This window comes from Bubalus bubalis, chromosome X (genome assembly GCF_019923935.1).
Source record: "Bubalus bubalis isolate 160015118507 breed Murrah chromosome X, NDDB_SH_1, whole genome shotgun sequence".
Lineage (NCBI taxonomy): Eukaryota > Metazoa > Chordata > Mammalia > Artiodactyla > Bovidae > Bubalus > Bubalus bubalis.
The window spans coordinates 74,583,524-75,160,239 of record NC_059181.1 but is presented as its reverse complement, the minus strand read 5'-3'; the positions used below and the strand labels follow the sequence as shown (position 1 = coordinate 75,160,239).

General features: G+C 37.3%; 2 protein-coding genes across 11 annotated transcripts; one reads left to right on the top strand and one right to left on the bottom strand.

The window, feature by feature from the left end:
- Window positions 1–100,045: 100,045 nt before the first annotated feature.
- LOC102398822 lies at window positions 100,046–572,103 on the bottom strand. 10 transcript variants are annotated; one of them, XM_044936730.2, is made up of 17 exons: window positions 571,845–572,103; window positions 570,771–570,838; window positions 570,161–570,364; window positions 567,339–567,485; window positions 547,116–547,239; window positions 521,726–521,764; window positions 471,351–471,550; window positions 466,672–466,759; window positions 404,085–404,126; window positions 346,801–346,920; window positions 264,322–264,405; window positions 176,684–176,805; window positions 174,770–176,259; window positions 116,491–116,580; window positions 106,456–109,082; window positions 103,271–103,353; window positions 100,046–100,218 (listed from the first exon to the last, which is right to left on the bottom strand). In XM_044936730.2, exons 6-16 carry the CDS (start codon window positions 521,741–521,743, stop codon window positions 103,276–103,278), a joined length of 4,959 nt encoding a protein of 1,652 aa, XP_044792665.1. In that variant the 5' UTR covers window positions 521,744–521,764; window positions 547,116–547,239; window positions 567,339–567,485; window positions 570,161–570,364; window positions 570,771–570,838; window positions 571,845–572,103; the 3' UTR covers window positions 100,046–100,218; window positions 103,271–103,275. The 10 variants fall into 10 exon arrangements, with proteins under 10 accessions (XP_044792665.1, XP_025131974.1, XP_025131976.1 ...); XM_025276189.3 differs by lacking the exon at window positions 570,161–570,364; XM_025276191.3 differs by lacking the exon at window positions 570,161–570,364 and having other exon boundaries at window positions 106,456–109,079.
- On the top strand, window positions 318,557–320,508 carry LOC123465393 (endogenous retrovirus group K member 7 Gag polyprotein-like). The gene is given in 2 exon segments (XM_045164401.1): window positions 318,557–319,367; window positions 319,422–320,508. Coding segments are annotated over 2 exon segments (1,518 nt in total). The 5' UTR covers window positions 318,557–318,672; the 3' UTR covers window positions 320,245–320,508.
- Window positions 572,104–576,716: the final 4,613 nt, after the last annotated feature.

Sequence of the window (576,716 nt, the reverse complement as noted above, 5' to 3'; positions counted from 1 at the left end):
GATGCTTACTCCTTGGAAGAAAAGTTGTTACCAACCTAGATAGCATTTTAAAAAGCACAGACATTACTTTGCCAAGAAAGGTCCATCTAGTGAAGGCTATTGTTTTTCCAGTGGTCATGTATGGAAATGAGAGTTGGACTGTGAAGAAGGCTGAGCACCGAAGAATTGATGCTTTTGAACTGTGGTGTTGGAGAAGACTCTTGAGGGTCCCTTGGACTGCAAGGAGATCCAACCGGTCCATTCTAAAGGAGATCTGTCCTGGGTGTTCATTGGAAGGACTGATGCTGAAGCTGAAACTCCAATACTTTGGCCACCTCATGTGAAGAATTGACTCATTGGAAAAGACCCTCATGCTGGGAGGTATTGATTGCACGAAGAGAAGGGGGCAACAGAAGATGAGATGGCTGGATAGCATCACCGTCTCAATGGACATAGGTTTGAGTAAACTCCAGGAGTTGGTGATGGACAGGGAGGCCTGGTGTGCTGGGACTCATGGGGTCGCGAAGATTCGGACATGACTGAGCAACTTAACTGAACTGAACTGAATCGAATTTTGTCCAAAACTTCTCTGAGATTGTCCTCATATCTTTCACTCTTTTTTATCCATTGTGCTCTGATTCAGTTATTTCCACTATTTTATCTTCCAGCTCACTTATCCATTCTTCTGTCTCTCATTCTGCTGTTGGTTCCATCTAGTGTATTTTTTAATTAATTAACTTTAATTGAAGGAAAATAACTACAATTTGGGGATGGTCTTTGACATACAATGATATGAATCAGCCATGAGAGTGCATGTGTCTCTCCAATCCTGAAATGCTCCTACATTCCTCCCCACCCCATCCCTGTGGGTTATCCTGGAGCACTGGTTTTGAGTGCTCTGCTTCATGCATCAAACTTTCACTGGTTAACTATTTCATATATGGTAATATACATGTTTCAATGCTATTCTCTCAAATCACCCCACCCTCGCCTTCTCCCACAGAGACCAAAAATCTGTTCTTTACATCAAAGCCTCTTTTGCTGCCTTTCATATAGGATCATCGTTACCATCTTTCTAAATTCCATAGATATGCATTGATATACAGTATTGATGTTTCTTTCTTAATTACTTCACTGTGTAATAGGCTCCAGTTTCATCTACCTCATTAGAACTGATGCAGGTGCATTCTGTTTTTAAACCTGAGTTATATTCCATTTTGTACCAATACTTCCTTATCCATTCATCTGTTGAGGAACATCTAGGTTGCTTCTGTGTACTAGTCTTTGTAAACAGTGATGCAATGAACATTGGGACACATGTGTCTCATTCAATTCTGGTTTCCTCAGTGTGTATGCCCAGAAGTGGGATTTCTGGGTCATAGGGCAGTTATATTTCAAGTGTTTTTAGGAATCTCCACACTGTTCTCCATAGTGGCTGTACTAGTTTGCATTATCACCAACAGTGTGAGAGGGTTCCCTTTTTTCCACACCCCTCTCCAGCTTTTACTGTTTGTAGACATTTTGATGGCAGTCATTCTGACTGGTGTGAGATGGTACCTCATTGTGGTTTTGATTTGCATTTCTCTCATAATGAGTGAGATTGAGCATCTTTAAAGTGTTTTTGTTAGTCATCTGTATATCTTCTTTGGAGAAATTTCTGTTTAGTTCTTTGGTCCATTTTTTGATTGGGTCGTTTATTTTTTCTGGTATTGAGCTGCATGTGCTGCTTGTATATTTTGGAGATTAATTATTTGTCCGTTTTTTTCTTTTACTATTATTCTCTCCCATTCTGAAGGCAACCTTTTAACCTTACTTATAGTTTCCTTCATTGTGCAAAAGCTTTTAAGTTTAATTAGATCCCATTTGTTTATCTTTGTTTTTATTTCCATTACTCTGGGAGGTGCATAATAGAGGATCTTGCTGTGATTTGTGTCAAGGAGTGTTCTGCCTATGTTTTCCTCTATTCATTTTATAGTTTCTGGTCTTACATTTAGATCTTTAATCCATTTTGACTTTATTTTTGTGTATGGTCTCTGAAAGTGTTTAGTTGCACTCCTTTACATGTAGTTGACCAGTTATCCCAGCACCACTTCTAAACAGATTTTCTTTTCTCCATTGCATACTTCCACCTCCTTTATCAGAGAAAAGGTGTCCATAGGTGCATGGATTCATCTCTGGGATTTCTATTTTGTTCCATTGATCGATATTTCTGTCTTTGTGCCAGTACCATACTGTCTTGATGACTGTAGCTTTATAGCATATTCTGAAGTCAGGCAGGTTGATTCCTCCAGTTCCATTCTTCTTTCTCAAGATTGCTTTGGCTATTCGAGGCTTTTTGTATTTCCATACAAATTGTGAAATTATTTGTTTTATTTCTGTGATAATTACCATTGGTAGCTTGATAGGGGTTGCATTGAATCTATAGATTGCTTTGGGTAGTATACTCATTTTCATAATACTGATTCTTACAATCCACGAACATGGTATATTTCTGCATCTATTTGTGTCACTTTGATTTCTTTCATCATCATTTATAGTTTTCTATATATAGGTCTTTTGTTTCTTTAGGTAAAGTTATTCCTAAGTATTTTATTCTTTTCATTGCAGTGGTGAATGGGATTATTTCATTAATTTCACTTTCTGTTTTCTCATTGTTAGTGTATAGAAATGCAAGGTATTTTTGTGTATTAATTTTATATCCTGGAGCTTTACTGTATTCATTGTTTAGATCTAGTAATTTTCTGGTGGTATCTTTAGGGTTTTTAGTGTCTGGGATCCTGTCATCTGCAAATAGTGAGAGTTTTACTTCTTCTTTTCCAATCTGGATTCCTTTGATTTCTTTTTCTTCTTTGATTACTGTGGCTAAAACTTCTAAAAGTATGTTGAATAGTAGTGGTGAGAGTGAGCATCCTTGTCTTGTTCCTGACTTTAGGGGAAATGCTTTCAATTTTTCACCATTGAGGATAATGTTTGCTGTGGGTTTGTCATATATAGCTTTTATTATGTTGAGGCATGTTCCTTCTATGCCTGTTTTCTGGAGAGTTTTTATCATAAATGGGTGTTGAGTTTTGTCAAAGGCTTTCTCTGTATCTATTGAGATAATCGTATGGTTTCTATCTTTCAATTTGCTAATATGGTGTATCATATTGATTGATTTCTGAATATTGAAGAATCCTTGTATCCCTGGAATATTGTCCACTTGGTCATGATATATCTTTATATTATGATCTTTATACAATGTTGTTGGATTCTGTCTTCTGTAATTTTGTTGAGGATTCTTGCATTTATGTTCATCTGCGATATTGGCCTGTAGTTTTCTTTTCTTGTGGCATCTTTATCTGTTTTGGGTATTAGGGTGATGGTGGCCTCATAGAATGAGTTTTCAAGTTTGCCTTCCTCTGTAATTTTCTGGCCGAGTTTGAGCAGGAAAGAGATCAGCTTTTCTGTAAATTTTTGGTAGAATTCACCTTTGAGGTCATCTAGTCCTGGGCTTTTGTTTCTTGGGAGATTTTTTATCACAGTTTTGATTTCTGTGTTTGTGATTGGTCTGTTGAGGTTTTCTATTTCTTCCTGGTTTAGTTTTGGAAAGTTACACTTTTGTAAGAATTTGTCCATTTCTTCCAAGTTGTCCTTTTTATTTGTATATAATTACTCATAATAGTCTCTTATGATCTTTTGTATTACAACAGTCAACACAGCAATTCTTCAATATTCAATATTTGCACATCAATCAGTGTGATACATCATATTAAGAAATTGAAAGATAAAAACCATATGGTTATCTCAATAGATGCAGAGAAAGCCTTTGACAAAGTTCAGCACCCATTTGTGATAAAAAGCTTTTCAGAAACAGGCATAGAAGGAACATACATGTGATTTCTCCATTTTCATTTTTAATTTTATTGATTTGATTCTTATCCCTTTTTTTCTTGATGAGTCTGGCTAATGGTTTGTCTATTTTATTTACCACATCAAAGAATCAGCTTTTACTTTTATTGACTTTTGCTATAGTCTCTTTCTTTTCTTTTCTTTTTTTTTCACTTATTTTTGCTCTGATTTTTATTATTTCTTCCCTTCTACTAATATTTTTTTGCTGCTGTTCTTTTTTACTAGCTGCTTTAGGTGTAAAGTTAGATTGTTTATTTGATGTTTCTCTTGTTTCTTGAGGTAGGCTTGTATTGCTATGAACCTCCCTCATAGCATTGCTTTTACTCAATCCCATAGGTTTTGTGTTGGCATGTGTTCAATTTGTTTCTATGCATATTTTGATCTCCTTTTTGGTGTCTTCAGTGATATGTTGGTTATTCAGACATGTGTTGTTTAGCCTCCATATGTTTGTGTTTTTCATTGATTTTTTTCCTGTAGTTGATATCTTATCTTACCACATTGTGATCAGAAAAGGTGCTTGAAATGGTTTCAAAGTTTTTAAAATTTACCAAGTCTATATTTGTGGCCCTGAATATGATCTATCCTGGAGAATGTTGTGGGTGCACCTGAGAAAAAGCTGAAATTCATTGTTTTTGGGTGACATGCCATGTAGATATCAGTTGGGTTTAACTGGTCCATTGTATCAGTTAAAGCTTGTTTTTCGTGCTAATTTTCTGTTTGGTTAGTCTGTCCATAGGTATGAGTGGAATATTAAAGTCCCCCACTATTATTCTGTTACTGTGAATTTCCCATTTCATGCTTGTTAGTGTTTGCCTTACATATTGAGGTGTTCCTAAGTTGGGTGTATATATATATTTATAATTGCTATGTCTTCTTGTTGCATTGATCCTTTGATCATTATGCAATATCCTTCTCTGTCTCTTATCATGGTCTTTATTTCAAAGTCTATTTTATCTGATATGAGTATTGCTACTCCTGTTTTCCTTTAGTCTCAATTTCCATGAAATAGCTTTTTCCAGCCCCTCACTTTCAGTCTGTATGTGTCCCTCTGTTTGAGGTGGGTCTCTTGTAGACAGCATAAATAAGTTTTTTTTTTTTTTTTTTTTCCTTTTTAATCCATTAGGCCAGTCCTTGTCTTTTGTTTGGGGGCATTCAACCCATTTACATTTAAGGTAATTATTGATAAGTATGATCCCATTACCATTTACTTTGTTGTTTTGGGTTCGTTTTTATAAACATTTTCTGTGTTTCCTGTCTAGAGAAGCTCCTTTAGCATTTGTTGAAGAGCTGGTTTGGTGGTGCTGAAATCTCTGATCCTTTGCTTGTCTGTAAGGCTTTTGATTTTCCCTTCATATCTGAATGAGATCCTTGCTGGGTAGAGTAATCTGTGTTGTAGGTTTTTCTCTTTCATCCCTTTAAGTATGTCTTGCCATTCCCTTTAGCCTGAAGCATTTCTATTGAAAGATCAGCTGTTATTCTTATGGGAACCCCCTTATGTGTTATTTGTTGCTTTTCCCTTGCTGCTTTTAATTTTTGCTCTTTGTGTTTGATATTTGTTAGTTTGATTAATGTGTCTTGGGGTGTTTTGTGTTAGGTGTATCCTCTTTGGGACTCTCTGGGTTTCTTGGACTTAGGTGGATATGTCCTTCCCCATATTAGGGAACTTTTCAACTATTATCTCCTCAAGTATTTTTTGTGCCCTTTCGTTTTGTCATCTTCTTCTGGGACTTCTATGATTCAAATGTTGGTGCATTTAACATTGTCCCAGGGGTCCCTGAGGTTGTCCTTATTTCTTTTTTATTTCTTTTTTCCTCTCTGCTTCATTTAGTTCCACCATTCTATCTTCAACCTCACTTATCTTCTCTTCTGCCTCAGTTATTCTACTGTTGCTTCCCTCCAGAGTGTTCATTTCAGTTATTTCAATGTTCATTATTGACTGACTCTTCTTTGCTTCTTCTAGGTCCTTGCTTAACATTTCTTGCATCTTTTCAATCCTTGTCTCTGGTCTATTTACATGTAATTCTATTTTGTTTTCAAAATTTTGGATCATCCTTACTATCATTATTCTGAATTCTTTTTCAGGTAGATTCCCTATCTACTCCTCTGCTGTTTGATTTAGTCAGTTTTTATCATGATCCTTCACCTGCTGAACATTTCTCTGCCTTTTCATTCTGTATAGATTGCTGTGTTTGCAGTGTCCTTTCTGCAGGCTGGAAGGTCGTGGTTCCTCTTCATTGTGGTGTCTGTCCCTGTGGGTGGGGTTGGACCAGTGGCTTGTCAAGGTTTCCTGTTTAGGGGAACTTGTGTCTGTGTACTGGTGGTTGGAGCCAGATCTCTTTTCTCTGGAGTGCAATTAAGTGTCCAGTAATGAGTTTTAGGGCGTGTGGGTATGCTATGACTTTGGGTAGGCTGTTTTTTGATGTTCAGGGTTGTGTTTCTGTTTTGCTGGAGAATTAGCTTGGTGTGACTTGCTTGTCTGGAGTCAGGAGTTCTTTTACGTTCTGAAGTTCTGGAGTTGAGTCTCCTTCCTCTGGGTTTTGGTCCCCCTCTTACCTCAAGACTTCTGCATACACACAGCACAGAAGGTAGAATCCCTAGGTTAATGGTGAAACAATGCTCCACAGCCAGGAACAACCAGAGACATTCAGACTTATATACAGAAGAGAAGAGGGAGGAGGGAGATCGAGGTGACCAGGAGGAGAAAAGGGAGAGTCAAAAGGGGAGAGAGTAATCAAGCCAGTAATCAAATCCCTATGTTAAAATGGTTACTGAAAATTGAATTTTAAAGGTAAAAAACTGATAACAAATATCAAAAAACAAAGATTAAAAACCTAGAATAGAGTTTAGACTCTCAAAAATACAATATAAAAATACAAAACAATTGATGGCAAAAATTTAAAAAATATATATGGAATTGGTTTAAAAATAGTTTTTTTTTTTTTCTGAAAGTTAATAGTAGGCTATAAAAATGAAACTTAAAGTAGTAACAATGAACTACAGTTTTAAAAAATTAAAAAAGTGATACTAATAAACATCTATTTAGGAATTTCTCTGGTGCTTTTGTGGGCACTGTTGGGTCAGTTCAGTTTCAGATATTCCCTTGTTCTGGCTTATACCTTTTCTCAAGGTCTGTAGTTGCTTCTCAAATGCATAGGCTCAGCATTAACTACAGGGTTTTAATCCTTTGCACCTGTCAGTTCCCCTTTCTTTCTTTATGTTAGCTTCCTCTGTTTGCAAGTCTCTTCAGTGTCTAATTTCTGCCCCGACATGAGGTGGTGAAGGGGGTTACTTATTCATGCTCACTTGTTCATTTGTGCTGTGCAGGGGGGAGGTACACTGCAAACAAATACTGCTGGCATGTATGTATGCTCACATAGGATGGACTGCACTGAGTTTGCCACAGCCCAAGGCAGTGTTTACCTCTCATGTCTACACTGCTAAGGCCCCAGGGTGCTCTTCAATGGCACTGTCGCAAGCTACAAAATAATGAAATTCAGAAACTCACATATATATTGACCTGATTATAGATCATTATATATTATTATTATTATATCATTATTATTATTAAGGCAGTGGATAGGAAAAGAACAGTTTGTTAGCAAAAAAAAAAAAAAAAAGTACTAAAAAGCAATTCCTCTGTTGCTGGACACTTAGGTTGCTTCCATGTCCTGGCTGTTGTAAATAGTGTTGAAATTAACACTGTGATACATGTATCTTTTTGAACTATGGTTTTCTCCAGACATACATCTAGGAGTGAGATTGGTGGATCATATGGTAGCTCTATTTTTAGTTATTTTGTTTTAAGGAGCCTCCATTTGTTCTCCATAGTAGCTGTACCAGTTTGCATTTGTGACCAACAGTGTAGGAGGGTTTCCTCTTCTTCACACCTACTCCAGCATTTGTTGTTTGTAGACATTTTGTTGATGGCCGTTCTGACTGGTGTGAAGTAATATCTCATTGTAGTTTTCAGTTTCATTCCTCATAATTAGCAATGTTGAGCATCTTTTCATGTGCTTTTTGGTCATCTGTATGTCTTCTTTGGAGAGATATCTATTTAGGTCTTCTGCTCGTTTTTGGATTGGGTGATTTGCTGTTTTGGTTTTTTTTTTTTCCCCTTAAGTTGAGCTGCCTGAGCTGTTTGTATATTTTGGAAATAAATCACTTATTGATTGCTTCATTTGCAAATTTTTTTCCCATTCTTAGGGTTGTCTGTTCATCTTGTTTATGGTTTCCTTTCTCATGCAAAAGATTTTAAGTTTCTCTAAATCCTATTTGTTTAATTTTGTTTTTATTTTCATTACTCTATGAGGTGGGTCAAAAAAAAAAATCTCACTGCAGTTTATGTCAAAGAGTGTTCTGCCTGTGTTTTTCTCTAAGAGTTTTACAGTGTTTAACCTTACATTTATGTCTTTAATATACTGAGGGTTTTTTTTTTTTTTTTTTTTTGTATGGTGTTAGGGAGTATTCTAACACTAACATGTCTTTAATATACTGAGGGTTTGTTTTTTGTTTTTTTTTTTTTTGTATGGTGTTAGGGAGTATTCTAACACTAACAAAAGAATTGTTCTAACAAAAGAATTGATGCTTTTGAATTGTGGCTGTGGAGAAAACTCTTGAGAGTTCCTTGGACTGCAAGGAGATCAAACCAGTCAATCCTAAAAGAAATAAGTCCTGAATATTCATTGGAAAGCCTGATGCTGAAGCTGAAACTCCAATACTTTGGCCACCTGATGTGAAGAACTGACTCATTGGAAAAGACCCTGATTCTGGGAAAGATTGAGGGCACGAGGAGAAGGGGATGACAGAGGATGAGATGGTGGGACAGCATCACTAACTCAATGGACATGAATTTGAGCAAGCTCTGGGAGCTGGTGAAGGACAGGGAAGCCTGGTGTGCTGCAGTCCATGGGGTCACAAAGAGTTGGACATGACTGAGTGACTGAAATGAACTAAACAGAGGAAGTGTTCTAATTTCATTCTTTTACATGTAGCTGTCTTTCTTTCCCAGTGCCACTTAGTGAAGAGAGTGCTTTTTCTCCATTTTATATTCTTGCCTCCTTTGTCATAGATTAGGTGACTATAAGTGTGTTAGTTTATCTTGGGGATTTTTAATCCCATTCCATTGACTTATATATCTCTTTTTGTGCCAGTACTGTACTGCTTTGATTACTATAGCTTTGTAGTATACCCTGAAATCAGGGAGCCTGATTCCTCCAGCTCCATTTTTCTTTCTCAAGTTTGCTTTGGCTACTCCAGTCTTTTTTGTTTCCACACAAATAAACACTACTTTATGATTTAGTGAGATGCTATATATGAAATATCTCCATATGGAGGAAAACAAATACAAATTTTAAAGATTCCTGATATTGTTGGTGACTCCTGAAGCTTTTTTATACTAACAAAGTGGAAAATAGCGTAGAAGGTAACTCAACATTGTCAATTAGATGGTATGCACAGTATCTTCTATAATTTTTTTATCTTACCTTTAACTTTGTTGCCTCCTGATCATTATAAATGACAAAAATATTTTCCATTTTGGGGGTTTTATTGGGGGATATATTGAAATAATTTCTTTCTGGAACATGGCTTTATCATTTCTCAAAGTTAGGTCAGTTTATTGAACTACCCAACATATTGTTTTTTCCTCTTCATTTTCCTCTCAATTTGAGAAAACATGGGGCTGAATTAAAAGCACTTTGTCTTTAAGCTGTTCTTTATGTTTTTATTAAGAGGAGATTTTTTTTTAAATCACAAGATATAAGTTCCTTTCTTTCAGTTCTTTAATTTGATGCTGAAATAATGTCTTTTGACTTACACATAGTGACAAGTATGTGTATGTGAAATGCAATGTTATTTAAAGAAATAATGCATATTGGGCCTTTTATGTGAAATGGTACTTGAAAAGTATCTTACCGGGTAGAAGGCTCTGCAGATCTCCCAGAAATTCCCTCAGCATATCCTTCTGCTGGTTTCACAGTAAGTGCTTCTGCAGCTCCTAAAACAAGTTCTCCTGCAGGCATCATTATAGGTACCTGCTTGCAGGACCTATAGTAGGTCTCCCTTCTGGTCCTATAGCCAGTCTATTTGCAGGAGACACTGAATATTTCTTTGAAGGACTCATAATACATCTTGATTTTTTCTCAGTAAAACCTCTTGCACGACTCACAGCAAGTCTTCTAGTAGAACTCATGATATATCCTCTTGCATTTCTCTCAGCATGTCCTTTCACAGGGCTCACAGTATGGCTTCTTAAAGACTCAAATCATGTCTCCTTGCTGGACTAGCAGCAGGTCCCACTTCAAGTCTCACAATAAGTCCTCTGGCAGGATTCACAAGCGCCCTTGTAGGACTCATGGTATGTCCCTTTGAATGTTTCTCAGCGTGTCCTCTTGAAGGACTCACAGAACAGCCCCTTATAGGACTCACAGCAAGTCCCCCTACAGGTTTCACGAAAATACTTCTCACTGGACTCACAGTGTCTCCTTTTGCATATCTTTCAGCAAATCCTTTTGTAGGACTCACAGCATGTCCCCCTACAGGTCTCACTGGAAGTCCTCTTTCAGGTCCCCAAGCAGTTCCTATAGGAGATTCCTGAAAAATTCCTTTTGCTGACCCCAGGCTGGTCCATCAGGAGATCTTTTAGTTATCCCTGCATTGCTCCTTTCAAAGTTAACCCTTCAGTTCTCAAAGCACCACTGTAATTGTAAAGTGACTATAGAAAACAAACAAACAAACAAAAAAAGGATTAAACCTTAGAATATTAAAGTTCTGAAACGTAGTAGTAGACATGTATAAAGATCAGTAACAGAGTCTCTGAGTAAAATCAAAGAATGTATTTTAAATTGTTTAAATATATTTGGATATTATTTTCATGATTTGTTTTTATTTCAAATAAACTGATGAGCAAAGAAAAATAACATATGGTCATATATTAGGTCTTGGTTCATCCTACAAAGAAATCATACATCTTTTTTTTTTTTTAATAACTAAAAAGAGCTGGTTGACTTTTGGTAACTGCTCTAGCCCAGTTAATTAATTTGAAACCTGATATCTCTTGTGTTGGGCTTCCTTGGTAGCTCAGCTAGGAAAGAATCCACCTGAAATGTGGGAGACCTGGGTTAGATCCCTGGGTTGGGAAGATCCCCTGGAGGAGAGCATGGAAACACACTCTAGTATTCTTGCCTAGAGAATCCCCATGGACAGAGGACCCTAGCAGATTATAGTCCATGGGGTTGCAAAGAGTTGGACATGACTGAGTGACTAACCAAAGCACATCTCTTACGTTACAATCTATTTTTCAAATATTTACATTTTTTTTTTTTCAAAATGCAGTTTCTTTTGCAAATATGTATACTTGGCTGTTTTGTAATAAAAGAAACTGGAAAAAGTGGAAGTTGAAGGACAATGGATACTACCAGTGGGAAAAATGGTAATGATATGGAGGTGATAGTGATGAAATTGAGATTTCTCTAATCTCTTTTATATAATTTTGAATTTTTACCTAGCATATGGTTTAAATCTTTAAAAATAAATTAAGCCCTAAAACTTTTTTTTTATTTTAATTGGAGGCTAATTACTTTACAATATTGTAGTGGTTTTTGCCATACATTGACATGAATCAACCATGGGTGTACATGTATTCCTCATCATGAACCGCCCCACTCCCCCACCTATATCCCCATCCCATTCCTCAGGGTCATCCCAGTGCACCAGCCCTGAGCACCCTGACTCATGCATTGAACCTGGACTGGCGATCTGTTTCACATATGATAATATACATGTTTCAATGCTATTCAATCAAATCATCCCAACCTCACCTTCTCTGACAGAGTCCAAAAGACTGTTCTATACATTTGTGTTTTTGTTGCTGTCTCACATATAGGGTCATGGTTACCATCTTTCTAAATTCCACATATATGCATTAGTATAGTGTATTGGTGTTTTTCTTTCTGACTGACTTCACTCTGTATAATAGGCCCCAGATTTGTCCACCTCATTAGAACTGATTCAAACGTATTCTTTTTAATGGTTGAGTAATATTCCATTCTGTATATGCACCACAGCTTTCTTATCAGTTCATCTGCCGATGGACATCTAGCTTGCTTCCATGTCCTGGCTATTATAAACAGTGCTGCAATGAACATTGGGGTACACGTGTCTCTTTCAATTCTGGTTCCCTCAGTGTGTATGCCAAGCAGTGGGATTGCTGGGTCATGTGGCAGTCCAATTTCCAGTTTTTAAAGGAATCTTCACAATGTTCTCCATAGTGGCTGCACTAGTTTGCATTTGCACCAATAGTGTTAGAGGGTTCCCTTTTCTCCACAAGCTCTCCAGCATTTATTCTTTGTAGACTTTTGGAGAGCAACCATTCTGACTGGCGTGAAATGGTACCTCATTGTGGTTCTGATTTGCATTTCTATGATAATGAGTGATGTTGAGCATCTTTTCATGTGTTTGTTAGCCATCTGCATGTCTTCTTTGGAGAAATGTCTGTTTAGGTCTTTAGCCAATTTTTTGATTGGGTCGTTCATTTTTCTGGAATTGAGCTGCTGGAGTTGTTTGTATATTTTTGAGATCAATTATTTGTCAGTTGCTTCATTTGCTGTTATTTTCTCCCATTTTTAAGGCTGTCTTTTCACCTTGTGTATAGTTTCTTTAGTTGTGCAGAAGCTTTTAGTTTTAATAAGGTCCCATTTGTTTATTTTTCCTTTTATTTCCATTACTCTGGGAGGTGAGTCATAGAGGATCCTGCCGTGGTTTATGTCGGAGTGTTTTGCCTATGTTTTCCTCTAGGAGTTTCATAATTTCTGGTCTTACGTTTAGATGTTTAATCCATTTTGAGTTTATTTTGTGTATGGTGTTAGAAAGTGTTCTAGTTTCATTCTTTTATAAGTGTTGACCAGTTTTCTCAGCATCACTTGCTAAAGAGATTGTCTTTTCTCCATTGTATATTCTTGCTTCCTTTGTCAAAGATAAGGTGCCCATAGGTGCATGGATTTATCTCTGGGTTTTCTATTTTGTTCCATCGATCTATATTTCTGTCTTTGTGCCAGGACCATACTGTCTTGATGACTATAGCTTTGTAGTAGAGCCTGAAGTCAGGCAGGTTGATTCCTCCAGTTCCATTCTTCTTTCTGAAGATTGCTTTGCCTATTCAAGGTTTTTTTGTATTTCCATACAAATTGTGAAATTATTTGTTCTAGTTCTCTGAAAAATACTGTTGGTAGCTTGATGGGGATTGCATTGAATGTATGGATTGCTTTGTGTAGTATACTCATTTTCACAATACTGATTCATCCGATCCATGAACATGGTATATTTCTCCACATTCGTGTCCTCTTTGATTTCTTTAATTAGTGTTTTATAGTTTTCTATATATAGGTCTTTTGTTTCTTTAGGTAGATATATTCCTAAGTATTTTATTCATTTCATTGCAATGGTGAATGGAATTATTTCCTTAATTTCTCTTTCTGTTTTCTCATTGTAAGTGTATAGGAATGCAAGGGATTCCTGTGTGTTAATGTTATATCCTGCAACTTTACTATATTAATTGATTAGCTCTAGTAATTTTCTGGTGGAGACTTTAGTGATTTCTATGTAGAGAATCATGTCATCTGCAAACCGTGAGAGTTTTACTTCTTCTTTTCCAATCTGGATTCCTTTCGTTTCTTTTTCTTCTTTGATTGCTATGGCTAAAACTTCCAAAAGTATGTTGAATACTAGTGGTGAGTGTGGGCACCCTTGTCTTGTTCCTGACTTTAGGGGAAATGCTTTCAATTTTTCACCATTGAGGATAATGTTTGCTGTGGGTTTGTCATATATAGCTTTTATTATGTTGAGATATGTTCCTTCTATGCCTGCTTTCTAGAGGGTTTTTATTATAAATGGATGTTGAATTTCGTCAAAGGCTTTCTATGCATCTATTGAGATAATCATATGGTTTTTATCTTCCAATTTGTTAATATAGTGCATTACATTGATTGATTTGCAGATATTAAAGAATCCTTGCATCCCTGGGATGAAGACCTCTTGGTCACGATATATGATCTTTTTAATATGTTGTTGGTTTCTGCTTGCTAGGATTTCGTTAAGGATATTTGAATCTATGTTCATCAGTGATATTGGCCTGCAGTTTTCTTTTTTTTTTGTGGCATCTTGGTCAGGTTTTGGTATTAGGGTGATGGTGGCCTCATAGAATGAGTTTGGAAGTTCACCTTCTTCTGCAATTCTCTGGAAGAGTTTGAGTTGGATAGGTGTTAGCTCTTCTCTAAATTTTTGTAGAATTCAGCTAGCTGTCTGCTCCTGGGCTTTTGTTTGCTGGAAGATTTCTAATTAGAGTTTCGATTTCTATGTTTGTGATGGGTCTCTTAAGGTTTTCAATTTCTTCCTTGTTCATTCTTGGAAAGTTTTACTTTTCTAGGAATTTGTCCATTTCTTTCAAGTTGTCCATTTTATTTGCACATAGTTGTTGATAGTAGTCTCTCATGATCCTTTGTATTTTGGTGTTGTCTGTTTGGATTTCTCCATTTTCCTTTCTAAATTTCTTGATTTGATTCTTCTCCCTTTGTTTCTTGATGAGTATGGCTAGTGCTTTGTCTATTTTGTTTATCTTCTCAAAGGCCAGCTTGTAGCTTTGTTGATTTTTGCTATGGTCTCTTTTGTATGTTTGCATTTATTTCTGCACTAATTTTTATGATTTCTTTCCTTCACTAACCTTAAGGGTCCTCATTTCTTACTTTTCTAGTTGCTTTAGGTGTAGAGTTAGGTTAATTATTTGACTTTTTTATTGTTTCTTGAGGTATGCCTGTATTGCTATGAACGTTCCCCTTAGCACTGCTTTTACAGTGTCCCATAGGTTTTGGGTTGTTGACTTTTCATTTTCATTCATTTTTACTCATATTTTGATTTTGTTTTTTATTTACTCTGTGATTTGTTGGTTATTGAGAACTGTGTTTTTTAGCCTCCATATGTTGGAATTTTTTATAGTTTTTTTTTTTTCTTTTTTCCTGCTCAGTACAGTTCAGTCATTCAGTCATGTCCAACTCTTTGTGATCCCATGAATTGCAGCATGCCAGGACTCTCTGTCCATCACCAACTCCCAGAGTTCACCCAAATTCATGTCCATCGAGTTGATGATGCCATCCAGCCATCTCATCCTCTGTCGTCCCCTTCTCCTCTTGCTCCCAAACCCTCCCAGCATAAGGGTCTTTTCCAATGAATCAACTGTTCACATGAGGTGGCCAAAGTATTGGACTTTCAGCTTCAGCATCAGTCCTTCCAATGAACACCCAGGACTGATCTCCTTTAGGATGGACTGGTAGAATCTCCTTGCAGTCCAAGGGACTCTCAAGAGTCTTCTCCAACACCACAGTTCAAAAGAAGTATGTCAAGGCTGTATATTGTCACCCTGCTTATTTAACTTATATGCAGAGTATATCATGAGAAATGCTGGACTGGAAGAAGCACAAGCTGGAATCAAGATTGACAGGGAAAATATCAGTAACCTCAGATATGCAGACGACACCACCCTTATGGCAGAAAGTGAAGAGGAACTAAAAAGCCTCTTGATGAAAGTGAAAGTGGAGAGTGAAAAAGTTGGCTTAATGCTCAACACTCAGTAAATTCTTCAGTGCTAAGCTTTCTTCACAGTCCAACTCTCACATTCATACATGACCACTGGAAAAACCATAGCCTTGACCTTTGTTGGCAAAGTAATGTCTCTGCTTTTCAATATGCTATCTAGGTTGGCCATAACTTTCCTTCCAACGAGTAAGCGTCTTTTAATTTCATGGCTGCAGTCACCATCTGCAGTGATTTTGGAGCCCCAGAAATAAAGTCTGACACTGTTTCCCCATTTATTTCCCATGAAATGATGGGACCAGATGCCATGATCTTCGTTTTCGGAATGTTGAGCTTTAAGCCAACTTTCACTTTCACTCTCCACTTTCACTTTCATCAAGAGGCTTTTTAGTTCCTCTTCACTTTCTGCCATAAGGGTGGTGTCATCTGTATATCTAAGGTTATTGATATTTCTCCCGGCAATCTTGATTCCAGCTTGTGCTTCTTCCAGCCCAGCGTTTCTTATGATATACTCTGAATATAAGTTAAATAAGCAGCGTGACAATATACAGCCTTGACGTACTGCTTTCCCTATTTGGAATCAATCTGTTGTTCCATGCCCAGGTCTAAGTGTTGCTTCCTGACCTGCATATAGGTTTCTCAAGAGTCAGGTCAGGTGGTCCGGTATTCCCATCTCTTTCAGAATTTTCCACAGTTTATTGTGATCCACACAGTCAAAGGCTTTGGTGTAGTCAATAAAGCAGAAATAGATGTTTTTCTGGAACTCTCTTGCTTTTTCCATGATCCAGCAGATGTTGGCAATTTGATCTCTGGTTCCTCTGCCTTTTCCAAAACCTGCTTGAACATCTGGAAGTTCACGGTTCACGTACTGCTGAAGTCTGGCTTGGAGAATTTTGAGCATTACTTTACTAGCGTGTGAGATGAGTGCAATTGTACGGTAGTTTGAGCATTCTTTGGCATTGCCTTCCTTTGTGATTGGAATGAAAACTGACCTTTTCCATTCCTGTGGCCACTACTGAGTTTTCCAGATTTTCTGGCATATTGAGTGCAGCAGTTTCACTGCATCATCTTTCAGGATTTGAAATAGCTCAACTGGAATTCCATCACCTCCACTAGCTTTGTTCATATTGATGCTTCCTAAGGCACACTTGATTTCACATTCCAGGATGTCTGGCTCTAGGTGAGTGATCACACCATCGTGATTATCTTGGTCATGAAGATCTTTTTTGTACTAGATCTAATAGATAGAGTGCTTGATGAACTATGGACAGAGGTTCATGACACTGTACAGGAGACAGGGATCAAGACCATCCCCATGGAAAAGAATTGCAAAAAAAGCAAAATGGCTGTCTGGCGAGGCCTTACAAATAGCTGTGCAAAGAAGAGAAGCGAAAAGCAAAGGAGAAAAGGAAAGATACAAGCATCTGAATGCAGAGTTCCAAAGAATAGCAAGAAGGGATAAGAAAGTCTTCTTCAGCCATCAATACAAAGAAATAGAGTAAAACAACAGAATGGGGAAGACCAGAGATCTCTTCAAGAAAATTAAAGATACCAAGGGAACATTTCATGCAAAGATGGGCTTGATAAAGGACAGAAATGGTATGGACCTAACAGAAGCAGAAGATATTAAGAAGTGGTGGCAAGAATACACAGAACTGTTTTTTTTTTTTTTCCTGTAGTTGATATCTAATCTTACTGCATTGCGATCCAAAAAGATGCTTGGAAGATTTCAATTTTATTGAATTACCAAGGCTAGATTTATGGCCCAGGATGTGGTCTATCTTGGAGATGGTTCCATGTGCCCTTGAGAAAAAGTGACATTCATTGTTTTGGGGTGAAATGTCCTGTAGATATCAATTAGGTCTAACTGATCCATTGTAGCATTTAAAGTTTGTGTTTCCTAGCTAATTTTCTGTTTAGTTGATCTATCCATAGGTGTGAGTGGGGTATTAAAGTCTCCCACTCTTATTGTGTTACTGTTAATTTCCCCTTTCAGACTTGTTAGCATTTGCCTTACATATTGTGGTGCTCTTATGTTGGATGCATATATATTTATAATTATTATATCTTCCTCTTGGATTGATCCTCTGATCATGATGTAGTGTGCTTGTCTCTTTTCACAACATTTATTTCAAAGTCTGTTTTATCTGATATGAGTATTGCTACTCCTGCTTTCCTTTGGTCTCCATTTGTGTGAAATATCTTTTTCCAGCCCTTCACTTTCAGTCTGTATGTGTCCTTGTTTTGAGATGGGTCTCTTCTAGACAGCATATATAGGGGTCTTTTTTTTTTTTTAATCCATTCAACCACTCTTTGTCTTTTGATTGGGGCATTCAACCCATTTACATGTAAGACAATTATTGATAAGTATGATCTGCTTGCCATTTACTTTGTTGTTTTGGGTTTAAGTTTATACACCTTTTCTGTGTTTCCTGTCTAGAGAAAATCCTTTAGCATTTGTTGGAGAGCTGGTTTGGTGGTGCTGAACCCTCTCATCTTTTGCTTGTCTGTAAAGCTTTTGATTTCTCCTTCATATTTGAATGAGATCCTAGCTGGGTATAATAATCTGGGCTGTAGGTTATTTTCTTTCATAACTTTAAGTATGTCCTGCCATTTCCTTCTGGGCTGAAGAGTTTCTCTTGAAAGATCAGCTTCTATCCTTATGGGGATCCCCTTGTGGGTTATTTGTTGTCTTTCCCTTTCTGCTTTTAATCTTTGTTAATTTGATTAATATGTATCTTGGGGTGTTTCACCTTGGGTTTATCCTGTTTGGGACTCTCTGGGTTTCTTGGACTTGGGTGACTGTTTCCTTCCACCTTTTAGGGAAGTTTTCTACTATTATCTCCTCATGTATTTTCTCATGGTCTTTTTTTTTTTTTTTTTTTTTTGTCTTCTTCTTCTGGAACTCCTATGATTCAAATGTTGGGGCATTTGACATTGTCACAGAGGTCCCTGAGGTTGTTATCATTTCTTTTAATTCTTTTTTTGTCTCTGCTTCATTTATTTCAACCATTCTATCTTATACCTCACTTATCCTATCTTCTGCCTCTGTTATTCTACTGTTGGTTCCCTGCAGAGTGCTTTTGATCTCATTTATTGCTATATTCATTATTGATTGACTATTTTTTTATTTCTTCTAGGTCCTTGTTAAACATTTCTTGCATCTTCTCAATCTTGCCTCAGGCTATTTATATGTAACTACTATTTTTTTCATGATTTTTGGATCATTTTTACTATCATTATTCTGAGTCTTTTCCAAGTAGACTCCCTATCTCCTCCTTTTTTGTTTGGTTTGGTAGCCATTTATCATGTTCCTTTACCTGCTGAGTATTTCTTTGCCTTTTCATCTTGTTTAGATTGCTGTGTTTGGGGTGGTTTTTTCTGTATTCTGGCAGTTTGTTGTTCCTCTTTATTGTGGAGGTTCTTCCTTGTGGCTGGGGTTGAATGAGTGGCTTGTCAAGGTTTCCTGGTTAGGGAAGCTTGTGTGGTGTTCTGGTGGGTGGAGCTGGATTTCTTCTATCTGTAGTGCAATGAAGTGTCCAGTAGTGAGTTTTGAGATGTCTGTGGTTTTGGTGTTACTTTGGGCAGCCTGTCTATTGAAGTTCAGGGCTATGTTACTGTGTTGCTGGAGAATTTGTGTGGTATGACTTGCTCTGGAACTTGTAAGCCCTAAAACTGAATGCAAGAAGAAGAAGAAGAAAAAAAACTTCATTGTATATCAAATTAGAAAACATTACCACATAGAAATCATTAAAGTAACTTATTTATTTATTTTTAATTGATTGATGAGTGCTTTACACTTGGTTTGATTTCTGTCATACATCAACATGAATTAACCATAGGTGTACATATGTCCTCTCCTTCTTGAATCTCCCTCCCACCTGCCACCCTTTCCTACCAGTCTATGTTATTGCAGAGCCCCAATATGAGTTTTCTGAGTCCTACAGCAAATTTCCATTGGCTATCTATATACATATGTTAGTGTATATGCTTCCATGCTATGCTCATTGCACTCTAATTCTGTACCCTTAAGATAAAATAACTACAACAAATATTGAAAAAATTTTATTGCTTAATTTTTAGTAGTGATATTGATACAATACTGATCCCAAAACTATTTTGTGTAAGCTACATAATTTTGTGTGTATTGTATGAGTAAATATGCTGATAATTTTAGGAATCAAGTGTCTCATATTTGGTAAATGCAAAATGGGGAACAAGTGGAAGGAGTCTGTGATATAATTTTAAATAGAGTTACTAGTTAAACCTATGATTTAAACACACACACACAAACACACACACATACATACATATTTTCCAGATTTTTTCTACTGAAAGGAGCTTACAAGTAATAACACTGCAGTAGCAATGAGCACACTTATTGACTATATCTTTATTTCTAAGTATCATTATCCACAAAAAGGATCCAAGGCTCTTTGTAGCAATAACTGACCTTACGTTGGGACAGAAAAAGAACAAAGTGATTCTGGAACATCTAACTGTATTAAAAAGCAAGGAAGTGCTTACAGACTATGGACTATTGGGACATATGAAAGGATATAGGAATTAGCTTTCAGGGTACTCACAACCTAGATAGCATATTGAAAAGCAGAGACATTACTTTGCCAACAAAGGTTCGTCTAGTCAAGGCTATGATTTTTCCTGTGGTCATGTATGGATGTGAGAGTTGGACTGTGAAGAAGGCTGAGCGCCGAAGAATTGATGCTTTTGAACTGTGGTGTTGGAGAAGACTCCTTAGAGTCCCTTGGACTGCAAGGAGAGCCAACCAGTCCATTCTGAAGGAGATCAGTCCTGGGATTTCTTTGGAAGGAATGATGCTAAAGCTGAAACTCCAGTACTTTGGCCACCTCATGCGAAGAGTTGATTCATTGGAAAAGACCCTGATTCTGGGAGGGATTGGGGGCAGGAGGAGAAGGGGACGACAGAGGATGAGATGGCTGGATGGCATCACTGACTCGATGGACGTGAGTTTGAGTGAACTCCGGGAGTTGGTGATGGACAGGGAGGTCTGGCGTGCTGTGATTCATGGGGTCGCAAAGAGTTGGACACAACTGAGCAACTGATCTGATCTGATCAGATCAATTGAGACATTAAAATGATGGTAAACTGTGACATTAAAACTGTGACATTAACAACAAGTGAAGTTGCTCAGTCGTGTCTGATTCTTTGTGACCACATGGACTGTAGCCCACCAGGCTCTTTCATCCATGGAATTTTCTAGGCAAAAGTAATGGAGTGGATTGCCATTTCCTTCTCCAGGGGATCTTCCCGACCCAGGGATTGAACCTTGCAGGCAGATGCTTTACCCTCTGAGTCACCAGGGAATCCCAAAATGATGGTTCAGTTCAGTTCAGTCACTCAGTCGTGTCCGACTCTTTGCACCCCCATGAATTGCAGCAAGCCAGGCCTCCCTGTCCATCACCAACTCCCGGCATTCACTCAAACTCAAGTCCATTGAGTCGATGATGCCATCCAGCCATCTCATCTTCTGTCATCCCCTTCTCCTCCTGCCCCCAATCCCTCCCAACATCACAGTCTTTTCCAATGAGTCAACTCTTTGCAAGAGGTGGCCAAAGTATTGGAGTTTCAGCTTTAGCATCATTCCTTCCAAAGAACACCCAGGGATGATCTCTTTTAGAATGGATTGGTTGGATCTCCTTGCAGTCCAAGGGATTCTCAAGAGTCTTCTCCAACACCAGAGTTCAAAAGCATCCATTCTTGGGCACTCAGCTTTCTTCACAGTCCAACTCTCACATCCATACATGACCACTGGAAGAACCATAGCCTTGACTAGATGGACCTTTGTTGGCAAAGTAATGTCTCTGCTTTTAAATATGCTATCTAAACTGGTCATAATGATGGCAATGGACTTTAAAACCCATTTAATTAATTAAGAGTCCATAAGTATTAAAAAACAAGAAGGAAAATAGAGAAATATGTTCCTTACAGAAGAATGCTAGTTAGGTAATAAATGTCTAAAAAAAATTAGAAAAAAATCAGTGTTATATATTTCCTAATATAATATTGATTCATTGACTATTGTAATATTGAATCAGTACTGAATCTTCCCACAAATATCATTACTGAATGCTTAAAGAATTGGATGAAATCTTGTTGTGAAATAGGATATTCATGGACGTGTATTATCACCCCACAGATAACTTATTAATGGAAGTTAGTTAGTCAGGAGCTCTCTAATGAAGAGCTGTGGTGGACATCTCTTAACTAAGGTGATCAAACCAATAACAAAATGAATTCAGCTGTTATGCTTCCTGATGTGATGCAGTGGAAAATACACAGTACCACCAACATAGATTTCTTGTTTAAAACATGTAGTCTGAATCACATTATGAGGAAACTGATAATTCCAGACTGTGGGATATACAAGCAAATGCTCTGGATTATTTAAAAAGGTCAATGTCATGAAAGACAAAGTCAGAGAGATTGCTCCATATTAAAGGAGACTAAAGATACATGACAATCAAAGTTTCAGTGATTGGATCCAATACAGGATTTAAACAAAAACAGGTATGAAGGACATATTTGAGAAAAAGTGAGAAGTTAAAAATAGACTATACAACTGAAAATTTCATCAGTATTAAATTCATTTGAGAGTGATAATAATATTGTGGTTATGTAGAAAAATGTCTTAGGCTTTAGAAGATACATGCTAAATGCCTACTTACACAGGGCGAATGTCTGCAACATACTTTCAAAGGACTCAGAAAGAAAAAGGATATGTAGAGGAAAGGAGGGAAAGGAGGATAGAGGGAGAAAACAGGAAGAGAGGGAGGATAAAGAGAAGAAAAGGGAAGGGAAGAGAAAGGAAAGAGAATAGAATGAGACAGAACAAAGGCAACAAACATAATGTACAGTTATAGTTTCCTTTCATGTCACATTTAAACAGAGAGGAATTCTTGCAAAACAAAATTATTTAGATAAAAATAGCTAAGCTCTATTGTTTAAAGCATTAACTAGACCTAAATTAACTGGCATCTTGCTGATTTCTATAATCTAATCCACTTTATATTTGATTTCAGCAAATCTAGCGATTTTTTTTTTTTATAAGTTCTGGCAGTATTCATTGCCTACAGGAAAAAAAAAAAAAAAAAGAGTGTTGAACACCAGACTTAGAATATGTGTGTGTGTATGCTCAATCCTGTTCCACTCTTTGCAACCCCACAGACTGTAGCCTATCAGGCTCCTCTGTCCCTGGGATTTCCCAGGTGAGAATACTGGAGTGGGTTACATTACCTACTTCTGGGGATCTTCGCAACCCAGGGATTGAACCCTCATCTCTTGCATCTCCTGCATTAGCAGGAGGATTTTTTTTTTTTTTTTTTTTACCACTGAGTCACCTGGGAAGCCCTAAGGAGAGGGAATTTTCCAGACTTTTTGTCCTTTTGTTTCTCCTTCTTTTATTTGAAACAGCTGGGGAAAAGTCAGTGATGCCATTCAGTCATCAAGTTGTGTCTGACTCTTTACAACAACCTCATGTACTGTACAACAGCAGTCTCCTCTGTCTTTCACTATTTCCTGGAGTTTGCTCAAACTCATGGTCATTGAGTTGGTGATGCTATCTAACCATCTCATCCTCTGTCATCCCCTTCTCTATTTGCCTTCAGTCTTTCCCAGTGTCAGGGTCTTTTCCAATGAGTCAGCTGTTTACATCAGGTGGCCAAAGTATTGAAGCTTCAGCTTTAGCATCAGTCCTTCAAATGAATGGGTTTTCCTGGTAGCTCAGGAAAAGCATCTGCCTGAAATGTGGGAGACCTGGGTTCGATCCTTGGGTTGGAAAGATCCCCTGGAGAGGTAAATGGCAATCCACTCCAGTATTCTTGCCTGGAAAGAGTAGCCTGGTAGGCTACAGTCCATGGGATTGCAAAGAGTTGCACACAACTGAGCAACTTCACTTCAAATGAATATTCAGGTTTGGTTTCCTTTAAGACTAACTCGTTTGATCTCCTTGCTGTCTAAGGGACTCTCAAGAGTCTTCTCCAGCACCACCATTCGAAAGCATCAATTCTTCAGTGCTCAGGCTTTTTTATGGTCCAATTCTCACATCCATACATGAATACTGTAAAAACCATAGCTTTGACTATATAGACCTTTGTTGCCAAAGTGATGTCTGTACTTGTTAATATGCTGTATAAGTTTGTCAGAGCTTTCCTTCCAAGAAGAAAGAGTCTTTTAATTTCGTGGCTACAGTTTCAGTCCACAGTGATTTTCAAGGCCAAGAAAATAAAGTCTGTCACTGTTTCCATTGTTTCCCCATCTATCTGCCATGAAGTGATGGGAAGGGATTCCATGATCTTAGTTTTCTGAATATCGAGTTTTAAGCCAGCTTTTTCACTCTCTCCTCTTTCACCTTCATCAAGAGTCTCTTCACTTTCTGCCATAAGAGTGGTATCATTTGCGTATCTGAGGTTGTTGATATTTCTCCTCACAATCTTTTTTTTTGTTGTTTTTTATGTGTAATTTTCTTTTATTAATATTTTTTCAAACTTTAAACTTTTTATTTTGCATTGGGGTGTAGATGAAAAGTCCCTGATGCTTGGAAAGATTGAGGGCAAAAATGGAAGAGGGTTTCAGAAGATGAGATGGCTGGATAACATCACCGATGCAATGGAATGAACTTGGGCAAACTTTGGGAGACGGTGAGTGTGGAGAGAGAGCAAATTAGCCAATATGATGTGCTCAGGCTCTCTTGCCCCATGTTTTCTAAATAATAACTATGTAACAGCTGAGATCATTCATAGCACTGTGCATGTGCATCACAAGGTTTATGTAACAGCTCAGATCACTTATATCACTGCACATGCACCTCAGGTACTTGCTTGGCCATGGGCTACTTTGTGCTGTGCTCGTATATCAGCTCCACATAGAAATCAGCAGCATTTACTACTGCATCACAGCTGTGTCCATTGGGTCAGTCATGAGCGGAGAAAATATAGGGTGTCTGTTTTTATGGCAGTATGTCAGCCAGGAGAGAGACTGTGTTATGGCTGCTGTGCCATCCAGAGAAGAATAAATGTGTCTGCAGTTCTTACAGATCCTCATATTTTGCTCCAGCCTTTAGCTCATGCCTTGGCTACCCTGTGTTCAGTGAATAGTGTGAACAGTGAGATACAGCAAGACAATTTGCATTACAAACAGGATGAACAGCAATACAATTGTCATAGTTAGCAGGATACCCAGTGGGTAGGAAAGCCTGAGCCTTCACTGGATGGAAGAAGCCAGTGGCCACAACATAGTATGTGGTACCATGTGGCTGCAATCCTCCTGGCATGGGCTCTAGTGGAAGACTGGGAAGTGGTTGATGGATCACCAAATAGCATTGAAAAGGCACTACAGGAAGTGAGTTCCCACCACTGGCATCATGGGGTGGATTTTCCTGACTGCTCTGAATGCAAATATGGATGGTGCTCTCTGTGATGCCACACCAGTGCACAATGTGCAGAGATGCCTGGAAGAACTAGAGCAATATAGATTGGCATTAGAGCAAGAACCCCATGGCCCTGAAGATCCCAGCATCTTTAACAGTGAGATGGTAAATGATGGTGATGATGAACAATATGACTGTGGGTCCCTGCTTGTCAGAAAGGCCTGTTGTGCAGCTAAGTGAATCATGAGTAGCCTATGGCCTGGGGGGTGCATCCTCAAGGGGCTTCCATGTGACTGAGTTCATGACATATCGACCATATACTCCAGCAGAGTTGGTAAACTTGGGTAAGCAATTTTGGCAAAAGCAAGGGGAAACCTTCACAGCTTGGCTTTTGCAACTCTGGGACACAGGGGTGGGCCTGGCACCTGTGGGAAGTTTTGTGGGTCCTTACTGAGAGAAGTAGAGGGATGGCATGTGAGACGCCATTTTGAAAGTGTGAAGACCCTAAAGGACAAAGTGTAAAGACCCCTAAAAGGGCAGGGGCCCCATCCAGGTTATGCAAATGCAAATGTGGGCTGATTTGTGCAAAGGTATACTATAAAGGCTGTGTCCTATGTAGAATATCGTATTGTAAGCATTGTGTTCTATGATGAGTATACTGCAAAGGCTGTGTCCTATGATAGAGATTGTAATGTAAAGGCTGTGTCTTCTGATGTAGGTTTAGAACAGAATACTGTAAAGGCTGTGTCCAATGATGTAGATCGCACTGTAAAGGCTGTGTCTTATGATGTAGACAGTGTACTATAAAGGCTGTGTCCTCAGATATTAAAAAGTGTAATCATGTGTGTGGACTATAAACACCCAAAAGATCCCGTCCTTGAAGGGGTGGACCTGGCACCTCTAGTGGGGTTTGCAGGTCCTTAATAAAAAATTCCGCAGGAGTGGCGTTGCACTTGTGGAGGCTTCCCTGTAATTTCACAAGGACAGATGGTGGCATGGACTTTGCTGTGAAAGATAAAGGCACTCCACATTCAGTGGGTGGCTCTTCTAGCCCTATGAAGACAGGTAGGTTTCTTGGGAGACAGGTAAGGTAGTCTGGTATTCCCATCTCTTTAAGTATTGTAAACAATTTGTTGTGATCCACATGGTCAAAGTATTTAGCATAGTCAATGAAGCAGAAACAGTTGTTTTATATGGAATTCCCTTGCTTTTTCCATGATTCAACAAATGTTGGCAATGTGATCTCTGGTTCCTCTGCCTCTTCAAAGCCCAGATTGTAAATCTTGAACTTCTCAGTTGACATACTGCTGAAGTCTAGCTTGAAGGACTTTGAGCATGACCTTGCTGACATGTGAAATGAGCACAACTTTATGGTAGTTTGAACACTTTTTGGCATTGCCTTTCTTTGGGATTGAAATGAAAATGGGACCTTTTCCAGTCCTGTGGACAGAGTTTTCCAAATTTGTTGACAAATTGAGTGCAACACTTTAACAGCATCTTTTAGGATTTGAGATAGCTCAGCTGGAATTCCATCACCTCCACTAACTTTGTTCGTAGTAATGCTTCCTAAGGCCCACTTGACTTTGCACTCCAGGATGTCTGACTCTAGGAGGGTGACCATACTATCATGTTTATCTGGGTTATTAAGACCTTTCTTTTTTTAGTTCTTCCGTGTTTTCTTGCCATGTCTTCTTAATCTCTTCTGCTTCTGTTAGGTTCATACTCTTTCTGTCCCTTACTGTGCCCATCCTTGCATGAAATGTTTCCTTGGTGTCTCCAATTTTCTTGAAGAGATCTTTAGTCTTTCCCAGTCTGTTGCTTTCCTCTATTTCTTTGCATCGTTCATTTAAGAAGGCTTTCTTATCTCTCCTTGCTATTCTTTGGAACTCTGAATTCAGTTGGGAATATCTTTTCCTTTCTCCCTGGCCTTTCGCTTCTTTTCTTTCCACAGCTGTTTGTAAAGCCTCCTCAGACAACCATGGGCCTTCCATTTATTTTTCTTTGGGATGGTTTTGGTCACCACCTTCTGTACAATATTATGAGCCTTTGTCTATCAGATCTAATTCCTTGAATCTTTGATTTAGGTCATACCATAGTGGCCTAGTGATTTTCCATACTTTCTTCAATTTAAACCTGAATTCTGCAAAAAGGAGCTCATGATCTGAGCCACAATTAGCTCCAGGTCTTGTTTATTTACTGACCATATAGAGCTTCTCCATCTTCAGGTGCAAATAATATAATTAATCTGATTAGATATTGACCATTTTGTGATGTCCATGTGTAGAGTCATCTCTTATGTTTTTGGAAGAGGGTGTTTGCTATGACCAGTGTGTTCTCTTGACAAAAATCTGTTAGCCAAAAGTGCCTATTCCAGGTATCTCTTGGCTTCTGACTTTTGCATTCCAATACCCTATGATGAAAATGACATCTTTTTTGGTGTAAGTTTTAGAAGATGTTGTAGGTCTTCATAGAACCAGTAGGCTTCAGCTTCTTCGGCATCAGTGGTTGGATCATAAACTTGGATTGCTGTGATGTTGAATGGTTTGCCTTGGAAACCAAGATCATTCTGTGTTTTTTGGGATTGCACCCAAGTACTGCATTTCAGACTGCTTTGTTGACTGAGGCCTACTCCATTTCTTCTAAGGTATTCTTTCCCATAGTAGTAAATATAAATGGTCATATAGTTTTGCCTTTTTCATACTGTCCATGGAGTTCTCTAAGTAAAAATAGTGGAATGAGCTGCTATTTCCTTCTCCAGTGGATCACTTTTTTTCAGAACTCTTCACTGGGTTTCCCTGGTGGCTCAGATGGTAAAGAATCTGCCTGCAATGCAGGGTTCAAACCCTGGGTTGCGAGGATCCCCTGGAGGAGGGCATGGAAACCCACTCCAGTATTCTTGCATGGAGAATCCCCATGGACAGAGGAACCTGGCAGATATAGTGTCATAGAGTCGGATGTGACCAAGCACAGCACAGCACATTTCTTATGTTGAGATCTATTTTGGGCTTCCCTGGTAGCTCACGGAGTAAAGAATCCACATGTAATGCAGGAGACCCCATTTCAATTCCTGGGTCAGGAAGATCCTGTGGAGAAGGGATAGGCTACCCACTCCAGTATTCTTGGGCTTCCCTAGTAGCTCAGATGGTAAAGAACCTGCCTGCAAGGTGGGATACTCAGGTTCAATCCCTGGGTTGGGAAGATCTCCTGGAGGAGGGCATGGCAACCTACTCCAGTATTCTTGCCTGGAGAATCCCCATGGATATTCCATGGGGTCACAAAGTTGGACACGACTGAGCAACTAAGCACACTTCACTATGACCCATGTGTCTTGGGTGGCCCAGCATGGCATGGCTCATAGCTTCACTGAGTATGCAACCCCTGTCACCATGTCAATGCTGTGATCCATGAAGGGGTGGGAAAAAGTATCTATGGCTAAAAAGAGCAAGTAAGAATGCTGGCAAAGTAAAAACCCTGCCAACGTTTGATGGTATTTTAAAGAGGTCCTTTTATTAAATATAAATTTAAATCTCCACTGAAGCAATATCACACTGTGCAAACAACAGTGAAATATACTGCTGAACAGCAGGCATTTATGTGGTGCTTTTATCTGTAGTGGTCACATTAGTCACTTTACTGATGGACCATTTAAAAAAGTGTTTTTTTTTTTGTTCTTTGTTTGTTTTTTTTTTTTTTGGTAACTGCCTGATTTAAAAAGTTGACATTAGTTAGCCACACAGTAAATCACAGAATGTCGCTTAACATGGAGATAATAGATTGCTTTATATGCCTTCATAGACTTGAGATCACTACAATCTAGACTTATGATTTTTATTGTGCCATCACCAGAGGGTTATTATGAAAACAACACAGGGGGATTTTATTTTTTTCCATGAGTCACATCACCTTCATCAGCTTGACTAAGATGTGTCCAGATGTTGTTTTCTTTATGTTTATCTTGCTTGGGGCTGCTTTAGCATCCTGGATTTTATAAGTTGGTGTTTTTCATCAAATTTGTGTGGTTTTCATGTTTTTTCAAATGTTTTTTTCCTAGCTCAGAATGACTCTCTTTTCACATATTTTCGTTTAGCCTATTTATAACACCTGATATCTTTGCTGAGTCTGGGACTCTGCAGATGGTCTCATACTGTACATGTGTAGTCCAGTCTATAAGCTATGGAAGGTTCCCCAAACTGTATCTAGGGTTCTTTTTCTGCACATTCCCTTCTAATTCAATGTTCCTCCCCACAGATTTCCAATACTTTATATGCCCCAACCTCTGATCTCTGACCTCAACTCATTGTTACCATTGTGTACTATATGACCTCCAACTACCTGTGCTCCTGCTAGAAAATTGTCCCCAGGCAGAGAACTGGGCCAAAATAAATTCACCCTGTGAGTTTCCCTTCTCTCAGGATCATGGTTGTTTATTGCCTGTTGGCCAGATTGACAACAGTTGCTTTGAATGTGTTGTCTAGTTTTATAACTCTTTATAGTGGGAGGGCTAGTCTGGTACCAAGTAGAAGCAAACTATTTGCTTCAGAGTTAGAAGCAAAAAGTCCTCAAATATGGTTATTTAATACATGATTTTGTCCAACATCGACCTTGTTTAATATCCTAAGTATGGGAAGGATAGATATATTTTCCTCTCAGTTTCCCTGGGGTAAAGAGAGAAAAAAATGGAAAGTGAAAACTAAATAATATATAATATGTATTAAGCAGTTGCTATGACCTGTTACTATTCTAAGTCGTTTACACATGTAACTCATTTGATCTTTATGATACACCTATGAAGTAGATACTATTCTTATTTTCATGTTACATAGGGAATCTAAGGACAGAAAAGTGAAATAATTTGCCTAAGGCCACAGCCTCTTAAGTGGTTGAGTCAGGATTCAAATCTCACCAGTCTTACTTCAGAGTTCATATTCTTAATCATTATTCCATATTAGCTTGATAAAACAGGAAGTGAAAACAGTCATTGCAACTTCAGGTGCATATCCCATTTTGTATTAAAAAGAAACACATTGTGAATAAGTTTAAGACTGGTTTCTTTGGATGTGATTTTTTATCTACATACTTCTTTGCATACAACATTGCTGTGAATTTCTAGGACCTCTCTTTATTCCTATATATTACTGCCAAAGAAATGTTACATAATACTTCCACATCTATATGCATATTGAACTATTTCACTTGTTCCTGTCAAGAATAACTAAGCATTTAACACCCTTTTCTACAGTTACCAAACTAGAAAATATTGAGATTAAAATGCTCCTGGAATCTAATCACACAGTCAGAATATCAACATCACAGTCAGAATACACTAGTGGATGTCACTTGTAAATAAAAAGCATTTGTAACATGCATTATCAATGGATAAATGATCTCAATTAATAATGGATCTCAATGAAAATATTACTCTTGCGATTTGTTGCTAGAATTTTAATCACATGATGCAATATATCATATATATAAAATGGAGTGATGCACAATATGTGTTACAAAACCTCTAAGCCAAAAACACAAAATTGCCCATTTTCACAGTATAAGGTCAAACTTACAACAAACGTGGACACATAATCACTAACTAAAACATGGATAAGGTAAATGATTAAGTTTGCATAGCTCTTCATAATGGCTAACACCTGCTCTTAGTGGAAAATTCCAGTCCTGAAGTCACATTTCATAATGGAATCTCTTAATCCCTGCTGAGTTTGAATTAGGCTATTCAAACTAGGGAGTGAGAGTTGTTAAAGTATACGTGATAGAGGGCAAAATGACTATAATACTCAATTTTTCATAAACTAACTGCTTCCTATAATCTCTTATACTGGAGTTAGGTTATAGTAATCTTATTCTTGTCATGTTATTATTATTCACTTACTAACATTCACAGTGTTTCACATTTTAATGTGTTCTATTTTGTCAATTCAGTCATAGTTTGAGCTACTAATCTTCTTAAGCAAAGGCAATAGAGTGGGAATTTTTCTTGCAGAATCCTTAGAAGTTATTTATTGCTCTTTGAAGTGATCACATTACTAACAAGTTGAAAAGCATTAGTTGTAATGTTAAGGAATAATGCAGCCCTGAAAACATGGAATATAACCAGGAGACATCAGCAACAGCTGACAGTGTGGATGGGAAAAGGGGTCCATGTTCATATTTGTGATGAAGAGTTAAGTGCCATTATGCTAAACTCCAAAACCTTGTTGATATTATTATTCTTTTTTAATATAAACTTATTTATTTTAATTGGAGGTTAATTACTTTACAATTATTCTTATACTCTATTTACTTCAGAATAATTACATGACATTATTATGAATTAGTGAAAAGTCCAAATATTTAAAAATTTGGTCAGTAAATGCATCTTTACTAGATTTCTTTGATCATAGAAAGACAGTGATGGAAGGGGCCTTGAAATACCACATTTTGCAAACTGTTCATTTTACAGACGAAGAAAAATAAGGAACCCTGATCTAAATTCAGCAGTGGCCACAGGACTGGAAAAGGTCAGTTTTCATTCCAGTCCCAAAGAAAAGCAATGCCAAATAATGCTCAAACTACCACAAAATTGCACTCATCTCACATGCTAGTAAAGTAATGCTCAAAATTCTCCAAGCCAGGCTTCAGCAATACGTGAACTGTGAAATTCCAGATGTTCAAGCTGGTTTTAGAAAAGGCAGAGGAACCAGGGATCAAATTGCCAACATCTGCTGGATCATGAAAAAAGCAAGAGAGTTCCAGAAAAACATCTATTTCTGTTTTTTTGACTATGCCAAAGCCTTTGACTGTGTGGATCACAATAAACTGTGGAAAATTCTAAAAGAGTTGGGAATACCAGACCACCTGACCTGCCTCTTGAGAAACCTGTATGCAGGTCAGGAAGCAACAGTTAGAACTGGACATGGAACAACAGACTGGTTCCAAATAGGAAAAGGAGTACGTCAAGAATGTATATTACCACCCTGCTTATTTAACTTATATGCAGAGTACATCATGAGAAGTGCTGGGCTGGAAGAAGCACAAGCTGGAATCAAGATTGCTGGGAGAAACATCAATAACCTCAGATATGCAGATGACATCACCCTTATGGCAGAAAGTGAAGAAGAACTAAAAAGCCTCTTGATGAAAGTGAAAGAGGAGAGTGAAAAAGTTGGCTTAAAACTCAACATTTAGAAAACGAAGATCATGGCATTTGGTCCCATCACTTCATGGGAAATAGATGGGGAAACAGTGTCAGACTTTATTTTTCTGGGCTCCAAAATCACTGCAGATGGTGACTGCAGCCATGAAATTAAAAGATGCTTACTCCTTGGAAGAAAAGTTATAACCAACCTTGATCGCATATTCAAAAGCAGAGACATTACTTTGCCAACAAAGAAAAGTCCGTCTAGTCAAGGCTACGGTTTTTCCAGTGGTCATGTATGGATGTGAGAGTTGGACTGTGAAGAAAGTTGAGCACAGAAGAATTGATGCTTTTTAACTGTGGTGTTGGAGAAGACTCTTGAGAATCCCTTGGACTGCAAGGATATCCAACCAGTCCATTCTGAAGGAGATCAGCCCTAGGTGTTCTTTGGAAGGAATGATGCTAAAGCTGAAATTCCAGTACTTTGGCCACCTTATGCGAAGAGTTGACTCATTGGAAAAGACTCTGTTGCTGGGAAGGATTGGGGGCAGGAGGAGAAGGGTACGACAGAGGATGAGATGGCTGGATGGCATCACTGACTCGATGGACATGAGTCTGAGTGAACTCAGGGAGATGGTGATGGACAAAGAGGCCTGGCGTGCTGCGATTCATGGGGTCGCAAAGATTTAGACACGACTGAGCGACTGAACTGAACTGAACTGATCTAAATTCACTCGTCCAAGATCTCACAGCAACTCACTGACAATGCATGACTAAATTAAAATCTGTCAACTCTCCATCAGTGCTATTCCGCTGCTGCTGCTGCTAAGTCACTTCAGTCGTGTCCGACTCTGTGCGACCCCATAGACGGCAGCCCACCACTACACCTCTCTATATCTTCCATGTGCCTAAAACAATGTCATGTAGAGGGCATTTGGGAACTACTTTTTGTTGTTGTTCAGCCACTCAGTAGTGTCTGACTCTGAAACCCTATGGACTGCAGCATGCCAGACTTCCCTGTCCTTCACTATCTCCTGGAGTTTGCTCAAACTCATGTCCGTTGAGTCAATTATGCCATCCAACCATCTCATCCTCTGTTATCTGCTTCTCCTCCTGCCTTTAATCTTTCCTAGCATCTGGAAAGCATCAGGGTCTTTTCCAATGAGTCAACTCTTCACATCATATGGTCAAAGTATTGGAGTTTCAGCTTCAGCACCAGTCCTTCCAATGAATATTCCTTTAGGATTGACCGGTTTGATCTCCTTGCTGTCCAGTTCAGAAGCATCAGTTCTTCAGCGTTCAGCCTTCTTTATCGTCCAACTCTCACATGCATACGGAGCTACTGGAAAAATCATAGCTTTGACTTATATGGACATTTGTCGGTAAACTGATGTATCTGCTTTTTAAGACAATGTTTGGGTTTGTCATAGCTTTTCTTCTGAAGACCAACAGTCTTTTAATTTCATGGCTGCAGTCACCATCCACAGTGATTTTGGAGCCCAAGAAAATAAAGTCTGTCATTTTTTCCATTTAAAAAAAATGCAAGGGGATTTAAATAATTCCCTATTTAAAAGGGAACTACTTTACTCACTTTTATGAGGAAGAATTTTAATTAGATTTTTAAATCAGATTGACATTTTCAAGCGTGGAAGATTTTCTTTTAAATAGGTTATTGCCCTTGAAATATTTTTTTTTTACTATTAATTTACTTAAAATAATCACCCTTTGTGAATAAAACCAAAATAACATTCAGCTCAATTCATGTCAGAATGATCTTAAAATACTAATTATTTGACTGTGAACTAATGAGGAATAATTATACTGGAATTTCACTATATCAAACAGTGATGAAAATAAACAGGCATTAGTTAGGGCTTGCATATTTATTTGGTATTATAAACAGGTGCTCATTGTAGGTAAATTTTTGCAAAAGTAAATAATACTATGTCATTTTTTCTTTTAAATAACTATGTTATTTTATCTTTTAAAATCTCATATTATTTTACATTGCCATAAATCTTTGACATCTTAGGTCATGATAAGTGATGAAAAATGTTTTCATTGTAGTCCTGTACTTTTGATCAATTTATCTTAAATTGAAATTCGCACAATTTTTGGAGCTGCACATGATGTACACAATCATAAAGCTAAACTAACATACATAAAGAAAACTACTTTCTGATTGGAAATGTATCTATACTTGCCAGAGTTGAAGAACAACAGTTTCACTCATTCTTTTACACATGAGTATATGTCAATATATATTAGAGTCTGGCATCATCTTAATCAGTTAATCCCCATGTTGACAGTGTATCTTTGTATGATATGAAAATTTTCCATATTAAATTTTTATATAAAAATGATCTGTTTTTCCGTTGTGTGCACAAAGAATAACCATGTTTCTGCTATCATGTCAATAATAGTTTTCAATAATAAGAGTGTTTACTAGCTCTTCAGCCTCTAAAAAAGAAAATGTGAACACAATGCCTTTGAGAGATATTTTCTGCTATTATAGCAACATTGCCAAGAAGCACAATAACTACCATGGCTGCCTTAAATGTGATTAAGTTGACACTTTCTGCTGCCATTCCTGTTTTAAAAGAAAGTCTCAGGACTTTTATTAATAAAATTTATTCCTTTAGCTTGAGAAAAGATGTGGCTGTTGAAGAGAATTGTTCATATTTTTGAAAAGTAGTTGTGTGTGAAAAGCACTGATTTTAAGTATGTGAATGATAATTTACCTTGGATTTGTAAGGACTAGAGAGAAAATATTTTCATCCTCTGTCAAAGGGATATTTTCAGAAATTACTAGTTAATATAGTTGTCCATTCAGTTCAGTCACTCAGTCGTGTCTGACTCTTTGCAACCCCATGGACTGCAGTTTGCCAGACTTCCCTGTCCGTCACCAACTCTTGGAGCTTGCTCAAACTCATGTCCATTGAGTTGGTGATGCCATCCAACCATCTCATATAGCCATACACTTAAAAATAAAACTTTTTTAAACTCTATATTTTTTATTTTAATGTTTTTAATTGGAGGATAATTGCTTTATAATGTTGTATTAGTTTTTGCTGTGCTGCTGCTGCTGCTAAGTCACTTCAGTCGTGTCTGACTCTGTGCTACCCCATAGACGGCAGCCCACCAGGCTCCCCTGTCCCTGGGGTTCTCCAGGCAAGAACACTGGAGTGGGTTGCCATTTCCTTCTCCAAGTTTTTGCCGTACAACTATGTAAATCAGCTGTACATATACATATATCCCCTTCCTTTTGAGTCTCTCTTTAGCCATACACTTTTTTTCTTTCTTTTTTTTAACTTTTTATTTTGTCTTGGGGTATAGCTGATTAACAAAGTTGTGATAGTCTACTGTGAACAGCGAAGGGATTCAGCCATATACTTTCATGTATCCATTCTCCCCTAAATCCCCCACCATCCAGGCTGCCACATAACATTGAGAAGAGTCCCATGTGCTATAAGATAGGCCCTTGTTGGTTATCCATTTTAAATATAGCAGTGTGTACATGTCCATCCCAAACTCCCTAACTATCCCTTCCCCCTGGCAATCATAAGTTCTTTCTCTAACACTGTGAGTCTCTGTTTTGTAGGTAAGTTCATTTGTATCATTTCTTTCTAGACTCCACATATAAGGAATGTCATATGACATTTCTCCTTCTCTGTCTGATTTACTTCACTCAGTGTGACACACTTTAGGTCCATCCATATTACTCCAAATGGCCTTATTTCATTCTTTTAGTGGCTGAGTAATATTCCATTGTATATATGTATCACAACTTCTTTATACATTCCTCTGTCAATGGACCTTTGGTTTGCTTCCATGACTTGGCTATTGTAAATAGTGCTGCAAAGAACATTGGGATGCATATATCCTTTCAAGTCATTTTTTTTTTTCCTCTGGATATATATCCAGGAGTGGGATTGCATGGTCATATAGTAGCTCTATTTTTAGGTTTTAAGGACCCTCCATACTGTTCTCCATAGTGGCTGTGCCAATTTACATTCCCACCAACAGTGTGGGAGGGTTCCCTTCTCGCCTTACCTTCCCCACCATTTATTGTTTGTGGATTTTTCGATGCTAATATCTCATTGTAGCCTTGATTTGCATTTTGCTAATAACTAGTGATTCTGAACATCTTTTCATAGGCATATTGACCATCTGTATGTCTTCTTTGGAGAAATAGCTATTTAGGACTTCTGCCCACTGCTTTGAGTGGGTTGTTTGCTTTGATGCTGCTAAGCATCATGAGCTGTTTGTAAATTTTGGAAACTAATCTTTTATTGGTCACGTCACATGCAAATATTTTCTCCCCATCTGTGGGTTGTCTTTTCATTTTGCTTATTGTTTCCTTTGCTAAGTAAAAGCTTTTGAGTTTGGCTATTTTTATTTCCATTCTTCAGTTCAGTTCAGTCACTGAGTCATGTCTGACTCTTCGTGACCCCATGAATCACAGCACGCCAGCCCTCCCTATCCATCACCAACTCCTGAAGTTTACCCAAACTCATGTCCATTGAGTTGGTGATGCCATCCAGCCATCTCATCCTCTGTCGTCCCCTTCTCCACCTGCCCTCAATCCCTTCCAGCATCAGGGTCTTTTCAACTGAGTCAACTCTTCACATGAGGTGGCCAAAGTACTGGAGTTTCACCTTCAGCATCAGTCCTTCCAATGAACACCCAGGACTGATCTCCTTTAGGAAGGACTGGCTGGATCTTCTTGAAGTCCAAGGACTCTCAAGAGTCTTCTCCAACACCACAGTTCAAAAGCATCAATTCTTCAGCACTCAGCTTTCTTCACAGTCCAACTCTCACATCCATACATGACCACTGGAAAAACAATAGCCTTGACTATGGTTGGCAAAGTAATGTCTCTGCTTTTGAATATGCTATCTAGGTTGGTCATAACTTTCCTTCCATGGAGTAAGCATCTTTTAATTTCATGGCTGCAGTCACCATCTGCAGTGATTTTGGAGCCCAGAAAAATAAAGTCAGCCACTGTTTCCACTGTTTCACCATCTATTTGCCATGAAGTGATGGGACCAGATGCCATGATCTTCATTTTCTGAATGTTGAGCTTTAAGCCAACTTTTCCATTCTCCTCTTTCACATTCATCAAGAGGCTTTTTAGTTCTTCTTCACTTTCTGCCATAAGGGTGGTGTCATCTGCATATCTGAGGTTAGTGCTATTTCTCCTGGCAATCTTGATTCCAGCTTGTGCTTCCTCCAGCCCAGCATTTCTCATGAAGTACTCTGCATATAAGTTAAATAAGCAGGATGATGATATACAGCCTTGATGTACTCCTTTTCCTATTTGGAAACAGTCTGTTGTTCCATGTCCAGTTCTGACTGTTGCTTCCTGACCTGCATGCAGATTTCTCAAGAGGCAGGTCAGGTGGTTTGGTATTCCCATCTCTTTCAGAATGTTCCACAGTTTACTGTGATCCACACAGTCAAAGGCTATGACTATCACACAGTCAAAGGCTTTGGCATAGTCAAAAAAGCAGAAATAGATGCTTTTCTGAAACTCTCTTGCTTTTTCGATGATCCAGCCGATGTTGGTTGGCAATTTGATCTCTGGTTCCTCTGCCTTTTCTAAAACCAGCTTGAACATCTGGAATTTCATGGTTCACATATTGCTGAAGCCTGGCTTGGAGAATGTTGAGCATTACTTTACTAGTGTGTGAGATGAGTGCAGTTGTGCAGTAGTTTGAGCATTCTTTGGCATTGCCTTTCTTTGGGATTGGAATGAAAACTGACCTTTTCCAATCTTGTGGCCACTGATGAGTTTTCCAAATTGGCTGGCATATTGAGTGCAGCACTTTCACAGCATGATCTTTCAGGATTTGAAATAGCTTAACTGGCATTCCATCACATCCACTAGCTTTATTCATATTGATGCTTTCTAAGGCCCACCTGACTTCACATTCCAGGATGTCTGGCTCTAGGTCAATGATCACACCATCGTGATTATCTTGGTCATGAAGATCTTTTTTTGTACAGTTCTTCTGTGTATTCTTGTCACCTCTTCTTAATATCTTCTGCTTATGTTAGGTCCCTACCATTTCTGTCCTTTATTGAGCCCATCTTTGCATGAAATGTTCCCTTGGTATCTCTAATTTTCTTGAAGAGATCTCTAGTCTTTCCCATTCTGTTGTTTTCCTCTATTTCCTTGCATTGATCATTAAGGAAGGCTTTCTTACCTCTCCTTGCTATTTTTTGGAACTCTGCATTCAGATGCTTATATCTTTCCTTTTCTCCTTTGCTTTTTGCTCCTCTTCTTTTCACAGCTATTTGTAAGACCTCCTCAGGCAGCCATTTTGCTTTTTTTTTTTGCATTACTTTTTCTTGGGGATAGTCTTGATTCCTGTCTCCTCTACAATGTCATGAATCTCTGTTCATAGTTCATCAGGCACTCTGTCTATCAGATCTAGTCCCTTAAATCTATTTCTCACTTCCACTGTATTGTTATGGATTTGACTTAGGTCATACCTGAATGGTCTAGTGGTTTTTCCTACTTTCTTCAATTTAAGTCTAAATTTGGCAATAAGTAGAGTTCTTGATCTGAGCCACAGTCAGCTCCTGGTCTTGTTTTTGCTGACTGTATAGAGCTTCTCCATCCTTGGCTGCAAAGAATATAATCAATCTGATTTTGGTCTTGACTGCCGAGGTCCAGCCCCGGCTGATCCACGGTATTTGAAGCGGGGACGGCATCGGCGAGGATCAGGATGCAATAACTTCAATTAGATATTAAGTAGAGATATAAAGAGTAATAGAATGAGGATAGCTCAGCAGGAAAATTCAGTGGAGAAAAGAGGCTGAGTAGCTTGGTTTATGCGGGAGACCAATAAAACTTCAAGACAAGAAGTTTGCACCACTTATGTAGGCCGCAGGCGTCCTTCCGTTCTCCTGAAGGAGAGGAGACACTGAGGCCTCCCCAGTCGGATCTTAGAAGCCCAGGCATAATTAGTAAGCATGGCGTGTTCCGTGCTCCAGATGGAGACTCAGCCAGAGTTTGAGAGAGAGAGAGAGACATGGGGAGACCAGTCTTTCGAGGAACTGATCCCAATTCTTTATTTTCCATGGTCTACTTTTATACATTGAGATGTTATGCAAAAGTCACATGGGGTCAGTAGTCCTGACTTTTATCAAAGTCAGGTGCTTCATACAAATGTATATAGAGGTCTTAGGGGTGTTACATCATCTTCTGGCCAGGGGGCCTGCTGACAATTTATGACCCTCTCCTTGTGACAGCGGTCAGTCAACCAGGACATTTATTTCTCCAGGGGTGATTATTCTTAAAACAGATGCCACTCAAATAAAGTTACATTCCTATAGGGTGAGGGTGTAGTGGGTTTTAATTAAGGAAAGAATTTACTTAGCCTAAGGTCTAACATGATTAATATCAAAGGTTAAATACTTATTTCTTCTATATATTCATTAATATGTGTAAGGGCAGGGGATGTGGAGACTTAGCAGTAAACATTGGCTCAACAAATGAAAAACCCTTCACCAATACAATTTCTAATCAGCCCACTATACTTATACTAATGGTTTTCTAACTTTTTCTAAGGAACCTGTTTTTAGAAGGTTTAAAGCATCTCGTGCCTCTCATGGTTGGGAGGCTGTGAGCAATCACATGTAGCCAGACAAGCCTGTCAGGCAGGCTAGAGAACCTTCAGAGGAGTTTATAAGTTTGGAACACTCCTGTCATGCCCAGGAATTATTATTAACTGGAGCTCTAAGTTAAGTCCTTCTCTGAAAGAGGTGGTGGGGGACAGCCCCCCTTAAAGTCAGAGGTGTAGGTGGGAGCACAAAGTAGTAAAGTAGGCAGGCTCTGGTTATGGGGGTAGATGCTCAAGGATTTCCAGGGGGACTTCTGAGGCTCGATCCCACCTTTGCATGTGTCGAGCCTCCTTCCTCATGACCTTTGCCACGGGCGGAGTACCTCACGCTGGCCCCCAACAGTTGACCATCTGGTGATGTCCATGTGTAGAATCTTCTCTTGTGTTGTTGGAAGAGGGTGTTTGCTATGACCAGTGTGTTCTCTTGGCAAAACTCTATTAGCCTTTTCCCTGCTTCATTTGGTACTCCAAGGACAAATTTGCCTGTTATTCCAGGTGTTTCTGGACTTCCTACTTTTGCATTCCAGTCCCCTATAATGAAAAGGACATCTCTTTTGGGGGTTAGTTCTAAAAGGTCTTGTAGGTCTTCATAGAACCATTCAACTTCAGCTTCTTCAGTGTTACTGGTTGGGGCATAGGCTTGGATTACCATGATATTGAATGGTTTGTCTTGGAAATGAACAGAGATCATTCTGTTGTTTTTGAGATTGCATCCAAGTACTTCATTTTGGACTCTTCTATTGACCACGATGGCTACTCCATTTCTTCTAAGGGATTTCTGCCCATAGTAGTAGATATAATGGTCATCTGAGTTGAATTCACCCATTCAGTGAGATGAAAAAAAAGATATTGCTGTGATTTATGTCATAGAGTGTTCTGCTTATGTTTTCCTCTAGGAGTTACAGTGTCCAATCTCACATTTATGTCTTTAATCCATTTGAGCTTATTTTTGTAGCCATACACTTTTTTTTTTAATTGAAGGATACTTGTTTTACAATGCTGTGTTGGTTTCTTCTGTAAAACAATGTGAATCAATTATAAGTATACTTATGTCCCTTCCCTCTTGAGTAGACATACACTTTGAACCAGCACACCATGTCTTAAAATTACCATATTATCACATTTGCTTTCATTTATGGAGTTTTGTAAAGGTGAAATTTCAAAGTAGAAAGTGGAAGTTATCTTGCACTGGTGTCAAATAAAAATGTGTAAGGAGGTATAGAACATGAAGTCAGAAGTTATATATTTAACATATATTTATTAATTGGAAAGATTAAAATTTTAAGAGTTCATCATAAATCACACAATTTTAGTCCTATTGGGAATATGCTTATCCCAGATATGTCATAGTTTGCTCCATACCTTCTTTCAGGCTCCAAAGTCAACACACCAAGGAGATCTTTCCTGACAAACCTATCTAAAGTGGCAGACTCTCCTCCATTTTTTATATTTGAAATCATTTTCATGGAACTTAGAAAGAACTCTTGACATTACTCTGCTTTCCCTGCATTGGAGGAAGCTGATGTCCAGAGAGTTGAAGTGTAATCTTAATCTAAAGTCCTGCTGTTTGTCAGGTACCAAAAGGATTAAAATACAGATTTCTCACCTCTTAATCGACTACTCTTTACACTACAATTTGCTGATCCCTATTCTTGGACATCAAGTTTGTGAGAGAACGCTATCATCAAATCTTATACATGAGAACTGCCTTTAAAGTTTTGTTTTTATGAACATAAGGGACAAGTTGAAAATAAGAGGCTATTATACATAAACTTTAAGGCAATATATTTAAAAAGGTAAATGGTATATTTTAAAATTCTGTCAGCAACTAACATATTCAAATAATTAAACCCTACATGTGGTCAGCTAGGAAGACAGCAACATTTAAAGAACAAAGAAACTGCCTTGCAGAATTCACTCAAAGATCAGAAACTAATTCTGTGAATGAATTCTTTTAAGAAAATAGACCTGATCAAAAGGTTGAGAGGGCAATTGTGATGTAAAACAGTTTCACAAATCTAACTAATGAGTGGGGAGGGAGAGAGTGTCAACTAATAAAACATTAGTGATGACATGACAGCTGCTGAAATATTGGTGTACCAAAAAGATTTGAAAGCTATTGCACTGAAATGACTTACATAATTTTATAAAAGTCCTTTGTTTCTAATATGGAGTAAGGAATAACTATGGAGAAAAGAAAAGCAAAAACACATCCAGTCTAAATGGGTCCATGCAAAAATGGCATTGATGTCCTTTGGCAAACTTAGATGCTTACTTATAGGATGAATAATTCATAGGTCAAGATTTTATATGTGTGGCAATTATGAGAGACAGTCCCGGTATGTCACTGACTCAGATATTTTAGAATGCATAACTAGCTGAGAAGTTTTTATTTTGTGTCCTAATTTCTCAGCAAATGTATATATATACATATTTTAATTTTTTTAATTTATTTTAATTGGAGGCTAATAACTTTACAATATTGTAGTGTTTTTTTGCCATATATTGAAATGAATCAGCCGTGGGTGTATATGTGTTCCCCATCCTGAACCTCCCCTCCCACGTCCCTCCCCATCCCATCCCTCAGGGTCATCCCAGTCCACCAGCCCTGAGCAGCCTGTCTCATGAAAACTGGAAATTTATATTTCTAATGATGGATTTGGATAACATATCCAGTGCTATATCTCTTTATGGAATGCTCTTGGTTCCATTTTGGGTATGCCATAAAAGGAAAACCTCATAAATAAGATTACTTTCTCCTTTGCAGGTATAGTGGAGACTTTGATGTTTCCAAATCATTCTACCCAGCCTTGAGAGTAAGCTGTAAAAAATGAAATGGTCTTTGAAAAACAAAGCAAAATGAAACAAACTGAGCGTATGATTTGCTGCAGTTGTCCCAAAGGCATGGTGTGTTTTCTTTAACAAGGGAGTAGAATAGAGCAGTGAGAGGAATACTGAAACTAGACCAAGGGGTTCATCAATAATACTCTCCATGCTAGTGTTTGCAAACTGCGGACTGTGGGCCATCTGCATCAGAATCACCTGGTGCTTGTTAACATCAATATTCTTTGCCTCAAATGCTGAGTCAGAGTTTTTGAGAAGTAGGAGTGGAGATTGAGAATATGCAATTTTAGAAAGCTCCATAGGGATTCTTATGTACGTTAGGATACAAGGACCATTGGTTTGAAAAATTATTAGAAACAGATTCTTGACTTGTGAGTTTCATATAAGATGTGGAAGCTCAGTAAGATGCACAGATAGCACAATATAGTGTAGAACTGGAAGATCTGCTATTTACCAGCTCTGTAAACTTGGGAAAGTCATTAAATTCTTCTGAGCTTCAATTCCCTTAGTTAATAGTTATATAATATTAATCAATCTTCCAAATACTTGTGAAGATTAAATGAAATATTTGAAATGAAATGAAAGTACTTGATAGACTGCAAATTATTTAAAAAAATCACCTTATTATATTATTAAGAATAAGACTAAGCCAATAAACTCCTAAATGAAAAGTACAATTCTGGGTTTATTGAGAACTCACTATAAAGTCTTTCTTATGTTTTTGTAGATAAGAAAAACAATCACCTTTAACAAGAACTTTTTAGCATGCTAGAACACAATCTCTTGAATACGAGTCAAAATATTTAGTACAGGAGTTCAGAAATCCTGAATGTGAATTGTTAAAGGTAACAATTAAATTTTACTATTTAACTTCCATTTGTTTTATAATTTATTCACAATAAAATGCCAGATGAACTTTATCTTTATCTGTTGATTTATTTTGAATTTATTAAGGTCAACCATAAAAAGCTGAAAATTGCATTATCAAGCTAACTGTTTTACTCTCTGCATGATATTGGGTGCAGCATTCTTGTTTCAAGACCTGGTCCTGTGATAATTAGTTATGACCATAAAGCAAAGACGGAATTAAAGTTTATACATGACCAGGCTCTTGGGAAACAAGAGCAAGAGACAAGGCAGGTCACTTCCACTTGGTGATCTCTGCCACTTTTTGTGAAGAGTGAGTGCATCAGCTGGTATGTTGGAGGACATATACAAAACAGGCAGAACATCCCTTTGACTCCAAACTTCCAGAAAAAAAGTTGCTGTGAGTGCATAAATAAGACCTGTGTAATCACTGATTCATGTAGCAGCAAAGTGTAAGAGACAGAATATATCGTGGCAGAGAAGACTTGAATTTGGAAATTTATTCCATGCCTTAATAACTAGCAAGGCATGTAACTTCTCTTAGCATAAGTCATGGAATCTATAAAATGTGAATATTAGTGAAAGTGAAAGTGAAGTCGTTCAGTCATATCCAACTCTTGCGACCCTATGAACTGTAGCCTACCAGGCTTCTCCGTCCATGGGATTTTCCAGGCAAGAATACTGGACTGGGTTGTCATTTCCTTCTCCAGGCGATCTTCCCTGCCCAGGGATCAAACCTGGGTCTCCCGCATTGTAGGCAGATGCTTTACTGTCTGAGCCACCGGGAATATTAATGAAAAGGTTTTTTTTTTCTTATAAGGATTAAAAATGTAATTATACAATTAATTTATAAATTTTAAAGTGGCCTAAAATATAGTTACATTAACATATGGCCAGTTTGTAACATAATTTTAACTCTAAGACATTTGAAACTAGCATTTTCATCAGGTAGAGGTATGTGTATATATGTAAATTTAATATACATTTGTTGTCTTGATAATACCATCTTTCCTTGTTATATCCTCATTACTTTTTCTTTACATGATATTTGCTCACCAACATATGGACCTAGGATCAGGGAAAGGAACAACATCTAGAAAAAGATGTGTTTTAAATACTTGCATTATATATTAATCTGAAGGTCAACTTTGTGATTGGAGAAGGCAATGGCACCCCACTCCAGTACTCTTGCCTGGAAAGTCCCATGGACGGAGGAGCCTGGTGGGCTGCAGTCCATGGGGTCGCTAAGAGTCAGGCACGACTAGGCGACTTCCCTTTCACTTTTCATTTTCATACATTGGAGAAGGAAATGGCAACCCACTCCAGTATTCTTGCCTGGAGAATCCCAGGGAGTCTAGTGGGCTGCTGTCTATGGGGTCGCACAGAGTCAGACACGACTGAAGCGACTTAGCAGCAGCAGCAGCTGCAACTTTGTGATTAGCATTTAGCCTGTGACAGGTACTAGGAATAAAAAAATTACAGTAAAAAAGAAAAGAATTTAACGTTCTTGAGAGGTTTTCCAAGATTCTATTGAAAATTAGAATGTAATATTTTCATTTTCTTAGAGTATTTTGCTGGTGGAATTTTTTTAATGAATCTTAAGGCAACATTTATTTATGAATACAGCAATTTCTATTTATAATGTAAAATTGAAGATGTATATCAAGTGCTAAATATAACGATTGTGTGTGTGTGTGTGTGTGTGTGTGTGTGTGTGTGCTCAGTTGTCTCTGACTCTTTGGAACCCCATGGACTGTAGCTCACCAGGCTCTTCTGTCCATGGAATATTTCAGGTAAGAATATTGGAGTGGGCCATTTCTTACTCCAGGGGATCTTACGGACCCAGGGATCTAACATGTGTCTCTGGCATCTCCTTCATTGGTGGGTGGATTCTTTACCACTGCACCACCTGACACAGAGTAGAAAGTTAATCTATTGGTCTTAATTAATTGGTTACTATTATCAGCAGCTATAAGGGATACATTTAGCTGTGAATATTTATTCCTAATAGCTCTGAACACATGAGCCAGCATAATATAATTGAAATAATTTACCTCACCACACCCACTTTATCAGACACACTCCTTTATCTTCCTTAAGGAAAAAAAATACCACTGGGAGTTGTGATATTAATATTTAATTTACACCTAGTATTGATAGTCCTGTAAATTAATAGTAATCTCTATATTGTTAATGTGTCTAATTTTTCTCAATGTGAGAAATGCCCCACATCCATAGTGTTATGGGTAACATGCTCTATGAATGCAGACCTGCTTTTGAATAGGGAAGGAATAGATGCCTCTGAGTTCAAGTCAGTAAACAGTAATCCAAAAAGAGGGAGGAGGAGGAGAAGGAGGAGGATTCCTGACTTGGAAGATAATACCAATTGGAATTGTTTATTACTCATTAAAAATACTATAATGAGAAAAGAATTAATTTGCAGCAACTAAGAATGTGAGTAAAGATAATATAGATATTTTAAGAAAATTCTATATACTATCTGAAAATTTTTAAAGTAGTAATCAATGAATTCAAATTCTAGCATGTGGAATCCCCATCCCTCCTTTCTTTGCTTCTAGTACTATATTTCACAAGTTTATCTTCTATTAAAATAATTTAATATATTGGCAACTTGTAAAATTCCTCATTTGTTTCTAGAAAGTAATTTAAACATGGGAACACTTATATGATGAATAATAAATATATTTTCTATGTTTTGCCTCACAGTCTGGTTTTCCAAAATAGTTCACTCTCATGCTAGCTTTTTTGTAGTGTTTTAGGCTATGTTGTTTGAAAGATACAGTGAGGCCAAAAAGAATAGTAATTTAAAGACAGAATTGGCTTTATTAATGAATAACCAAATTAGTGCCATGGAATGATAGATAAAACTGTCCATTGTAGCTTTTCCCATCTGCAATATTTTAATGAATTTTAAAATAATAAATTATCACAATTATGTAAATCAGATGCAGAAAATATTTGACAGTTAAAAGTACTAGAATTTTACTATTTCCTTGATTAAAGTGAACAAAAATAATTGTACATATTTAAAAGGTTTATGGTAATGGAGGAACAATTCATACAATAATAGGTACTTCCATGTAATTAGCATCACTATGCAGCATATATATCGAATTTTCAATTTCTTCATAATTCAATTTATAATAAGACATTCATTAAAGATTAATTAAAATGATATATGTTGTTTATAATACTGAAATGTTGGGGGTAGGTGAGTTTAAGAGTACAATTGGGAGGTGAAAAAATGTAGCTCTGGTAAAATTCAAGTGGTGAGTTTTCATCAATCACCTCCTGGTCTATTAAGATTGATAGTGACTACCATGGAAATACTCTGAAGGAAGAGAATTTCTTTTCTTCCATTTGATTGAGACCCAGATTTCCTCATTGGACATTGAATTCCTTGAGGATAATGTGTGTCTAGTTATTTCTTCTATTGCCAGAGCAAGGTAATATTTCAATTCTGAAAAGCATGCCACATTATTTCTGATTTCAAAGCTAAGTGAGCCCTGAGTAATAATACATATTTAATCACCAAATAATATCACTAGTCAAATGATATTTGTCATTTTACTGAACATTCACATCTTTTCCCTCAACATGCAGGTCTAGTCATTTTTATTAAAGACTTTTATCATCACAAATGCACCAAGCAACTTAATCCATTGCTAATCTAAACTAGGTTCTCATCAACTCCTCCTATATACTGTGGTCCAGTAGCCTATGTGTTGATGTGGGTAATCACAGATCTTTCTCATCCACCCTGCACACCAATCTTAGTGTGTTCCCTACAAACACTGTTTACCTAATTCCTTTCCCTTCCTCACATCTCTCTCTGTGGATCTTAATTTCAGAGCTCCTGTTACAGCAGATATTATAAGTTCTTTTGAATTTTATTTAAGATACATAACTTAAATATCAAGATCTCTCTGGACTTATTTTCTTAGCAATAGCCACCCAAAGGGACTACTGTTTTTAGGCATCATTTATTTTTCGAAATAAAATTTTACCATGTGGCCTGTGGGAACTTAGTTTCCAGACCAGGGATGGAACCTACACTCCTTGCATTGGCCACATGGAGTATTAACCACTGGACCACCAGGAATGTACCCACATTTTAGTTTTAATTAGCTGGATACAAAGGCAGAACAGAGCAACACGTTGCAGGATATGATTTGAAGGGTATGGAAAGTCTTGGTTGGTATACGTGATTCTCTTTTAACTTGCTAACATGTTTTAACTTTTACCATTTCTTTTAACTCGCCAACATGTTTTAACTTTTACTGTTTCTTTTAACTCGCCAACATGTTTTAACTTTTACCATTAGAGATATGTTTAGGAAAATACCGATACTTGATTTTAAAAGGAGAATTTAAAAAAATAAATAAATAAAATAAAAGGAGAATTTTAGTAAGGATTCGCAGTGATTCTCAAAATGTTCCTTTCAGATGAACAGCGTCAACATCTTCTGGCAATTTTTTAGACATGCAAATTTCAGGTTTCATCCCAAACCTCTTCCAATGCATGTTAAAGTTTGATAACCACTTGGTTAGAGTATTCATTCCCTAGCAGAGAACAGTGAATTAAATGAATGGGGTGATATAGGTTAGTCACCTTTGATGGAAGGGAAAAAGACAAAGTCACTGTGGAAATGGAGGGCCTGAATAACACCTTGTCAACTATAGGGCAATGTGAAAACCACATAACATCTAGGGATTCAGAAGAAGGTATTTAAAAAGGCCAGAAAGATGGCCCTGCAAAAAAATTCTTCCTAATCTTGACTAGGGCTGGTACACGATGCAAGTTAGCTTTAGAAAGCATCTTTCTATAGAATTCTGAAGCTAGCTCTATTTAGAGAAATTAGAGAGATTTCAAAAATTAAAAATTACAGTCTTTATTCCTGCAATAATTTGAAGCTTTTTGCTTTTATTACTGAATATGGACCTTCAGGGTTGAATAAGTCTGCAAATTACTTTCTAGATTACTTTCCTACAAATGTTTCCAAAATTCTAGTGATATTTTTTGATTTTATGTCTAAGACATTTTTGAATATTTCCCTGAATTCTTTGCTTTCTTATATATGAATGTGCATCACATAGTTATCAGCTCTAACACCTGCACTTATAGACACCCTCCCACATATATGCAATTTTCTACTTAAAATTCTCCTATTTAAAATGAGATGTTGTAAAACAAAAACAAGCATTAAAACATTCTCATTCTCACAGATCAAGATTCTGATCAAGTAAATGAATATAAATAGATATATGTTGGTACAGACAAGGCACTTAGAATTCAATCAAAACACATTTAGAATTTTTTCTATTAATTCGCCTTTCCTATGAAGTAGTAGCTGTCAAGGTGTTACCCCCCTGTCCCAATATGTCAGATGGAGATGGATCATTCTTAACAGTAATAGTGGCTCATTTGGGCTTCCCAGGAGGTGCTAGTGCCTGCCAATGCAGGAGACATAGAGATGCAAGTTCCATTCCTGGGTTGGGGAAGACCTCCTGGAAGAGGATATGGCAACCCACTCCAGTATTCTTGCCTGGATAATCTCCATGGACAGAAGAGCTTGGCAGGCTACAGTCCATTAATGGCATGACTGAGACACAACTCAAGCAATTTAGCACATACAGAAGCAAGGCGATTATTGGGCTTCCCTGGTGGCTCAGATGGTAAAGAATCTGCCTGCAATGCAGGAGATGCAGGTTCTATCTCTGGGTCAGGAAGATCCCCTGAAGAAGAAAACAGCAACCCAATCCAGTGTTCTTTGGTGAAGAATCCCATGGACAGAGGAACCTGGTAAGCTACAGTCTATGGAGATGCAAAGAGTCATACATGACTGAGTGACTAACACTTCCACTTTTGAGAGCAATTATTAGGGTGTGAGGGGAGCAGGCAGCATTACTTCATGGAGAAGGGAGATAGACTAGAATCTAGGGTATAGTGTATGCACATGAAATACACCTCCCATGTGCCATGCACCCCATGTCGACAATCATGCCCATTATAGTAATACAAATTGACTTCTATCATTTGATGAAGTAGATGTTATTGAGCCTCACCATGGAGAAGGATACTAGTGATATAGATGTCTGAGTAGCTTTGACAATTTCACATCTATAGCTTTTACTAAAATTTTTTAAAGAAATCATCAGATAAAAGCTTACCATGCTCTCTAGACTTGTGTTATCTATACATGGATCTTCTCTTGTTATTTCACATTCCCTAAATAATAAGGTATGTGTGTCAATACTGTTTTATCTAATTATGAATTGTGTCAATATTTTCCTCTTACATTTTTGTCTGTTTTCACTAAAGGATGTCCATGTAACATTCACTGCCTGTTACCAGGTTTCAAATCTTTTGATACTAGAGTCTCTAAGGTATCTATGAATCTGTGTGGCCATGGCTTAGTGTTCTATGAATTCCTGGTGACCTACACACATCAAATCCTCTTTGAGAATCAGTGGATACGGTTTGAGGAGTGCCTCCTAAAACCTAGCTGCTGGTTATACTACCCAGTTAAAGGGCTTTTGCAGCAATGTGCCAAGAAATAATCATTATGGTGAACTTTGATACACTTTTAGAGCCAATATCCAAGTTTGTTCCTGTAAGTGCTAGAATGCTCTATGTTTTTCTCTTTCCCTAACTACTCCCTTGGTAGTAAGGATACTCCAAGGGATTTATGAAAGTTCTGATGCAGCAGGAGATAACACATAGCAATTTTATATATCTCTATCCATGAAATAAGGATTAAAGAATACACTAATTTTAGAATAAATTTTCCACAGTTGCACATTTGCTCATGCAAATAAATGCAATGGAAATTCTGGGTGTATTTAAAACAGCAAATATGTAGTTACTAGTAAGTTTGTCTGCTGTTAGATTCCTACCAAGTTTGTAAGATAACACCAGATAAATGTTCCCAAAACAGTGCTTACATCAACTCATAGCCTTAATAAACACATAAACCAAACTCAGTGATTCCCTATTGATCACTGGGTCAATTGTGCATCAATTAACTGATTCATTTATACATTCAATGCATATTCAACAACTACTACTTGACATAGTGCTAGGCAATATGGTGTGTATACATGTATGGTGGATCAAGGTAAGAGGGAAAAAGGGATACATAGAAATTAAATTAGTAGGGTTCCTTCTACCCAGAAGCTTACACTCAAATAAGGAAAATAAACCATATGCCCAAATAGCTACATTATAACTATCCCTGAAGTGAAAAGGTACAATAATATGAATTCCTTACAGTTTCATTTAAAGTTCTCCATAATTTGGTCTTATCTCTGCCATTGTTGGGCTTCCCAGGTGGTGCTAATGGTAAAGAACATGCCAATGCAGGAGACAGAGATGCAGGTTCAATACCTGAGCCTGAAAGATCCCCTGGAGGAGGGCATAACAACCTATTCCAGTATTCTGGAGAATCCCATGTACAGAGGAGCCTGGCAGACTATGGTCCATAGGGTCACAAAGAGTCAGACATGATTGAAGTGACTTAGCACACATGTACTACCATTGTTATTAGAACTTCACCAGGTATCTTCTTTTTTATGGCAATCTGATTTCTTTAATGCAAGATATATTAATTCTTGCTACTCTGCCTTCTGTGCTATTTCCCCATCTAGGTCATAATCCTCCATTGCTTTCTAGACTTTCGAAGACTGTTATTCATTTCCTCCATGAGGTCTAGAAAGAAGTTCATTTCATATTTATCTTCTTTATCCTTGACAACTGATACCTTTAACAATACTTATGCCAAAATAATAGTACTGAATATATATTCTGTATCTTCTAATGATTTCATTAATGAACATCATATCTCTTTAAGTAGGTTATGTTCTTTACAGTGGTGACTGTGGCTTTAACTCCTTTTTTCACCTTACATAGAAGGGTATTAGTGTGTTAGTGGCTCAGTCATGTCCGACTCTTTGCGACTCTATGGACTGTAGCCTGCCAGGCTCCTCTGTCCATGGAATTCTCCAAGCAACAAGACTGGAGTTGGTTGCCATGCCCTCCTTCAGGGCATCTTCCCAACCCAGGGATCGAACCCATGACTCTCATGTCTCCTGAATTGACAGGCAGGTTCTTTACAACTAGCACCACCTGTTCATACTTAGTCAAACAAGTGGAACCAAAATGTCATAAATTTTTTAGCAAAGCAAAAATTCATGATTTCTAAAATATATATTTTATTATATATACTATATATAGTAATTATATATGTGTGTGTGTGTGTGTGTGTGTGTGTGTGTTTTAGAGTCTGGAGTCTGTACCAGAGCTAGATTGCCTTATGCCCAGTCCAGTGCTCTTTCATCTCTGTACCCAGATTATACTTATCTCCTTTGTGAACTATTATTGTAGTTATAATAAGTACCATAGAGTTTAATATTTGTGTTAAACCAACATAATTTGAGGCCCTATTTATATACAAAGCACTTGAGTAGCCACTCCACTCACATTTTCTCATTACATATGGTAACCCTATAAGGTAAACATTTTTATCTCAATTTTGCTGAGAATTAATCTAAGGCTCATAGAGATGCAATAATTTTAGCTCTTAGCAGTAGCAATTACCCATCTTCCTCAAGCACCATGGCAAGCAGACGTGCATGCCTTCCTCATACAACCTACATATAGCTTGTGGACAAATTGGACAAAATGGATGCTGTTCTCCAGATATAAAGTATCTGTGCTCTCATCTCTAACTGCTCCTTCTGATCACAGATGCGCAGACAGACAGGTGATGACCATTGTTGTTACATCTTCCCTTATTGTTGCAAGTGCTTCCCTCTCTGCCTAAAATGATTTTCAGAGGATTTTAATGGATGGCGCCCTTCCTCCCATGCCATCCCCCTTCATTTTTCTCTTTTCTCCTTTTTTTTTTCTTTTCTTTTTTTAAATTTTATTTTATTTTTAAACTTTACAATATTGTATTGGTTTTGCCAAATATCAAAATTAATCCGCCACAGGTATACATGTGTTCCCCAACCTGAACCCTCCTCCCTCCTCCCTCCCCATACCATCCCTCTGGGTCATCCCAGTGCACCAGCCCCAAGCATCCAGTATCATGCATGGAACCTGGACTGGCAACTCATTCCATATATGATATTATACATATTTCAATGCCATTCTCCCAAATCATCCCACCCTCTCCCTCTCCCACAGAGTCCAAAAGACTGTTCTATACATCTGTGTCTCTTTTGCTGTCTCATATACAGGGTTATTGTTACCATCTTTCTAAATTCCATATATATGCATTAGTATACTGTATTGGTGTTTTTCTTTCTGGCTTACTTCACTCTGTATAATCGGCTCCAGTTTCATCCACCTCATTAGAACTGATTCAAATGTATTCTTTTTAATGGCTGAGTAATACTCCATTGTGTATATGTACCACAGCTTTCTTATCCATTCATCTGTTGATGGACATCTAGGTTGCTTCCATGTCCTGGCTATTATAAACAGTGCTGCAATGAACATTGGGGTACACGTGTCTCTTTCAATTCTAGTTTCCTCAGTATGTATGCCCAGCAGTGGGATTGCTGGGTCATAAAGGAGTTCTATCTTTTCTCCCTTTTAAGAATCAGACATTAAGGACATACAAAAGCAACTATAGGGGAAGATTAGAAAACGACTACATATCCCCAGGGAAAGGCATAAGCTCAGAAAGATCTATAAGTTTAAACCTCAGGATAATCTTTAAAACAGAGACTGGCTACAAATATTACAATAAATAAATAAAACAAGAGCAAAACTCAACCAACCCTGAGTGAGACTATTGTTCAATCGTTATGTCATGTCTGACTCTTTGCGACCCCATGGACTGCAGCACACCAGGCTCCCCTGGCTTTCATTATCTCCCCAAGTTTGTTCAAATGTCCATTGAGTCAATGATGCCATCCAATCATCTCATCCTCTGTGCCCCTTTCTCCTCCTGCCCTCACTCTTTCCCAGCATCAGGGTCTTTTCCAGTGAGTTGCCTCTTTACATCAGGTGGCCAAAGTATTGGAGCTTCAGTTTCAGCATTAGTCCTTCCAGTGAATATTCAGGGTTGATTTACTTTAGGATTGACTGACTTGATCTCCTTGCTGTCCAAGGGACTCTCAAAAGTCTTCCTCAGCACTATAATTCAAAATCATAAATTCTTTGGAGCTCAGCCATTTTTGTTGTCCAACTCTGTCATCTGTACATGACTACTGGAAAAACCATAGCTTTGACTACATGAACCTTTGTTGACAAAGTGATGTCTCTGCTTTTTAATATGCTGTCTAGATTCATCATAGCTTTTCTTCCAAGGAGCAAGTGTCTTTTTAAATTTCATGGCTGTAGTCACCATCCACAATGATTTTGAAGCCAAATAAAATAAACTCTGCCACTCTTTCCATTTCCCCCTATGTATTTGACATGAAGTGATGAGACTGGTTTCTAATGTTCTTTGTTTTTTGAATGCTGAGTGTTAAACCAGTTTTTTCACTCTTCTCTTTCACCTTTATAGACACTCTTTAGTTCCTCTTTGGTTTCTACCATTTGGTGGTATCATCTGCATATCTGAGGTTGTTCATATTTCTCCTAGCAATATTTGTTCCAGAATGTGATTCATCCAGCTTGGAATTTAACATGATATACACTTCATATAAGTTAAATAAACAGGGTGACAATATACAGCCTTGATGTGATTCTTTCCCAATTTTGAATCAGTCTGTTGTTCCATTTCTTGTTCTAACTGTTGCTTCTTGACCTGCACAGATTTCTCAGGAGGCAGGTGAGGTGATCTGATATAACCATCTCTTCAAGATGGAGAATATGATTTCCAGAGTTAACACATCATTATATTAAAATGTTTATTTTTCAACAAAAAATCACAAAGCATACAAAGAAACAAGAAAGTTATTAAAAGGAAATTAAAAGTTATTAAATGATTAATTAAAAGGAAAAAATCAACATAAACTGTCCCCCAAAAAGACCTGATGGTAGATCTACTAGACAAAAGCCTTAAAACAATTATCATGAAGATACTGAGAAAACTAAAGGAAGATGTGGAGAATATCAAGAAATCAGTGTATGAACAAAATATAATTATAAATAAAGAGATGGAAAACCTAAAAGTAGATTTAAAAAATCTATAGCTGAAAAATAAAGTAAATAACTAAAATGAAAATTTCACTGTAGGGATACAAAGGCATATTTGAGTAGGAAGGAAAAAAGAACTAATTTGAACATATAGCAATGAAATTACCAAGTCTGTGGATTAGAAAAAAAAAGATTAAAGAAAAGTGAATAGGGCTTAGTGGACCTGTGGGATACCATCAAGTAGACCAACATATACATTGTGGGAGTCTCAGAAAGGGAAGAAAAGCTGAGAAAAAAAGGACAGACAGGATATTCAAAGAAGAGATTTTAAAGATGGCAGAAGAATAAGATGGGGAGGTCACTTTCCCCCTACAAATTCATCAAAAACCCATATGCATGTGGAACAACTCCTACAGAACATCTTCTGAATGGCAGAGGACCCCAGACTTCCACAAAGGCAAGCCAATATCCTCAGAATGAGTTAGGGCAAAGGATAAAAATTAAAAGGGAGACAAAGGATATCAGGATGGTGACCTGCACCTCAGGGAGGGAGTCATGATGGAGAAAATGTTTCCACATACTAGGAAACCCCCTCACAGGTGCGGTCAGGTAGAGCTTTGGAACTTCAGAGTGGAGCACAGCAACAAGTGCAACAACAAGTACTCTGAAGGCAAAATGGAGAAAATTCACCACAGGGATTTAACCAGCAGAAAAGTGGCTCACATGCCCATGCCCACCCACAGCCAATGGGGGTGAGGTGCTGAGGCTTAGGCTTTGGAGGCTGGACCTCAGGGAGAGGACCACTGTTGACTGCTGTGAAGATATTCTGAGGGGCCTAGTATGACACAGTTGAGGGAGTTCAGAGAAAAGTCTGGGCTTGCTAGAGAGGCAAAAGATCATTTCCAGGAAAACTTTAACCCTGTGTGCTCACAGAACACAGGATCCCACCTTAGCGAATACTTAAAAGGGGTGAGCCAGCTGCTGTCTGTGGCTCCAGACATAGAGAAGCTGGTGTGAATGCCAGAGGCAGAAGGCAGGGGCCACTATGGTCTTGGCCACCAAGCTGTGAGTGGGCATGGGTTGCTGCCCATGTCTTCCTGGGAGCCTGAACAGCTTGGCTCTGCCAAGGGTCCCACAAACCACAGCCAACTCCCCTGGGGAAACCTCAGGCTGTGCAACCTCCCACAGATCCTAGCCACAGTGGGCACTCCCCACACACCCCAACGATGTCTGCCCTACTTCTCTTGCTCTCCAGTACAACTGAGCAGTGACTCTTAATAAGCAGCTACTTTTGCCCCCTCATGTCTGGGTGGAAAACAGACACCAGAGGGTGGCCTACAACCAGAGGCAGGCCCAAAACCAAAGTGGAACACCAGGGGCTGCATGAGCAAAGGAGAGAAAGGGAAGTTGCTCCTGCAGCCAGAGGTGCAGTGGATTAAATTCCCATAATTAGCCTGAGGCTGTGAACTTTAGGGGCAACCGTAGACTTTGAGAGCAAGTACAAGCTAGAGTAAGGTGAAATCTAAATCTGAGCCAACTCAACCCAGTCAACAACAGGTCCAGAGACATTTCTAGAAATATTGGATGACTTTCTAAGTAGGCAAATCAACTGGGCCAGGAAAACTGAAGAATCACATGGAGATTCTTCTCACTGCACTCTCTATAGGTTTCCCCATCTTGTTTTTTCTTTTCTCATATTGTTCTAATGTGGTTTTTTTTATTATACCATTAAATTTTATAACCTATTTTTTTTCTTTGCAAAACCATAGCTCATTTATTTATTTATATTTAATACTTTACCTTTTTCTGGACAAAACGCAAGGCCTGTGGGATGTCCATGGATTAAACTCATGCCTTCTGAAGTGGAAGTGTGGTATCTTAACCACTGGACCACCAGGGAAGTCCCCCGAACACCTTATATTTAAATATATTTATTTAATATTTTTATTTTTTCCCTATTCTTACAGTACTGCTTAATTATACAGCATTTTTTCCATGTTTTTAATTTTGTATTTTTTTGAGTCTAAATTTGATTATTGTCTTGATTCCTCTCTTCTTTTTTGATTCCTGTTTTTATCCTTGGTTTACTGTTTTTTCTCTCCTCTTTCCTCTTTGTAAGTATGTGAATCTCATTGGGTTTTCTTGGCCGTTGAGTGTTGTTTCACCATTACTTTTTGGGCTTTTGTCTTCTCTGCTGTATGGCCTGTGAAGTCTTGGTGCTACAATAAGTGGTCAGGCCTGAAACTCCGAGGTGGGAGACCCAAGTTCAAGACTTTGGACCACCAGAGAACTCAACCCCAGGGAACATTAATCAGTGAGAGCTCTCTCAAAGGCCTACACCTCAACACTTAAATACCAAGCCCCAACCAAAGGCCAGCAAGTTCCAGTGTTGGACAACTCACACCAAACATACAGCAAAACAGGAACGCAAACTTGCCCATTAGCAGAAAGGCTGCCCAAAGCCATACCAAGACCATAGACACTACAAAATACACTACTGGACATGGCACCGCCTTTCAGGGAGCAAGATCTAGCTCCATCCACCAGAACACAGTCACAAGTCCCCTTAATCAGGAAATCTTAACAAAGCACTGGTCCAACCCCAACCACAGTGGGTAGACACCACAATTAAGAGGAACTACAGCCTTCCAGCCTGCAGACAGGAGACTCCAAACACAGAAACTTAAACAAATGAAAAGACATAAAAACATGCAACAGATGAAGGAACATGGCAAATACCCACAAGACCAAACAAATGAAGAGGAAATAAGCAGTCTATCTGAAAAATAATTCATAGGAAAGATAGTAAAGATGATTCAAAACCTTGGAAATAAAATGGAGTCACAGACAGACTGGAGACATAGATAGAGATATGCAAGAAATGTTTCAAAAGGACATAGAAGATTTAAAGAATAGGCAATCAGCAAGGAACAATACAATAGCTGAGATTAAAAATACATTAGAGGACAATAAACATTACTGCATCCAGCAAGGATCTCATTAAAAACTGATGGAGAAATCAAAAGCTTTTCAGACAAGCAAAAATAAAGAGAATTCAGTACTACCAAACCAGCTTTACAAAAAATGTTAAACGGATGTATATAGTCAAGAAATACAACAGAAGAAAAAAGATATGTGAAATAAACCACAAACAATTAGAAAGTGGCAAGAGGAACATATACATCAATAATTACTTTAAATGTAAATGGATTAAATGCTCAAACAAACAGACACAGACTGGTTGAATGGATAAAAAAAAAAAAAAAGACCAATATATATGCTGTCTGCAAGAAACTCACTTCAGATCTCAAGACACAGGTAGACTGAAAGTGAGAGGATGGAAAAATGTTTTCCATGCAAACGGGAAGCAAAAGAAAGCTGTAGTAGCAATCCTCAAATCGGACAAAATAGACCTTAAAATAAAGATTACAAGAGATAAGGAAGGCAACTACATAATGATCAAGGAATCAATCCAAGAGGAAGACATAACAATCGCAAATATCTATGCATCCAACATAGGAGCACCTCAGCATATAAGACAAACATTCAGTTCAGTTCAGTTCAGTTGCTCAGTCGTGTCCGACTCTTTGTGACCCCATGAATCGCAGCACGCCAGGTATACTTGTCCATCACCATCTCTCGGAGTTCACTCAGAATCACATCCTTTGAGTCAGTGATGCCATCCAGCCATCTCATCCTCTGTCGTCCCCTTCTCCTCCTGCCCCCAATCCCTCCCAGCATCAGAAAATTTTCCAATGAGTCAACTCTTCGCATCAGGTGGCCAAAGTACCGGAGTTTCAGTTTTAGCATCATTCCTTCCAAAGAAATCCCAGGGCTGATCTCCTTCAGAATGGACTGGTTGGATCTCCTTGCAGTCCAAATGACTCTCAAGAGTCTTCTCCAACACCACAATTCAAAAGCATCAATTTTTTGGTGCTCAGCTTTCTTCACAGTCCAAGTCTCACATCCATACATGACCACTGGAAAAACAATAGCCTTGACTAGATGGACCTTTGTTGGCAAAGTAATGTCTCTGCTTTTGAATATGCTATCTAGGTTGGTCATAACTTTCCTTCCAAGGAGTAAGTGTCTTTTAATTTCATGGCAGAATCACCATCTGCAGTGATTTTGGAGCACAGAAAAATAAAGTCTGGGACTATTTCCACTGTTTCCCCATCTATTTGCCATGAAGTGATGGGACCAGATGCCATGATCATCATTTTCTGAATGTTGAGCTTTAAGCCAACTTTCCATTCTCCTCTTTCACTTTCTTCAAGAGGCTTTTTAGTTCTTCTTCACTTTCTGCCATAAGGGTGGTGTCATCTGCATATCTGAGGTTAGTGATATTTTTACTGGCAATCTTGATTCCAGCTTGTGCTTCCTCCAGCCCAGCATTTCTCATGATGTACTCTGCATATAAGTTAAATAAACAGGGTGACAATATACAGTCTTGACGTACTCTTTTTCCTGTTTGGAACCAGTCTGTTGTTCCATGTCCAGTTCTGACTGTTGCTTCCTGACCTGCATACAGATTTCTAAAGAGGCAGGTCAGATGGTCTGGTATTCCCATCTCTTTCAGATTTTTCCACAGTTTATTGTGATCCACACAATAAATTTTGGCATAGTCAATAAAGCAGAAATAGATGTTTTTCTGGAACGCTCTTGCTTTTTCCATGATCCAGCGGATGTTGGAAATTTGATCTCTGGTTCCTCTGCCTTTTCGAAAACCATCTTGAACATCTGGAAGTTCACAGTTCACATAGTGCTGAAGCCTGGCTTGGAGAATTTTGAGCATTATTTTACTAGCATGTGAGATGAGTGCAATTGTGTGGTAGTTTGAGCATTCTTTGGCATTGCCTTTCTTTGGGATTGGAATGAAAACTGACCTTTTCCAGTCCTGTGGCCATTGCTGAGTTTTCCAAATTTGCTGGCAGATTGAGTGCAGCACTTTCACAGCATCATCTTTCAGGATTTGAAATAGCTCAACTGGAATTCTATCACCTCCACTAGTTTTGTTCGTAGTGATGCTTTCTAAGGCCCACTTGACTTCACATTCCAGGATGTCTGGCTCTAGGTCAATGATCACACCATCGTTATTATCTTGGTTGTGAAGATCTTTTTGTACAGTTCTTCTGTGTATTCTTGCTACCTCTTCTTAATATTGTCTGCTTCTGTTAGGTCCATACCATTTCTGTCCTTTATCGAGCCCATCTGTGCATGAAATGTTCCCTTGGTATCTCTAATTTTCTTGAAGAGATCTCTAGTCTTTCCCATTATGTTGTTTTACTCTATTTCTTTGAACTAATTGCTGAAGAAGGCTTTCTTATCTCTCCTTGCTATTCTTTGGAACTCTGCATTCAGATGCTTATATCTTTGCTTTTCTCCTTTGCTTTTCACTTCTCTTCTTTTCACAGCTATTTGTAAGGCCTCCCCAGACAGCCATTTTGCTTTTTTGCATTTCTTTTCCATGGGGATGGTCTTGATCCCTGTCTCCTGTACAATGTCATGAACCTCAGTCCATAGTTCATCAGGCACTCTATCTATCAAATCTAGGCCCTTAAATCTATTTCTCACTTCCACTGTAGAATCATAAGGGATTTGATTTAGGTCATACCTGAATGGTCTAGTAGTTTTCCCTACTTTCTTCAATTTAAATCTGAATTTGGCAATAAGGAATTCATGATCTGAGCCACAGTCAGCTCCTGGTCTTGTTTTAGTTGACTGTATAGAGTTTCTCCATCTTTGGCTGCAAAGAATATATCAATCTGATTTTGGTGTTGACCATTTGGTGATGTCCATATGTAGAGTCTTCTCTTGTGTTGTTGGAAGAAGGTGTTTGCCATGACCAGTGCATTTTTTTTGGCAAAACTCTATTAGTCTTTGCCCTCCTTCATTCCATACTCCAAGGCCAAATTTGCCTGTTACTCCAGGTGTTTCTTGACTTCCTACTTTTGCATTCCAGTCCCCTATAATGAAAAGGACATCTTTTTTGGGTGTTAGTTCTAAAAGGTCTTGGAGGTCTTCATAGAATCGTTCAACTTCAGCTTCTTCAGCATTAGTGGTTGGGGCATAGACTTGGAGTATTGTGTTATTGAATGGTTCACCTTGGAAATGAACAGAGATCATTCTGTCGTTTTTGAGATTGCATCCAAGTACTGCATTTCAGACTCTTTTGTTGACCATGATGACTACTCCATTTCTTCTGAGGGATTCCTGCTCGCAGAAGTAGATATAATGGTCATCTGAGTTAAATTCACCCATTCCAGTCCATTTTAGTTCACTGATTCCTAGAATGTCGACGTTCATTCTTGACATCTCTTGTTTGAACACTTCCAATTTGCCTTGATTCATGGACCTGACTTTCCAGGTTCCTATGCAATATTTCTCTTTATAGCATTGGACCTGCTTCTATTACCAGTCACATCCACAGCTGGGTGTTGTTTTTGCTTTGGCTCCATCCCTTCATTCTTTCTGGAGTTCTTTATCCACTGATCTCCAGTAGCATATTGGGCACCTACCGACCTGGGGAGTTCCTCTTTCAGTATCCTATCATTTTGCGTTTTCATACTGTTCATGGAGTTCTCAAGGCAAGAATACTGAAGTGGTTTGCCATTCCCTTTTCCAGTGGACCACATTCTGTTCGAACTCTCCACCATGACCAGCCCATCTTGGGTGGCCTCACAGGCATGGCTTAGTTTCATTGAGTTAGACAAGGCTGTGGTCCTAGTGTGATTAGACTGACTAGTTTTCTGTGAGTATCATTTCAGTGTGTCTGCCCTCTGATGCCCTCTTGCAACACCTACTGTCTTACTTGGGTTTCTCTTACCTTGGACGTGGGGTATCTCTTCATGGCTGCTCCAGCAAAGTGCAGCCACTGCTCCTTACCTTGCACAAGGGGTATCTCCTCACTGCTGCCCCTCCTGACCTTGAACATGGACTAGCTCCTCTAGGCCCTTCTGCACCCATGCAGCCACCACTCCTTGGATATGGGGTTGCTCCTCCCGGCCTAAAAGGAGAAATTGACAGTAACACAATAATAGTAGGAGACTTTAACATCCCCCTCACATCAATGGACAGATCATCTAAATGGAAAATTAATAAGGAAGCAAGTCTTAAATGATACATTGGACGAAATGGATTTCATTGATACTTTCAGGACAATTCCAACCAAATGCGGAATACACCTTCTCAAGTACACATGGAACTTGTTACAGGATAGAGTATATCTTGGGTCACAAATCATGCTTCAGTAAATTTAAGAAAATTGAAATTGTATCAAGGTTTTTCTTCAACAAAAATGCTATGAGACTAGATGTCAATTACAAGAAAAAAAAACTGTAAGAAACAAAAATATATGGAGATTAAACAACACATTTAATAACCAACAGGTTACTGAAGAAATCACAAGGGAAGCAAATGACAAAGAAAACACAACAACTCAAAACCTATGGGATGCAGCAAAAGAAGTTCTAAGAGGGAAGTTTATAGTAATACAACCCTACCTCAAGAAACAAGAAAAACATCGAATAGACAACCTAAAGCAACTGGAAAAAGAAGAAGAAAAAACCCAAAAATTAATAGAAGGAAAGAAATCATAAACATCCAAGCAGAAATAAATGAAAAAGAAATGAAAGAAACAATACTAAAGATTAATAAAACTAAAAGCTGGTTCTTTGAGAAGTTAAACAAAATTGACAAATGCTTAGCCAGACTCATTAAGAAAAAAAAGAGAGAACAATCAAATCAACAAAATTAGAAATGAAAAAGGAGAGGTTACAACAGACAATGCCTAAATACAAAGGATTAGAAGAGACTATGATGAACAACTATATGGCAAGAAAGTATATAACCTGGAAGAAATGGACAGATGCTTAGAAAAGTTTAATCTTCCAAAACTGAACCAGGAAGAATTAGAAATTATGAACAACCCAATTACAAGTACTGAAATTGAAGCTGTGATTTAAAAAAAAAAAAAAAAAAAAAACTCCCAGAAAACAAAATCCCAGGACCACATGGCTTCACAAGAGAATTCTATCAAACATTTAGAGAAGAGCTAATGCCTATCCTTCTAAAACACTTTCAAAAAACGGCAGAGGAAGAAACACGTCCAAATTCATTCTATGAGGCCACCATCACCCTGATACCAAAAGACAAAGATAACACAAAAAAGAAAACTACAGGATAATAACACTGATGAACATAGATGCAAAAATCCTCAACAAAATTTTAGCAAACAGAATTCAGCAACACATTAAAAAGCTCATATACCATGATCAAGTTGGGTTTATTCCAGGGATGCAAGGATTCTTCAATATATGGAAATCAATCAATATGATACACCATATTAACAAATTGAAAGGTAAAAACCATATGATCATCTCAATAGATGCAAAAAAAAAGCCTTTGACAAAATTCAGCACCTATTTATGATTAAAACTCTTCAAAAAATGGGCATAAAAGGAAACTACCTCAACATACCCATATATGATAAGCTCACAGCAAACATTATTTTCAATGGTGTAAAACTGAAAGCCTTCCCCCTAAGATCAGGAACAAGACAAGGGTGATCACTTTCACCACTAGTAGTCAAGATAGTTCTGGAAGTCCTAGCTAGATCAATCAGAATAAAGAAAAGAAATGAAAGGAATCCAGATCAGAAAAGAAGCAAAGCTCTCACTTTTTTTGCAGATGACATGATATTGTACATAGAAAACCCTAAGGACAATATCTGAAAAGCTAATCAGTGAATTTAGCAAAGTTGCAGGATACACAATCAATACACAGATGTCACTTATATTTCTATATACTAACAATGAAAAATCAGAAAAAGCAATTAAGGAATCAATCCCATTCACCATTGCAACAAAAGAATTAAATATCTAGGAATAATCCTACCTAAGGAGACAAAAGAAGTGTATACAGAAAATTGAAAGACACTAATGAAAGAAATCAAAGATGACATAAAAAGATGGAGAGATATTCCATGTTCCTGAGTAGGAAGAATCAATACTGTGAAAATGACTATACTACCAAATGCAATCTACAGACTCAATGCAATCCCTATCAAATTACCAATAGCATTTTTCATAGAACTAGAACAAAAATTTTCACAATTCATACAGAAACACAAAAAACCCTGAATAGCCAAAGCAGTGTTGAGAAAGAAGAATGGAGCTGGAAGATTCAACCCTTCTGACTTCAGATTATACTACAAAGCTACAGGCATCAAGACAATATGGCACAAAAACAAAAATATAGACCAATGGAACAAGATAGAAAGCCTAGAAATAATACCATGCACCTATGGGTACCTTATTTTTGCCAAAGGAGGCAATAATATACAATGGGGCAAAGACAGCCTCTTCAAAAAATGGTGCTGAGAAAGCTGGAGAGCTACATACAAAAGAATGAAATTAGAACACTTCCTAACACCATACACAAATATAAACTCAAAATGGATTAAACCCTTAAACCTAATCAGTTTAGTTCAGTCACTCAGTCGTGTCCAATTCTTTGTGACCCCGTGAATCACAGCATGCCAGGCCTCCCTCCATCACCAACTCCCGGAGTTCACCCAGACTCATGTCCATCGAGTCAGTGATGCCATCCAGCCATTTCATCCTCTGTCGTCCCCTTCTCCTCCTGCCCCCAATTCCTCCCAGCAACAGAGTCTTTTCCAATGAATCAACTCTTTGCATGAGGTGGCCAAAGTACTGGAGTTTCAGCTTTAGCATCATTCCTTCCAAAGAAATCCCAGGGCTGATCTCCTTCAGAATGGACTGGTTGGATCTCCTTGCAGTCCAAGGGACTCACAAGAGTCTTCTCCAACACCACAGTTCAAAAGCATCAATTCTTTGGCACTCAGCCTTCTTCACAGTCCAACTCTCACGTTCACACATAACCACAGGAAAAACCATAGCCTTGACTAGACGGACCTTTGTTGGCAAAGTAATGTCTCTGCTTTTGAATATGCTATCTAGGTTGGTCATAACTTTCCTTCCAAGGAGTAAGCGTCTTTTAATTTCATGGGCGCAGTCACCATCTGCAGTGATTTTGGAGCCCAAAAAAATGAAGTCTGACACTGTTTCCACTGTTTCCCCATCTATTTCCCATGAAGTGATGGGACCAGATGCCATGATCTTCGTTTTCTGAATGTTGACCTTTAAGCCAACTTTTTCACTCTCCACTTACACCTTTATCAGGAGGCTTTTTAGTTCCTCTTCACTTTCTGCCATAAGGGTGGTGTAATCTGCATATCTGAGGTTATTGATATTTCTCCAGGCAATCTTGATTCCAGCTTGTGTTTCTTCCAGTCCAGCGTTTCTCATGATGTACTCTGCATATAAGTTAAATAAACAGGGTGATAATATACAGCCTTCATGTACTCCTTTTCCTATTTGGAACCAGTCTGTTGTTCCATGTCCAGTTCTAACTGTTGCTTCCTGACCTGCATACAGATTTCTCAAGAGGCAGGTCAGGTGGTCTGGTATTCCCATCTCTTTCAGAATTTTCCACAGTTTATTGTGATCCACACAGTCAAAGGCTTTGGCATAGTCAATAAAGCAAAAATAGATGTTTTTCTGAAACTCCCTTGCTTTTGCCATGATCCAGTGGATGTTGGCAATTTGATCTCTGGTTCCTCTGCCTTTTCTAAAAGCATCTTGAACATCAGGAAGCTCACAGTTCACGTATTGCTGAAGCCTGGCTTGGAGAATTTTGAGCATTATTTTACTAGCATGTGAGATAAGTGCAATTGTGCGGTAGTTTGAGCATTCTTTGGCATTGCCTTTCTTTGGGATTGGAATGAAAACTGACCTTTTCCAGTCCTGTGGCCACTGCTGAGTTTTCCAAATTTGCTGGCAGATTGACTGCAGCACTTTCACAGCATCATCTTTCAGGATTTGAAATAGCTCAACTGTAATTCCATCATCTCCACTAGCTTTGTTTGTAGTGATGCTTTCTAAGGCCCACTTGACTTCACATTCCAGGATGTTGGCTCTAGATAAGTGTTAACACCATTGTGATTATCTGGGTCATGAAGATCTTTTTTGTACAGTTCTTCTGTGTATTCTTGCCACCTCTTCTTAATATCTTCTGCTTCTATTAGGTCCATACCATTTTTGTCCTTTATCGAGCCCAAATTTGCATGAACTGTTCCCTTGGTATCTCTAATTTTCTTAAAGAGATTAAACCTAATAGCAGAAACTATAAAACTCTTAGAAGAAAACATAGGCAGAACACTCAATGACGTAAATCAAAGCAAGATCCCCTATGATCCACCTCCTAGAATAATGGAAATAAAAATAAAAGTAAACAAGTGGGACCTGATTAAACTTGAAAACTTTTACACAGCAAAGGAAACTATAAGCAATGTGAAAAGACAACCCTCAGAATGGGAGAAAATTGCAAATGAAACAACTGGAAAAGGATTAATTTCCAAAATATATAAGCAGCTCATACCACTCAATAATAGAAAAAAAAAAAAAAAAAACTCAATCAAAATGTGGGGAAAAGGCAAACAGACATTTTCCTATGGCAAAACCGATACAATTTTGCAAAGTAATTAGCCTCCAATTAAAATAAATAAATTTATATTTTAAAAAAGACATAACATAGAGATGTCTAACAAATATATGAAAAGATGCTCAACATTGCTCATTATTAGAGAAATGCAAATCAAAACTACAGTGAGATATCACCTCACACCATTCAGAATGGCCCTCATCAAAAAGTCTACAAACAATAAATGCTGGAAAGGGTGTGGAGAAAAGGGAACAGTCTTGCACTGTTGGGGGGAATGTAAATTGATACAGTCATTAAGGAAGATGGTATGGAGATTCCTTAAAAATCTAGGAATAAAACCACCATATGACACAGCAATCCCACTCCTAGGCATATACCCTGAGGAAACCAAAACTGAAAAACACACGTGTATCCAATTGTTCATTGCAGCACTATTTACAATAGCTAGAACATGGAAGCAACCTAGATGTCCACTGACAGATGAATGGATCAAGAAGTTATGATATATATACACAATGGAATATTACTCAGCCATAAAAAGGAACACATTTGAATCAGTTCTAATGAGGTGGATAAACCTAGAACCTATTATAAAGAGTGAAGTGAGTCACATAGAGAAAGATAAATACTGTATTCTAACACATATATATGGAATCTAGCAAAATGGTACTGAAGAATTATTTATAGGGCAACAGTGAAGAAACAGAGATAGAGAATGACTTATGGACATGGGGAGAGGAGAGGAGAGAGTGAGATGTATGGAAAGAGTAACATGGAAACTTACCATCTTAAAATAGATAGCCAACAGGAATTTGCTGTATGGCTCAGGAAACTCAAAGATGGGCTCTGTATCAACCTTGAGGGTGGGATGGGGAGGGAGATGGGAGTTTCAGAAAGGAGGGGATATAGGTATACTTGTGGCTGATTCATGTTGAGGTTTGACAGAAAACAGCAAAATTCGGTAAAGCAGTTATCCTTCAATAAAAACAAATAATAAAAAAAGAAAGAAAAGGACAAGAAAACATCATAGGGTGATATAAATACATTATAGCTGGCTTGAGCAGTACTGTGTATATGTGCCCAGTTGTTAGCCTTCATAAAATAGAATACTTAAGTGCTAATTTTAATGTATATGAATAACAACTAGTTTTTAAAAGGAATAAAATATTGAAAAAAAATACTTTAGAGGAAACCAATAGAATAACTGAGGCAGAAGAATGGATAAGTGAGCTGGAAGATAGAATGGTGGAAATAATGGAAGCAGAGCAGTATAAAGAAAAAAAAAATTTAAATGAGGACAGTCTCTTCTGAGACAACCTTAAGAACCCCACGATTTGAAGTATATGGGTACCAGAAGCATAAAACAAAAAGAAAGGCTATGAGAAAAAATTTGAGGAGATAATAATAAAAAATTCCCTAAAATGGGAAACAAATAGCCACCCAAGTCCAGGAAGCCCAGAGAGTCCCATACAGAATAAACTTAAGGAGAAACATGCAAAGACAAAAGTTAGTCAAATTAACAAAATTTAAACACAAAGAAAAAATATTGAACAGCAAGGGAAAAGCAAGAAATAACATACAAGGGGATCCCCATAAGGGTAACAGATAATTTTTTAAAAAGAAACAGGCCAGAAGGGAGTGACAGGATATTCTTAAAATGCTAAAAGGAAAAAAAAATCTACAAACAAGATTACTTATTTACCAAGGATCTCATAAACATTCGAAGGAGAAAACAAAAGCTCTACAGAAAAGCAAAAATTAAGTGAATTCAGCACCACAAAACCAGCTTTACAACAAATGGTAAAGGAACTTCTCTAGAAGTAAACATAAGAGGAAGAAAAGGCCTACAAAAACAAAGCCAAAACAATAAAGTAAAAGGCAATAGGATCATGTGTGTGTGTGTGTGTGTGTGTGTGTGTGTGTGTGTGTAAGTTGCTTCAGCCGGGTTTGACTCTTTGAAACTCTATTAACTGTATCCTACAAGGCTTCTCTGTCCATTTGATTCTCCAGGCAAGAATACTGGAGTGGGTTGCCATGTCCTCCTCCAGGGGATCTTCTGGACCCATGGATTGAACCCATGTTTCTTATGTCTCTTGCATTGGAAGGCATGCTCTTTACCACTAGTGCCACCTAGCAAGCCCCAGTAAGATCATATTGCATTAAATGCAAATGGACTAAATGTTCCAACCAAAAAATACACATGGATTGAATAAATAATAAAATAATGACTACTGGGGTGGTCCTAAGATGGTGGAGGAATAGGACAGGGACACCACTTTCTCCCCCCACAAATTCATCAAAAGATAATTTGAATGCTGAGCAACTTCCACAAAACAACTTCTGAACGCTGGTGGAGGACATCAGACATCCAGAAAGGCAGCCCACTCTCGTTGAAAGGAGGTAGGACAAAATATAAAAGACAAAAAGAGAGATAAAAGAGTAAGCGAAAGAGACCTGTCCTGGGGAGGGAGTCGTGAAGGACGAGAAGTTTCCAAACACCAGGAAACCCTCTCACTGGTGGGTCTCTGGGGAGTGTTGGAATCTCAGAGGGAAACATAGCCAGGAGGGGGGAAAAAAAAAAAAAAACCACAGAATACACGCCTAATGGAAACTCCCAGCAGAGAAGTAGCCCAGACACTCTCAGGGAGGCCCAGTTTCCCTGCTTAGGGTAAGGGCCCAGCCTGAATGCCTTGAGGACAATCTGAGGGAGCTAACATGAGATAGCAACTGAAACTGTGGGATAACAAGAGACAGAAAAAAAGAGACAGAGAGAAAGAGAACTTTCTCATAATAAGCTCTAACCTAAGGAGCAATCTGGCCCACTCAGAAAAGAAAGGATTGAGCAAATACTAGAGGAGAGCAAGCCGGCTGCAGACTGGCCCATACCCCTGAGAGTCCCAAACAGGATAAAACCAAGGCTCAAACAGGATAAAACCACCACCACCACCACCACCCACCCCCCCCACCCCCCGCCCAGAGAGTGCCAAACAGGATAAACCCAAGGTGAAACACCCCAAGACACATATTAATCAAATTAACAAAGATCAAACACAAAGAGCAAATATTAAAAGCAGCAAGGGAAAAGCAACAAATAACACACAAGGGGATTCCCATATGGATAACAACTGATCTTTCAATAGAAATTCCAGGCCAGAAGGGAGTGGCAGGACATACTTAAAGGGATGAAAGAGAAAAACCTACAACACATATTACTATACCCAGCAAGGATCTCATTCAAATATGAAGGAGAAATCAAAAGCTTTACAGACAAGCAAAAGCTGAGAGAATTCACCACCACTAAAGCAGCTCTTCAACAAATGTTAAAGGATCTTCTCCAGACAGGAAACACAGAAAAGAATTATGAACTCAAACCAAAAAGAACAAAGTTAATGTCAACAGGATCATACTTATCAATAATTACCTTAAATGTAAATGGGTTGAATGCCCCAACCAAAAGACAAAGACTGGCTGAATGGATAAAAAAACAAGACCCCTATATATGCTGTCTACAAGAGACCCACCTCAAAACAAGGAACACATACAGACTGAAAGTGAAGGGCTGGAAAAAGATATTTCATGCAAATGGAGACCAAAAAAAGCAGGAGTAGCAATACTTATATCAGATAAAAGAGGATTTGAGCACCCTGTCTCATGCATCAAACCTGGACTGGTGATCTGTTTCATATATAATAATATATATGTTTCAATGCTATTCTCTCAGATCATCCCACCCTCACCTTCTCCCACAGAGTCCAAAAGACTGTTCTATACATCTGTGTCTCCTTTGCTGTCTCACATATAGGGTTATCATTATCATCTTTCTAAATTCCATATAAATATATATATATATATATATATATATATGTGTGTGTGTGTGTGTGTGTGTGTGTGTGTTAGTATACTGTATTGGTGTTTTGACCCAGAGGGATAGGATGGGGAGGGAGGTGGGAGGGGGCTTCAAGATGGGGAACACATGTAAACCCATGGATGACTCATATTAATGTATGGTAAAAACCACTACAATATTGTAAAGTAATTAACCTCCAACTAAAATAAATAAATTAAGAAAAAAAAAAGAGAAAGACTTTGAAAGACGTTGAAATAAAGGCCATGAAAAGAGACAAAGAAGGACACTACATCATGATCAAAGGATCAATCCAAGAAGAAGATATAATAATTATAAATATATATGTACCCAACATAGGAGTACCACAATATGTAAGGCAAATGCTAACAAGTATAAAAGGGAAAATTAAGAGTAACACAATATATTGGGAGACTTTAATACCCCACACACACATAAGGATAGATCAAAGAAACAGAAAATAAGCAAGGAAACACAAACTTTAAATTATGCAATGGACCAGTTAGACCTAATTTATATCTATAGGACATTTAACCCCCAAACAATGAATTTCACCTTTTGCACAAGGGCACATGGAACCTTCTCCAGGATAAATCACACCCTGGGACACAAATCTAGCCTTGGTAAATTCAAAAAAATTGAAATCATTTCAAGCAACTTATCTGATCACAATGTAGTAAGATTAGATGTCAACTACAGGAAAAAACTACTAAAAATAGAAACATATGGAGGCTAAACAACATGCTTCTGAATAACCAACAAATCAGAGAAGAAATCAAAATATGCATAAAAATGAATGAAAATGATAACACGACAACCAAAACCTATGGGATTCAGTAAAAGCAGTGCTAAAATGAAGGTTCATAGCAATACAAGCTTACCTCAAGAAACAAGAGAAAAATCAGATAAATAACCTAACTTTACACATAAAGCAACTAGAAAAAGAAGAAATGAAGAACCCCAGAGTTAGTAGAAGAAAGAAATAAAAATTAGGGAAGTAATAAATGAAAAAGAAACAAAGGAGACCATAGCAAAAATCAACAAAACTAGAAGCTTGTTCTTTGAGAAGATAAATAAAATACACAAACCATTAGTCTGACTCATCAAGAAAAAATCAATAAAATTATTAAATCAATAAAATTAGAAATGAAAATGGAGCAATCACAACAGACAACACAGAAATACAAAGGATCATAAGAGAGTACTATCAGCAATTAAATAACAATAAAATGGACAACTTGAAAGAAATGGACAAATTCTTAGAAAAGTATAACCTTTCAAACTGAACCAGGAGAAATAAAAAATCTTAACAGACCCATCACAAGCATGGAAGTTGAAACTGTAATCAGAAATCTTCCAGCAAACAAAAGCCCAGAACCAGGTGGCTTCACAGCTGAATTCTACCAAAAATTTAGAGAAGAGCTAACACCTATCCAACTCAAATATTCCAGAAAATTGCACAGGAAGGCAAATGCCCAAGCTTATTCTATGAGGAAACCAACACCCTAATACCAAAACCAGACATAGATGCCAGAAGAAAGAAAACTATAGTCCAATATCACTGATGAACATAGATTCAAAAAATCCTTAACAGAATTCTAGCAAACAGAATCCAACAGCATATTAAAAAGGTCATACATCATGACCAAGTGGGGTTTATCCCATGGAAGCAAGGATTCCTCAATATTCGCAGATCAATGTGATACACCACATTAACAAATTGAAAGATAAAAACCATATGATTATCTCAATAGATGCAGAGAAAGCCTTTGACAAAATTCAACATCCATTTATGATAAAAACCCTCCAGAATGCAGGCATAGAAAGAACATACCTCAACCTAATAAAATCCAACATAGGAGTACCACAATATGTAAGGCAAATGCTAACAAGTATAAAAGGGGAAATTAAGAGTAACAAAATATATCCATATATGATAAACCCACAGCAAATGTTATCCTCAATGGTGAAAAATTAAAAGCAGTTTCCCTAAAGTCAGAAAAAGACAAGGGTGCCCACTCTCACCACTACTATTCAACATAGTTTTGGAAGGTTTAGCCACATTAATCAGAGCAGAAAAAGAAATAAAAGGAATCCAGATTGGAAAAGAAGAAGTAAAATTCTCACTGTTTGCAGATAACATGATCCTCTACACAGAAAACCCTAAAGACACCATCAGAAAATTACTAGAATTAATCAATGAATATAATAAAGTTGCAGGATATAAAGTTAACACAGAGAAATCCCTTGTATTCATATACACTAACAATGAGAAAACAGAAAGAGAAATTAAGGAAATAATTCAATTAACAATTGCAATGAAAATAATAAAATACTTAGGAATAAATCTACCTAAAGAGAAAAAACACCTAATTATAGAAAAATATAAAACGCTTATGAAAGAAATAAAAAATGACACAAATAGATGGAGAAATATACCATGTTCATGGATCAGAAGAATCAATATAGTTAAAATGAGTATACTACCCAATGCAATCTATAGATTCAATGCAATCCCTATCAAGCTACCAACAGTATTTTTCAGAGCACTAGAATAATATCTTTCACAATTTATATGGAAATATAAAAACTTAAAATAGCAAAATCAATCTTGAGAAAGAAGAATGGAACTGAAGGAATCAACCTGCCTGACTTCAGGCTATACTACAAAGCTACAGTCATCAAGACAGTAAGGTATTGGCACAAAGACAGAAATATAGATCAATGGAACAAAATAGAAAGCCCAGAGATAAATCCATGCATCTATGGGCACATTAACTTTGACAAAGGAAGCAAAAATATACAATGGAGAAAAGACAATCTCTTTAACAAGTAGTGCTGGTAAAAGGGTCAACCACTTATAAAAGAATGAAACTAGAACACTTTCTAACGCCATACACAAAAATAATCTCAAAATGGATTAAAGATCTAAATGTGAGACCAGAAACTATAGAGCTCCTAAAGGAAAACATAGGCAAAACACTCTCTGACATAAATCACAGCAGGATCCTCTATGACCCACCTCACATAGTAGGAAATAAAAGCAAAACTAAACAAATGGGACCTAATTAAACCTAAAAGCTTTTGCACAATGAAGGAAACTATAAGCAAGGTGTGGAGAAGGCAATGGCACCCCACTCCAGTACTCTTGCCTGGAAAATCCCATGGATGGAGGAGCCTGGTGGGCCGCAGTCCATGGGGTCGCTAACATTTGGACAAGACTCAGCGACTTCACTTTCACTTTTCACTTTCCTGCATTGGAGAAGGCAATGGCAACCCACTCCAGTGTTCTTGACTGGAGAATTCCAGGGACAGGGGAGCCTCGTAGGCTGCCGTCTATGGGGTCTCACAGAGTCGGACACGACTGAAGTGACTTAGCAGCAGAAGCAGCAGCATAAGCAAGGTGAAAGACAACCTTCAGAATAGGAGAAAATAATAGCAAATGAAGCAACTGACAAAGAATGAATCTCAAAACTATACAAGCAGTTCCTGCAACTCAGTTCCCCAAAATTAATGACCCAATCAAAAAATGGGCCAAAGAAAACATACAGATTGGCTAACAAACACATGAAAAGATGCTCAGCATCACTCATTATCAGAGAAACATAAATCAAAACCACAATGAGGTAACATCTCATGTTGGTCAGAATGGCTGCTATCCAAAAGTCTACAAACAATAATTGCTGGAGAGGATGTGGAGAAAAGGGAGCACTCTTACACTCCTGGTGGGAATGCAAACTAGTACAGCCACTATGGAGAACAGTGTGGAGATTCCTTAAAAAACTGCAAATAGAACTTCCATATGACCCAGCAATCCCAGTGCTGGGCATACACACTGAGGTAACCAGAATTACAAGAGACATGTGTAACCAGAATTAAAATAGACATGTGTTCATCACAGCACGGTTTACAATGGCTAGGACATGGAAGCAACCTAGATGTCCATCGGCAGACAAATGGGGGGAAAAAAAAAAACACAAAACTGTGGTACTTATATACAATGGAATATTACCATGCTGTTAAAAAGAATGCATTTGAATCTGTTTAAATGAGGTGGATGAAACTGGAGCCTATTATACAGAGTGAAGTAAGTCAGAAAGGAAAACAATACAGTATACTAATCATATATATGGAATTTAGAAATATGGTAATGATGACCCTATATGTGAGACAGCAAAAGAGATACAGATGTAAATAACAGACATTTGGACTCTGTGGGAGAAGGCAAGGGTGGGATGATTTGAAATAATAGCATTGAAACATGTATATTACCATATGTGAAATCTATCGCCAGTCCAGTTTTGATGCATGAGAAGGGCCCTCAGGGGCGGTACACTGGGATGACCCTGAGGGATGGGATGGGGAGGGACATAGGAGGGGGGTTCTAGATGGGGGACACATGTACACTCATGGCTGATTCATGTCAACCTATGGCAAAACCCATTACAATATTGTAAAATAATTAGACTCCAATTAAAATAAATAAATTAATTGATAAAAAGAAAAGAAAAAAAAAAAACAATAAAAAAGACTATTATATTGCTGTCTACAAGAGAATCATCTCAGATCTAGGGACACAAAGAGATTGAAAGAGAGGGGATGGAAAAAAATTTCCATGCAAATAGAAATCAGAAGCAAGCAGGAGTAGCAATACTCATATTAGATAAAACTGACTTTTAAAGAAAGACTGTTACAAGAGACAACAAAGGACACTACATAATAAGTAAGGCATTAATCCAGGAAGATATATATATATATATATATATATATAATGCATACATATGCAACAACATAGGAGCATCTCAATCCATAAGGCAAATGCTAACAACTACTAAAGGGGATGAGATGTTTGGATGGCATGACCGAGTTAATGGACATGAGTTTGAGCAAGCTATGTGAACTGATGATGGACAGGGAAGTCTGGCTTGCTGCAGTCCATGGCGTCACAAAGAGTCAGACACTAATGAGTGACTGAACTGATTAAAGGGGAGTTTTTCAGTGACATAGTAATAGTGGGAGACTTTAATACCCAAGTCACACCAAAGAAGAAATTATCCAGATAGAAAATTAACAAGGAAACACAAGCTCTAAAAGATATTGGACCTAATTGGATATCTACAGTCCATTACTTCCAAAAACAATAGATTTCACTTTTTTTTCAAGTGCACACAAAACATTCTCTAGGACAGATCACAGCTTGGGTCAGAAATCAAGCCTTGGTAAATTAAAACAAACAAACAAAAAAACCCAAATTGAAATTATTTCAAACATCTTTTCTGTTCACAACACTATAAGATTAGATATCAACTATAGGGGGAAAAAAAAAAACAAAAAAAAAACACAAACACAGGGACACTAAGCAATACACTTCTGAATAACAAAGAGGTCACTGAAGAAATCAAAGAGGAAGTGGAAAAAAAAAATACCTAGAAACAAAGGACAGTAAAAACACAACTCAAAACTTATGGGATGCAATAAAAGCAGTACCAAGAGGCAAGTTTATCACAACACAGGTCCACCACAAGGAACAAAGGAAGCAATATATAAACAACTCAACCTTACACCTACAGAAACTAGAAAAAGAACAACAAAAAACTTCAAAGATAGTAGAAGGAAATAAATCATAAAGATAAGAGCATAAATAAATGAAAAATTAATGAAAGTTACAGCAGCAAAGATCAATATAACTAAAAGCTGGTTCTTGAGAACATAAACAAAATTGACAACCTGTTAGTCAGACTCATCAAGAAAAGGGGAGGAGACTCAAATCAATATAATTAGAAATGAAATGGGGGAAGTTACAACAGAAAAGGCAGAATTACAAAGTATCATAAGAGACTAGTATGAGAAAATGTATGCCAATAAAATGGACAACATGGAAAAATGGAAAATGTGAACAGATAAATCACAAACACATAAATCAAAACTCTTTGAACAACCAAAAGGCCAGGTCAGATGGCTTCACAGGATTATTCTACCAAAAGTTTAGAGAAGATCAAACACCTACATTGATCATACCCTTCCAGAGTATTACAGAGGAAGGGAAACTCCCAAATTCATTATATAAATCCCCGATCACCCAGATATCAAAACCAGACAAAGATGACACAAAACAGAAAATTATAGGCCAGTATCACTAATGAAAATAGGTGCAAAAATCCTGAAAAAAAAAAAAATGCTAGCAAACAAAATCCAACAACAAATTCAAAAGATCATACATCATGATCAAGTGGGCTTTATCCCAGGGATGCAAGGATTCTTCAATAAATGTAAATCAATTAATGTGATACTCCATATTAAAACTGAAAGATTAAAACCATATGACCATCCCAATAGATGCAGAGAAAGCTTTGACAAAATTCAACACCCATTTATGATGAAAATTCTCCAGAATGTCGGCATATAAGGAACATATTTCAACATAATAAAGGCCATATGTGACAAATCACAGCAAACATTATTATCAATGGTGAAAAACTGAAATAATTTCCTCTAAAATAAGAAACAAGAGTGCCAACTCTCGCCACTATTATTCAACATTGTTTTGAAGTCCTAGACACATTAATCAGAGAAGAAAAAGAAAAAAAAATCCAGATTGGAAAAGAAGAAGTAAAATGGATAAGATGAATGGATAAGAAAGCTGTGGTACATGTACACAATGGAGTATTATTCAGCCATTAAAAAGAATACATTTGAATCAGTTCTAATGAGGTGGATGAAACTGGAGCCGATTATACAGAGTGAAGTAAGCCAGAAAGAAAAACACCAATACAGTATACTAACGCATATATATGGAATTTAGAAAGATGGTAACAATAACCCTGTGTACGAGACAGCAAAAGAGACAATGGTATATAGAACAGTCTTATGGACTCTGTGAGAGAGGGACAGGGTGGGAAGATTTGGGAGAATGGCATTGAAACATGTAAAATATCATGTATGAAACGAGTTGCCAGTCCAGGTTCGATGCACGATACTGGATGCTTGGGGCTGGTACACTGGGATGACCCAGAGGGATGGAATGGGGAGGGAGGAGGGAGGAGGGATCAGGATGGGGAACACATGTATACCTGTGGCAGATTCATTTTGATATTTGGCAAAACTAATACAGTTATGTAAAGTTTAAAAATAAAATAAAATTAAAAAAAAAAACCATTCACTGCTTGAAAATGACATGATACTATACATAGAAAATCCTAAAGATGTCACCAGAAAATTACTAGAGCTACTCAGTGAATATAGTAAAGTCACAGATGTAATATTAATCTGCAGAATTTCCTAGCATTCCTATACACTAACAACAACAAAAACAACAAAAATCCGAAAGAGAAATTAAAGAAACAATCCCATTTCCTATTGAACAAAAAGAATAAAATACTTAGGAATAAATCAACATAAAGAGACAAAAGACCTTTATGCAGAAAACTATCAGACACTTATAAAAGAAATTTTAAAAAACACAAACAGATGGAGAGATATACAATGTTCTTGGATGCATGAATCAATATTGTGAAAATGACAATACTACCCAAATCAGACTATAGATTCAATGCAATCCCTTGTTGTTCAGTCTGTCTGTCGTGTCCAACTCTTTGTGACCCCACAGACTACAGCATGACAGGCTTCCCTGTCCTTCACTATCTCCAGAAGCTTGCTCAAACTCATGTCCATTGAGTCGGTGATGCTACCCAACCACCTGGTTTCTTTCCCACATTAATAGATATAAATGGTCATCCAAATTAAATTCATCCATTTCCATCCATTTTAGTTCACTGATTCTCAAAATGTTGATGTTCAGTTTTGTCATCTCCTGCTTGAACATGTCCAATTTATCTTGATTTCTGGACTTAAACTCCAGGTTCCTATGCAATATTGTTCTTTTAAGCATCAGACTTTACTTTCACCACCAGACACATCCACAACTGAGTGTCATTTTCACTTTGGCCAAACCTGTTCATTTTCTCTGGAGCTAATTCTCTGTTCTTCCCCAGGAGCATATTGTACACCAACCCACTGGGGGGCTCATATACTAGTGTCATAATTTTTGCCTCTTCATACTGTTCTTTTTTTTTTTTAATTTTATTTTTTTTAAACTTTACAATATTGTATTGGTTTTGCCAAATATTGAAATGAATATGCCACAGGTATACTTGTGTTCCCCATCCTAAACCCTCCTTCCTCCTCCTTCCCCATACCATACCTCTGAGTTGTCCCAGTGCACCAGCCCCAAGCATCCAGTATCGTGCATCACACCTGGACTGGCGACTCGTTTCATATATGATATTATACGTATTTCAATGCCATTCTCTCAAATCATCCCACCCTGTCCCTCTCCCAGAGAGTCCAAAAGACTGTTCTATACATCAGTGTCTCTTTTGCTGTCTCGTATACAGGGTTATTGTTACCATCTTTCTAAATTCCATATATATGCGTTAGTATACTGTATTGGTGTTCTTCTTTCTGGCTTACTTCACTCTGTATAATAGGCTCCAGTTTCATCCACCTCATTAGAACTGATTCAAATGTATTCTTTTTAATGGCTGAGTAATACTCCATTGTGTATATGTACCATGGCTTTCTTATCCATGCATCTGCTGATGGACATCTAGGTTGCTTCCATGTCCTGGCTATTATAAACAGTGCTGCAATGAATATTGGGGTACATGTGTCTCTTTCCCTTCTGGTTTCCTCAGTGTGTATGCCCAGCAGTGGGATTGGTGGATCATAAGGAAGTTCTATTTCCAGTTTCTTAAGGAATCTCCACACTGTTCTCCATAGTGGCTGTACTAGTTTGCATTCCCACCAACAGTGTAAGAGGGTTCCCTTTTCTCCACACCCTCTCCAGCATTTATTGCTTGTAGACTTTTGGATCGCAGCCATTCTGACTGGCGTGAAATGGTATCTCATAGTGGTTTTGATTTGCATTTCTCTGATAATGAGTGATGTTGAGCATCTTTTCTTGTGTTTGTTAGCCATCTGTATGTCTTCTTTGGAGAAATGTCTATTTAGTTCATTGGCCCATTTTTTGATTGGGTCATTTATTTTTCTGGAATTGAGCTGTAGGAGTTGCTTGTATATTTTTGAGATTAGTTGTTTGTCAGTTGCTTCATTTGATATTATTTTCTCCCATTCTGAAGGCTGCCTTTTCACCTTGCTTATAGTATCCTTTGTTGTGCAGAAGCTTTTAAGTTTAATTAGGTCCCATTTGTTTATTTTTGCTTTTATTTCCAATATTCTGAGAGGTGGGTCATAGAGGATCCTGCTGTGATGTATGTTGGAGAGTGTTTTGCCTATGTTCTCCTCTAGGAGTTTTATAGTTTCTGGTCTTATGTTTAGATCTTTAATCCATTTGGAGTTTATTTTTGTGTATGGTGTTAGAAAGTGTTCTAGTTTCATTCTTTTACAAGTGGTTGACCAGAGTTCCCAGCACCACTTGTTAAAGAGATTGTCTTTAATCCATTGTATGTTTTTGCTTCCTTTGTCAAAGATAAGGTGTCCATATTAGCGTGCATTTATCTCTGGGCTTTCTATTTTGTTCCATTGGTCTATATTTCTGTCTTTGTGCCAGTACCATACTTTCTTGATGACTGTGGCTTTGTAGTGGAGCCTGAAGTCAGGTAGGTTGATTCCTCCAGTTCCATTCTTCTTTCTCAAGATAGCTTTGGCTATTTGAGATTTTTTGTATTTCCATACAAATTGTGAAATTATTTGTTCTAGCTCTGTGAAGAATACCATTGGTAGCTTGATAGGGATTGCATTGAATCTATAAATTGCTTTGGGTAGTATACTCATTTTCACTATATTGATTCTTCCAATCCATGAACATGGTATATTTCTCCATCTATTAGTGTCCTCTTTCATTTCTTTCACCAGTGTTTTATAGCTTTCTATATATAGGTCTTTAGTTTCTTTAGGTAGATATATTCCTAAGTATTTTATTCTTTTCATTGCAATGGTGAATGGAATTGTTTCCTTAATTTCTCTTTCTGTTCTCTCATTATTAGTGTATAGGAATGCAAGGGATTTCTGTGTGTTGATTTTATATCCTGAAACTTTACTATAATCATTGATTAGTTCTAGTAATTTTCTGGTGGAGTCTTTAGGGTTTTCTATGTAGAGGATCATGTCATCTGCAAACAGTGAGAGTTTTACTTCTTCTTTTCCAATTTGGATTCCTTTTATTTCTTTTTCTGCTCTGATTGCTGTGGCCAAAACTATGTTGATACATTTCTTGAGGTGAGAATACTGGAGCAGTGTGCCATTCCATTCTCCAGTAGACTCTGTTTTGTCAGAACTCTCCACCACGATTCATCCATCAAACTTGTATGAAAACACAAAGGACCTTGGATAGTCGAATCAATCTTGTGAAGAAGAATCGAGCTGGAGGAATCCAAGATTTAAAAAGTTAAGTAGACAATATGGACATACTGTATAGCACAAGTGGAGAGGGCAATGGCATCCCACTCCAGTACTCTTGCCTGGAGAATCCCATGGACAGAGGAGGCTGGTGGGCTGCAGTCCATGGGGTCGCTAGGAGTCAGACACGACTGAGTGACTTCACTTTCACTTTTCACTTTCATGCATTGGAGAGGGAAGTGGCAACCCACTCCAATGCTCTTGCCTGGAAAACCCCATGGACGGAGGAGCCTGGTGGGCTGCAGCCCATGGGGTCGCCAAGAGTTGGACACGACTGAAGCAACTTAGCAGCAGCAGTATAGCACAAGGAACTCTGCTCAGTGTTATCTGGTAGCCTGGATAGGAGTGGAGTTTGGGGGAGAACGGATACATGAATATATATGACTGAGTCCCTTTACTGTCCACCTGAAACTATCAAATTTGTTAATCAGTTATACCCCAATACAAAGTAAAAGTTAGAAAAAGAGTATTTTAAGAAATAATGGTTGGAAATTTCCCAAATTTGGTGAGATATGAAGATAAACATTCAACAACCTTAATGAACTCCAAGTAAGATGCACTCAAAGATACAAATATTGAGACATATTATAATAAAAATTTCAAAAGTCAAAGACAGAAAGAGAATCTTGAAACAAAGAAGTGACTCATCACATAAAAATTCAGTTCGGTTCAGTCTTTCAGTCGTGTCTAACTCTCTGTGACCCCATGAATTGCAGCATGGTGGGCTTCCTTGTCCATCACCAACTCCTGGAGCTTGCTCAAACTAATGTCCATCGAGACAGTGATGCCATCCAAGCATCTCATCCTCTGTCATCCCTTTCTCCTCTCACCTTCAATCTTTCTCAGCATCAGGGTCTTTTCAAATGAGTATTTCTTCACATCAGGTGGCCAAAGTATTGGAGTTTCAACGTCAACATCAGTCCTTCCAATGAATATTCAGGATAGATTTCCTTTGTGACGGACTCGTTGGATCTCCTTGCAGTTCAAGGGACTCTCAAGAGTCTTCTTCAACACCACAGTTCAAAAGCATCAGTTCTTTGTTGCTCAGCCTTCTTTATGGTCCAACTCTCACATCCATACATGACTACTGGAAAAACCGTAGCCTTGACTAGATGGACCTTTGTTGACAAAGTAATGTCTCTGTTTTTTAATATGCTGTCTAGGTTGGTCATAGCTTTTCTTTTAAGGAACAAGTGTCTTTTAATTTCATGGCTGCAGTCACCATCTGCAGTGATTTTGGAGCCCCCAAAAAAGTCTCTTGCTGTTTCCATTGTAGTCAGGTATCACATAACAAAGGATCTTCAATAAGACTAGCAGCCGATTTCTCAGCAGAAACTTTGGAGACCATAAAGCAATAGACTGACAAATTCAAAGTGCTAAAAAACCCTTTCTACCAAGTATCTTATGATCTGGAAAATTTTTCCTTCAAAAGTGAGGAAGAAATTAAGATATTCCTACATAAACAAAAGCTGAGGGATTTGTTACCACTAAACCTGCCCATTATGAAATGGTCAAAGGACTTCTGAGTGGTGAAATGAAAAGGCACTAGGCACAAACTTAAAGTAGTATGAAGAAGTAAAGATCCCAATGAAGTTGGAAATAGGGACTGCTGTAGTCCTTTAATGGACCAGAACCTGGTGGTCTGGAGTTGACAGTAAGAAAGTGAAAGAGAGAAAGAAAATGGTATTCCCTGGTTTTCACAGAGAACTAATAAAACCCTAAAACAGGGCTTGCACCCCTCACGAAGGCACAGGGCATCCTCTCGAGGAAGTCTTGAAATCCCGGGCAGGAGAGGGAGCTCAGTGGGTTTCCATGCTCCAGAGAATTATCCAGAGGCGGGGGAGAGAGAGAAAGAGAGAGAGAGAGAGAGAGAGAGAGAGAGAGAGAGAGAGAGAGAGAGAGAGATGGGGACCCAAGTCTCTGGTGGAGCTGCTGCTGCTAAGTCGCTTCAGTCGTGTCTGACTCTGTGCGACCCCATGGACAGTGGCCTACCAGGCTTCTCCGTCCATGGGATTCTCCAGGCAAGAACACTGGAGTGGGTTGCCATTTCCTTCTCCAATGCATGAAAGTGGAAAGTGAAAGTGAAGTCACTCAGTCGTGTCTAACTCTTAGCGACCCCATGGACTGCAGCCTACCAGGCTCCTCCATCAATGGGATTTTCTGGGTGACAGTACTTGAGTGGGGTGCCATTGCCTTCTCCCATCTGGTAGAGCAAAGGTGCTTTAATAATCTTTCTGTGAGTGTATATAGGCTGTTATACAAGGAATTTCTTTCAACAATGATAAAGATCAGAAAAGCAAATGTATAGCAACTGTTATCAAGGAAACAAGGAATTAGCAATGGTCATAAGGTCAGAAAACAATCCATATCTCAAGAAAGAGGGTCGTGACTAAGCAGTTTTGTCATAAGGAGAATGTTTACTGAAGGAAATCCATGCATGAGTTTCATCCCATGACCTCAGTCCTGGGAGCAGTGTGCTGCTCCACTCGCTCCCATTACCAGGAACTGATAAGGAACAGAGGATTTATGAAAGACAGAAAACAGCACACAGGAATCCTCCTGTTAAACGTTCTCTGACAGGGACAGTTATAAAAGTTAACATTACTGTAGCAATAGTTTATAACTCTACTATTTGTTTTCTATATAATTTAAGAGATTAATATATTAAAAAAACACACAAATTTTAGGCAAAAGGTAGTACTCTTAATTTGCATGTAGAGACTAAGTTTATTTCAAAATATTAGGTTATGCTTTAGGGTACACAATGAACAAAGATGCAATTTTGTGACATCAACAACTTAAAAGCATGGGGATAGGTTTTTTTTTTTTTTTTAGCTTTGTTTTTTTAATTTATTTTTTAATTGGAGGAAAATTGCTTGACAATGTGTTGTTTTCTGCCATACAACAATGTGAATCAGCCACAAATATACATATATTCCCTCCCTCTTGTGCCTCCCTTCCATCCCCCATATTACCTCTTTAGGTCATTACAGAGCACTGAGGGATATATAGCATCCCTATGCTACACAGCAACTTCCCACCAGCCATCTATTTTTCACATCGTAGTGTATATATGGCAATGTCAGTTTCTCCATTCTTCACACCTTCTCCTTCCCCAACTCTGTCAACAAATCCATTCTCTATATTTGCATTTCCCTTCCTTCCCTTCAAATAGGTTCATCAGTAATATTTTTCTAGATTCCATATATATGCATTATTATATATTTGTTTTTCTCTTTCTGAATTACTTCACTCTGTATAACAGGCTCTAGGTTCAGAATCTGTGTGAATTACTGAATTCAGAATTACTACCGAAATAATAGAAACATAAGGAATTCAAAGAAAATACAATGTAGAGTTGTGGAGAAGGCAATGACACCCCACTCCAGTACTCTTACCTGGAAAATCCCATGGACGGAGGAGCCTGGGAGGCTGCAGTCCATGGGGTCGCTGAGGGTTGGATACGATTGAGCAACTTTACTTTCACTTTTCACTTTCATGCATTGGAGAAGGAAATGGCAGCCCACTCCAGTGTTCTTGCCTGGAGAATCCCAGGGACGGGGGATCCTGGTGGCCGGCCATTTATGGGGTCACACAGAGTTGGACACGACTGAAGTGACTTAGCAGCAGCAGCAGTATGTAGAGTTGCACATCAACAGATTAGATAATTCTAGCAAAATGGACAAATTTCTGAAATTCTTCTAAAAAAATCAAAAAGAAATAAAAAATCTGAATTTATCTATAACTAGTAAGACGATTGAATGAGTAATGCAAAAAGTCCAAAAAAGAACTATTCTGTGCCACATGGTGGAGAAGGCAACGGCACCCCACTCCAGTACACTTGCCTGGAGAATCCCATGGACAGAGGAGCCTGGTAGGCTGCAGTCCATGGGGTCGCTAAGAATCAGACATGAGTGAGTGACTTTACTTTCACTTTTCACTTTCAAGCATTGGAGAAGGAAATGGCAACCCACTCCAGTGTTCTTGCCTGGAGAATCCCAGGGATGGGGGAGACTGGTGGGCTGCCATCTATGGGGTCACACAGAGTCGGACATGACTGAAGTGACGCAGCAGCAGCAGTGCCACATGGTTTCACTGTTCAGTTCAGTTCAGTCACCCAGTCGTGTCTGACTCTTTGCGACCCTGTGAATCACAGCACACCAGGCCTCCCTGTCCATCACCAACTCCCGGAGTTCACTCAGACTCACGTCCATTGCGTCAGTGATGCCATCCAGCCATCTCATCCTCTGTCGTCCCCTTTTCCTCCTGCTCCCAATTCCTCCCAGCATCAGAGTCTTTTCCTAGGAGTCAACTCTTCTCATGAGGTGGCCAAAGTACTGGAGTTTCAGCTTTAGCATCATTCCTTCCAAGGAACCCCAGGGCTGACCTCCTTTAGAATGGACTGGTTGGATCTCCTTGCAGTCCAAAGGACTCTCAAGAGTCTTCTCCAACACCACAGTTCAAAAACATCAATTCTTTGGCGCTCAGCTTTCGTCACAGTCCAACTCTCATATCCATACATGACCACTGGAAAAACCAGAGACTTGACTAAATGGACTTTTGTTGGCAAAGTAATGTCTTTGCCTTTCAATATGCTATCTAGGTTGGTCATAACTTTTCTTCCAAGGAGTAGCGTCTTGTAATTTCATGGCTGCAGTCACCATCTGCAGTGATTTTGGAGCCTCAAAAGATAAAGTCTGACACTTTTTCCAGTTTCCCCATCTATTTCCCATGAAGTGATGGGACCAGATGCCATGATCTTTGTTTTCTGAATGTTGAGCTTTAAGCCAACTTTTTCACTCTCCACTTTCACTTTCATCAAGAGGCTTTTTAGTTCCTCTTCACTTTCTGCATAAGGGTGGTGCTATCTGCATATCTGAGGTTATTGATATTTCTCCCAGCAATCTTGATTCCAGCTTGTGTTTCTTCCAGTCCAGCGTTTCTCATGATGTACTCTGCACATAAGGTAAATAAGCAGGGTGACAATATACAGCCTTGATGTACTCTTTTTCCTTATTTGGAACCAGTCTGTTGTTCCATTTCCAGTTCTAACTGTTGCTTCCTGACCTGCATACAGATTTCACTGTTAAATTCTACCAAACATAATTAGATAATAACCATAATTCTCAAATGCTTTTCAAAAATTGGAGATAAGAGTTATTAAAGAGGGAGAATACTGATATGCTATTGAAGTTAAACTCTCATAAATTTAAGAGTTTTATAACTTTAGGATGTTAGAAGTAATTGTCATAGTAACCAAAAAGAAAACAACTATAGAGTATGTACACCAGGAATTGAGAAAATAATTTTAATATTTCAATACAGAAAATCAACTAGGTTCAAAAGAATATAGGAATGTAGAAAGTGAGTGTCAAATCAGCTATAAAGTATACAGAAAACAAATTTCAAAATGACAGAATTCCCTCATTATCAGTAATTAGTTTGCACGTAAATAAATCAATCTCTGCAACCAAAAGACACAGATTGACAGAATAGATAAGAAAAGATATCCTTCACCTATATGTTGTCTACAAGAGACTAATTTTAAATCCAAATACACAAACAGACTGAACTAGTTAAGATGTTGAAAGGTATTCCATGGAAATAGTAACTAAAAGTGAACAGAGGTGGCTATACTAATATCAGACAAATAGTTTAAATAAAAGATTACAAGAGACAAAGATGGACATTACATATTACAAAAAAAGGTTCAATGCAGGAAGAAGATATAAAAATTATCAATATTTACACACTTGATAACAGACTAGCAAGATATAAGTAGTAAAAACTGACTTCATATATAGGAATAAAGAGATAAATAGAAATTGTAGTTAGAATCTTCAATAACCCACTCTCTACAATGGATACAGTAATCATACAGAAGATAAGTAAAAAATTGACTTAAACAATATAATAAAACAACTGAATCTAACAGACACATGCAGAACACTCCACACACCAATAGCATACACATTCTTTTCAAGTGCATCAGGAATATTTCCTAGAATACACTGTATGTTAGGCCAAAAATTGTCAATAGACTTTAAATGGTAGATGTAATGCAAATCGTCTCTGACCACAAAATGATGAAGTTAGAAATCAGTAACAAAAGTAAAGGCACATTAAAGGACAGAAACAGTAGAGACTTAGTAGAAGCTGAAGAGATCAAGAAGAGATGAAAAGAATACATGTAAGAACTGCACAAAAAAGATCTTGATGAATGGGATAGGTATGATATATGTTCAGGCACCTAGACCTAGACATTCTGGAGTGAAAAGTCAAGTAGGCCTGAAGAAGCACTGCTGTTAATAAAGCTAGTGGTTGTGATGGAATTCCAGTAGAGCTATTCAAAACCCTAAAGAATGATGCTATCAAAGTGTTGCACTCAATATGTCAGCAAATCTGGAAGATACCACAGTGGTCACAGGACTGGAAAAGGTCAATCCTCATCCCAATTCCCAAGAAGGGTAGTACTAAAGAATGTTTAAACCATCGGACAACTACACTCAACTCCTATGCTAGTAAGGTCATGCTTAAAATCTTGCATTCTAGGCTTCAGCATTACATGAACCAAGAACTTCCAGACATCCAAGCTGGGTTTAGAAAAGGAAAAGGAACCAGAGATCAAATTGCTAACATTTGCTGGATCATAGAGAAAGCAAGAGAATTCCAGAAAAATAGCTACCTCTATTTTATCAACTATGCTAAAGTCTTTGCCTTTGACTGTGTGGCTCATAACAAACTTTGGAGAGCTCATAAAGAGATGGGAATATGTCAGAAGCTGCATTAGGCATTACTGACAAAATGGAGGCACGGCCCCAACCCCCTCTCCTCATCTCACAGGCACGGCCCCAGGATGAAGGAGTTAGGCCTTGTGATTCTGACTTGTTCTTTCCTTTCTTAGGTTGAGTTGGATGGAAAAAATGTTAAGGTGCTTGAGAGAAGCATGAGAAAGCACAAAGCCTTCTACAGTTGTGCCCAGAAATAATGTATAAAATAACCACTGACATTTGTTCAAAGATCTATACAAAGAATGTCCCGTGATGAGCACATAGGCCTCAGCTTGAGGCCTATGGGAAGGATAGTTATCTGAGACCTGTTTGTGAGGGAAATATTTATGGATAAAGAAGTTTGCTGAGTTTAGGGTTTAGGATTAATTAAGAATAGCTAGAAGCCTTTTTAGCAGATAATGATCTTAAGATGCTAGGAGCAAACAGGATTTAGAAAGATAAGAAATAAACTGAGGAATGTAGCATGAGTTACAATGTAATCACAAGTTAAGTACACTAAATCTGGGTGGGGGAGACTAAAAATGTCAAACTTCTGACCTAATGCTTTTGTCAAAGTATAAAATAGAACCTGAAGCTTGAAATAAACATGTAGTTCCATACTATGAGTCAGAGACTACACCATCATCATCCACGGACACCACTCACCCCTTCAGGCTGATTCCCTGGCTGCTGGAGCTGGACTCCAGCAGGAATTCCAGACCATCTTACCTATCTCCTGATAAACCTGTATGTGGGTCAAGTTAGAACCCTGGATGTAACAAATGATTGTTTCAGGATTGAGAAAGGAGTACTACAGGGCTGTCTATTGTCACCCTGCTTATTTAACTCATATGCTGAGCACATCATGAGAAATGCCAGGTTGGATGAGTTACAAGCTGGAATCAAGATAGGCAGGAGAAACATCAACAATCTCAGATATGTGGATGATACCACTCCAATGGCAGAAAGAGAAGAGGAAATAAAGAGCCTCTTGATGAGGGTGAAGGAGGAGAGGAGAGGAGAGTGAGAGTCAGCTTAAAACTTAAAAAAAAAAAAAAAAAAAAAAAAAAAAAACTAAGATCATGGCATCCAGCCCCATTACTTCATGGCAAATATAAGGGGAAAAGGAGGAAATAGTGACAAATTTCCTCTTCTTGGGCTCTAAAATCACTGCAGATGGGGACTGCAGCCATGAAATTAGAAGACAATTGCTTCTTGGCAGGAACACTATCCCATATCTAGACAGTGTGTTGAAAAGCAGAGACATTACTCTGAAGACAAAGGTCCATATAGTCAAGACTATGTATGGTCTTCACAGTGGTCATGTATGGTTGTGAGAGCTGGACCATTAAGAAGGCAGAGCGCCAAAGAATTGATGCCTTCAAACTGTGGTACTGGAGAAGACTCCTGAGAGATCTCCTTGGACAACAAGGAGATCAAACCAGTCAATCTTAAGGAAATCAACCCTGAATACTCACTGAAAGGACTGATGCTGAAGCTGAAGCTCCAGTATTTTGGTCAAATAATGCAAAGAGCCAACTCATTGGAAAATTCCCTGATGCTGGCAAAGATTGAAGGCAGAAGGAGAAGAGGGTGTTCAGAGCATGAGATGGCTGGATGGCATCACTGATGCAATGGAAATGAACTTGGGGAAACTTTGGGAGATGGTGAGGGACAGGGAGGGCTGGCATACTCCAGCCCATGGGGTTGCAAAGTCAGACATGACTGGGAGACTGCACCACAACAATAACAGAAATAAAACTGGAAAACCCAAAAAGTTGTGGAAATAACATACTTTAAAGCAACCAATGTATTAAAGAAGAAACCACAATAGAAACTTAAATATTTGGAGAACAAAGAAAATGACACAGCACAACAAACTTAAGGAATTCAGCAAAATCAGTGCCAAGGGGAAAATTTTTAGCTATAAACATGCTTATATTAAAAATAAGAAGTATCTCAAATCAATGAATTAAATTTACCATGATTTAGGGACCTAACAAAATAAGAACAAACTATATTAAAAGCTATGAGAAGAAATGAAATGATAAAGATTAAGGCAGACATAAAAGAAATAGAGAATAGAAAAATAAAGAAAATCAAAGTTAGTTCTTTGAGAAGATCAAAAAAAATTGAAAACTTTTGAAATAGATTGACTAAGAAAAAAGGACAAGAATCAAATTACTAAAATTATAAATAAAAGTGAGGACATTGCTACTGATTCTATGGAAAAATAATCATAAGAGAGTACTATGAGAAATTATATACCAACACACTGAATAACCCAGAAGAAATAAATTCCTAGGAACACAATATGCACCAAGAATAAATTATGAAGACTTAGAAAATTTAAATAGACCTATAATCAAATTTCTCTAACCCAGGCTTCAGCAATATGTGAACCGTGAACTTCCTGATGTTCAAGCTGGCTTTAGAAAAGGCAGAAGAACCAGAGATCAAATTGCCAACATCCGCTGGATCATGGAAAAAGCAAGACAGATCTAGAAAAGCATCTATTTCTGCTTTATTGACTATGCCAAAGCCTTTGACTGTGTGGATCACAATAAACTGTGGGAAATTCTGAAAGAGATGGGAATACCAGACCACCTGACCTGCCTCTTGAGAAATTTGTATGCAGGTCAGGAAGCAACAGTTAGAACTGGACATGGAACAACAGACTGGTTCCAAATAGGAAAAGGAGTTCGTCAAGGCTGTATATTGTCACCCTGTTTATTTAACTTATATGCAGAGTACATCATGAGAAACACTGGACTGGAAGAAACACAAACTGGAATCAAGATTGCCGGGAGAAATATCAATAACCTCAGGTATGCAGATGACACCACCCTTATGGCAGAAAGTGAAGAGGAACTAAAAAGCCTCTTGATGAAAGTGAAAGTGGAGAGTGAAAAAGTTGGCTTAAAGCTCAACATTCAGAAAATGAAGATCATGGCATCTAGTCCCATCACTTCATGGGAAATAGATGGGGAAACAGTGGGAAAAGTGTCAGACTTTATTTTTCTGGGCTCCAAAATCACTCCAGATGGTGACTGCAGCCATGAAATTAAAAGACACTTATTGCTTGGAAGGAAAGTTATGACCAACCTAGATAGCATATTCAAAAGCAGAGACATTACTTTGCCAATAAAGGTTCGTCTAGTCAAGGCTATGGTTTTTCCAGTGGTCATGTATGGATGTGAGAGTTGGACTGTGAAGAAGGCTGAGCACCAAAGATTTGATGCTTTTGAACTGTGGTGTTGGAGAAGACTCTTGAGAGTCCCTTGGACTGCAAGGAGATCCAACCAGTCCATTCTGAAGATCAGCCCTGGGATTTCTTTGGAAGGAATGATGCTAAAACTGAAACTCCAGTACTTTGGCCACCTCATGCAAAGGGTTGACTCATTGGAAAAGACTCTGATGCTGGGAGGGATTGGGGGCATGAGGAGAAGGGGACGACAGAGGATGAGATGGCTGGATGGCATCACTGACTCGATGGACGTGAGTCTGAGTGAACTCCGGGAGTTGGTGATGGACAGGGAGGCCTGGCGTGCTGTGATTCATGGGGTCGCAAAGAGTTGGACACAACTGAGCAACTGATCTGATCTGATACATAATAAGGAAATTGAATAAAAAAATCTCGCAAAGAAAAGCCATGGAGTTGATGGCTTCACTTGTGAATTCTACCAAACATTTAAAGAAGAACTAATGTCAACTGTTCTCAAACATTTCCAAACAATTCAAGAGTATGGAATATTTCCTAACTCATTTTATGAGGCCAGCGTTACCCTAATATCTTTTCAAAAAAATCTTACATGTAGAGAATACCACAGATCATCATACTTTATGAACACTGATAAAAAATATTCAATAAAATAGTAGGAAACTACATTCAGCAGCATATTAAAAATTAAACACCATTGAGCTTCCAGTTCAAGATGGCAGAGTAGAAGGATGTACACTCACCTCCTCCTGCGAGAGCACAGAAATCGCAACTAGCTGTTGAACAACCATCGGCAGGAGGACACAGGAACCCGCCAAAAAAAAAAAAAAAAAACAAAAAAAAAAGATACCTTATGTCCAAAGACAAAGGAGAAGCTGCAACAAGATGGTAGTGTCATGTGAGTGTATGTTCCTCGGTTGTTTGTCTCATCACAACAAAGATTTGGAGTGACGGACATTAAAGCCCTCGGCACATCACAGCTCTCGGGTCTTGGACAAACCGTGCTACAGTTCTTAGGCAAATCAGTGTTACAGCTCCATTTTATTTATAAGATAGTAGGGGGGAGAGAGAGAGAGAGAGAGAGAGAGAGAGAGAGAGAGAGAGAGAGAGAGAGAGAGAGAGAGAAGAGTGCATGCAGCAGGAGAGAGAGTCTGTGAGAAAGCACTTTGGCTCCTCCTTTTATATGTTTTTTCCTCCACCGGGGCCTGCCCTATGCAAATTGGGCTTAGCCAGGAGTGCTGTTTGTTCTGCCTGAAGTCTTCACTCTGGTCCTCGGACCTTCCTTTGACATTCCTTGTCTTTTAGCCACCGCCATTTTGGACTCCTTTTCCCTATTCTACGTACCTAACAGTAAGAGAGGCACAAACACAATAAAATAAAATCCTATTCCCACCAGATGCGAGACCTACAAAGTGGAGAACAATAATACAGAGGTTATCCCACTGTTTTGAGGTTCTGAATTTCATTCAGGCTTCCCAGCCTAGGGATCAGGCAAAGGGACTGGGAATCCCCAGGGAACCTGACTTGGAAGGCCAACAGGATTTGACTGTGGGAATTTCACAGGACTGGAGGAAAGAGAGACTCCACTCTTGGAGGACACAAAAAAATCTTGCATGCATCAAGACCCAGGGTAAAGGAGCAGTGACCCCACAGGAAATTGAATCAGACCTACCTGCTAGTGTTGGCGGGTCTACTGGGGAGGCATGGGTCAGTAGTGGCTCACCACAGCAATAGGGGCACTAGCAGCAGCAGTTCTGGAAGGGGGCCCCCTTGGTGCAAGTCCTCTTGGAGGTCACAACTAATCCTAACATATAGAGTTTATAGATTCAAGGGCTGGGTTGCCTCAGGCGAAATAACTAACAGGGAGGGAGCAGAACCCCACCCATCAGCGGATAATTGGATTAAAGTTTCAATGAGCAAGGCTCTGCCCACTAGATCAATCCCACCCAAACCCTCCCTTGAAGAAGATCACACAAGTCTCTGAGCTACATTAAACAGAGGGGAGACAGAAGAAGCCAGTTCAGTTCAGTTCAGTTGCTATGAACCCATATTCCACTCATTTATAGATTCAATGCAATCCCTATCAAGCTACCAACGGTATTCTTCACAGAGCTAGAACAAATAATTTCACAATTTGTATGGAAATACAAAAAGCCTCGAATAGCCAAAGCTATCTTGAGAAAGAAGAATGGAACTGGAGGAATCAACCTACCTGACTTCAGGCTCTATTACAAAGCCACAGTCATCAAGACAGTATGGTACTGGCACAAAGAAATATAGATCAATGGAACAAAATAGAAAGCCCAGAGATAAATGCACACACATATGGACACATTATCTTTGACAAAGGAGGCAAGAATATACAATGGATTAAAGACAATCTCTTTAACAAGTGGTGCTGGGAAAACTGGTCAACCACTTCTAAAAGAATGAAACTAGAGCACTTTCTAACACCATACACAAAAATAAACTCAAAATGGATTAAAGATCTAAATGTAAGACCAGAAACTATAAAACTCCTAGAGGAGAACATAGGCAAAACACTCTCCAACATACATCACAGCAGGATCCTCTATGACCCACCTCCCAGAATATTGGAAATAAAAGGAAAAAGTAAACAAATGTGACCTAATTAAACTTAAAAGCTTCTGCACAACAAAGGAAACTATAAGCAAGGTGAAAAGACAGCCTTCAGAATGGGAGAATTTAATAGCAAATGAAGCAACTGACAAACAACTAATCTCAAAAATATATAAGCAACTCCTACAGCTCAATTCCAGAAAAATAAATGACCCAATCAAAAAAATGGGCCAAAGAACTAAATAGACATTTGTCCAAAGAAGACATACAGATGGCTAACAAACACAAGAAAAGATGCTCAACATCACTCATTATCAGAGAAATGCAAATCAAAACCACTATGAGGTGCCATTTCACGCCAGTCAGAATGGCTGCAATCCAAAAGTCTACAAGCAATAAATTCTGGAGAGGGTGTGGAGAAAAGGGAACCCTCTTACACTGTTGGTGGGAATGCAAACTAGTACAGCCACTATGGAGAACAGTGTGGAGATTCCTTAAGAAACTGGAAATAGAACTGCCCTATGATCCACCAATCCCACTGCTGGGCATACACACTGAGGAAACCAGAATGGAAAGAGACACGTGTACCCCAATGTTCATCGCAGCACTGTTTATAATAGTCAGGACATGGAAGCAACCTAGATGTCCATCAGCAGATGAATGGATAAGAAAGCTGTGGTACATATACACAATGCAGTATTACTCAGCCATTAAAAAGAATACATTTGAATCAGTTCTAATGAGGTGGATGAAACTGGAGCCTATTATACAGAGTGAAGTAAGCCAGAAAGAAAAACACCAATACAGTATACTAATGCATATATATGAAATTTAGAAAGACGGTAACAATAACCCTGTATATGATACAGCAAAAGAGACACTGATGTATAGAACAGTCTTTTAGATTCTGTGGGAGAGGGAGAGGGTGGGATGATTTGGGAGAATTGCATTGAAATACGTAGAATATCATATATGGAATGAGTCACCAGTCCAGGTTCAATGCAGGATACTGGATGCTTGGGGCTGGTGCACTGGGATGACCCAGAGGGATTGTATGGGGAGGGAGGAGGGAGGAGGGTTCAGGATGGGGAACGCATGTATACCTGTTGCGGATTTATTTCGATATTTGGCAAAACCAATTCAATAGTGTAAAGTTTAAAAATTAAATTAAATTAAATTTTAAAAAAAATTAAAAAAAAAAAATTTTCAATGCGGAAGGCTCTGCCCACTAGATCAATCCCACCCAAACCCTCCCTTGAGGAAGATCACACAAGTCTCTGAGCTACATTAAACAGAGGGGAGACAGAAGAAGCCAGTTCAGTTCAGTTGCTCAGTCGTGTTCCACTCTTTGTGACCCTATGAACCACAGCATGACAGACCTCCCTGTCCCTCACCAACTGGAGTTTACCCAAACTCATGTCCATTGAGTTGGTGATGCCATCCAGCCATCTCATCCTCTGTCGTTCCCTTCTCCTGCCTACAATCTTTCCCAGCATCAGGGTCTTTTCAAATGAGTCAGCTCTTCGCATCAGCTGGCCAAAGTATTGATTTCAGCTTCAACATCAGTCCTTCCAGTGAACACCCAGGACTGATCTCCTTTAGCATGGACTGGTTGGATCTCCTTGCAGTTCAAGGGACTCTCAAGAGTCTTCTCCAACACCACAGTTCAAAAGCATCAATTCTTTGGCACTCAGCTTTCTTTATAGTCCAAGTCTCACATCCATACATGACTACTGGAAAAACCATAGCCTTGATTAGATGGACTTTTGTTGACAAGGTAATGTTTATGCTTTTTAATATGCTGTCTAGGTTGGTCATAACTTTCCTTCCAAGGAGTAAGTGTCTTTTAATTTCATGGCTGCAATCACCATCTGCAGTGATTTTGGAGCCCATAAAAATAAAGGCAGCCACTGTTTCCACTGTTTCCCCATCTATTTCCCATGAAGTGAAGGGACCGGATGTCGTGATCTTAGTTTTCTGAGTGTTGATATTTAAGCCAATTTTTTCACTCTCCTCTTTCACTTTCATCAAGAGGCTCTTTCTGGTACAAGGGTTGTGTCATCTGCATATCTGATATTTCTGCATATTGATATTTCTCCCAGAAATCTTGATTCCAGCTTGTGCTTCTTCCAGCCCAGCGTTTATCATGATGTACTCTGCATATAAGTTAAATAAGCAGGGTGACAATATACAGCCTTGACGTATTCCTTTTCCTATTTGGAACCAGTCTGTTGTTCCATGTTCAGTTCTAACTGTTGCTTCATGACTTGTATACAGGTTTCTCAAGAAGCAAGTCAGGTGTGTGGTATTCCCATCTCTTTCAGAATTTTCCAGTTTATTGTGATCCACACAGTCAAAGGCTTTGGCACATCAATAAAGCAGAAATAGATGTTTTTATGGAACTCTCTTGCTTTTTTGATGATCCAGCAGATGTGGCCAATTGATCTCTGGTTCCTCTGCCTTTTCTAAAACCTTTTTGGAACATCTGGAAGTTCACAGTTCATGTATTGCTGAAGCCTGGCTTGGAGAATTTTGAGCATTACTTTACTAGCATGTGAGATGAGTGCAATTGTGCAGTAGTTTGAGCATTCTTTGGCATTGCCCTACTTTGGAATTGGAATGAAAACTGACCTTTTCCAGTCCTGTGGCCACTGTTGAGTTTTCCAAGTTTGCTGACATATTGAGTGCAGCACTTTCACAGCATTATCTTTTAGGATTTGAAATAGGTCAACTGGGAAGTCCATTACCTCCACTAGCTTTGTTTGTAGTGATGCCTCCTAAGGCCCACTTGACTTGAAATTTCAGGATGTCTGGCTCTAGGTCAGTGATCACACATTAGTGATTATCTGGGTTGTGAAGATCTTTTTTGTACAGTTCTTCTGTATATTCTTGCCACCTCTCTTAATATCTTCTGTTTCTGTTAGGTCCATGCCATTTCTGTCCTTTAGTGAGCCCATCTTTGCATGAAATGTTCCCTTGGTATCTCTAATTTTCTTGAAGAGATCTCTTGTATTTCCCATTCTATTGTTTTCCTCTATTTCTTTGCATTGATTGCTGATGAAGGCTTTCTTATTTCTCCTTGATTCTTTGGAACTCTGCATTCAAAGGGGGTATATCTTTCCTTTTCTCCTTTGCTTTTTGCTTCTCTTCTATTCATAGCTATTTGGAAGGCATCCTCAGACAGCCATTTTACTTTTTTACATTTTTTTTTTCTCTTGGGGATGATCTTGATCCCTGTCTCCTGTACAATGTCACGAACCTCCATCCATAGTTCATCAGGCATTCTGTCTATAAGATCTAGTCCCTTAAATCTATTTCTCACTTCCACTGTATAATCATAAAGGATTTGATTTAGGTCATACCTGAATGGTCTAGTAGTTTTCCCTACTTTCTTCTATTTAAGTCTGAATTTGGCAATAAGGAGTTCATGATCTGAGCCACAGTCAGCTTCCGGTCTGATTTTTGCTGACTGTATAGAGCTTCTCTATCTTTGGCTGCAAAGAATACAATCAAACTGATTTTGGTGTTGGCCATCTGGTGATGTCAATGTGTAGAGTCTTTTCTTGTGTTTTAAAAGAGGGTGTTTGCTATGATCAGTGTGTTGTCTTGGCAAAACTCTGTTAACCTTTGCCCTGCTTCATTTTGTACTCCAAGGCCAAATTTTCCTGTTACTCCAGGTGTTTCTTGACTTCCTAGTTTTTTCTTTTTTCTAAGGCAATGGCACCCCACTCCAGTACTCTTGCCTGGAAAATCCCATGGACGGAGAAGCCTGGAAGGCTGCAGTCCATTGGGTCGCTGAGGGTCTGACACGACTGAGTGACTTCACTTTCCCTTTCATGCATTGGAGAAGGAAATGGCAACCCACTCCAGTGTTCTTGCCTGGAGAATCCCAGGGATGGGGGAGCCTGGTGGGCTGCCGTCTATGGGGTTGCACAGAGTCGGACACAACTTAAGCGACTTAGCAGCAGCAGCAGCAATCATAATTAAAAGGTATATAACTCCCTTGCTAACATCAGTGAATGGGGCACTCTCCATCCCCCCTTCTGATGTCTATGTCAGAAGCTTTCTCTGTTCCTGTTCATACTTTACTAAAACTCTGTGACACAAAAGCTCTTGAGTGATTAAGCCTAGTCCCTGGTCCTGAAACTAAATCTTCTTCTTCAGAAATCAAGAGTCTGACACCATTCACCATAAGCTATCACCCTGGGGGATCATCTGGGATCTTCAGGACAAGGAGTGGCAGCTGCACAGCACAGGAGCGGCCAAGAGGAGCTACCCCACGTCCAAGGTCAGAAGCAGTGGCCGAGAGGAGATACTCCACGTCTAAGGTCAGGAGCAGTGGCTGTGAGGAGATACCCAACATCCAAGGTGAGGAGTGGCAGCTGCAGTTTGTTGGAGCAGCCGTGAAGAGATACCCCACGTCCAAGTTAAGAGAAACCCAGGTAAGATGGTAGGCGCTAAGAGAGGGCATCAGAGGGCAGAAACACTGAAACCACAATCACAGACAGCTAGCCAATCTGATTACACGGACCACAGCCTTGCCTAACTCAGAATATGTAGAAATCTCCTAATACTCAACAACAACAAATCAAATAACCTGGTTCCAAACAGGGTAATGGACTTAAATAGACGTTTCTCCAAAGAAGATAGAAAATAGCCAATAAGTGCATGAAAAGATGCTCAATATCACTAATCATTAGGAAAATGCAAATAAAAACTACAATTAGACTCCACCTCACACTTGTTTGTAGATAGGAAGGCACCTACCAAAAAAATCCAGAATATAAATGTTGTCTAGGATGTGTAGAAAGCTGGTATCCTTGTGCACTACTGATGGTAATATAGAATGGTATAGGTGTTGTGGAAAACAATACAGCAGTTCCTCAAAAAATTAAAAATAAAATTACCACATGATGAAGCAATTCTCTTTCTGGGTATACACTCAAAAGAAATAAAAGCAGGCTCTTAAAGAGAGATTTGTAGATCTATGTTCATAGAAGCATTACTCACTGAAGCTAAAATGTGAAAGTAACCCAATTGTCCATTGTTGGATGACTAGATAAGTAAAATGCAGTATATACATAAAATGGGATATTACTCAGCCTTAGAAAGTGAGGAAATCTTAACATATGCTGCAACGTGGAAGAAACTTGAGGACATTATGCTAAGCAAAAGAAGCCAGTCACAAACTGTATCATTCCACTATATAAGGTACTTAGGGTAGTCAAAATCATAAATATAGAAAGTAGAAAGTGGTTGTCAGGGGTTAAGGAAGGGGGAATGGGGAGTTATTGTTTAATGGGTAAGAATTTCAATTTTATAAGATGAAAAAGTTATGGAGGTAGATGGTGGTGATGGTTGTGAATGTATTTAATGCCACCAATCTATATATTTAAAATTATTAATATGGTAAATTTTATGTTATGTGTATTTCACCACAATAAAAAATGAAAAAGGCAATTTATTTTTTAGGTAATTTATGACTATTCAGACAAAGCACAGAAATCTGTAAAGATTAATTATATCCATAGTATTTTTTATGTAAAAATATAATTTATTATTTTCTTCTTGAGTTGTTTTGTTCTTAAATTAACATAAACACAATGTCAGAGCTCTGAATATCAAAGAAATAGAATTTCTGTTATGAACATTTTCTTTGAGCCATGGATTACTTTCTAGAACCCATCACTGCCATAAAAGTGTTCTAGTTCCAAGTTCTTCCAATTATTATATCTGTAGCTTTGGACAACATATTTGTTTTTGAAGACTTTATTTCCATATTTTTATGTACTATATGTGATGATGATTTTAAATGTTAATTGTTAAGATTAAATATTGTGATAATACTTCGTGAAATGGTTAACCTTCTATGTATAATGAGGAATTCCTAACATTGTGAGTTTTTTATATCTTCTACATCTAGGGTATATTAAAGATCAGGGCTTATCTTAGATGAATTTTCAATATCATCACCCAAATGTTACTCAGGAATCTCCATCTTAATTCAAAACTATGATATCACCCCACATCTCCTTCCCCCTTCTCATTCTTCTCTAATTCCCAATTTGCTTAATGGCACCATTATCTTCCCATGTTGGAAAGTTGAAAAATATAGTAAACTTCACAGTAAACTTCCTCTTACATCAAATAATCCAGTAATTCCAACTGTTTTGTTATCATAGCTCTCAAATATGTTTTCTCCTATGTATTCTTACTACTTACAGGTTTATTTCAAGTCCTTTTGAATTAGAGTCTGGACTACCATGCAGGTGTGCTTTATTATCATTCCCTTATGCCTTCTCCTTAAATCCATCCTCCACACCACCATCAGCGTTATTCCTCTAAATTATATCATATTGCCACCATACTTAAATCTTTTAAGGGTTACCTATCACCTATGGAGTGAAATGTAGATTTCCTACTGTGACAAATTTCCTGATTATTTTTCCAATCTCATTTCTCATCAGTCCCTGATCACACCATGGACTATAATGCACACTAAGTATGGGCAGTTCCCCAAATGTGCTATGATTTTTCTCAGCTGACCTGAAGAACAGAAACTTGGGAATGGAAGGATCAATATTGTTTACAGAAGTGTGAAGCTTTGTGGATAAGGTAGGTCTTGAATTGAGGAAATGTACCAAAAACAATAAGGGGCCTGTATATACAAGAAAAACTATAGGGAAAAAGTGAGGAGACTCCTCTGGTTGGAACAGAGGGTTGGATTTAAGTAACAAAAAAGAGGCATACAGAGAGAGTGGTGATAAATTGATAAAGGACATACATTATCAGTTTTCCTAGGTTAACAAGGTTGAATGGGAAAATAGCAAGTTATACAAACAATGAACAATACCGATGAGTCTCAACTATTTTAATTTTGTTTATCACACTCATAAAACTATAACAATAATAAACAACAGTAACAATAAAATATTGATTGATTGTGGGTGTATAAAACCTAGAGTGGTCATTACAGTATTAAAAGCATCTATCACAAGATTTGTCAAACGTTAAGATCATCCTCTGGAGAAGGAAACTTACACAAAAGATGAAAAGAATTTCTGGTTGAAAAATCTAACAGCACTTTTGAGTCATTAACAATATAAAATATTTGTATAGGATTGCTAGAAAGGACCGTTTCCTAATTCTAGAGTCTGGCAGAAGCAAAGAAGATGAATGGGGTAATTGTCACAATATATTTTAAAGCAACACTTAATGCAATGGGAAGGGGGATGTGAGAAAGAACATATAATAAATACTGCTCATGGGACTCTAAGTTTTGAAGTTATTTGCTCATATCCTCAAAACCTTCTTTGCTGTGTGTCTTTTCCGTCTCAACGTATTCTTTTCATTAATCAAGGGTGGAGGTTTTCTCTGCTACCTGTCTGGAGGTTGACCTGAAACAAACCTGAAACAATAGGGTAAAAAAAAAAATACACACACACACACAAAAAACTTGGGAGTTAAAAGTAGTAATGAAAGAAAAAACATTTTTATCTTCAGACTACTTTAAGTAATTATTTAAAGAAAATATTGGTTATCATGAGCCTTGAAAGCTTCAAACCCATGCCCAAGAAACTACTGTGATGACTTTACAATTATAGATATAATATTATATCTTAAAATACTAAAATAGAACCACATTAATGCTCATTTTGTAACCTAGATGTCTGCTAATATTAGGTTAACACAATATTTACTATACTTGATACTTTTAATTACATATTATTAAAATATAAATATAATTAACTCTAAATGTTTAATTTTAGACTCTTATTCTTTTTCATTTAGTAGCTATATGATCATAAAAATTACTTCAGTACATAATGTCTCATTTTCCTCATCTGTAAAATAGGGATAATAGGGAAAATTATGTAACATCATAGGCCTGTTAGGATAAAATAAGCTAATACATATGAAACTCAAGAATGCATTTCAGATAGTGCTATTAAATGTTGGTTATTAAATAGCTGTCTGAAGATTTACCTTAGATTTTATGTATTTTTCAATATCAAAATTGATGTTCTTCCAATATTTTATGTCATATAATATTGTTTATCGGAGAAGGCAATGGCACCCCACTCCAGTACTCTTGCCTGGAAAATCCTATGGATGGAGGGGCCTGGTGGGCTGCAGTCCATGGGGTCGCTAGGAGTCAGACACGACTGAGCGACTTCACTTTATTTTTTCACTTTCATGCATTGGAGAATCCCAGTGATGGTAGAGCCTGGTGGGCTGCCGTCTATGGGGTCACACAGAGTCAGACACGACTGAAGCGACTTAGCACAATATTGTTTATAAACTATATTCAAGAGTAGTACGAAGTCATGAAAATAATCATACTGAGAATTGGATTTTTTCTGAACTTTTGCTTAAAATTTTCACATTTAACAAATCTTAGTCAACTTTTTTCAGATTCAGAATATTGTGAAAGTATTTAGAAATGATCTTTTAAGGGCCTAGAGCAATCCTTTGCTTGTCTGATTATCTACAATTATGCAGTTAGGTTGAATGAAATGTGCTTTTTGGCTGTGACCCATAGACATTGGCAGTATAGCATTTATGAGATGAAATAAAATAATGCTAGTGCTGGTTTCTTCTGTTGTTTACACTTCACTTATTACTTGACTAACCATAATTTATTCAGGATCTACCAAAATAGCAGGCGTGAATAAATATAGATTGTTCCCAATTTATAAATAAAAGTTGTATTCCAGAAATTCATTTGTAATTTAATCATTTGTAATAAAATTATTTTCTTATTAAAGTCACTGTAAAAACTCAGATGGTAACAGGCCTTAAAGTAACACAAAAGCAGAGGAAGTTATATGTGGGGTGTGTGTATGTGTATAGACTTTCTGTGAGATACAGGTAAAAAGGAGGTGATTGGGGATATGTTAGGAGGTCAAGCTTCCAGAGTCAGCAGCTATGCAGTAGAGTTGGCTCAGAACAGCTTTATAGAATAGTTATTTTCTGTGTGGAGTAAGAAGGTCAGGGAGATAGAGTGACCTCAGAAAAGGAAAAACATAAGCTAGCAGTAAATAAGTGAGTATCTGTTAAAATAGTGTGCTTATATTTTTGGTAGTTATAACTTTGAAGTCTGCAATTGTGTTGTGTGTATGTGATGAGATAAGGGAAGATCAGGAATACAAAGATAAGTATTTCTTTTACAAATGAACCTAGATTAGCCAGAACATATTGGGATTCAGCAATGTGATAAAAACAAAGTAAGGATTACTGGATCATGTTTATTATTCCACAATATCACTCTTTCTCCATATAACATTATTTCCTTTGCCTTCTCCTCCAATATACTGCTTACTGCTGCCTTCTTATCCCCACTCTTCATTTTATTGAGGAACTCTACTACACTGGATAAACAGGTTTTATCCTTTAAACATCCACTTAACGAACCCAGGTATCTTTAGAAGTAAATTTATTGGCTTGATTCATGAGAGATTTCATACTCTGCTTGTTTAATCATTTAACATTTATTGTCTTTGACATCCAAACTCAGGCTTTAAAACTTTGGAAACTTTAGTCTATTATTTGTCCCTCTAAGTAGAAAATGTAATAAATTTAGACACAGCTGCCTTAGTTTTTTCAAACTGGAACACATGGCAGATTATACAGATTCTGCAGTTGTTGAATGCACACTTGTATCACTGCAGCAAACATTTTTTGAATTTAAAATTCTAGTGAAATCTTTTTGAGAATAAAATGCCTCTTTAGTCAATTATTTAAGATATATGATGCTCAATAACATACTGTCTTTAAGTTCTCCCAGTTTAGTCCCTACCAATATTTGGACTCAAGTTGATGTGGTCTGGCTTTCTCTATGTGTCTAGATATAGAACATCATTTATCCCATTGTTATATTTGAGGGGACTGGACCAAAGAACTCGATCCATTAGGGAAAAATATATATTCTGAAATTCCTACAGAAAGAAGGTTATTGACAAATTTTCTGCAACAGGGGCAGTAACAAAGTGCTCTTTACTTTGAGCTTGGGGCAACTGGTTTTCCTTTGGATTGTTCACCAGAATCACTGTAGGTTTTATGGCTGGCTCAGAAAACTACACAATAGTGCAGATAAAGGAAAGAGGCTGGATTCAATCTGAAACCTTGATCTTTAGCTGATTAACGATCATTTTCTCCCAGATTATTCAGAGAGCAGCAGGTCACATTGTCAGCAGAAGGAACAATGTTGATTTGTTCAATATTATTTTGTTATACTCAGTTTGAGATCTTTTACTGATTCATCCCAAAGGGAGTTGGCTCTATCACAATTAAACACTTTGATGACCCTATACTATCTGACAGGGAATCCAGCAATAAGATACTATGGAAGCACTTTAGTATTATGAAGAAATAGTATCAAATCGATGTATGAGAGTGACTTTATGAAAAAGTTTGGTGCACAGATGGCCTCATTAAAGTAGCTTAACAAATTAACAGACCTTGATTAAGTTGGCAGTATCTTCAGGTAGGAGATGATTTTGCTGTATCTTAGACTGAAAATCCCCAGAAAACATGTCTTCCACTGTAACAAAACAAAACAAATTCCTAAAAAGCTAGGAATGGAAAAATAGTTTATTTGCATGTAAATATATTTAATTAAGAAGCTATTAGGCAAGATATTGCTTTGATTATTTGGAATATGTAGGTACTATATTTGGAATATGTAGGTACTATATTTACCTGCCTAAAGGATTGGCTTTACTAAAATTTATTTCAATAAATATTAAGCAGATTAATTAAACTTATTCATGTACATTCCTGGCTATATAAATAGGAAGGAAATAATATATTAAGTAGACCATTTTGAATTGAAAGTATGAAAAATTTTGGCCACTTTGAAGACATACTGCAAATTAAGCCTTTCTTGAACAAAGACTTCCTCAAATGCTTATAAACAAAAGCATTTTTGTGGTTAATTTTTGAAGTATTTACTAATTCAAGAGAATTTTGGTGCAAAAAGCATAACATATTTGATTGATATTTTCAGACACCTGCTGCTAGGAAGGTCTGAATAACTCCATATTCACACAACTCTCATTATAATAGACCGTACTATGTGAAGATTTTTTTCTTCAGTGTCACTACTAACTCATCTTCGTACTTTAAAAAATCTACCACAAATTAGAAGTGTCACTGCTTTGAATGACCTTAATGCAACTCTTCTCCTGCACATTTGGACCTGTCAAGGACTTAAGTTAATTAAATCCTTGAGCAAATTTTATTAATAAATCAAAGCTATTTTCACAGTTTGAAAAAGGTAGGCTACTAATATTATCTTTTGTATGGAATAAAATTGTTTATGCAGAATTGTAACTAGATAACTTATTAAATGACTGTAGACTCTGAGTAACATAGTTCTAATACCATTATCCATGGAAGTCAATGATAAACTTCACAAAAAGACAAATTTCACGAGTTACAATTTTGGTTGTTTCTGAAAAGTGCAAACCAGAATAATAGTCCACACATACATATTTACAACTATTTTAATACATTGGTGACATGTTGTGATCTAAGCATCCAAAATATTTCTAACCATTCTGGAAACTCAGTAAGATGCTCTTTTATTTGTCTTCATATAGTTTCTACCTTCAAACATCCACTTGTTTACCTGTTAAGAAAAGTAACTTCAAGTGCTTTAAAGGGCACTATTTTTTCACTTAGTCTGTATGTTTTTAAAGCATTCTGTGCTATTTACTTATTAAAAGCTTAATGTCTGAATGAAGATAGTATGAATGGCTTGACTACATGTTCTGATGCTGAGCTGGCTGTTTGGTTCACTTATAATTGGTATATAAATTATTCCTTTAAAGTGAGCTTCTTTCACTTAAATTGTTTGAGTGGGGAAAGCACTTTTGTTATCCCCATTATAATTGTTTGTGAGGTAAGTATGGACAAGGATGTAACAAACCAGGGATATGTGAAAATATCAAAGCTCTAAGGAAAGAGAATCACGTATTTTTTCCAGAAAAATACTTTGTTAGTGAAGGCATGCAAAATACATAGTTTCTCAAGCTACTGATGAATGTATTGTGAAGTCCGTTTATCTTCAATGAAAATAAAGTCATTGCATATATTTCCATTACATAGCCATAGTCAAAAGGTTGGAATGTATGTACCCACAGCATAGTGTTTATGGTAGTCTATTAAGTTCTATTAAGAACTGCTTTTTATTATTATGTTTTTGGGGAATCAAATATCCTCCATTAAAAATTTGATTTTTTTGTGTATAGCTTTCACCCAAAACCAACATATTTTATATATCCCAATTTAGGAAACAGCTCTTAGATACTATGATTTGAACTGCAAAATGTTAGCTACCTTCCTTAACTAGTAAGCTAAAACTTATTATAATCAGACTTTCATTTAGCTAAAACATCAAAGCCATAAAATAAAGCATATTTAAATGCTTTCATACTGCTGTAAAATTTCATTTGTGAAAAATACCTGGGGAAAACATCTTTTTTTTTTTCCTCTAATGTTAAGTTTTGTATCTGAGCAATATTATTTTTATTAGTTATCATTGGCCAATATTATCCTTATGTTTACCTATACAGAAGCTATATATTCATACTAAGCAATTACAACTATTTCCTGGGAGGTGTGTTCTCTTGGGAAAATCACAAAATTTTCCTCTATTAAAGTACAGGAGCATTGAGAAGATACTGATTTTGTACTTTCATTTTGGTTATAAGAATATATGCCTTATTTTGAATACACAGATTCTAATAGAAAACACATCCTAAAAAAAAACAGTTATTTCAAGTTGCACACTTATGAACACAGACACAACAATCCAAATTAAGTATATTTGTTCATCATGTCTAATGAACTATAACAAGGCTAAAATTCAAAGCATACTAAATTATGCCTCAATGAAAACATCTTGGTAAAGTTTCATCAAAATAAATATTACTTGCTGCTAGTAAAAACATTTTATCAAACAGCAATCTTTGTGTATGCAATTCAGAGTGCTAGAAGAAACATTTGATAAAGACTTATTCAAATATATTAGTTTTACTTATTTTCAGGGGAAACAAGATAAAGTAAATTTTAAGTCAAAAGTATCAAAGGTTTGGGGTTTTTTGCTCCCAAATATCATTTCATCTAATTAATTTAAATTTAATTTATTTAAGTGGGAGATTAGAATATCATGACTATTTCTGAACAACCTTCTTCATAAAATGGGATTTTTGAGAGATAGTTGTTTTAAAATGTCTTGATCCATGGTATTTAAAGTTCATTTAACTATATTTTCTCTCTGCACATATAAGGAAAGAGCCAACACCAGGCCATGTACAGGTGAGAGGAAGTAGGCAAAACAATACAAAATTTAGATAGTATGTTATGCAACTCTTGATAAAGTGGTAGATTAACCAGTCACAGTGCAATCAAGGCCATTCTGCTATTTGTCAGTTGTTTAGCAGCTTGATCTTTTAAATGGAAAACCATGTTGTTGGCTACAGGGTCAAAGGAGAAGTAATACTGGACACCTTGTCTCCTATTTTCCATGGTTTGAATATCCAAGTAAATAAAAATATAGTTTTTAAAATCCTGTTCCAATGTAACCCTCTGAATTGTAGGAAGTGTGGAGAAAATAAAATCTACATTTGTATAAACTTACCTTTAAAAATTGATTCATAGCACCTGATGGCATGGCAAACTTCACAACATCTAGTGGTTCACTTTCTACTATAATATCAAAACTAGGGAGTGGAATATTTGAATTGGAGTAAAAGTTTAAGCTGGCAAACTCCTTGATAACAATGGGATTCTGGACCTCAGAGAAATCTTTTAAAAAACCAGATTCCTTGGCATCAAGGACATCCTTGAACTCAGTGGCATGTTTAAAACTAACAGAATCCATGGGGCCAGGATAATCTTTGAAACAGGGACCAAATTTGTAGTCATCAAAAATTGTATAACTCCTACCAAGCTTAGGTGGATAAGAAAATTTAGAGGTGGTCAACTTTTCAGGAGTAGAAATATAGTTAGTGCCAGCAACAAAAATTGAGGAGTTACTATAAACAATATTAGGAATAGCAGAACTGGAATTGATTTTCAATTTGGTCTCAGAGAGATTATTAGCATTGCTGGTACTAGAATCACGATGAGTGTTTATGATATGATAATTGGGGTTGATGACAAAGTTGGAGCTAATGATATGAGTAAATCTGGGCTCATGGTTAGTGTCTGAGGTACAGTTGGTATAAGTTGGGCTAATAGCACCAGTGCAACTAGTGCTGTAATTGATGTCAGTGACATTGACAGTGCTAGAAGTAGAGCTGGGACTGTCAGCATAGCTATTTCTGGCCATATAGTTGGGGTTATCTACAAAATTAGAACCTACTGCATGGGTAAATCCTGGGACATATTCAAGGTTTGAACCACAGTTTGAAATAGCTACATAGTTGTGGCCAGCAGCACTGATGGGTTTTGTTTCATAGACGGAGTTAGCATCCTTGTTAGGACTGAAAGCAATACTGTGACTAATAGCATTACTAAGCCTGGCATTATAGCTAGAATTAGGGTTTTTTCCAAGATCAGAGCTATTATTATTGGGACTAGGGCTATTATTGTTGAGGCCAGGGTTATTGTTGTTTAGGACAGGGCTATTATTGGGTCTAAGGCCATTAATGTTGGGGCCAGAGACACTGCTGCTGGGTCCAGGGCTGAAGGGATGCAGTCTTATATTTTGGGGTCCAGAACCATTGTTTTGGAGGTTAGATTCATTAATGTTAGGGCTAGGTGCATTGTTGGGGCCAAGTCCATTGTTGAGGCCAATGATACTGCTTGAATCAATGCTGAAGCCAGCACCCTTGCAGGAACCAGAAGTGCAGTCTGGGCCAGCTCCATTTTGGAGTCCAGAGGTGTAGTTGGGATTAGAGTCATTATTGGAGTCAGCAGTACACTCCTGATAAACATCAATATCTGGGACAAAGACATTTTGTGAATTGTTGGTGTGTTTGTCTTCCTCAAAATCAGTGTTACATTTGGAGTTAGCATCATTGTTAGTAGCACTATCAATGTTAGAGTCAGATTCACTGTTGGATTCAGTTCCACCGTTAGAGTCACCATCACTGTTAGAATCAGCTCCATTTGTAGAGTCAGCATCACCACTGGGATCAGACTCATTGCTTGTGTCTGCATTATTTTCAGCATTACTATCTTTTGGATCAGTGTTATCAGGGTCAGACTTATCTTTGGGATCTTTCCTGTCTTTGGTATTGCTTTCATCTTCAGGGTCTGTTTCATCTTCAGGCTCTTTCTCATCTTCAGAATCTGTCTCATCTTCATGTTTTGCCTCATCTTTCAAAAGAGGCTTGTCTTTGGCCTTATCTTTGAGATTGCCAGTAATGACCAGTTTAGTCTCATCATCAGGATTGGCCTCATTTTCAAATTTGGCAGTAAGTTTAAACTTACCCTCGCTTTCAAGGACAGCAACGTTGCTGGTGTTGATGACATTGCCTGGGCCGGGGGTACTATGGTGGCTGATATTATTTTGAGGATTCATTGGAAAGGTATGAGTAACAGTAGAGCCCATGAGATTCTGGAAAGCTGAGCAACTTTCACAGTGTAAAAAAGAAGTTGAGCCTAAAGAATATTTATAATCCTCCTGGTGGAAAGGGCAGCGGATGCCCACAGAATGCTCAGGATCCAAGGATCGAGATAAAGGGCTGTTCTGGGAAGTCTTGTGGTGCCTAATAGATCTGGAACTCAGAAAATATTTAGAATCCAAGGGAACTTGGAGATGTAAAGGACAGTCAGGGTCTGAATCATCATCAAAATTAATGAGACACTTATGAAAAGAAAAATTATTGATTTGTAGAAAACATTTAGAACATAAAACAGCTCCAGTGTCTAAAGTGTATGTGTTATTTCTGTGAGTCTTGGGGCATACAGCAAACCAAAGGCTCATGGAAGTAGGGTGGCAGAGAGGCACTAAAAATTCAGAGATGTAACCCTGAGGATTTAGGAAATGAATAGGACTCATTTGAGACCTGGAACTCTGAAATCTCTGTTGGTATCTATAGTCTGTGTAACAACTCTTACAGACAGAAATTTTGTGGCAGGCATTTCTGTGATGCTTGTTATCCATGAAAGTATTTGGGTTTGAAAAAAGGTTGTGGCTGTGCTTTTCCATTAACTTTTGCTGTGAGTCTTGCTTATCACTCAGAGTTGGTGATATCTCTTTGAATCTTACAATCTTGTCATCACTTGGGTATCTCACAAGCTGAATTCTGGACACTGCTAGAGAGAGAAGAGTAAAATATGAGTAAGAACAATGAAAAAAATGACTTTGACAAACACAATAAACATCACACACACACAAATCTGTGCAAAGGAAAAAAATGCCATTTCCTTCAATAGGTTCTTACTATTGGATATTTCAAAAGGAAGCCATGATGCTACAGTTTCTACTCAAACAGCTGTCATATTGGGCTTATTAAGACACAAAAATGAAACATGGTCATTTATCTAAGATTTTATTCTCTTCAGATTCAGAGAACTTAATCTTTAGTTTAAATAGGAATTCATTGGCATCATTTGGCCAAAATAAAACTTGCTTTTCACATATTGGATACTGCATATCTATATTAATTTTATCTTGCTTTTAGAAATATTGGGTTGACCAGAAACTTTGGGCTTTTCTATAAGATGTTATGAACAAATTTTTTTGACCATTCTAATACTGGCAATATTTTCTTTCCTGGAATATAATCCATATAATTAATACAATCTTCATGTTTTGAAACAAAAATTTCTTCGGGCTTGATATGTCAAAATGACAAAATTTCCTGATAGCAAATGTATTATCAAGGATCAGTTTTATGTAGCTGTTAAGAACTCACTGGCATATGATTCTGGAAATTTAGATATTTACCTATACCTCAACTTTAAAATTACAGTTCAGTAAATGTATGGAATAACTGTTCTTCAGGTACACAGGCAGAAATAAAGTAAAAATCATTGTGATTTAATTTTAAAACAGAAGATCTCTTTCCACTATTGCCTTAGGTCCTAAGAACAATTTCTCCATGTTTTGGCATCAAACACTGCATCATATTTGGGAAGGAGTCAAGGAACGTTGAGTAGTAGCTTCCATTTAGAAATTGACAGTGAATTTTTATACAGAAGGAGATGTGTCTTCTCATCCAGTTTCTCTTAGGGTCATATAGAATACCTAAGATAAATTTTTAATTATATACTCATAATCTTTAGGTATTTATAAAAGAGAAAAATTTAAGTAGGTCCATTCTGAAAAGTATTCACTGAATATATATATATATATATATATATATATATATATTTCAATTTTATATATAAATCATTTGGTCTACTAAGAAACATTTAAAATGTATAGCCTTGATAAAAAAAGGAATTCATATTCTTATAAATACAAGCAGTCATTATGTTGCCCTCATAGCAGTCAATGGTGTATGCATAATGTAAAATAATGGAGACTTGCTGCTGCTGCTGCATCGCTTCAGTCATGTCCGACTCTGTGTGACCCCATAGACGGCAGCCCACCAGGCTCCCGCGTCCCTGGGATTCTCCAGGCAAGAATACTGGAGTGGGTTGCCATTCCTTTTCCAACGCATGAAAGTGAAAAGTGAAAGTAAAGTCGCTCAGTCGTGTCTGACTCTTAGTCGCCCCATGGACTGCAGCCCACCAGGCTCCTCCGTCCATGGGATTTTCCAGGCAAGAGTACTGGAGTGGGGTGCCATTGCCTTCTCCAATGTAGACTTAGTAGTATCTATTTCTATGCTTTATAGTAAATACTCAAAGCATGACTATACATTTATTAACTCAAGCTGAGTGCCAGCAAATACTGAAGGAGAGGGGTGAGTAGTATTTCCAGTGGCTCTATTCTTCAATAATATGCACTATATATTTTATTCATACAGTGCTATTATTATAAATTAATGACAAAAGCTTATACCCTGACAAAAACAAAAGAGTGATGTAATTTGGCTACTTGTTAGACTTTTTCACATTCAAGATAATAGGAAATATAAAACAGTTGTAATTAATCTGGAAAAAAATTGCAAGTATATGGTATTGAAGGTGTACACAGTTCTTAAACTCAATGAAATACACCATTAGAAAAAAAGGCCCATCATGCATGAGTTTGTATTATTAAACTGGATAGTATCTTGTAATTAGGAATGAGGTATAACACTAAAAGTAAGAAAAATGAGACAGCAGTACACAGGCTGCCCCACAGAGACAGAGAACCTAAATTATAAACAAGAAAGTAGCTCTTTTTTAATAATCTTGAAGATGTATCTCTGATGTCCAGAAGCAAATGAATGCATTCATATGCAAAAGATGAAATAGAACATCTACGTCTGTGCTTGCTAAGTCACTATAGTTATGTCTAACTCATTGGGACCCTATGGACTGTAGCTTGCCAGACTCCTTTGTCCACAGGATTCTCCAGGAAAGAATACTGGAGTGGGTTGCCATTCCCTACTCCAGGGGATCTTCAAGACCCAGGAATGTAACTTGTATCTCTAATGTCTCCTATGTTGGCAGGAGGGTTCCTTATGACTAGCACCACATGGGAAGCCCAGAACATCTATAATAACCAATTTATTTCTACATGATGATCTGTACCTACAGAGTGTGGTATGGCAACAAGCTACAAGTCCTTTCATTATAGGGGACTGGAATGCAAAAGTAGGAAGTCAAGAAATACTTGGAGTAACAGGCAAATTTGGCCTTGGAGTAGAGAATACAGCAGGGCAAAGGCTAACAGAGTTTTGCCAAGAAAACGTACTGGTCATAGCAAACACCCTCTTCCAACAACACAAGAGAAGACTACACATGGACATCATCAGATGGTGAACACTGAAATAAGATTGATTATATTCTTTGCAGCCAAAGATGGAGAAGCTCTATTCAGTCAGTGAAAAGAGACCGGGAGCTGACTATAGCTCAGATCATGAACTCCTTATTGCCAAATTCAGACTTAAATTGAAGAAAGTAGGGAAAACCAGTAGACCATTCAGGTATGATCTAAATCAAATCCCTTATGATTATACAGTGGAAGTGACAAATAGATTCAAGGGTCTGATAAAGTGATAAGATCAGATAAGATCTGATAAAATCAGATAAGATCTGATAAAGTGCCTGAAGAACTATGGATGGAGGTTTGTGACATTGTACAGGAGGCAGGGATCAAGACCATCCCCAAGAAAAAAATAAATATGAAAAAGCAAAATGATTGTCTGAGGAGGCCTTACAAACAGCTGTGAAAAGAAGAGAAGCAAAAGTCAAAGGAGAAAAGGAAAGATATACCCATCAGAATGCAGAGTTCCAAAGAATAGTAAGGAGAGATAAGAAAGCCTTCCTCAGTGATCAATGCAAAGAAATAGAGGAAAACAATAGAATTGGAAAGACTAGGGATCTCTTCAAGAAAATTAAGAGATCTCAAGGGAATATTTCATGCAAAGATGGGCTCAATAAAGGACAGAAATGATAAGGACCTAACAGAAGCAGTATATATTAAGAAGAGGTGGCAAGAATACACGAAAGAACTATACAAAAAGCTCCTCGTGACCCATATAATCACGATGGTGTGATCACTCACCTAGAGCCAGATGTGCTGGAATGCCAAATCAAGTAGGCTTTAGGAAGCATCACTATGAACAAAGCTAGTGGAGGTGATGGAACTCCAGTTGAGTTATTTCAAATCCTAAAAGATGATGGTGTGAAAGTGCTGCACTCAATATGCCAACAAATTTGGAAAACTCAGCAGTGGCCACGGGACTGGAAAAGGTCAGTTTTCATTCCAATCCCAAAGTAGGGCAATGCAAAAGAATGTTCAAACTACCACAGAATTGCACTCATCTCATACTCTAGCAAAGTAATGCTCAAAATTCTCCAAGCCAGGCTTCAGCAGTATGTGAACGGTGAACTTCCAGATGTTCAAGCTGGATTTAGAAAAGGCAGAGGAACCAGAGATCAAATTTCCAACATCCGCTGGATCATAGAGAAAGCAAGAGAGTTCCAGAAAACCATCTACTTCTGCTTTATTGACTATGCTAAAGCCTTTGACTGTGTGGATCAGAAGAAACTGTGGGAAATTCTTAAAGAGACGGGAATACCAGACCACCTGACCTGCCTCCTAAGAAATCTGTATGCAAGTCAAGAAGAAACAGTTAGAACTGGACATGGAACAACAGATTGGTTCCAAATCAGGAAAGGAATATCTTAAGGCTGTATATTGTCACTCTGCTTATTTAATTTATATGCAGATTACATCATGAGAAATGCATATGATGCATCATATACATATGATATGAATCTTACAGTAACCACAAACTAAACCCCTAAAATAGATACACACACATAAAAAGAAAAAGGAATCCAAATATAACAATAAAGATAGCCATCAAATTCCAAGGGCAGAGAGCAAAAGAAGAAAAAAAGGATTGCAAAACCACCCCCAAACAATTAAGAATATGGCAACATGTACACACCTACAAATAAATAAAGGTAAATAAACTACATGCTCCATTCAAAAGATATAGTGTGGTTGGAATGAATAAAAAACAAAGCCCATCTACACACTCCCTACTACAGACTCACTTCAGATCTAAAGACAGAGTGAAAGTGAGGAGATGGAAAACGCCTCCATGTAAATAGAAATGAAAAAAAAAAAAAAAAAAAAGCTGGGGTAGCAATGCTTATCCTATACAAAACAGATTTAAAACAAAGATGTAATAAGAATCAAAGAAGGACATCACATAATGATAAAGGGATCAATCCCACAAGAAGGTACCACAATATTAAATATATATGCATTGAAACACAGGAGCACCTAAATACATATAGCAAATATTAATAAAAATGAAAGGAGATATTTACACTAACAAAATAGTTGTGGGGAATTTTAACACCTCAATTACATCAATAGACGGATTATCCATTATCCAGATAGAAAATCAAAAAGAAAACACTGGCCTTAAATGACACGTTGTTGTTATCGTTTTTAGTCACTAAGTTATGTCTGACTCTTGTGACCCCATAGACTGTAGCCCGCCAGATTCCTCTGTCCATGGGATTCTCCAGGCAAGAATACTGGAGTGGGTCACCATTTCCTTCTCCAGGGGATCTTCCCAACTCAGGGAGCAAACCCACATCTCTTGTATTGGCAGGTGGATTCTTTTCCACTGAGCCACCAGGGATGTCCAATTTGGTAACATGTCTGCCTAAACCATTTGTCCATTTTACATTTAGTTTTTTCTTTTCTTATTATTGCATTTTGAGTATTCTTTTTATATTCTAGATACAGTGCTTTACCAAATATATGAGTTGAAAATCCTTTTCATAGTGTATAGCATCCTTTCATTCCTTTACAATTTTCTGGAAAATTGAACTTTTAAATTTTGTTTAAGTCCAATTTTTATTAAGTGTTTCTTATAGGGATAATGATCTCTTGTAGTAAATGATAAATCTTCATCTAACTCAAGGTCACAAAGATTTTTCTTCATCTAGTAGTATATGTTTTTAGGATTTATATTTAGTTCTATTCTCCATTTGAGTTAATTTTGTATATGATACAAGAAATGAATTAAAATTAACAATTTTTATTTTGCACTTCGATATCTAATTTTCTCCACAACATTTGGTGAAAAGAATATCTTTTCTTCATATCATGTCTTCCCTGATAGCTCAGTTCATAAAGAATCCACCTTCAAAGCAGGAGACCCAGGTTCAGTCCCTGGGTTGGGAAGATCCCCTAGAGGACAGAATGGCTACCCATTCCAGTATTCTTGCTGGGAGAATTCCATGGACTGGGGAGCCTGGTAAGCTACAGTCCATGGGGTCTCAAAGAGTCAGACCTGACTGAGTGACTTTCACTTTCAAAGAAATAAAACCATGGGTCTCTGGCCAACTGATTTTTGACAAGGATGACAAGACCATTCTATGAGGAAATAATAGTCTCTTCAAGTGATATTGGGTCAACTGGACATCCACATGCAAAAGAATTGTTCCCTAACATGACACCATACACAAAAAGTAATTCAAAACGGATCAAACTACCAAATTTAAGAATTAAAATTATAGTATTCTTAAAAAAAATGTGTAAATCTTCACAATCTTGGATTTGGCAAGTGATCTTTATACATTACATATATATTATGAATAGAATAAAGAAAAGTAATTTTGATGTCAACAAAATTTTTCAAATCTGTGCTTCAAAGGACACAATGAATAAAATGAAAAGATAATCCACAGAATGGAATAAAATATTTGCAAATCATACATATGATAAAAATATGTTTTCAGGATACATAGAAACTCATAACTCAATAACAAATATATATATGTATATATGTAAAAAAAATAGGATCCTAGTAGACATTTATCCAAGAAAGATATACAATGACCAAAAAGTACATAGAAAGATGCTCAACATCATCAGTCATCAAGGAAATAGATGTCAAAACTATTAATTTAATATTATTTCATAACCACCAGGATGGCTATACAGAAGTCAAATAATGACAAGTGTCAAGGAGGATGTGGAGAAAAAGGAATCCTCATACACTGCAGGTGGGAATATAAAATTATGCAGTCACTTTGGGAAGCAGTCTGTAGTTCTTCAAGCAATTAAACATCAAATAACCATATGACACAGCAACTCCATTCCTAGGTATATATCCCAGAGAAATGGAGATATACCTCTATGTATACAAATGTTCATAGCATCATTATTCATAATAAGCAAAATGTGTAACTAACTCATACATCCACCAGCTGACAAATATCTAAACAAAATGCAGTATATCCATAAAATGGAATGTTACTCAGTCATGAAAAGAATGAAGTACTGATACATGCTACAATATAGATTAACCTTGAAAGCATTATACAAATTAAATGAATATAGTTACAAAAGTCTATGTATTATATGATTCTGTTCACATGAAATGTCCAGGATAGAGGAATCTATAGATACTTAAGTAGATTAGTGGTTTCTTAAGACTAGAGAGAAAATTATACAGTCACTTTGGAAAAAAGACTACAGTTCTTCAACTGTAGGCAGTTGAAGGAGTAAGTAGGTGATAACCACAGGTACAGTGTTAACTTCTATGGTGATAAAAATTATCCAAAACAGTTGTTATTGTTGTACATATCTATACTTAAAACTATTAATTGTGTAGCTTAATGGGTAAATTATATCTCAATAAAGCTGTTAAAAAAATACCCTGGGCAAAAAAAAAAAAAAACAAAAAACAAAAAACAAAAAACAAAAACAAAACCCTGGGCCCTGATAACTCTAGTGAGCTTTCCTGGTAGACAACATTTCATACATGTCATCATAATTTTTGGTGGATAAATTAGATGAGTCTTGTGTGACTCCAATGGGAGTGGACTTTAGAACCTTGTATTAATACTTCCACTAGACTTCAAACCATATGCCTTTTCCTTTTATTAATTTTATTTTATTTTGTATCCTTTCATTGTAATAAATCATAGCTTTGAGTATTATTATGTGCTTAGTTCAGTGAATCCTTCTAGAGAATTATTGGACTTGGATATTGTCTTAGAGATCCCAAATATAAGAAGTCGGGCTTAAAATTTTCTGAATATTGAATAAAATGTATAAAATCCTTTGGCAATTTCTATTGAATATACTCACCTTTGTTATCAATTTCTTGCACAGAGTGTTGTTCTTCAGTTTCCCTTCTTTGGCTATGTGGAGGTGATAGAAAAATAGGCCTCCAAAAACCTATGAATATATTAAATAGACTCAATTATTTTCCAATTCCTAAAAAGTAAGATTATAGAAGGTAAAACTTTATACTATATGATTCTGAAGTGAAAAAACATTCTGATAATACTATTTTTCTTCAAATATATATTCGTAACGGTGATCCAATTTTCTTGGAGTTTATTAAAACAATATTGAAAATGAACTTAATGATATTCTAGTATATACTGGTGATATTTTTGCCCCATATAAATATTCAATAGATTCTCAGTTAACTCTAAAAGAATTTGTAGCGAGTTCTTGTCCTAATTAATGAAATACTGGCTATAAAATTGGCTAATAAGCACCCATGGGATGAATATTATCAAAACACAAAAAGTGACAAATGTTGGTGAGGATGTGGAGAAATTAGACCCTTATGAACTGTGGGTGGGCAGGTAAAATGGTACAGCGATTATAAAAAACAATATGGCAGATCCTAAAACAATGAAAATTAGAATTACTTTGAAAGTGAAAGTGAAGTCGCTCAGTCGTGTCTGACTCTTTGCGACCCCATGGACTGTAGCCCACCAGGCTCCTCCATCCATGGGATTCTACAGGCAAGAATACTGGAGTGGGTTGCCATTTAATTACTTTACATACCAAAAATTCTACTTCTGAGTATATACCCAAAAGAATTGAAAACAAAATCTCCAAGATATATTTTTACAACCTTGTTTGGCATTATTCACATTAGCCAAAATGTGAAAGTTACCCAAATGTCCATCAACAGCTAACAGACAAGCAAATTGTGGTATATCCAACATTCTTTAGCCTTAAAAAGCGAGAAAATTCTGACATATGAAACAATATGGATCAACCCCAAGGACATTATGCTAACTGAAAGAAGCCACGCACAAAAAGACAACTACTGCATTTGAGATTAATATTTATATGAGATACTTCAGTTCAGTCACTCAGTCATGTCTGACTCTTTGCAACCCCATGAACCGCAGCATGCCAGGCTTCCTTGTCCATCACCAACTCCCGGAGTCCACCGAAAGCCATGTCCATTGAGTCGGTGATGCCATCCAACCATCTCATCCTCTGTCATCCCCTTCTCCTCCTGCCCTCAATCTTTCCCAGCATCAGGGTCTTTGCTGGGATACTTAGACTAGTCAAAATTACAGAGACAATGAGTATGATGGTAGTTAGCAGGGCTTGGGTGAAATGGGGAAAGGGGAAGTTTATTTTTTGATGGGGACAGAGTTTTAGTTTTGTAACTTTTAAATTAATTAAATTCTTAAAGAGACAGGAGTACCAGACCACCTTACATGGCTCCTGAGAAACCTATATGCAGGTTAAGAAGCAATAGTTAAATCAGACATGGAACAACAAACTGGTTCAAAATTAGGAAAGGAGTATGACAAGACTGTATATTGTTACCCTGTTTATTTAACTTATATGCATAGTACATCATGCAAAATGCTAGACTGGATGAATCAGAAGGAGGAATCAAGAGAGCTAGGAGAAATAGCAACAATTGATATGATATGGTCAGATATGCAGGTGATACCAATCCAATGGCAGAAATTGAAGAGGAACTAAAGAGCCTCTCGATGAGGGTGAAAGAGGAGAGTGAAAAAGGATTGAAACTCAACATTCAAAAAACTAAGATCATGGCATCCAGTCCCATTACTTCATGGCAAATAGAAGGGGGAAAAGTGGAAGTGGTGACAGATTTTATTTTCCTGGGCTCCAAAATCACTGTGGATTGTGACTGTAGCCATGAAATTAAAAGACACTTATTCCTTGGAAGCAAACTATGACAGAAAACTAGTCAATCTAGTCACAATAGGACCACAGCCTTGTCTAACTCAATGAAACTAAGCCATGCCCTTGGGGCAAACCAAGACGGGTGGGTCATGGTGGAGAGATCTGACAGAATGTGGTCCACTGGAGAAGGGAATGGTAAACCACTTCAGTATTCTTGCCTTGAGAATCCCATGAACAGTATGAAAAGGCAAAATGATAGGATACTGAAAGAGGAACTCCCCAGGTCAGTAGGTGCTCAGTATACTACTGGAGATCAGTGGAGAAATAACTCCAGAAAGAATGAAGGGATGGAGCCAAAGCAAAAAGAATACCCAGCTGTGGAGGTGACTGGTGATAGAAGTAAGGTCCGATGCTGTAAAGAGCAATATTGCATAGGAACCTGGAATGTCAGGTCAATGAATCAAGGCAAATTGGAAGTGGTCAAACAAGACATGGCAAGAGTGAATGTTGACAATCTAGGAATCAGTGAAATAAAATGGACTGGAATGGGTGAATTTAACTCAGATGACCATTATATCTACTACTGCGGGCAGGAATCCCTCAGAAGAAATGTTGTAGCCATCATGGTCAACAAAAGAGTCTGAAATGCAGTATTTGGATGCAATCTCAAAAACGACACAATGATCTCTGTTCATTTCCAACGCAAACCATTCAATATCACAGTAATCCAAGTTTATGCCCCAACCAGTAATGCTGAAGAAGCTGAAGGTGAACAGTTCTATGAAGACCTCCAAGACCTTTTAGAACTAACACCCAAAAAAGATGTCCTTTTCATTATAGGGGACTGGAATGCAAAAGTAGGAAGTCCAGAAACACCTGGAGTAACAGGCAAATTTGGCCTTGGAATACGGAACGAAGCAGGGCAAAGACTAAGAGAGTTTTGCCAAGAAAATGCACTGGTCATAGCAAACACCCTCTTCCAACAACACAAGAGAAGACTCTACACATGGACATCACCAGATGGTCAACACCGAAATCAGATTGATTATATTCTTTGCAGCCAAAGATGGAGAAGCTCTATAGAGTCAACAAAAACAAGACCAGGAGCTGACGGTGGCTCAGAGCATGAACTCCTTATTGCCAAATTCAGACTTAAATTGAAGAAAGTAGGGAAAACCACTAGACCATTCAGGTATGACCTAGATCAAATCCCTTATGATTATACAGTGGAAGTGAGAAATAGATTTAAGGGCCTAGATCTGATAGATAGAACGCCTGATGAACTATGGAATGAGGTTAGTGACGTTGTACAGAAGACAGGGATCAAGACCATCCCCATGGAAAAGAAATGCAAAAAAGCAAAATGGCTGTCTGGGAAGGCCTTACAAATAGCTGTGAAAAGAAGAGAGGTGAAAAGCAAAGGAGAAAAGGAAAGATATAAGCATCTGAATACAGACTTCCAAAGAATAGCAAGAAGAGGTAAGAAAGCCTTCCTCAACGATCAATGCAAAGAAATAGAGAAAAACAACAGAATGGGAAAGACTATAGATCTCTTCAAGAAAATTAGAGATACTAAGGGAACATTTTATGCAAAGATGTGCTCGATAAAGGACAGAAATGGTATGGACCTAACAGAAGCCGAAGATACTAAGAAGAGGTAGCAAGAATACACAGAACTGTATAAAAAAGATCTTCATGACCAAGATAATAACGATGCTGTGACCACTCATCTAGAGCCAGACATTCCTGGGATGTGAAGTCAAGAGGGCCTTAGGAATCATCACTAAGAAAAAAGCTAGTGGAGGTGATGGAATTCCAGTTGAGCTATTCCAAATCCTGAAAGATGATGCTGTGAAAGTGCTGCACTCAATCTGCCAGCAAATTTGGAAAACTCAGCAGTGGCCACAGGACTGGAAAAGATTAGTTTTCATTCCAATCCCAAAGAAAGGCAATGTCAAAGCCCAAACTACCGCACAATTGCACTCATCTCACATGCTAGTAAAGTAATGCTCAAAATTCTCCAAGCCAGGCTTCAGCAATACATGAATCATGAACTTCCTGATGTTTAAGCTAGTTTTAGAAAAGGCAGAGGAAAGTGAAAAGTGAACTCGCTCAGTCGTGTCCAACTCTTTGCGACCCCATGAACTGTAGCCTATGAGGCTCCTCTGTCCGTGGGATTTTCCAGGCAGAGGAACCAGAGATCAAATTGCCAACATCCACTGGTTCATCAAAAAAGCAAGAGAGTTCCATAAAAACATCTACTTCTGCTTTATTGACTATGCCAAAGCCTCTGACTGTGTAGATCACAATAAACTGTGGAAAATTCTGAAAAAGATGGGAATACCAGACCACCTGACCTGCCTCTTGAGAAACCTGTATGTATGTCAGGAAGCAACAGTTAGAACTGGACATGAAACAACAGACTGGTTCCAAATAGGAAAAGGAGTACGTCAAGGCTATATATTGTCACCCTGCTTATTTAACTTATATGCAGAGTACATCATGAGAAATGCTGGACTGGAAGAAACACAAGCTGGAATCAAGATTGCTGGGAGAAATATCAATAACCTCAGATATGCAGATGACACCACCCTTATGGCAGAAAGTGAAGAGGAACTCAAAAGCCTCTTGATAAAAGTGAAAGTGGAGAGTGAAAAAGTTGGCTTAAAGCTCAACATTCAGAAAACGAAGATCATGGCATCCAGTCCCATCACTTCATGGGAAATAGATGGGGAAACAGTGTCAGACTTTATTTTTTGGGGCCACAAAATCACTGCAGATGGTGACTGCAGCCATGAAATTAAAAGATGCTTACTCCTTGGAAGGAAAATTATGACCAACCTAGATAGCATATTCAAAAGCAGAATATGCTTTGCCAACAAAGGTCTGTCTAATCAAGGCTATGTTTTTTTCCAGTGGTCATGTATGGATGTGAGAGTTGGACTGTGAAGAAGGCTGAGCACTGAAGAATTGATGCTTTTGAACTGTGGTGTTGGAGAAGATTCTTGAGAGTCCCTTGGACTGCAAGGAGATCCAACCAGTCCATTCTGAAAGAGATCAGCCCTGAGATTTCTTTGTTAGGAATGATGCCGAAGCTGAAACTCCAGTACTTTGGCCACCTCATGTGAAGAGTTGACTCATTGGAAAAGACTGATTTTGGGAGGGATTGGGGGCAGGAGGAGAGGGGGACGACAGAGTATGAGATGGCTGGATTTCATCACTGATTCAATGGACGTGAGTCTGAGTGAACTCTGGGAGTTGGTGATGGACAGGGAGGCCTGGCGTGCTGGGATTCATGGGGTCGCAAAGAGTTGGACATGACTGAGCGACTGAACTGAACTGAACTGAAACTATGACAAGTCTAATAGCATATTAGACTTCCCAGGTGGCACTGGTGGTAAGGAATCCACCTGCCAATGCAGGAGACACAAGATACATGGGTTCGATTCCTGGGTGGGGAAGATATACTGGAGTAGGAAATGGCAACTCACCCCAGTATTCTGGCTGGAAAATTCCATGGACAGAGAAGCCTGGTGGGCTACAGTCCACGTGGCCACAAAGAGTAGGACACAGCTGAGCACAGTCAGACAGCATATTAAAAAGCAGAGACTTCACTTTACTCACAAAGGTCCATATAGTGAAGCTATGGTATTTCTAGCAGTCATGTACGGATGTGAGAGTTGAATCATAAAGAAGGCGGAGTATGGAAGAAGTGATGCTTTTAAATTGTGGTGCTAGGGAGTCCCTTGGATGGTAAGGAGATCAAATGTGTCAATCCTAAAGGAAATCAGTCCTGAATGCTAATTGGAAGGACTGTTCCTGAAGCTCCTGTACTTTGGCCACCTGATGTGAACATCTGACACATTGGGAAAGACCCTGATGCTGGGAAAGATTGAAGGCAAAAGGAGAAGGGGGCAGCAGAGGATAAGATGGTTAGACAGCATCACTGACTCAGTGGACATGAGTTTGAGCAAACTCTGGAAGACAGTGGAGGACAGAGGAGCCTGGCGTGCTACAGTTCATGGCATCACAAAGAGTCAGAAATGACTTAGAGACTGAAAACAACAACACAATTAAAAGTTTTGGAGATTGGTTGCAGAAAATTGTGAAGGCACTTGCTACTGAATTGTACACTTAAAAATTGTAGATACAGTAACTTTTATGTTATGTATATTTTACTACAGTTTTTTTGTTTTTGTTTTTGTTTTTGTTTTTGTTTTTTTAGTGCCTAAGAATAGGCTATGGAGGAGGATCAAGGACTATGCATTCATGTCAGACATAATGAAGACTGCAGTTCAATGATTCTAAAATGATAGTACTTGGTGTAAAAATTTAAAGTGCAACATAAATTCTAAACATCACTATGACTTATTAGCAAAGAAGTTAAGAAAGCGAGTTAATATTATCAGTGAGTTTTGGACTGTTCTCAGGTAATGCATTTTTAAAAAAAGATAAACTAAAGTTTTTGCAACCAGCTGTTCTTTGATTAAGAAAATAAATCATTATAATTTAGGGTCCACAGTCTCAGGAGCAAATAAACTTAACTCTGGGTCTGGAAGATTTACCAAGGGCTTCCCTGGTGGCTCAGTGGTAAAAGAATTCGACTGCCAGTGTAGGAGATGTGGGTTTGATCCCTGGGTTTGGAAGATCCCCTGGAGGAGGGCACAGCAACCCACTCCAGTATTCTTACCCAGAGAATCCCATAGAAGTCCTTAGAGTCGCAGAGTCAGACACGACTGAAGAGACATAGCATGCACACAAGCTGACTTTTCTCATTTGGGAGTGAACATGAGATGAACAGCACACAGAGACCTTTTTCTTTACCTATGACCTTCATTTTTATTTCTGGGATTTCTTTTTATCACATTTAGCTTATCAGTTTATATTTTCAATATGCAACACCAGAAGATGGGTGAAAGCAGCTAGAAAAATTTTGATTTTATCTACCTGTGGATTAACCAATGCATGTTTTATATTAAGGATCCATAAATTAGATAATTACAGTCCAATTATTTGGACTGTAATTTAAACAAATATTTAAAATGCATCAAAATCTTAGAGAAATCTGAAAAAGTAATCTATTACTTTCATGTGTAATAATAGTCTCATCTCAATTAGATTATAAACTTTATGAAACTATGGCTGTGGTCAAGATAACACTAGACTAGGATTTTCTATGCTGTAGCTTAGCCACTAAATACCTACATGACATTTAGTGAAGTAATCTATTTAAGCCTCAGTTTCTTTGGTTTTGAAGCAAGTACAGTAAGCTATACTGTAATAGCAATCTTGGAAGGAGAGAAGTGAGCAGTCTTAAAGAGATATCTCAGTTCCCTGCACAGGAATTAAACCTGGGTAACCCAGATGAAAACCAGGAGTCCTCATCACTAGACCACCAGGGGCTAGAGGCTAGAAGCAAAGTGGCCCTGGCTCTTGCCCCTGTTTAAAAGCAAGAAGTTTCAAGGAAGCAAAAACTGTAAAAATAGGTACAAAGTTTATTAGTAGAGACTCAGCACGATGTATGGGAGAGTACACAGGAAAACAGTTTGTTTATCTAATTAAGAAGCAGGGTAGAGATATACATCCATAGAGAAAGGGTATGGGCACACTCTCTAATGAGGAGGAGTGCAGTAAGTCAGAAACCAGGCAGAGACACAGCAGGAGAGGAGTACAGGCATCCTGAGTGAGGAGGAGTGCAGTAAGGAGGTAATGTAAATCAGTGATAGAGGACAGTCCTTCCTGGTCTTTGTTTACCTTTGGCCAATTATCTTGTTTCTTTCTACATGCCTGACTGGTCCATGGACACTTCCCAAGATGCTTGTGCAATTGTTTTGTGAGATGGATTCCACCACAGAGGCCTATGGGTGCATGTCCACAATTACTAAGGGATGGGGTCCCCTCCTTTTTTGATCCCCCAGAAGCCTTCCTGTACATGTGAGGACAGAGAAGCCCTCCTTGATCTCAGAAGTGGGCATTTTATCCTCTTGCTTTAGCAGAGCTCAGCTTTTGCCACCAGCTTTGTCCTTGAAGTGTCTGAGTGAGAAACAAAGGCTCAGTTTTACTATATCTGATAAATACCAGGTGTCTAGCTCAGAGGCTCACTGTGTCCTATCTCATTAGTTCTTTCTAAATTAGAGAACATGAGGTAAAATGAGGGTTGAGATACGAGTAACATAATAAAACTGATTAAGAACTGCAAGGAGATGCAACCAGTCAATCCTAAATGAAATCAGTCCTGAATATTCATTGGAAGGACTGATGTTGAAGCTGAAATTCTAATACTTTGGCCATCTGATACAAAGAACTGACTCATTTGAAAAGACCCTGATGCTGGGAAAGATTGAAGACAGGAGGAGAAGGGGACAATAGGGTGTGAGATGGTTGGATGGCATCACTGACTCTATGGACATGAGCTTGACCAAGCTCCGGGAGATGGTGATGGACAGGGAAGCCTGGAGTGCTGCAGTCCATGGGGTCACAAAGAGTTGGACACAACTGAGTGACTGAACTGAACTGAACTGAAGAACTTAGGCTCTGGAGTCAGATAAACCTAGGGTCAAAGTCCAGGGTAAGTCACTGGAACACCTTAGCTTCACTTTTCTCAGTGTAAAACTACATATAAGATACTACATATCTTTAGAGAAGGGAACGGCTATCCACTCCAGTATTCTGGCCTGGAGAATTCCATGGGCAGAGGAACCTGGTGAGCTGAAGTTCATGTGGTCACAAAGAGTTGGACATAACTGAGCAACTAACACTAACACGACTGAGTGATTTTCAGTTTCAGTTTTCACATATCTCTTAGAGCTGAAAGATAGTATGTCTTTAACAGCAAAGACTTGGAAACATGGATTCACAGCCTGATTCATTTATTGTGTTAGCTTAGTTACATAACTTCCTTGTGGCTCAGTTTCTTCATTGGTAAAATATATATAATACTGCTTACTTCCTAGGGTTACTGTGAGGTTTTAAAGAATTAATACACATAAAAGTAGTGAACTAGTATTAATTAATTAGCACTAATGATTTGGTGCTAACAAATTAGTATATGTAAACTGCAGGGAAGGATTCCAGGTGGTGCAGCAGCAAAGAATCTGCCTACCAATGCAGGAGATGCAAGAGATGTGGATTCGATCCTTGGGTTGGGAAGATTCCACTGGAGAAGGAAATGGAACCCCACTCTAGTATTCTTGCTTGGAAAATTCCATGAGCAGAGGAGCCTGGTGGGTTATATAGTCCACGGGGTTGCAAAGAGGCAAGTGTGACTGAGCACACATGCAAAATGCATGAAATGGTTCCTGGCTGTGAGATATAAAGTTCAGCTATTATCAGTAAAGGGGGATAACAATGGTAAATGGGATTAGAGGTAATAATTCATGTGATTTGTATAGCATGGCAGTTGACACTCTGTATCAGATGCTATTATTATTTTTAAACTAATGGTATTTGAAAGAGTGAAAGCTGCTATATAAGTTTAAGGTATTATACATTTATGCATTTATTATAATTTATGTTGAGCATCCTGGAGAAAGAAATGGCAACCCATTCCAGTGTTCTTGCCTGGAAAATCACATGGATGGAGGAGCCTGGTAGGCTACAGTCCACGGGGTCACAAAGAGTTGGAGAAGACTGAGCGACTTCACTTTAGCTTTATGTTGAGCATATAGTAGGCATTTGACTGACAAAATGTTACAAAGTAAATTAATAACAATGCAGTTAAGTTCCTAAGAAGCAGTTATGCTATTTCACTGGACTTTTATCAGATGATGATAAAAATGCTAAAAACTGAAGCTGGATAACAAATGTTCATCTTTATACCCTCCATGGTGATTAATGCAACTATTATAAGATAGCTAGGGGCTTCCTAGGTGACTCAGTGGTAAAGAATACACCTGCCATGCAGGAGATGTGGGTTTGATCCCTGGGTCAGGAAGATACCCTGGAGGAGGAAATGACAACCCACTCCAGTATTCTTGTTTGGAAAATTGCATGGACGGGATGGTCCTAAGATGGTGGAGAAATAGGATGGGGAGACCACCTTCTTCCCTACAAATTCACTGAAAGATCATTTGAATGATGAGCAAATTCCACAAAACAGCTTCTGAATGCTGGCAGAGGACACCAGGCACCCAGAAAGGCAGCCCATTCTCTTTGAAAGGAGATAGGACAAAATATAAAAGATAAAAAAAGAGACAAAGGAGTTATGAACGGATACCTGTCCTGGGGAGGGAGTCGTGAAGGAGGAGATGTTTCCAAACACCAGGAAAACTTCTCACCGGTGGGTCTGTGGGTAGTTTTGGAATCTCGGAGAGCAACATATCCAGGAGGAAAAAAACAAAAACCCACAGATTACATGCCTAACTGGAACTCCCAGTGGAGAAATAGCCCAGATGCTCACGTCCGCCAGCAGTGAGCGGGGGTTGAACAGATAGGCACGGGCTGCATGTTTAGGGCAAGGACTGGGCATGAATGCCCTGAGGACGATCTTAGGGAGCTAACGTGAGATAGCAACCCAAACTGTGGGATAGCCTGAGAGAGAGAGGAAAATAAAAGTGGGAGAGAGAGAGAACGTTCCCGTGTAAAGCTCCAAGGCACAGCCTGGACTGATCACAGAACAAAGGATTCAGTGAATATCAGAGGAGAGTTAGCAGGCTGCAGACTGGCCCCTCCCCATGCTGGAGGTAGAGAGGCAGGTAGGTGACAGCCAGAAACGGAAGACTAGGGGCAATCTCAGCCCCAGAGACGGCATCCTCCACCAAACTGTGAGCAGGCTTCCAGTTGCTAACCAAGTCTTCCTGGGATCCTGAACGGTTGACATCTGCCAGAACGGTCGCAGTCAGAGATCAGCTCCCCAGAGGAGACACATGGGACACCTGAGACAGCACTCTATCTACGCACCCAGGAAACCGAGGGGATGGGACTGGGGAGGTGATAAGATGCACTGCACATCTGATCGCCAAGCACTTGGTCACCTGAGCTGCTCAGACCTGGGAAGGGCACAAAACGCAGGCACAACTGAATCTGTGCCTTTGTAGAGTACCCAAAAACCTGAATGAGAGTGGCTTAGACCTGGGAAGTGCACGCAACCCAGGGCCCACTTTACATAGTTCCCCTGCAGAGCAACCTGGAGCCTGAGCAGTGTAGACTGGGAAAGCACACACACTGTGAGTGGGGGCAAACCCAGAGTGGCCCAGGCACTGTGAGCACTCCGCACACATACAAGTGATATTTGTTTGTAGGGTTCCTCCCTGCCCACAGCACAACTGAACAAGTGAGGCTAAATAAGTGACCACCTTTGCCCCCTTGTGTCAGGGCGGAAATTAGACACTGAAGAGACATGCAAACAGAAGGCAAAATGAATAAAGAAGAGGGAACTGCTTTGGAAGTGACAGGTGCAAAAGATTAAAACCCTATAGTTAGCCCTGACTACATTGGAAGGGGCCTGTGGACCTTGAGAAGTACAAGCTGGAACAAGGAACTATCTGAAACTGAACTGACCCTCAACAACTCCAGAGAAACTCCTAGATATATTTTACTATTATCATTTTCTAATTTTTATTTTTTTAATTTTTAAATTCTTTATTACTCCTTTAATTTTCATTTTTATAACCTACAATTATCTTGCAAAATAACCCTATTTTTAAAGGAAACTTCATATATATATTTTTTATAATTTTTGTGATTTTGTTGTTTTTTTAATATTGTGTTTTTGAGAGTCTAAACTCCACTCTAGATTTTTAACCTTTGATTTTTGATATTTGTTATCAATTTTGTACATTTAAGAATCCAATCTTCAGTACCCATTTGTACTTTGGAGTGTGATTACTGGCTTGATTTCTCTCTTCCCCTATACTCTCCTTCTTCTTGCCCAAGTCACCTCTTATCTCCACCCTCCCTCTTCTCTTCTCTACCCAACTCTGTGAATCTCTTTGGGTTTTCTGGGCTGTGGAGAACACTTAGGGAACTCATTAATGGCTAGATCTGTCTCTTTCCTTTTGACTCCTTCTCCTCCTGGTTACTTCTATCTCCTTCCTCTTTCTTTTCTTTTCTGTGTAACTCTGTGAACCTCTCTGGATGTTCCAGATTGTGGAGAGCACATAGGGAATTGATTACTGGCTCAATTGCTCTTTCTCTTTTTGATTTCCCCTCTTCTCCTCCTGTTCACCTCTATCTCCTTCCTCTGTCGTCTCTTCTCCCTGTAACTCTGTAAACCTCTCTGGGTATCCCTCACTGTGGAGAATCTTTTCCCCATGAACCTAGATGTTTTATCACGGGTGCTATATGGATGTAGAAGTCTTGAGGCTACTGTAAGAATAAGACTGAAAGGCAGAGGCAGGAGGCTTAAATCCAAAACTTGAGACCACCAAAAAACTCCTGACTCCAGGAATATTAATTCACAAGGGTTCGTTCAAAAGCCTCCATACCTACACTGAAAACAAGTGCTACCCAAGAGCCAACAAGTTCCAGATCAAGACATACCACACTAATTCTCCAACAACGCAGGAACATAACCCTGAGCATTAAAATACAGGCGGCCAAAAGTCACAAGAAACCCATATACACCTCAAAACTCACTACTGGATACTTCATTGAACCCCAGAGAGAAGAGGTCCAGCTCCACCCACCATAACACCAATGAAATATTCCCTAACCAGGCAACATCAACAAGCTGCTCATCCAACTCAACCCACATGGAGGAACCTCCACAATAAAGAGAAAACACAAACTTCCAGCATACAGAAAGGCCACCCCAAACACAGCAATCTAAACAAGAAGAAAAGGTAGATAATATTCAGCAGGTAAAGGAACATGATAAATGTCCACAAAACCAAAAAAAAAAAAAAAAAAAAAAAAAAAGTGAGGAGATAGGGAGTCTACCTAAAAATAATTCAGAATAATTGTAGTAAAAATGATCCAAAATCTTGAAAACAAAATGGAGTTACAGATAAATAGTCTGGAGACAAGGATTGAAAAGATGCAAGAAATGTTTATCAAGGACCTAGAAAAAAGAAAGAAGAGTCAATCAATAATGAATAATGCAAGGACTGAGATCAGGAACACTCTGGAGGGAAGCAACAGTAGAATAACTGAGGCAGAAGAAAGGATAAGTGAGGTGGAAATAGAATGGTGAAAATAAATGAAGCAGAGAGGGAAAAAGAAAATAATAATTGAAAAAAAATGATGACAATCTCAGAGACCTCTGCGACCATTTCAAATGCCCCAGCATTCTAATCATAGGAGTCCCAGAAGAAGAGGACAAAAATAAAGGCCATGAGAAAATACTTGAGAAGATAATAGCTGAAAACTTCCCTAATTTGGGGAAGGAAATAGTCACCCAAGTCCAAGAAACCCAGAGAGTCCCAAACAGGATAAAACCAAGGTGAAACACCCCAAGACACATATTAATCAAATTAATGAATATGTGTCTTGAAGATCAAACACAAAGAACAAATATTACAAGCAGCAAGGGAAAAACAACAGACAATACACAAGGGGATTCCCATAAGGATAACAGCTGATCTTTCAATAGAAACTCTTCAGCCCAGAAAGGAATGGCAGGACATACTTAAAGTAATGAAAGAGAAAAACCTACAACCCAGATTACTGTACCCAGCAAGGATCTCATTCAAATATGAAGGAGAATCAGAAACTTTACAGACAAGCAAAATCTGAGAGAATTCAGCACCACCAAACCAGCTCTTCAACAAATGCTAAAGAATCTTCTCTAGACAGGAAACACAGAAAAGGCTTGTCAATGGCAAGTCATTGGCAAAGTCAATGGCAACGGGATCATAATTATCAATAATTACCTTAAAGGTAAATGTGTTAAATGCCCCAACCAAAAGACAAAGACTGGCTGAATGGATTAAAAAAAAAATGGCCACTATATATGCTGTCTACAAGAGACACACCTCAACACAAGGGACACTTACAGACTGAAAGTGAAGGGCTGAAAAAAGATTTCAAGCAAATGAAGATCAAAAGAAAGTAGAAAGAGCAATACTCATATCAGATAAAATAGACTTTTGAAATGAAGGCTGTGAAAAGAGACAAAAGACACTGCATCATGATCAAAGGATCAATCCATGAAGAAGATATAACAATTATAAATATATACAAACCCAACATAGGAGCACCACAATATGTAAGGAAATGCTAAGAAATATGAAACGGGAAATTAACAGTAACACAATAATACTGGGAGACTTTAACACCCCACTCACACCTATGGATAGATCAACTAAACAGAAAATTAGCACACAACTTTAAATGATATAATGGACCAGTTAGACCTAATTGATATCTACAGGACATTTCACCCCAAAACAATGAGTTTCACATTTTTCTCAAGTACACATGGAACCTTGTCCAGGATAGATCACATCCTGGGCCATAAATCTAGCTTTGGTAAATTCAAAAAAAGTTGAAATCATTCCAAGCATCTTTTCTGATCACAATGCAGTAAGATTAGATGTCAACTACAGGAAAAAAACAAACAAACATAAAAATAGAAACATATGGAGGCTAAAAAACACACTTCTGAGTAACCCACAAATCACAGAATAAGTCAAAAAAGAAATAAAAATATGCATAGAACCGAATAAAAAATAAATACAAAAACCCAAACTTATGGGATTCAGTAAAAGCAGTTCTAAGGGGAAGGTTCATAGCAATACAAGCTTATCTCAAAAAACAAGAGAAAAATCAAATAACCAACCTAACTCTACACCTAAAGCAAGTAACAAAAGAAGAAATGAAGAACCCCAGGGTTAGTAGAAAGAAAGAAATCATAAAAACTAGGGCAGAAATTAATGGAAAACAAAAAACAAAGGAGAACAGCAAAAATCAACAAAGCCAAAGGCTGGTTCTTTGAGAAGATAAGTAAAATAGACAAACCATTAGCCAGACTCATCGAGAAAAAAAGGAAGAAGAATCAAATCAACAAAATTAGAAATGAAAATGGAGAAATCACAACAGACAACACAGAAATACAAAGGATCATAAGAGACTACTATCAGCAATTATATGTCAATAAAATGGACAACTAGGAAGAAATGGACAAATTCTTAGAAAAGTATAACTTTCCAAACCTGAACCAGGAAGAAACAGAAAATCTTAACAGAACCATCAGAAGCATGGAAATTAAAACTGTAATCAGAAATCTTCCAGCAAACAAAAGCCCAGAACAGCCAGCTTCACAGCTGAATTGTACCAAAAATTTAGAGAAGAGCTAACACCTATCTGACTCAAACCCTTCCAGAAAATTGCAGAGGAAGGTAAACTTGCAAACTCATTATATGAGGCCACCATCACCCTAATACCAAAACGTGACAAACATGCCACAAAAAAAGAAAACTACATGCCAATATTACTGATGTACATAGATCCAAAAATCCTTAACAAAATTCTAGCAAACAGAATCCAACAACATATTAAAAAGGTCATACTTCATGACCAAGTGGGCTTTATCAAAGTAATGCAAGCATTCTTCAATATTCACAAATCAATCAATGTGGTACACCATATTAGTAAATTAAAAAATAAAAACCACATGATTATCTCAATAGACGCAGAGAAAGCCTTTGACAAAATTCAACATCCATTTATGATAAAAACCCTCCAGAAAGCAGGCAGAGAAGGAACATACTTCATCATAATACATGCCATAGATGATAAATCTCCAGCAAACATTATCCTCAATGGTGACAAATTGCAATCAGTTCCCCTAAAGTCAGGAACAATACAAGGGTACCCACTCTCACCACTACTATTCAACATATTTTGGAAGTTTTAGCCACAGCAATCAGAGAAGAAAAAGACATAAAAGGAATCCAGATTGGAAAAGAAGAAGTAAAACTCACTGTTTGCAGATGACATGATCCTCTACTTAGAAAACCCTAAAGACTCCAGCAGAAAATTACTAGAGCTAATCAATGAATAAGTAAAGTTGCAGGATATAAAATTAACACACAGGAATCCCTTGCATTCCTATACACTAACAATGAGAAAACAGAAAGAGAAATTAAGGAAACAATTCCATTCACCATTGCAAAGAAAAGAATAAAATACTTAGGAATAAATCTACCTAAAGAAACAAAAGACCTATATATAGAAAAATATAAAACACTGATGAACGAAATAAAAGAGGACACTAATATATGGAGAAATATACTATGTTCTTGCATCAGAATAATAAGTATAGTGAAAATGAGTACACTACCCAAAGCAATCTACAGATTTAATGCAATCCCTATCAAGCTACCAACGGTATTTTTCAGAGAAGTAGAGCAAATAATTTCACAATCTTTATGGAAAAAAAAAAATCTCTACTAGCCAAAGCAATCTTGAGAAAGAAGAATGAAACTGGAGGAATCGACCTGCCTGACTTCAGACTATACTACAAAGCTGCAGTCATCAAGACAGTATGGTACTGGCACAAAGACAGAAATATAGATCAGTGGAACAAAATAACTCCAGAGATAAATCCACGCACCTATGGATACCTTATCTTTGACAAAGGAGGCAAGAATATACAATGAATAAAAGGCTATCTCTATCACAAGTGGCTCTGGGAAAACTGGTCAACCACTTGTAAAGGAATGAAACTAGAACACTTTCTAACACCATACATAATAATCAACTCAACATGGATTAAAGATCTAAACGTAAGACCAGAAACTATAAACCTCCTAGAGGAAAACATAGGCAAAACACTGTCTGACATAAATCATAGCACAATCTCTATGACCTACCTCCCAGAGTAATGGAAATACAAGCAAAATTAAACAAATGGGACCTAATTAAACCTAAAAGCTTTTGCACAGCAAAGGAAACTATAAGCATGGTGAAAAGGCAGCATTCAGAATGGGAGATAATAATAGCAAATGAAGGAACTGACAAAGAATTTATCTCCAAATTATACAAGCAGCTCCTATAGCTCAATTCCAGAAAATATAAATGACACAATCAAAAAATGGTCCAAAGAACTAAACAGATGTTTCTCCAAAGAAGACATACAGATGGATAACAAACACATGAAAAGATGCTCAACATCATTCATTATCAGAACAATGAAAATCAAAAGCACAATGAAGTACCATCTCACACCCGTCAGAATAGCTGCTATCCAAAAGTCTACAAGCAATAAATGCTGGAGAGAGTGTGGAGAAAAGGGAACCCTCTTAAACTGTTGGTGGGAATGCAAATTACTACAGCCACTGTGGAGAACAGTGTGGAGATTCCTTAAAAAACTGGAAGTAGAACTACTATATGACCCAGCAATCAAGCTGCTGGGCATATATACCGAGGAAACCAGAATTGAAGGAGACACATGTAACACAATGTTCATCGTTCCACTGTTTACAATAGCCAGGACATGAAAGCAACCTAGATGTCCATCAGCAGATGAATGGATAAGAAAGCTGTGGTACATATACACAATGAAATATTATTCAGCTATTAAAAAGAATGCATTTGAATCAGTTATGATGAGGTGGATGAAACTGGAGCCTATTATACAGAGTGAAGTAAGTCAGAAAGAAAAACACCAATACAGTATATTAAGGCATATACACGGAATTAAAAAAAAAAAAAATGTAATGATGACCCTACATGCAAGATAGTAAAAGAGACACAGGTTTAGCGAACAGACTTTTGGACTCTGTGGGAGAAGATGAGGGTGGGTTTATTTGAGAGAATAGCATTGAAACATTTATATTACCATATGTAAAATCTATCGCCAGTCCAGTTTTAATGCATGAGAAAGGGCACTCAGGGGCGGTGCACTGGGACGACCCTGAGGGATGGAATGAGGAGGGACATAGGAGGGGGTTTCAGGATGGGGTACACATGTACACCCATGGCTGATTCACGTCCATGTATGGCAAAAACCACTACCCAGATGATCACGATGGTGTGATCACTGACCTAGAGCCAGACATCCTGGAATGTGAAGTCAAGTGGGCCTTAAAAAGCATCACTATGAACAAAGCTAATGGAGGTGATAGAATTCCAGTTGAGCTATTCCAAATCCTGAAAGATGATGCTGTGAAAGTGCTGCACTCAATATGCCAGCAAATTTGGAAACTCAGCAGTGGCCACAGGACTGGAAAAGGTCCGTTTCCATTCCAATCCCAAAGAAAGGCAATGCCAAAGAATGCTCAAACTACTGCACAATTGCACTCATCTCACACGCTAGTAAAGTAATGCTCAAAATTCTCCAAGCCAGGCTTCAGCAATATGTGAACCGTGAACTTCCTGATGTTCAAGCTGGTTTTAGAAAAGGCAGAGGAACCAGAGATCAAATTGCCAACATCTGCTGGATCATGGAAAAAGCAAGAGAGTTCCAGAAAAACATCTCTTTCTGCTTTATTGACTATGCCAAAGCCTTTGACTGTGTGGATCACAATAAACTGTGGAAAATTCTGGAAAAGATGGAAATACCAGACCACTTGATCTGCCTCTTGAGAAATTTGTATGCAGGTCAGGAAGCAATAGTTAGAACTGGACATGGAACAATAGACTGGTTCCAAATAGGAAAAGGAGTTTGTCAAGGCTGTATATTGTCACCCTGTTTATTTGACTTATATGCAGAGTACATCATGAGAAACGCTAGACTGGAAGAAACACAAGCTGGAATCAAGATTGCCAGGAGAAATATCAATAACCTCAGATATGCAGATGACACCACCCTTATGGCAGAAAGTGAAGAGGAACTAAAAAGCCTCCTGATGAAGGTGTAAGTGGAGAGTGAAAAAAGTTGGCTTAAAGCTCAACATTCAGAAAATGAAGATCATGGCATCCGGTCCCATCACTTCATGGGAAATAGATGGGGAAACAGTGGAAACAGTGTCAGATTTTATTTTTCTGGGCTCAAAAAATCACTGCAGATGGCGACTGCAGCCATGAAATTAAAAGACGCTTACTCCTTGGAAGGAAAGCTATGACCAACCTAGATAGCATATTCAAAAGCAGCGATATTACTTTACCAACAAAGGTTCGTCTACTCAAGGCTATGTTTTTTCCTGTGGTCATGTATGGATGTGAGAGTTGGACTGTGAAGAAGGCTGAGCACCGAAGAATTGATGCCTTTGAACTGTGGTGTTGGAGAAGACTCTTGAGAATCCCTTGGACTGCAAGGAGATCCAACCAGTCCATTCTAAAGGAGATCAGCCCTGGGATTTCTTTGGAAGGAATGATGCTAAAGCTGAAACTCCAGTACTTTGGTCACCTTATGCGAAGAGTTGACTCATTGGAAAAGACTCTGATGCTGGGAGGGATTGAGGGCAAGAGGAGAAGGGGACGACAGAGGATGAGATGGCTGGATGGCATCACTGACTCTATGGACATGAGTCTGAGTGAACTCCAGGAGTTGGTGATGGACAGGGAGGCCTGGCATGCTGCGATTCATGGGGTCGCAAAGAGTTGGACATGACTGAGCGGCTGATCTGATCTGATATTGTAAAGCAATTAGCCTCCAATTAAAATAAATAAATTAATTTAAAAAATGTCATGGACATAGGAGCCTGGCAGGCTATAGTTCATGGAGTCACAAAGAGTGAGACATGACTGAACAACTGAACACACATACACACACACACAGAATAGATAGCTAATATTACTTCATTAGAACAAAAGCATATGGGGTTAGGAGAGAATTAGTGGTACTAAATTGGAGTCCATTGGAAAGAAACTTTTTAAAGAATTTGCCACCTTTCCTCATAAAAGGTAGCATGCCTTTCTCACCATCCTACCAATACACTGTTTAATAAGAGAAAATCAGAATTTTTCTCACATTAGTTAATTCTTCCCAATAGATTTGCTTTTTTAACTAGAAATCAGAGTTTTCCTCAGAGAATATAAATGATCCAATGAACAGTTTCCTCTCATTGTTGAAAGAAAATATTGCAGTTATTTCAGCTGAATTAATGTCCTGAAGATAAATATGCCTGTCTGACAAGAAGGGAAACCTCTGGATAATATTTTGTGTTAGCAAATTCCCCAAAACATATACTGTATTTTTAATTGGATCCAATAGCCTACCCTACTGAAAAGAATATGACATGGAAAAATCAATTTTATATAGGAAAAATGTTAAGACCTGTGGGAAAATAGCAAATTAAAATAGGAAATATCTGGTCTGGAGGAAGTCAAGATGGTAGAGGAGTAGCAGGACATGGAGTTTATCTCACCCGACAAATCCATCAAGAATACATTTACACATGGGACAGTTCTCACAGAGCACTGAATGAACACTAGTAGAAAACACTGAACACCTAAAAAGACAATAAAAATCACCTAGATATATGCGTAAGATGAGAGAAAGATGGGAAAAGGAAGAGGAGATGAAGAAGGACAGGACCTGCATCACTGGCAGGGAAGTTAAAGGAGAGGAGTGGTTCCTGAAACCAAGGAAGTTCCCTCCCTGGTGGGGAGATTGGCTAGGGGAGAAGGGGAGCTTCAGGGGCTACTGGAGGACAGAGACATATGCAGATCGACTATGTCCCAACCTGAAACATGTGTCCACTAGTGAGCATAAGGGGCTGGGTATTGTAACATGACATTTGGAAAGCAAACTAGGGGAGAGGACTGCTCTTGGCTGCAAGGAGACAGTGTAAGGGGACAGAAGTGAAAAAACCTGTAACTGGGAGAGCTTCTGGAAGAAACGCAGTCTGCCATAGAAGTAAAGCTGCCCCTGCCTTCCTGGGCACTAGGAAAGGCTGCAGACAGGGTTGGCCCTCTCGAGCCTATGGAAGCCAGCTTCCCCATATGCACCACTGCCATCAAGGCCAGTTCTTCTGTACCTGTGGCCAGGCACTAGAAAGGGTTTCCACTGAAGCCTGCTCTATCACACTAGCCGGCTCCCCTATATGCCCCATCATTGCCAGGGCCAGCTCTCCTGGGTCCAGGGCCAGACACTAGGAAAGGCCCCTACTGGGTGCCTGATCTCTTGCACCCATGAATAATGGCTACTCCATGTACCCTGTCCTCACTGGGAATCCTGTGACCCTGAATGGCACAACCTCTGTGCCCCCTCCTTGCCAGGACAGACTCGTGTGCTCCAGGGTAGCCTCTGGAGTAAACCTCTGTAGGTGGACCACACGCAGAGGTTGGGCTTTGGAGCCATGCAACTAAGGAAGACTGAAATTTCTCACAGTTACACAAACTACAAACTGATGTCTCTGCAACTGACTTTGTAAACTCAGTGCCTATAGAACATCTTAATGGATAATGAGTGGCCCCACAGCCGAGAGAGGTCTAGCTTTAACAGCTATAGACTTTGTGGAGACATAAATGTGGGGGTTGTGCCAAGCTAGAGCATGAACTGGCACCATAGCATCCATGGTAGGTTCTGATCCATGACAACAGCAATCTTGGCACCTGACTTCAGTAGATCTATGTTCGTGGCCTGGCGAAAACAACATCTGAGAGACTGCTGCTGTTGTTCAGTTGCTTAGTCATGTCTGCCTTGTTCAACCCCATGGACTGCAGCACGCCAGGCTTCCCTCTCCATCACTATCTCCCGGTGCTTGCTCAAACTCATGTCCATCAAGTCAGTAATGCCACCCAACCATCTCACCCCGTGTTGTCCCCTTCTCCTCCTGCCTTCAATCTTTCCCAGAATCATGGTCTTTATCAATGAGTCAGGTCTTTACCAATGAGTAGGCTCTTTGCATCAGGTGGCCAAAGTATTAGAGTTTCAGCTTCAACATCAGTCCTTCCAATGAATATTCAGGACTGATTTCCTTTAGGATTCACTAATTTGATCTCTTTGCAGTCACAGGGACTCTCAAGAGTCTTCTCTAACACCACAATTCAAAAGCATCAATTCTTCAGTGCTCAGCTTTCTTTATGGTCCAACTCTCACATTCATACATGACTACTGGAAAAACCATAGCTTTGACTACACAGATCTTTGTTGGCAAAGTAATGTCTCTGCTTTTTAATATGCTGTCTAGGTTGGTCATAGCTTTTCTTCCAAGGATCAAGTGTCTTTTAATGTCATGGCCATTGTCACCATCTGAAGTGATTTTGGAGCCCAAGAAAATAAAGTCTCTCACTGTTTCCACTGTCTCTTCATCTATTTGTTATGAGGTGATGGGACCGGATTTCATGATACTAGTTTTCTGAATGTTGAGGTTTAAACCAGCTTTTTCACTCTCCTCTTTCATCTTCATTAAGAGGTTCTTCAGTTTCTCTTCACTTCTGCCATAAGTGTGGTGTCATCTGCATATCTGAGGTTATTGATATTTCTCCCAGCAATCTTGATTCCAGTTTGTGCTTCATCCATCCCGACATTTTGCATGATGTACTCTGCATATAAGTTAAATAAGCAGAGTGACAATACACAGCCTTGACGTACTCCTTACCCAGTTTTAAAGCAGTCCATTGTTCCATGCCCGGTTCTAACTGTTGCTTATTGACCTACATACAGATTTCTGTATGCATACATGAAGCAGGTAAAGTGGTCTGGTATGCTCATTTCTTTAAGAATTTTCCATAGTTTGTTGTGATCCACACAGCCAAAGGCTTTATTGTAGTCAATGCAGCAGAAGTAGATGTTTTTCTGGAATTCTCTTGCTTTCTCTATGATCCAACAGATGTTGGCAATTTGATCTCTGGTTCCTCTGCCTTTTCTAAATGCATCTTGAACCAGGACCAATTGCTGGCATGCCAACATTTAAGGTGGAGTTGAGAGCAGTGCCAACAACAGTGTAATATGAGAGTTCACACAACAGATGAAAGGTGACACACAACAGAGAACATCCACAGGTGAAAAGGTCAAGAAGAGAAATAGTGATTTCCCTTCCAGTGGTAGTGTTTCAGTCCTATTTACCTTGCACTCAGATCAGAAATGGCTAAGAAACAGATCTAGGGCCTTCTACTCCAATAACTAGTGAGCAGACCCCACCTCTGATAGCACAGTGACAACCATAGAGCAAATAGAAGGCCCTGCTTAATACCTAGTTTGGGTTTTGTCCACCACAGTATAAATCACACCTTCTATAAAGAAAATAATGGCCAGCATACACTGAGGAAAGAGGTGGCAGACATCTATACTAAAAATATTTCTCCTACCCTAAAATATTAAATCCACACAGGCTATGTAGGGATGTTCTCACATTAAAAAACTCCCCAAAGCAGTCTGAGGGTCTATCATTGAAAGGAAGAACCTGCAGAGAATTTACCCTTGAAGGCCAGCAGGGCTTGAGTGCAGGAGCCCTACAGGGCTGGGGAAAACAGAGACCCCATTCTTGGAGGTCACATAAGGTCTCACATGTACTGGCACCCATCACAAAGCAGTACTTCTATAGGAACCTGGGCTATACCTATCTAGAGGTCTTGCAGGGTCTCCTGGGGAGGTGAAGGTCAATTATAACTCACTGTGAGAGCAAGGACACTGATAGAAGAAGCCCCAAGAAATATAATTTTGAGTGAACTCTCATAGAAGTTCACATTTCAGCACCAAGTCCTGACACCACACAACAACCTGCAGACCCCAACCACCAGGATAGGAAAGACAGGTCAAACAACCACCAGGATAGGAATACAAACTCAACCATCAGAAGACAGGCTGCCTAAAGACATATTGAGCTCACAGTCACCTCAAAACACATCCCTTGACATGACCCTGTACATAAAATGGACAAGACCCAGGTCCATGTACCAGAGAGTAGGAACCACTCCCTTCTAACAGGAAGCGTGCACAAGCCCCTGGACCAAATTCACCCACCAGGGAGCAGACACCAGAAGTAAGAGGAATTACAATCCTGTAGCCTATGGAAAGGAGACACAAACAGAATAAAATAAAAGAGAATTATGTTGCAGATGAAGGAACAAGATAAAAACCCAAAAGCAACTAAATGAGTTGGATATAAGCAATCTATCTGAAAAGGAACTCAGAGTAATGATAAGAAAGTTGATCTAAAATCTCAGAAAAAGAATAGAGGCTCAGATTGAGAAGGTATAAGAAATGCTTAACAAGGTGCTTGAAGTTTTAAAGAAGAAAAAAAAGAGATGAACAATACAATGACAAGAGTAAAAAATGTACTAGAAAGAATCAATAGCAGAATAACTGAGGCAGAAGAATGAATAGATGAGCTGGAAGACACAGTGGGGGAAATAACAGTCACAGAACAGAATAAAGGATAAAGAGTGAAAAGCAATGAAGACAGTTTCAGAGAACTCTGGAACAATATTAAACACACCAACATTCACATTATAGGGGTCACATAAGGAGAAGGGAAAGATAAAGTGCCTAAGAAAATATTTGAAAATAGTATATATGAAAACTTCCTTAACATGGGAAAGGAAACACTCAGAGATTGTTTCCTTTCCTTGCAGATATTCCCATATAGGAAAAAACCAAGGAAGAACACGCCAAGACACATATTTATCAAATTAAAATTAAAGAAAAAATATTAAAAGCAACAAGGAGGGAGAGTTAGCTAAGATGGCGGAGGGATAGGATGAGGAGACCACTTTCTCCCCCACAAATTCATCAAAAGAACATTTGAACGCTGAGTAAATTCCACAAAACAACTTCTGAATGCCAGCAGAGGACATCAGACACCTAGAAAAGCAGCCCATTGTCTTCAAAAGGAGGTAGGAAAAAATATAAAAGATAAAAAGAGAGACAAAAGAGGTAGGGATGGAGCTCCATCCCGGGAAGGGAGTCTTAAAAAAAGAGAAAAGTTTCCAAACACCAGGAAACACTCTCACTGCCAAGTCTGTGGCGAGTCTTGGAACCACAGAGGGAAACATAACTGGGAGGAAAAGTAAATAAATAATTAAAACCCACAGATTATGTGCCCAACGGTAACTCCCCCAGCGGAGAAGCAGTGCAGACGCCTGCATCTGCCACTAGCAAGTGGGGGCTGGGCAGGGAGGCGTGGGTTGCATTGCTTAGAGTAAGGACCAGGACTGAATGCCCTGAGGGCAATCTGAGGGAACTAACTTGAGATAGCAAACCAGACTGTGGGATAGCTACCACATGAACAGCCCTAATCTAAGACACCACCAGGCCCGCTCACAGAACACAAGACTGACTAGAGCTATGCAAAAAGCCCTAACCTACGATACCTTCAGGCCCGCTCACAGAACAAAGGACTGAGCAGAGCTAACCAGCTTCAGACCACCCATCCAACTCTGGTGACAGGCAGGTGAGGGCAGCCAGAGCCAAAAGGGGGAAATTATGGCCTCAGAGAGGCATTATCTACCAAACTGTAAGCAGGCTTCGTTGCTAACCAAGACTTCTTGGGATTCTGGACGGTCAACATCTGCCTGAGAAGGTGCACTGGTTGTACACCCAGAAAACTGAGCAGCAGGGATGGAGGAGGTGATAAGTTGCAGCGACCGCGCTCACCAAACACCTGGTCACCTGAGCTGCCCGGACCTGGGAAGGGCACAAAATGCAGGCCCAACCGTGTCTGTGCCTCTGAGGACTACCCGAGTACCTGAACCTGAGTGGCTTAGACCTGGGAAGTGCATACAACCCAGGGCCAGCCTCAGACAGTTCCCGGCAGAGAAACATAGACCCTGAGAAGTGTAGATAGGGAAAGCACACACACCGTGAGCCAGGGCCAGCCCAGTGTGGCTGAGACACTGTGAACACACACCAGTGTTATTTGTTTGAAGCATCCCTCCCTCTCCACAGCATGACTGAACAAGTGAGCCTAAAACAGTGTCCATCACAGCCATCTTGTGACACGGCGGAAATTAGACACTGAGGAAACCAGCAAACAGAAGAAGCTAAAACAGAGGAAACCTCCTTGGAAGTGACAGGTGCAATAGACTAAAACCCTGTAGTTAGTACCAACTATATAGCAAGGGGCCTAAAGATCAAGAGAAATATAAGCCAGATCAAGGAACTATGCTAAAATGAACTGACCCCACACTGCCCACAACACCACCAGAGAAAGTCCTAGATATATTTTTACTATCATTCTTTTTTTTTTTTTTTTTTACTTTTAAGTCCTCTATTATTCCTTTAATTTTCATTTTTATAACCTACTAATCAGTTCAGTTCAGTTCAGTTGCTCAGTCATGGCAAACTCTTTGCGACTCCATGAATTGCAGCATGCCAGGCCCCCCTGTCCATCACCAACTCCCAGAGTTCACCCAGATTCACATGCATCGAGTCGGTGATGCCATCCAGCCATCTCATCCTCTGTAGCCCCCATCTCTTCCTGCTCCCAAACCCTCCCAGCATCAGAGTCGTTTCCAATGAGTCAACTCTTCGGATGAGGCGGCCAAAGTATTAGTTTCAGCATTAGCATCTGTCTTTCAAATGAACACCCAGGGCTGATCTCCTTTAGACTGGACTGGTTGGATCTCCTTGCAGTCCAAGGGACTTTCAAGAGTCTACTCCAACACCACAGTTCAAAAGCATCAATTCTTTAGTGCTCAGCTTTCTTCACAGTCCAACTTTCACATCCATACATGACCACTGGAAAAACCATAGCCTTGAGTAGATGGAACTTTGTTGGCAAAGTAATGTCTCTGCTTTTCAATATGCTATCTAGGTTGGCATAACTTTCCTTCTAAGGAGTAAGGATCCTTTAACTTCATGGCTGCAATCATGATCTGCAGTGATTTTGGAGCCCCCCAAAATAAAGTCTGACACTGTTTCCCAATCTATTTCCCATGAAGCGATGAGACCAGATGCCATGATCTCAGTTTTCTGAATGTTGAGCTTTAAGCCAACTTTTTCACTCTCCTTTCACTTTCATCAAGAAGCTTTTGAGTTCTTCTTCCCTTTCTGCCATAAGGGTGGTGTCATCTGCATATCTGAGGTTATTGATATTTCTCCCGGCAATCTTGATTCCAGCTTGTGCTTCTTCCAGCCCAGTGTTTCTCATGATGTACTCTGCATATAAGTTAAATAAGCAGGGTGACAAGATACAGCCTTGACGTACTCCTTTCCCTATTAGGAACCAGTCTGTTCTTCCATGTCCAGTTCTAACTCTTGCTTTCTGACCTGCATATAGGTTTCGCAAGAGGCAGGTCAGGTGGTCCGGTATTCCCATCTCTTTCAGAATTTTCCAGTTTACTGTGATCCACAGAGTCAAAGGCTTTGGCATAGTCATAAAGCAGAAATACATGTTTTTCTGGTACTCTCTTCCTTTTTCCATGAACCAGTGGATGTTGGCAATTTGATCTCTGGTTCCTCTGTCTTTTCTAAGACCAGCTTGAAGATCTGGAAGTTCATGGTTCACATATTGCTGAAGCCTGGCTTGGAGAATTTTGAGCATTACTTTACTGGTGTGTGAGATGAGTGCAATTGTGTGGTAGTTTGAGCATTCTTTGGCATTGCCTTTCTTTGGGATTGGAATGAAAACTGACCTTTTCCAGTCCTGTGACCACTGCTGAGTTTTCCAGATTTGCTGGCATATTGAGTGCAGCACTTTCACAGCATCATCTTTCAGGATTTGAAATAGCTCAACTGGAATTCTGTCACCTCTACTAGCTTTGTTCATAGTGATGCTTTTTAAGGCCCACTTGACTTCACATTCCAGGATGTCTGGCTCTAGATGAGTGATCACATCAGCGTGATTATCTTGGTCATGAAGATTATTACTTTAACAACAACAACAAAAAAGAGTGACTCTATTTTTGAAAGTAAACTTTATATATATATATATATATATATATATATATAAATATATATATAAATATATATATATATATATAATGTTTGTGACTTTGCTTTTTTTTTTCTTTAATATTGTATTTTTGAAAATCCAACATCTAATCTAGATTTTTAATCTTTGTTTTTTGATATTTGTTATCAATTTTGTACCTTTAAGAACCTGATTTTCAATACCCATTTTTATTTGGGAGTGAGATTACTGGCTTGACTGCTCTCTCCTCCTTTGGACTCTCCTTTTTCACCACAAGGTCGCCTCTATCTCCTTCCCCCCACTTCTCTTCTCTACACAATGCTGTGAATCTCTGTGTGTGTTCTGGACGGTGGAGAACACTTAGGGAACTGATTACTGGATGGATCGGTCTCTCTCCTTTTGATTCCCCCCTTTATCCTCCTGGCCATCTCTGTCTCTTACTCCCTCTTTCTTCTCTGTATAACTCCATGAACATCTCTGAGTGGTCCAGACTGTGGAGCATATATAAGGAAGTGATTACTGGCTAGCTTGGTCACTCCTCTTTTGATTCCACCTCATCTCATCCTGGTCACCTCGATCTCCCTCCTCCCTCTTCTCTTCTCCATGTAACTCTGTGAACCTCTCTGGGTGTCCCTCACTGTGGAGAAACTTTTCATCTTTAACCTAGATGTTTTTTCAATGGTGCTGTATAGATGGAGAAGTCTTGAGGCTACTGTAAAAATAAGACTGAAAACCAGAAGCAGGGGCCTTAAGTCCAAATCCTGAGAACAAAAGAGAACTCCTGACTCCAGGGAACATTAATCAACAGGAGCTCATCAAAAGCCTCCATACCTACACTGAAACCAAGCACCACCCAAGGGCCAACAAGTTCCAGAGTAAGACATACCACGCAAGTTCTCCATCACCACAGGAACACAGCCCTGAGCTTCAATATACAGGCTGTCCAAAGTCACTCCAAACCCACTGACATCTCATAACACATTACTGGACACTTTATTGCACTCCAGAGAGAAGAAATCCAGCTCCACCCACCAGAAACACAACATAAGCTTCCCTAACCAGGAAACCTTGACAAGCCACCCATAAAACCCCACTCACAGAGAGGAAACTCCACAATAAAGAGAACTCCACAAACTGCCAGAATACAGAAAGAGATCAGATCAGTCGCTCAGTCATGTCCGACTCTTTGAGACCCCATGAATCGCAGCACGCCAGGCCTCCCTGTCCATCACCAACTCCCGGAGTTCACTTAGACTCACGTCCATCGAGTAAGTGATGACATCCAGCCATCTCATCCTCTGTCGTCCCCTTCTCCTCCTGCCCCCAATCCCTCCCAGCATCAGAGTCTTTTCCAATGAGTCAACTCTTCGCATCAGGTGGCCAAAGTACTGGAGTTTCAGCTTTAGCATCATTCCTTCCACAGAAATCCCAGGGCTGACCTCCTTCAGAATGGACTGGTTGGATCTCCTTGCAGTTCAAGGGACTCTCAAGAGTCTTCTCCAACACCACAGTTCCAAAGCATCAATTCTTCGGTGCTCAGCCTTCTTCACAGTCCAACTCTTACATCCATACATGACCACAGGAAAACCATAGCCTTGACTAGATGAACTTTGTTGGCAAAGTAATGTCTCTGCTTTTCAATATGCTATCTAGGTTGGTCATAACTTTCCTTCCAAGGAGTAAGTGTCTTTTAATTTCATGGCTGCAGTCACCATCTGTAGTGATTTTGGAGCCCAGAAAAATAAAGGCAGCCACTGTTTCCACTGTTTCCCCATCTATTTCCCATGAAGTGCTGGGACCGGATGCCAAGATCTTCGTTTTCTGAATGTTGAGCTTTAAGCCAACTTTTTCACTCTCCACTTTCACATCAAGAGGCTTTTTACTTTCTCTTCACTTTCTGTCATAAGGGTGGTGTCATCTGCATATCTGAGGTTATTGATATTTCTCCCAGCAGTCTTGATTCCAGCTTATGTTTCTTCCAGTCCAGCGTTTCTCATGATGTACTCTGCATAGAAGTTAAATAAACAGGGTGACAATATATAGCCTTGACGAACTCCTTTTCCTATGTGGAACCAGTCTGTTGTTCCATGTCCAGTTCTAACTGTTGCTTCCTGACCTGCAAACAAATTTCTCAAGAGGCAGATCAGATGTTCTGCTATTCCCATCCCTTTCAGAATTTTCCACAGTTTATTGTGATCCACACAGTCAAAGGCTTTGGCATAGTCAATAAAGCAGAAATAGATGTTTTTCTGGAACTCTTGCTTTTTCCATGATCCAGTGGATGTTGGCAATTTGATCTCTGGTTCCTCTGCCTTTTCTAAAAGCAGCTTGAACATCTACAATACACGGTTCACATATTGCTGAAGCCTGGCTTGGAGAATTTTGAGCATTACTTTACTAGCGTGTGAGATGAGTGCAATTGTGCAGTAGTTTGAGCATTCTTTGGCATTACCTTTCTTTGGGATTGGAATGAAAACGGACCTTTTCCAGTCCTGTGGCCACTGCTGAGTTTTCCCAATTGGCTGTCATATTGAGTGCAGCACTTTCACAGCATCATCTTTCAGGATTTGGAATAGCTCAACTGGAATGCCATCACCTCCTCTAGCTTTGTTCATAGTGATGCTTTTTTAGGCCCACTTGACTTCACATTCCAGGATGTCTGACTCTAGGTCAGTGATCACACCATCGTGATTATCTGGGTTGTGAAGATCTTTTTTGTACAGTTCTTCTGTGTATTCTTGCCATCTCTTCTTAATATCTTCTGCTTCTGTTAGGTCCAAAGCATTTCTGTCCTTTATTGAGCTCATCTTTGCATGAAATGTTCCTTTGGTATCTCTGATTTTCTTGAAGAGATCCGTAGTCTTTCCCATTCTGTTGTTTTCGTCTATTACTTTGCATTGATCACTGAATGCAAGAAGAGATAAGAAAGCCTTCTTCAGCGATCAATGCAAAGAATACAGAAAGGCCACCCCAAACTCAGCAAAATAAACAAGATGAAGAGACAGAGGAATACTTAGCAGGTAAAGGAACAAGATAAATGCCCACCAAACTAAACAAAAGAGGAAGAGGTAGGCAATTCCAAATAACGATAGTGAAAATGATTCAAAATCTTGAAAATAAAATGGAATCACAGATAAATAGTCTGGAGGCAAGGATTGAGAAGATGCAAGAAAAAATTAACAAGGACCTAGAAGAAATAAAAGAGTCAATATATAATGAATAATGCAATAAAGCAGATCAAAAACACTCTGGATGGAACAAATAGCATAATAATGGAGGCAGAAGATAGGATTAGTGAGGTAGAAGATAGAATGGTGGAAATACGTGAATCAAAAATGAAAAAAGAAAAATGAGTTAAAAGAAATGAGAACAATTTCGGAGACCTCTGGGAGAATATTAAACACCCCAACATTTGAATCATAGGAGTACTAGAAGAAGAAGACAAAAAGAAAGACCATGAGAAAATGCTTCAGGAGATAATAGTTGAAAACTTCCCTAAAATGGGGAAGGAAATAATCACCCGAGTCCAAAAAACCCAGAGTGTCCCAAACAGGATAAACCCAAGGCAATACACCCCAAGACACATATTAATGAAATTAACAAAGATCAAACACAAAGAACAAATATTAAAAGCAGCAAGGGAAAAACAACAAATAACACATAAGGGGATTCCCATAAGAATAAGAGCTGATCTTTCAATATAAACTCTTCAGGCCAGGAGGGAATGGCAAGACATACTTAAAGTGATGAAAGAAAATAACCTACAGCCCAGATTACTGTACCTACAGCCCAGATTACTGTACCCAGCAAGGATCTCATTCAAATATGAAGGAGAAATCAAAAGCTTTGCAGACAAGCAAAAGTTGACAGAATTCAGCGCCACAAAACCAGCTCTCCAACAAATGGTAAAGGATCTTGTCTATACAGGAAACACAGAAAAGGGTGTATAAACTTGAACCCAAAACAACAAAGTAAATGGCAACTGGATTATACTTATCAATAATTACCTTAAATGTAAATGGATTGAATGCCCCAACCAAAAGACAAAGACTGGCTGAATGGATACGAAAACAAGACCACTATACATGTTGTCTACAAGAGACCCACCACAAAACAAGGACACATTCAGACTGAAAGGGAAGGGCTGGAGAAAGATATGTCAGACAAATAGAGACCAAAAGAAAGCAGGAGTACCAAATCTCATATGCAATAAAATAGACTTTAAAACAAAGGCTGTGAAAAGAGACAAAGAAGGACACTACATAATGATCAAAGGACCAATCCAAGAAGAAGATATATCAATTATAAATATATATGCACCTAACATAGGAGTACCACAATATGTAAGACAAATGTTAACATGTATGAAAGGGGAAATTAACAAAAACACAATAATAGTGTGAAACTTTCATATCCCACTCACACCTATGGATAGATCAACTAAACAGAAAATTAACAAGGAAACACAAACTTTAAATCATACAATAGACCAGATAGACCCAATTGATATCTATAGGACACTTCACCCCAATACAATGAATTTCACCATTTTCTCAAGAGCACACGGAACCTTCTCCAGGATACATCACATCCAGGGCCATAAATCTAGCCTTGGTAAATTCAAAAAAATTGAAATCATTCCAAGCATCTTTTCTGACCACAATGCAGTAAGATTAGATCTCAATTACAGGAGAAAAATTCCAACATATGGAGGTTGAACACCACACTGTTGAATAACCAATAAATCACAGAAGAAATCAAAAAATAAATCAAAATATGCATATATACGAATGAAAATGAAAACACAACAACCCCAAACCAATGGGACACTGTAAAAGCAGTGCTAAGGGGAAAGTTCATAGCAATACAGACATACCTCAAAAAACAAGAAAAAAAATCAAATAAATAACCTAACTCTACACCTAAAGAACTAGAAAAGGAAGAAATGAAGAACCTCAGGGTTAGTAGAAGGAAAGAAATCTTAAAAACTAGGGTAGAAATAAATGCAAAAGAAACAAAAGAGACCATAGCAAAAATCAACAAAGCCAAAAGCTGGTTCTTTGAGAGGATAAATATAATTGACAAACCACTAGCCAGACTTGTCAAGAAACAAAGGGACAAAAATCAAATCAATAAAATTAGAAATCAAAATTTAGAGATCACAACAGAAAATACAGAAATACAAAGGATCATAAGACACTACAAGCAGCAACTATATGCCAATAAAATGGACAACTTGGAAGAAATGGACAAATTCTTAGAAAAGTACAACTTTCCAAAACTGAACCAGGAAGAAATATAAAGTCTTAACAGACCCATCACAAGCACGGAAATTGAAACTGTAATCAGAAATCTTCCAGCAAACAAAAGCCCAGGTCCAGACGGCTTCACAGCTGAATTGTACCAAAAATTTAGAGAAGAGCTAACACCTATCCTACTCAAACTCTTCCAGAAAATTGCAGAGGAAGGTAAACTTGCAAACTCATTCTATGAGGCCACCATCACCCTAATGCCAAAACCTGACAAAGATGCCACATAAAAGAAAACTATAGGCCAATATCACTGATGAACATAGATGCAAAAATCCTTAACAAAATTCTAGCTTACAGAATCTAACAACACATTAAAAAGATCATACATCATGATCAAGTGGGCTTTATCCCAGGCATGTAAGGATTCTTCAATATCTGCAAATAAATCAGTGTAATACACCACATTAACAAATTAAAAAATAAAAGCCAAATGATTATCTCAATAGATGCAGATAAAGCCTTTCACAAAATTCAACATCCATTTATGATAAAAACTCTCCAGAAAGCAGGAATAGAATGAACATACCTCAACATAATAAAAGCTATATATGACAAACCCACAGCAAACATTATCCACAATGGTGAAAAATTGAAAGCATTTCCCCTAAAGTCAGGAACAAGACAAGGGTGCCCACTCTAACCACTACTATTCAACATAATTTTGGAAGTTTTGGCCACAGCAATCAGAGCAAAAAGAAATAAAAGGAATCCAAAATGGAAAAGAAGAAGTAAAATTCTCACTGTTTTCAGATGAATGATCCTCTACATAGAAAACTCTAAAGACTCTACCTATCAATTATTATCTCTATCAATTACTACAGATAATCAATGAATATAGAAAAGTTGTAGGATATAAAATCAAGATACAGAAATCCCTTGCATTCCTATACACTAATAATGAGAAAATAGAAAGAGAAATTAAGGAAAAAAATCCATTCACCATTTCAATGAAAAGAATAAAATACATAGGAATATATCTACCTAAAGAAACAAAAGACCTATACAGAAAACTATAGAATACTCGTGAAAGAATTCAAAGAGGACACTAATAGATGGAGAAATGTATCATGTTCATGGATCGGAAGAATAAATATAGTGAAAATGAGTATACTACCCAAAGTAATCAACAGATTCAGTGCAATCCCTATCCAGCTACCAATGGTATTTTTCACAGAGCTAGAAAAAATAAATTCACAATTTGTATGGAAATACAAAAAACTTCGAGTAGCCAAAGCATTCTTGAGAAAGAAGAGTGGAACTGGAGGAATCAACCTGCCTGACTTCAGGCTCTACTACAAAGCACAGTCATCAAGACAGTATTGTACTGGCAAAAATACATAAATACAGATTAATAGAACAAAATAGAAATCCCAGAGATAAATCCACGCACCTATGGACACCTTATCTTTGACAAAGGAGGCAAGAATATACAATGGAGAAAAGACAATCTCTTTAACAAGTGGTGCTGGGAAAACTGGTCAACCACTGGCAAAAGAATGAAACTAGAACACTTTCTAACACCATACACAAAATAAACTCAAAATGGATTAAAGATCTAAACCTAAGACCAGAAACTAAAAAACTCCTAGAGGAAAACATACGCAAAACACTGTCCGATATAAATCATAGCAGGATCCTTTATGACCCACCTCCCAGAATATTGGAAATAAAAGCAAAAATAAACAAATGGCACCTAATTAAAATTAAAAGCTTCTGCACAACAAAGGAAACTATAAGCAAGGTGAAAAGACAGCCTTCAGAATGGGAGAAAATAATAGCAAATGAAGCAACTGACAAAGAATTAATCTCAGAAATATACAAGCAAATCCTGCAGCTCAATTCCAGAAAATTAAACAACCCAATCAAAAAATGGGCCAAAGAACTAAAGAGACATTTGTCCAAAGAAGACATACAGATGGCTAACAAACACAGGAAAAGATGCTCAGCATCACTCATTATCAGAGAATTCCAAATCAAAACCACAATGAGGTACAATTTCATGCCAGTAAGAATGGCTGCTATTCAAAAGTCTACAAGCAATAAATGCTTGACAGGGTTTGGGGAAAGGGAACCCTCTTACACTGTTGGTGGGAATGCAAACTAGTACAGACACTATGGAGAACAGTGTGGAGATTCCTTAAAAAATTGAAAATAGAACTGCCTTATGACCCAGCAATCCCACTGCTGGGCATACACCCCGAGGAAACAAGAATTGAATGTTCATCGCAGCACTGTTTATAATAGCCAGGACATGGAAGCAACCTAGATGTCCATCAGTAGATGAATGGATAAGAAAGCTGTGCTACATATACACGATGGAGTATTACTCAGCCATTGAAAATAGTACATGTGAATCAGTTCTAAGAAGGTGGATGAAACTGGAGCCTATTATACAGAGTGAAGTAAGCCAGAAAGAAAAACATCAATACAGTATACTATTGCATGTATATGGAATTTAGAAAGATAGTAATGATAACCCTGTATGTGAGAGAGAAAAGGAGACACAGATGTATAGAACAGTCTTGTGCACTCTGTGGGAGAGGGGGATGGTGGGATGATTTGGGAGAATGGCACTGAAACATGTATAATATCATATGTGAAACAAATTGCCAGTCCAGGTTTGATGCATGATACAGGATGCTTGGGGCTGGTGCACTGGGATGACCCAGAGGGATGGTATGGGGACGGAGGTGGAAGGGGGGTTCAGAATGGGGAAAACGTGTACACTTGTGTCAGATTCAGGTTGACATATAGCAAAAACAATACAATATTGGAAAAAAAAAGAAAAAAGAAAAAGTAACAAATAACATACAAAGGAATCACCATAATATTATTCGATGATTTTTGAAAAGAAACTTTGCAGTCAGATGGGAGTAGCACAATATGTTTAAAGTGAGGAAAAGGAAAAGCCTACAATAAATAATATTCTACCCAGAAAGACCCTCATTTAATTTTTATGGAGAAGTCAAAGCTTTATAGACAAGTAAAAGCTAAGAGAAAACTCAGAGCCATTAAAATACGTTTAAAACAAATGGTAAAACAAACTTCTCTAGGTGGGAAGGAGACTAGCATCTTAAAACAACAACCTTGTATATTGCTTTATCAAAATCTCATAGGAAAAACACACCCAAAAACTACAATCAGTTCAGTTCAGTTCAGTCACTCAGTCGTGTCCGACTCTTTGCGACCCCATGAATTGCAGCATGCCAGGACTCCCTGTCCATCACCAACTCCCGGAGTTCACTCAGACTCACGTCCATCGAGTCAGTGATGCCATCCAGCCATCTCATCCTTTGTCATCCCCTTCTCCTCCTGCCCCCAATCCCTCCCAGCATCAGAGTCTTTTCCAATGAGTCAACTCTTTGCAAGAGGTGGCCAAAGGACTGGAGTTTCAGCTTTAGCATCATTCCTTCCAAAGAAATCCCAGGGCTGATCTCCTTCAGAATGGACTGGTTGGATCTCCTTGCAGTTCAAGGGACTCTCAAGAGTCTTCTCCAACACCACAGTTCAGAAGCATCAATGCTTCAGCACTCAGCCTTTTTCACAGTCCAACTCTCACATCCATACATGACCACTGGAAAAACCATAGCCTTGACTAGACGGACCTTTGTTGGCAAAGTAATGTCTCTGCTCTTGAATACGTTATCTAGGTTGGTCATAACTTTCCTTCCAAGGAGTAAGCGTCTTTTAATTTCATGGCTGCAGTCACCATCTGCAGTGATTTTGGAGCCCCAAAAAACAAAGTCTGACACTGTTTCCACTGTTTCCCCATCTATTTCCCTTTAAGTGATGGGACAGGATGCCATGGTCTTGGTTTTCTGAATGTTGAGCTTTAAGCCAACATTTTCGCTCTCCACTTTCACTTTCATCAAGAGGCTTTTTACTTCCTCTTCACTTTCTGCCATAAGAGCGGTGTCATCTGCATATCTGAGGTTATTGATATTTCTCCCAGCAGTCCTAATTCCAGCTTATGTTTCTTCCAGTCCAGCGTTTCTCATGATGTACTTTGCATAGAAGTTAAATAAGCAGGGTGACAATATACAGCCTTGAGGTACTCCTTTTCCTATTTGGAACCAGTCTGTTGTTCCATGTCTAGTTCTAACTGTTGCTTCCTGACCTGCATACAGATTTCTCAAGAGGCAGGTCAGGTGGTCTGGTATTCCCATCTCTTTCAGAATTTCCCACAGTTCATTGTGATCCACACAGTCAAAGGCTTTGGCATAGTCAATAAAGCAGAAAGAGATGTTTTTCTGGAACTCTCTTGCTTTTTAATGATCCAGCGGATGTTGGAAGTTTAATCTCTGGTTCCTATGCCTTTTCTAAAACCAGCTTTAACATCAGGAAGTTCATGGTTCATGTATTGCTGAAGCCTGGCTTGGAGAATTTTGAGCATTACTTTACTAGCATGTGAGATGCGTGCAATTGCGTGGTAGTTTGAGCATTCTTCGGCATTGCCTTTCTTTGGGATTGGAATGAAAACTGACCCGTCCCCGTTCTGTGGCCACTGCTGAGTTTTCCAAATTTCCTTGCATATTTAGTGCAGCACTGTCACAGCATCATCTTTCAGGATTTGAAATAGCTCAACTGGTATGCCATCACCTCCACTAGCTTTGTTTGTAGTGATGCTTTCTAAGGCCCACTTGACTTCACATTCCAGGATGTCTGGCTCTAGATGAGTGATCACAGCATGGTGATTATCTGGGTCATGAAGATCTTTTTTGTACAGGTCTTCTGTGTATTCTTGCCATCTCTTCTTAATATCTTCTGCTTATGTTAGGTCCATACCATTTATGTCCTTTATGGAGCCCATCTTTGCATGGAATGTTCCCTTGGTATTTCTAATTTTCTTGAAGAGATCTCTAGTCTTTGCCATTCTGTTGTTTTCCTCTACTTCTTTGCATTGATTGCTAAAGAAGGCTTTCTTATCTCTTCTTGCTATTCTTTGGAAATCTGCATTCAGATGCTTATATCTTTCCTTTTCTCCTTTGCTTTTCGCTTCTCTTCTTTTCAAAGCTATTTGTAAGGCCTCCCCAGACAGCCATTTTGCTTTTTTGCATTTCTTTTCCATGGGGATGGTCTTGATCCCTGTCTCCTGTACAATGTCACAAACCTCCGTCCATAGTTCATCAGGCACTCTGTCTATCAGATCTAGGCCCTTAAATCTATTTCTCACTTCCACTGTATAATCATAAGGGATTTGATTTAGTTCATACCTGAATACCTGTCTTCAATTTAAGTCTGAATTTGACAATAAGGTGTTCATGATCTGAGCCACAGTCAGCTCCCGGTCTTGTTTTTGTTGACTGTATAGAGCTTCTCCCTCTTTGGCTACAAAGAATATAATCAATCTGATTTCAGTGTGGACCATCTGATGATGTCCATGTGTAGAGTCTTCTCTTGTGTTGTTGGAAGAGGGTGTTTGCTATGATCAGTGCATTTTCTTGGCAAAACTCTATTAGTCTTTGCCCTGCTTCATTCTGTATTCCAAGGCCAAATTTGCCTGTTACTCCAGGTGTTTCTTGACTTCCTACTTTTGCATTCCTGTCACCTATAGTGAAAAGACATCTTTTTTGGGTGTTAGTTCTAAAAGGTGTTGTAGGTTTTCATAGAACCGTTAACCTTCAGCTTCTTCAGCATTACTGGTTGGGGCATAGACTTGGATTACTGTGATATTGAATGGTTTGCCTTAGAAATGAACAGAGATAATTCTGTCATTTTTGGAGTAGCCATCATGATTAACAAAAAAGTCTGACACCTACAATAGATACACACAAAAAAAGATAAAAAATAAAAGCAAACTGAACAATAGTCTTAATAAATATGGTCATCAAATCATAAGTCAAGAAAACAAAAGAGGAAGGGAAGAAAAAAGGCCTACCCAAATAAATTCAAAACAATTAAGAAAATGGCATACATCCCAGCAGGATCCTCTATGACCCACCTCCCAGAATAGTGGAAATAAAAGCAAAAATAAATAAATGGGACCTAATTAAACTTAAAAGCTTCTGCACATCAAAGGAAACTATTAGCAAGGAGAAAAGACGGCCTTCAGAATGGGAGAGAATAATAGCAAATGAAGCAACTGACAAACAACTAATCTCAAAAATATACAAGCAACTCCTACAGCTCAACTCCAGGAAAATATATGACCCAATCAAAAAATGGGCCAAAGAACTAAATAGACATTTCTCCAAAGAAGACATACAGATGGCTAACAAACACATGGAAAGATGCTCAACATCACTCTTTATCAGAGAAATGCAAATCAAAACCACTATGAGGTACCATTTCACAACAGTCAGAATGGCTGCGATCCAAAAGTCTACAAGCAATAAATGCTGGACAGGGTGTGGAGAAAAGGGAACCCTCTTACACTGTTGGTGGGAATGCAAACTAGTACAGCCACTATGGAGAACAGTGTGGAGATTCCTTAAAAACTGGAAATAGACCTGCCTTATGATCCAGCAATCCCACTGCTGGGCATACACACTGAGGAAACCAGAAGGGAAAGAGACACATGTACCCCAATGTTCATCACAGCACTGTTTATAATAGCCAGGACATGGAAGTAACCTAGATGTCCATCAGCAGATGAATGGAGAAGAAAGCTGTGGAACATATACACAATGGAGTATTACTCAGCCATTAAAAAGAATACATTTGAATCAGTTCTAATGAGGTGGATGAAACTGGAGCCTATTATACAGAGTGAAGTAAGCCAGAAAGAAAAACATCAATACAGTATACTAATGCATATATATGGCATTTAGAAAGATGGTAACAATAACCCTGTGAACGAGACAGCAAAAGGGACACTGATGTATAGAACAGTCTTATGGACTCTGTGGGAGAGGGAGAGGGCAGGAAGATTTGGGAGAATGGCATTGAAACATGTAAAATATCATGTATGAAACGAGTTGCCAGTCCAGGTTCGATGCACGATACTGGATACTTGGGGCTAGTGCACTGGGACAACCCAGAGGGATGGTATGGGGAGGGAGGAGGGAGGAGGGTTCAGGATGGGAAATACATGTATACCTGTGGCGGATTCATTTTGATATTTGGCAAAACTAATACAATTTTGTAAAGTTTAAAAATAAAATTAAATTAAAAAAATAAAATGGCAATAGGAACATATATATCAATTATTACCTTAAATGTAAATGGATAAGTGCTCCAACCAAAAGACATAAAGCGACTGAATGGACACAAAAACAACAACAGTGTATATGTTTTCTAAAAGAGACACACTTCATGTAGTGGTACATACAGGCTGAAATTGAGGGGATGGAAAAAGATATTCCATGAGAATGGAAATAAAAGAAAAACTGGAGTAGCTATGCTCATATCCAGAGAAGGCAATGGCACCCCACTCCAGTACTCCTGCCTGGAAAATCCCATGGATGGGGGAGCCTGGTGGGTTGCAGTCCATGGAGTCGCTAAGAGTCAGACACGACTGAGGGACTTCTCTTTTACTTTTCACTTTGATGCATTGGAGAAGAAAATGGCAACCCACTCCAGTGTTCTTGCCTGGAGAATCCCTGGGATGGGGGAGCCTGGTGGGCTGCCGTCTATGGGGTTGCACAGAGTCCGACATGACTGAAGTGACTTAGCAGCAGTATGCTCATATCAGACAAAATAGACTTTAAAATAAGAACTATTATAAGAGACAAGAAAGGGCAATCCTAGAAGAAGATATAACAATTGTAAATATATATACCCGTCATAGAAGTACCTCAATATATAAGGGAAATGCTAATATCGATCATAGGGGAAACAAACAGTAACACAATCCCAGTGGAAGACTTTAACACCCCACTTACACCAATGGACAGATAATCCACAAGGAAAGTTTATAAGGAACAGAAGTCTTTAATGATACATTAGACCAGATAGACTTAATTTATATCAATAGAGCATTCCATCCAAAAGCAGCAGAATACATGTTCTTCTCAAGTGAACATGGAACATTCTCCAGGATAGAATACACCTTGGATCACAAAGCAATCTTGGCAAATTAAGAAAACTGAATTTGCATCAAGAATCTTTTCTGACCACAACATTATGAGATTAGAAATCAATTATAAGAAAAAACTGTAAAAACACAAACACATGTAGGGTCAACAATATGCTAGTAAACAACCAGTCGGTCACTGAAGAAATCAAAGAGGAAATCACAAAATACCTAGAGACATATGACAGCATAATCATGATGATCCCAAACCTATGGGATATAGCAAAAACATTTGTAAGAGGGAAGTTTATAGCAATTCAATCTTACCTCAGGAAACAAGAAAAATTTTAAATAAACCACATGACCTTGCACCTAAAACAACTAGAGAAAAACAAACAAAGAAACACAAACAAAAAAACAAAGAAAAAAAAACTAACATATCTGCAAATAAAGCATCCCAGAAGAGGTTAACCTCCTAACCTCTTGCAGCTCCATGTGAAAAACAAAACAAAACAAAACAAAACACGAATAACCCAATCAAAATATGGGTGGAAGAGATAAAGACATTTCTCCAAAGAAGACATACAGTGACCAAGAAGCACATGAAAAGATCACTAATTATCAGAGAAATGTAAAGAATGGGGGGGACACATGTATACCTATGGCCTATTCATACTGAGGTAAGGCAAAACCATCACAATATTGTAATTATCCTCCAATTAAAATAAATTAATTAATTTAAAAATAAAAAAATTAAAAACTACAATGAAGTTTCTATCACCTCACAGTGATCAGAATAAACATCATCAAAAAAATTTACAAACAATAAATGCTGGACAGGGTGGGGAGAAAAGGAAACCCTCCTACAATGTTGGTAGCAATGTAAACTGGTAGAGCCAGTGTGGAGAAGAGTATGGAGGTTTTGTATAAAACTAAGAATACAGCTACAGTATGATCAAGCAATCATACTCCTTGGCATATAGGTGGAGAAAACCATAATTCTACAGTATAAATGCACCCCGATATTCATTGCAGCACTATTCACAAGAGTCTGGACATGGAAGTAACATAAATATCCATCAGTAGAGGAATAGATAAAGAAGCTGTGGTGTGGAAATGGAATATTAATCAGGCTTAAAAAAGACTGAAATAGGGGGGCGGTCCTAAGATGGCAGAGGAATAAGATGGGGAGACCACTTTCTCCCCCACAAATTCATCAAAAGAACATTTGAATGCTGAGTAAATTCCACAAAACAACTTCTGAATGCCGGCAGAGGACATCAGGCACCCAGAAAAGCAGCCCATTGTCTTTGAAAGGAGGTAGGAAATAATATAAAAGACAAAAAGAGAGATAAAAGTGGTAGGGACGGATCTCTGTCCCGGGAAGGGTTTTAAAAAAAGACAGAAATTTACAAACACCAGGAAACACTCTCACTGGCAAGTCTGTGGCGAGCCTTGGAACTGCAGAGGACAACAGGCTAAGTCACTTCAGTCGCGTCCAACTCTGTGTAACCCCATAGACAGCAGACCACCAGGCTCCTCTGTCCCTGGGATTCTCCAGGCAAGAATACTGGAGTGGGTTGCCTTTTCCTTCTCCAACTTAAGAGCACAACATAACCGGGAGGAAAAATAAATAATTAAAACCCACAGATTATGTGTCCAACGGTAACTCCCAGCAGAGAAGCAGCACAGACGCCCACCACCACTAGCAAGCAGGGGCTGGGCAGGGAGGTGCAGGCTGCATTGCTTACAGTAAGGACTGGGCCTGAATGCCTCGAGGGAAATCTGAGGGAACTAACTTGGGCTAGCAAACCAGACTGTGGGATAGCTACCCCACGAACAGCCCTAACCTAAGACACTGCCAGGCCTGCTCAAAGAACAAAGGACTGAGCAGAGCTAGCCGGCTGTGTACTGGCCCATACCCTGCCAGAGACAGGCAGGCAAGGGCAGCCAGAGCCGGAAGAGGGCAATCGTGGCCCCAGAGAGGCATCATTTACCAAATTGCAAGCAGGCTTCATTGCTAACCAAGAATTCTTGGGATTCTTGACGGCTGACATCTGCCAGAGAAGGTGCGCTAGTTGTACACCCAGAAAACTGAGTGGCAGGGATGGGGGAAGCAATAAGTCGCAGCAACTGTGCTTGCCAAACACCTGGTCACCTGAGCTGCTTGGACCTGGGAAGGGCACAAAATGCAGGCCCAAATGAATCTGCACCTTTGAGGAGCGCCCGAGTACCTGAACCTGAGTGGCTTAGACCTGGGAAATGCATGCAACCCAGGGCTGGCCTCAGCGAGTCCCCAGCAGAGCAACCTGGAGCCTAAGCAGTGTAGACAGGGAAAGCACACATGCCGTGAGCCAGAACAAGCCCAGTATGGCTGAGACACTGCGACCACATGTCAATGTTATTTGTTTGCAGCTTTCCTCCCTCCCCACAGCAGGACTGAAGAAGTGAGCCTAAAAAAGTGTCCACCACCACCCCCTTGTGTCAGGGCAGAAATGAGAACCTGAAGAGACCAGCAAACAAAAGAAGCTAAAACAAACAGAGGGAACCGCCTTGGAAGTGAAAGATGGAGAAGTCTTGAGGCTACTGTAAGAATAAAGCCGAAAACCAGAGGCAGGAGGCTTAAGTCCAAATCCTGAGAACACCAGAGAACTCCTGACTCCAGGGAACATTAATTGATAGGAGCTCATCAAATGCCTCCATACCTGCACTGAAACCAAGCACCACCCAAGGGCCAACAAGCACCAGAGCAAGACATACCACACAAATTCTCCAGCAACACAGGAACACAGCCCTGAGCTTAAATATACAGGCTGCCCAAAGCCACTACAAACCCATGGACATCTCATAACTCAGTACTGGACACTTCATTGCATTACAGAAAGAAGAAATACAGCTTCACTCACCAGAACAACAACACAAGCTTCCCTAACCAGGAAACCTCGACAAGCCACCTGTCTAACCCCACCCACAGCCAGGAAACTCCACAATACAGAGAACTCCACAAACTGCCAGAATACGGAAATGCCACCCCAAACACAGCAATATAAACAAGATGAAGAGGCAGAGATATACCCAGAAGGTAAAGGAACAGGACAAATGTCCACCAAACCAAACCAAAGAGGAAGAGATAGGGAATCTACCTGATAAAGAATTCCAAATAACAATAGTTAAAGTGAGCAAAAATCTTGAAATCAAAATGGAATCACAGATAAATAGCCTGGAGACAAGGGTTGAGAAGATGCAAGAAATGCTTAACAAGGACCTAGAAGAAATAAGAGTCCATATATAATGAATAACGCAATAAATGAGATAAAAAACACTCTAGAGGCAACAAATAGTAGAATAACGGAGGCAGAAGATAGGATTAGTGAAGTAGAAGATAGAAAGGTAGAAATAAATGAATCAGAGAGGAAAAAAGAAAAAAAGAATTAAAAGAAATGAGGACAATGTCAGAGAACTCCAGGACAACATTAAACACTGTAACATTCGAATCATAGGAGTCCCGGAAGAAGAAGACAAAAAGAAAAACCATGAGAAAATACTTGAGATAATAGTTGAAAACTACACTAAAATGGGGAGGGAAATAATCACCCAATCCAAGAAACCCAGAGAGTCCCAAACAGGATAAACCCAAGGCAAAACACCACAAGACACATATTAATCAAATTAACAAAGATCAAACACAAAGAACAAATATTAAAAGCAACAAGGGAAAAAGAACAAATAACACACAAGGGGATTCCCATAAGGATAACAGCTGATTTTTCAATAGAAACACTTCAGGCCAGGAGGGAATGGCAGAACATACTTAAAGTGATGAAAGAAAATAACCTACAGCCCAGATTACTGTACCCGGCAAGGATCTCATTCAAATATGAAGGAGAAATCAAAAGTTTTACAGACAAGCAAAAGCTGAGAGAATTCAGCACCACCAAACCAGCTCTCCAACAAATGTTAAAGGATCTTCTCTAGACAGGAAACAGAGAAGAGGTGTATAAACTTGAACCCAAAACAATAAAGTAAACGGCAATGGGACCATACTTACCAATAAATACCTTAAATGTAAATTGATTGAATGCCACAACCAAAAGACAAAGACTGGCTGAATGGATACAAAAACAAAACCCGCATATATGCTGTCTACAAGAGACCCACTTCAAAACAGGGGACACATACAGACTGAAAGTGAAGGGATGGAAAAAGATATTCCGTGCAAATAGAGACCAAAAGAAAGCAGGAGTACCAATACTCATATAAGATAAAGTAGACTTTAAAACAAAGGCTGTGAAAAGAGACAAAGAAGGACACTACATAATGATCAAAAGATCAATCCATGAAGAAGATATAACAATTATAAATATATATGCACCCAACATAGGAGCACCGCAGTATGTAAGACAAATGCTAATAAGTATGAAAGGGGAAATTAACAATAACACAGTAATAGTGGGAGACTTTCATACCTCACTCACACCTATGGATAGATCAAGTAAACAGAAAATTAACAAGGAAACACAACTTTAAATGATACAATAGACTAGGTAGACCTAAATGATATCTATAGGACATTTCACCCCAATACAATGAATTTCACCTTTTTCTCAAGTGCACATGGAACCTTCTCCAAGATAGATCACATGCTCGGCCATAAATGTAGCCTTGGTAAATTCAAAAAAATTGAAATAATTCCAAGCATATTTTATGACCACAATGCAGTAAGATTAGATCTCAATTACAGGAGAAAAACTATTAAAAATTCCAACATATGGAGGCTGAACAACACGCTGCTGAATAACCAATAAATCACGGAAGAAATCAAAATATGCGTAGAAATGAATGAAAATGAAAACACAACAAGCCAAAACCTGTGGGACACTGTAAAAGCAGTGCTAAGGGGAAAGTTCATAGAAATACAGGCTTACCTCAAGAAACAATAAAAAGTCAAATAAATAACCTAACTCTACACCTGAAGCAACCAGAAAAGGAAGAAATGAAAAAGACCAAGGGTTAGTAAAAGGAAAGAAATCTTAAAAATTAGGGAAGAAATAAACACAAAAGAAACAAAAGAGACCATAGCAAAACCCAACAAAGCCAAAAGCTGGCTCTTTGAAAGGATAAATAAAATTGACAAACCAGTAGACAGACTCATCAAGAAACAAAGGGAGAAAAATCAAATTAATAAAATTAGAAATGAAAGTGGAGAGATCACAACAGACAACACAGAAATACAAAGGATCAAGAGAGACTACTATCAGCAACTATATGCCAATAAAATGGACATTTTGGAAGAAATGGACCAATTCTTAGAAAAGTAAAATTTTCCAAAACTGAACCAGGAAGAAATAGAAAATCTTAACAGACCCATCACAGGCACGGAAATTGAAACTGTAATCAGAAATCTTCCAGCAAACAAAAGCCCAGATCTAGACGGCTTCATAGCTGAATTCTACCAAAAATTCAGAGAAGAGCTAACACCTATCCTACTCAAACTCTTCCAGAAAATTGCAGAGGAAGGTAAACTTGCAAACTCATTCTATGAGGCCACCATCACCCTAATACCAAAACCTGACAAAGATGCCACATAAAAGAAAACTACAGGCCAATATCACTGATGAACAAAGATTCAAAAATCCTTAACAAAATTCTAGCAATCAGAATCCAACAACACATTAAAAAGATCATACATCATGACCAAGTGGGCTTTATCCCAGGGATGCAGGGATTCTTCAATATCCACAAATCAATCAATGTAATACACCACATTAACAAATTGAAAAATAAAAGCCAAATGATTATCTCAACAGATGCAGAGAAAGCCTTTGACAAAATTCAACATCTATTTATGATTTAAAAAAAAAAAAAAAAAAAAAAAAAAACCTTCCAGAAGGCAGGAATAGAAGGAACATACCTCAACATAATAAAAGCTATATATGACAAACCCACAGCAAACTTTATCCTCAATGGTGAAAAATTGAAAGCATTTCACCTAAAGTCAGGAACAAGACAAGGGTGCCCACTCTCATCACTACTATTCAACATAGTTTTGGAAGTTTTGGCCACAGCAATCAGAGCAGAAAAAGAAATAAAAGGAATCCAAATTGGAAAAGAAGAAGTAAAACTCTCACTGTTTGCAGATGACATGATCCTCTACATAGAAAACCCTAAAGACTCTACCAGAAAATTACTAGAGCTAATCAATGAATATAGTAAAGTTGCAGGACATAAAATCAACACACAGAAATCCCTTGCATTCCTATACACTAATAAGGAGAAAATAGAAAGAGAAATTAAGGAAACAATCCCATTCACCATTGCAACGAAAATAATAAAATACCTAGGAATATATCTACCTAAAGAAACAAAATACTTATATATTGAAAACTATAAAACACTGGTAAAAGTAATCAAAGAGGACACTAATAGATGGAGAAATATACCATGTTTGTGGATAGGAAGAAACAATATAGTCAAAATGAGTATAATACCCAAAGTAATCTATAGATTCAATGTAATCCCTATCAAGCTACCAATAGTATTTTTCACAGAGCTAAAACAAAAAATTTCATTATTTGTAGGGAAATACAAAAAACCTTGACTAGCCAAAGCAATCTTGAGAAAGAAGAATGGAACTGGAGGAAACAACTTGCCTGACTTCAGGCTATACTGCAAAGCCACAGTCATCAAGATAGTATTGTACTGGTGCAAAGACCGAAATATCGATCAATGGAACAAAATAGAAAGCCCATAGACAAATCCATGCATGTATGGACACCTTATCTTTGACAAAGGAGGCAAGAATGTACAATGGAGAAAAGACAATTTCTTTAACAAGTGGTGCTGGGAAAACTGGTTAACCACTTGTATAAGAATGAACCTAGAACACTTTTTAACACTATACACCAAAATAAACTCAAAATGGATTAAAGATCTAAACCTAAGACCAGAAACTATAAAACTCCTAGAGGAGAACATAGGCAAAACACTCTCCTACATAAATCACAGCAAGATCCTCTATGACCCACCTCCAAGAATATTGGAAATAAAAGCAAAAATAAACAAATGGGACCTTATTAAAATTAAAAGCTTCTGCACAACAAAGGAAACTATAAGCAAAGTGAAAAGACAGCCTTCAGAATGGGAGAAAATAATAGCTAATGAAGCAACTGACAAAGAATTAATCTAAAAAATATACAAGCAACTCTTGCAGCTCAATTCCAGAAAATTAAACAACCCAATCAAAAAATGGGCCAAAGAACTAAAGAGATATTTGTCCAAAGAAGACATACCAGATGGCTAACAAACACATGAAAAAATGCTCAACATCATTCATGATCAGAGAAATGCAAATCAAAACCACAATGAGGTACCATTTCACGCCAGTCAGAATGACTGCGATCCAAAAGTCTACAAGCAATAAATGCTGGAGAGGGTGTAGAGAAAAAGGAACCCTCTTATACTGTTGGTGGGAATGCAAACTAGTACAGCCACTATGGAGAACAGTGTGGAGATTCCTTAAAAAAAATGGAAATAGAACTGCCATACGACCTAGCAATCCCACTGCTGGGCATTCACACTGAGGAAACTAAATTGAAAAAGACACCTGTACCCCAGTGTCCATCGCAACACTGTTTATAACAGCCAGGACATGGAAACAACCTAGATGTCCATCAGTAGATGAATGAATAAGAAAGCTGTGGTACATATACACAATGGAGTATTACTCAGCCATTAAAAAGAATACATTTGATTCAGTTCTAAGGAGCTGGATGAAACTGGAGCCTATTATACAGAGTGAAGTAAGCTAGAAAGAAAAACACCAATACAGTATACTAATGCATATATATGGAATGCAGAAAGATGGTAACGATAACCCTGTATGTGAGACAGCAAAAGAGACACAGATGTATAGAACAGTCTTTTGGACTCTGGGAGAGGGCGAGGGTGGGATGATTTGGGAGAATGGCATTGAAACATGTATATTATCATATGTTAAATGAATCGCCAGTCCAGTTTCGATGCATGATACAGCATGCTCTGGGTTGGTGCACTGGGATGACCCAGGATGGAGAGGGAGGTGGGAGGGGGGGTTCAGGATGGGGAACACATGTACACCTGTGGTGGATTCATGTCAGTGTATAGCAAAACCAATACAATATTGTAAAGTAATTAGCCACCAATTAAAATAAATAAATTTATATTAAACAAAAAAGAATGAAGGAATGTCATTTGTTGTGACATGGATGGGCCTATAAATTGTCATACTGAATGAAGTAAGACAGACAAAGACAAATATCGTATGTCATGGTTTACATCTAGAATCTAAAATAAGTGTAAAAATCAACCTTTTTACAAAACAGAAATAGAGCCACAAATGTAGTAAACAAACTTATGGTTACCAAGGGGGAAAAGAGCACACAGATAAACGGGAGACTGTGAGTGACACATATGTACAATATATAAAACAGATAAATACTAAGAAAATCCTCTGGTGGCTTCCCAGGTGGCTCAGATGGTAAAGAAATTGCCTGCAATGCAGGAGACCCAGATTTGATCCCTGGGTCTGGAAAATATCCTGGAGAAGGAAATGGCTACTCAATCCAGTATTCTTGCCTGGAGAAATCCATGGACAGAGGAGCCTGTTGGGCCACAGTCCATATGATCACAAAGAATCAGACACGACTGAGCAACTAACATTTTGACTCACTTGCTTTCTGGAAGGAAAGTTATGGCCAACCTAGACAGCATATTAAATAGCAGAGACGTTATTTTGCCAACAAAGGTCCATTTAGTCAAAGTTATGGTTTTTCTAGTAGTCATGTATGGATATAAGTTGGACTATAAAGAAAGCTGAGCACAGAATAATTGAAGACTCTTGAGAGTCTCTTGGACTGCAAGGAGATCCAACCAGTCCATCTAAAGGAGATCAGTTCTGAGTGTTCATTGGAGGGACTTATGTTGCAGCTGAAACTTCAATACTTTGGCCATCTGATGCAGAGAGCTGACTTATTTGAAAAGACCCTGATGCTGGGAAAGATTGAGGACAGGAGGAAAAGGAGACAACAGAGACTAAGATGGTTGGATGGCATCACTGACACAATGGACATAGGTTTGGGTGGACTCCGGGAGTTGGTGATGGACAGGGAGGCCTGGCATGCTGCAATTCATGGGGTCGCAAAGAGTTGGACACGACTGAGCGACTGAACTGGAACTGGAACAATCTACTGTATTGCACAGAGAACTCTACTAAATTCTTTATAATGACCTACATGGGAACAGAATATAAAAAAGAGTGGCTATATGTGTATGTACCACTGATTCACTTCACCGTACAGTAGAAACTAAAACAACATTTTTAAATCAAATATACTGCAATAAACATTAATTTAAAAAATAAAATTAGAAACACTGAACTTACATTAAATATATACTATTTAAATCACAGTGTTGGTAAAACTTCACTTGAGTTTATTTAGACATATAATTTCTTTTTATAATTTCAGAGGGAAGCTTTCTTAAAAATGTTCAGGGGCAAGAGGCTCCCATAGAGAATAAACCCAAAGAGAAACATGACAAGATGCATATTAATCAAGCTAACAAATATTAAACACAAAGAACAAATATTAAAAGCAGCAAGGGAAAAGCAACAAATAACATGTAAGGGGATCCCGATAAGGCTAACAGCTGACCTTTCAACAGAAATTCTGTAGGCCAGAAGGGAGTGACAGGATATACTTAAACTGATGAAAAAAAAAAAAAAAAAAAACATACATCAAGATTACTCTGTACAGCAAGGATCCCATTCACATTTGATGGAAAAATCAAAAGTTTTAACAGATATGCAAAAGTTGAGAATTCAGCACCAACAATCTAGCCTTACAACAAATGCTAAAGGAACTTCTCTAGACAGGAAACAAAAGAGAAAGAAAAGACCTATGAAAACAAACCCAAAACAAAATAAATGGTAACAGCATCATACATATCAATAACTACCTTAAACATAAATGGATTAAATGATTCAACCAAAAGACACAAACTGGCTAAATGGATACAAAAACAAGAAACAGTACATATGCTGTCTACAACAGACCCACTTCAAACCAAAAGACATATATAGACTGAAATTTAGGGGATGGAAAAAGATATTCCATGCAAATGAAAATCAAAAAAGTGTGAGTAGCAATACTCATATCAGATAAAATAGACTTTAATGTAAAGACCATTACAAGAGGAAAGGAAGGAGACTATGTAATGATCAAGGGATCAATCCAAGAAGAAGATATAACAGTTTTAAATATATATGCACCCAACATAAAAGCACCTCAATACATAAGGCAAATGCTAACAACTATTAAAGAGGAAATCGACTGTGACATAATAATAGTTGGAAACTTTAAAACCCCACTCACACCAATGGACAGATCATCCAGATAGAAAATTAATAAGGAAACACAAGCTTTAAATGACACATTGGAATCAGTTGGACCTAATTGATATCAACAGGGCATTTCATTCAAAAAAAAATATATATAAATTTCACTTTTTTTCTCAAGTGCACATGGAACATTCTCTAGGATAGATCACTTTTGGGTCACAAATGATGCCTTGGTAAATTTTAAAAAACCTGAAATCATCTCAAGCATCTATTCTGACCTCAACATTATAAAATTAGATATCAACTACAGAAAAAACAAACAAACAAACAAACGTAAAACCACAAGCACAGAGACACTAAGCCATATGCTTCTGAATAACCAAGCAGTCACTGAATAAATCAAAGAGGAAATTAAAAAATACCTAGAAACAAATGACAATGAAAACCTGATTACCCAAAACCTAAGGGGTGCAGTAAAAGCAGGGCTAAGAGGCAAATTTATCACAACACAAGCTTATTTCAAGAAACAAGAGAAACACCAAATAAACAATCTAACCTTAAATCTAAAGCAACTAGAAAATGAAGCACAAAAAAACCCACAAAAAAAGCACAGAAAAATGAAGCACACAAAAAAAAATGTTAGTAGAAGGAAAGAAATCATACAGATCACAGCAGAAATAAATGAAAAACAATAACAAACACAAAAGAAAAAATAAATAAAACTAAAAGCTGATTCTTTAAGAAGATAAACAAAATTGACATACCATTAACCAGACCCATTAAGGAAAAAGGGAGAAGACTCAAATCAGTAAAATTAGAAATGAAAAAGGAGAAGTTACAACAGACAACATAGAAATACTAAAATCATAAAAAAAAAAAAAAAACTTCTACCAGCAACTACATGCCAATAATATGGACAACCTAGAGGAAATGGACAAATTTTTAGAAAAGTACAACCTTTCAAAACTGGACCAGGAAGAAGTAGAAAATACAACCAGGCCAATCACAAGAATACAAATTGAAACTTTAATCAAAAATCTTCCAAACAAAAGCCCAGGGCCAGATGGCTTCACAGGTGAATTTTACCAAATGTTTAGAGAACAGCTAATACCTATCCTGCTCCTAGTCTTCCAGAAAATGGCAAAGGAAAGAAAACTCCTACACTCATTATACTTGGCCACTATCACCCTGATATCAAAACCAGACAAAGGTGCCACAAAAGAGAGAAAATTACAGACCAGTATCACTAATGAACAAGGATGCAAAAAACCTCAACAAAATTCTAGCAAATAGAACCCAAGAACACATTTAAAGGATCATACATCATGATCAAGTGGACTTTTCCACAGGGAAGCAAGAATTCTTCAATATATACAAATGAAACATGGTGGTACACCATATTAACAAATTGAAAGATAAAACCCATATGATAATTTCAATATATGCAGAGATAGCTTTTGACAAAATTCAACACCCATTTATGATTTAAAAAAAAAAAAAAAAAAACTCTCCATAAAGTAGGCATAGAAGGAAACTGCTTCTGCTGCTGCTAGGTCGCTTCAGTCGTGTCCGACTCTGTGTGACCCCAGAGATGGCAGCCCACCAGGTCCCCCGTCCCTGGGATTTTCCAGGCAAGAACACTGGAGTGGGCTGCCATTTCCTTCTCCAATACATGAAAGTGAAAAGTGAAAGTGAAGTTGCTCAGTCGTGTCCGACTCTTAGCGACCCCATGTACTGTAGCCTACCAGGCTCCTGTGTCCATGGGATTTTCCAGGTAAGAGTACTGGAGTGGGTTGCCATTGCCTTCTCCGAGAAGGAACCTACCTCAACATAATAAAGGCAATATATGATAAACCCACAGCAAACATCATTCTCAACAGTGAAAAACTGAAATTATTTTCCCTAATATCAGCAACAAGACAAGGGTGCCCACTCTCATCACTATTATTCAATGTAATTTTGGAAGTCCTAGCCACAGCAATCAGAGAAGAAAAAGAAATAAAAGTAATCCATATTGGAAAAGAAGAAGTACAACTCTAAGTTTGCAGATGCATGCGTGTATGCTCAGTTGCTCAGTCCTCTTAGACTCTTTGTGATCTCATGCATGATAGCCTGCCAGGCTTCTCTGTCCATGGAATTTTTCAGGCAGCAATACTGAAGTGGATTCCAATTTCCTACTATGGGAGATCTTCCTGACTCAAGGATCAAACCCATGTCTCCTGCATTTCCTACACTGGCATGTGAATTCTTTACCACTGAGGCACCTGGGAAGCCCTGTTTGCAGATGATATGATACTAGAGAAAAAAACCTTAAAGATGGCACCACAAAATCACTAGAGCTAATCAATGAATGTAGTAAAGTGGCAGGATATAAAATTAATACGCAGAATTCCCTTGCATTCCTAGACAGTAACAATGAAAAATCAGAAAGAGAAATTAAACAAACAATCCCATTCACCATTGTAACAAAAATTAAAATACTAGGAATAAATCTACCTGAAGGGACAAAAGACCTGTATGCAGACAACTATAAGACACTGATGGAAGAAATTAAATATGACACAAACAGATGGAGAAATATACTATGTTCTTGGATTGGAAGAATCAATATTGTGAAAATGACTATACTATCCAAAGAAATCTACAGATTCAATGCAATCCCTGTTGCTGCTGCTGCTAAGCCGCTTCAGTCGTGTCCGACTCTGTGCAACCCTATAGACGGCAGCTCACCAGGCTTCCCGTCCCTGGGATTCTCCGGGCAAGAACACTGGAGTGGGTCACCATCTCCTTCTCCAATGCATGAAAGTTAAAAGTGAAAGTGAAGTCGCTCAGTCGTGTCCGACTCTTAGCGGCCCCATGGACTGCAGCCTACCAGGCTCCTCTGTCCATGGGATTTTCTAGGCAAAAGTACTGGAGTGGGGTGCCATTGCAAACTACAAATGGTATTTTTAACAGAACTATAACAACAAATTTCACAATTTGTATGGAAACACAAAAGACCATGGATAGCCAAAGCAACTTTGAGAAAGAAAAATGGGGCTGGAGGAATCAACCTTCCTGACTTAGACTATATTACAGTGCTACAGTCATCAAGACAGTATGGTACTGGCAAAAAAAAAAACCAGAAATATAGATCAATGGAATGAGATAGAAAGCCCAGAGATAAGCCCACAATAGTGGGCACCTTATCTTTGACTAAAGAGCTGAGAATATACAATGGAGAAAAGACCTCCTTTCCAATAAGTGTTGCTGGGAAAACTAGACAGCTACACATAAAAGAATGAAACTAGAACACTTCCTAACACAATACACAAAAATAAACTCAAAATGGGTTAAAGACTTAAATGTAAGGTCAGAAACTATAAAGCTCTTAGAGAAAGTCACAGGCAGTACATTCTGACATAAATCAAAGCAAGATCCTCTTTGACTTACCTCCTAAAGTAATGGAAATAAAAACAAAAATAAACAAATGAAATTTAAAAGCTTTTTTCACAGAAAAGGAAACAATAAAAAAGATTAAAAGATAAACCTCAGAATGGGAGAAAATAATTGCAAACAATAAAACTGACAAAGGATTATTCTCAAAAATATATAAGCAGCTCATACAGCTCAATATCAAGAAAAACAAATAGCCCAATAAAAAAAAATTAGTAAAGACCTAAACAGACATTTCCCAAAAAAAGACATACAGATGACAAATAGACACATGAAAAGATGCTCAACACCTCTAATTATTAGAGAAATGCAAATCAAAACTGCAATGAGATTATGTCACACCAGTCAGAAGGCCATCATCAAACAAAATCTACAGACAATAAATGCTGGAGAGGATGTGGAGAAAAGGGAACACTCTTGCACTGTGGGTGGGAACATAAATTGATACAGCCACTATGGAGAACAGTATGGAGATTCCCTAAAAAGCTAGGATTAAAACTACCATATGACCAAGCAATCCCAAGAGTGGGCATATAGCCTGTTGTTGTTCAGTCACTAAGTCATGTCCAACTCTTTGTGAACCCATGAACTGAAGCATGCCAAGCTCCTCTGTCCTTCACTATCTCCCTGTGTTTACTCAGTCTCATGTCCATTGAGTCAGTGATGTCATCCAACCATCTTATCCTCTGTCCCCACCTTCTCCTGTTACCAGCATCAGGGTCTTTTCCAATGAGTCAGCCCTTTGCATCAGGTAGCCAAAGTACTGGAGCTTCAGCCTCAGCATCAGCCCTTCCAATGAATATTCAGGGTTGGTTTCCTTTAGGACTGACAGATTTGATTTCCTTGCTGTCCAGGGGAGTCTCAAGAGTCTTCTCCAGCACCACAGTTTGAAAGCATTAATTCTTCAGCCCTCAGCTGTCTTTATGGTACAACTCTCACATTCATACGTGACTACTGGAAAAAAACATAGCTTTGATTATACAGATCTTTTTTGGCAAGGTGATGTCTCTGCTTTTTAATACACTGTCTAGGTTTGTCATAGCTTTTCCGAGGAACAAGCATCATCTTTTATTTTTGTGGCTGCAGTCACTATCCACAGGGATTTTGAATTCCAAGAAAATAAAATCTGTTACTGTTTCTACTTTTTCGCCATTTATTTGCCATGAAGTGATGGGACTGGATGGGCTTTCCATGTGGTAGTAGTGGTAAAGAACCTGCCTGCCAATGCATGAGATGTGAGACGTGGGTTCGATCCATGGATTGGGAAGATCCCCTGGAGGAGGGCATGGCAATCCACTCCAGTATTCTTGTCTGGAGAATCCCATGGAAAGAGGAGCCTGGTAGGCTAAAGTCCAAAGAGTTGTACAGAGTCAGCCACAACTGAAGCAACTTAGCACACACACACACAATGGGACCAGATGCCAAAGACCAGCAGTGGGACAACCAGTGCACTGGGCATCTTGTACAGTTACGTGGAGGAGCTGAAAGGCATGTTCCTGATAGTCAGGCCTGAAAAACTGGATGTCTACTGGAGAAGAATGGCAAACCACTTCAGTATTCTTGCCTTGAGAACTCCATGAATATGATGAAAAGGGCATATATGCTGAAAAAATCATAATTGAAAAAGGCCCATGTACCCCAATGTTCATAGCAGCACTATTTACATAGCTAGGACATGAAAGCAACTCATATGTTCATCGATCTATGAATGCATAAAGAATTTGTGGTATATATATTCAATGCAATATTACTCAGCCATAAAAAATAACATATTTGAGTCAGTTCTAGTGAGGTGGATGAACCTAGAGCTTGTCATACAGAGTGAAATAAGTCAGAAAGAGAAAACCCAAATATGGTATATTAATGCATATATAAGGAATCTAGAATAATGACATTGATTAACCTATTTGCAGAGAAGGAATGGAGACACATATGTAGAGAATAAACCTGTGGACACAGTGGGGAAGGAAAGAGTAGTATGGATAGAGAAAGTAGCATAGACGTATATACACTACCATGTGTAAAACAGATAGTTGGTGAGAATTTGCTGTTTAACACAGGGAGCCCAGCTATGCACTCGGTGGTGATCTAGAGGGGTGGGATGAGGGAGAGGATGGAGGCTAAAGAGGAAGGTGATATAAATATAATTTGGCTTATTTGTGTTGTTGTATAGCAGAAACCATCACAACATTGTAAAGCAGTTTTCCTCCAATTAAAAATAAATTAAAAAAATAAAATCCCATTAAAACACAATAAATGAGGTCTAAAAATTCAATCAGATAAAATTAAAATTATACTATTGGGAATTTTGATGACAAGCAATATTTTTTAGTCATTTTTTATTGTCACAAAAGATAAAAATTTTTAAAAATGAATTGCTATACTGCAGACAAGTAAATAAACTCTGAATTGAAAAAGTCCTCAAGGATACATTCACTTCCTAACAGAATCTCTCTCCATCATGAAGGAGAAACTTTAACTTATTTATGTTCTCTTGAGAATGTTGTACTGGCGTACAGGAGCTGGGAGCTAGTGTCAATCATCATATACTGCTTTCTGTTTTCCTAGCATTTCAGTGTAAGCATCAAATTAATTTTATATCCAAACCATGGGCATCAGTATAAAATTATCACCAATTTATTTTCTTAGAACAATCCTTTAAAGTGGAATCAACTCTTGGTTTTCCTTTCTTTTTTTCTGAGGAAATATAATGATAATGTGTGTGTGCATGCTCAGTCACTTCAGACGTGTCCAACTCTTTGTGACTCTATGGACTGTAGCCTGCCAGGCTTCTCTGTTCATGGCATTCCTCAGGCAAGAATAGTGGAATGGGTTGCCATGCCCTCCTCCACAGGATCTTCTAGACCCAGGGATTCAACTCAAGTCTCCTGTGTTTCCTGTATTGGAGGCAGATTCTTTACCTCTTGAGCCACCTGGGAAGCCCTATAATAATATACAGTAGGAAACCCCTCAAACATGGCTGAAGAAGTGTACTGATAAAGCGAATGCTGCAAAAATCAGTAAAAGAAAGTAAAGAATTTCTTCTGCTGCTAATATTGGATTTGTAATTTGAGCACAATGATATTTTCTCTCAAATAAAAGTACTTAAATACCCTCAAAAAATGTTTGGGGACAAATTCTTTGTTTTCACTTCACATGTTTTCACACTCAATAGAAAGTGACTAATACGATGAAAAATATCTATGAGATGATAACAGTTTCTTTATCATAATAAGCATACCTTAATAAAATGGCTTAGGAAATGGAGAATTATAATGATTTAGTGTGCTAAATATGACTAACAAGGTAAATGCCAACTATTAAAATTTATGAAGCTTTAATAACTTTGAGAGAAGCATGATACATTGAATATTTATATGGTTAGGCTTTCCTTTACACAGCAACTAATAATTGGAAAAAGTTTATGAATAATCTTTATTTACTCATTCTAGATTCATGGTAACTAAATTCAACATGCTGTTTCCTAGGCTAGAATAACCATTTTTATTAATAATTCTTTAATTTTCCTTCTTTTAATATATCATGATAAAACTGATAACTAAAGACAGATGATTTGCCTAATTTTCCAAAGTGAATTGAAAATCTAGGATTAAGATGCCTTTTCTCTGAATTTCTGATGAAATAATCTCAGGCCCAAATCTGTTAAAGCAACTGCCATTTCATAAGTGTCATCATGTTATTAATTAAAGTTGAAAACAAGCTGGTTTCAAAAGCCAGACATATTTAAGCTTACCCTGAGGACGGTTAGCTTTTTTGCGAGCACCAAGCCGTTGTGCTTCATCTTCTGAGTCAAGATCGTGTCTTTCATTGTCAGATACAATCTTGTGCTCTTTTTCACCATCAGACTTTATGAAGTATTTCTCCTTTTCTTCATGCATTTGAAGTCTTTCATGTTCAGAGTGCAATAGAGACTGTTCCATCTCCATTATGTGTATATGTCTTCCATTTTCAAATTCATTTTGATATCTTTCATTTTCAAAATCTGTTCTATGTTTTTCAGAATCAGAGTCTATTTGATGTTTTTCAAACTTATCCCAGTGCTTTTGAAGGTCATTTTGACATCTTCCAGAACTACCCTGAAGTCTTGAAGATCTGTGTTGGTATTTTATAGAGCTGTCCCAGCATCTACCACGGTCAAAGTTCAACTGTTGTCTTTCAGAGCCAGGCAGGTATCTTTCATATTCATACCTGAGGCCCATCCAGAATCTTTCCAATTCGGAGGCTCTTTGGCAATCTTCAGCCTTCATTATGGGATTCACTGAATCAGAGCTCATATCCAGGCTTTCAGAATCCAAGTCAATTGTGTGTCTTACAGACCAAGAATCTACGTAGTACCTCTCAGTTTCAGTGCTCAACTGGAATGTGTTAGCATTCATGAGGCATTTCACAGAGGCTGAGGTTAGCTCATATCTTGTTGAGTCTGAGTCCATCCTACACGGTTCAAAGTCAGAGTCCATTATATGTCTCTCAGATTTAATCTTCTCCTGGTGTTTTCCTTCCTCCATCAGATATATCCCAGATGCAGAGCCTGAGTCTACTGCATCCTTTTCAATGTATGAGTCCACCACATATCTCTCAGACGCAGAGATTAGCCAGTGTTGTTCAGTCTCCATTAATCTTTTTTCAGACTCCCTGAAGCCTTTTATAGAATCTGAGGCCATCTGGCATTTTTCTGCCTTCAGGTGTTTCACAGATGCAGAAGCTATGGGGTATTTTTTTGAGTCTGAGTCTATTCTGGGTCTTTCATTGTAAGAAGCCATCACATATTTTGCAGAATCAGAGTCTGCCAAGCTTTTTTCTGAATCTGGATCCATACAGCGTTTCAGAGGGCCAAATTCCAGCTGGCATTGTTCAACTCCAATTAGGTGTTGCTCTAGGTTTGATGCTATGTGGAATTTTTCTGCTTCTAGCAGGTGTTTCTGAGAGTCTGGGTCCATGGGACAATTTTCTGAATCTGAGTCCATTCCCCATGTTACTGAGTCAGAGTCTTTTGAGTGCTGTTCTAAGTCAGAGTCCATACCAATGCCTCTGTCAGAGTCAGAATTAATCACACAGCTTTCAGAGCCAGAAGTCAGCAGAGGGGCATCACTTTCAATTATCGTTAGGTCTTGGAGATTTTTATAGTCAAAATAACTGGTTGAATTGTCAGAAACTTTTGTATCAGAAACTTCTGTTTCAGATGTGCTTCCTTCATCATGTGGCATGACAAGTGCTCCTTCATTACTTAAAGAAAAGATAAATATGAATACTTAAAAAATATTCATCAAATATGTTGGAAAATACATTATTTCTCTGTTGAAAAGTCTTCTGTAGGAGAATATTATAAAGTACATATTCTTATCAGGTTTTAGAAAGCATGTGACATCATTATGCTTCTTGTGAACAAATCAGAAGAAAATCAGTGTAGGTAGATTTTACATTCACTTGCATTTACGTTCATATTAACTGTTTTCCAGTGTACCTGAAAGTACTCACCTGAATATGATACTTCCTTACAATATACTATTCTCTTGTCCTTATCCAGTCAGTGCATCATTATTTTGAAAACTGAATATTATGCTAAAATATGGTAGAAAAATTACTAATTTTATATTCTACTCCAAGTTAAGATTGCATGTATATAGACTTGATTATCAGTGAAACTTACCTTTGGGTGCAGAGCCTTTCTAGAGAAAAATATCCAAATCTATTAGGTACTGTTTCATTTGGAAGGGGCACATCTTGAAGGGGAAATATATGTTCAATGGGTGAATTAGTTGCAGTTATTGGCTGCAAATCAAAATAAATCATAAACAAAGTTACAATTTCTTAGTTACATTTAATGTGAAACATAGCACATTTAGGTATTTTGATTGTGGGAACAGTGTCACTTCATTATCTGCACTTATGTTTAAGGGAAAGGTATAATGAAAACATTTTTCAAAATAAAACTTCAGAAATAGCATTTAAGTATAAAAGGAAATATGATAGCTACATTGTGAGATATCTTCTTAGCCTCTACTTTTCCATAAACTAATGTCCATCCCCAAATGCCTCATTGGCGCTATGTTGCCTTGGAGTAATTGGCATTTAACACAAATTGGGGCAATAAGATTTTTTTTCCTGCAGAGTTATAGTTAGAATTCAGAATAGTTCTTTTTTTTAATTTTTTTTCCCCCTGCTGGTTGCTTGAAATAAGGAAAGGCAATCATGGGCAGTATGAAGAAGTAATGTCTGGCATATCCCTAGAGAAGTAAAAAAAAAAATAAAAAAGTGTAGAGAGTGTAAATAATAAAATATCAATACATTAAGGAAGTAGAAACAAAGGATCATATGCCTCTAGAGAAACAGATGGATATATTTTCTACCTGAGCTCCTAATTCCAGTTCCTACTAAGTATTAATTTTACTTTCTGCCCTTGAGCTCTCTAAGGTAATCAAGATCCTTGACTTAATGTTTTTTACCATTTTTCCTTTTTTAAAAAATAATTGATTTATTTTAATTGGAGGCTAATTACTTTACAATATTTTGGTGGTTTTGGCCATACATTGACATGAATCAGTCATATTCTGATTGATTATGATGGAGGTGTACATGTGTCCTCCATCCCAAATTCCCCACCCATCTCCCTCCCCATCCCATCCCTCTGGGTTGTCCCAGAACATCAGCTTTGAGTGCCCTGTTTCATGCATCAAACTTTGACTGGTGATCTATTTCACATGTGGTATTATACATGTTTCAATGATATTGTCTCAAATCATCCCACCCTCACCTTCTCCCACAGAGTCCAAAAGTCTGTTCTTTGTCTCTGTGTCTCTTTTGCTGTCTCGCATATAGGGTCATCATTATCATCTTTCTAAATTCCATATATATGCATGAATATACTATATTGGTGTTATTCTTTCTGACTTATTTCACTCTGTATAATAGGCTCCAGTTTTATCCACCTCATTAGAACTGATTCAAATGCATTCTTTTCAGTAGCTGAGTAATATTCCATTGTGTATATGTACCACAGCTTTCTTATCCATTCATCTGCCAATGGACATCTAGGTTGCTTTCATGTCCTGGCTATTGTAAACAATATGTCGATGAACATTGGGGGACACGTGTCTCTTTCAAATCTGGTTTCTGTATGCCCAGCAGTGGGATTGCTGGGTCGTATGGCAGTTCTATTTCCAGTTTTTTAAGGAATCGCCACACTGTTCTCCATAGTGGCTGTACTAGTTTGCATTCTCCCCAACAGTGCCCTCTCCAGCATTTATTGTTTGTGGATTTTTTGATAGCAGCCATTCTGACCGGTGTGAGATGGTACCTCATTGTGGTTTTGATTTGCATTTCTCTGATAATGAGTGATTTTGAGCATCCTTTCATGTGTTTGTTAGCCATCTGTATGTCTTCTTTGGAGAAATGTCTGTTTAGTTCTTTGGCCCATTTTTTGTTCAAGCCAGTATGAGTGGGAATCTGTTCCTTGAGAGAATAGCATTGAAATATATACATTACCATATGTAAAATAGAAGAAAAGTGCAAGTTCGATGCATGAAGCAGGGCACCCAAAGCTGGTACCCTGGGACAATCCAGAGGGATAAGGTGGGGAGAGAGGTGGGGGTTCAGGATGCGGGGTTCATATGTATTCCTGCAGCTGATTCATGGTGATATATGGCAAAAGTCATCACAATATCATGAAGTAACTATCCTCCAATTAAAATTAATTAATTAAAAAAAGAATTCTAGAAGAAGAAAACAAAACAATGAAAAGGTCCTTCATAAGACATCAAAATTGCTGTTAATATATTATTGTTAACCTCAAAGTAGAACATACATAATAAGTGAGACTTAGGTGAAGAAGTAGTCCAAGAAAAGGAAAAAGAAGAGTTGAAAAATGATCAAAAAATAATTTTATCTATGTAAAGAGATATATTCCATCTTCCAACAAAACTTGAGTAAAAAATAATGGATTTATACAACATGTTATTTTAATACAATATAAGAAAAAATACTCAAGTTTTAAAATACTATGGAATTAATTATAGTAACATTTTTGTAATCTCCTGTTCCAGTCAGTAATTGTGAGGCTCAAATGAGATAGTATTTAAGAGAAAACACTAATTCAAAATAAAAGATAAAGACAAATAATGTAAATTATTAACAGATATTAAAAAGAAGGGTGATTTTATTTATAAAAGCAAAAGTATGAGAAATTTTGAAACTTGCACATCTTAGGTGAGGTATATAGCAAACAATTTTCATGTGCTTCTAAACACTGATCTATAAGTGCAAATACTCAGAACTACTTTGACTCTTATTCTCAAATCACAGTAATGGATTTCAATTATGATTGCTCCGTCACTAGTTTTCATTATTTTGAAAGTCAAGACAAAAAGGGTTAGGGAAAGTACAGCAAATTTTATTCAATTAGACATTATCTAAATTTAAACAAATAATATCTGCCTTCATAGGTTGATAACTAACATCTTTTCATGTATATGATTTATTAGTATGCCTAGTCTCCTGAGGAAATATATACATCATGCTTCTACACTTTCCAAAAGAACATTGTACTATGTTAAGGAAAAATCTGGCAGAAAACACCTAAAATGACCTATATTATACTCCATATATAGCTTTTCCCCTCCAAAATCAGGTTTTTTTAAAAAAGTAAAAACCATCATGGTTAATATTTAATAAAATTACATGAAAAAAATCATAATCTGTGATATGCACAATATTAAGTATTTTAGGACTTAAGTAAGGAGTTTAAATGGAGAAGGCAATGGCAACCGACTTCAGTACTCTTGCCTGGAAAATCCCATGGACGGAGGAGCCTGGTGGGCTGCAGTCCATGGGGTCGCTAAGAGTCGGACACGACTGAGCAATTTCACTTTACTTTTCACTTTCATGCTTTGGAGAAGGAAATGGCAACCCACTCCAGTATTCTTGCCTGGAGAATCTCAGGGACGGGGGAACCTGGTGGGCTGCCGTCTATGGGGTCACACAGAGTCGGACACAACTGAAGTGACTTAGCAGCAGCAGCAGCAAGGAGTTTAAAGGGAATAGGGAGAGAGCATGGCAAGGAACCCCTTTATTTTTTAAAGGAATTTGACTCTTCAATGGAGTTTGACTCTTCAGTGGTCTGTTTGAAAAGTAGCTCCATCATTGTACATTGTACATTTCACTAGAGGCTTACTTTGGGAAAGCATCACTACTAAGATTTCCCGATTACAATTTAAAGTCAAGGAAATAAGTTATAATATCCAAGTATTTTCAACAGGCATTCTAAGTCTAGCCCAGTTTAAGATGACACGAGCAAGATGAGGGACTAACAAAGTATTCCCATGGGTCAAATCTAGCCCACCATGTTTTTGTATGGCCTAAGAGCAACAGAAATTTTTCACATTTTATATAAAAAGGTAAAATGTAACATCCATTATCTCATCAGTGAGAATAATTTTTTCAACAGTTGAGAACATTGTGTATTTGACCTGGTAAGCAACAGATATTTAAGGTTTAGTCTTTTACAGAAAAAGTTTGCCATTCTCTGTACTAGATGATTTCCAAGGACTTTCTGATTCAGAGTCCAAGAGCCTATGCTTTTAAGCAAAATAAAAGTATTAGCAATAAGAATGCTAACAGAATTATGGAAAAGAATACACACAGAATTTTAACAAGTAGTTAGAAAATAAAGGAACCAGTCAGAACTGAAGAGTATATTAACTGAAAGGAAAAAACAGACAAGAATGAATTAACAACAGACTAGGTGACACTGAGAAATGAATGAGATCTGGAATATAGAAAAATGGAAATCACTCATTTAGAACAGCAATAAGAAAAACAAATTAAAAAATGAGAACCATTTACAGGACCTCTGAAAAAACATTCAGTGTACCAACATTTGCTTTATGTGGGTTCCAGAAAGAGAAGAGAGAGAGAAAAGGGTCAAAAATATATTTGGTGAAATTATAGCTGAAAAGTTCCCAAACCTGAAAGAGGAAACATATATCTATGTACAGGAAGAACAGAGGGTCCCAAACATAATGAACCCATACCAAGACATAACATAACCAAAATGCCAAAAGTTACAGATTAAGAGATAATTTTGAAGGCATCTAGAGAAAAATAAAGTCATATACAAAGTAATCCACATATGGTTATCAGCTGCTTTTTTTGCAGAAATTTTGGAGGACAGAAGGGAATGGCATGATACATTCAAAGTGCTGAAAGAAGCAACCCAGGATAATCTACCTAGCAAGATTATCATTTATATTTGAAAGAGAGATTAAAAAAAAACTTATAGAATAAGCAAAAATCTAAAAGAGCTCATCAATGAAGAATGATGGAATAAATATGAAGATGTAAAATATGACACCAAAAACATGTAGGGTGAAATAAAAATGTATAACTTTTAGAGTGCTTGAACTTAAATGGCTAGTAATTAAAAACATGCAAATATAGTTATGTTGTTGTTGTTTAGTCACTAAGTCATGCCCAACTCGTTTGTGACATCATGGACTGTAGTCCACCAGGCTCCTCTGTCCATGGGATTTCCCAGGCAAGAATACTAAAGTGGGTTGCCATTTTCTTCTCCAGGGAATCTTCCCAACTAGGGATTGAATCCATGGCTCCTTCACAGGCAGGTGGATTCTTTACCACTGAGCCACCAGGTAAGTCATAGATATACTAATAAGTCAATATATATGAGCCCAATGGTAACTGCATATCAAATACAGAAAAAAACTAAAGAGAAAGGAACACAAGGGAAGAAAATAAAAGGAGACAGAAAGAACAGAGATGAACTACAAAAGCAAACAAAAACACAAGTAACAAAATGACAAAAATTACATGTCTACCAATAATCACTTTACATGTCAATAGACTAAATGTTCTAATCAAAATATATAGGATGAATGACTGGATAAAAAAAAACAAAGATCAACCAATATGCAGCTCCCAAGAGATTCACTTCAGAGCTAAAGTCACACACAGACTGAAAGTGAAGGTATGGAAAAAGATATTTTAAGAAAATGGAAGTGATAAGAAAGTAGGGATAAGTAACTCTTGATTAGACAAATAGAGTTTAAAACAAAATCTACAGAAAGAAGGGTATAATAATAAGAGGATTAACACAAGAAGAGAATGTAACAGTCATTAATACATATGCAACTAATATAATAAAACCTAAATATATAAAGTAAATATTAGCAGATATAAAGGGAAAAACTGACAGTAATACAAAAATAGTAGGGAACTTTAACATCCTATTTATATCAATGGACAGATTATCCTGACAGAAAATAAGGAAATAATAGTCTTAAATGACCAATGCGTTTTCTTGGCAAAACTTTATCAGCCTTTGCCCTGCTTCATTCTGTACTGCAAGGCCAAATTTACCAGTTATTCCAGGTATTTCTTGAATTCCTATTTTACATTCCAGTCCCCTATAAAGAAAAGGACATCTTTTATGGGTGTTAGTTCTAGAAGGTCTTGTAGGTCTTCATAGAACCATTCAACTTCAGATTCTTCAACATTACTGGTTGGGGCATAGACTTGGATTACTGACATATTGAATGGTTTGCCCTGTAAATGAGCAGAGATCATTCTATCATTTTTGAGATTGCATCCAAGTACTGCATTTCAGACTCTTGTTGACTATGATGGCCACTCTATTTCTCCTGTATAGAGAAGCTCTATATAGTCAGCAAAAACAAGATGGGGATCTGACTGTGGCTCAGACCATGATGTCCTTATTGCCAAATTCAGACTTAAATTGAAGAAAGTAGGGAAAACCACTAGATCATTCAGGTATATCCTAAATCAAATCCCTTATGATTATACAGTGGAAGTGAGAAATAGATTCAAGAGATTAGATCTGATAGACAGAGTGCATGAAGAACTATGGACAGAGGTTCATGTAACTGTATGGGAGGCAGGGATCAAGACCATCCCCAAGAAAAAGAAATGCAAAAAAGCAAAATGATTGTCTGAGGAGGCCTTACAAACAGCTGTGAAAAGAAGAGAAGCAAAAGGCAAAGGAGAAAAGGAAAGATATACCCATCTGAATGCAGAGTTTCAAAGAATAGTAAGGAGAGATAAGAAAGCCTTCCTCAGTGATCAATGCAAAGAAATAGAGGAAAACAACAGAATGGGAAAGACTAGAGATCTCTTCAAGAAAAGTAGAAATCCCAAGGAAACATTTCATGCAAAGATGGGCACAATAAAGGACAGAAATAGTATGGACTTAAGAGAAGCAGAAGATATTAAGAAGAGGTGGCAAGAATACACAGAAGAACTATACAGAAAAGCTCATCATGATCCAGATAATCACAATGGTGTGATTACTCACCTGGAACCAGACATCCTGGAATGTGAAGTCAAGTGGGCCTTAGGAAGCATCACTATGAACAAAGCTAGTGGAGGTGATGGAATTCCAGTTGAGCTATTTCAAATCCTGAAAGATGATGCTGTGAAGGTGCTGCGTTCAATATACCAACACATTTGGAAAACTCAGCAGTGGCCAAAGGACTGGAAAAGATCAGTTTTCATTTCAATCCTAAAGAAAGGCAATGCCAAAGAAAGTCCAAACTACAGCACAATTGCACTCGTCTCACACACTAGCAAAATGATGCTCAAAATTCTTCAAGCCAGGGTTCAACAGTACGTGACCTGTGAACTTACAGAGGTTCATGCTAGATTTAGAAAAGGCAGAGGAACCAGAGAACAAATTACAAACATCCGTTGGATCATCAAAAAAAGCAAGAGAGTTTCAGATAAACATCTACTTCTGCTTTATTGACTATGCAAAACCTTTGAGTCTGTGGATCACAATAAACTGTGGAAAATTCTGAAAGAGGTGGGAATACCAGACCACTTGATCTGCCTCTTGACAAATCTGTATGCAGGTCAGGAAGCAACAGTTAGAACTGGACATGGAACAACAGACTGGTTCCAAATTGGGAAAGGAGTACATCAAGGCTGTATATTGTCATATTGCTTATTTAACTTATATGTAGAGTACATCATGAGAAACGCTGGGATAGATGAAGCACAAGCTGGAATCAGGATTGCTGGGAGGAAATATTAATAACTCAGATATGCAGATAACACCATCCTTATGACAGAAACTGTAGAAGAACTAAAGTTCCTCATGATGAAACTGAAATAGAGTGAAAAATTTGGGGTAAAACTCAACATTCAGAAAACTAAAGTCATGGCATCTGGTCCCATTACTTCATGGCAAATAGATGGGGAAGCAATGGAAACAGTGAAAGAGTTTATTTTGGGGGGCTCAAAAGTCACTGCAGATGGTGACTGCAGCCATGAAATTAAAAGACACTCCTTGGAAGGAAAGTTATGACCAACCTAGATAGCATATTCAATAGCAGAGACATTACTTTGCCAACAAAGTCCGTATAGTCAAAGCTACCGTTTTTCCAGTAGTCATGTATGGATGTGAGATCTGGACTATAAAGAAAGCTGAGTGTCAAAGAATTCATGCTTTTTAACTGTGGTGTTGGAGAAGACTCTTGAGAGTCCCTTGGACTGCAAGGAGATCCAACCAGTCCATCCTAAAGGAAATCAGTCCTGAATATTCAGTGAAAGGACTGAGACTGAAGCTGAAACTCCAATACTTTGGCAACCTTATGCAAAGAACTGACTCAGTAGAAAAGTTCCTGATGCTGGGAAAGATTGAAGGTGGTAGGAGAAGGGGATGACAGAGGATGAGATGGTTGGATGCCATCACTGACTCAATGGACATGAGTTTGAGTAAACTCCTGGAGTTGGTGATGGACAGGGAGGCCTGGCATGCTGCAGTTCATGGGCTGGCAAAGAGTCAGACATGATTGAGCTATTGAGCTGAACTGAGCCTTAAATGATACATTAGACCAGTTGGATCAGATATTTATTATCTACAGGATACTCCATCTCAAAATAGCAGAATATAAACTCTTTTCAAGTGTACATAAATGTTCATCAGGATAGATGACATGCTTAGCAACAAAAGAAATCTCAACCAGGTCAAGAGGACAGACGTTATATCAAGTTTAGATTTTCCAACCACAATGGTATGAAATTAGAAATCAATCACAGGAAGGAAACTGGAAAAAACAAAACATGGAGACTAAACATGCTACTAAAATATCAGTTTGTTAATGATGAAATCAAAGATGATTTCACAATATACCTTGAGACAAATGAAAAAGGAAAAACAACTGTCCAAAATCTATGTGATGCAAGAAAAGAAGTAGTAAGAGGAAAATTCATAGTGATATAGGCCTACGTTAGGAAAGAAGAAAAATCTCAAACAGCTTAACATACCACCTAAAGGAATTAGAAAAAAAAAAAAAGTCAGCAGAAAGAAGAAAACAGTAAAGGTCAGAGAGGAAATAATAAAATAGAAAAATAATAGAACCAGAGAACAATGAAACCATTCGATCTTTTTGGAAAATAACAAAAGTGCCAAACCCTTAGCTAGTCTCATGGAGAAGAGAGAGCAGTAAAATAATCCAAATAAGAAATACATAAGAATAAGCAAATACTAATACCACAGAGGTATAAAAACTCATAAGAGAGTACTATGAATGGTTATATGTCAACACATTGGACAAACTAGAAGAAATGCACAAATTTCTAGAATTATACAACCTGACAAGACAGAGTCAAGAAGAAACAGGCAATTAGAGCAGACTGTTCACTAGTAGTCATACTGGATTTGTAATATATAATTCCATCAGAAAAAAGTTAAGGACCGAGCAGCTTCAGAGAGGAAATCTACCAAACATAAAAGGAAACACTAATATCTTTCTTCAAGCCATTCCAAAAAATTGAAGCGGTGGAAACATGCCCAGATTCACCTTTATGAAGTCACCGTTACCTGGCTATCAAAATAAGAAAAAGACACTAGGAAAAAAAAAAGAAAGAAAGAAAACTACAGGTCAATGTCTTTGATGAATACAAATAAAAGAACCTTAAAAATATTAGCAAACTGAATCCAAAAATATATTAAAATGATTATATAATCAAGTTGCATTAATTTCAGAGTCAAAAGGACAGCTAAACACTTGTAAATCAAGAAATGTGATACACTACTTTAACAAATTGAAGAATAAAAATCCTATGATAACCTCAATAGATGTCAAAAAAGCTTTTGACAAAATTCAACTCTGATATATGATAAAAACTCTCATTGATGTTATTGGTAATATGATAAAAACACTCATTAATGTCTCAGCCTAAAAGGCCATTTATGAAACACCTACATCTAATATCATACTCAATGGTGAAAAGATTTCATCACTTCCTATAAAATCAGGTAAAAGATAAGGATGCTGGCATTTTCATTTAACATATTATTGGAAATCTCAGCTACGGCAGTCAAATAAGAAAAAGCAATAAAATACATTCCAAATTGGAAAGGAATAAGTAAAACTGTCATTATTTTCAGATAACATGATACTATATACAGAAAACTTTAAAATCTCCACCAAAACCCTATTGAAAGTAATAAATGAATCCAGTAATGCTATAGGATACATGATTAATATACAAAATTTGTTGCTTTTCTATCACTAATAATCAACTATCAGAAAGATAATACAAGAAAATAATACCTTTTACAACTGCATCAAAAATGATAAAAAATAAACTAGGAATAAATTTAATCAAGGAATTGAAAGACATATACTCTGAAAGCTATAAAATATTTGTGAAAGAAATTGAATATGATACATGCAAATGGAAAGATATCATATATTCATGGATTAGAAGAATTAATGTTGTTAAAATGGCCATAGTACACAAAGTAATCTACACAAATAATGCTATCTCTACCAAAAACCCACGACATTTTTTTCCCACGGAACTAGAACAAAGAGTTCCTAAAATTTGTATAGATCACAAATGATCCCAAATATTCAAAGGAATCTTGAGAAAAAGGAACAAATTTGGGGGGATATCATGCTGTCTGACTTCAGATTATAATACAAAGCTACAGTAATCAAAATAATATTATACTGACACAAAAATCTACACACAGATCAACGGAACAGAATAGACCACCTTGAAATAAACCCATGAACTTATGGTCAAATAATATGACAAAGGAAGGAAGGCTATACAATGGGAAAAGATAGTCTTTTCAATAAGTGTTGCTGGGAATAGTGGACAGCTATGTGCAAAAGAATGAAATTAGAACATTTTCCACACCATATACAAAAATAAAATCGAGATGGTTAGGATGAGAAGAAACTCAAACAGTAGTAAACTGTTGGTGAGAATGTAAATTGGTGCAGTCACAATGGAAAATAGAATGGAGGCTGTTCCAAAACTAAAACAGAACTACCATGTACTAAGTCGCTTCAGTTGTTTCTGACTCTTTGTGACCCTATGGGGTTCTCCAGGCAACAATACTGCAGTGGGTTGCCATGCTCTCCTCCAGGGGAATCTTCCCAACTCAGGGATTGAACCCAAGTCTCTTATGTCACCTGCATTGGCAGGTGGGCTCTTTACCACGGATGCCACCTGGGAAACCGCAGAACTACAGTATGATCTGGAAATTCTGTTTCTGAGTTTACATCAATGGAAACAAAGACAGTAATTCAAAAAGACACATGTACCCCAGTGTTCATAGCAGCAACATTTAAAATAGCCAAGATATAGAAGTAACAGATGAATCAAAAAAGTTGTGAGATTATATACATATATAATTACATATATGTAAATATATACATATATATATATAATTAATATGTGGGCTTCCTTGATGGGTCAGTGCAGGTTTGACTCTGTGTTAGGAAGATCCCCTGAAGAAGGAAATGGCAACCCATTCCACCATTCTTGTCTGGGAAATCCGATGGGCAGAGGAGCTTGGCAGGTGACAGTTCATGGGGTTGCAAGAGTCAGACACAACGTACTGACTAAAGAACACCATAATTAATATATACATTCATAACATGTACATACATGTATATAATTATATATGTATATAATCATATATTATTTATCTGATATATATACATATATACATAATGGAATATTATATATATATATATCAAACTGAATGGAAAAATATATAAAAATGATCATATATCATGATCAAGTTGCATTAATTTCAGAGTCACAAGGACAGCTCAACATTTGTAAATCAAGCAATGTGATACACTACTTTAACAAATTGAAGAATAAAAATCCTATGATCACCCTCACTCCAGTAAAACTATATATATATATATATATATATATATATATATATACACATAAATCTTATATCTTCATCTGAGACACATGGACTTCCCTGTCCATCACCAACTCCTGGAGCCTACTAAAACTCATGTCCATTGAGTCAGTGATTCCATCCAACCATTTCATCCTCTGTCGTCACCTTCTCCTACCACTTTCAATCTTTCACAGCATCAGGGTCTTTTCAAATGAGTCAGTTCTTTGCATCAGGTGGCCAAAGTATTGGAGTTTCAGCATCAGTCCTGCCAATGAATATTCAGGACTGATTTCCTTTAGGATTGAGTGGTTGGATTTCCTTGCAGTCCAAGGGACTCTCAAGAATCTTCTCCAACACCACATTTCAATTCTTTTACCACATCGATTCTTTGGCGCTCAATTTTCTTTATAGTCCAACTCTCAAATCCATACCAATAGTCTTACAGAATACAAAATTACCATACAAAAATCTGTGCATTTCTACATATATATAAATGAATTATTAGAAAGATAAATAAAGAAAACAATCCTAATATGAAATTGTAAATAAAAGCATTAGAAAGAATAAAATAATTTAGAATAAATTTAACCAAAGAGGTGAATGATCTGTGCATTCTAAACTGTAAGATGTTGATGAAAGAAAGTGAAGAAGACATAAATAAATGAAATGTTATTCCTTGCTCATGGACTGGAAGAATTAATATCATTAAATTTCCATAATAATCAATGCAATCTATTGATATAATGCAATCCCTATCAAAATTCAAGTGGTATTTTTTACAGAAATAGGAAAAAAAAAATACTAAAGCTTGCATGGAACCATAGAAGATTGCAAATAGCCAAAGCAATCTTAAGAAATAAGAAAATAGGTGGAAGCATCACACTTCCTGATCTCAAACTATAGTCACAAAACTATAGTAATCAAAATGGTATGATGTAAAAACACGCAAATGAATGGAACAGAGTCCAGAAATAAACCCATGTACATATGGTCAATTAATTTATGACAAAGGAGTCAAGAATAAATAATGGGGAAGGAATAGTCCCTTTAATATATAGTATTAGGAATTTTTCTTTTTATTTTTACAGTGTTGTGTTGGTTTCTTTTGCAGGTACTTTGAAATAATTTTCATGTGTCATTATAATACTTTTCTTTTTTTATCCAATGGGGAAAAATATATTATTTCAAGGAAATACTGTTCATATTAAAATAAAAGAAATCCTTAATTTATAAAACATATATAATATTAAGAAAAGTGGACTTCAACATGCAAAAGAATGAAAATAAACCCCTTTCCTACACCAGGCACAAAAATAAATTCAAAATGGGTTAAAAACTTAAATTTAATTCCTGAACTATAAAACTTCTGTATAAAACACAAGGTTCAAGCACTATGACATTAGCCTTGGCAAAGATTTTTTGGATTAGACACCAAAAGCAAAGGTAACAAAGACAAAAATTAAGTTAAATTACATCAAAATAAAAATCTTCTGAACAAAAATGGAAACCATCAACAAAGGCAACTTATGAAAAGAGAGAAAATATTTGCAAATAATGTATCTAATAAGGAGTTAATATTCAAAACATATAATAAATTCATACAACTCAGTAGGCAAAAGGCAAAGAATCCAGTTTAAATATAGGCATAATAACTGATTAGACAATTTTACAAAGACATACAGATGGCCAACAGGTACATAAAAAGGTGCTCAACATCAATAATCATCTGGGAAATGCAAATGAAAATCACAAGATGTGACCTTGCACCTGACAGAATGGCTATCATTAAGTAAAGGATAACAGATGTGTGTGAGAATGTGAGGAAAAGGGAATCCTTGTGCACTAGTGAATTGGAAGGTAAATTGGTTCAGCCACTATGAAAAACAGAATGGAGATTCCTTTATAAATTAAAAATAGAACTACCATATAATACAATGATTTCACCTCTTGGTATATATTCAAAGGAAGTAAAAACAGGATACAAAAAGGTTCATGTACTCCTATGCTCACTGCAACATTATTCACAACAGAAAACAGCCTAAATGCCCACTACTAGATGAATGGATAAAGAAGGGACACACACACACACACACACACACAATAGAATATTATTCAGACATGAGAAAGAAGCAAATCTTGCCATCTGCAGGTCTGAGATATTAAGTTAAACAAGGCAAAAAGAGGAAGTCAAATACTGAATATAACCACTTTTATATGAAATAAAAATAAAATTAAAAATCATAGAAACAGAGTATAAAATTGCCTACCAGGGGCTTCAGGTTGTGAGAAATAGAAACTAGTTTTTTAAAAAAGTACACATTTTCAGCTATAAGATGTATAAAAGTATTGGGTCTGATGTATAACATGCTGATTGCAGTTGGTAACACTGTACTGTGTAATTGAAATATGCTAAGAAAGTAGGATTAAATACTGTCATGAAATAAATATGTGATGTGATGGATATGTTAATGAATTAGATGAGAGGAATTATTTCATAATGTAATATTACACAATATTCCAAATTATAATGATGTAAGCTTTAAATATCTTATTTTATTTTGAACTATATTTCAAAAATTTAACAAATTAAAAAGGTGAAATAAATGATAAAAGAAGTAATGTTGGAACATTAGAAATAAAGAATAATTGGAATATAAAATTATGGATTAAATATAAGGGTATTCCTTTTCTTGACTTTTCTAAATTATGTTGATGAATGAAGTAAAAATTAGATCACTGTCTTAAGTGGTTCTCACGGTATATAAAGGAAATATTCAAGGTAATTATATTGCAAATGCTGAGGGAAAGGGAGAAAAAAATATTTCTGTACTCCGATTTGGACAAATGGAATGAAATTAGCAATCAAAAACATAAAGATAGCAAAAATCACTACACATTTGGAAAAAAAAAGCAACACATTCATAAATGATCATTGAGTTAAAGAACAAGACTCAAAGGAAATAAAAATACAATTAATTGAATTAAAATACAACATATATGTGAGACATAGCTAAAGCAGCATTGAAGAAGGAATTTATGCTACTAAATGTTTATGTTAGAAAAGAAGTGTCAGATTAATAATCTAAACTCTTACCTCAAGGATCTAGATAAAGAAGGGCAAAATATATCCAAAGCTTGATAGGGACTGTGTTGAATCTATAGATTGCTTTGAGTAGTATACTCATCTTCACTATATTGTTTCTTCAAATCCAAGAACACGGTATATCTCTCCATCTATTTGTGTCATCTTTGATTTCTTTAATCAATGTTATATATATATATATATATATATATATATATATATATATATATATATCTTTTGTTCTTTAGGTAAATTCATTCCTAAGTATTTTAATCTTTTCACTGCAATGGTGAATGGGATGGTTTCTTTAAGTTCTCCTTCTGTTTTCTCATTGTTATTATGCAATACTAATACAGGAATGCAAGGGATTTATGTGTATTAATTTTATATTCTGCAACTTTACTAGAACAAATAATTTCACAATTTGTACAGAAACACAAAAAATCTTGAATAGCTAAAGCAATCTTGAGAAAGAAGAAAAGAACTGGAGGAATCAACGTACCTGACTTCAGACTATACACAAAGCTACAGTCATCAAGACAGTATGGTACTGGCACAAAGACAGAAATAGAGATCAATGGAACAAAATAGAGACCCCAGAGATAAATCCACACACCTATGGACAACTTACCTTTGACAAAGGAGGCAAAAATATACAATGGCTAAAAGATAATCTCTTTAACAAGTGATGCTGGGAAAACTGGTCAACCACTTGTAAAAGAATGAAACTAGAACACTTCCTAACACCATACACAGAAATAAACTCAAAATGGGTTAAAGATCTAAATGTAAGACCAGAAACTATAAAACTCTTAGGGGAAAACATAGGCAGAACACTCTCTGACATAAATCATAGCAAGATCCTCTATGATGCACCTCCCAGAGTAATGGAAATAAAAATAAAAAATAAACAAATGGGACCTAATTAAACTTAAAAGCTTTTGCACAAGAAGGAAACAATAAGCAAGGTGAAAAGGTAGCCTTCAGAATGTGAGAATAGAAAACAAAGCAACTGACAAAGAATTAACCTCAAAAATATACAAGTAGCTCATGTAGCTCAATATGAGAAAAATAAATGACCCAGTCAAAAAATGAACCAAAGAACTAAACAGACATTTCTCCAAAGAAGACATCAGATGGCTAACAAACACATGAAAAGAGCTCACCATCACTCATGATCAGAGAAATGCAAATCAAAACCACAATGAGGTACCATCTCACACTGGTCAGAATGGCTACCATCAAAAAGTCTACAAACAATAATTGCTGGAGAGGGCATGGAGAAAACTGTTGGTGGGAATGCAAACTAGTACAGTCACTATAGAGAACAGTGTGGAGATTCTTTAAAAAACAGGAAACAGAACTGCCATATGACCCAGCAATCCCACTGCTGGGCATACACAGTGAGGAAACCAGAATTGAAATAGACACATGTACCTCAATGTTCATCGCAGCACTGTTTACAATAGCTAGGATATGGAAGCAACCTAGATGTCCTTTGGCAGACAAATGGGTAAGGAAGTTGTGGTAAATATACACAATGGAATATTACTCAGCTATAGAAAAAGAATGTATTTGAGACAGTTCTAATGAGGTGGATGAAACTGGAGCCTATTATACAGAGTGAAATAAGGCAGAATGAGAAACACCAATACAGTACATTAATGCATATATATGGAATTTAGAAAGATGGATTATGACAACCCTATATGCAAGACAGCAAAAGAGACAAAGATGTAAAGAACAGACTTTTGGATTCTGTGGGAGAAGACAAGGGTGGGATGATATGAGAGAATAGCATTGAAACATGTATATTATCATATGTAAAATAGATGACCATTGCAAGTTTGATGAATGAAGCAGGGCACTCAGTGCTGGTGCTCCGAACAACCCAGAGGGATGGGGTGGGAAGGGAGGTAGAAGGGGCTTCAGGATGGTGGGACACATGTATGCTCATGATTGATTCATGCTGATGTATGGAAAAAACCACCACAATATTGTAAAGTAATTAGCCCTAATTAATTAAAAATATATATTCAAAGCAAGTAGAAGAAAGTAAATAACAAATGCCGAATAGAAATCAAAGAAACTGAAAACAGAACCATGATAGAGAAAATAAATGAAAATAAAAGTAGTTTTTTGGAAAAAATCAATAAAACTGGCAGAATTCTAGCAAGACTGAAAAAAGAAAAGGTAGAGAATACAGATTAATATATCAAGAATAACAAGAAATATCACTACAGAACTTGTAGGCAAAAAAGGGTAATACTACAAACTACTAAACCCACAGAAATTTGATAATTCAGATCAAATGGATAAATTCCTGAAAAGACACAAATTACCATAATTTACCAAAAATATAATTGATAATTGGAAAATTTTATGCTTATCAAGGAAATTTAATACACAATTTATACCCCCCAAATTCCAGGTCTAAAAGTTTACACAGGAGAATTCCATCAACATTTAAAGATGAATTAACACCCGTTCTACATATTTCTTCCAATAATTTTTTTTCAAATAAGTCTATGAACTTAACATTACCTTAACAGCAAAACCAGCTATCTGCACAAAAAGAAAACTAAAGTTCAATCTGCCTTATCAATAGAGACAGAAAATTATTAACAAATAAATTTCAGCAACATATAATAAGAATTATCCACCAAGACAAAGTGAGTTTTATTTCAGGTTTACTAGTTAAAAATCAATGAATACAAAAATCCTCAACAAAGAATCAGCAAATTGAAACCAATAATATATTAAAAAAAAAAAAAAAAAACTTACACACAACAACCAAGAAGGATTTATTGCAGGTATGTAGGGTGGTTTCTACATAGAAATACAAATTAATGTAAACCATCCCATAAATAGATTAAAGAAAGAAAATCATATCTTCATATTGATAGATGCCAAAAAGTGATTGACAAACATCCAAAACCCATTCTAGTTAAAAAGTCTCAGGGAACTAGGAATAAAGGGGAATTTTCCCAAATTAATAAAGAATATGCATAAAATCTATAGCTAACATCATATTAATGGTGTTAAATTAGATGTTATCTTGCTGAGATCAGAAACAACACAAAGATGTCTCATTGCACCATTTCTATTGAACACTGTAATGTAAGTCCTACTTAATGCATTAAGACAAGAAAATAAAAGGTATACAGAGTGTGAAAAAAAGAAGTAAAACTATCCTTCTTCACAGATGGCATGATTGCCTATGTGGACATTCCCAAAGAAATAACCAAAAGAAACCTGGAACTATTGTGAGGAATTATTAATATAGTAAAGCTAATATACAAAAGCCATTTGCTTTCTTCTATATCATAAATGTACAATTAGAATTTAAAATTAAAAACACAATACCATTTAGTTAAACAAAAAAAAAACCTTGAAATATTTAGGTATAAATCTAACAAAATATGTATAAGAGCAATATTAGGATTCTATAAAACTCAGATGAAAGAAATCAATAATGATCTAAATAAAAGGATAGTCCATGCTCAGGATCAGGAGAATTCAAAATTGTCAAGATGTTAGTTATTCCCAATGTGACACACAGATACAAGGCAATCCCAATCAAAACCCCAGCAAGTTATTTTATGGATATCAACAAATATTATGGGGTTTATATGAAAAGGCACATGTCCAATAATAGCCAACAGAATATTTAAAGGGAAAGAACAAAGTTGGAGAATTGACACTACCAGCGCACTTCAAGACTTACTATAGAACCATAGTAATCAATATAGTGTGGTACTGGCAAAAGAATAGGCAAATAGATCAATGGAACAAAATAGAGAAGGCTGAAATACATCCACACAAATGCAATCAACTTATCTTTTACAAAAGAGAAAGGATAGTCTTTAATAAATGATGTGGAAAAAAATCTGGACATCTACATGCAAAAATGTATCTGGACAGAGACCTATACCTTTCACAAAAATTAACATCAAATGGATTAGAGGCTTAAATATAAAACAAAACTCTAAAATTACTAGAGGATAACACAGAAGACCTAGGTGATCTTGGGTTTGGTTATGACTACTTAGAGACAACATCAAAGCAAGACTTGCTAAAGGAAAAATTGAGAATTTGGATTTCATTAAAATTAAAAAAGTTAACTCTGTGCAAGACACTATCAAGAGAATGAGAAGAGAAGCTATGGGATGGGAGACATTCTTTACAAAACACATGTCTGATAAAGACCTGGTATCCAATATATACATGGTGGTTTCGTCACTAAGTCATGTCAGACTCTTGGGACCCCATGGACTGTAGCCTGCCAGGCTCTTCTGTCCATGGGATTCCTCAGGCAAGAATGGTGTGGGTTGTCATTTCCTTCTCCAATTATACACATAGACTACTTAAAACTCAACAATAAGAAATCAAACAACCCAACTGAAAAATAGGTCAAAGATCTTAACAGACACCTCAACAAAGAAGATCTACAGATGGCAAATAGGCATATGAAAAGATACTTAACATCGTAAGTCAATGCTGCTACTGCTGCTAAGTCGCTTCAGTCGTGTCCGACTCTGTGCGACCCCATAGACGGCAGCCCACTAGGCTCCTCTGTCCCTGGGATTCTCCAGGCAAGAACACTGGAGTGGGTTGCCATTTCCTTCTCCAATGCATGAAAGTGAAAAGTAAAAGTGAAGTCGCTCAGTCGTTCCTGACTCTTAGCGACCCCATGGACTGCAGCCTACCAGGCTCCTCCATCCATGGGAGTTCCTAGGCAAAAGTACTGGAGTGGGGTGCCATTGCCTTCTCCAAAGTCAATAGCGAAATACAAATAAAAACAATGAGGGGGACTTTCAAGATGGCAGAGGAGTAAGATATGGAGATCATATTCCTCCTCACAAATATATCAAAAATACATCTCCACATGGAACAACTTCTACAGAACACCAACTGAAACTGGCAGAAGACCTCAGACTTCTAAGGAGGCAAGTTTATCTCCACATAATGGGGTAGGACAAAAGAAATAAGGATAAAAAGAGACAAAGGAATTGGGATGGGGCTTGCACCTCTGGGAGGGAGCTGTGAAAGAGGAATATTTTCTACATACTGGGAAATTCCCTTACAGGCAGGGACAGAGGGGAGCGTCAGAAGCTCAGAGGTGAGCCCAGCAATAGGTGCAGAATTCAACACGAGATCAGTGTGACCAGCAATTCCCAGCCTGAGATGCTTGCCTGCACACCTGCCAAGGTGAGTGGGGGCTGGGTGTTGAGGCTCAGGTTTCAGAGGTTAGATCCCCATGAGAGGACTGGGATTTACTGCTGTGAAGATACTCTGAGGGGGCTAGTATAACACAGCTGAAGGAGTCCAGGGAAAAGCCTGGGCCAACCAAGACAGGCAAGAGATCACTATCAGAAAGTGAAAGTGAAGTCGTGTCCCACTCTTTGTGACCCCATGGAAGGTAGCCTATCAGGGGCTCCTCTGCCCATGGGATTTTCCAGACAAGAGTACTGGAGTGGGTTGCCATTTCCTTTTCCAGGTTTATCTTCGCAATCCAGGGATCAAATCTGGGTCTCCCGCACTGCAAGCAGACACTTTACCATCTGAGCCACCAGGGAAGCCCTAGATCACTATCAGGGGAAACTCTAACTCCATATGATCACAGATGGCAGGACACCACCTTGGTGAGTGCCGTGGTGGGGCAAGCCTGAGGCCATGGTCTGTGACCCCAGAGGTAGGCACGCCAGCCAGCCACCATCAAAGGCTTCATGGGTGCCAGAGGCAGGACTAGCTGTAGCTGTGGTTTTGATATTTGGCAAAACTAATACAGTTATGTAAAGTTTAAAAATAAAATAAAATTAAAAAAAAAAAAAACTAGCAAAAGAAGAACACACTCAACCCACTAGCAGACAGGCTGCCAAAAGCCATACCAAGTTCATAGACACCCCAAAACACACCACTGAACACGGTACTGCCCTTCAGAGTGATAATATCCAGCTGCACCCACTAGAACACAGGCACCAGTCTCCCCACCAGGCAACCTTCACAAGGTACTGGATCAAACATACACACTGGGGGCAGACTCCAGAAGTAAAAAGGAACTAAGACCTTGCAGACTGCAGAAAGAATATCTCAAACATGGTAAATTAAACATAATGAAAAGATAGAGAAATATGTAGCAGATGAAGAAGCCTGGTAAAACCCCAAAAGACCAATTAAAAGAAGAGAAAATAAGCAGTCTACCTGAAAAAGAATTCAGAGTAATTATAGTAAAGATGATTCAAAATCTAAGAAATAAAATGGAGGCACAGATAATTAGAATGGAGGCATAGACTGAGAAGATGCAAGAAATGTTTAACAAGGATTTAGGAGAAATAAAGAACAACAGACAATCAGCAATGAAAAACACAATGACTGAAATAAAAAAAAAATACACTAGAGGAAACCAATCACAGAATAACTGAGGCAGACATAACTGAGGATATGAGAGCTGGAAGATAAGATGGTGGAAATAACTGAAGCAAAGAAGAATAAATAAAAAATAATGAAAAGAAATGAAAATAGCCTCAGAGACATCTGGGACAACATTAAGTGCATCAACATTAGAATTAAAAGGGTCCTGGAAGAATAAGAGAAAAAAGGTTAGAGAAAATAGAGAAAATATTTGAGGAGATTATAGTTGAAAACTTCCCTAACATGGGAAAGGAAATAGCTACCCAAGTACAGGAAGACCAGAGAGTCCCATACAGGGTAAACCCAAATAGAAACATGCCAAGACCCATATTAATCAAAGTAACAAAAATTAAACACAAAGAAAAAAATATTAAAAGTAGCAAGGGAAATGCAACAAATAGCATACAAGAGAATCCCCATAAGGTTAATGGCTTATCTTTCAGTAGAGATTCTGCAGGTCAGAAGTGAGTGGAAGGATATACTTAAAGTAATGAAAGGAAAAAAAAAAAAAAAAAAAAAAAAAAAAACTACAAAGAAGATTATTCATCCCAGCAAGGATCTCACTCAGATTTGACAGAGAAATCAAAAGCTTTAAAGTTAAGCAAAATATAAGAGAATTCAGAATCAGCAAACCAGCATCACAACAAATGCTAAAGGAAGTTATCTAGATAGGGAATAGAAAGAAAAGACCTACAGAAACCAACCAAAAGCAATAAACTAAATTGTAACATACATATCAAGGATTACCTTAAATATAAATGGATTAAATGCCTCAACCAAAAGACACAGACTGACTGAATGGATACAAAAACAAAATTCCTATATAAGCTGTTGATATGAGCCCACTTTAGAAGGAAAGACACACACAGACTGAAAGCCAGGAGCTGCAAATTGATTTCAAAATAAAGTGAGAGTAGCAATACTCACATCAGATAAAATAGAGTTTAAAATAAGAGCCATTATAAGAGACAGAAAAGACACTGCATCATGATTAAGGGATCAATCTAAAATGAGATATAACAATTATAACTATACATGCACCCAACATAGCAGCACTTCAATACATAAAGCAAATGCTAACAACCATAAAAGGGTAAAATTAGAGTAAAACAATAATAGTAGGGGACTTTAACGCTCCACTCACACCACTGGACAGATCTTTCAGACAGAAAATAAGGAAACACAAGCTTTAAATGACACATTGGACTAGATGGACCTAATTGATATCTATAGGAAATTCCATACAAAAGCAGAAATATTCACAATTTTCTCAAGTGCATATGGAACATTCTACAGGATAGATCACATCTTGGGCAAAAATCAAACCTTGGTAAATTTAAGAAAATTGAAATTGTATCAAGTATTTTTTTTTTCTGACCACAACACTATAAGACTAGATATCAATTGCAGGGAAAAAAAAAAAAAAAAAAAACTAAAAAAATACAAACACATGGAGGCTAATCATTACAACTCTAAGTAATCAAAAGGTCACTGAATAAATCAATGAGGAAATAAAAAAAATTAGAAACATATGACAATCTAGACACTACATTTCAAAACCTATGGAATACAGTAAAAGCAGTGCTAAGAGAGAAGTATACAGCAATACAAGCCTATCTCAAAAAATGAGAAAAACATCAAACAACCTAAGCTTACATCTAAAGCAACTGGAAAAAGAACAAAACACCCATAACATTAGTAGAAGGAAAGAAATGATAAAGATCAGAGTACAGATAACTTAAAAAGAAATGAAGGGGGAAAAAAAAAAAAGAAATGAAGGAAATAATCACAAAGTTCAAGAAAACTAAAAGTCTGTTCCTGAGAAGATAAACAATTGACAAACCACTAGCCAGACTCATCAAGCAAAATAGGGGAGAAGACTCAAATCAATAAAATTAGAAATTAGAAAGAAGTACAACATACAATGCAGAGATACAAAGGATCATAAGAGACTACTATGAGCAGCTATATGCCAAAAAATGGACAGAAATGGACAAATTGTTAGAAACATACAACATTCCAAGACTGTACCAGAAATAAAAAATATGAGATTAATCAGAAGCACTGAAATTGAAACTGTGATAAAAAGAAAGAAAAAAAAAAAAAACTTTGAATAAACGAAAGTCCAAGGCCAGATGGCTTCACGGGTGAATTTTTTAAAAAACGTTTAGAGAACAGCTAACACCCATCTTCCTCAAACCCTTCTAAAAAATGCAGAGGGAAAAGAACTCCCAACCTCATTCAACAAGGCCACCATCATGCTGTTACAAAAACTAGAAAAAGATGCCACACACAAAAAAGAAAATAACAGGCCAATATCACTGATGAACATAGATGTAAAATCCTCAAAATAATTCTAGCAAACAAAACCCAACAACACATTACAAGGATCATACACCATGATCAAGTGGGGTTTATCCCAGGGATGCAAGGATATTTCAATGCATGCAAATCAACCTCTGTGATACATCATATTAACAAATTTAAAGATAAAAACCATATAATCACCTCAATAGAGGCAGAGAAAGATTTTGATAAAATTCAGCACCCATTTATGATAAAAAGTCTTCAGAAAATCAGAACAGAAGGAACCTTTCTCATCATAATAAAGGCCATTTATGACAAACCCCCAGCAAACATTATTCTCAATGGTGGAAAAACTGAAAGCATTTCTTTCAAGATCAGGAAAAAGACAGGGTGCCCACTATCACCACTATTATTCAGTATAATTTTGGAAGTGTGAGACATGACGATTAGAGAAGAAAAAGAGGTAAAAGGATTCTAGATTGAAAAGAAGTAAAACTCACGGTTTGCAGATGACATGATAGAAAATCCGAAAGATGTTAACCAGAAAATTACTAGAGACAATAACCAATTTCAGTAAAGGCAGAGAATATAAAATTAATACACAAATATCCCTTGCATTCCTATATACTTACAATAAAATATCAGAAAAAATATTAAGGAAAGAATACCATTCACTATTGCAACAAAAAGAATAAAATACCTAAGAATAAACCTACCTGAAAAGAGAAAAAACCTGTATGCAGAAAACTATAAGATGCTGATGAAAGAAATCAAAGAGAAAACAAACAGATGGAGAAATGTACCATGTTCTTGGATTGGAAGAATCAATATTGTGAAAATGACTATACTATCCAAAGCAATCTACAGATTCAATGTAATCCCTATCAAATTATCAATGGCATTTTTTACATAACTAGAACATTTTTTTAAATATAATTTGTATGGAAACTCAAAACACCTGAATAGTCAAAGCAATTTTGAGAAAGGAAAATGGACCTGGAAGAATAGACCTCCCAGTCTTCATATTATACTACAAAGCTATAGTCATAAAGACAGTATGGTACTGCACAAAAACAGAAATGGTCCAACTCTCACATATATACACAACTACTGGAAAGGCCTCGCTTTGACTATACAGACCTTTGTCACTAAAGTGATGTCTTTGTTTTTTAAAACACTGTCTATGTTTGTCATAGCTTTCCTGCCAAAAAGCAACTGTCTTCTAATTTCATTAGAAATTAGAGGTTCTATGAGGAAGAACCCACACAACATTTGGCCTTGAAAGACAGCAGAGCTTGAGTGCAGGAGCTCCACATGGTTGTAGGAAACAGACATTCCATTCTTGGAGGGCACACACAAGGTCTCACATGCACTGGGGCTCATCACAAAGCAGTACTTCCATAGAAACCTTGGTACACTTTCCTAGAGGTTTTAGAGGGTCTCAAGGGGAGCCACGTTTTGACTATAGCCCACTGTGAGAGCAAGGGTACTGGTAGCAAAAGCCCCAGAAAATACTGATCAGAGTGAACACTCACAGATGTCCAAATTTCAGCACCAAGACCTGGTCCCACCAAGCATACCTTAACTCTTTATTTTAGTTATACTCGCTTTTAAAAATTTTTTTTTTTTTAATCTACAGGACAGTTATTTAAGTAATCTTCAATCCTTATTATATATTTTCCTTTTCTTCTGTTATTTTTGCTTTCCAAAAGGTTCTTTTTAATTTTAATTTTTTATTGAAGTATATAGTTGATTTACATTTCAGGTGTACAGCAGTGAATCAGTTATACATGTATTCATGCATTTTTTTTTCTTTTTCAGTCTTTTCCATTATAAGTTATTACAAGATATTGAATATAGTTCTCTGTGCTATACAGTAGGTTCTTGTTACTTATTTTAGTAGTAAGTATGGATCCCAAATACTTAATAGTATCCCAAATTCCTAATGTATTCCTCACCCCCTTTCCCATTTTGTAGCCGTACTTGTTTTCTATCTCTGTGAGTCTAATTCTGTTTTATAAGTATGTTCCTCTGTATTTTTTTTAGATTCCATATATTAATATAAGTGATATCATATATTTGTCTTTTTCTGTCTAACTCACTCCACTTGGTGTGTAAAACTCTACTAACTATGTTGCTTCAAATGGCATGATTTCATGCTTTTTCTGGATGAGCATGTAAAGAACACATCTGACAATGCAGGAGACCTAAGAAACATGGGTTTGAAGATACTGCGTTGGGAAGATACTCTGGAAGAGGGCATGACAACCCACTCTGGTATTCTTGCCTGAAGAATCCCATGGGCAGAGGAGCCTGGCAGGCTATAGTCCATAGGGTTCCAAAGAGTCAGACACGAGTGAAGGAACTTAGCACACATGCATGCAATAAATATATAGGGGCTTCCCTGGTGACTCGGTGGTAAAGAATCTGCCTGAAATGTAGGAGAATGTGGGTTTGAGCTTTTCAGGTGGTGCACTTGAAAAGAAACCAATGCAGGAGACACAAGAAATGAAGGTTCAATCCCTGGGTTGGGAAGACTCCCTGGGTAGTAGGAAATGGAGACCCTCTCCAATATCCTTGCCTGGAAAATTCCATTGACAGAGAAGCATGGCAAGCTACAGTTGGACATGACTGAGCAACGGACCACACACACACACAGACTACACACACACACACACACACACACACACACACACACACACACACACATTCCCTTCGTGGATTACAGCCTTGTCATGGTGAAGGGACTTGCATAATTCAATGAAGCTATGACCCATTGCTGTGCAGCTCCACATAAGATGGATGGGTCACAGTAAACAGTTCTGACAAAATGTGGTCCACTGGAGGAGGGAATGGCAAACCACCCTAGTATTCTTGCCGCGAGAATCCCATGAACAGTAAGAAAAGGCAAAAATATATTAGATCAGAAGAGAAGTCCCTCAGGTCAGAGGTGTGCAATATGCTACTGGGGAAGAATAGAGGGCAATTACTAAGAGTTACAGAAAGAATGAAGAGGCTGGGCCAAAGTGCAAATGATGCTCAGTTGTTGATGTGTCTGGTGGTGAAAGCAAACTCTGATGTTGTAAAGGACAAAACTGCATAGGAACCTGGAATGTTAGGTCTATGAATCAAGGTAAGTTAGATAGTCAAGCAGGAGATGGCAAGATTTACCATGACATCTTAGGAATCAGCGAACTAAAATGGAAGGATATGGGTGAATTTAATTCAGATGACCATTATATCTATTACTGTGGGCAATAATCACTCAGACCAACTGGAGTAGCCCTCATAGTCAACAAAAGAGCCTGAAATGCAGTACTTGTGTAAAACCTCAAAAATAACACAAAGATCTAGGTTCATTTCCAAGGCAAACCATTCAACATAGTAATCCAAGTCTATGCCCCAACCACTGATGCCAAAGAAGCTGAAGTTGACTGACTCTATGAAGATCTATAACACCTTCTAGAACTAACATCAAAAAAGATGTCCTTTTCATTATAGCATATTGGAATGCAAACGGAGGAAGACAAGTGTGGTAAGTTGCTTCAGTCGTGTTCGACTCTTTGCGACCCTATGGACTGTAGCCTGCCAGTCTCCTCTGTCCATAGGATTCTCCAGGCAAGAATACTGGAGCAGATTGCTATGCCCTCCTCCAGGGGATCTTCCTGACCCAGGGATGTAGTGCTCAGACACCTCCTGCACTGGCAGGTGGGTTCTTAACCACTAGCGCCACCTGGGAAGCACAGGGAAGTCAAGTGAAAGTTAAAGTCACTCAGTCGTGTCTGACTCTTTGCAACCTCATGGACTATACAGTCCATGGAATTCTCCAGGCCAGAATACTGGAGTGGGTAGCCTTTCCTTTCTCCAGGGGATCTTCCCAAACCGAAGAAGTCAAGAGATACCCAGAAAAACAGGCAAATTTGGCCTTGGCATACAAAATAGAGAGTGCAAAGTCTAAAAGAGTTTTGTCAAGAGAACATGCTAGTCATAGCAAACACCCTTTTCCAACAAAACAAAAGATGACTCTACACACATGGACATAACCAGATGGTCAATACTGAGATCAGATTGATTTTGTTCCTTGCAGCCAATGATTGAGAAGCTCTACACAGTCAGTAAAAACAAGACCTGGAGCTAGCTGTGGCTCTGATCATTAGCTCCTTATTGCAAAATTCAGGCTTAAACTGAAGATAGTAGGAATAAGCACTAGTCCATTCAGGTATGGCCTACATCAAATTCCTTATGATTATACAGTGGAGGTGACAAACAGATTTAAGGGATTAGAAGAACTATGGGTGGAATTTTACAACACTATATAGGAATCAGTGACCAAAACCATCCTGAAGAAAAATAAATGCAAGAAGGCATACTGGTTGTCTGCGAAGGTTTCTATAAATAGCTAATAAATGAAGTGAAACAAAAGGGGCAAAGGGAAAGATTAAACCTAACTGAATGCAGAGTTCCAGAGAATAACAAGGAGAGATAAGAAGGACTTCTTAAACAAACAATGCAAAGAAATAGGGGAAAACACTGCAATCGGGAAGATTAGAGATGTCTTCAAGAAAATCGGAGATACTGAGGGAACATTTCATGCAAGCATGGGCATGGTAAATGACAGAAACGGTAGAGACATAACAGAAGTAGAAGAGATTAAGAAGAGATGGCAAAAATGCACAAAAGAACTATACAAAAAAGGTTTTATTGACCTGGATAACCATGATTATGTGCTCACTCACCTAGAGCTGGACATCATGGAGTGTGAAGTCAGGTGGGCCTTAGGAAGCATTACTACCAACAAACTAGTGGAGATTACTAGTGGAGATGATGGAATTCCAGTTGAGTTATTTCAAATCCTAAAAGATGATAAACTGTTGTACTCAATATGCCAGCAAATTTGGAAAACTCAGCAGTGGCCAGAGGACTGGAAAAGGTCAGTTTTAATTTCAATTCCAAAGAAGAGCATTGCCAAGGAATGTTCTAACTGCCATACAATTATGCTCATTTCACATGCTAGCAAGTTTATGCTCAAAATCCTTCAAGCTAGGTTTCTGCTATATGTGAACTAAGAACTTCCAGATGTATAAGCTGGATTTAGAAAAGGTACAGAGGAATAAGAGATCAAACTTTCAACATTTATTCAATCATGGAGAGCAAGGGAGTTCCAGAATAATATCTACTTCTGCTTCATTGACTATGCTAAAGTCTTTGATTGTGTGGATCACAACGAACTGTGGAAAATTCTCAAAGTGATGGGAATACCAGACCATCTTACCTAGTTCCTGAGAAACCTGTATGTAGATCAAGAAGCAGCAGTTAGAACCAAACAGGGTACAACTGGCTGGTTCCAAATTGAGAAAGGAGTATGACAAAGGTGTGTATTGTCACCCTGCTAATTAAACTTATATGCAAAGTACATCATGCAAAATGTTGGGCTGTATGAATCACAATTTGGAATCAAGATTGCTGGGAGAAATCAACAACCTCAGACATTCAGGTGATACCACTCTAATGGAAGAAAGCAAGAGGAACTAAGAGCTTCTTAATAAGGGTGAAAGAGGAGAGTGTAAAAGCTGGCTTGAATTTCAACATTTAAAATACAAGATCCCGGTGAACATTCCTGTCACTTCACTGCAAATAGAAGGGGGAAAAGTGGAAGCAGTGACAGATTTTATTTTCTTGATCTCCAAAATCACTGACAGCAGTGACTGCAGTCATAAAATTAAAAGACGCTTGCTCCTTGGAAGAAAAGCTATGAACTAGATAGCATATTAAAAAGCAGAAACAAAACTTTGCTGACAAAGGTCCATGTAGGCAAAGCTATGGTTTTTCCAGTAGTTATGTATGGATGTGAGAGTTGGGCCGTATAGAAGGATGAACATCAATGAATTGATCCTTTTGAACTGTGGTGCTGGAGAAGACTCTTGAGAGTCCCTTGGACAGCTAGGAGATCAAACCAGTCAATCCTACATGAAATCAACCCTGAATATTCACTGGAAGGACTGTTGGTGAAGCTGAAGCTCTAATACTTTGGCCAGCTGTGGAAATTGCTGACTCATTGATAAAGACCCTGATGCTGGGAAAGACTGAAAGCAAAAGGAGAAGTGGGTGGCAGAGGTAGAGATGGTTAGATAGCATCACTGATGCAATGGACATTTATTTTAGCAAATTCTGGGAGACAGTGGAGGACAGAGGAGTGTGGCATGCTGGAGTTCATGGGGTCACAAAGAGTCAGACATGACTTAACAACTAATCAACAATGATATATGCACCACAACTTCTTTATCCATTCATCCGTTGATAGACATTTAGGTTGCTTCCATGTCTTGGCTACTGAAAGTAGTGCTGCCATGAACACTAGGGTACATGCATCTTTTCAAGTTAGAATTTTCATATTTTATGTATATGTGCCTATATACATTGCTGGACTATATGATGACTCTATTTTTAATTTTAAAGGAACTTCCACAATATTTTCCATAATGGCTTCACCAATGTACATTTGCTCAAACAATGCAGAAGGGTTCCCTTCTAATAGGTTCTTACTTTTTTTTTAATTTAGAAAACATTCTTCAATATCTTTTTTATAGTAGGTTTTGTACTGATTAGTTTTTTCAGTGTTTGCTTTCTGAGAAATTATTTATCTCCCCTTGTATTCTAAATTATAATTTTGCTGGGTAGAGTATCCTAGGTTTCAGGGCTTTCCCTTTTAGCAATTTGAATATATATGCAACTTCCTTCTGACTTGCAAAGTTTCTACAGAGAAATCAGCAGATGGCCTAATTGAAATTCCCTTGTATATTGAATGTTTTTCTCTTGCTGCCTTTAGACTTTTCTCTTTATCCTTAACTTTTACCATCTTAATTATATGTCTTGGTGTAAATCTGTTTTGGTTCATTTTGTTCAGATCCATCTGTGCTTCCTGTACCTGGATAGCTGTTTCCTTCTTCAAGTTGAGGAGTTTTCAAGCCATAATTTCCAAAAAAAGTTGGGGTGGGGTTTGATAGGCTTCTCTCTTCTCGCTCTAGTACTCCTATAATGTAAATGTTATTACACTTAATGTTAAATCAGAGATCCTGTAGGTTGCTTTCTTTTTTTTTTTTTTCTCATTTATTTTTCTTTGTCTTCTTCTGATTGGGCGATTTTCATTATTCTATCTTTAAGAACACTTAATGGATTCTTCTGTATCACTTAGTCTACTATTCATTTCTTCTAGTATGTTTTTTAATGTCAGATATCAAATTATCTATTTTTGATTTGGTCTTTTTATATTTTCTATTTCCTTATTAAAATAATAATTGTTTTGACCTATTCTTCCCCTAAAACAGTTAACTTTTTATTACCACTGTTTTGAATTCCTTATCTGGTAAATTGTTTATTTCTATCTCATTATTTTTTTCAGTGTTTTTCTCTTGCTCTTTAAGTTGAGAGTAGTTTCTCTGCCTTTTCATTTTACTTAACTTTCTCTGCTTCTATGGATTTGGGTGAAACAATTACCTACTGCAGTCTTGATACACTGTTCTTTCGTGGGAGTGTCCCTATGCAGACTGCATATTCTCAGTGCCTTTGGTGGTAGGACTGGACTTGATGTGGTTGCCAGTCATGTTTTTCCTCAGGGTGTGCTAGCAGCTATCACCTTTTAAGGGGATAAGGGTGGAGATCAGTGAGTCAAAGCCTGCACAGTTTGTGAGGTGGGACTTCCTTTCTGCTAAAAGATCATCTCTGCCCTGTCCAGGGTGGGGTCTGTTTCTACATTGCTACAGTGGAAGCCATAAGAGTCAGATTTGAGCTGGTTCTGTTCCTTTTAAGTTTGTGTGATTTCCTTCTCCCTCTGCCAGGACCTTTGTCTTAAAGGAGGGCTGTGCTGAAACAAGTCAAGCACTTGCACCTAACAGAGGTCTGATGCTCTGCTTGTGTAAGTGTCTGCAGCTCCACTCAGGTGCAATACATGGTCACATCTTTTCCCCAGCCATGGTCACCTCAGATCTAGTGCTACACAGTGGCATGGAGTGAGCAGGGTCAGAGGGTTCACTCAGAGCTTGGGAGCATGGGAAACGTGACAGCTCCTAGGGCATACCTTTCTCCACCTTGTCTCTGAGCAAGCCAGCACCTGTGTACTCATCATGAGTAGAGTCCAGGCTTCTCCAGTCTTTCCATCTTTCCTAGAATTTGTCCAACCAGCCAAGGGTAATTTTCTCCTATGTGGAGCATCCCAGGATTGAGATACCCAGTCAGTGGCTTGACTTGCTCATTCCTCAGGGCAGGTGAGCTGCCATGCAATCTCTGTCTTCTTCTGAGTCTATTCAGGGTTGCAGGTCTTGATCTGATCACTCTTCTTCCTATCCTACCTGATTACATGTAGATCTTCCTTACAGATTTTGTTGTACAGGATTTCTTTCGCAAATTTACAGTATTCAGTGAGAACTGTCCCACAAATAGATGTATTTTTGTTGTGTTCATTGGGGGAAGTGGGCTCCATGTCCTCTTAATGCACTGTCTTGATCTCTCTCCCCCAACATTACTTCTTATATCATTATTTCTTCCTTAGAAACAGTTTCCTTAGATGATTTGTTAGCTAAGTTTGCTAGCAAAAATATTACTTTCACTTTCCTTTACCTGAGAATGTCTTGATATCTCTTTTACTAATGAAGGGTATTTTTTTTTCTGCATGTAGAAATTATGGGTTGACAGTTATTTTCACTACTTCAAAAATATCTTGCCACTTTTTCTGGCCTTCATGGTTTTTGAAGAGAAATCCATTGTCATTCAAATTGTTTTTCCCCTAAAAGTGAGGTGTCATTTTTCTCCAGCTGCTTTCAAGATTATTTTCTTTACATTTAGTTGTCAATAGCTTAATTGTGATGTATCTTGATATGATTTTCTTTAGCTCTGTTTTGTGGGGGGGGGGGGTCCATTCATCTTCTTTTATCTAAAGGTCGCTTGCCAAATTTAGAGATTGTTTTGGGTCATCTTCTCTTCTCTCCTTCCAGAACTCCACTTTAATGAATATTAGATCTGTTGTCAAAATCACACAGATTTCTGCAGCTCTGTTTATTATCTTTTCTTTCAGTTTATTTTCTGTCTGTTTTTCATACTAGGTAATTTCTATTGTTGTATCTTAAAGTTCACTGATCCTTCATCTCTTTCATTTCACTATTGAGTCCATCCATTTTTAAAATTCCAGTTACTGTACTTTTCAATTTCAAAATTTTCATTGGTTCTTCTTCCTATTTCTTTGGTGATAATTTTATTCATTTGTTTTTAGCATGTTTGTAATGATTTGTGGAAGTCTTTTTATAATGGCTCTTTTTAAATCTTTGTCAGATAATTTGAACATCTCTGTCATCTTGATGTTAGTGTCTTTGTCTTTGATCACACAAGTGAGGTTTTCCTGGTTTTTGATATGGATGATTTTTGTTTTACATCTTGACACTTGAGTTATTATATTATGAGACTCCATATTTTATTAAAAATTTTGTTTCAGCTGTTTTTCACTGATACCATCCCACCAGAAGAAGAGGCAACTCTGATTCATTACTGAAGTTTGTTGGTAGAAATCCAGGTTTCCCTGTTGGCATCTACTTGCATGTGAATTGAAGGGAATTCATTACTGCTAGGCAGGGATGGGAGTTTTGGCTTTCCACTAGGCCTCCAGTAATAATTCCCTGGCTATGAACAGTAAGACTCCCTCACTACTGTTTCATACATAATTTTCACTGAACCTAGGGATGAGCAGTGGTGGCTTTATCACTCTTGGGCATTGGTCAAATCTTGACTCTCCACTAAGTCATCTCTGCTATTACTCTACAGGGGAGGGAAATGGTGTCTGGTTAATACTTGATAAGTATAAAAATCTAGGCTCCCCATGTGGTCTTCAGTGACGCTGTGGATGGGGAGGTCTTTTCACAGCCTACAAGGATAGATCAGATCAGATCAGATCAGTTGCTCAGTTGTGTCCGACTCTTTGTGACCCCATGAATCGCAGCACGGCAGGCGTCCCTGTCCATCACCAACTCCCGGAGTTCACTCAGACTCACATCCATCGAGTCAGTGATGCCATCCAGCCATCTCATCCTCTGTCATCCCCTTCTCCTCTTGCCCCCAATCCCTCCCAGCATCAGAGTCTTTTCCAATGAGTCAACTCTTCGCATGAGGTGGCCAAAGTACTGGAGTTTCAGCTTTAGCATCATTCCTTCCAAAGACATCCAGGGCTTCCAGTTCAAATCTTAAAAGATGATGCTGTGAAAGCACTACACTCAGTATGCGAGGAAATTTGGAAAACTAAGCAGTGGCCACAGGACTGGAAAAGGTCAGTTTTCATTCCAATCCTAAAGAAATACAATGCCAAATAATGTTCAAACTACCACACAATTGCCCTCATCTCACATACTAGCAAAGTAATGCTCAAAATTCTTCAAGCCAGGCTTCAACAGTCATGAACCATGAACTTCCAGATGTTAAGATGATTTAGAAAAGATAGAGGAACCATAGATGAGATTGACAACATCTGCTGGATCATTGAGAGAATTCAAGAAAAACATCTGTTCTGCTTCATGACTACACCAAATCATTTGACTGTGTGGATCACAACAAACTGTGGAAAATTCTTAAAGAGATGGGAATACCAGACCACCTGACTTGCCTCTTGAGAAATCTGTGTGCAGGTTAGGAAGCAACAGTTAGAACGGGTCATGGAACAAGAGACCAGCTTCAAAAAGGGAAAGGAGTACGTCAAGGTGGTATATTTTTCAGTTCACTTCAATTCAGTTGCTCAGTCATGTCTGACTCTTTGCAACCCTATGAATCGCAGCACACCAGGCCTCCCTGTCCATCATCAACTCCCAGAGTTTACACAAACTCATGTCCATCGAGTTGGTGATGCCATCCAGCCATCTCATCCACTGTTGTTCCCTTCTCCTCCTGCCCCCAATCCCTCCCAGCATCAGAGTCTTTTCCAATGAGTCAACTCTTTGCATGAGGTGACCAAAGTATTGGAGTTTCAGCTTCAGCATCAGTCCTTCCAATGAACATGCAGGACTGATCTCATTTAACGTGGACTGGTTGGATCTCCTTGAAGTCCAAGGGACTCTCAAGTCTTCTCCAACAACACAGTTCAAAAGCATCAATTCTTCAGCGCTCAGCCTTCTTCACAGTCCAACTCTCACATACATACATGACCACTGGAAAAACCATACCCTTGATTAGACGGACCTTTGTTGGCAAAGTAATGTCTCTGCTTTTGAATATGCAATCTAGGTTGGTCATAACTTTCCTTCCAAAGAGTAAGCATCTTTTAATTTCATGGCTGCAATCGCCATCTGCAGTGATTTTGGAGCCCAATAAAATAAAGTCTGACACTGTTTTCACTGTTTCCCCATCTATTTCCCATGAAGTAATGGGACTGGATGCCATGATCTTAGTTTTCTGAATGGTGAGCTTTAAGTGAACTTTTTCACTCTCCTCTTTAACTTTCATCAAGAAGCTTTTTAGATCCTCTTCACTTTGTGCCATAAGGGTGGTGTCATCTGCATATCTGAGGTTATTGATATTTTTCCTGGAAATCTTGATTCCAGCTTGCGCTTCTTCCAGCCCAGTGCTTCTCATGATGTACTCTGCATATAAGTTAAATAAGCAGGGTGACAATAAACAGCCTTGATGTGGAGAAGGCAATGGCACCCCACTCCAGTACTCTTGCCTGGAAAATCCCATGGACAGAGGAGCCTGGTAGGCTGCAGTCCATGGGGTCGCTAAGAATCAGACATGACTGAGCGACTTCACTCTCACTTTTCACTTTCATGCATAGGAGAAAGAACTGGCAACCCACTCCAGTGTTCTTTCCTGGAGAATCCCAGGGATGGGAGAGCCTGGTGGGCTGCTGTCTACGGGGTCGCACTGAGTCGGACACGACTGAAGCGACTTAGCAGCAGTAGCAGCAGCAATATACAGCCTTGATGTACTCCTTTTCATATTTGGAACTAGTCTGTTGTTCCATGTCCAGTTCTATCTGTTGCTGCCTGACCTGCATACAGGTCTCTCAAAAGTCAGGTCAGTTGGTCTGGTATTCCCATCTCTTTTTCAGAATTTCCAACAGTTTATTGTGATCCACACAGTCAAAGGCTTTGGCATAGAAAATAAAGCAGAAATAGATGTTTCTCTGGAACTCTCTTGGTTTTTCAATGATCCAGCAGATGTTGGCAATTCGATCTCTGGTTCTTCTGCTTTTTCTAAAACCAGCTTGAACATCTGGAAGTTCACAGTCCACGTATTGCTGAAGCCTGGCTTGGAGGATTTTGAGCATTATTTTACTTGTGTGTGAGATGAGGGCAATTGTGCGGTAGTTTGAACATTCTTTGGCATTGCCTTTCTTTGGGATTGGAATGAAAACTGACCTTTTTCAGTCCTATAGCCACTGCTGAGTTTTCCAAATTTGCTGGCATATTGCATATCACACGTTCACAGCATCATCGTTTAGGATTTCAAATAGCTAAACTGGAATTCCATCACCTCCACTAGCTTTGTTCATAGTGATGCTTTCTAAGGCCCACTTGATTTCATATTCGAGGATGTCTAGCTCTAGGTGAGTGATCACACCATCGTGATTATCTGGGTCGTGAAGACCTTTTTTGTACAGTTCTTCTATGTATTCTTGCCACCTCTTCTTAATATATTCTGCTTCTGTTAGGTCCATACCATTTCTGTCCTTTATCGAGCCCATCTTTATATGGAATATTCCCTTGGTATCTCTAATTTTCTTGAAGAGATCTCTAGTATTTCCCATTCTGTTGTTTTCCTCTATTTCCTTTCGTTGATCACTAAGGAAGGCTTTCTTATCTCTCCTTGCTATTCTTTGGAACTCTGCATTCAGATGCTTTTATCTTTCCTTTTCTCTTTAGCTTTTTGCTTCTCTTCTTTTCACCGCTATTTGTAGGCCTCTTCAGACAGCCATTTTTTTTTTTTTTTGTATTTCTTTTCCATGGGGATGTTCTTGATCCTTGTCTCATGTACAATGTCATGAACCTCTGTCCATAGTTCATCAGGCACTCTATCTATCGGATCTACTCCCTTAAATCTATTTCTCACTTCCACTGTATAGTCATAAGGGATTTGATTTAGGTCATAGCTGAATGGTCTAGTGGTGTTCCCACTGTCTTCAATTTCAGTATGAATTTGGCCATAAGGAGTTCATGATCCAAACCACAGTCAGCTCCCGGCCTTTTACTTTTTTTTTTTGCTGACTGTATAGAGTTTCTCCATCTTTGGCTACAAAGAATAGAATCAATCTGATTTTGGTGTTGACCATCTGGTGATGTCCATGTGTAGAGTCTTTTCTTGTGTTTTTGGAAGAGGGTGTTTGCTATGACTAGTGCGTTCTCTTGGCAAAACTCTATTAGCCATACTTCATTCCGTACTCCAAGGCCAAATTTGCCTGTTACTCCAGGTGTTTCTTGTCTTCCTACTTTTGCATTCCAGGCCCCTATAATGAAAAGGACATCTTTTTTTGGGTGTTAGTTCTAAAAGGTCTTGTAGGTCTTCATAGAACCATTCAACTTCAGCTTCTTTAGCATTACTGGTTGGAGCATAGGGTTGGATTACTGTGATACTGAATGGTTTGCCTTGGAAATGAACAGAGATCATTCTGTCGTTTCAGAGATTGCATCCAAGTACTGCATTTTGGACTCTTTTTTTGACCATTATGGCTACTCTATTTCTTTGAAGGGATTCCTGCCCACAGTAGTAGATATAATGGTCATCTGAGTTAAATTCACCCATTCCAGTATATTTTAGTTTGCTGATTCCTAGAATGTCAACGTTCACTCTTGCCATCTCCTGTTTGACCACTTCCAATTTGCCTTGATTCATAGGCCAAACATTCCAAGTTCCTCTGCAACATTGCTCTTTACAGCATTGGACCTTGCTTCTATCACCAGTCACATCCTACTCTATGAACAGTATGAAAAGGCAAAATGATAAGATACTGAAAGAGGAACTCCAGAAAGAATGAAGGGATGGAGCTGTATATTTTAACTCTGCTTATTTAACTTAGATGCAGAATATATCATGGGAAATGCTGGGCTGGAGGAAGCACAAGCCGGAATCAAGATTGCTGGGAGAAATACCAATAACCTCAGATATGCAGAAGATATTACCCTCACGGCAGAAAGTGAAGAAGAACTAAAGAGCCTCTTGATGAAAGTGAAAGAGGAGAGTGAAAAAGTTCACTTAAAACTCAACATTCAGAAAACTAAGATCATAGCATCTGGTCCCATCACTTCATGGCAAATAGATGGGAAACAGTGGAAAAAATGAGAGACTTTATATTTTTGGGCTTCAAAATCACTGCACATGGTGACTGCAGCCATGAAATTGAAAGATGCTTGCTTCTTAGAAGAAAAGTTATGACCAAGCTAGACAGCATATTAAAAAGCAGAGACATTACTTTGCCAGCAAAGGTCTGTCTAGTCAAAGCTATGGTTTTTCCTGTCACCATGTACGGATGTGAGATCTGGACTATAAACAAAGCTGAGTGCCAAAGAATTGATGCTTTTGAACTATGGTGGGAGAAGACTCTTGAGAGTCCCTTGGACTGCAAGGAGAACCAACCAGTCCATCCTAAAGGAAATCAGTCCTGAATATTCATTGGAAGAACTTATGCTGATGCTGAAACTCCAATACTTTGGCCACCTGATGCGAAGAACTGACTCATTGGAAAAGACTCTGATGCTGGGAAAGATTTAAGGCAGGAAGTGAAGGGGATGACAGAGCATGAGATGTTTGGATGGCATCACTGACTCAATGGACATGAATTTGAGTAAACTCCGGGAGTTGATGATGGAGAGGGAGGCCTGGCATGCTGCAGTCCAAGGGTTTGCTAATAGTGGAACACAACTGAGCGACTGAACTGAACTGAACTGTTGAGACAATTGTTTCTAAGCATATACCATAAATATTTTAATGAATATATATTTTAAATGAATATGATGATTCTTGCTGACTATATTCTGAAGCAGGTTTATTAATAAATGCTAAGTGGATTATGGGCTTCCCTTGTGGCAAGTGGGTTTTAAATGTTAAGATCAGCCTGTGATGAGGAGAAAATACTTTCATATTAAAACTATACTGCTTAGGACACTGTGCTCAATTGAGTATTGATAAGCTCAAACTTGTCTGGCAGGTATATGGCTGCATATTTTCTTGGGATATATACCCATAAGTAGTAGTCACATTGGTCATTCATTCAGCAACTATTTTTTGATCATTTATTATATACTTTGTATCTTTAAAAACGTTAGAATTATAATGGTACACACACACACACACACACACACACACACACACAAAACAGACATGTCCCTGCCTTTGAGCATCTTATACTTAGTTCAATGGGAGAGACAGGTATTAATCAAAAAAATTAATAAATCCATTTTCTTTCAGTATTTTTTCCATAGCCACTTTGTATAATGCTCCTCTGAAATCAAGGGACTCTTATTTTGATGATCCATTTCGCATTGTCCTTAGAGTCCAATGATCAGGCTCATGAGAATAGCATTTTTCTTAATCACACATAATTATTTTGTGTATCATTTTCTTGAAGTTCTGTATTTAAATTTCTGAGAATGGTAATGCTGGTGTGCCTCCCTTAATTTAATATAGCTATATTAACATCATTAAAACATGCAGTTCCTTAAGAGATCCAAAGTAAATGATGTTATTTGAAAATTCCAAACATTAGGCAATCTGATGAAGGAGATGGCAGGCAGAACACAAATAATGTCATATATATAACTGCTCTAAGAGGTATTGTGTAGTGGGAAGGGTATGGAATGTGGAGGCATCTATATGTTAGAATTCTACCTTAGACACTTATGAGCTATGCAGTCTTAGCCAAGTAATTAAACTTCTTTGAGGCTCAGTCTCCTCATCTGTAAACTAGAGTTAAGAATACTTGCATCTCACAGGTTTATAATAAGAATAGTATCTGGCTCATATCTGGCATTCAAAAAATGTTAGTTTCATTTACTATTATCCATTTGTTTAGATTGGTTCTGATTATATGTTTAGTCTATTTAGGGTAAACAAAAATAAAATAACCAAGCTATACTAATAATAGTTTATTACCAACATAGATCTTTTCCCAGATTCATTGCCCTACCTGATAAATGCAAACCTCTTTCAAAGAAACTTTTTCCTGATGAAAAATTTTAAGCAATAAAAAAGTTAATTGTATTAGACAATTTCTCTTTTCCTTTAAACTCTAACTTTGGCATTTATTATGATCTACATTTATGTAAATCATGCTCAATAATTTGAGGGCCTATTTTAATGTCATGTTTGATAGATTAAATAGAGGTCTACCTCATACAAAGATATCTGGGTAAATTCTAAGGTACAGTGAATTCACCTTTATGATTATCTACCTACATTACTTGTTTAAATTTAAAATGCTTTTGTTTGAAAATTAATTTCAGAACAAAGCATCTCATTTAAATCATTTTTTTTAATAGTGAGTTCAACTTATAAATATAGTGACTTGAGGGACAGAAGCATCATATATAGCACGTTATATAAACACTCATAGAAAATATCTCAACAATGTAATTTGAAGTATATTTCCTTATAATATCATTAACTCATATGGATACTTACTTGAGAAAAATATCCCATAAAGAGATGTATTTACTGACCTTACTTTAAACTGTTTAAAATATGAGTTTTCAAATCAAGCCAACTAGGTTTTAGGATTAATAAATTCAATTATTTAGTAGAAACAATTCTTGTTAGCAATTAGATATAATTGAGGGAGACAGAATAGAAAGTGTTTTGAATATCACAGATAACAACCTATGTTTGGCTTTTAAATTACACTGAGGGAATAATTTTATAAATTACCAAGAAGATAAGTTTAAAAGAAAGTATTATGGGGATTTATCCCAGGGATGCAAGAATTTTTCAATATCCACAAATAAAACATTGTGATACACCATATCAACAAATTGAATAATAAAAAGCATAGGATCATTTCAATACAGAAAAAGCTTTTGACAAACTTCAACAACCATTTATGACAAAAACATTCTATAAAATGGGAAAGTGGGGATAAAGGGACCGTATCTCAAGATAATAAAAGTCATGTATGACAATCCCACAGTAAACATCATTCTCAATGGTTGAAAATTAAAATAATTTCCTCTAAGATCAGGAAAAATATATGGATGTTCACTGTCACCATGATTATTCTACATAGTTTTGGACGTCCTAGTTACAGCAATCAGAGAACAAAAAGAAATAAAAGGAATCCAAGTTGGAAAAAAAGTAAAACCATCACTATTTGTAGATAACATGATAGTATACATATAAAATCCTAAAGATGTTAGCAGAAAACTACTAGAGCTCATTAATAAATTTGATGAAGTTCCAGGATACAAAATCAATACACCAAAATCACTTGCAGTCCTATACACTAACAATGAAAGATCAGAGAGATCAAGAAAACAATCCCAATGAAAGATCAGAGAGATAAAGAAAACAATCCCATTTACCATCACATCACAAAGAATAAAATAGACAGGAATAAACCTACCTAAAGAGTCAAAAGATCTGTACTCAAAAGACGACAAGATACTAATGAAAGAAATAAAAGATGACATAAACAGATGGAGAGATATATCGTGTTCTTGGTTTGAATGTGAAAATGACTATACTAGCCAAAGCAAACTACAGACTCAATGTAATCCCTATTAAATTACCAATGGCATTTTTCACAGAAGTAGAAAAAAACAATTTTTACAATTTGTATTGTAACGCAAGACACATGACAAAACTGGGGCTTCCCTAGTGGCTCAGATGGAAAAGAAATCACCTGCAATGCAGGAGATTCTGGTTTGATCCCTGGTTCAGGAGTACCCCTGGAGAAGGGAATGACAACCCACTCCAGTATTCTTGCCTAGAGAATCCCATGGACAGAGGAGCATGGAGGTCTACAGTCCATGGAGCTGCAAATAGTTGGACACAAATGAGTGACTAACACTTTCACTTTCACAAGACCAAGAATAGCCAAAACAATGTTAAGAGAGAAAAATGGAGCTTGGAAGAATCAGGCTCCTTGACTTCGGACTATACCACAAAACTACAGTGATCAAAACAGTATGGTATTGGGACAAAAACAGAAATAGAGAGCAGTGGAACAGAATAGAAAGGCCAGAGATGAATCCATGCATGAATGATAATCTAATCTATGACAAAGGAGGGAAAAATATACAATGAAGAAAAGACAGTCTCTTCAATAAGTCTTGCTGAAAAACCTGGACAGCTACATATAAAGGAATGGAGTTAGAACACCATCAAACACCATATAAAAAATAAACTCAAAGTGAATCAAAGCCTTAAATGTAAGGAATAGACACCATAAAACTATTAGAGAAAAACATGCAGAATACTTTTTGACATAAATTGCAGCAAGATCTTTTTTGATCCATGTCCTAGATTTTTTAAAATACAGACAAATATAAACAAATGGGACCTAATTAAACTTAAAAGCTTTTGCACAGCAAAGAAAACCATAAATAAAACAAATAGGTAACCCACAGAATGAGAGAAAATATTTACAAATGAAGCAACTGACAAGGAATTAATCTCCAATATATACAAACAGCTCATGCAGATCAGTTTCAAAAAAACAAACAACCGAATCAAAAAATGGCAGAAGACCTAAACAGACATTTCTCTAAAGCAGACATACAGATGGCCAAGAGGTACATGAAAGTATGCTCAACATCATTAATTTTCATAGAAATGCAAATCAAAACTACAATGAGGTATTACTTCATGTTATTCTGAATGGCCATCATCAAAAAACTACATACCCTGGAGAGGGTGTGGAGAAAACAAACCCTCCTACAGTGCTAGTGGGAATATAAACTGGTATAGCCACTATGGAGAACATAATGGAAGTTCCTTAAATAAACTAACAAATACAACTACCATATGATCCAGCAATCCCATTCATGGGCATATATCCAGAGAAAACCATAATCTAAGAGGATACACGAACCACAGTGTTCATCGCAGCACTATTTAGAATAGCCAGGACATGGAAGTAAGCTAAATATCCATGAACAGAGGAATGGGTAAAGAAATTGTGGTACATATACAAACAATGGAATATTATTCAACCATATAAAAGAAAAAAATGATGTGATTTGCAGCAACATGGATGTACCTCAAGATCATATATTGAGTAAAGTAAGTCAGATAGAGAAAGAAGTATTATATATCACTTATATGTTGAATCTATAAAAAGGTGCAGATGAACTTACCTGCAAATCAGAAAGAGAGTTAAAGATGTGGAAAACAAACTTATGGTTACCACAGTGTAAAGCAGGGTGAAGGGATAAATTGGGAGATTGGGACTGACATGTACACACTACTATACATAAAATAGATCACTCAACTCAATTCTCTATATTGGCCTATATTGGGAAAGAATCTAAACAAGAGTGAATATATATAATTGATTAAATATATATAACTGAATATATATGACTGATTCAGTATAGTAGAAACTAACACAACATTGTAAATCAAGTATACTTCAATACAATTTTTTAAATTATTTTAATTGGAGGCTAATTACTTTACAATGTTGTATTGGTTTTGCCACACATTGACATGAATCCACCACGGGTGTACATGTGTTCTCCATCCTGAACCCCCCTCCCACCTCCTTCCCCATACCATCCCTTTGGGTCATCCCAGGGCACCAGCCCCGAGCATCCTGTATAATTTTTTTTTTAACATTTAAAATGTCAGAGATTAAGGAAAGGCATGAGATGGATACACTTCCTCTTGTCTATGAATCCTTGTCTCACTGTCTCCATCTAAATCTTTTAAATCCAGATTATTTTTTATATTAGTACCTTGTGAATCTAATCTGACCTGAAAACTTGCTGGTTTTGACTAATACAATTAAAAAAAACAAAAAACAAAAAAAACAAAAAAAAAAACACTTGGATTTGAATTCAGATGGACGTGAGTCTGGGTGAACTCCGGGAGTTGGTGATGGACAGGGAGGCCTGGCATGCTGTGATTCATGGGGTCGCAAAGAGTCGGACATGACTGAGCGACTGAACTGAACTGAACTGAACTGAGGCAAGATTATACTTTCTTGTCTACAGCTTTCCAAACCACTTCCTATATATGTATGTATGTATGTGGCTTGCTTTAATCATTTTAGATACCTTCCCAGACACTGAAGTTACCTGACTGTGATGCCTGAGTTTAAGTTTTAATTTTTATCTAGAAGTTACTAGGAAGAAAAACCCATCATTTTTGCTTTCAAATTTTTAAATCAATACCTTTAAATAATATCCCAACCTAAGGAGGAGACTCCATATATGGCTATTGGATGAATAAGTGGAAGAAAGGATTAAAATAAAGTTAATGAAATAACAGAATATGTATATCCCTAATATTTTGTTTCTTTAGATATCTGTTTGCCAACAAATTCCTAAGCCATAAATGCAATGCATCTGAATGAGAAGCAAAAACGTTTTCTATAGATCAATTATCTAATCTATATAAAGTTTTTGGTTATTAGTTTGTAAAATTTATAGTGTGATTTCTCTGCAGACTTGGTGATTATTGATTCATAAGAATTCACTAAGCTGAAATAAGCAAATTATTTGCTAATGGAAATTATAGAAATTACAAGGATCAGATTGATTTATGCCAACACACAAATTCTGACAGTGGTAATAGGGGAATATATGTGACTTATGAATGTAGGGAAATCCTAATTAATAGGCAAGTTTTTCATATTGCTCTTTTCTTATTGGTCATGATTAAACTTATAGTGTTAGACATGTATTGTTGTAATACAAATAAAAACAAGATATAATTTGCTATTTAAAAATAACTGTCAAAAAGAATAAAACACTTAGGAATAAAGTTAACCAAGGATGTGAAAGATCTGTACACTGAAAACTATAAAACAACTGAAGAAAGAAACACCAATTAATGGAAAGATATCCCATATTTATGGACTGGAAGAAGTATTGTAATATTGTTGAAATGTCTATACCACCGAAAGCGATCTATAGATATACTGCAATCCTTATTAAAATTCCAATAATTTTAATAAAAATTTATCAAGCTACCAACCGTATTTTTCACAGGGCTAGAACAAATAATTTCACAATTTGTATGGATATACAAAAAACCTCGCATAGCCAAAGCAATCTTGAGAAAGAAGAATGGAACTGGAGGAATCAACCTGCCTGACTTCAGGCTCTTCCACAAAGCCACAGTGCTCAAGACAGTACGGTACTGGCACAAAGATAGAAATATAGATCAATGGAATAAAATAGAAAGCCCAGAGATAAACCCACGCACCTATGGACACCTTATCATTGACAAAGGAGGCAAGAATATACAGTGGAGAAAAGACAATCTCTTTAAAAAATGGTTCTGTGAAAACTGGTCAACCACTTGTAAAAGAATGAAACTAGAACACTTGCTAACACCATACACAAAAATAAACTCAAAATGGATTAAAGATCTAAATGTAAGACCAGAAACTATAAAACTCCTAGAGGAGAACATAGGCAAAACACTCTCCAACATACATCACAGCAGGATCCTCTATGACCCACCTCCCAGAATATTGGAAATAAAAGCAAAAATAAACAAATGGGACCTAATTAAAATTAAAAGCTTCTGCACAACAAAAGAAACTATAAGCAAGGAGAAAAGACAGCCTTCAGAATGGGAGAAAATAATAGCAAATGAAGCAACTGACAAACAACTAATCTCAAAAATATAAAAGCAACTCCTGCAGCTCAATTCCAGAAAAATAAATGACCCAATCAAAAAATGGGCCAAAGAATTAAAGAGATATTTCTCCAAAGAAGACATACAGATGGCGAACAAACACATGAAAAGATGCTCAACATCACTCATGATCAGAGAAATGCAAATCAAAACCACAATGAGGTACCATTTCACGCCAGTGAGAATGGCTGTGATCCAAAAGTCTACAAGCAATAAATGCTGGAGAGGGTGTAGAGAAAAGGGAACCCTCTTACACGTTGGTGGGAATGCAAACTAGTACAGCCACTATGGAGAACAGTGTGGAGATTCCTTTAAAAAATGGAAATAGAACTGCCTTATGACCCAGCAATCCCACTGCTGGGCATACACACTGAGGAAACCAGAAGGGAAAGAGACACATGTACCCCAATGTTCATTGCAGCACTGTTTATAATAGCCAGGACATGGAAGCAACCTAGATGTCCATCAGCAGATGAATGGAGAAGAAAGCAGTGGTACATATACACAATGGAGTATTACTCAGCCATTAAAAAGAATACATTTGAATCAGTTCTAAGGAGCTGGATGAAAATGGAGCCTATTATACAGAGTGAAGTAAGCCAGAAAGAAAAACACCAATACAATATACTAACGCATATATATGGAATTTAGAAATATGGTAACAACAACCCTGTATGCAAGACAGCAAAAAAGACACAGATGTATAGAACAGTCTTTTGGACTCTGTGGGAGAGGGAGGGGGTGATGATTTGGGAGAGTGGCATTAAAACATGTATAATATCATATAAGAAACAAATCACCAGTCCAGGTTCAATGCAGGATACAGGAAGCTTGGGGCTGGTGCACTGGGATAACCCAGAGGGATGGTATGGGGAGGCAGGTGGGAGGGGGGTTCAGGATGGGGAACACGTGTACACCCATGGTGGATGCATGTTGATGTATGGCAAAACCAATACAATATTGTAAAGTAAAAAAGTAAATAAATAAATTAAAAGGAGGAAAAATTTTTAATTTTTAAAATTAAAATTGAATTAAAATTCCAATATTTCATAGAAATAGAAAAAGACAATCTTAGAATTCATATAGAATCATAAAAGATCCTGGATAGCTGAAGCGATCTTGAGTAAGATGAACAAAACTTGAGGTATGACACTTCCTAATTTCAAACTAAACTACAAAGATATAGTAATCAAAACAGTATAGTAGTAGCATAAAAAGGACATATAAAGATACACACACATAGAAACTGAATAGACAGCTTGGAAATAAATCCATTCATATATGATCAATTATTTTCTACAAGGTCTCTAAAAATACAAAATAAGTAAAGGATCAGATCAGATCAGATCAGTCACTCAGTCGTGTCCAACTCTTTGCTACCCCATGAATTGCAGCACGCCAGGCCTCCCTGTCCATCAACTACTCCCGGAGTTCACTGAGACTCATGTCCATCGAGTCAGTGATGCCATCCAGCCATCTCATCCTCTTTCGGCGCCTTCTCCTCCTGCCCCCAATCCCTCCCAGCCTGAGTCTTTTCCAATGAGTCAACTCTTCGCATGAGGTGGCCACAGTACTGGAGTTTCAGCTTTAGCATCATTCCTTCCAAAGAAATCCCAGGGCTGATCTCCTTCAGAATGGACTGGTTGGATCTCCTTGCAGTCCAAGGGACTCTCAAGAGTCTTCTCCAACACCACAGTTCAAAAGCATCAATTCTTTGGTGCTCAGCCTTCTTCACAGTCCAACTCTCACATCCATACATGACCACAGGAAAAACCATAGCCTTGACTAGACGAACCTTTGTTGGCAAAGTAATGTCTCTGCTTTTTAATATGCTATCTAGGTTGGTCATAACTTTCCTTCCAAGGAGTAAGCATCTTTTAATTTCATGGCTGCAGTCACCATCTGTAGTGATTTTGGAGCCCAGAAAAATAAAGTCTGACATTGTTTCCACTGTTTCCCCATCTATTTCCCATGAAGTGGTGGGACTGGATGCCATGTCTTAGTTTTCTGAATGTTGAGCTTTAAGCCAAATTTTTCACTCTCCACTTTCACTTTCATCAAGAGGCTTTTGAGTTCCTCTTCACTTTCTGCCATAAGGGTGGTGTCATCTGCATATCTGAGGTTATTGATATTTCTCCCGGCAATCTTGATTCCATCTTGTGTTTCTCCCAGTCCAGAGTTTCTCATGATGTACTCTGCATATAAGTTAAATAAACAGGGTGACAATATACAGCTTTGATGAAATCCTTTTCCTATTTGGAACCAAGGAGATGTACTCTGCATATAAGTTAAATAAACAGGGTGACAATATACAGCTTTGATGAAATCCTTTTCCTATTTGGAACCAAGGAAAGGATAGTTTCTTCAAAAAATGGTATTAGGAAATCTTGATATCCACATTCAAAAGAATGAAGTTGGAGGAGTTAAGTGACACATGAACATAAACTCAAAAGTAATTTAAGACTGAAACACGAGACCTGAAACTCTAAAATATGTAGGAGAAACAGGGAGAAAGCTTCTTGAAACTGATCTTGCCATAACATTTTGGCTATTACAGAAAATCACAGGAAAGAAAAGGAAAAGGAAACAAGAAGAATTACATAAAACTGAAAAGTTTAAGCACAAGAAACAATAAATAAGACAAAAAATAACATAGGAAATGGGAGAAAATATTTGCAAGCCATATATCTGATAAAGGGTTAATTTGTAAAATGTAAGTAACTCATACAACTCAGTGACAAAACCCTAAATAACCAAATTTAAAAATAAGCAAAGGATCTGAATAGATAGTTTCCAAGAAGACATACAAATTACCAATAGCTACATTAAAAGGTTCTCAATATCACTAATTATTGGGGAAATGAAAATTAAAACCACAGTGAGATATCATCTCACATCTGTTACAATGACTATTATAAAAAATTCTATAGATAACTAGCTCTGGTGAGGATTGGAGAAAAAAGGAACCCTTAATCACTGGCGATGGAAATGTAAATTGGTACAGCTATTATGGAAAACAGTATGGAGGTTCCTCAAAAAAGTAAAAGTAGATCTTTCAATTTCACTTTCAATTATTTATCCAAAGAAATTGAAATCAGAATCTTGAAGAGATATCTACATGTTCATTGCATTTAGATCCCCATGTTCATTGCAACATTATTCCCAATAGAGGAGACATAGAAATAACCTAAATGTCCATTGACAAGTGAAAGAATAAACAAAATTTGGTGTGTACACATAGTGGAATATTACCCATCCTTAAAAAAGAAGGAAATTCTGTCATTTGTGACAACATGGATGGACATGTATGACATAATTCTAAGTGAAAGAAAAGACAAATATTGCACTTAAATATATATGATTTCACCTCTATGTGGAATCTAAATAGTCATACTTATAGAAGCACAGAGAAGAATGAATGGTGATTTCCAGGAGCTGAGTGGGAAATGCAGAGGTGATGGTGAAAGGGGACAAAGTTTAAATTATGAAATATAAATACATAACTTCTGATGATCTGCTATACAGCATAGTGTGTATTATAGCTTTCAATATTGTATTTTAAACAAGATTTTCTAAAAGGTTAGCTCATATGTAAATTGTTCTTAACATACACACAATAATGATAAAGGGAACAGGAGGATACTTAGAGAGGTGATGGATAAACTACAGATTTTATGGTAGTGCTGGCTTATGGATGAAAATATGTCCACAAAATCATCGACTTGTATACATTAAACATGTACATATTTTGACACATAAACTATAGGTTAATAATGTGGTTTTAAGAGAAAATAATAGAGAAGGAAATGGCAAACCACTGCAGTATTCTTGCCTGAGGAATTCCATGGACAGAGGAGCCTGGAGGGCTACAATTCATAGGGGTCACAGAGTCTGACACAATTTACCAAATAAACAACAACAACAAAAAGCAAATAAAACATAAAGATGATAGGTGAGGTTTAGTGAAGGGTATATGGGGACTCTCTATACAGTCGCCAAGCTCTCCTCTAAATCTTAAACTATTCTAAAATAGAAAGATTATTTAAAAAAAACACAAAAATATAAAAATGAATTAAGAAAATACTATTTATTGTCACATACGTGAGTATAAATTTTGTAAGTTTGAAATCTGCTGTGGGCATTTATATACTCTAAATTAAAATATCAAACTGTGCTGAAATTCTATTAAACTGCCTAGAACTCATAAACTCTAAAATAAGAGAAGTATTAAATTGCCAGTTAGTTGCATTATTTGCATTTTGCACAACAGTTAACACAGTGTACCACTCACAGAACTCTTGACTTTTAGAATGGAAAGAATTCTGGGGAATATCTTCATTCCCCTTTAGAGTTATTCAATAAATATCCATTGACTGATTTGGTCATATAAGAGGAAAGACCACTGAACAACTATTAAAGGGCAATAGAGAAGCACTGGAAAAATAATCAATATTTCCATCCCTGTTCTACTTTTTCCATCTTGCCCACTCTTTAAAGATTTAAGATGCAGACTGCTATAAAAATTGAGATAGCAGAACTTTTGAGAATTGAAACTTTTTTTTTTTTTAAATGAGCAAATTGGGAAGTATGTCAGAGAAATAGAAGAAATAAAAGACAAAGAACTTGTTGTGCTGCAAGGAGTGGATAAGGTCCAAAGAAAATCCTAAGTAAGAGTCTAAGTAGGCATTTGGGGAGAGGAATAGCATGTATGAAAGTCAGGAAAAAGACAAGGGTGCCCACTCTGACCACTACTATTCAACATAGATTTGGAAGTTTTAGCCAAAGCATTCAGAGAATAAAAGGAAATAAAAGGAATCCAGATTGGAAAATAAGAAGTGAAACTCTGTTTGCAGATGACATGATCATTTAACAGGAAACCCTAAAGACTCCACCAGAAAATTACTAGAGCTAATCAATGAATATAGTAAACTTGCAGGATATAAAATTAATATACAGAAATCCCTTGAATTCCTATACACTAATAATGAGAAAACAGAAAGAGGAATTAAGCAATCAATTCCATTCACCATTGCAATGGAAAGAATAAAATACTTAGGAATATATCTACCTAAAGAAACAAAAGACCTATATATAGAAAACTATATAACACTGGTGAAATAAATCAAAGAGGACACTAATAGATGGAGAAATATACCATGTTCATGGATTGGAAGAATCAATATAGTGAAAATGAGTATACTACCCAAAGCAATCTATAGATTCAATGCAATCTCTATCAAGCTACCAACAGTATTCTTCACAGAGCTAGAACAAATAATTTCACAATTTTTATGGAAATACAAAAAACGTTGACTAGCCAAAGCAATATTGAGAAAGAAGAATGGAACTGGAGGAATCAACCTGCCTGACTTCAGGCTCTACTACAAAGCTACAGTCATCAAGACAATATGGTACTGGCACAAAGACAGAAATATAGATCAATGGAACAAAATAGAAAGCCCAGAGATAAATCCATGCACCTATGGACACCTTATTATTGACAAAGGAGGTAAGAATATACAATGGAGAAATGACAATCTCTTTAACAAGTGGTGCTGGAAAAATTTGTCAACCACATGTAAAAGAATGAAATTAGAACACTTTTTAACACCATACACAAAAATAAACTCAAAATGGATTAAAGATCTAAATGTAAGACTGGAAACTATAAAACTCCTAGAGGATAACATAAGCAAAATATTCTCTGACATAAATCACAGTAGGATCCTGTATGACCCACCTCCCAGAGTAATGGAAATAAAAGAAAAAATAAGCAAATGGGACTTAATTAAACTTAAAAGCTTTTGCACAATGAAGGAAACTATAAGTAAGGTGAAAAGACAGCCTTCAGAATGGGAGAAAATAATAGCAAATGAAGTAACTGACAAAGAATTAATCTAAAAAATATATAAACAACTCCTACAGCTCAATTACAGAAAAATAAACCACTCAATCAAAAAATGGGCCAAAGAACTAAATAGACATTTGTCCAAAGAAGACATACGGATGGCTAACAAACACATGAAAATATGCTCAACATCACTCATTATCAGAGAAATGTAAATAAAAACCACATTGAGGTGCCATCACATGCCAGTCAGAATGGCTGCTATCCAGAAGACTACAAACAATAAATGCTGGAGACGGTGTGGAGAAAAGGGAACCCTCTTACACTGTTGGTGGGAATGCAAACTAGTACAGCCATTATGGAGAACAGTGTGGAGATTCCTTAAAAAACTGGAAAGAGAACTGCCATGTGACCCAGCAACCCCATTTCTGGGCATACACACTGAGGAAATCAGAATTGAAAGAGACACATGTACACCAATGTTCATCACAGCACTGTTGATAATAGCCAGGACATGGAAGCAACCCAGATGTCCATCGGCAGATGAATGGTTAAGAAAGATGTGGTACATATACACAATGGAATATTACTCAGCTATTAAAAAGAATACATTTGAATCAGTTCTAATGAGGTGGCTAAAACTCGAGCCTATTATACAGAGTGAGGTAAGTCAGAAAGAAAAACACCATTTCAGTATGCTGCTGCTGCTAAGTCGCTTCAGTCGTGTCCGACTCTGTGCAACCCCATAGACAGCAGCCCACCAGGCTCCCCTGTCCCTGGGATTCTCCAGGCAAGAACACTGGAGTGGGTTGCCATTTCCTTCTCCAATGCATGAAAGTGAAAAGTCAAAGTGAATTCGGTCAGTCGTGTCTGACTCTTAGCGACCCCACGGACTGCAGCCTACCAGAATCCTCCATCCATGGGATTTTCCAGGCAGGCGTACTGAAGTGGGGTGCCATTGCCTTCTCCGATACAGTATACTAACACATATGTATATGGAATTTAGAAAGATGGTAATGATGACCCTAAATGTGAGGCAGCAAAAGAGACGGAGATGTATAGAACAGACTTTTGGACTCTGTGGGAGAAGGCAAGTGTTGGATGAATTGAGAGAATAGCATTGAAACATGTATATTATCATATGTGAAACAGATCGCCAGTCCAGGTTCGATGCATGAGACAGGGTGCTCAGGGCTGGTGCACTAGGATGACCCTGAGGGATGGGATGGGGAAGGAGGTGGGAGGGGTTTCAGGATGAGGAACATATGTACATCCACGGCTGATTCATGTCCATGTATGGCAAAAACCACTACAATATTGTAAAGTAATTAGCCTCCAATTAAAATAAATTTTAAAAAAGGGGGGAAAGAAAAACAAAGACACAGCTACTTGTGAATACATTTTGCACAATTATGAAAATGAATATGATTTACTTCTTTATACCATCTAATTTACAATAAATAAACAAAAGCCATGGTTTTCATATAGAAAGAGAATGATCTTCAAAAATTCCCAGATTGGAGAGTTATTGTATTAACAGTAGGCAACTTTTGAGATGGCTTCCAATGGTCCTCATCTTCTGCTGCTCATGTCCTTGTGAAAGTACCATATCATGATTTATTTCTAATGAAAGGCATAGGACAAAAAATATGAAATATCACTTCTAAGATTAAGTTACAGAAAGACTATAAGTTCCATCTTGCTTTCCCTCTCTTGCTTGATCACTCTGAGGGAAGCCAGCTACCATTCTGTAAGTCCTATAGAGAAGTACTCATGGCCAAGAACTGAGGGAGGTCTCTGATCAACAGTCAACAAGGAATCAAAGCCTTATATTAAAGTCTTCAAAACAGCTATAAGAAATATGTTCAAAGAATTAAAAGCATGAAACACATCTGTAGAGCACTATATATGAAACTACAGAGTACATACTCTCCTCAAGTGCACATTAAACTTTCATCATGGTAGATCATATGCTGGGCCACAAAATAAGTTTTGATAAATAACAAAATACTGGAATGTCTGGCCACAATGGAATTCAATTAGAAATAAAAAAGTAGCAAGAAAGTCACCAAATATTTTCAAAGTAATTAATCCATTAAAAAATCCTTAGATCAAAGAAGAAGTCATCAGAGAAATTATAAAATACTTTGAATGGAATGATAATTAAAGCACAATATATCAAAATTTGTGTGATATAGTTTAATCAGTGTGTAAGCTCAGGGAAATTTACAGCTATAAATGCCTATATTAGAAAAAAAGTTTACAAAAATTAATTATACTTTCATTTTTGTGAACTATTAAAAAAGGAAACTATGGTCAAATTAAGAAGAAAAAGGGAGATAAAAGCACAAATCAATGAGATAATCATGACTTAACCATAAAAAAAAGAAATGTGGCAAAACCTGCTTCCTTGAAAATATTAATAAAATTAACAGCTCCTCTGTAAGAATAATAAAAAGGTTAAAAACAAATTATTAGCATAAGGAATTATAAGGAATACTATAATAAATGTATTATGAACAATTTTGTGCCCAAAATTTGACAATTTGATGAAACAAAAATCCTTAAAGACACCCATCATTAAATATGTCCACTTTTTGGGACTTCCATGGTGGTTTAATGGTTAAGATTTCATGTTCCAATGCAGGTGGTTGCAGGTTTGATATCTGGTCAGGGAGCTAAGATCCCACATGCCTCATGACAAAAAACAAACAAAAAAAAAAACAAAAAAAAAACATAAAACAGAAATAATATTGTTAACAAATTGCATAAAGACTTTAAAAATGATTCACATCAAAAAAATCTTTTAAAAATTCACTTTTCAATTTCTTCCATCAAACCAGTTAAGTCTAAGAAAAATCTTATTTGAAATTATTGTTTATGTCTGTTCTAATATATCTGGGGGCTACCTGAAGGACTGGCTCAAGATGCTCACTTCTGTTGTGCCTAACTTGGATCTCAGGAGAGAAAAGCAATGGGTATGGCTCAAGAAAGCTGCAAGGTGTACTACCCTCTCACAAGTGCATGGGGCAAAGGATCATTGTTACAGACATACAAGTAGCCATTTGAAGCAAAGAGAAGCTGGGGCAATATTCTTAAGGAAATTAGGACATATAAAAGCAGTCACGTGCAACAAAGAAATTTAGAAAGGCACTAAGAAAAGATCTGAGAAGACCTTAAGTTTCAGTTCAGGCTAATCCTGAGACTCAGGGCAAACCATACTGACTAAACATTGAAGGGTAGCCCCAACAGAGCCAATCTACAAAAGTTGGAACAGGTGTGTTTTTTCCTTTTGTTTTACTGTTTTTTTTTTTTTTTTTTTCCTGCTTTTCTCTTTTTGGTATGCATGTGGTGTGTGTGTGTATGTGTGTGTGTGTGTGTGTGTGCTTTTTCTCTTTTGTTTGAATGTTTCAGACCATGGTATTCAAGGTAATCTCTGTCAAAGTATTAGCTGAACCCAGGCTAAAGAACAGAGATTTCAGGGATCACAGATGACAAAGAATAGTCTTTGTAAAAAGTTTGAAATAGTCTATAATAGACATACTATTATAGTCTTCAGAAATTAAAAGAAAACAGCAAAGTCTGGGGAAGTACAATTTGATTCCCTAAATTATCAATAGAATATTATAAAAGTCAAATGATAGATTGACAACAAAAAAAAGCACATGGAACACAAAAGAACAGGAGAATGTAGCCCATTTAAATGAACAAAATATTTTTTTAAAAAAGAATACAAAAAACAAAGAGATGGAAAGGTACACACTGCTCATTGAGTGGAAAAATTAGTATTGTCAAAATGATCATATTACTCAAGGCAATTATAAATTCAATGCAATCCCTATCGAAATGCCAATGCAATTTTTCACAAAATTAAAACATACAGTTCTAAAATATGTATGGAAACACAAAAGACCCTAAATAGCCAAAACAATCTTAAGAAAGAATGACAGAATTATCTCACCCTCTGATCTCAAACTTTACTACAAAGGTACAGTAATCAATACACTGGCACAAAAACACACACATAAAACAATGGAACAGAATGCAGAGCTTGGAAATTAACCCACATTTGTATGGTCAATTGTATGCGTACGTGTTCAGTTGCTTTAGCTGTGGCTGACTCTGTGCAACCCTATGGACTATAACCTGCCAGGCTCCTCTGTCCATGGGATTCTCCAGGCAAGAATACTGGAGTGGGTTGCTGTGCCCTTTTCCAGGGGATATTCCCAATCCAGGGATCAAACTCACATCTCTTATATCTATCTGCATTGGCAGGCAGGTTCTTTACCACTAATGCCACCTGGGATGCCCCATATGGTAAACTAATAAAAGACAAATGAGGCAAGACTATATAATGGGGAAAAGGAAACCTCTCCAATAAATATAAATAGTGTTGTGAAAACTGGACAGCTACAAACCAAAAAAAAAAAAAAAAAAAAAAAAAAAAAACACACACACAACCAGAAAAACTGAACTATTTCTCACATCGTTTACAAAAATAAACTCAAAATAGATCGAGTAAAATATATTACCTGAAACCACAAAAGTTCTAGAAGAAATCCTAGGATGTATGTTTTTGGATACTGGTCTTAGCAATATACTTTTGTGTATGTCTCCTCAGGCAAGAGAAATAAAAGCCAAAAAAAAAGTGGGGGGGGACTACATCTAATGAAAAAGCTAGCTTTTGCAGAGTGAAGAAAAGTACGAATAAAAAAAAAAAAACTGTCTACTAAATGAAAATTTGCAACAGATTTAACTGATAATATATACAAAATATACATAGTACTCCTGATGCAAAGAGCTAATTCATTTGAAAAGACCTTGATGCTGGGAAAGATTGAGGGCAGGAGGAGAAGGGGATGACCGAGGATGAGATGGTTGGATGGCATCACCGACTCGATGAACATGGGTTTGGGTGAATTTCAGGAGTTGGTGATGGACAGGGGGCCCTGGCGTGCTGCCGTTCATGGGGTTGCAAAGAGTCAGACACAACTGAGTGAACAAACTGAACTGAACTGAATACATAGTACTCAGTACAAACCAACATCAAAAAATAGGTAGATGTGTGAAAAGAAAAAGAAATAACCATGTGAAGTAATGTTAATTAACTTGATTGTGGTGATTCATTCACAATGTATATTTATATAAAACCATCATACTCAATACCTTACATATCAAGCCATGTTTTATTAATTATACATCAATAAAAGTGAAAAAAGATTTAAAAATAAAGGAGTAGAGAAAGATATACTGTGTTAATGCTAATCAAAAGAAAATAGGAGAAATAACCTTAAGAAACAACCGAATTAGAGAAATCACACTACCTGACTTTAGACTATAATACAAAGCTACAGTAATCAAAACAATTGGTACTAGAAGAAAAACAGACATAGATCACTGGAACACAGTAGACAGCCAGGAAGTAAATGCATGCACTTAAGGTCAATTAATCTATGGCAAAAGAGGTAAGAATATACAGTGGAGAAAAGACAGTCTCTCCAATAGGTGGTAGTGGGAAAACTGGACACCTACATGTAAAAGAATAAAATTATAATAGTGTCTAATATCATACACAAAAATAAATTCAAAATTGATCAAAAATTTTAATGTGAGGCTGAAAAACACAAAAATTCTAGAATAAAACATAGGCAAGATACTTTTTGACACAAATTATAGTAACATTTTTTTGGATTGGTCTCCTAACACTGAGGAGACCAATAAAAGAAAAATAAATAAATGGAACCTAATTAAATTTAAAAGCCTTTGCACAAGGAAATAATTGAAAAAAATGAAAAGACAGCATGCTAAATGGGGGAAAATATTTGCAAATTATATGTCTGATAAGGGGTTAATATCTTAAATATGTAAACAGCTCATATATCTCAGCATTTTAAAAAATAAAGGTAACCCAATTTGAAAAAGTGAACAGGTGATCTTAAAAGACATTTTTCCAAAGAAGACATGCAAATGGCCAACAGGCACATGAAAAGATGGTCAACATAGTTATCAGAGAAATGCAAAGTAAAACCACAAATGCAGTATGATCTCAAGACTTTCAGAATGGCTGTCATCAAAATGAACAGATAATAATTGTTGGCAAGAATATGGAGAAAAGGGAGCCCTTATTGGTGGGAACATAAAATGCTTCAGCCACTGTGAAAATGTGTACGGAGGTTTCTCAAAAAACTAAAAATAGAACTATCATATGATACAGCAATTCCACTCCTTGTTTGCTATATTTGAAAAAAAAAACTCACTAATTTGAAAATACACATCACTCCAATATTCATAGCAGCAGTATTTACAATTGCCAAGATATGGAAGAGACCTAAGTGTCCACCAGCAGATGAATGGAAAACGTGTGGTGTGCGTGTAATATACACATGAAGGGATACTACTCAGCCTTAAAAGAGAACTAAATCTTGCCATTTGCAGCAACATAGACTTGGAGGGCATTATACTAAGTGAAATATGTCAGAGACAGAAAGACAAATACTGTATGATATCACTTATATGTGAAATCTAAAAAAATACAACCAATTAGTGACTATTACATAAAAGAAACAGTCTCATAGACAAAAAAAGAGCAAACTCCTGCATTGAAGGCAGGAGCCACAAGGGAAGCCCAAGGATACTGGAGTGGGTTCAGTTCAATCACTCAGTTGTGTCCAACTCTTTGTGACCTCATGGACTATACAGGCCATGGCATTCTCCAGGCCAGAATACTGGAGTGGGTAACCTTTCCATCTCCAGGGGATCTTCACAACCCAGGGATCGAACCCAGGTCTCCCACATTGCAGGCAGATTCTTTACCAGCTGAGCCATGAGCGAAAGCCAAAATAGTTTGTAGGTCAATGATATTTCAAAAATATGCAAATAAAGTGACAGAAAACAGGATCAGATTTGTGGTTAACAGAGTAGGTACATGGGGAAGATGGAGTTAACAAAGGTAGTCAAAAGGTACAAACATCCAGTAATAGATAAACAATACTAGGTATGTATTGTACAAAATAATAAATATAATTAAAAATGCCATACATTATACATTAAAATTGTTAACAGAGTAATCCTAAAGGTTCTTATCATGAGGAAAAGAATTATATTTCTTCAATTTTGTATATGCATGAGATAACAGATATTCACTGAATTTATTGTGTAATCATTTCATGATGTATGTAAAATCAAACCATTATGTTTTATACCTTAAACTTTACAGTACTGTATGACAATCATAAATCAATGAAATTGGAAGAAAAAAAAAAAACTATCTGTCTCTCTTTCCATCCATACACACACACACACACACACACACACACACACACACACACACACACACGATTCCCTGGTGGCTCAGTGATAAAGAATCTGCCTGCAAATTAGGAGACATAGGTTTCAGCCCTGGGTCAGGAAGATCCCCTGGAGAAGAAAATGTCAACCCACTCTAGTATTCTTGCCTGGAGAATTCCGTGGACTGAGAAGCCTGGTGGGCTACAGTCCATGGGGTGTCAAAGAGTAGGACACAACTGAAGCGACTGAGCATGCACAAATGCAACAACAACATATATATATAATTTTTATTGATTGTGATACTTTTGAGAACTCTAATACAACAGCTGACTTTTAAGGTTGAATCTTGTATCCTTTCACTATGATCAAAAACAAGAGAATTACAACTGATTTCACCATTCTCTTGAACACTGAACTAACCAGGGAAGATTTTAACCAGGGAAATTAGGGAAAAAAATTAAACAAAAACATCCATACTTAAAAAGGATAAAACTACCTTTGCTTATAAAGGACATGACCTTTTATATAGAAATTTCAATGGAATCCACCCCCCCCCATAAAAAAGCTATTAAAGCTATGAATCAGTTCAAAAAATTCAAGGTTACAAGATAAACATACAAAATCAACTTTATTTATATACATTGACCATGAATAATCTGATAATTAAAATAAAAAATAATCCATTAATCATAGCAGCAACAATAATAAAAAAAAACACATAGAAATGAATTCAATAAAATGGCCCAAAACATGTAACTCCAAAAACCACAGAATATAGTTATAAGAAATTAAACTAATTGAATCTAATTAAAAGACATCTGCTGCTCACAGATCTTACTATTGTGTTGGCCAAAAGTTTCCTTCAGTTTCCTTTAGTTTTTAAGTAAATATAAAATAAAAAAATTTCATTTTCATCAAAACATTATTAAACAACTGTTGTGTTCCACTATCTTTTGCCATTTATTAAGAAAACTTCATAATTTCATTTTCCCAAAACTTTTTTTTTTTTGAGCAAAGAACTGTTCCAGGTGTGTTCTACAGCTTTCCAGGGAATGGAAATTTCTTTCATTAAGGGAATTTTATAAAGACCAAAATAAATGGAAATTTGAATTTCCAATATCTGATGTATATGGCCGATGAATCACAACTTCCCATTGAAGCTATAACGATTTTTGCCTGGTCATCAAAAACACACACACACACACACACACACACACACACAGACACACACACACAAACAAAAAAACAAACGCAGTCTTGTGTTATCCTGATGGAAGATTATGCATTTTCTATTGACTAATTCTGGATGCTTTTGACCAAGTACTGCTTTCAGTTGGTCTAACTGAGAGTAGTACTAGTTGGAATGAATCATTTGGTTTTCAGAGGAAGCTCATAATAGATCACTCCTTTCCAATATCACCATATACACATCACCTTTTTTGGATGAAGACTGGCCATTGGTGTGGTTGGTGGTGGTTCATTTCACTTTCCCCATGATCTCTTCTATTCCATGTTATTATACAGTATTCACTTTTCATAACCTATCACAATTTGTTTTAAAAATGAAACGTTTTCATTACATCTCAGTAGAGAAACTCATGCAGAAATACAGTCAAGAAGGTCTTTTGTGCTTGACTCATGTGGAACCCAAACATCAAAACAATTAACATAACTAAGCTGGCGCAAATAATTTTCAATGCCTGATATGGATATTTTTAGTATGTCAGCTCTCTCTTACATGGTATAACTTTGAGTTTTTTCAATTAATGTCTTGATTTGATTGCTATCAACTTCACCTGTTCTAGTTGATGATGGAGTATTGTCCAGTGAGAAATTATCAACAAAATCTTCACCAATCACTTCTGACATGTTTGATCAGTTCACAGAACTTTCTCTATACACTGCACAAATCTGTTTTTGCATTTCCATTGTTTTTTTTACTTTTCTTGAAATGATAAAGCATAATAAGTAAAAAATGTCACTTTTTCTTCCATCATAAATATTTAAATGGCTATAAAAATTCACCAATTTTGGTAAATTATTAAATGCACACTGATAGGACAGCTGTCCTGATGCAATCTAACAAAATTGTTTAAAATGAAGTTAAATACAGCTGAGCACTACTACAGCCATATTAAGGGGAAAAATTGAACAAACTTTTTGGCCAACCCAATATTTCAAGATGTTAATGTGTCTGAAACTGTTCTACAGAGTAAATACAATCCCTATCCAAAGATAATAATCTAACACAGTTGTCTCAAATGAAGTTAAATACAGCTGAGCACTACTAGAGCCTCCTTAAGTAAAAAATTGAACAAACTTTTTGGCCAACACAATATTTTAAGATGTTAATATGTCTGAAACTGGTCTACAGAGTAAATGCAATCCCTATCCAAATATCAGGTGGCTCTTTTGTTTTAGGAATTGTCAGGGTGATCCTAAAACTCACATGTAAATTCAGGGGACTTAGAATAGCAAAAGTAAAATCATGAGAAAGAGAACAAATTTGAAAGTCTAGTACCTAATTTTGAAAGTTACTATAAAGTTATAGTTATCAAGACAAGATAATATCTTATTGGGATAAAGATAGATATATGTCTGTTTGATTACTATGTGTCTCCATGTGTTCCTTCTTGAGTTTATCCTACCTGGGACTCTCTGTATTTGCTGGACTTGGTTGACTATTTCCTTTTTCATGTTAGAGAGGATTTCAGCTATTATCTCTTCAAATATTTTCTCGGGTCCTTTCTCTCTCTTCTCCTTCTGAGACCCCTATAATGTGAATGTTGGTGCATTGAATGTTGTCCCAGTGGGGTCTTAGGCTGTCTTCATTTCTTCTTATTCGTTTTTCTATATTTTACTTTGCTGCAGTGATTCCACCACTTTGTCTACCAGATCACTCATCTGATCCTCTGCTTCAGTTATTATGCTATTGATTTCTATAGTGTATTGCTTGTTCTTTAGTTCTTCTAGGTCTATGGTAAACATTTCTTGCATCTTCTCAATTTGTTTTCTGAGATCCTGGATTATCTTGATTATCATCAATCTGAATTTTTTCTGAAAGGTTAACTCCACTTATTTGTTTCTCTGGGGTTTTATTTTGTTCCTTCATTTGGCACTTAGTCCTCTGTCTTTTCACTTTGATTACCTTTCTGTGATTGTGGTTTCTCTTTTGGAGGCTGCAGGATTGTAGTTCTTCTTGTTTCTTCTGTCTGTTCTCTAGTAAATGAGGCTAAGAGGGTTATGTAAGTGTCCTGATGGGAGGGATAGGCGGTGAGAAAAATTGGATCTTGCCCTGGTGGGCAGAACTGTGCAAAGAAAAAATATTAAAAAGCCACAAGATAAAAACAACAAATAACATAAAAGGTAACTCCCATAAGGTTATCAGCTAATCTCTCAACAGAAACTCTACAAGCCAGAAAGGATTGGCATAATATATTTAAAGTGATGAAAGAGAAGAACCTATAGCCAAGAATACCCAGCAAGGCTCTTGTTCAGATTTTGGAGAAATCTTGGAGAAATTCTGGAGAAAGCAAATGTTAAGAAAATTCAACACACCAAACCAGCTTGACAACAAATGCTAAAGGAACTTCTCTAGGCAGGCAACACAAGAGAAGGAAAAGACCTAAAAAAATTAGCCCAAAACAAATAAGAAAATGGTAATAGGATCATATATATTGATAATTACCTTAAATGTAAATGGATGAAATATTCCGACCAAAAGAATATAAACACAAACTGGGTGGATATAAACACAAACTGCTTTATATACTGTCTACAAGAGACCCACCTCACACTTACAGACTGAAAGTAAGGGGATGAGACAAGGTATTTGACACAAATGGAAATCAAAGGAAAGCTGCAGTAGCAATACTCACATCAGACAAAATAGACTTTAAAACAAAGACTGTTAAAAGAGACAAAGAAGGACACTACATAATGATCAAGGATTCAATCCAATAAGAAGATATAAAAATTATAAATATATATGCATCCAACACAGGAGCACCTCAATATGTAAGGCAAACATTAACAAACTATAAAGGGAGAAATATACAGTAACACAATAATAATGGAGGACTTAAACTCCACACATTCACAAATAGGCAGATCATCTTGACAGAAATTTGATGAGGAAATACAGGCCATGAATGACACCTTAGACCAAATGGACTTAAATGATATTCATAGATCATTTTATCCAAAAATGGCAGCCTACACATTCTTCTGAAACGCAGACAGAACATTCTCCAGGATTTACTGCATGCTGGGCCACAAGGTGAACCTTTGTAAATTTAAGAAAACTGAAATGCTTTCAAGCATCTTTTCTGATCACAATGCTATGAGATTAGAAATATACTACAAAAAAAAAACATATAAAACACAAACACATGGCAGCTAAACAATATGCTATTAAACAACCAATGGATCACTGGAGAAATCAAAGAAGAAATTAAAAAATACCTGGAGACAAATGGAAATGAAAGCAAAACAGTCCAAAACTTATGGGATACAGCAAAACTAGTTCCAAGAGAAAAGTTTATACCAATACAATCTTACATCAAGAAAGAAGAGAAAACTCAAATAAATAATATATTCTTACATCTGAAACAACAAGAGAAAGAAGAAAAAACAAAACCTAAAGTTAGCAGAAAATAGGAAATCATAAAGATCAGAGCAGAAATAAAGGAAATAGAGACAAAACAATTGCAAAGATCAATAAAACTAAAAGCTGGTTCTTTGAAAAGATCAACAACACTGATAAAATTTTACCAAGATTCATCAAACAAAAAAGGGAAAGGACTCAAATCAATAAAATTATAAAGGAAAAAGGAGGACATACAACAGACAATGAAAAGGATCATATGAGACTACTATGAGCAAATGTATGCCAATAAAAGGACAACCTGGATAAAATGGACAAATTCTTAGAAAGGCACAGTCTTTTAAGACTGAACAAGGAAGAAACAGAAAATATGAACAGGCCAATCACAAGCCCTGAAACTGAAACTATGATTAAAAAACTTGCAACAAACTTGCTGTATGACTCAAACAGGGGATCTCTGATGCCGGGGGCCACCACGGGAGATCTCACCCATGACAAAGGTCATGCAGAGAAGATCTGAAAGGCAAAGGTGGATCAGGACTTGAGGGATTCCCTGGACCTGCTCGAGGGACCCCAAAATCAAAATCTGTTGGTCTACTGTTTATTATATTATGCCTTTCACCAACTTTTCTGACATTAGCAGGGGGCTATCCCCGACCACCTTTCTCTGAAGAAAATCAACTTAGGGCTCTAATTAATAAGTCTCCTTGGCATAATAGGAATAGTTCTATTCTAACCGTTCTGTTAGCATTTTAGCTTGCTTGGCATGTTTATCCATACCCTTGCAACTAATGCACATAATTGCTCACAACTCCCCAGCCATGAAAGGCACAGGAAGCTTAAACATTCTAAAAGTTCTAATGAGCATAAAGCCCTTTGAAGGATGAAAAATTATTAGCATAGATAGTACTGGTAAAGGGCTTCATTATTGGGCCAATGCTTGCTGTCAAGTTCCCATATCCCTTATCCATTGTGCACCAGGGAGTGCATTAGTTAATGTAGTTGGAATGTAAGAAAAACAAGTAGTAGCCTTGGTATTAACCACATCAGACCTCTGAGCTAATAAGTTCTTTGTTTGTTATGACCCACTGCACCTTTGCTCTGTGAGAATGTAACTTTATTTAGTACTTTCTGAGGCTGGTAGAAATAAAGAAAAAACACTTTAAGGGAAAACAAGTTTTCTGGCTGATCAACCTTTATCAGAAAAGAGTCATGAAATGTTACCAGGCCACAGGGCCAGACATAACATAAGACCTTTGTTTATAAAAAGGTGTACAGAAAATGTCCTGGTTTCAATAAAGGTAAAATTGATGGAATGTTGAGCTGACTCTGTATCTTTTACTTTGAGAAATGTGTAACTCAGAGTATAAACGTTCCTTTTGAAAATAAAGCTGCGGATCCCACTTCACCAGAGCTCTGGTCTCTGTGTCTTTCTCTCTCTCTCTCTCTAGTTTTTATTTCTTTCTCTCTCTCTCTCTTTTTTTTTTTTCAGGCAGATTCCTTGGAGCACAGAGGCTCTCTGAATTCATTTTTGCCTGGGCTTCTAAGACCCAATAGGGAAGGCACCCTGCGTCTTCACCCAGGGGAGAGGGCGCCCTGCATCTTCACCCCACCGAGAGGGCGCCTGTGGCCTCCGTGAACAGAGCAAGTCCCGTGCCAGGGGCTTTATTGGCTTTCTGTGTAAACCAAGGAATATCAGCCTCCTTTTTTCTCTTTATTCTTTCTCCTTAATTCTCTTATCGTTTGACCCTGGGCCATCAGGTTCCAGTTCATTATAAGACCCATGTTATCTCTATCACCGATGCCATCCTTCCCGAGGGTACCACTGGATCCTGCTGGGGCTGGACCCTGGAACTCTGACAATCTAGAAGGGTGGGACTCAGAGGGAGATGGGAGAGAGGTTGGGAGGGAGGGGACGTGGGGGTACCTATTGCTTATTCTTGTTGAGGTATGACAGAAAATGACAAAATACTGTAAAGGAATTATCCTTCAATTAAAACAATAAAGTGGTGGAAAAAACTTCCCAACAAACAGAAGTCTAGGACCTGCGGCTTCACAGAGAAATTCTATCAAACATTTAGAAAAGAGTTAACACTTGCCCTTCTGAAACTCTTCCAAAAAATTGCAGAGGAAGGAAAATTTCCAAATACATTCTGTAAGGACACTATCACTCTGATACCAAAACCAGACAAAGATACCACACACAAAAAAATTATAGGCCAGTATCATTGATGAATATAAATGCAAAAACCCTCAACAAAATACAAACAATCCAAATTCAACAATATATTAAAATGATCATACACCATCATCAAGTGGTATTAATCTCAGTGACACAAGGATTTTTCAACATCCAAAAATCAATAAATGTGATATACCACACCAACAAACTGAAGAACGAAAATCTTATGATCATCGCTATAGTTGCAGAAAAATCTTTTGGCAAAATTCAGCATCCATTTATGATAAAAAAAAAAAAATCTCTAGAAAGTGGGCATAGAGGGAACATACTTCCACATAATAAAGGCCATATATGACAAACCTACAGCTAACATCATACTCAATAGAGAAAAACTGAAGGCATTTCCTCTAAGATCTGGAACAAGAGAAGGTTGTCCATTCTTGCCACTTCAATTCAACAGAGTTTGGGAAGTTATAGCTACAGAAATCAGAGAACAAAAATAAGTAATGGGAATAAAAATTGGAAAAGAATGTCACTGTTGCAGATGACATGACCTTATTACATAGAATACCCTAAAGATACTACCAAAAAACTACTAAAAACTCATCAATGAATTTGGTAAAGTTGTAGGCTACAAAATCGATACACAGAAATATGTTGCATTTTTATACACTGACAATGAAAGATAAGAAAGAGAAATTTAAGAAACAATTACATTTACCATTGCATCAAAAAGAATAAAATACTAAGGAAGAAGTCTAACTAAGGAGATAAAAGACCTGTATTCTGAAAACTATATGATGCTGATGAAAGAAATTGAAGATACAATCAGATGGAAAGACATACTCGTGATTGGAAGAATTAATATCTTGAAAACAAATATACCACTGAAGGCAGTCTACAAATTCAGTGCAATCCCTATCAAATTGCCAATGACAGTTTTCATAAAACTAGAACAAAAACTTTAAAATTGGTATAGAGACACAAAAGACCCCAAAGAGCCAAAGGAATGTTGAGAAAGAAAAACGGAGCTGGGGACTCAGGCTCCCTATATTACAAAGCTACAGTCATCAAAACATAAATATAGATGTAAAGGTGCTCAGCCTTTACAGGCATAAAAATAAATGTGATCAATAGAACAGGATAGAAAATCCAGAAATAAACCCAGGCACTTATAGTCACTATATATTTGACAAAGGAGGGAAGACTACACAATGCTGCAAAAACAGTCTCTTCAACAAGTGGGGCTGGGAAAACTGGACAGCTTCTGCTTCACTATGCTAAAGCCTTGATTCTGTGGATCACTACAAACAACAGAAAATTCTTAAGGAGATGGGAATACCAGACCATTTTACCTACCTCCTGTGAAACCTCTATGCAGGTCAAGAAGCAACAATTAAATCAGATGTGGAACAACAAACTGGTTGAAAATTAGGAAAGGAGTATGTCAAGGCTGTATACTGCCACTGTCACCCAGCTTATTTAACTTATATGCCAAGTACATCATACAAAATACTGGGCTGTATGAAACACAAGCCGGAATCATGAATGCCAGGATCATGGAAACCAGTCCTATCACTTCATGGTAAACAGATGGGGAAACAATGGAGACAGTGGCAGAAATTATTTTCTTGGGCTCCAAAATCACTGCAGATGGTGACTGCAGCCAAGAAATTAACAGAGGCTTGCTCCTTGGAAGAATAGCTATGACAAACCTAGACAGCATACTTAAAAGCAGAGAAATTACTTTACAGACAAAGGTCCGTCTAGTCAAAGCTATGGTTTTTCCAGTAGTCACGTATGGATGTGAGACTTAGACTATAAAGAAAGTTGAGCACTGAAGAGTTGATGCTTTTGAACTGTGGTGTTAGAGAAGACTCTTGAGAGTCCCTTGGACTGCAAGGAGATCAAACCAGTCAATCCTAAAGGAAATCAGTCCTGAATATTCATTGGAAGGACTGATGCTGAACCTAAAGGTCCAATACTTTGGCCACCTGATGTGAAGAGCCAACTCACTGGAAAATACCTTGATGCTGGGAAAGATTAAAGGCAGGAAAAGAAGGGAATTCCAGGGGATGAGTCGGTTGGATGGCATCACCAATTCAATAGACATGAGTTTGAGTAAGCTCGGGAGATGGTGAAGGACAGGGAAGCCTGGTGTGCTGCAGTCCATGGGGTCACAAAAAGTAGGACATGACTGAGCAACTGAACAACAACAACATGCCAAAAAATGAAATTAGATCATTGTTTAACACCATACACAAAAATGAACCGAACATGTTTTAAAGACTTAATGTGAGACTGGAAACAATAAAACTCTCAGAGAAAAATATAGAAAGAACACTCTCTGACATAAATCACAGTAAAATGTCTTTTTTGTTCTGTCTCCTAGAATAATGGATAAAAAACAGAAATAAGAAATTGGAACTACTTAAACTCAAAAGCTTTTGCATAGCAAAAGAAACAATATACAAAACAAAAAGACAACCTACAGACTGGCATGAAATATTTGCAAATAATGTGATTGAGAAGGGATTAGTCTCTAAAACTTGCAAACAGCTCATGATGCTTAACAGCATCAAAACAGAAAACCCAATTAACAAATGGGCAGAACACTCAGACACTTCTCCAGAGAAGACATACAGATGGCCAAAAGTCACATGAAAAGATGTTCAACACTGCTAATCAGTAGAGAAATGCAAACCAAAACTACAATGAGATATTACTGCATATCAACCAGAATGGCCATCATCAAAAATCCACAAATGAAAAATGGTGAAGAGGGTTTGGAAAGAAGGCAACCCTCCTAAACTGTTCGGGGGGAATGTAGATTGGTAGAGCCACTATGGAAAATAGTATGGATGTTCCTTAAAAAAAAAAAAAAAAAAAAAAAAGACTTACCATATGATATTGCAATACCACTTCTGGGCATATATCCAGAGAAAAACATGATCCAAAAGGTTACATGCACCCCAATATTCATTGCAGCACCGTTTACAACAGCCAACACACATAGGCAACCTAAATGACCATCGACAGAGGAATGGATATAGAAGATGTGGTGCATATGCACAATGAAATATTACTCGGCCATTAAAGAAAATGAAACTATGATATTTGGAGAAACATGGATGGATCTAGATTAAAAAAAAAAAAAAAAACGATACAAATTTATTCCAAAATAGGAAAGAGACTCACAGACCATAGAGAACAACCTATGGCTGCTGTGGAAAGGCATGGGGTGAAGGGATGATTAGGGAGTTTTGGATTGACACGTATACACTGCTATATTTAAAAAGGATAACTCACCAGGGACTACTATATAGCACATAGAACTCTATTCAATATTATGTGTCAGCCTTCACCCGAGGGGATTTTTGGGGAGAATGCATATATGTCTATGTATGGCTGAATCTGGGAATTCCCTTGTGGCTCAGTGGTAAAGAATCCACTTGCCAATGCAGGAGACACAAGTTATATTCCTCGATCAGGAAGATCCCCTGGAGAAGGAAATAGCAACCAACTCCAGTATTCAGCCTGGGAAATCCCATGGATAATTCATGGGGTCTGAAAAGAATCGAACATGATCTAGCGACTGAACAATAACAGCAACATGGCTGAGTCCCTTCACTGTTCACCTGAAAATATCACTATATTGTTAATCAGCTACTATCCAATCAGTTCAGTTCAGTTGCTCACTCATGTCTGACTCTTTGCAACCCCATGAACCGAAGCACACCAGGCCTCCCTGTCCATCACCAACTCCCGGAGTCCACCCAAACCCATGTCTATCAGGTCGGTGATGCCATTCAATCATCTAATCCTCTGTTGTCCCCTTCTATGCCTGCCCTCAATCTTCCCCAGCATCAGGGTTTTTTCAAATGAGTCAGCTCTTCGCATCAGGTGGCCAAAGTATTGGATTTTCAGTTTCAACATCAGTCCTTCCAATGAACACCAGGACTGTTCAGCTTTTGGATAGACTGGTTGGATCTCCTTGCAGTCCAAGGGACTCTCAAGAGTTTTCTCCAACACCACACTTCAAAGGCATCCATTTTTCGGTGCTCAGCTTTCATTATGGTCCAACTCTCACATCCATACATGACCACTGGAAAAAACCATAGCCTTGCCTATACGGACCTTTGTTGACAAAGTAATGTCTCTGCTTTTTTTTTTTTTTTTAATATAAATTTATTTATTTTAATTGGAGGTTAATTACTTTACAATATTGTATTGGTTTTGTCATACATTGCCTGTGGCAGGTTAATGTTGATGTATGTCTCTGCTTTTTAATATGCCTTCCAGGTTGGTCAAAACTATCCTTCCAAGGAGTAAGCGTCTTTTAATTTCATGGCTGCAGTCACCATCTGCAGTGATTTTGGAGCACATAAAAATAAAGTCAGCCACTGTTTTCCCATCTATTTGCCATGAAGTGATGGGACTGGATGCTATGATCTCAGTGTTCTGAATGTTGAGTTTTAAGCCAACTTTTTGACTCTCCACTTTCACTTTCATCACGAGGCTCTTTAGTTCTTCTTCACTTTCTGCCATAAGGGTGGTATTATCTGCATATCTGAGGTTACTGGTATGCCTCCCAGAAATCTTGATTCCAGCTTGTGCTTCCTCCAGCCCAGCGTTTCCCATGATGTACTCTGAATATAAGTTAAATAAGCAGGGTGACAATATACAGCCTTGACATACTCCTTTTTCTATTTGGAAACAGTCTGTTGACTCATGTAGAGTTCTAACTGTTGCTTCCTGACCTGCATACAGGTTTCTCAAGAGGCAGGTCAGGGGGTCTGGTATTCCCATCTCTTTCAGAATTTTCCACAATTTATCATGATTCACACAGTCAAAAGCTTTGGCATAGTCAATAAAGCAGAAATAGATGTTTTTCTGGAACTCTCTTGCTTTTTCAATGATCCAGCGCATGATTGCAATTTGACCTCCAGTTTATTTGCCTTTTCTTTCTTTCTTTCTTTCTTTTTTTTTTTTTTTCTTTGCCTTTTCTAAAACCAGCTTGAACATCTGGAAGTTCATGGTTCACATATTGCTGAGGCCTGGCTTGGATAATTTTGAGCATTACTTTACTAGCATGTGAGATGAGTGCAATTGTGCAGCAGTTTGAACATTCTTTGGCATTGCCTTTCTTTGGGATTGGGATGAAAACTGACCTTTTCCAGTCCTGTGGCCACTGCTGAGTTTTCTACATTTGCTGACATATTGAGTGCAGCACTGTCACAGCATCATCTTTCAGGATTTGAAATAGCTCAACTGGAATTCCATCACCTCCACTAGCTTTGTTCATAGTGATGTTCCTAAGTTCCACTTGACTTCACTTTCCAGGATGTCTGGCTCTAGGTGAGTGTGAGTGATAACACCACTATGATTATCTGGGTCATGAAGATATTTTTGTACAGTTCTTCTGTGTATTCTTTCCACCTCTTAATATCTTCTGCTTCTGCTAGGTCCATACCATTTCTGTCCTTCATTGAGCCCATCTTTGCATGAAATATTCCCTTGCCATCTCTAATTTCCTTGAAAAGATCTCTAGTCTTTCCCATTCTATTGCTTTCCTCTATTTCTTTGCATTGATTGCTGAGGAAGGCTTTCTTATCTCTCCTTGCTATTCTTTGGAACTATGCAATCAAATGCTTATATCTTTCCTTATCTCCATTCCTTTTTGCTTCTCTTCTTTTAACAGCTATTTGTAAGGGCTCCTCAAACAGACAAATTGCTTTTTTGCATGTTTTTTTTTTTTTTTTCCCTTGGAGATGGTCTTGATTCCTGTCTCCTGTACAATGTCATGAACCTCTGTCTATAGTTCTTCAGGCACTCTGTCTATCATATCTAGATCCTTAAATCTATTTTTCACTTCCACTGTATAGTCACAAGGGATTTGATTTTGGTCATACCTGAATTGCCTAGTGCTTTTCCCCACTTTCTTCAATTAGAGTCTGAATTTGGCAAAAAGGAATTCATGATCTGAGCCACAGTCAGCTCCCAGTCTTGTTTTTGCTGACTATATAGAGCTTCTCCATCTTTGGCTACAAAAAATATAAACAATCTGATTTTAGTTTCGACCATCTGGTGATGTCCATGTGTACAGTCTTCTCTTGTGTTGTTGGAAAAGAGTGTTTGCTAATGACCAGTGCGTTCTCTTGGCAGAACTCTATTAGCCTTTGCCCTGCTTCATTCTATACTCCAAGGACAAATTTGCCTGTTACTTCTGGTGTTTCTTGACTTCCTACTTTTGCATTCCAGGCCCCTATAATGAAAAGAACATCTTTTTTGGGTGTTAGTTCTAGAATGTCTTGTAGGTCTTCATAGAACCATTCAACTTCAGCTTCTTCAGCATTACTGGTTGGGGCATAGACTTGGATTACCGTGACATTGAATGGTTTGCCTTGGAAACGAACAGAGATCATTCTGTTGTTTCAGAGATTGCATCCAAGTACTGCATTTCGGACTCTTGTTGACTATTATGGTTACTCCATTTCTTCTAAGGGATACCTGCCCACAGTAGTAGATAAAACGGGCATCTGTGTTAAATTCACCCATTCCAGTCCATCTTAGTTTGCTGCTTCCTAGAATGTCAATGTTCACTCTTGCCTTCTCCTGTTTGACCATTTCCAATATGCCTTGATTCATGGACCTAACATTCCAGGTTCCTACACAATATTGCCCTTTTCAGCATCGAACCTTGCTTCTGTCTCCAGGGCCATCCACAACTGTTTTTGTTTGTTTGTTTGTTTGTTTTTTTGTTTTGGCTCCATCCTTTCATTCTTTCTGGAGTTATTTCTCCACTGATCTCCAGTAGCATATTGGACACCTACTGACCTGGGGAGTTCATCTTTCAGTGTCCTATTTTTTTGCCTTTTCATACTGTTCATCAGGTTCTCAAGTCAAGAATATTGAAGTCATTTGCCATTCCCTTCTCCAGTGGACCACATTCTGTCAGACCTGTCCACCATTACCTGGCCATCTTGGGTGGCCCCACAAGGCATGGCTTAGTTTCATTGAGTTAGACAAGGCTGTGGTCCTTGAAATCAGATTGGCTAGTTGTCTGTGATTGCAGTTTCAGTCTGTTTGCCCTTTGATGCCCTCTCTCAGTGCCTACCATCTTACTTGGGTTTCTCTTACCTCTTTATTCCAGTATCCAATACAAAATAAAGAAGTTTAAATTAAGAATAAAAACAAATGGCATCATGGACTTTCCCCATGACCATTGATTAAATTTACATTCATCTTTTCTAAGTGCTAGAATATTTTCCAAATAAAAGAGAAAACCACATATCATATCAAATGCAAAATTAATGCACACTGTTTAGTTCGCCTTTATCAAGAAGTGCAATAGTAGTCTGCCTTACAAATTCTGTTTTTCAGCATGGATTCAACCTGTAATATCCATGTGCCCAATTTGTGCTTTCTGATATTAGTATTTAGTGTAATATCCATGTGCCCAATTTGTGCTTTCTGATATTAGTATTTAGGACTCTATCCTGATTAAACAAAATATGAAAGAAGAACTAAATTTACTGATTTTTGAGGGTGTTTATCATAAGTGACAGTGACAGGTTTTATTTTCTTGGGCTCCAAAGTCACTGTGGATGTTGACTGTAGCCACAAAATTAAAAGAGGCTTGCTCCTTGGAAGAAAGTTGTGACAAACCTAGATAGTGTATTAAAAAGCAGAGACATCACTTTGCTGACAAAGGTCCATATAGTCAAAGCTACGGTTTTTCAGATAGCCATGTATGGATGTAAATGTTGGACTACAAAGAAAGCTGAGTACTGAAGAAGTAATGCTTTTGAACTGTGGTGTTGGAGAAGACTCTTGACAGTTCCTTGGACTGTAAGGAGATCAAACCAGTCAATTCTAAAGGAAATCTGTCTTGAATATTCATTGGAATGAATGATGCTGAAGCTGAAGCTCTAATACATTGGCCACCTGAAGAAAAGTCAACTCACTGGAAAGGACCCTGATGCTGGGAAACATTGAGGGCAAGAAGAGAAGGGGTGACAGAGAAGGAGAGAGTTTAATGGTATCACTGATTCAATGGACATGAGTTTAAGCAAACTCTGGGAGATAGTTAAAGACAGGGAAGCCTGCTGTGCTGCAGTTCATGGGCTCATAGGGTCTGACATGACCTTGTGGCTGAACAACAACAATAACAATCCTAATTACCCAACTCATAAGTAAGTGTTAGTGGCTCAGTCATACCCGGCTCTTTGTGATCCCATGGACTGTAGCCCACCAGGCTCCTCTGTCCATGAGATTTTCCAGGCAGGGATACTGGAGTGGGTTGCCATTTCCTTCTCCAGTGGATCTTCCTAACCCAGGGATCAAACCTGGGTCTCCTGCATTGCAGGCAGATTCTTTACAGACCCAATTCATAAGGGTGTTATTAAAATCCAGCTGTCCCAAGTAGCTTATCTTCCTGGACTGTGGAAAGGATGATTTCGGCTTGCAAAAGCAGAAGGACTGAAGCAGAAAGGGCTGTGAATTGCTTATATGCAAGTGATTTTCCACATTCTAAAAAATAAAAGATTCCATTAAGTCCAAATTAACTCATTTAATTAATTTCATTCTCAGATGAGTGGTGGTTATTCACTGATACTCCTCTGTTAAAATTCTAAGTAGGATTGCTATGGCCTGCTCCACATGGAACACAACCTTGCCTAACTCAATGACACTATGAGTCAGGCCGTGTAGAGCCAAGCAAGACAGAGGGTCATCATGGAGACTTCTGACAAAATGTGGCCCACTATAGAGGGAATGGCAACCACTTCAGCATTCTTGCTTTGAAACCCCAACTCATTCCAGGTATTCCTCCACAGTATGTGAACCGAAAATTCCAGATATACAAGCTGGGTTGAGAAAAGACAAAAGAACCAGAGATCAAACTGCCAACATGTGTTGGATCATAGAAAAAGCTAGAGAATTCCAGAAAAAACATCTACTTATGCTTTATTGACTACGCCAAAGCCTTTGACTACAGATCAAAATAAACCATGGAAAATTCTTAAAGAGATGGGAACACCAGACCACCTTACCTATCTTTGGCAAAACCTGTATTCAGGTCAAGAAGTAACATTTAGAACCAGACATGGTACAATGGACTGATTCCAAATTGGAAAAAGAGTACAACAAGGCTGTATATTGCCACCCTGCTTAGTTTATATGCATGGTACATCAAGAAAAATGCCAGGCTGGATGAAGCATAAGCTGGAATCCAGATTACTGGGAGAAATATCAATAACCTCAGATATGTAAGTGACACCTCCCTTATGGCAGAAAGCAAAGAGGAATTAAATAGTTTTTTGATGAAAGTGAAACAGGAGAGTAAAAGAGCTGACTTAAAGTTCAACATACAAAAAAATAAGACAATGTCATCCAGTCCCACCACTTCATAGCAAATAGATGGGGAAACAACGGAAACTGTGACAGATGTTATCTTCTTGGGCTCCAATATGACTGCAGAAAATGACTGCTGCCATGAAATTAAAAGACGCGTGCTCTTTGCTAGAAAAGCCATGAGCAACCTAGGCCATGTATTAAAAAGCAGTGATATTGCTTTGCCAACAAAGGTCAGTCTAGTCAAAGCTATGGTTTTTTTCCAGTAGTTATGTATGGATGTGAGAGGTGGACCATAAAGAAGGCTGAGCCCTGAAGAATTGATGCTTTGCAGTGTGGTGTTGGAAAAGACTCTTGAGAGTAACTTGGACTGCAAGGATATCAACCCAGTCAATCCTAAAGGAAATCAATCCTAAATATACATTGGAAGGGCTTATTGGTGCTGAAACCTGAAGTTCCAATATTTTGGCCACCTGATGCAAAGAGCTGACACATTAGAAGAGACCCTGATGCTGGAAAAGATTGAAGGCAGAAGGGGATGACAATGGATGAGATGGTTGGATGCCATCACCGACTCAATGGACATGAGTATAGCAAGCCCTGGGAGATGATGCTAGATCTGACAGATAGAGTGGCTGATAAGCTATGGATGGAGGTTCGTGACACTGCAGAGGAGACAGGAATCAAGACCATCCTCAAGAAAAAGAAATGCAAAAAAGAAAAATGGCTGTCTGAGGAGGCCTTACAAATAGCTGTGAAAAGAAGGGAAGTGAAAAGCAAAGGAGAAAAGGAAAGATACACCCATTTGAATGCAGAGTTCCAAAGAATAGCAAGGAGAGATAAGAAAGCCTTCCTCAGTGATCAACGCAAAGAAATAGAGGAAAACAACAGAATGGGAAAGACTAGAGATCTCTTTAAGAAAATTAGAGATCCCAAGGGAACATTTCATGCAAAGATGGGCTCAATAAAGGACAGAAATGGTATGGACCTAACAGAAGCAGAAGATATTAAGAAGAGGTGGCAAGAATACACAGAAGAACTGTACAAAAAAGATCTTCATGACCCAGATAATCACGATGGTGTGATCACTCACCTAGAGCCAGACATCCTGGAATGTGAAGTCAAGTGGGCCTTAGGAATCATCACTATGAAAAAAGCTAGTGGAGGTGATGGAATTGCAGTTGAGCTATTTCAAATCCTGAAAGATGAGGTTGTGAAAGTGCTGCACTCAATATGCCAGCAAATTTAGAAAACAGCAGTGGCCACAGGACTGGGAATGGTCAGTTTTCATTCCAATCCCAAAGAAAGGCAATACCAAAGAATGCTCAAACTACTGCACAATTGCACTCATCTCACATGCTAGTAAAGTAATGCTTAAAATTCTCCAAGCCAGGCTTCAGCAATACATGATCCGTGAACTTCCAGATGTTCAAGCTGGTTTGAGAAAAGACAGAAGAAACAGAGATCCAATTGTCAACATCCACTGGATCATCCAAAAAGCAATAGAGTTCCAGAAAAACATCTATTTCTGTTTTATTGACTATGCCAAAGCCTTTAACTGTGTGGATCACAATAAACTGTGGAAAATTCTGAAAGAGATGGGAATACCAGACCACCTGATCTGCCTCTTGAAAAACCTGCATGCAGATCAGGGAGCAACAGTTAGAAATGGGCATGGAACAACAGACTGATTCCAAATAGGAAAAGGAGTACGTCAAGGCTGTATATTGTCACCCTGCTTATTTAACTTATATGCGGAGTACATCATGAGAAACGGTGGGCTGGAAGAAGCACAAGCTGGAATCAAGATTTCTGGGAGAAATACCAATAACCTCAGATATGTAGATGATACCACCCTTATGACAGAAAGTGAAGAAGAACTAAAGAGCCTCATGATGAAAGTGAAAGAGGAGAGTGAAAAAGTTGGTTTAAAGCTCAACATTCAGAACACTAAGGTCATGGCATCCGGTCCCATCACTTCATGGCAAATAGATGGAGAAACAGTGGCTGACTTTATTTTTCTGTACTCCAAAATCACTGCAGATGGTGACTGCAGCCATGAAATTAAAAGACGCTTACTCCTTGGAAGGAAAGTTATGACCAAGCTAGACAGCATATTAAAAACAGAGACATTACTTTACCAACAAAGGTCATCTAGTCAAGGCTATGGTTTTTGTAGTGGTCATGTATGGATGTGATAGTTGCACTATAAAGAAAGGTGAGTGCCGAAGAATTGATGTTTGTGAACTGTGGTGTTGGAGAAGACTCTTGAGAGTCCCTTGGACTGGAAGGAGATCCAACCAGTCCATCCTAAAGGAGATCAGTCCTGTGTGTTCACTGGAAGGACTGGTGTTGAAGCTTAAATGCCAATATTCTGGCCACCTTATGTGAAGAGCTGACTCATTTGAAAAAACCCTGATGCTGGGAAAGATTGAGGGCAGGAGAAGAAGGGGATGACAGAAGATGAGATGGCTGGATGGCATCACTGACTCGGTGGACATGGGTTTGGTTGGACTCCAGCAGTTGGTGATGGATAGAGAGTCCTGGCATGCTGTGATTCATGGGTTCACACAGAGTCAGACACGACTGAGTGACTGAACTGAACTGGGAGATGATGAAGGAAGGGAAGCCTGGCCTGTTGCAATCCATGAGGTTGCAAAGAGTTGTATTTGACTGAGAGACTGAACAACAACAACACTACTATATAGCTAAAGCAAATGTGTATGGAGTGGTACATTCACTGATAGTCTCATCTATCTATTGAATTATATATATATATATATTGAAATATATATATATATTGAATATATATATATATATATTGAATCATCTATTGAATTATAACCAAGTTTTTCTGATATATATATATTTTAATATGCTTTACTTTGCACTCATATATATAAATTCACAAAGTCTTTTATGACCTTTTCATTGGATATGGATTCCTTTATTTACTATAGACTTTCAGAATTTTCCCGAATTCACTTTGCAAGAAATATATTACAAACTATTGACCTTCTATGTGTATTATAGGAAAATTTTCTTAATACTGATTCTGCAAAGCCCTGTCCTTACAACATTACTAACTCTTATAGACTCAGCTTATTCAAGACTTTAATTCTCAGTGTACAGCATAAATAGTTAAGTTATTGGTTGAATTTTGTCAGAGATAAATTGTTTTGTGTCTCAACATGGAAACCCGGTATATTCTCATGTCCACTTTGCTGGTCAACTAGTAGATAAGAAAATACATTGAATATAGGCTTTCCAAAGTCCTTGTAATTTCACTTCAATATTGGTACTTTGAGAAAAGTTTTGTAGCAGAAAATAATGTACTTATAAAAAGTACATTTTTTTTAAATACTCTGGTCAATAAAATGACTTTCAGGGAATACATCTTATATATAACTATCTCTTGCATTTATATAATACTTTATAATTTTTCAAAAAATTTTCCAATAAATAACCACATTCAAGCCTGACCTCAAAATTATTAAGTAGAATAGAAATCATTATCACCATTCACTGAAAAGGTATTTGAGAGGGAAAAATAAGATTTATATAAATGATCTGTTTTATGTAAAATTTGTGACCAAGTCAGGACGATTATCCTGATCTCTTAACTCCTAATTGGCTTTTCTTTCCACTGTAATGCCTAAAGTGGTTGATAAGAATCTACTAGACTAGTGAATAAAATGGCAAACATTCATGTTCATTATGCTATAGGCATTCTCTTAAATCAGAAATATATTTTCTCTGAAGGACCCTAAGTCTGCTTAACAAAGAGAAATAGTACAATGTAATATATGAATATATGCTTCCCAGGTGGTGCAGTGGTAAACAACCCACCTGACAATGCAAGAGATGCAAGTGATGCTGGTTTGATCCCTGGGTTGTACAGATTCCCTGGAGAAGGAAATGGCAACCCATTCCATTAATCTTGCCTGGAGAATTCCATGGACAGAGGAACTTGGTGGGCTATAGTCCATGGGGTGGCAAAGAATCAGACACATCTGAGCACACAAAGTGGTACTATATATGAATATAAAGTTTTGTGACAGTTATAAGAGATGGAATGGTGAGAAAAGAACTCATGGAAATGGTAGAGATCTGTTTTTAAGAAAGAGAATTCACATAATCAGAGATAAAAGTGTTTTTATTTTATTTTATTTTATTTTTAAACCTGAAACGCTGTTTGACATTTTCAGAGATTATGTGATTTTAGCAAAGGCAGAATGCTAAGAATACATATTGTGAATTCCAAGGAGAGTATGAATCCCATTATGGTAGGAATAGAAAACAAAAGAAGGCAAACAAAACAAAACAAAAACAAAAATAAGTAATATGATACTGAAAAAATAGTGTGGGTGTTTTGGTAGATGGTTTGGATTTACTAGCAAAGGCATTTGGAGTTAATGTGCAGGTGAGTCATGAAGTTTTGAGTAGGAGAATGAGATTTTATAATGAAGTAGTATTTATAGTCAGGCTTCAACTGTACGTGAACCAAGAACTTCCAGATGTTCAAGCTGGACTTAGAAAAGGCAGAGGAACCAGAAATCAAATTGCCAACATCTGTTGGTTCATCGAAAAAAGCAAGAAAGTTAAAAAAAACAAACAAAAAAAAAAAAAACAAAAAAAAACAACACCTACTTCTGCTTTACTGACTATGCAAAAGCCTTTGTGTGGATCACGACAAAATGTGGAAAATTCTGAAAGAGATGGGAATACCAGACTACCTTACCTGCCTCCTGAAAAAATCTGTATGCAGGTCAAAAAGCAACAGTTAGAACTGGACATGGAACAACAGACTGGTTCCAAATAGGAAAAGGAGTATGTCAAGGCTGTATATTGTCACCCTGCTTATTTAACTTATATGCAGAGTACATCATGTGGAATGCCAGGCTGGATGAAGCACAAGATGGAATCAAGATTGCAGGGAGAGATATCAATAACCTCAGATATGCAGATGACACCACCCTTATGGCAGACAGTGAAGAAGAACTAAAGAGTCTCTTGATGAAAGTGAAAGAGGAGACTGAAAAAGTTGGCATGAAAAGATGCTCAACATCACTCATTATCAGAGAAATGCAAATCAAAACCACTATGAGGTACCATTTCACACCAGTCAGAATGGCTGCGATCCAAAAGTCTACAAGTAATAAATGCTGGAGAGGGTGTGGAGAAAAGGGAACCCTCTTACACTGTTGGTGGGAATGCAAACTAGTACAGCCACTATGGAGAACAGTGTGGAGATTCCTTAAAAAACTGGAAATAGAACTGTCTTATGATCCAGCAATCCCACTGCTGGGCATACACACTGAGGAAACCAGAAGGGAAAGAGACATGTGTACCCCAATGTTCATCGCAGCACTGTTTATAATAGCCAGGACATGGAAGCAACCTAGATGTCCATCAGCAGATGAATGGATAAGAAAGCCATGGTACATATACACAATGGAGTATTACTCAGCCATTAAAAAGAATACATTTGAATCAGTTCTAATGAGGTGGATGAAACTGGAGCCTATTATACAGAGTGAAGTAAGCCAGAAAGAAAAACACCAATACAGTATACTAACGCATACATATGGAATTTAGAAAGATGGTAACAATAACCCTGTGTACGAGACAGCAAAAGAGACACTGATGTATAGAACAGTCTTATGGACTCTGTGGGAGAGGGAGAGGGTGGGAAGATTTGGGAGAATGGCATTGAAACATATAAAATATCATGTATGAAACGAGTTGCCAGTCCAGGTTCAATGCATAATACTGGATGCTTGGGGCTGGTGCACTGGGAAGACCCAGAGGGATGGTATGGGGAGGGAGGAGGGAGGAGGGATCAGGATGGGGAACACATGTATACCTGTGGCGGATTCATTTTGATATTTGGCAAAACTAATACAATTATGTAAAATTTTAAAAAAACAAACAAAAAAAAAAAAAAACCTCAACATTCAAAGAACTAAGATCATGGCATCCAGTCCCATTACTTCATGGCAAATACTGGAACAACAATGGAAACAGTGAGAGACTTTAGTTTTCGGGGCTCCAAAATCACTGCAGATGATAACTGAAGTCAGGAGATTAAAAGACACTTGCTCCTTGGAAGAATAGCTATGACAAACTTAGGCAGCATATTAAAAAGCAGAGACATTACTTTACCAACAAAGGTCCGTTTAATAAAAGCTATGGTTTTTCCAGTAGTCATGTATGGATGTAAGAGTTGGACTACAAAGAAATCTTAGCACCAAAGAATTGATGCTTTTGAAGAATGGTGTTGGAGAAGACTCTTGAGAGTCCCCTGGACTGCAAGGATATCAAACCCATCAATCCTAAAGGAGATCAGTCCTGAATATTAATTGGAAGGACTGATGCTGAAGCTCCAATACTTTGGCCACCTGATGCAAAGAACTGACTCATTGGAAAAGATCCTAATGCTGGGAAAGTTTGAAGGCAGGGGGAGAATGGGACGACAGAGGATGAGATGGCTGGATGGCATCACCGACTCAATGGACATGAGTTTGAGCAAGCTCTAGGAGTTGGTGGACTGAAGTGAGTATTTATAGAAAGAATAATCTCTTTGCAGTGCATAAAATGGATGATCAGTTTAGAAGTTAAATGAACTTAAAAATAATCAATATTAATAAATATAAGAATAGTATAAAAATCTATGAACAATGACTATGAAACTTTAAATTTATAAACACACCCCATGGACTTGTCAAAGTACCACCTTTCCAAATAACCTACAAAATTAATTGGGTATGTTCAATGTTTTGTGTAATATAACAACAATAACAGCAACAATAAAACTTGGTTTGCTAACAAAGTATGATTAACACTCAAGGGAAAGTATACTTTTTTTTTTTTTGAAAACTCAAATATGCTGTAATAAGTTACAGAAGCCTTCTTGGGAGATAAAAGGACACATATAGCAAAAGCATATAGACACACAACTAACATATGGATAGAAGAAAACTGTGGTTGATGTTTTAAATTAGAAGAATACACTTGAGAATTCACTGACTGATTTTGGCAGAGGCCTTCTGACATCTCACAAGTTGATTCTAATCACTAGTGATGTGTTATTGGTTATTTTTATACTTAATTAAAAGTTATGCATATTTTAAGGCAAAGTAGGTAACAAAAGCTTTTCAATTAGTACTACAGGAATCAATAACAATATAATGGAATGAAGGATAATGAAAACTGTTTTCATCAGGAAGAATCACAAAATGTAAAAGTAGAATTTTAGAGACTTGTAACTTTTCATTGAACAGAATATATAAACTTCCTCATTACAAATGGCCTCTTAAAGGAGGTATTTAATATTTTACCACTGTACTTTGGCCATTCAGAAACCTAGCTAAGTCTAAAATTGCCAGTAATTCCATAACCTCACCTAGGCCAATCCCTACAAGCCTTTCTGTCAAGAGAACAAGGAACCAAATGGAACTTTGTTTTGGAGGGAGCTCATTGTAGCAATTCTGTAGGCAAAAGCTAGGCAACATAGAAACAGTGTAGCATATCACATAAGAGCATGAGCTCTGGAGTCAGATTGCCTGCCATTTAATGGCTATGTGACTTTTGGCAGGTTGCTTAGACTCTATGTTACTCAGTTTCTTTGTATATAAAATGGAGAAAAATAAATGTATAATATAGAATTTATTATATTAGCAAAAATATTAAATCATCACTTATAAAGTGAGTATGATAGTATACAGCACACAGTAAATACTCCATAAGTTGTAGCTATTATTATAATATTATTTAGACCTATATTTCCTTTTTTAAAATTAATTTATTTACTTTAATTGAAAGCTAATTACTTTATAATATTGTAGTGGTTTTTGCCATACATGGACATGAATCAGCCATGGGTGTACATGTGTTCCCCATCCTGAACCCTCCTTCCACCTTCCTCCCCATACCATCCCTCTGGGTCATCCCAGTGCACCAGCCCTGAGCCCCTGTCTCATGTATCGAACCTGGGCTGGTGATCTGTTTCACAGATGATAATATACACGTTTCAGTGCTACTCTCTCAAATCATCCCACCCTCGCCTTCTCCCACCAAGACCAAAAGACTGTTCTTTACATCTGTGTCTCTTTTGCTGTCTTGCATATAGGGTCATCATTACCATATTTCTAAATTTGATATATTAATATACTGCATTGGTGTTTTTCTTTCTGATTTACTTCACTCTATATAATAGGCTCCAGCTTCATCCACCTCATCAGAACTGATTCAAATGCATTCTTTTTAATAGCTGAGTAATATTGCATTGTGTATATGTACCACAGCTTTCTCATCCATTCGTCTGCTGATGGACATCTGGTTGCTTCCCTGTCCTAGCTATTGTAAACAGTGCTGCGATGAACATTGGGATACATGTGTCTCTTTAAATTTTGGTTTCCTTGGTGTGTATGCCCAGCAGTGGGATTGCTGGGTCGTATTGGCAGTTCTATTTCCAGTTTTTTAAGGAATCTCCACACTGTTCTCCATAGTGGCTGTACTAGTTTGCATTCCCACCAACAGTGTTAGACGGTTCCCTTTTCTCTGTACCCTCTCCAACATTTATTGTTTGTAGGCTTTTGGATAAGAGAAAGCAATGGCACCCCACTCCAGTACTCTTGCCTGGAAAATCCCATGGATGGAGGAGCATGGTAGGCTGCAATCCATGGGGTCACTAAGAGTAGGACAGGACTGAGCGACTTCACTTTCACTTTTAACTTTCATGCATTGGAGAAGGAAATGGCAACCCATAACAGTGTTCTTGCCTGGAGAATCCCAGGGACGGGGGAGCCTGGTGGGCTGCCGTCTATGGGGTCGCACAGAGTTGGACACAACTGAAGCAACTTAGCAGCAGCAGCAGCAGCAGCCGATGGCTTTTGGATAGCAGCCATTCTGACCTGTGTGAAATGGTACCTCATTGCGGTTTTGATTTACATTTCTCTGATAATGAGTGATGTTGAATACCTTTTCATGCATTTGTTAGCTATCTGTATATCTTCTTTGGAGAAATGTCTGTTTAGTTCTTTGGCCCATTTTTTTATTGGGTCGTTTATTTTTCTGGAATTGAGCTGTGGGAGCTGCTTGTATATTTTAGAGATTAATTCTTTGTCAGTTGCTTCATTTGCTATTATTTTCTCCCAATCTGAAGAATGTGTTTTCATCTTGCTTATAGTTTCTTTCTTTGTGCAAAAGCTTTTAAGTTTAACTAGGTCCCATTTGTTTATTTTTAGACCTACATTTCATTGAGTGTTTCACTGGTAACAGTTGACAGGCCATGTAACTATACTCACAAAGCATATGGAATGGGAACTTTCAGTATTTCTGAAAAGTAAACTTTTTCATTGTTCTAGAGATAAATTTAGTGATTACATCAATTATTTCTTTTTATATACCCTTAGGTTTACATCTCTTGTGAAGAGATTGTAAAGAGGTAAATTGAGGTGTCATTATCACACACATATGGCTTTTGCTTACATTCTCATTTAGACACATATAGTTAGCAACTTCCAAACAAAAAGCACTTCTAAAATGTATGGAACAGCCACAACTTAAAAACATGACTGATGGTAATACTTTCTGAATTAGATGTTAATTAGTGCCTCTTTTGGTCTTTTCTGGTGGCTCACACAATAAAGAATCTGCCAGTAATGCAGGAGAGTCTGGTTCAGTCCTTGGGTCAGGAAGATGCCCTGGAGAAGGGAATGGCTACCCACTCCAGTGTTCTGACCTGGAGAATTCTATGGACAGAGAAGCCTGGTGGGCTACAGTCCATGGGGTTGCAAAGAGTTAAACACAACTGAGCGATTAACACTTCTTCTTTTTTTTTTTTTTTTTTGATCCTCATAACTTAGCTTTTAATGATGAATAAACTAAATTAGGACTTCATCCACATTTTCTCCTAAAAGGTGGCTACTTGATACTGCATAACTCCGATTTTGCAAGAAAAATGTAGGATTTATTTCTGTCTTTCAAATATTTTATTATAACACTGATAATATGAGGTTCCTATATACTTATAATCAACTGTGTATTTTCATTATCTAATAAATCAATATTATAATTTATATATGAGAAAATTTCAAACATTTGTTTACATGTCTCAACTGAAGACTGAGCTGGTTAGATAGAAAAATTTCTTGTTTCTTAATATGCTATATTGTGGTTCATGTTTTTTGGGAACATAAGTGAAGAATTTCTGGATATCACCTGTAAAGTTGCTGCTATTTAATTATCTAAACAATTTTATTTTTCTTGTACTTATATATTATTTGATGTTTCCAAAATAAATGACAGGATCCGGGTAAGAGAATAGCTATATTAATGTGGTAAACTGATTTTGTGAATGTAAGAGTAGAAGTTGGAAGAATTTAATTATTTTATGATCTTGTCAGAGGGGCCAGAAACACTATAGGATATAGTGCTTGTGTATTTATATTCCTGGAAGAGTAAATGATCCCATATAATTAGGACTGGATTATAAGGTTTCCTTTCCTTTGGCAGAAATAATGGATTTAGCGGAATAAAAATATCAGAACCCACTGTGTTAATCAAAATTTGATTTCACTTTTGTTTTTCTATTCTCTAAACCTAGTGGATGACATAATACCTTTGGTTTACTCATACTTTATCATGTTTTTCTGGCTTGGCCTTATGGTATAGGACATTGACAACCCATCCATTCATCCATCCATTCATCTATACCTACATACATTCAATCACATATTCATCCATCAACAAACATTACATTCCTACAACGTGAAAATTACTATGGTATTTGCTGTAATTACAAACATCAATAATAAAAGATGGTACAGACTGACTAGAATGCAGTGTGATGAGCTGTTTGAAAGTATTATTTACAAAGTGTCACATTACCAGAAAGAAGAAGCTACTTAGTTCTATCCAGAGGTGTCAGGCAAGATGTCACAAGAGAAATGACATTGAATTTAATGTTGAAGAATACATAAGAATTAACTGGTCTGACTTACCTCACAAAGCACAATATTCCTGAGGTCTATTCACCTTGCTACACATGGAAGAATTCATTTTTTATAACTGAGTAATATTTCGATGTGTACACACACATACACACACACACACACACACACAAATTTAGCCAAAAAGCTCATTCAAGTTTTTCCATGTTACCAAAAGAATCTGTCTGCAATGTGGGAGATCTGGGTTCGATCCCCTGGAGGAGTGCATGACAACCCTCTTCAGTATTCTTGCCTGGAAAATGCCCATGGACAGAGGAGCCTGGCAGGTTACAGTCCATGGGGTCACAAAGATTTGGACACAGCTGAGCGACTTAGCATAGCAAAAAACCTGAATGAACTTTTTGGTCAACTCAATATGTATATACCATATCTTTATTCATTCATCAGTTGGTGGGCACTTTGGGGGTTGCTTCCATGTCTTGGCTATTGTAAATAGTGCTACTATGAACAATGAGATGTATGTTTCTTTTCAAAGTAGTGTATTCACTTTTTTCCCCATATATATGCCCAGGAATGGAATTGCTGGCTTATACGTTAGTCTTATTTTTAGTTTTTTTTTTTTTTTTTTAAGGAACTTCCATACTATTTTTAACAGTGGCTGCACCAATTTACAGTCTCACCAGCAGTGTACAAGGGTTCCCTTTTCTCCATATTCTGGCTAACATTTGCTATTTGTAGATATTTTGATGATAGCCACTGACAGGTGTGAGGTGATACTTCATTGTGGTTTTGGTTTGCATCCCTCTAATAATTTGTGATGCTGAGCATCTTTTCATGTGTTTGTTATCCACATGTATGCCCTCTTTGGAAAAATGTCTATTCAAGTCTTCTGTCCAATTTTTCATTGGGTTGTTTTTTTGGTAATGAATTGTATAAGCTGTTTGTATATTTTGGATATTAACACCTTGTTTATCACATAATGTATAAATATTTTCTTGCATTCTGTGGGTTGTCTTTTCATTTTGTCAATGATTTCCTTTGCTCTGCAAAAACATTTAAGTTTAATTGGGTCCAATTTTTTTATTTTTGCTTTTATTTCCTTTGCTTTAGGAGAAAGAGCCTCAAAATATTGTTATGATTTATGTCAGAGAGTGCTCTGTCTTTCTAGGAGTTTTATGGTGGATGGATCTAGAGAATGTTATGCTTAGTGATATAACTCAGGCAGAGAAAGATAAATACTGTATCATATCACTTACATGTACCATCTTAAATGTAATACAAGTGAATGTATATAATCAGACAGAAACAGACTCACAGATATGGAAAACAACTTAGTGGTTATCAGTGGGGAGAGGGAAAAGTGGAGGGGCACATTAGGAGTACAGGATTAAGAGATACAAACTAATAAGTATAAAATAGGCACAAGGATATATTATATAGCACAGGGAATTATAGACATTGTCTTATAATAACTTTTAATGGAGTATAATCTATAAAAGTACTGAATTACTGTGCTGTACACATGAAGCTAATATAGTATTGTAAGTCAACTATATTTCAATAAAAAATAATCACTCAGAGAAGGGATTGGAAGGGAATCTGAGCACTGAGAAAAATATGAACAAAAATCATAGAGTGAGAATATATGAAATATTTAAGGATGTAGGAGTATTCTGGTATGGCTAGTAGACTAGGACAAGAGGCTGCAGGGATTGAAATTGGAAATTTGGTTGGTATCTTATTTTGAGGGGGTATTCTATCTTTAAGGGTTGTGTATATGCCATACTAAGGAATAAGAACTGGAGAAACCAACTGAGAATCAGAGAAGTTAGAAAAAAATAAGAAGGTTACAGAAAATATAATTGTTACATGAAGTTTCAAGGAAAGAAGAGTCAACAGGATCAAAAATTGAATATTAGCCCATGTTTATGTGGGAAGGAAATAAAGACCACAGATAGGCATCAATAGCACTCAGGCTGTTTGTTCAATAAATTATGATTACATAAATAAATGAATAAATACTGAATTGTTCTTGTAAGACTACTGATATGGAATCTTAACTATAGTCCATAGTAGCATGATTCTATTTGAGTTCAAATAATATTGTAATAAAATAAATTATATCTAAATCCTTTAATTCAAACTACATATGGAATATTATTTAAGTGTTGAAGTTTCTGTATCTTTCCCCCCAATAGTTAACTTCTCAATATTCACAATGGAGAATTCAACCTACTCACCATTGATAGATGCTGAGTTGGAGAAACATAGTCAGGTCCATGTTCCATTGAGAAACTCACTGTTTCAGGCTCAAGGGCAATTGGCTAAAAGCAAAAGTGAAAATCCCATGAAATATAAAGCCTAATGTGCTATAAAAAGGAAGCCAAGATTGTTAAAGAAGGCCCAGACGTCTTTATCAGCTTTTTAATATATTTGTGAAAAAAAATTAGATCACAAACAGTGCACATGTACAATGATGATTGTACAAACAGTTAACATTTACTGAGTACTTCCTATATGTCTGGCATTATTCTATGTTAATTCTGACTGTCACAACAATTTCAAGGCAGGTACTGTTCCCTAGCACATTTAACAGATGAGGAGACCAAGGCCAGAGAATTAAATTAACTTGGCCAAAGTCACACAGGTAGTAAGTAATGGAGTTGGGATTTGAACTCAAGTAGTTTGGTGCTGGAGCCCACACGTTCAGTCACTAAAGAAAGTGAAAGCAAAAGTCTCTCAGCTGTATTTGACAATGTGTGAGCCCATGACTATACAGTCCATGGAATTCTCCAGGCCAGAATACTGGAGTAGGTAGACGTTCACCTCCCCAGGGGATCTTTCCAACCCGGGGATCAAATCCAGGTTTCCTGCATTGCAGGCAGATTCAATCACTAAACTAGACTAATAAATATAGAAGTCTAAATTTGTATTATAATGATAATAATAGATTTATTTATTTAACAATCTTAATATAACACTACATGCTAGGTTCTATTTTTAGGTCCTTATGACTATTAAATCTCTTAGTAGTGTCATATTAATATTGTTTTACTTAATATGGATATTTGGAGAAATATACTATATACAAATATGTTGGAAAATCTTAAATTTCATTCTATTCCTGGGTAGAAATGCGAGATTAGTACAATTCAAAAAGTGGGTACAAGTGGAAAGAAGAACTTGTCAAAAATGGGGCATTTGTATGTGTGAAAAATCGACTAGAGGGTATAGAGTTAGATTAGAAAATCAACTAGAGGGTAACTAGATTAGAACATCAACTAGATTAGATTATACCTATTACCACTTCAAAGCTGAGTATATTAACATCTAACATTATATGAAAAGCTTTGATCTTAACACAGTCTGAACACATCAGTTCATATCAGAATTAACAGCACTAAAAATTGTCAATGATAATATTATGAAGCAGATAATATTTGTCTCAGGTAATTTCCAATTACCTTCTCTTTTCACTTTTTTCCAGTATTAATTTCCTATGTCTTTTAGCATTCTTTGATGCATGGCATTTGGAGCCAGTGATTTTGAGTCCTGGCTCTGATTTTATAAGCTGTGTACCTTTGGGAAAATTAAACTCTTTAGAAATTAAACTCTAAAAATTAAACTGAATACCCTTTCCTTATTTGTAAAATGAAAGTGCTAGTCGCTCAATTGTATCCAACTCTTTGCGACCCCATAGACTGTAGCCCACTAGACTCCTCTGTCCATGGATTTCCTAGGCAAGAATACTGGACTGGGTAGCCATTCCCTTCTCCAGGGGAATCTTCTCACCCAGGAATCAAACCAAAGTCTACATTACAGGAAGATTCTTTACCATCTGAGCCACCAAGGATGTCCCTATTTGTAAAATATGGATACTATTAATATCTTCCTCACATGGCTGTTGTGGAGATTGAATGAGATAATGCAAATAAAGTGTTTTGTATGTGGGCTTCACAAACTCTAATACTTATCAGTATTTGTCTTCAGAATATGAAAGAGATCACCAAATATCATGTGTCAAGTAATAAAAAAATGTTGGTGGGGTCCTTGATGTAAAAATTGGGGAGTAAAATTTAAACATGCTTTTGTGAATTCAAGTCCATTTTCCTTGCTGAGTGAGTACCCATGACTTTAGAGTATTTCACTGAAAACTAACACAACCATAATGCATGTATAAAAAATAATTTTAAACTTTGTTGATTCTTTCCTACTTTGAACATTAGCTAGTATTGTGCTTTAACTTAGTTCTTAAAACTATCCTCAGTCATTTAGCATAATGTCAGTTAAATTCTATCATACTTGTTGAAATTAATAGTTATAGTGGCAATATCCCCTTTTAATTCTTAGCAGGGTTTCTCAAGAGAAAGTCTAAATGTGGATTGATTAGAGATAATTTGATAGGCTGAATACCCTTTAAACAGCTGAAATTGAAATTCATGGGTTATTGTTTAGACAAAGAAATCTCAGAAAGAAAAAGTAGCATTTCAACCATAATTTTATCAGGTTTGATAAATTGTAGCCATGAACTAAAAATTGACTAAAATATAGTGAGAGAGTTGAAGACAGAAATTCACAGTTTTTACTACTCTGAGGTCGAATACTAAGAATAACACAGGTGACACTGGCCCTCAAGATGCAGGTGGATGCAAGAAAGGGACACTAACTTTAAATAATGGAGTGGGCTACATTTTACCTTATTTCAGCTCAGTACAAAAGGGTCTTTCTGCACTTCAGATTTCTTTTGACTTATGTTGAAATAAATAATATGGTATTAAAATCAAATTTCAGGTTTGTGTATGAATTGGAAAAAGTCAGAAAGGATATGCAATATATGGTTAACAGTGACTACCTCTGGGGAAAAGATTTTCATTTTTTACTTCCTACAACTTAAAAAATATGTTGCAGTAAATCAAATCATTTGAATATAAACTCTAAAGTCTAATTTTATTTGATAAGGAATAAAATAACTCATATACAGGCTAGAAACAAAGCATTTTAAATCTTTGTGTGCCATATGCAACTGTATGCTATTATATATCATATGATATATAATATTATATATTATATACAAAACATTTTATGTTTCATATTATAGCATATTACCTAATATCTTTATTCCACATACTATATCATATAATACAATAGTATAGACCATATAATATATATATAATTGGATTATAACAACAAAAATAAGCAGATATGTTTTTCCCTTATAGTAGCAGTACAATTTCAAGACTATAGATTAGTGCTTAAACATTTGTGGTTTTCATTTGGTTAGCTGACAAATATTTTTTTCTTAAAAAAAAGAGCTATTTTTTCCCCTTTGCTTTAAATCTATTATGTTAACTAAGAGTATAGTATAGTAACACTATAGTACTAATAAAAGTCAACAAAATTCAGCATTTTTTTCATAATAGCTTGTTCCAATGTTAGTTTCTAAATTTTATCAGACATGTAATATAATCAGTTACCAAAAATGTGCTTAAAGAGACAGTTTTGAAATCAGTATTGATGATATTTTAGTAAAAAGACACGAAAACATTTTAAAAAGAACAAGCGATTTCTTGAGACTAGGAACTAGAGAGTTTTCACAAATCAACCGCTAATATTTCAAGGACAGAAACCATATGGTATTTATTTTTGTTCCTTATTCCGAGCCCATAGCTCAGTTCAGTTCAGTTGCTCAGTCGTGTCCAACTCCGCAACCCCATGGACTGCAGCATACCGTAATTCCTTGTCCATCACCACCTCCCAGAGCTTGCTCAAACTGGGGGCTCCATAAATGTTTGTTGAACTAAACAATAAAGTCAAGAAATGTAGATACACTGGTATAAAAGTAATTCATCATAAGAGTTAGGAATACTAAAAGAAAGAAAAGTGCCATAAGAGTCAGGAATACTACAAGAACTTCTAATAAGAGAAAATTAAAAAATATATATCTTGCAGTGAAATCTGAAAGAGAGCACCAACACCATATGGGTGCACAGAAAATGCTAAATGTTAATATATGTGTATATGAGAATGATATCCAAACAAAATTTAAGAGCTGACACGAGATGACAACCTAAATTTATCTCTTTGTAGATAAGAAGACACAGAGATAACATGCAAATCACTCAAGTTCATGCAGCAAAATATATTATAAAGATAAAAATTCTAGTTACTACATATTCTGAACCAAATATGACACATGGTTTCACAAAGAGTAAATGAATGCTACACAACAGATAGGATGTGTTAAGTACCAAAAAAGTACCAAAACGATGTTACAGGAATCAAACTAAAGCAATTTTTTTTTTTTTCAGAGAAGTGATATATTGTAGTTAAGAATTGTTATCCAGAAATTCAATCCCATTCAGATACTTTTGGCGTGTAAATTTGAGTAAGCTATTCAATGACTGTGTATCAAGTGTTTTTGTCTATAAAATAGGGATATACTAACGCATATATATGGAATTTAGAAAGATGTTAACGATAACCTTGTATGCGAGACAGCAAAAGAGACACAGATGTATAGAACAGTCTTTTGGACTCTGTGGGAGAGGGAGAGGGTGGGATGATTTGGGAAAATGGCATTGAAACATGTATAATATCATGTAAGAAACGAATCACCAGTCCAGGTTTGATGCAGGATACAGGATGCTTGGGGCTGGTGCACTGGGATGACCCAGAAGGATGGTACGGGGAGGGAGGTGGGAAGGGGATTCAGGATGGGGAACATGTGTATACCCATGGCAGATTCATGTTGATATATGGCAAAACCAATACAATATTGTAAAGTAATTAGCCTCCAATTAAAATAAATAAATTTAAATTAAAAAATAGGGATAATAGCACATGTTGATATGAATTAAATCCATTAATATATGTAAAGAATTTAGATTAGTTCTTGGTCTATGGTAAATACAGCTTGTTCTGCTACGAGGTACATTTCTTTATAGAAAATTAGTTCATATGCAATTGATAAAAGGGGAATAGTATCAGAATAAATTTGAAATGATATAATTTTCTTCAGTATGTTAATTTTTTGAAATTATCAGAAGCAAACTTTATCACAATTAAAGAGAAAGTTTTAACATTATATGAAGACATTGTGAAAGCACTATAAATCCCACAGAAGTACCTTCCTTTATTGCCAGTAGGGTCTTTGAAAAGCAATAATTTTCCTGTGTTAAAGTACCTAGGAATCTGGAAGTGACACTTTAACTAGCATTAAAGAAAAAGAAACCTGACATTTTTTGTACCAGGCTCCTCTTGGTTCAAAAAACGTCAGGTTTCATTTTCTTTATTGCAAGTTAAAGTGTCACTTCCAGATTCCTAGGTACTTTAACACAGGAAAATTATTGCTTTTTGAAGACCCTACTGGCAATAAAGGAAGGTACTTCCGTTTTCTTGTACCAGGTTCCTCTTGGTCCTGGAGAAGGCAATGGCACCCCACTCCAGTACTCTTGCCTGGGAAATCCCATGGACGGAGGACCCTGGTAGGCTTCAGTCCATGGGGTCTCGAAGAGTCGGACACGACTGAGAGACTTCACTTTCACTTTTCACTTTCGTGCATTGGAGAAGGAAATGGCAACCCACTTCAGTGTTCTTGCCTGGAGAATCCCAGGGCACGGGGGAGCCTGGTGGGCTGCTGTCTATGGGGTCGCACAGAGTCGGACACAACTGAAGTGACTTAGCAGCAGCAGCCTCTTGGTTCATAATTTTAATGTAGATAGAACCAGAACTTAAAAGTGAGTTTCTATGTGAAATGAATCGACAGTCCAGGTTTGATGCATGATAAAGGATGCTCGGGGATGGTGCACTGGGATGAGCCAGAGGGATGGGATGGGGAGGGAGGTGGGATCCAATTAAAATAAATAAATTTATATATATTTTTTTAAAAAGTGAGTTTATTCAAGTACAAATATCTTGGAAGAGAAACTATGAGCCCCAAGGTCTAAGACTGTTAAAGATGGTGTTAATATTTTATTGAGAATATTATTGTTATTGTTGGGATTATGGTTATAAAGTACATTAACTTTTGGACAGCCTACCCCAACCTTGGCTGGGCTTAGTTGCTCAGTCATGTCTGACTCTTTGTGACCACATGGACTGTAGCCCACCAGGCTCTTCTGCCCATGGAATATACCAGCCAAAAATACTAGAGCTGGTGGCCATTTCCTTCTCCAGGGGATCATCCCAATCCAGGAATTGAATCATAATTTCCTGCATTGCAGGCAGATTATTTACCAGCTGAGATACCTGGGAAATCCAACTTTCCTAAATTTCTACTATTTTAATGAATGATTATGTGGAATATGGGAGTTTTCCTTTAGTTTTTAATAATCATCATATATATGATATTATAACAAAAATGAAGTTATTCAGTTAGTTCAGTGGCTCAGTTGTGTTGACTCTTTGTGACCCCACACCAGGTGTGAAGCATGCCAGGCTTCCCTGTCCATCAACAACTCCCAGAGCTTGCTCAAACTCATGTCCATTGAGTCAGTGATGCCATCCAAATATCTCCTCCTCTGTTGTCCCCTTCTCCTGCCTTCAATCTTTCCCAATATCAGGGTCTTTTCCAATGAGTCAGTTCTTCACATCAGGTGGCCAAAGTATTGGAGCTTCAGCTTCAGCCTCAGTCCTTCCAATGAATATTCAGGACTGATTTCCTTTAGAATGGACTGATTGGATCTACATGCTGTCAAAAGGACTCTCAAATGTCTTCTCCAACACCGCAGCTCAAAAGCATCAATTCTTCAGAGCTCAGCTTTCTTTATAGTCCAACTCTCACATCCATACATGACTACTGGAAAAACCGTAGCTTTGACTAGATGGACCTTTGTTGGAAAATTCATGTCTCTGATTTTAATATGGTGTCTAGGTTGGTCATAGCTTTTCTTCCAAAGAGCAAGCGTCTTTTAATTTCAAGGCTGCAGTCACCATCTGCAGTGATTTTGGAGCCCCAAAATAATGAAGTTTCTCACTGTTTCCATTGTTTCCCCGTCTATTCGCCATGAAGTGATGGGATCAGTTGCCATGATCTTAGTTTTCTGAATGTTGAGTTTTAGGGCAGCTTTTTCACACTTCTCATATACTTTCATCAAGAGGCTCTTTAGTTCTTCATAACTAAAGAAGCAATCTCGATTCCAGTTTGTGCTTCATGCAGCCCACCATTTCGAATGATGTACTCTGCATATAAGTTAAATAAGCAGAGTGACAATATACAGCCTTGTTGTAGCCCTTTCCAAATTTGGAACCAGTCAGTTGTTCCATGTCCAATTCTAATTGTTGCCTTTGACCTGAATACAGATTTCTTAGGAGGCAGGTAAGGTGGACTGGTATTCCCATTTCTTGAAGAATTTTCCACAGTTTGTTTTCATCCACACAGTCAAATGCTTTGATGTAATCAAGAAAGCAGAAGTAGATGTTTTTCTGGAATTCTCTTGGTTTTTCTATGATCCAACGGATGTTGGCAAATTGATTTCTGGTTCCTCTGTCTTTTCTAAATCCAGCTTGAACATCTGAAAGTTCTCTGTTCACATACTGTTGAACCCTGGCTTGGAGAACTTTGAGCATAACTTTGCTAGCATGTGAGATGAGGGCAATTGTGTGGTTGTTTGAACATTATTTAATATTGCCTTCCTTCGGGATTGGAATAAAAACTGACCTTTTCCAGTCCTGTGGCCACTGCCGAGTTTTCCAAACTTGCTGGCATATTGAGTGCAGAACTTTCACAGCATCATCTCTTCGGATTTGAAATAGCTCAACTGAAATTCCATCACCTCCACTAGCTTTGTTTATAGTGATGCTTCCTAAGGCCCCCACTTGACTTCGCATTCCAAGATATCTGAGTCTAGGTGAGTAATCATACCATCATTATTATCTGGGTCATGAAATTTTTTTTGCATGGCTCTTCTGTGTATTTTTGCACCTCTTCTTAATATCTTCTGCTTCTGTTAGGTCCATACCATTTCTGTCCTTTACTGTGCAAATCCTTGCTTGAAATGTTCCCTTGGTATCTCTAATTTTCTTGAAGAGATCTCTAGTCTTTCCCATTCTACTGTTTTCCTCTATTTCTTTGCATTGATCACTGAGGAAGGCTTTCTTATCTCTCCTTGCTATTCTTTGGAACTCTGCTTTCACATGGGTATATATTTCCTTTCTTCCTTTGCCGTTAGCTTCTTTTCTCAGCTATTTCTTAGGCCTCCTCATACAATCACTGTGATTTTTGCATTTCTTTTTCTAGGGGATGGTCTTGATCACTGCTTCCTATACAATGTCACGAACCTCCATTCATAGTTCTTCAGGCACTCTATCAGATCTAATTCCTTAAGTCTATTTGTCACTTCCACTGTATAAGGGGTTTGATTTAGGCCACACCTGAATGCCCTAGTGGTTTTCCATACATTCTTCAATTTCATTCTGAATTTTGAAATATGGAGTTCACAATCTGAGCCACAGTCATATCCCAGTCTTGTTTTTGCTGAGTATATAAAGCTTCTCCATCTTTGGTTGCAAAGAGCATTATCAATCTGATTTTGGTATTGACCATGTGGTGATGTCCATGTGTAGAGTCATCTCTTGTATTGTTGGAAGAGGGTGTTTTCTATGACTAGTTCCTTCTCCTGGCAAAACTCTGTTAGCCTTTGCCCTGCTTCATTTTGAACTCCAAGGCCAAATTTTCTTGTGACTCCAGGTATCTCTTGACTTAATACTTTTGAATTCCAGTCCCCTATGATGAAAAGGACATCTTCTTTTGGGGGGTGTTAGTTCTAGAAGGTCTTGTAGGTCTGTATAGAACTGTTCAACTTCAGCTTCTTCAGCATTACTGCTTTGGGGCAAAGACTTGGATTACAGTGATATTGAATCATTTGCCTTGGACTTGAACAGAGATCATTCTATTGTTTTTGAGATTGAACCCATGTACCACATTTCAGACTCTTCTGTTGACTAAGAGGGCTACTTCGTTTCTTCTAAAGGATTTTTGCCCACAGTAGTAGATATAATGGTCATCTGAATTAAATTTGCCCATTCCAGTCCATTTTACTTCACTGATTTCTAAAATGTCGTTCACTCGTACCATCTCCTCTTTGACCACTTCCAATTTACCTTGATTAATGGACTTAAAATTCCAAGTTCCTATGCAATATTTGTCTTTACAGCATCAGACTTTACTTCCATCACCAGGGACATCAACAACTGGGTGTTGTTTTCACTTTGGCTCCGTCTCTTCATTCTTCCTGGAGTTATTTCTCCACCCTTCTCCAGTAGTATATTGGGCACCTACCAACCTGGGGAGCTCATATTTCAGTTTCATATCTTTCTGCATTTTCATACTGTTCATGGGGTTCTAAAGGCAGAAATACTGAAATGGCTTGCCATTCCCTTCTCCACTGGACCACATTTTGTCAGAACTCTCCACCATGATCCGTCTGTCTTGGGTTGCCCTTCATGGCATGGCTCAAAGTTTCATTGAATTAGATAAGGCTGTGGTCAACGTGATCAGTTTGATTCATTTTCAGTGACTGTGGTTTTCATTCTGTCTTCCCTCTGATGGAGAATGACAAGAGGATTATGGGAGCTTCCTCATGGGAGAGACTGACTGGGGGAAACTAGTTCTTGTTCTGATGGGCGGGACCATGCTCAGTAAATCTTTAGCTCAATTTTCTCTTGATTGGTGGGGCTGTGCTCCTTCCCTGTTGTCTGGCCTGAAACCAAACTATTGTGGAGGTAATAATAATGGTGTCCTCCTTCAAAAGGTTCCATTCATGTACTGCTGCACTCAGTGCCCCCAACCCTGGAGCAGGCCACCACCAACACACTTCTCTGCTGGAGACTCCTGGACACTCACAGGTAAGTCTGAGTCAGTCTCTTGTGGGGTCACTGCTCCTTTCTCCTGGGTGCACAAGGTTTTGTTTGTGCCTTCAAGAGTCTGTTTCCTGTGTAAGTTCTATAATCAAATCCCACTGCCCTCCAAAGTCAAATTCCCTGGAGGTTCTCTATCTCTTTGCCAGATCCCCAGGTTGGGGAATTTGTTGTGGGTCCTGTAACTTTCTTAACAGTACGAGAATTTATTTGGTGTAATTGTTCTACAGTTTGTGGGTCGTCTGCTCTGCAGCTCTATGGTGGGGTTAATGACGACCTCCTCCAAGAGGGCTGAGGCCACAAGCTGTGTGACCCAGGTCTGCTGTACCCAGAGCCCCTGCCGCTACAGCAGGCCGCTGCTGACTCATAGCTCCACAGGAGACACTCAAACACTCAAGGCAGGTCTGGCTCAGTCTCAGTAAATGTTAGTAATTATTATTCTTGACAAAAAATAATTATGAAAAGTTTCATGGAAGATATTATTAAATGGGTTTAAAACGATGACAAGAACTTAAAAAAGTATAAATTACTGAGAGTAGTTTCAGCAGGAGGCAGCATAAACAACAGCATAAATGGAAAAGGCAGTAGTATACCTATGATGGTGAATTTATTTTATTTGCCAGCTGGGATAAAACAAAAGAAAACAAAACTATGGTGTATGACATTAGGAATGTTAGGTCAGTCCTGAACTGTATGACAGAATAAACAAAGCTTCTTTTAGTCTCTTTAAAAAGATAAAATATTTTTTTTTTATTTTTTTAACTTTTCAAGGCATTTTATTGGCTTACTCTAGACTCAGGTAAAATTACTGTTCTGTTAGTGCATGCATGCTCAGTCATTTCAGTCATGTCTGACTCTGTGATACCCTATGGACTACTGCCTGAGAGACTGATACTATTTTATTTGCCACATCAGGACTTTCTTTGACTTCAAGATTGTCAAAATGAAAATCAGCTGTTTACTTTAAATTTTTCTGCAGGTATGCAAATCATTAAACTTTGCATAATTTAGCTAAATTTAAAATACACAACTTAAGTGGGATTCAGAGACAGAAATATTGGATATTTAAATACATAAAACAAAGTTGCATAAAAAACATAAAAGATAAATCAACAAATTTCCATCCCTACAATTCTAATCACAGAATTCAAGTACCAATATTTGCCTGTTCCACAACATACCTTTCCTCTTTCTAGCTTCTTAACCAGCTTTTAATTCTTGATATTTCCTCTGGAAATTTCAGTTGGACTTTCAGTGCTGCCAATATTTTTTATGCCTGATTTCTGTTCCCTCAAAAGCACTTCCAAACATTTACTCTTCAAGCCATTTAAACAACTCCCATAACTCTCAATTGTAGAACGTGGCCATGCTTTGTGAAGATATACCAACATAATCTTTGCTGATTCAACAGTATGTTCTACTTTGTGAAAAATATGAATAAACACCCATATTTTCTTAAATACTCACACTGGGTAAGTATACAAATGGGGAAGCCGATTTTGGTTGCTATTATATTATGTAAAGATTAAGTCAAAAGCTAATAGACCTGCCTTGTAAACAAACATGAAAATTCTAAGCCATATGTGCCTACTTTCTTTCCTTCTTAACGCTTTAAATATCCTACATCTACTCTGTTAATCAGACTGCATGATTCCTGTAGTACTGAAAAAAGAGACTTCTCTAATTTTCTTCACATTTTTATATCATTTTAAAATCTAACATTTCTAACAGCTTTATAACTGCAACTAAAAGCATTCATATTTAATGAAAGAGGGCAGCTAGTTGACACAATTTCTGCTAATGAATCTGATATAAATATTTTTTAAATCCTCAAATATCAGCCCCTTACTGTGTCCAAAAATGTATACTTACAATAAAGACAGCTTTCACTTTAAATAAGTAGAATATTAGATACCATGGCTTCTAATGGTATATAATACCATTAGATACCAATATTTTCATTTTCAAAATCTCAAAATAGGCATGAGATTATTAAAAATATTTTAAATTTGGCTTTGTACATTACCTTGGGTCTGAAATTCTCTTGTGACTTAGTTAATAACTTTGTTTTGGCATGCTACTCTTCTTCAGTTGAAGAAGAATGGAGTTTCCCTGATAGCTCAGGTGGTAAAGAATCCGCCTGCAGTGCAGGAGACCCCAGTTTCATTCCTGGGTCAGAAAGATCCGCTGGAGAAGGGAAAGGCTACCCACTCCAGTATTCTTGGACTTCACTTGTTACAGCTGGTAAAGAATCCACCTGCAATGTGTGAGACCTGAGCTCGATCCCAGGGTTGGGAAGATTCCCTGGAGAAGGGAAAGGCTGCCCACTCCAGTATTGTGGCCTGGAGAATTCCATGGGCTGTATAGACCATGGGTTCACAAAGAGTCAGACATGACTTAAAACTTTGACTTTCACTTCTTCAGTTAATATAGTTCGGACTGATATCAAGCATAGAGACCTACAAATATTCCTGCTTTCAATAAAGCAATGAGGAAATTAGAAAAAAAAATGATCAGAATAACTTTTCAGAACTCTGGAAAGTAACAAAAGGTTTGCAGCAATGATTAAGAATTTATTCAAGAAAACCGGTGGAATCTCACTAAAAATAGCAAGTTTTGTGACACTTTCACTTGTCCTAGTCTCATTTCACTTGTCAATGGTAAACAAACAGTCTGAAATTATGATGAAACCCATATCTTAGTACCCTCTAGAGGAGGCAAAACAAAGATGGAGCTCCTTCAAAGTCCCATTCCCAAAGAAGTGTCACTAATTAGCCTGTCTGATCGCTTCATGAAAGATTACACTCACAAAACTATCTTTATTTGACTTGACTAAGAGTTCGCTCAGGGTGAAACTGTTTCTGTGAGGTATCTGTAGAAAATAATTAGAAGCAATATTTAAAATAAGAGTTATGGGAGATGATAAACTAACCAAAGAGTTTTAAAGGAAAAACTAATGAATGAGATATTCATAATGGCTTCAATAAATCCAAACAGGTATGCAGGTCAAGAAGCAAAAGTGAGAAGCAGACATGCAACAACAGACTGGCTCAAAATTGGGAAAGGAGTTCGTCAAGGCTGTATGTTATCACCCTGTTTATTTAACTTATATGCAGAGTACATCATGTGAAATGCCAGACTGGATGAATCACAAGCTGGAATCAAAATTTCTGGGAGAAATATAGATAACCTCATATATGCAGATGACCCTGATTCTGGAAAAGACTGCAGGCAGGAGAAGAGGGGGACGACAGAGAATGAGATGTTTGGATGGCATCACTGACTCAATGGACATGAGTTTGAGCAAACTCAGGGAGAGAGTGAAGGACAGGAAGCCTGGCATGCTGCAGTCCATGGAGTTACAAAGAGTGAGACAGGAATAAGCAACTTAATAACAGCAACAAAACTCTAATATAATTAAGCAAATCATTTTACTTTTCTGAGCCTCATCCTTTTCTATATAAAATGAGACAGTTGGAACAGATGATTCCTTTCCCCTTTCAGTGATAGTATTTTATAATTTGTATAGGATGCACTTTATAAATAGATCATAGGTTTTCTTCAGCATTTCCATTCTATCTTTTGTAAACTTTACAAAGTTAAGGTAAATATATTCTTTATGCACCTGCCCCATGACTGCTGTGTCCCATGGTTTCTTGGTACAGCTGGAAACAGAAAATATTTAACAATCTATAAAATACTTCTATGGTAGTACTACTTCAATATCAGGATATCTTATAATTTCCTGAAAATGCACTACTAAGTTCAGTATTATATAACAAGAAATACAGATGTGGAAGACTGAATGCCTTTCAGTCTGTCATAGAATTTTATTTTTTTCTGTCCTAGGGTACAGGCTGCATTGACTGGAATCTGATGAGGTGGGTCACAGGCATGGACAATATCTATAAAGTCCATTCTGGTGTTAATAAAAGGAGAGCTGTTTTCTTTTGTGTCCTGGATGACATTAGGGGAATTTTTTATTCTTTATTAATTATAACATGAATAAGCAAATTTAAATAATGAAATTAGAAATGATCTTATTTCAACAACCTAAAGTTATATGGGAAGTAAATACTAATAATAATTACTGTACTATAGAGTATCTACTATCTGTCAGACATTGTATTTGGAACTATTCCTCAGAATACAGCAAAATTGCAGATAATCTCACAGAAGTAAGGGATTTATCCTTGGCCACAAAGATAGTAATTACAAGGACAAGATTGAAATCCAAGTTTAAGTAGTTCTAAAGACTATGCTCTTACTATAGACTATACAAGGGGTTCTAAAATGTATGGACCCTAGATTGTAATCATCAGCATCAGGTAAGGAACTGTTAAAAATGAAAATTCTTGGACCAAACTCCACACTTACTGAATGAGAAACTATGGGGTTGGGTCCAGCATTTAAGCCCATAAAGAACTGTTCTCAACGAAAATGAAACATCTCAGCCAAAAAGAAGGGATTAGGGGAAAAAAAAAAAAAAAAAAAAAACCTTTCTCACAGAATGCAATTCACACACAGCATGCAGGAAATACAGGGAAATTATAAAAATCAGTAAATAAATAAAGGGAGAGATAATCGATACAGCAGAGTCATGAGTAAACTCTTCATAAACAAACTAAATTTAGGCCAGTTTTTGAATTACCCAAGATAATCTTCAGTATCTTCATACTGCCTTTGATGTGTACACTATTTCTATTTTAATATTTTAAAATGCTTCAGCAGTTTGATATTTAATTCTATATAATAGGCTTCAGTTCAGTTCAGTTGCTCAGTCATGTCCGACTCCTCGTGACCCCATGAATCACAGCCTCTCTGCCCATCACCAACTCCCGGAGTTCACACAGATTCACGTCCATCGAGTCAGTGATGCCATCCAGCCATCTCAACCTCTGTCGGCCCCTTCTCTTCCTGCCCCCAATCCCTTCCAGCATCAGAGTCTTTTCCAATGAGTCAACTCTTCGCATCAGGTGGCCAAAGTACTGGAGTTTCAGCTTTAGCATCATTCCTTCCAAAGAAATCCTAGGGCAGATCTCCTTCAGAATGGACTGGTTGGATCTCCTTGCAGTCCAAGGGACTCTCAAAAGTCTTCTCCAACACCATAGTTCAAAAGCATCAACTCTTTGGCACTCAGCCTTCTTCACATTCCAACTCTCACATCCATACATGACCACAGGAAAAACCATAGCCTTGACTAGACGGACCTTTGTTGGCAAAGTAATGTCTCTATATGCAATCTAGGTTGGTCATAACTTTCCTTCCAAGGAGTAAGCGTCTTTTAATTTCATGGCTACAGTCACCATCTGCAGTGATTTTGGAGCCCCAAAAAATAAAGTCTGACACTGTTTCCCCATCTATTTCACATGAAGTGATGGGACCGGATGCCATGATCTTCGTTTTCTGAATGTTGAGCTTTAAGCCACCTTTTTCACTCTCCACTTCCACTTTCATCAAGAGGCTTTTTAATTCCTCTTTATTTCTGCCATGAGGGTGGTGTCATCTGTATATCTGAGTTTATTGATATTTCTCCCAGCAATCTTGATTCCAGCTTGTGTTTCTTCCAGTCCAGCATTTCTCATGATGTACTCTGCATAGAAGTTAAATAAGCAGGGTGATAATATATAGCCTTGATGTTCTCCTTTTCCTATTTGGAACCAGTTTGTTGTTCCATGTCCAGTTCTAACTGTTGCTTCCTGACCTGCATACAGGTTTCTCAAGAGGCAGGTCAGGTGGTCTGGTATTCCCATCTCTTTCAGAATTTTCCACAGTTTATTGTGATCGACACAGTCAAAGGCTTTGGCATAGTAAATAAAGCAGAAATAGATGCTTTTCTGGAACTCTCTTGCTTTTTCCATGATCCAGCGGATGTTGGCAATTTGATCTCTGGTTCCTCTGCCTTTTCTAAAACCAGCTTGTGCATCAGGAATTTCACGGTTCACGTATTGCTGAAGCCTGGCTTGGAGAATTTTGAGCATTATTTTCCTAGTCGGTGGGATGAGTGCACTTGTGCGGTTGTTTGAGCATTCTTTGGCATTGCCTTTCTTTGGGATTGGAATGAAAACAGACCTTTTCCAGTCCTGTGGCCACTGTTGAGTTTTCCAAATTTGCTGGCATATTGAGTGCAGCACTTTCACAGCATCATCTTTCAGGATTTGAAATAGCTCAACTGGAATTCCATCACCTGCACTAGCTTTGTTCGTAGTGATGCTTTCTAAGGCCCACTTGACTTCACATTCCAGGATGTCTGGCTCTAGGTCAGTGATCACACCATCGTGATTATCTGGGTTGTGAAGATTTTTGTACAGTTCTTCTGTGTATTCTTGCCACCTCTTCTTAATATCCTCTGCTTCTGTTAGGTCCATACCATTTCTGTCCTTTATCAAGCCCATCTTTGCATGAGATGTTCCCTTGGTATCTCTAATTTTCTTCAAGAGATCTCTAGTCTTTCCCATTCTGTTGTTTTCCTCTATTTCTTTGCATTGATCGCTGAGGAAGGCTTTCTTATCTCTTCTTGCTATTCCTTGGAACTCTGCATTCAGATGCTTATATCTTTCCTTTTCTCCTTTGCTTTTTGCTTCTCTTCTTTTCACAGCTATTTGTAAGACCTCCCCAGACAGCCATTTTGCTTTTTTGCATTTCTTTTCCATGGGGATGGTCTTGATCCCTGTCTCCTGTACAGTGTCACAAACCTCAGTCCGTAGTTCATCAGGCACTCTATCTATCAGATCAAGGCCCTTAAATCTATTTCTCACTTCCACTGCATAATCATAAGGAATTTGATTTAGGTCATACCTGAATGGTCTAGTGGTTTTCCCTACTTTCTTCAATTTAAGTCTGAATTTGGTAATAAGGAGTTCATGATCTGAGCCAGTCAGCTCCTGGTCTTGTTTTTGCTGACTGTATAGAGCTTCTCCATCTTTGGCTGCAAAGAATATAATCAATCTGATTTCAGTGTTGACCACCTGATGATGTCCATGTGTAGTCATCTCTTGTGTTGTTGGAAGAGGTTATTTGCTATGACCAGTGCATTTTCTTGGTAAAACTCTATTAGTCTTTGCCTTGCTTCATTCCATATTCCAAGGCCAAAATTGCCTATTACTCCAGGTCTTTCACAACTTCCTACTTTTGCATTCCAGTCCCCTATCTTGAAAAGGACATCTTTTTTGGGTGTTAGTTCTAAAAGGTCTTGTAGTTCTTCATAGAGCCGTTCAACTTCACCTTCTTCAGTGTTACTGGTTGGGGCATAGAGTTGGATTACTGTGATACTGAATGGTTTGCCTTGGAAATGAACAGAGATCATTCTGTCGTTTTTGAGATTGCATCCAAGTACTGCATTTCGGACTCTTTTGTTGACCATAAGGGCTACTCCATTTCTTCTGAGGGATTCCTGCCCGCAGTAGTAGATATAATGGTCATCTGAGTTAAATTCACCCATTCCAGTCCATTTTAGTTCATAGGCTTATGAAAGAGATTATTTCTTATTTTTACATTGTTAAACATATGTACTGTATTAAATTAGTTATTTCATTAATCCCTATGATATTAATATATAGTCTCCTATTCACCAAACTAAAAGAGAGTTAAACAAAGCAATTCCTTTTATAATATATTATAAGTGATCATCAACTTGTTCACAATTTATAGTGGAACTATTTTTAACACAGCATAGTTATTTTTAATGGAAACCATGAATATTATATTCCAGGTAGATTTTTATAAATTGTGTAGAATTTGTAAGTCATCAAACTTCTCTGATGGAAGTTGATGCTTGGGTGATACCCATTAAAGTAGAATTCAAAATACAGTTCAATAGCAGAAAAATACTAAAGGAGCATGCAGAATATTAAGCTGACACTGCATTCATCAGGTGATCCAATGTTATCTAAGAGCCTAGTTCAAACACATGGAAAGTCCAACCAGGCCTTTCATCTGGCAATGTGAGTTCTCACAGTATCATAAAGACTGAAAGGCCCAGTAAAAGTAGTTTTGTTCTTGGCAGTGTCATCGAGTTCTGTGGTTAATTTCCTCCCTATTTTGCCTTAAAGAGAGGAAAGACTTGTCAAAAATAGAGGAAAGTATTGGACGTACTCAAAGAAATTTACATATTTGGGGGTTATTGCTGGGTCTAGAATTTAAATACTACCAACCACTTTGAATATTTTTAAGCTAGAAAGCTCCCTAACTCTTTAGTGATACCTGGTGTACCTGGGGGTACTTGAAGATACAGGGAAAATTTTTCCTTCTTTCTGGAGAGTCATTTTTATTCCATGTAAATCACTATATTGTTTTTATATGACATATATGACTTGGACATATAATTGACACTAATTAATAATAACATGATAGTAAATACATTTTCATATGATCCCTGAAAACTTTTCATGATACTCCAAGACTTGGGGTGGAGGAGATATATTTACTTCCATCTACCTAAGGGCATTCTGGGCAGAAAACGTGAGAAGCTCTGAGTCATGGGAGTTCCCTCAGTATTTGCAAATAAGCAAAAATACTGTACTAAGTTCACTCTCTGATTTTCAAATGTGAAAATAAATGTAGTGAAAAAATCATAATAAAAATTTACCTAAGAGGGTTTTCAAGAATTTTTCAAGGTACTATCACACAATGGAAAGGACACTACACATGGAACCTAATAATCTGGGTTAGAAGTAGGAAAACTGATTTTACTTTCAGCCATGTCATGTAATTTGCTATAGAACACAGCACAAGGTTTTAATCGGTTTGATATTTAGAGACACTGGGGTATAGTATTCAGGAACATGGGCTCTGTGGTCAGTTCAGTTCAGTTCAGTCGCTCAGTCACGTCCGACTATTTGTGACCCCATGAACCATGGCATGCCAGGCCTCCTTGTACATCACCAACTCCCAGAGTTCACCCAAACCCATGTCCATAGAGTTGGGGATGCCATCCAAACATCTCATCCTCTGTCGTCCCCTTCTCCTCCTGCCCTCAATCTTTCCCAGCATCAGGGACTTTTCAAATGAGTCAGCTCTTCAAATTAGGTGGCCAAAGTATTGGAGTTTCAGCTTCAACATGAGTCCCTCCAATGAACACCCAGGACTGATCTCCTTTAAGATAGACTGGTTGGATTTCCTTGCAGTCCAAGGGACTCTCAAGAGTCTTCCCCAACACCACAGTTCAAAAGCATCAATTCTTTGGTGCTCAGCTTTCTTCACAGTCCAACTCCCACATCCATACGTGACCACTGGAAAAACCATAGCCTTGACTAGATGGGCCTTTGTTGGCAAAGTAATGTCTCTGCTTTTAATATGCTGCTTGGCTTTGTCATAACTTTCCTTTCAAGAAATAAGTGTCTTTTAATTTCATGGCTGCAATCACCATCTGCAGTAATTTTGGAGCCCATAAAAATAAAATCAGCCACTGTTTCCCTATCAATTTGCCATGAAGTGATGGCACTGGATGCCATGATCTTAGTTTTCTGAATGTTGGGCTTTAAATCAACTTTTTCACTCTCCTTTTTCACTTTCATCAAGAAGCTTTTTAGTTCCTCTTCAATTTCTGCCATAAGGGTGGTGTCATCTGCATATCTGAGGTTATTGATATTTCTCCCAGCATCTTGATTCCAGCTTGAGCTTCCTCCAGGACAGTGTTTCTCATGATGTACTCTGCATAAAAGTTAACAAAGGAGGGTGACAATATACAGCCTTGACATACTCTTTTTCCTATTTGGAACCAGTTTGTTGCTTCATGTCCAGTTCTAACTGTTGCTTCCTGTCCTGCATACAGGTTTCTCAAGAGGCAGATCATGTGGTCTGGTATTCCCATCTCTTTCAGAATTTTTCACAGTTTATTGTGATCCACACAATCAAAGGCTTTGGCATAGTCAAAAAAGCAGAAATAGATGTTTCTCTGGAACTCTCTTGCTTTTTTGATGATCTAGTGGATGTTGGCAATTTTATCTCTGGTTTCTTTGCCTTTTCTAAAACCAGCTGGAATATCTGGAAGTTCACAGTTCATGTATTACTGAAGCCTGGCTTGGAGAATTTTAAGCATTACTCTACTAACGTTTGAGATGAGTTCAATTGTGAAATAGTTGGAGCACTCTTTGGCATTTTCTTTCTTTGAGATTGGCATGAAAACTGACGTTTTCCAGTCCTGTGGCCACTGTTGATTTTTCCAAATTTTGTGGCATATTGAGTGCAGCACTTTCACAGCATCATCTTTCAGAATTTGAAATAGCTCAACTGGAATTCCATCACCTCCACTAGCTTTGTTCGTAGTGATGCTTTTCTAAGGCCCACTTGACTTCACATTCCAGGATGTCTGGCTCTACGTGAGTGTGAGTGATCACACCACCGTGATTATCTGGGTCGTGAAGATCTTTTTTGTACAGTTCTTCTGTGTATTCTTCCCACCTCTTAATATCTTCTGCTTCTGTTAGCTCCATAGCATTTCTGTCCTTTATTGAGCCCATCTTTGCATGAAATGTTCCCTTGGAATCTCTAATTTTCTTGAAGAGATCTCTAGTCTTTCCCATTCTGTTGTTTTCCTCTATTTCTTTGCATTGATCACTGAGGAAGGCTTTCTTATCTCTCCTTGTTATTCTTTGGAACTCTGCATTCAAAAGGGTATATCTTTGATTTTCTCCTTTGCTTTTCACTTCCCTTATTTCACAGCTATTTGTAAGGCCTCCTTATACAGCCATTTTATTTTTTGCATTTCGTTTTCTTGGGGATGGTCTTTATTCCTGTCTCCTGTACAATGTCATGAACCTACATCCATAGTTCATCGGCCACACTGTCTATCAGATCTAGTCCCCTAAATCTATTTCTCACTTCCACTCTATAGTCATAAGGGATTGATTTAGGTCATACCTGCATGGTCTAGTGTTTTTTTTCCACTTCAATTTCAATCTGAATTTTGCCATAAGGAGTTCATGATCCAATCCACAGTCATCTCCCGGCCTTGTTTTTGCTGACTGTATAGAGCTTCTCCATCTTTGGCTGCAAAGAATATGATCAATCTGATTTCGGTGTCGACCATCTGGTGATGTTGATGTGTACAGTCTTCTCTTGTGTTGTTGGAAGAGGGTGTTTGCTATGACCAGTGCGTTCTCTTAGCAGAACTCTACTAGCCTTTGCCCTGCTTCATTCTGTACTCCAAGGCCAAATTTGCCTGTTACTCCCAGTGTTTCTTGACTTCCTACTTTTGCATCCCAGTTCCCTATAGTGAAAAGGACATCTTTTCTGGGTGTTAGTTCTAGAAGGTCTTGTAGGTCTTCATAGAACTATTCAACTTCAGCTTCTTCAGCTTTACTGGCCAGGGCACAGACTTGGATTACTGTGATATTGAATGGTTTTCCTTGGCAATGAACAGAGATCATTCTGTTGTTTTTGAGATTGCTTCCAAGTACTGCATTTCGGACTCTTTTGTTGACTATGGTGGCTACTCCATTTCTTCTAAGGGATTCCTGCCCACAGTAGTAGATATAATGGTCATCTGAGTTAAACTCACCCATTCCAGTCCATCTTAGTTCACTGATTCCTAGAATGTTGATGTTCACTCTTGTCATCTCCTCTTTGACCACTTCAAATTTACCTTGATTCATGGACCTAACATTCCAGGTTCCTATGCAATATTTCCCTTTACAGCATTGAAACCTGCTCTCATAACAATCCCATTCACAACCGGGTGTTGTTTTTGCTTTGGCTCCATCACTTCATTCTTTCTGGAGTTATTTCTACACTGATATCCAGTAGCATATTGGGTACCTACTGACCTGGGGAGTTTGGCTTTCAGTGTCCTATCTTTTTGCCTTTTCATACTGTTCACGGGGTTCTCAAAGCAATAATACTGACGTGGTTTGCCATTCCCTTCTACAGTGGACCACATTCTGTCAGACCTCTCCACCAAGCCCCGGCCATCTTTGGGTGGCCCCACAAGGCATGGCTTAGTTTTGCTGAGTTAGACAAGGCTGTGTTCCATGTGATCAGACTGGCTAGTTGTCTGCAATTGTAATTTCATTCTGTCCGCTCTCTGATCCCTTCTCTCAGTGTCTACCATCTTACTTGGGTTTCTCTTACCTTGGACTTGGGGTCTCTCTTCACAGCTGCTCTGTGGTCAAATTAAGTTAAATTATTTTTTCATATTAATTTATTTTAATTGGAGGCTAATTACTTTACAATATTGTAGTTGTTTTATCCATACATTGACATGAATCAGCCATGAGTGTACATGTGCTCCCCATCCTGAACTCCCCTCCCACCTCCCTCCCCATCCCATCCCTCAGGGTCATGCCAGTGCACCACTTAGCAATTTAATATCTCTGTGACTTTGGGCAGTTTAATAGGCATCTGTCATTGGTTGAATTGTTTCCCTGCAAAAGGCATGTTAAGGTCCTCACCCCTCATACCTGTAAATGTGACCTTATTTAGAAAGAGGGTCTTTGCAATGTAATCCAGTTAGGATGAGGTCATACTAGATTAATGTGGGTCTTAAATTTTCACTGACTAATATCTTTATAAAAAGAAACATTTGGTGACAGACAGACATACAGGGGGAAGGCCATGCAATGATAGAGGCAGAGACTGGAGTGATGCCACTAGGAAAGATTCTTCCCTAGAGCCTTCAGATGGAGCATAGCCTTGTCAGCACTTTGATTTTGAACCACTAGCCCCTTGAACTGTGAGAATACATTTCTAATTGTTTTAAATGTTTCAATGTGTGGCAATTTTTATGGAAGCCCTAGGAAACAAAAAAGGACAGCCTGTGTGGCCCAGATGATAAAGAATCTGCCCGCAATGAATGAGACCCAGGTCCGATCCCTGGGTTGGGAAGAACCCCTGGAGAAGGGCATGGCTACCCACTCCAGTATTCTTGCCTGGAGAATTGCATGGACAAAGAAGCCTGGCAGGCTACAGTCTGTGGGGTTGCAAAGAGTTGAACACAACTCAGTGACTAACACACTAGGAAGCAAATACAATATTTTGTAAATTGAGTTCTCTTATCTGCAATGGTATTTATGTTTCACTCATTTATTGTGAGGATTAAATGGCATAATGCATATGAAGTATGTATAATTTTTTATCAACTATTAGCTCCAATTATTGCTGGTTGGCACATTTGTAAATGAAATAATACTTCTGACTCAGATTATTACACCCTTTTGTAGTGATGATCAAATGAGAGACTGGATGAAAAAATACTAGAGTGGTAATATACTCTAACAGATTTCTAATTTTATTTAATACTCTATATTTACTTTGGAGTTGTAATTAGATTTCAATCCTAGAAAAAAAATTAGAAATCAACCTTTGTTATAAAATACCTGGAAAATATTTTCTCAGTATTTAATGAAGGAGTATGGAGATATCAAACATCTTTATTAACCTCTTACTGCAGTCTCAGGAAAGGAATATAACTCAAGCAAACTAGTTGTAAACACCCATAAAATAAATTAGCTCCCAAAGGAAAGGATAGAGCCGGAAGTTCAACACTTCTAAACTATTTTATATAAAATACAAGTAAATAAGTCAATTTGATTAAAGTCCTAAATGATAGATTAATTTGTATTTTCAATTCTAATTGAAACTTGCATATTTTGAATTTGAGGTGGCATGTAATTAGAGAAATGGACAAAAATTAAAATCACCATTGCTTTCTTATTTTTGCTACCCTCATACAATAGCAACCCTTTAAAATATGAGAGATCTGAATTCACTAAGTATTAAAATTAGATGTGAAAAAAGTGAAAATGGGTTAGTCATGTCTGACTCTTTGCAACCCCATGGACTTCTCCAGGACAGAATACTGGAGTCGGTAGCCTTTCCCTTCCCCAGGGGATCTTCCCAAAACAGGGATCAAACCCAGGCCTCCTGCATTGCAGGCAGATTCTTTACCAGCTGAGCCACAAGGGAAGCCCAAGAATACTTGTGTGTAGCCTATCCCTTCTCCATCAGATCTTCCTGACCCAGGAATTGAACCAGGGTCTCCTGAATTGAGGGCAGATTCTTTACCAACTGACCTATCAGGGAAGCCCAAAATCAGATAGTTATTATACTTAATTATTTAGTGAATTTAGTGTTTAAATTATAATTGCTTATTTTGAAGTTAGTCAAGATAATAAAAATGAAAAAAAAAAAGTGTTTAAATGGCTTTGCCAAATAAAGAGCAAACCGATCTCCATAAGAGAAAATACTATAAACCAAAAATATTTAACCAAGTATCCTGTCAATAGATCAACTAGTTTTAAGAAACTGATTGTACAAAAGTAGGAAATATCCATAGATTTTTGGTGATGCATTTCTTTTACCAAAGTTGTTTTTACAATTCTGTTTATTATGAAAGTTCAGTATAACTCTATGGGAAATGCAGTAGATATATTACTTTAACAAAACTATTTGATCACTAAGTCTTTTTTTTCAAATTGAGCCCTATGTTGTTTTAAGTAGATAGATTAGTGTATGGCTTGGCAATGAGAAAAATTTGAATATAAATTCAATGATAAAAATATTCCAAAGGAAATTATATTCCGAAAAACTGAATTCTCAATTTTATTCTATTATGAAATTCTTTTACTCTGTTTTACCAGGAGCCAAACCAAAGAAGCTTTCTAACTCATTACTATGGAACACATACATCCTTTGTTCAATGTGATCAAACTAAAAAGGTTGTTTGAAGAGAACATTTACATTGAAAAAGTAATCTAGGTCTCTACTGTTAGTTGAGAATGTACTCGATTAACTTTCTTTTCCTTTACCTTCTATTGCCTATAAAATAAAAATGAAAATACACAAAATGCTGGGTCCAGGAAAATAAAAAAGTCAAGGTATAAAATATGCACGTGCAATCTAAACTCTGGGCTTCCCAGGTGGCTCAGTAGTAAAGATGTTTATTCTTTGGAAGGAAAATTATAACAAACCAAGAGAGTGTGGCCCTAGTGGAAAAAATCTGCCAGGAAACATGGGTTCTATCCCAGGGTAGGGAAGATCCCCTGGAGTAGGAAATGGCAACACCCTCCAGTATTTTTGCTTGGAAATCCCATGGACAGTGGAGCCTAGAAGGCTACAGTCCATGGAGTCACAAAGAGTCAGACATGACTGAGTGACTGAGCACACATAATCTAAAATCTAATATCCATTAGAGTTTTTCAAACAAACTTTTTCTGATTTAATTAAGCAATGTTTAGTACATGGAAATTTCATGCTTAATTTTCAAAGGACCAAATTAGATATTTAGTAAATATATTAATGGGTTCAGATTTAATACCAAGGTTTTCTCTAAATGTAGACGAAAATGTTGAAACGTCTAGCTCTTATCTAATACCTGCTTAAAATTAATTTTGATTTGTTTTTTCAGGTATCTCTATGTGATAGTGCCAGAATCAGATCTTTTTCTTATTCTTTGTGGTACAAAGGAGGAATACATATTGGTCCCAAATAATAACAAATCCATTCGAACTAAAGAATTACTCCCATTAGGACTTCAACATGCCATTTACAGCACAGTTGAGGTGTCAACTGAGCATTTTATCATCAAAGGCAATTTCCTATGTAAATTAATGATCTTTCCATCCTTTGACAAAGATTATATTTATGTCAACCTGCTGTGATTTTGACTCCATTCCCTCATCACAGGAGATATCTGGTAATGTCTGGAGAATTTATGGTTGTCACAGATGGGGAGATGCTATTAGTATTAAATGGACAGAGGCTAGAAATGTTGCTAAATATCCTACAATCACAGACAAAATACTGCCCCTCATAAACAAAGCATTATTTGACCATAAATATCAATGTGGCCCTCCCCAAACAAAGCATTATATGGCCACAATATCAAATGTGCCAATCTTGAGAAACTCTTCCCTAAGCATTGTAAAATACATTTAATAGCTCATTTTATCAGAATATACAATTTTATATCCAACAAGTCCATCCTAAAGGAGATCAGTCCTGAGTGTTTGTTGGAAGGACTGATGTTGGAGCTGAAACTCCAATACTTAGGACACCTGATGCAAAGAACTGACTCATTGGAAAAGACCCTGACACTGGGAAAGATTGAAGGCGGGAGGAGAAGGGGACGACAGAGGATGAGATGGTTGGATGGCATCATCGACTCAACGGACATGAGTTTGGGTAAACTCCGGGAGTTAGTGATGGACAGGGAAGCCTGGCATGCTGCAGTCCATGGGGTCTCAAAGAGTCGGACATGACTGAGTGACTGAACTGAACTGATATATTTTAAATATAAGAATTTGAGGCTCATATTTTCTCAAGGTGTCCAAGCAAGTAAAAAAATCATATATATAATCATATTTATGTATTAGAATATAAAATATTTTGTTATATAATTTATATTAAGTATATTATAACTATAAAATTATTTAAATAATTATACACAGATAAGTACATATAATAAACAAACATTATACACATATGTAAATATTTATATATTATATTTATATATTAATATATGTATGGCTGAGTTACCTTGAATAAACTCGAGCCTCTACTTCATTTACAAAATAAAACCAAGAATATCTCCTCTACCTCACTTACAGAGTTGATGTAGATTTAATTACATAAACTGTACTGTGCTATGCTTAGTCCCTCAGTCATATCTGACTCTTTATGACCCCATGGACTGTAGCCTGCCAGGCTCCTCTCTCCATAGGGATTCTCCAGGCAAGAATACTGGAATGGGTTGGCATGCACTCCTCCAGGAGATCATCCCAATTCAGGGATTGAACCCAGGTCTCTTGCATTGCAGGTAGATTCTTTACCAGTTGAGCTACCAGGGAAAACAAATGTCAGTACAATTTGTGAATATAAAATATGAAAATGCATGAAGGCTAATGAAGGCAGTAGTGATAAGACAGACATCTTACAAATTCTGAACACATTTCTAATGCCATCTCCTTAGAATTATGCCAAAGAATATCAGGATTTGATTCAATTGTTTGCCAGAATCATAAACATCATTAAAGGGAAGTTGATATTGATTAATTTAAATTATTTTAAGACACCCATACATTTTGTATTCAAATTAGAAAACATGTTTTTTTGAGAAATATTTATTTGAAAATTATAGCTGATAACTATTTTAAAATTTATTAATTATCTTGTCTGCTTTTTATCCTTAGTTTCCTTAAACAAATATAGTAGAGCTTTAAGAGAAGTTAAAAGGGGGAAAAGCAGAATCCTTACATTAAATCCTCAAAGGCAATATAGTAGAGTAGTTAATTACACATGAAAACACACCCTAGGAAAACTACATTCTAAATGATTGTATGCAGTTTATCACATGCTGATTTCATATATCCTGACAAAGATTCCCCTTACCAAACTCTAATCAGTTTCATCTAAATCTACATTTATATTTTCTTATCCCTGGACATGTCCTCAAGAGCCCAATTTTAGGAGGAATCCAGCTAAGCCAGTTTAGCCGAAAACCCTACTGTTGATATGTGATCACCTTTGATTTCTAACCGCCCTTCTCTACTCCCACCAGTCCCTAGGTAATGTCTGGCAACTTTAACCTGCCTTCAGTAAGAATCCTGTAAGGATATTTTAGGAAGAATTACCTTCTCCTTAATTGTCCATCCACCAATCCCTCCCACTCTGCTCCTGGATCATAAATCCCCATTTTTCCTTGTGCTTGGAATTGAAACTCCATTGCAGTAGTCAGTATACCAATTGCAATAGTCCTGAATAAAGTCTGCCTTACCATTTTAACAAGTTTCATGAGTATGTTTTTCTATAGACATCCCTTTAAGAAAGAGCAGGGGAATAAGTAGGTATATAGGGTTAGCTAATCCTACACAAAAAAAAGCTCCCCTAAATATTGCAACATATAAATAAGTAAAATATGTTTGTACAGTAGGGTTGAATGAACACTTACTCTGGATTAAGCTCTTAGGAATTTCAGCAGGTTGTAAGAGTTCAAGACTGAATATAATATGCAAAATAAAATTAAATAAAAATTAAGTAAAACTTATTCAGATCCAGTAAATAACAAGTCTCTATGAATCCCTACAAGAAAACACAAATACTAATAACAAGTCTCTATGAATCCCTACAAGAAAACACAAATCCTATCTTGGAAGTTTCTTAAGAATAAAAGTAGTTTGTCAGTTGCTTCATTTGCTATTATTTTCTCCCATTCTGAAGGCTGTCTTTTCAACTTGCTTATAGTTTCCTTTGTTGTGCAGAAGCTTTTAAGTTTAATTAGGTCCCATTTGTTAATTTTTGCTTTTATTTCCAATATTCTGGGAGGTGGGTCACAGAGGATCCTGCTGTGATTTATGTCGGAGACTGTTTTGCTTATGTTCTCCTCTAGGAGTTTTATAGTTTCTGGTCTTACGTTTAGATCTTTAATCCATTTTGAGTTTATTTTTGTGCATGGTGTTAGAAAGTGTTCTAGTTTCATTCTTTTACAAGTGGTTGACCAGTTTTCCCAGCACCACTTGTTAAAGAGATTGTCTTTCCTCCATTGTATACTCTTGCCTCCTTTGTCAAAGATAAGGTGTCCATAGGTGTGTGGATTTATCTCTGGGCTTTCTATTTTATTTCACTGATTGATATTTCTGTCTTTGTGCCAGTACCATACTGTCTTGATGACTGTGGCTTTGTAGTAGAGCCTGAAGTCAGGCAGGTTGATTCATCCAGTTTCATTCTTCTTTCTCAAGATAGCTTTGGCTATTCGAGGTTTTTTGTATTTCCATACAAAGTGTGAAATTATTTGTTCTAGCTCTGTGAAGAATACTGTTGGTAGCTTCATAGGGATTGCATTGAATTTATATATTGCTTCGGGTAGTATACTCATTTTCACTATATTGATTCTTCCAATCCATGAACATGGTATATTTCTCCATCTATTAGTGTCCTCTTTGATTTCCTTCACCAGTGTTTTATAGTTTTCTATATACAGGTCTAGAAAATAATAGCAAATGAAGCAACTGACAAACAACTAATCTCAAAACTATACAAGCAACTCCTGCAGCTCAATTCCAGAAAAATAAACGACTCAATCAAAAAAATGGGCCAAAGATCTAGATAGACATTTCTCCAAAGAAGACATACAGATGGCTAACATACACATGAAAAGATACTCAACATCACTCATTATCAGATCAGATTAGATCAGATCAGATCAGTCGTTCAGTCATGTCCGACTCTTGGCGACCCCATGAATAGCAGCATGCCAGGACTCCCTGTCCATCACCAACTCCAGGAGTTCACTGAGACTCACGTTCATCGAGTCAGTGATGCCATCCAGCCATCTCATCCTCTGTCGGCCCCTTCAATCCCTCCCAGCATCAGAGTCATTTCCAATGAGTCAACTCTTCGCATGAGGTGGCCAAAGTATTGGAGTTTCAGCTTTAGCATCATTTCTTCCAAAGAAATCCCAGGGCTGATCTCCTTCAGAATGGACTGGTTGGATCTCCTTGCAGTGCAAGGGACTCTCAAGAGTCTTCTCCAACACCACAGTTCAAAAGCATCAATGCTTCGGTGCTCAGCCTTCTTCACAGTCCAACTCTCACATCCATACATGACCACAGGAAAAACCAAAGCCTTGACTAGACGAACTTCTGTTGGCAAAGTAATGTCTCTCCTTTTGAGTATGCTATCCAGGTTGGTCATAACTTTCCTTCCAAGGCATAAGCGTCTTTTAATTTCATGGCTGCAGTCACAATCTGTAGTGATTTTGGAGCCCAGAAAAATAAAGTCTGACACTGTTTCCACTGTTTCCCCATCTATTTCCCAGGAAGTGGTGGGACCGGATGCCATGATGTTCGTTTTCTGAATGTTGAGCTTTAAGCCAACTTTTTCACTCTCCACTTTCACTTTCGTCAAGAGGCTTTTGAGTTCCTCTTCACTTTCTGCCATAAGGGTGGTATCATCTGCGTATCTGAGGTTATTGATATTTCTCCCAGCAATCTTGATTCCAGCTTGTGTTTCTTCCAGTCCAGTGTTTCTCATGATGCACTCTGCATATAACTTAAATAAACAGGGTGACAATATACAGCCTTGACGAACTCCTTTTCCTATTTGGAACCAGTCTGTTGTTCCATGTCCAGTTCTAACTGTTGCTTCCTGACCTGCATACAGATTTCTCAAGAGGCAGGTCAGGTGTTCTGGTATTCCCATCTCTTTCAGAATTTTCCACAGTTTATTGTGATCGACACCGTCAAAGGCTTTGGAATAGTCCATAAAGCAGAAATAGATGTTTTTCTGGAACTCTTTTGCTTTTTCCATGATCCACCGGATGTTGGCAATTTGATCTCTGGTTTCTCTGCCTTTTCTAAAACCAGCTTGAACATCAGGAAGTTCACGGTTCACATATTGCTGAAGCCTGGCTTGGAGACTTTTGAGCATTACTTTACTAGCGTGTGAGATGAGTGTAATTGTGCGGTAGTTTGAGCATTCTTTGGCATTGTCTTTCTTTGGGATTGGAATGAAAACTGACCTTTGCCAGTCCAGTGGCCACCGCTGTGTTTTCCATATTGGCTAGCATATTGAGTGCAGCACTTTTACAGCATCATCTTTCAGGATTTGGAATAGCTCAACTGGAATTCTATTACCTCCACTAGCTTTGTTTGTACTGATGCTTTCTAAGGCCCACTTGACTTCACATTCCAGGATGTCTGGCTCTAGGGCAGTGATCACACCATCATGATTATCTGGGTCATGAAGATCTTTTATGTACAGTTCTTCTGTGTATTCTTGCAATCTCTTTTAATATCTTCTGCTTCTGTTAGGTCCATACCATTTCTATCCTTTATCGAGCTCATCTTTGCATGAAATGTTCCTTTGGTATCTCTGATTTTCTTGAGGAGATCCCTAGTCTTTCCCATTCTGTTTTTTTCCTCTATTTCTTTGCATTGACCGCTGAAGAAGGCTTTCTTATCTCTTCTTGCTATTCTTTGGAACTCTGCATTCAGATACTTATATCTTTCTTTTTCTCCTTTGCTTTTCACTTCTCTTCTTTTCACAGTTATTTGTAAGGCCTCTCCAGACAGCCATTTTGCTTTTTTGCATTTCTTTTCTATGGGAATCGTCTTGATCCCTGTCTCCTGTACAATGTCACGAACCTCAGTCTGTAGTTCATCAGGCACTCTATCTATCAGATCGAGGCCCTTAAATCTATTTCACACTTCCACTGTATAATCGTAAGGGATTTGATTTAGGTCATACCTGAATGGTCTAGTGGTTTTCCTTACTTTCTTCAATTTAAGTCTGAATTTGGCAATAAGGAGTTCATGGTCTGAGCCACAGTTGGCTCCTAGTCTTGTTTTTGCTGACTGTATAGCTTCTCCATCTTTGGCTGCAAAGAATATAATCAATCTGATTTTGGTGTTCAAAACCACTATGAGGTATCATTTCACTCTAGTCAGAATGGCTGTGATTCAAAAGTCTACAAGCAACAAATGCTGGAGAGGTGTTGAGAAAAGGGAACCCTCTTACACTGTTGGTGAGAATGAAAACTAGTACAGCCACTATGGAGAACAGTGTGGAGATAACTTAAAAACTGGAAATAGAACTGCCTTATGACCCAGCAATCCCAATGCTGGGCATACGTACTGAGGAAACCATAATTGAAAGAGACACGTGTACCCCAATGTTCATCACAGCACTGTTTATAATAGCCAGGACATGGAAGCAACCTAGATGTCCATCAGCAGATGAATGGATAAGAAAGCAGTGGTACACTTTTTAATGGCTGAATAATAATCCATTGTGTATATGTACCACAGCTTTCTTATCCATTCATCTGCTGATGGACATCTAGGTTGCTTCCAGGTCCTGGCTATTATAAACAGTGCTGCGATGAACATTGGGGTACTCGTGTCTCTTTCCCTTCTGGTTTTCTCAGTGTGTATGCCCAGCAGTGGGATTGCTGGATCATAAGGCAGTTCTATTTCCAGTTTTTTAAGGAATCTCCACACTGTTCTCCATAGTGGCTGTACTAGTTTGCATTCCCACCAACAGTGTAAGAGGGTTCCCTTTTCTCCACACCCTCTCCAGCATTTATTACTTGTAGACTTTTGGATCGCAGCCATTCTGACTGGTGTGAAATGGTACCTCATAGTGGTTGAAACTGGAGCCTATTATACAGAGTGAAGTAAGCCAGAAAGAAAAACACCAATACAGTATACTAACGCATATATATGGAATTTAGAAAGATGGTAACAATAACCCTGTGTAGGAGACAGCAAAAGAGACACTGATGTATAGAACAGTCTTATGGACTCTGTGGGAGAGGGAGAGGGTGGGAAGATTTGGGAGAATGGCATTGAAACATGTAAAATATCATGTATGAAATGAGATGCCAGTCCAGGTTCGATGCACGATACTGGATGCTTGGGGCTGGTGCACTGGGACGACCCAGAGGGATGGAATGGGGAGGGAGGAGGGAGGAGGGTTCAGGATGGGGAACACATGTATACCTGTGGCGGATTCATTTTGATATTTGGCAAATCTAATACAGTTATGTAAAGTTTAAAAATAAATAAAATTAAAAAAAAAAATAAATAAAATTAAAAAAAAAAAAAAAAAGAAAGCAGTGGTACATATATACAAGGGAGTATTACTCAGCCATTAAAAAGAAGACATTTCAATCAGTTCTAATGAGGTGGATGAAACTGGACCCTATTATACAGAGTGAAGTAAGCCAGAAAGAAAAACACCAATACAGTATACTAATTCATATATATGGAATTTAGAAAGATGGTAACAATAACACTGTATACAAAACAGCAAAAGAGACACTGATGTATAGAACAGTCTTTTGGACTCTGTGGGGAAGGGAGAGGGTGGGATGATTTGGGAGAATGGCATTGAAGCATGTATAATATAATATATGAAATGAGTCGCCAGTCCAGGTTCAATGCACAATACTGGATGCTTGGGGCTGGTGCACTGGGGTGACCCAGAGGGATGGTATGGCAAGGGAGGAGGGAGGAGGTTTCAGGATGGGGAAAACGTGTATACCTGTGGCAGATTCATATTGATATATGGCAAAACCAATACAATACTGTAACGTTAAAAAATAAATAAAAAAGAATAAAAGTAATAATGAAACTGTGCAGTTTTTCATTAGAAATACCCAATTAATTTGAGTTGGTATGGGTTTTTTCAAAGTACTGAAATTGTGATAAAGAAAGCTGCACTCGCTTTTGCAAAAACCTAGTGTCCCATATTTAAATATTAACTAGTTCTGTTCAAACATAACACAGCAACACATTCTCTGAGCCCTCTTTATCAGAATTTATTGCGAAGGTTTTTATTTTGGACAGGAAAGTTAGAGGACAAATATGCCATATCTTGGAAGGAAGGATTTTGGTAAATAGTACAATGTAATGATATTGTATTGTCTTAAATAGTGATTTTAAATTTGATACCAAATTGCTTTCTGGGTCAAGTAATTTAAATATACTTCAGTTTCCTGGGCTTCCCTGCTGGCTCAGATGGTAAAGCGTCTGCCTACAATGCGGGAGATCTGGGTTCAATGCCTGGATTGGGAAGATCCCCTGGAGAAGGAAATGGCAACCCACTCCTGTACTCTTGCCTGGAAAATTCCATGGATGGAGGAGCCTAGTAGGCTATAGTCCATGTGGTCGCAAAGAGTCGGACACGACTGAGTGACTTCACTTTCACTTTCTTTCTTTTTTTCAGTTTCCTAACCAGTAAAATTAGGATAATAACAATGCCTATTTCAAAGATATTTTGAATATATTTAAAGATGCTAATGCATGTATTGCACTTAGAATGGTGCCAGAAACTTACTGTAGTATGGAATATATGAGTGCTATAATTATTACTGTGATTATAAGTATCATGTCAATTTCTTGTTGGGATTAAGATACTTGATGTATGGCAAAACCAATACAATATTGTAAAGTAATTAGCCTCCAATTAAAATAAACTTATATTAAAAAATAAAAATAAATGAAAAAAATAAAAAATAAATAAATACATAAAAACTGAATGCAAAAAACTAAAATGAAGTTTTCTAGATCCCATGGTCTCCCCAGTTCTTGGTGGTATATTGTACAGACCACAATGCCCCAGTATCTATTTTAATTATCTATATAACTCATTGTGCTATTTACATTTATCATGTCTTAGTAATGCATTTTGTGATTCTCTGAATATGAAAATGTGGAAATCCAATCTACTTAACATTAAGCACTACTCTAAATATTGCTGCCTTTGAAAATACTTCCACCAAATCATAATGTTATTCATAAGCACCTACAGAATAAGTTTCACTAATTTAGAGGAAATGTTGATAAACAGTACTTATTTTGAGTAAGTACACTCATCATTCACTTTTGAGCTTTTCCTTGAAATAAGAAAATTTACTGAGGGCAACAACAAGGGAAAGAGGGAGAAGGAAAAGACAAACGCATTCTTTCTATGAATAAACCTTATGAACTGTTAGGATGTGAACTCCATAAGTATTTTAGAAAGCATGTCAGTTTCTATTCATTGATTTACATAGAAGAGTTCCTAATATATTATAGGTAATTAATGATAAATAAGCAAAGAATATAGAGAGATAATGAAGTCCTTCTATAGTCATGTTGGGCCATAGATACTGTAATCACCAGAGGACATCATCAGTTAAACCAAAGAAAATAACTGAAGAGTGCTCTTTATAAAAATCCAGGACATGGTTATTTTTCTGGAAGATGCAAGGATGTAGAAATAAAGCCTATTTACAAGTAAATATATTTATCAGGAAAGGTTCTAAAAATGTAGTTTAAGTAGGAAAAAATATGAACCTTAATATTATTCTAATTATCCTTTCACTGTGAAGAAAGCTGAGCGCTGAAGAATTGATGCTTTTGAACTGTGGTGTTGGAGAAGACTCTTGAGAGTCCCTTGGACTGAAAGGAAATCCAACCAGTCCATTCTGAAGGATATTAGCCCTGGGATTTCTTTGGAAGGAATGATGCTAAGGTTGAAACTCCAGTACTTTGGCCACCTGATGTGAAGAGTTGACTCATTGGAAAAGACTCTGATGCTGGGAGGGATTGGGGGCAGGAGAAGGGGGCGACAGAGGATGAGATGGCTGGATGGCATCACTGACTCGATGGACGTGAGTCTGAGTGAACTCTGGGCATTGGTGATGGACAGGGAGGCTTGGCATGCTGCGATTCATGGGGTCACAGAGAGTTGGACAGGACTGAGTGACTGAACTGAACTGAACTGAATGATTTCATTACATGGATACAGATACTTCTTACCTCCAGTGGAGCTTTTGCAATAAATACCATATTTGGAAAATAAATGGATTCAAATATGGGACTAATTGCATGCATGCATGCTGAGCCCCTTCAGTCATGTCTGACTCTTTGCGACACTATGGAATTTAGCCTGCCAAGCTCCTCTGTCTATGGGATTCTCCAGGCAAGAATACTGGAGTGGGTTGCTGTACCCTCCTCCAGGGGATCTTCTTAACCCAGGGATTGAACCAGCTTCTCTTATGTCTCCTGCATTGGCAGGTGAATTCTTTAACACTAATGCCACCTGGGAAGCCCATGGGACTAATTGCTCCTTGTGAATATCTGGAACTTTTAAGGCTCACTTGAATTTCCCTGAGGAGTCACTCAGAGAAGATATATTATTGAGGGTTTTTCTGGAAGTAGCATTAAAAACAGCTGCTTTTTTTATCTAAGGCTTCATTTGCCTGAGCAAAAATAGGTATATAGTAAATATAATCTACCTGCATAATTGAAAATCAGTGCATTGGTAGAACCCTAGAAGGCAATGGCACCCCACTCCAGTACTCTTGCCTGGAAAATCCCATGGATGGAGGAGCCTGGTGGGCTGCAGTCCATGAGGTCGCTAAGAGTTGGACAGGACTGAGCGACTTCACTTTCACTTCTCACTTTCATGCATTGGAGAAGGAAATGGCAACCCACTCCAGTGTTCTTGCCTGGAGAATCCCAGGGACAGGGGAGCCTGGTGGGCTGCCGTCTATAGGGTCACACAGAGTCTGATACAACTGAAGCGACATAACAGCAGCAGCAGCAGCAGCAGCACTGTTAGAACACCATTTGTATGGCATTATATGGAAGTGTTGACTAACTTTCAACATTTTACATATGGACAGCAGTTTACTGATAGAAGTCAACATTCTTCTTCACACCAGACAGTTAAAATTTCCTGCTTACACAAAGGTGGACTCCTTTTTATCACCTCTGTTCTGCTCCTATTTTCTCTTTCCTGAGTGGTACATGGAAAAAGAAAGACTTGTAAATGACCCATGAGTTGAAAAATTGAAAAGGGAAATAATTAGAGGGCATTTGGGATACTGATTCATTAGGATCAAAGAAGATGGGTCATATGCCCTCTCAATATATGTATGAGGTAAGTGGTACTCCGCTAGATCCTAATAAAAATTTCTCCAGAGGCACAAAATTAACAGATGAAATACTAATTATATCTGAATTGATTAGCGAAACACAAGAAGCAGACAGAAAAAGGTGATATTTTGTCAAATAAAGATTGCTACAACTTGAGGATAAAAATAGAAGCTCAAAATATGTACTTCTATAGATACAATTAAACATTTGGGGGTGGAGGCAATGTCATTAGTTATTTACACATTAGATAAAGTTTCTATTGTGACTATCTTCATAGTGATGAATTCTTCAAAGTTAGTATCCATTCCTAAAGAAATCTCACAAAGTGAGTTTGCCATCTTTAAAAAATTATCTTGTTTTAATGAGAAGCAAACATTTGTTCACAGTCAGGAAAAAATAATGTATGTAATATGTTACTTCTCCTTACTGAACCACAGGATTCTCATTCATACTCTAAGTAGATTATGTTCAAGGTGGTATATATGGACTCTTTCAGATTATTAGATACTAAAGAATCTATTGAGCATTTACTATGATTTGGGAAATTTGATTCAATAACACATTTGATTCTTATTCCCAATAAATTCACACACTATTTAATATATTTGATTAACCAGTATCTGTGAATAAGTAATGAGAATAAGGTTCTATGAACATGCTAAAATCTATTTAAACCAATTTTATTATTAAAGCAAAAAATAATTATTGGATTTTATTGAACCAAAGCATATGCAAATACAACATCAAGTGATTCTTTCAGCTGGTATGGTCCACTACATTTCTGAAGTGGGGCTATTTAAATATTGAATTCCAGAGAGTAACTTACAGCTTCCAAAATGACAGAAACTAACTACGTAGTAGATTATAACATGAAAGTCATTAAAACTTAGTGTACTAGGTCATCAGATAAACAGTCATTTTTGCTAACCTCTATGAGGTATTGTGTCTGTAATTAAATGCAACAGATTATGCGTCAACTCTAAAGAATCTGCCGGCATTGTGAAAAACTCAGGTTTGATCCCTGGGTTGGGAAGGTCCCCTGGAGAAGGGAATGGCTTCCCACTCTAGTATTCTTGCCTGGAGAATTCCATGAACAGAGGAGCCTGGTGGGCTACAGTTCATGGGATGGCAAAGAGTCAGACATGACTGAGGAACTAACACACACATGCATTGACTCAGACTGCTACTTGTAGTAACTAGCAAGATTCATTACAATGAAACACACTTATAGGATTCATTCTTTGAATTATAATGAAATATGTAAAAAATACTATATCATATTAAATATTTATCTTATATGCAAAACTTAATAGAACAGTTTGTATAAGTGAAAGCAGGGTAAATAGGTACATTTGAAAACTAACCTCATAGTTTTGGTAATATCTAAACCAAGTACAAGTAACAACTGTTTATTTAATGGATACTTAATATTATACAGGTCTAAGAATATCATTGCTAGTTGGCTGACTAAGGTGTTGTTATACAAATTCCAAGATATTTCAATCAAATATGAAACATTAAAGACCCACTGCTTTTGGTAAGGATTTTCATTATTGTTGTATCTTTCACCAAAGAAAATGAGTTATATCTTTTATGTGTATCATGAAAAATCAGAATATTTATTTTAGAAGGTCCAAGTTATGCTGAGAAATAATTGAAAAAATAAAATTGGTGGTAGAGATTCAGAAAGGGCTTGTAATAGAGAAATGACTGTTACATATAGTATACCTGATACAGGAATTAGTTAATATTTAAAATAGTAAAAATACTACAGGCTTTTTATTACATTCTAGTCTGATTCTAGGCCTATTAATTAGCTAATTGCATTTGCTGTATTAGTAAGTTAAGAGCTTCAGAAAAGAATATGAATAATAACATGCACACACACACATACATGACTGAATCACTTTATTGTGCACTTAAATTTAAAATATTATAAATTAACTATAAAAATAAATAAATAAGAAATAATAAGTGAAGAGCTTTCTGTCACTGCCAAATTTGCTTTAAGTTAAGACTAATCCTTTTTTTCAAACTAAATGAATAAATGATAGATCTGTGATTTGTATCAAGGAGAAACAGCCTTTGTATAACAAAATGGCTAATCCATATAAATAGAAATAGTGTATCTTTACTTTCTTTATTGTCTGATTTTGGTGCAATCACAACTACTAAAACTAGAGGGCCAAAAGTATTTTAAAGATCATCTCCAATGATCATTCATATGTAAAATCCAAAATAATACTCTAATGTGTCTTCTCGATTCATCTCAAAAAAAAAAAAAAAAAAAAAAAAAAAAAAGACAAATTTGGCCTCTGTTAACAGTATCATTGTCAGAATAAAAGACAATTAAGGTAATTTAATTAGATACTAAGGCAAGCTAGAAGTAAAAAAGGAAATTCAAACACCCACATTAATTCTCTCATAAGAATTGGGTAAAATTGTAAAGTTACTAGACAGTACACATGCAAGTGATTTAATCTGATATTTTAGAACTAAGTTTTCATATTTAGGACACTGATCAACCTTGAAGTTCATGTTGATGTTCACTCAGTTGTGTCTGACTTTTTGTGACCCCCAGGATTGCAGCAAGCCAGGCTTCCTGTCCTTTACAATCTCCCTGAGTTTGCTCAGACTCATGTCTATTAAATCAATGACGTTATCCAACCACCTCATCTCTCACCCCCCTTTTCCTCCTGCCCTAAATCTTTGCCAGCATCAGGGTCTTTACCAATTAGTAGGGTCTTTACCAATTAGTCGGCTTTTGCATCAGGTGGCCAAAGTATTGGAGCCTCAGTTTCAGCATCAGTCCTTTCAATGAATATGCAGGACTGATTTCCTTTAGGATTGATTGGTTTGATCTCCTTTTAGTCCAAGGGAGTCTCAAGAGTCTTCTCCAACAACACAGTTCAAAAGCATCAATTCTTCAGCACTCCCTTCTTTATGGTCCAACTCTCACATCTGTACAGGACTAGTGGAAAAACCATAGCTGTGACTATATAGACCTTTGTTGGCAAAATAATGGCTCAGCTTTTAAATTCACTGTCTAGGTTTGACATAGCTTTTCTTCCAAGGAGCATCTTTTAATTTCATGGCTGCAGTCACCTTCCACAGTGATTGTGGAATCCAAGAAAATAAAGTCTGTCACTGTTTCCATGTTTTCCCCATCTATTTGCCATGAAGTGATGGGACTGGATGCCATGATCTTAGTTTTTTGAATGTTGAATTTTAAGGTAACTTTTTTACTCTCCTCTTTCACCTTCATTAAGAGGCTCTTTAGTTCCTTTCACTTTCTACCATCAGGGTTTTGTCATTTGAATATTTGAGGTTACTGATATTTCTCCAAGCAATCTTGATTCTAGCTCGTGCTTTATCCAGCCTAGCATTTTGCATGATGTACTCTGCATATAAGTTAAATAAAGAGGGTGACGATATACAGCCTTGACATGCTCCTTTCCCAATTTTGAACCAGTCCATTGTTACCTGTCTAACTGTTGCTTCTTGCCTTTGTATAAAAGTTTCTCAGGAGGCATTTAAGATGGTCTGGTATTCACATCACCTGAAGAATTTTACAGTTAGTTGTGATCCACACAGTCAAAAGCTTAATGCAGTCAATGAAGCAGAAGTATATGTTGTTCTGGTATTCCTTGTTTTTTCTCTGATCCAATGGATGTTGGCAATTTGATCTCTGGTTCCTCTGCCTTTTCTAAATGTAGCTTGTACATTCAGCTGTTCTTGGTTCACATACTGTTGAAGCCTAGCTTGAAGGATGTTGAGGGCTACCTTGTTAGCATGTGAAATAAATGAACTCGTGCAGTACTTTGAACACTCTTTGACATTACGTTTCTTGAGATTGGAATGAATACTGACCTTTTCCAGGCCTGTGGCCACTGCTGAGTTTGCCCAATTTGCTGGCATATTGATTGCAGCACTTTCACAGCATCATCTTTTACAATTTGAAATAGCTCATCTTGAATTCCATCACCTCCACTAGCTTTATCTGTAGTGATGCTTCCTAAGGCCCACTCCACTTGCCATTCCTAGATGTCTGGCTCTAGGTGAGTGATGATGCCATTGTGGCTATCTGGGTCATTAAGACTTCTTTTTATAGTTCTTCTGTGTATTCTTGCCACCTCTTCTTAATATCTTCTGCTTCTGTTAGGTCCATACCATTTCTGTCCTTTATTGTGCCCATCTTTGCATATGTTCCCTTGGTATCTCTATAATTATTTTGAAGAGATCTCTAGTCTTTCCCATTCTATTGCTTTTCTCTATTTCTTTGCAGTTCATAGTAATATTTTAAAAGGAGTTAGAAAAAATTTGCAAAGAGGTTGTCCAGAAATTCACATAGGCTCATCAAGATTAATGACTGGATTTTCAAAACCTTATCTAACCTGCTACTGCCAATATATTAATAGGCAGGAATGAAAGCGTTCACTGTTCCTATATTACTTTTTATTCATAGGTCTGATTACAAGCAAGACAATCTACTGCTTTATACTATGATGCAAAGTCTTTTTATAGATCACCTAAACTCCTTTACTTGACTAGTACAGAGAATACAATTCCGAACAATGTATTTAATTTTCTTTATGTCAACTACAAATTGGTACTTGCCTGTCAACTACAAGTTGGCACTTGCCAAGAGCATTTGCCAGTGACTGAACAACAATAACAAGGGCATTTGGCATCTTCCTCTGTGGAGACTGAACCCAATGCTGCTGCAACTGTTGACATTCAACACCCCCTGAGGGGCATTCAACGTGGAGAATGAGGCATTCTGTTCTCCAGGGAAACTGGTGGAATAGGTCTTTAGGCAGTTAGACATTTTCAGGAACTATTTTCAAGTTCCCAATCCTTGTACCTCTTCATATCTAGAAAATCAATAAATCCCTTCATGGTGACATCAGCTCCTCGTGACTAACAGAAAACATTTTGTAAAGTAAGTGCTTGATAGTATTGAATTCCTCCTTCATCAAAACCTTATATGTTGACTTTCCCCCACTGCCTCTTTGAGGCAGTCTCTCAAAGCTAAATGAGGTGCTGTCTCCCAGGCTGCAGTCCTCATTTTTCCTCAAATAAAACTTAAGTCACAAGTCCCATGTTATGCATCTGCTTAGCTGATATTTATGATAAAACAGCCTATCCACAACCCTTCATAGAATACAAATATTTAGCAAAGGTTTAGGATTCATTTTCATATCATCTGGGCTTCTCACATGGCTTAGTGGTAAGGAATCAGCCTGCCAATGCAGGAGATGTGGGTTTGATTTTTGGGTCAGTAAAATACACTGGAGAAGGAAATAGAAATAGAAATACTCTAGTATTCTTGCCTGGGAAATCCCATGGACAGAGGAGCTTGGTGGGCTACAGTCCATGGGGTAGCAAAGAGTAGGACATGACTGAGCGACTGAATACACACATATCACGTTATCTGTTAATAGGAACAAGGTAAAATGACTTTTGATTTAAAAGGGGGATTTACAAAGGTCTAAAATGCAGTTTTCTGCTTGGAAGTTCTAGGTCAGGTCTACATGAATATTTGAAATTTATGAGATATCTCCTGAAATTTTATGATTCAGCTACTCGTCTTAAATAATACCAAAACAGTCTATCAATTTAGACTCAAACTCTGCCAAAATAGTTATATTGTGCCACATAAATGTTGCTTAAATTTTTGTTGTTATTCTCGATCTTCATGCTCAACTAATCATTATGGATATTATGTATGTGAATCCTGTTGATTTCCACCACAAGACTGATGTGTGTATTTTTAAGTTGTCAAACAAAACATTCTAAGAAGTTCTAATTCATTAATGGTAAATCTCCTGTATATGTTGCAGAAGTGAGTGTGACTTATCAGTAATAATAATAATAAAACATTTTGTCATTAGTGCTCTAAATTGTAGCACCTTGAATGACAAGTGGAAAGTTACCACTGGGAAATGAAAAACAAAACAAAACAAAACACTAGGAAAAAAAAAAAAACAGCATTCAACCCCTGTGCTAAGAGACTTGAACAAATCACATCATGGCTTCTAAGAGCTTAAGCCCATGTCCCTAGTATGGCACCAGTGTCCCTCAAAATGCCTGCCTGAAAATGTTCAACACTGATAGAATTTTTATGGTTTGCTCCCCTGAAACCCCTATTAGAGAATTTACTTTTAAAAGGCTACAATTGTAAATCATTTCTCTGTCCTTTGAGCTATAAATATTCTACCACCCAGTACCTCTTCCAAAGGACCTGACAACCATATAATTGAAATGCAAATATTCATAGCTCTCATCTCCAGTCCCAATGGAAAAGAAGGGGCCTACCTTCATTGAGACTCTTTCTCTAACCTGTACCACTACTTTCTGTCATAAAGATATGAAAATCTGTTTCTCCTCTGGATAAGTGTCAATTAGCAAACACAGATGACCTAGTTATCTAGACCAAATCTTTCTTAATTTCCTTCAGCACCATTCCATTAGCACACGATAAGCATTGCGGAATACAAAACAAAACAAAACAACAACAACAAAACCTCCTGCTTCTTGTTTTGGCAGAGTTGAGCTCAGTTTACACTGAAGTGTCTCCCCTACAGTAAATCTGTCTTTCAGTAAGTTCAGTCCCTTAGTCATGTCTGACTCTTTGTGACCCCAGGGATTGTAGTACACCAGGCTTCCCTGTCCATCACCAACTCTTGGAGCTTGCTCAAACTCATGTCCATCGAGTTGGTGATGCCATCCAACCATCTCATCCTTTGTCGTCCCCTTTTCTCTCTGCCTTCAATCTTTACCAGCATCAGGGTCTCTTCCAATGAGTCAGTTCCTCACATCAGGTGTCCAAAGTATTGAAGCTTCAGCTTCAGCATCAGTCCTTCCAATGAATATTCAGGACAGATTTCCTTTAGGATTAACTGGTTTGATCTCCTTGCAGTCCAAGGAACTCTCAAGAGTCTTCTCTAACATCACACTTTAAAAGCATCAATTCTTTGGTGCTCAGCTTTCTTTATGGTTCAACTCTCACATCCATATATGACTACTGGAAAAAGCATAACTTTGACTATAAGGACCTTTGTTGGCAAAGTAATGTCTCTGCTTTTTAATATGCTGTCTAAGTTCGTCATAGCTTTTCTTCCAAGGGGCAAACATCTTTTAATTTCATGGCTGCAGCCACCATCTGGAGTGATTTCAGAGCCCAAAAAATTAAAGTCTCTTACTGTTTTCATTGTTTCCCCATCTATTTGCCATGAAGTGATGGGACTGGATGACATGATCTTAGTTATTTGAGTGTTAAGTTTAACAACTGTCTGGCTTTCTTTATCTTTGACACTCCAACTATTTTCTTGGAACATGCAGCTCAAGACCTAATTTCCAAATTTTCTGTTTTGAACATTTTCTCAAGAAAACAGGTCACCATTAACTTTGGAATCACTGGTATTCCCAGTAAACACTGACTTAAGTTAAAACCCCTGCACTGACAAAGACGTGTTCTGAGAATTTGAAGCATACATAGTTAAAGTGAAATTCGCTCAGTTGTGTCTGACTCTTTGCGACTCCATGGACTATATAGTCCATGGAATTCTTCAGGCCAGAATACTGGAGTGGGTAGCCATTCCCTTCTCCAGGGAATCTTCCTGACCCAGAGATTGAATCCAGTCTCCTGCATTGCAGGCAGATTCTTTAACAACTGAGCCAGAAGGGAAGTCCAAGAATACTGGAGTGGGTAGCCTATCCCTTCTCCAGCAGATCTTCCCAATTCAGGAATCAAACCTATGTCTCCTGCATAGCAGGCAGATTCTTTACCAACTGAGCTATATCAGGGAAGCACACAGCAAAAGTGAAGCCTAACAATTTTAAGATATGCTACATTGCTAATGATAAATCTTGTGATTTATCTTATCTGATAATTACCTATAGCAATCTATCTCAGCCTATTAGCAACTTCCATAATATTACATGAAGTACTTATATTGGTTCAAAGCCTCTGATAGCTGAAACTTGATATATGCATGTTGTCTTAAAATTATAAGTACACTTAATATACTGGTAAATCCTAGGAGATTATATTTTAGGAAAATATATATTGACAGGCACGATAGGCTACAGAACAACATAGTGTGCTGAGAATGTATACTTGAGATTATAAAACTAATATATGACTACAATTTGAAATTAAAAGTTCATTTGCTTTGAAATGCCATCTGAAGTAGCTGGCCATTATACGATTTGTAGAGAAACTTCTTGATAGCATGGAATATTCACATTTTCTCCCATTTTTATCTGACCCAAAACCTGAGGGGAAAGTAGGTTTTAGGGAAAAATTAACAGTGGGTGATATTTTTTAAATCATTCTACTTGTTATCTACATATGCAAAAAAAAGGAAAAATGGAACAAAATTCCCTCAACCTTTGTTTTTGATTCATGAAGGAAAAAAAATGCATTTAATCATGTGTAAGTTTTGTTTCTTTTTCTAAAATCTAGATGTGGCTGGGAAGTGACCTAAATAAAATCAATAAAAGTATTCATTCTTAGTTCTGAGACAATATGATATCTTCTAGTTTACTACTGTCCACGAAAAGTAAAATCAGTTTTCTCCTTTATACCAGGAAGACAGCTCCTGTTCACAATTCCCAGTTTAAGATGGCTGGGGATTATTAAGGCATCTGTTCATTTTATTTAAAATAAAATTATCTGACAAAAAAATAAAGGTTTTAGAATCAAATAATTAAGTGATTTACTTAGAACTTGAAGCATTTATTTAAAAATTATCTTAAGGTATGGAAATACAACTTTATTATTGAGATTTGCTGACATTTATTGGTTGTTGCTGGCAAACATTTATTAATGCCAGAGAAAGAGCAGCACTACCATAGCATTAAAAGTCAGATAAACTATCATAACTACATAGAATGTTGTCTTCTACAAACTACTACCAATTTCCCACTTTCTGAGATGAATTACTTATTTGGATCAAACATCTATTTCTGCTTTATTGACTATGCCAAAGCCTTTGACTACGTGGATCATAATAAACTGTGGAAAATTCTGAAAGAGATGGGAATACCAGACCACCTGACCTGCCTCTTGAGAAATTTGTATGCAGGTCAGGAAGCAACAGTTAGAACTGGACATGGAACAACAGACTGGTTCCAAATAGGAAAAGGAGTACGTCAAGGCTGTGTATTGTCAACCTGCTTATTTAACTTATATGAAGAGTACATCATGAGAAATGCTGGGCTGGAAGAAGCACAAGCTGGAATCAAGATTGCTGGGAGAAATATAAATAACCTCAGATATACAGATGACACCACCCTTATGGCAGAAAGTGAAGAGGAACTAAAAAGACTCTTGACGAAAGTGAAAGTGGAGAGTGAAAAAGTTGGCTTAAAGCTCAACATTCAGAAAACGAAGATCATGGCATCTGGTCCCATCACTTCATGGGAAATAGATGGGGAAACAGTGGAAACAGTATCAGACTTTATTTTGGGGGGCTCCAAAATCACTGCAGATGGTGACTGCAGCCATGAAATTAAAAGACACTTACTCCTTGGAAGGAAAGTTATGACCAACCTAGATAGCATATTCAAAAGCAGAGACATTACTTTGCCAACAAAGGTCTGTCTAGTCAAGGCTATGGTTTTTCCTGTGGTCATGTATGGATGTGAGAGTTGGACTGTGAAGAAGGCTGAGCACTGAAGCATTGATGCTTCTGGACTGTGGTGTTGGAGAATACTCTTTAGAGTCCCTTGGACTGCAAGGAGATCCAACCAGTCCATTCTGAAGGAGATCAGCCCTGGGATTTCTTTGGAAGGAATGATGCTAAAGCTGAAACTCAAGTACTTTGACCACCTCATGCGAAGAGTTGACTCACTGGAAAAGACTCTGATGCTGGGAGGGATTGGGGGCAGGAGGAGAAGGGGACGACAGAGGATGAGATGGCTGGATGGCATCACCGACTCGATGGACGTGAGTCTGAGTGAACTCCAGGAGTTGGTGATGGACAGGCAGGCCTGGCGTACTGTGATTCATGGGGTCGCAAAGAGTCAGACACGACTGAGCGACTGAACTGAACTGAACTGAACCCTTAATATAATTATTTTATTGTCTGTTAACGATTTTTACCATCCAAAAGAAGTCCATTAGGGATTCATCTATAATACCCCCATGATCAAGGCACTAAAATCTGCCTTTTTTTCCCTGGTTAAAATAACAACTTTTAAAATTTCAAAGTCCTTTGTTAGACATGAAGACCTTGAGAGGTGGGGCACATTCCTATTACAAAGTGGAGTGTCTGGCACATAGTGGATACTCAAAACAGAATTACTGAAAAAATCAAAGAATAAGTCAATGAGTGAAAAAGTTGTTCTATTCATTCTCTGGAGCACACTGATTTGAGGCAAAGTATTTCTTTCTTTTAAATTCACCCCATGTTTTTCTTTATTTTATTTCTGTACAAGCTCACCACGCTTGTTTATCTAATCTAAATATTTATAGATTTACAATTGTTTCTATTTCAAAGGCAATTAAGTCACACAGCTACATTTTTCTTCAGAAACCATAGTTATTTCTCTGCAATATTTGCATATTTAAAAATAAATTCTGAAAATATTTTTTTTAATTTCTAGTTTAATATGGGAAAGTATGAACATAAGTAATTTGTTCTGAAGTAAGTACTATAAAAATAGCCTACAGCCTATTAAGAAGTAAAGCATTAGAATATTTACTTGGAATTTTTTTAATATAAATTTATTTATTTTAATTGGAGCTTAATTACTTTACAATAGTGTATTGGATTTGCCATACATCAACATGAATCTGCCATGGGTGTACATGTGTTCCCCATCCCGAACCCCTCTCCCTCCTCCCTCCCCATAACATCCCTCTGGGTTGTCCCAGTGCACCAGGCCCAAGAAACCAGTATCATACACTGAACTTGGACTGGCGATTTGTTTCATATGTGATATACATGTTTCAATGCCATTCACGCAAATCATCCCACCCTCGCCCTCTCCCACAGAGTCCAAAAGACTGTTCTGTACATCTGTGTCTCTTTTGCTGTCTCACATACAGGGTTATTGCTACCATCTTTCTAAATTCCATATATATGCGTTAGTATACTGTATTGGTGTTTTCCTTTCTGGCTTTCTTCACTCTGTTTAATAGGCTCCACATTCATCCTCATTAGAACTGATTGAAATGTATTATTTTTAGTGGCTTAGTAATACTCCATTGTGTATATGTACCATGGCTTTCTTATCCATTCATCTGCTGATGGACATCTAGGTTGCTTCCATGTCCTGGCTATTATAAACAGTGCTGAGATGAACATTGGGGTACACGTGTCTCTTTCAATTCTGGTTTCCTCAGTGTGTATGCCCAGCAGTGGGATTGCTGGATCATAATGCAGTTCTATTTCCAGTTTTTAAGGAATCTCCACACTGTTCTCCATAGTGGCTGTACTAGTTTGCATTCCCACCAACAGTGTAAGAGGGTTCCCTTTCCTCCACACCTCCTCCAGCATTTATTGCTTGTAGACTTTTGGATCAAAGCCATTCTGACTGGCGTGCAATGGTACTTCATTGTGGTTTTGATTTGCATTTCTCTGATAATGAGTGATGTTGAGCATCTTTTCTTGTGTTTGTTAGCCATCTGTATGTCTTCTTTAGAGAAATGTCCATTTAGTTCTTTGGCCCATTTTTTGATTGGGTCGTTTATTTTTCTGGAATTGAGCTGCAGGAGTTGCTTGTATATTTTTGAGATTAGTTATTTGTCAGTTGCTTCATTTGCTATTATTTTCTCCCATTCTGAAGGCTGTCTTTTAACCTTGCTTATAGTTTCCTTTGTTGTGCAGAGTCTTTTAAGTTTAATTAGGTCCTTTAAAAAAAAAAACAACTAATAGTACTCTCTTTTTATTGAGCACTTCCTATATACTAAACATATATCAAAGTATCCTCATAATATAATTATTGGGTATCATTAATGCCATTATAACTCTAAGGATACTAAAAATAGTGAAAAACTTGTCCAATGTCACCTTAAAATCAAATCCCATACCTGCCAGGTGGGCAACCAACAAACTGGAGAACAATAATACAAAATAAGTTCTTGTACTGTCATGAAGGCTCTAGTCTCCACATCAGACTTCCCAACCTGAGGATCTGGCAAAGGGACTGGGAATCCTGAGGAAATCTGACTTTGACAGACGCTAGAATTTGATTACAGAACTTGCACAGCACTGGGAAAAACAGAAACTCCTGTAGTGAGGAGGTGTGGGTTGGCAGTGGTCTGCTGCAGGAAGAGGGGCACTGGCAGCAGCAGTCCTGGGAAGTGCGTGTTGGCATGAAGTTTATCCTGGAGGTCACCACTAGCCCTAACATTCAGTTCAGTTCAGTTCAGTCGCTCAGTCATGTCCAACTCTTTGTGATCCCATGGACTGCAGCACGCAAGGCCTCCCTGTCCATCACCACTCCCAGAGTTTACCCAAACTCATGTATATTGAGTTGGTGATACAATCCAACCATCTCATCCTCTGTCTTCCCCTTCTCCTCCTGCCTTCAATCTTTCCCAGCATCAGGGTCTTTTCAAACGAGTCAGCTCTTCACCTCAGGTGGCCAAAGTACTGGAGTTTCAGCTTCAACATCAGTCCTTCAGGATATATCAGTCCTTCAGAATATTCAGGACTATCTCCTTTAGGATGGACTGGTTGGATCTCCTTATAGTCCAAGGGACTCTCAAGAGTCTTCTACAACACCACAGTTCAAAAGCATCAATTCTTTGGCACTCAGCTTTCCTTATAGTCCAACTCTCACATCCATAAATGACTACTGGAAAAACCAGAGCCTTGACTAGACAGACCTTTGTTGGCAAAGTAACGTCTCTGCTTTTGAATATGCTGCCTACGTTGGTCATAACTTTCCTTCCAAGGAAGGAAAGTGTCTTTTAATTTCATGGCTGAATTCACCATCTGCATTGTATTTGGAGCCCCAAAAAATAAATTTAGCCACTGTTTCCCCATCTATTTGCCATGAAGTGATGGGACCAGATGCCATGATCTTAGTTTTCTGAATGCTGAGTTCTAAGCCAACATTTTCACTCTAGTCTTTCACTTTCATCAAGCTCTAGCATACAGCCTGTAGATTCAAGGACTGGGTCGCCTCAGGGCAAACAACTATCAGGGAGGGAACACAACCCCACCTATCAGTGAACAATTGGATTAAAGATTTACTAAGCATGGTCCTGAATACCAGAGAAAGGCTCAGTTTTCCCCATGGCCAGTCCCTCCCATCAGGAAGCTTGTACAAACCTCTTAATCTTATCCATCAGAGGACAGACAGAAGAAGTAAGATCAACAATCCCACAGACTCCATAATGAAAACCATAATCACAGAAACCTAACCAAAATGATCAAATGGATCATAAGGTGAAGTTGCTCAGTCATGTCCAACTTTTTGCAACCCCATGGACTGTAGCTTACCAGGCTCCTCCATCCATAAAATTTTCCAGGCAAGAGTTCTGGGGTGGGTTGCCATTTCCTTTTCCAGGGGATCTTCCTGACCCAGGGCTTGAACCTGGGTCTCCCGCATTGCAGACAGACGCTTTACCATCTGAGCCACCAGGGAATCATAGCCTTGTGTAACTTAATGAAGCTATGTACATCATGGCTTAGGCTACAAAGAGAGATGGGTCAGGGTGGAGAGTTCTGACAAAACATGGTCCACTGGAGAAGGGAATGGAAAAGCACTCCACTATTCTTGCCTCAAGAATCCCATGAACAATAAGAAAAGGAAAAAAGATATGACACTGGAAGACGAGCCCCCCAGGCTGGTAGGTGTCCAATATGCTACTAGGGAAGAGTGAAGAAATAGCTCCAGAAAGAATGAAGAGGCTGGACCAAAGCAGAAACAATGCTCAGTTGTAGATGTGTCTTGTAGTGAAACTAAAGTCTGATGCTGTAAAGAACAATATTGATTGCATGGGAACATGAAATTGTAACTCCATGAATCAAGGTAAACTGGATGTGGTCAAGCAGGAGATAGCAAGAGTGAACATCAACATTTTAGGAATCAGTGAACTAAAATGGATGGGCATGGGCGAATTTAATTCAGATGGCTATTATATTTACTACGGAGGGCAAGAATCCCTTAGGAGAAATGTAGTAGTCCTCATAGTCAACAAGAGAGTCCACAATGCATTGCATCTGCGCTAAGTCCCTTCAGTCATGTCTGACTCTTTGTGACCCTATGGACTACAGCCTGCCAGACTCCTCTGTCCATGGGATGCTCCAGGCAAGAATGCTGGAATGGGTTGGCATGCCCTCTTTTAGGGGATCTACCCAACCTAGGGGTCAAACCCAAGTCTCTTATGTCTCCTACATTGATAGGCAGGTTCTTTACAACTAGAACCACCTGGGAAGCCCCCTCAAAGTGCAGTAGATGGGTGTAACATCAAAAATTACAAAATGATCTTGGTTTATTCCCAAGGAAAACCATTCAAAATCATGGTAATCCAAGTCTCTACCCTCACGAATAATGCCAAATAGGCTGAAGTTGAATGCTTCTATAAAGACGTAAAAGATGTCCAAGAACTAGCACCAAAACAAGATCTCCTTTTCATCATAGGGGATTGAAATGCAAAGTAGGAAGTGTAAAGATACCTAGAATAACAGCCAAGTTTGGCCTTGGAGTATAAAATGAAGCAGAGCAAAGGCTAATAGAGTTTTGCCAAGAGAACACTCTGGTCATAGCAAACACCCTCTTTCAACAACGTAAAAGATGATTCTACACATAGACATCACCAAATGGTCAATACAGAAATCAGATAGTTTATATTCTTTCCAGCTCAAGATGGAGAAGCTCTAAACAGTCAGAAAAAAAAAAAAAAGATCTACATATGGCTGTGGCTCAGTTAATGAGCTCTTCATTTAAAAATTCAGGATTAAATTGAAGAAAGTAGGGAAAACCACTAGGCCATTCAGGTATGACCTCAATCAAATCCCTTAAGATTATACAGTGGGGGTAAGGAATAGTTTCAAGGGATTATATTTGGTAGACAGAGTACCTGAAAAACAAAACATTGTATAAGAGTTAGTGACCAAAACCACACCTCCAAAGAAGAGCATTGAGGCAAAGTGTTTGTCTGAGTAGGCCTTATAAATATCTGAGAAAAGAAGAGAAGCAAAATGAAAAGGAAAAAGGGAAAGACAGAGCAAACTGAATGCCACATTCCAGACAATCTCAAGGAGAGATAATAAGGCCTTTTTAAGTGAACGTTATAAAGAACTAGAAGAAAACAATAGAATGAGAAAGACTAAAGACCTCTTCAAGAAAATTGGAGATACCAAGGGGACATTTCACGCAAGGATGAGCATGATAATGGACAGAAACAGTAAAGACATGAAGAAAAGATTAAGAAGAGATGGCAAAGAATACACAGAAGAATGATACAAAAAAGGTCTTATGGACCAGATAACCATGATGGTGTGGTCACTAACTTAGAACCAGACATCCTGGAATGTGAAGTCAAATGAGCCTTAGGAAGCATTACTATGAACAAAATTACTGGAGGTTATGGAATTCCTACTGAGCTATTTCAAATCCTAAATTTTGAAGTTGCTAAAGTGCTGCATTCAATATGTCAGCAAATTTGGAAACTCAGCAGTGGCCACATGAGTGTAAAAGGTCAGCTTTCATTCCAATCCCAAGAAACACAACACAAAAGTATATTCACCACATTGTACAATTTGTACTCAGTTCACATTCTAGCAAGGTAATGTTCACAATCCTTCAAGCTAGGCTTTAACAGTGCATGAACTGAGAACTTCCAGATGTACAAGCTGGATTTAGAAAAGGTAGAGATACCAGAGATCAAATTGCTAACATATTCTGGAACATATAAAAGAGCAAGGGAATTTCAGAAAAACATATGCTTCATTGACTATGTTAAGCCTTTGACTATGTGGATCACAACAAACTTCGGAAAATTCTTAAAGTGAAGGGAATACCAGACCACCTTATGTGCCTCCTGAGAAACCTGTATGCAAGGTCAAGAAACAGAAATAGACAGGTAACAACAGACTGGTTCAAAACTGGGAAAGGAGTATGCCAAGGCTGTAGAGTGTCACCCTAGTTATTTAAATGATATGCAGAGTAATATGCATCATGTGAAATGCCAGCCTGGATGAATCACAAGTTGGAATCAAGATTGCCAGGATAAGTATTTACAATCTCAGATATGCAGATAATACTACTCCAAAGACAGAAAGTGAAGAAGAAAGAGCCTCTGCTAAGTCGCTTCAGTCATGTCTGATTCTGTGCCACCCCATAGATGGCAGCCCGCCAGGCTCTGCCATCCCTGGGATTCTCCAGGCAAGAACACTGGAGTGGCTTGCAATTTCCTTCTCCAAAGAGCCTCTAGATGAGGGTAAAAGAGGAGAGTGAAAAAGTTGGCTTAAAACTGAACATTCAAGAAACAAAGATCATGGCATCCAGTTCCAACACTGCATGGCAAATATATGGGGGAAAGTGGAAACAGTGACAGACTTTATTTTTTTAGACTCCAAAATCACTGTAGATGGTGACTGCAGCCATGAAATTAAAATATGCTTGCTCCTTGGAAGGAAAGCTATGATGAACCTTTACAGCATATTAAAAAGCAGAGACATTACTTTGCCAACAAAGGACCTTATAGTCGAAGCTATGGTTTTTCCAGTAGTCTATATTCATATAAGAGTTGGACCATAAATAAGGCTGAGCACTGAAGAACTGATGCTTTTGAACATTGGTGCTGAAGGCTCTTGTGAGTTCCTTGGCGAGCAAGGATATCAAACCAGTCAATCATAAAAAAAAAAAAAAACAACCCTTAATATTAATTGGAAAGACTGATTATGAAGCTAAAGCTCCAATACTTTGGCACCTGATGCAAAGAGTTGACTCAATGGAAAATATCCTGATGCTGGGAAAGACTGAAGGCAGGAGGAGAAGGGGGCAACAGTGGATCAGATGGCTGGATGGCATCACTTAATCAATTGACATGAATTTGAGCAGACTCTGAGAGATACCACAAGACAGGGAAGCATGGCATTCTGCAGGTCATGGGGTCCCAAAGAGTCGGACACGACTTATAGACTGAACAACAATGTAACATGGCTTCAAGTTTTTCTATTACAATCCCTTTATTTTTACAAATGAGGATTCAAAGTTGTGTGGTTTTCAGTTTAACTGACAAAAATCACAAAACTATTAACACATAGAACCAAGAGTACAACCTAGGCTTCATGATTCCCAGTGAAGCACTCTTTGCAGTTTGAATAATCACATTTCACATTATTCATCTATTTTGGCATCTTTGTAGGCTTTAGCCAAATACCCTCTTCCTTCTTTCTGTAGACAGACAGGTTTATCATAATTGAGCTTTGACTTGAAGAAGAAGTCGTGGTAGAGATATAGATTGGAAGTTATTAGCATAAGAATAATAGTTAAAAGCCATGGAGAAATTCCTTAACTAAAAACAAACACGATGATTCTCTCTCTATATATATATTTTTCTAAATATAAATTTATTTATTTTAATTGGAGGTTAATTACTTTACAATATTGTATTGGTTTTGCCATACATCAACATGAATCTGCCATGGATGTACATGTGTTCCCCATCCTAAACCCCCTCCCACCTCCCTCCCATTACCATCCCTCTGGGTCATCCCAGTGCACCAGCCCCAAGCATCCTGTATACTGCACTGAACCTGGACTGGTGATTCGTTTCATTTGTGATATTATGCAGGGAGCTGCCCGCGAGAACGGGGTCCTTTGTCTGAAGGACACAGCTCTGGGAGCTGCCTCAGTTCTTGAGGGTTTGCTTGCAAACATAGCTCTCTGTCCCACCACCCCAGAGATTAGGCGATTATTTACTGCAGACACCTGGAGTTCTGGACAAACTTCTCAAGCACAGAGAAATGTTATCTGGTGTAAGAAATAATAACAGGGTGCCATTCCCATGCTCTCAAGATTTCTTGTGACTTTTTGTAAGATGTATAGGTCAACCAAAAAAATGCTAACTGTCTTATCTTTCTCACACTCTCCTGTATAAATATAAGATGCTGAATAAAGTCGTGGTCAGACTGCGTCCCTTCGTGGAGACGTGTCTGAACCTCTCGACCCCATCTTTGTTGTAGAATTCTTTTGCTGTAGTTTTCTTTCTCAGCCGCGCCATGCACGTTCTCAGGACCTGATCGACTTTGCCGGCTGGCACCGGCAGGTGGCGCCCAAACAGGGACTCGGGAATCGGAGCGCGACGGCAGCCACTGCCTGCTAAGATTGAAGTAAGTAACGAGGAATTCCTAATTAATTGAAGTAAAGGGCAGGGAGTGTTACTGTTGAGAGTAATAAATCATGGGACAAGGCAATAGCTGCCAGTTATTTGTACATATGTTGAAAACTATGTTAAAAGGTAGGAGAATTCATGTAAATAAGTTACAGCTAGAGAAATTTTTACTTTTTATAGAGGAAGTTTATCCTTGGTTTCCAGAGGAAGGAACAGTTAGTCTGGAAACTTGGAAGAAAGTAGGAAAACAATTGCAGACATATTATTCTTTACATGGTCCCAATCGTGTCCCTGTGGATGCTTTTTCTTTGTGGACTCTCATAAGAGACTGTCTGGATCCTGAACATGAGGGACATAAGATTCAAACGGCCCTCAGGGATTCCATAGAACCCGAAGTTGCAGAGCCTTCCACCCCTCCACCTGAGCCGCTTTATGCTGTGCCTGAGGGAACAGCTTGTAAGGCTGGAGGGAATGATGATGTGTTAAGCTCTGATGAACAGGAAGAGTTAAATGAACAAGCGGCTCAGTGCCATAGAGAGGATATGCCTTGGGAGATGATGGTTAGCATGCAGCCCCCCACAGGAAAAGGGGAATTAAAGCATTCAGGGCTTTCCAAAGAACAGCTGGAGAATTTAATTCAGAAAATTGTTATAGCAGTAAAAAAGGAAGCACAGGGAGACTCCCACTCCAGCCAGCCTGTGCCTCCAGCATGTCCTCCCTTGGTTCTTGCTGGGCTCGATCCACCTCCGCCTTTTGTAGAACCGCGAGAGCTTATATCTATCCCTGCTTCTTTGCCCGGTGAAAACATAAAAATTAGAAGTGAGATATTATTATCTCCTCTTCAACAAGAGATTAAGCCAGCTAATGATGAAGGAGAACATATTCCCGGGTTTTCAGGAATATATCCAGTATTGGAAAATGCTCAACAGCAGAGGTATTATGAAACACTGCCCTTTAAGCAACTAAAAGAGTTAAAAATGGCTTGTGCACAATACGGCCTGATTGCGCCGTTTACCCAGGCTATTAAAGAGGCTTTAGGAAATCAAAATCTGCCACCTAATGATTGGAAACAGGTTGCTCGGGCTTGTTTATCTGGAGGAGATTATTTACTATGGAAATCTGAGTTTGCTGAGCAGTGTGGGATCACAGCCCATATCAATCCGTGACAGGGACTGAATACCACTTATGAAATGATGGTGGGAGAGGGAGATTATCGAGACACTAATAATCAACTTAATTATTTGCCTGGAGCCTACCCTCAGATTAGTGCTGCGGCTCTACGAGCATGGAAAAAGCTTCCAAATTCTGATAAAAAGACTGAAGATTTATCTAAAATTCGCCAGGGGCCAGATGAACCATATCAGGATTTTGTTGCCTGCCTGCTTGAGGCAATTAGTAAAATGATAGGGGATGAGCAGGCGGGGATGGTGTTGGCTAAACAGCTTGCTTATGAGAATGCCAATTCGGCTTGTCAAGCTGCCCTGAGACCTTACAGGAAAAAGGGAGGCTTATCCGATTATGTACAGATTTGTGCCGATATCGGCCCTTCATACGTTCAAGGCATAACTTTGGCTGCGGCATTACAAAGAAAGACAGTCAAATAAGTACTGTATCAACAACAAAAGCGAGATAAGGGATAAAATTTTGCAATTTGCTCACTATCACCAATTTCTCTTCCCAAAAATCGTTGTTTCTCAGCCCCTTGCCGACACCCTAACTGTATTTACTGATGGCTCTTCTAATGGAATAGCTAGTTTGATTGTACAGGAAAATACTGCCGCCTGGCGTACTAATTATAAATCTGCTCAAGAAGTAGAACTATTTGCCGTTTTTCAGCCTTTATTACAAATCTCTGCTCCATTTAATTTATATTCAGACAGTCAATATATCCTAAGAGCCTTAAACACTATTGAGACTGTTCCATTTATTGGTACCCTGAATTCTACTATCCAAACTCTTTTTCGTGATATACAACATTTAATTTGCTCCAGAGTTAATATGTGCTATTTCGGTCATATTCGTGCTCACTCTAGACTGCCTGGACCTCTAGCACGAGGCAATGCTTTGGCTGATGAAGCTACACGTATGTTTCCTTCATTGGAACAAATGGCAAAGACTTCCCACAGCTTACACCATCAAAACAGCAATAGCTTAAGACTTCAATTTGGCATTACTCAAGAAGCTGCCAGACAGATTATTAAGCAATGTCAAACATGTCCTCAATTTTTTAGCATCCCCCATTATGGAGTTAATCCCCGAGGATTGTTGCCAAACGACATATGGCAAATGGATGTTACCCATATTCCTGAATTTGGTAAACAAAAATTTGTTCATGTTACTATTGACACCTTCTCCAGCTTTTTACATGCCTCTTTACAATCCGGAGAAGCTAGCAAACATTGTATAGCTCATTGCATTAAATGTTTTGCTGTTATGGGAACCCCTAAAACCATAAAAACAGACAGTGGTCCAGGATACACTGGGAAAAATTTTCAACTATTTTGTACACAATTGTCTATCTCACATAAAACAGGTATCCCTTATAATCCTCAAGGTCAAGGGATCATTGAATGGGCACATCAAACTCTCAAACATCAACTGCAAAAACTAAAGAAGGGGGAATTGTATATCAATACCCCATCCAACTCTCTAAACCATGTTTTATTTGTTCTAAATTTTTTACAATTGGATATATGTGGCCGTTCAGCAGCACAGCGATTTTGGAACTTTGATGCGCAAACAATAAGACCTAAAGTCTTTTGGAAAGACCCACTTGTGGGAAAATGGTATGGACCAGATCCTGTAATAATTTGGGGATGAGGGCATGCTTGTGTTTTCCCACAGGTTGCCGAAGTGCCACGCTGGCTGCCAGAAAGGTTGGTACGCACGGCGGAGATGATCTCTAGTAAACCAGATGAGGAGATGGACGATTCAAGAGCATGATGAATTACCATCTCAGCAACAACTCCAGGCATTGATGCAAGAGGCACAGAATCGTGTTGCTGTGCAGGGCGATCCGATATCGCCTTTAAGCTTCCTGATAACCTTATTAATTATCTTAAATCAGATTAATACTGCACATTCTGAAGAATATTCAATGCTTACTAGGCTTATTTTCCCGACCCTCCCCTTCTCCAACCGGTGCGCTGGGAGGGTCAATCCATTCCCATATACACTAATGATACTGTGGCCATAGGAAGATTATTCTTAATAATTTTAACTGTTTTATTTCTTGCACCCTGTTTAATTAAAAAACTGATTGATGATCTATGGATGATAAAGGCTTCCATCTATGGAAATGGTCTGCGGTTAAAGGAACATAAGCGTGTGCCTATATAAAAAGAAAGGGGGAGATGCAGGGAGCTGCCCGTGAGAATGGGGTCCTTTGTCTGAAGGACACAGCTCTGGGAGCTGCCTCAGTCCTTGAGGGTTTGCTTGCAAACATAGCTTTCTGTCCCGCCACCCCAGAGATTAGGCGATTATTTACTGCAGACACCTGGAGTTCTGGACAAACTTCTCAAGCACAGAGAAATGTTATCTGGTGTAAGAAATAATAACAGGGTGCCATTCCCATGCTCTCAAGATTTCTTGTGACTTTTTGTAAGATGTATAGGTCAACCAAATAAATGCTAACTGTCTTATCTTTCTCACGCTCTCCTGTATAAATATAAGATGCTGAATAAAGTCGTGGTCAGACTGCATCCCTTCGTGGAGACGTGTCTGAACCTCTCGACCCCATCTTTGTTGTAGAATTCTTTTGCTGTAGTTTTCTTTCTAAGCCGCGCGGTGCATGTTCTCGGGACCTGATCGACTTTGCCGGCTGGCACGCGCAATATTACACATGTTTCAATGCCATTCTCCCAAATCATCCCACTCTCTCCCTCTCCCACAGAGTCCAACAGATTGTTCTATACAGTATACTAACACATATATATGGACTATAGAAAGATGGTAATGATAACCCTGTATGCGAGACAGCAAAAGAGACAAAGGTGTATAGACAGTGATTCTCAAATACTGGCCTGCATCAAAATTACCAACAATTTGTTTAAAAATGCACTTTCTTGAGCCACATCCAGAATTCTGATGAAGAAGTGTGGAGATGCAGTTCAGGAATCTGCATTTTACCAAGTGCCTCTAAGTAATTCTGATATAAACAGTAAAAAAAAAAAAAAAAAAAAAAAAAAAAAAAAAAAGAAAGAAAGAAAGAAAATAAAAAAGAAAAAAAAATGAAAAAAATATCTTGAGAAACACTGAGGCAGAGGGAGCCAAGAAATGCAAAAACTCTGAGTACATAATAGTATAGGGGAAAAGAAACTTTTATGGAAGTAAGATAATCTCTTAACTTCCATTTTTTAATTCTATAAAAGTTTCTTTTTCCCCATACTATTATGTACTCAGAGTTTCATATGTGAAACGGATCACCAGTCCAGGTTTAATGCATGAGACAGGGTGCTCAGGGCTGGTGCGTTGGGATAATCCAGAGGGGTGGGATGGAGAGGGATTTGGGAGGGGGGTTCAGGATGGGGAACACATGTACACCCATGGTGGATTCATGTCGATGTATGGCAAAACCATTACAATATTGTAAAGTAATTAGCCTCCAATTAAAATAAATAAATGTATATTTAAAAAATAAGAGATATGTAAAAATGAAAAGAAACAAGGTGTGGACAGATATGAGAATATAATGGGACCATACATAGAAGGAGAAAAATTCTTCTCTGCACCTGGATGGGAGAAAATGAGGTTGCCTGAGAATAAGAATCATTTTGACTGCAGGAAGTTGAAGAGTTTCATACCTTCTACTTTACTTTGAGGCTATGCTATATTTATATGTATACAAATTTAAAATTCTTTTATCCTTGAGAAAAATAACCTTTTATTTTATGAAATATCTACCTTTATCTCTAGTAATGCTTTCTTTGCCTTAAAATCTACTTAGGGGTGTGGTCTTAAGATGGCGGAGGAATAGGATGGGGAGACCACTTTCTCCCCCACAAATTCATTGAAAGAACATTTGAACGCTGAGCAAACTCCACAAAACAACTTCTGAATGCTGGCAGAGGACACCAGGCACCCAGAAAAGCAGCCCATTATCTTCAAAAGGAGGTAGGGAAAAATATAAAAGGTAAAAAGAGAGAAAAAAGAGTTAGGGATGGAGATCTGTCCCGGGAAGGGAGTCTTAATAGAGGAGAAGTTTCCAAAAACCAGGAAACCTTCTCACTGGAGGGTCTGGGGAAAGTTTTTGAATCTTGGAGGGCAACATAACCGTGAGGAAAAATAAATAAATGAAACTCACAGATTATGTGCCTAAAGGTAACTCCCAGCAGAGAAGTAGCCCAGATGCTCGCATCCACCACCAGCAAGCAGAGGGTGAACAGAGAGGAGCAGGCTGCATTGCTTAGGGTAAGGACCAGGCCTGAATGCCCTGAGGGCAATCTCAGGGAGCTAATGTGAGACAGCAACCTAAACTGTGGGATAGCCAAAGAGAGACAAAAAAAAAAAAAAAGAGAGAGAGAGAGAACTATCCTGTGAAAAGCCCTAACCTAAGGCACTGCTGGGCTGCACATGGAACAAAGGACTGAGCGAATACCAGAGAAGAGCTAGCCGGCTGCAGATCGGCCCATCTCCTGCTTAAGGCAGGGGCCAGGCAGGCGCCAGTCAGAGCCAGAAAGGGGCAAACTCGACCCCAGAGAGGGCATCCCCTACCAAACTGCAAACAGGCTTCCAGTTTCTAACCAAAGACTTTCTGAGATTCAGGACAGTTGATATCTGCCAGGAGGGTCGCAGCCAGAGTTCAGTTCACCAGAAGAGATACATGGCACACCAGAGGAGGGCACATCCAGAAACCCGAGTGGCTGGGACCGGGGAGGTGATAAGACGCACCACACCTGAGAGTGTGCTTGCCATGCACCTGGTCGCCTAAGCTGCTCGGACCAGGGAATGGCACAAAATGGAAGCCTAACCAAGTCTGTGCTTCTGTGGAATACCCAAGAACCTGGACCTGAGCAGCTTAGACCTAGGAAGTGCATACAACCCAGGGCCCACTTCCTGCAGAGCAACCTGAAGTCTGAGCAGTGTAGTCTGGAAAAGCACACATGCCGTGAGAGGGGGCAAACCCAGTGTGGCCAAACCCAGTGTGGCCGACACACTGCGAGTACTCCTCATGGACGCCAGTGATATTTGTTTGCAGTGTTCCTCCCTCCCCACAGCACGACTGAACAAGTGAGCCTAAACAAGAGACTACCTTCGCCCCTTTGTATTAGGGCGGAAATTAGACACTGAAGACACCTGCAAACAGAAGAAGCCAAATAGAGGGAACCACTTTGGAAGTGAGAGGTGCAACAGTTTAAAATGCCTGTAGTTAATACCGACTACATTGGAAGGGGCCTATGGATCTTGAGAAGTATAAGCTGGAACCAGGAACTATCTGAAACTGAACTGACCCCACACTGCCCGCAACAGCACCAGAGAAATTTCTAGATATATTTTTACTATTATCATTTATTTAATTAAATTTTTATTTATCTTAAGTCCTCTATTACTCCTTTAATTTTCATTTTTATAACCTACTATAGTCAAGGCTATGGTTTTTCCAGTGGTCATGTATGGATGTGAGAGTTGGACTGTGAAGAAAGCTAAGCACTGAAGAATTGATGCTTTTGAACTGTGGTGTTGATGAAGACTCTTGAGAGTCCCTTGGACTGCAAGGAGATCCAACCAGTCTCAGTCCTGGGTGTTCATTGGAAGGACTGATGTTAAAGCTGAAACTCCAATACTTTGGCCACCTCATGCGAAGAGCTGACTCATTAGAAAAGACTCTGATGCTTGGAGGGACTCAGGGCAGGAGGAGAAGGGGACGACAGAGGATGAGATGGCTGGATGGCATCACCGACTTGATGGACATGAGTGGAGGTGGTGATCGACAGGGAGACCTGGTGTGCTGCAATTCATGGGGTTGCAAAGAGTCAGACATGACTGAGAAACTGAACTGAACTGATTACCTTACAAAAAAAAAAAAAAAAAGACCCTATTTTTAAAGCAAACTTCATATATATTTCTTATAATTTTTGTGATTTTTGTTTGTTTTTTAATATTGTATTTTTGAGAGTCTAGCTTCTACTCTAGATTTTTAATCTTTGCTTTACAGTTTTTATTATCAATTTTATACATTTAAGAATCCAATCTTCAGTACCCATTTTTACTTAGGAGTGTGATTACTCCTATTTGAGAGAACTGATCATTCTCTCCCCTTTTGACTCTCCTTTTTCTGCCCCAGGTCACCTCTATCCCCTCCCTCCCCCTTCTCTTCTCAACCCAACTCTGTGAACCTCTGTGGGGGGTTCCAGGCTGCAGAGAACATTTAGGGAACAGAGCACTGTCTAGATCTCTCTCTCACCTTTTGATTCCCCCTTTTCTCCTCCTGCTCACCTCGATCTCCTTCCTCCCTCTTCTCTTCTCTATGTAACTCTGTGAACCTCTCTGAGGGTTACAGACTGTGGAGAGAACATAGGGAGTTGTTTACTGGCTAGATCGCTCTCTCCCCTTTTGAATCCCTCTCTTCTCTTCCTGGTCACCTCTATTTCCATCCTCTCTTCTCTTCTCTATGTAACTCTGTGAACCTCTATGGGTATCCCTCACTGTGGAGAATCTTTTCATCATTAACCTAGAAGTTTTATTATTAGTGCTGTATGGATGCAGAAGTCTTAAGGCTACTGTAAGAATAAGACTGAAAACCAGAGGCAGGAGGCTTAAACCACAAACCTGAGAACACCAGATAACTCCTGATTCAGGGAACATTAATTGATAAACGATCATTCAAAAGCCTCCATACTTACACTGAAATCAAACATCACCCAATAGCCAATAAGTTCCTGAGAAAGATATACCATGCAAATTATCCAGCAATGCAGGAACATAGCCCTGAACTTCAATATACAGGCTGCCCAAAGTCACACCAAACCCATAGACATCTCAAAACTCACTACTGGACACTCCATTGCACTCCAGAGAGAAGAAATCCAGCTCCACCTAGCAGAACACCAACACAAGATGCCCTAACCAGGAAACCTTGACAAGCCACCTGTCCAACCCCACCCACAGGGAGGAACCGCCACAATAAAGAGGAACCACACACTGCCAGAATACAGAAAGGCCACCACAAATACAGCAATATAAACAAGATGAAAAGGCAGAGAGATACTCAGCAGGTAAAGGAACATGTTAAATGCCCACCAAACCAAACAAGAGAGGAGGAGATAGGGAGTCTACATGAAAAAGATTTTAGAATAATGATAATAAAAATGATCCAAAATATTGAAAACAAAATGGAGTTACAGATAAATAGCCTGGAGACAAGGATTGAGAAGATGCAAGAAAGGTTTAACAAGGACCTAGAAGAAATAAAAAAGAGTCAATTAATAATGAAATATGCAATAAATGAGATCAAAAACACTCTGGAGGGAACCAACAGAAGAATAAGGGAGGCAGAAGATAGAATAAGTGAGGTAGAAGATAGAATGGTAGAAATAAATGAAGCAGAGAGGAAAAAAGAAAAAATAATTAAAAGGAATGAGGACAACCTCAGGGACCTCGGGGACAATGTGAAACGCCCCAACATTCGAATCATAGGAGTCCCAGAAGCAGAAGACAAAAAGAAAGACCATGAGAAAATACTCCAGGAGATAATAGTTGAAAACTTCCCTAAAATTTGGAAGGAAATAGTCACACAATCCAAGAAACACAGAGTGTCCCAAACAGGATAAACCCAAGGTGAAACACCCCAAGACATATATTAATCAAGTTAACAAAGATAAAACACAAAGAACAAATATTAAAAGCAGCAGGGGGAAAACAACAAATAACAAACAAGGGGATGCCCATAAGGATAACAGCTGATCTTTCAATAGAAACTCTTCAGGCCAGAAGGGAATGGCAGGACATACTTGAAGTGATGAAAGAGAAAAACCTACAACCCAGATTACTATACCCAGCAAGGATCTCATTTAGATATGAAGGAGAAATCAAAAGCTTTACAGACAAGCAAAACCTGAGAGAATTCAGCACCACCAAAACAGCTCATCTTTGGTTGTATAAGCTCTAACCCAAAACAACAAAGTAAATGGCAACAGGATCATACTTATCAATAATTACCTTAAAATGTCCAAAACAACAAAGTAAATGGCAACAGGATCATACTTATCAATAATTACCTTAAAATGTATGTGGGTTCAATGCCCCAACCAAAAGACAAAGATTGGCTGAATGGATACAAAAAAACAGATCCCTATATATGCTGTCTACAAGAGACCCACCTCAACACAAGGGACACATACAGACTGAAAGTGAAGGGCTTGAAAAAGGTATTTTGTGCAAATGGAGTCCAAAAAAAGCAAGAGTAGCAATACCCATATCAGATAAAATCGACTTTAAAATAAAGGCTGTGAAAAGAGACAAAGAAGGACACTGCATCATGATCAAAGGATGAATCCAAGAATAAGATACAACAATTATAAATATATATGCACCCAACATAGGAGCACCACAATATGTGCTAACCAGTATGAAAGGGGAAATTAACAGTAACACAATAATAGTGGGAGACTTTAATCCCCCACTCACATCTATGGGTAGATCAACTAAACAGAAAATTAACAAGGAAACACAAACTTTAAATGACATAATGGACCAGCTAGACCTAAGTGATATCTACAGGACGTTCCACCCCTAAACAATGAATTTCACCTTTATCTCAAGTGTACACAGAACCTTCTCCAGGATAGATCACATCCTGGGTCATAAATCTAGACTAGATAAATTCAAAAAAATTGAAATCATTCCAAGCATCTTTTCTGACCACAATTCAGTAAGATTAGATCTTAATTAAAGAAAAAAAAAACTATTAAAAACTCCAACATATGGAGGCTAAACAATATGTTTCTGAATAAAGAGCATGTCATAGAAGAAATCAAAAAAGAAATCAAAATATGCATGGAAACGAATGAAAATAAAAATACAACAACCCAAAACCTATGGGACACTGTAAAAGCAGTGTTAAAGGGAAGGTTCATAGAAATACAGGCATACCTCAAGGAACAAGAAAAAAGTCAGATAAATAACCTAACTCTGCACCTAAAGCAAGTAGCAAAAGAAGAAATGAAGAACCCCAGGGTTAGTAGAAGGAAAGAAACCATAAAAATTAGGGCAGAAATAAATCCAAAAGAAACAAAGGAGACCATAGCAAAAATCAACAAAGCCAAAAGCTGGTTCTTTGAGAAGATAAATGCAATTGAGAAACCATTAGCCAGACTCATTAAGAAACAAAGGGAGAAAAATCAAATTAACAAAATTAGAAATGAAAATGGAGAGATCACAACAGACAACACAGAAACACAATGGATCATAAGAAACTAATATTAGCAACTATATGCCAATAATATGGACAACTTGGAAGAAATGGACAAATTCTTAGAAAAGTACAACTTTCCAAAACTGAACCAGGAAGAAATAGAAAATCTTAACAGACCCATCATAAGCACAGAAATCAAAACTGTAATAAGAAATCTATCAGCAAACAAAAGTCCAGGACCAGTCAGTCGGCTTCACAGCTGAATTCTACCAAAAATTTAGAGAAGAGCTAATATCTGTCCTACTCATACTCTTCCAGAAAATTGTAGAGGAAGGTAAACTGCCAAATACATTCTATGAGGCCACCATCACCCTAATACCAAAACCAGACAAAGATGCCACAAAAAAGGAAAACTACAGGCCAATATCACTGATGAACGTAGATACAAAAACCCTTAACAGAATTCTAGCAAACATAATCCAACAATATATTAAAAAGATCATACATCATGACCAAGTGGGCTTTATCCCAGGGATGCAAGGATTCTTCAATCCAGATTGACAAAGAAGAAGTAAAACTCTCACTGTTTACAGATGACATGATCTTCTACATAGAAAACCCTAAAGACTCCACCAGAAAAATACTAGAGCTAATCAATGAATACAGTAAAGTTGCATGATATAAAATTAACACACAGAAATCTCTTGTATTCATATACACTAACAATGAGAAAACAGAAAGAGAAACTAAGGGAACAATTCCATTTACCATTGCAATGAAAAGAATAAAATACTTAGGAATATATCTACCTAAGGAAACAAAAATCTATATATAGAAAACTATAAAACACTGGTGAAAGATATCAAAAAGGACACAAACAGATGGAGAAATATACCATGTTCATGGACGGGAAGAATCAATATAGTGAAAGTAAGTATACTATCCAAACCAAACTATATATTCAATGCAACCCCTATCAAGCTACCAACAGTATTGTTCACAGAACTAGAACAAATAATTTAACAATTTGTATGGAAATACAAAAAACCTTGACTAGCCAAAGCAATCTTGAGAAATAAGAATGAAACTGGAGGAATCAACCTACCTGACTTCAGGCTCTACTACAAAGCCACAGTCATCAAGACAGTATGGTACTGGCACAAAGACAGAAATAGAGATCAATGGAACAAAATAGAAAGCACAGAGATAAATCCACACACCTATGGACACCTTATCTTTGACAAAGGAGGCAAGAATATACAATGGAGAAAAAACAATCTCTTTAACAAGTGGTGCTGAGAAAACTGGTCAACCACTTGTAAAAGAATGAAATGAAAACACTTTCTAACACCATACACAAAAATAAACTCAAAATGGATTAAAGATCTAAACATAAGACTGGAAACTGTAAAACTACTAGAGGAAAACATAGGCAAAATACTCTCCAACATAAATCAAACCAGGATCCTCTATGACCCACCTCCCAGTGTATCGGAAATAAAAGCAAAAATAAACAAATGGGACCTAATCAAACGTAAAAGTTTTTGCACAACAAAGGAAACTACAAGCAAGGTGAAAAGACAGCCTTCAGAATGGGAGAAAATAACAGCAAACGAAACAACTGACAAAGAATTATTCTCACAAATATACAAGCAACTCCTGAAGCTCAATTCCAGAAAAATAAATGACCCAATCAAAAAATGGGCCAAAGAACTAAATAGACATTTCTCCAAAGAAGACATACAGATGGCTAACAAACACATGAAAAGATGCTCAACATCACTCATTATCAGAGAAATGCAAATCAAGACCATAATGAGGTACCATCTCATGCCAGTCAGAATGGCTGCTATCCAAAAGTCTACAAGCAATAAATGCTGGAGAGGGTGTGGAGAAAAGGGAACCCTCTTACACTGTTGGTGGGATTTCAAACTAGTACAGCCACTATGGAGAGCATTGTGGAGATTCATTAAAAAACTGGAACTAGAACTTCCATATGACCCAGCAATCCCAATGCTCAGCATACATACTGAGGAAACCAGAATTGAAAGAGACACATGTACCACAATGGAATATTACTCAACCACTAAAAAGAATACATTTGAATCAGTTCTAATGAGGTGAATGAAACTTTAGCCTATTATACAGAGTGAAGTAAGCCAGAAAGAAAACACCAATACAGTATACTAACACATGTGTATGGAATTTAGAAAGATGGTAATGATAACCATATATGTGAAACAGCAAAAGAGACAGAGATGTATCAAACAGTCTTTTGGACTGTGTGGGAGAAGGAGAGGGTGGAAAGATCTGAGAGAATAGCATTGAAACATATATATTATCATATATGGAAGAGATCACCAGTCCAGGTTCGATGCATGAGATAGTGTGCTCAGGGCTGGTGCACTGGGATGACCCAGAGGGATGGGATGGAGAGGGAGGTAGGAGAGGGGTTCAGGATTGGAAACACATGTAAAACCATGGCTGATTCATATCAATGTACGGCAGAAACCACTACAATATTATAAAATATTTAGCCTCCAACTAAAATAAATAAATTAAAAAAAAACCTATATAGACAAATATTCCAAATTTATTTTGATAACTGCCTGTTGTATGTATTTTTTTCTATCATTTTAATTTAATATAATGCATGCTTTTATATTTTAGGCATGGCTTTGTAAGTAGCCTATACTTTTTTCTTAAGCTGGTGTGATGTTCTTTTGCTTTCAACTGGAGCATTTAGATTTTTTTACGTTTCATATTATCACTGATATATTTGGGTTTAAATCTACAGTGTTATTGTACTTGTTCATTTCCATTTTTCATGCCTGTATTTTGTTCCTTTGCTTCTCTTTTCTAGATTTCTTTTGGATTATTACTTCCAGTTGTCTCCTCTAATGTTGATATTTATACATTATTTTATTATTCTTTTAGTGGTACCACAGGCATCCATGGCTTACCAAGTTACATTTTTACTTCTTAGATAATGCATTGCCCTTAGAATACTTTATTTACCCCATCCGTCCTTATTTGCCACTATTTTAACAAGGTTAAACTCTACCTATTTAAAACTCCATATTTTTATTATTGAAACTGTTATCATTTTACTCAGCCAATAATAATCTATATTTGCATACATATTTACCATTTTGTTGCTCTTCATTCTTTCCTGCATTCTTCAGCTTGCATCTCAGATTGTTTTTATTCCACCAAAGAACATTATTTATTTGGGAGTGATAGAACAAGAGAAGACTCTTGAGAGTCCCATAGACTTCAAGGGGATTGAGCCAGTCAATCCTAAAGGAAATCAGTCCAATATTCACTGGAAGGACTGATACTGAAGCTGAAACTACAATACTTTGGCCATCTGATGTGAAGAACTGATTCACTGGAAAAGGTCCTGAAGCTGGGAAAGATCAAAAGCAGGAGGAGAAGGGGAGGACAGAGGATGAGATGGTTGGATGGCATCACTGAGTCAATGGACATGAGTTTGAGCAAGGTCTTGGAGTTAGTGATGGACAGGGAAGCCTAGTGTGTTGCAGTTCATGCATTCACAAAGAGATGGACACGACTGAGAGACTGAACTGAACTGATAGTAACAAATTATCAGTTATGTCTGTTCCACTCTCAGACTCCAAAAAGTCTTAATTTTACTATCATCTTTGAAGAATAGTTTTATGGAAAATTGAATTCCAAGTTGGCATTTTCAGCATTTTGAGCTCTTTCCAAATAGAAATCCATTTTCTTCTGGCTTTCATTGCTTTACAGTCTAGGTTTTTTTCTCCCAGATGTTAGTCTAATTTTTTTTTTATTGATTGTTAGTTCTCTAATGACTAACAAATTTAAAAAATTTATCAAGCTTTCCTGTTTTCAGCTGAAAGGTTGACACAAACCACAAAATCTGTCATTACTGGAGATATTCCCAGGGAATTCATAAGTGATTGGCCCATATTTTTGCTGAAGGGGGTGGTGAGGCCATAAGCTGAGATAAAAGAAGGCTGGAGTTGGATAGGGAAACATTTTTGGAAGTGTTGAAATTTTGGATTAGTTTTTGAGAAAAAAACAGCTGACCACATGATTGAATAAATCCAACTGAATTTGACAGATAGCAGTGACAAGCAGGGATAGAGGTATAATGTATAGGTATAATGTATCTAGGCCTCAACTTCTTAATTTAAAAAATGAACATGAAAATAGTTTCTACCCTGTCTATCACACAGTCATTTTGAGCACCAAATGAGATGACAGTATGCATTTCAAAAGAAATGATAGATATGAAAGCAAACTAAGAGGTTATATAAATAATGGCTATTTATACACAGGTAGAATTTTAAAAATTGAATAAAACACAGTAAATTTGAAAAAAAATCTTTACCTAAAAGAACAAAATGTATGATACTGTATATCCCAGGGCTTATTTTTAGGATCATGGAAAACATTTACATTTTCATTCATAGAACTGGCATTTACTACCACATTCCCATAGCACCAGGGGAAATATTCACGAAGGAACACTTTGAGTAGATAAGTACTGATCATATCACACTTGAAGCAAATGAAAAAGAGGGTAGAGGTAAAGTGAAATGGAATGGAACAAAGAAGGGGAACAAGAAGACAGCCAGGTACTTTGTGAGTTCCAAATATATACTTCCTTCTTAAAATGTGAGATATTGTAAGGCATCTCCCTAATGACTCTAATTTAGTATATCTTTCTCACACAGACTAGCTACAGCTAGAAGCCTATTGGGTCATTAGTCAAAGAGTTATTGCAGAAATGTCCATCAAGGACATACAGCCAGATTAATGCCTGATTATAAGCTCTTGGTTTTATCTCCTGAGATTTGCCACTTTAATGGAACAAGATGTCAGCCAAGTAGTTCAAGGTTCCTAAGCAGAGATGAACCATTTCAGGGCAGTCGATCATTCATGTCCGACTCTTTGCCACCCCATGGACTGCAGCACGCCAGGCTTCCCTGTCCACCACTATCTCCCGGAGCTTCCTCAAACTCATGTCCATCAAGTTGGTGATGCCATCCAACCATCTCATCCTCTGTCATCTCCTCCTTCTGACTTCAATCTTTCCCAGAATCAGGGTCTTTTCCAATGAGTCAGTTCTTCACACCAGGTGGCAAAAGTATTGGCTTCAGCATCAGTCCTTCCAATGAATATTCAGGATTGATTTGCTTTAGAATTCACTGGTTTGATGTCCTTGCAGTCCAAGGGACTCTCAAGAGTCTTCTCCAAAACCAGTTCAAAAGCATCAATTCTTCGATGCTCAGCTTTCTTTATACTCCAACTCTCACATCCATACATGGCTACTGGAAAAACCATAGGCTTGACTATATGGACCTTTGTTGGCAATGTCTCTGGTTTTTAATATACTGTCTCAGTTTGCCATAGCTTTTCTTCTAAGGAGCAAGTGTCTTTTAATTTCATGGCTACAGTCACCATCTGCAATGATTTTGGAGCCCAAGAAAATAAAGTTTGTCATCATTTCTATTGTTTTCCCATCTATTTGCCATGAAGTGATGGGGCTGGATGCCATGTTCTTCATTTTTTGAATGTTCAGTTTTAAGCGAGCTTTTTCACTCTCCTCTTTTACCCTCATCTAGAGGCTCTTTAGTTCTTCTTTGCTTTCTGCCCTTAGAGTAGTATCATCTGCATATCTGAGTTTGTAAATATTTCTCCTGGAAATCTTGATTCCAACTTGTGATTCATCCAGGTTGACATTTCACATGATGTACTCTTCATATAATTTAAATAAACAGGTGACACTCTACAGCCTTGGTGTACTCCTTTCCCAATTTGGAACCAGTCTGTTTTTTCCATGTGTTTTTCCTACGGATGTTAGCAATTTGATCTCTGGTTCCTCTGCTTTTTCTAAATACAGCTTGAGCATCTGAAAGTTCCCGGTTCAGGTACCACTGAAGCCTCACCTGGAGAATTTTCAGCATTACTTTGCTACCACGTGAGATGAGAGCAATAGTTTGAACATTTTTTGGCATTGCCTTTCTTTGGGACTGGAATGAAAACTGACCTTTTCCTGTCCTGTCACCAATGCTGAGTTTTCCCAATTTGTTTACATATTGAGTGCAGCACATTCACAGCAACATCTTTTAAGGATTTGCAATAGCTCAGCTGGAATTTGATCACTTCCACTAGCTTTGTTCATTGTGATGCTTCCTAAGGCCCACTTGACTTCACATTCCAGGATGTCTGGCTCTAGATGAGTGATCACACCATTGTGGTTATCTGGGCCATTAAGATCCTTTTTGTATAGTTCTTCTGTGCATTCTTGCCACCTCTTCTTAATATCTTCTGCTTCTGTTAGGTCCATCCCATTCCTGTCCTTTATTCTGCCCATCTTTGCATGAAATGTTCCCTTGGTATCTCTAATTTTCTTGAAGAGACCTCTAGTCTTTCCCATTCTATTGTTTTCCTCTATTTCTTTGCATTGATCACTTATGAACCATTTAAGATAGACAATTTTGTAACACAGTTCTTTGAATGGATAGAATCGGAAACTTTCTTTCTGAAAGTAGAGGGTATGGCCACTTTTTTGAGCTAAATGATGGATTTTCAGAATACACTGCAGTGATACATTTTGGGAACTCAAAAACACTCCTCTTAGATGATGTATTTTTAAAATGAAAAAAAAAATCCTGTGTTCATGTAATATTTCAACATACAAACATATTTTTTGATTCTATTCTAACTTCTTTTACACTTGGAAATGATCCCACTACAGATTTACTTTAAAACAGAAGCCCATAGTCTATTGGATTTTTAAATGTTAAAAAAAAGTTTGATAAATTTTCCATGGACAGAAATTTTCAGTTACTTCTTGGTTTTCTCCCTTTGCAGAGCATTAAGGCTTATTTTTCCTGTCATTTAATCATTCTGGGTAGCTTTCTTTTACTGTTAGTCTCTTCAATAAAGCATATTTTTTATACTCACACCTATTAATTAGAATGCTGCATATTATATTATAAAGGTAAAACTTAATTTTACATTTTTAATTTTTGTTATAGATTGCCGAACTGGTAACCAAGAGTTGGCATAGATGCCACAGTTTCCTGAAATATGTTAAATCTCAAAGGCAATAATGATAACATTGAATATGCACACCATTACAGTATTTCAAAGATTATTTTAAACAGTTGCCAAAAACAGAGGAAAATGCGATTTTTTAAAAAAATAGCATATAATACAAATCTCAGATTAGACAAGAATTTATGGGCTATGACAATGAAAACATCTGGATCATCATAATCCTTGAATAAATCAATTATCATAATTATCTATACACCAAGTGCACAAAAAGCACATGGAACCAGGCATCTTACATGGAAAATGAATGTGATGAGATGTTGGTAGAGATGATGTCAGTGTGCCAGTACACTTACTTGGACATGAAATAATGGTCCTAGATAGGAAACATTGGTTAATTTATGGGTCGATTTTTTTCGCCATCTAAATGAAAGCAGTATGACAAGAATATTTCAGGCAGCTGACATGGATGGAAGCACACTGGCTTTGTACGTTCCTTGCTGACAAATAAACCATATCTATATAGTATTTACTGTTTGACTTCTGATATTTTCTTCTTTCATGTTATTTGTATTCTCTGATTTAGAAAGACTGCTTAAGAAAAATGCCTCCATACCTGCACTGAAACCAAGCACCACACAAGGGCCAACAAGTTTCAGGGCAAGACATACCAAGCAAATTCTCCAGCAACAAGGAACACAGCCCTGAGCTCCAAGATACAGGCAGGCCAAAGTCACCCCAAAACCATAGACATCCCATAACTCATCACTGGACATTTCATTGCACTCCAGAGAGAAGAAATACAACTCCACCCACGAGAACACCAACACAAGCTTCCCTAACCAAGAAATCTTGACAAGCCACCTGTACAAACCCACACAGAGCGAGGAAACGCCACAATAAAGATAACTCCACAAACTGCCAGAATACAGAAAGGACATCACAAACTCAGCAATTTAAACAAGATGAAGAGACAGAGGAATACCCAGCAGATAAAGGAACAGGATAAAAGCCCACCAAACCAAACAAAAGAGGAAAAGATAGGGAATCTACCTGATAAAGAATTCCAAATAATGATAGTGAAATTGATCCAAAATATTGAAATCAAAATGGAATCACAGATAAACAGCTTGGAGACAAAGATTGAGAGGATGCAAGAAAGGTTTAACAAGGACCTAGAAGAAATAAAAGAGAGTAAATATATAATGAATAATGCAATAAATGAAATTAAAAACACTCTGGAGGCAACAAATAGTAGAATAACAGAGGCAGAAGATAGGATTAGTGAATTAGAAGATAGAATGGTAGAAATAAATGAATCAGAGAGGATAAAAGAAAAACGAATTAAAAGAAACGAGGACAATCTCAGAGACTTCCAGGACAATATTAAACGCTACAACGTTCGAATCATAGGGGTCCCAGAAGAAGAAGACAAAAAGAAAGACCATGAGAAAATACTTGAAGAGATAATAGTTGAAAACTTCCCTAAAATGGGGAAGTAAATAATCACCCAAGTCCAAGAAACCCAGAGAGTCCCAAACAGGATAAACCCAAGGTGAAACACCCCAAGACACATATTAATCAAATTAATGAAGATCAAACACAAAGAACACATATTAAAAGCAGCAAGGGAAAAACAACAACTAACACACAAGAGGATTCCCATAAGGATAACAGCTGATGTTTCAATAGAAACTCTTCAAGCCAGGAGGGAATGGCAAGACATACTTAAAGTGATGAAAGAAAATAACCTACAGCCCAGATTATTGTACCCAGCAAGGATCTCATTCAAATATGAAGGAGAAATCAATAGCTTTTCAGACAAGCAAAAGCTGAGAGAATTCAGTACGATCAAACCAGCTCTCCAACAAATACTAAAGGATATTCTTTAGACAGGAAACACAAAAACGGTGGATAAAATCGAAAACAAAACAATACAGTAAATGGCAACGGGATCATACTTATCAGTAATTACCTTAAAAGTAAATGGGTTGAATGCCCCAAACAAAAGACAAAGACTGGCTGAATGGATACAAAAACAAGACCCCTACATATGTTGTCTACAAGAGACCCACCTCAAAACAGGGGACACATACAGACTGAAAGTGAAGGGCTGGAAAAAGAGTTTCCATGCAAATAAGGACCAAAAGAAAGCAGGAGTAGCAATACTTATATCAGATAAAATAGACTTTAAAACAAAGGCTGTGAAAAGAGACAAAGATGGTCACTACATAATGATCAAAGGATCAATCCAACAAGAAGATATAACAATTATAAATATATATGCACCTAACACGGGAGCGCCACAATATGTAAGACAAACACTAACAAGTATGAAAGGAGAAATTAACAATAACACAATGATAGTGGGAGACTTTAATACCCCACTCACACCTATGGATAGATCAACTAAAAAGAAAATTAACAAGGAAGCACAAACTTTAAATGATACAATAGACCAGTTAGACCTAATTGATATCTATAGGACATTTCATCCCAAAACAAAGAATTTCACCTTTTTCTCAAGCGCACATGGAACCTTCTCCAGGATAGATCACATCCTGGGCCATAAATCTAGCCTTGCTAAATTCGAAGAAATAGAAACCATTCCAAGCATCTTTTCTGACCACAATGCAGTAAGATTATATCTCAATTACAGGATAAAAACTATTAAAAATTCCAAAATACGGAGGCTGAACAACATGCTGCTGAATAACCAACAAATCACCGAAGAAATCAAAAAAGAAATCAAAATTTGCATAGAAACGAATGAAAATGAAAACACAACAACCCAAAACCTATGGGACACTTTAAAAGCAGTTCTAAGGGGAAAGTTCATAGCAGTACAGGCATACCTCAAGAAACAAGAAAAAAGTCAAATAAATAACCTAACTCTACACCTAAAGCAACTAGAAAAGGAAGAAATGAAGAACCCCAGGGGTAGTAGAAGGAAAGAAATCTTAAAAATTAGGGCAGAAATAAATGCAAAAGAAACAAAAGAGACCATAGCAAAAATCAAGAAAGCCAAAAGCTGGTTCTTGAAAGGATAAATAAAATTGACAAACCATTAGCCACACTCATCAAGAAAACAAAGGGAGAAAATTCAAATCAATAAAATTAGAAATGAAAATGGAGAGTTCACAACAGACAACACAGAAATACAAAGGATCACAAGAGACTACTATCAACAATTATATGCCAATAAAATGGACAACGTGGAAGAAATGGACAAATTCTTAGAAAAGTACAACTTTCCAAAACTCGACCAGGAAGAAATAGAAAATCTTAACAGACCCATCACAAGCACAGAAATTGAAACTGTAATAAAAAATCTTCCAGCAAACAAAAGCCCAGGTCCAGACGGCTTCACAGCTGAATTCTACCAAAAATTTAGAGAAGAGCTAACACCGATCCTGCTCAAGGTCTTCCAGAACATTGCAGACGAAGGTAAACTTCCAAACTCATTCTATGAGGCCACCATCACCCTAATACCAAAACCTGACAAGATCCCACAAAAAAAGAAAACTACAGGCCAATATCACTGATGAACATAGATGCAAAAATCCTTAACAAAATTCTAGCATTCAGAATCCACCAACACATTAAAAAGATCATACACCAGGACCAAGTGGGCTTTATCCCAGGGATGTAACGATTCTTCAATATCTGCATATCAATCAATGTAATACACCACATCAACAAATTGAAAAATGAAAACCATATGATTATTTCAATAGATGCAGAGAAAGCCTTTGAGAAAATTCAGCATCCATTTATGATAAAAACTCTCCAGAAAGCAGGAATAGAAGGTACATACCTCAACATAATAAAAGCTATATATGACAAACCCACAGCAAACATTATCCTCAATGGTGAAAAATTGAAAGCATTTCCTCTAAAGTCAGGAACACGACAAGGGTGCCCACTTTCACCATTACTATTCAACATAGTTTTGGAAGTTTTGGACACAGCAATCAGAGCAGAAAAAGAAATAAAAAGAATCCAGATTGGAAAAGAAGAAGTAAAACTCTCACTATTTGCAGGTGACATGATCCTCTACATAGAAAACCCTAAAGACTCCACCAGAAAATTACTAGAACTAATCAATGATTATAGTAAAGTTGCAGGATATAAAATCAACACACAGAAATCCCTTGCATTCCTATATACTAATAATGAGAAAACAGAAAGAGAAATTAAGGAAACAATTCCATTCACCATTGCAACGGAAAGAATAAAATACTTAGGAATATATCTACCTAAAGAAACTAAAGACCTATATATATAAAACTATAAAACACTGGTGAAAGAAATCAAAGAGGACACTAACAGATGGAGAAATATACCATGTTCATGGATTGGAAGAGTCAATATAGTGAAAATGAGTATACTACCCAAATCAATTTATAGATTCAATGCAATTCCTATCAAGCTACCAATGGTATTCTTCACAGAGCTAGAACAAATAATTTAACAATTTGTATGGAAATACAAAAAACCTCGAATAGCCAGAGCTATCTTGAGAAAGAAGAATGGAACTGGAGGAATCAACCTACCAGACTTCACGCTCTATTACAAAGCCATAGTTATCAAAACAGTATGGTTCTGGCACAAAGACAGAAATATAGATCAATGGAAAAAAATAGAAAGCCCAGAGATAAATCCATGCACATATGGACACCTTATCTTTGACAAAGGAGGTAAGAATATACAATGGATTAAAGACAATCTGTTTAACAAGTGGTGCTGGGAAAACTGGTCAACCACTTGTAAAAGAATGAAACTAGAACACTTCCTAACACCGTACACAAAAATAAACTCAAAATGGATTAAAGATCTAAACGTAAGACCAGAAACTATAAAACTCCTAGAGGAGAACATAGGCAAAACACTCTCCGACATACATCACAGCAGGATCCTCTATGACCCACCTCCCAGAATATTGGAAATAAAAGCAAAAATAAACAAATGGGACCTAATTAAACTTAAAAGCTTCTGCCCAACAAAGGAAACTATTAGCAAGGTGAAAGGACAGCCTTCAGAATGGGAGAAAATAATAGCAAATGAAGCAACTGACAAACAACTAATCTCAAAAATATACAAACAACTCCTACAGCTCAACTCCAGAAAAATAAATGACCCAATCAAAAAATGGGCCAAAGAACTAAATAGACATTTCTCCAAAGAAGGCATGCAGATGGCTAACAGACACATAAAAAGATGCTCAACATCACTCATTATCAGAGAAATGCAAATCAAAACCACTATGAGGTACCATTTCATGCCAGTCAGAATGGCTGCGATCCAAAAGTCTACAAGCAATAAATGCTGGAGAGGGTGTGGAGAAAAGGGTACCCTCTTACACTGTTGGCGGGAATGCAAACTAGTACAGCCACTATGGAGAACAGTGTGGAGATTCCTTAAAAAACTGGAAATAGAACTGCCTTATGACCCAGCAATCCCAATGCTGGGCATACACACTGAAGAAACCAGAATTGAAAGAGACACGTGTACCCCAATGTTCATCACAGCACTGTTTATAATAGCCAGGACATGGAAGCAACCTAGATGTCCATCAGCAGATGAATGGATAAGAAAGCCATGGTACATATACACAATGGAGTATTACTCAGCCATTAAAAAGAATACATTTGAATCAGTTCTAATGAGGTGGATGAAACTGGAGCCTATTATACAGAGTGAAGTAAGCCAGAAAGAAAAACACCAATACAGTATACCAACGCATATATATGGTATTTAGAAAGATGGTAACAATAACCCTATGTACGAGACAGCAAAAGAGACACTGATGTATAGATCAGTCTTATGGACTCTGTGGGAGAGGGAGAGGGTGGGGAGATTTGGGAGAATGGCATTGAAATATGTAGAATATCATATATGGAATGAGTCACCAGTCCAGGTTCGATGCACGATAGTGGTTGCTTGGGGCTGGTGCACTGAGACAACCCAGAGGGAGGGTGTGGGGAGGGAGGAGGGAGGAGGGTTCAGGATGGGGAGCACAGGTATGCCTGTGGCGGATTCATTTTGATGTTTGGCGAAACTAATACAATGTTGTAAAGTTTAAAAATAAAATAAAATTAAAAAAAAAAAAGAATAGGGCTTCCCTGGTAGTTCAGCTGGTTAAGATCCTCCTGCAATGCAGGAGTCCTAGGTGGGAAGATCCTCTGGAGATAAGATCCCCTGGAGATAAGGAGCTAAATAATAATAAGGTGTGGAGCCAGAGAGAAGTATGCAGAGGGAAAAACATGCTTAGTCTCAGAGACAGATTTATCATGAAGCCAATGAAGCTTAAGTTTTAGGACCCATTACTTGTACAGTCCCCTTCCAAAGCACTGAGAGTATTTCATGTTTGTATTATTCATCAGATTTTAATTTTTGCAATTTGTTGTGTTTTTTTTTTCATTCCACATTTCAACTTGTATTTCATTTTGTGTGTTTTTAAGAGGCAATCTCAAATTGTGTAAGATTCAGGCTCTTCAAACCTGAACTTACCCTTTTAAGTGTGCTTCACCAATAGTGGGAAGAATAACCTTCAAACTCCTAATACCCTCCCTCTGTCCCCTACATATCAGAATCTATAGCCCCAAGCAAACTTTTTTATAACAGTCAGTAATATTTAACCCATTTCTATGTTAAGAATCCGTTAGCCACTGAGCAGAATATGTGTACTAGTTAATGATTTCTTTGCAAGGCCACTCTGGGAAATATAAAACTGTGGGCCTGTAAAATAGATGTTTTTCTGGAACTGTCTTGCTTTTTCGATGATCCACGGGATGTTGGCAATTTGATCTCTGGTTCCTCTGCCTTTTGTAAAACCAGCTTGAACATCTGGAAGTTCACAGTTCATGTATTGCTGAAGCCTGGCTTGGAGAATTTTGAGCATTACTTTACTGGCCTGTGAGATGAGTGCAATCGTGCAGTAGTTTGAGCATTCTTTGGCATTTACTGACTATGCCTTTGACTGTGTGGATCACAATACATTGTGGACAATTCTGAAAGAGATGGGAATACCAGACCACCTGACCTGCCTCTTGAGAAACCTATATGCAGGTCAGGAAGCAACAGTTAGAACTGGACATGGAACAACAGACTGGTTCCAAATAGAAAAAGGAGTTCGTCAAGGCTGTATATTGTCACCCTGCTTATTTAACTTCTATGAAGAGTATATCATGAGAAATGCTGGTCTGGAAGAAACACAAGCTGGAATCAAGATTGCCAGGAGAAATATCAATAACCTCAGATATGCAGATGACACCACCCTTATGGCAGAAAGTGAAGAGGAATTAAAAAGACTCCTGATGAAAGAGAAAGAGGAGAGTGAAAAAAGTTGGCTTAAAGCTCAACATTCAGAAAACAAAGATCATGGCATCTGGTCCCATCACTTCATGGGAAATAGATGGGGAAACAGTGGAAACAGTGTCAGACTTTATTTTTTTGGGCTCCAAAATCACTGCAGATGGTGACTGCAGCCATGAAATTAAAAGATGCTTACTCCTTGCAAGAAAAGTTATGACCAACCTAGATAGCATATTGAAAAGCAGAGACATTACTTTGCCAACAAAGGTCCGTCTAGTCAAGGCTATGGTTTTTCCAGTGGTCATGTATGGATGTGAGAGTTGGACTGTGAAGAAAGCTGAGGGCAGAAGAATTGATGCTTTTGAACTGTGGTGTTGTAGAAGACTCTTGAGAGTCCCTTGGACTGCAAGGAGTTCCAACCAGTCCATTCTGAAGGAGATCAACCCTGGGATTTCTTTGGAAGGAATGATGCTAAGGCTGAAACTCCAGTACTTGGGCCACCTCATGTAAAGAGTTGACTTATTGGAAAAGACTCTGATGCTGGGAGGGATTGGGGGCAGGAAGAGAAGGGGACGACAGAGGATGAAATGGCTGGATGGCATCACTGACTCGATTGACGTGAGTCTGAGTGAACTCTGGGAGTTGGTGATGGACAGGGAGGCCTGGCGTGCTGCAATTCATAGGGTCGCAAAGAGTCAGACACAACTGAGTGACTGAACTGAACTGAACTGGGCCTGTGAAACCATATTAGATTTATATAGCTATATGTGACCTCAGTTGTCATTCACTCAAGCTCTGCATTTTACAGAGTAGAAAGTGAGCTTTAGAGAGGAAATTTGACTTGTTCAATTTCACATCTAGGCAATTCGTAGTAAAGTAGGGATTTCAAAAAAGCTAATTAATCCTTACTCTAAATTCTACTGCTGTTCCAATTTACTTGCTTTCTTTGTTTATGAAATTTATTCCCTCATGTGTTTTGGATTTGTATATTTTGCATAATAAGGTTAAAATTCTATTCTGTATAATTCTACAACTGAGAGACCAATTATTATTTGATATTTTAAATCACTAATTTTGAACTTCACCATTGGCATAAAATGTCACATTCTTTTTGCATGGAGCTTACAGTTTAATGACATCCTTGATCAAATTGAACAATAAAAACTTCCATTTCAAAGGTATATCCTTTTTTTTTTTTTCCAGGTAATTAGCTATTTCAAGACAAACAATTCTGTACTAAAAAACTCCACTCTCTCTTTTTCATTAAGTCATTATGCTAAGATAAGGTTGTCCATGCAGCCGTAATAATGATTTTGCTATGTTTACATAGATTAAAATAAAGACTTAGATGAAAATGATTCTGATAATACAAGCATGACATATGAAGGGTTACTTCAAATTATAGCTTTAAAAATTAATGTTAAATGATGTTTTCTGTTGGAGCATATGTGAAGTTATTTTGCCTTTGCTTTAAGGAGATTTAAGTCATTACTATATCACTTTTTAAAAGTACAGGAAATTCAGTAAATACTATGACAGATGTAATCATATGGTAAGTGGGCAAAAATAATGCACTTAAAATAGGCAAGCTGACTTTATCGAGCTTATTTCTGAACTTAAAAGATTCTATATCTCAGTTTATTGTGCAAATCTTTACAATAAATTTGGGACATGTAATTAACATAAAATACACATAAGTTACCTCTAAGATCCCCTTAATTAAGTGGGCAAGGACTATGAACAGGAAATTCAGGAAAAAGGAAGTGAAAATGGCTAATAAATATAATGGAAAATGTTAAACCTCATTAATTGTAAAAGAAACAAGATATGACTAGGATTATGATTATGACTGTTTTTCACCTGAATAAGTCTATTTGTTTAAATAGTAAAAGCACAAACTGATACAATCTTTTAGAAAGCAAATTTCAGTATATATTACAAACTTGGAACTGTTCATAACCTTTGGACCAGTAATTGCCTGTCTCAACAACTAAGCATTAAGAGCTTTAGGTACAAAGATGCTCAATTATATGTATCAGAACAGTATATATAACAGTAAAATAACAAAAACTTGAAGTAATTTGAATGCCAACAAATAAAACAAAATCAAGTAAATCATGATATATTCATGTGATCAAGTTATATATGTGGTATGTCACAAATATATAAAATATGAATAGAAAAAATATTGGAAGAAAATATACAAGTATTGTTTATGACTAAAACAAATAAATGTTTTCTTTTTACATTCTTATATTTTATATTAATTAGCAGGCAATTTCAAGTTAGAAAAATTAAATAATAAAGGTAAAGAAATGGAAATTAGTAGAAAAATATAGCATATAATAAAAATGCTCAAACAATTAAACCCACACTAAAACAAAAATGAGGTTTGATTTTACAATTCTAGCAAGAATTAGAAAAAGAGATAAAATTCAATACTCTGAAAATACAGGGATTAGTTTGATAGAATTCTTCTGGTAAATAATTTAACAATACAATTAATCCTAAAACAATTGTGAAAGTGAAACTGAAAGTTACTCAGCTGTGTCTGACTCTTTATAATCGCATGGACTGTAGCCTGCCAGGCTCCTCTGTCCATGGGGACTCTCCAGGCAAGAATACTGGAGTGGGTAGCCATTCCCTTCGTCAGGTGATCTTCCCAACTCAGGTCTCCCGCGTTACAGGTGGATTCTTTATTGTCTGAGCCACTAAGGAAACCCAAGAATACTGGAGTGGGTAGCCTATCCATTCTCCAGTGGATCTTCCTGACCCAGGAATTAAAGCAGGGTCTCTCTGCATTGTAGGCAGATTCTCTATAAGCTGAGCTACCAGGGAAGACAACAGTATATTCTGCTATTATTATCAGAATCATATAAATATATTCAAATATATTATTTGAATGGTTAAAATACATTATACTTTAAAAGACCATTATATCAGTTTTACTTTTAACACATGAAAATGGCAATATTCTAAATAATCCAATGACAATTGAATGATTAAATAAATCATGATATATAAATTCAATGGTATATAATAAAGTCACCTAAAATTAGCATAATGACTATACTGAAAAGCTAGACATGATCATATCATCTTATATACTGTATACAGTTGACCCTTGAACATGGGTTTGAACTGCACAGGTTCACCTATGTGCAATAATTTTTTCAGTATATAAGCACTACAGTACCACACTATCCATGGTTGTTTGAATTTATGAATGTGAGACTGTAGATATAGAGAACAGACTGCAAAGTTATATGTGGATTTTTGACTGCATGGAGGGTTGGTACCCCTAATTCCAGTGTTGTTCAAGTATCAACTATATATTTAGAGACATTAAAAGGAAACCAAAAAAAAAAACATAATACCCACTTCTGTGTTAAATTAGAGAGAATTTGATTGATATTTACAAATCTTTACTAAATAATTTCTATTAATGATAAAGCTTTTCTTAAAAATCGCTTACCACTTGCACATTACATGACTTCTTTTCAGGGGTAATAACTTCTGGAATTTGTGTTTCCAGTTCTGTAAGATCATGTGGCAGAGCAATTATGTAATGATAGATTTTAGTCACACCCTTGCACTAGAAAAGAAAAAAAAGAAAAAATATATGAAAATCATATCAGCATCACTATTTCAGTTCTAACGTGTAATTGCCATAATTTTCAGGTTTAAAAAATGAATATATAATATATATGCATGTACATATATATTCCTATTTGTATTCAGAGAGAGATACAACATGACTCACCAAAAGATGAAAAATATATTTATATGTTTGCAGAGTGAGTCAACTGTGTATTATTAAAGCATAAAACTGGACTTAATTTTTTAGGTCCTCTCAACTGTCGTATGGGCAAAGTGCAGATGAGTGAGAAATAAAATGAGATTAAAAAGGTCAATTTATTCCTGAAAAAGTACACATATTCATGGAAATTTTGGAAAAGGCAGAAAACCTAAGAAAAAATTAGCTATCACCCAGAATAGCAAACCCCCTCTTCCAACAACACAAGAGACGACTCTACACATGGGCATCACCAGATATTCAATATCGAAATCAGACTGATTATACTGTTTTCAGCCGAAGATAGAGAAGCTCTATACAGTCAGCACAAAAAAAGACCAGGAGCTGACTGTGGCTCAGATTATGAACTCCTTATTGCAAAAATTCAGACTTAAATTGAAGAACATAGGGAAAACCTATAGACCATTCAGGCATGACCTAAATCAAATCCCTTAAAATTATACAGTGGAAGTGGCAAATAGATTCAAGGGATTAGATCTCATGAGCAGAGTGACTGAAGAACTATGGATGGACGTTCATAACACTGTACAGGCAGTGGTGATCAAAATCATCCTGAAAAAAAAGAAATGAAAAAAAGGCAAAATGATTGTCTGAGGAAGTCTTACAGATAGCTGAGAAAAGTGAAAGGCAAAGGAGGAAAGGAAAAATATACCCATCTGAAAGCAGAGTTCCAAAGAACAGCAAGAAGAGACAAGAAATCCTCCCTATGTTTAGATCAATGCAAAGAAATAGAGGAAAACAATAAAATGGGAAAAACTAGATATCTTTTCAAGAAAATTAGAGATACCAAGGGGATATTTCATGCAAAGATGGGCATGATAAAGGACAGAAATTGTATGGACCTAAAGAAACAGAAGATATTAAGAAAAGGTGGCAAGAATACAAAGAAGAACTATACAAAAAAGATCTTAATGACCCACATAACCACAGTGGTGTGATCAAACAAATAGAGTCAGACATCTGGGAATGTGAAGTCAAGTGGGCCTCAGGAAGCATCACTATGAACAAAGCTAGTTGATGTGATAGAATTCCAGCTGAGCTATTGCAAATACTTAAAAGATGATGCTGTTAAAGTGGTACACTCAATATGCCAGAAAATTTGAAAACTCAAGCAGTGGCCACAGGACTGGAAAAGATCAGTTTTCATTCCAGTCCCAAAGAAAGGCAACGTCAAAGAATGTTCAAACTACTGAACAATTGCACTAATCTCACATACCAGCAAAGACTTCTCTGGTAGCTCAGATGGTAAAGCATCAGCCTACAATGCAGGAGACATGGGTTTGATCCCTGGGTCAGAAAGATCCCCTGGAGAAGGAAATGACAATGCACTGCAGTACTCTTGCCTGGAAAATCCCATGGACGGAGGAGCCTGGTAGGCTACAGCCCATGGGGACGCAGAGTCAAACACAACTGAGTGACTTCATTTCATTTCTTTCAATTCAATTCTCAAAATTCTCCAAGCTAAGCTTCAACAGTACATGAACAGAGAACTTCCAGACGTTCAAGCTGGATTTAGAAAAGGCAGAGGAACCAGAGATCAAATTGCCAACATCTGCTGGATCATCAAAAAAGCAAGAGAGTTCCAGAAAAATATCTATTTCTGCTTTATTGACTATGCCAAAGCCTTTGACTGTGTGGATCACAATAAACTGTGGAAAATTCTGAAAGAGATGGGAATACCAGACCACCTGACCTGCCTCTTAAGAAACCTGTATGCACGTCTGGAAGCAACAGTTAGAACTGGACATGGAACAACAGACTTGTTCCAAATAGGAAAAGGAGTATATCAAGGCTGTATATTGTCACCCTGCTTATTTAACTTATATGCAGAATACATTATGAAAAACACTGGGGCTGGAGGAAGCACAAACTGGAATCAAGATTGCCAGGAGAAATATCAATAACCTTAGATATGCAGATGACACCACCCTTATGGCAGAAAGTGAAAAAGAACTAAAGAGCCTCTTGATGAAAGTGAAAGAGGACAGTGAAAAAGTTGGCTTAAAGCTCAACATTCAGAAAACAAAGATCATGGCACTGGTCCCATCACTTCATGGCAAATAGATGGGGAAACAGTGGAAATAGTGGCTGACTTTATTTTTCTGGGCTCCAAAATCACTACAGATGGTGACTGCAGCCATGAAATTAAAAGACGCTTACTCCTTGGAAGGAAAGGTATGACCAACCTAGACAGCATATTAAAATGCAGAGACATTAGTTTGCCAACAAAGGTCCGTCTAGTCAAGGCTATGGTTTTTCCAGTGGTCATGTATGGATGTGAGAGTTGGACTATAAAGAAAGCTGAGTGCCAAATAATTGATGCTTTTGAACTGTGGTATTGGGGAAGACTCTTGAGAGTCCCTTGGACTGCAAGGAGATCCATCCAGTTCATCCTAAAGGAGATCAGTCCTGGGTGTTCATTGGAGGGACTGATGCTGAAGCTGAAACTCCAATACTTTGGCCACCTGATGAGCATTGCTGACTCATTTGAAAAGACCCTGATGCTAGGAAAGATTGAAGGCAGGAGGAGAAGGGGACAGAGGATGAGATGGTTGGATGGCATCACCGACTCGATGGACATGGGTTTGGGTGAATTCTGGGAGTTGGTGGTGGACAGGGAGGCCTGGCGTGCTGCAGTTCATGGGGTCGCAAAAAGGTGGACACAACTGATTCACTGAACTGAAATGAACTGAATGAATTGATTCTTTTGAACTGTGGTTTTTGGGAAGACTCTTGAGTCCCTTGGAGACTCGAGGACTCAAGACAGCAAGGAGATCAAACCCGTCAATCCTAAAAGAAATCGGTACTGAATATTCATTGGAAGACTGATGCTGAAGCTGAAACTCCAATACTTTGGCCACCTGATCTGAAGAACTAACTCCCTGGAAAAGACCCTGAAGCTGGGAGAGATTGAAGGCAGGAGGAGAAGGGAACTAGAGAGGATGAGATGGTTGAATCGCATCACCAACTCAATGCACATGAGTTTGAGCAAGCCCCAGCAGTTGGTGATTGACAGGGAAGCCTGGTGTGCAGAAGTCCATGGGGTCACAAATAGTACGACATGACTGACTGAACTGATATATATATATATATATATATATATATATATATATATATATATATATATATATATATAAACTGCTACAGAGGTTTCCTTGCCCCAAATCTAGTTCACCGCTTCCATAAGATTACTTTACAAGATACAAAAAAATCTTAAGTGTCTTCTCCAAAATAAGAGCTTTAAAAAGCTTTAGCCATTTGAGCAGGTACTGACATAATGGCTGAAAACATTAAAATAAATGCTATAAGATCTCAGCTTGTGCTTGCTTATTTATGTGTGCCTGTATGCATGTATGCTCAAGTCACTTCAGTCATGTCTGACTCTTTTTGACTCTATGGACTATAGCCCTCCAGTTGTATCTGACTCTTTGTGACCCTATGGACTATAGCCCTCCAGGCTCCTCTGTCTATGGGATTCTCTAAGCAAGAATACTGGAGTGGGTTGCTATGCCCACTTTCAGGGGATCTTCCCGACCCAGGTATTGAACCCATGTCTCCTGCACTGCAGTCAGATTCTTTGCCACTAAGCCACTGGGGAAGCCCATGTGTGTCTGTATATGTATGCTGTAATGTGAAATATTCTTCTGACTCGTAATGGTATTGCCAAATTAACTTATAAAAGAGCTATGTTAAATTAATTCAAAGAAAGTAAGAGCTTATACAAATTAAGCAGTCATAAAATTCTCAAGATTTTATTCTCAGGGTTATTAGAAATAAACCCAAATGCTTCAAGTTCATGTGGCCTGGGAAAATACTCAGTATCAAGACTGGCTTGTGTGTGTGTGTGCTAAGTGGCTTCAGTCGTGTCCGACTCTATGTGACACTATGGACTGTGTAGCCAACAAGGCTCCTCTCTCCATCGGATTCTCCAGGTAAGAATACTGGAGAGGGTGGCCATGCCCTTCTCCACAGGATCTTCCCCACCCAGGGACTGACCTGTGTCTCTTATTTCTGTTGCATTGGCAGGCAGGTTCTATACCTCTAGCACCACCTGGGAAGCCCAGATTTATTAATTAAAATAGATGCGTCTTTACAGTTGTCAACATGAAAAATAATTTTTACATACATCTTTTATTCTTCTGAGGTTTATTAGTCAAGTAAGTTCGTGTTATCTACTGTTATGGAATGCTAGTGAATAAAAAAATCTTATGATGATTTTGTCTAATGTCTTAGAAAGAATAAAGCCAATAAGATCTTTAAAATTTACTCTGCTGAATTTTATCTTAACAGATTTAACATATGGAATTTGATTCTAAAATATTAGTAAGAGTTAAGAAGGGAAATGAAAACCTTAAGAAAAAAAGAATTATAAATAAGAGCTGATAAACTATATTTTTACCTATTAATAAAATTCATGGATGGTTACAAGAGCATATGTTCCCATCCATGAGTTTATATGGGCTTCCCTCGTAGCTCAGTTGGTAAAGAATCTGCCTGCAATGCAGGAGACCCAGGTTCGATTCCTGGGTCGGGAAGATCCCCTGGAGAAGGAAATGGCAAACCCACTCCAGTATTCTTGCCTGAGAAGTCCATGGACCGAAGAGCCCAGCAGGCTGCAGTCCACAGAGTTGCAAGTGTCAGACACGGCTTAGCCACCATATGTGTGTGTGTGTGTGTGTGTGTGTGTGTGTGTGTATACACACACCACTGTATACACACATACACACATGAATCTCCATCACTTAGCACAATTCTAAGTATATACAGTAGAACTACATAAATATTTATCACTGATGAGTACGTGGGCATAAAAGCAATTCTCAAACTTTTCCAAAGAATATTTAAAATAATTAAGTATAACATTGGTTTTAGGTTAAAGGGTCATGGAAAAACACAGTGATTTAAATGGTTAAAGAGCAAAATCTCTTACAATTTTAATGACCTGAAAAAACTTATAGATAAAAATCCATATTCATGCTGGTACCAAATGTGTATTTTTTCCCCAGTAAATATTTCAATTTGATATATACATTTAAAACGTAAAGCTATAAATATGTCATAAGTCATACATACTTGCCTAGGTTGATTTTTTAAAAGAGGAATCAGATAATATTTAAGTTGGATATTATCTTAAACAACATCTACTTCAATCTCTTCATTTTGAGATTGGGAAATTGAGGTTGTTACACCATGTAAGAGTTGAGGTCCAAAGGGGCAAGGACCATGTCTTTATTCTCTTTGTATCTCTTTTACCTAAATCTTATAACCGGTATATAGTAGATGTTTATTAAATGTTTACTAAATGAATTAAATTCACTCCAAACCAGAACTTCATCCTTCAGCCAGCCAGTGTCTTAATTGTTACACCAATGAATCAAGCTCATTCTTTTTATTTATTTTTAAATTGAAGGATAATTGCTTTACAGAATTTTGTTGTTTTCTGCCAAACCTCAACATGAATCAGCCATAGGTATACATATATCCTCTGCCTTCTGAACCTCCCTCCCATCTCCCTTCCCATCCCATCCCTCCAGGTTGATACAGAGCCCCTGTTTGAGTTTCCTGAACCATAGAGCAAATTCCCATTAGCTATCTATTTTACATTTGGTAATGTAAGTTTCCACGTTACTCTTTCCATACATCTCACCCTCTCCTCCCCTCTCCCCATGTCCATAAGTCTATTCTGTATGCCTGTTTCTCCACTGCTGCCCTGTAAGTAAATTATTCAATATCATTTTTTCTAGATTCCGTATATATGTGTTAGAATATGATATTTATCTTTCTCTTTCTGACTTACTTCACTGGGTATAATAGGTTCTAGGTTCATCCACTTCCATAGAACAGACTCAAATGTGTTCCTTTTTATGGCTGAGTAATGTTCCATTGTATATATGTACCACAACTTCTTTATCCATTCATCTGTTGATGGACATCTAGGTTGCTTCCATGTTCTAGCTATTGTAAATAGTGCTGTAATGAATAATGGGATACATGTGTCTTTTTCTATTTTGGTTTCCTCAGGGTATATGCCTAGGAGTGGGATTGCGGAGTCATATGCTAGTTTTATTCCTAGTTTTCTAAGGAATCTCCCTCCATACCATCTTCTATAGCAGCTGTATCAATTTTCATTCCCACCAACAGTGCAAGAGCTGTTGCACAGCTCTTTTCTCCACACCCTCTCCAGCATTTATTGTTTGTAGACTTTTTGATGATGGCCATCCTGACTGGTATGAGGTTTTATCTCATTGTAGTTTTGATTTGCATAATAACGAGTGATGTTGAGCATCTTTTCATGTCTTTGTTAGCCATCTGTATGTCTTCTTTGGAGAAATGTCTGTTTAGGTCTTTTTCCCACTTTTTGATTGGGTTGTTTATTTTTCTGGTACAGAGTTGTATGAGCTGCTTGTCTATTTTGGAAATTAATTGTTTGACAGTGGCTTCATTTGCTATTATTTTCCTGAATTCAGATTATACTACAAAGCTACAGTCATCAAGATAGCATGGTACTGGCACAAAAACAGAAATATAGACCAATGGAACAAGAGAGAAAGCCCAGAAGTAAATCCATGCACAAATGTGTACCTCATTTTTGACAAAGGAGGCAAGAATATATAATGGGGCAAAGACAGCCTCTTCAATAAATGGTGCTGGGAAAATGGATAGCTACATGTAAAAGAATGAAAGTAAAACACTTCCTAACACCACACACAAAGATAAACCCAGAATGGATTAAAGACCTAAATGTAAGACCTGAAACTATAAAACTCTTAGAGGAAAACATAGGCAGAACACTCAGTGACATAAATCAAAGCAAGTTCCTCTATGACCCACCTCCTAGAGTAATGGAAATAAAACCAAAAGTAAATAAGTGGGACCTAATTAAACTTAAAAGCTTTTGCACAGCAAAGGAAACTATAATCAAGGTGAAAAGACAACCCTCAGAATGGGAGAAAATAAAACCTCATTTTATCTTCATATTGATTTCTTTGATTGTAGTACCCCTACCTTCACCTCTAACTAAACTGTTTCCAGTTTTCAGAATCCTATTGCATTCAAATTTTATCCATGAAATCTTATGGATAATTTTAGCCTTCTTTACACAAGGGTATGACTATCTTCCCACACAAATTCTTTTGCAGATCACTGCACATCTGAATCCTTATATTTGACCACATGGATGGGGAAAAGAAAATGGGGGCAGGCTGCAAGAAAAGAATGGAAGCTAAACTTTCATGACTGTATTAGGAATGGGACAAGGAACAGTAGTGAGATAGTATTAAGTTGTTTCTTCATTTGATAAACCTATAGTTGGGCAGTGTTAGTAGATAAAACAAAACAGAACCTCATCTGATCCTTTCATTTCCTTGGATACCTTATTTTCCTAATTAGGCTATCAGGCCTTCTTTTCTAAATTTAATCATCAACTCTTTAAGAGTATGGGAACATTTTTCACAATTTGCAAATCCCTTTAACAGTGTACACAGAATAACTTCAATAAACATCAGATAGGCTGGAAAGCATAAAGGCAAGTGACAGTGCTAATTAAGTAAGAGCTTTCCTGGCCTCTTTCCCTTCCCAGCCCTAGACTCTCACTCTCTTACCTCTACTTTAATTCTGGAGAGATTAGAAACCAGTGAACAAACTGAGCAGTAAGGAGTGGGGAAAGCAAGAAGAAACAAATCTCCCTTACAAAACTGCAAGTTGTTGGTTCCAGGAAGCCATAGCTATTAGAGGACATTAAGTACAACTTTGTGCGAAGTTGAAATTCTGACCTCTAAATACTTCAGGTATTTATATTTAATAAAATAGAGCAGCAAAGTCTTGGAAGTGCCCGATTTATATCTTATTGAACTTAAAAGAAATTTGTTGTTATTGCTGTTGTTGTTTAGTCACTAAGTCGTGTCCAACTCTTTTGTGACCACATGGACGGTAGCCCACCAGGGTCCCCTGCCCATGGGATTTCCCAGGCAAGAATACTGGAGTGGCATGCTATTTCCTTCTCCAGAGGATCTTCCCAACCCCAGGATTCAACTTGCATCTCCTTCACTGGCAGGCGGATTCTTTACCACTTAGCCACGAGATAAATAATATATATATATATATTTTTTTATTATTTTTTATTATTTTTATATTTATATTTATATTATATTATATTTTATTATTTATTTATTATATTATATATATAATATATATATTTTAGTGATATTCCACCAATTGTCCTTGTACAGCTCCTAATTACAACTAGTAATTATATCTAAGAGTATTGTAGTATTATGTTCATTTGCCTGTTTCATAAGATAAATGACTATACATTTATATATGGGCTTGGGTAATGGGATAAATTCATCCTGGAGAAAATATGGCATGGATTTTGCTATTATTGTTAGGATAACTGTTTGAACATATTTACTTACTTACCTTCTGGTGAATTTTGTTTTTGTTATTGTTAAAATACTATTCAGAAATTTTATTTATTGCTCAGAAGAATGTTTAGTATAATGCAAAGATAATGAAATATAAAGACAGTGAGTGTTGTCTAGAAAAGTGAAGTTTTGGTAAAATCATTGACTTGTATACACAGGCACACATACACACACATCCTGGCATGGCTGCATGATTTTATGGCACATCTTTTATGTTTTGACTTCCTTTTGGTTAATTTTGAAATGATATACTTTTATGCCACTCTCATCATTCTTCTCGCCCCACAACACTCTTTTTGTCAACATACGGGTTACAATATATTTTGCAACTTGCTACATACAGAACACTGGCCTCAGATCAGATCAGATCAGTCGCTCAGTCGTGTCCAATTCTTTGCGACCCCATGAATTGCGGCAAACCAGGCCTCCCTGTCCATCACCAACTCCCGGAATTCACTCAGACTCACGTCCATCGAGTCAGTGATGCCATCCAGCCATCTCATCCTCTGTCGTCCCCTTCTCCTCCTGCCCCCAATCCCTCCCAGCATCAGAGTCTTTTCCAATGAGTCAACTCTTCGCATGAGCTGGCCAAAGTACTGGAGTTTCAGCTTTAGCATCATTCCTTCCAAAGAAATCCCAGGGCTGATCTCCTTCAGAATGGACTGGTTGGATCTCCTTGCAGTCCAAGGGACTCTCAAGAGTCTTCTCCAACACCACAGTTCCAAAGCATCAATTCGTCGGCCCTCAGCCTTCTTCACAGTCCAACTCTCACATCCATACATAACCACAGGAAAAACCATAGCCTTGACTAGACAAACCTTGTTGGCAAAGTAATGTCTCTGCTTTTGAATATGCTATCTAGGTTGGTCATAACTTTCCTTCCAAGGAGTAAGCATCTTTTAATTTCATGGATGCCTGGAGATAAGTAAAAATAATCAAGGTATGAACAATCTCTATCACTCTTTCAATTTTACTGAAAACTCTGGCTTCCATTTGTAGTTTACTATGACAATGCAAGACATAATTATGAATATTGGTTAACTGCAAGTAGAGCCCCTATCATAAATGGCTACTTAATATGTTTCTCATCTTGCATAAAAAAGGATTAACGCTGGTTTCAAATTTACAATGCAAGAATTTTAATGAATGTCTTTTCTCTCCACAGCCCTATTTTATTCTTGGTAAATAAAGAAGAAAAAACCTATAATGGAAAATTAATGGCTTACTATAAAGGGTAATAAAAAGTAACACAGTAATGAATTGAAGTGATAAGTTGCACGATCCCTTAACATTCCCATAGATAATAGTCAAGGCTGAAGAACATCAGGATGACTTCTAAAGATACATCAGAGAGGGAGAATGTAAAAAGCTGTTCTGCTTAGCACAATCATTGTTAGAGCTCTGTCAGAATGGTTTTCTTTCAATGGTAGTACTTTCTGGACAAAATATGAAAAAAAAAATGGACTGTTTTTCCTGGCACATGCACATGGAGGCTAAACAATACATTACTAAAGAATCAATGGATCACTGAAAATTAAAGAGGAAATTTAAAAATATATATCTAGAGACAAAAGACAATGATGCTAAAACAATCCAAAACCCTATGGGGCAGAGCAAAAGATGGAAGTTAACAGTGATACATTTCTAACTCAAGAAAAAGAAAAAGCTGAAATAAACAACCTAAACTTACACTGAAAGCTATTACAGAAAGAACAATAAAAACTCAATGTAAAAAAAAAAAAAAAAAGCCCAAAGTGAATAGAATGAAATAAATCACAAAGATCAGAGCAAGTATAATTAAGTAGAGAAGAAGAAAATGAAAGCAAACCTCAATAAAACCTCAACAAAAAGCTGGTTCTTTGAGGAGAGGAAGATGATCGACCTTTATTTAGGTTCATCAGGAAAACGAGAGTGAGAACTAAAAATCAATAAAAGTATAAATAAAAAACAAGAAGTTACAATAGGCAATTTATTGTTGTTCAGCCACTCAGTCTTGACTGACTCTTCACGACCCCATGGACTGAAGCACACCAGGCTTCCCTCTCCTTCACCATCTCGTGGAGTTTACCTAAAGTCATGTCCATTGAATTGGTGATACCATCCAACCATCTCATCCTCTGTCATCCCCTTCTCCTCTTGCCTTCAATCCTTCCCAGCATCGGGGTCTTTTTCAATGAATCAGTTCTTCGCATCAAGTGACTTAAGTATTGGAGCTTCAGCATCGGTCCTTTCAATGACTATTCATTGTTGATTTCCTTTAGGATTGACTGATTTGATATCCTTGCTGTTCAAGGACTCTCAAGAGTCTTCTCCAGCACCATAGTTCCAAGGGACCAATTCTTTGGTGCTCAGCCTTTTTTATTGTCCAACTTTCACACTGGTACATGGCTACAGGAAAAAATATTGCTTTGACTATACAGACCTTGGTAGGCAAAGTAATGTATGTTTCTTAATATGCTGTCTAGGTTTCTTACAGCTTTTCTTCCAAAGAGCAAGCATCTTTTAAATTCATGGCCATAGTCACCATCTGTGGTGATTCTGGAGTGCAAGAAAATAAAGTCTGTCACTGTTCAGATTATTTCTTCATCTATTTGCCGTGAAGTGACCATATGCCATGATATTGGTTTTTTGAATGCTGAATTTTAAGCTAGCTTTTCATTCTCCTCTTTCATCTTCATCAAGAGGCTCTTTAGTTCCTCTTCATTTTGGCCTTAAGGGTCGTATTGTCTGCATATTTGATGTTCTTGATATTTCTCCTCACAATCTTGATTCCAGCTTGTGTTTCATCCAGTCTGGCATTTCACATGATGTATTCTGGGTATAAGTTAAATAAGCAGTGTGACAATATACAGCCTTGATGTACACCTTTCCCAATTTGGAACCAGTTCCCTTTTTTTATGTCCAGTTGTAACTGTAGTTTCTTGATCTGCATACAGTTTCTCAGGAGGCAGGTAATGTGGTCCGATATTCCCATCACTTTCAGAATTTTCCAGTTAGTCTTATCCACACAAAGGCTTTAACGTAGTCAATGAAGCAGAAGTAAATGTTGTTCTAGAATTCTCTGGCTTTATGTATGATCCAGTGGACGTTGGCAATTTTATCTCTGGTTCCTCTGACCATTTGCTGACCTGGGGCCACTCCTGAGTTTTCTAAATCTGCTGATATATTGAGTGCAGCACTGTAACAGCATCATCTTCTAGCATGTGAAATAGCTCAGCTGAAATCCCATCACCTCCACTAGCTTTGTTTGTAGTTATGCTTCCTAAAGTCCACTTGACTTCACACTCTAGGATGTTTGGCTCTAAATGAGTGATCACCCCATTGTGGATATCTGGGTCATTAAGATATTTTTTGTGTGTAGCTATTCTGTATATATTTGCCACCTCTCCTTAATATCTTCTGCTTCTGTTAGGTCCATATCATTTCTGTCCTTTATTGTGCCCATATTTGTGTAAGATGTTCCCTTGATAGCTCTAATTTTCTTGAAGAGATCCCTAGTCCTCCACATTCTATTGTTTTCCTCTACTTCTTTACAGTGTTCACTTAAAAAGCCTTTCTTATCTCTCCTTGCTTTCTCTGGAACTCTGCATTCAGATGGGTATATCTTTCTTTTTCTCCTTTGCCTTTCATTCTCTTCTTTTCTCAGCTATTTGTAAGGCCTGCTCAGATAACCATTTTGCCTCTTTGAATTTATTTTTCTTCAGGATGGTTTTGATCACCACTTCCAATACAATGTTATAAACATCCATCCGTATTTCTTCAGGCACTCTATCAGATCTCATCCCTGGAATCTTTTTTCTTTTTTTCCCCACTTCCACTGCATATTCACAAAGGATGTGATTTAGGTCATACCTGAATATCCTAGTGATATTCCCTACATTCTTTAAGTTTGAATAGCTAATATGATCATTTGCAGTTTTCATGATCTGAGCCACAGTTGGCTCCCGGTCTTGTTTTTGTTGACTGCATAGAGCTTCTCCATCTTCAGCTACAAAGAATATAATCAATTTTATATCAGTATTCACCATCTAGTGATCTTCATATGTAGAGTCGTGTCTTGTGTTGTTGGAAGAGGGTGTTTGCTCTGAGCAGTGCATTCTCTTGGCAAAACTCTGTTAGACTTCGTCCTGCTTCATTTTGTACTCTAAGGCCAACTTGCCTGTTATTTCAGGTATCTTTTGATTTCCTACTTTTGCATTCCAGTCCCCTATGATGAAAAGGACATTTTTGGGGTGTTAGTTCTAGAAGGTTTTGTAGGTCTTCATAGAACCATTCAACGTCAGCTTCTTCAGCATTAGTGGCTGCGGCATAGACTTGGATTACTGTGATACTGAATGGTTTGCCTTGGAAATGAATTGAGATCATTCTGTCATTTTTGAGACTGCACCCAAGTAATGCATTTTGGGCCGTTTTATTGACTATGAGAGCTATTACATTTTTTTTCCTAAGGGATTCTTGCCCACAGTAGTAGGTATAATGGTCATCTGAATTAAATTCGCCCACTCCCGTCCATTTTAGTTCACTGATTCCTAAAATGTCAGTGTTCACTCTTGCCATCTCTTTGACCACTTCCAATTTACTTTGATTCATCAACCTAATATTCCAGGTTCCTATGCAAAATTCGTTATAGCATTTTACTTTCATCACCAGACATATCCACAAGTGGGCATTGTCTCCACTTTGGCTCAGCCTCTTCATTGTTTCTGGAGCTATTTCTCTGTTCTTTTCCAGTAGTATATTAGACACCTATCAAACTAGGGAGTTCATCTTTCAGTGTCATATCTTTTTTGCCTTTCCAAGGGAAAGGCGCAGTGATCTCCCTCAAGAGACCGAGGCAGACCTGCCTTTGAGCGTTTTAGTGTCTCCTGCCAGAGGCATGAGTCAGCAGTGGCCTGCTGTGGAGAGAGAGGCTCTGCAACAGCTGTCCTGGGAGGCGCATAAGTCCTCTTGAAGGATGTTGCCATTAGCTCCATTATAAAGCCGCCGGGGAAGGCAACTCACAAACTGGAGAACAATTATACCAAATAAGTTATCACACTGCTGGGAAAGTTCTAGGCCCCACAACAGACTTCCCAACCTAGGGATCTGGCAAAGGGACTGAGTATCCCCAGTGATTCCAACTTTGAAGGTCAGAAGGATTTGACTACAGCAGTTCCACAGGACTGGGCAAAAGACACCCTTGGAGAGCACAAACAAAACCTTGTGTACACCAGGATCCAGGAGAAAGGAGCAGTGATCCCACAAGAGGCTGAGCCTTACTTGCTTGTGTGTGCTAGGGAGTCTCAGGTGGAGGCGTGTGTCGACAGAGTTCTGTTGTGGGATCAGGGTACTGCCTACAACAGTCCTGGTATAAGTCCTTTTGAAGGAGGTTGCCATTACTACCATTACCCCTATCATAGTTTGGCCTCAGGCAAAACTACAGGGAGGGAACACAGCCCACAGCCCCATCAGAAGAAAATTGGATTAAAGACTTACAGAGCATGACCTTGCCCACAAGAACAAGGCCCAGTTTTCCTCACAGCCAGTCTCTTCCATCAGGAAGCTTGCACAACCCTCTTATCCTTACCCACCAGAGGGTAGACAGAATTAAAACCACAATCATAGAAAACTAACGAAATTGATCACATTGACCACAACCTTGCCTAATTCAATGAAACTTTGAGCCATGCCATGTAGGACCACCTAAGATGGATAGGTCATGGTGGAGAATTCTGACAAAATATGGTTCACAGGAGAAGGGAATGGCAAACCACTTCAGCATTCTTTCCTTGAGAAGCCCATGAACAGTATGAAAAGGAAAAATGATATGACAATAGACAATGCAGAAATACAAAGGATTGTAAGAGACTATTACAAGCAACCGTATGCCAATAAAATGGACAACTTAGAAGAAATGGGCAAATTCATAGAAAAGTATAACCTTCCCATACTGAACCAAGAGGAAATAAAAAATATGAACAGACCAACCACAAGGACTGAAACCGAAAGTGTGATTAAAAAACGTATAACAAAAGTCCATGACCAGATGGATTCACAGGTGGAGTCTTTCAAACATTTAGAAAAAGATAAAACTTATTTTTCTCAAACTTTTCCAAAATATCTCAGAGGGAGAAACACAAATTCTTCCAAAAAATTGCAGAGGGAGAAACACTCATTCTATGAAGCCACCATCACCCAGATACCAAAACCAAAGATATCACAAAAGAAGAAAATTATAGACCGATATAACTGATGAATTGGAGAAGGAAACAGTAACCCACTCTAGTATTCTTGCCTGGAGAGTCCCAGGGACGGGGGAGACTGGTGGGCTGCCATCTATGGGGTCACACAGAGTTGGACATGACTGAAGTGACTTGGCAGTAGCAGCAGCAGCATAACTGATGAATATAGATGCAAAAATAATCAACAAAATAATAGCAACTCGAATCCAACAACATATTAAAAGGAACATACAACATGATCTAGTGGGATTTATCCCAGGGATGCAAGGATTCTTTAATATATGCCAATCAAAATTTGAAACACAATATTAACTGAAGAACAAAAATCATAAGATCATTTCAATAGATGCAGAAAAAGCTTTTGACAAAATTCAACACTCATTTCACTCATTTCTGATTTAAAAAAAAAAAAAAAACAAAAAAAAAAACAAGAAAATGGGCATAGATGGAACCTATCACAGACAACATTATTTTCAATGGTGCAATACTGAGAGCATTTCTTTAAAATCAGGAACAAGACAAAGGTGACCACTCTCAGCACTATTATTCAACATATTTTGGAAGTCATTAGCCATGGCAGTCAGAAAAGAAAAAGAAATCAAATAAATCCAAATTGGCAAAAAGGTTAAAATCTCACTGTTTGCAGATGACATGATAATATACATAGAAAATTCTAAAGATGTTATCAGAAAACTTCTAAAGCTCATCAATAAATTTAGTAAATTTGCAGGTTATAAAATTAATACAAACAAATCTCTTGCATTCCTATAATCTAACAATGAAAGATCAGAATGAGAAATTAAGGAAACTACTCTGTTTACCATGGAAATAAAAATTATACAACAACTAGAAATAAACCTATCTAAGGAGGCAAAGATATGTATGCAGAAACCTATGACATTTATGAAAGAAATAAAAGATGACACAAAGAGATGGAGAGGTATATAATGTTCTTGAATTGGAGGAATCAATTTTGTGAGAATGACTACACTATCCAAAGCAATCCATAGATTCAATGCTGCTGCTGCTGCTGCTGCTGCAGCTAAGTCACCTCGGTCATGTCTGACTCTGTGTGACCCCATAGATGGAAGCCCACCAGGCTCCTCTGTTGCTGGGATTCTCCAGGAAAGCACAGTGGAGTGGGTTGCCATTTCCTTCTCCATGCATGCATGCATGCTAAGTCGCTTCAGTCATGTCTGACTCTGTGCAACCCCATATATGGCAGCCCACCAGGCTCCTCGGTCCACAGGATTCTCTAGGAAAGAATACTGGAGTGGGTTGCCATTCCCTTCTCCAAGATTCAATCTAATCCCATTAAATTAACAATTGTATTTCCCATAGAACTAGAAATAAAGGTCTTAAAATTTTTACAGTATTACAAAAGACCTTTAATAGCAGAAGGAATATTCAGGGGTGGGGAGAACAGAGATGATGGAATCAGGCTCGCTGACTTCAGACTATACTACAGGGCTATCAGTTCAGTTCAGTTCAGTTGCTCAGTCGTGTCCGAATCTTTGTGAGCCCATGAATCGCAGCACGCCAGGCCTCCCTGTCCATCACAAACTCCCAGAGTTCATTCAGGGCTATAGTAATTAATATAGTATGGTACTAGCACCAAAAAAAGAAATATAGATCAATGGAACAGGATACAAATATCAGAGATAAACTCATGCACTTATGGTCACCTAATCTATGAAAAACAGGCCAGAATACACAATGGACCAAAGAGCCTATTCAATAAGTGGTCCTTGGAAAACTGGACAGCTACATGTAAAAGAATGAAATTAGAATACTCAACACCATACATATAAATAAACTTAAAATGGATTAATTACCTAAATATAAAGCCAGACACGATAACACTCTTAAAGAAAAACATAATGTAGGCAGTACACTGTAACATAAATCACAGCAAGATCTTTTCTGATTCACCTCCTAGAGAAATTAGAACAAAAACAACAATAAATAAGTGGAACCTAATTAAACTTAAAGTCTTTCTCATAGCAAAGGAAAACATTAAGAAGATGAAAAGATAAACCTCACAATTGGGGAACATAATAGCAAATGAAACAATTGATAAAGGATTTATCACCAAGATATAGAAACAGCCCAATATAAAAAAAAAAAAAAATTAACTCAATAAAACATGGATGGGAGACCTAAATAGATATTTCCCCAAAGTCATACAGATGTCCAAACAACACATGAAAAGAAACACACGAAAAGATGCTTAACATCACTAACTATTCAGTTCAGTTGAGTCACTCAGTCTTGTCTGACTCTTTGTGAACCCATGAATCGCAGCATGCCAGGCCTCCCTGTCTATCACCAACTCCCGGAGTTCACTCAGACTCACGTCCATCGAGTCAGTGATGCCATCCATCCATCTCATCCTCTGTCGGCGCCTTCTCCTCCTGCCCCCAATCCCTCCCAGCATCAGAGTCTTTTCCAATGAGTCAACCCTTCGCATGAGCTGGCCAAAGTACTGGAGTTGCAGCTTTAGCATCATTCCTTCCAAAGTAATCCCAGGGCTGATTTCCTTCAGAATGGACTGGATGGATCTCCTTGCAGTCCAAGGGCCTCTCAGGAGTCTTCTCCAATACCAGGGTTCAAAAGCATTCATTCTTTGGCACTCAGCTTTCCTCACAGTCCAACTCTCACATCTATACATGACCACTGGAAAAACCATAGCCTTGACTAGACGGACCTTTGTTGGCAAAGTAATGTTTCTGCTTTTGAATATGCTATCTAGGTTGGTCATAACTTTCCTTCCAAGGAGTAAGCGTCTTTTAATTTCATGGCTGCAGTCACCATCTGCAATGATTTGGCAGGCCAGGAAAATAAAGTCTGACACTGCTTCCACTGTTTCCCCATCTATTTCCCATGAAGTGATGGGACCAGATGCCATGATCTTCGTTTTCTGAATGTTGAGCTTTAAGCCAACTTTTTCACTCTCCTTTTTTACTTTCATCAAGAGGCTTTTTTAGTTCCTCTTCACTTTCTGTGATAAGGGTGGTTTCGTCTGCATATCTGAGGTTATTGATATTTCTCCTGGCAATCTTGATTCCAGCTTGTGCTTGTTCCAGCCCAACGTTTCTCATGATGTACTCTGTATATAAGTTAAATAAACAGGGTGACAATATACGGCCTTGATGTACTCCTTGTCCTATTTGGAACCAGTCTGTTGTTCCATGTCCAGTTTTAACTGTTGCTTCCTGACCTGCATATAGGTTTCTCAACAGGCAGGTCAGGTGGTCTGGGATTCCCATCTCTTTCAGAATTTTCCACCATTTACTGTGATCCACACAGTCAAAGGCTTTGGCATAGTAAATAAAGCACAAATAGATGTTTTTGTGGAACTTTCTTGTTTTTTTTTTTTTTTTTGATGATCCAGCGGATGTTGGCAATTTTATCTCTGGTTCCTCTGCCTTTTCTAAAACCAGCTTGAATGTGTGGAATTTCACAGTTCACATATTGCTGAAGCCTGGCTTGGAAAATTTTGAGCATTACTTTACTAGCGCGTGAGATGAGTGAAATTGTGGGGTAGTTTGAGAATTCTTTGGCATTGCCTTTAGGTCAGAATAACCTACAGAGATTTTTTTTTTCCATGTGTCATTATAAACATTAGGATATCTTTTCCTGTGAGAATTAAAAATTAGTAGTGGAGGGCAGTGGTTGTAAAAGGGGAAGGACATTCATTTTTTAGAGTTGGTATAAATCTTTTTTCACAATGATGTAATTTGACTAAAAAGACCTTTCGGGACATGCAACAAGTTCAGTTCAGCTCTGTTCAGTCACCCAATCATGTCCGACTCTTTGGGACTCCATGGACTGCAGCACCCCAGGCTTCCCTGTCCATCACTAACTCCCAGGAGCTTACTCAAACTCATGTCCATCAAGTCAGTGATTCAATCCAACTATATGATCCTCTGTCCTCCCCTTCTTCTCCCGCCTTCCATCTTTACTAGCATCAGAGTCTTTTACAATGAGTCAGTTCTTCCCATAAGATGGCCAAAGTACTGGAGCTTCAACTTCAGTATCAGTCCTTCCAATGAATATTTAGGACCGATTTCCCTTAGGATGGACTGGATGGATCTCCTTGAGGTCCAAGGGACTCTCAAGAGTTTTCTCCAACACTGCAGTTCAAAAGCATCACTTCTTCAGAGCTCAGCTTTCTTTGTACTCCAACATTTACATCCATACATGACTACTAGAAAAACGATAGGTTTGAATAGATGGAACTTGATTGGAAAAGTAATGTCTTTGCTTTTTTTATTTTTTCTTTTAATCTTAATTAGAGGTTAATTAGTTTACAATATTGTATTGGTTTTGCCATACATAAAAATTAATTTGCCATGGGTGTACAAGTGCTCCCCATCATGAACCCTTCTCGCACCTCCCTCCCCGTACCATCCCTCTGAGTCATCCCAGTGGATCAGACTCAAGCATCATGTATCCTGCATTGAACCTGGACTGGTGATTTGTTTCTTATATGATATTATACATGTTTCAATGCCATTCTCCCAAATCATCCCACCCTCTCCCTCTCCCACAGAATCCAAAAGACTCTTCTATACATCTGTGTCTCTTCTGCTGTCTCACATACAGGGTTATCATTACCATCTTTGAAAATTCCATATATATCCGTTAGTATACTGTTTTGGTGTTTTTCTTTCTGACTTACTTCACTCTGTATAATAGGCTCCAGTTTCATCCACCTCATTAGAACTGATTCAAATGTATTCTTTTTAGTGGCTGACTAATACTCCGTTGTGTATATGTACCACAGCTTTCTTATCCATTCATCTGTTGATGGACATCTAGGTTGCTTCCATGTTCTGGCTATTAAAAACAGTGCTGTGATGAACATTGGGGTACATGTGTCTCTTTCCCTTCTGGTTTCCTCAGTGTGTATGCCCAGCAGTGGCATTGCTGGGTCATAAGGCAGTTCTATTTCCAGTTTTTTAAGGAATCTCCATACTGTTCTCCATACTGGCTGTACTAGTTTCCATTCCCACCAACAGTGTAAGAGGATTCCTTTTTCTTCACATGCTCTCCAGCATTTATTGCTTATAGACTTTTGGATCACAGCCATTCTGACTGGCATGAAATGGTATCTCATTGTGGTTTTGATTTGCATTTCTCTGATAATGAGTGATGTTGAGCATCTTTTCATATGTTTGTTAGCCATTCGTATGTCTTCTTTGGAGAAATGTCTATTTAGTTCTTTGGCCCATTTTTTGATTGGGTCCTTTACTTTTCTGGAATTGAGCTGTAGGAGTTGCTTGTATATTTTTGAGATTAGTTGTTTGTCAGTTGCTTCATTTGCTATTATTTTCTCCCATTCTGAAGGCTGTCATTTCACCTTGCTTATAATTTCCTTTGTTGTGCAGAAGCTTTTAATTTTAATTAGGTCCCATTTGTTTAAATTTGCTTCTATATCCAATATTCTGGGAGGTGGGTCATAGAGGATCCTGCTGTGATTAACGTTGGAGAGTGTTTTGTCTATGTTCTCCTGTAGCAGTTTTATAGTTTCTGGTCTTACATTTAGATCTTTAATCCATTTTGAGTTTATTTTGGTATATGGTGTTAGAAAGTGTTCTAGTTTCGTTCTTTTACTAGTGGTTGACCAGTTTTCCCAGCACCACTTGTTAAAGAGATTGTCTTTTCTCCATTGTATATTCTTGTCTCCTTTGTCAACGATAAGGTGTCCATATGTGCGTGGATTTATATCTGGGCTTTCTATTTTGTTTCATTGATCTATATTTGTGTCTTTGTGCCAGTGCCATACTGTCTTGATGACTGTGGCTTTGTAGTAGAGCCTGAAGTCAGGCAGGTTGATTCCTCCAGTTCCATTCTTCTTTCTCAAGATCACTTTGGCTATTCAAGGTTTGTTGTATTTCCATATAAATTGTGAAATTATTTGTTCTAGCTCTGTGAAAAATACCACTGGTAACTTGAGAGGGATTGCACTGAATCTATAGATTGCTTTGGGTAGTATACTCATTTTCACTATATTGATTTTTCTGGTCCATGAACATGGTATATTTCTCCATCTATTAGTGTCCTCTATGATTTCTTTCACCAGTGTTTTATAGTTTTCTATATGTAGGTCTTTAGTTTCTTTAGATAGATATATTCCTAAGTATTTTATTATTTTCGTTGCAATGGTGAATGGAATTGTTTCCTTAATTTCTCTTTCTATTTTCTCATTAGTACTGTATAGGAATGCAAGGGATTTCTTTGCATTGATTTTATATCCTGCAACTTTACTATATTCATTGAATAGCTTTAGTAATTTTCTGGTGGGGTCTTTAGGGTTTTCTATGTAGAGGATCATGTCATCTGCAAACAGTGAGAGTTTTACCTCTTCTTTTCCAATTTGGATTCCTTTTATTTCTTTTTCTGCTCTGATTGCTGTGGCCAAAACTTCCTAAACTATGTTGAATAGTAATGGTGAAAGTGGGCACCCTTGTCTTGTTCCTGACTTTAAGGGAAATGCTTTCACTTTTTCGCCACTGAGGATAATGTTTGCTGTGGGTTTTTCATATATAGCTTTTATTATGTAGAGATATGTTCTTTCTGTTGCTGCTTTATGGAGGGGTTTTAATCATAAATGGATGTTGAATTTTGTCAAAGGCTTTCTCTGCATCTACTGAGGTAATCATATGGCTTTTATTTTTCAATTTGTTAATGTGGTGTATTACATCGATTGATTTGCAGATATTGAAGAATCCTAGCATCCCTGGGATAAAGCCCACTTGGTCATGGTGTATGATTTTTAATGCGTTGTTGGATTCTGATTGCTAGAATTTTGTTAAGGATTTTTGCATCTATGTTCATCAGTGATATTGGCCTGTAATTTTCTCTTTTTTTGTGTGGCATCTTTGTCAAGTTTTGGTATTAGGGTGATTGTGGCCTCATAAAATGAGTTTGGAAGTTTACCCTCCTCTGTAATTTTCTGGAAGAGTTTGAGTAGGATAGGTGTTAGCTCCACTCTAAATTTTTGGTAGAATCCAGCTGTGAAGCCGTCTGGACCTGGGCTTTTGTTTGTCTCTGCTTTTTAACATGCTGTCTAGGTTGGTCATAGCTTTTCTTCCAAGGAGCAAGGATCTTTTATTTTCATGCTGCAGTACTATCTGCAGTGATTTTGGAGACATCCCCCCCCCCCCCCCACAAAAGGAGGAAAAAAAAAAAAAAGTCTCACAGTGCTTTCATTGTTTCCCAATCTATTTCCCACGAATTGATGGGATTGGATGCCATGACCTTAGTGTACTGAATGCTGAGTTTTAAGCCAACTTTTTCACTCTCCTCTTTCCTTTTCATCAAGAGGTTGTTTTGTTATTCTTCACTTTCTGCCATAATGGTGGTATCATCTGCATGTCTGAGGTTATTGATATTTCTCCTGGCAATCTTGATTCCATCTTGTGCTTCATCCAGCGTGGCATTCCCCATGATGTATTCTGCATATGTTAACTAAGCAGGGTGACAATATACAGCCTTGATGTACTACTTTCGCGATTTGGAACCAGACTGTTGTTCCATGTCCAGTTCTAACTGTTGCTTCCTGATATGCATACGGATTTCTCAGGATCAGGTCAGGTGGTCTGGTATTCTGATCTCTTGAAGAATTTTCTACAGTTTGTTGTGATCCACACAGTTAAAGTCTTTTGAGTAGTCAGTGAAGAAGACGTAGGTGTCTTTCTGGAACTCTTTTGCTTTTTAGATGATCCAACAGGTGTTGGCAGTTTGATCTCTGGTTCCTCTGCCTTTTCTAGATCCAGTTGAACAACTACAAATTCTCGGTTCATGTATTGTTGAAGCCTAGCTTGGAAAATTTTGTTCATTACTTCGCTAGCATGTGAGATGAGTGCCATTGTGTAGAAGTTTGAAAATACTTTGGCATTGTCTAACATAGAGATTGGAATGAAAACTGAACTTTTCTGGTCCTGTGACCACTGCTGAGATTTTCAAATTTGCTGACATATTGAGTGAAGCACTTTCACAGCATCATCTTTCAGGATTTGAAATAGCTCAATTGGAATTCTATCACCACTGCTAACTCTCTTCATAGTGATGCTTCCTAAGGCCCACTTGACTTCACATTTCAGGATGTCTGGCTCTAGGTGAGTGATCATACCACTGTGATTATATTGGTCATGAAGATCTTTTTTGTACAGTTCTTCTGTGTATTCTTGCCACCTCTTCTTAATACCTTCTGCTTCTGTTAGGTCCATACCATTTATGTCCTTTGTTGAGTCCATCTTTGCATGAAATGTTCCCTTGGTATCTCTAATTTTCTTGAAGAGATCTCTAGTGTTTCCCATTCTGTTGTTTTCCTCTATTTCTTTGCATTGATCGCTGAGGAAGGCTTTCTTCACTCTTCTTGCTATTCTTTGGAAATCTGCATTCAGATGTTTATATCTTTCTTTTTCTCCTTTGCTTTTCGCTTCTCTTCTTTTCACAGCTATTTGTAAGGCCTCCCCAGACAGCCATTTTGCTTTTTTGCATTTCTTTTCCATGAGGATGGTCTTAATCCCTGTCTCCTGTACAATGTCATGAACCTCTGTCCATAGTTCATCAGGCACTCTATCTATCGGATCTAGTCCCTTAAATCTATTTTTCACTTCCACTGTATAATCATAAGGGATTTGATTTAGGTCATACCTGAATGGTCTAGTGGTTTTACCTACTTTCTTCAATTTAAATCTGAATTTGGCAATAAGGAATTCATGATCTGAGCCACAGTCAGCTCCCAGTCTTGTTTATTGCTGACTATATAGAGTTTCTCCATCTTTGGCTGCCAAAAATACAATCAATCTGATTTTGGTGTTGACCATCTGGTGATGTCCATGTGTAGAGTCTTCTCTTGTCTTGTTGAAAGAGGGTGTTTACTATGACCAGTGCGTTCTCTTGGCAAAATTCTATTAGCCTTTGCCTTGCTTCATTCCGTATACCAAGGCCAAATTTGCTGGTTACTCCAGGCGTTTATTGACTTCCTACTTTTGCATTCCAGTCCCCTATAATGAAAAGGGTATCTTTTTTAGGTGTTAATTCTAAAAGGTCTTTGAGGTCTTCATAGAACCGTTCAACTTCAGCTTCTTCAGCATTACTGGTTGGGACATAGACTTGGATTACTCTGATATTGAATGGTTTGCATTGGAAATGAACAGAGATCATTCTGTCATTTTTGAGATTGCATCCAAGTACTGCATTTCAGACTCTATTGTTGACCATGATGGCAATTCCATTTCTTCTAAGGGATTCCTGCCCACAGTAGTAGATACAAAGGTCATCTGAGTTAAATTCACCCATTCCAATCCATTTTAGTTTGCTGATTCCTAGAATGTCGATGTTCACTCTTGCCATCTCCTGTTTGACCACTTCCAATTTGCCTTGATTTATGGACCTGACATTCCAGGTTCCTAGGCAATATTGCCCTTTACAGCATTGGACCTTGCTTTTATCACCAGTCACATCCATAACTGGGTATTGTTTTTGCTTTGGCTACATCCCTTCATTCTTTCTGGAGTTATTTCTCCACTGATCTCCAGTAGCATATTGGGTTCTTACTGACCTGGGGAGTTCCTCCTTCAGTATCCTATCATTTTACCTTTTCATACTGTTCATGGGGTTCTCAAGGCAAGAATACTGAAGTGGTTTGCCATTCCCTTCTCAAAACCTATGGGATGCAGCAAAAGCAGTTCTTTGAGGGAAGTTCAGAGCAATACAATCCTACCTCAAGAAACAAGAAAAACATCAAATAGACAACTTAACTTTACACGTAAAACAACTGGAAACAGAAGGAAAGAAACCATAAAGATATGAGTAGAAATAAATGAAAAAGAAATAGAAGAAACAATAATAAAGATTAATAAAACAAAAAGCAGGTTCTTTGAGAAGATAAACAAAAGTGATAAACCTTTAGCCAAATTCATGAAGAAAAAAGAGAGAAGAATCAAATCAACAAAGTTAGAAGTTAAAAAGGAGAGATTTCAACAGACAATGCAGAAATACAAAGGATTATAAGAGATTGTTATGAACAACTATAAGGCAATAAAATGGATAACCTGGGAGAAATGAATAGATTCTAAGAAAAGTTTAGTCTTCCAAGATGGAACCAGGAAGAAACAGAAATTATGAGCAACCCAATTATACAAGCACTGAAGTTGAAGCTGTGATCAAAAATCTCCGAAAAACAAAAGCCCAGAACCAGATGACTTCACAGGAGAATTCTCTCAAACATTTAGAGTAGAGCTAATGCCTATGCCTCTAAAACTCTTTCAAAAAATTGCAGAGTAAGAAACATTTCCAAATTCATTCTGTGAGGCCACCATCAGTCTGATACCAAAACCAGACAAAGACAACACAAAAAATGAAAACTACAGGCCAAAATCACTGTTGAAAATAGATGCAAAAATCCTTGACAAAATTTTATCAAACAGAATTCAGCAACACATCACAAAGCTCATACACCATGATCAAGTTGGGTTTATTCCAGAGATGAAAGGATTATTCAATATATGGAAATCATTCTGTGTGATACACCATATTAACAAACTGAAAAATAAAACCATATGATAATCTCAATAGATGCAGGAAAAGCTTTTGTCAAAACTTAGCACCTATATATGATTCAAACTCTTCAAAAAATGGCCATCAAAAGAGCCTAACTCAACATAGTAAAGGCCATATATGATAAGCCTACAGCAAACATCATTCCTAATGGTGAAAAATGGAAAGCATTCCCCCGAAGATAAGGAACAAGACAAGGGTGTCCCCGTTAGCCACTGTTGTTCATCGTAGTTGTGGAAGTCTTAGCTATGGCAACCGAGAAGAAAAACAAATAAAATAAATCCAGATCAGAAAAGAATACGTAACGCTCTACTTACAGATGACATGATACTGTACATAGAAAACCCTACACATAGTATTAGACAATTACTAGAGCTGAACAGTGAATTTAGCAAAGTTGAAGGACACGAAATCAACACACAGAAATCACTTGCATTTCTATTTACTAACAATGAAAAATTGGAAAGAACAATTAAGGAATCAATCACATTCACCATTGCAACTAAAGAATTAAATATCCAGGAATAAAGTTACCTGAAACAAAAGAACTGTACACAGAAAATTATAGATACTCTTGGAAGGAAAGTTATGACCATCCTAGATAGCATATTCCAAAGCAGAGACATTACTTTGCCAACAAAGGTCCGTCTAGTCAAGGTTATGGTTTTTCCAGTGGTCATGTATGGATGTGAGAGTTGGACTGTGAAGAAAGCTGAGTGCCGAAGAATTGATGCTTTTGAACTCTGGTGTTGCAGAAGACTCTTGAGAGTCCCTTGGACTGCAAGGAGATCCAACAAGACCACAGGAGTAGCAATACTCATATCAGATAAAATAGACTTTAAAACAAAGGCTCTGAAAAGAGACAAAGAAGGTCACTATATAATGATCAAAGGATCAATCCAAGAAGAAGATATAACAATTATAAATATATATGCACCCAACATGGGAGCACCGCAGTATGTAAGACAAATGCTAACAAGTATGAAAGGAGAAATTAACAATAACACAATAATAGTGGGTGACTTTAATACCCCACTCACACCTACGGATAGATCAACTAAACAGAAAATTAACAAGGAAACACAAACTTTAAATGATACAATAGACCAGTTATACCTAATTGATATCTATAGGACATTTCATCACAAAACAATGAATTTCACCTTTTTCTCAAGCGCACATGGAACCTTCTCCAGGATAGATCACATCCTGGGCCATAAAGATAGCATTGGAAAATTCAAAAAAATAGAAATCATTCCAAGCATCTTTTCTGACCACAATGCAGTAAGATTAGATCTCAGTTACAGGAGAAAAACAATTAAAAATTTCAACTTATGGAGGTTGAACAACACGCTGCTGAATAACCAACAAATCACAGAAGAAATCAAAAAAGAAATCAAAATTTGCATAGAAACGAATGAAAATGAAAACACAACAACTCAAAACCTGTGGGACACTGTAAAAGCAGTCCTAAGGGGAAAGTTCATAGCAATACAGGCATATCTCAAGAAATAAGAAAAAAGTCAAATAAATAACCTAACTCTACACCTAAAGCAACTAGAAAAGGAAGAAATGAAGAACCCCAGGGGTAGTAGAAGGAAAGAAATCTTAAAAATTAGAGCAGAAATAAATGCAAAAGAAACAAAAGAGACCATAGCAAAAATCAACAAAGCCAAAAGCTGGTTCTTTGAAAGGATAAATAAAATTGACAAACCATTAGCCAGACTCATCAAGAAACAAAGGGAGAAAAACCAAATCAATAAAATTAGAAATGAAAATGGAGACATCACAACAGACAACACAGAAATACAAAGGATCATAAGAGACTACTATCAACAATTATATGCCAATAAAATGGACAACGTGGAAGAAATGGGCAAATTCTTAGAAAAGTACAACTTTCCAAAACTCGACCAGGAAGAAATAGAAAATCTTAACAGACCCATCACAAGCACGGAAATTGAAACTGTAATCAAAAATCTTCCAGCAAACAAAAGCTCAGGTCCATACGGCTTCACAGCTGAATTCTACCAAAAATTTAGAGAAGAGCTAAAACCTATCCCACTCAAACTCTTCCAGAAAATTGCAGAGGAAGGTAAACTTCCAAACTCATTCTATGAGACCACCATCACCCTAATACCAAAACCTGACAAAGATCCCATAAAAAAAGAAAACTACCGGCCAATATCACCGATGAACATAGATGCAAAAATCCTTAACAAAATTCTAGCAATCAGAATCCAACAACGCATTAAAAATATCATACACCAGGACCAAGTGGGCTTTATCCCAGGGATGCAAGGATTCTTCAATATCCGCAAATCAATCAATGTAATACAACACATTAACAAATTTAAAAATAAAAACCATATGATTATCTCAATAGATGCAGAGAAAGCCTTTGACAAAATTCAACATCCATTTATGATCAAAACTCTCCAGAAAGCAGGAATAGAAGGAACATACCTCAATATAATAAAAGCTATATATGACAAACCCACAGCAAACATTATCCTCAATGGTGAAAAATTGAAAGCGTTTCCTCTAAAGTCAGGAACAAGACAAGGGTGCCCACTTTCACCATTACTATTCAACATAGTTTAGGAAGTTTTGGCCACAGCAATCAGAGCAGAAAAAGAAATAAAAGGAATCCAAATTGGAAAAGAAGAGGTAAAACTCTCACTATTTGCAGATGACATGATGCTCTACATAGAAAACCCTAAAGACTCCACCAGAAAATTACTAGAACTAATCAATGACTATAGTAAATTTTCAGGATATAATATCAACACACAGAAATCCCTTGCATTCCTATACACTAATAATGAGAAAACAGAAACAGAAATTAAGGAAACAATTGCATTCACCCTGAAACAGAAAGAATAAAATACTTAGGAATATATCTACCTAAAGAAGCTAAAGACCTATATATAGAAAAGTATAAAACACTGGTGAAAGAAATCAAAGAGGACACTAATAGATGGAGATTCATTTTGATATTTGGCAAAACTAATAAAATTTTGTATAGTTTAAAAATTAAAAGTAAATAAATTAAAATTAAAAAAAAAAGAAATCAAAGAGGACACTAATACATGGAGAAATATACCATGTTCATGGATTGGAAGAATCAATATAGTGAAAATGAGTATACTACCCAAAGCAATTTATAGATTCAATGCAATCCCTATCAAGCTACCAACAGTATTCTTCACAGAGCTAGAACAAATAATTTAACAATTTGTATGGAAATACAGAAAACCTCGAATAGCCAAAGCTCTCTTGAGAAAGAAGAATGGAACTGGAGGAATCAACCTACCTGACTTCAGGCTCTACTACAAAGCCACAGTTATCAAGACAGTATGGTACTGGCACAATGACAGAAATATAGATCAATGGAACAAAATAGAAAGCCCAGAGATAAATCCACGCACATATGGACACCTTATCTTCGACAAAGGAGGCAAGAATATACAATGGATTAAAGACAATCTCTTTAACAAGTGGTGCTGGGAAATCTGGTCAACCACTAGTAAAAGAATGAAACCAGAACACTTTCTAACACCATACACAAAAATAAACTCAAAATTGATTAAAGATCTAAACATAAGACCAGAAACTATAAAACTCCTAGAGGATAACATAGGCAAAACACTCTCTGACATACATCACAGCAGGATCCTCTATGACCCACCTCCCAGAATATTGAAAATAAAAGCAAAAATAAACAAATGGGACCTAATTAACCTTAAAAGATTCTGCACAACAAAGGAAACTATTAGCAAGGTGAAAAGACAGCCTTTAGAATGAGAGAAAATAATAGCAAATGAAGCAACTGGCAAACAACTAATCTCAAAAATATACAAGCAACTCCTACAGCTCAACTCCAGGAAAATAAATGACCCAATCAAAAAATGGGCCAAAGAACTAAATAGACATTTCTCCAAAGAAGACATACAGATGGCTAACAAACACATGAAAAGATGCTCAACATCACTCATTATCAGAGAAACCACTATGAGGTACCATTTCACACCAGTCAGAATGGCTGCGATCCAAAAGTCTACAAGTAATAAATGCTGGAGAGGGTGTGGAGAAAAGGGAACCCTCTTACACTGTTGGTGGGAATGCAAACTAGTACAGCCACTATGGAGAACAGTGTGGAGATTCCTTAAAAAAACTGGAAATAGAACTGCCTTATGATCCAGCAATCCCACTGCTGGGCATACACACTGAGGAAACCAGAAGGGAAAGAGACACGTGTACCCCAATGTTCATCGCAGCACTGTTTATAATAGCCAGTACATGGAAGCAACCTAGATGTCCATCAGCAGATGAATGGATAAGAAAGCAATGGTACACATACACAATGGAGTATTACTCAGCCATTAAAAAGAATACATTTGAATCAGTTCTAATGAGGTGGATGAAACTGGAGCCTATTATACAGAGTGAAGTAAGCCAGAAAGAAAAACACCAATACAGTATACCAACGCACATATATGGAATTTAGAAAGATGGTAACAATAACCCTGTGTACGAGACAGCAAAAGAGACACTGATGTATAGAACAGTCTTATGGACTCTGTGGGAGAGGGAGAGGGTGGGAAGATTTGGGAGAATGGCATTGAAACATGTAAAATATCATGTATGAAACGAGTTGCCAATCCAGGTTCGATGCACGATACTGGATGCTTGGGGCTAGTGTACTGGGACGACCCAGAGGGATGGTATGGTGAGGGAGGAGGGAGGAGGGTTCAGGATGGGGAACACATGTATACCTGTAGCAGATTCATTTTGATATTTGGCAAAACTAATACAATTATGTAAAGTTTAAAAATAAAATTAAATTAAAAATTAAAAAAAAAATTAAAGGAGATCATCCCTGGGTGTTCTTTGGAAGGAATGATGCTAAAGCTGAAACTCCAGTACTTTGGCCAGCTCATGCGAAGAGTTGACTCATTGGAAAAGACTCTGATGCTGGGAGGGATTGGGGGCAGGAGAAGGGGCCGACAGAGGATGAGATGGCTGGATGGCATCACTGACTCAATGGACGTGAGTGTGAGTGAACTCCGGGAGTTGGTGATGGACAGGGAGTCCTGGCATCCTACGATTCATTGGGTCACAAAGAGTCGGACACGACTGAGCGACTGAACTGAACTGAATGAAATAAATAAAAGATGACTTAAACGGATGGTGATATATTCCATCTTTCTGGGTAGGAAGATCAATATTGAGAAAATGACTATACTATGAAATGTAATCTACAGATTCAATGTGATCCCTATCAAATTACCAATGGCATTTTTCAAAGAACTGGTAAAAAAAATTTCACAGTTCATATGGAAACACAAAAGACCCTGAATAGCCAAAGCAGTCATGAGAAAAGAGTGGAGCTGGAGGAATCAACCTTCCTGACATCATATTATACTACAAAGCTACATTCATCAAGAAAGTATGGTACAGCACAAAAACAGAAACATAGACCAATGCAACCAGATAGAAAGCCCAGTAATAAACCCATGCACCTACGGGTACCTTATTTTTGACTAAAGAGACAAGAATACAAAATGGGGAAAAGACAGCCTCTACAATAAATGGTGCTGGGAAAACTGGACAGCTACATGTATAAGAATGAAATTAGAAGACTTGCTAACATCACATACAGAGACAAACTCAAAATGGATTAAGGACCTAAATATAAGACCAGAAACTATAACTCTAAAAAGAAAACACAGGCAGAACACTCAATGACATAAATCAAAGCAAGATCCTCTATGACCCACCTCCTAGAGTAATGGAAATAAAACCAAAAGTTAACAAGTGGGACTTGATTAAACTTAAAAGCTTTGCACAGCAAAGGAAACTATAAGCAAGGTGAAAATACAACCCTCAGAATTGGAGAAAATAATAGCAAATGAAACAACTGACAAAGGATTAATTTCCAATATATACAAGTAGCTCATACAACTCAATACCAGAAAAACAAACAACCCTATCAAAAAGTGGGAAAAAGACCTAAACAGACATTTCTCCAAAGAAGACATTCAGATCACTAACAAACACACAAATACATGCTCAAAATAGCTCATTATTAGAGAAATGCCAATCAAAACTACAATGAAATATCACCTCACACTAGTCAGAATGGCCATCATCAAAAAGTCTACAAACAATAAATGCTGAAGAGGGTGTGGAGAAAAGGGAATGCTCTTGCAATGTTGGGGAGAATGTAAATTGATACAGCCACTATGGAAGATGGTATGGAGATTCCTTAAAAAATTAGGAGTAAAATCACCATATAACCCAGCAATCCAACCCCTTGGCATATACCCTGAGGAAATCAAAATTTAAAAAGAGACATGTATCCCATTGTTGACTGCAGCACTATTTACAATAGCTAGAATATGGAAGCAACCTAGATGTCCATAAACCAACGAATGTATAAAGAAGTTATGGTATATAGACACAATGGAATATTACTCAGACATAAAAATGAACACATCTGAGTCTGTTCTAAGGAAGTGGATGAACCTAGGACCTATTATACAGAGTAAAGTAAGTCAGAAAGAGAAAGATAAATATCGTATTCTAACACATACATACAGAATCTAGGGAAAAAATACTGAAGAATTTACTTATAGGGCAGCAATGGAAAAACAGACATGTTGAACAGATTGTGGACGTGGGGAGAGGGTGAGACGTATGGAAAGAGTAACATGGAAACTTACATTACCATATGGAAGACAGCCAACAGGAATGTTTTATTGCTCAGGAAACTCAAACAGGGGCTCTGTATCAACCTAGAGGGGTGGGATGGTGAGGGAGATGGGAGAGAGTTTCAAAAGGGAGGGGATATATGTATACTTATGGCTGATTCATATTGAGGTTTGACAGTAAACAAAAAAAATCTGTAAAGCAATTATCCTTCAATAATAAATACATAAATTTAAATTTTAAAAAAAGAAGAGAGAAGGGAACAAAATAAAAACGAACACATTCAATTCAGTCCTAATAAGGTGGATGAATCTAGAGCCTATTATACAGAGTGAAATAAGTCAGAAAGAGAAAAACAAATGTCTAACACACGCATATGGAATCTAATCTACAAAGATGGCACTGATGAACTAATTTTCCAAGAGCAATGGAGATGCAGACATAAAGAACAGACTTGTGTACACTGGATGGGAAGGAGAGGGTGGGGCAAATTGAGAGAACAGTATGAAAACATACAGATTACCATGTGTAAAATAGATAGCAAGTGGGAATTTTCAGTGTGGCATAGGGAGCTCAACCCATTGCTCTCTGACAAACTAGAGGAATGTGATGGCATGGGAGATGGGAGGGGGGTTCAGGAGGGATGGGACATATGTATACCTGTGGCTGATTCATGTTTATGTATGGAAGAAACCAACACAATACTGTAAAACAATTATCCTCTAACAACAACAACAACAACAACAACAAAAGATAACTGCACTCTAATGTTCACTGCAGCACTATTTACAATAGCCAGGGCATGAAAGCAACAATAAAGTGTTTTAAAGGAATTTAATAAGTCAATTTAATGTATAGGGGAATCTATTTCATTTCAAACTTTTTGTAAACATATGAAAAATCATGGAATAACAGGTGCAAATAGTAACTATTGTGTTCTGCATTATCTTTTTATATCCTGACTGTAATTTTGAAGTTATAATTTTAGCACACATTTTTAATCACACATGAAAGATACACTTTACAAAATTAGTTGGCTTCAAGAGGATTTGTTATAAAATTCCACGTAACAGTACATCTTAAGTAAAAATTCATTTTCAGTGTTTTCTTCTCATAAAATATTCATGAATTCAACTACCATAAGTTAATATCTACTAAAGTACAAATAAACATTTGCTTTTAAAAAATCTTTATCCTTTGTAGCAATTATTACTCTCTTTTCCCTGTGTCTTTTCACTTTAATTGTTCCTCCACCTTCATAAGTTCTCTCAAATCTTGGGTTTTCTAATTTAAGTAAAAAAATGTCACATCAATTTGGGCTATGAAGTAAAGCAAATACAAAACTAAAAATCTGACTAATGCTTAAAAAGGTAGCTGAATCTAGCATAATTTAATGAGTAGGATTGCTAGAGATAGAGAGAAAGTACACCACAGTGGCTAAAAGCACGTACTCTGAAATTAGGCTTAGTTCCAACAATAATTAGTAGTGCGGCCTTGGAAGTTAATTTCTCTGTGCCTCAGAACACTATTTTTTAAAATATAAACAATTATAAGCATCTATTGCATAGAATTGTGTGAGGATTAAATGAGTAAATGTATGCACAGTGATTAAAATAGTGCATGGTATGTGGTAAGAACTATATATTAGCTGTTATTATTTTTAAGTAAGAAACTATCAGTTCAGCTTTTGAAAAATATTATATATATTTGCTGCTGCTTTGCTTTTTCACTGAAATCTGACATTTACTTGAAGTTACTTATTCTCAAACAAAAGATGAAAATGTATTATAGTTTTTTGCTCTTGTCTATTTGTTCTTCCAAATCACAAGAACTGTCAGATTATTATCCAATTGCATTTTCATATGCTTCATGTTGCACATGAAATCACTGCCTTTTTCAGTCAGAAAGATACATTATTTATGCCATAGAGCAAGACTTCGGAAAAAAAATAAATTCTATGGATTAAAAATAATCACACTGTAACATTTACGTAGGCCCTACAGGATGAAGGAGATGGGATAATGTGAATTACATAAAGTTTAAAATACCAGATACCACCTGCAAAATGCTGGTCACCAAATATTCACATTTTACCTTCTAGAAATTATGATGTATGTACAGAACTTTATGGGACTTAATAGTTTATTTTACACTGAAATTAATATAGATAGCATTCTTTGATTGTTTAAGAACAATAACCTTCTTTCTCCTCTACGGTGACTTGTGATGTATTTCAGAACAAAGCACCTGGGAAATGACAGACCCAAAGAGGGAAAATAATTTTTTAATTATGTTAGGACCCTGATGTCAGTTTCTTTCACAGCAGAATGGAACCCAGGATTCAATTCAGGCAACAAATACGTCCTGCCTCTTCCTCTGCTCATTCTAACCCCAACTCCAAACAAACAAGCAAAATAAACAAAAGTCTTGTCTAAATGGTATTACTTGTCATCAGGAAACAATGTCTGTATACATTACTATGTACTTTGCAATGAGTTAACATAATATGATTTCAACTATGCTATGCTATGCTAAGTTATTTCAGTTGTGTCTGACTCTGTGTGACCCCATAGACGGCAGCCTACCAGGCTGCCCTGTCCCTGGGATTCTCCAGGCAAGAACACTGGAGTGGGTTGTCATTTCCTTCTCCAATGCATGAAAGTGAAAAGTGAAAGTGAAGTCACTCAGTCGTGTCCTACTCTTAGCAACCCCATGGACTGCAGCCTACCAGGCTCCTCTGTCCATGGGATTTTCCAGGCAAGAGTACTGGAGTGGGGTTCCATTGCCTTCTCCGATGATTTCAACTAGATTCTTCTAAATACCTAGTATTTGAATTCACTGATTCCATGGGTAGAAATTATATTCATTATTTAACTTTAGGATTTAATGTAAATCCCCAGTGATCACAATAGTGTGGTGATAGCATAATATTGACTAATAGGTCATAAAACAGAATAGACTGGCCACTTAAACAGTCACTCAATTTTTGATAAAGAAACCAAAACAATCCAATTGAAAGAGAAAACTCTTCAACAAATGGTACTGAAACAACAACTTAATATTCTTATGGAAAACACAATGATCTGTAAGTTCTATATTAAGCCATACAGAAAAAAAATTGAGATGGATCATAGACTGGTGCCAAATAGAAAGGATTACGTCAAGGCTGTATATTGTCACCCTGCTTATTTAAATTATATGCAGAGTACATCATGAGAAATGCTGGGCTGGAAGAAGCACAAGCTGGAATCAAGATTGCTGGGAGAAGTATCCGTAACCTTAGATATGCAGATGACACCACCCTTATGGCAGAAAGTGAAAAAGAACTAAAGAGCCTCTTGAAGGAAGTGAAAGAGGAGAGTGAAAAAGTTGGCTTAAAGCTCAACATTCAGAAAACTAAAATAATGATATCCAGTCCCATCACTTCATGGCAAATGGATGGAGAAACAGTGGAAACAGTAGCTGACTTTATTTTTCTGGGCTGCAAAATCACTGCAGATGGCGATTGCAGCCATGAAAGTAAAAGATGCTTACTCTTTGGAAGGAAAGTTATCACTAACCTAGATAGCATATTAAAAAGCAGAGACATTACTTTGTCAACAAAGGTCCATCTAGTCAAGGCTATGGTTTTTCCAGTAGTCATGTATGGATATGAGAGTTGGACTATACAGAAAGCTGAGCATCGAAGAATTGCTGCTTTTGAAGTGTGGTGTTGAAGAAGACTTGAGAGTCTCTTGGACTGCAAGGAGATTCAACCAGTCCATCCTAAAGGAGATCAGTCCTGGGTGTTCATTGGAAGGATTGATGTTGAAGGTGAAACTCCAATACTTTGGCCACCAGATGTTCGAAGAGCTGACTCATTGGAAAAGACCCTGATCCTGGGAAAGACTGAAGGCAGGAGGAGAAGGGTATGACAGAGGATGAGATGGTTGGATGGCATCACCAACTCAATGGACATGAGTTTGGGTAAACTCCAGAAGCTGGTGATGGACAGGGAGGCGTGGCATTCTGGTTCATTGGGTTACAAAGATTCGGCCACGACTGAGTGACTGAATTGAACTAAACTGATATTTCAAAATGTCAGAAATAAAAATATTAAGTATCCAGATGAAACCATGAAAGACTAATATCACAATTTGTGTTAGGCAAAGCTTTACAAGATGTGACAAAAAGCAACAACAACAAAAAAATTACACATTGGACTTCACCTAAATTATAAACTACTTGTCACCAAAACATTCCAACAAGAAAATGAATGAAGAATTCTACATTGCTGGACTATGTTAAAGGCTAAAAGATGATGCTGTTAAAGTGCTGCACTCAATATGCCAGCAAATTTGGAAAACTCAGCAGTGGCCACAGGACTAGAAAAGGTCAGTTTTCATTCCAATCGCAAAGAAGGAGAATGTAAAAGAATGTTCAAACCTCTGTACAATTTTGTTCATTTCACATGCTCAAAAATCCTTCAAGCTAGACTTCAACAGTACTTGAACCAAGAACTTCCAGATATACAAGCTGGATTTAGAAAAGGCAGAGTAACCAGAGATGGAATTGTCAACATCCATTGGATCATAGAAAAAGCAAAGTAATTCCAGAAAAAAACATCATTTTGCTTCACTGACTATGGAAAAGCCTTTGACTGTAGGATCACAACGACCAGTGGGGAAGTCTTAAAAAGATGAGAATACTAGACCACCTTACCTTCCTCCTGAGAAACTTGTATGAGGGTCAAGAAGCAACAGTTAAAACCCGGCAAGGAGCAATGGACTGGTTCAAAATTGGCAAAGGAGTACATCAAGGCTGTATACTGTCACTCTTCTTATTTAACTTCTTTTTTTTTTTTTTTTTTTTTCATTTCATACATGATATTTTACATGTTTCAATGCCATTCTCCCAAATCTTCCCACCCTCTCCCTCTCCCACAGAGTCCATAAGACTGTTCTATACATCAGTGTCTCTTTTGCTGTCTCCTACACAGGGTTATTGTTACCATCTTTCTAAATTCCATATATATGCGTTAGTATACTGTATTGGTGTTTTTCTTTCTGGCTTACTTCACTCTGTATAATAGGCTCCAGTTTCATCCACCTCATTAGAACTGATTCAAATGTATTCTTTTTAATGGCTGAATAATACTCCATTGTGTATATGTACCACAGCTTTCTTATCCATTCATCTGCTGATGGACATCTAGGTTGCTTCCATGTCCTGGCTATTATAAACAGTGCTGCGATGAACATTGGGGTACTCGTGTCTCTTTCCCTTCTGGTTTTCTCAGTGTGTATGCCCAGCAGTGGGATTGCTGGATCATAAGGCATGTCTATTTCCAGTTTTTTAAGGAATCTCCACACTGTTCTCCATAGTGGCTGTACTAGTTTGCATTCCCACCAACAGTGTAAGAGGGTTCCCTTTTCTCCACACCCTCTCCAGCATTTATTACTTGTAGACTTTTGGATTGCAGCCATTCTGACTGGCGTGAAATGGTACCTCATAGTGGTTTTGATTTGCATTTCTCTGATAATGAGTGATGCTGAGCATCTTTTCATGTGTTTGTTAGCCATCTGTATGTCTTCTTTGGAGAAATGTCTATTTAGTTCTTTGGCCCATTTTTTGATTGGGTCATTTATTTTTCTGGAGTTGAGCTGTAGGAGTTGCTTGTATATTCTCGAGATTAGTTGTTTGTCAGTTGCTTCATTTGCTATTATCTTCTCCCATTCTGAAGGCTGTCTTTTCACCTTGCTAATAGTTTCCTTTGATGTGCAGAAGCTTTTAAGGTTAATTAGGTCCCATTTGTTTATTTTTGCTTTTATTTCCAATATTCTGGGAGGTGGGTCATAGAGGATCCTGCTGTGATGTATGTCAGAGAGTGTTTTGCCTATGTTCTCCTCTAGGAGTTTTATAGTTTCTGGTCTTACGTTTAGATCTTTAATCCATTTTGAGTTTATTTTTGTGTATGGTGTTAGAAAGTGTTCTAGTTTCATTCTTTTACAAGTGGTTGACCAGAGTTCCCAGCACCACTTGTTAAAGAGATTGTCTTTAATCCATTGTATATTCTTGCCTCCTTTGTCGAAGATAAGGTGTCCATATGTGCGTGGATTTATCTCTGGGCTTTCTATTTTGTTCCATTGATCTATATTTCTGTCTTTGTGCCAGTACCATACTGTCTTGATAACTGTGGCTTTGTAGTAGAGCCTGAAGTCAGGTAGGTTGATTCCTCCCGTTCCATTCTTCTTTCTCAAGATCGCTTTGGCTATTCGAGGTTTTTTGTTTTTCCATACAAATTGTGAAATTATTTGTTCTAGCTCTGTGAAGAATGCTGTTGGTAGCTTGATAGGGATTGCATTGAATCTATAGATTGCTTTGGGTAGTATACTCATTTTCACTACATTGATTCTTCCAATCCATGAACATGGTATATTTCTCCATCTGTTAGTGTCCTCTTTGATTTCTTTCACCAGTGTTTTACAGTTTTCTATATATAGGTCTTTAGTTTCTTTAGGTAGATATATTCCTAAGTATTGAAAGCATTTCCTCTAAAGTCAGGAACAAGACAAGGGTGCCCACTTTCACCATTACTATTCAACATAGTTTTGGAAGTTTTGGCCACAGCAATCAGAGCAGAAAAAGAAATAAAAGGAATCCAAATTGGAAAAGAAGAAGTAAAGCTCTCACTGTTTGCAGATGACATGATCCTCTACATAGAAAACCCTAAAGACTCCACCAGAAAATTACTAGAACTAATCAATGACTATAGTAAAGTTGCAGGATATAAAATCAACACACAGAAATCCCTTGCATTCCTATACACTAATAATGAGAAAACAGAAAGAGAAATTAAGGAAACAATTCCATTCACCATTGCAACGGAAAGAATAAAATACTTAGGAATATATCTGCTTATTTAACTTCTATGCAGAGTACATCATGCAAAATGCCCAGCTGGATGGATCAGAAGCTGGAATCAAGGTTGCTGGGCGAAACATCAACAATTTGCACTTGATACCACTATAATGGCAGATAATGAAGAGAAACTAAAGAGCCTCTTGATAAGGGTGAAAGAGGATTGTGAAAAAGCTGGCCTAAAACACATTAAAAAAAAATAATAATAAGATCACAGCATCAGGCCCCGTCACTTCATGGCAAGTAAACTGGGAAACAGTGGAAACAGTGGCAGTCTTTATTTTCTTAGGTTCCAAAATCACTGAGGATGGTGACTACAACCACGTAATTAAAAGATAGTTGCTCCTTAGAAGGTAAACAATGACAAACCTAGACAGTGTATTAAAAAGCAGAGACATCACTTTGCCCACTAAGGTCCGTATAGTCAAAGCTATGGATTTTCCAGTAGTCATGCATGGATGTGAGTGTTGGACCATAAAAAGGCCAAGTGCTGAAGAATTGATGCTTTTGAATTGTGAGGAAGAAGAATCTTAAGAGTTCCTTGGACAGTGAGGAGATCAAACTAGTCAATCCTAAAGGAAATCAACTCTGAATATTCATTGAAAGGACTGATGCTGAAGCTGAGGCTCCAATATTTTGGCAACCTGATGTGAAATGCCAACTCATGTGAAAAGAACCTAATGCTGGAAAAGATTGAAAGCAAAAGGAGAAACGGGTGGCAGAGAATAAGATGGCTGGATCACATCACTGACTCAATGGATATGAGTTTGAACAAACTCCAGGAGTTAGTGAAGGACAGGGAAGGCTTGCATACTTCAGTTCATGGGGTTACAAAGAGTCGGACAGGACTTAGCAACTGAACAACACTGGAATAAAATACTCATCAATTAAACATTTTACAAACAACTGGTATCCAAGATAAAAAATGACTCCAACAACTCAAAAAGAAAAATATAAGCAATCACTTTTTTAAAAACAGGCAAAAATTTTGAGCATACACTCTACACACATAAATGCAAGGACAAAAAAAGCATTTGTAAATATGCTTAACATGATCACTTAATACCAAAGTACAAATTAAATCTACAATGAGAAGTAACTACACATCCATCAGAATGACTTGAATTGAGAAGTTTGATGTGGAGTAACTGGAAATTTCGTACCTTTTTATTGTAGAGTAAAACAAAAATAATTGTTTTAGGTGAAGTTTTGGAAGTTTCTAATAAAACTAAACATATACATTCCCCAGCAATTTCATTTGTAGGTATTTCTAAAGAGAAATGAAAACGTATCCACAAATAGACCTTAAAATATTAATGGAGAACAGAGTAATTTTAGGGCAGTGAAAATATTCTATGAACTACAATGATGTACATATGTCATGGTCATGGTGGATTTGTCCAAACTCATAGAATGTACAACACCAGCAGTGAATCATGATATACACTATTGACTTTGACTGATTATGATGTGTCAATGTAGGTTCATCAATTGTAATAAATGTACACTCTGGTGAGGAACACTGATAAATAGGAAGGCTATGCATGCATGGAGGTAGGGAGTATATGGGAAATGTCTACCTTCCTTTTAACTTTGCTCTGACTCTAAAACTCCTCAAAAAACCATCTTAAAAAAAAAAAAAAAAAAACCTTCCATGAAATACAGTTATAACAACTTTATTCATAATAGCCTTAAATTAGGAATAACTTTGCCCTAAGAGTTTTCTATTCTCCATGAATATTTTAAGGTCTATTTGTGGACATATGTTTTCATATATCTTTGGAAATACCTACAAATGAAGGAAGGGTTTTCTGTCAACAGAAGAAAGGATAAACTGTGGTATATTCATAAAATGGAATACTACATAAAAATATAATGGTAAAATCAACTGATATCAAAAAGTGATATAAAGAACATTATGTTGATTGAAAAAGGACTTCTAAAAAGAGCAAATAATGTATAATTTCAATTATGTGAAATTCCAGAACTGTCAAAACTATTTAGAGGTGGAGAAAAATCAGAAGCAGAGTTCCTTTTTGGTGAGAGGGTGAGAAATGGGGGAGAAGCATGAAGGATGATTCAGAATGAGCATGAGAGTACTTCCTGAGGGGAGGAGATTATTCTATATCTTCACAAGGAGTTGTTATACGTGCATTTTATATTTGTTAAAATTCACATAATGACCAATTTAAGATTGATTAATTTCATTTTATAAAATTTTTGATAAAACTGAGTTGAAAATTAGTATTGCAATTCCATTAATGTCATGAATGCTGAAGTATTTGGGATGAAGAATACTGATTTCTACAACTTATTTTGAAGTGCATGATAAAAAATATGATGGATTGGTGGGTAGATAGAGGGACAGACAGATGATATAGTTTAATATAGCAAATATCTGATCAGATCAGACCAGTCGCTCAATCGTGTCCGACTCTTTGCGAATCCATGGATTGCAGCACGCCAGGCCTCCCTGTCCATCACCAACTCCTGGAGTTCACTGAGACTCACATCCATAGAGTCAGTGATGCCATCCAGCTATCTCATCCTCTGTTGGCCCCTTCTCCTCCTGCCCCCAATCCCTCCCAGCATCAGAGTCTTTTCCAATGAGTCAACTCTTCGCATGAGGTGGCCAAAGTACTGGAGTTTCAGCTTTAGCATCATTCCTTCCAAAGAAATCCCAGGGCTGATTTCCTTCAGAATGAACTAGTTGGATCTCTTTGCAGTCCAAGGGACTCGCAAGAGTCTTCTCCAACACCACAGTTCCAAAGCATCAATTCTTTGGTGCTCAGCCTTCTTCACAGTCCAACTCTCACATCCATACATGACCACAGGAAAAATCATAGCCTTGACTAGATGAACTTTTGTTGGCAAAGTAATGTCTCTGCTTTTGAATATGCTATCTAGGTTGGTCATAACTTTCCTTCCAAGGAGTAAGCGTCTTTTAATTTCATGGCTGCAGTCACAATCTGTAGTGATTTTGGAGCTCAGAAAAATAAAGTCTGACGCTATTTCCACTGTTTCCCTACCTATTTCCCATGAAGTGGTGGGACCAGATGCCATGATCTTCGTTTTCTGAATATTGAGCTTAAAGCCAACTGTTTCACTCTCCAAATTCACTTTAATCAAGAGGCTTTTGAGTTCCTCTTCACTTTCTGCCATAAGGGTGGTGTCATCTGCATATCTGAGGTTATTGATATTTCTCCCGGCAATCTTGATTCCAGCTTGTGTTTCTTCCAGTCCAGAGTTTCTCATGATGTACTCTGCATATAAGTTAAATAAACAGGGTGACAATATACAGCCTTGACGAACTCCTTTTCCTATTTGGAACCAGTCTGTTGTTCCATGTCCAGTTCTAACTGTTGCTTCCTGACCTGCATACAAATTTCTCAGGTGGCAGATCAGGTGGTCTGGTATTCCCATCTCCTTCAGAATTATCCACAGTTCAGTGTGATCCACACAGTCAAAGGTTTTGGCATAGTCAATAAAGCAGAAATAGATGTTTTTCTGGAACTCTCTTGCTTTTTCCATGATCCAGCGGATGTTGGCAATTTGATCTCTGGTTCCTCTGCCTTTTCTAAAACCAGCTTGAACATCAGGAAGTTCACGGTTCACATATTGCTGAAGCCTGGCTTGGAGAATTTTGAGCATTACTTTACTAGCATATGAAATGAGTGCAATTGTGCAGTAGTTTGAGCATTCTTTGGCATTGCCTTTCTTTGGGATTGGAATGAAAACTGACCTTTTCCAGTCCTATGGCCACTGCTGAGTTTTCCAAATTGGCTGGCATATTGAGTGCAGCACTTTCACAGCATCATCTTTCAGGATTTGGAATAGATCAACTGGAATTCCAACACCTCCACTATCTTTGTTCATAGTGATGCTTTCTAAGGCCCACTTGACTTCACTTTCCAGGATGTCTGGCTCTACGGCAGTGATCACACCATCGTGATTATCTGGGTTGTGAAGATCTTTTTTGTACAGTTCTTCTGTGTATTCTTGCCATCTCTTCTTAATATCTTCTGCTTCTGTTAGGTCCATACCATTTCTGTCCTTTATCGAGCTCATCTTTGCATGAAATGTTCCTTTAGTATCTCTGATTTTCTTGAAGAGATCCCTAGTCTTTCCCATTCTGTTGTTTTCCTCTATTTCTTTGCACTGATTGCTAAAAAAGGCTTTCTTATCTCTTCTTGCTATTCTTTGGAACTCTGCATTCAGATGTTTATATCTTTCCTTTTCTCCTTTGCTTTTCACTTGTCTTCTTTTCTCAGCTATTTGTAAATGGATATGGAGGTTTATTGTATAATTCTTTCAACTTGTTTATATGTTTGAAAGTTTACATAATCAAATGTTGAGGCAAAGTCTTTACAGTGACCCACTACATATATAATCTGCCCCTCGATCAATTTGCTCTTAGACCTCAGCTTTGATTATGTCTACTCCCCACTTACTTTCCCCTCCATATCTCATTAAAATCACATTGGCATTCTTGTTATTCTTAGAATACATAACGTATTGAATCTCTCTCATACTCTTTGCCTTTTGTATTCTCTACTTAGAACATACCCCTCCCAGATAGCCACATGGTTTAAAGCCTGATCCTTTACCTTCTTAGAGTCTTTGCTCAATTCACGTTTTCTATGAGGCAATCCCTAACATTCAGTCATGCTTGCTGGCACCTGATCCTACTTCTTCATTTTATTTTTCTCTATAACACTTATCACCGTGCAACATACTATACATTTCACTTAAATGTTTATTCAAATTCAGTGAGGATCGAGGTACATACCTTGCTTGTTCCTAGTATATTGAACAGTGCATAACATACAATGTGTGTTCAATAAATATTCATTGGGTAAGTGGATTATAGTTGTAAAAGAGCTGAGTAAGTGGTAACAATGAAACAATAGGGTCAACTATATAACTTGCAAAAATCAAATACTACAGTGGGAAGAGGGGAAATGAAAGTTGCCAAAGAAAATTACCAAAGAATTTTATTTAAATTAAATGTTATCATACTTAGTAGCTCCGTCATGTCTGACTCTTTGTGACCCCATGGACTGTAGCCTGCCAGCCTCCTCTGTCCATGGGGATCATCCAGAAAAGAATACTGGAGTGGCTTTCCATGCCCTCCTCCAGGGGATCGTCCCAACTCAGGTGTAAAACACTTTGAAAAGTGTTTATACATAGTAAATATTATTAAAATAATATTGTATATTCTATTGTTTCTAGAGAAACATCTAATCCTGATTCATTGACTATACTAAAGCCTTTGACTGTGTGGATCATAAAAAACTGCAGAAAATTTTAAAGGGATAGGAATACCAGACCGCCTTACCTGCTTCCTGAGAAACCTACTTGCAGGTCAAAAAGCAACAGTTAGAACTGGACATGGAACAATGAACTGGTACAAAATTGGGAAAGGACTATGTCAACACTGTATATTGTAACCCTGAATCTTAAACTTATATGCAGAATACATCATGTTAAATGCTGGGCTGGATGAAACACAAGCTGGAATCAAGACTGTTGGGAGAAATATCAGTAACCTCAGATATGCAGATGATGCCACCCTAATGGCATAAAGCAGAAAGGAACTAAAGAGCCTCTTGATAAAGGTGGAAGAGGAGAGAGAAAAAGCAGGCTTAAAACTCAACATTCAAAAAAACTAACATCTTGGCATCTGGGCCCATCACTTCATGGCAAATAGGTGGGGAATTAATGGAAACAGTGAGAGACTTTATTTTCTTGGGATCCAAACTCACTGTGGACCATAACTGCAGCCATGAAATTAAAAGACATTTGCTCCTTGGAAGAAAAGCTATGATCAACCTAGACAGCATATTAAAAAGCAGAGATATTACTTTGCCACCAAAGGTCTGTCTAGTCAAAGCTATGGTTTTTCCAGTAGTCATGTGCAGATGTGAGAGTTGGACAATGAGGAAGACTGAGCACCAAAGAATTGATGCTTTCAAATTGTGGTGCTGGGAAGACTTGTGAGAATTCCTTGGGCAGCAAGGAGATCAAACCAATCAATCCTAAAGGAAATCAACCCTGAATATTCACTGGAAGGACTGATGCTGAAGCTCCAATACTTTAGTCACCTGATGCAAAGAGCTGATTCATTGGAAAAGACCCTGATGCTGGGAAAGATTGAGAGCAAGATGAGAAGGGTGTGGTAGAGGATGAGATTGCTGGATGGCATCACTGACTCAATGACATGAGTTTGAGCAAACTCCAGGATTTAGTGAAGGACAGGAAAGTCTTGTGTGCTGAAGTCCATGGAGTCACAGAGTTGGACACAACTAAGCAACTGCACAAGAACAACCATATTCTTCAAATCTATGATTATTTCCCATATTTCACATAAGTACTTTATTTTCAGTTCCCATATGAGCAGTGAGAGAGGAAAATAGAGCAAGAGAAAATGAAAATGGTTAGAAAGTGAAAATCTGTGTGATAACAAAAAAATAAAATGTAAGGAGGGCAAGGTAAATACTTATAGAAAACAGAGTCAGAAAGAAAACATTAGGTAACATATTGAATGTTTATTAAAACGTTATTAAGAAAAATATTTAAACATTTACCTATACTTAAGAAGCAATAACTATTAGAGATCTCAAAGTTTGTTTCATCTGTACAAAATACTTTTCCTACAGTCTTCTAGTTAACAAAATCAAGAAGAATGTAATAAAATAATATGTTTGACATAATCCTATTTCATGATTTCTGAAAAAGACTAATCTCAAATACAAAACCTCCTCTGAGCTGATCATGAGAAAGATGTATGGTAACTTGTAGCAGTCACAGAATACAGTCATTTCATTTTCAACAATACCTTTGATGACTCCTAGTTTGTTACTGAAGTTGAACTCAGTTTATAGGTAACTAAACTTAAAAAAAAAAAAAAAAAGCTTCAAGAGCAAAGTCTTGTCCCTAGGAAAAACTGGCAAGCAGCCTGCTTTTCTCATCTTCTTCTCTAGTTTTTCCCTCTATGGACTCAATGTTCTCATGCTTTATTTCAACTTGGCTTCACCAAGAGTCTATTTTTCAAAAGGATACCCAAAACTTTCTTGCACTTAAAAGAAAATTGTGAACTTGTTTAACATTTTATATACCACAGAGAAATTTTCATTCTGAAAAGGAACACATTGTAAAGCCAAATAAATTACATTTAAACATCAGCAAACAGTAAATGGAGGTAATTTTTAAGGCAGAATGCTCTTCTCTTGTGCCATATGTTAAAAATGGTAATTAGTATTCCACTTTTGGCATGAAACAACTGCCAAGCAGCAAACAAAATACAAAAGCTAAAAAACTACTCCTAAATATTTACAATTTTATGACTGAACCTCTTAAACATCCTTCAAATGAATATCAGACTGATATAGAAAGGAAGAAATATAATTAATTAATTCTAATTGTTTCAGCAATATCTGAAATACTTCAGGCACTCTGTAATTCTAGAAACTACTATCATGTTTTTTAATAAACAAACACAAACACAGATACCCAAGGAAGTAGGTGTAGGCACAAAGTTTCTTTCACTGGGACTTACTGAGGAAAAAACATTTCCCAAAGAGTTGGGTTTTACAAAGATGAATTTCTTTCTGCTAATATTTGACACATATAAATTCATATAACTTTGAATTATTAAGTATATTTAGGCCTCTTCTCTTAAAAATACCAAAGAATAGTGGTAGTCTCTGCCAAAAGAAAATGACACACAAATAAATTATTCTTCAGAGGAAGAATATTCCAAATCAGACGGAGAAGGCAATGGCACCCCACCCCAGTACTCTTGCCTGGAAAATCCCATGGATGGAGGATCTTGGAGGGCTACAGTCCATGGGGTAACTAAGAGTCAGACACGACTGAGTGACTTCACTTTCACTTTCCACTTTCATGCATTGGAAAAGGAAATGGCAACCCATTCCAGTGTTCTTGCCTTCAGAATCTCAGGGACTGGGGAGCCTGGTGGGCTGCCATCTATGTATGGGGTCGCACAGAGTCAGACATGATTGAAGTGACTTAGCATCATCAGCAGCAGCATTCCAGATCAGAAATGTGAATAAAGCAATTATTTTTTGTTTATGTTTAACAATATGTTGAAATAAAGATGTTTATATTTGCCCATTATAATTATACATTTTCAATTAATTTATAGGTTTTTGTCTCACATGTTAGAATATTATATTCTGTAAGAAATATTTAATTTTTCCTGATTTCATCCAATTTAAACTGTGTGTATGCATGCGTACTCAGTTGAGTTCAAGTCTTTGCAATCATATGGACTGTAGCACACCAGGCTCCTCAGTCTAAGGGATTCTCCAGGAAAGAATACTGGAGTGGGTTGCCATTTCTTCCTCAGGGGATCTTCCTGACCCAGGGATAAAACTTGGGCCTCCTACACTGGCAGGCAAACTCTTTACCACTGAGCTACCTGGAAAACTTAAATTGTGTGACAAAACTATAAAGAAAATATGCTTTAAACATTCAATAAACACACACACACACATATATAGTGTATATATTTATACATTTCTACAGTGTACTAAACAAAATATAATTATTGGGTATTCTAGGAGGCAGTCCTAAGATGGCCGAGGAATAGGACGGGGAGACCACATTCTTCCCCACAAATTCATCAAAAGAACATTTAAACGCTGAGTAAATTCCACAAAACAACTTCTGAATGCTGGCAGAGGACATCAGGCACCCAGAAAAGCAGCCCACTGTCTTCAAAAGGAGGTAGAAAAATTTAAAAGACAAAAAAAGAGACAAAAGAGGGAGGGACGGAGCTCCGTTCCAGGAGGGGAGCCTTAAAAAGAGAGGTTTCCAAACACCAGGAAACACTCTCACTGCCTAGTCTGTGGCGAGCCTTGAAAGCACAGAGGGCAACATAATAGGGAGGGAAAATAAGTAAATAATTAAAACCCACAGATTACAAGCCCAATGGTAACTCCCCCAGAGGAGAAGCAGCGCAGACGCCTGCACCTGCCACTAGCAAGCGGGGGCTGGGCAGGGAGGCGTGGGCTGCGTTGCTTAGAGTAAGGATCAGGTCTGAATGCCCCGAGGCTAATCAGAGCGAACTAATTTGGGCTAGCAAACCAGACTGTGGGATAGCTACCACGTGAAAAGCCCTAAGACACCACCAGGCCCACGCACAGAACAAAGGGCTGAACAGAACCAGTCGGCTGCAGACCATCCCCCTCTGGAGACAGGCAGCCAGAGCCGGAAGGGGGCAATCACAGCCCCAGAGAGACATTATCTACCTAACTGCAAGCAGGATTCTTTGCTAACTAAGACTTCTTGGGGTTCTGGACAGTCATTATCTGCCTGAGAAGGTGCATCAGTTGTACACCCAGAAAACCGAGCAGCAGGGACGGGAGAGGCGATAAGTCGCAGTGACCGCACTCGCCAAACACCTCATCACCCTAGCTCCTCAGAGCTGGGAAGCACACAAAACGCAGGCCCAATGGAGTCTGTGACTATGAGGACTACCCGAGTGCCTGAACCTGAGAGGCTTAGACCTGGGAGGTGCATAAAGCCCAGGGCTGGCCTCGGACAGTTACCGTCGGAGCAACCTAGAGCCTGAGCTGTGTGGGCAGGGAGGGTGCACGCGCCGTGAGCGGGGGCAGGCCCAGTGTGGCTGAGACACTGTGAACACAAGCCAGTGTAATTTGTTTGCAGCGTCCCTCCCTCCCCACAGTGCAACTGAACAAGTGAGCCTAAAAAAAAAAAAAAGTGTACACCATCGCACCCCTTGTGTCAGGGCAGAAATCAGACACTGAAGAGATCAGCAAACAGAAGAAGCTAAAACTGAGGGAACCACCTTGGAAGTGACAGGTTCAATAGATTAAAAACCTGTAATTAGTACTGACTACATAGGAAGGGACCTATAGATCTTGAGAAATATAAGCCGGACCAAAGAACTATCTGAAAATGAACTGACCCCACACTGCCCACAACAACACCAGAGAAGGTCCTAGATATATATTTTACTATTTTTATGATCATTCTTTCCTTTTTTCTTTTTTTTAAAAATTTTAAGTCCCCGATTACTCCTTTAATTTTCATTTTTATAATCTACTATTACATTTCAAAAAAAGTTTTTTAAAGCAAACTTCATATATATATATATATATTTTTTTAAATAATTTTTGTGATTTTTTCTTCTTCTTTTGTTTAATACTGTATTTTTGAAAATCCAACCTATACCCTAGAATTTTAATATTTGCTTTTTGGTATTTGTTATCAATTTTGTACCTTTAAGAACACAATCTTCAGAACCCATTTTTACTTGGGAGCGAGATTACTGGCTTGACTGCTCTCTCCCCCTTTGGACTCTCTTTTTCTCCACCAGGTCGCCTCTGTCTCCTCCCTCCCCCTTCTCTTCTCTACCCAACTCTCTGAATCTCTGTGTGTTCCAGACAGTGGAGAACACTTAGGGAACTGATTACTGGCTGGATCTGTCTCTCTCCTTTTCATTCCCCCCTTTTATCCTCCTGGCAACCTCTGTCTCCTTCCTCCCTCTTCTCTTCTCTGAATAACTCCATGAACATCTCTGAGTGGTCCAGACTGTGGAGAGCACATAATGAAGTGATTACTTTCTCTCTCTTCTTTTGATTCCACTTCATCTCATTTGGGTAACCTCTAACTCCCTCCTTCCTCTTCTCTTCTGCATGTAACTCTGTAAACCTCTCTGAGTGTCCCTCACTGTGGAGAAACTTTTCATCTTTAACCTAGATGTTTTATCAATGGTGCTATATATAAGAAGTCTTGAGACTACTGTAAAAATAAATCTGAAAACCAGAAGCAGGAGATTTAAGTCCAAATCCTGAGAACATCAGAGAACTCCTGACTTCAGAGAACATTAATTGATAGAAGCTCATCAAACGCCTCCATACCTACACTGAAACCAAGCACCACCCAAGGGCCAACAAGTTCCAGAGCAAGACATACCACGCAAATTCTTCAGGAACACAGCCCTGAGCTTCAACATACAGGTTCCTGAAAGCTACTCCAAAACCATTGACATCTCATAACTTGTTACTAGACACTTCATTGCACTCCAGAGAGAAGAAATCCAGCTTCACCCAACAGAACACCAACACAAGCTTCCCTAAACAAGAAACCTTGACAAGCCACCAATTAAACCTCACCCATAGTGAGGAAACTCCATAATAAAGAGAATTCCACAAATTGCCCGAATACAGAAAGCCACCCCAAACTCAGCAATATAAACAAGATGAAGAGACAGAGGAATACCCAGCAGGTAAAGGAACAGGATAAATGCCCACCAAACCAAACAAAAGAGGAAGAGATAGGGAATCTACATGATAAAGAATTAGGAATAATGATAGTGAAAATGATCTAAAATCTTGAAATAAAAATGGAATCACAGATAAATACCCTAGAGACAAGGATTGAGAAGATGCAAGAAAGGTTTAACAAGGACCAAGAAGAAACAAAAAAGAGTCAATATATAATCAATAATGCAATAAATGAGATAAAAAACACTCTGGAGGCAACAAATAGTAGAATAACAGAGGCAGAAGATAGGATTAGTGAAGTAGAAGATAGAATGGTAGAAAACAAAAAGAATCAGAGAGGAAAAAAGAAAAACGAATTAAAAGAAATGAGGACAATCTCAGAGACCTCCAAAACAGTGTTAAACGCTCCAACATTAGAATCATAGAAGTCCCAGAAGAAGAAGACAGAAAGAAAGACCATGAGAAAATACTTGAGGAGATAATAGTTGAAAACTTCCCTAAAATGGGGAAGGAAATAATCACCCAAGTCCAAGAAACCCAGAGAGTCCCAAACAGGATAAACCCAAGGTAAAACACCCCAAGACACATATTAATCAAATTAACAAAAATCAAACACAAAGAACAAATATTAAAAGCAGCAAGGGAAAAACAACAACAAACACACAAGAGGATTCCCATAAGGATAACAGCTGATGTTTCAATAGAAACTCTTCAGGCCAGGAGGGAATGGCAAGACATACTTAAAGTGATGAAAGAAAATAACCTACAGCCCAGATTATTGTACCCAGCAAAGATCTCATTCAAATATAAAGCAGAAATCAAAAGCTTTACAGACAAGCAAAAGCTGAGAGAATTCAGCACCACCAAATCAGCTCTCCAACAAATGCTAAAGGATAATCTCTAGACAGGAGACACAAAAAGGGTGTGTAAATTCAAACACAAAACAATAAAGTAAATGGCAACAGGATCATACTTATCAATAATTACCTTAAACGTAAATGGGTTGAATGTCCCAACCAAAAGATAAAGACTGGCTGAATGGATACAAAAACAAGACCCCTATATATGTTGTCTACAAGAGACCCACTTCAAATCAGGGGACACATACAGACTGAAAGTGAAGGGCTGGAAAAAGATATTCTATGCAAACAAAGATCACAAGAAAGCAGGAGTAGCAATACTCATATCAGATAAAATAGACTTTAAAACAAAGGCTGTGAAAAGAGACAAAGAAGGACACTACATAATGATCAAATTGATCAACCCAAGAAGAAGATATAACAATTATAAATATATATGCAGCCAACTTAGGAGCACTACCATATGTAAGACAAATGCTAACAAGTATGAAAGGGGAAATTAACAATAACACGATAATAGTGAGAGGCTTTAATACCCCACTCACACCTATGGATAGATCAACTAAACAGAAAATTAACAAGGAAACACAAACTTTAAATGATACAATAGACCAGCTAGACCTAATTGATATCTATAGGACATTTCACCCCAAAACAATGAATTTTACCTTTTGCTCAAGCACACACGGGACCTTCTCCAGGACAGATCACATTCTGGGCAATAAACCTAGCCTTCGTAAATTCAAAAAAATTGAAATAATTCCAAACATCTTTTCTAAAAACAATGCAGTAAGATTAGATCTCAATTACAGGAGAATAACTATTAAAAATTCCAACATATGGAGGCTAAACAACACACTGATGAATAAACAACAAATCACAGAAGAAATAAAAAAGAAATCAAAATATGCATAGAAACGAATGAAAATGAAAACACAACAACCCAAAACCTATGGGACACTGTAAAAGCAGTGCTAAGGGAAAAGTTCATAGAAATACAGGCATACCTCAAGAAACAAGAAAAAAGTCAAAAAAATAACCTTACTCTACACCTAAAGCAAATACAATATGAAGAAATGAAGAACCCCAGAGTTAGTAGAAGGAAATAAATCTTAAAATTAGGGCAGAAATAAGATGCAAAACAAACAAAGGAGACCATAAATCAAAAATCAACAAAGCCAAAAGTTGGTTCTTTGAAAAGATAAATAAAATTGACAAACCATTAGCCATCAAGAAACAAAGGGAGAAAAATCAAATCAATAAAATTAGAAATGAAAATGGAGAGATCACAAAAGACAACACAGAAATACAACAGACAACAGAAATACGAAGGGTCATAAGAGACTACTATCACCCTTTATATGCCAATAAAATGGACAACGTGGAATAAATGGACAAATTCTTAGAAAAGTACAACTTTCCAAAACTGGGCCAGAAAGAAATAGAAAATCTTAACAGACACATCACAAGCACGGAAATTGAAACTGTAATCTGATCCACCAGCAAATAAAAGCCCAGGTCCAGACGGCTTCACAGCTGAATTCTACCAAAAATTTAGAGAAGAGCTAACATCTATCCTACTCAAACTCTTCCAGAAAATTGCAAAGGAAGGTAAACTTCCAAACTCATTCTATGAGGCCACCATCACCCTAATACCAAAACCTGACAAAGATGTCACAAAAAAAGAAAATTACAGGCCAATATCACTGATGAATATAGATGCAAAAATTCTTAACAAAATGCTAGCAATCAGAATCCAACAATGCATTAAAAAGATCATACACCACGACCAAGTGGGCTTTATCCCAGGGGTGCAAGGATTCTTCAATATCCACAAATCAATCAATGTAATATACCACATTAACAAATTGAAAAATAAAAGACATATAATTATCTCAATAGATGCAGAGAAAGCCTTTGACAAAATTCAACATCCATTTATGATAAAAACTCTCCAGAAAGCAGGAATAGAAGGAACATACCTCAACATAATAAAAGCTATACATATGACAAACCCAAAGGAAACATTATCTTCAATGGTGAAACACTGAAAGCATTTCTGCTAAAGTCAGGAACAAGACAAGGGTGCCCAGTTTCACCACTGCTATTCAACATAGATTTGGAAGTTTTGGCCACAGCAATCAGAGGAGAAAAAGAAATAAAAGGAATTCAAATTGGAAAAGAAGAAGTAAAACTCTCACTGTTTGCAGTTGACACATGATTCTCTACATAGAAAACCCTAAAGACTCCACCAGAAAATTCCTAGAGCTAATCAACGAATATAGTAAACTTGCAGGATATAAAAGCAACACAGAGAAATCTCTTGCATTTTTATACACCAATAATGAGAAAATAGAAAGAGAAATTAAGGAAATAATCCCATTCACCATTGCAACAAAAAGAATAAAATACTTAGGAATATATCTACCTAAAGAAATTAAATACCTATATATAGAAAACTATAAAACACTGGTGAAAGAAATCAAACAGGACACTAATAGATAGAGAAATATACCATGTTCATGGATCAGAAGAATCAATATAGTGAAAATGAGAATACTACTCAAAGAAAACTATAGATGATGCAATGCAATTCCTAACAAGCTACCAATGGTATTTTTCACAGAGCTAGAACATATAATTTCACAATTTGTATGGAAATACAAAAAACCTCGAATAGCCAAAGCAATCTTGACAAAAAAGAATGGAATGAGAGGAATCAACCTGCCTGACTTCAGGCTCTACTACAAAGCCACAGTCATCAAGACAGTATGGTACTGGCACAAAGACAGAAATATAGATCAAGGAAACAAAATAGAAAGCCAAGAGATAAACCCATGCACCTATGGACAACTTATCTTTGAAAAAGGAGGCAAGAATATACAATGGAGAAAAGACAATCTCTTTAACAAGGGGTGCTGGGAAAACTGATCAACCACTTGTAAAAGAATGAAACTAGAACACTTTCTAACACCATGTATAAAAATACTCAAAATGGATTAAAGATCTAAACATAAGACCAGAAACTATAAAAGCCTTAGAGGAGAACATAGGCAAAACTCTCCGACATAAATCACAGCACGATCCTCTATGACCCGCCCCCAAGAATACTGGAAATAAAAGCAAATATAAAAAAAAAAAAATTGGAACTAATTAAAATTAAAATCTTCTGCACAACAAAAGAAACTATAAGCAAGGTGAAAAGACAGCCTTCAGAATGGGAGAAAATAATAGCAAATGAAGCAACTGACAAACAACTAATCTCAAAAATATACAAGCAACTCCTGCAGCTCAATTCCAGAAAAATAAATTACCCAATCAAAAAATGGGACAAATAACTAAATAGACATTTCTCCAAAGAAGACATATGGATGGCTAACAAACACATGAATAGATACTCAACATCAATCATTATCAGAGAAATGCAAATCAAAACCACAATGAGGTACCATTTCACACAAGTCAGAATGGCTGCGATCCAAAAGTCTACAAGCAATAAATGCTGGAGAGGATGTGAAGAAAAGGGAACCCTCTTACACTGTTGGTGGGAATGGAAACTAGTACAGCCACTATGGAGAACAGTATGGAGATTCTTTAAAAAACTAGAAATAGCACTGCCATATGACCCAGCAATCCCACTGCTGGGCATACACACTGAGGAAACCAGAATTGAAAGAGACACATGTACCCCAATGTTCATCAAAGCACTGTTTATAATAGCCAGGATATGGAAGCAACATAGATGTCCATCAGTAGATGAATGGATAAGAAAGCTGTGGTACATATACACAATGGAGTATTACTAAGCTATTAAAATAATACATTTGAATCAGTTTTAATGAGGTGGTTGAAACTGAAGCCTATTATACAGAGTGAAATACCCCAGAAAAAAAAAACACCAATACAGTATACTAACGCATATATATGGAATTTAGAAAGATGGTAATGATAACGCTGTATGCGAGACAGCAAAAGAGACACAGATTTATAGAACAGTCTTTTGGACTCTCTGGGAGAGGGAGGTGGGGGATGATTTGGGAGAATGGTATTGAAACATGTATAATATCATATAAGAAATGAATTTCCAGTCCAGGTTTGATGCAGGATACAGGATGCTTGGGGCTGGTGCACTGGGATGACCCAGAGGGATGGTATGGGGAAGGAGGTGGGAGGGGTGTTCAGGATTGTGAACATGTGTACACCCGTGGCGGATTCATGTTGATGTATAGCAAGACCAATACAATATTGTAAAGTAATTAGCCTCTAATTAAAATAAATAAATTTAAAAAAAATATTGGGTATTCTGATATAAAGGAAAGTTATAACAAAACTAGACAGCATATTGATAAGCAGAGGCATTAATTTGCCAACAAAGGTCCTTCTAGTCAAGGATGTGTTTTCCCAGTGGTCATGTGTGGATGTGAGAGTTGGACTGTGAAGAAAGCTGAGCACCGAAGAATTGATGTTTTTTGTTTGTTTGTTTGTTTGTTTTAATTTTATTTTATTTTTAAACTTTACATAATTGTATTAGTTTTGCCAAATATCAAAATGAATCCGCCACAGGTATACATGTGTTCCCCATCCTGAACCCTCCTCCTTCCTCCCTCCCCATACCATCCCTCTGGGTCGTCCCAGTGCACCAGCCCCAGGCATCCAGTATCGTGCATCGAACCTGGACTGGCAACTCGTTTCATACATGATATTTTACATGTTTCAATGCCATTCTCCCAAATCTTCCTACCCTCTCCCTCTCCCACAGAGTCCATAAGACTGTTCTATACATCAGTGTCTCTTTTGCTGTCTCGTACACAGGGTTATTGTTACCATCTTTCTAAATTCCATATATGTGTGTTAGTATACTGTATTGGTGTTTTTCTTTCTGGCTTACTTCACTCTGTATAATAGGCTCCAGTTTCATCCACCTCATTAGAACTGATTCAAATGTATTCTTTTTAATGGCTGAGTAATACTCCATTGTGTATATGTACCATGGCTTTCTTATCCATTCATCTGCTGATGGACATCTAAGTTGCTTCCACGTCCTGGCTATTATAAACAGTGCTGCGATGAACATTGGGGTACTCGTGTCTCTTTCCCTTCTGGTTTCCTCAGTGTGTATGCGCAGCAGTGGGATTGCTGGATCATAAGGCAGTTCTATTTCCAGTTTTTTTAAGGAATCTCCTCACTGTTCTCCATAGTGGCTGTACTAGTTTGCATTCCCACCAACAGTGTAAGAGGGTTCCCTTTTTTCCACACCCTTTCCAGCATTTATTACTTGTAGACTTTTGGATCGCAGCCATTCTGACTTGTGTGAAATGAAGCAACTGACAAACAACTAATCTCGAGAACATACAAGCAACTCCGACAGCTCAACTCCAGAAAAATAAATGACCCAATCAAAAAATGGGCCAAAGAACTAAATAGACATTTCTCCAAAGAAGACATACAGATGGCTAACAAACACATGAAAAGATGTTCAACATCACTCATTATCAGAGAAATGCAAATCAAAACCACTATGAGAACTAATGTTTTTGAACGGTGCTGTTGGAAAAGACTCTTGAGAGTCCCTTGGACTGCAAGGAGATCCAACCAGTCCATTCTAAAGGAGATCAGCCCTGGGATTTCTTTGGAAGGAATGATGCTAAAGCTGAAACTCCAGTACTTTGGCCACCTCATGCAAAGAGCTGACTCATTGGAAAAGACTCTGATGCTGGGAGGCACTGGGGGCAGGAGGAAAAGTGGATGACACAGGATGAGATGGCTGGATGGCATCACTACTCGAAGGACATGAGTTTGAGTGAACTCCGGGAGTTGGTGATGAACAGCGAAGCCTGGTGTGCTGCAATTCATGGGGTCACAAAGAGTCAGACACGACTGAGCAACTGAACTGAACTGAAATGAATATTAAAAAGAATACAGTATATGTGAAATATTTTATTTTAGAAAACAAAATCTTGGGAGGCCACTTACCACATCTATCATATCAGATTCCATTTCATGGCTGAGATCAGACTACAAGAAAAATAAATCAAAAGTTAGTGTATAACTATGAACATAAAATCTGTTATTTATTAATTTTTGAGGGCATGGAATAAATATTAAATAGTCATAATGCTAGTGTGTTTCAAATGATATATTCATTTCCAGGATATAAAAAGGCATCCTCCAAAATCCTAGGGACTTGCACCAATCTGAGAGGTATCTGTCTTGCAACAGATGAATTTTATCTATTTATGTTTATTGTGATGTGATACATTTTGACCTATTCTACCATTTTATCTTTCATATACCACACATTTTTATTGGCCCATTTATTTCATCTTCCCTGCTCTCTATTAAAACATGTTTTCTTCATTTTCTTTGTTTCCTACTCTACTGGTCAAGACATTATACCTTTTATATGTCCCTCTAACCTAAATATTTTAATATGCATAACAATCTGTTTAATCAAAATCTATATCCTCCTTGGATAAATACAATAGCCTTAAACCTCTTATATTGCAATCTCTTCAATCTTTTTTGTTATCACTGTCCAAGTTTTAATTTCCATTTCTTCTTCAAATGACAAATGACAAGTTTCACTTAATTGTCAAAACTTTTAAAGATAAATGACATATTTAATGGTTTTCCTGACCACCACAGTTTCTTTTAAGAAATTTATTTATTTTACAACAAATGACATACAATTGCATCAGTATCATCAATATATACTAGATGTTGTTTTTTCTTATGTATATACCTCTATAATCACAAAATGAGTAAGAATACAGTAACTTTCTAGCAACTTATAAGGTATTCTCATGTCCCTTCCTAGTCTATACCACAAGTAGTAAACAATATTCTATCTCAAAGTCAATTATTTTCTCTTTGAACCTTATACAAATGAAAACATACTTTTATATAAAAAACAAAGCTTTTGTCTGAGGCTTTTGTTTTTTCCAGTCAGGGCTTCTCAGTTGGCACCAGAGGTAAAAAACCTGCCTGCCAATGCGGGAGACATAAGAAAGGCAGGTTTGATCCCTGGGTTCGGAAGATCCCCTGGAGTAGGGAAATGCAATCCACTCCAGTATTGCTTGGAGAATCCCCATGGAGGCTCAAAGAGTTCGACAGCTAAAGCATTGTAGCACACAGGCATGCTTACTATCTCTAAGAGTCATTCAGGTTGTTGAACACTGCTTAGCCTCAGTTTTACATGAGGCATTTTTCCTTATTTTCACAATTTTAATCTCTGTTTCTTCATATATAAAGTATAACTCATAAATATACTTCAGTTCACTACAGTTGCTCAGCCATGTCGTACTCTTTATGACCCTATGAATTGCAGCATGCCAGGCCTCCTTGTCCATCACCAACTCCCAGAGTTAACACAAATTCATGTCCATTGAATTGGTGTTGCCATCCAGTCATCCCATCCTCTGTCGTCCCCTTTACTTCTTGTCCCCAATCCCTCCCAGCCTCAGAGTCTTTTCCATGAGTCAACTCTTCGCATGAGGTGGCCAAAGTACTGGAGTTTCAGCTTTAGCATCATTCCTGCCAAAGAACACCAAGGGCTGATCTCCTTTAGAATGGACTGGTTGAAACTCCTTGCAGTCCATGGGACTCGCAAGTGTCTTCTCCAACATGACAGTTCAAAAGCATCAATTCCATGGTGCTCAGCTTTCTTCACAGTCCAACTCTCACATACATACATGACCACAGGAAAAACCATAGCCTTGATTAGACGGACCTTTGTTGGCAAAGTAATGTCTCTGCTTTAGTCATAACTTTCCTTCCAAGGAGTAAGCATCTTTTAATTTCATGGCTGAAATCACCATCTGCAGTGAATTTGGAGCCAAAAAAAATAATATATGACACTGTTTCCACTATTTCACCATCTATTTCCCATGAAGTGATGGGACCAGATGCCATGATCTTCGTTTTCTGAATGTTGAGCTTTAAGCCAATTTTTTCACTCTCCTCTTTCACTTTCATCAAGAGACTTTTTAGTTCCTCTTCACTTTCTGCCATAAGGATGGTTTCATCTGCATATCTGAGGTTACTGATATTTCTCCCAGCAATCTTGATTCCAGCTTGTGCTTCTTCCAGTCCAGCATTTCTCATGATGTACTCTGCATATAAGTTAAAAAAGCAGGGTGACAATATACAGCATTGATGCACTCCTTTTCCTATTTGGAACCAGTCTGTTGTTCCATGTCCAGTTCTAACTGTTGCTTCCTGACCTGCATATAGGTTTCTCAAGAGGCAGGTCAGGTGGTCTGGTATTCCCATCTCTTTCAGAATATTCCACAGTTTATTGTGATCCACACAGTCAAAGGCTTTGGCATAGTCAATAAAGCAGAAATAGATGTTTTTCTGGACTCTCTTGCTTTTTCTATGATCCAGCGGATGTTGGCAATTTGATCTCTGGTTCCTCTGCCTTTTCTAAAACCAGCTTGAATATCTGGAAGTTGACGGTTCACGTATTGCTGAAGCCTGGCTTGGAGAATTTTGAGCATTACTTTACTAGCGTGTGAGATGAGTGCAATTGTGTGGTAGTTTGAGCGTTCTTTGGCATTGCCTTTCTTTGGGATTGGAATGAAAACTGACCTTTTCCAGTCATGTGGCCACTGCTGAGTTTTCCAAATTGGCTGGTGCCGGGAGCCGGCGAGAGACATTCCACTCGTGACAAAGGTCATGAGGAAGGGGGCTCGGCATACGCAAAGGCGGGATCGAGCCTCGGGAGTGCCCCCGGATATTCTCGAGCATCTACCCCCCAAAAAACCAGAGTCTGCCTACTTTATTGCTTTGTGCTCTCACCTCTGACTTTACTGGGGGCTGTCCCCCACCACCATCTCACTCTCTCTGTCAAAGAGTTAACTTACAGCTCCAATTAATAAAGTTCCTGGGCAATTAGGAGTGTTTAAATCCAAACCCCTCAGATGGCTCTCTAACTCGCCTGACAAGTTTACCCGGACACCTACAGCTATGCATACGATTGTTTACAGTCTCCCAGCCTCCAGAGGCACGGGAAGCTTAAGATATTCAAATAGCTTAGAGCCTCTCAGAGAATTAGAAACTGTCAGAATAAAGCTAGTAAAAGATTTCATTGATGAGCCAATGTTTGTTGCCAAGTTTTCACATCCCCTGAATTGTATCCTTGAATGTGCATTAATTAATATAGTTGGTATGTAGAAAAAATAAGTAGTGGCCTGGTGTTAGTAACTTTAGACCCTTAAGGTAGTAAATTCTTTCCTTTGTAAACCCATTACACATCCACCCTATAGGAACGTAATCTTATCTTCGGAAGATGGTGCCAAACCTTAAAATAATTACTCTTAGAGAAAATAAGTCTTTGTTGATAAGTGCTTGTCAAGAGTCATAAAATGTTAATAGGCCTCTGGCCAGAAGATGATGTAAATCACCTAAACCATTTGTATACGATAAATCTGCAGGAAAGAAACCCTGGTTTTTGATAAGCATCAAAGACTGCTGATTTTGCATCCCCTATTATCCTCTATGTGTAACTTAGGGTATAAAAGCCCCTGTTGAAAATAAAGCTATGGGCCTTGCTCACCAACGCTTGGTCTCCCCATGTCATTCTTCCCTTTAACTTCCAGCTGAGTGTCCATCTGGAGCGTGGATGTCCTCTGCGACCATTTATTTGCCTGGGCTTCTAAGACCCACTCGAGAAGGTGTCTAAGGTGGGGCACCTTCCGCTATTCGAGAGGGCGCCTGCGGCCTCCGTGGTCAGAGCTAACCTGGTGTCACGGGTTATATTGATTTTCTGCGTAAACCAAGCCACTCAGCTTCTTTTCTCCACTGAATTTTCCTACTGAGCTATCCTCATTCTATTCCTCTTTATTATCTCTAATTAACATTTGAATAGGTCGCCTAGCCGTCTCTCCTTCGAATACCCTGGATCAGCTGGGGCTGGACCCCGGCAGGCTGGCATATTGAGTGCAGCACTTTCACAGCATCATCTTTCAGGATTTGAAATAGCTCAACTGGAATTCCATAACCTCCACTAGGTTTTTTTCGTAGTGATGCTTTCTAAGGCACACTTGACTTCACATTCCAGGATGTCTGGCTCTAGGTGAGTGATCACATCATCGTCATTATCTTGGTCGTGAAGATCTTTTTTGTACAGTTCTTCTGTGTATTGTTGCCACCTCTTCTTAATATCTTCTGTTTCTGTTAGGTCCGTACCATTTCTGTCTTTTATCGAGCCCATCTTTGCATGAAATGTTCCCTAAGTATCTCTAATTTTCTTGAAGAGATCTTTACTTTTTCCCATTCTTTTGTTTTCCACTATTTCTTTGCATTGATCACTGAGGAAGGTTTTCTCATCTTTCTTGCTATTCTTTGGAACTCTGCATTCAGATGTTTATATCTTTCTTTTTCTCCTTTGCTTTTCACTTCTCTTCTTTTCACAGCTATTTGTAAGGCCTCCTCAGATAGCCATTTTGCTTTTTTGCATTTCTTTTCCATGGGGATGGTCTTGATCCGCCTCCTGTACAATGTCACGAACCTCTGTCCATAGGTCATCAGGCACTCGTTCTATCAGATCTAGTCCCTTAAATCTATTTCTCACTTCCACATTATAATCATAAGGGATTTGATTTAGGTCATACCTGAATGGTCTAGTGGTTTTCCCTACTTTCTTAAATTTAAGTCTGAATTTGGCAATAAGGAGTTCATGATCCGAGCCAACATCAGCTCCTGGTCTTGTTTTTGTTGACTGTATAGAGCTTCTCCAGCTTTGGCTGCAAAGAATATAATCAGTCTGATTTTGGTGTTGATCATCTGGTGATGTCCATGTATAGAGTCTTCTCTTGTCTTGTTGGAAGAGGGTGTTTGCTATGACCAGTGCATTTTCTTGGCAAAACTCTATTATCCTTTTCCCTGCTTCGTTCCATATTCCAAGGCCAAATTTGCCTGTTACTCCAGGTGTTTCTTGACTTCCTACTTTTGCATTCCAGTCCCCTATTGCCGGGAGCTGGCCTGAGGAACTCCACTCATGGCAAATGTCATGAGGGAGGAGCTCAGCATACACAAAGGCGGGATCAAGCCTCAGCAGTCCCCCTGTGAATTCTCGAGCATCTACCCCCAAAACCAGAGTCTGCCTACTTTCTGCTTTGTGCTCTTACCTACACCTCTTACTTTACAGGGGGCTGTCCCCCACTACCTCTCTATGAAAAGCGAATTAACTTACAGCTCCAGTTAATAATTCCTGAGTGTGACAGTGTTTCAACCTACAAATTCCTTTGGAAATCCTCTAGCTTGCCTGAATAGGTTTTTCCGGCCACATGTGATTGATTGTTCAGAGCCTCCCAACTGTGAGAGGCAGGAGATGTTCTAAACTGTCTAAATACAGATTCCTTTGAGCAGTTAAAAGATTGATTCGGAATTGTATTGGTGAAGGGTTGTTCACTTGTTGGGCCAATGTTTGCTGCTAAGTCTCCATATCCCTTACCTACTGTGTCCTTGGCAGTGTATTGATTGATATAATGGGTGTATAGAAATGTAAGTAGTAGCCTCAATGTTTGTAACCTTGGACACTTGAGTTAATTATTTTCTTGATTGAGCCCACCTCACCTTTGCCCTATAGGAATGCAACTTTATCCAGTGCTTTTTGGAGGCTGGCGCCTGACTTTAGAATAATCACCCTTACAGAAAAATAAGTTTCTTAAAATGTTAACAGGCCTCCTGGCCAGAAGATGATGTAAATCACCTAAACTTTTGCATATGATAAGTTTGAAAGCCTGGCTTCGATTAGGATCAGGAACTGCTGTCCTTGCATGACTCTACCTCTTCCCTCATGATCCTCTATGCACAACTTAAGGTATAAAACTACTTTGGAAAATAAAGTATGTCCTTTTGTTGACCAAAATTTGGTCTCCCCATGTCGTTCTTTCTTTCTCCTTCTGGCTGAATTTTTCCTCTGAGGTGGGGAAGCTCGTCAAGCCTACTAATTTTGCCTGGGCGTCTAAGATCTGACCGGGGAGGCCTTAGTGTCTCCCCTCCTTCGGGAGAATGGGAGGATGCCTGAGGCCTTCGTAGGTGACGTAAATTCCCTGCTTTGGAATTTTATTCAGCCTCTTTTCTTTACTGAATTTCTTCACTGAGCTATCCTTATTTCACCACTCTTTATAGCTTTATTTAACGTTTAATTAAGCAGTTGTGGGATAAGGCGAAGGTGGTATGATTTGAGAGAATAGCGTTGAAACATGTATATTACCATATGTGAAATAGATCACTAGTACAGGTTCAATGCATGAGGCATGCTACTCAGGGCCAGTGTACTGGGATGACCCTGAGGGATGGGAATGGGGCGGGGGGTGGTTCAGCATGGGGGCACATATACACCCATGGCTGATTCATGTCAGTGTATGGCAAAAACAACTACAATATTGTAAAGTAATTAGTGTCCAATTAAAATAAATAAATTTACCAAAAAAAGTGTGTAAATAATTCCAGACTAAAAACTTTGATTAATTGTTGTACTACAGATTATGTATCCAATTTATTTCAATCCACATTAAATTAGTAACTTCACCAGTTCTTAATTCCTAGAATTTTACAAACGGTTTAAAACATTGCTCTTACTTTTTTTTTTTTTTACTTTTATCTATGTCATACACTTTATAAAACGTTAATATTGCTATTAGTATACAGAAGTAATATTCATTTATATTTCACCCACATATTTTCTATTTCTGGAATCCTTCATTCCTTTGTTCACTTTCATACTTCTAGGATAATTTTCTTTCAGGTAAAATAACTCCCTTTATTGTAGTGGAAGTCTCCTGTGACAAATAATTTTAGCATTTGTTTCTGTTCAAACCTCTTAATTTTGCCTTAATTTTTATAGGATATTTACATGTATTCATTTTTGCTTTCAATGATGAAAAATACATGTTGGCAGGAATTCTCCCCATTCATTACCTTTAAAGATATCACAAAATTATCTTCTGAACAGAGTGACCAACCATCCAGGTTTGCCTAGAACTCTTTCAATTTTATCATTGACAATCTTCATGGAAAAATCTCAGTTCAGAAGAAATGGCTTGTTATCCTACTGTTGGCTTCCATTGCTTCTGCTGAAAATTCAGCCATCAGTTTTACTGTGACTCCATTGAAGATTTCTTATTTCTCTTACGCAAAGTTTTAATTTTTTTTCTGTCTTTGATATTTTAACAACAAAATGATTTTAGTTAGTTGTGTGTATATGAAGTTTTGTTTATATCCTTTCTGAACTTCTTTAATGTGTGGATTTATGCATTTCACCTCACTTGAAAAAATATTCTTCTCCGTTATTTTTTTAAATATTGCTTCTGTCCCATTCTCTCTATCCTTTCTTTTTGGATTACCGATTCTATGCATGTTGGAACATTTCAGCAAGTCATACATGCTATGTTCTCATTTTTTCAATCTTTTTTTTTTTTTTCCCTCTCAGTGCTTTAGTTTAGATATTTTAAAAATGACTTATCTTCAAATTCACATATACTGCTTGTTGAACCTATCTACCCAAATAGTTCTTAATTTCAGATGTGATCTATTATTGTTCTAGAGTGTACAACTACTTTTATACATTTTAAATTACTTTTGGAATTATCTGTCTTTTCATCCATTTTATCCATTGTTTTTCTCTATTATATATATATATATATATATATATATATATATATATACACACACACACACACATATATACATACATATATATATATATATAATCAAAATCAGATTGATTATATTCTTTGCAGCCAAAGATAGAGAAGCTCTATACAGTCAGCAAAAACAAGACCAGGAGCTGACTGTGGCTCAGATCATGAACTCATTGCCAAATTCAGACTTAAACTGAAGAAAGTAGGGGAAACCACTAGACCATTCAGGTATGACCTAAATCAAATCCTTTATGATTATACAGTGGAAATGAGAAATAGATTTAAGGGTCTAGATCTGATAGAGTGCTTGATGAACTATGGAATGAGGTTCGTGACACTGTACAGGAGACAGGGATCAAGACCATTCCCATAGAAAAGAAATGCAAAAAAGCAAAATGGCTGTCTGGGGAGGCCTTACAAATAGCTGTGAAAAGAAGACAAGTGAAAAGCAAAGGAGAAAAGGAAAGATATAAACATCTGAATGCAGAGTTCCAAAGAATACCAAGAAGAGATAAGAAAGCCTTCTTCAGCAATCAATGCAAAGAAATAGAAGTAAACAACAGAATGGGAAAGACTAGAGATCTCTTCAAGAAAATCAGAGATACCAAAGGAACATTTCATGCAAAGATGAGCTCGATAAAGGACAGAAACGGTATGGACCTAACAGAAGCAGAAGATATTAAGGAGAGATGGCAAGAATACACAGAAGAACTGTATAAAAAAGATCTTTACAACCCAGATAATCATGATTGTGTGATCACTGCCCTAGAGCCAGACATCCTGGAATGTGAAGTCAAGCGGGCCTTAGAAAGCATCACTACGAACAAAGAGAGTGGAGGTGATGAAATTCTAGTGGAGCTATTCCAAATCCTGAAAGATGATGCTGTGAAAGTGCTGCACTCAATATGCCAGCAAATTCGGAAAACTCAGCAGTGGCCACAGGACTGGAAAAGGTCAGTTTTCATTCCAACCCCAAAGAAAGGCAATGCCAAAGAATGCTCAAACTATCACACAATTGCACTCATCTCACACGCTAGTAAAGTAATTCTCAAAATTCTCCAAGCCAGGCTTCAGCAATATGTGAACCGTGAACTTCCTGATGTTCAAGCTGGTTTTAGAAAAGGCAGAGGAAACAGAGATCAAATTGCCAACACCCACTGGATCATAGAAAAAGCAAGAGAGTTCCAGAAAAACATCTATTTCTGCTTTATTGACTATGCCAAAGCCTTTGACTGTGTGGATCACAATAAATTGTGGAAAATTATGAAAGAGATGGGAATACCAGAACACCTGATCTGCCTCTTGAGAAATCTGTATGCAGGTCAGGAAGCAACAGTTAGAACTGGACATGGAACAACAGACTGGTTCCAAATAGGAAAAGGAGTTCGTCAAGGCTGTATATTGTCACCCTTTATTTAACTTATATGCAAAGTACATCATGAGAAACTTTGGACTGGAAGAAACACAAACTGGAATAAAGATTGCGGGGAGAGATATCAATAACCTCAGATATGCAGATGACACCACCCTTATGGCAGAAAGTGAAGAGGAACTCAAAAGCCTCTTGATGAAAGTGAAAGTGGAGAGTGAAAAAGTTGGCTTAAAGCTCAATATTCCGAAAACGAACATCATGGCATCCGGTCCCACCACTGCATGGGAAATAGATGGGGAAACAGTGGAAACAGTGTCAGACTGTATTTTTCTGGGCTCCAAAATCACTACAGATGGTGACTGCTGCCATGAAATTAAAAGACACTTACTCCTTGGAAGGAAAGTTATGACCAACCTAGATAGCATATTCAAAAGCAGAGACATTACTTTGCCAACAAAGGTTCATCTAGTCAAGGCTATGGTTTTTCCTGTGGTCATGTATGGATGTGAGAGTTGGACTGTGAAGAAGGCTGAATGCCAAAGAATTGATGCTTTTGAACTGTGGTGTTGCAGAAGACTCTTGAGAGTCCCTTCGACTGCAAGGTGATCCAACCAGTCCATTCTGAAGGAGATCAGCCCTGGGATTTCTTTGGAAGGAATGATGCTGAAGCTGAAACTCCAGTACTTTGGCCACCTCATGCGAAGACTCATGACTCATTGGCAAAGACTCTGATGCTGGGAGGAATTGGGGGCAGGAGGAGAAGGGGATGACAGAGGATGAGATGGCTGGATGGCATCACTGATGGACGTGAGTCTCAGTGAACTCGGGGAGTTGGTGATGGACAGGGAGGCCTGGTGTGCTGCGATTCATGGGGTCGCAAAGAGTCGGACATGACTGAGTGACTGATCTGATCTGATATATAAATATATATATTCATCACCTAGGGCTACTATAACAACTTCTATAGACTATGGGGCTCAAAAACAAGCATTCATTTTTCATAGTTCAGGAGGCTGGGAAGTTTATGATCAAGATGCTAATTATTTCTATTATTGGTGAGCACCCTCTTCCTAGTTTGTAAATGGTATTTTATTTTTCTGTCATCATATGGAAGAATCAGAGAGTGAGTGAGAAAGCACTCCGATGTCTTCCCCTCAAAAAGTCATAATCACAGTGCCCTCATGAACCCTTGTAAACTAAATTACTTTCCAAAGATCTCATTTGCAAACACCACCGCATTAGGTGCTAGGACTTCAAGATATGGATTTGGGGGAACATAAAAATTAAGTGCATGTTACTTCAACATAATAATCACAACTTTTTTGAAACTGTTTTCTGCTAACACCATTATCTGGATAATTTCTGGTATATATTGCTTTACATACTTATTAATCATTAATCATTTTCTCTTATCTTTGCATGTCTAGTAACTTTTACTGTATTTTGTGGATAATACACCACAGAGGGTCTGTATTATGTTATTTCCTCTAAAGTATAATAAATACTGTTGTGGCAGACAGTTAAATTGAATCACCTTGATCCTACTGAGACTCGACTTTTGGCTTTATTAAGATAGTTCTTCTGGAGCATTGTCCTTAATCATAGATTAAGACCTTTCTGAGATCTTAACTGAAGGGTGTGAGTATTAAAACACATCTTTTAATCCTGGTTTTCTCTAGATTCAAGCATCTATATTCCAAGGACTGTTCAGTTTCTGAAGTATCTACTTAGCATTCTAGCTTCCCAGAAGCTATTTTTGATACAGATGGAGAAGCACTATACAGTTAGTAAAAACAAGACCTGGATCTGACTGTGGCTCAGATCATGAGCTCCTTATTGCAAAATTCAAGCTTAAATCAGAGAATGTAGGGATAACCACTAGGTCATTCAGGTATGACTTAATAAAATCCCTTATTATTATACAGTGAAGGTGACCAATAGATGCAAGGAATTAGATCTGGTAGACAGAGTACCTGAAGAACTATGGACAGAGGTTTGTAACACTGTTCAGGAAGCATTGACCCAAACCATCCCCAAGAGAAAGAAATGTAAGAATTAAGAAGGCAAAGTGCTTATCTGAAGAGGCTTTACAAGTAGTTGAAGAAAGAATAGAAGTAAAATGCCAGGGAGAAAGGGAATGATATGCCCCAATGAATGCAGACTCCAGACAATAGCAAGGAGACATAATAAGGCCTTCCAAAGTGGACAATGCAAAGTAGAGGAAAGCAATAGAATGGTAAAACAAGATCACTTCAAGAAAATTGGAAATATCAAGGGAACATTTTACGCAAGAATGGGCATAATAAAGGACAGAAGCACTAAGAGGCTAACAGAAGCAGAAGAAATTAAGAATAGGTGGTAAGAATACACAGAAGAACTATACAAAAAAAGGTCTTAATGACCCAGATAACCACGATACGGAAGTCATTTACCTAAAGCTAGACATCCTGGAGTGTGAAGTCAAGTGGACCTTAGGAAGCATTGCTAGGAACAAAGCTAGTGGAGGTGACAGAATTTCAGCTGAGCTATTAAAATCCTAGAAGATGATGCTGTTACTGTGTTACACACACTATGTCTGCTGCTGCTGCTGCTGCTGCTGCTGCTGCTGCTGCGTCACTTCAATCGTGTCCGCCTTTGCGCAACCCCATAGACGGCAGCCCACCAGGCTCCCCTGTCCCTGGGATTCTCCAGGCAGGAACACTGGAGTGAGTTGCCATTTCCTTCTCCAATGCATGAAAGTGAAAAGTGAAAGTGAAGACGCTCAGTCATGTCCGACCCTTAGGGACCCCATGGACTGCAGCCTACCAGGCTCCTCCATCCATGAGATTTTCCAGGCAAGAGTACTGGAGTGGGTTGCCATTGCCTTCTCCGAATATGTGTGCAAATTTGCAAAACTTAGTGGCCACAGGACCAGAAAATATCATCTTTCATTTCAACCCCAAAGAAGTACAATGCCAAAGAGTGTTAAAATACTGTTTCATTTCACGTACTGTTTTCATTTCACATACTCAAAATCCTTCAAGCTAGGCTTTAGCAGTCATGGACTGAGAACTTCCAGATGTACAAGCTGGGTTTCAAAGAGGCAAAGGAACCAGAGATCAACATTCGCTGGATCATGGAAAACCAAGGGAGTTCCAGAAAAAACATCTGCTTTATTGATTATGCTAAAGCCTTCAACTTTGTGGATCACAACAAACTGTGGAAAATACTTAAACAGATGGGAGTACCAGATCACTTTACCTGTCTTCTGAGAAACATATATATGGATCAAGAAGCAACAGTCTGAACCAGACATGGAACAAATGACTGTTTCAAAATTGGGAAAGTAATAGGACAAGGCTGTATATTGTCACTCTACTTATTTAACTTCTTTTTTAATTTAATTAATTAATTTTCAATTTAAGGATAATTGCTTTACAGAATTCTGTTGTTTTCTGTCAAACCTCAACATGAATCAAGAGTATATCATGTGAAATACTGAGCTGGATGAATCATAAGCTGGAATCAGGGTTGCCTGGAGAAATATCAACAACCTTAGATATGCAGATGATACCAGTCTTATAGAAGAAAGTGAGGAGAAACCACAGTGTTTTGATGAGGGTGAAAGAGGAAAATGAAAAAGCTGGCTTTAAATTCAATATTAATTTTTTTTAAAAAAATAAAAAAACTGTGATCATGGCATTCAGTTCCATCACTTCATGGCAAATAGAATGGGGAAAAGTAGAAGCAGTGATAGATTTTATGGTCTTGGTCTCCAAAATCACTGCAGGCAGAGACTGCAGCAATGAAATTAAAAGACGCTTGCTCTTTGGAAGGAAAGCTACGACACTCAGCATATTAAAAAGCAGAGACGTCACTTTGCTGACAAAGGTCTCTATAGTCAGAGCTAAGGTTTATCCAGTAAGTCATGTATAAACGTGACACTTGGACCATAAAGGAGGCTGAGTGCCAAGGAATGTCAATTGTGGTGCTAGAGTTGACTCTTGAGAGTCCCTTGGACTGCGAGGAGTGCAAAATAGTCAATCCTAAACGAAATCAACTCTGAATATTCATTGAAAGTACTGATGCGAAAGCTCCAATAATTTGGCCACCTGATGCAAAGAGCCGACTCATTAGAAAACACCCTGATGCTGGGAAAGATAGATTGCAAAAGGAGAGGGGGATGACAGAGGATGAGATGTTTAGATAGCATCACTGACATAATGGGCACAAATGTGAACCACCTCTGGGAGATAGTGGACAGAGGAGCCTGCCATGCTGCAGTCTACAGGATCACAAAAAGTCAAGACAGGATTTAGTGAGTGAACAACAACAACAAAGTATACACATCAATTAATGGTATTTGAGGTATGTCCATGAAAATAGATTATGAACATATTCACTTAGTTTCATAGTCAAATGTGCAATAAATAATTCTTCACTTTATTTCTGAGGAAAAAGTGACCTTAAAGCTATTGGAATATGAAATGCCAATTTTGTAGCAGTGGAAGGAGAACAACAACCTTTAAATGAGGGAGTACAAAAAAGGAAGAGATATTAAGAATCTTTGCTTTCATGATCATACCTTATGAAAACACCCTGTTGTGGATTTCCAAAGTTTTTCAGCATCCTTAAATCTAACTGATATTTCTCACATTTTGAGAGTTTCCTTAAAGAGTGGCTTCACTTTTGTCTCTGCAAGGATACAACACAATTTGCTGTTTATGGATGTGTTTTGTGTTAATTTCTCAAGTTTCTGTTCTCCCACCACACTAGTGATATAGTTTTGATAGTACATATGAACAAGGTACAGGCTTAGATTCATAAATTTTTATGAGTGTTTTCCCACTAATGTCCCAAAAGGGATCAAAAGTTTCTCTGCTTCCCTGCTGCTTTCCAGGGAAGATGGTTAACATATTTTTCAGGCTAATTACGTGAACATGGAAGTATTTTGAGGTTTGACAACTTGCATAGGGATTTCTTTTTTAGATCCCCAATAAAGGTTTCATATTTTCTATAACTCTCTATATTTAAAACCTATATTAATCCATATATCTGTCTATACCTATATTTAAAACTCTGTACTAATTGCCTAAGTTATACATCTAATACATGTGGTCCATTACACATTTAAATAATTTCTACTATTCTCATTTTGAGTTCACTATTTGTAAATGGCATATATGATTTATTTCCTCATTTTGAGTGCAGATATATAAGTTTTGATATATTTTATCTGGAATTTCTATGTGTATGGATAGAATGGAATATGTTCAGTACTAGCTCAGGCTACCATATTAAATAGAAGTCTCTATGTGTGCTATTAAACATTGAATACACTATTTATTAAAATAAATAATTTTGCTTACATTACTTGTCATACTAAATGTTTTATGAAACTCTAGACATTTCAATTCATAAAAGCTGATCCAGAAGGATGTTTTTAATAATAAGTATTAAGTACAGAAAATATCTTTCATGGTATATGCCACCCGATGCAAAGAGCTGATTCACTGGAAAAAATCCTGATGCTGGGAAAAATTGAAGGCAAAAAGAGAAGGGGGTAGCAGAGGATGATATGGTTAGATAGCATTACTGACTAAGTGGACATTAATTTCAGTAAACTCCAGGAGACAGCAGAGATAGAGGAGCCACGCTTGTACAGTTCATGGAGTGGTAAAGATTCAGAAACGTCTTAGCAACTAAACAACAACAATACAAAGCACAATGTCAGAATAGACAGGTCCAGGATTCTGTCTTCCAAAAGAAGCATGTAAAATGTGCAGAAATTGTGAAAACCAATTTTTTCAGATATATGAAAGCAATTAAATGTTTAAAACAACTCGACAAATGTTGAATAAATATAAAGGCAATTTTCAACTTATAAAAAATGTGTCAGTTTTAATATATATTGTCCCACTGCTCCCTTAGTTTAGCAGCAGGCTTAAATACAGTAATCTGTGTTCCCAATATGAGATCCTGGAACCTAGTTTCAGAGGGAACAGAACAGATTCTAATCACAGACTACTTTGTATATCTCTTCTAAAATGTATGGAGTCTACCTGAAGAACTAATGGAAGTTATTCATCTCCAATTAGAAAACTTAGAACTGATTCAGGTTGGAAAAGTGTCAGGCATTGCTCAATAATATTTTAAATGTGAAGAAAAAAACCCTGCAAACACCTGGGGGAAAACATTACTTTTGAGACATACAATAGTCCATCTAGAATGTGGTTGGAAAATCTGAGGAAAGTTTCTTTAGGAAGTAATACATTCAAATTACCCATGTACACAGGTGAATTTAGAATGTGACAGTGACAAGCATTCCCAGGACAACCCAGATGCTCTGAAAAAAACTGAGAATACTTTTAAGTTTTCTCCTTGAGTTAGACTCTTGTTCTAGTGGAAACCTAGCTGTGTGTTGAAGAGTCACAGCACAGAGCTATCTGTAAAGAATTGGGGAGAGGTGGATTTTTTGCTCTATTTTTAGCTCTTGGTGTTCAGGAAATCTGTCAAAACACTAGGTGAACACAAGCTACATGAATATATACTTCAATGGAAACATAGGAAAAAGAATATAGCACTAGTAAAAATAATTTGAAAAATTCACTATACAAATAGATCACAACAGACTTAAGCAATAAAATAAAAATAGTAAACCCTGGTAAAGAAGAGTCTGATTCCAGAATTACCTACATTAGGACACCCAAATGTCCACTTTCCTGCAAACAAATAATAAAGCTTTCAAAGAAACAGTAAGTATTGTACACTCAAAGGAATAAAATAAATTTATAGAAACCGTCCCTTAGAAAACCCAAACATTCAACTTATTAACCAAGGACTTTCAAACAATCTTCTTAAATATGTGCAAAAAGTTAAAAGAAAATATTGACAGAAAATAAATCAGAAAAAAAATTATATATGTAATAAAATAAGAATATCAATAAAAATAGAGATTATAAAAGGGAAGAAAGAAATTCTGGAGCTGAAATGCAAAATAAATGAGTGAAGAATTCATCAATGTGGTTTAACAACAAATTTGATTGGTAGAAGAAATAATCAGTAAGCTTGAATATAAACAAATGCATACAATAATAAAATCTATTTGAAATCTATGTTACTGGACACAACATGCATAAAGATGTTTGTGGTATCAATATCATAAAAGGGAAACTGAGCAATGGAGAAGTGGGTGACATATGAAATTGAAGTTAAATTGGTATTAATTCAAATTAGATTGTCTTAACCTTGGATGTGAGAGTTGGACTGTGAAGAAAGCTGAGTGCTGAAGAATTGATGCTTTTGAACTGTGGTGTTGGAGAAGACTCTTGAGAGTCCCTTGGACTGCAAGGAGATCCAACCAGTCCATTCTAAAGGAGATCAGTCCTGGGTGTTCATTGGAAGGACTGATGCTAAAGCTGAAACTCCAATACTTTGGCCACCTCATGCAAAGAGTTGACTCATTGGAAAATACCCTGATGCTGGGAGGGATTGGGGGCAGGAGGAGAAGGGGACGACAGAGGATGAGATGGCTGGATGGCATTACCAACTCGATGGACATGAGTTTGGATAAACTCCGGGAGTTGGTGATGGACAGGGAGGCCTGGCATGCTGTGATTCATGGGGTTGCAAAGAGTCAGACACGACTGAGCAACTGAATGGACTGAACCTTAAGATATATACAATTGAAATGATAACCATAATGTAAATATCTATAGAGTATATATAAAATGAAATGAGAAGGAAAGAAAACAGAAGTAAATACAAAAAAAGTTAATAATGAAGGAAATGATGATAGAAAATCTCTAGGACATACAAAGAAAGCAGCAAAATAGCAGAAGTAAGCCCTTATTTATCATTAATTACTTTAAATATAAATAGATTAAATATTATAGTGAAAAGGCAGAGATTGGTAGAATAGAGGAAAAGAACTTTTAGGTTAAAAGCTGTTATAAAAGACAAAGAAGGATATTATATATTGATAGAATGCTGAATTCACCAAGAAGACATAAGTATAATACACACACACACACACACACACACACACACACACTGAACAACAGATCCCCAAAATAAATTAAAAAAAGCACTGACAAGATTGAAGGGTGAGATAGTTCAACAATAATAGCTGGATACTTCAATATTCTACTTTTAATAATGGATGAGGCATCTAGACACAAGATATATAAAGAATGAGAGCACTTGAAGAAAAATATAAGCCAATTAGACCTAACAGACATATGAAGAACACACTACCCAACAACAGCAGAGTACACGGTCTTCTCAGGTGCACATGGTAATCAGCAACAGACAGAAAACCAGAAAATTTACAAATACATGGAAATTAAACCACACAGTCTTAAACAACAAATAGATCCTAGTAAGACTCATAAGGGAAATTACAAAATATTTGGAGACAAATAAAAACATTATATAAGAAAATTTAAGTGATGTATTGAAGACAATGATCAGAGTAATAATTATGTCCATAAATATCTATAACAAAAAGAAAATACATTACAAATCAATAATCTGACATAACATCTTTAAAAACTAGAAAAAGAAGAGCAAACTAAATATAAAGCTAGCAGAAGAAAATAATCAGAATTAGAGTGGACATAAGTAAAATAGAGAATAGAAAAATAATAGAGAACAAATGAAACTAAAAGTTAATTCTTTGAAAGGATCAATAAAGTTGACAAACATTTAGCTAGGCTGATAAAGAATGAAAGAAGACAAATAACTAAATCAGAAACAAAAGTGAGGACAGCATACAAATTTACTGGAGAAAAAGATAATAATAACACTTATATACAACTAATCCATAAACAATGCAGGGGTTAGGGCTGCTGCCCCTACACACAGTTGAATATCCATGTATAATATTACAGCTGACCCTCTACATCTGCAGTTCCATATCCATGGATTCAACCAACTGCAGTATTTATTTCTTGAAAGAAAAAACCTGTATTAGTGGACCTTATAATTCAAAGATCAACTGAACAAACAAACTAAATAACCTAAATAAGATCAAGTAATTTTTAGAAACATGAAAATTATCTAAACTGACTCAAAAAGAAATAGAAACATCCGAAGAATGATAACTAGAGAAGATTTTGAACCAGTAGGCAAAAGCCTCTGAACAAAGAAAAGTCAAAGGTTTAGATAGCTTCTCTGGTTAATTCTATAAAAAATTAAAAATTAATACCAATCTTTCTCAAACTTTCAAAAAGTTGGAAAGGAGGGAACACTCCCAACTCATTCTATGAAGCCAGCATTACCCTTATATCAAGGACTAAAGATATCAAAGTAAATAAAACTGCAGAAAAAATAAGTCATATAGATGCAAAAAACAAAATGCTAGCAAACATAATCCTAAAGCATAGTAAAATGATATGCATCATGAATAAACATGAGTTTGAGCAAACTCCTGGAGATAGTGAAGGACAGGAATGCTTGGCATGCTGCAATCCATGGAGTCACAAAGAATTCAGATATGACTTAGTGACTGAACAACAACGATCATGAACAAATGGGATTCAACATGAGCAAAACAATCAATGCATTGATAATACACCACATAAACAGGATGCAGGGGAAAAGCATAGACCATCACAATTGATGTACACAGAGCATTTGACTAAATCCTACACCTTTTCATGATTGAAGCACTCAGAAAACTAGGAATAGCAGAGAACAACTTCAATATCATGTCTGTCTGTGTGCACTCAGTCATGTCCGAACTCACTGTGACTGCAGCCCTCCAGGCTCCTCTGTCCATGAAATTTCCCAGGCAAGAATGCTGTAGTGGGTTGCCATTTCCTACTCCAAGGGATCTTCCTGACCCAAGGATCAAACCCTAGTCTCTTGCTACTCCTGCATTGGCAGGCAGATTCTTTACCACTGGGCCACCTGAAATGCCATTTATGAAAAATCCACAGCTGACATTACACTTAATTGTGAAAGACTGAAGTTTGTTGTCTTAGGATCCAGAATATAACAAAGATGCCTACATTCACCTACTCAGATTCTTTTACTTGTTTCACCTATGCTGAATGTTCCATTTAACAATGACCGGAAGTTTTAGCCAGAGCAGTTAGACTTAAGAAGTAAAAGTCGTCCACCTTGGAAAAAAGAAAAAAGTAATCTTATCAGATTACATGGTCCAATATATAAAAAATCTAAAGAATCCAGAAAAAATTATATAATGCAATTTTAAAAAATAAGGAACATTACAGGGTTCATTATCAACATTCAAAAATCAGATTTATTTCACCAGCAATGAACAATTTGAAAAGGAAATTAAGAAATTCCATTTTCAGTAATATCTAAAAGAACCAAATTTCTACAAATTTTTAATTAATTAATTTATTTTAATCAGAGGCTAATTACTTTACAATATTGTAGTGATTTTTGCCATACATTGACATGAATCAGCCATGGGTGTACATGTGTTCCCCATCCTGAAACCCCCTCTCACCTTCCTCCCCATCCCATCCCTCAGTATCATCCCAGTGCACCAGCCCCAAGCACACTGTCTCATGCATTGAACCTGGGCTGACAATCTGTTTCACATATAATAATATACATATTTCAATGTTATTCTCTCATATCATCCCACCCTCACCTTCTCCCACAGAGTCCAAAAGACTGTTCTTTACACCTACGTCTCTTTTGCTGTCTCGCATATAGGGTCATCGTTACCATCTTTCTAAATTTCATATATATGTGTTAGTATACTATATTGGTGTTTTTCTTTCTGACTTACTTCACTCTGGATAATAGGCTCCAGTTTAATTCACCTCATTAGAACTGATTCAAATGCATTATTTTTAACAGCTGAGTAATATTCCATTGTGTATATGTACCACAGTTTTCTTAACCATTTGTCTGCTGATGGACATCTAGGCTGCCTCCATGTCTTAGCTATTGTAAACAGTGCTATGATGAACATTGGGGTACACGTGTCTCTTTCAATTCTGGTTTCCTCAGTGTGTATGCCAAGCATTGGGACTGCTGGGTCATATGGCAGTTTTATTTCATTTTTAAAGGAATCTCCACACTGTTCTCTGGCTATACTAGTTTGCATTCCCACCAACAGTATAAGAGGGTTCCCTTTTCTCTGCACCCTCTCCAGAATTTATTGTTTGTAGACTTTTTGATAGCAGCCAATCTGACTGGTGTGAGATGGTGCCTCATTGTAGTTTTGATTAGCATTTCTCTGATAATAAGTGATGTTAAGCATCTTTTCTTGTGTTTGTTAGCCATCTGTATGTCTTCTTTGGAAAAAATTCTGTTTAGCTCTTTGGCCCATTTACAGTGCTGTGTTGGTTTCTGCTGTAAAACAATGTGAATCAGTCATAAGTATACATATATCCACTCCCTCTTGAACCTCCATCTCACACCTCTAGGTCGTCACAGAGCACAAGGCTGAGCTCCCTGTGTTATACAGCAACTTTCTACTACTTATCTATTTTACACATTGTAATGTAGATATTTCAATACTACTCTCTCCATTCATTCCACCCTCTCCTTTCCTTGCTGTTTCTGCATGTCTGTTGTTTACATCTGTGTCTCTATTCCTGCCCTGCAAATAGGTTCTTTGGGACCATTTTTCTAGATCCACACACACGAATTAATATGTGATATTACTTTTTTCTTTCTGACTTATTTCGTTCTGAATTTTGAGTTTGTTGAACTGAGGTGGATGAACCTCTTATGTAGACCTGCTTTTGCTGCATACCATAGATTTTTAAATATCATACTTTTTATTTCATTTGTTTCTATGTATTTTTGAATTTCTCTTTTAATTTCTTCAGTGATCCATTGGTTGTTCAATAGCATGTTGTTTTGTCTTCACTTTTCTGTTATTTTTTCCAGTTTCCTCTTGTAATTGATTTTTAATTTCATATCACTATGATCAGAAAAAGATTCCTAGTATGTTTTCAATCTTCCTGAGTTTATTGAGATTTGTTTTTAAGGCTAATATGTTATCTATCCCAGAGAATGTTCCATGTGTACTTGAGAAGACTGTGTATTCTATTGCTTTTACATGGAGTATTTTGTATATATCCATCAAGTTCATTTGCCCTAATGTGTTGTCTATGGATTATGTTTCCTTATTGATTTCTGTCTGGATGATACATGCTTTGATGTAAGTGGGATGTCAATGTCTCCTACAACTCTTGTGTTCCTGTTAATTTCTCCTTTTAGGTCTGTTAATATTTCTTTGTATATTTTAGTGCTTTTATGTTGGGTTATATATATTATAGGTATTATATTTTCCTGGTTGATTGATCCCTTTATTACTTTTCAATGTCCTTCTGTGTCTTTTATCCATACTCACAGGTTGGAAGACATAACACTAAGATGCAAATGCAGCTCAAAGTGATCTACATATTAAATATAAACTCTATCAAAATTCCAACTACCCATTTTGAGGAAGTGGAAAAAGAAATCCTTAGACCTATATAAAATTGCAAGGGCCCAAGAATAACCAAAATAATCTTGAAAAAGAAGAATGAACTGAAAAATTTGCACTTCTTTATTTCAAAACTTAAACTATTGTGGTAATCAAACCAGCGAGCTACTGGCATATAGATAGATGTAGGCCAATGGAATAGAGTTGACAGTCTAGGCATAAATACATAAATCTATGTTCAGTTAGTTTCCAAAAACAGTGCCAAGTCCATCAGGAAAGGACAGTTTTTTTCAAGAAATGGTTCCAAAGAATTAAGTTGTATCCCTACCTTACATGGGTCTTCCCTGGTATCTCAGCTGGTAATTAAATTGTGTGCAATGCAGGAGACCCCAGTTCAATTCCTGGGTCAGAAAGATCCCCTGGAGAAGGAACAGGCTACCATCTCCAGTATTCTTTGGCTTCCCTGGTGGCTCAGATGGTAAAGAATCCACCTGCAATGCAGGAGACCTATGTTCGATCCCTGGGTTGGGAACATTCCCTGGAGGAGGACATGGCAACTGACTCTAGCATTCTTGCCTAGAGAATCCCCATAGACAAAGAAGTGCAGAGTCAGATATGACTGAGTAACTAAGCACAGCACAGCTACCTTACACAATATACAAACATTAAATCAAAGTGATTCAATAACCTAAATATAACAGCTAAAAACATAAAATCCTTAGAAGATAACATATGGGTAAACCTTCACAAGTTGAATTTGGTACTCAATTCTTGGATGCCAAATGCATGAGAAAGAAAAGAAAAAGAAAAATACATAAGGTGGACTTTATCAAAATGAATGTGAATCAAAGAATATTATCAAAAAGTGAAAGACTACAGAACTGGAGAAAATATTTTCAATTCATATATCTGATCAGGATTTAGCATCCAGAATTTATAAAGAACATATGCAACTCAACAACAAAAAGACAAACAACATAATTTTAAAATGGGTGAAGAATATGAGCAGACATTTCTCTGAAGAATATATAAAAATGGTCAATAAAGTCATTAAAATATATTCAACAATATCAGCTTTAGAAAACTGAAAATCAAAGCTACCATGACTTGCCAATTTATACATTCTAGGGTAGCTGTAATAAAATGAAAAGCAACAATAGCTAAAAAGGATATAGAAAAATTGGAATCATTGTACATTGCTGATGGGAATGTAAAACTATACAGATACTATGAACAACAGTTTGGTAGTTTCACATGACACAGAAATTCCACACCTTAGGTATCTTCCCCCCCAAAATTAAAAATAGGCATTCAGATATATGTATGTAAATGTTCACTGCAGCATTAATACCAGTAGCAAAAAGGGAGATACAATCCAAATGTCTACAAACAGAAGAAATAATAAACAAAATGTGGTATATCTCTAATGAAGCATTAGCCATGAAAGGAATGAAATTGTAAGATATGCTATAAAACAGATGAACCTTAAAAACATGATTCTAGTTAAAAATAAGTAGGGTCTGGGATGCCAAGAGAAGTGTACACAAGCCTCCAAGGTGAAGAGAGCAGGCCCAGGGTTCCAAGAGAAGCACAAAAAAGCCTCCATGGTGCAGAGGGTAGGCCTGGGATGCCAAAAGAAATGAACATGAGTCTTCATGAAGGAGAGGGCAGGGTCATGGAGTTAAGAAAAGCACCACAGAAGCCTCAATATAGCAAGCTTTGCCCTGCAGCACAGGGCAGGACCAGGGGACTGAAGCTCCAGCAAAGATTCCAGGGGAAAGTAGGGGGCTAGCAGCAGTGAGGATGTGCTGAGAGGGCCACTTCAATGCGACTGGGGAAATAGATGTATCTAACAGTGGCAAAACTGAGAGGGATGCCCAAAGTCATATGGATCCCATTGTTGTTACTGTTCAGTCGCACAGTCAGTCCAGCTATTTACGACCTCATGGACTGCAGCATGCCAGGCTTCCCTGCCATTCACTAGCTCCTGGAGTTTTCACAAACTCATGTCCATTCAGTCAGTGATGCCATCCAACCACCTCATCCTCTGTCATCCCATTCTCCTCTTGCCTTCAATCTTTCCCACCATCAGGGTCTTTTAAAAATGAGTCATCTCTTTGCTCCAGGTGGCCAAATTATTGGAACTTCAGCTTCAGGATTAGTCCTTCCAATGAATATTCAGGACTGATTTCCTTTAGGATGGGCTGGTTTGGTCTCCTTTCAGTCCAAGGGACTCTCAAGAGTCTCCTCCAACAACACAGTTCAAAGGCATCAATTCTTTGATGCTCAGCTTTCTTAATGGTCCAAATCTCACATCCATACATGACAATTGTAAAACCCATAGCTTTGACTATACAGACCTTTGTTGGCAAAGTAATTTCTCTGCATTTTAATACACTAAGTTTGTCATAGCTTTTCTTCCAAGGAGCAAGCATCTTTTCATTTCATGGATGAGCCCAAAGACAATCCAAAACCTACAACTGGGCACTGTACTGCCTTTCAGAGAGACAAGATCCAGCTCCGTCAACCAGAACACAGGCACAAATCCCCTCAACCAGGAAACCATCACAGGACACTAATCAAACCCTATCCACAGAGGCAGACTCCACAACTAAAAAGAAATATGACCTTCAGAACCTTTTTCTTTGTTCTTTGAAATCACATTGTTTATTACCCAAATATAGTTTATATTAGACTTTTGTGGAGCTGTGAATTTTTCCTCACTTTTTCTTGTTAAAATTTTTTTAATGTTTGTTGCTTACTTTCTTTGTGATTTTTTTTTATTTTGGTTTTGTGCTCTTCAGCTGTTTTTCTTATTGTTCTTTCCCTGCTGTAGCTATTCCTTAATATATATAAATCTTTTTCAATAGTCTATTTATCTTTGCTTTTCTTTTTTTGGTTTACCTCTTCTTCCACCCCTTTCTTTCTCTTTTCTCTCCATTCTGTGCTTTTTTTTATCCTTCATGCTTACTTTATTCCACTACGTATGTTACATTGTTATGTTTTCTTTATATATTCCCCAGCTGGCACTCTGCTTGAGCTCAGTTTTCTGGATTGAGTATTAGTTAACTATGGTTTTAATTGGTTGATATCATTCCTGCTTTCCTTTGCTCACCAAGTCAATCTGTTGTACTATCTTTTCTTTGGAATACTTTGGTTATATTTGTGACTATGTAAGGTTGTGTATATGTCCCATTATTTTTGTAATTACCTGCCTGATCTTGTATTTAGCATTTATCTGGGTCTGTCTTTTATTTCATGACTTTTTTTTCTTTTTTTTATATAAATTTATTTATTTTAACTGGAGGTTAATTATTTTACAATATTGTATTGGTTTTGCCATACATCAACATGAATCCACCACAGGTGTACACGTGTTCCCCATCCTGAACCCTCCTCCCTCCTCCCTCCCCGTACCATCCCTCTGGGTTGTCCCAGTGCACCAGCCCCAGGCATCCAGTATCGTGCATCGAACCTGGACTGGCGACTCGTTTTATACATGATATTATACGTTTCAATGCCATTCTCCCAAATCATCCCACCCTCTCCCTCTCCCACAAAGTCCAAAAGACTGTTCTATACATCTGTGCCTCTTTTGCTATCTCACATATAAGGTTATCATTACCATCTTTCTAAATTTCATATATATGCATTAGTATACTGTATTGGTGTTTTTCTTTCTGGCTTACTTCACTCTGTATAACAGGCTCCAGTTTCATCCACCTCATTAGAACTGATTCAAATGTATTCTTTTTAATGGCTGAATAATACTCCATTGTGTATATGTACCACAGCTTTCTTATCCATTCATCTGCTGTTCTTCATGTGTTTGCTTTTAAACCATTTTAATTCAGTTCAGTTCAGTTGCTCAGTTGTATCCAACTCTTTGCGACCCCATGAATCACATTAACCCCATAACAAATGACGAATGGAATCTCAGTTCCCCATCCAAGGATCAGGTTTGAATCATTGACATAGGAGCATTGAGTCCAGGATCCAAGATTGCCAGAGAACTATTAACTCCAGTGGGGAGTAATTACTGAGAACTTCCATGAAGGCCTACACCTGTATACAAAACCTGCTATCACTCAACTGCCAATGACATTCACTGCAGGACACTTTACCAAAAAAACAAGCAAGACAAACACACACACACACACACACACAATCATTAGCAGATAGTATTCCCACAGACATTCCAAAATATACTACCTCACACAGCCCTGCCTATCAGAGTAAAAAAAAAAACAAAAAAAAAACAAAAAAAACTCACCTCCTCCCACTGGAACACAGGCACAAGTCACCCCTAACAAGAAGTCAACACAAACCACTGACTCAACCTTTCTAAATGAGGGCAAAAACCAAAAGGAATAAGGAATACAACACTAAAAGTTGGGAAAAGGAGACCTCAAAAGGAGTAAGTTAGGGAAAAATAATGAAAAGACAGAGAGATATGTAAAAAATGAAAGAACAAAGTCAAGTAAATGAAGAGGGAATAATCAAACTACCTGAAAAAGAATTCAGAATAATGATAGTAAAGATGTTTCAAAGTCTTGAAAACAGAATGGAGAAAATACAAGAAACAATTAATAAAATTTACAAGGACATAGAAGAAATAAAGAATAAACAGAGATGAATAACACAATTACTGAAATTAAAAATATTTTAGAAAAAAACGAATAGTAGAATAACTGAAGAACGTACAAGTGAACTGGAAGATAGAATGGTGGAAATAACTGATGAATAGCAGAATAAAAGAGAAAGAATGAAAAGAAATGTGTATAGCCTCGGAGAAATCTGCAATAATATTAAACACACCAACATTCGAGTTACAGGGGTCGAGAGGAAGAAGAGAAAAAGAAAGGCACTGAGAAATGTTTTGAAGAAACTATACTTGAAAATATCCCCAAAATGGGAAAAGAAACAGTCAATCAAGAGCAAAGAGAGTCCCATACAGGATAAATCCAAGGAGCAACATGTTGGGATACATACTAATCAAGCTAACAGAGATTAAACACAAAGAATATTAAAAGCAGCAAGAGAAAAGCAACAAGTAAAATGCAAGGGAAAATCCATATGACTAACAGTGGCCCTTTCATCAGAAATCCGCAGACTAGGAGAGAATACAATATATTTAAAGTACTGAAAGAAAAAAAATCTATAACAAAGATTACTCTGCCGAGGAAAGATCTCATTTCAAATTGACAGAGAAATCAAAAGCGTTACAGATAATCAAAAGATAAGAGAATTTAGCACCATCAAACCAGCTTTACAACAAATACTAAATGAACTTACAAAAGCAGCAAACACAAGTGAAAGTAAAGACCTACAAAAACAAACCAAAACAATTAAGAAAATGCCAATAGAAACATATACATCAATAATTACTTTAAATGTAAACCGATTACATGCTCCAACCAAAACATACAGACTGGTTAACTGAATACAAAATCAAGACCCATATATATTCTGCCTACAAGAGACCCACTTCAGACCTAGAGACATATACAGATTGAAAGTGAAAGGATGGAAAAAGATATGCTATGCAAATAGAAATCCAAACAAAGCTAGAGTGGCAATACTCATTTCAGAAAAAATAGACCTTAAAATAAAGAGTATTACAAGAGATAAAGAATGACGCTACATAATGATCAAAGGATCAATCCAAGAAAACAAAAATTTAAATATTTATGCACCCGATATACACGCACCTCAATATATAAGGCAAAAACTAACAGACATAGAAGGTAAAATTGACAGTAACAAAATAATAGTAGGAGAATTCAACACCCCACTAATACCAATGGACAGATCATTAAAACAGAAAACAATAAGCAAACACAAACCTTAAATGAAACATTAGACCAAATGGACCTATTTGATATCTTAAGGAATTTCCATCCAAATGTAGAACAATATAATTTATTCTCAAGTGCACACAGAACATTCTCCAGGATAGACCACATCTTGGGCCACAAATCAAACCTCAGTAAATTTAAGAAAATTGAAATCATATCAAGTGTCTTCTCTGATGACAATGCTATGGGACAAGATATCAATTACAGAAAAAAAAAACCTGCAAAAAACACAAACACATGAAAATTAAACAATACATTTCTAAATAATGAAGAGGTTACTGAAGAATTAAGAAGAGAAATCAAAAGATTCCCAGAAACAAAGCCAACAAAAACACAATGACCCAAAACCTATGGGATGCAGCAAAAGCAGTTCTAAGAGGGAAGTTTATAGCAATACAATCCTACCTTAGGAAACAAAAGAACATTGAATAGACAACCTAATGCTACACCTAAAGCAGCTGTAAAAAGAAAACAAGGTTAGTAGAAGGAAAGAAATCATAAAGATCAGAGCAGAAATAAATGAAAAAGAAATGAAGGAAACACTAGTAAAGATCAATAAAACTAAAAGCTGGTCCTTTGAGAAGATAAACAAAATTGACAAACCATTATCCAGATTCATCAATAAAATAGGGAGAAAATCAAATCAATGAAATTAGGAATGAAAAAGGTGAGGTTACAACAGACAATGCAGAAATACAAATGATAATAACAGACTATTATGAGCAACATATGCTAATAAAAAGGACAATAGAGTAAATGGACAGATTCTTAGAAAAGTTCAACCTCCCAAGACTGAACCAGGAAGAAATAGAAATTATGAGCAAGCCAATTACAAACACTGAAATTGAAACTGTGATCAAAAGGCTCCTAAAAAAAAAAAAAAAAAAAAGCCCAGGAACAGGTGGCTTCACAGGTGAATTCTATCAAACATTTGGGGACACACTGATGCCTATCCTTCGGAAACTCTTCCAAAAAACTGGAGAGGAAGGAATACTTTCAGACTAATTCTAAAAGGCCACAGACACCCTGATACCAAAGCCAGACAAATACATCACAAAAAAGAAAATTACAGGCCAATATCACTAATGAACATAGATACAAAATTTTTCAACAAAATTCTAGCAAAAAGAATTCAACAACACATTAAAAAGCTTATACACCATTATCAAGTCAGTTTATCCTAGGGATGCAATAATTATTGAATAAACACAAACCAATCAATGTCATACACCATATTAACAAATTGAAAGATAAAAACAATATGATAATTTCAATACATGAAAAAACTTTTTGACAAAATTCAACACCCATTTATGATAAAAACACTTCAACAAATGGGCATAGAAGAAAACTACCTTATCATTGTAAAGGCCCCATACAAAAAACACACAACAAACATTATTCTCAATGGTGAGAAGGTGAAAGTATTCTAAGGCCAGGAGTAAGAAAAGGGTGCCTACTCGCATCACTATTATTCAACATAGTTTTGGGAGTCCTATCTAGCTATAGCAATTACAGAAAAGAAATAAATAAAATGAATCTAGATTAGAAAGGAAGAAGTAAAACTCACTATTTGCAGATGACATCAAACTATACATAGAAAACCCTAAAGATACTATCAGAAAATTATTAGAACTAATTAGTGAATATAGTAAAGTCACAGGATACAAACTCAATACATATAAATCACTTGCATTCTTATATAATAACAATGAAACATCAGAAAGAGAAATTAAGGATCAATCCAATTTATTACCACAACGAAAAGAATAAAATATCTAGGAATTGTGGGTCAGACGGTAAAGCATCTGCCTACAATGCAGGAGGCCCGGGTTCGATTGCTGGGTCGGGAATTTCCCCTGGAGAAGGAAATGGCAACCCACTCCAGTATTCTTGCCTGGAAAATCCCATGGACAGAGGAGTCCAGTAGGCTACAGTCCATGAAGTCACAAAGAGTCGGAAACGACTGAGCAACTTCACTTAACTTCACTTCAAATCTCCCTGAGGAGACAAAAGAGCTATATACAGAAAACTATAAGAAACACTGATGAAAGAAATCAAAGACAACATAAACAGATGGAGGGATATTCCATGGTCCTGAGAAGAATCAATCTTGTGAAAATGACTGTAGTACCAAAAGCAATCTAAAGATTGAATGCAATCTCTATCAAATTACCAATGACATTTTTCACAGAAGTAGAACAAAATTTTCACAATTCGTACATAAACAAAAAACACCCTGAATAGACAAAGCAGTCTTGAGAAAGAATGGAGGAATCAACGTACATGATTTCTGACTATACTACAAAGCTACAGTCACCAAGGCAGTATGTTACTAGCAGAAATACAGAAGTATAGGCCAATGGAACAAGATAGAAAGTCCAGAGATAAACCTATAGGAATATGGGTACCTTATCTTTGACAAAGGAAACAAGAACATACAATCGGAAAAAATAGTCTCTTTGACAAGCGGTGTTGGAAGAACTGGATAACTTTGTTCAAAAGAATGAAATTAGAACACTTCCTAACACTATACACAAAGATAAAGTCTAAGTGGATTAAAGATCTAAATGTAAGACCAGAAACTATAAAATTCTTAGAAGAAAGCATAGGCAGAACACTGTATGATATAAATCACAGCAAGATCCTTTATGACCCATATCCTATAATAATGCAAATAAAATTAAAAAATAGATAAGTTGGACCTAATTAAATTAAAAAGCATAGACATTACTTTGCCAGCAAAGGTCCATCTAGTCAGGGCTATTTTTTTTTTTTTTCCCCCAGTAGTTATGTATGAATGTGAGGGTGGGATTATAAAGAAAACTGAGTGCCAAAGAATTTATACTTTTGAACTGTGGTGTTAGAGAAGACTCTTGAGTCCCTTGGACTGCAAGGACATCCAACCAGTCCATCCTAAAGGAAATCAGTCCTGAATATTCATTGGAAGGACTGACGTTGAAGCTGAAACTTCAATACTTTGGCCACCTGATGCAAAGAACTGACTCATTTGAAAAGCCCCTGATGCTGGGAAAGATTGAAGTCAGAAGGAGAAGGTGATGACAGGATGAGATGGTTGGATGGCATCATCAACTCAATGGACATGAGTTTGAGTAAGCCCTGGGAGCTGGTGATGGATAGGGAAGCCTGGCATGTTGCAGTCCATGGGGTCGCAAAGAGTCAGACACGAGTGAGTAACTGAACTGAACTGAATTAACGTAAAAATTTTTTGCACAGCAAAGGAAACTACAAACAAGGTGAAAAGATCAGAATGGGAGTAAATAATAGCAAATGAAACAACTGACAAAGGATTAATTTTCAAAATATTCAAGTAGTTCATACAACTGAATACCAGATAAACAAATAACCCAGCCAAGAAGTGGGCAAAAGACCTAAACAGACATTTCTCCAAAGAAGACATACAGATGGCTAATAAACAGATGAAAAATGCTTAACATCACTCATTATTCAGTTCAGTTCAGTGGCTCAGGCGTGTCCAATTCTTTGCAACCCCATGAATCACAGCACACCAGGCCTCCCTGTCCATCACCAACTCCCAGAGTTCACCCAAGCCCATGTGCATAGAGTTGGCGATTCCATCTCATCCTCTGTCATCCTCTTCTGCTCCTGCTCCCAATCCCTCCAAGCATCAGGGTCTTTTCCAATGAGTCAGCTCTTCACATCAGGTGGCCAAAGTATTGGAGTTTCAGCCTCAGCATCAGTCCTTCCAATGAACATCCTGGACTGGTCTCATTTAGGATGGACTGGTTGGATCTCCTTGCAGTCCAAGGGACTTGGAAGAGTCTTCTCCAACACTACAGTTCAAAAGCATCAATTCTTTAGTGCTCAGCTTTCTTCAAAGTCCAACTCTCACATCCATACATGACCACTAGAAAAACCATAGCCTTGACTAGAAAGACCTTTGTTGGCAAAGTAATATCTCTGCTTTATAATATGCTATCTACGTTGGTCATAACTTTCCTTCCAAGCATCTTTTAATTTCATGGCTGCAATCACCATTTGCAGTGATTTTGGAGCCTAAAAAAATAGTCTGACACTGTTTCCACTGTTTCCCCATCTATTTCCCATGAAGTGATGGGACCAGATGAGAAAGTGAGAAAACCAGATCTTGGTTTTCTGAATGTTGAGCTTTAAGCCAACTTTTTCACTCTCCTCTTTCACTTTCATCAAGAGGCTTTTTAGTTCCTCTTCACTTTCTGACATAAGGGTGGTGTCATCTGCATATCTGAGATTACTGATATTTCTCCCAGCAATCTTGATTCCAGCTTGTGCTTCTTCCAGCCCAGCATTTCTCATGATGTACTCTGCATATACGTTAAATAAGCAGGGTGACAATATACAGCCTTGACATACTCATTATTAGAGAAATGCAGATCAAAACTTCGATGAGATACCACCTCATACCAGACAAAATGGCCATAATAAAAAAATCCACAAAAAACAAATAATGGAGAGGGTGTGGAGAAAAAGTAACCTTCCTACAGTGCCGGTAGGAATGTAAATTCATACAGCCACTATGGAAGACATTACGGAGATTTCTTTAAAAACTAGGAATAAAACTGTCATATGACCCAGCAATACCACTTCTACACTGGAAGAACATACCCTGAAGAATATTCTGTACCAGGAATATACCCTGAAGAAACCAAAAGTGAAAAAGTCACATGTATCGTAATGTTCATTGCAGCACTATTTACAATAACTAAGACATGGATATAACCTAGATGTACATCAAAGGTTGAATGGATAAAGAAACCATAGTACATATATACAACGGAATGCTATTCAGTCATAAATACACATTTGAGTCCATTCTAATGATGTGGTGTGCCTAGAGCCTATTATACAGAATGAAGTAAGTCAGAAAGAATAAAACAAATATTGTATATTAATACATATATATGAAATTTAGAAGGAAGGTACTGGTGAACCACTTCACAGAGCAGCAATGGAGACACAGACTTAGAAGAACAAACTTATGGACCAAGGTGGGGGAGAAGATGGAGAGGTTGAGACAAATGGAGAGAGTAGCATGGATGCATATACACTAACATATGTATATAGATAGCCAAAGGGAATTTGCTGTATGCCTCAGGGAACACAAACTAGGGCTCTTAAATAACATAGAGGAGTGGGAATGTGTGGGAGTTGGGAGGGAGATTCAAGAGGGTGGGTACATATGTACACCTATGGTTAATCCATGCTGAAGTATAACAGAAATCAGACCAATATTGTAAAGCAATCATAAATTAAAAATAAGCAAAATGCAAGAGAATAGATATTATTTGGTTGCGCTTATATTAAATGCCTAGAATAGACATCCACAGAAACAAAGTAGATTAGAAATTATGAGAAGTTTTGGGGTTGGAGTTATAGGGATTTATTGCATAACTGGTACTTAGTTTCTGTTCAAATAGTGAAAAATTTGTAAACAGATAGTGATTATGGTTGTACAACTTTATGAATATAATCAGTACCACTGAATTTTATACATAAAATGGTTAAAGTGACAAATCTTATATTATATCATGACTACAAAAGATTCAAATTTACTCTGCTAAGCTTTAATTTTTAAGAAACATATTTATTATCTAACCACTAAAACAAATGCACAACCTCATGTTTAAAATCCAATACATGGGACTGGGAAAAACTCATCCAAGTGATAATTTTTGTATCTTATCCAATTAATAACATATACAATGAAGGTATTATAATCAGGACATGCTAAAAATCTGGGGAGCATAATAAAACCTTGAAGACATATTTCAATAACTCTATCTCTATTATTAGGGTTATGTCTATTTGTCTTAAAAGAATAATAATTAGTATCCATTAACCAGATACTTGAAGATTATTATGTTCACTGGAGTTTTGTAAAACTAAAAATAAAAAATAAAAAAAAAGAAACACTGAAATGTTCTTAGGTACAGAAAGTTATTTCTTTTTAAATAAGAAGACAACATGGAATAAAATATACAGCCTCATTTGAGGAAAATCAGTTTAATTAAATAATTCTACAAACAAAATAATCATATCTTTCTATTTATCTTTAAATATATGTTCTAAGTCATTCAGTATAAGAAACCTGTGGCAAGACTTTATAGTAATAATCTGGTCTTCACTAAGGTAAAACTGTTTTTTTTACTTCTCACTTCTCTATGAAATGTATGTATGACTGAAATTACTGGATGCACATAAGTATTTATAAAAACTCTTATCAGTATCAATATAATTCAAGCCAAGATTCATTTTTCATTGGTGTTCCAAATGTCTGAATATTTGGGATCATTTAGAGACTGATCAAATGGCCACATATTTCTGATAATACTGCTTGAAATTTTTCTCTTTAAGATCTCTAGTGAAAGAGCCATTGTATTTAGAATATGGTAAAAACACAAAATTTACTATACTAATATAATAATTAAGATCCAATGTAATCCCTATCAAGCTACCAATGGTATTTTTTCATATAACTGGTACAAATAATTTCACAATTTCTATGGAAATACAAAAACCTTGAATAGCCAAAGCAATCTTGAGAAAGAAGAATGGAACTGGAGGAATCAACCTGCCTGACTTCAGGCTCTACGACAAAGCTATAGTCATCAAGAGTGTATGGTACTCGCACAAAGACAGAAATATAGATCAATGGAACAAAATAGAAAGCCCAGGGATAAATCCACCCACCTATGGACACCTTATCTTTGACAAAGGAGGCAAGAAAGTACAATGGAGAAAAGACAATCCCTTTAACAAGTGGTTCTGGGAAAACTGGTCAACCACTTGTAAAAGAATGAAACTAGGACATTTTCGAACACCATACACAAAAATAAACTCAAAATGGATTAAAGATCTAAATGTAAGACCAGAAACTATACAACTCCTAGAGGAAAATATAGGCAAAACACTCTCCAACAGAAACCACAGCAGGATCCTCTATGACCCACCTCCCAGAATATTGGAAATAAAAGCAAAAATAAACAAATGGCACCTAATTAAAATTAAAAGCTTCCGCACAACAAATAAAAATAAGCAAGGTGAAAAGACAGCCTTCAGAATGGGAGAAAATAATAGTAAATGAAGCAACTGACAAAGAATTAATCTCAAAAATATACAAGAAACTCCTGCAGCTCAATTCCAGAAAAATAAACGACCCAATCAAAAAGTGGGCCAAAGAACTAAACAGACATTTCTCCAAAGAAGACATATAAATGGCTAACAAACACATGAAAAGATGCTCAACATCAAATGCAAATCAAAACCACAATGAGGTACCATTTCATGCCAGTCAGAATGGCTGCTATCCAAAAGTCGACAAGCAATACATGCTGGAGAGGGTGTGGAGAAAAGGGAACCTTCTTACGCTGTTGGTGGGAATGCAAACTAGTACAGTCACTAGGGAGAACGGTGTGGAGATTCCTTAAAAAACTGGAAATAGAACTGCCATATGACCCAGCAATCCCATTGCTGGGCATATACACCGAGGAAACCAGAACTGAAAGAGATATGTGTACCCCAATGTTCATTGCAGCACTGTTTATAGTAGCCAGGACATGGAAGCAAACTAGATGTCCATCAGCAGATGAATGGATAAGAAAGCTGTGGTACATATACAGAATGGAGTATTACTCAGCCATTAAGAATAATACATTTGAATCAGTTCTAATGATGTGGATGAAACTCGAGCCTATTATACAGAGTGAAGTAAGCCACAAAGAAAAACACCAATACAGTATACTAACACATATATATGGAATGTAGAAAGATGGAAACAATAACCCTGTATGCGAGACAGCAAAAGAGACACAGATGTATAGAACAGTCTTTTGGATTCTGTGGGAGAGGGCAAGGGTGGGATGATTTGGGAGAATGGCATTGAAACATGTATATTATCATATTTGAAATGAATCGCAAGTCCAGGTTTGATGCATGATACAGGATGCTCGGGGCTGGTGCACTTGGATGACTCAGAGGAATGGGATGGGGAGGGTGGTGGGAAGGGGGTTCAGGATGGGAACACCTGTACACCCGTGGCGGATTCTTGTCAATGTATGGCAAATCCAATACACTATTGTAAATAATTAGCCTCATATTAAAATAAATAAATTAAAATCAAACAAAAAAGAAAGCTGTGGTACATATAAACAATGGACTATTACTCAGCCATCAAAAAGAATACATTTGAATCAGTTCTAATGAGGTGGATGAAACTCAAGTCTATTATACAGAGTGAAGTAAGCCAGAAAGAAAAACACCAATACAGTATACTAACACATATATATGGAATGTAGAAAGATGGAAACAATAACCCTGTATGCGAGACAGCAAAAGAGTCACAGATGTATAGAACAGTCTTTTGGATTCTGTGGGAGAGGGTGAGGGTGGGATGATATGGGAAAATGGCATTGAAACATGTAAATTATCCCATGTGAAAGGAATCACCAGTCCAGGTTTGATGCATGATGCAGGATACTCAGGGCTGGTACACTGGGATGACCCAGAGGGATGGGATGGTGAGGGAGGTGGGAGTGGGGTTCAGGATGGGGAACACATGTACACCCATGGTGGATTCATGTCAATGTATGCCAAAACCAATACAATATTGTAAATTAAAATAAATAAATAAATAAAACTAAAAAAATAAACTGAAATACTCTTTTCACAAGAAAAAAAAAAAGAACAATTAGGGAAAAATAAATATTTGTCTGATTGTGTAATAAAAGCAAAATTCATAATTGAAAAAGTCAAAAAAGTTTATCATATTAAAATACTAAAAAAAAAAAAAAAAGATACAGTGGAAGCTCTCCTTTATGGGGCTAATAATATGGAAGTCAGAGAATAAAACTATTTAGTTCCTATATCATGAAACAGACTAAGAGGTATAAATTCACTTCACTATATCTCATCTGGGATGCCATGAAATAAATACATTTTCAGCTCTGTCTAAATGATGCAAAATATACCACAAAAAATAAAATGTATTTTACTTATAATAACTAGTAAGGTCCTTGAAAATATGCACTGGTGATTCCATAGCAAAGATATTTCCCCTGGAGCCCCTACTAGAGAACAACAAAACATTATTCATTCAAATATTATTTGTAGAGTAGTGTCAAGGTACCTAGAAAATTCATTGCTTGCTAATTAATTGACACTTAGTAGAATATAATCCAAGTACATCGAATAAACACAGTTAGTAGGATATAATCCAAGTTCATAAAGAACTTAAAAAAAATCTTGAACTTAAGTTTGTTGTTGATGGTGGCATTGGTGTTGCTATTCAAAATCATTTTAGTGAATTGTAGAATAGAGGAAACGAGCAACTGTATTAATGTTCTTGGTGCTAGGCTCCTCACTGTGAATAAAATGATATAAAATATAGGATGAAGGAAGGTAATAAAAGCCCTATGTACTATGGTCTTAGTGGGAAGGATCAGCATGAAGATGTGATTAAAAATATGTATAATAATCCCTTCCTTCCCCTCTCTGCCCCTCCCCTCCTTATTCCACGTCCCCTTCCCCTCCTGTTACTCCTCTCTCCATACTAAATCTGTCTCCTAAAAGAGCCTAGAAACAATGATACCTCAGTACCAATAAAGGAAACCTAGTGCCCAGATTTTCACTACTAAGATCATTCCCAATTAAAGTGAACCAGAGATCTTTGAACAAATGTTTAATTTCAAGTCTGAAAATATATAAAGCTGGAAATTATTTTTGTTCCAGAAATCAAGGAGCTGACCAGAGAATAATATGATCTTGTGAAAGAAACTGGCTTGAATGGGTTCCCATGACTAAATTTTGGACAATTTGAACATATAAAACAATGATATAGTAAGGGATTAAACTAATTTTTTTTTAATCTAGGAGATTCTGATCTAGATAATATGGAATAAGTGGACTTCTGTCTATCCCATTATGAAACAATTCAACAAGGACAGAATGCTTGAATTAGCTACTTGATGACTGAAAAATGAATAGTAAGAAATAGATTGGAAAAGAAGGCACATATAAAGGCATCACAGAACCAGTAATGAATTTAGCTTTTTTTTTTTCTGGTAATAACTGATTTGAACTTAATATAGACTTAACTGAGAAGAGACATTACTTTGCCAACAAAGGTCCGTCTAGTCAAGGCTATGGTTTTTCCAGTGGTCATGAATGGATGTGAGAGTTGGACTGTGAAGAAAGCTGAGCACTGAAGAATTGATGCGTTTGAACTGTGGTGTTGGAGAAGACTCTTGAGAGTCCCTTGGACTGCAAGGAGATCCAACCAGTCCATTCTAAAGGAGATCAGTCCTGGGTGTTCTTGGGAAAGACTGATGCTAAAGCTGAAACTCCAATACTTTGGCCACCTCATGCAAAGAGTTGACTCATTGGAAAAGACTGTAATGCTGGGAGGGATTGGGGGCAGGAGGAGAAAGGGACGACAGAGGATGAGATGGCTGGATAGCATCACCGACTTGATGGACATGGGTGTGGGTGAACTCCAGGAGTTAGTGATGGGCAGAGAGGCCTGGTGTGCTGCCATTCATGAGGTCGCAAAGAGTTGGACACGACTGAGCGAATGAACTGAACTGAACTGAACTGAGAAGTGGGAATTACTGAGAACAAAGGAAGCACCAGGAAGTCTAGAACAGTGGGAAAATCTTCTGATAGTTTGAACCTTCAAACTATCAGAGCACATGGAAATAACAAGGATATTTTCATCTCATTTTTCCTTTTCTTCACTCTGTTGATGTTGTTCAGTTGCTCAGTCGTATCCAACTCTTTGTGAACCCATTGACTGCAGCATGCCAGGCTTCCCTGTCCTTCACTATTTTCTGGGAATTTACTCAAATTCATGTCTTCTGAGTTGGTGATACCACCCAACCATCTCATCCCCTGTCATCCCCTTCTCTTGCCCTCAGTCTTTCCCAGCCTCAGGGTCTTTTCCAGTGAGTGAGCTCTTCACATCAGGTGGCCAAAGTATTAGCGCTTCAGCTTCAGCATCAGTCCTTTCAATGGTTTGATCTCCTTGCTGTGCAAGGGACTCTCAAGAGTCTTTTCCAGCACCACTGTTTGAAAGCAATGATTGTTCATCTCTCAGCCTTCTTTATGGTCCAATACTCACACTTGTACATGGCTAATGGAAAAACCATAGCTTTGTGCATTCAAACCTTCATCAGCAAAGTGATGTCTCTTATTTTTAATATGCTGTCTAGGTTTGTCATATATTTTCTTCCAAGGAGCAAGTGTCTTAATTTCATGACTGCAATCACCATCTGCAGTGATTCTGGAGCCCAAGAACATAAAGTCTGTCACTGTTCCCAGTTTTCCCCATCTATTTGCCATAAAGTAATGGGACTGGATGTCATGATATTTGTTTCTCAGACATTGAGTTTTATTCTCTTCATAAGGCACCCAGTGAAATATATACACATGTTGAAAGATATTTTTTAAAAAATGAACCATTTAAATTTCTGGAAATTGTCATAAGCATATACAGTAAGTAAGTAAATTTATTTTAGAAAATCTACCAAATATTGGTAAGAATGAGTATAGTTTGTGGCACGATCTATGGTAGGCTGCCTCCTCCACCTACCTCCAATCTCGGTTTGATGGCACATCCACTTCAGGTGAATACTATCATGAAGATTAGGCTCCCTCACCACCAGCTCTTAATCAAGGCCCACAGCATTCTCCAGTATTTCCCATTTTAGGAAACTCACTACTGGATATTTCATTGCACTCCATAGAGAAGAAATCCAGCTCCACCCACCAGAACACCGACACAAGCACACCCACAGTGAGGAAACTCCACAATAAAGAGAACCCCACAAACTGCCAAAATACAGAAAGGCCACCCCAAATACAGCAATATAAACAAGATGAAGAGACAGAGGAATACCCAGCAGATAAAGGAACAGGATAAATGCTCACCAAAACAAATAAAAGAGGAAGAGATAGGGAATCTACCTGATAAAGAATTCCAAATAATGATAGTGAAAATGATAAAAAATCTTGAAAACAAAATGGAACCAAAGATAAACAGCCTGGAGACAAGCATTGAGAAGATGTAAGAAAGGTTTAACAAGGACCTAGAAGAAATAAAAAAGAGTCAATATATAATGAATAATGCAATAAATGAGATCAAAAACACTCTGGAGGGAACAAATAATAGACTAATGGAGGCAGTAGATAGGATTAGTGAGGTAGAAGAAATAATGGTAGAAATAAATGAATCAGAGAGGAAAAAAGAAAAAAATAATTAAATGACAAAATCTCAGAGACCTCTGGGACAATGTTAAATGCCCCAACATTCGAATCATAGGACTTCCAGAAGACGACAAAAGGAAAGACCATGAGAAAATACTTGAGGAGTTAATAGTTGAAAACTTCCCTAAAATGGGGAAGGAAATAAACACCCAAGTCCAAGAAACCCAGAAACTCCCAAACAGGATAAACCCAATGCAAAACACCCCAAGACACATATTAATCAAACTAACAAAGATCAAACACAAAGAAAAAATATTAAAAGCAGCAAGGGAAAAAACAACAAATAACACACAAGAGGATTCCCATAAGGATAACAGCTGATCTTTCAATAGAAACTCTTCAGGCCAGGAGGGAATGGCAGGACATACTTAAAGTGATGAAAGAAAATAATCTATAGCCCACGTTACTGTACCCAGCAAGGATCTCATTCAAATATGAAGGAGAAATCAAAAGCTTTACAGACATGCAAAAGCTGAGAGAATTCAGCACCACCAAACCAGCTCTCCAACAAATGCTAAAGGATCTTCTCTAGACAAGAGATAAAAAAACGGTGTATAAACTTGAACCCAAAACAATACAGTAAATGGCAACAGGATCATACTAATCAATAATTACCTTAAATGTAAATGGGTTGAATGCCCCAACCAAAAGACAAAGACTGGCTGAATGGATACAAAAACAAGACCCCTATATATGTTGTCTACAAGAGACCAACCTCAAAACAAGGGACACATACAGACTGAAAGTGAAGGGCTGGAAAAAGATATTCCACGGAAATAGGCACCAAAAGAAAGCAGGAGTAGCAATACTCATATCAGATAAAATCGACTTTAAAACAAAGGCTGTGAAAAGAGACAAAGAAGGACACTACATAAAGATCAAAGGATCAATCCAAGAAAAAGATATATGAATTATAAATATATATGCAGCCAACATAGGAGCACTGCAATATGTAAGACAAATGCTAACAAGTATAGAAGGGTAAATTAACAGTAACACAAAAATAGTGGGAGACTTTAATACCCCACTCACCCCTATGGATAGATCAACTAAAAAGAAAATTAACAAGGAAACACAAAATTTAAATGATACAATAGACCAGTTAGACCTCATTGATATCTATAGGACATTTCACCCCAAAAAAATGAATTTCACCTTTTTCTCAAGCACACACAGAATCTTCTCCAGGATAGATCACATCCTGGGCCATAAATCTAGCCTTGGTAAATTAAAAAAAAAAAACTGAAATCATTCCCTGCATCTTTTCTAACCACAATGCAGTAAGATTAGATCTCAATTACAGGAGAAAAACTACTAAAAATTCCAAAATATGGAGGCTGAAAAGCACGCTGGTGAATAACCAACAAATCACAGAAGAAATAAAAAAATGCATAGAAATAAATTAAAAGGAAATCACAACAACCCAAAACCTGTGGGACACTGTAAAAGCCATGCTAAGGGGAAGGTTCATAGTAATACAAGTCTAACTCTAGAAACAAGAGAGAAATCAAAAAAATAACCTAACTCTACACCTAAAGCAATTAGAAAAGGAAGAAATTAAGAACACCAGGGGTAGCAGAAGGAAAGAAATCTTAAAAATTAGGGCAGACATAAATGCAAAAGGAACAAAAGCGACCATAGCATAAATCAACAAAGCCAAAAGCTGGTTCTTTGAGAGAGAAATAAAATTGAAAAACCATTAGCCAGACTCATCAAGAAACAAAGGGAGAAAAATCAAATCAATAAAATTAGAAATGAAAATGGAGAGAAAACAACAGACAACACAGAAATACAAGGGGTCATAAGAGACAGTCAGCAATTATATGCCAATAAAATGGACAACCTGGAAGAGATGGACAAATTCTTAGAAAAGTACAACTTTCCAAAACTGAACCAGGAAGAAATAGAAAATCTTGGAGACCCATCACATGCATGAAAATCAAAACTGTAATTAGAAATCTTCCAGAAAACAAAAGCCAGGTCCAGATGGCTTCACAGCTAAATTGTACCAAAAATTTAGAGAAGAGCTAACATCTATCCTACTCAAACTCTTCCAGAAAATTGCAGAGGAAGCTAAACTTCCAAACTCATTCTATGTGGCCACCATCACCCTAGTACAAAACCTGACAAAGATGTCACAGAAAAAGAAAACTACAGGCCAATATCACTGATGAACATAGATGCAAAAATCCTTAACAAAATGCTAGCAATCAGATTCCAATAACACATTAAAAAGATCATACATCATGACCAACTGGGCTTTATCCCAGGGATGCAAGGATTCTTCAATATCCGCAAATCAATCAATGTAATACACCACATTACCAAATTGAAAAATAAAAAACATACAATTATCTGAATAGATTCAGAGAAAGCCTTTGACAAAATTCAACATGTATTTATGATAAAAACTCTCCAGAAAGCAGGAATAGAAGGAGCATACCTGAACATAACAAAAGCTATATATGACAAACCCAGAGGAAACATTATCTTCAATGGTGAAAAATTGAAAGCATTTCCCCTAAAGTTAAGAACAAGACAAGGGTGTCCACTCTGACCACTACTATTCAACATAATTTTGGAAGCTTTGGCCACAGCAATCAGAGAAGAAAAAGAAAAAAAAGGAATCCAAATTGGAAAAGAAGAGGTAAAACTCTCACTTTTTGCAGATAACATGATCCTCTACATAGAAAACCCTAAAGACTCCACCAGAAAATTACTAGAGCTAATCAATGAATATAGTAAAGTTGCAGGATATAAAATCAACACAGAGAAATCTCTTGCATTTCTATACACTAACAAAGAGAAAATAGAAAGAGAAATTATGGAAAGAATTCCATTCACCATTGCAACAAAAAGAATAAAATACCTAGGAATATATCTACCTAAAGAAACAAAAGACCTATATACAGAAAACTATAAAACACTGGTGAAAGAAATCAAAAAGGACATTAGTAGATGGAGAAATGCACCGTTTTCATAGATTGGAAGAATCAATATAGTGAAAATAAGTAAACTACCTAAAGCAATCCATAGATTCAATGCAATTCCTATCAAGCTACCAACGGTATTTTTCACAGAGCTAGACAAATAATTTCACAATCTGTATGAAAACACAAAAAACCTCAAAAAGCCAAAGTAATCTTGAGAAGAAGAAGGGAAATAGAGGAATCAACCTGCCTGACTTCAGGCTCTACTACAAAGCCACAGTCATCAAGACAGTATGGTACTGGCACAAAGACAGAAATATAGATTAATGGAACAAAATAGAAAGTCCAAAGATAAATCCATACACCTATGGACATCTTATCTTTGACAAAGGAGGCAAGAATATACAATGGCGATAAGACAATCTCTTTAACAAGTGGTGCTGGGAAAACTGGTCAACCACTTGTAAAATAATGAAACTAGAACACTTTCTAACACCATACACAAAAATAAACTTAAAATGGATTAAAGATCTAAATGTAAGACCAGAAACCATACAACTCCTAGAGGACAACATAGGTGAAACACTCGCTGACATAAACCACAGCAGGATCCTCTATGACCCACCTCCCAGAATATTGGAAATAAAAGCAAAAATAAACAAATGGGATCTAATTAAAATTAAAAGCTTCCGCACAACAAAGGAAAGTAAGCAAGGTGAAAAGACAGCCTTCAGAATGGGAGAAAATAATAGTAAATGAAGCAACTAACAAAGAATTAACCTCAAAATATATACAAGCAACTCCTGAAGCTCAATTCCAGAAAAATAAACGACCCAATCAAAAAGTGGGCCAAAGAACTAAAGAGACATTTTTCCGAAGAAGACATACAGATGGCTAACAAACACATGAAAAGATGCTCAACATCACTCATTATCAGAGAAATGCAAATCAAAACCACAATGAGATACCATTTCATGCCAGTCAGAATGGCTGCTATCCAAAAGTCGACAAGCAATACATGCTGGAGAGGGTGTGGAGAAAAAGGAACCCTCTTACACTGTTTGTGGGAATGAAAACTAGTACAGCCACTAGGAAGAACAGTGTGGAGATCCCTTAAAAAACTGGAAATAGAACTGCCATATGACCCAGCAATCCCACTGCTGGGCATACACACCGAGGAAACCAGAATTGAAAGAGACACATGTACCCCAATGTTCATTGCAGCACTGTTTATAATAGCCAGGACATGGAAGAAACCTAGATGTCCATCAGCAGAGGAATGGGTAAGAAAGCTGTGGTACATATACAGAATGGAGTATTACTCAGACATTAAGAAGAATACATTTGAATCAGTTCTAATGAGGTGGATGCAACTCAAGTCTATTATACAGAGTGAAGTAAGCCAAAAAGAAAAAAACACCAATACAGTATAGTAATGCATATATATAGAATTTAGAAAGATGGTCATGATAACGCTGTATGTGAGACAGCAAAAGAGACACAGATGTATAGAACAGTCTTTTGAACTCTGTGGGAGAGGGCAAGGGTGGGATGATTTGGGAGAATGGCATTGAAATATGTGTAATACCTTATGTGAAATGAATCTCCAGTCCAGGTTCGATGCATGATGCAGGATTCTCTGGGCTGGTGCACTGGGATGACCCAGAGGGATGCTATGCGGAGGGAGGTGGGAGGGGGGTTCAGGATGGGGAACACTTGTACACACATGGCGGATTCATGTTGATGTATGGCAAAGCCAGTACAATATTTTAAAGTAATTAGCCTCCAATTAAAATAAATAAATTTATATAAAAAACAATAAATTGAAAGGATCATACAGCATGATAGAGTAGGCTTTATTTCAAGGAGGCAAGGATGGTTCAACATCTGCACAATAATAATCATGATGTATCACATTAACAAAATGAAGGATAAATCTATAAAATATCATCAAAGATGCAGATAAAATATTTGCATCAATATTTCTTCATGATAGAAATTTTCAACAAATTCAATATAGAATGAATGTACCTCAACATATTAAAGGCCATACATGGTAATCCTACCACTAATATCATACTCTGTAGTGAACAGTTGTAAACTTTTCCTCTAAATTGAGAATAAGACTAGGGTGCCCATTATAAGCATTTCTATTCAATATTGTACTAGAAATTCTAGTCAGAGTAATTAGCCAAGAAAATAAATAAAAGGCATTTAAGTAGGAAAGGAATAAGTAAAAATTATCTATGACAATAATATAATCTTATATTAATATATGGAAAACTCTAATCTTTTATATGGAATACTCCATTAAAAATTTGTTAAAGCTAATGTCATTAATTTTGTAGTATACTAAATCAATAAACAAAAATAAGATACTTTTCTATATACTAACGATGAAATAACCAAAAACTTAAAAAAATAATTCAATTTACAATAGTATTAAAAGCCAATAAAATACTTAGAAACATATTTATCCAAGGAGGTGAAAGATCTATACAATAAGACCTGTAAGATATCAATGAAAGAAATGGGAGAAGACACACCAAAAAAATGAGATAAACCTCATGTTATTGAATTGGAAGTATTACTATTGTTAAAATATTCATATTGTTTGAATGATCTATGGATTCAATGCAATTCTTATTGAAATTCCTACACCATTTTTTACACAAAAATAGAACAATCCTAAAACCTGTAGGAATCACAAGAGACCCCAAATGATCAAGGCAATCTTGAGAAAGAATAACAAAATTGGTGGCTTAACGCTTCTTGATTTCAAACTATATTATAAAACTATAGTAATCAAAGCAGAGTTGTAGTGCCATGAACATAAAACCATAGACAGATGTAACAGAATTAACAGCCCGGAAATAAATACCTGCATATATGAACTTTGACAAGGATGCCAAGAACATATAATGAGGAACAATAGTTTCTTCAGTAAATGTCTCTGTGAAAATTAAATATCAGACTATAAAGGAATGTAACTGAAACTTTTTCTTATATCATACACACAAATCCACTCAGAATAGGATAAATACTTGAATCTAAGACTTGGAAATGTAAAATTCCTAGAAGAAAACATAAGGAGTAAGCGCCTTGATACTGGTTTTGGAAATGAGTTTTTTGAATCCAAAAAGTAAAGGGAAAAAAAAAATCAACAACTTGGATTACATCAAATACAAAACCTGTTGCAAAGAAATTCATCAATAAATTGAAAAGGCAACCTATGGAATGGGAGAATATATCTGCAAACCTCATATGGTTTAATATCCAAAATGCAATATGCATATATGTATATCGTATGCATATATATTGTGCATGTATGTGTATATATACATATATATGCATGTCTATGCATATTGTATGCACTGAACTGTGGTGTTGGAGAAGACTCTCAAGAGTCCCTTGGACTGCAAGGAGATCTAACCAGTCCATTCTAAAGGAGATCTGTCCTAGGTGTTTATAAGAAGGACTGATGCTAAAGCTGAAACTCCAACACTTTGGCCACCTCATGCGAAGAGTTGACTCATTGGAAAAGACTCTAATGCTGAGAGGGATTGGGGGCAGGAGGAGAAGGGGATGACAGAGGATGAGATGTCTGGATGGCATCATCAACTCGATGGACGTGAGTCTGAGTGAACTCCGGGAGTTGGTGATGGACAGGGAGGCCTGGCATGCTGCAATTCATGGGTTCACAAAGAGTCAGACATGACTGAGCAACTGAACTGAACTGATAGTATTTATATATATGTATATCGCATTTAAGAAATAGGCAGAAGACCTGAATAGACATTTTTTCCAAAGAAGACAATGAAAAGGTGATCAACAATATAATCATCAGGGAAGCAAAAGTCAAAACCTCAATGAAATATTTATGAAATATTATCTCACCCCTGTTAGGATGACTACTATCAAAAAAAAAAAAAAAAAAAAAAACAAGAGATAACAAGTTTTGGTGAGGATGTGGAGAAATGGGAAACTTTGCACATTATTGGTGAGAATGTAAGCTGGTACAGCCAGTATGAAACACATTATGGAGGTTCCTCACAAAATAAAAACAGAACAACCATGTGATCTAGCAACCTCACTTTTGAGCATATATCCAAAGGAAATGAAATCAGTATCTCAAAGAGATATCTTTATTCCCATGCATTGCAACATTATTCACAAAAGTCAAGGTATAGAAACAATCTAAATGTCATTCAAAAATGAACAGATTAAAAATATTAACAGATACACAGAGGAATATTATTCAGTCTTACAAACTAAGGAAATTCTGTCATTGTTGACAATATGGATTAAACTGGAATTGCTAAGTGAAATAAGTCAGAGAGAAAGACAGATATTGCATGGTATCACTTCTAAGTGGAATCTAAAAATGGGAAAACATTTTGAGCTCAGAAACAGAGAGGAGAAAAATGTTTTCCAGGGTTTGTGGGCTAGAGGAAACAGGGAGATTTTGGCAAAAGGGAAACTATTTCAGATATAAGATGTATATATAAGGTCTGAAGGTCTAGTATATAGCATGGTTAACATGGTTGATAAAACTGTATTGCATACTTGAAATTTCCTATGAAACTAGAAATTAAATGCTCTCACAAAACAAAAAGATGAATATGTGATGAGATGTTTTGCTAATTAAATCAACTGTGGGAGTTCTTTTACAAAGTATACACATATCAAGTCATCACATTGTATGCTCTAAGCATCTTACAATTTAACCTGTTAATTATATTTAAAAAATGATTTTAAAAATGCCATCCTTCTGACTTTATTATGCATCATAGAAACATACATAGGTCTTCCTACTTCAAAAATATTTCCAATCAATAAATTGAAATTCCAACTAAAAAACACTAGAAAATAACAGCAAAATAAAACTAACAATACACTAACAATGAAAAATCAGAAAGTGAAATTAAGGAAATTATCCCACTCACCATTGCAACAAAAAGAATAAAATACTTAGGAATAAACTTACGTAAAGAGACAGAATATTTGTAGGCAAGAAGGCAAAGTGGTTGTTTCAGGAGGACCTACAAATACCTGAGAAGAAAAAAGAAGCAAAAGGCAAAGGAGAAACGGAAAGATATACTCAATGGAATACAGAGTTCCAGAGAATAGCAAGGAGAGATAAGAAAGGCTTCTTAAGTGAACAATGAGAAGAAATAGAGGAAAAAGATACAAAGGGAAAGACTAGAAATCTCTTCAAGAAAACTGGAGATACCAAGGGAATATTTCATGTAAAGACAGGCACAATAAAGGACAGAACAGCAAAGACCTAACAGAAGCAGAAAAGATTAAGAAGAGGTAGCAAGAATATACAGAAGAACTGCACGAAAAAGTTCTTAATGACCTGGATAACCATGATGCTGTGGTCACTCACCTAGAGCCAGACATACTGGAGTGTGAGGTCAAGTGGGCCTTAGGAAGCATTACTATGAACAAAGCTAGTAGAAGTGATGGAATTCCAGCTGAGCTGTTTAAAATCCTAAAAAATGATGATGTTAAAGTGTTACACTCAATATGCCAGCAAATTTGGAAAACACAGCAGTGGCCACAGGACTGTAAAAGGTCAGTTTTTGACCAATCCCAAAGTAGGGCAATGCAAAAGACTGTTCAAACTACCGAACAACTGCAATCATTTCACATGCTAGCAAAGTAAAAAAAAAAAAAAAAAAAAAAAATCCTAAGAGCTAGGCTTCAGCAGTATGTAAACTGAGAACTTCCTGATGTACAAGCTGGATTTAGAAAAGGCAGAGGAATTATTGAGGAAATTGCCAATACCCTGTGGATCATAGAGAAAACAAGGAAATTCCAGAAAAACATCTACCTCTGCTTCAATGACTACACTAAAGCCTTTGCCTGTGTAGAACACAACAAATGGAAATTCTTAAAAGAGATATGAATACCAGACCGCCTTACCTGTCTCCTGAGAAATCTGTATGCAGGACAAGAAGAAACAGTTAGAATTAGATGTGCAACAATGGACTGGTTTAAAATTGGGAAAGGAGTATATCAAGGCTGTCTATTGTCACCTTGCTTATTTTAGTTATATACAGAGTACATCATGAAAAATGTCCAGCTGAATGAATTACAAGCTGGAATCAATATTTCCAGGAGAAATATCAACAACCTCAGATATACAGATGACACCACCCTTATGACAGAAAGTGAATAGGAACCAAAGAGCCTCTTGATGAGGATGAAACAGGAGAGTGAAAAATCTGGCTTAAAACTCAATATTCAAAAAATGAATATCATGGCATCCAGTCCCATCATTTCATGGCAAACAGAAGGGGAAAAAGTGGAAACAGTGGAGATTTTATTTTCTTGGTCTCCAAAATCACTGTGGATGGTGACTGTAGCCATGAAATTAAAAGAAGATTGTTCCTTGGAAGAAAAGCTATGACAAACTTAGACAGCATATTAAAAAGCAGAAACATCACTTAGCCGAAAAGGTTGGCATAGTCAAAGTTATAGTTTTTCCATTAGTCATGTATGGATGTGAGAGTTGGAAATAAATAAGGGAAAGCTGAGTACTGAAGAAATGATGATTTTGAATTGTGGTGCTGGAGAAGACTTTTGAGAGTCTCCTGGGCTGCAAGGAGATCAAACCAATCAACCCTAAAGAAAACCAACCCTGAATATTTATTTCAAGGACTGATGCTGAAGTTCCAATACTTTGCCTACCTGATGTGAAGAGCTGACTCACTGGGGAAAAAAAAAAAAAAAAAAAAACTGATGCTGGGAAAGATCAAGGGCAGGAGGAGAAGGGAGCGACACAGGATTAGATGTTTGGATAGCATCACCTACTCAATGGACATGAATTTGAGCAAACTCTGAGAGATAGTGAAGCACAGGGAAGCCTGATGTGCTACAATCCATAGGGTCTCAAAGATTCAGAAATGACTTAGTGACTGAACAACAATAAATAGGACAGAACTACTGATGCATGGCACAGCATGTATGAACCTTGAAAAAAACTTATCCTAACTGAAAATAGCCATTTACATAAGACTAAATAAATGACTTCATTTATGTGAAATGTGTACAATAGAATAATATATATAGATTAAAAAGTAGTTTAGTGGTTGTCTAGGCCTAGGTGTGGTGTGTTCTAGGTGTGGTCATGATGGTGGTGGTTGATGGGGAGATGGGCAGTGAATGATAATGCGGACTGTGTATTTTGAGGGATGGTAAAAATGTTCTAAAATCAATTGTGATTATAAGAAATTTGAATCTCCAAAAAGGCATTTGTTCTTCTATTTATATTCATATACTGTATGGCATATAAACTTTATTTCAATGAATCTGTTTTTTAAAAAGAAATTTCCATATTGAAAACAATATTCGAAAATAGTTTAAAGAATTTTTTGTGAGCGAACCCAATTCTTTTCCAACTAGGCAACTCTGAACACTTATTATATGATAACAATTACTTTTATTTTTTTAATTTAAATTTATTTATTTTAATTAGAGGCTAATTACTTTACAATATTGTATTGGTTTTGCCATACATCAACATGAATCCGCCACAGGTGTACACGTTTTCCCCATCCTGAATCCCCCTCCCTCCCCATACCATCCCTCTGGGTAATCCCAGTGCACCAGCCCCAAGCTTCCTGTATCCTGCATCTAACCTGGACTGGCGATTCGTTTCTTATATGATATTATACATATTTCAACGCCATTCTCCCAAACAATCCCCCCCTCCCTCTCCCACAGAGTCCAAAAGACTGTTCTATACATCTGTATCTCTTTTGCTATCTCACATACAGGGTTATCGTTACCATCTTTCTAAAGTCCACATATATGCGTTAGTATACTGTATTGGTGTTTTTCTTTCTGGCTTACTTCACTCTGTATAATCGGCTCCAGTTTCATCCACCTCATTAGAACTGATTCAAATGAATTCTTTTTAATGGCTGAGTAATACTCCATTAACAATTACTTTTAAAACACTTGAAAATTTGTAAAGTTCTTTGCTGCCTTCGAATACAAAAATAATTTAGTCTTCTTATTTTAATTAATGAATAAGATGTAAAAGTTAGCACTGGAATATGATGTTAATCATTAAAAATGACAACAATTTACCACACAGATTAAAATGATGATCCTAACAAAACTTATTTAACTCTTTTATTCTCTTCTGTCTCTTCTCCTTCTTCATCAATGAAAAGGTAATTTGAAAGCACAATAAATCAGAATGTATCAGTGTTACAACTGCAAAGCATACTCAGCATTTTTATGATGGAAGTTATTACATACAGAATAATATTCCCTATAACATTCCTTGAAGAAGAAAGAGACAAAGCTGTCTGAAAAACTATCATGATCTCAATCAACTATTCAATGACATCCATCATATTCAGAACAAAAATCTAAAAATAAATTTATACGTTTTAAGAAAAAAATCAAATTAGATTTGACAGACAGGGTGTCTGAAGAACTATGGACAGAGGTTCATGACACTGTACAGGAGGCAGTGATCATGACAATCCCCAAGAAAAAGAAGTGCAAAAAGGCAAATGGCTATCTGTGGAGGCCTTACAAAAAGGTGAAAAAAGAAGAGAAGCTAAAGGCAAAGGAGAAAAGGAAAGATATATCCATCTGAATGCAGAGTTCCAAAGTATAGCAAGGAAAGATAACAAAGCCTTCCTAAGTGATCAGTGTAAAGAAATAGAGGAAAACAATAGAATTGGAAAGACTAGAGATCTCTTCAAGAAAATTAGAAATATCAAGGGAACATTTCATGCAAAGATGGGAACAATAAAGTACAGAAATGGTATAGACCTAACAGAAGCAGAAGATATTAAGAAGTGTACACAGAAGAACTATACAAAAAAGATCTTCATGACCCACATAAGCACAATGGTATGATCACTCACCTTGAGCCAGACATCCTGGAATGCGAAGTCAAGTGGGCCTTAGGAAGCATTACTACGAACAAAGCTAGTGGAGGTGATGGAACTCCAGTTGAACTATTTCAAATCCTCAAAGATGATGCTGTTGAAAGTGCTGCACTCAATATGCCAGCAAATTTGGAAAATGCAGCAGTGGCCACAGGACTGAAAGAGGTCAGTTTTCATTCCAATCCCAAAGAAAGGCAATGCCAAAGTATTTTCAAACTACTGCAAAATTATACTCATCTCACACGCTAGCAAAGTAATGCTCAAAATTCTCCAAGTACATGGACAAAGAATTTCCCATTGTTCAAGTTGCATCTAGAAAAGACAGAGGAACCAGATATCAAATTCCCAACATTGGTTGGATCACAGAAAAAGCAAGAGAGTTCCAGAAAAACATCTACTTCTGCTTTATTGACTATGCCAAAGCCTGTGACTATATGGATCACAAAAAACTGTGGAAAATTCTTCAAGAGATGGGATTCCAGACGACTTTACCTGTCTCCTAAGAAATCTGTATGCAGGTCAAGAAGCAACAGTTAGAACTGGACATGAAACAACAAATTGGTTCCAAATTGGGAAAGGAGTACATCAAGGCTGCATATTGTCACCCTGCTTATTTAACTTATATGCAGAGTACATCATGTGAAATGGCAGGCTGGATGACACACAATCTGGAATCAAGATTGTGGGAGAAATACCAATACCCTCAGATATGCAGATCAAAGCAACCTCATGACAGAAAGCAAAGAGGAACTAAAGAGTCTCTTGATTAAAGTGAGAGGAGAGTGAAAAAGCTGGCTTAAAACTCAACATTCAAAAGACTAAGATAATGGTATCCAGTCACATCACTTCATGGCAAATAGATGGGCAATAATGGAAACAGTGGCAGATTTTATTTTCTTGGGCTCCAAATCACTGTGGATGGTGACTGAAGCCATGAAATTAAAAGACACATGCTTCTTGGAAGAAAAGTTATGACAAACATATACAGCATATTATAAAGCAGACAACTTTGTTGACAGCTATCCATCTAGTTAAAACTATGGTTTTGCCAGTAGTCATGTATGGATGTGAGAGTTGGACCATAAAGAAAGCTGAGTGCCAAAGAATTGATGTTTTGAACTGTGGTGCTGGAGAAGCACCACTTTGAACTGTGGTGCTGGAGAAGGATATGAGAAGTGTTTCTGCAGTGCAAATTATTTTCTATTTCTTGATCTGAGTGATGGTTTTATGTGTCCTCACTTTGTGATAATTCATTTATCAGTATAATTAGGATTTTTGAGCTTTATGCACGTAACCTGTATTTTAATGAAACTTGTATTAAAAGAGTTTGCATGTGTGTTCCTCAAAATACTCCATGTATCTATTTGGAAATAATTAACCCTTACATAATCCCTAAGAAGGACATTCCTATAAAGAAGTTTATTATATGCTAGCTTGCCAGAGTACATGAAATCCCAATATTGGTATACATTTTGTGGGGACTCTGACCTCTGATTTTGCTTGGATTTCATGATATGGAAATATAAACATTTACTTTGATATTATTTTTGACACTGATTTTGAAAGAAATTTTTTCTTTAAATAGTCATTAAAATGTTTGACTGTATAGTTTTAAACTGATAATCATGTTCTTTAAAAAATATATAATTTGTAGAAATTTTCCATACCTAGGAGACACACCAGAAAACATTTGCTTTTCATAGATAGTCTAACTTTTAACGACCACTCATGTTCACAAAACTGAAAGTACTGAATTTTTTTTTTCTTCAGTTCAATTCAGTTGCTCAGTCGTGTCTGACTCTGTGACCCCATGGACTACAGCAAGCTAGGCTTCCCTGTCCATCAACAACCCCTGGAGCTTGCTCAAACTAATGTCCATTGAGTCTGTGATGCCATTCAACCCTCTTGTCCTCTGTTTTCCCCTTCTCCTCCTGCCTTCAATCTTTCCCAGCATCAGGGTCTTTTCCAGTGAGTCAGTTCTTTGCATCAGGTGGCCAAACTATTGGAACTTCAGCATCAGGCCTTCCAATGAATATTCAGGACTAACTAGTTTGATCTCCTTGCAGTCCATGGGACTCTCAAATATCTTCTCCAACACCACAGCTCAAATGCTTGAGTTATTCAATGCTCAACTACCTTTATAGTTCAACTCTAACATCCATACTACTGACTACTGGAAAAAACATAGCTTTGAGTAGACAGATCTTTGTCAACAAAGTAATGTCTCTGCTTTATAATATCCTCTCTATGTTTGTCATAGCTTTTCTTTAAAGGAGCAAGCTTCTTTTAATTTCATGGCAGCAGAAACCATCTGTAGTGATTTTGGAGGCCATGAAAATAAAGTGTGCTTCCACTGTTTACCCATCTATTTGCCATGAAGTGTTGGGACAAGATGCCATGATCTTAGTTTTAAGAATGTTGAGTTTTAAGCCACCTTTCACTTTCCTCTTTCACTTTAATCAAGAGGCTCTTTAGTTCCTCTTCACTTTCAGCCATAAGTTAGGTGTCATCTGCATATCTGAGGTTATTGATATTTCTCCCGGCAATCTTGATTCAAGCTTGTGCTTCATCCTTTCTGGTATTTCACATGATGTACTCTGCATAGAAGTTAAATAAGCAGGGTGACAATGTGCAGCCTTGACATACTCCTTTCCCAATTTGGAACGAGTCCGTTGTTCCATGTCTGGTTCTAAGTGTTGCTTCTTGACCTGCATACAGTTTTATCAGGAGTCAGGTAAGGTGGTCTGGTATTCCCGTCTCTTTAAGAATTTTCCACAGTTTGTTGTGATCCACACTGGCAAAGGCTTTAGTGTAGTCAATGAAACAGAAGTAGATGCTTTTCTCAAATTTTCTTGCCTTTTCTATGATCCAGCGGATGTTTGCAGTTTGATATCTGCTTCTTCTGCCTTTTCTAAATCCAGCTTGAATTTCTGGAAATTCTCAGTTCATATACTATTGAAGCCTCACTTGGAAAATTTTGAGCATTACTTTGCTAGCATGTGAAATGAGCACAATTGTGTGGTAGTTTGAACATTTTTTGGCATTGCCTTTCTCTGGGATTGGAATGAAAACTGACCTTTTTCAGTCCTATAGCTGTTGCTGGGTTTTCCAAATTTGCTGGCATATTGAGTGAAGTACTTTATCATCATTATCTTTCAGGATTTGAAATAGCTCAACTGGAATTCCATCACCTCCACTAGCTTTGTTTGTAGTGATGCTTCCTAATGCCCACTTGACTTTGGACTGTAGGATGCTTGGCTCTAGGTGTGATCGATTATACCACCCAAACAGTATATGAGAACTTTTTGCTCCACATTCTCCATAGCACTTAGTATTATACGTCTTGTAACATTAATCTTTCTTGGGAGTGTTGTGGTATCATCTGCATGGTTTTGATTTGCATTTTCCCTGATTAAGACTGAAACCCTTTTCACATTTTTTTTTCTTTTTTGCTATTTCTGTATTTCCTTTTCTGAAGTGCCCATTCAAGGCTTTTCCCACTTTCTCATTAAGTTATCTTTTCTTATTGCTTTGTAAGAATTCTTTGTAAATTCAAATTTTAAATATTTCTTTGTTACATCTATTATAAAAAACATCTCACATTTTTTTAGCCAGTGTTTTTACTCTCTCTGTATCTTTTGTGGGCAGAAGTTCTTTTTATAAATAGAACAGAAGTCCAATTTAGTGATATTTTCTTTTATGCTTAGTACTTTTTGTATATTGTTTGAGTTGTTGAACTACCATAAAATGTTACCGTTGATGTTTAGATTTACAGTCCGATTAGGGTTACTAACGCAAACCCTAATGCTGATTTTTTACTATGGTGTGAGTTAGAAATTTTTATCACTGCAGATGGTCATTGCAGCAATGAAATTAAAAGACGCTTACTCCTTGGAAGGAAAGTTACGACCAACCTAGATAGCATATTGAAAAGCAGAGACATTACTTTGCCAACAAAGGTCCATCAAGTCAAGGCTATGGTTTTTCCAGTGGTCATGTATGGGTGTGAGAGTTGGACTGTGAAGAAAGCTGAGCACTGAAGAATTGATGCGTTTGAACTGTGGTGTTGGAGAAGACTCTCGGGAGTCCCTTGGACTGCAAGGAGATCCAACCAGTCCATTCTAAAGGAGATCAGTCCTGGGTGTTCACTGGAAGGACTGGTGCTGAAGCTGAAACTCCAATACTTTGGCCACCTCATGCGAAGAGTTGACTCATTGGAAAAGACTGTAATGCTGGGAGGGATTGGGGGCAGGAGGAGAAGGGGATGACAGAGGATGAGATGTCTGGATGGCATCACCAACTCGATGGACGTGACTTTGGGTAAACTCCGCGAGTTGGTGATGGACAGGGAGGCCTGGCGTGCTGCGATTCATGGGGTCACAAAGAGACACAACTGAGCGACTGAACTGAACTGAGTTAGAAATCAAGAGACAATTATCACCCCACATCTCCTAAGTGCATGTAATAATAAATTAAGTATCCATGTAAGTGTCAGGTGTTTCTAAATCCTCTTAAGCTTCATTGGTCTGTGTGCCTGTCTTTTGCCAATATGGAACTGTCTTAATGGAGATATATAACATGCCTTGATATGCAGTAGTATAAGTCTACCAACTTCTTCAAAATTAACTTAGGTTTTACTGGTTTCTTGAATTTTATACAAATTTTAGAATCAGCTTGTCAATCTGTACAGAAAAATCCTATTTGTATTTTGATTTTAATTTAATTTAATCTATAAATCATTCTGAAGAGAACCAACGTCTTTAACATACTAAATCTTCCGATCTACAAACGTGAGACAGTTCTTTATTCATTAAGGCCTTCTCTAATTTCTCTCATAATATTTTTATACTTTTCAATAAGGAGATTTTTCATGTATTCTGTATATTCTTCCTAGGTATTTTATGTTTTCCATGCTATTGAAAATGACATATTGTCATTTTTATTTCATCTCTAAATATTTGAAGTTAGTATATAGAAGTAAAACTGATTATATTAATAGTATTTTGCCTTTCAGCAATATTGCTGAATTCACTGATGAATTCTAATATCTAACCTTCAGAATAATTTGAATTTTCCAAGTACAGAATTCTGTCATGAAGGACAATGACAGATTCATTTCTTCCTTTCCCACATTTAAACATTTCCTTTTCTTTTCCAGTCCTATTGCATACTCTTGGCCCTTGAATACGTTGTAGAATAAAAATGCTAATAGTGGACATATTTGTACCATCACTGATTTCACAGAAGAAGGTTTACAATATTTTATCATTAAGAATTATATCTGCCTTACTTTATTTGTAGATTGTTGCTGTTCATTCAGTAAGTCATGGCCAATTCTTTGTGACCCCATGGGCTACAGCATGCCAGGCTTCTCTGTCCTCCACTATCTCCCAGAGTTTGCTCAGTTTCCATTGAATTGGTGATGCTATCCAACCATCTCATCCTCTTCCACCCCCTTCTCCTGCCCTCAATCTTTCCCAGCATCAGGGTCTTTTACAATGAGTTGGCCCTTCACATCAGGTGGCCAAAGTATTGGCACTTCAGCATGAGTCCTTCTAATGAGTATTCAGGGTTGATTTTCTTTAGGATTGACTGGTTTGATCTACCTGCAGTCCAAGAGATTCTCAAGAGTCTTTTCTAGCACCATAATTCAAAAGCTCAATTCTTCGGCTCTCAGTCTTCTTTATGGTACAACTCTCACATCTGTACATGACTACTGGAAAAATCGTAACTTTGACTATACCAGTTTTGACCATACGGACCTTTTTCAGCAAACTGATATCTCTGTATTTGTATTTACAGGTATTTTTATTTGTATTTGTAGATAAATTTTATAACATAGGAAATTGCCATTTATTCTAAGTTTACTAAGACTTTTTATCTTGAATAGATAATGAATTTTACTCAGTGCTTTCTCTGTATCTTTTCAGGTGTCTTTATCCTATGTCACCACTACTCTTCTGCTCTGGTTAATTCCATTGATTGGTTTTCAAATGTTCAACTTACCTTGCATTCCTGGAATAATGCTAATGTGTCTGTGATATATTATAATCTTTATGCATCACTGGACTCAATTTGCTATTTTTTGAGATTGCTATTTCTTATTTTATGTAACAGACATTTTCTTTCTTGTGATTTCCTTATAAAATTTGGTAATAAGGTTTCAATGGCCTCAGAACATTAGTTGGAAAGTGTTCTTACTCTGTTTTGTTATCTGGCACAGTTTGAATAGGGTTAGTGCTATTTCACTCTTAAATGTTTTGAGGAATTCACATATGAAGTTATCTAGACAAGAGTATTTTTCTGGAAAGGTTTATAACTATGGATTCAATTTATTTAATACAATGTTTATTAAACCTTCATATATATATATATATATTTAAAATTCAGACAGTGATTCAGTAGGTTAGTGTGAGACTCAGGTCTGCCATCTTAACAAGATTGGGGTGATAACAATGTTGCTGGTGCATGGATGACAATTAATTGGTAAGATTTTATTGTATGTGACAATTGCTGTTTCTTTTTATGTCAATTTCCATTATTTTTTCTAGGAATTTTTCTACTCTGTGTACATTGTCAAATTTTCAACATAAATGATATAAAAGTATTATGTATTACTTTACATAGGTAGAATTTCTAGTACTCTCTCCTTTTCATTACTAATATTTTGTATGTCAGGCTTTAAAAAACTTCATAATTTATCACCTCCACTTTCAACTAATAAATTTTGAGAGTTTTAGCTCACTGCTTTCTTTTTTTTTTTTTTGCAATTTTTTCCCAACTTTATTGAGATATAATTGACACATAAAAATCTTATCTATTTAAATGTACAATATGATGATTTTATATATGTAAATATTACTGCTTGCTTTCTATCTCATTAACTTCTGTATTTACTTTCAATATGTTTGTTCTGTATATATTGATTTTGGATTTAATTTGATTTTCTTTTTTTTAATGGCTTTCTTGTAATAGCTTCGTGAGATGAATGCTTAAATTATAGACTTTCAGCTCTTTTCCCTTTTTATTAAATACATCAAAAGGTATGACTCTTTCTTAAATACAACATAAACTGCACATCACAAGTTCGCTATGTCATGTCTTCATTACCATTCCATTCAAAATCTTAAAATTCTCAATGTGTTTTCTTCTTGCCTTCTTTTTCCCTAGCTTTGTTGAGGTCTAATTGATAAATAAAATGTAATATATTTAAAAGTGAATGTGAACACCACTCAGTCGTGTCCTACTCTTTGCAACCCCATGGACTGTACAGTCCATAGAATTCTCCAGGCCAGAATATTGCAGTGGGTAACCCTTCCCTTCTCCAGGGTATCTTCCCAATTCAAAGATTGAACCCCGGTCTCCCGCATTGCAGGCAGAGTCTTGACCAGCTGAGCCACCAGGATATTTAAAGCATACACATAATGATTTGATATATGTATATACTAGAAAGCATTACCATGATCAAGTAATTTAACTTATCTATAATTTCATACAGTTATATTTTTTTATGAGAATGCTTAAGTTCTGCTCTCTTTGCAAATTTTAATTATACAATAAAATATTAGTTTACAATGACTCTTGCTCTAGAATTTAGTTCAAATACATGGATGTACAAATATATATATGTATATATAATTGTATGTAATATATATGTATATATAATATGTATATACATACATATACTAATACATATGTATACTAATTACACATAACCTAACAGAAGCAGAAGATATTAAGAAGAGGTGGCAAGAATACACAGAAGAACTATACAAAAAAGATCTTCATGACCCCACATAACCACAATGGTGTGATCACTCACCTAGAGCCAGATATCCTGGAATGCAAAATCAAGTGGGCCTTAGGCAGCATCACTACAAAAAATGTTAGTGGAGGTGCAGGAATTCTAGATGAGCTATTTCAAATCCTCAAAGACGATGCTGTGAAAGTGCTGCACTCAATATGCCAGCAAATTTGGAAAACACAGCAGTGGCCACATGACTGAAAAAGGTCAGTTTTCATTCCAATCCTAAAGAAAGGCAGTGCCAAAGAATGTTCAAACTACTGCAAAATTACATTCATCTTACATGCTAGCAAAGTAATGCATAAAATACTCCAAGCCAGGGTTCAACAGCACATGAACCATGAAATTCCAGATGTTCAAGCTGAAACGTCTAAGGAACATCTTTCCTTAGAAAAGGCAGAGAAATCAGAGATCAAATTGCCAATATCTGTTAGATCATAGAAAAAGCAAGAGAGTTCCAGAAAAACATCTACTTCTTTATTGATTATGCCAATGCCTTTGACTGTGTAGATCACAACAAACTGTGGAAAATTCTTGAAGAAATGGTAATACCATACCACCTTACCTGCCTCATGAGAAATCTGTATGCAGGTCAAAAAGCAACAGTTAGAACATGGAACAACAGACTGGTTACAAATTGGGAAAGGAGTATGTCAAGGCTGTATGTTGTCACCCTGCCTATTTAACTTATATGCAGAGTACATCATGAGAAATGGTGGAATGGATGAAGCACAAGCTGGAATCAAGACTGCCAGGAGAAATATCAATAACCTCAGATACACAGATGACACCAACCTTATGGCAGAAAGCAAAGAGGAACAAAAGAGCCTCTTAATGAAAGTGAAAGAGGAAAGTGAAAAAGCTGACTTAAGACTCAACATTCAAAAAACTAAGATCATAGCCTCTAGTCCCATCACTTCATGGCAAATAGATGGGGAAACAGTGAGAGACTTTATTTTGGGGGGCTCAAAAATCACTGCAGATGGTGACTGTGGCCATGAAATTAAAAGACACTTGCTCCTTGAAAGAAAAGCTATGACTGACCTAGACAGCATATTGAAAATCAGAGACATTACTTTGCTGACAAATATCTGTCTAGTCAAAACTAGTTTTTCCAGTAGTCATGTACGGATGTGAGAATTGGACTATAAAGAAAGCACGGTGCTGAAGAATTGATGCTTTTGAACTGTGATGTTGAAGAAAACTCTTGAGAGTCCCTTGGACTGCAAGGGAATCAAACCAGTTAATCCTAAAGGAAATAAGTCCTGAATATTCATTGGAAAGACCGATGCTGAAGCTGAAACTCCAATAGTTTGGCCACCTGATGTGAAGAACTGACTCATATGAAAAGACCCTGATGCTGGGAAAGAGTGAAGGCAGAAGGAGAAGGTGATGACAGAAGGTGAGATTGTTGGATGGCTTGCCAACTCGATAGACATGATTGAGGAAGTTCCAGGAGTTAGTGATGGATAGGAAAGTTTGGCATGCTGCGGTCCTTGGGGTCGCAAAGAGTTAAACACAAATGAGTGACTGAACTTACTGATATGCATAATTAGTATAACAAGGAACTAGGGACTAGTCCAAAGTTTTTAATATATGTTTTTATGGCATATCTTTTTCTATCCTTTGATTTTCAGTAGCCTTGTATATATGCGTCCACTTTGCCTTAACCTCTTTGATGCCCTCAAACAGAAGAGTTTATTTTGTCCATATTTTCTAATTTTTCTCAGCGGGTTGGTTGGCGTAAATAAAAAGGAATCTGAAACAACTTTTCTGAAAGCAACAGTCTAACTTTGTGGCTTTTCATAATATATACTTTCCTACTACTTTCTGCTGTAGTAAAACAAGAAATGCCAGAGACTGATCTGAGAAGAGGCCCCTTGCACCTAAAAACCCATCTGCAAATTAATGCACAAAATAGATGGACCTTCATGAGCTGCATTTTTCTTTATCTTCTCATTATACTCACCTTGAACTGAAGAAATTTCAGCGAGTCAACAGGCTTTAAATGAAGATTTTCAAAGTTATTATATCTAATGCTTAGAACAGTACCTGACAAATAATAATTGCTATATAAGTATTAGTTATTATTATTAAATATTCCCACATATAACCAGTTTTAGAACTTATTTCTGATAGAGGAATTACAATTAACAATGACACAATACCCGTGTTAATGAATACTGCTACAGGATTCCTTGGTATGTTTAATCATCATGAAATATTTATTAGAAACTCACTATGTAAAAATGATTATGTTGGAAAATCAATATAAAATAATGTAGAATAATGCTTTACCTCAAGAGAATTAAAATCAAATTCAAATACAACATATGTGTAAAAATAAACATTACTTATTTAAATATCTCAATATTCCACTAAAATTTGAGGCAAAGAATTCTCATTCATTCATGCCTCCCCCATGAAGCCTAGCACATATATCTGTACATAAGAAAAGAAAAAGTGTTTCTCAGTTGTGTTCAACTCTTTTGCAACCCCATGGACTGTGGACTGTAGCCTATCAGGCTCCTCTGTCCATGGAATTCTCCAGGAAAGAATACTGGAGTGGGTAGTTATCTCCTTCTCCAGGGGATCTTCCCAACCCAGGGATCGAACATGGGTCTCCTCCTGCATTGCAGGAAGATTCTTTGTTGTCTGAGCCACCAGGAACTGTTTCTGCATATAGCCAACCCTCAAATGATTATGGAATTAAATCAAGTTTACAATGTTAAATTCTAGGAAATATTAACTATAAAGGAATAGGGTCATCTTGATGATTGATGAATGGATGAATGGAAGTATTAAAAAATAAGTGAATGAACTAGCTACAGCTTAAAAGAAGTGTTGTTTTGATAAGAAAAGAAGTCATGGTAGTAAATTAGAAGTGGAGAAAATATTATGATAAAAAGAATAAAGATAGAATCATACATGAAATATTTCAAGATAAATTAGTACAGGGATCACATAAAAGAGAAGGATAAGATAACAGATGTGTATGAACTAAGAAGGGTTGTGAATAGTAATGTAACAAGTTTAGACTATGTTCCCTGGATGATGGTGAGTGTTTGAAGATTTCTGATCAGTTTAATACTTATTTTGGAATAACACAGCAACAGTGGTAAATTCTAGTTGAATAGAAAAGAGATTTGAGTTTACCAATCCATTAGTAGCTATACAAATAGTCTACATCTATATAAATAAATATGGATCTGAATTTCAGTGTTGGCACTGGAAATGTTGAAGAAAAGATAGGTTACAGCACTACTGAAGATAAAATTACAAGATCTGATGAACAAACACATATGGAAATTGTATGGAGGACAATAAAACAACACAATATATCTTACCTGTTCAGAGAAATGTTTCAGTAATGTAATATGTTTAATGAGGTGGTTTTTCAGACTGGAAAATTCTGACATGCAATCAAATGGAGGGCTGCCAGGGAAAGATGACAACACATTCTATCAATCTCAGTTTCACTTAATGCAACAACTTTATACCATAGGAAAGTGAAAATTATAATCCACAATATGTACAGCTTTACATTATTTTGAAAGAGTGTCGAGTGTCAAGTGTCAGCTAAATTCAAAACATCACAAAGTTACATCAAAAAATAACAGAAGGCTTATATGGAAGATGATCAATGTGATATATCTATGGCCTCAATAAAGTGATAGGATGATAAGTGCACAATTTACAGTAGTTATTCCTATTTTCAAGTTACTATAGGTAGAAGGTAGAGTATGTAAGTTTTCAGTTTTATATTTTCTTTGGCTACTTTACTATACAGATGGTTATATGAAAAAGGAAAAATGAAAAGTATCAAATATTAATTAACTATGTAATCCACAAATAGATTATCTACCACTTGAAAAATAGATTGGCTGTTGGTAACTCATTTTATTTGCCACAATTGAAAAAAGATGTATTTTACTTAGGACACTATAACCAATTGAAAAGTTTTGGCTTTATTACTTTTGTCAGGCATAGCTCTTAGCCTTCTGTGGTTTGGGGAATCTGTAATCACAAGTACTAATTCGAATGAGGTGATAAAACCTACATACTTTTGTTGGACAAAGATCACTATTACAATCTAAAAATGGAGAACAATTTTCAGAATGACATTTGTAAAATAAATTAACAAGCATTACAATGTTGAAACTATATTTGCCTTCACAAGGGAAACAAAATTTTATTTTTAAAAATTAGCAAGAAAAAGTAATTTATAACCCCTTCTCCAAATTCCTAGGAGATTGCAGTCCCCAGATTTTATATGAATGTGCTATTTTCTGGAGATATATTTCTAAAACACATAAGAACATGGGCAATGATTCAAATTTCTTCTTATAAAAAGTATATAAACGTATGTGGCAAATATAGCTGCCAGATCCATAGGATAATCTCCTTTAACTATGTCCAGGGTATGAAACATGTGAGCAAAATTTCTTAGGCAGTTTTTTTCCTTCTTAATTATTTCTGGATCAAAAAAATGAGCAAATAGGCAAGAAAATACTGAGTCACTCTCCTACCATCTCACCCTACTCTATCCCTCAATTCTCAACATGAAACATGCTCAAATTATGTTTCCTTACATGTAGAATCTTGGGTAGTTACGCTTTGATAAGTAGTCTTGCATTACTACATTATGCTCCTCAATAAATTTTGTCACAAATTATATTTACATCAAAAAATAATTCACTTAAAATTTTAATGACTAATGCCAATATAAAATACAGAAGCCCTTGTAAAATGACTGAAATTTACATTTAGTAACATAAGAATTTTTAATACCCATGATTTCTATAATAAATCTTAAAATCTTTATTCTATTAGTAATAAAGTAGAACTTAAACTTAGCTATCTCATCTACATCTAAGCTTATAATGCTGGCAAAATCAACCTTTGGTACACTGTAGTTCAGTCAAAAAGTTCTTTGTTGTTCAGTAGCTAAGTCGTGTCTGACTCTTTGCATCCCCATAGACTACTGCACGCCAGGCTCCTCTGTCCTCCTCTATTTCCTGGCGTTTGCTCAAATGAAAAGTTCTAGTAACTCACAAAAAAGGCTAATACTTTTAGGAAAATATAACAAATGGTAATTGTTCATGGGGGGTCATATAAGCACACCCCCCCCTTTTTTTTAAGATGACATCTTGATTCATCTCCTGCTGTGCGAGTGCTAAGTTGCTTAAGTCGTGTCCAACTCTTAGTGACCCTATCTATGGACTGTAGCCTGTCAAGCTCCTCTGCACATGGGATTCTCCAGGCAAGAATACTGGAGTGGGTGGCCATTTTCTCCTCCAGGGGATTTTCCCGACCCAGGGATTGAATCCGTGTCTCTGGCGTCTCCTGCATTGGAAGGTGTGTTCTTTACCACTAGTGGCACATATACACTTCAATTCTCAAAAGTACTTATTATTTCTACCACCAAGGTGACTCATCAGACTTATTTGTTTCTAATAAAGCTGAAATAAATTTTAGGCCTGAAATCATATTTTATTACATCAAGTAAATTAACAGCTTGAACCACAAATTAAGAAAAATATGATATTAAAACTAATGAAGCAACATTTACATTTTAACAGAATCTTTCCTCTGTTTTCTTTTAGAAACACAGAGATTAGGCTAATTTTAGGATAAGCTATAGAAATAACTTTTTCCCACTGACACAATTACTCAATTTCAGAAAGTAAAGAATGAACAGTTCCTCCAATTGACCCTCCAATTCCTCCAGCTAGCACAGATATTTGGTAAGGGGGACTTAATTTACTGCATAAGGAAAGCAATTAGGCTGAGCCCCAACAATTCTTAAAATCCATGTAACTCTCTGATGAGTCCCTGACACAATTTTCAAGATATCTGGACTTCCCTAGGAAGTCTAGAAAATCAAAAGCAATTAAAGTTAAGAAATTTAAAAGTATTAAGTTGTTTTGTAGCAACCATGACCAGTGCAAAGCACATTATTGTATTTTTAATGTGTTTCATTCATAATATTTTATGTATTCAAAGATAATATATGGAACGTTCAATAAGTCCTCAGCTTAGTAAAATTATCATTCAATATGAAAAACTTTTATTTAGTCCTCAAGCAAGGACTATGAACATCTGTCATGTTGTAAATTGAAGTTTAAAACCTTGAAGCAGTTGGAAAAGAAGATGCTGAGATGACCCATAAATTTGCCATATTCAAAAGCTGTTATATGAAGTCATTGGTATAATTACAGAATTTATTGAAAGAGTAATCTGACTGATTGTCTTTAGGACTACTCAATATAAAATATTGTAGGAGTAATATAACTCCCATTTAATCTTCCCTGGTTCCAGTGATGAAAGTGAAAAAAGCTCTCAAATTGGTGATGTAGTAATATTATACCAAAGAGTGCTTCTTAATACTAATACCATGATGTGAATTTTGTAATGAGACTACTTCAATCTAATGAAAATTTAATACTGTGAGTTATCAATCACCAATGAAGCAGATCATATCCACTATGGGGGTCTTTATGTTGCCACTACCTAGTCCTATAGTTTGCTATCTGCCAATTATCCTTTTCCCTATTTTCCTTAAGTTGAATTTATTCAGGATTCCATTATGTCCTTTGTCTTAGCTTGTTACAAGATAGATGTTTGTAAGGAGCTCAGAAGAGAGGAAACTGAGGAACTGATGAATGTCCTAATTTTTTTCTAATATTCAATTTGGAATTTTTTGAACAAGTATGTCAATCATTTCATCCCCTCTTTATATGAACAAAATGGGGTTGTCAATCAACTATGAATTGCAATGAAAAGAAATGATAATAAAAGAGCAAATAACAAAGAGGGAAGAAAAAAGTATCATGACTTCTCCCTCTTTTACTTCTCTGATTGATCATAAAAACATACTTCCCTCTCTTACTATCTAACTTCTCCATCTTTGGGATATAACACTTTCCAATAGAAGAAGTAAATGGCCTAGATTAAAATAAATAAATAAATAAATATATATATATATATATAATGTTTCATTTGTGTGTAGAATATAGAGTTGACTAAAGTCTTTGATTAAAAATAATTAGAAAATGGAAATATTAATATACTACCTACAGATTATTATCAAAACAAGAATAAAAATCATTAGCCTTTGATTTTCATAACTCTCTCTTAGTAATACAGAGTTTTACAACCAGAACTGACTGGTTTATAAATATTTTTACTATAATTTATATATATATATATATATATATATATACACACACACACATATATATATACTTAAATATTTGCTGTTTTTTAGTTGATAGGTAGTGACTGACTCTTTTGCAACCACATGGACTATAGCCCACCAAGCTCCTCTGTCCATGGGATTTCCCAGGTAAGAATACTGGAGTGAGTTGCCATTTCCTCCTCCAGGGCATCTTCCTGAACCAGGAGCAAACCTGTGTCTCCTGTACTTGCAGGCAAATTCTTTACCACTGAACCACAGGGGAAGCCTATACATGTATATATATATATATATATATGTATATATATGTATATATATATGTGTGTGTGTGTGTATATATATATATATATACACACACACACATGCACATTCATATATATATATATATATTATGCACAAACACATGCACACACACACACACACATATATATATGAAAAAACTATTTTGTCCAGATGTGATTATTTAAAACTTTTTTGTAACTGTTATGCATCCCGGAAAGACTTCAGAGAACAAGTACTCTTTCTAGCGAAGCAGTAGTTTGATCTATAAAGAAAGACCAAAATTAATCCTTTGTAAAACAAATACTTTTTCGGTAAAGTGATTTTTTTTCTGTTTAAAGTGAGATGATCAAATATTGTTTACTTAATGGGAATTATATAAATGTGTTCTTTACCCTATGGAAATATTAGAGCATAAATAAAAAGCTTTTAATGTCTTTGAAACATACTGTGGAAATAAAATCCAATTCCTACTTAAAAATTTTGAAGAGATAGAAAGAGGGGAAAATGCAACTATCTGAAAGCTTTAGATTACATATTAGGAATTACCTTTCCAGAATGTTTAGTATCATCTTGACCATATTAATCACTTCAACAGCAGCAGTAAGAATGTTATCAGGTGGTTGTTCATAAGTGCCATGTAGAGAACGTGCCCTTCTTCTTTCCGATATCATGACAAGAACACGGTCAACAGCATGCTCAAGATGTTCACTTTGTCTTCTGAATCTGGTAGGCATCTCTTTGTCATTCTGAAATTAAAGTGGGAGTTTGGGGGGAAGAAATGAGGCAGCACTTATCTAACACACTATAAATGTAGAATAGATTCAATAGCAAAACCATTTAGTCAAAGTAATGTAAGAGGTGCAAAATCAGACACTTTTGATTATTTAAATATTGTTTCTGGTAATGCTTATATAATTCATGGCAATTGTTATCTAAAGGGCATGAAAAGAATAAGATTCATCCACAGAAATACTGAGTCATGTTATTTTCAGTCAGTTCAGTTCAGTTGCTCAGTCGTCTCCGACTCTTTGTGACCCCATGAATTGCAGCATGCCAGGCCATGTTATTTTAGAATGTGACAAAAACTACTTGCCCATAATTAGGATATGTTAATTCTGGTACTGCCTTATTAGTAAGCTTACTTCATTTTCTTTTTAGAGTATAATCAACTAAGGGGAAAACTTATACTACTTTGTATTCTGGAGAGGACTGGGTATAGATCTAAGAGACAGGAAAGGGAATCCTTACATTTAATTTATCTTGGAGCCCTGTAAAATATGTGAGAGCTGGTAATTTAAACACACATGAGCTCTAAGATTATTCAGTAGTAAATACAGCACTTCAAGTAATTAGACACTTGCCCTATCTACCTATTGTCTCTGACTGAATGTGTATACATATACTCACTTTTATAAGACTTTGTTCAGAGTTTCATCAAATGGCTATCTGAAGTAACAACAGAGTTGCAATAATGGCCCCATGTAGCCTCTTCTTTAAAAAAAGTTACTCTAGCTTCCTCATTAAATGGTCAGGAAATAATCCATGATTTACTAAGTAGTGAGGACATTTAATAAAAAGGATCTCTTCCTTTTTAGTCTTTGAAATTTTGAGGTATAGGAAAATTTTGTTTAATTATGAAAGAGATAAATATATAACTATTTCTGTCCTGATTTCAATAAGATATCACATGAAAATATCATATTAATGATTTCTATAAAACCATAAAACCAAGTGCATAGCTAATCAATAATTACTTAATTCTAATGTAAAGTCTATCATGTAATATGTTCAGATGTTCAACCTTAATGTTTCACTTTAAATATGAAACAACATAAACAGATCATCGTATAGATTTCTGATGAATAGTTTGCTTTCAGTAGTATTCACCTTCTTCAAATAAGCTTGCTTTGCATTTGTTGATTGGCAAAATACTATGTGTATTTGGCATTTTTTTAGTTTTTTCAAAGTGTTTCAGCATACGAAGAAAAAAGTAATAGAAAATTATGGCTTCTACTTTTCTTTTTTTTTTTTTTTAATAAATACTGATTCATTTATTTCAGCATGTTGTTTCAAAAGAGTACAAAAGAAAAGAGAAAAACAGGCTTATTTTTCACCTAGGTTGTCATCAGAATCAATGATTTTTAAAGAGTATCTGCCTTTCTGGACTCAATGCCCTTGTTGACAAAAATAAAGGAAGTCTAAATTTTATAAGATTTTATACATAGCAAGTCCTCCTCTATGGATTATATTTTATATACAGAAGAATGCTACCAGAGAGAAGTCTTTTTGGTATCTCTTATTTATGGTTGTCAGAATGAAAGTATCAATGCCAACATTTAAGATATAAACCTAAGCATGCTTTTACTTTCATCTTCTGCTTCCCAACCTTCTTCTGCTTTCATTGATATAATTTGAATTTTGAATATAAACTATTATCATTAATATTTTAAATATTGATATTATTCAGGTATATACTTTTACGAAGGTTTTACTTCCAGGAAGTTTTTCTAAGTCTATAATCATATTAATGAAGATTATTTTGAAAAACTGTACTAGTTTCATAGCTCATGTCTGTTCTTTTATACCACAACATGTCTGTTCTTGGATTATTTATCTTTGCTCAGCTGAAACACATCTTCCTGTAATTTTAAAGAATTAATGGGTTCAGGATGGGGAACACATGTACACCCATGAATGATTCATGAAAATGTATGGCAAAACCACTACAATATTGTAAAGTAATTAGCCTCTAATTAAGATGAGCAAATTAAAAAGATAAAAATAAAAATGTAAGCCTTTAAGAATTAATGGGATTTATTTCCTGAATTTGTATTCTTAAGAATATTTTAATTTTCCAACTCCCATAAACGGTCTCCCAAAATCATACAGCTAACTATTAGTAGACCTCATCCTGGAAACAGAAGGCTGCTGATGCTCAGTGCTCCCTTTCTACTACATTATTAAATATATTTGGTCCCAGAGGGACAAGAAAAGATGGGAAAATTTTGATGCATGCCATTTGTCAGTGTGGTGAAATGGAAAGACTCTATGTTTGGTTTAAGATCAATCACTTAAATGTATTGATTTGTTTCTTATTTCTTTTTAAAATGTGAAAATCTATCAGACATGTGTTTTCTTTCCTTTTTGGGTTTTAAATTCATTTCACAGAGAGCAAACTTTTTTTTCCAATAAGCCACAGGACTGGAAAAGGTCAGTTTTCATTCCAATCCCAAAGAAAGGCAATGCCAAAGATTGCTCAAAGTACCACACAATTTCACTCATCTCACACACTAGTAAAGTAATGCTCAAAATTCTCCAAGCCATGTTTTAGCAATACGTGAACCATGAACTTCCAGATGTTCAAGCTGGTTTTAGAAAAGGCAGAGGAACCAGAGATCAAACTGCCAACATCTGCTGGATCATCAAAAAAGCAAGAGCGTTCTAGAAAAATATCTATTTCTGCTTTATTGACTATGCCAAAGCCTTTGACTGTGTGGATCCCAATAAACTATGGAAAATTCTGAAAGAGATGGGAATACCAGACCACATGATCTGCCTCTTGAGAAACCTATATGCAGGTCAGGAAGCAACAGTTGGAACTGCATATGGAACAACAGACTGGTTCGAAATAGGAAAAGGAGTATGTCAAGGCTGTATATTGTCACCTTGCTTGTTTAACTTATATGCAGAGTACATCATGAGAAACGCTGGGCTGGAAGAAGCACAAGCTGGAATCAAGATTGCCGGGAGAAATATCAATAACCTCAGATATGCAGATGACACCACCCTTATGGCAGAAAGTGAAGAAGAACTAAAGAGCCTCTTGATGAAAGTGAAAGAGGAGAGTGAAAAAGTTCAACATTCAGAAAACTAAGATCATGCCATGCACTCCCATCTCTTCATGGCATATAGATGGGGAAACAGTGGGAACAGTGACCAACTTTATTTTGGGGGGCTCCAAAATCACTGCAGATGGTGATTTCAGCCATGAAATTAAAAGACACTTACTCCTTGGAAGAAAAGTTAAGACCAACCTACATCCCATGGACAGAGGAGCCTGGTGGGCTGCCGTCCATGGGGTCGCTAAGAGTCGGACATGACTGAGTGACTTCACTTTTAATTTTCGCTTTCATGCATTGGAGAAGGAAATGGTAACCCACTCCAGTATTCTTGCTGGGGAGAATCTCAGGGATGGGAGAACCTCATGGGCTGCCATCTATGGGGTCGCACAGAGTTGGGCACACTGAAGCAACCTAGCAGCAGCAGCAGATAGCATATTAAAAAGCAGAGACATTACTTTGTCAGCAAAGGTCCGTCTAGTCAAGGCTATGGTTTTTCCAGTAGTCATGTATGGATGTCAGAGTTGGACTATAAAGAAAGCTGAGCACCAAAGAATTGATGCTTTTGAACTGTGGTGTTGGAGAAGACTCTTTAGAGTCCCTTGCACTGCAAGGAGATCCAACTAGTCCATCTTAAAGGAGATCAGTCCTGGGTGTTCATTGGAAGGACTGATGTTGAAGCTGAAACTCCAATATTTTGGCCACCTTATTCAAAGAACTGACTCATTTGAAAAGACCCTGATGCTGGAAAAGATTGAAGGCAGGAGGAGAAGGAGACAACAAAGTATGAGATGGTTGGATGGCATCACTGACTAAATGGACATCAGATTCAGTGCTGCCCATGGGGTCACAAAGAGTCAGACATGACTGAATGACTGAACAACAACAACAATATGATCTTCAGTAATATTTTGGACCGTGGGCAGAGGCTACTTTATTGCCAAAGTTTACATGAAAAAAATTTCAAAATTGGAGTTTTAAATTAAATCATTATACAATTTCCTTGAATAAGAGTTTGAATACCTATTTAATGTTGAATCATGCTTTGTGATCAGCATTCTAGGGATTATGATGGAAGATGAAATATATGTGAATGTATTATGATTTTCATTTTTTTAAAAAAATCATGAAATTATTCGTTTATTTTTGTATCAATTGACTATCTTCATTATTTAGAATGTTAATTATACAAGTGCAGGTACCATGCTGTCAAGTTTATTGTAATACTGAACAGTCTGGCATATAGTTGGCCCTCAGCAAATTTGTTGAATTAAAGTCATATATTTATTAGAAGCTTGTGTATTTTGTTCCATCTTTACTTGCCAGAATTAATTTCACCCCTTTTCAGTCAGAAAAACATGCTTCATCGTAAAATATAAATTCATCATCTCCACATGATGTAAGGTGAATATTTCTTTGGATATTTCTTTATTGTGGCAAGTCAAACTACTGTATTAGAATGGACCTATTGGTTTCAGAAGCCATTATTGATTAACTGCCTAAGGTACAATAACTTCTGGGGCATGGAGGAATTAAGACTTAGATAAATGCTCAGAGTTTCAAACTGAAAATGAAAAACAATTACCTAAGCATATGCATCATATTAAACATCTGGATGGGTGACAGTTTTCACCCATTTTCATCCTACTGGTTAGCACAATGTCAGTATAGCTATATGTTATTCTATTTGTGATATTTTGAAATGGTCCATCTAGCCCAACAATCTGTAGTTTTCTCACAGTTTCAATTTTATATCTTAATTTTCACACATAGTATAGTATATATTAAAAGATATAAACATATCAATCACATGTATAAGTGTATATGTATGTTATGCATATATATGTGTATATATACATACACACATATATACATGTATTCAGTTTTGTGAATAGAATTTAGTTTGCTAACTGACACTAGCTGCACTTATAGAAAAGTGTACATGAATTGCTGAAATGCCTATACTATAAATTTCAGCTTGTTATATCTGTGAAAATATCAAATCATTAATTATATAGACATCATGAGGCAAAGGAAAATGAACTCCAGCCTTCTTGTTTATGATGGAAACTGTTAAAGACTAACTACACCATAGAAAGCCTCTAACCTGTTGTTCTCTATCAAATATTATTCAGTTCTCATATTTCTGGCAACAGACACTACTATTTCAACACTTTGAAAAAAAAGTTCTATTAACAGCCAAACTCCTGGAGTTGCTCAAGTCCATCCCTTCACTATTCACACCTGCTTCCAAAGCAGTCATCAGTAAAACAAGCAAACAGTGAGATATTTTAAAATACACTGTAGTATGGAACTTCACAAGTGAACTTTAAAAACTTTAGCACCGTTTTTAAAATATAAATTCTTTTTTGAAACTCATTATACAGTAGCCCCTATATTTACATTCTGTCAATAAAGAATATAAATTCTGTCAATAGTGCATTTATCACTAAATGCCATTTAAGTCACTCTGAGTATGATCATTAACAGTTTTCTCAGTTATTCAGACTTACTCTAACTAAATTATAGTAAATTTCCATGTTATAATCACTCTCTCACAGTACTTTACCAAAATAATTATAGTTCCCCATATTATCTACACAAAATCTAATCTTTGTAAACCACCTTTGATCATTTTATTCTTTCCTCTCAATAGAGAACAAACCCCACATTTTCCCCAAAGTATTTTAATTAAATTATACCTTAGCAACAACTTTAGCCTCTCAGAAGTCAATGTCAGGTTGTTGTTGTTGTTGTTTTTTGTTTTTTGTTTTACAATGGAAGGACATTAGCTTTATAAATGCTAGACTCAGAGACATTCTGGTTCTCCTTTATGATTGGAAAACTCACTCTTTTACCTAGGTCTCTACCTCTTCCTGCAGTTATTTTAAGTGCAGAGCTTTCACTTGCTAATATCATCTATCCAGTAGTGTTATTATCCTAATAGTTTACTCATAAAGAAAGCATTTTTATGTCTAATTGAAGGGATTTGCTATATACAGTGTACATAACAAATTTTACATTTCTCAAATATCACTCTGAGGCTATTTATGTTGAACAGACATTCTTATCATGCACTCATACTTCTCTACCCCCAACAGCTTTACTGAGAAATAATTAACATGTAACATTGTGTAATTCTAAAATGTATAATGTGATTATTTGATGCATGTGTATATTCTGAAATAATTACCATCCTAAAGTTACTTAACACATTTATTACCTCATATAATTATAATTTTTGTGTCCTCTGAACATTTTTTGAGACTTGCTTTCTTTTAAATCTGAGCTTATTTTGAAATAAAATTACTATTAATATATCATACAATTCACCTATTTAAATTATAAGATGCAATGGTTTTTAGTATCTTCAGAGTTATGCAACCATTGCCAGTAATTACAGAACATTTTCATCATCTCCCATACCCATTAACATGCGTGCATACACGCTAAGCTGCTTCAGTCATGTCCAACTCTTTGTGACCCTATGGACTGTAGCCCTCCAGGCCCCTCTGTCCATGAGATTCTTCAGGCAGGAATACTGGAGTGGGTTGACATGCCCTCCTCCAGGGAATCTTCCCTAACCAGGGATCAAACCTGTATCTCCTGCAATTCTTGCATTGCAGGTGGACTCTTTACCACTGAGCCGCCAGGGAAGCCCATACCCATTAACTGCTGCTGCTGCTAAGTCACTTCAGCCGTGTCCGACTCTGTGCAACCCCAGAGACAGCAGCCCACCAGGCTTCCCCGTCCCTGGGATTCTCCAGGCAAGAACACTGGAGTGGGTTGCCATTTCCTTCTCCAATGCATGAAAGTGAAAAGTGAAGTCGCTCAATCGTTCCCGACTCTTAGCGACCCCATGGACTGCAGCCTACCAAGCTCCTCTGTCCATGGATTTTCCAGGCAACAGTACTGGAGTGGGGTACCATTGCCTTCTCCAATACCCATTAACAACTACTCTCAACTTCCCCCACCATCTCCCACCTCAGCTCACTCTACTCCCAACAAGAAGCAAAAATCTACTTTCTGTCTCTATGGATTTGCCTATTTTGGACATTTTATATAATTTGGATCATATAATATATGATCCTTTGCACTCGTCTTCTTTCACTTAGCATAAGATCATCCACACTGTAGCATGTATCTGTATCTAATATACTTTTATTGATGAATGGTATTTCATTGTATAGATATACAGAGTTTTATTTATATATCAAGCAATAGACATTTGGGCTGTTTGCACATTTTGGATATTATGCATAATGTTGCTATAAACATTTATGTATAGGTTTTTGGAAGGACATAAGTTTTCATTTCACTACTTATACGTCTTGAATTTTCCACATTTCTTTGCTTTATTGCCTTTCTCTATCACTCTGTCTCTTTCTTTCTCAACTGCAATTACTTTGGGCCTATCTTTGGTGAGAAAGCCACATCTTTAGTTCATTCACCCTATTGTGTAACTTGTAAAGATACAGCAGGTGTCACCTTAGCCGATATAGATTTTTTGCCACTTTACTTTTTTAATTGAAGGATAATTGTTTTACAGAATTTTCTGGTTTTGTCATACATCAACAAGAATCAGCCATAAGTACATTCAAGTCCCCTCCCTCATGAAACTCCATCACTTCTCCCTCCCATGCCACCCTTTTAGATTGTCACAGAGCCCCTGTTTGAGTTCCGTGAGTCATAAAGCAAATTCCCATAGGCTAGCTATTTTACATATGGTATTGTAAATTTTGATGTTACTCTTTCCATACATTTCACACTCTCCCTCCTCCCCTCCCACCATGTCCATAGGTCGGTGTTCAATGCCTGTTACTCCATTTCTGCCCTGAAAATTAATTCATCAGTACCATCATTCTAGATTCCATATATATGCATCAGTGTATTATACATATATGTATGCATTATATATATATAATGTGTATATACACATATATATGTATATGTATACATATAATATACATGCAATATATACACACACTATATATGTTTATGTGTATATGTATATATGAATATATATGTATAATATACAAATGATATATATATATGTATTATATATATATATATGTCTCTTTCTGACTTTGTATAATAGGCTCTAGTTTTATGCACCTCATAAAAACTGACTCAAATGTGTCCCTTTTTATGGCTGAGTATTCCATTATATGTATGTACCACAGCTTCTTTATCCATTCATCAATGGACATCTAGGTTGCTTCCATGTTCCAGCTATTGTAAATAGATCTGCAATGTGTCTTTTTAATTTTGGCTTCCTTAGGGTACATGCCTAGGAGTGGGATTGTTGGGTCATATGGTGGTTTTATTCCTAGCTTTTTAAGGCATCACATACCATCCTCCATAGTTGCTGTAACAATTTACATTCCCATGAACAATGAAAGTGAGTTCCCTTTTCTCCACATCCTCTCCAACCTTTACTGTTTGTGGACTTTTTGATGATGGCCATTCTGACTGGTGTGAGGTGGCATCTCATTGTAGCTTTGATTTGCATTTCTCTAATAATGAGTGACGTTGAGCATCTTTTCATGTGTTCATTAGCCATCTGTATGTCTTCTTTGGAGAAATGTCTGTTTAGCTCTTTTACCCACTTTTTTATTGGATTGTTTGTTTTTCTGGTATTGAGTTGTATGAGCTACTTGTATATTTCGGAAATTAATTCTTTGACAGTTTTTTCTTTGCTATTATTTTCTCACATACTGAGGGTTGTTTTTTCACCTTGTTTGTAGCTTCCTTTGCTGTGCAAAAGCTTTTAAGTTTAATTAGGTCCCACTTGTTTATTTATTTATTTTTATTTCTATTACTCTAGGAAGTGGGTCATAGAAGATCTTGCTTTATGTCATCGAGTGTTCTGCCTATATTTTCCTCCAAGAGTTTTATGGGTTCTGGTCTTACATTAAGGCCTTTAATCCCTTTTGAGTTGTTTTTGTGTATGGTGTCAAGAAGTGTTCTAATTTCCTTCTTTGGCATATAGCTGTCCAGTTTTCCCATCACCACGTAGCAAAGAGGCTATCTTTTCCCCATTGTATATTCTTGTCTCCTTTGTAAAACATAAGGTACCCATACATGTGTGGGCTTATCTCTGGCCTCTCTATCTTGTCCCACTGGTCTATATTTCTCTTTTTGTGCCAGTACCATACTGTTTTGGTGACTGTAGCTTTGTAATATAGTCTGAAGTCAAGAAGATTAATTCCTCAAGCTCCATTCTTCTTTCTCAAGACTGCTTTGGCTATTTAGGGCCTTTTGTTTCCATATGAATTGTGAAATGTTTTGTTCTAGTTCTGTGAAGAATGCCATTGTTATTTTGATAGGGATCACACTGAATCTGTACATTGCATTTGGTAGTATAGCCATTTTCACAATATCAATTCTTCCTACCCAGGAGCATGAAATATCTCCCCATCTATTTATGTCAACTTTGATTTTTTTCATCAGTGTCTTATACTCTTCTGGTTATACTTATTTTGTCTCCTTAGGTAAGTTTATTCCTAGATATTTTCTTTCTTTGTTGCAATGGTGAATGAGATTGATTCCTTAATTTCTCTTTCTAATTTTTCATCATTAGTATATAGCGATGCAAGTGATTTCCGTGTATTGACCTTGTATCCCATGACATTGCTGAATTCACAGACTAACTCTAGTAATTTTTATGATAGTTTCTTTGGGTTTTCTATGTATAGTATCATGTCATCTGCAAAAAGTGAGAGAGCTTTACTTCTTTTCTGACACTGATTCTTTTATTTCTTTTTCTTCTCTAATTGTCATAGCTAGGACTTCCAAAACTATGTTGAATAACAGCAGTGAGAGTGGGCACTCTTGTTTTGTTCCATATCTTAGAGGGAATGCTTTTACTTTTTCACCATTGAGAATAACAATTTCTATGGGTTTGTCATATAAGCCCATATAGATTTTAACAATATGCTCCAATGGTTGTAAGTTCTTTTAGAAACTCTCAACTGCAAAACAGCTTGGTTAAATATAGCCACCATGATGTTTATTAGGTCCCCAAATTTATTCAGTTTTGTACTAAGTGATCAAAATCTACTCCTTTCCTCCACCTCAAAGATCCTGGTAACTACCATTCTACTCTGTAAGTTTTTTCCTTTTTTTAAGATGCATCACATAAGATCCCACAGTATTTATCTTTCTATGTCTGGCTTATATTCACCTAGCATAATGTCCTCAAGTTCCACCCAAGTTCTTTCAAATACCAAGATTTTCTCCTTTTATTTCGGTGAATAATATTACTCTGTATGTATGTGTGTGTGTGATGTTTTCATTATCCATTCATCTACCAGTGGAACTTTAAGTTGTTTACATGTCTTGAGTAGTGTGAATAATGCTGAAATAAACATGGGGGTGCAGATATACCTTTGCAATAGTGAATTTATTTTCTTTGGATATATACCCAGAAGTGGGATTGCTGGATCATATGGTAGTTTTATGTTTAGGTTTTTGAAGAGTTACCATATTGTTTTCCATAGGGGCTATACCAATTTACATTCCCATTAACAGTGTACAAAGGATTTCCTTTTCTTCACACCCTTGCCAACACTCGTTATTTCTTTTCTATTTGATAATGGCCATTCTAACATGTGTGAAGTGATGTCTCACTGAGGTTTCAAATTGTTCTGAGTTGATAATTTGATAATCAGTTGAGTTGATAATCAGTGATGTTCACAATCTTTTCATGTACCTATTGGCCATTTGCATGTGTTCTTTACAAAACTAACTATGAGGTCTTCTGCCTACTTTTTAGTTAGGTTCTTTGTTTTCCTGAAATTGACTTGTCTGAGTTCCTCAAATATTTTAGATATTAACCTCTTAAAGAGATGGCAAGAATACACAGAAGAACTGTACAAAAAAGATCTTCACGACCCAGATAATCATGATGGTGTGATCACTGCCCTAGAGCCAGACATCCCGGAATGTGAAGTCAAGTGGGCCTTAGAAAGCATCACTACTAACAAAGCTAGTGGAGGTGATGGGATTCCAGTTGAGCTATTCCAAATCCTAAAAGATGATGCTGTGAAAGTGCTGCACTCAATATGCCAGCAAATTTGGAAAATTCAGTAGTCGCCACAGGACTGGAAAAGGTCAGTTTTCATTCCAATCCCAAAGAAAGGCAATGCCAAAGAATGCTCAAACTACCACACAATTACACTCATCTCACATGCTAGTAAAGTAATGCTCAAAATTCTCCAAGCCAGGCTTCAGCAATATGTGAACCGTGAACTTCCTGATGTTCAAGCTGGTTTTAGAAAAGGCAGAGGAACCAGAGATCAAATTGCCAACATCCGCTGGATCATGGAAAAAGCAAGAGAGTTCCAGAAAAACATCTATTTCTGCTTTATTGACTATGCCAAAGCCTTTGACTGTGTGAATCCCAATAAACTATGGAAAATTCTGAAGGAGATGGGAATACCAGACCACCTGATCTGCCTCTTGAGAAATTTGTATGCAGGTCAGGAAGCAACAGTTAGAACTGGACATGGAACAACAGACTGGTTCCAAATAGGAAAAGGAGTACGTCAAGGCTGTATATTGTCACCCTGTTTATTTAACTTATATGCAGAGTATATCATGAGAAATGCTGGACTGAAAGAAACACAAGCTGGAATCAAGATTGCCAGGAGAAATATCAATAATCTCAGATATGCAGATGACACCACCCTTATGGCAGAAAGTGAAGAGGAACTAAAAAGCCTCTTGATGAAAGTGAAAGTGGAGAGTGAAAAAGTTGGCTTAAAGATCAACATTCAGAAAACGAAGATCATGGCATCCGGTCCCACCACTTCATGGGAAATAGATGGGGAAACAGTGGAAACAGTGTCAGACTTTATTTTTCTGGGCTCCAAAATCACTACAGATGGTGACTGTAGCCATGAAATTAAAAGACGCTTACTCCTTGGAAGGAAAGTTATGAGCAACCTAGAGAGCATATTCAAAAGCAGAGACATTACTTTGCCAACAAAGGTCCGTCTAGTCAAGGCTATGGTTTTTCTTTTGGTGATGTATGCATGTGAGAGTTGGACTGTGAAGAAGGCTGAGCACCGACGAATTGATGCTTTGGAACTGTGGTATTGGAAAAGACTCTTGAGAGTCCCTTGGACTGCAAGGAGATCCAACCAGTCCATTCTGAAGGAGATCAGCCCTGGGATTTCTTTGGAAGGAATGATGCTGAAGCTGAAACTCCAATACTTTGGCCACCTCATGCGAAGAGTTGACTCATTGGAAAAGACTCTGATGCTGGGAGGGATTGGGGGCAAGAGGAGAAGGGGATGACAGAGGATGAGATGGCTGGATGGCATCACTGACTCGATGGGCGTGAGTCTCAGTGAACTCCGGGAGTTGGTGATGGACAGGGAGGCCTGGCGTGCTGCGAGTCTGACATGACTGAGCGACTGATCTGATCTGAACCTCTTACCTGATATTGGTTTGTAAATATTTCTCCCTTTCTGGACAGTACCTTCTCATTTTGTTGATTTGTTGTGCAAAAGCTTTCTAGTTTGATATAGTTCTACTTATTTATTTTTGCTTTTGTTGCCTGTGCTTTTGGTGTAATATCAAAAACTTATTGCCAAGACCAGTGTCAAAGAGTATTTTCCCTATATTTTCTTTTAAGTCTTAAATGTTAGTCTTTTTTTTTTTCAGTTGAAATTTTCTTTTAATTAACGACCCAAGGGACAAGAAGCTCCTGTGTGTTACAGTATATAACATATGGCTCTTATACAGAGTAAAACAGACACCAGGGAGTCGAGTGTTTATACCAGCACTAGACTCTTCCTGTAGCAGGCAAAAAGTGAGGCCGTCTATGAGAGAACTTCAGTCACTTTATTTATTTCAGATCTCTCTAGGATGAGTTCAGAACTGTAGCAGTGCAGGTGGTTTAAGGGAAATAACCTCACGTGTAATTACATGATTACAACACTAATCTTCTATGTCGCCCAAAGAATATTAAAATGCTTGAATCCTGGCTCCACAGCGGGAACAAGTTTCCGATTTTCAAAGGAAAATACTGTCTCAGAAGTTTTGGTGTCTGCTAAAATCAAAACACAAACTACTTGAGAACAACACTTCTTGGCGGAAGAGTGCTCATTGCACAGAAGGTGGAGCATCAGTCTTCCAACCAATCCTGACATTCTGTGGACTTGGGCATACTGGGCCCCATGCAGATAAATCAAGATGGGTTGATGCTCCTTTCTCAACATCATGGGTTTGTCTATTTTGTAGTAAGTAATTTACTTTTACCATTCAAAACCCATGTTCTTCATATGTAATAGGGTATATGATATTGAGGATATTATAGTGTAATAGTAGTTGAAAATTATTGCCGTCATTATTTATGTGCTTAATTTAAGATCTATTAGGTAGCTATTCCAAAACAATGCCTTACAGATGTGCTTGGGAGGAGACTGCAGGGGAGAGAGTGGCAGCCGTCCAGGATTTCAGAGTTCCACATCCTTCAGATCAGTTACTGAAAACATCATGAAACGTATTTTGAAAACTCATTATCTGCCCTACTTTATCTTATTTACTTTTTTGTATGTGTTTGAAGACAGAAGTTAATTGGTGAGTTTTGAGGCTCTATTTAAAAGTTTAGTAGGATTGACGTTTTTATGAAGTCTGTATAAAGAGCATATGATAAGCACTGTGCTCAAATTTTACATGAAATATTTTACTGCTACTTTCCTTTGCAAATTCTGTAATTCCACCAAATGATTAAGTCTACCAAAGAACTTATTGCATGTAAAGATATATTACAATCTCCATACCAGTAAAAGGAATCCTAAATTTTAGTCTTTAATCCATTTCAAGTTTTGTGAATAGTATAAGATAGAGGCCCAAATTGATTCTTTATATTTGAATATCCAGTTTATCATAACCATTTATTGAACAGACTACCTTTCCCCCACTGAGTATTCTTGAAAAACTGAGGAAGTAGTGGTGTCAATTCACTCTTCCTTTCCATGCAAGTGGAACTCTTTCTAGCTACGGAGTTCCTTCTTGGTGCTGAGCAATGTCAGGTTGGCAATCAGATGATATACGCAAAATTAAGTTATTATCTTTCCTTTTTTATGTGATTGTTCTAAAAATTTTCGTTCTACTGTACTGCTGCCAAAGTTTCATAATTGGACTCCAGTACTCTCCCAGACATGTTTTTTCTTAGTGGGTGTGTCTAATTGTAAGTCTTTGTGGAGGGATGGATGCTGGGATCTCCTATTCAACCAACTTGGTGGCATCACTCCCTTAGGGAAGATCATTGAAAACCACAGTAATGGTGTACATAAAGACTAAATGAGAAATGGCTAGGTCCTTCTGAACAATACTAACTTCATAAATAATGAGATGATATTTGACACAGATCAGCCTTTCAGGCCAAATACTGATTTTGTTATTGTATTTACCTATTTAGTCCCCCTAAATTCTATAGTTGTGCTGTGTATATTAATCGCTCAGTTGTGTCTGACTCTGTGAACCCATCGACTATAGCCCCCTAGGCTCCTCTGTCCATGGGATTCTCCAGGAAAGAATACTGGAGTGGGTTGCCATTCTGTTTTCCAGGGGATTTTCCTGACCCAGAGATGGAACCCAGGTCTCTGGAATTGGAGACAGATTCTTTACCATCTGAGCCACTAAGGAAGCCCCACAGTTGTGATTAGTGATGCTATTTCCACAAATATAATGCAGACAGAAATATATGCATGAATAGTCAACTGGATTTAAAATAAAATGCTTAAAATCAATTAACAGGACTTCAGAATAGCACACTCCACTGTATTAAGCATATTTTCAATAATTTATCATCCATGTTATAAATTTACATGTGTCATACTAAGATTCCATATTGTTCAGAGAAAATGATAAAACTAATTACAAAATGTGTGTGACAACTGTATCTCCAAGATATACCATGAACTAAATAAAAACAGAAGATAGAAGGCATTCAAAACTACCATGCCATAAGACTGGACTGCCAGGTCCTAGTTGATTTTAGGTACAATGCACATTTCTATTTTCAAACAGAGAATGAAAAAATCAACTATTCATTTAATAATAAGAGTATGTGATTGAAAAGGCATGCTGACAAAGCCACTTCTTTCTGGAAATGGGAAAGGTAAAATAGTATTTTTTTTAATCCACATAGGAAATAAACTACATCAAGCAATGATCTCTGCTAATAAGACCTCACAGATTTCAATAATCTTTTTCATAACATGCATTTAAAGAACATAAGGTAAAGGAATAACAATGCTGATGAAGTTGAGTCACATCCAACTGAATTAAGGTAAAGAGAACAAACTTCATATATTAAAAGTAAAATTTGAGCCTTACTATTTTTCAAGTCAACTCATGATGGAGTGATTTGGAAATTATTTGAGGATAGACATTTTCATATAATCACAGCTGGCTTTCAGTAATGTCTCAGGGACACATATTATGGTGTGGATCTTATGATTTCAGATAATTTATGATTACTTATAACTGAGTGATAAGTATTCAAATTGTGGGTTTGCTAGCATGTGTTAAGGGACATGAACTGCTTGCTGTCTATTAACTCCCTCTTGAGGTATAATATATGGATAACTGACTTTAGAAGCTGTATGAATCCATATATCTATTCCAAAGTATACTTTCTTGGCAGGAAACTCATGGAAAGGCTCCATTCCTTTTAATAGGTGCCACCTTATTCTATCTAACCTAGAAGTATTGGGATGGTGGAGTGTGCAGTATAGATGAATGGTGATACATATAGGAAATGAAGGCACAAAAATCATTAATTACTTTAGACTTAATGGGGAAAAGTTCAATAATACTGAACAAAAGGATACCCTAAAGAGCTTTTGATGAAAAATTGGTAAAATTTACTTTGAGTGGTAAAAGTAGAACTACTATTATATTAAAATGCAGTTTTTAAAATTTTAATGAGACATTTAAAAATTCTAAGATATAGTAAAAACATAGCTAAGAAAGATTTCTACTGGCTATAATTTATATAATGTCAGTTGTCACTGTACAATAGGGGAAATCTTACAGTTTTTATTTATACAATGAAGGTAATCAAATACTTCATAGATTCACAAACACAGAGGCTGAAGAAAATTCTAATGTGAATGTAATGTGATCTAATTTTTTAAACAAAGCATCTTTCATAAAACAAACTTTTTCATTTTACCTTATCTGGAAACAATTTAGAGCCATTGGAGTACCTACTAGGCTTTTAGAACAATCTGAAAGTCAAGTAATAAGTTCCTACTAACTCAGGTCACTAAGTAAGAGGGAATTTGTGACCTTATGTATATAAAAAGTGAGATACTTTATTCTGTTCATCAGGATCACTTAACAACATGTGTTCAGCACCTGCTGAATATTGTGGGGATGAGAACATTTAAAAAGGGCTTTTAGGCTTCTAAAAATTTGTAAAAAAAAAAGAAAGAAAATTCGAATGGATTTATAATTATTATCATGATAATAACAGCTAATGTTGTGTTAGTTTTGAATCAGGAACTCTGCATTACATTAATACATTCAATCCTGATTACAATTTGGTGATATACAAGCTATTATTAACTACACTTTACAAAACAGGAAACTAAGACAAAAAAAGCAAAGGAAATTAAATAATTCAGGTAAGGTATTTATCTTAGTGCCTGACACAAAAAATAGTCAATAAATATACGACTAATATAATTAATGCTTCCCAAGGTCACAAAAATAAGCTATTAGAAATACTCAACTCTAGATTGATTCTGGATCCTGTACATTTAATTCAGGTCTATGGAGATGAGCTGCCTAGCAATAGTTAAATATTTTACATAAAAATGTTACTATCCTTCATATACTTTCAAATGTCAGTATGATTAAAGGGAAAAGTTATATTTATTTCAATAAAGCCAAGGGAAAGTTTACTAGATAAGCAGAGTTATAGAGGAATTCAACCTCATATCCTGTATATGTGCTTTCCTTATTGCAATACTATTATGGACTGGTTCCAAGTTGGGAAAGGAATACGTCAAGACTGTATATTGTCAAAATGTTTATTTAATTTATATACAGGGTACATCGTGTAAAATGCTGAACTGGATGAAACACAAGGTGGAATCAAGATTGCAGATGACACAGATGACACCACTCTTATGGCATAAAGCAAAGAAGAACTAAAGAGCTTCTTGATGAAAGTGAAAAGAGGAGAGTGAAAAAGCTGGTTTAAAACTCAACAGTCAAAAAACTAAGATCACGGCATCCAGTCCCATCACTTCATGACAAATAGATGGGGAAACAATGCAAACAGTAAGAGACTTTATTATTTGGTGCTACAAAATCACTGCAGATGGTGACTGCAGCCATGAAATTAAAAGATGCTGCTCCTTTGAAGAAAAGTTATGACCAACCTAGACGGCATATTAAAAAGCAGGGACGTTACTTTGCTGACAAAGGTCCGTCTAGTCAAAGCTATGGTTTTTCAAGTAATCATGTATAGGTATGTATAGATGTGAGAGTTGGCCAGTCCAGGTTTGATGCATGATACAGGATGCTTGGGGCTGGTGCGCTGGGATAACCCAGAGGGATGGTATGGTGAGGGAAGTGGGAGGGCGGTTCAGGATGGGGAACATGTGTACACCCGTGGTGGATTCATGTTGATGTATGGCAAAACCAATACAATATTGTAAAGTCATGAGCCTCCAATTAAAATAAATAAATTTATATTTTAAAAAAAGCTGAGTGCTGAAGAATTGATGCTTTTGAACTGTGGTGCTGGAGAAGACGCTTGAGAGTCCCTTGGACTGCAAGAAAAGCAAAGCAGTAAATCCTAAAGGAAATCAGTCCTGAATATTCATTGGAAGAACTGAGGCTGAAGCTGCAACTCCAACAGTTTGGCCACCTGCTGTGAAGAACTGACTCATTGGAAAAGATCCTGATGCTGGGAAAGACAGAAGGCAGGAAGAGAAGGGGATGACAGAGGATGAGATGGTTCGATGGCATCACTAACTCAATGGACATGATTTTGAGAAAGCTCTGGGAGTAGGTGATAGACAGGGAAGCCTGGCGCACTGCAGTCCATGAGGTCGCAAAGAATCAGACATGACCGAGTGACTGAACTGAACTAGTATTATTTCCCAAAGCTCTGAGGTTTTGAATCACTCTGACCTGGATACTTTAGGTCATTCTGCCTCTCATATGCTATCTTTTGGCAATAGTTTAATGGTACAACTACACTTTTACAGCATAATTGATGCTTTAAAAATAAAATATTTTCTGAAGTACAGTGTAATGATTACATGTACATGACCTGTTAGCTATCACAGATACATCAGTAAGACTTTAAAAAAAGAGATAGAAGAGATAGATTTGAAGAAAGCAATAAAGGAAAAATAAGCAAGGCTTTCTGATTATATATGGAGTATTAAAGTAGTAAAATTTGTTTAAAGATGACTTCCACAAACCCACAGCAAACATCATTCTAAGTGGTGAAAAACTGAAAGCATTCCCTCTAACATTGTGAATAAGACAAGGATGCCCACTCTCACCACTATTATTCAACACAGTTTTGGAAGCCCAAGCCATGGCAATCAGAGAAGAAAAAAAAAATAAAAGTAATTCAGGAAAAGGAAGAAAACTGTCACTGTTTGCAGATGACATGACACTATACAAAGAAAACCCAAACATGCTACCAGAAAACTACTAGACTTCATCAGTGAATTTGGTAAAGTTGTAGGATACACAATCAAGAAATAGAAACCTCTTGCATTCCTGCTGCTGCTGCTAAATTGCCTCAGTCGTGTCTGACTCTGTGCAACCCCATAGATGGCAGTGCACCAGGCTTCCCCTTCCCTGGGATTCTCCAGGCAAGAACACTGGAGTGGGTTTCCATTTCCTTCTCCAAAACCTAGCCAGGCCTAATTCCATGGCCCCAACTCTTGCCCTCGGCAATGGTTCACACCCTGAAGAGTGGCTTCTCTCTGGATCCTGACAAATCCACCTCTTATCAGTTTGTCTGTCAATGAATTTTTGCAATGAGACATCAGAGCCTGAGTTTCATTAGTTTTGGCTGGGCTTGAGTCCCGGGAGAGAGCTGAAGGACAGGAGGGAAAAGCAGTGGGAAAAATGTGCCAAGGCTTCATAGCCCGCCAGAAAATTGGCTAAATATCTAACTGGTGCTCACAATTTCATTGGTCTGATCCTTGGCACAGAGAAGAGATAGGACAGAAGTTAGTATATTGCATTCCTATATACTAACAATGAAAAATCAGTAAGAGACATAAATGAAACAATTTCACCACATAAAACAGAATAAAAATACCTAGAAATAAATCTACCTAATGAGTCAAACGACCTGCACTCAAAAAACTATACTGATGAAAGAAGTCAAAGATGATACAACAGATGGAGAGATATACCAAGTTCTTAGATTATAAGAATCAATACTAAAAAAAAAAAAAAAAAAAGAATCAATACTGTTAAAATGACTATACTACACAAAGCAATCTCAGATTCAATCCAAACTCTATCAAAGTAGTAATGGTATTTTTTGCAGATTTAGAAAAAAAAAATTAATTTGCATGGAAACACAAAAGACCACGAATAGCAAAAGCAATCTTGCGAGAGAAAAATGTAACCAGAGGAATCAGGCTCCCTGACTTCACACTAACAACAAAGCTACAGCACTCAAAACTGTATGGCACTGGTACAAAAACAGAAATATGGCTCAATGAAACAGGATAGAAAGCCCAGGGATTAATCCACACACCTACGGTTACTGAGTCTATGACAGAGGAGGAAAGAATATACAATGGAGAAAAGAAAGGCTCTTTAACAAGTGGTGCTTGGACAACCTGACAACTACATGTAAAAGAAAGAAATTAGAATACTACCTAACACAATACACAAATGGATTAAAGACACAAATACAAGACCAGATACTAAAAAACTCTTAAAGAAAAACATGCAGAATACTTTTTGACGTAAGTTGCATGAAGATCTTTTCTGATGCACCACTGGAGTAATGAAAATAAAAAAAAATAAATAAATAAACAAATGGGCCATGAACAAAAAAGCATTTGTACAGCAAAGGAAGCCATAAACTTAATGAAAAGAGATCCCTCAGAATAAGAGAATATGTATGCTCAGTCACTCAATTGTGTTGGACTCTTTGTGATGCCACAGACTATAACCCACCAGACGCCTCCGCCCATGGAATTCTTCTGGAAAGAATACTGGAACAGGTTGCCATTTCCTACTATAGGGAAGCTTCCCCACTCAAGGATCGAATCTGTGTCTCTTGCGTCTCCTGCACTGGCAGGTAGATTCTTTACCACTGCGCCACTTGGGAAGCCCACAATGCAATATTACTCAGATATTGAAAAAAGATAGAAATAACTTCATTTGCAGCAACATGAATGGACCTAGAGATTGTAATACAGAATGAAGTAAATCAGAGGAAGACAAATTATGATATCACTTATATGTGGAATCTTTTAAAAGGTATAGATTAACTTATCTACAAAATAGAAATAGAGTTTACAGGTGTAGAAAATAAACATTGTTATGAGGGTTTAAGGGAGGCGGGCATTAATGGGAAAATTAGGATTGACGTATACACACTACTATATATAGAATTGATAACTAATAAGGACCTACTGTCGGAGAAGGCAATGGCACCCCACTCCAGTACTCTTGCCTGGAAAATCCCATGGACGGAGAAGCCTGAAGTCCATGGGGTCGCTAAGAGTCAGACATGACTGAGCGACTTCACTTTCACTTTTCACTTTCATGCATTGGAGAAGGAAATGGCAATCCACTCCAGTGTTCTTGCCTGGAGAATCCCAGGGATGGGGGAGCCTGGTGGGCTGCCATCCATGGGGTCACACAGAGTCGAACACGACTGAAGTGACTTAGCAGCAGCAGCAAGGACCTATTGTACAGCACAGGGAACTCTGCTCAATACTCTGTAATGGACTGTATGGGAAAAGAATCTAAAAAAGAATGGATATACATAATTGATTTTCTTTGATATACACCTGAAACTAACACAATAATGTATATCAACTACACTCCAGTAAAAATTTAAAAGAGAGGGAGAGATTAAATTGTCCAAGTAAAATGAAAGTTTTTCTGCTCAATACTCTGCAATGGACTGTATGGGAAAAGAATCTAAAAAAGAATGGATATACATAATTGATTTTCTTTGATATACACCTGAAACTAACACAATAATGTATATCCACTACACTCCAGTAAAAATTTAAAAGAGAGGGAGAGATTAAATTGTCCAAGTAAAATGAAAGTTTATCTATCAGTATAAGCTAAAGAAATACGGCTTCTAGTTTTACATGGATAAATATTTTAATATACCATATTATACATAGTATCTTTGTTAAAAAAAAAAAACTTATTATCTGTTGCATGTGTATATCTGTGCTAAGTCACTTCAGTAGTGTCTGATTCTATGACCCTATGGACTGTAGCTCACTAGGCTCCTCTGTCCATGGGATTCTCCAAGTAAGAATACTGGAGTGGGTTGCCACACCCTCCTCCAGGGGATCTTCCCCAGCCAGGAATTGAACCAGCATCACTCATGTCTCCTGCACTGGCAGGCAGGTTCCTTGCCAATAATGCCAACTGGAAATCCCTGTTATCTGTTACTGATAACTAGTGAAGTGTCTTCATTAACAGTTGCAAGGATATGTTAATTCATTCTTAAAATTATTATACTAGATCAGACACACAGGCTGTGGTGAGAAATATCAACAACGTCAGATATGCAGATGACACCACCCTAAAGGCAGAAAGTGAAGAGGAACTAAAGAGCCTTTTGATGAAGGTGAAAGAGGACAGAAAAACTTAAAACTCAACATTCAAAAAACTAAGATCATGGCATCTGATCCCATCACTTCAAGGCAAATAGAAGGGTAAAAAGTGGAAACAGTGACAGATTTCATTTTCTTGGGCTTCAAAATCACTGCAGATGGTGACCACAGTCACAAAGTTAAAAGACTTGTTCCCTGGAAGAAAAGTTGTGATAAACATAGACAGTGTATTGAAAAGCAGAGACATCATTTTGCTGACAAAGTCTGTATAGGAAAAGCTATGGTTTTTCCAGTAGTCATGTATGAATGTGATAGTTGGACCAGAAAGAAGGCTGAGTGCTGAAGAATTGATGCTTTCGAATTATGGTGCTGGAGAAGACATTTGAGAGTCCCTAGAAATGCAAAAAAGCAAAATGGCTGTCTGAGGAGGCCTTACAAATAGCTGTGAAAAGAGAGAAGCAAAAAGCAAAGGAGAAAAGATCTCTATATATGATGTCTACAAGAGACACACCTCAAAACTAGGGACACATATAGACTGAAAGTGAAGGGCTGCAAAAAGATATTTCATGCAAATGGAGACCAAAAGAAAGCAGGAGTAACAATATGCATATCAGATAAAATAGACTTTGAAATAAAGGCTGTAAAAAGAGACAAAGAAGGACACTACATCATGATCAAAGGATCACTCCAAGAAGAAGATATAACAATTATAAATATATACGAACCCAACATAGGAGCACCACAATATGTAAGGAAATGCTAAGAAATATGAAACGGGAAATTAACAGTAATATAATAATAGTGGGAAATTTTAATACCTCACTCACACCTATGCATAGATCAACTAAACAGAAAATTAGCAAGGAAACACAAGCTTTAAATGATACAATGGACCAGTTTAATCTAACTGATATCTATAGGACATTTTACCATAAAACAATGAATTTCACATTTTTCTCAAGTGCACACAAACCTTCTCCAGAATAGATCACATCCTGGGCCATATCTAGCCCTGAAAAATCAAAAAAATATTGAAATCATCTCAAGCATCTTTTCTTATCACAATACGGTAAGATTAGATGTCTACTACAGGAAAAAAAACCGTTAAAAATAAAAGATATGGAGGTTAAACAACACACTTCTGAATACCCAACAAACCACAGAAGAAATAAAAAAGGAAATCAAAATATGCATAGAAAGGAATGAAAATGAAAACACAACAAGCCAAAACCTATGGGATTCAGTAAAAGCAGTGCTAAGGGGAAGGTTCATAGCAATGCAAGTCTACCTCAAGAAACAGGAGAGAAATCAAAGAAATAACCTAACTCTAGGCATTAAGCCACTAGAAAAGGAAGAAATGAAGAACCCCAGGATTAGTAGAAGGAAATAAATCACAAAAATTATGGCAGAAATAAATGCAAAAGAAACAAAAGAGACCATAGCAAAAATCAACAAAGCTAAAAGCTGGTTCTTCGAGAAGATAAATAAATTAGACAAACCATTAGCCAGACTCATCAAGAAACAATGGGAGAAGAATCAAATCAACAAAATTAGAAAGGAAAATGGAGAAATCACAACAGACAACACAGAAATACAAAGGATCATAAGAGATTACTATCAACAACTATATGCCAATAAAATGGACAACTTGAAAGAAACGAAAAAATTCTTAGAAAAATATAACTTGCCAAACCTGAATCAGGAAGAAATAGAAAATCTGAACAGACCCATCACAAGCCCAGAAATTGAAACTGTAATCAAAAATCTTCCAACAAACAAAACCCCAGGTCCAGATGGCTTCACAGCTGAATTCTACCAAAAATTTAGAGAAGAACTAACACCTATCCTACTCAAACTCTTTCAGAAAACTGAAGAGGAAGGTAAACTTGCAAACTCATTCTAAGAGGCCACAATCACCCTAATACCAAAACCTGACAAAGATGCCACAATAAAAGAAAACTACAGGCCAATATCATTGATGAACATAGATGCAAATATCCAAAACAAAATTATAGCAAACAGAATTCAACAACATATTAAAAAGATCATACATCATGACCAAATGGGCTTTATCCCAGGGATGCAAGGATTCTTCAATATTCACCAATCAATCAATGTGATACACCATATTAACAAATTAAAATATAAAACCCACGATTAGCTCAATAGATGCAGAGAAAGCCTGTGACAAAATTCAACATCCATTTATGATAAAAACCCTCCAGAAAGCAGAAATAGAAGGAACATACCTCAACATAATAAAAGCCATACATGATAAACCCACACCTAACATTATCCTCAATGGTGGAAAACTGAAAGTTTTTCAAGGATGCCCACTCTCACCACTACTACACAACATAGTTTTGGAAGTTTGGGTCACAGCAATCAGAGAATAAAAGAAATAAAAGGAATCCAGACTGGAAAGGAAGAAGTAAAACTCTCACTGTTTGTAGATGACATGATCCTCTACATAGAAAATCCTAAAGACTCCACCAGAGAAATACTAGAGCTAATAAATGAATATAGTAAAGTTGCAGGATATAAAATTAATACACAGAAATCCCCTGCATTCCTATATACTAACAACGAGAAAAAAGACAGAGAAATTAAGGAAACAATTCCATTCACCATTGCAACGAAAAAAATAAAATACTTTGGAATAAGTCTACCTAAAGAAATAAAAGACCTATACATAGAAACTGATGAAAGAAATCAAAAAGGACACAAATAGATGGAGCAATATAGCATGTTCATGGATCGGAAGAATCAATATAGTGAAAATGAGTATACTACCAAAAGAAACACTACCTGAAGGGAAAGTTACAACCAAGCTAGACAGCATATTAAAAAGCAGAGACATTACTGTGTCAACAAAGGTCCGTCTAGTCAAGGCCATGGTTTTTCCCGTGGTCATGTATGGATGTGAGTGTCAGACTATAAAGAAAGCTGAGCACAGAAGAATTGATAGTTTTGAACTGTGGTGTAGGAGAACACTCTTGAGAGTCTCTTGGACTGCAAGGGTATCCAACCAGTCCATCCTAAAGGAGATCAGTCCTGGGTGTTCATTGGAAGGACTGATGTTGAAGCTGAAACTCCAATAATTTGGCCAGTTGATGTGAAGAGTTGACTCATTTGCAAAGACCCTGATGCTGGGAAAGGTTGAGAGGAGGGGGAGAAGGGGACAACAGAAGATAAGATGGTTGGATGGCATCAGCGACTCAATGGACATGGGTTTGGGTGGACTCTGGGAGTTGGTGATGGACATGGAGTCCTGGCATGCTGCGGTTCACATGGTTGCAAAGAGTCAGACATGATGGATTGAGTGAACTGAACTGAACACAAAAAAATCTATAGATTCAATGCAATCCCTATCAAGCTACCAATGGTATTTTTCAGAGAATTAGGATAATTTCACAATTTGTATGGAATTACAAAAAACCTCAAATAGCCAAAGGAATCTTGAGAAAGAAGAATGTAACTGGAGGAATCAACCAGCTTGACTTCAGGCTGTACAACAAAGCAACAATCATCAAGACAGTATGGTACTGGCACAAAGACAGAAACATAGACCAATGGAACAAAATGGAAAGCCAAGAGATAAATCCATGCACATATGGACACCTTATCTTTGACAAAGGAGGCAAGAATACACAATGGAGAAAAGACAATCTCTTTAAAAAGTGGTGCTAGGAAAACTGGTCAACCACTTGAAAAGAATGAATCTAGAACACTTTATAACACCATACAGAAAAATAAACTCAAAATGGATTAAAGATCTTAATGTAAGACCAGAAACTAGAAAACTCTTAGAGGAAAATATAGGCAAAACACTCTCCAACATAAATCATAGCAAAATTCTCTATGACCCACCTACCAGAGTAATGGAAATAAAAGCAAAAATAAACAAATGGGACCTAATTAAACTTAAAAGCTTTTGCACAATGAAGGAAATTATAAGCAAGGTGAAAAGACAGCCTTCAGAATAGGAGAAAATAATAGCAAATGAAGCAACTGTCAAAGACTTAATCTCAAAAATATACAAGCAACACCTTCAGCTCAATTCCATAAAAATAAGCAACCCAATCAAAAAATGGGCCAAAGAACTACACAGACATTTTTTCAAAGAAGACATACAGATGGCCAACAAACACACAAAAAGCTGCTCAACATCACTTATTATCAGGGAAATGCAATTCAAATCCACAATGAGGTTCCTTCCATCTCATGCCGGTCAGAATGGCTGCTATCAAAAGGTCTACAAACAATAAATGCTGGAGAGGATGTGGAGAAAAAGGAACTCTCTTAAACTGTTGGTGGACATGCAAACTAGTACAGCCATTATGAAGAACAGTGTTGAGATTCCTTAAAAAACTGGAAATAGAAATTCCATGTGACCCAGCAATCCCGCTGCTGGGCACACACACCGAGGAAACCAGAACTGAGAGACATGTGTACACCAAAGTTCATCACAGCACTGTTTACAATAGCTAGGACATGGAAGCAACCTACATGTCCATCAGCAGACGAATGGATAAGAAAGCTGTGATACATATACACAATGGGATATTACTCAGCTATTAAAAAGAGTGCATTTGAATCAGTTCTAATGAGGTGGATGAAACTGGAGCCTATTATACAAAGTGAAGTAAGTCAGAAAGAAAAACACCAATACAGTATATTTGTGCATATATACAGAATTTAAAAACATGGTAACGATGAACCTATATGCGAGACAGCAAAAGAGAAATAGATGTAAAGACCAGTCTTTTGGACTCTGTGGGAGAAGGCAAGGGTGGGATGATTTGAGAAAATATCATTGAAACCTGTGTATTATCGTCTGTGAAATAGATCACCAGTCCAGGTTTGATGCATGACACAGGGTGCTCAGGGCTGGTGCATTGGGATGACTCTGAGGGATGGGATGGGGAGGGAGGTAGGAGGGAGGTTCAGGATGGGGAACACATGTACACCCATGGCTGATTCACGTGAATGCATGGTGAAAACCACCACAATATTGTAAACTAATTGGCCTCCAAAAAAAAAAAAAAAGATTGAAAAACAAGTTATTCACATCGGGGTAATGTAAATAAAAATGGATGCCATTAGCAGTTTTCATTGTTATGTGTAAGAAGTGATTAATGAATGCTATATAATAAGAAAAAATGTTTTTCAAACTCAAAGTGACAAATATATTCTCATATTTCAATGGTAAGAGGCTTTTAGTATATAACCTTTATCAGATTCATAAGTTCATTTTTTACTTTAAAAAAAAAAAGAAAATTAGAGATAACAAGGGAACATTTCATTCATTTCATTCCAAGATGGGATCAATAAAAGTCAGAAATGGTATGGATCTAACAAAAGCAGAAGATATTAAGAACAGGTGGCAAGAATATACAGAAGAACTGTACAAAAAAAAAAAAATCGTCAAGACCCATATAATCACAATGATGCCACTCACCTAGAGCCAGACATAATGGAATGAGAAGTCAAGTGGGCCTTAAGAAACATCACTATGAACAAAGCTTAGTGAAGGTGATGGAATTCCAGTTGAGCTATTTCAAATCCTCAAAGATGATGCTATGAAAGTGCTTCACACAATGTGCCAGAAAATTGGAAAACACAGCAGTGGTCACAGGATTGGAAAAGGTCATTTTTCATTCCAAACCCAAAGAAAGGCAATGCTGAAGAATGCTCCAACTACCACATAATTATACTCATCTCACATGCTAGTAAAGTAATGCTCAACATTCTCCAAGCCAGGCATCAACAATACATGAACTGTGAACTTCCAGATGTTTAAGCTGGTTTTAGCGCAACCAGAGATCAAATTGCCAACATCTGCTGGATCATCGACAATGCAAGAGAGTTCCAGAAAACATCTATTTCTACTTTATTGACTATGCCAAAGCCTTTGACTGTGTGGATCACAATAAGCTGTGGAAAATTCTGAAAGAGTTGGGAATACCAGACCACCTGACCTGCCCCTTGAGAAACCTCTATGCACGTCAGGAAGCAAAAGCTAGAACTGGACATGGAAAAACAGACTGGTTCCAAATAGGAAAAAGAATATGTCAAGGCTGTATATTGTCACCCTGCTTATTTAACTTAAGTGCAGAGTACATCATGAGAAACGCTGGGCTGGATGAAGCACAAGCTGGAATCAAGATTGCTGGGAGAAATATCAATAACCTCAGATATGCAGATGACACCACCCTTATGGCAGAAAGTGAAGAGGAACTAAAAAGCCTCTTGATGAAAGTGAAAGAGGAGAGTGAGAAAGTTGGCTTAAAACTCAACATTCAGAAAAATAAGATCATGGCATCTGGTCCCATCATTTCATGACAAATAGATGGGCAACAGTGAAAATGGTCACAGACTTTATTTTTCTGGGCTCCAAAATCAATGCAGATGGTGAATCCAGCCATGAAATTAGAAGAGTCTTACTCCCTGGAAGGAAAGTTATGGCCAACCTAGACAGCATATTAAAAAGCAGATACATTACTTTGTCAACAAAGGTCCATCTAGTCGAAGCTATGGTTTTTCAAATACTCATGTATAAATGTGAGAGTTGGACTATAAAGAAAGCTGAGCACCAAAGAATTCATGCTTTTGAACTGTGGTTTTGGAGAAGACTCTTAAGAGTCCCTGGGAATGCAAGGAGATCCAACCAGTCCATCCTGAAGAAAATCAATCCTGAATATTCTTTGGAAAGACTGATGCTGAAGCTGAAACTCCAACAGTTTTGCCACCTGATGCAGAGCTGTCTCATCTGAAAAGACCCTGATGCTGGGAAAGATTGAAGGCAGGAGGAAAAGAGGATGGCAGAGGAGATGGTTGGATGGCATCATCGACTCAATGAACATGAGTTTGGGTAAAGTTTGGGAGTTGGTGATGGATAGGGAGGCCTGGTGTCCTGCATTTCATGGGGTGGCAAATAATTGGACACACTGAGAGAAACTCCCCAGGTCAGTAGGTGCCCAATATGCTACTGGATATCAGTGGAGAAATAACTCCAGAAAGAATGAAGGGATGGAGCCAAAGCAAAAAGAATACCCAGCTGTGGATGTGACTGGTGATAGAAGCAAGGTCCAATGCTGTAAAGAGCAATACTGCATAGGAACATGGAATGTCAGGTCCATGAATCAAGGCAAATTGGAAGTGGTCAAACACGGGATGACAAGAGAGAATGTCGACATTCTAGGAATCATTGAACTGAAATGGACTGGAAAGGGTGAATTTAACTCAGATGACCATTATATCTACTACTGCAGGCAGGAATCCCTCAGAAGAAATGGAGTAGCCATCATGGTCAACAAAAGAGTCCAAAATGCAATACTTGGATGCAATCTCAAAAAAGACAGAATGATCTCTGTTCATTTCCAAGGCAAACCATTCAATATTACAGTAATCCAAGTCTATTCCCCAACCAGTAATGCTGAAGAAGCTGAAGTTGAATGGTTCTATGAAGACCTACAAGATTTTTAGAACTAACACTCAAAAAAGATGTCCTTTTCATTACAGGGGACTGGAATGCAAAAATAGTAAGTCAGGAAACACCTGGAGTAACAGGCAAATTTGGCCTTGGAATACAGAATGAAGCAGGGCAAAGACTGACAGAGTTTTGCCATGAAAATGCACTGGTCATAACAAACACCCTCTTCCAACAACACAAGAGAAGACTCTATACATGGACATCACCAGATGGTCAACACTGAAATCAGATTGATTATATTCTTTGCAGCCAAAGATGGAGAAGCTCTATACAGTCAGCAAAAACAAGACCAGGAGCTGACTGTGGCTAAGACCATGAACTCCTTATTGCCAAATTCAGACTTAAATTGAAGAAAGAAGGGAAAACCACTCGACTATTCAGGTATGACCTAAATCAAATCCCCTATGATTATACAGTGGAAGTGAGAAATAGATTTAAGGGCCTAGATCTGATAGATAGAGTGCCTGATGAGCTATGGAATGAGGTTCGTGACACTGTACAGGAGACAGGGATCAAGACCATCCCCATGGAAATGAAATGCAAAAAAGCAAAATGGCTGTCTGGGGAGGCCTTACAAATAGCTGTGAAAAGAAGAGAAGTGAAAAGCAAAGGAGAAAAGGAAAGATATAAACATCTGAATGCAGAGTTCCAAAGAATAGCAAGAAGATATAAGAAAGCCTTCTTCAGTGATCAATGCAAATAAATAGTGGAAAACAACAGAATGGGAAAGACTAGCGATTTCTTCAAAAAAATCAGATACCAAAGGAATATTTCATACAAAGATGGGCTCGATAAAGGACAGAAATGGTATGGACGTAACAGAAGCAGAAGATATTAAGAAGAGATGGCAAGAATACACAGAAGAACTGTACAAAACAAGATCTTCATGACCAAGATAATCACGATGGTGTGATCACTGACCTAGAGCCAGATATCCTGGAATGTGAAGTCAAGTGGGCCTTAGAGAGCACCACTACAAACAAAGCTAGTGGAGGTGATAGAATTCCAGTTGAGCTATTTCAAATCCTGAAAGATGATGCTGTGAAAGTGCTGCACTCAATCTGCTAGCAAATTTGGAAAACTCAGCAGTGGCCACATGACTGGAAAAGGTCAGTTTTCATTCCAATCCCAAAGAAAGGCAATGCCAAAGAATGCTCAAACTACTGCACAATTGCACTCATCTCACATGCTAGTAAAGTAATGCTCAAAATTCTCCAAGCCAGGCTTCAGCAATACGTGAACCATGAACTTCCACATGTTCAACCTGGTTTTATAAAAGATAGAGGAACCAGAGACCAAATTGCCAACATTCGCTGGATCATAGAAAAAACAAGAGAGTTCCAGAAAAACATCTATTTCTGCTTTATTGACTATGCCAAAGCCTTTGACTGTGTGGATCACAATAAACTGTGGAAAATCCTGAAAGAGATGGGAATACCAGACCACCTGACCTGCCTCTTGAGGAATCTGTATGCAGGTCAGGAGGCAACAGTTAGAACTGGACATGGAACAACGGACTGGTTCCAAATAGGAAAAGGAATATGTCAAGGCTGTATATTGTCACCTTGCTTATTTAACTTATATGCAGAGTACATCATGAGAAACGCTGGGCTGGAAGAAGCATAAGCTGGAATCAAGATTGCCGGGAGAAATATCAATAACCTCAGATATGCAGATGACACCACCCTTATGGCAGAAAGTGAAGAGGAACTAAAAAGCCTCCTGATGAAAGTGAAAGAGGAGAGTGAAAAAGTTGGCTTAAAGTTCAACATTCAGAAAACGAAGATCATGGCATCTGGTCCCATCACTTCATGGGAAATAGATGGGGAAAAAGTGGAAACAATGTCAGACTTTATTTTCCTGGGCTTCCAAATCACTGCAGATGGTGACTGCAGCCATGAAATTAAAAGATGCTTACTCCTTGGAAGAAAAGTTATGAACAACCAAGATAGCATATTGAAAAGCAGAGATATTACTTTGCCAACAAAGGTCCATCTAGTCAAAGCTATGGTTTTTCCTGTGGTCATGTACGGATGTGAGAGTTGGACTGTGAAGAAAGCTGAGCACCAAAGAATTGATGCTTTTGAGCTGTGGTGTTGGAGAAGACTCTTTAGAGTCCCTTGGACTGCAAGGAGATCCAACCAGTCTATTCTGAAGGAGATCAGCCCTGGGATTTCTTTGGAAGAAATGATGCTAAAGCTGAAACTCTAGTACTTTGGCCACCTCATGCGAAGAGTTGATTCATTGGAAAAGACCCTGATGCTGGGAGGGATTGGGGGCAGGAGGAGAAGGGGATGACAGAGGATGAGATGGCTGGATGGCATCACCGACTCAATGGACATGAGTGTGATGAACTCCGGGAGTTGGTGATGGACAGGGAGGCCTGGCATGCTGCGATTCATGGGGTCACAAAGAGTAGGGCACGACTGAGCGACTGAACTGAACTGAAGCTCTGGAGCTCTAATGTACATCATCCTGGTTTTAGTTAACAATACTGTACTAAACACTTCGAAGTTGGTAAGAGACTAGACTATACACTTCAAAGTTGCTAAGAGAGTAGATCTTAAATGTTGTCATCACACACAGACATAAATAATTGTCTGACATGAAACAGGCATTAGCTAACACTGCACTGGTAACCATACTGCAATACATAAATGTATCAAATCAACACCTTGCACTCCATAAACTTACACAATCCTATGTCAATTATATCTCAATAAAAACATGCTTGTTAACACCCAGGATCCTTTACACATTTTTAATGAAGCAATGACATTTTTCCATGGTGCATTAAAACTGGATTGCTAGAGGCAATCAATAAATTGTCAGGAATTTTGCAAGTTCATTGTTAAACACAGGCATTATTAAATATAATTAAATAAATGTATAAATAAGTAAATAATGTTAAAAACAAAGTAATAAATGTTCAAAATTCACCATCTCTTTGTTATTGTACCACACTTTACTATACCTGTCCTCTTGAGTATTTACATTTATTGTATTGTATGTGTATGATGATGTGGTACTGTACATTTCTTCCTAGCTCCATCATGTTGGTAGATTGAGCCATAGAGGGAATATTTTCACAATGGAAATAGAAAGATTTCTGATTCTACAAATCAAGCCCTGATCTATTGCTTTGTTCACAATTCAGATTTGTGAAAGTGATGAAGAAATGTCAACAGTGAAGATTAAGCTTGGAAATGTGACTGTCATGTTGGCAGCCATTGTACTGTGAATGGAATAAAAAGTTAAATAAATATTATTTGAGTTTAAAAATCTATCATGTGATTCAACAAAGAAGGAATTCTAAAGGACGTTCAAGATGGCAGAAGAATAAGATGGGGAGATCACCTTCACCACACAAATATATAAAAAGTCCATCTTAATGTGGAACAACATTTACAGAATGTTTTCTGAACTCTGGCAGAAGACCCCAGACTTCTGAAAAGGCAAACCAATGGCCTCAGAATGAGGCACAGCAAAAGAAACAGATTAAAAATAGGAAAAGAATTTTGGAATAGGGACCTGCATCCTAGGGAGGAAGTCCTGAAGGAGGAAATATTTCCTCACATTTGGAAACCCCTTCACGGGTGGGGTCAGTGAGGAGCTTCGGAATTTCAGAGGGAAACACAGCTACAGGTGGTTGCAAGACAAAATGGAGAGAATTCACTAAAGAAATAATTGCCAAAGAGCACTTCCCAGATAATAAGTGGCTTACATGACCAGGATTGGTTGCCTTAAAGATATTTTGAGGGGGCTAGTACGACACAGGTGAGGGAGTCCAGGGAAATGCCTGGGCCAGCTAGAGAGGCTAGGGATCATTGCAGTGGGAATGCTCTAACTCCACACACTTGGAGAATGCAGGACCCCACCTTCTCAAGTACAGTAAGTGGGGCAAGCCAGATGCACTCTGCAGCTCCAGAAGTAGAAAGTCCTCCAAGAATGCTAAAGGTGGAACTAGATGCAACTGCAGTTTGCAATACTAGAGAGGAGAACGTGAAAGCTAGATTTCTGCTAAGGCCTGCATGGGTGCCAGAGGTGGAGGACAGGAGGCCACCACGATCTCATTCCTAGGGGTTATAGCTACCACCAAGCTGTGATTGGCCACAAGTCGCTGGCCACACCTTCCTGGGAGCCTGAGCAGCTTGACTCTACTGAATAACCCAAAATCCAGGGCCACCTGTCCTGAGAAAGCCCACCATCTGCCTCAGATTGGCAAACTCCCGCAGTCTTGACCACAGCAGGCACTTCTCTCAACCCCAACTGTGTCTGCCATACCTCTCTTCCCTGCCCAACTGAACAAATGAGCCCTAATAAGCTGCTACTTCCGCCCCCTTGTGTCTGGGAAGGGAACAGACACCTGAGGGTGGCCTACAAACAGGCATGCTGCTGCTAAGTCGCTTCAGTCATGTCCAACTCTGTGTGACCCCATAGACGGCAGCCCACCAGGCCCCCCCCGTCCCTGGGATTCTCCAGGCAAGAACACTGGAGTGGGTTGCTATTTCCTTCTCCAATGCATATTGACTGGAGCACACTGTGTGGAAAGGTCAATAGAAAAGTCACAAGGACATTCTTCTTATTAAAACTTTCCATATATTTTTTCTTCTTTTTCATATTCTAATGCTGTTCATTATTTATTACTCCTTTAATTTTTATTTTAATAACCTGTGTCCTTTTTAAAAAACATTTTATTTTTTAAGTAAATTCATTTTATTTTCCTTTTTTATAGTACTCTTTAGTTACATTGTATTTTTCCACATGCTATTGATTTTGTATTTTTGCTAGTATAGTTTTAATATTCATTTTTACTTATAAGTATCTCTTTTGGATTAATTGCCATTTCTTTTTTGACTCTTATTTTTATATATTTTTTATATTCTCTTTTATCTCTCTTGTTTCTCTTTGTAAGTGTGTGAATTTCTTTGGGTGTTCTTGGTTGCTGAGTGTTGTTTTCACCATTAGTCTTGGGGTTTTGTCTTCTGTGCTGAGTGTCCTGTGAAGTCTTGGTATTACAGCAAGGGGACATGCCCAAACCCTGAGGTGGGAGATCCAAGTCCAGGACTTTGGACAACCAGAGAACTCCTGACCTCATGAAACATTAATTGATGAAAGATCTCCCAAAGGCCTCCATCTTAACACTAAGACCAATCCTCCTCCAAAGGCCAGCAAGCTCCAGCACTGAACACCTCACACCAATCCTTCAGCAAAACAGGAACAACTGTGAACATCAATAGACAGGCTGCCTAAAGCCATATCAAGCCCACAGACACTCCAAACCACAGTATTGGACACAGAACTGCCCTTCAGAAAGACAAGACCCATCTTCATCCACCAGAACACAGGCACAAACCTTCACCAACCAGAAAACTTTCACAAAGCACTGGTCCAACTTCACCCATGGAGAGTAGAATTCACAATTAAGAGGAACAATGACCTACCAGCCTGCGTAAAGGAGACCTCAAACATAGTAAAGTAAACAAACTGAAAGACAAACATGCAGCAGATGGAGGAAAATGGTAAACAACCACAAGACCAAAAAAAAAAAAAAAAAAAAATGAAGAGGAAACAGGCAATCTACTTGAAAAAGAATTCAGAGCAATGATAGTAAAGATGATCCATAATCTTGGAAATAAAATGGAGGCACAGAAAAATAGATTGGCGGCATGGATGAAGACGATACAAAAAATGTTTTAAAAGATTCTAGAAAAAATAAAGAGACAATCATCAATGAACAACTCAATAACTGAAATTAAAAATACACTAGAGGGAGCCAGTGGCAGATAACTGAGGCAGAGGAACAGGTAAGTGAGCTGAAAGATAGAATGGTGGAAATAACTGAAGCAGAGTAGAATAATGAAAAAAGAATAAAAAGAAATGAGGACAGTCTCAGAGGCCTCTGGAACAACACTAAGCACACCAACATTCAAATTATATTGCTCCCAGAAGAAAGAGAGAAAAAGAAAGGGTGTGAGAAGATATTTCAAGAGATTATAGTTGAAAAATTTCCCTAACATGGGAAAGGAAATAGCCACCCAAGTCCAGAAAGCCTATAGAGGTCCATACAGGATAAACATGCCAAAACACATATTAATCAAACTAATGAAAATCAAACACAAAGAACGAATATAAGCAGCAAGGGAAAAGCAACAAACAACACACAAGGGGATCCCCATCAGGCTAAGAGCTCATTTTCCAACAGAAACTCTGAAGGCCAGAATGGAGTAGCAGGATATGCTTAAACTGATGAAAGGAAAAAACCTACAATCAAGATTACTCTATTCAGAAAGGATCTCATTCAGATTCAAAGGAGAAATCAAAAGCTTTACAGACAAGCAAAAGTTAAGAGAATTTAGCACCACTAAACCAGCTTTACAGCAAATGCTAAAAGAACTTTTCTATACGGGAAACACAAGAGAAAGTAAAGGCCTACAAAAACGAACCTCAAACAATAAAGTAGATGGTAATAGGATCATACATATCAATAACTACCTCGAATGCAAATAGATTAAATGCTCCAACCAAAAGACCCAGACTAGCTGAATGGATAAAAAATCAATACCCATATATATGCTGTCTACAAGAGACCCACCTGAGACCTAGGGACACACACAGATTGAAAGTGATGAGCTGAAAAAGATGCTTCATGCAAATGGAAATCAAAAGAAAGTGGGAGCAGGAATACTCATATCAGATAAAACAGGCTTTAAAATAAAGACCATTACAGGAGAGAAGGAAGGACACTATATAATGGTCAAGAAATCAATCAAAGAAGAAGCTATAAGAATTATAAATACATATGCACTCAACATAGGAGCACCACAATACATGAGGCAAATGCTAATGACTAATAAATGGGAAATAAACATTAACACAATAATAGTCAAGGACTCTAACACTCCACTCACACAAATGAACAGATCACATAGACAGAATATTAATAAGGAAACACAAACTTTAAACAATATATTGGGTCAGTTGAACTTAAATGATATCTACAGGGCATTCCATCCAAAAAAAAAAAGAGTAGATTTCACTGTTTTCTCAAGTGCACATGAAACACTCTCCAGGATGGATAACACCTTGGTCACAAATCAAACCCTGATAAATTAAAATAAATAAATAAATCATTTCAAACATCTTTTCTGACCACAAAGCTGTTAGATTAGATAACTACAGGGTGAAAAAAAAGACATTAAAAAGTCAAACACATGGAGAGTAAAAATATGCTTCTGAATAACCAAAAGTTCACTGAGGAAATAAAAAAAAAAAATACCTAGAATCAAATGACAATGAGAACTCAAAATCTATGGGATGTATTAAAAGTAGTCCTAAGGGGGGAGGTAATAGCAATGCAAGCATACCTCAAGAAACAAGAAAGAAATCAAATAAATATCCTAACCTTACACCTAAAGCAACTAGAAAATAAGAACAAAATATCCCAAAGTCAATAAAAGGAAAGAAATTATAAAGATCAGCACAGAAGTAAATGAAAAAGATATGAAGGAGACAATAGCACAGATCAATAAAACTAAAACCTGGTTCTTGAAAAGATAAATAAAATTGGCAAGCCACTATCCAGACTCATCAAGAAGAAAAGGGAGGAGACTCAAATCAATAATATAAATGAAAAAGGAGAAGTTACATTAGACAAAGCAGAAATGCAAAGGCTCGTAAGGGAACACTATGAGCACCTTTATGCCAATAAAATGGACAAACTGGAAGAAATGGACAAATTCTTAGAAAAGTATAAACTTCCAAAACTGAATCAGAAAGACACAGAAAACATGCATAAACCAATCACAAGCACAGAAGACAAACAAAAGACCAGGACCAGATAGCTTCATGAGCGAATTCTACCAAAAGCTTAGAGATCTATCAACTAGCATACTCAAACTCTTCCAGAATATTGCAGAGGAAGGAAAACTCCCAAACTAATTCTACAAGGCCACCATCACACTGATACCAAAACCATAAAAAGATGTCACAAAAAAGAAAATTAGAGGCCAACATCACTGATGAACACAGACTCAAAAATCTTAAACAAAATTCTAGCAAACAGAATCCAATAACACATGAAAAAAGGATCATACATCATGATAAAGTGGGCTTTATCCCAGGGATGCAAGGGTTCTTCAATATATGCATATCAATCAATGCAATACACCATATTAACAAGCTGAAAGACAAAAATCATGTGATCTCTCAATAGATGCAGAGAAAGATTTTGACAAAATTCAATACACATTTATGATAAAGCTATCCATAAAGTAGGCATAGAAGGAACAAACTTCAACATACTAAAGGCCATGTATACAAGCCCATAGCAAACATGATTCTCAATGGTAAAAAAACTGAAAACATTTTCTCTAAGATTAGGAAAAAGTCACTCTTTCCACTATTATTCAACATAGTTTTGGCAGTCCTAGCCACAATAATCAGAGGAAAAAAATAAATAAATAAAAAGGAATGCATATTGGAAAACAAGATGTAAAACTCTCACTGTTTGCAGATGACATGATTCTATACATAGAAAACCTAAAAAATGCCACCAGAAAACTACTAGAGTTAATCAGTGAATTTAGTAAAGTTGCAGGATTATAAAATTAATACACAGAAATCCCTTGCTTTCCTACACACTAACATTGAAACCTCATAAAGAAAAATTAAGGAAATATCCCATTCACCATTACAACAACAACAACAAAGAATAAAATACCTAGGAATAGACCTACCAGAAGAGACAAAAACCTATATGCAGAAAACTATGAGACACTGATGAAATTAATCAAAGATAACACAAACAGATGGAGAGATATACCATGTTCTTTGACTGGAAGAATCAATATTGTCAAATTAATGTATTACCCAAAGCAATCTACAGATTCAATGCAATCCCTATCAAACTACTAATGGTATTTTTAGCAGAACTAGAACAAAAAATTTTAACAATTTTTCGGAAACACAAAAGGATTTGCAGAGCAAAAGCAATCTTGAGAAAGAAAAAGAGCTGAAGGAATCAACCTTCCTCAATTCAGACTATACTACAAAGTTACAGTTAACAAGACAGTATGGTACTGGCAATAAACCAGAAATATAGACTGTTGGACAAGGTAGAAAGCCCAGCGATAAAACCACACACCTACAGACACCTTATGTTTTACAAAGGAGGCAAAAATATACAATGGAGAAAAGACAGCCTCTTCACGAACTGGTGCCAGGGAAACTGGACAGCTACATGTAAAAGAATGAAACTAGTACCCCTCCTAATACCATACTCGAAAATAAACTCAAAATGGATTAAAGACTTAAGTGTAAGGCCAGAAACTATAAAGCTCTTAGAAGAAAACACAGGCAATGCACTCCTTGACATAAATCAACAGCAACATCCTCTATGACCCATCTCCTAGAGTAATGGAAATAAAAACAAAAATAAATAAATGGGACCAAAATAAATTTAAAAGCTTTTGAACAGCAAAAGAATAAATAAGGTGAAGAGACAACTCTCAGACTGGGAGAAAATAACAGCAAATGAAACAACTGGCATAGGACTAAACTCCAAAATATACAACCAGATGATGCAACTCAATAACAGAAAAACAAACAACCCAATGAAAGAGTGGGCAGAGGACCTAAAGAGACATTTCTCCAAAGAAGACATACAGATGGCTAACAAACATATGAAAAGATGCTCAACATTGCTCATTATTAGAGAAATGCAAATCAAAACTACAATGAAGTATCAACTCTCGTTGGTCAGAATGGCCATCATCAAAAAGCCTACAAACAATAAATGCTGGAGAGAGTGTGGAGAAAAGGGAACTCTCTTATGTGTTTGATAGGTATGCAAAATGATACAACCACTATGGAGAAGAGCATGGAGATTCCTTAAAAATCTATGAATAAAACTACTATATGACTCAGTAATCCCACTACTGGGCATATACTCTGAGGAAACCATAATTTAAAATGACATATGTACCCCAAAGTTCATTGCAGCACTATTTACAGTAGCTAAGACATAGAAGCAACCTAGATGTCCATCAACAGACAAATGTATAAGGAAGTTGTTGTATATATACACAGTGTACTATTACTCAGTTATAAAAAGGAATGCATTTGAGTCAGTTCTAATGAGGTGGATTTACCTAGAGCCTATTACACAGAGTGAAGTAAGTCAGAAAGAAGAAAAACAAATATCATCTATTAACACATATTTATGGAATCTAGAAAGACAGTACTGACGATCCTATGTGCAGAGCAGCAAAGGAGACACAGACATAAAGAACAGACTTTTGGACACAGTGGGGGTAAGGAGATGGTGGGATGATTTGAGCATTGAAATATATACTTTACCATATATAAAATAGATAGACAGTGGAGTTTGATGTAGACAGGGAGCCCAAAGCCAGTGCTCTGTGACAACTTAGAGGGAATGGGGGGCGGGGGGCGGGGATGGGACCTGGTATCAAGAGGGAGGGGACACAGGTATACCTATGTCCAATTCATGTTGATGTATGGCAAAAATCACCACAATATTGTAAAGTTATGATCCTCCAATTAAAAATAAATAAGTAAATATAAAAGAGATGTGGTACATGTATACAACGGAATATTACTTGGCCATAGAAAGAACACATTTGAGTCAGTTCTAATGAGGTAGATGAACCTAGAATCTATCATACAGATGAAGAAAGTCAGAAAAAACAAATATTGCATACTAACACATATATGTGGAATCTAGAAAGATGGTACTAATGATTGAAACCTATTTGCAGAGCAGCACTGGAGACACAGACACAGAGAACAGACTTGTGGACGCAGTGTGGGAAGGAGAGGTCGGGATGAATAGAGAAAGTAGCTTTGCAACATATACATTACCATATGTAAAATAGATAGCCAGTGGGAATTTGCTGTACCATGCAGGGAGCTCAAACCGAGTACTCTGTGACAACCTAGAGAGCTGTGATGGAGTGGGAGATGGGAGGGAGGTTTAAGAGGGAGGGGATATATGTATACCTATGGCTTATTCATGTTGATGTTTGGCAGATACCAACATAATATAAAGCAATTATCCTCCAATCTAAAAAAATTAAATTTAATACAGAAGGATTTCATAATATTGATGAAAGTGTGAACTCTTAATACAAATATTCACTGCTTCAACTTTGTCATTAACATAAACAGAAAATCACCTAACTTTCACAGTGAAATTTCATTCTTTTCTTAATTGCAAATATAGCTTGCTACAGTATAAGAACTCATCAAAAATCAATGACAGCATTTTCTGAAAATCAATTAGTTACAAGGAATTTACTGTAAAAAATAATGCCTATTTTATTATTATTTGTAAATTATGTGCTACATATATCTAGTATCAGTAATATACATGTAACATAATGTCCATATTTATTAAAATATTCTATATCTGTCTATCTACATATTTCATGTCTGTTTTTTTCCACACAGCCAGAGTTGTTAAACATTTACCAGCATACCACTATCTAATCATTTCATCTTTTCATTATTTTTCATTCAATGTACCTAAAAATTTAGACTTTGGTATACAGATGCAGAAAAGAGTAAATGCAAATTCTTGGCATATAAAAAGGCATAATATCCACGGGTAATGAGAATCCTATTTGTTTTGACATGTGACAAAGGCAAAGGTAATCATGTTCTTTTTGCTTATCTATGAAGTAAAATATAACCAAAATTTGAGGAGAAAGGAACCTAATGACATTGTACACAACTCCAAAGGTAGCCCCTTTGGATCTTTAAGGAAAAATATAAGCATCTGAATGCAGTTCCAAAGAATAGCAAGAAGAGATAAGAAAGCCTTCTTCAGTGATCAATGCAAAGAAATAGAGGAAAACAACAGAATGGGAAAGACTAGAGATCTCTTCAAGAAAATTAGAGATACCAAGGGAACATTTCATGCAAAGATGGGCTCGATAAAGGACAGAAATGGTATGGACCTAACAGAAGCAGAAGATATTAAGAAGAGGTGGCAAGAATACACTGAAGAACTGTACAAAAAAGATCTTCATGACCCAGATAATCACAGTGGTATGATCACTCACCTAGAGCCAGACATCCTGGAATGTGAAGTCAAGTGGGCCTTAGAAAACTGCCGGGAGCCAGTGAGGCATTCCACTCATGACAAAGGACATGAGGAAGGAGGCTCGGCATACGCAAAGGCGGGATTGAGCCTCAGGAGTCCCCCTGGACATTCTCGAGCATCTACCCCAAAAAAAAACAGAGTCTGCCTACTTTATTGCTTTGTGCTCTCACCTCTGACTTTACTGGGGGCTGTCCCCCACCACCATCTCGCTCTCTGTCAAAGAGTTAACCTACAGCTCCAATTAATAAAGTTCCTGGGCAATTAGGAGTGTTTAAATCCAAACCCCTCAGAAGGCTCTCTAAATCGCCTGACAAATTTACCCGGACACCTACAGCTATGCATACGATTGTTTACAGTCTCCCAGCCTCGAGAGGCACGGCAAGCTTAAGATATTCAAATAGCTTAGAGCCTCTCAGAGAGTTAGAAACTGTCAGTATAAAACTAGTAAAAGATTTCATTAATGAGCCAATGTTTGTTGACAAGTTTCCACATCCCCTGTATTGTATCCTTGAATGTGTATTAATTAATATAGTTGGTATGTAGAAAAAAAAAGTAGTGGCCTTGGTGCTAGTAATTTTAGACCCTTAAGGTAATAAATCTTTTCCTTTGTTGTAAACCCATTACACATCCGCCCTATAGGAATGCAATTTTATCTTCGAAAGATGGTGCCAAACCTTAAAATAATTACTCTTAGAGAAAATAAGTCTTTGTTGATAAGTCTTTGTCAAGAGTCATAAAATGTTAATAGGCCTTCTGGCTAGAAGATGATGTAAATCACCTAAACCATTTGTATACGATAAATTTGCAGGAAAGAAACCCTGGTTTTTGTTAAGGATCAAAGACTGCTGACTTTGCATCCCCTATTATCCTCTATGTGTAACAGGGTATATAAGCCCCTGTTGAAAATAAAGCTACGGGCCTTTCTCCCCAAAGCTTGGTCTCCCCATGTCATTTTTCTCCTTAACCTCCAGCTGAGTCTCCATCTGGAGTGCGGATATCCTCTGCGACCATTTATTTGCCTGGACTTCTAAGACCCACTCGAGAAGGTGTCTAAGGTGGGGCACCTTCCGCTATTCAAGAGGGCACCCATGGCCTCCGTGGTCAGAACTAACCTGGTGTCACAGGTTGTATTGATTTTTCCGTGTAAACCAAGCTACTCAGCTTCTTTTCTCCACTGAATTTTCCTACGGAGCTATCCTCATTCTATTATTCTTTATATCTTTGATGAATAAATAAATAAATAGTCGCTGACGCCACTCCCCTTCGAATACCCTGGATTAGCCGGGGCTGGACCTAGGCAGAAAACATCACTATGAACAAAGCTAGTGGAGGTGACGGAATTCCAGTTGAGCTATTTCAAATCCTGAAAGATGAAGCTGTGAAAGTGCTGCACTCAATATGCCAGCAAATTTGGAAAACTCAGCAGTCGCCACAGGACTGGAAAAGGTCAGTTTTCATTCCAATCCCAAAGAAAGGCAATGCCAAAGAATGCTCAAACTACTGCACAATTGCACTCATCTCACACGCTAGTAAAGTAATGCTCAAAATTCTCCAAGCCAGGCTTCAGCAATACGTGAACCGTGAACTTCCTGATGTTCAAGCTGGTTTTAGAAAAGGCAGAGGAACCAGAGATCAAATTGCCAACATCCGCTGGATCATGGAAAAAGCAAGAGAGTTCCAGAAAAACATCTATTTCTGCTTTATTGACTATGCCAAAGCCTTTGACTGTGTGGATCACAATAAACTGTGGAAAATTCTGAAAGAGATGGGAATACCAGACCACTTGACCTGCCTCTTGAGAAATTTGTATGCAGGTCAGGAAGCAACAGAACTGGACATGAAACAACAGACTGGTTCCAAATAGGAAAAGGAATACATCAAGGCTGTATATTGTCACCCTGCTTATTTAACTTATACGCAGAGTACATCATGAGAAACGCTGGGCTGGAAGAAACACAAGCTGGAATCAAGATTGCCGGGAGAAATATCAGTAACCTCAGATGTGCAGATGACACCACCCTTATGGCAGAAAGTGAAGAGGAACTAAAAAGCCTCTTGATGAAAGTGAAAGAGGAGAGTGAAAAAGTTGGCTTAAAGCTCAACATTCAGAAAACGAAGATCATGGCATCCATTCCCATCACTTCATGGGAAATAGATGGGGAAACGGTGTCAGACTTTATTTTTGGGGGCTCCAAATCACTGCAGATGGTGACTGCAGCCATGAAATTAAAAGACGCTTACTCCTTGGAAGGAAAGTTATGACCAACCTAGATAGCATATTCAAAATCAGAGACATTATTTGCCAGAAATGGTAACCCACTCCAGTACTCTTGCCTGGAGAATCCCATGGATGGAGAAGCCTGGTAGACTACAGTCCACGGGGTTGCAAAGAGTCGGACATGACTGAGCGACTTCACTCACTCACTCACTCAGTCAAGGCTATGGTTTTTCCTGTGGTCATGTATGGATGTGAGAGCTGGACTGTGAAGAAGGCTGAGTGCCGAACAGTTGATGCTTTTGAACTGTGGTGTGGGAGAAGACTCTTGAGAGTCCCTTGGACTGCAAGGAGATCCAACCAGTCCATTCTGAAGAGATCAGCCCTGGGATTTCTTTAGAAGGAATGATGATAAAGCTGAAATTCCAGTACTTTGGCCACCTCATGCAAAGAGTTGACTCATTGGAAAAGACTCTGATGCTGGGAGGGATTGGGGGCAGGAGGATAAGGGGACAACAGAGGATGAGATGGCTGGATGGCATCACTGACTCGATGGACGTGAGTCTGAGTGAACTCCAGGAGTTGGTGATGGACAGGGAGGCCTGGCGTGCTGCGATTCATGGGGTTGCAAAGAGTCGGATAAGACTGAGTGACTGAACTGAACTGAACTGAAGACGCTATATTAGAATTTGACTTCTCGGCAACTTCCATTAGTAGAAATCCAAAGCATTATAGATGTCCACATTGACTCTCCAGCCTAATCCCCTTTTATTTCCCTATAGGAAAGGCTGTGGTCTTTTCTTATCTCCCAAAAATACATTGTGCTTTCCAATCCCTATCCCTTCACTCAAACTCTTCATTAGGGATGACCCTTCCTCACAAACTACTATTTGAAGAGTCCTGTCCCCAGTACACCACTAGGACTAACCATCAGTTCATAATCCACTAATCTGTTCTAAGAAGGCTGATGCTGTTCTCAAAAAACTCAAGATTTTCTATAATACCCCAATATGCATATATATTTTTTGTGTATATTTACCACTTCAGAGAAATCCTATGCCTTTGTCTGTTGAAAAATATCAGTTAGGAAAGGATCTGTAAAGCATTCTGTACATCTAAAAGTGTACATCAGTTCAGTTCAGTCGCTCAGTCTTGTCCGACTATTTGCGACCCCAAGAATTGCACCATGTCAGGACTCCCTGTCCATCACCAACTCCTGGAGTTAACTCAAACTCATGTCCATCGAGTCGGTGATGCCCTCCAGCCATCTCATCCTCTGTCGTCCCCTTCTCCTCCTGCCCCCAATCCTTCCCAGCATCAGGGTCTTTTCCAATGAGTCAACTCTTCGAATGAGGTGGCCAAAGTACTGGAATTTCAGCCTCAGTATCAGTCCTTCCTATGAACACCCAGGACTGATCTCCTTTAGGATGGACTGGTTGGATCTCCTTGCAGTCCAAGAGACTCTCAGGAGTCTTCTCCAACACCACAGTTAAAAAGCATCAATTCTTCGGTGCTCAGTCTTCTTCACAGTCCAACTCTCACATCCATATATGACCACTGGAAAAACCATAGCCTTGACTAGATGGACCTTTGTTGGGAAAGTAATATCTCTGCTTTCTAATATGCTATCTAGGTTGGTCATAACTTTCCTTCCAAGGAGTAAGCATCTTTTAATTTCATGGCTGCAGTCACCATCTGCAGTGATTTTGGAGCCCAGAAAAATACAGTCTGACACTGTTTCCACTGTTTCCCCATCTATTTCCCATGAAGTGATGGGGCCAGATGTCATGATCTTCATTTTCTGAATGTTGACCTTTAAGCCAACTTTTTCACTCTCCTCTTTTACCTTCATCAAGAGGCTTTTTAGTTCCTCTTCACTTTCTGCCATAAGGGTGGTGTCATCTGCATATCTGAGGTTATTGATATTTCTCCTGGCAATCTTGATTCCAGCTTGTGCTTCTTCCAGCCCAGCGTTTCTCATGATGTACTCTGCGTATAAGTTAAATAAGCAGGGTGACAATATAAAGGCTTGACATACTCCTTCTCCTATTTGGAACCAGTCTACATGCAAACATACATATATATTTTTTCAAGGGATTAGATATGGTAAACTGCACTTGAAAAACTGAAGAACTATGGATGGAGGTCCATAATATTGTACAGGAAGCAGTGAACAAAACCATTCCAAAGAAAAAGAAAAAGCAAGAATGCCAAGTGGTTATCTTATGAGGCTTTACAAATAGTAGAAGAAAGAAGAGAAAAGTAAGAGAGAAAATAAAAGGTTCATGCATCTAAACGCAGAGTTCCAAAGAATAGCAGACAAGAAGGCCTTCTTCAATGAACAGTGCATAAAAATAGAAGAAAACAGCAGAAGGGAAAAGACTAGAGATCTCTTCAGGAAAACTGTAAATATCAAGGGAACATTTTGCCCAAAGATGGGCACAATAAAGGACAGAAATGGTAGAGATCTAGTAAATGCTGAAGCGATCAAGAAGAGATGGAAAGAATAGATGGTGGAAAGATTACATGGAAGAACAGTACAAAAAAGATCTTGATGGACAGGATAACCATGATGCTGTGGTCAGTCACCCAGAGCCAGACATTCTGGAGTATGAAGCCAAGTGGGCCTTAGGAAGCACTGCTGTTAATAAAGCTAGTGGATGTGTTGGAATTCCAGTAGAGCTATTCAAAACTCTAAAGGATGATGCCACCAAAGTATTGCACTCAATATGTCAGCAAATCTGGAAGACCCAGCAGTGGCCACAGAACTGGAAAAGATCAATCCTCATCCCAATTCCCAGGAAGGATAGTGCTAAAGAATTTTCTAACCATCAGACCATTGCACTCATCTCCCATGCTAGTAAGGTCATGTTTAAAATCTTGCATGCCAGGCTTCAGCATTACGTGAACCAAGAACATCCAGACATCCAAGCTGAATTTAGAAAAGGCAGGGGAACCCGAACAGAAGGGGATTCCAGAAAAAACATTTATCACTGGTTCATTGATTATGCTAAACCCTTTGACTATGTGCATCATAACAAACTGTGGAAAGCTCTTAAAGATGGGAATACCAGACCATCTCATCTGTCTCCTGAGAAACCTGTATGCAGGTCAAGAAGCAAGAGTTAGAACCCTGTTTCGAACAACTGATTGGTTCAGGATTGATAAAAGAGTATGACAAGACTGTCTGCTGTCACCCTGTTTCTTTAACATATTCACTCAGTACATCATGAGAAATGCCAGGATGGATAAGATGAGTTACAGGATGGAATTAAGATAGGTGGGAGAAACATCAACAACCTCAGATATGTGGATGATATCACTCTAATGGTAGAAAGTGAAGAGGAACTAAAGAGCCTCTTGATCAGGGTGAAGGAGGAGAGTGAAAGAGGCGGCTTAAAACTAAAGATTAAAAAAAAAAAAAAAAAAAAAAAAAAAAAAAAAAAAAACCTAAGAAAATGGCATCCAGTCCCATTAATTTATGGCAAATAGAAGGGGAAAATGTGAAAGTAGTGACAGATTTCTCCTTCTTTGGCTTTAAAATCACTGTGGAGGTGATTCCAGCCATGAAATCAGAAGATGATTGCTTCTCAGCAGGAAAGCTATGACAAGCCTATACAGTGTTGAAAAGCAGACATTACTCTGCTGACAAAGGTCAGCATAGTCAAGGCTACAGTCTTCCCAGTGGTCACAAACAGTTGAGAGAGCTGGACTATAAAGAAGGCAGAGTGCCAAAGAATTGATGCCCTCAAACTGTGGTGCTAGGGAAGACTCCTGAGAGTCCCTTGGACAGCAAAGAGATCAAATCAGTCAATCTTAAGAGAAACCAACCCTGAATGCTCATCGGAAGGACTGATGCTGGAGCTCCAGTATTTTGGTCACCTGATCTCAACAGCCAACTCACTGGAAAAGTCCCTGATGCAGGGAAATATTGAGCGCAGAAGGAGAAGAGGGCATCAGAGGATGAGATGGCTGGATGGCATCACTAATGATGCAATGGACATGAACTTGGGCAAACTTCAAGAGTTGGTGAGGGACAGGGAGGCCCAGCATGCTACAGTCCATGGGGTTGCAAAGAGTCGAACACAACTGGGTAACTAACACAACACATATATTTACTGATATATGAGTGTCTGCAGTTTACAAGTGAAAACTGTTAATATTATTACTTTTACTATCACCATCATAATTTTTCAAGATGTCTCCTTTCCATTATTACCACCTGTTGTTTTTCACCTGCAACATCAATAGGATTTAATTGCTTGAAATAAATTAGGAAAGTTCAGAATACTGAAAAATGAACTGGAGAGTTGGCATTACAGACAGGCATTATAATATATTCACAAGGGACTTTTAATAGTAGATTTGGCAGTCTGATTTTAATCAGTTTTTTGCACAAGGGAATGTTTGAAGATAATGTTGAGGAAAGATTTTTCTGACTGAACTATGCAGTATAGTTTGGAGCAGAGAGCTAGGAAACCATCATGTGTACTAAGCCACTTCAGTCATGTCTGAATCTTTTGAGATGCTATGGAATGTAGCCTGCCATTCCCTCCTCTGTCCATGGGATTCTCCAGGCAAGAATGCTGGAGTAGGTTGCTATGCCCTCCTCCAGGGTATCTTTCCAACTCAGGGATAGTACCTGCATCTCTTACATCTCCTACGTCTCTTGCATTGGCAGGCAGGTTCTTTACCACTAGTGCCACCTGGGAAACCCCAGGAAACCATAAAAATAACAACAACAATAGCAACAGCAATGAGGAGGATATGAATTAGTTGGAAGAGGAGTGGAAATAAGAAAAAGAGGAGGAGGAAGAGATATAGCACCTGTAGCTGCTGCTGCTAAGTCGCTTCAGTCGTGTCCGACTCTGTGCGACCCCAAAGATGGCAGCCCACCAGGCTGCCCCGTCCCTAGGATTCTCCAGGCAAGAACACTTGAGTGGGTTGCCATTGCCTTCTCCAATAGCATCTGTAGCTAATATTTACCAAATACTATATACAAAAACACTAAAGATAATTATCTTTGGCAATATTTACAACAGTTTTCAGCATTGGCATTATCTCCATTTTGGAGATAAAGCAATGAAAGTTGTGAGCAGTTGAGTATAGTGCACAAGGTCACAGTAAGTTTTATCTGAAATGTAAATCCAGGCACCCTGACTCTTGAGTCTAAATTTGAAACCACTCTGCTGAATAGTTTAGACATGTGATTTCTCTGAGGTTGCTATACACCCATGATGGTCCAAGATAAGATTAACTCAACAGTATTTTGATAAAATTTCACTTGAGAACTGTCAATTAGACAATACTTAGTTTACAATTGAGAATATACTTGTATCTTCCTACTGGGGACTACTATAGACACCAAAGATATATACTACAACAGTAGGTTGAAAGGGATTAAAACCAGAAAATACGGAAACTCAAAAGAATCTAAGAACTTCAGAACTCAGGAGAGAGAGGTCATATTAATGCTTAAAACTAGCTAAATGGAAACTCTTTACATTTAAATCTGGGTTCAAAGTATCAATCTTATACAATGCTAATAAGTGATCATCAAATTTTATAATTGAGTGCTTATATATTCTACCTAGGATGACAATAAATTTTTTAAACATCCATAAACTGTTAACTCATACATAAACAATTTAAGTTTATATATACTAGGAAATTTACAAATGAATCTCCCAGTGCACTTTCCATACCTGCCATGGCTAACTACATGTAACAATTTTTCTGTTATGTTCTGTGACTGAAAATTAATAAATTAGTATCTCTTTGATGAAATATATCCATATTCTAACAGTCTCTCTGTGTATTCACTTGCAAATTTTTCACATTTGTAAGACACATCTTTAGTACCATGGTAAATCAATCATAAGAAATTCTCTGGTAAACAGGTATACCTCCTATGAAAAATGAAAAAAAAAATCCTACTGTTTAATAGCTCTTACACACTAGCAAAAACACAAAATAACTAATAATAGTCCACCAATACCTTGGACATCATACACCATATCACACACACACACAGCTTAAACAGTACAGAAGAGAAAGGATAGTGTTGCCAACTCTCAGTACATCTAAAATGTCAGAGCCAAAAGAGATGAGGTCCTAAAACTTTTACAGAACAAACTTAAATGGTCTCCATGCAAAGTGAAAATTAGCCATCCAGATGTTTCCAGCTGGGTAATTAATGTACAGAAAAGATCCCATTTGACTCAATTTTGTTCCACATTACAGGCAGCTGTTAATAGTAGCAATTCCAAAGCAATTTAGTAACTATACTTTGAATCATAAAATTATAAAGGTGAGTATATCCATCTTATCATATTCAGTTCTTAGCATTACACCAAATTATTTTTTACTTAACATTTCTCAATAGATTTTGCTGTTGCTATTACTATTATTTTCTTACCTGATCTTCTCCTTGCATAGCTTGCTCTTCAACTTTGTCCTAAAGGGGAAAAATAATTTATGAAGAAAATACAGCAAAGGAAAAGAAAATCAAAAATTTTAAAAAGAGGTTAAGCTAAAAAAGCAAAGATGAGTTAGTAGTAATTTCTGCATAGTGATTTTCAGTTCTACTTCTGTGGGAATTGCTTAAATGCATTAAATAATATTATTTTAGTACAGTTATTTAATCATCTACAAATCAACCTGACTATATCTATTTGCAAGCAACATTTCTACATCTTATAAAACATTTATTTTTGTGAAATTTTGTAAACAAGGCTTTTACGATCAAACTATTCTATCTCTTAAGCTTCTGGCATCTCTCTCGTTCAAGATTACTGATTCATCATCTGAAATATTAATAATATGTATATGTATTTAGTTCCCACCCCCATAACTGTAGATAAAATTCACCTGAGTCTGGAGACTTCTACTCTTGGGAATTTCATTTCTCAGAAAAGCAAACCATGATAAGAACTCTTTCTCTAGTTCAAATTCTGACTACAAAAGAAATGTTTAAAAGTCACAGTATCCACAGGAGAGAGTAACCATGTTATCTTATAGTTAGTAAGTATTAATGAAGGAAAGGAATGGTAGGTATAGTCAGACACATGTCTTGCTATTAATAGAATGACATTTCCAGCAGCTGTCCAAATAGTTCAAATCCCCCATCACAACTGTAATGTACCTCAAAGTCAGTATAAAAATCAACCAGCTACCAATTCTTGAATTTAACTGTGAATGGACTTGAGGAACTTCCGGCTTTATAGGCTTTGTAAGTGATAAATCACCTATTTAGATATTTAACATAATTTCCCTAACCTTCAGCTTATCATGCCATCTGCCACTACAGAGCCAGATACAGTGAAATAGTTGACCATGTACTAATCTTTAAACTACACATCTATAGTCTTTATATTTAACTTTACTTTCTATTCATAGGGCAAGAAAAAATGAGATTGTAGAAGACCAAAAATATCAAGTTATTTGAATTGTATAGCTTTATAATTAGTTAAGATTTTTCCCTTGAAATGTTGAAGAATAGAAAGAAAGATGAACTTCAATTTTAAACATAAAACTGGTCAACCACTTGTAAAAGAATGAAACTAGAGCACTTTCTAACACCATACATTAAAATAAACTCAAAATGGATTAAAGATCTAAATGTAAGACCAGAAACTAAAAAAATCCTAGAGGAAAACATAGGCAAAACAACAGGATCCTCTATGACCCACCTCCAAGAATAATAGAAATAAAAGCAAAAATAAACAAATGGGACCTAATTAAACTTAAAAGCTTTTGCACAACGAAGGAAATTATAAGCAAGGTGAAAAGACAGCCTTCAGAATGGAAGAAAATAATAGCAAACGAAGTAACTGACAAAGAATCTCAAAAATACACAAGCAGCTCTTGCAACTCAATTCCAGAAAAATAAACGACCCAATCAAAAAATGGACCAAAGAACTAAACAGACATTTCTCCAAAGACATACAGATGGCCAATAAACACATGAAAAGATGCTCAACATCACTCATTATCAGACAAATGCAAATCAAAACCACAATGAGGTACCATTACAGGCTGGTCAGAAAGGCTGCTATCCAAAAGTCTACATACAATAAATGCTGGAGAGGGTGTGGAAAAAAGGGAACCCTCTTACACTGTTGGTGGGAATGCAAACTAGTACAGGTGCTATGGAGAACTGTGTGGAGATTCCTTCAAAAACTGGAAATAAACTGCCATACGACCCAGCAATCCCACTGCTGGGCATACACACTGAGGAAACCAGAATTGAAAAGAGACACGTGTACACCAATGTTCATCAATGTTTACAATAGCTAGGACATGGAAGCAACCTAGATGTCCATCAGCAGATGAATGGATAAGAAAGCTGTGGTACATATACACAATGGAATATTACCCAGCTATTAAAAAGAGTACATTTGAATCAGTTCTAATGAGGTGGATGAAACTGGAGCCTATTATACAGAGTGAAGTAAGTCAGAAAGAAAAAACCCAATACAGTATATTCATGCATATATATGGAATTTAGAAAGATGGTAACGATGACCCTATATGCGAGACAGCAAAAGAGACACAGAGATAAAGAACAGACTTTTGGACTCTGTGGGAAAAGGCGAGGGTGGGATGATTTGAGAGAATAGCATTGAAACAAGTATATTGCCATATGTGAACTAGATAACCAGTCCAGGTTTGATGCATGATACAGGGAACTCAGGGCCAGTACACTGGGGTCAGCCTGAGGGATGGGATGGGAATGGAGGTGGGAGGGGGATTCAGGATGGGGGACACATATACACCCACAGCTGATTCATATCAATGTATAGCAAAAACCACTAACTGTAAAGTAATTAGCCTCCAATAAAATAAATTTAAAAAATAAAAAAAAATAAAAAGAACCAAGTTATAGAAACAAAATAAATAAACATATATTGGTGGTAAAGCAAAGCAAGTATTGTAAAAGTTAACAAATCCAAAAATTAGTTGCATAAGCTCCCTTCACAGAACAGAGATTCATCCATTTATCTTTGGGTGAAAAGGTTTAAGTATTTGAGTAATCAGTTTAGATCAACTTCACTATAATTATAATATAACGAATGAAATGAAGATAGCCAAAGTGATAATGTCTTAGAGCATACTATTAGTTATCCATAACAGTTGTATCACAGAAGGCAGAGTAAAACTATGTCTAATTTACATTCATAAGCAGTCCCAATTATTTTCATATCTAGGTATTTTACCAGTACACTTAAGGATATTTCATTAATAATGTAAGCTCCACAAATGCTGCTATTGATTAGCACACATTGCTCGGGGATAACTTAGTAAATTAGTTAACTGATTTTTTTCCTTTATATTTAATTTGTTTAAAGTTATTGAAATATAACTTCATTGTACTTGAAAAAAAGGAAAGAATAAAGAGCATTTTAATGAAAAATTTTGTGCATGTCAGAAAGGTTTATGTTTTCAGATGGGAGACACATATTTTTAAATTTTATTATTAAATAAGCCCCAAAAAGGTCACTGCAGGTAAGATTAATATGAATGAGTTGTCTTGAAGCTAAGAAATGAGTTACCTGAGCTTTCCTTCTAACTGCTGAAGAGTAAGCCATCTGCTTCATCATCATTTAAATCACATTCCATTCTCATAATTTATAACCATTTTTTATAGTGGCATGGAATTAAGAGGCAAACTAAGAGGCAAAAGGAAGGCTAAAGGAAACTGTACAGTAACCTGAGGATATGAAAACACTGCTTGGCAGGCTGATTTCACTGGAATTTTTAAAGTATACTTTAAGAATTAGTTCCACCATGGAAGTAAAGGTAATCATTTTTTTATTACATCCCTCTAGTCAATATTTCAAGAAGTGTCATATATGAATATTAACTTTCAGAATGTCTACTGCTCTATTCCCAGTTCCAAAGTACATGAGGTTTTTTGTTGTTTTTTTTTTTTAAATTTTACATAATTGTATTAGTTTTGCCAAATATCAAAATGAATCCGCCACAGGTATACATGTGTTCCCCATCCTGAACCCTCCTCCCTCCTCCCTCCCCATTCCATCCCTCTGGGTCGTCCCAGTGCACCAGTCCCAAGCATCCAGTATCGTGCATCGAACTTGGACTGGCAACTCGTTTCATACATGATATTTTACATGTTTCAATGCCATTCTGCCAAATCTTCCCACCTTCTCCCTCTCGCACAGAGTCCATAAGACTGTTCTATACATCAGTGTCTCTTTTGCTGTCTCGTACACAGGGTTATTGTTACCATCTTTCTAAATTCCATATATAGGCATTAGTATACTGTATTGGTGTTTTTCTTTCTGGCTTACTTCACTCTGTATAATCGGCTTCAGTTTCATCCACCTCATTAGAATTGATTCAAATGTATTCTTTTTAATGGCTGAGTAATACTCCATTGTGTATATGTACCATGGCTTTCTTATCCATTCGTCTGCTGATGGACATCTAGGTTGCTTCCATGTCCTGGCTATTATAAACAGTGCTGCGATGAACATTGGGGTACACGTGTCTCTTTCCCTTCTGGTTTCCTCAGTGTGTATGCCCAGCAGTGGGATTGCTGGATCATAAGGCAGTACTATTTCCAGTTTTTTAAGGAATCTCCACACTGTTCTCCATAGTGGCTGTACTAGTTTGCATTCCCACCAACAGTGTAAGAGGGTTCCCTTTTCTCCACACCCTCTCCAGCATTTATTGTATGTAGACTTTTGGATCGCAGCCATTCTGACTGGTGTGAAATGGTACCTCATAGTGGTTTTGATTTGCATTTCTCACGATACAATAGACCAGTTAGACCTAATTGATATCTATAGGACATTTCATCCCAAAACAATGAATTTCACCTTTTTCTCAAGTGCACATGGAACCTTCTCCAGGATAGATCACATCCTGGGCCATAAATCTAGCCTTCGTAAATTCAAAAAAATAGAAATCATTCCAAGCATCTTTTCTGACCACAATGCAATAAGATTAGATCTCAATTACAGGAGAAAAACTATTAAAAAATCCAACATGTGGAGGCTGAACAACACGCTGCTGAATAACCAACAAATCACAGAAGAACTCAAAAAAGAAATCAAAATTTGCATAGAAACGAATGAAAATGAAAACACAACAACCCCAAACCTGTGGGACACGGTAAAAGCAGTCCTAAGGGGAAAGTTCATAGCAATACAGGCACACCTCAAGAAACAAGAAAAAAGTCAAATAAATAACCTAACTCTACACCTAAAGCAACTAGAAAAGGAAGAAATGAAGAACCCCAGGGTTAGTAGAAGGAAAGAAATCTTAAAACTTAGAGCAGAAATAAATGCAAAAGAAACAAAAGAGATCATAGCAAAAATCAACAAAACCAAAAGCTGGTTTTTTGAAAGGATAAATAAAATTGACAAACCATTAGCCAGACTCATCAAGAAACAAAGGGAGAAAAATCAAATCAATAAAATTAGAAATGAAAATGGAGAGATCACAACAGACAACACAGAAATACAAAGGATCATAAGAGACAACTATCAACAATTATATGCCAATAAAATGGACAACGTGGAAGAAATTGACAAATTCTTAGAAAAGTACAACTTTCCAAAACTCGATCAGGAAGAAATAGAAAATCTTAACAGACCCATCACTAGCACGGAAATTGAAACTGTAATCAAAAATCTTCCAGCAAACAAAAGCCCAGGTCCAGACGGCTTCACAGCTGAATTCTACCAAAAATTTAGAGAAGAGTTAACACCTATCCTGCTCAAACTCTTCCAGAAAATTGCAGAGGATGGTAAACTTCCAAACTTATTCTATGAGGCCACCATCACCCTAATACCAAAACCTGACAAAGATCCCACAAAAAAAGAAAACTATAGGCCAATATCACTGATGAACATAGATGCAAAACTCCTTAACAAAATTCTAGCAATCAGAATCCAACAACACATTAAAAAGATCATACACCATGACCAAGTGGGCTTTATCCCAGGGATGCAAGGATTCTTCAATATCCACAAATCAATCAATGTAATACACCACATTAACAAATTGAAAAATAAAAACCATATGATTATCTCAATAGATGCAGAGAAAGCCTTTGACAAAATTCAACATCCATTTATGATCAAAATTCTCCATAAAGCAGGACTAGAAGGAACATACCTTAACATAATAAAAGCTATATATGACAAACCCACAGCAAACATTATCCTCAATGGTGAAAAATTGAAAGCATTTCCTCTAAAGTCAGGAACAAGACAAGGGTGCCCACTTTCACCATTACTATTCAACATAGTTTTGGAAGTTTTGGCCACAGCAATCAGAACAGAAAAAGAAATAAAAGGAATCCAAATTGGAAACGAAGAAGTAAAGCTCTCACTGTTTGCAGATGACATGATCCTCTACATAGAAAACCCTAAAGACTCCACCAGGAAATTACTAGAACTAATCAATGACTATAGTAAAGTTGCAGGATATAAAATCAACACACAGAAATCCCTTGCATTCCTATACACTAATAATGAGAAAACAGAAAGAGAAATTAAGGAAACAATTCCATTCACCATTGCAACGGAAAGAATAAAATACTTAGGAATATATCTACCTGAAGAATCTAAAGACCTATATATAGAAAACTATAAAACACTGGTGAAAGAAATCAAAGAGGACACTAACAGATGGAGAAATATACCATGTTCATGGGTTGGAAGAATCAACATAGTGAAAATGAGCATACTATCCAAAGCAATCTATAGATTCAATGCAATCCCTATCAAGCTACCAACAGCATTCTTCACAGAGCTAGAACAAATAATTTCACAATTTGTATGGAAATACAAAAAACCTCAAATAGCCAAGGCAATCTTGAGAAAGAAGAAGGGAACTGGAGGAATCAACCTACCTAACTTCAGGCTCTACTACAAAGCCACAGTTATCAAGACAGTATGGTACTGGCACAAAGACAGAAATATAGATCAATGGAACAAAATAGAAAGCCCAGAGATAAATCCAGGCACAAATGGACACCTTATCTTTGACAAAGGAGGCAAGAATATACAATGGATTAAAGACAATCTCTTTAACAAGTGGTGCTGGGAAATCTGGTCAACGACTTGCAAAAGAATGAAACTAGAACACTTTCTAACACCATACACAAAAATAAACTCAAAATGGATTAAAGATCTAAACATAAGACCAGAAACTGTAAAACTCCTAGAGGAGAACATAGGCAAAACACTCTCTGACATACATCACAGCAGGATCCTCTATGACCCACCTCCCAGAATATTGGAAATAAAAGCAAAAATAAACAAATGGGACCTAATTAACCTTAAAAGCTTCTGCATATCAAAGGAAACTATTAGCAAGGTGAAAAGACAGCCTTCAGAATGGGAGAAGATAATAGCAAATGAAGCAACTGACAAACAACTAATCTCGAGAATATACAAGCAACTCCTACAGCTCAACTCCAGAAAAATAAATGACCCAATCAAAAAATGGGCCAAAGAACTAAATAGACATTTCTCCAAAGAAGACATACAGATGGCTCACAAACACATGAGGTTTTATACAAGTGAGCAACAGTGGCAATAAGGAAAAAGAGCACTTTTCTTTATCAGAATTTTCCAAATACAAGAAAATAACCCATAAAATAAACTAAAGACCCACACTTGGTGCCACTGTCTGAAAAGCTGGAGACAGGAAGTCAAAACTTATGTTTCTTATTATACAGTGATGCATTCCCTCTCAGATGTAAGCATGAACTAGGTTTGAGGACACATTCCAAAAACAACACATAAATTATTTTTTCATGTAATAAAATGGATTACAACTGGATGCTGTGAAATGACCATCAGCATTCCTTTTATTTTTAATTTTTGCAAAATTATTTCTTATGTTTTGTTAATTTTCCTAGAATAGATGATTCATTGTGAAGCCTCAGAAAGTTTCTCCAAACTCTCTAAAAGGCACTGGTAGTTAATTATGGTGATCTGTGATATTTAAGGGACAAACAGAGAGTTGAAGTTCAAGTAATTCCTATTATTTCATTACAGAAAAATAAACTTCGCTACTCCTCTGAAGGATATAGCCCTTGATGCTCCAGAGCTGAAATTCTACTTATAATAACATCATCTTTTCATACGTTTAGTAATTATTTTCACATAACAAACTATATGAAGCCAAATTTTCATTTATTAATTGGTATAAAACCTCAATGGTTACCTTTTGAGGTATATCAAAATTAATTTACTGTGTATACACTGTCAAATGAGTATGAACATAGCTAGAACTATTCATAACATAAAAAATCTCCTGTTTCCTTCGATACTGTTTTTACCTAGTATTGATTCTTGTAATTAAAGAGAAGATCCAATAGCAAAAATGGGAAATCTACTAAAGACAGATTTCCAATTTCATGTTTTGATGACAAATCCAGTGAATATTTTCTGACTGCATGAGGCTATACAGTTTAAAAACTTGTGATTATACATCAGCATCTGTCAGTAAGTGCTCCTTTGTCTTTCTAGAATGGAGTGAACTTCTGTGAGGGAAATAAAAGTCGGTTGTACTGAGGTGTTTTTTTTAATTAATTTATTTTAATTGGAGGCTAATTACTTTACAATATTGTAGTGGCTTTCACCATACAACAACAAGAATCAGCCATGGGTGTACATGTGTCCCCCATCCTGAACCCTCCTCCCACCTTCCTCCCCATCCCATCTCGCAGAGGCCTCCCAGTGCACTGGTCCTGAGTGCCCTGTTTCATACATCGAACCTGGACTGGCAATCTATTTCACATATGGTAATATACATGTTTCAATGTTATTCTTTCAGATCATGCCACCCTGGCCTTCTCCCACAGAGTCCAAAAGTCTGTTCTTTATCTCTGTGTCTTTTTTGCTGTCTCACATATAGGGTCATCATTATCATCTTTCTAAATTCCATATATATGCGTGAATATACTGTATTGGTGTTTCTCTTTCTAACTTACTTGATTCTGTATAATAGGCTTCAGTTTCATCCACCTCATTAGAACTGATTCAAATGCATTATTTTTAACAGCTGAGTAATATTCCATTGTGTACATGTCCACATTACAATGGAATATGTACACAGCTTTCTTATCCATTCGTCTGCCAATGGATATCTGGGTTGCTTCCATGTCCTGGCTATTGTAAACAGTGCTGTGATGAACATTGGTGTACACATGTCTCTTTCAATTCTGGTTTCCTCGGTGTGTATGCCTAGCAGTGGGATTGCTGGGGTTTTTAGTCAATACAGGACAATACTATATTAACCAACAAAATATTAATACAGGAAAGTATAAAAAATCAATACTTCTTTTGTTGAATTTAAATATGCAAACCTGATGACAGTAATAGCCCATGAACAAATGGTATATTTAAGAAGGCTCAAACAAAAGTAACACAAACAAGTTTATTATATTTGGTTGACCTATATTTCCCTGTCAAACATACATCAATTTTAATGTCAGAAAATATTTTGCCTCAAAACATACTGCTCAGAATTAGTGATAAATTTTCATTTTACATCTTTTGTAACATTTAACCCTTATGACAATGTCCTCCTCATATATATCTCCATCAGTTAAGTTCAGTCGTGTCCATCTATTTGCAACCCCATGGACTGCAGCACGCCAGGCTTCCCTGTCCATTAACAACTCCCAGAGCTTGATCCAACTCATGTCCATCTAGTCGGTGATGCCATCAAACCATGTCATCCTCTGTCACCCCCTTCTCCTCCTGCCTTCAATTTTTCCCAGCATCTGAATCTTTTCCAATGAGTCCACTCATTACATCAGGTGGCCAAAGAATTGGAGCTTCAGCTTAAGCATCAGTCCTTCCAATGAATATTCAGGACTGATTTCCTTTAGGATTGACTGGTTTGATCTCCTTGAAGTCCAAAGGACTCACAAGAGTCTTCTCTAACATATCTCCATAACTTCTAGTAATTTCCTGGCTCTTCTGATAATCTAGTCTCTTGATCCCTCTCATCCTTCTCATTCTGTCTTTCACCCCTCTGTCCTTTCACTCAGGGACTGAACTCCTGTCTCCTACACTGCAGGTAGACTCTATATCACTGAGCCACTGAGGTTTCCCAAATATGGTATAGTAGTTTATAAATGATTCCTTGCTACATAAAGTCAAACAATGTTATTAAGATTATTATCTCAAAATCTCTGAATTGAATTTTCTGACCTTCTTCATCAACACTTCCCAAGGTTTCCACTATCACCGTATATGGTGTTAGCTTTCAAAATTAGCTCTCTGAAATTCTGATTAGAGAAACCTGATTTCTCACATATTTGAATCCCACAAAATTGGAATACAGAGTGTGTGGGAAAATCTGGTTGTTTCTTTTTACCGTTATTTATTTTTTATTTACACTTCTTTTCAAAAATTTTACATTATATTGGAGTATAGTTGATTAACAACGTGTAGTTTCAGGTGTATAGCAAAGTGATTCAATTATACACATACATGTATCTATTCTTTTTCAAATTCTTTTCCCATTTAGATTATTGCAGAGTATTGAGTAGAGTTGCCTGTGATATACATTAGGTCCTGTTTGTGATCTGTTTTAAATATAGCAGTGTGTACATGTCAATCCCAAACTCCCAGTCTATCCCTCCTCTCACCCTTAACCTTGGTAACATACGCTCATTATCTAAATCCTGTAACTTTTTCTGCTTTGTAAATAAGCTTGTTTGTCTATTATTTTATATTCTGCATATAAGCAAGATCATATATTTGTCTTTCTCTGTCTGACTTCATTAAGTATGATAATCTCCAGCTCCACCGTGTTGCTGGAAATGACATTATTTAATTCTCTTTAATGGCTGAGTAATATTCCATTCTATATATGTACCATATCATCTTTATCCATTAAACAATTGATGAACATTTAGGTTGCTTCAATGCCTTGGTTATTGTAAACAGCACTGCAATGAATACAGGGTTGCATGTATTTTTTCCAACCATGTTTTTTTTTCCCAGATATATGCCCAGGATTGGGATTTCTGGATCATATGGTAACTCTATTTTTAGTTTCTTAAAAACGTCCATATCATCCTTCATAGTAGTTGTACCAACTTACATTCCACCAACACTGTAGGAGGGCTCCCTTTTCTCCACACCTTCTATAGCATTTGTAGACCTTCTGATGATGACCATTCTAATTGGTGTAAGTAAATATCTCTTTGTAGTTTTGATTTGCATTTCTCTAATAATTAGCAATGTTGAGGGTATTTTCATGTACTTCTTGGCCATCTGAATGTTTATTTTGTAGAACTTCCTATTTACTTTGCCCATTTATGATAGCATTTTTTTATATAGAGCTGCATGAACTGTATATTTTGGAGATTGAAAGTGAAAGTGAAGTCACTCAGTCGTGTCTGACTCTTTGCGACCCCATGGACTGTAGCCTATCAGGCTCCTCCATCCATGGGATTTTCCAGGCAAGGGTGCTGGAGTGGATTGCCATTTCCTTCTCCAGTCACACTGCTTGCAAACAACTTCTCTCATTCTGCCAGTTGTCTTTTTGTTTTGTTTATGGTTTCCTTTGCTATGCGAAAGCTTCCTTTGCATAGCAAAGGAAATTATGTCACATTTTAAAAATACTCAAAAGTTTTTGCATAGCAAAACAAATTATGTCCCATTTGTTTATTTTTTAGTCAATCTAGGAGACTGACTAAAAAAGATAATGCTACAATTTATGTCAAAGTGTGTTCTTATGTTTTGTTCCAAGAGTTTTATAGTATATAATCTTACATTTAGGTCTTTAATCCACTTTGAGTTTATTTTTGTGTGTGGTGATAAAGAATATTTTAATTTCACTTTTTTTACATGTAGCTGTCCAGTTTTCCCACCACCATTTATTGAAGATACTGTCTTTTCTCCATGGTATAGCTTTGTCTCCTTTCTTGTAGATTAATTGATCATAACTGTGTCTATTTATTTCTGGAATTTCTATCCTGTTCAAAGATAAACATTCAGTAAAGGTAAGAAATCATCCACAGACAAAGCCAGCAGGAAAATTATTGGAAAAAGCATTAAAAATCATCTATATCCACAATATGGAGAAGGAAATGGCAACCCACTCCAGTGTTCTTGCCTGGAGAATCCCAGGGATGGGGAAGCCTGGTGGGCTGCCGTCTATGGGGTCACACAGAGTTGGACACGACTGAAGTGACTTAGCAATATCCACAATAAGGAGACATGAGATACCCATAACAATTAGATGTAAAATATGATATCAAATATAGTAATCATGCGGGGAAGAGATTACAAATGCAAGGCCATTGAAAAACATTTGAAATTAAGAGATCAGCAACTTTAAAAATCTCTGAAAAAATATAAAAGAGCAGCATATGTATATATGATTGCTATATATTGCTAGATGACATATATATAGGACCTCGACTCCACCCACATATATTGCTATATTAAAACCTCATCAGATCAGATCAGTCGCTCAGTCGTGTCCGACTCTTTGCGACCCCATGAATTGCAGCACGCCAGGCCTCCCTGTCCATCACCAACTCACGGAGTTCACTCAGACTCACGTCCATCAAGTCAGTGATGCCATCCAGCCATCTCATCCTCTGTCATCCCCTTCTCCTCCTGCCCCCAATCCCTCCCAGCATCAGAGTCCTTTCCAATGAGTCAACTCTTCGCATGAGGTCGCCAAAGTACTGGAGTTTCAGCTTTAGCATCATTCCTTCCAAAGAAATCCCAGGACTGATCTCCTTCAGAATGGACTGGTTGGATCTCCTTGCAGTCCAAGGGACTCTCAAGAGTCTTCTCCAACACCACAGTTCAAAAGTATCAATTCTTTGGCTCTCAGCCTTCTTCACAGTCCAACTCTCACATCCAAACATGACCACAGGAAAAACCATAGCCTTGACTAGACGAACCTTTGTTGGCAAAGTAATGTCTCTGCTTTTGAATATGCTATCTAGGTTGGTCACAACTTTCCTTCCAAGGAGTAAGCGTCTTTTAATTTCATGGCTACATTCACCATCTGTAGTGATAGATATACACACAAAAAGGAATCCAGCCACAGCACTAAAGATAGGTATCAAATCACAAGAGAAGAGAACAAAAGAGGAAAGGTAAAGAAAGAAGACCTACAAAACAACCCCAAAACATTTAACAAAATGCAATAAAAATATACTTATTAAGAACTACCTTGAATGCAAATGGACTAATCCTCCAAAAGACAAAGAGCAGCTGAATGGTTACAAAAACAAGACACACACACACATTTATATGTATATTATATTTATTTTAACACATATTAAATATATATTTATATATAATTATAATTATATATATAAGAATATATATAAAACTGTGGTTAAAAATCTGTGCTTCAACTGCAGGGCCCACAGGTTTGATCCCTGGTTGGGAAATTTAGATCACACGGTGTGGCAAACAACAAACAAACAAGTAAACAAACACACACAAATTTAAAGTCAGGGAATGAAAAAAATGTAAGTCATACCAATGGAAATCAAAAGAAAGTCAGAGTAGCAATCCTTATGTTACACAAAATAGACTTCAAAGAGTCTATTTGAACAGAATTCAAAGACAGTTACAGAAGACAAAGAAGGACACTATATAATGATCAGGGAATTAATCCAAGAGGAAGTTAAAATAATTTTAAATATATATGTACTCAAAATAGGAACATCTAAATACATAAGGTAAAGGTTAATGGACATAATGGGAGAAATCAATAATAACTCAATAATAGAGCATTTAATATCCCATGTGCATCAAAGGACAGATCAGCCAGATTAAAAAAAAAAATGAATAAGGAAACACTGGCCTTAAATGACATATAATACCAGATGGTTCTAATTGCTACACACACACACACACACACACACACAATAGGACAACCCATTCAAAAAAAGAAGAAAACACATTATTTTCAAGGGCAAATGGAACATTCTATAGGACAGATCACATGCTAAGCCACAAAATAAACAGCAGTGAGTTTTCAAAATTTGAAATCATACCAAGCATCTTTTCCAACCATAACACTATGAAATTAGAAAACAACTGTAAAAAAAAAAAAAAATGTAAAAAACGAAAACATGTGGAGACTAAATAAAATGCTACTAAAGAACCAATGGACCACTCATGAAATTAAAAAAAAAAATACATAGAGACAAATGAAAACAAAAACATGACTACCCAAAACCTATGGGACGCATCAAAAATATTTTTAGGATGGAAGCTTATAGACATATAATCTTACCTCAGGACACAAGTAAAACCTCAAATAAAAATTTAAAATTATACGTAAAAGAACTAGAAAAAAATAAACAAAACCCAAAGCAAGTAGAATGAAACAAAACATAAAGATCAGAGCATATATGAATGAAATAGTGACAAAAGCAATACAAAAGATAAACGCAACTCAAATTCAGTTATTTGAAAATATAAACAAAATTGATGAACTTTCAGCCAGACTTATCAAAAAAAAAAAAGGAATAAGCCAAATACATAAAATCAGAAATGAAAAAAGAGAGGTTACAACTGACCCTACAGAAATACAAAGGAACTTGAGTTTACCATGAACAACTGTATGTCGACAAAATCTAGAAGAAATGGAAAAATAAACAGAAATGTACAATCACCCAAGACTAAGCTAGTAAGAAACAAAAAGATTAATATACCAAATACCAGCAGTGAAACTGATTTATTAATTTTAAAAGTCTCAACAAACAAAACTCCATGATCAGATGGATCTACAACAGAATTTTACCTTTCAGAGAATATAGTTAACAGCTATCCTTCTCAAACTGTTTCAAAATTTCAGAGGAATGAGTATGTCCAAACTCATCCTATGAGGCTAGAATCATCCTGATACCAACCAAACAAGTCACCAAAAAAAAAAAAAAAATTACAGACCAACATCACTGATAAACATAGATGTAAATATTCAACAAAATATTAGCAAATCAATCCAGAAAAACATTAATAATCTCATACACCATTTTTTATCTTAGGAATGCAAGGATTTTTTTCAGTACACACAAATTGATCAATGTGATACAACATACTGAAGAATAAAACTCATTATGATCATCTCAGTAGAAACAGAAAAAGCTTTCAACAAAATTCAGCATCCATTTATGATAAAATACCCTCCAGAAGGTGGGGAGGAAAAGGAACCCTCTTATACTGTTTCTGGGAATGCAAACTAGTACAGCCACTGTGGAGAACAGTGTAGGGATTCCTTAAAAAACTAGAAATAGAACTACCATACGACCCAGCAATCCCACTGCTGGGCATACACACTGAGGAAACAAGAATTGAAAGAGATGTGTACCCCAATGTTCATCGCAGCACTGTTTACAATAGCCAGTACATGGAAGCAACCTAGATGTCCATCAGCAGACAAATGGATAAGAAAGCTGTGGTACATATACACAATGGAATATTGCTCAGCTATTAAAAAGAATGCATTTGAATCAGTTCTAATGAGGTGGATGAAACTGGAGCCTATTAGACAGAGAAAAGTAAGTCAGAAAGAAAAACACCAATACAGTATATTCACCCACATATATGGAATTTAGAATGATAGTAATGATGACCCTATATGCCACACAGCAAAAGAAACACAGATGTTAAGAACAGACTTTTGGACTCTGTGGGAGAGGGCGAGGGTGGAATGATTTGAGAGAATAGCATTGAAACATGAATATTATATGTGAAACTGATTGCCAGTCCAGGTTCAATGTATGAGACAGGGTGCTCAGTGCTGGTGCACTGGGATGACCCTGAGGGATGGGATGAGGAGGGAGGTGGCAGGGAGGGTCAGGATGGGGAACACATGTACACCCATGGCTAATTCATCTGAATGTATGGCAAAAATCACTACAATATTGTAAAGTAATTAGCCTCCGATTAAAAATTTTAAAACAAGAAAAGGAAAAAAAAAGAAAAGAATCTCCAGAAAGTGAGCACAGAGGAAGCATATCTCAACATAATAAAGGCCATATATAACAAAACTACACATAACATCATTCTCAACAATGAAAAGCTGAAAGCATTTCCTCTTAAATCAGGAACAAGACAAGGATGCTAAATCTCACTACTTTGAATCAACATACTACTGGAAGTTCTAGTCAAATTGAATAAGAAAAATAAATAAAAGAAATCTCAATCAGCAAGGAAAAACTGAAACTGACAGTTTGCAAAAAACATGATACTACATGTAGAATATCTTAAAGACACCACCAGAAAACTATTAGAGCTCATTAAGAAATTCAGGAAAGTTGTAACATACAAAATTAATATAGAGAACTCTGTTGCATTCCTATACACTAACAACAAACAATCAAAATAAGAAATTAAGGAAACAATCCTATTTATTATACCAGCAAAAAGAATTAAGTATCTTGGGATAAACGTACTTAAGGAAGTAAAAATCTGCACTTGGAAAACTATAAGACACAAGTGAAAGTAACTGAAGATGACACAAACAGAAACAAAGCTATCTTGTGTTCTTGGTTTGGAAGATTTAATATACTACCCAAGGCAATGTACAGATTAAGTGCAAACCCTATCAAAATATCAGAGGCATTTTTCATAGAATTAGAGAAAAGTATTTTAAAATTTATATGGAAATACAAAAAAAAAAAAAAAAACTTAAATACCCAAAGCAATCTTGAGAAAGAACAGAGCTGAACTCCCTGACTTCACAGCTACAGTAAACAAAACAGTATCATACTGGCAAAAAAAAAAAAAACAGACAAATAGACCAAGAGAACAGATCAGAGAATCCAGAAACAAGTCAACTAACTGAAGATCAATCAACCTATCACAAAGGAGACAAGAATATACCACGGGTGAAAAAATCTTCAATAAGCGGTGCTGTAAAAACTGGACAGAATCATGTAGAGCAATGTATTTAAAATATCTTCTAACATAATATACAAAAATAATATCAAATGGATTAAAGACCAAAATGTTAGCATAAAATTTCAACAGGACAAAGGCAGGACACTCTCTGACATAAGTCATAAAAATAATTTTTTTAATCTGTCTCTAAAAGCTTTTACAGAGCAAAGCAAAGCATTAGCAAAAACAAAAGACAATGTACTGAACGGAGGAAATATTTGCAAATTACGTGACTAATAAGAATTATTACCAAAAATACATAAACAGCTCATAAATTTCAATATCAAAAAATAAAAATGGGCAGGAGAATTGAGCTTCCTTGGTGCTTCAAACAGTAAAGAATCCACCTGCAATGTTGGAGACCCAGGTTCGAGCCCTAGATTGCGAAGATCCTCTGGAGGAGGGCATGGCAACCCACTCCAGTATTCTTGCCTGGAGAATCCCCATGGACATAGGAGCCTTGAAGGCTACAGTCCATGGGGCTGCAGAGTGGGACAGGACTGAGCGACTAAGCACAGAAGAACTGAATAGACAATTTTCCAAACACGACATGCAAATGGCCAAAAGTCACATGAAAATGATCAATGTCACTATTATCAGGCAAATGTAAATCAAAACCACAATGAGATATTCCCTCAAAACAATCAGAATAGATATGATAAACACACATACAACCCCACACACACCTATGGACAGATCAACTAAACAGAAAATTAACAAGGAAACACAAATTTCAATGATACAATAGACCAAATAGACCTAATTAATATCTATAAGACATTTCACACCAAAACAAGGAATTTTATCTTTTTCTCAAGTGGATAAGGAACATTCTCCAGGATAGATCACATCCTGGGCCATAAATCTAGTCTTGGTAAATTCAAAAAAATTGAAATCATCTCAAGCCTCTTTTCTGATCACAGGGCCTAACTACAGGGAAAAAAACTATTACAAAAATAAACATATGGAGGCTAAACAACACACTTCTGAATAACCAACAAATCATAGAAGAAATCAAAAAAGAAATCTAAATATGCATAGAAACGAATGAAAATGAAACACAACAACCCAAAACCTATGGGATTCAGTAAAGGCAGTGCTAAAGGGAAGGTTCATAGCAATACAAATTTACCTCAAGAAACAAGAGAAAACCAAATAAATAACCTACCTCTACACCTAAAGAAACTAGAAAAAGAAGAAATGAAGAACCCCATGGTTAGTAGAAGGAAAGAAATCATAAAAATTAGGGCAGAAATAAATGAAAAAGAACCAAAGAAGACCATAGAAAAAATCAACAAGCTAAAAGCTGGTTGTTTGAGAAGATAAATAAAATAGACAAACCATTAGCCAGACTTATCAGGAAAGAAAGGGAGAAGAATCAAACCAACAAAATTAGAAAGGAAAATGGAGAAATCACAACAGACAACACAGAAATACAAAGAATCATAAGAGACTACTATCAGAAACTATATGCCAATAAAATGAACACCTTGGAAAAAATGGAAAAATTCTTACAAAAGTATAACTTTCCAAAACTGAACCAGGAAGAAATGCAAAATCTTAACAGACATAGCACAAGCACAGAAATAGAATCAGAAATCTTCCAACAAACAAAAGCCCAGGACCAGATGGCTTCACAGGTGAATCCTACCAAAAATTTAGAGAAGAGCTAACACCTATCCTATTCAAACTCTTCCAGAAAATTGAAGAAGAAGGCAAACTCCCAAGCTCATTCTATGAGGCCACCAGCACCCAAATACCAAAACCTGACAAAGATGCCACAAAACAAGAAAACTACAAGCCAGTATCACTGATGAACATAGATGCAAAAATCCTTAACAAAATTCTAGTAAACAGAATCCAACAACATATTTAAAAGAGCATACATCATGACCAAGTGGGCTTTATCCCAGGGATGCAAGGATTCTTCAATATTCACAAATCAATCAATGTGATACACCACATTAACAAATTGAAAGATAAACACCATATGATTATCTCAGTAGAGGCAGAGAAAGCCTTTGACAAAATTCAACAACCATTTATGATAAAAACCCTCCAGAAAGCAGGAATAGAAGGAAAATACCTCAACATAATAAAAGCCATACATGATAAATGTACAGCAAACATTATCCTCAACGGAGAAAAATTGAAAGCATTTCCCCTAAAGTCAGGAACAAGATAAGGATGCCCACTTTCTCCACTACCATTCAACATAGTTTTGGAAGTTTTAGCCACAGCAATCAGAGAAGAAAAAGAAATAAAAGGAATCCCGACTGGAAAAGAAGAAATAAAATTCTCACTGATTGCAGATGACATGATCCTCTACATAGAAAAACCTAAAGACTCCAAAAGAGAATTACTAGAGCTAATCAATCAGTATAGTAAAGTTGCAGGATATAAAATTAACACACAGAAATCCCTTGCATTCCTATACACTAACAATGAGAAAACAGAAAGAGAAATTAAGGAAACAACTCCATTCACCATGGCAAAAAAAATAAAAAATACTTAGGAAAAAAATCTACCTAAGAAGCAGAGTACATAATGAGAAATGCTGGGCTGGAGGAAGCACAAGCTGGAATCAAAATTGCTGGGAGAAATATCAATAACCTCAGATATGCAGATGACACCACCCTTATGGCAGAAAGTGAAGAACTAAAGAGCCTCTTGATGAAAGTGAAAGAGGAGAGTGAAAAAGTTGGCTTAAAGCTCAACATTAAGAAAACTAAGATCATGTCACCCGGTCCCACCACTTCATGGCAAATAAATGGGGAAACTGTGGAAACAGTGGCTGACTTTGTTTTTCTTGGCTCCAAAATCACTGCAGATGGTGACTGCAGCCATGTAATAAAAAGATGCTTACTCCTTGGAGAAAGAAAGTTATGATCAACCTAGATAGCATGTTAAAAAGCAGAGACATCACTTTGCCAACAAAGGTGCGACTAGTCAAGGCTATTGTTTTTCCAGTGGTCATGTATAGATGTGCGAGTTGGACTATAAAGAAAACTGAGCACCAAAGAATGATGCTCTTGAACTGTGGTGTTAGAGAAGACTCTTGAGAGTCCCTTGGACTGCAAGGAGATCCAACCAGTCCATCCTAAAGGAGATCAGTCCTGGGTGTTCACTGGAATGACTGATGTTGAAGCTGAAACTCCAATACTTTGGGCACCTGATGTGAAGAGCTGACTCATTTGAAAAGACCTTGATGCTGGGAAAAAATTGAGGGCAGGAGGAGTAGGGGACGACAGAGGATGAGATGGTTGGATGGCATCACCAAATCGATGGACATGGGTTTGGGTGAACTCCGGGAGCTGGTGATGGACAGGAAGGCCTGGCATGCTGTGGTTCATGGGGCTGCAAAGAGTTGGACACGACTGAGCAACTGAACTGAACTGAACTGAACTGAAGGAATCAAAGGACCTATATATAGAAAACTATAAAACACTGGTGAAAGAAATCATAGATGACACAAATAGATGGAAAAATATACCATGTTCATGGATTGGATGCATCGATATATTGAAAATGAGTATACTACCCAAAGCAATCTATAGATTCAATGCAATCCCTATCAAACTACCAACGGTATTTTTCACAGAACTAGAACAAATAATTTCACAATCTGTATGGAAATACAAAAAAAGCCTCAAATATCCAAAGCAATCTTGAGAAAGAATAATGGAACTGGAGGAATCAACCTGCCTGATTAAAGACTATACTACAAAGCTACAGTCATCAAGACAGTATGGTATTGGCACAAAGACAGAAACATAGATCAATGGAAAATCAAAAGCCCAGATAAAAATCCACACACCTATGGACACCTTATCTTTGACAAAGGAGGCCAGAATATACAGAGGAGAAAAGACAATCTCTTTTTTTTTATTTTTTTTATTTATTGTTTTTAATTTTATTTTTAAACTTTACATAATTGTATTAGTTTTGCTTTAACAAGTGGTGCTGGGAATACTAATCAACCACTTGTAAAAGAATGAAACTAGGACACTTTCTAATATCATACACAAAAATAAACTCAAAATGGATTAAAAATCTAAATGTAAGACCAGAAACTATAAAACTCCTTGAGGAAAACATAGGCAAAAACCTCTCTGACAAAAATCACAGCAGGATCCTCTATGAGCCACCTCCCAGAGTAATGGAAATAAAAGCAAAAATGAAACATGTAAAACATCATGTATGAAACGAGTTGCCAGTCCAGGTTCGATGCACGATACTGGATGCTTGGGGCTGGTGCACTGGGACGACCCAGAGGGAGGGTATGGGGAGGGAGGAGGGAGGAGGGTTCAGGATGGGGAACACATGTATACCTGTGGCGGATTCATTTTGATATTTGGCAAAACTAATACAATTATGTAAAGTTTAAAAATAAAATAAAATTTAAAAAAAAAGGAAAAAAAAATAAACAAATGGGACCTAAATAAACTTAACAGCTTTTGCAAAACAAAGGAAACTAAGCAACTTGAAAAGGCAGCCTTCAGAATGGGAGAAAATAATAGCAAATGAAGCAACTGACAAACAACTAATCTCAAAAATATACAAGCAACTCCTGCAGCCCAATTCCAGAAAAATAAATGATCCAATCAAAATATGGGCCAAAGAACTAAACAGACATTTCTCCAAAGACGACATACAGATGGCTAACAAACACATTAAAAGACACTCAATATCACTCATTATCAGAGAAATGCAAATCAAAATCACAATGAGGTACTATCACACACCAGTCAGATTGCCTGCTATCAAAAAGTCTACAAACAATAAATGCTGGAGAGGGTGCAGAGAAAAGGAAACCCTCTTACATTGTTGGTGGGAACACAAACTAGTATAGCCACTATGGAGAACAGTGTGGGGATTCCTTAAAAAACTGGAAACAGAACTGCCATACAACCCAGCAATCCCAATGCTGGGCATACACACTGAGGAAACAAGAATTGAAAGAGACATGTGTACCCCAATGTTCATCACAGCACTGTTTACAATAGCCAGGACATGGAAGCAACCTAGATGTCCATCTGCAGATGAATGGATAAGAAAGCTGTGGTACATATATACAATGGAATATTACTCAGGTATTAAAAAGAATGCATTTAAATCAGTTCTAATGAGGTGGATGAAACTGGAGCCTGCTATACAGAATTAAGCAGGTAGGAAGAGAAACACCAATACAGTATATTCACCCATATATTCGGAATTTAGAATGATGGTAATCATGACCCTATATGTGAGACAGCGGAAGAGACACAGATGTTAAGAACAGACTTTTGGACTCTGTGGGAGAAGGCGAGGGTGGAATGATTTGAGAGAATATCATTGAAACATGTATATTATCATCTGTGAAATAGATCAGTCCAGGTTCGATGCATGAGACAGGGTGCTCAGGGTTGGTGCACTGGGATGATCCTGAAGCATGGGATGGGGAGGGAGGTTAGAAGGGTTTCAGGATGGGGAACACATGTACACCCATGGATGATTCATGTCAATGTACGGCAATAACTACTACAATATTTTAAAGTAATTCGCCTCCACTTAAATTAATTAAAGAAAAGATTAAGAGATACAAACCACTATGTATAAAATAGCTACAAATGTGTATTGTATTACAAAGGGGATATAGCGAGTAGTCCATAACAACTACAAATGGAGTGCAAACTTTAAAAATTGTAAATCACTGTACCATACACTTGTAATCTATACTATTGTACATCAACTATACTTCAACATAAATCTTTTAAAATTTCTTTAGAAGCAGGGGAATAAGAATGTGAGGAGTCTGAAAAATCATCAGATAATAAGAGAAAGGAAAGGGAAAGAATGATTATGTCTTACTGAAAATTCAAGTTGTCTTTACTAAGTTGTTGTCTTTACAATGTTAAGTTAGTTTCTATTGTACATTAACTAACACAACATTGTAAGGCAATTATACTTAAATAAAATTAATTTTAAAAAAGAAAAAAGAAAAATGAAGAATATTGGAATGAATGTGCAAAAATAAAGTACCATGTTAAAAAATCAAAAATAAACACACACACAAATAACAATGTTGGTTAGGGTATGGAGAAAAGCAACCCTGTACACTATTGGTGGGAATGCAAGTTTCTGTAGCCACTTTGGAAAACAGTACAGAGGTTCCTTAATCAACTACAAATATACCTACCATATGACCTACAATACCACTCCTGGGTATGTATTATATTCAAAAAAACCCACTAATTTTACAAGATACATGTATCCTAATGTTCACAGCAACATCGTTTACAACTGCCAAGATGTGGTAGCAACCTAGGTATCCATCACCAAATTACTCAATAAAGAAAATGTGGTATAAATATACAATGTAATAGTACTCAGCCATAAAAAAGAAGGAATTATTGCCATTGGAAGCAACATGGATGGATTTTGAGACTATTACGCTAAGTTAAGTAAGACAGAGAAAGGCAAATATTCTATATCATACATATGTGAAATCTAAAAATTACTACAGAATATAATTTTGTGAATATAATGAAAAGGAAACAAACTCACAGATAAATAGAGAACAAACTAATGGTCACCAGAGAGAAAAGGCAAGAAGAATATAGGTATAGTGAATTAAGAGGTACAAACTATTATGTGTAAAATAAGCTACAAGGATATATTGTACAACACAGTGAGTACAGCCACTATTCCATAACAACTATCAAAGGAATATAACATTTAAAAATTGAATCACTATACTGTACACCTGTAAACTACATATTTTTCATCAACTGTACATCAATAAAAAAAAAAAACCAAAACAGTCTTAGGAAAAGATATTGGGAGACTGATTGGATTTTAAGATGCCTTTTCAACATGCACGAGTCTCACTTCAGATCTAAAAACACATGCAGAATGAAAGTGAGGAGATGGAAAAAGTTAGTCCATGCAAACAGAAACAACAGATGACCAGTGCAAGTTCAATGCATGAAGCAGGGCACCCAAAGCTGGAGCTCTGGAACAATCCAGAGGGCTAGGGTGGTGAGGGAGGTGGGAGGGGAAGTTCAGGATCGGGGGACACATGTATATCTGTGGCCAGTTCATGTTGATATATGGCAAAAACCATCACAATGTTGTAATTATCTGCCAATCAAAATAAATTAATTTAAAAAAAGAAAGTGGGGTAGTAATATTCTTATCAGACAAAATAGACTTAAAAACAAAGTCTATAACAAAAGACAAAGAAAGGCATTTTACAATGATAAAGATTTCAGTACAAGAAGATGTTAAACTCATTAATATATAAGCATGTAATACAGGAGCACTTAAATACATGTAATAAATATTATCAGACAGAGAGAGAAAATTACAATAATGAAATAACAGTAGAGGATTTTAAGACCCCAGTGACTTCAATGGACAAATGACCCAGAGAGAAAAACAAAAAGGCAAAAGTATTCTTAAATGACACAACAGACCAGCTAGACTTAATAGATATCTATAGGACACTATACCCAAAAACAGCAGAGTACACATTCTTTTCAAGCATGTGAAAACAGAAATTGACTATAGGAAGGAAAACAGAAAAAGAACAAATCTGTGGAGACACATTACAAAATAATATTTGGTCAATAATTAAACCAAAGAGGAAATTAGAAAGTATCTTGAAACAAATGAAAGTGGAAACACATCTTTCCAAAATCTATGGGATGCATCAAAACCAATTCTAAGAGGGAAGTTTATAATGAAACAGGCCTTCCTCAAGAAATAAAAATCTCAAAAACTCAAACTAACCTACTATCTAAAATTAGAAAAAGAAGGAGAGGGCAGGACAAATTGACAGAGTAGCACTAAAACATGTACATTACCATATGAAAAACAGATAGCTAGTGGAAACTTGCTGTATAACACAGAGAGCACAACCTGGTTTTCTGTGACAATCTAAAGGGGTGGGATGGCAAGAGTGGGAGGGAGATGTGCTGTGCTTAGTCGTGCAGTCATATCTGACTCTTTGCAACCGTATAGATGGTAGGTTCCTCTGTAGGTGGTAGGAACCCGCCAGGTTCCTCCATCCACAGGGATTCTCCAGGCAAGAATACTGGAGTGGGCTGCCATGCCCTCCTCCAGGGGATCTTCCCAACCTAGGGACCGAAACCAGGTCTCCCACATTGCAGGTGGATTCTTTACCATCTGAGCCACCAAGGAAACCCCCTCAGGAGGGAGGGGGACATGTATACTTATGCCTGATTCACATTATTATATGGCAGAAACTAATACATCATGGCAAAGCAATTATCCTCCAATTAAAAATAAAAAATAAATTTACAAAATTAGAAAAAGGATAAAAAACAAAACCCAAGTCAGAAGGAATGAAATAATAAAGATGAAAGTATAAATAACTTATTTCTTATAAAAAAAATCAATGAAATTCAGAACTGGATTTTTGAAAAGGTAAAAAATTTGATAAACAGCATCATCAAGAAGAGAGGATGCAAATGAACAAAATGCAAAATGAAAGAGTAGAAATAACAATTGATAAGAGATACAAAAAAATCATAAGAGGGTGCAGTCCCAAGATGGCAGAAGAATAGGACAGGGAGATCACTGTCTCTCACACAAACTCATCAAAAGATCATTTGAATGTTGAGCAACTTCCACAAAGCAATTTCTGAATGCTGGCAGAGGACACCAAGCACCCAGAAAGGCAGCCTCCTTGAAAGGAGGTAGGACAAAATATAAAAGACAAAATCAGAGACAAAAGATTTAGGGATGGAGATCCATCCTGGGGAGGGAGTCGTGAAGGAGGAGTAGTTTCCACACAGTTTGTCTGTGGGGAGTTTTGGAATCTCAGAGGGGAACATAACTGGGAGAAAAAGAAAAAAAAACACAGAATATGCGACTTACTGCAACCACTAGTGGAGACAGAGAGGTGGCACAGAGGCTCACATCAGACACCAGTTACTGGGGGCTGGGCACAGAGGCATGAGCTGCATCAACAGTCCTGAGGGTAAAGACCGAGCGAGAACACCTGGAAGACAATTGGAGGGAGATAATGTGAGACAGCAACCCAAACCGTGGGATCACCAGAGAAACGAAAAAAAAAAAAAAAGAGAGAGATAGAGAGAGAGACTTTCCAAAGAAGAGCAAGCCAGCTGCAGTATAGTGAGAGGGTAACAGGCAGGAAGGCCAGGGGTCTCCAAACGGAGGAAATAGGCTGCAAGTGTCAAACATTTTTATCTCTCTTAAGCGGCAGGAGGAAACAAACTAGTGATATTTTTTTTCCTTCTCTATACAAATTTAAAAGGAGATTTCTCTTAAAATACTATGTTGCCATAATGACACCTGGTTTCACCTGAAGTTAACTATTCTCAAACCTTGAGTTAACCAATGCATTTTTCTTATGGAAATGTTTGTCTTAAGCTATGTTAATATACTATGCATTTACCCCAAACTCTGTCTTCAAGTCGGTTCCGCCTAATGGCTCAGAACCTACTTAACAAACCAGTATGTTATACTCAGATATTATTCCCCTAATCTATGTAAACAAAATGACTTGTATGGTAATCTGCCCTTCTACAAGAGTCAAGTCAATCGTTTTATGGTAAGGGATGAATCGTCTGGTGCCAAGATTATCCCAAAATGCATCTTATGGATGAGGGGCTTGGTGCCATTCTGAGTTTTAAGGCATTCCTTTCTTTCATTGGAGAAGGAAATGGCAACCCACTCCAGTGTTCTTGCCTGGAGAATCCCAGGGATGGAGGAGCCTGGTGGGCTGCAGTCCATGTGGTCACGAAGAGTCAGACAGGACTGAGTGACTTCACTTTCACTTTTCACATTCATGCACTGGAGAAGGAAATGGCAACCCACTCCAGTGTTCTTGCCTGGAGAATCCCAGGGACGGGGAAGCCTGGTGGGCTGCTGTCTATGGGGTCACACAGAGTCGGACACGACTGAAGTGACTTAGTAGTAGTAGTAGTAGTAGTAGTGACTATATACGGAGAAGGCACTGGCGACCCACTCCAGTACTCTTGCCTGGAAAATCCCATGGGCGGAGGAGCCTGGTAGGCTGCTGTCCATGGGGTCGCTGAGAGTCAGACACGACTGAGCAACTTCACTTTACTTTTCACTTTCATGCATTGGAGAAGGAAATGGCAGCCCACTCCAGTGTTCTTGCCTGGAGAATCCCGGGGACGGGAGCCTCATGGGCTGCTGTCTATGAGGTCGCACAGAGTCGGACACAACTGAAGCGACTTAGCAGCAGCAGTGCCTATATAATATCTAGCTGAAGACTAGCAGGGGGGTACTCTTTCTGCCTCCTTCTGATGTCTATGTCAGAAGCTTTCTTTATCTCCTTTATACTTTAATAAAACTTTATTACACAAAACTCTGAGCAAACAAGCCTCATCTCTGGCCCCGGATTGAATTCCTCTCCTCCAGAGACCAAGAAATCCTGGCATCTTTTCGTCAGCAACAACCTTTCAATACGGTCCTCCCTCCTCAGAGACAGAGAGGCAGGCGTGCAACAACCAGAGACTGAAGGCAAGGGGCTGCTGCAATCTCGGCCCCAGAGACTACATCTTCCACCAAACAGCAAGCAGGCTCTCAGTTGCTAACCACATCTTCCTGGCATCCTGGATGGTTAACATCTGCCAGGTGTATCACAGCCTGAGATCAGCTCCCAAGAGGAGACAAAAGGCACACCTGGGGTTGTGCTCTTGCAGCACACCAGAAAACTAAGAAGCCAGGACCAGGGAGGTGAATAAGACATATAGTCCACCTGGAAGAGTGCACTCACCAAGCACCCAGTCACCTGAGTTGCTCAGACCTGGGAAGGGCACAAAACAAACAGCCCATCTGGGTCTGTGTCCTTGCAGAGCAGCCAAAAACCTGAGCAGCTTAGACATGGGAAATGTACAAAACACACAGCCCACTTGGACAGTGCCCTTGCAGAGCAGCCTGGAGCCTGAGCACTGTAGACCCAAGAAGCACATGCCGCCTTGGGCTGTGGCAAATCCAGTGGGGTCCATCCACTGTAAGCACACCCCACATATGCCAGTGGTATTTGTTTGCAGTGTTCCTCACTCACCAAAATACACCTTTACAACTGAGCCTAAATAAGTGGTCACCTTCACCCACTTGTATCAGGGCACAAATCAGACACTGAAGAGACTTGCAAACAGAGGAAGGCAAAATAAAGAGGAGGAAACAGCTCTGGTAGTGACAGATGCAGCAGATTAAAACCCTGCAGTTAATACTGACTGTGAATTTGAGGGGCACCTATAGACCTTGAGAAAGAGAAGGCAATGGTACCCCACTCCAGTACTCTTGCCTGGAAAATCCCATGGGCAGAGGAACCTGGTGGGCTGCAGTCCATGCGGTCGCTATGAGTCGGACAGGACTGAGCGATGTCACTTTAACTTTTCACTTTCATGCACTGGAGAAGGAAATGGCCACCCACTCCAGTGTTCTTGCCTGTAGAATCTCAGGGACAGGGGAGCCTGGTGGGCTGCCATCTATGGGATTGCACAGAGTCGGACATGACTGAAGCAACATAGCAGTAGCAGCATAGACCTTAAGAACAAGTACAAGCTGGAACAAGGGACTATCTGACACTGAACTGACCCCACACTGCCCACAACAGCTCCAGAGAAATTCCTAGATATATTTTCACTATTGTCACTTTTTATTATTATTATTTTTTAATTTAGGTCTTTATTACTCCTTTAAGTTTCATTTTTATAGCCTACTATTACCTTTCAAAAAAAGACCTTATTAAAAAAAAAACAAATTCCATATATATTTTTAATTTTTGTGATTGATTTTGTTTTGTATTTTTTATATCATAGTTTTGAGAAGCTAACCTCTATTCTAGGTTTTTAATCTTTGCCTTTGGTATTTGTTATCAATTTTGTACCTTTAAGAATGTAATCTTCAGTATCCATTTTCACTTAGGTATTTTGATTACTGGCTTGACTGTACTCTCCCCTTCTGACTCTTCCTTTTCTTCTCCAGGTCGCTGCCATCTCCTTCCTCCCTCTTCTATTCTCTACATAACACTGTGAATCTCTCCAGGTGTTCTGGGCTTGGAGAGCACTTAGGGAATTCATTACTGGCTAAATCACTCTCTTCACTTTTGACTCCCCCTTTTCCACTCCTGGTCAAATTTATCTCCCTCCTCCCTCTTCTCTTCTCTATATAACCCTGTGAATCTCTCTGGGTGTTCCTCTCTCAATGTAACTGTTTCAAGATTAAGCTAGGGGTTTTATCTTCTTTGCCGTATGTATGGAGAAGTCTTGAGGCTGCTGTAAGAAAAGGACCAGAAGCCAGAAGCAGGAGTCTTAACTTCAAAACTTTAGAACAACAAAGAATTCCTGACTCCAGGGAACATTAATAGAAAAGAGCTCACCCAAAACTCTCCATACCTACATTGAAACCGAGGTACACCCAAGAGCCAACAAGGTCCACTGCAAGATACACCATGCTAATTCTGCCGCAAAACAGGAACACAGCCCTGAGCATTAAAAGACAGGCTCTCCAAAGCCAGGCCAAATCCACAAACACCACAAAACTCACTACTGGACACATCACTGCACTCCAGAGAGAAGAGATACAGCTCCACCAAACAGAACACAGACACAAGCTCCCCCAACCAGGAAACCTTGACAAGCCGTTAGTCCAACCCCACCCACAGGGAGAAGACGCCGTAATTAAGAGGAACCACAAACTTCCAGCCTGCAGAAAGGGCACCCAAACACAGCAATCTAAACAAAATAAAAAGGCAGAGAAACATTCAGAAGGTGAAGGAACATGATAAAAACCCACCAAACTGGGGCAGTCCTAAGATGGCGGAGGAATAGGACAGGGAGACCACTTTCTCCCCCACAAATTCATCGAAAGAACACTTGAACGCTGAGTAAATTGCACAAAACAACTTCTGAATGCTGGCAGAGGACATCAGAGACCCAGAAAAGCAGCCCATTGTCTTCAAAAGGAGGTAGGAAAAAATATAAAAGATAAAAAGAAAGACAAAAGAGGTTGGGATGGAGCTCCATAGTGGGAAGGGAGTCTTAAAAAAGAGAGAAATTTCCAAACACCAGGAAACACTCTCACTGCCAAGTCTGTGGCGAGCCTTGGAACCACAGAGGGCAACATAACCGGGAGGAAAAATAAATAAATAATTAAAACCCACAGATTATGTGCCCAATGGCAACTCCCCCAGTGGAGAAGCAGTGCAGACGCCTGCATCCGCCACTAGCAAGTGGGGGCTGGGCAGGGAGGTGCGGGCAACATTGCTTAGAGTAAGGACTGGGCCTGAACGCCCCGAGGGCAATCTGAGGAAACTAACTTGGGAAACCAAACCAGACTGTGGGATAGTTACCACTTGAAAAGCCCTAACCTAAAACACTGCCAGGCCCGCTCACAGAACAAAGGACTGAGCAGAGCTAGCCGGCTGCAGGCTGGACCATCCCCCTCCAGTGACAGGCAGGTGAGGGCAGCCAGAGCCAGAAGGGGGCAATTGCAGCACCAGAGAGGCATTATCTACCAAACTGCAATCAGGCTTCATTGCTAACCAAGACTTCTTGGGATTCTGGATGGTCAACATCCGCCTGAGATGGTGCGCAGGTTGTATACCCAGAAAACCGAGAGGCAGGGGCAGGGGAGGTGATAAGTAGCAGTGAATGCACTCGCCAAACACCTGGTCACCTGAGCTGCTTGGACCTGGGAAGGGCACAAAACGCAGACCCAACCGAGTCTGTGCCTCTGAGGACTACCTGAGTACCTGAACTTGAGCAGCTTAGACCTGCGAAGTACATACAACCCAGGGCCAGCCTCAGACAGTTCCCAGCAGAGTAATCTAGAGCCTAAGCAGTGTAGACAGGGAAAGCACACATGCCATGAGTGGGGGCAAACCCAGTGTGGCCGAGACACTGCAAGCACATGCCAGTGTTATTTGTTTGAAGCATCCCTCCCTCACCACAGCATGACTGAACAAGTGAGCCTAAAAAAAGTCCACCACCGCCCCCTTGTGGCAGGGCAGAAATTAGACACTGAAGAGACCAGCAAACAGAAGAAGCTAAAACAAAGGGAACCTCCTTGGAAGTGACAGATGCAAGAGATTAAAACCCTGCAGTTAGTACTGACTACATAGGAAGGGGCCTATAGATCTTGAGAAATATAAGCCAGATCAAGGAATTATCCGAAAATGAACTGACTGCACACTGCCCACAGCAACACCAGAAAAAGTCCTAGAAACATTTTTACTATTTTTACTATCATTCTTTAATTTTTTTTTATTTTTAAGTCCTCTATTACTCCTTTAATTTTCATTTTTATAACCTAATATTACTTTGCAAAAAAAAAGACACCCTATTTTTTAAAGTAAACTTAATATATATATATATATATTTTATAATTTTTGTGACTTTGATTTTTTTCTTTAATATTGAATTTTTGAAAACCCAACCTCTACTGTAGATTTTTAATCTTTGCTTTATGGCATTTGTTATCAATTTTGTACCTTTATGAACCCAATCTTCAGTACCCATTTTTACTTGGCAGCGAGATTACTGGCTTGACAGCTCTCTCCCTCTTTGGACTCTCCTTTTTCTCCACCAGGTCACCTCTATGTCGTTCCTCCCCCTCTTCTTCTCTACCCAACTCTGTAAATCTCTGTGTGTTCCAGATGGTGGAGAACACTTAGGGAACTGATTACTGGCTGGGTCTGTCTCTCTCCTTTTCATTCCCCTCTTAATCCTCCTGGACACCTCTGTCTCCTTCCTCCCTCTTCTCTTCTCTGTGTAACTTCGTGAACATCTCTGAGTGGTCCAGACTGTGGAGTGCACATAAGGAAGTGATTACTGGCTAGCTCGCTCTTTCCTCTTTTGATTTGACCTCATCTCATCCTGGTCACCGCTATCTCCCTCATCCCTCTTCTCGTCTCCATGTAACTCTGTGAACCTCTCTGGGTGTCCTTCACTGTGGAGAAATGTTTCATCTTTAACCTAGATGTTTTATCAACGGTGCTGTATAGATAAAGAAGTCTTGAGGCTACTGTAAAAATAAGACTGAAAACCAGAAGCAGGAGGCTTAAGTCCAAATCCTGAGAACAACAGAGAACTCCTGACTCCAGGGAACATTAAACGACAGGAGCTCATCAAACGTCTCCATACCTACACTGAAACCAAGCACCACCCAAGGGCCAACAAGTTCCAGAGCAAGATATACCACACAAATTCTCCAGCAACACAGGAACATAGCCCTAAGCTTAAATATACAGGATGCCCAAAGTCACTCCAAACCCTTTGACATCTCAAAACTCACTACTGGACACTTCATTGCACTCTAGAGAAAAGAAATCCAACTCCACCCACCAAAACACCGACACAGATTCGCTAACCAGGAAACTGTGACAAGCCACCCGTACAACCGCACCCACAGTGAGGAAACTCCACAATAAAGAGAACTACACAAACTGCCAGAATACAGAAAGGCCACCCCAAACACAGCAATATAAACAAGATGAAGAGACAGAGGAATACCCAGCAGGTAAAGGAACAGGATAAATGCCCACCAAACCAAACAAAAGAGGAAGAGATAGGGAATCCACCTGATAAAGAATTCCAAATAATTTTGTGAAAATGATCCAAAATATTGAAAACAAAATTATTCAGAGATAAACAGCCTGGAGACAAGGACTGAGAAGATGCAAGAAAGGTTTAACAAGGACCTAGAAGAAATAAAAAAGAGTCAATATATAATGAATAATGCAATAAATGATATCAAAAACATCTGGAGGGAACAAATATTAGAATAAGGGAGGCAAAAGATAGGATTAGTGAGGTAGAAGATAGAATGGTAGAAACAAATGAATCAGAGAGGAAAAAAGAAAAACGAATTAAAAAAAATGAGGACAATCTCAGAGAACTCCAGGACAATGTTAAACGCCCCAACATTTGAATCATAGAGTCCCAGAAGAAGAAGACAAAAAGCAAGACCATGAGAAAATACTTGAGGAGATAATAGCTGAAAACATTCCTAAAATGGGGAAGGAAATAATCACTCAAGTCCAAGAAACCCAGAGAGTCCCAAACAGGATAAACCCAAGGTGAAACACCCCAAGACACATATTAATCAAATTAACAAAGGTCAAACACAAAGAACAAGTAGTAAAAGCATCAAGGGAAAAACAACAAATAACACACAAGGGACTTCCCATAAGGATAACAGCTGATCTTTCAATAGAAACTCTTAAGGCCAGGAGGGAATGACAGGACATACTTAAAGTGATGAAAGAAAATAACCTACAGCCCAGATTACTATACCCAGCAAGGATCTCACTCAAATATGAAGGAGAAGTCAAAAGCTTTACAGACAAGCAAAAGCTGAGAGAATTCAGCACCATCAAACCAGCTCTCCAACAAATGCTAAAGGATCTTCTCTAGACAGGAAACACAAAAACGGAGTATAAACAAGAACCCAAAATAATAAAGTAAATGGCAATGGGATCATACTTATCAATAATTACCTTAAACATAAATGGGTTAATGTCCCAACCAAAAGACAAAGACTGGCTGAATGGATACAAAAACAAGACCCCTATATATGTTGTCTACAAGACACCCACCTCATAATAAGGGACACATACAGACTGAAACTGAAGGGCTGGAAAAAGATTTTCCATGCAAATAGGGACCAAAAGAAAGCAGGAGTAGCAATACTCATATCAGATAAAATCGACTTTAAAACAAAGGCTGTGAAGAGAGACAAAGGAGGACACTACATAATGATCAAAGGATCAATCCAAGAAGAAGATATAATAATTATAAATATATATGCACCAACATAGGAGCACCACAATATGTAAGACAAATGCTAACAAGTATGAAAGGGGAATTTAACAATAACACAATAATAGTGGGAGACTTTAATACCCCACTCACACCTATGGATAGATTAATGAAACAGAAAATTAACATGGAAACACAAACTTTAAATGATACAATAGACCAGGTAGACCTAATTGATATCTATAGGACATTTCACCCTGAAACAATGAATTTCACCTTCTTCTCAAGCGCACATGGAACCTTCTCCAGGATAGACCACATCCTGGGCCATAAATTTAGCCTTGGTAAATTCAAAAAAATTGAAATCATTCCAAGCATCTTTTCTGACCACAATGCAGTAAGATTAGATTTCAATTACAGGAGAAAAACTATTAAAAATTCCAACATATGGAGGCTGAACAACACACTGCTGAATAATCAACAAATCACAGGATAAATCAAAAAAGAAATCAAAATATGCATAGAAATGAATGAAAATGAAAACACAACAACCCAAAACCTGTGCGACACTGTAAAAGCAGTGCTAAGGGGAAGGTTCATAGCAATACAGGCATACCTCAAGAAACAAGAAAAAAGTCAAATAAATAACCTAACTCTACATCAAAAGCAACTAGAAAAGGAAGAAATGAAGAACCCCAAGATTAGTAGAAGGAAATAAATCTTAAAAATTAGGACAGAAATAAATGTAAAAGAAACAAAAGAGACCATAGAAAAAAATCAACAAAGCCAAAAGCTGGTTCTTTGAGAGGATAAATAAAATTGAAAAATCATTACCCACGCTCATCAAGAAACAAAGGGAAAAAATCAAATCAATAAAATTAGAAATGAAAATGGAGAGATCACAAAAGACAACACACAAATACAAAGGATCATAAGAGACTACTATCAGCAATTTAATGCCAATAAAACAGATAACTTGGAAGAAATGGACAAATTCTTAGAAAAGTACAAATTTCTAAAACTGAACCAGGAAGAAACAGAAAATCTTAACAGACCCATTACAAGCACAGAAATTGAAACTGTAATCAGAAACCTTCCAGCAAACAAACGCCCAAGTCCAGATGGCTTCACAGCTGAATTCTACCAAAAATTTAGAGAAGAGCTAACACCTATCCTACTCAAACTCTTCCAGAAAATTGCAGAGGAAGGCAAACTTCCAAACTCATTCTATGAGACCACCATCACCCTAATACCAAAACTTGACAAAGATGCCACAAAAAAGAAAACTACAGGCCAATATCACTGATGAACATAGATGCAAAAATCCTTAACAAAATTCTAGCAATCAAAATCCAACAACACATTAAAAAGATCATATACACCATGACCAAGTGGGCTTTATCCCAGGGATGCAAGGATTCTTCAATATCCACAAAACAATCAATGAAATGCACCACATTAACAAATTGAAAAATAAAAACCGTATGATTATCTCAATAGATGCAGAGAAAGCCTTTGACAAAATTCAACATTCATTTATGATAAAAACTCTCCAGAAAGCAGGAACAGAGGAAAATACCTCAGCATAATAAAAGCTATATGTGACAAACCCACCACAAACATTATCCTCAATGGTGAAAAATTGAAAGCATTTCCCTTAAAGTCAGGAACAAGACAAGGGCGCCCACTTTCACCACTACTATGCAACATAGTTTTGGAAGTTTTGGACACAGCAATCAGAGAAGAAAAATAAATAAAAGGAATCCAAATTGGAAAAGAAGAAGTAAAACTCTGCAGATGAATTGATCCTCTACATAGAAAACCCTTAAAACTCCACCAGAAAATTACTAGAGCTAATCAAAGAATATAGTAAAGTAGCAGGACATAAAATCAACACACAGAAATCCCTTGCATTCCTATAAACTAATAATGAGAAAATAGAGAAATTAAGGAAACAATTCCATTCACCATTGCAACGAAAAGAATGAAATACTTAGGAATATATCTACCTAAACAAACAAAAGATCTATATATAGAAAACTATAAAACACTGGTGAAAGAAATCAAAGAGGACACAAATAGATGGAGAAATATTCCATGTTCATGGATTGGACGAATCAGTGTAATGAAAATGAGTATACTACCCAAAGCAAACTGTAGATTCAATACAATTCCTATCAAGCCACCAACGGTATTTTTCACAGAGCTAGAGCAAATAATTTCACAATTTGTATGGAAATACAAAAAACCTCGAATAGCCAAAGCAATATTGACAAAGAAAAATGGAACTGGAAGAATCAACTTGCTTGACTTCAGGCTCTACTACAAAGCCATAGTCATCAAGACAGTATGGTACTGGCACAAAGACAGAAATATAGATCAATGGAACAAAATAGAAAGCCCAGAGATAAATCCATGCACCTATGAACACCTTATCTTTAACAAAGGAGGCAATAATATACAAAGGAGAAAAGACAATCTCTTTAACAAGTGGTGCTGGGAAAACTGGTCAACCAGTTGTAACAGAATGACACTAGAACGCTTTCTAATACCATACACAAAAATAAACTCAAAATGGATTAAAGATCTAAATGTAAGACCAGAAACTATAAAACTCCTAGAGGAGAACACAGGCAAAACACACTCTGACATAAATTACAGCAGGATCCTCTATGACCCACCTCCCAGAATATTGGAAATAAAAGCAAAAATAAACAAATGGGACCTAATTAAAATTAAAAGCTTCTGCACAACAAAGGGAACCATAAGGAAGGTGAAAAGACAGCCTTCAGAATGGGAGAAAATAACAGCAAATGAAGCAACTGACAAACAACTAATCTCAAAAATACACACGCAACTCCTACAACTCAATTCCAGAAAAACAAACGACCCAATCAAAAAATGGGCCAAATACCTAAACAGACATTTCTCCAAAGAAGACATACAGATGTCTAGCAAACACATGAAAAGATGTTCAACATCACTCATTTTCAGAGAAATGCAAATCAAAACCACAATGAGGTGCCAATTCACGCCAGTCAGAATGGCTGCGATCCAAAAGTCTACAAGCAATAAATGATGGAGAGGGTGTGGAGAAAATGGAACCCTCTTACACTGTTGGTGGGAATGCAAACTAGTACAGCCACTATGGAGAACAGTGTGGAGATTCCTTAAAAAACTGGAAATAGAACTGCCATATGACCCAGCAATCCCACTGCTGGGCATACACACCCAGGAAACCAGAATTGAAAGAAACATGTATACCCCAATGTTCATCGCAGCACTGTTTATAATAGCCAGGACATGGAAGCAACCTAGATGTCCATCAGCAGATGAATGGATAAGAAAGCTATGGTACATACACACAATGGAATATTACTCAGCCATTGAAAAGAATACGTTTGAATCAGTTCTAAGGTGGTGGATGAAACTGGAGCCTATTATACAGAGTGAAGTAAGCCTGAAAGACAAACACCAATACAGTATACTAACACATATATATGGAATTTAGAAAGATGGTAATGATAACCCTGTATGTAAGACAGCAAAAAAGACACTGATGTATAGAACAGTCTTTTGCACTCTGTGGGAGAGGGCAAGGGTGGGATGATTTGGAGAATGGCATTGAAATATGTATATCATATGTGAAATGAACTGCCAGTCCAGGTTCGATGCATGATACCGGATGCTCAGGCCTGGTACACTGGGATGACCCACAGGGATGGTATGGGGAGGGAGGTGGGAGAGGGGTTCAGGATGGGGAACATGTGTACACTCATGGCAGATTCATGTTGATGTATGGCAAAACCAATACAATTTTGTAAAGTAATTAGCCTCCAATTAAAATAAATAAATTTATACTTAAAAAACCCCACCAAACCAAATCAAAGAGGAGGAGATAGGGAGTCTACCTGAAAAGGAATGCAGAATAATTACAGTAAAGATGATCCAAAATCTTGAAAACAAAACAGATCTACAGATAAGTAGACTAGAGACAAGTATTGAGAAGATGCAATAAATATTTAATAAGGACCTAGAAGAAATAAAGAAGAGTCAATCAATAATGAACAATGCAATAACTGAGATTAAAGCACTCTGGAGGGAACCAACAGTAGAATAACTGAGGCAGAAGATAGGATAAGTGAGGTGGAAAATAGAATGGTGGAAATAATGAACAAGAGAGGAAAAAAGAATTAAAAGAAATGAGGACAACCTCAGAGACCTCTGGGACAATGTTAAGGGCCCCAACATTTGAATCATTGGTGTCCCAGAGGAAGAAGACACAAAGAAAATGCATGAGAAATTATTTGAGGAGATAACAGTCAAAAACTTTCCTAAAATGGGGAAGGAAATAGTGGTGCAAATCCAAGAAACCCAGAAAAACCCAAACAGGACAAATCCTTAGGTGAAACACCCAAAGACACATATTAAACAAACTAAGAAAACTCACACACAAAGAGCAAAACTTAAAAGCAGCAAGGGAAAAGCAACAAAGAACACACAAGGGGATCCCCTCAAGGATAACAGGTTATCTTTCAAAGAAATTATTTAGGCCAGAAGGGATTGGCACAACCAAGATTAATCTAACCAGCAACCCATCTCATTCAGATATAAAGGAGAAATCCAAAATTTTGCAGAGAAGCAAAAGCTGAGAGAGCTCAGCACCACTAAACCAGCTCTTCAACAAATGCTAATGGATGTACTCTAGACAAGAAACACAGAAAAGTTTTATAAAAATAAACCCAAAACAACAAAATAAATGGTAACAGGATCATGCTTATCAATAATCACCTTAAATGTAAATGGGTTAAATGCTCCAACCAAAAGACAAACACAAGCTGAACGGATACAAAAACAAGAACCTTATATATGCTGTCTACAAGAGACCCACCTCAAAACAAGGTACACATACAGACTGAATGTGAATGGAAAGAGATATTTCATGCAAATGAGAACCAAAAGAAAGCAGGAGCAGCAATACTTATATCAGATAAAATACACTTTGAAATGAAGACCATGGTAAAAGAAAAAGAAGGAAACTACATAATGATCAAAGGATGAGTCCAAGAAGATAAAACAATTATAAATATAAATGTACTTGACACAGGAGCACCACAATATGTAAGACAAATGCTAAGAAGAATGAAAGGGGAAATTAACAGCAACTCATAATAGTGAGGGGCTTTAATACCCCACTCACACCTACGGATATATCAAGCAGCCAGAAAATTAGCAAGGAACACAAGCTTTAAATGATACAATGGACCAGTTAGATCCAATTGATATCTATAGAGCATTTCACCCAAAAAAAATATTTTCAACTTTTTCTAAAGTGCACACAGAACATTCTCCAGGACTAATCACATCCTGGGCCATAATTCTAGCCCTGGTAAATATTAAAACATTGAAATCATTTCAAGCATCTTTTCTGATCACAAACTGGTAAGATTAGATGTCAACTACAGGGGAAAAGAAACTGTTAAAAACACAAACATATATAGGCTAAACAACATGCTTCTGAATAACCAACAGATCACTGCAAAAATAAAAATCGAAATCAAAATATGAATAGAAACAAGTGAAAATGAAAACATGACAACCCAAAACCTATGGGAGTCAGTAAAGCAGTGCTAAGAGGGAGGTTCATAGCAATACAAACCTATCTCAATCAACAGGAGAAACATCAAATAAACAACCTAACTTTACATCTACAGTATCTAAAAGAACAAGAATAACCCCAATGTTAATAGAAGGAAGGAAATAATAAAAATTGAAACAGAAGTAAATGAAAGAGAAACAAACTAGACTATAGCAAAAATCAACAAAATTAAAAGCTGCTTCTTTGAGAAGATAAATAAAATAGACAAACCATTAGCCAGACTCATCAAGAAACAAAGGGAGAAAAATCAAATCAATAAAACTAGAAATGAAAATGGAGAAACCACAACAGACAACACAGAAATACAAAGGATCATAAGAGACTATTATCAGAAAATATACGCCAATAAAATGGACAACTTGGAGGAAATGGACAAATTCTTAGAAAAGTATAACCTACCAAAACTGAACCAGGAAGAAATAGAAAATTTTACAGACCCATCTCAAGCACAGAAATTGAAACTGTAATCAAAATTCTTCCAAGAAACGAAAGTCCAGGATCAGATGGCCTCAAGGTGAATTCTACCAAAAATTTAGAGAAAAGCTAACATCTATCCTACTCAAACTCTTCCAGAAAATTACAAAGGAAGGTAAACTGCCAAACTCATTCTATGAGGCCACCATCACCCTAATACCAAAACCAAAGATGCCACAAAACAAGAAAACTATAGGCCAATATCAGTGATGAACATAGACGCAAAAATTCTCAACAAAATTCTAGCAAACTAAATCCAACAACATATTTAAAGGATCATACGTCATGACCAAGTGGGCTTTACCCCAGGGATGCAAGGATTCTTCAATATTTGCAAATCAATCAATACGATACACAATTTTTCAAATTGAAAGATTACAAGCCAAATGATTATCTCAGTAGATGCAGAGAAAGCCTTTGACAAGTTACAACAGTGACTTATGATCAAAACTCTGCAGAAAGCAGGAATAGAAGAAACATACCTCAACATAATAAAAGCCATATATGACAAACCCACAGCAAACATTATCCTCAATGGGAAAAAAAAAAAAAAAACAGAAAGCATTTCCTCTAAATATCAGGAACAAGACAGGGGTGCCCAGTCTCACCACTACTATTCAACAGTTTTGGAAGTCCAAACCACAGCCATCAGAGAAGAAAAAGAAATAAAAGAATCCCAACTGGAATGGAAATAGTAAAACTCTGTTTGTGGATGACATGATCCTCTACATAGAAAACCCAAAAGACAACACCAGAAAACTATTACCAGCTATAATTCCACTAGCAAAGTTGTGGGATATAAAATTAATACAGATAAATCCCTTGCATTACTATACAATAAAAATGAGAAAATAGAAAGAGAAATTAAGAAAACAATCCCATTCCCATTCCAACGAAAAAAATACTTGGGAATAAGTTTACCTAAAGAAATGAAAGACCTACATATAGAAAACTAAAAAAAAAAAAAAACTACTGAAAGAACTCAAAGATGACACAAAGAGATGAAGAAATATATCATGTTGGTGGATTGGAAGAATCAATATAGTGAAAATGAGTATATTACCCAAAGTAATCTACAGATTTAATGCAAGTTACCAACGGTATTGTTCTCAGAACTAGAACAAATAATTTCACAATTTGTATGGAAAAGCAAAAAAACTCGAATTGCCAAAGCAATCTTGAGAAAGAAGAATGGAACTGGAGGAATCAACATGCCTAATTTCAGACTAACAAAGCTACAGTCACCAAGAAGGTATGGCACTGGCACAAGGACAAAAATATAGATCAGCGGAATAAAATAGAAAGCTCAGAGATAAACGCAAACACCTATGGACACCTTATCTTTGACAAAGGAGGCAAAAATATACAATGCAGAAAAAACACTCTTTAACAAGTAGTGCTGGGAAAACTTGTCAACCACCTGATAAAAGATGAAACTAGAACATTTTGTTACACCATACACAAAAATATACTCAAAATGTATTAAAGATCTAAATGTAAGACCAGAAACTATAAAACGATTAGAGGAAAACATAGGCAGAACACTCTCTGACATACATCACAGAAAGATCCTCCCATGACCCACCTCCCAGAGTAATGTAAATAAATGAAAAAATAAACAAATGGGACCAAACTAAATGTAAAAACTTTTGTACAATGAGGGAAACTATAAGCAAGGTGAAAAGGCAGCCTTCAGAATGGGATAAGGAAGTGGTGGTACATATACACAATGGAATATTACTCAGCTATTACAAAGAATGCATGTGAATCAGTTCTCATGAGGTGGATGAAACTGGAGCCTATTATACAGAATTAAGTAAGTCAGAAAGAGAAACACCAATACAGTATATTAACACATATATATGGAATTTAGAAAGATGGTAACAATGACCCTATATGCAAGACAGAAAAAAGAGACACAGATGTAAAGAACAGACTTTTGGACTCTGTGGGAGAAGGAGGGTGGCATGATCTGAGAGAATAGCATTGAAACATGTGTATTACCATATGTAAAATAGATGACCAGTGCAAGTTTGATGCATGAAGCAGGGCACTCAAAGCTGGTGCTCTGGGACAACCCAGAGGATGGAAAGGGAGGAGGGTTCAGGATGGGGGAAAACATGTACAGTCATGGCTGATTCATGTAGATGTATGGCAAAAACTACCACAATATTGTAAAGTAATTAGCCTCCAATTAAAATAAATACATTTATTTAAAAACAATAAAAGGCAAGTGGCTCACACACACACACAAAAAGAAACAGATCCACACTTGACTGGCTTTTGTTTCTCACAGTGAAGTCCTCTGTAACCCCAGTTGCTTTATTCTTCCTAGATATACAGTTCACAGAATCACACACATGCTTTAGTATAAATTAACATAACTAAGAATAGAAGAACATTAAGGGCTTTTCTATACAGATGCAAAAAATCTTCAACAAAATATTAGCAAACTGAATCCAACAACATATAAATGGATCATATACCATAATCATCTTGGAGTTATTCCAAGGTCACAAAGATGGTTCAACACTCACAAATCAATAATGTGATACATCACAATGACAAAAGGAAGGATGGAAATCAAATCACATGATCATCTCAACAGACACAGAAATAGGAGTTGATAAAATTCAATATCTGTTCATCAAAAAAGAAAACTCTCATCAAAGTGAGTACAGAGGGATTCTATCTCAACATAATAAATACCATTTATGACAAACCCACAACCAATATAATACTCGAAGCCTTCCTGCTAAATTCAGTAACAAGACAAGCATGCCCATTCTCACCGCTTCTATCTAACATAGTAGTGGAAGTCCTAGCCACAGAAGTCAGACAAGAAAAATAATAAAAATTATCAAAATCAGAAGGGAAATGAAAAAATTCACAGTCTGCAGATGATATGATACATTATAAAAAATATTCTAAAGTCTCCACCCAAAAAACTATCCGAATAAATGATTTTAGCAAGTTTTCAACATATAAGATTCATATACAGAAACATGTCACAATTCTATGCACTAATAATGAAATATTAGGAAGAAAAATCATGAAAACAATTCCACTTGAAGTTGCATCAAAAAGAATAAAATACCAAGGAATGAACTGAACCAAGAAAGTGAAAGATCTGTACTCCGAAAACTATAAAATACTGATGAAAAAAATTGAAGATGATACAAAGAAATGCAAATATATCCCATACTGTTGGTCTGGGAGAATTAATCTTTTATAAAATGTCCATACTACCAAAAGCAATATAGAGATTTAATACAATCCCTATTAAAATACCCATGACATTTTTCACAGAGTAGATCAAATATCCTAAAATTAATATGGAATGACACAAAACGCCAAACTGCCAAAGCAATCTTAAGAAAAAAGTATAAAGCTGGAGATAAAAACCTCTCAGACTTCAGACTATAATACAAAGCTACAGTATCAAAGCGGTGTGGTATTGGCACAAAAACAGACATAGATCAATGAATGGTACAGAATAGAGATACCACAAATAAACCTATGCACCCATGATCAACTAATCTATGAAAAAGGAGTCAAGAATATTCAATGGAGATAAGACAGACTTTTCAACAAGTGGTGCTGGGAAAACTGGACACCCACATATAAAACAATGAGATTAAAACATTCCATCGTACCATATATAAAAATAAACTCAAAATGGTTTAAAAGACTTAAATGTAAGAGCAAATATCATAAAACTCCTAAAAGAAACATAGGCAGAATATTCTTTGACATAAATCACAGCAATATTTTCTTGGATCAGTCTTCTAAGGCAAAAGAAATAAAAGCAAAAATAAGTAAATGGCAGCTTGCTCCTTAAAAGCTTTTGCACAGCAAAGGAAACCACTGATAAAAAGAAAACTCTACCTACAGAATTGCAGAAAATACTTGCAAATGATAAGACTACTAAGGGGTTAATATCCAAAATATGCAAACAGTTCATAGAAATTAACATGAAAAAGCCAATAAAAATGGGCAGAAGGCTTGAATAGACATTTTTGCAAGGAAGCACATGGTCAGGAGGTGCATGAAAAGATGTTCAACATTGCTGATTGTTAGAGACATGCAAAAATAAAAGCAACAATGAGATATCACCTTACATCTGTCAGAATGGCTATCATCAAAGTGTACACAATTACAAACATTGGAGAGGATGTGGAGAAAAGGGAACCTTTGTACACTGTTGGTGAGAATTTAAATTGGTGCAGCCACTGTGGAAAACAGTATGAAGGGGTCTCAAAAAACTAAAAATAGAACAACCATATCACCAAGCAACTCCATATTGAATGCATATACAAAGATACAAATTAAAAAAGATACATGCACCCCAATGTTCATAACAGAACTATTTACAATAGTGAAGATATGGAACCCACCTCCCATATTACTCAGCCATGAAAAAGAATAAAATTCTGTCATTTGAAGCAAAGTGGATGGACCTACAGAATAGTATTTCAAGTTAAATAAGTTGAATACAAATACTGTATGATGTAACTTATATATGGAATCTAAAATATAATACCAGTTAATGTATATGCAAAACAGAAACATGGTAACATTAAGAATTACAAAAGAATTAAAATATGAACCAAATTTTTGAAATTTACTTTTCACTTGACATGCCTCTGCATAAAAATAATTTTATTGACATAAATGATGTAAGTTCTCACATAAATTTTTGTGCTAGATAACTGTAATATTTCAGCTTAATGTGAAGATAAACTTATGCTGCTGCTGCTAAGTCGCTTCAGTCGTGTCCAACTCTGTGCGACCCCATAGACGGCAGCCCACCAGGCTCCCCCGTCCCTGGGATTCTCCAGGCAAGAACACTGGAGTGGGCTGCCATTTCCTTCTCCAATGCATCAAAGTGAAAAGTGAAAGTGAAGTCGCTCAGCCATGTCCGACCCTCAGCGACCCCATGGACTGCAGCCTTCCAGCCTCCTCTGTCCATGGGATTTTCCAGGCAAGAGTACTGGAGAGGGGTATGCACTGTAACTATTTTTATGGATGAGAATTAAAACTTTATTAAGTTTAAAAAGTAAAGTATAAACAAGACATTATAATTCTGTAATGATAAAATATGATTTTAATCTATATAGTACCTTAAACATTTTACTTAACAAAACAGAATATGCTACACCATCTTTTGTAATCCCTAAGTAAAGAAAATACTGCAATAAAGCAAAGCTTCACAATCACTAATCATCTTTAGAAGAGTTTCTGTAATTAAAAAATGCTAAGAGCAGCCAATCTTCTCTAAAGTGCTCCTTGGTGCATTGCTAATAAAGACATCTGATAAAAGACAACTTTGGATCTTTCCTCACTCTTAAATCAGTAAATATTTTTTCAATATCTATTAATATGAACAGCTAGTAATAGAGGCAGGCATAGCCCTTGCTCTCAAATGTCAAATTTATTTTAAATGTAACAAACTATAATTAATAATAAAATTAATTTAATTAATAACATTTAACTTCTCCTTTCATTGCATCTACTGGCTTCCCTGGTGGCTCAGATGGTAAAGCGTTTGTCTACAATGCAGGAGACTCAGGTTTGAGCCCTGGGTTAGGAAGATCCCCTGGAGAAGGAAATGGCAACCCACTCCAGGACTATTGCCTGGAAAATCCCATGGACAGAGGAACCTGGTAGACTACAGTCCACGGGGTCGCAAAGAGTCAGACACGACTGAAAGACTTCACTTTCACTTTCTTTCACTTTCATTGTATCTGCTATTCTATAATCCATTCTCTTCAGTCAGTATTAGCTCCTTCCAATAGAAGAATATAAATCACATCTGTTAGGCAGTGTGCTTTATTTACTAGTGTGGTTGCCTCATGTCATTATTTTAGAATGATTGTTTCCAATAATTATATATTAATTAATTTTATTAAGTCCAATTCACAATTAATATATTAATTAAAATTTAATTAATACATTAATTTCAACAGTCATACAAGGAAGACACTAAACAAGAAATGGACATTTTTCTGAGAATGTGTTTATTAAAACATAGTGCTATGAACCTTTAAAGACAGATTCAGGTTCAAATCTTTAATATTGAAGGATCTTCTGTAAAATATTACAAAATAAGTGTTTTTATATATTAATACTTTGTGAAATCTGGGCAGCTGAGCCATTAAAGATCAAATATGATCTGCAGAGCTAAGATGTTTCAAAACACCTTACCTTCTATCCACAGATGAACTTCAATAGGAGAAGATGTCACAGCTGGATATCGTCAGAAAAAACAACTTGTTTTTGCCACGTCTCAGAATGGATAAATAGAGAAAGTCTTCTGACGGTTAATGTTTAAGGCTTAGATATTCTGAGTAGCTAAGGATTAAATAACAGAATTTAATCAGGTTCAGGCCTTATCTATTTATACAGACTGCATTATATTAGCATATGCTATTAGGTATGGGAGTTTAGGGTAAAATTTGTTGTTGGGGTAATATAGTCCACCATTAAACAATTATGCTACTATTTACTGATTGCCTCTTTAGTAAAATACAAAACTCAAATATAAATCTGAATGAAATACCAATATATGCTACAATGTGAAAAAATCCTGAAAACCTGCTAAGTGAAAGAAGCCAGACAGATAAGGTTGCATAGTGTGTGATTCCAGTTAGTTGAAATATCCAGAACAGATAAATCCACAAACACAGAATAATTAGTGGTTTCCAGGGGTTATAGGGAGGCAGGGAATGCTATGCTATGCTATGCTAAGTCACTTCAGTCATGTCCGACTCTGTGCGACCCCAAAGACGGCAGCCCACCAGGCTCCCCCATCCCTGGGATTCTCCAGGCAAGAACACTGGAGTGGGTTTCCATTTCCTTCTCCAATGCATGAAAGTGAAAAGTGAAAGTGAAGTCACTCAGTCGTGTCCGACTCTTAGCGACCCCATGGATTGCAGCCTACCAGGCTCCTCCGTCCATGGGATTTTCCAAGCAAGAGTACTGGAGTGGGGTGCCATTGCCTTCTCCGAGGGAGGCAGGGAATAGTGATTGTTTAATAGGTACAGGGTTCCATTTTGGGATAATGAAAATGTTTTGGAAATAGAAAGTGATGGTTGCACAACACAGTGAATATACTAAATATCTCTGAATTGTAGACTTTAAAATAGTTAATTTTATGTCATATGAGTTTTATCTTAATAAAATAAAAATAAAACTACAAATATAAATCTGACACAACTTCTGTCCTAGAGGAATTGTGAATCTATTAAGATCAAAAGTACATCAACAGCATTGATAACTAGCTTAAGACATTTACCATACAGACCAGAGCTAAAGAGTTAACACTTAAAGAAACAGATTAATGGAGGAGGTGGCATCTGAGTCAAGGCAAAGAAGACTAGAAAGAAAAGAACCTTAAGGGAAGAATAGTATGTTGATGTATGGCAAAACCAATACAATATTGTGAAGTAAAAAAAAATAATAATAATAATTTAAAAATATGAAAAAAAAAATCACACAAAAAAGAGAAGAATAGTAGTATTTGCTCTATCTACATCAGGAGTGCATTGTGAGATCCATGGAAAGAAAAATGAGAACACTTTCTAAAATGTAAGACATTCATTACAGAAATGTGAATCATTATTAGTACCGGTAATTTTGAAGCTTAAAGTTGTTGCAGTCTGCAGTGTTCCTACCTGTATTACTCAGCTCTTGAAACCCACAATAGGGAAGATACAAAGGATATATTAATGGCATTTATAAAGTAATATTGTGATAATGCAGATGCTCTTAGAATCAACTCTTCCCCTTCCATTTACTGTCTTTAAACTTTATAACTGTGTATGTAGAAATGCTTTAACTTGAGTCGTTGATGTTAACATTAAACAAATGGTCTGAAATCATAGCCAAAGCACTCTGGAAAAACACTTCAACATAGGTCTCACTTTCCCAGCCTAAATAAGTATGACCAAATTAAACGAGTGGTACTGCCATGTTTTGTTTTGCTTTTTTCTGGCCCTCCACTGAGCCAATTAACTCATGTCCTGCCTTATACAGCCACTTCTTTATCTACTAGAGAATATTTTGTTTACCTTAATCTTGTTTGTCAAGAAACCTGGGTTTGAATATCTTTTAAACTGCAGATATGACAAAGGGCTGCCATGCTTTCTAGAGCAGCCAAGTCCAAAAGAACTTTCTGCAATGTTGGAATATTCTACATCTGAACTATTCAATACAAATGGCCACATATGTCTGTTAAGCATGTAAAATATGACTAGTGGGACTTGAGAACACAATTTTAAATTTTGATTAATTTTAACTGACTGAAATGTTAATAGTCACATGTGGCTAGTGGTACTGGACTGGACAACAGAGTTCTAGAAACTATAGTCAAGTATTAGGGTCATGGTCACTGCCATACATCAATATAAATGTCATAATTTTTAATATATATATGAATATATATATATAGGCTTCCCAGTAGTTCAGCAGTAAAGAATCTGCCTGCAGTGCAGGAGATACAGGAGATGCAGGTTCAATCCCTGGGTCAGGAAGATCCCTGGAGAAGGGCATGGCAATCCATTCCAGGATTCTTGCCTGGAGAATCCCATGGACAGAGGAGCCTGACAGGATACAGTCCCTAGGGTCGTAAAGAACTGGAGATGACTGAAGCGACTGAGAGCGTGCACGTGCGCGCGCGCACACACACACACACACACACGTATATATACACACACACACACATATATATATATATATCCCTTCCCTCTTGAGCCTCCCTCCCCCACACCACCCCCTCAATCCATCTCTCTAGGTCATCACAGAGCACCAGTCAGGGCTCCCTGTTATATAGCAGCTTTGCACTAGTTATCTATTTTACACGTTAGTTTTTATATGTCAATGCTACTTTCTACCACCACAACATTGTAAAGCAATTATGTTCCAATTAAAAAGGAAAATATTAGGGTTATATATCTGGTAGACATTCTCAGATTAAAAATGAGGGTTGTTAGGGGAATAGGAAGATCTGAAAAAATCCTAATGCTTACTGTCAGATTATCTGTAGCTTTAAAATGGATGAAGAAACTGGCAATGAGGCTACCAGCACTGGCAAGCTGCTGGTCCTTCTCTGATTTCCCCCTCACCTGAGGTGTGAAGTTAAGTGAGGCTGCACAGAGGTAGGGGGGTGGATAAAAGAAAGGACTTTTGGTAGTCTCCAGTGGTGAACTAACCTCCAATAGCTTTCAGTTACTCTGAAAAAAAATATAGTTAGCATAACAGAAACCCTTAGTGAAGTTCTGGCATCGAGCAGAGAGTCTGTTAAAATAAAGAGGGAAAATGTTTATGTCATTCGAGCAGAATCAACAAATGGGTAATATGGGGTTACTATGTGCCAGGCACAGTGAATTTCATTAATTAAAAGATGTGGTTGTGCTTACTATGATTGTGTAATATTACTTAAAATCCTTCAAGGAAAGCAAGTTTTGGTGTGCAATGGCTTTCTTTCTTTCTTTCTTTCTTTTTTTTTTTTTTTTTTTTTTTTTGCTATTTAACATTACTCCTTGAAATCTACCTAAATGGCTTTTCTCTTTTTGTTCTCTTTGTTTTGGTCTTTCCAGTTTCTACTGCTTTCTTCTTTTAACTCCAGATAAGTGTTACCTGTTTTGTACTCTTGCATCTCCACGTGGCTGTTTATGCAAAATATTCACCAAGAGTTTTCATCTCAGCTTTAAAAAAAAAAAGGAAACAAAACTGTCAAAATAATTTAAAAATTAGTGATCCAATTTCCCTTCTCAAGATCTCAAAGTGCATTCTTCTGAATACTGACTAGCTTTGAATATTAGTTTATTTCCAAGTACATTCTTTTATGTAGAAAGGTCTGGGTCTACAGTCTATGTAGCAAGATTCAACTTGAATGGCCCTAATTACTAGCGTTTTAATTAAGCTTAATGTATTTTAAATGTACAACTATAGACGTTCTATTATCCATATCCAAGACAATAAGGTGTTAAAATTTTAAACAAACAAAATATTCTAAAGGATATAATCAGCTGATCTGGGCAGGGTGGATTTCTTTATCCATAAGAAAACAATATAAATAATGCAGAGAGGGATTATTATGTTCTTATCATACAGGAAGAATAATTGACTCAGGGAACTAAAAAAAAAAAAATATACAGTTGATATCTAATCATAAGGTTGGAATTCGACGGCTAGAACAGCCGTCAGAGTTCGACAAGGCAGCAGCGCGCGTTTGCTAACAGCTAAAATTCTGTGGTAAATTTTCCTCATGTCGAGCTGAAGTTAGCCTACTCTAAATTCGCGCCCCCACACCCCCATTTTCCTCCTTGTTCTGCCTCAGGCTGTCCCTGTGAAGGAAATCTCTGGAGACTCTCACCTCAGAGAGACTCCTCCAATCTATGGTCCTGTCCCACCAAGTTGTCAGTTAGCCAAACTAACTGTCCCCTCACTCCCTTTTTCCGTCCTCGGTTTTTCTTAGGACACTTTCCATGCCTGTCCTCACCCAAAAGCCTCCCACTAGTCTGTCAGGACCTCCATCTGCAATGCGAAGCTTCGAGCAGAGCTGCGAGACTGAGGCAGCCTGACCACCTGAGGCCAAGGGACCAAAGGCCTCCCGGTTACTCTGACTCTCCCCGTTCCTCTGCCCTGGCAATCCGGTGGGCCTCCTCCCCTCCACAACTACCCGCGTTTTGTTAGACCATATCGCCTTACAGGGCTTTCAAATGGATGCTCCTCAGAATGGTAAACGCCTCCCGCTACAGCCGCACCCGAGGGTTACAGCAAGCCGCCTTCCTACTTGCCTCTTCCCCTACCCTCTCCGGCCAGACGCCGCGGGGGCAGGATTCCCTCAGCTACCAACAGGGCGGTTGGGCAGGGGAAGGACAGGTCCCGGTTGCGCTGCGCCCAGCACGCGGGTCACCGCGGCCCTCAGCGCCCAGCGCATCCCAAGGAACCGCCGGCTGCGGGTGACGTAACTCTGCCCCGACCTGGCGCGCGGGGGTGGGGTTAGCGGTGGGGGCGGGGGAAGTGAGCGGAGAGGAGGTGGGGGGAGTGTTGGGGGGGGCCGGCCGTTGGCTGGGGAGGTGGTCTTCGCCTTTTACCCGCACTTAATAGCTGTTGAAAAAGTTTGTTTTCCCTGCAATGCTGTACAAATATCTGTGCGTGTACTTTAAGGGGTCTAAAAGAAGATTAATCACAGAGAGACGCGCGCGCGCACACACACACACACACACACACAATCAAGGTGAGCAAGAATTCAAAGCAACAAGAAAACTAATCTGGAAGCAACAGGTGGTCAGATTTCTCAGTGAAATAAACGGTCGAAGGAATGCTGAACCAATGTGAAACACCCCTCTCTAGCGTTTATGGGAAATCCACTTTTTTTTTTTTTTCCTTTAAGCTTTTAGACCTAGAAACTGAGGCCTCGAGTTGAAGGCGTGGGGGCGGGGATGGGGGAAGGCTACAACTAGGATCTCTAGTAGCCTTACAGTCTCACGATTAGTTCAAGTAGCTTCCATTTTGAAGTGCTATGGATTTAGATAATATGCTGGTTTAAAGTGGACCCTTGCTAGTACTCAGTGTTCAAAATTAAACTTAGAATATTTTGTTTCTTTTGAACACAAATTGTCACCGGAACACTGAATCCCTTGACCTTGTAAATTTATGAACCCTGTTTTAAACAAAGCTGAAATTCTCTCATGCTATTAAACCTCAATATGATACCTGAGTATTTCTTTTCCTTCACCAAGTGCTCTTGAAGCTGTGCGGCCTTACATGGTACCATAATAGGCGAACATATTTATGTTTAAACTCCTTTATCAAAGCAAACGTCTAAAAGCTGTAATGAGCTAACTCAAAGTTTCTATTAATAGCCCTATTCACTGGAAAACATTTCTTATGTATTCCATATCACCAAAGGAAGTCATCTGGTCCACAAAATAGAATATTTAAATACTGAATGTAGCTAGAATGAACCTAAAAAAAATAATTTTATCTAATTCCCTCATTTACTGATGAGAAAATGGAGACCCAGATAGAAAAGAGTTGTTTCAAGTCACACAACAGTTTAGTGGCAGAACTAGAAAAAGAATCCAAACATCTGAACCTCAGTGCTGTGCTCCATCCACCAAACCCCAAACATACTGGAATTAAATGATATCTCAAGCAAATGGTGAAAGTTTGGAAAGATGTCACATGTATCTGTCTCCTGGGATCTAGACACAAGAAGAGATGATAAAAACCAAAAAGAAACAACCAAAAAAAAAATTTCCAAACACTAATGATGTGAAAGGAAAGCAGAATATAGTGAGTGGGAAGAGGTGGAAGCAAATAGAAAACTGTGTTTTACAGGTGTGAACATATATGAATCACTTCTGACCAGATGAAATTATTACAATCCGTTAGGAAGGAGGAAGATTCTGGCTCCCATCCACTTTTACAAAAATAGATGTTTCCCACTTTAATCATCTATCTCAATGGGGCTTCCTTCCTGTTTCCTCAAACTCTGAATCTTATCTGTATCTGCTATATAAACTTAAGTAATCATTATTATTATTATTGCTACTACTGACATAATTTCTGGATTCCTGCAGCTCAAAACTGTCTTTTCAGCAGTTGAACATGTCATTCAAAAGTGTGTGTATTCACAGAAGCTAGATTAGAGCTAGCACATTCAAATTGTGGGATTTTACTTTTTGTTGTTTAATTAGCAGGATATAGTTCTGTGGAGCTGGGACATACCACTTCATTTGCTGTTATTCTCCATGGTTTCAGCTTCATACAAATTAATCTGATAGACTGACCTCTGCTAATTTGTTAATAATTGTTGACAAACTCCCTTGTAAGATAATTGTAATTTAGCAGTAGCTTTGTGTACTGAATGACAATCTGAGAAACCTGTCAAAATTTAATGACTCCTGAATCCCCTTTTGTTTGCCCATTAAAATTATATGTATAAGACACACATATGTAATGTATTAAATATTCATATGTTTATAAGTATGCTGCTGCTAAGTCGCTTCAGTCGTGTCCGACTCTGTGTGACCCCAGAGACAGCAGCCCACCAGGCTCCCTGGTCCCTGGGATTCTCCAGGCAAGAACACTGGAGTGGGTTGCCATTTCCTTCTCCAATGCAGGAAAGTGAAGAGTGAAAGTGAAGTCGCTCAGCCGTGTCCAACTCTTTGCGACCCCATGGACTGCAGCCTACCAGGCTCCTCTGCCCATGGGATTTTCCAGGCAAGAGTACTGGAGTGGGGTGCCATTGCCTTCTCCAGTTTATAAGTATATATACACATAAATATTTATGTGTATGTATAATAAAGACAACTAAGAATAAGAAACACAGTAGTAAGGTTTATGAATATCATATCACAGATTTCAAAGGACTTTGACAAGTATTTTCTAATTTCTTTCAGCAAATGATGTGCTATTTACCAGAAAGCAAAACTAAATTATTATGAGCCATTGCTACATTTTGTTAACACAGCCAGTTAGATTTTTGACTTGATAATAACTGAGCTAAAACTCAGGAGGGGATATGTATGTAACAAGTACCTTACAAATAATCTCTCGCATCTGCATCATGCCATGTGAGCTGCAAAGCATCTCTACGTATATTACATTATTTGAGCCCCACAGCAACACTTTTAAAATGATTGAGAGGAGAGACTTTTATATCCATCAGACGATTAGAAAACTGAAGCTCAGGGGTTTAAATTATTTACCCAATGCATCATTGCCAGATAAGTAAAACTGCTGATACTTAAACCCGAATTGTCTAACTCCTGTATCAGTGTTCTGTTACCCCAGAGATTGAGGAACAATTAATTGTATATCACAAACACAGGATTTGACTTTCTGGACAAAAAACTATTCTAGCTCCAATCGTATCTCTCAAAATATTCTTTCCCTGTCCTCTCCTATTCTTCTTCTCACACTTTCTGACAAATATAAACTTTTATGCACTTCCTTGATGATACTCTTTACTTCTTGGAATTGAACTATTATTCAATGCAAATGATCCCCAAATCCTCATTTACAGGCATATCCATCTTTACACACGTTGTTATCAACTGATATAAGTTGTCAAAACCAACCAGCTTGTTCAGAATGGCTCTGCAGTTCTTCACGCAAAAAAAGAACACTCTGTTTATTACATATATATATATATATGAAGTTTTATATATATATATAATTATAGAAAATTCTGTGTATATATGAATTTACAGAACCTTCCATAATTAAAAAGAGATCTGCTAACAAAAGTCTAGCTGAGTGAATTGGTATTAGAGTGGAATAGCCCAGGCATATTGAGGAAGCCAAAGGAGAAAAAAGATTCAGAATGATGGTGTTTATTTTCAAACAGATAAAGGCATTGGACTTACTGATAAGAAGTCACTGATGAACTTGGAGTGGTTGAAATCCAAATTTCAATTACTATTAATAAATATAAAAGCAACCACAATTATTGAGCATTTACTCCATGACAGAAATTGCACTCTAGTTTACTTAATTTCTAAGGTAAAAAATATGCATTATAACATAAATACAAAAGGGGCACACATTGTAGGTGTAAAACTCAATGAATTCTCCCAAACTGCACCCTCCTTTACTTTTTTTTTTTTTCATGTAGTTGAAAATATTTTATTTTATTTTTATATACATATATATATTTTTTGGAGTTTTTTTTTTAATTTAAATTTTATTTTATTTTTAAACTTTACATAACTGTATTAGTTTTGCCAAATATAAAAATGAATCCGCCACAGGTATACATGTGTTCCCCATCCTGAACCCTCCTCCCTCCTCCCTCCCCATTCCATCCCTCTGGGTCGTCCCAGTGCACCAGCCCCAAGCATCCAGTATCGTGCATCGAACCTGGACTGGCAACTCATTTCATACATGATATTTTACATGTTTCAATGCCATTCTCCCAAATCTTCCCACCCTCTCCCTCTCCCACAGAGTCCATAAGACTGTTAAGCACGTCAAGATCAAGAAACAGAACATTACCTACACTAAGCACCTTTTAAAATAAAGTATTTCATTTTTTAAACAACTCAGTGAAATGGTTATTTCCTTTTTCTATATGATGAATCTTGCTCAGAGATGTAAACATGTTCATGATTACCCATCTTAGAAATTTCAGAGAGGAGTTTAAAGTATTTCTCTCAATCTGCAAAGTTCATGCCACACATTTACCTTTAAAAAGTTAAACAGTGATATAAAAACTAAATATAGGACTGAAATTTGAGAAAAGATTTGAGACGTTTGAGAGAAGAGATGATCCTTGGGGATAGTTGAAGACTGAGGGGAAGGAGCTGGTGGTAAGGAAAGATCAAAGATACAAGAAAGAAAAAAGTTAGGTTGCTGAAAGAGATGGGCAGTAAAAGGCTAACCAAGAAAAAAAGGAACACATCCTTTTATTTTTTATTTATTTTTTTTTTAATTTTATTTTATTTTTAAACTTTACATAACTGTATTAGATTTGCCAAATATCAAAATTAATCCGCCACAGGTATACATGTGTTCCCCATCCTGAACCCTCCTCCCTCCTCCCTCCCCATTCCATCCCTCTGGGTCGTC

Excerpts from the sequence above, each read along its gene's own strand:
- LOC102398822 (XM_044936730.2), bottom strand. Across the intron at positions 264,406-346,800 it reads AGTCATGTAATGTGCAAGTG|CCAATTGCCCTTGAGCCTGA; the intron begins GTAAGCGATTTT and ends TTTTGCTTTTAG. Across the intron at positions 116,581-174,769 it reads AAAAGCTAACCGTCCTCAGG|GTTTTTGGAGGCCTATTTTT; the intron begins GTAAGCTTAAAT and ends ATATATTCATAG.